This window comes from Rhinolophus sinicus, chromosome 11 (genome assembly GCF_057876585.1).
Source record: "Rhinolophus sinicus isolate RSI-liver-muscle chromosome 11, RSI-T2T, whole genome shotgun sequence".
In the NCBI taxonomy this organism is placed as follows: Eukaryota; Metazoa; Chordata; class Mammalia; order Chiroptera; family Rhinolophidae; genus Rhinolophus; species Rhinolophus sinicus.
The window spans coordinates 8,839,697-9,416,412 of NC_142511.1; the positions used below are offsets into that span (position 1 = coordinate 8,839,697).

The following is a 576,716-nucleotide window of genomic DNA, read 5'->3' on the forward strand; positions in this document are numbered from 1 at the left end:
TTTGTATTAGGCATTGACTGGATAGGGTTCACGTACACTCCTTCCCTGTAGGTTACAAAACACTGTACATCACAGACTAGGCACCATTGCTATGTTTGAGTTTTTTAATAAGGAAGAAAGCTTGGGAAGTGAAAGTTCTTGAAAGGGAAACTATCACCTGTAAAGGCAATGGTGAAAATTAGTTTACACGAAGTTGATATGCTTTTTTAGGGTGACAAAAGGCTCAGCACAGAGTTCAACAGAAATGGAAAAGGAGACTGCTGAAGGATGGGGTAGGGGGTATTGAGAGAGGTCTTCGAGGATTCCTGAGACGGCAGGACTGTGAAGTTAGGATTGCAGGGCATCTGGGGGACTGTATAGGCAGGAACATTAGTTGGAAAAGGGCCCAGCAGAGGAAGAGGGGAGGCTTCCCGGAGGGAGGATGGGTAACAGGGCAGGAGGGAAGTAGGGACATCCATAAGAATTTTACCAAAGGCCAAAGATGGGTGAGGTTGCGTCTGACTGGAATCCAAGGACACCTGCTCTCCTACTTTCTGCACTTCATGCTTGCTGTTTGACCTTCGTTGCACAAGTCACCGAATCTCCCTGAGTTTTGCCATTTTCTCAACTGCAAAATGGACAATGTTTGCTTCACAGCAGTGGTGAAATAATATCATTGAAAATGGCTCAAAAACTGCACAGGGACCTCAGGAGCGTGACCTGCAGGAAAGCTTCCCCGTTGCTTCTCAACCACCTTCTCCACTTTATCTGAGGCCCCCCCACCTTTAGGTAACATCATCTACACATCTCGGGCTTTGTTTGCTCAGGGTCCAATTCTTTCATTGCTGTATTTAGAATCCTTTCAGAATTGTACTCGACCACACTTATTTTCTTTCCTAGATAAGGGAGATGCTGGGTAGCGAGACCTCACACTCACACAGCAGAACTCACTGTCAACTAACCTTGTTCTAGCCCTGGTTGTGTGAAGCCAACGTCTCCTTTTGATTGAGTTTCCTTGTCCTGAAATAGGAGGGTTGGAACTGATGACCTCTAAGGTCCCTTCAGGCTCCAAGGCTCTATGGTCCCTTGGACGATACACCCCCCACCCCACGAGGCTGTCCCGCCAGCCCAGTGTTCCAGCACTACCTGTTGCCCAATTAGCATCATTTGTCCAACGTATTCGTCACGTATGTGCTTCTATTTCAGGCATTCTGAGCCAATTCTCCAAATCAGACTTCTCTGAAGACTCAAATGTTTAACAATCTTCAAATATATGACATCAAAGTTGCCATTTTCCCTTCATCCACCAACTTTGTACTTTTATCAAAAAAAAAAAAAAAAAAAGATAGAAAGCAAGCAAGAAAGAAAAAGAGGTACTGAGTCCATCTGGCATGCTTTTCTTTGTAAAAACCCATCTGCTTATTATTTCTAATTCCATTGTCTTCTAGAATGTTTACAGAAGTTTGTTTCAATATTGATTGCACTGTGTTTCTAATTACTGCTCCAGACCATCCATGCAGACTCGGTGGGGTACCATGCTAGGATGGAGGTGTCTCTCTCTCTCTCTTTCATCTCCACAATTTTTTACTCTGGAGGCACAATGTGGCCCTCTGCCGTCATTACAGAGCCTGGTGTAACACTGCCGAGGAGGGTTCTGCCAATCAGTGCCTTTATCATGAGTCTCCCTGGGGACTTGTGAAGCTGCCTCTGATGCATTTTTTTTTTCCTGCCTCAACACCATTATTGTCGTAGGAAGGATGGAGATAATTACCTGGCTTATTATCCTGAGGCGGGCTTCCTCCAGGGCGTGATCCCTGGAAACAGACGGCTTCCCTCTGTCGTCAGGAGTTGTGAATAGATGGGTAAAGATGCACCTTTCCCAAATTACAGCATCTCTGAGAGGCAAGGGGTTGTTTCTGCAATGGAAACAACCATTTCCAACCAGATCCTTTTCAAAATACCCCCCAAAAATCCAAAACGGGAAAACTGTTTAAAATTAAGTTCTTTTTCTCCCCCAAATGAGTTGCCGTTTCTGATTTCCCCAGTTCTGTTACGATGCTTTACTTTTTCCATCTCACGGCACTCTCTCTCGCTGCCCACAATCAGGGGAGCACTGTTACTCCTTTGTAGCATCAAATGCCTTTCCCATCATCCCTGGTGTCCCACTCCATTGTCTGATTTCAGCCTCATGTCACATTGTCCCCATTCCTGCAGGACCTCATCTCTCACTCAGTCTCTCCCCCACCCCACTCACCATGCCCACGACTGCAGAATAACCCACATGAAATATGTATTGATTTCATCACGGTCTGAGTCAGCAATGCTCTCTGAGTGCCCTTTGCTTTCAGGACTAAGTGTCCATACCCTCGCTGACTGTCAGGTCTCACAGCCCCCCAGCCAGTGGGTACATCCCACAACTGGCCCATGAACCCTCCTTCCAGCTTCACAGGGAGTGCCCTGGGCTCTGCTCTCTCAGCTTTTGCCCATCACAAACTTCCCAGGCATGTACAAGAAAGGAAAAAGGAAAACACAGATTTGAGGTGAATTCTTCCTGCAGACACCTAGGAGTTAAAAAAGTACATTTTACACTACGTTTTTATGGAAAATGTCTGATACTGCCCCAGCTCCTGGAAAAATATTTCCACTGTTTAGTCCACCAGAGATTTCCATCAATTATCGAGAATGAGCATCTAATTATTGAGAATGAAACAGGCGCTGCATAGAAAGGCAGTGGGTATGGGTTAAGAAGATGAGCGTTAGAATCAAGTAGGAATGGATTCTAATCCCAGCTCACAGACTTCCTAATCCTGTCACTTGGGCGTGTTACCCGCCTTCCTGAGACCGTTTCCTTATCAGTAAACAGGGCCGACATCCACCTTGCAGGGTTGCTGTGAGAATGAAAGTCAACATGCTATAGAGACTCCCAGCACATCTCTTGGCACTTAGCCTCTCACTCACGACTGTGCTACCACCTCCAACCCCAGCACATTCCACTCCAAGGGTTCTCCCCGGGTGGGGTTCACTGCACCAGCCTCCTGTGGTCCTGTCCAACTTCTACCCAGGACTAAAGGGGGCAGTGGGAGCCTGTGGTCTGGCCAGCAATCCTCGCCTCCTCCACAGATCACAGATGTATCTTCTCCCATCAAGACTCGCCCTCTGGCTACAGCTCAGCTGCCCCAGAGCCCGAGGACCCTACCAGGTGGGGGTCCCCACATCTCCTCAAAGAGCAGTCTCTAGTGACCACCTGCAGACCTGGGCTCCCAGAGAGTGAGCAGCACCTAAGAGTCAGGACAGAAGGGTGGCTAAGGCCTGAAGCTGGGCTCCCAAATCAAACTGGGATTGACCCTGCCTTTGACATTTCTTAGATGGGTGACCTTGAGCGTGTGGCTTCAATTCTGTATGGCTTGGTTTCCTCATCTATAAAATGAAGACCATAATAGTACCCGCTTCGTGCGGTTATTGTGAAGATTAAATGAGTTAATACACAAAAAGCACTTGGACTATTGCCTGGCACATAGTAGGTGCTCAATAAATGTTAGCTCATAGAATTAATGAATGAAGTCTTCTATCATTGAGGTCTCAGGTCCTTACCATCAGGCTAATTGAGATGGCTCCCTATTTGCCCAGGGGCGTCTTCAAATCACCCTGCTTGTCATCACAACCACCACATGCACATGTGTGACACACACACACATACATACACACACACACACACACACACACACACACACACACACACACACCTCTCTACCTCAACAGCACCTAAGACAAGAGAAAACTAAGTTCCTGGAACCTTCAATAATGAGCTCCACTCACCGCGCCCTCCTGACACGGCTGAGTCAGTCATCAGCAATATCCTAGATCTGCTTCACTTAGGGGCCCACCTTCCATTTTCCCAACTCATCAGAGGAGAGGTCACAGGTCACATGGAAATTTCTGGTCTAATCCTTTGTTGAGAAACCATAAAACTGTCTGGTGTCTTTTGGCCTGAAGTGTCCAAATGGTCACTATCATCTCAAATTATTAGATATTTCTCAATTCACACTTTTGTTTGACATCTCTCACCCATAAAGTCTATGCATTTGAATTCAACCTGTCAGGAAACACGTATTAAACATTAATGTTATACCCAGCACTGGGCTGAGGGCTGTTGATGTAAGGATGAATCAGAGACAGATGTCAGCTTCCAAGTCACAGTCAAGAGGGAAAGATGGGACAAAACACCCCAATGCAGCATGATCAGCGCTGAGTCAGAGAAATGCACAAGGAGCTTACAGAAAACAAAGGAGAGGCATCTGACCTGGACAGGTAGATCAGGAAAGGATGGCAGGTGGAGGTAACTTCAGAGATCGGTCTTGAAGGAAAGGTAGTCAGTCATTCACGAAAAAATCGCATTTTGAAAAAAGCTTAATATGGCGTGACGAAATAGAATGTGATTTTGTAACTATGGTCATTTGGGGCCACTAGAGTCTGGCACAGGGAAGGAGGAAGGATAGCAAATGAGACCGGGAAGATGAGCAGGTACCAGACCACGAAAGGACGGAAGTCTTTTACATAAAATCCTTGGACAAAAGAGGAAGCATTGAAGGGTACTAGCAGGGGAGTCACATGATAAAAGTCGGATGTGAAGTGAGAGGGTTTTCCGAGGAGGCGTGATGGAGGGGGTGGGGGAATGTCAAGAAGCAGAGGGTTTTTCTAGTGGTAATTTGTAATAATCCAAGTAGGAGATGGTAAGAACCTGAACTAAGGACCTATTGGTGGGATTAAAAGGAGTGAAGACCTTTCAGAACAATAGGAGGTCATATCATCACGATATGGGTCTGGTAAAGAAGAGATGGGAGAGGAGGCAGAGGTGAATGAGTCCCAGGTCTCTGTGATGAATGAAAAGTCAAGCTTTTATACATGAGTTACAAATCCTAAGAGTATTTGGATTTATATGATACTTTTTCTGTGCAACGTTACAGATAGTCTTAATTTTAAGGTAATGTTTAATCGAGGTTTAATCATACCACTGGATAACAAAGAAAATACTTAATTTCTAGACCCTGGAGCTTCCAATGAACAAGTTTTTCAGGTAACAATAGATCTTGCATTCAACTGAAGCATCTACTACTGAAGTGTAACCCATACAAAGATACCAGATGGAAGGAATGGGGGGAACATACGGAAACAAAGACACTTAGTTATGTACAGAACAAGTGTCTGTGGTCCAGAAGGAGAAGTGACTATGATCAGAACAATATTGGAAAAGTGCTTTTAAATTAATCAACTACAAAGTGAAACTGAACTGCTGCAACTTGGGGGTGCGACTACTAATAAGTATCCATACAAATCACCAAAGGACTATACCTTGGTGTTGACCCCATTTGAAACCCTCCGTTCAAATTTTCAATCACAAAATAGTTCAACATTAATTCGTTCCCCACCTTGGTCATTCTGGATCCTTCAAGGTTCTTACGAGGCACTATTAATTGGGATCAGAAAAGCCCACATAAGGCAATGGAAGACGGGAGGTTGGAAATGAGTTTTGGAGGGAAGGCAATTGTCAGACCTAGGAATGTGGAGTCACTGCAGGCTGTAGAGCAGAACCACAATGAGATGGAAGCCAATTTTCAAGGATAGTCTGGCCACCCTGTGCAAAATGGATTAACTTGACTGTCACCCACTCAAATACTAATGTATTGCTGTCATTCTAATTAGACCTTTCACTTTCCCCACTAATTGCATCTTCAAACTCTGCCCCCTCTAAGCCCCCTGGCAATATTGTTTCCTAAGTGGTCCTAGCTCTCTGTGTCTGTGATTTTTAACCAGAGGAAAGGCACAGCATTTGAACATGAGTTGGCAGTTCTCCTTGAGGTTGTTGCTATGTTCACAAGTTGGGGGAGGGGCAAGCAAACTGGCGTTTAGTTCCACAAGGGCCAATGATGCCAAATTCCTCAATACACTGGGAAGTCCTGTACAACAAAGACTTGTCCTGCCCAAAATGCCTGGAGCGCCCCAGTTGAGAAGCATGATCTCTGATCTCTTTTGCTGCCTCTATCTTTGTCTTCCATAAATTTCCATCTTCCGTTTGTCACCAGGCATCCCGCCAGCCACCTGATTAGTAGGTTAAATGGTCACTCAAATGTCATCAAACTCCTTCTCCCGTTCAGGAGCAACTGGAGGAAAGCCAGCGTCCATTATTGACCTACTTCCACAGCACTTAAGATTTCCACAGTTTTGCGTTGGTTTTTATTAGCTAATTCTCATGTCAACACATGCATTGAGTTAGTTTTGTTATTAATGGTTTGCAAGTGAAGAGACCTGCAAACTACTTGCAAACCTGTGCACTCTACAACTTAGTCAGATTGTGTGAAAAGCAATTTTCAAAGTCACAATAATTCTTTCAAACCTCTAGGAAATTCACTTAGTAGGGTACCATTTGTGACAAAATTTTAATAGGAATATCCCTTGCTTTTTGCAATTTAAATACTTCGGTGGCCTAGTTATGAAAAGTGAACCTCCGTCTTCAGTGGCTTTCATTATATTATTGAAGATACGTTCATGTTTTTTTCAGTCTCTTTAAAGAGCTGAATGTTTTATTGCCATCTCTATGGATCTCTCTTTTGATGTTCTGTTACATTTTGCTTTGCATTATTGGCCCTTTGGGAGTGGCCACAGTATCTTCCTAGTAGATTGAAAGTGTCTTGAGGGCAAATTATCTTATTCTTTGTATTCTTCCAAAAACTATGATAGTGCTTGGCCTGAGAGAAAATACATTTTGACTTAGTAAATATTGGATTGGTGCTCAAGTTGATGATCAATTCCATTGTATACAAGGTTTTACTTATTGGGGATTTACTCTGAAAAAAATCTTCACAAAACATTACTGTATTTTGCAGTATTCTGCCCCGACAATATTCCAGTTGCACTTAGTTTCCTTTCACCAACACCCACCATAGATATATCTTTCATAACGAAGGAGCCCCTGACTCTACAACTGCCAATCTCTTCATCTCTTTTCCATCCAGAAATTTACTGTGCCAGAGACAGCTGATAACTTACCCAGTGGAGATGAGATAACTAGATGGTCACATGGTCACCGTGAGCAAAAATGATCAAAATGTCCCACTCGTCCCTATGTCCTTGACCTTTGCAATGCAACTTTGCATCTACTCCTATCAAACTGGGAGGTTTATTTTTCCATCCCCTTGAATCAGGAATAAAAAGGAACTTCCCTAAGTTGATAAAGGAGAAAGGAGATCTACGGAAAAACTCACAGGAAAATTCACATATAATCAATGCCTTTTTAAAGCATCAAGACAAACAAATGAAAGAACAAAAACTCATACATATAGACAATAGTTTAAGGATTAACAGAGGGTAAGGGGGGAGGGGGCTCTAGAAGAGGGTAAACGGGGTCTAATATATGGTGATGGAAAGCGAATTGACTCTGGGTAGTGGACACACAATGTGAGATATAGATAATGTATTACAGAATTGTACACCTGAAATCTATGCAACTTTGCTAAAAATTGTTGCCCAATAAACTTTAATTTAAAGAAAAGCATCCCCTTTAACACCAGAATAAGACAAAGATGCTCACTATTATATTACTGCAACTGCTTCACTTAGTTCTCAGTGTTTTAGCCAATGCATTGAGACATGAAGATTGTAAGAAAGAACAAAACGGTCATTGTCTGCAAATAACAAAGAATACACAAGAGATTTATAGAGAAAATTCTAAAACCAAACCCAATGCTCATGGATGAGATTATTTAACACTCTGAAGATACAAATTCTCCCCCCAAATTAACTTATAAATTTAATGAAATTACAAACAAAATTTCAGTAGAATATTTTTGATAGCTCATCAAACTGATTCTAAAATGAGTATGGAAGGATAAACGTCCACCAGTAATAAAGACAATTTTGAAAAACAAGGGGCAGAAGCAATTACTGTATTAGTTAACTAGAGCTTCCATAACAAATTACCACAAACTGGGTGGCGTAAAACAACAGAAATGTATTTTCTCTGAGTTTTGGAGGCTAGAAGCCCAAAATCAAGGCGTTGGCAAAGCCACATTCTCTCTGAAAGCTCTAAGGGAGAATCAATTCCTGGCCTCTTCCAGCTTCTGCTGGATGCTGGCAATCCTTGGCTTTCCTTGGCTTGTGGCTACATCACTCCAATCTCTTCCTCTGTCTTCACATCATCTGCTTTTCTGTAGGTCTGTGTCTTCACCTCTTCTGTCTCTTATAAGGACACTTACAGGATTTAGGAACCATCCAATTAATCCACGCTAATTTCATCTCAAGGTCTTTAATTTTATTGTATCTGGAAAGACTCTTTTTTTCCAAATCAAACAACATTCACAGGTTCTAGGGATTTGGATCTGGACATATCTTTTAGAAGGTCACCATTCAACCCACAACATTTACCCTACCAGATATGAAGGCATACTACAAAGCCATAGTATAACTCTATTACACATTGATACAATAACAGACTAATAGACCAATAAGGCAAAATAGAGCCCAGAAAGTGTTCCAAGTTGGAAACTGGCTATATGGAACAGCTGACATAATATATCAGCAGGAAAGAATCAGTTCAAGAAAGGAGTTTTTTTTAAAAAAAAAACTATATGGAGATCATTTTAATTTGGGCCCTACCTCACATCTTATATAAAGGTAAAATCTAGATGGATTAAAAGCCTAAAGATGAAAGATGAATAGTATACTGGTGTGTGTGTGTGTGTGTGTGTGTGTGTGTGTGTGTAAAGAAAATATAGAAGAATATCTTTGTGGCCTTTGGGATAGAAAAAATATTTCTTAAACAAGACATCAAAAGCACAATCCAGATGGTGAAAAACTGGCAATTTTGATTACATTAAAATTAAAATTTTCTTCTTACTTACAGAATTCCTAATAATATATATAAGTAGTGCCCTATCCTGAAGGTAAAGCTTAATTCCCCTTCTGTTGAGTGTTAGCAGAATCTAGTGACTCACTTCTAAGAATAGAGCATGGAAAGAAAAAAAAAATTAATTTTACAATAGAGAAAACTGGCAGACATCACCTTCCCACGTGTTCAAGGTTAACATCACCAGTGATAAATCATGTTGGTATTATGATCCCTTGATATGATATGATTGAAGCGCACTTTACTTCTGTGGTCGTCTTCCAAAACATGCATAACCCAGTCTAATCATAAGAAAACAGAAGTCAAACCCAAATTGAGAGACAGTCTACAAAATGCTTGGCCAGTACTCTTTAAAACTGAGAAGGTCATGAAAAACAAGAAAACCTTGAGAAACTTTCACAGATCACAAGAGACTAAAGAGATACGGCAACTAAATGCAATGTGGTCTCCTGCATTGGATCCTGAACAGTAAAAGGACATCAATGGGAAAAAGCTGGTGAAATTTGAATAACTGTGGTTTAGTTAGTAGTATCATACCAATGTTAATTTCTTGGTTTTGACAAATGTACCAAGTTCTGTAAGATGTCAACATCAGAGGACGCTTGGTGAAAGTGATATGGGAACTCTCTGTAGTATCTTTACAACATTTCTGTAAATCTAAAATGCTTCCAAAACAAAACATTTGCCATATTCAAAAATAATTTCAAAAAAAGATATCAGAAGAAACTTGCATCGACTAAAACTAACAAAACTGAATGTCTAAAATATACATGGAACGCCAACAAATTAATGAGAAAAACAAAAAATCCAATAGTAAAATGGACAAGGATATGACTGACAATTCCCAGAAGGGGAAACCCAAATGACTAAGAAATAGAGGCAGAGATGCTCTACATCATTAATAACCAGAAATGTGCTTATTTGTGTTGATGAGAATGTGGGAAAACAGGAGACCTATTTCACTCCTGGTAGGAGAGGAAAGTGGAACAGTCATTCTGGAGAGCAAGTTGGAAGTACTATGTGAGATGAAGGGTGCAATTACCCTATAACCCATAATCCCACTCTAAGGCTATCACCCCGGGCACACTCTCCCAGGACCATATGGGACCACAGAAAACGATGGTCCCCACAGTGTGGTTTGCGGCAGCAAACCATTGAGCCAATAACGGTGTCTATAACCGGGGTTGTAAGCAAAACATGGCAGACGCGTGCTCTGGAAGATGATACAGAATTAACCGGGTGCACATTCACTAGCATAGATAAACCCTGAAAACTTATGCTGAGTGGAAACAGCAAACCTCACCCCACCCCACCCCCAAAAAAAATACATGTACTGAAGTACCGTTATGAAATGTCATACGTTTCAATGACATATTCTAAACACATTAGTATGCATGTTTACTATATATGAAGGAAGAGAATAGACCCAGGGGTGGGCACGAAGGAAGGAACTAGTAACAAAAACTAAACCACATGAGAGACCACGGACAGGTAGACGCCTTGAGCTCCTTAGCATGATGACTTCAATTTTTTGCACCTGAGGTCCAATTTAACAGGAAAAGGGCAGAGGATAGTCCTGGATGCGGATTTGAGAAGGTCACCTTTGAGCTCAGAGCGTGAGTTTTAGTGTGTGTAGATGTGGGAACATCTATTTTGCCTGTGCAGCAGCCCTTTTTCTTTACACACTGATTACAAAATAAGTTATTTCTTAATGTCCAGATAAGTCATCCACAGATAAGAAAGGCATTACTGTACTCGGTTTCATTACAATAAGATCTACCTGCACTACAGCCTGACACTCGTGAGTAATTCTGAGACCGTTACGAATCCCCCCAATTCACTATATCACATAATTCCCCCCCCATAATATGCATATACAATGAAGGAAAAACTCATTGTTTTGGGGGTGGCAGGGGACAGGGTGTTAGACTCATTCATCAGCCATGTAACCCACCCCTACACCCCAGCAGCCAGCCAGCAAGTGCAATTCTAATTCACTTCAACAAAAATACAAATTATAATGTACTTTGGACCTAGAGAGTCATTTGCAAATAATGAGAAATGCAAATTCTAAATCAATGAAAGTCCGGGGAGCACTGTACCATGATGACCACTCCAGTGCCCGGGAAGAGTTACTGCAGCTTTTTTAAGGGTTTAATAGAATCTCTGAAACAACAGAGGCCATGAACAGACCCTGCTCATTTTGATTGACAGTTTGGCCTGTGGCTCAGACCATGGAAGCACTGACTCACCATGGGAGATTAAAATTCTGAAAGAAGCTGTTGATTTCAAAGCTTTTAATGATTCAGATTTTCATTCAGCAGGTTTTTCTTCCAGTTCATTACCCACGGACTCTGTGGATCAACCAACGCATGCAGCCCATCTCCTCCTTAATTCCTCTAGTAATACAATCTTGTCCATCACTTTACCCAGCCCTGGAAGACAAAGCCACAATATACATGTTCATTTTACCTTCATTTACTTTGGCAGGATTCCAAAAGCATGGGAAACAACATAAACAAAAGCTCAGAAAGCTTCTAAACTGAAGCTGATCGAGCCGATGATTTCTTAACACAACTGAACTGATGGGAAATGGACTAGGAGCTGGCAGCTCTGGCTGTGACAAACGAGAGATGCATGTGAAAAAAGAGGGGGAAGGAGAGAGAATCTTCAACCTCAAGTCACAGTTGTGTCCATTCCACCTCAGGAGTCTGGAAACGAAAATAATTTAACTTGGAAACACACACAGGCTATTGCAGAAAGCAGCTGACAGTTACAAGTATGAAGCAAGGTAGGGGAATCGGATCCCACTGTGTAAAATTGCATGTTATTGAATTGATTGAGTTGTCATTCAGAAAAGGTGATTTTAGAAACGAAGCGAGCTGAGAAATAAAGCAGCAATGCAGGTAAAATTCATTCAAGTCTTGCCACTGGTATCTGTGACACGAAAGGATTGCGGCTAGTGAAGGTAATGTTATTATTAAACAATGATGCTGAAGGTCATGCTCTGTTACCCTTTTCTATAAATTACCCCACTTCGTCTTCGGCTCATTGACGGCCACTCGGCAGAGTCACTTGCTCACTGACTCACCTGGGGCTAGGGTCAGCCAGGTCTTGATCATATTAAGATTATAATCCCTGTGTTGTCTTAAAGGTCTCCTAGAATGGATTTTCCATGTGCCATCCCCAGCCATGGCCCACCCTCACCTCCAGCCTTTTCAGTGGCCCCACTAAGCTATCACTCCCTGCGGGTGGAAGATGTAAAGAGCAAAAGCCCAGCTTTAAGGCATCTGGTGAGCTAATCAGCGGTAATACAAACATAGTATCTAAAGGCCCGTGGCAAACTCATGTTCCTTAGCATTACCTTGAGAGCCAAGGGAAATCCACTCTGGATTGGGTCTTGTATGTAGTAGGTGCTCAATAACCATGTGTTCGATGAATGAAGAAATTATTAACAACTAGCAGTTGCCTGCAATAGCAGAAGTCAGAGGGGAAAAACACAATCTACCAGAACTGTCCAAGGCAACAAAACCCCGCTGAGCATGGAAGCAGAAGTGACCGAGTTTAGCTTCCTGGGAGAGAGGACTCACAAGGAAATAGCAGGTTCCCAGGACCTTCTGCCAAGGAAACTGGGGATGAGAACAGGGAAGGCACGTGTGGACCGGGATCAACTCAACAAGCTTAGAGGAAATGTGTGCACAGAAATGGGTCTGCTGCCACCTTGGGCAGCGGACCTCAGAGGCTGCTGACCTGACCCAGTCTCATCTCCACCTTTCCCACCTGGCTTTCAGGTGGGTATAAATTTAAGTCATGGATGTCCTCTTGTAGGAGATTTAATACAAGAGCCTGCCTTCATGGAAAGATCACTAAGGAGGCACCCTCAGAAGGACCAGACTCCTGTCTGCCATGCCCTGCATGTGCCCTCGGACAAGTCATTTATCTTCTCCAAGTCACAGGTCCCCCCTCATAATTGGGGGCAATGATTTAATTTATTGGAGTGTTTGAGGGTAAAGAAGATCCCACATGTGGCAGCACTCTGTAAAGTGATATCTGTGATAGCCGTTTCTGTATTTCATATTGAATCCAATGTTGCATTTGTCAAATTGAATTTTCTATAATGATAGAAATAAAGCTTTAGTTTCAAGGAATTTTAAGCTCCAAGCAGGCAAAACGAGTTGTGGAGGGAGCCAGAAAGGCCTGCCCTGGGCCCCAGAAATCGCGCTGCAGTTGGTGTCTACCTAATGCAGCTCCTCTGAGGGCAGGCTCTGCTGGAAGCTGTGAAGAGCAGTCTCGTCTGAAGCACATTTAAGTATCTGCTGGAGGGCATGTAAATAAAACCTTCACTGAGGTAAACAGTTGTTCAGTTTTACAGTCTATTCGCACTTAACTTTTATGTTCCACATGATATATGGCTTCTATGCATTTGGAAGTCCTGGAACATTGTTCCGTGTGGCGCCCTCTAAGTGACTGGCTGATAAACGGCTATTTACTCACTAGTTTTCAAGGCCCATGAAATCCTGTGAACTGGAACACTGTCCCTAACTACCCACTCGTGATTGTGGTAATGCTTCCTGATGGGACGGAAGCCAGTTACCCTAACAGCCTTCATGGCACAGGCGGCAGGTGACGGAAGGGTGGGTGAGAGGGAGCCCATGCTCAACCCAGAGGGTCCCACCACACTGTCTAAGCCAAACGCCCGCCGTGTTACACTGTGTGTCACGTTGTGGCAAAACGTGGAGTGCCATATTGTGAGAAAATGAGACATGTGTGCACTCTTAGCACATGGCCCATGTCACAAACACGAAGAGATTCCAGGAAAGAACTTGGGTGCTATAAACAGCACCTGCTACTGTGTCATGTGACTGAACCCTCAGAACTCACCTTCTGCTGGTTTCACACCAAAAGGACTTGTTCAGCCGTTTGACATGATCTGAAGGCACAAACAAGAGAGTCAAGGATGTTTGCCCCGTTTCCTGGTGGCACCTGTGAATGCTTCTGTGACAGAAGGCAGCTCATTTCTCCATTCTGGGGGAAGAAGCAGTCCACAGCTTGATCACGGAATGGATCCAAGTTTTGCTTACAAGACTGTTGGTTTGAGTTTGCAAAGTATTTTTAATAAAAATAGCATTATAAATCAGAGTCTGAAAATGTTACTGTGGTAATAATAATAATAATAATAACAACAACAATAATAATAGTTACCAAGTACTGAGTGTTTATTGCTTGGGAGAAACTGCAGTAAGCGTTTTATATGTAATACTCATGAGATACTCACAGTAAGGCCATGACATAGGGTGTATCATGCCCATTTCACAGATCAGAATACCAAGGCTGAGAGAAGCTAAGTAATTTGCCCAACATTACAAAGCAGCAAAGCTGAGGTTTGAAACCTGTGCTCTTGACCACTCCTCCATAGTCAGTGGAGATTCTTGTGTTCTTCATACTTTCCATATTTCCCACATATGAAAAATAAGCAGTTTTAACTGTACAATCAGGAAGATCTTTTGTCATTAGCTTTCTAGACTAGTCCTCAACAACTGATGTTAGCTATACTCAGGTGATTTATGAGAATATGAGTTTTAGCAGAGGACCACGTGAAACATGAGACAGAGTATGGAAAATGAAGGAACCAGGGGCAGAGGAAGAAGTCAGATTTGGAAGAGGAAGAGGAAAAGCAAACGGGAATGGAAGAGATCTTCACGGAAGAGAACGTGGGCCTGTGCAAATAACGGGAAAGAACATTCAGGCAGAGGGGATGGTTTGTGCAAAAATGGAGAGGAGAAAGCCTGGAGGGTAGACAGCATGAAAAGGCACAGCGGAAGGAGGTTGGAGTTAGACAGTGAAAGGCTTTGAGCATCTTAAGAACTTAGGACTCTATTCCAGCTCCTCCACCAGTGCCACTCTTACCTCTTGTGGATTTCATTTCACAAAAATGTAACAAATGTCAACTGGAAAAAGAAAGAAGCAATTGTTGGCATCTACAAAGACCAATATTTTTTTTAAAGGATGAAATTACTTAAGTGTCATATTTATAAGTAGAATCATCTTTTCCTTTAAAGTAATAAAAAAAGATGATTTTCACATTTTCAAACTACTAATGATAATGCAACACAGTAAATTATTATGAGCGCTCAGATGTCTGTGGTCACGGGCCAGGTCTTCTAGTGTGTGTTGTTGTTTTTTTGTATGCTATCTTCAACATGCTGACACTATCTCTGTATTCAGCAGGTACTCAGCAAACACTGGGGGCGGGAGTTTCTAGGCAAACCTACAGCGTCGGCAGGGAACTGGAATATTAATCAGGGGAACTGAGGCAGACGCCTAAGGATGCGCTAACTCAGTGGCATTTGAAAAGACTGCTGCTTGGAAGCTTCTCAGGTATTTGGAGCTCAGCCCGCCACCAGAATGAATTAAATACCAGGCACCTCTCCCAGCAGAGAAGAGACACCCACTCATTGAGTGCACTGCCTGCCAGGCAACCGAGGAGCTCCCAGTCCCATAGCAGTGTTTTCGTGATCAGAGTTAACCCAGAGGCCAGGGAAACAGAGTTTGTAGGTGGTGGACGACCATGGGTTCTGCGCTAAGAGGCTGGTGGGAAGGCAGCAGGTGCAGGGACCGGGGCTGGGACCCTCCCAGACAAGATGACGTGCTTTTCACTAGCTCTGCACATCTGTGCAAGGAAGGAGCCTTCTCTCCTACACCCCACAGCGAGGGATAAAACAGGATGCTTGCTTTAGCTTTGATTTCTCTTGAGCATGTGTCAGGGGGGCCTGTGATCACTACCCGGCCCAGGAAGGCTCTGTCCAAACTCTTGGGCTTCATCGCCATCCTTACTGCAGCATCTCAGAAACTTTTCAGTTGCTCCAATGCATCACATTCTCTCCACTTCGGACCTTTGTGTCGTCTCTTCCTACTGACAGACACAACCTTCTCCCCTCGCTCCCCTCACCTGGCTCGCTCAGTTCTGCATTCACCTGTCGGCTTACACAGCACGTCCCAAGGGAAGCCTTCTCTCCCGGCCCTGGGTGAATACCTTGCTCTATACTCTCCCAGTACCTGTCGCTCCCTTTTCATCATTCTCATCACACTGGTAACTGTTGTCTCCCGCCCCTGTAGACCATGAGCTTTAGAAAACAGGCTTGTATCCGTCTTGTTTCCCACCATATTCTTAGCATCAAGAACAGGACCTGGCACAGAAAAGATGCTCAAAAAATAATTGTCAAATGCGTGAACGAGGGAGTCACTGAGTCACATAACTGTGTAAGATCAAGATGCTGGGAATTTGCATGCGTCTGTTGTGAGTTTCTAGGGGCTGGGACCACACCTGACTGCCCTTGTAGCTGTGGCACCTTCCATTGTTTTATAAAGTGGGGACAGAGGAAAGGAGAGCGTGAATGGGATTTCCTCACACCAGGCCCAGCCCTGTACGCAACCCTGGAAGACCAGCTTGAATTTCCCCAGCCCCGAATGTTTCCTCTTCTAACTCCGATAGGCCTTCATGCTGTGCCCTTCATGTGGCATGTGTCAGCCCTTGGCTATTTGTCTCTCTCATGTGCTCCTTAAAAGCAGCAGCTGTGTCTTCTCTTTCCTTAAGTCTCTTGGCTCCTTATTCCTTGCACAGACAGAGTCAGTGCTCAATATGTGATCATTGAGAGGTGACAAGAAATTGAATTTGCTTCCGGAAAGATTTTTATATACCCCTCCCTGGGACTCTGAAAACGTGGTAGATTTTCAAGTGTGTGGGAAAGCTGAACACAGAAAAGTAAAGTACGTGAGTCCCTCTCCGAGCCTTGGATTCTATGAAAATAAGTGTCATGTTGACACTGTAAAAATGAGAAAGTGCTCTTTTTGTCTTCCTTCGTTTTTGGCAAAGCCTGGATTTGTCAGATATGCTCAGGTGTCAGAAAGCTCTGGAATAACGGGCAGCATTCTTCACTCTGACTTACTGCAAACAGGGCAGGCTCCGGACAGAATGAGCAGCCCGCTTGGCAAAGCTGAGGCCAGAGTCCCCACATGAGCCCAGGAACGGCAGCGCCAGAGGTGACCCTGTTGCTTCACAGACTGGGCCTGGCTTCCGTAAGGGTCCTTCCTTAAAGCGCTGTCCCCACACTTCCTGGCACATTGTCCCGGCCCACAGATAAAGTGTGAAATCTGGCTTTGCCTTTGCACCGGCATTCCCCCTTGTAGGAACTCTGCAAAGCTTCTCTACACCTTTCCTCATGGGCAGAGACAGGCATGGCCCCCTCAGAGGGACCCCTGGGTGTGTCGCTAATCCATCCGCCTGCTTCTGTGTCACATTTAATTACTCACTCGATACAGAATTATCTCTCCCTCAGCTCCAAGACTAATGAGAGAGAAGCTGCGGAGCCTTCAAACTGGGATTGCAAAGTGCAGCACGTTGCACCACGGTCTGTTTGGGTTGTTCTAAAAACTCTGATTACTACACAATCCCCTTTTTTTAACCTGAAAAACTTTATTTCTCATTTCTCAAAAGGAAAAAACGTACAGAGTGTTTTGGAGGAGGCAAAAGGCGTTCCTTGGTTGTTTGCTGTAACTACGTGAAAGCCTCTGTGAGCAATACCTAAATCCTCAGAGTGGCATTTCAAGCTAACTCTCAGTAACCTTCTCACTGGGGTATGTTTGACCTTTGCCTCCAGGGAATAAGAAACTGCAACTGGATGACATTTTGCAGGGAAATAACGCAAGAGGTTGGAAAGATGTTGTTTTGTGTACATCTGCATTCCTACCTAGTTTAAGAATCAGAGATCCTGTTCAATCCTTTTATGCCAATTCCTTTCATGCAAGGTAGGGGGACCTTGCATCTCAGCAAGTTTGCTACACCTGGGAAACTGAAGTCTCGGAGAGCTTCCGGGACTCCCTACGCCTGTGGCGTAGCTGCTAGCCACATGTGGCAATCAAGCATTTGAGACATGGCTGGCCTGGATAGAGATGTGTGTAAGCATTGAGGTACACACCGGATTTGAGAATTTTTAAAAATGTAAAGTATCAGATTAATGATTATTTTTATATTTGATTACATATTGAAGTCATATGTTTTGGATATTTTAGGTTCAATCAGCGTGTCTCATTCTTGGCACTATTGACATTTTGGGCCGTGTAATTCTTTGTTGTGGGATGCTGTCCCCCGTGTAATGTAGGCAGTTTAGCTGCATGCCTGGCTTTCACCCACAAACCGCCACTAGCACCCTCCCAGTTGTGACAACCGAAAATTGACCAGCGACGCTCCTAGACCTTAGCAAATGCCCACTGGGGAGCAAAAATCTCCCCTGGTTGAGAACTACTGGGATAAATAAAATGTTATTAAAATTATATCACTTTCACTTTACTGTTTGTAATGTGGTCACTAGAAAACCTGAAAGTGGACACGTGGCTTGCATTTGTGGCTTGTATTGTGTTTCTACTGGATAGCAGTGCCCTCGCTAAGCATCTTGAGAACGAAGCTCTCTCCTTTTCACTGCTGCACCACCAATGCTCAGAACAGAGACCCTTGGGACCTGGCACTGGGCAGAGGGGCAGGGGCAGAACCACAGTAGGTACTGTTTATAGGTGGGTTGGTAGATATCCTCGGCCCATTGAAAAGACTCAGGAGAGGAAGAGGAGAGAAATGGGACAAGCACCAGATCAGGCCCACAGGTGATGGAAGAACACACTTGCTACAACTCCTGGAACTTGAGGAAAACAGAATTCGTAGTAATTACTGTGAAATCACTGGCAAACATACCACTGGATAAAGACTACTTCGTAACCCCATGTTGTCTTTTAACTGAAGAAAGCTTTCCTGGCGTCAAAACAATAGAACGTGATGTATCATTTGGGGGCTTACCACCTCAGCCAGCACACAAGCTCCCAAGTCCCCTTTTTGCCTCATTTCAAATTTCTGCTTTCTAGTCCTCATCCCCTTAGCCTGCCTTTCCTCCGCTGTTCTTTCCAATCCTGGGTTCCCCTTCCCACCCATCATGTCCCACTCAGAATGCAAAGTCCTCAAAAGTTTGCTGTTCCTAAGGCGCCGAACCTACTTTTCCATCCACACGTGTGTTCCCAATCGGTTCTAATGTGGTCACATCTCCCAGGCTGGGAACCCTTTATTCACACCCTTGCTCACCACCTCCAGCCCTTCCTAAAATTGGTTCCTTTCTGATTTCTTCTCTGGATAGGTAGACCTTGATGCAGTATATGATTCACAGCTGAGTGCCATCTCCTGTGCTGGCCACCCCTCATTGCCTTGAGTAAGGCTTGGGGCTGCTGTCCCATAATCTACCCCAAAGTCCCCATGAAGGAAAAGAAAATTCAATGTTGTCACTTTTTCCATTAAGTTCCCTTTGACATAAAATAACAGAAGACTCCAACTCAAGCTTCTCAACAAATAAGAGGTGGGCAGCTTCACCATTAATTCAGCAACCCGATAACCTCATTAAGGACCCAGCTGCTAGTTACCATTTTTACTTGGTCATTCCCAGAGTATTCATTTTTTTCTTAGGGTTGCTTCCTTCATAGTCCCCAAATACCTGCAGCAGTCCCAGGTGCTCCATCCAGAGACAACGTCCAGAGGTAGAAAACGGGTCATCGCTTCCCTATATCTCTTTTGAAGAGTGAGAAAACCTTTCCCATAAGCCCCTAGGAGACATATCACATCTCATTGGCCAGACCTGCATCATACACTAACCAATAACTGGCAAGGAGGATGGGACCACCCACCATGATTGGCTGAGACAGTAGTTCTCAAAGCGTGGTCTTCAAACCAGCGATATGAACATCACCTGATGCAAATTCTCTGACACCATCCAGACCTACTAAATCAGAACCCCTGGGGATAGAACCTTGCAGTAAAGTCTTCTACAGAAAAAGCCATGATTGTTTTATGACTTCCATCTGTATGGTCTGCTCTGATGCAAGACATTGGAATTCCAACTACAAGAAAATCTGACAGCAAGAAGAAATGTCAGAGATTTCCCCAACACAGTTAATTTTACAGCAGAGAGATTTTGCATGCTGCTGCCTTAAAAAAAAAAAAAAAAAAAAAAAAAAAAAAGAGCATTTTCATTAACACCATAGATTTAATGAGTTACCTAAAGTTCAGCAAAAGAGATCCTACCATGATCACACTGAAGTTACCTAAGAAGGTATTTTTCTCTAGACAATCCAAAAGATTTTTCATTTTATTTTTGGGAGCTAGAAATATGGATGACTTTTAAATCCTAAATAAGAAAAAGAAAGCACACACAATACACATTAAAATGAATTTCAGTGGTGGCATTTCAGCTAGGGATCCAGCTGTAGTGTTCTTGAATAGCCATCAAGCCAGGAGCTCAACCCCCAAAGCTGAACCCCAGATGAGGGTCCTGGGGCAACAGAACCCGAGAAACAGGGCTGTCATGTTTCTCGATCCCAGGGGCTCCAGTCTCCTAGTACCCTATCCATTTTATAGCCCTGCCAGGAATTCCCTTCAGATCCTGGGAGCACTTTTTACTAACACAGGACTACCTGAGGTCGGAATCCTACATGCTCTATCACAGCCTGGGCCAACCTCAGAGACCCTCAACAGGTATCCGGAGACCCACAGACCCACAGAGAAAATGGCATATACCTTGAGATTTCCAGGAGAAAAGGACTTTCACTGAGAAGAGAGTGTCAGCAGATGTCAATGGAAACCCTGAATAAAGGACACTGATTTTTATTCTTCCTTACAGGGCCTCAGTTTACCCAAAATGATGATCTCTGAGCTCTGATGTTTCATGAATCTGTGCCGGACCCACTCTCCAGCTCCTGAGTCCAGCGTCATTCCACCCTGACTTGTCTTAGATCGAACACACCTGCTCACCAGGATGCTGTCACCAAGAACTTTCTTTTTGATGAAGAGAAATCCCAGCTCCAGCTCCACTGGGTCTTGGCACATCTGCCAAGTCCTGTCCCTGACCGAAGTCTGACATCTTCCTGCAGGAACCCAGGTGGAGGAGAACACATTCGCACCTCAGCCCTGCAGGAGCACTAAAGCTCAAAGCCCCAGGAAGAGCTCTGCCTAAGCTGGGCTCATGAATGCTTTATTATTGTTCTGCGGAGCAGTTACCCCCATGCCAAGCAAGTCAGAACAAGCCTTCGAAGCTGTGGTGATGGATGTTTGCAGGAAACCCATGGGAGTTATTAATATTCATGTTCCCGTCACACTTTCACAAGTAATGGAAGCTTGTTTTCTGTAACAGATCATTAGGCGAGGAAGACAAGTGACCTCCTAGACTTTTGAAGCACAAAGAGTGGCCACCCAAGACCTAGAAGCAACTGAGGGGAGAGCAGACAAGGGGAGAGGCTCCAAGGTGTTAAACTTCCTCCTTTTGGAGATTCCCAAAAGACCCTTTCTGTGAGTGCAGCACTTCGTGGACCCCTACAGAGTGAGCTGTTGTGGAATCTGGGGCTGTTCAGTCTCTCCCCTCTTTGCAGAGAACAGCAGGACTCAGTGTGGGCATCTAAGGTTACAGTTTGAGAGCACAGAGTGGGGCAGTTGGGATATCTGAGCTGAGCCATCCTGCCTGCTTTAGAGCATTAGACGGGCCTGCAGAGTCAAGTTCAAGTAGCAGGAGTCAGGAGGGTCAGAAGGAGAGCAGTGGCCGGGCTCAGGGGAGACCAGGTTCCCAGCAGCAGGAATTGGAATGAGGGAGGGTAGCAGTGTCCTGCAACTAAAAGAGCCTGTCAATGGGGACGGGAGTGGGAGAGCGATGATGGTGACAAACAGGGCTCTCAAAGCTGCCCACTGCCCCTCCCGACTCTGGGAGTGCCCCATTCAAACGCAAGCTGCTTCACAGACCCCATTCAGACCTCAGAACACTTCTCACACTGCGTCATAATTAGATGTGTGGACTCTTTGTGCCTCCGTTTCCTTATCTGCAAAAGGAGCATACGAGTAATAGTTACCTCTTTTTGTTGTAAGAATTAGAAGAGTTAAAGTACATCAACGTGCTCAGAACAGCACCTGGCACCTAAGTACGTTCCATTAAATATGAGCTATCACCCTTATTACTATTAGTATTATTTATGAGCTCATTTCCCTCGGCAGACTGAGTTGTCTGGAAGCAGGAACCATGTCTCCTTAGATCTGTGACGCCGAAGCCCAGCACAGTGCCAGGCACAATTTAACTGCCTAATAAATACCTAGTGAGCAAATGACTCAGTGAATGAATGAATGAATGAATGATGCCTTCCCTTCCCTAATCCTGCCGTTGTAGGAAAAGCCTCACTCCATCCTTAGGCGACACAGACTCATTTCCTCCTCACAGCATCAGACTGTTCGTGCACTCAACAAATCATTGCTGATCGTGTGCTGTGGTCCAGGTGCTGTTCTGGCCACTGACAGGACAACAGGGGAGCAGAAATGACAAGACTCCCAGGCCTCGTGGGACTTACCTTTCAAGGGGCAGATGGAGGAGACACTCGAAAAAAAAACCAACAAAACCAGTGAAACTGTTATGCTAGATGAGGGTCTGTGCTGTGAAGAAAATCTGGATGGCAAGCATGCCAGGGAGCAGGAGGGCAGAGGGCAGACCTCCCTGAGAGGGGATGCTTTCAGTCAGCCGAGGAGGCGAGGGAGCCAGCCAGGAGGATGTCGGGAAGCGTCTTCTGCCCTCCTGGATGTACCCGTTAAATGACGGAAACAGATATATAGTCTAGTGCTTTACCTGGCACATTGTGTTGCTTTAAATGGTTCTTCCCATCGCTTCAGTCTTATTCCCTTACCCTCTCCAACTCCTACCCTTCCAAAGTGATACAGAGGAGGGAGACTACTGGAGGACGCTGTCGCCCTGTTGCTACTTGGGGAGTGTGGTGCATTGGGAGCAGGAAGAAAGGGATGACTGACTATTCATGACATTTGCTGCACCAGACTGTGCGCAGCTCACAAATAGCAATCTTCAGCGTTGTAACTATGCCCAGCAGAAGATCTGCCACATAGTAGGTGGTCAATTAATGCTTGATGGAAGAATAAACGGAAAATATAGTGCAGCGACACACCGTGAGGCTTGGTTCCATAAGCCCTGCCAGGCTTCTCAGCCAGCATGAGCGAGTGACACCCACAGAGCAAGCATTAATGAAGCCCTAGCATCTCAGGAGCTTCACTCTCTTGCTGTCTCACTTGTACACTCCCTCAAATGCCACCTGGTGTTAGGGGTGGCCAGAGAGGGGCAGACCACAAAGCGGGTTTAGGTGATTTTACTACAGTTTAGCTTTGTTGGCAGTTAGATAAATCGTCCCTTCCCGTCATTTTAAACTTCAGCTCAGTGTTCTCAGAGAGGTTATAAATTATTAAACAAAGGAAGGCATCTCTGGCTTCAGATCAGATGGAAATTAGCATCACCTAGCACTGAGGACAGGCCCGTCACGTGGCACACGTGGCAGCAAAAGGAGCTTATGATTGGGCAACAGTGCCTAAGGTCTGGCTGATGTGAATCCCAGATGTGCCTGGAACCCAGAAGGACTAATTTAGGGGATCCAGGCACTCATCCCCATTACAAGACTAAAGGAAAGGAAAGGAAACGAGAAAAGAAAAAGGAAATCTTGGTATAAGAACAGCGTGAATCTACATTAACTTCACTTTCTATGTACCACACACGATATATCTATGTCTCATTTTAATTTTTTACGTCATAAGGTAGGTACTGCTATCTCTGTTTTACATATGATGAAGCTGAGATTTACAGAAGTGAGGTAACTCAACCCAAAGGCACACACAGGGGGAGCTGGGAATGGAACCAGGATCTGAAGATGGCATGGGACCCCACGGCAGCCAGAGTCACCACAAAGGGCTCGTGGGCAACAATGCCCTGGGAAGAGCTTCAGTGGTGACCACCCCCCTTGATGGAGAATGCTAGGAGGGAGGAACAAGTCTTCACGTATTTTAGCCACATCAGAATTATTGCTTCCCTGTGAGGAGAAAAGAAAAGATGTTTTTTTATAACAAACTGAGCAAAAGTCAGAGGTCCTAACGCACTGTTTCTCACCTTTTTCTTCCCTATGGTCTCCCGCTTTTGCGTGTATCTCTCTTCTTTGGTTATAATCTATATTGTATGTGTAGGCATAGGACTAAAGATATATATTTTATAGTCCCCTTCAAGGTTAGAAACAGGTCTTAGGAAACATTTGTTAAATTCTAATGTAAAATCTATCATAGAAAATAAAGGATTACAACTGACCCAGCTAAATAGGGTTCCAAAAAGAGAAGCATTTAAGCATTGATTTTTTTTTTCTGATTCCAAAAGTAAATTCCCCTCTTGGAATTCAGAAAGTGACAGCAGTTATTGACACTGGAATATGGGGTGAGGTAACAAAACAAAAGTTTTTATTTATCTCCGAGTCCCTCTGCCCCTGCCAAGTGCTGCTGTTGATGAAGAGTTTCCCTTCTCAGGGAGGATTCTCGTAGAAATGAGGAGAAATGTGGTTTAAAGAGATAGATAAGAAAGGCATCATCAGAAAAGCTTATGGGATTCCCAGGTCAGATTTCTCAGTGGTCAAATATTAACAGGAGGGAGAAAGAGAAAGACTGGAAGCTACATCACAGAAGACCCTCGTCCTACCAAGACGACAATGAAATTCTGAGCATGGAAAGCCAGGAAAGTTGGGGAAAAAATACTGCTTCAAAGATTCCTAGTAAGTCCCTTTTACTCACCTGGAGAGACCACATGCACACACACACACACACACACACACACACACACATACACACACACACACAACTGATGAGAATGTTCCCAGGCCCTAGTAAACTGCCAACAACCATCGTTGCCATCTGTTGTGCCCTTTGTCCCAAACCACCTGCTTGGTATGACACAAGCCAGAGATTCCAGCTGAGACCCCAGGACCGTGGAAGTTCACATTAGCCAGGTGAGATCTGAGCCTGAGGAAAGAGCCAGCTGAAACAGTTCACTTGGGATCATGCCGAAAAGCAGCTGCCTAAATAACAGCCCCATCACCCGTCCCAATAAGGTTTTCCCTCTGGATGAGAAGGATCATTGCTGCTGCCAAGATATGGGCTTCGAGGCAGAGAGAAATATTCAGGTAAAAGAGGCTGACAGGGTGATAAAGTCTATATCTTTCTTCCTTGAAATTGCAAACCTTAGAACAGAGACCTAGAAATGCCCTCTGACGTAGCTACTCGCTGCCATTCTATGGCTAACCCACTTTCATAAAGCAGCTAGAGCGTACCCCACAGTCACTTCGTACCCAGCACTATTAGGAGTATTTACACGTATTAACTCATTTAATCAACGCAAAAATTCTATGATGTGAGAAATATCATCACTCCCATGGATGGATGTTAAAAGGGAGGCCCTGAATTTTAACTTGTCCAAGATCACCCAGAGCCCTCACTCCCACCCACGACATACACTATGCTGTATCTGCTATTAGGGTCCCAGGGAAACCCCCCTAGATTTTCATCTCACTTGCTGCCTTGACACAGAGAAACCTCTCAGTCTTTCCACTAGGAACGTATGTGTGTTCCCAAGGATTTATCCAATTCAGCAAATCCAATGAAACCTTACTCAGCACCTGCCCGGTGAAAATCAGGGCTGGATGCAGGGGTGGGCACTCCCCCCACTGCAGCTTAGTTCCAACGAGGAGGTGCACGGATGTGGGATCTGGCTTAGAACACTACCGGCCTGCAATGCAGAGTGCGACACTCTGTGCAATGAGCAGGAAGTTACACACTCTTACATCTCTGACTTGCTCTCTCTCCTTTGCGTCCCTGACTTTATTTTCAGACTGTGCCCACATATCTGGTTAATGCGATAAGTTAATCCTCCAGCTTCCTACCAATCCCCTTCTCCCAAGTCTCTCAGGCGCAGGACTTAGGCCAGCTTTGCTCCAGGCTTTATTTCCCTAGACCGTCACCTCAGTGGCCCTTGCCCTCTTACCTTAAGCATGGTCAAGACTGGGCTGTGGCCCCAGGGAAAGGGACCAAGGGAGCCAGTGTTTAGTCCAGTCCTTGGTCTCTTCAGGAGGCAAAGAAGAAACTGGGACTCACACATGGTGAAGCCAGCTTCCCAGGGCCATGTGTTTCACGTGTGGGTTTTGGTCAACACTCTGTCGTGACTGTTATCTGGCCACGTCCTCAATACATACCTACCTCAAAACCAGTAGTGGTGAACAGCGACTGAGTGAGGATTGTGGTTTGCAGGATCCCAGTGATGTCTATCTGCATCTTGGAGACATCTTAGAGATAAAAGGATCAATGAACCATGGTCCTTCCCCACATTCAAGGAACTTAGCATCTAGTGGGGATATAGACTTACATGCAAGTAGCCAGATGGAAAGTGTCCACTTGGGAACACAGAGGACGGCATGATGGATTTCAAGTGAAACAATCAGAAGAGGCTTCACATACCTTGAATGATGAGCAGGATTTTGATGTCAAGGGAGGGAAACACGTACCAGGCGAAGGGAACAACATGAGTGGAGACGATGAAGTGTCAAAGGCACACAGTTTTGGAGAATATCAATGATTGAAGCATTGGGTGTAGCAGGAACTTAATGAGAGATGAGGCTGAAACCAGTCCATAGAAAACCTTAAATGTTATAAAAAGTCTTGGCCTTTGACACATAAGCAGACATTATAGATTTTGAGTATTTTTCTGAAGACTTCCCCCTACCTCTCTCTTGAAATCCAGCTGCCTGCACTTGGCACATCTCCCCTTGTCATTCTCACACACATCTCAAACTTTGTATGTCCAAACCAAATTCTCTACCTTCTCCCCACAGCTGCTCTTTCTGCCGTCTGCCCCATGTTCCTGCTGCTAGAGCCAAAACCCTAGGAATCAGCTTTACTCTTTTTTTTTCCTCACACCCCCTATCCAATCCATCAGCAAATTCTAATACCTCAACCCTGAACATAGATCCAGAATTGCACCACTTCCCACCACCATCTCCATGGCTACCCTTCAGTCCAACCATCATGATTGATTGCTTCCTGTCTCCCACACAGTCTCATCTTCACCTGGCAACCAGAGTGATCCTTGGGAAATTAAATCAGATCATGTCAGTCACTCCTCTGCTCAAATCCCATCAAGAGGTTTCCTCCCTGTCACTCAGAGTAAAGGTTCAAGTCCTTTTCTTGGCCTCCACATTCTGTAAGACCTGCCCTGCCTCCTTCTCTGCACTTTCCTCCCACCAGCCCTCCCTCTGCATCACCGCCAGCGGGCAGGCCTCTTGGCTGTCACTCACACACCAAGTATTCTCTACCTCAGGGCCTTTATACTTGCTGTTCCCTTGGCCTGGATCTTGAGATGGGGAGATTAATCCTGGATTATGCAGGTGGGTCCAATGTAATGAAAAGACTCCTTATAAGAGGAAGGCAGAGGGAAATTGGACAGAGAAGACGAGGAGGCAATGTGATGATGGAAGCAGAGATTGGAGTGATGTGGCCATAAACCAAGGAACGTGGGCAGCCACCAGAAGCTGAAGGAATAGAGCGTTGGTCCCCTGAAGCCTCCGTAAAGAACCAGCCCTGCTAACACCTTGATTTTAGCCCCCTGTGACTTACTGCAGACTTCTGGCTCCAGAACTCTCAGAATAAATTTGTGTTGTTTTAAGCCACAAAGTGTGTGGTCATTTGTTATAGCATCAATAGGGAACTAATACAACGAGGGAACCCCCAGTGTCTGTCACAAGTAGAAAGAACACTGGACAAGGGTTCCTAGGTCTCCAAGAATCCATTTACTCTTAAAAGTCTAAGAAACTAAAGGCGCTTTTAAAAAATCACCACAGCCTCTCCCGCTTCTGGCTCCCTCCGTAGCAAGATGTTAGAGGTTGAGGCCAGCTCTGCACCAGTTCCTGTGACCTCAGCTGGGGCTTTAGGAAACGCTATTTCCAGACCTGACATATAGAAATCATCTTATTTTTTAAAGAGCATTAGCCTTCCTAGCTTTTTCATTCTTTCTTTTTTCCCTGATGGGAGGAGGAGAAAGAGACGTCATGCCCTGAAGGAGAAATAATTACCTTCAGGACCTCAAGGCTGCATTCCCACTGCTTTTGCCATTCTGATCAAAGTCAGTCATGAATTAAGAACAAACTGCAGTCTTCTATTCACCGTTTCTTTAAATAACCTTTCTGCCTCTCGTCTTTGAGAAAAAGAAAAATTTTAAACCAAGGACCAGTATTACCCATAACGCTAATGCTTCACGTTTGAATCCTCAAAGAGCATTAGGCAGTTAATGCCTGTGACACTTCTCTCAGGGAGGCCAGTCACTACTGTTATTCCCTCTTAGCGACAGGGACCTGGATGCTGTGAGATTCCGCACTCACTGACACACTTGTCATCCATCAGTCACAGAGTCAGGGCTGGAAACCAGATCGGCAGGATCTCAGGTCCTCCAGATCTGTGTAGACCCAGTAATGGCCAACAGCCTTTAGAAAAGACTCTGTTTACAACAACAAAAAGTGTATCAATTAATAACAGTATTCAAATAGGGTGTTCCTGGTCTTCAGGGGAGGTAAGACTTGTGGATACTAAACAAGAGATAATATGAAAATCAAGAGCGAGGCTGTGTGTGTAGCACAGGCGGTGAGAGCTGCAGAATTCAGAGGAAGGAGACAGGATTGGGGAGGTTTGTCTAGACAGAGCCCTTCTCCCCACGTTTTACATCAACTGAGCTTCTCGTGGCTCAGACAGTGCTCTGTACTTACAGAGCCAGACAACACACATACAGGTCTTACCTAAAGACAAAGCATCACTACATCTGCAGCAGAAGAGGCTGCATTAGGCATCCGTAAATCAGGCCCTGTGTTCCTCTGTTAGTGACTGACCTGGACTTAAGAAATCCCTGTCACTTCATGATAGCATTACCGACTACAAGATTTAGGTGACCCAGCCTGCTCCGAAGAGACGAGGTGGAGAGGTACTCGTAGGGCTTGAAGCATCTTATTCGCTGCAATGAGCTAATTGTTTTAGGTAGCTCAGTGTCTTAAGGCCAACAGATGACTTCAGTGAATTCAGTGAATTGTTTTTCTTTCCAAAAAGAAAGAGATGAGTTAAAGCAATGGTTTCAGACTTTGGAATTTCATGGAACAAACTTCCCCTCCAAACAAACAAACAAACAAACAAACAAACAAACCAAAAAAAAAAAAAATATATATATATATATATATATATATATATATATATATATCCAAAAAAATGTATTCACATTTTAAGGAAAAAAACTGTATAAAAAATTTTTAATTGTAATAATATATACCGATAACAAAAGATGAATGTAAGTCATGTATATACATTTTTTGGCACCTCTGGAGTGAGTGTGTGTGTACGTGTGTGTGTGTGTGTGTGTGTGTGTGTGTGAGACTCAGGAATTTTTGTTTTGCCAAGTAAAGGCATTTTTAAAAATGCCGTCTCCTACTATCATTTTATAAAAGAAAGGTCACTTTAATATCAAATAAAGAAGAAAGACCTAATCTCGGGATTCGAACAGAGAATTCATATAGCTCCACGAAAAGTCACTACCTTGTTCTTATGTTCGTCATCTCCTTGCAGACGGATGAAAACGGGGCCACGCTCTGGCCCCGGCTGCACACGTGCTGGGGAATCTCTGGGTCCCGTGCTCAGTACGTCTCTGGCTGATCTGAGTTTAGAGACCACATCTGCCATTTTACCATTTGTAGGCAAATTCCAGGCAAGTCATGCGCATAGCTGCTAATAGCTATGGCCTCCTTGAAGCCACAGGGCAGGTAGACTGTGCCTATAGTTTCTCAGAGAACGAACACTTTCCTCCATCCACCTACTCATTCATTCATTCCTTCCTTCATTCATTCATTCAACCAACCTTTACGGACCACCTGCTGAACACCAGGGACTATTTTAGGAAAAGGAGAAGCAAAGAAGAATCTTCAAACCCTACTGAGGCATACATCCTGAGACAAGGAGACAAAGTTGCAAAACGCAACAAGACCTGTAAATACCATGCAGTCAGAGATGGTCAGAGAGGAGGGCGGTGGAGGCACAGGGATGGAGAGGTCGTGTGCCTGTGCTACACCCACCCAAATTTCCATCTTCCCTTGTACACACCCTGGGAACGAGGCTGACAGCAGGCCTATCTTTAGATAAGGCAGGCAATGATACTTCCCACTGTTCTAATCCTGGAACTGCTACGCCACCTCATTAATATGTGAAAATCTGTTAAAAAGCTGCTAATAAACAGCTGCACAGCGGCAGAAATACTGGCTCCCCTCACATTTGCAAGCTTTATTGGCTCTCCAACATGGCCCGGGAAACGGAGCTTTGCCTGTGTATAAACTGAGTAATTTGCTGTAACTCCAATTTATTGGTAGACATTTTGCCATGTCATGTGTCCCCAACCATAGTTTAAGGACACTTCTGATTTACAAGCTCTGTAAATTGCCTCTTTCTTAGAAAGAACTGTCATGTCGACTGGCATCGTTGTTTTAACATTCGATTTGTCAATAAAATGGAAGATTGACTAGCTTCCATGCATTGCACAGTTTCTAATAACTGAATTTCTATTCACTCAGAGAGCATTTGATTAAGGAATTAGATACAAGTTACATATAGATCAGTGCAAGCTCTCTGACTCCACTGAGGTCATGGGAAGTGCATTTATCAGGCAAAAGGAGGAAATTTTTATCCCTATCTGAGACCAAACCTGGAGTTAGAAAAGAGCCTTGACTTCAATGTTACAGCCAGTACAGATTTTCATTTCTCCCAGGCTCAATTCCCCCAAGGCCAGGGGCAAAACCCCAATGTCTGCCCCTTTACCTTGGGGATGGCTCTGCTCTGTATTTCTCTAGCTATATTTCCAGCTGGAAGAAAAGTCCCCAATGAAGCTCAATTTCAATTACCTCCTTTTTCCACTCCCCATGTCTCCCCTTTCTGGTGACACACTGATGGCTTACTCGGGTGCCTTCTGAATGTACCCTGTGGCAGGGGACAGCAACACTGTGCTCGCTGAATTGATATCTGCCATGTCCCTAGTTACACACGGCTTATGCAGGTAATTTTCATCAACTGACCTCCCTTCAGCCCCGACCCCCACCCCCGCTGCCCCAAGAAATTACAGCTTGTTGGGGAACCTTCTCTTCTTGGATAAATGTTAAACTCTTTTCTGTTTGGTACCAGGTGGCAGCTGCTCCTTTCCCTCTGGGTTGGGGATTATGCATTTGTGTAATTTTTATATTGTGTTGGTTTTCTTGGCAGATGGCTTACTCCTTATTATTGGGGTGGCATGGTAGGGAGAGGAAGGGTGTAACTCTCAGGCATGTTCTGCTCGATAAAAGGCAAATAATTTAAAGATGGCTTTAAAACGCCATGCACAGAGAACAAAACTGTGTAATTTTAACTAAACACGAACAGCCTTGGATCCTGCAATTGTCCGAGTGACACCCAAGCAGTGCTTGGAGCACGGTAACTTAGAGATGCGATTTCCCTTCTAGAAGCGTTTAGATGATTCTCCCGGCACACACCTCTCCCCTGGACCCCCTCCCTCCCCACCCCCTGGAAGAGAGCAAAAGTGGGCTCTGGGTCAGGGTGTCCCCACATCTATTGAAATGTGAATGTTTCCTGGCAGTGCCAAGAGTAGGGGCCTTAGAATTGTAAATGCAGCATTAAGTTAAAGCCCTCGGTATAAAATTTGACCTAATTAAGACACTACCGGGGCAAAGCTTTCCAATAGCAATTACACAGGGTATAAAAGGGTGAAGTACCTTTTAAAACCAAGAAACGCTTCTGCCAGAAATAAGCACCCTTGAGGGTCAAATGAGGAATTGTAAATGCAGGAGGCCACTTGCCTTGACCTCAAGTGGGGCACCTCCCATCCATCAGCTGCCACTGCCTGGTTGGGGGGCTCTCCAAGGAGTGCTGGTCTCCCTCCTCTGAAGACCTGTCGTCATTCTCATGGGCAGTTTCTCCAAAGCGGCAATGATCCTCTCATTTGTGTCCCTTGCCCCCCTTACTGAGTCATTCATTCATTCATTCATTCATTCATTCATTCATTCACAGATGTTTTTTGAGCATTTCCAATATACCAAGACCTGTCTCAGCTCTTAAAGATGCAGAGATGCATCAAATCCTAACGATAGGATGGCCCCACACAGCAGCCCCTAGGCCAGAAATTATTTGTGGACATTTGTTTGCAAACAGTTTTGAGGTTCTCATGATGGGAAATTATTCATTCAGGTCTACTTGAATATGGAACCCTTATTAGGTATAGGCACTGTGCAAGATGCTGGGAATATAAAGGTGATTAAGCTCTATCGCCCCTCTCCCTGAGAAGTCACAAGTCTAATGGCAAAAATAGACATATGTGTAAGCACATAAGGTAATGAGTAAAATCCCTCAGTCGCAGATGGGAAACAGGAACAGAGATTCGTCCTGGCTGAGACAGCAGCGTGAGACTGGGAATAAAGTTCAGTGGTTCTACTTGGTTTGCAGGACAGGCACGACCACTTTAAACTAAGGAAACAAGAGGTAAGGGCCTACATTCTGGGGCCACATGGCATAGGTTCAAGTCCTGGCTCCTCCACTTACTGTGTGATCTTGGGAAAATTACTTAAACTCTCTGGGCCTCCATTTCCTCATCTGTGAAGTGAGGCTAGTAAAGCCATTTCTTTGAGTTATTTTAAGGATTAAAGAAGACAGCACATGCGAAGTACCTACCACAATGCGATGCCGGCTCCATCATTAGCTGTGAAATGTTGGTCAAGTTATTTGAATTCGCAGCTTAATTTCTTCAAACCACCTCCTTCGTTGTATGGTAAGAAAACTGAATGGCTAAACACATGTAAGCTCTTTAACAACGCCTGGCACAAAACCTTAGTGATCATTATTGATGTTTTTATTACTACAAACATACCCTCAATGTAATAATAAGAAAAGCTTTACATTTTACATTCTCTTTTCATAGTCAAAGGAAAAGACCATCAGCCTGGGAAGCAGAACTTTAATTAAAGGGATTTAGGAAACTCGATTAACCTCTCCGGGCCATGGTCTTTTCGTTGATAAAGTTACCTCCTCCAGAGCCTTCCCAGTCACCTCCTTCCCTGGGAGGCAGAATCAGGGGCCTCACAAACATGTCAACAGCTCGTGGATCAATAGCTACGCTGGGATACGTGTCACTTAGTCCCCCAGCTCATCTGTGAGCTCTTAGAGAGCTAGTACTTTGCTCTCAGCCATCTAGCCCATGGGAGGTTCCTAACTCCATGTTTGTTGAATGAACAAATCCAAGTTCACATCGGAGAAGCTTGGGGATGCGGAGAAATTCCAGTCACTTACTTACAGTCACCAGTGTAGCTAGTGGGAGATGTGACCCTTAGAACTGAAAGCCTTGTTCTTACGACAGTGTCTTCTCTGAGACCAAAAAGTGATAAATGGGAGCAAGTGTTTTCTTGGCAAATAATTCTTCATTCTAGGGGCTTAACATCAATTGTCTTTCAATTGCAAGCTACTCCAGTGCATTTAAAAACTAATTTGATTTAGCAAATGTCAATGTATCTGCAACTTGCTGGTAATATACCTGTTCACAGAGCAAGTGCGACTGGATCCTGACTGAAGATATTAACCGATGGGCACTCTCGGGATGACTAATGGTTTGTGGTTGTCACCTGCAAAGAAAAGCCCCCGAAAAATTACATAAAGAATTCACGACCACACGCTCTGGTTTGTTCTTCCTTCGTGGGTATCCATCCAAATACCCAAAGAAGTGGAAAATGAAATCTTGAAACCCAAACTTCAAATGATGTCTATTCCAGGACAATAAGGTCTCCTCCTGATGCCAAATCATGACTGTGGAACACGGGACCAGTGCAAAAGAAGCAATGACTACCTTTCGCATTCCCAAATGGGCTTTTCGAACTCAGAGACCAGTTTTAAACGCCAAGGCCTTGGATTTCCAAGAACCCAGTTGGAGGCACCATAAAAAAATAAGCTAAAATTTTCTAGCCAAAATTTTGGATTTATTGACATAAGGGTCTGTTACAGCCCATTCTGGTGAGTGGGACTCCATGAATATCTATGTAGTAGCAGCCACTTGCAAGATGCTTAATAGAGAGGCTATCTTCTAGGTACTCCTTCCTTGGGAGTAAACAGAAATTGTGAAGAATAGAAAATAAAAGACTGGGGAGGGGGAGGCGGAGCTTAGGTGAAAAGTGATACATTGGGAAAGAACCCTCATAGGACGGCATCCATGTATATGCACACACACAAAATCACACACACTCCCCACCTTGGACTCTTTCCTTCAGTGAGTTCCACTGCAATATTCAGTCTTTTCCTGCCTTCCAATACTGTAAAGGATGAGAAGAAGCAAGAAGAGAATCTGTTACAGCAGTTCAGCAAGCCTAACTCAGATGACGTCCCTTTCTGATGCCACCACGCCATGGTATTTGTGATCACAGGACACCATCACCTTTATCCTTCAGACTTCACACGCCTCCACCGTGCACATCTTAATGCTACTTTAAACGTCAGCCAACAGACTTGCTACTCTATTCGGTTGGTGCAAAAGTAATGGCAGTTTAAAAGGCTCAAAATAATTGCAAAAACCACAATTACTTTTGCACCAACCTAATATACACTAGCAATGAACTTAACTTTGATCTTAACCTACAAGAGGTGGTCGAATTTGACCATATTACATATCAGCCCCCAAATTATACAGATAGATGAAACCCCTCTATTATTAAGGGGCAGGACAGTACTGAGTTCTTTGAATATAACTTTAAGCAAAATAGTTCTCAGATTATGCAGTAATTTCCATATTTATATGTCCGTCTCCCTCAGTAGACTATGAGTAGTTTAAGTGTCAAAGTCATCTTATTGGGAAAGCAGTGCAATGCCTGATACATTATTCAATTAACGTATGAGGAATAAATGAACAAATAAATGTACACATGTCCAGGGACAATGTGGCTCAAAGCCCAGATTCAGAAGTCAGATAACCTGGATCCCAAACCCAGCTCCATCCTTACTAGCTGTGTGACCTCGGACAAATTGCTTAACCTTTCTCTTGAGTTTTCAGAGTCCTCACCTATAACATGCAGCAATAATAATATATACTTCCTAGAGCGCATGACAATACATATTATCACGGACACTCAGCATGTGTGGCCACTGTAGCTACTCACAGACTCCAAGCGTTTAGCTGGTGTGATCCCCAACTCTGGTCAAGAACAACCCATTCTGTAAGCCTCCATTTCAGAAGCTGAGACATGCGTTAATGGGCTTCCAGAATGTGAAAGGGCTCCAGGCAGTGGTGAGCAGCTGTTTTCTACCTCTGCTGAGGACCAGCTGAGAGTCTTAAAGAGCCACATGAGTGATTTAGGAAGAACATATTAGGAAGAGCTTCCTAATGTGTTGAGGGTGTGAAAATCTAGGCCGAAGCCTCAAGGAAAGCCATGGAATCCCCTTCTCTTGAGATTCTTTAAAAATTAGATACTTTATCGGCTCTAAGACAGATAAAGCCCAGGAAAGCATCTCACGTTACAATAACTGGCAGCTTGCCCAGGTCCGTCAAGTTTGAGTTACAGTGTTGTTGACCAGGTTCCTGGGAAGTACCGTTATTACCTGGAGATACATACAAAAAGGAGGAAAGTAGGAAAGCAGACTCCTCCACTTGGTGAGGTTGTAATGAAACATTTAATGTGCTCTGAGTCCTCATTCAAAGTAACTTTAAACCTCATTAAGAAACCACTTCGGAAGGACCTGGATGAATGGTGCCTGGTGGGAGTACTCATGGGAGTGGGCAGCCTTGGGGGCCAGGTTCAGAGGCGACCTCAGGTAAGCACCTCACATCCTACTGCGTGCAAATCACGATACATGTAATTTCCAGCTTCAGACAGCAAATAGAATTGGGGGAAAGGCACTTCTACTCTGCTCTCTGTGGAGGGAAAGTATCCCAGAAACTGTGAGTGGAGAGACCCAATTACACACCTATTAATTCCTTTCAAGCAGAAGAGTGTTTTGCATATTTCCTCTGGGGACGAAAATATTCTGATTTTAGTGGAGACGTGGATGCAGCCTTTTGCTCTTCTTCTTGCTGGCTTAGAGGAAGAGACCAAAGAGAAAGAAGATTTGTAGGAGGGAAAAAAAGCGAGCAGAGGCTTTGATTCTGAGCAACCTGAGGTTTGAGTGAAGGCTGAAAAAGGACTATGTCCACTTGGTACAGGTGACCGAGGAAGCGAGGCTTGTCTGCAGTTTCATAGCCATATTTGGGGATTAAACACAAGGCTGGAATGGTTATATGTGATAAAGACACTTAAATGGAATTTAACGGTTTGTTCTCTTCTAAATTACTGAACATTAAGTTTAAATGTTTTCATATAAATACTAAATTATACGTACATAGCAGGATCACAAATTCACACATTACCACTCAGTTTTTTTAAAGAACAATGTAGCTTCTTTATTTCCTAAAGCTATTCTTCCTCCAAGATTGCACCCCATTGAGGAGTAGGGGAAAAAAAAAACTTGCCAATTAATAATATCTCAGTAGTCTCCTCCCTTTTAAACAGTGTCTTTTAGTAATTCCTTTTTTTTTTTTTTTTTTTTTTTAAAGCTTTTAAGAGTTTATTTGAGCCAAACTGACGAAAATTGCCGGGAAGCAAAATCTCAATGGATTGAGAAAATGCTCCCAGTAATTCCTTTTTTTAAAGAGAGAGAGTATTCTGTTTATTTTCTCTCCCCCAAATGGCTCATGGTGATGGTAAAGAGGGCTACGGCTGTTACAGGGTGACTGGTCTGGTGTCTACTGGAGCACAATTGGTCCCTTGTGGCCTTTGGGGACACTGTGTAATCATTTCCTACACGATGCCACACACACCAGGTTGCAGGGGAGTCAGGCCCTGCCTCAGACCCCAGTGACCCCCAAGGCCAAGCTGCTACGGCTCCCAAGCCACACAGGACAAGTTGCCAAGCCAACGCCGTCTTCTCCTCAAGGCTTGCAACCTCTCCCGAGCATTGGATGAGGAAAGGTGCCACAAGCCGCTGTGCTCTCCGGCTCCCCATTCCTAGCAGCATATGTCTATCCCAACCCACTCTACGCCCTAAGCTTCCACCTTGCAAAACAGAAAATAATATTTTTCTCTTACAGCTGCACTTGCTTTGTTTCAGCAAAACTGGTTTTAACCAGCGGTAGCTATACACTGATCACGACCTTTAGCAACCTCACCACCATCACCACCACTAAGAAAAGCTGATAAACAACTGAGAACTCTGAGTGATTCCGGTTGGTCAGACCTTTTCTGGACCCAACTGAGTGCTCTTTCCTGACCACTGAACAACAGGACTTGTTTCAACCAAACACACGCAGATTAACGGGTACCCTCTGACTTTGCCAAAGTTCAATCATGAATTAGAATAAACACCCTGACTTCCTCCCTTTCTAGTGCATAAGACCCCTGACTTTCCCCCTCAGCATAGTTGTCCACTGCTGTGAATCCCTTTGCCTGGAAAGTAACGAAGTGCAGTGCCTGCTTCATTTGCACTGTACTCATGGGTTTTGCATTTATAATCCCAACAGGACACAGAAGTGAGAACACTGGCATCTGATGTCTTTGCCTTCCTCTCTGGTCCTTGTTCTTGTCCTCTAAAGTTCTTTTTGTGGACTAGGACTTCTCCTGTGTCATTATTCCCAGGGGCACTAAGTCACATGACCCAGCACTGGGGGCAGACAGGATACAGGGAGAGAAACTGGCTTAGTAATAAGGACACTTATTGAGAAGTAGTTTTAAATTATTATTCTCATCATATACCTGTATCAAGAATGAAACATCCACAGTTTCATCTCGTAGGCAACAAGACAGTCAGGATTTTCCTTATTAGATTATATACTAATAATTAAAAAAAAAAAAAAAAAAAAAACACCACTTACATAGTGCTTAGCACGTACCAGGTACTTTTCTAAGAGCTTGGCTCATTTAATTCTTGCAATCTCCCTATGCAGTAGGTACTATTATAATTATCATCCTCATTTTATAGATGAGTGAACTGAAGCACGGAACAGTTAGGTAAACTTGCCCATCATTACCAGGTGAACTATGCATGAGCCAGGATTCAAGTCGAAGCAATTTGGCTCCTGTGAAAGTCACCCACTCCTGCCATAGTACCGCCACTGGGTGTCAGCATACCAAACTGAAGAAGCGGCAGTCTTTTATGGAAGAAAAGGAAAAACATTTACCAGGGCCCTTCTATATGCACAACAGTTATGCATACATTTCCTAATTTAATTTGAGCAATGAGTAGACTTTTTAGAAAACAGAATATGCGATGTTCGGTTAATGAAGTGACTACTTAGAATATCCTTAGATCAAAGGAGTTTTTGTCCATATTTTCTCAATTAAAACAAATAACATTAGAGTAGACTTGAAAGTTAAGAAAATGGGTCCCTATATTCTTTGTTAACAAAGGGCTCTTTCCAGCTTTTCACATCTTATCACACAATGAAACCATTATTAGAAAGACTTCAGGGAAGAGACCACTCAATGTGCCAGAGACAGCCATTTGCTATAAAATTATCTGGTTTAATCGCTACCAACATTAGAACTGTAGTACATTAGAGTACAAAACCTGTATATACAATTACACATACAAAAAAATGTTCTTTGCGGGGAGCAATTTTCAGCAAATCTGACGAACAGCAAGAGTCATTTCTACTTTGGATTTGAAAAAATAAATGGAAATTTCCAAGATGTCCCTCCCCTCCCTCCGGCTCCAGTGACCCTCCAGACATCAGTTTACAAAGGCCTGAAGCAGGATGGGAGATATTAACAATACCAAGCACTCATCCCTCCCCTTATAGAAGGGATGAATTTTTAGAAAATGTTTTCCATCATTTATTATACTGATGTTCCATCCATCTGCATCATTAGGTTCAGTAGTTACCATGACAATATGATGCCTACAGCAATCTAACTTGATAGCCAGATGCCAGAATGTGAAAAAAATAGGACCCGCTAAGAAAGTGAGAGAAATATAATTAATCTGAACCACAAAAAAAAAAAAAAAAAAAAATGTGCACAAAAGTAGGACCAAGAGGGAAATTGCTGAAACGTTACTGAAGAGGGCATTATGACAAGATGTAATAATCAAGTTTTAGTATAAAAACTTTTGCTAACTAGAGCCCTGAGTTGGCTCTATAACTAAGACTGAGGAAGGAATCAAATTAGTCCAGGACCGCCCCCGTCCCTGCCCCAATAATTTCCTGCTGCAGAGCCCAGTGGTGACACGGTTGATTCCAACGGTAGGATTCTGAGGCCCTGACTTTCCTGAGAGTCTGAAGCCACCATCCTATGTGCTGCCACCACGGCATTCTGCTCACCTCCAGTCGGCTCTTATACTCAGCTTTTCCATCTGGTGAGTTATTTCCATCGTGTAAAGCTAATCTGAAGAGACTCAACTGAGCTGTTTCCTGGGAGGCCCTGACCCCTTGCCTTCTCCGTGCCCAGTGCAGGCAGTAGGTCAGCACAACCCTCTTGGGGGCCCCAACATGGCAGAGGGGCAGGGAGATTAAGAAAGGAGAGCCATGTAGAGGGTGTGCTTCCAGAGCTCAGCCTGGGGTGCGTGGTCCTTCTCATCATGGTTGGGTTGGGTAGCGGCGCTGAGCAAGGCGATTTGGCCGGTTCAGACTAGTAGCCATGGAGAGCTGGAAAAGAACAAGCATCACATTGGATAACAGCCCCGAGCATGACAACTCCCAGGGCTGGCTGGTTGGACTGAGTGAGGCATCCTGAGAGTCTAGAACACTTTCTCTGCATTTGGCTTTCCTGGGTGGTGTTCTAACTATTCACTTCCTCCCAGCACCTTCACCTGTTAATATGGCAAAAGGAATCTGATTTTATAAAGAGGGGAGGCCAAATGATGCTTTAGAGCGATCAGTCTGCCCCAAGTCACTGAGGAGTGGGGAGTTTAGCATCTCTCAAACTTTGCACAGATCCCCTTATGTCCAGGATGGAGTGACGGTGCAAGCACACCACTGATGCCAGCACCAATTGTGTCCCTTGAGTCTTGAGACTTATGAAAGGTCAAGAGCAATATTCTGGGTGCCAGGCCTTTTGCATACATGCTCCCCTTAATCCTCACAACTACTTGGTGAGGTAGCTACTACTAAGCCCATTTTACAGATGCAAAAACTGAGACTTAGAGAGGTTAAGTCGTTGCTCGAGAACTCATGCACAGTGATTGGTAAACTAGGATTACAAACCCAGGTCTCCTTAATCCAAAACCTGTGCTAACCCCTGTCCCTCAGGGCTTCCTTACCTGGGGGACCTGAGATGGGTTGTAGAGAGGAACAGCCCCTTTCAAGGGGGTTGGGGGAAGCAGAGCACTGGGGCTGAAGTAGCTCTCAGAGGAAACACCCTGTGATGGAAAAGAACAGAAAATCCTATCAGGCACCGCTTCCTGGATTCCCGAACATCAAGAGTTCCCCTGAAAGTCAACTTTGGTCAAGAAATGCAGATGAGAAGGGCTTCTTGATAGAACTCAGGGAATCTCAAGCCATCAAACACAGTTCAAGTAGGCCCAGCCAACACCTGGATCTGAGGTGGCAACGCAGGTGTGGCTGTACCTGGAACACGAGAAGAAAAAGCCACCGTAAATTATATTGATAGCATCATAAAAAGTAACATAATACTCTTTGAAAGGCCTAAAACACTACAAGAGTGCTCTAACCAGGCCACAAGAAAACGTTTCCCTAGCAATCGGCATGAAATCCGTACTGGTGTGAACAATTCAAGAGCTTATTACAGCCCTTGCCAAGGACGCCTACTGGGTGCCTACCGGGACGCGGAAAGAGGCAGTTCTGTAGATTCCACCTGAGGAAGCAGTTATGAGCTAAATCATATCCCCCCAAAACTTCCGATGTCGAAATCCTAACCCCAGTACCTCAGAATGTGGTTGGAGATAGGGGTTTGAAAGAGGTGACTAAGGCAAAATGAAGACATTCGGGTGGGCCCTAACCCAACATGACTGGTGTCCCTGTAAGAAGAGGAAATTTGGACACAGACACACACAGAGGGAAGAGCATGTGAAGACTGAGGGAGGAGACGGCCATCTACCGGCCAAGGACACAGGCCTCCAGGGAAACCAACCCTGCTGACACCTGGATCTCACACTTCCAGCCTCCAGAACGGTGAGGAAATAAAATTCTGTTGTTTACGCCCCACAGTCTGTGATACCCTGTTATGGCGGCCCCGGCAAACTATTAGGGAAGCTCTCCCCACCTTCCCCACAAGTCGGGCCCTCGCAGGGTGGCAGCTCTGGCCCACACGGAAAGTGCAGTCCTGACACAGGCAGCTGGTGGCAGCCCAGGCGCCAGCCTATGGGTTACTCACCTCCAGCCCAGATGAGGCTGCACTCCCAGTGCCCTCGGCTGTTCCCCCACCGGACGCTGAGCCCCAGATTTGACCCCCACCTAGAAAGCAATGAGTCAGAGCTGTTTCCACTGCTCAGAACTGAGGAGTCCCCACTCCCAGGAGTTACCCCTCAAACCCTGAGGAGCACAGAGAGGACCACCAATGGCCGAGCGGACATGAAGCTGGCAGTACCTGTGCCTGTGGAGAAGGTGCTGGCACCTGGGAGAGATGGGGGCTCTGGGAGAGATGTCCGTGAGAGGCCTGGGCTAGCCCGGGGAGGAGACGGCGGTCTGGGGTTCTCCTGCTTGGGGAAGAAAGAAAGGGATACGGGTGGTTAAGAAACCCATGCTGACCTGCTGTGTCCCTGCAGCGCCCACCACGGTGGCCTCCACCCCCAAATTCCATCTCCCTCGTGCCACTCCTCCAGTCAGCAAATCCAAATTCAGTTCTAAAGTCAAATTTCTTCACTCTAACTTTTAATGCCTTTCGTCATCTGCCTTTCCCCTCCCATGATGAATTCATTTCACACAGTCTCCCATCACAAGACCTGTTTCATCTGCACTGGGGTAGAGTCCAGTGCCAGCTCCGAGCCCTCCACATGCTGACGGAACACCCCCGAAGGGCCCACGGAAGAGGGAGCTTCCCAGCCCTCCCACCCGCTTACCTCAAGGTCGGTACTGTCAGAGTCTTCGTCTGCAGAGGGGGACGTGTTGTTGGTGGGCTTCGAGCGAAACCAGCTGAACCAGCCAAACCCCGAGCTCTGGAGGAGAAGGGGCATTTTGATGGCTTCTCCCGCTGAATGTGAGAGCAGCCCACCCCAACGTGATGGTGGTGAGACAGGGGAGGGACACAGCCAGAGCCCAGATTCCCACTCGGCTCCACCCCCGGGAAGGGAATGATGGGGGAGAAGATCCAGTCCTCCACCTGTGCATCCTTTCACGTCTCCTACCTTTTCTCTCTGCGCAGTATTTTGGGAAGACTTTTTATCTTCCTCATCAGAGGACTCTTCCTCATCCTCCTTGACTGAAACGGTGGAACCCTCAGAAATATGTCGTGCTCTGGGAATCAGTGGCACCTGGAATTTAAAAAAGAAATTAAAAAAAAAAAGAACTAACATAGGTACAGCTCTTGAGCTCTGGACGGGTTACGAAGGCACATTTCCACGGACTCCCTCACCTGACCTGCTCAGTAAGTCCATCGGGTCCTCTTATGGGATCCTACTTTACTGTGAGGAAATCGGGCCTGGCCATGACAAATGATTTTTCCCGACGGTCTCAGGACAAGGCCACAGCCCAACCCCAATTCTCGCATTATCCCTAAACCTCTGGGGGTTCGGCCGCTGTGCTATCTCCCAGAAACATCAGGTTTCCAGATCCATACCAAGGGCTGGAACAGGGGGTATGGAACACTACCCCTGGACACAAAGAGGGACAGGAGACATCCCACGGGACCCCCAAACCCAAAAGGACTGAGAATGTAACGACCACGGAACCTCACTCTTCCTAGAGCTCATTTCCCAACAGGCTTCCTGAAGATCCACTGTGAACAATGCACCAGGGGGGGGGAAAATACCCCCACATTCCTTCATATTACATTTTTTCTGTGTAGTAGAATATACACAGCACAAAGTTTATCCATCCAACCATTTTTAAGCGTAAAATTCAGCGGCATTAGTATAGTCGCAGTGTTGTACAACCATCACCACTGTCCATTTCCAGAACTTTTCTACCTTCCCCAATAGAAACTCTGTTAAACACTAACTCCCCATCTCCCCTCCCCCTAGCCCCTGGTAACCTCTACTCTACTTCTTGTCTCACAAAACGGAATCACACAATATTTGTCCTTATGTATTATACTTACATTTTACACTGTCGGAAAAAAAAAAAAAACATAATTGGCACAAACTTTGGAAAATACTTTGGCAAGAAAATATAAGAAGAGCTTTATATTTTATCCTAATGAGTATAGTATCTACTCTGTGCCAGACACCATTCTAAGTGTTATAGATAACGATTCATTTAATCTTTTTCTTTGAAAGTATAATTGACGTACTATATTATATTTGTTTCAGGTGTACAGCATAATTATTTGTATTTGTATGTATTACAAAAACAGTTAACCTTTACAACAGTCCTGTGAGGTAAGTACTATTATATCATCCCATTCTACATATGAGAAAACTAAGGCACAGAATGGTTAAGCCACCTGTTAAAGGTCACACAGGAAGTCAATGGCAGAGCAAGGATCCTGGCTCTTCTTCTAGAGATTTCTCCTAATTGAATAATTCAAGAAAGAGACAAGGGCTTACATACAAGGATGCCCGTGACTGTGTTTTATATATGAGAAGAAGGAAGGAAGGAAGGAAGGAAGGAAGGAAGGAAGGAAGGAAGGAAGGAAGGAAGGAAAGAAGGAAAGAAGGAAAGAAGGAAGGAAAAGGGAGATAGAATAGGAAGGAAAGAAAAGGAAAAGAAAAGCAACACTCCCAAAATGTTTTATGACGACCTAAAAGCCAGTTCCTCACTGGCCTACGTCACCTTACCTCTCACCTCTCTGGCCTCTCCTCAGTGCTCTCCCACTGCTGCCCGCTTTCTAGATACAGGGATTCCCGTGCCCTTCCCTGATGGCACCAAGGCAGCCCCACTCCTGAGCCTTTGCTCCTGCTATTCCGTGTGCCTTGAACACCTGTTCCCTAGATAGTTACCTGGCTCAGGTACACGCTCCATTCTGACCTTGCTCGAGGCCTCCTGAGGGACCCCTTCCCTGCCACCCCAACTAAATTAAAATCCCCCATGTATACAGTTGTTTACTTGTAGTCACCTACAGTGAACGGAAGCACCATGGGCAGGCTTTGTCTGGTTCCCTATGTGTCCCCAGCCTCTGGAACAGTGTACCTTGTGGGAGCTCAGTTACTACTTGTGAATGAATAAATGAAAGAATGAGGGTGCTTTCGTACAATGGATTTTATCATACCAATATTAAAAATCATATTTATGAATGACACAAAAAACCTCATTTTATAGTATTAAATAAATAGGAAACAAGCTTCATATACACATTTGTAACCATTTAAAAACACATACGTGTATATGTAGGTATATATGTATATGTATATGTGTGTGTGTGTATATATATATATATATATATACATATATATGTGTGTATATATATATATATATACACACACACATATATATACACACACACACACATACACACACACACCTGTATGTCTATATACATATATACATAGAAAAATATTGGAAGGAAATGACCAAAGTATTTGTGGGATTATGAGTGATATTTGACTCTTTGTTTTTTCAAGTTTTCTATAACAATAATGTATTTACTTTTTCAGTCAGAAAATAAAAGGCAAACCATAAAAGTTTTGTAAGGCCTGTAGCCCAGTTACCGCTTGAGAAAGTTAAATGATGTCACCCTCCAACCAGACAAAGTTGAAGAACATCTTAAATTGGGGACCAGCAATGCCCATTGCTAGGGGAAGGGAGTATTCATTCAACAGACAGAATGATTAATTAGCCATGGTCACCTCCAACACCTTAGAGCCTGAGGAGAAAAGACACAGCTGCTGCAGACCCTTCTTGGAAGTAAAGCATGGTGAAAATTAAAATAAGGAAATAAATAGCAAGGGTCTTCCCTGATGGGGCAGGGCATGGCGAGGGTTGGGTGCAACAGTAGGAAGAATGTGTCAGAGGGGGCAGATCTGCGAGGCCAAAACTACACCCAGCCCTGCTGCCCCGCCCCCCAGGGACACAGGTTGCTGGAATGGAACAGAAACAGAAACACAGCTTCCTCCGGCTTCTCAGGATTTGGTGTAGAAGAAAGCAAGAAGGAACAAGGTGCCATGTGAAAGAGACAGCTGACGCAATGCCTAGGAAGGAGTTTACATGTGGCTAAGAAACCAGGAGATTGAGGGGGGGACCTGAAGCTATCCTGTTTCCCCGAAAATAAGACCTAGCCAGAAAATCAGTTCTAATGTATCTTTTGGAGCAAAAATTAATATAAGACCAGGTATTATATCATATCATATCATATTATATAAGACCCAGTCTTACATTATAGTAAAATAAGACCAAGTCTTATATTAATTTTTGCTCCAAAGACGCATTAGAGCCGATGGTCCGGCTAGGTCTTATTTTCTTATTTTCAGGGAAACACAGTAGAGGGGTCTTGGTCCTCTCACCTGAGGTTTGGAAACAGCCTTTTGACCATCAGGATTCTGGAAGGTTTCTTGGGATACTGTGTTCTCCCCTGTGGCACAAAAACAAACAAAAATCGTGATTTGCAGTTGTGCTTTTTCCACCCATTCTGAAAAAGGGTCATGGGGACAGCGGCTTTCCTAATTGCAGAGCATGGGGAGCTCCCAGCCCATAATGCCAAGCGGATCACAGTGAACTTCCAGTCCACTGGCACAGCCCTCTCAACCTCCACCCTGAACACCCAGGTCGTGCCTTAGGGATCCTGGAAATTAGGGCCACATTGTGCTGGGTCACAGGGATCCTCGCTGGCCATCCCGTCTGAGTCTCCCCTCTTGGACAGGCCCTCATCTCAGAAGGTCCGAGAGCGAATCCTCCTGTCTGGTCTCCAGCGTTTCCCTCGCATCACCTAACTCTGCTCACCCAGCCTCAACCCCTCCCATGCCGGTCCTGACGGGCCTAAGGAACTTGGGAGCAGGACAGAGCACAGGCCTCTGCTGGCCATGAGCTCTCAGAGGCAGGACCACGTCAGGGGCGACTTGTCCTGCACTGCAGCTCGAGGTACTTTCTTCCCTTCTCTACCCAACCGCCTCTCTCCTAGAACCTGTGATCCAAGGGAGGGCAGGATAGACTACCCTTGGCCTTGCTATGCTTGTCCCAGGAGAGAGGCCGACTGGAATAGAGAGAGCAATCTCCCTCGGATGTATGCAGAGTACCAGCACGGGGCTGACACACAGTAGGCCCTCTGTCGTGCCCACCCCCCACTCAGGTCCACACCAGCTCCTCGCCCCCACTCCTTCCACTGTTCCCCGAGGCTCCCTCATCTGATTCCTTCCCTCCAGAACTCCTCGCCCCAGGCTTCCAGCCTAGCACAGGTCTTACCCGGGGGCGGGGGCGTCTGTTGGATTTCCTCCCAGGCCCTTCCTCCAGGAGCTTCTGTCACTGCCATGCTGCCACTGGTCGCTGGCAGGTAGGTCTGGGGAACTGAGTAAAGAGGTACCGGGACCCCTGTCTGCCCCAAACCACCTCCCGCTGGGTAGGAGCCAGGCTGGAGGGGAAAGGGTTGCTGTAGGCTGGGTTGGGCCGGGACTGTTTGTTCTGCTGCTGGCCACTGGGCTGAGCGGTCCCCAATAGCTTCTGGGTCACCTTGATGTCCCGAAAGATCCTGGTACAAAGTGTTTTCTAAGGACAGGGGCAAAGAGAAAGAAGTGAGACCTGAAGTGTGGCATTTGCATGGATGAAATCACACCGGGAACATCCCTGCCACTGTCCTCTTTGGAAAGCAGTGATGAGGACACGCCCCTTGATGTGGCTGCCGTGAATGTGATACCTGTAACACCACTCACTGCTCATGACTTAGAGTTGACAGAAGTAGTCCCCTCACTACCGTGTATGATCTCTGAGCCTTAAACCAGTGGGTTGGGAGGGCAGAAATTACCAACTCCTGTAACACCACACTGTTTTTATTTCTGGATAAACTTTTTCCTTCAAGGATTTCCTAATGGGCTTGGGTACTTGAAAACCTAGAATATTTGCAGTTAAAATGCAAATCAGACCACAGATATAATGGCTTTGCTTTTAAGGAATTGGATCACTGGCCCCAGAACGACCCTTGGTGGGATTCATTCGGGCTCTGCCATTCTGCTGATGAAACGGTCTGAGGTGTGGATATGTACAATGACTGACCCAAGGTCACGGGACTGGCATGGGCAGGTGACCCACCTGCTCGACTGGGTGACAGGAGACACAGCTGCTTCCCAGCGGAAGCGGCCACGCAGAGGCACCCGCCTGCCCTTCACCTACACAGATTCCGTAACACAGCAGCACAGCCGAGAAACAGAAACCAAGGCCTGCCCTTCCTGCCTTCCCCTCACTCATCCCCGAAGAAAGAGCTAAAGGCTGGGAAATGGCTCAGAGTCAAAAGAAGAGGCCCTGTTCTGACTCCACAATGGGGTGTCATTTGGGGAAAGGGCACAGAATTAACTGGGGGCGATAATGTCGGCTGACCCGGCACTCAGAGGCATCCTGAGGAGAAAGGAGGGATGTGCTAAAACACTTTGAAACATATTTCATTCACATGTATGTGGCAACCGACAGCTCACAAACCTTAAGAGCTCCCTGTGTCCCCAACACTAACATGAAATACAGAGAGAGAAATCCACCGTCTCTGGATGAAGAATTAAGCTGGGGAGCCAGTAATAACACAGGCGAAACTATGACCATGTTTCCCCAAAAATAAGACCTAGCCGGACAATCAGCTCTAATGCGTCTTTTGGAGCAAAAATTAATATAAGACCTGATCTTATTTTACTATAATGTAAGACCGGGTCTAATATAATATAATGTAATATAAGACTGGGTCTTACATAATGTAATGCAATGTAATATAACAGAACAGAACATAACATAACATAACATAACATAACATAACATAACATAACATAACATAACATAACATAACATAACACTGGGTCTTATATTAATTTTTGCTCCAAAAGACACATTAGGGCTGATTGTCCAGCTAGGTCTTATTTTCGGGGAAACAGGGTAGATAACAATACCTACCGTGCAACAAGTACGAAAACCCAAATGTGAAGCAGAAACTCTAATAATGGGGGGACTGAGACATGTCAGGATGCCCATGGCCGCCCTCAGGTGCCTGGACTGACGGGTCAGATGGACACAGGCAAGGAAGGCACCCCAGCAAGGGAAGGGCAGCTACGTTTCAAGTTATGTTACCCCAGGAGTCAGCTACTTACACACTGGGCTCATCAGTTTGGGTACCTGTTGTTCCTCTGGCTCCCGAAATATCTGAGTGAGCAGAACGGGGCTCCCCGGTGTCTCTGGCTGCTTTTTGCTATTTAAAATAAAGTAAAAATCCTGTGAGCAACACACACACACAAAACAAGAACAGGGAACAGTGGTTTAAAAATTAAGTCACAACACTTCGGAGGGAATGCCAAGGTTAGGGAACCTCAGCCAAATGCTGGGGGCTGGTGGGGAGGGTCAGTCCAGTGGGGGTGCAGCCTCTGTCCTTCTAGGCTCCCAGCTCTGCTCAGAGCAGACAGGGACCAGGACCGTCCCTGTCTCCCTAAGGAAGGGGCAACTGGAAGAAACTCAACGCCCCAGAGTGTAGAGTATATGGAGGGGACAGGACCCACCCTGTCCTTTCTCAGAGAGAGTGGGAGAAAGAAAATGAAGGCAGCCCTGTTCCAATTACCATTACAGTTACTACCAACAGTTTTTGCAATTGTCAGAACAAAAAAGAAAGGCCCGGAAGTCTTTGAAGCAATTACCCTACATTACATGAAAGTGACACAGGCCCATGGTGATCCACTGTTCCAAAGAGAGAGATGGAAGCTTTGATGGTCATACAACGCATTTTCCAGGACCACAGAGAAGGGTGGTTTTTGAAAAGGGCCCCATTGTCTCACAAGTGAACCCAGCATAACGTTGCTGCCCAGGGAAGAGGCGGCAACCCCTTGGGAAGCTGAGTGCCACCCTTTCCCAGGGCAGACAGGGCCTTGTGGGTGATGGGGGACCCCACGGCCCTCCATGGGGTTAGGGATTTGCCGAGGTCAGTGCCTGCCTCTGTGTCTAGGGGAACAAAGAGGGAAACAAAGGGTCCACCCACTGGCCCTGCGCCCAACCCCACTCACCACCACGTCCTCGTGCTGCCTCCGCAGGTGCACGAGCCAGTCTGGCTCCGGGTCCCTGTCTCTACGGCGTCTCTCTAACACCAGAGGGTCAGACAGCTTCAGCTTCTCTGCGAGCTGTTCCAGGATTCCCGATGGGTCAGGAGCAGAAAAGAAGAGAGGGCAACGGAGGGAGAGAAGAGAAATGGAAAGAAAATGGGGAAAGAGGCAATAAGGGAAAAGAAGGGAGCCTTAATGCTCTTGTACATTAGATTATAAAGAATAATTGAGAGAGAGCAAATTCAGCAGCTATCGTCCCAACATTGCAACATAAATGGGCGATTAACCCATCTTGGTGTTAGATACTACCTGAAATATGAGGGGAAACTGCGACCTGGTTTTATGTTCCTGCAAAGCTGTCTGCTCTCTAGCAGTGCTTCTCAAACTCTGGTGCTCATAGGACCACCTGCGACCTTGCTAAAATGCGAATTCTGAAATCCTGGTGGGGCCTGCGATTCTGCATTCCCAGCAAGCTCCCAGGTGACGTCCATGCTGCTGGTCCAGGCACTACTTTGTATTGCGAGACTCTAATCCATTATTAAGTTCCCAAACTTTCCTAACTCCTCCATCTGGGTCCCTGAGCTCACTACCAACCACCATCCTGTGGGCAGAAATCTCAGGGTAGGGGGCTCAGCACGATAGGTTTTATTGGTCACAGAACCCCACACTTGGGCTTTCTCTAAAGGAAAGCAAAAATTGACGGCAGGCTGTGTTTTCACCCACCCCACCCCCCAGCTAATGTATTTTTTCTTCAATTAATTGGAACAACTATTTGCCCGATTGTTTTCTTCCCCTGGAACTAAAAGTTGCTGTTTTGTTTTTTTAAATGTATCCCACATGTGATAAAGTATTCCATGCATTTAAAAGCATTTTAATGAGGAGCACTTCCTGTTTTAATCACTGAAATATATTTTCTAAGCCTAGCTTTTATAATGAGAATGGTTCGCTTTAACATGCAGTTTTACTGCACCACCAGAAAAGGCAGATGCAAGAATGAATGTGTTGCATAGCACACCCCTGGCTCCCAGTCTACCAATCCCACTGCCCCCCACCAACAGCACCCTTCTTTGTGCAGTGTCAGGCCTCGGCTTATCACATCTGGGCATGCATACATGGTCAAAGACAGCCATGGGCTCCTATTCTACGGCATGTGCAAAGAAGATGAAACGTGGAGTCTAAGCTGCTTCACAATAGCTTTCTCTGAACACTGAAGATAAAACGGCTGCAGAGAAGGCTTTGAGAAGCTCACCTTGAGGAGTTCCACCAATAGCACAGGGTGAATGCTCTCTCCCTGGCTATGTAGGGCTGTGCCAATTGCTTCGCAGTAATGCAAGGCCTGGGACGCAAGGCCGTAATCTGCCAGACGGGAAGCATAAAGCAGCTTATACACCTGTGAAGGGGAACAGAGCCAGTGACTAGTCCATCCAGGCAGGGACAGAAAGAGAGAAAAGTACAGGAGACTTCTTGGAAATCAGCTGACTGCCAACTTCCTCTGACGCTGGCAGCTCAATATCAAAAGGGCCTTGTGCCATTTGGGGCATTCTGTCTGCGTGTAGGCACAATTCCAAACCCAGTCTGCACTTCCTGCACGATACAGAAAGGGGTGGAAGTCACATCCACTCACTCTCCCTAGCCCCTGGTCCCCATGGAAATGCTCCAGACTATTTACTTCTTACCAGGCAGCCCACATCTCTGGAAAACCTGCTGTACAGGGAGCACAGGACCAGGCACCAAGGGGACATATAAAAAAGAATTACTCTGGTGCAGGAGCTCAAAGCCCAAGGGAGAGTACAGACAAATATGGGTAAGCGTCCACAGAAGCACTGCAACAGGAGAGATGGAACATACGGGCGTGGCAATCAGACAGACCCAAGTTCAAAACCCAGCTCCATGCTGGGTGTAGGACACTGGCTAGTTACCCCACCTCTCTGTGCCTCAGTTTCTCACTACAATACGGGGATCATAATACAATATACCCCTTGGTTGGTCTGAAGATTAAATGAGATAATCCATGTAAAGTACATAGAAGAAATGGTATGCAAAGATGCCAGCTGAAAGCTCTGAACCTCAGTTTCCTCTTTTGTAAAGGAGGGGGGATACTGCCTGCCTCAGAGGATTAGAAATAATACACTAAAAGGAAGCACAATAGCCCAATGCGAGGCACGTAAAACACATTGGCTACAACTAGCTAATCTCATCGCCACCAGCCCATGGATAACTGAGAAGTGGGGTGACTAAAGAAGGGAAAGAGAGACTGAAGGCCTGCATCCAAAGGGGCTGGTTAGGCAAAGCTTCACTGGAGAAGGGGAGTGAGTCCTTCATAAAACTCTTAAAGAAGATAGAAATAGGGTCCTATTTCTGTATACGGTAATTCATTCATTTTCAAGGTTTTGTTTGTTTTGTTCCGTGTTGCAGCGAGCGTGCGCGTGCATGCGTTGAGTGTGTGTGTGTGTGTGTGTGTGTGTGTGTGTGTGTGTGGCTGCCGCTGTGTCACTCTCAGTACAGACACTGAAGGAGCCTTTATGAATTGAAGGTAACAGGGCTTCAAGTGGAGAAGCTGAGAAGAGAGATCTGAACGTGCAGTGCGGACGCCACCCGCACAGCTGAGGCCCTAGAGGGGGCGAAAGAAGGATGACGGAGCAGGGAGGACCCCCCAGAGTTAGAAGACCGAGGAGTCCAAAAGAGGTCAGAAAAGCAGGTGGGCGGCAGAGGGAGCAGGGCCAGCAGCCCACCGGGGGGTGGGGGGGCCCTCCTGCCCACTCCCTACAGCATGGCGGAGGGGGACGAGCAGAAGGGAGAGCTGTGTGGAGAGAAGGGCTGTCCAGCGGGCATGAGGCCCTGGACAGGACCGCAGGCAGGGTTTTCATGTCAGGAGCGAGGTGAGAGCCGCCAGCAGGGGGGCCACAGCAGCGTTTTGCTTTCATCTCTTAAAATGCAGGCCTTTAGGGGACATAGAAAGGCATCCACATGCTTCCCACGATCAAGCTAACGAAGAAAAGTTGGTAGATGACTGAGCCTAGCTACTGTGTGCCAAAGCACAGAGCTGAAAATACAGCTGCCTCGGCCGGCTGGCACAGCTCAGGTGCTGGCCTCCTGTGGGTTCAGTTACCTGGAAAGAAGGGATGAAGGACTTGGGGCGGCCCAGCATCTGACAGTACTCGAAGATTTCCGTCCTCTGGATAGCCTCATTTGTTGCAAATTTCAAAAACTCTTGACTAAAAGCAGGGAATAACAATAAAAGAGATTGAGGTGGGGGTGGTAGGGGGAAGGAATTTAAATCCTAGTAGCAGCCCAACCACTGCACCCATTCGCAGCACAGTTTCTGTCCTGGGCTGAGCCCTGGGGCAGCTCCAAGAGAAGAAAGACTCGGGGCCTCCACAGTGAATGTTTCGCCTCCTCTGGCCCCATCTAATGGAGGCAGGGAAGGAACAAAACAGAAGCCTGCACCAGAGGGCTGGTGGGGTGGGGCCCGGGAGGCAGACTGTGGACTCCTTTGCTGGAGGGTCACTGAAGGCAAGCTGCTCTCCCTCCCGGTTTGGCAGAGCACTGGGTCCTCCTCTGAAACATGCTGAGAGCTAACCTGAGTGCCCTAAAAGCCTAGAACGTGACCTGGACAGGCCACACCCAGCCTAAGCAGAAGAACACGAAAGAGGAAGCAATGGGACTTGCCTAGAGCACTGAACAAAGAGGGCACGGCAGAGAACTGGGAGCGTTACTGAGCCAGAAACTCCCTACGCCGGATGTTCATTCCGCCAGTGAGGAAGCAGCCTGGGTGAATGGGATCTCAGGGACCGTCAGAGTCCCCACGTGCCCCAAACCTTTCCCTCAGCAGCTTGCCCTATTGTTTGAAATCAGTCACCAGGGCTACCTCTGGTAAGGACTGCATCTCCAGACATTTTGTCGTGCAGTATAAACACAGCAGGGAGACGTACTAACCCACACACTCTTATTGTTATGTTTGGCACAGATGGACTTCTTTGACAAGCTAACCACGTGCTATCAGAGACCAGGGCCTTGAGAGAACAGACAGTAAGACGGTGTGTTCTGACAGTGGTAGGCCGTTTGGTGCCGCAGTTAAAAGTAAGGGCTTTGCCGCAGGACAGTCTTGGGTTCCAAGTCCAACTTGACCCCACAAGTTACCTAACCTCTCTGAGCCTGGGTGTCTTTCCTCTATAAAGTGAACACTGGAAATACACTTTCTTCACAGGGTCAATTTGTAACGATTAAAGGAAATAGTGCCAATAGGATGAGTGGCACGACGTCAGAGCTTAGGAAATCTTACCTAGTACAGGGAGGGGCGATGTGCGGTCAAGAATGGGGAGGACCGCTAGAAAGCAAACTGGTCTTTCTGTCCATTTACTCATTGTCTCGGGGCTTATTAAAGCCTCCTGTGTGAAAGGTCTGATGTTACAGCCATCAGAAAATAAGGGGAAAGTGGGACTCTCAGTAGCTTGTGCACCAAGTCCGTGTAGGGATGCAGGAGCTAAACAGACTTCTTCCACTTTCCAGATTGGCCCTGGGCTGAATAACAGAGAGCCACAAGCCACCGCTCACGCTAACATTTTCTGAGATAGTCCCTGGTCGTGGAGCCAGGGCGCCACCGAGTGGCCAGAGGGGCACAATACAACCCAAAGGCACCAGCTCCCACCAAAGGCCCCCTGGTGGTGTGAGGCAGCACTCACAAGGGCTTCTCCTTGCCCAGACCCCTGCAGAAAACAATCCTCGAGGGAGGGACCAGCAGTAGCTGAAATTCACAGGAAAATGGAAAAGGGAGCCAGGAAACCCAGCAAGGGCTAAAGCAATCCCCTGGAAAAATGTTCTTCCCATGCCCTATCCCCGGAAGGGCACATACCTGTGGCTACTGCCCAGCAGGACCAGATGGTCTGTCTTCACAGTGTAGTGGCCGAAGGGCACGTGAGCCATGAGGTAGCAGAAGTGAGCTGCCTCCACCAGCCCCTTCCCAGCTGCAGGAGGAGGAGGAGAAGCCCCCATCACGGAACACGCCCATGGGGGGGACAGGAGAGAGATGGAAGAGTGTGCTCAGAGGTCAGAGGGGAGAAGCCTCATGGGAATAAAGCAATGAACTGCTCATCGCGTGTCACAAACCCCAGCCCCACTCACTCCCTTGCCCACCCACGTTTGTGGCCTCGGACATTACATTTCAATTCTCTTCAGCCACAATAAGGCGCTATGCCACGTTCCCCCTAAAGGACTTTTGATTAGGAATTTTCTAAGCATTTCAGTCCTTCCGGAGGGTGAGAAGTGAGTAGAGATGACTACACCTAAGCAAAGAAGTGGGCCATTGAAAGAAGCAGTTTTTAAACTAGGCTTCTTGGGGCACTAATGCTTCCCAGGCTAAATCAACCACTTTCCTTGGTGCTCATAAAAATCACATTAATTACCAAATTGTTCCCAGCTTTAAAATGTTCTCCCATACACTTTTCCATTACCTCACATTGAATTGAGTTCATTCAAGTAGGCAAAGTACTTAGCGCAGCGCCTGGCACCCACAAAGGGCCAGCAAACGTTCGTTCCCTTTGACCCGGGCACCGAGGGACCTGCCATCTGACTCGGCACAACCTGACATACACTATTTTAAGTTTAACAGAGTGATATTTCACAAACTTCCACCAAGAATACCATGATTTCTGAATGTTCTGCCTCTTGACCAAATCTGAGAGCCCCTGAACTGGAACACTCCACAGCCCCGAAGTGTCGGTAAGGCCACGTTCACAGAGAGATGATACAAATAAACAATTACCCAGGGCAGTTCAGACAAAAATAGGATTTCCTGTCTAGTTGAGCTGGGTCACTGCGGGACTAAATGGCAATAGGAGGCAAGACGCCCGTGTCTTAACTCGTCTTCAGGGGATGTGACCAGAGATAGAAGATCCACTACTGAGAGGAGCTTCCTACACCAGCAGAACCCAAGGCTCATGGGCCTGACCTGCATTGGCTGCCACAGAAATTCTGGGAAACAAAGAGGCAAATAGGATACTCCTTTCTCTGGAGTTTCACTGAGGCCCCTGGGTTAAAGGCAAGCTGGAGGGATAGACTCAAGCCCTACACAGAACTTGAGAAACTAATCACAGATTGTGGTAGGCCTGGGGTACCCTAGAGTAGAGAAAGAGGACCTGCCAGCTTCTGCTTACCCAGGGTGTCCCCCATGGTGACAATTGCGCGCTGATGCAGCTCCGGGTCTCCACCCTGGTTCGACAGAATCACAGCCAAGTGAGGCCTCCAGTCTCCCCACTGCTTGTCCCCACAACACTGAAAAGCAGCAGAAAAAAAATGGAAGAGTTACTGAATAATGTGGCACTGGCCAGAATGGAGGTAAAGAGGGTTGTGGACCATTTCCTGGTTTGCAGGAGTTCAGGAAATGTCCATTATCTGCCTGCAATGCTGTCATTCGTTCATTTCAAGTTCTCTTTTTAAAAAAGCAAAACTGCTAGAACATGACAGATAAGTACACAGATATACCTACCTACCTACCTACATACGTAGAGAAATAAAATGGCATTAATGGTCACTTACTAATTTTCAAGTTTCTTCCTAGTGCCCCAAGTCCCAATAGATAGGGATAAAAAACAAAACAAAACAAAAAAAAACACCTGATGTTTCAGTGAGAGAAGGAAGATCAAACATCTTTGGCTTACGAGGAGAAGAGTCCACATTACCCTGTTAGAAGTCAGGAGAACACTGGGATCCTTAGCATTAATACCTTACCAAACAGCTACTGTTTTCTGGTTTCCCAAAGCCCTTTCACACATATCACCGGGGTGCCGTAGAGTGTAAACAGAGATGTGAAAGTGGGACAAAGCCCCACACAAATGGTCCTTTTCCTACCATATGGCCCTGCGGCCACTCTTCTGAATGAAGAGGAATTTCAGGACAGTAAAACATCAATAAGGAAACAACATAATGTCACGGAAACAACACAGGCCCTGGATTCAACTGGAGACCTGCCTCTTACTAGCTGTGTGACCTTGAGCAAGTTTCTTCATGTGTTTGAACCTTTGTGTTCCTCATCTCTGAAAGGGAGATCATAATTTTTACGTAAGAGTGTTATTGCTGATAATAAAATAAGACAGTTAGGAAAAGCACATAGCATAGCGCTTTACATTTAGCTTACACTTCATAAATTACATGTAGGTGTAAACACACACACACACACACACACACACACCAGAAGCCCAGCAAAGGAAGGAGGTGATTTGCCGACCAGTCTATCTTCCAATTGTTACATAGAGTAGAGCAGTAATAGCTAAGATTTGGAGGTCAAAACAATTCACAGTTATTTGGTTTTTGTAATTATCCCAAAAAACAACAGATGCTTTATCCATCTCCATTTTATAGTCACTCTTTGTTTATCTGAGCAATGCAGTGTGAATAAGAATAATGACAATAATAAATCACAACAATAATAGCAGTTCTCACTTATTGCACTCTGACCATGAACCATAGCCTGTGTGCTATGCATTTCTCCTACAAAGAATCACATGCTTTGGGTACTATTATTATCCCTATTTTATCATGTGAGCCAGGCTCTTTCTTGCTGGAACTAAAGCAACCAGCAAAAGAAAAGCCTTTGCGAAAAAGAACAAAAACTTAAAAGTCATTCTTCTGCCTCCTCCGCAGGTGATTTTTAAAAATCACTGTAAAGCAGATCTATGGGGGGGGGGGGGGGGGAGAGAGAGAGAGAGAGAGAGAGAGAGAGAGAGAGAGAGAGAGAGAGAAAGAGAGGCAGAAAGAGCAAACAGTTATCAACTAACTTCAAAGAGCCAAGCATGGTGGTTGATATGTTCAGATATTCTCTCTCCTTTAATTTTCACAATAACTCTATTGGTTAGACATCAACACGCCCACAAACTTGAGAAACTGCGGCTCTGAGATAAAGGAACAAGGCCAAGTTCACAGAGCAGTAAGAAGCAGAGTCTAGGTTATACCTGTGATGGAAGTCCATGTTGTGTTCTCCAGTGGCTGTGAGTTTTTTCCACTACACCACTCATTACAATTAACTAAAGTCTAGCTTTTACCGGATGCTACGATGCTAGGAAACTCTCAGCCACTAAGATTAAATACTGCATTGGCACATCACCTTTGGCTCTCAGTTTTCCCACTTGAAAGTAGGGAACATTTAGGTAGCTCTACCATTGAGTGAGACCCAATGGACCATTTGTTGATTACACCATTTCCTGCATTTTATGACATGACGTAATTTCATTGCAGAGTGCAGGCCACTCAGCTAAATTGGGAGGCGCATCTGTTCCAGTATAGCCAGTTGGTTTGACGGTGGGGCACAGAAGTCACCCTGTCTCTTTTCTTTCCTCGGAGTCGTGCACAAGCAATAAGATGAACCAAAAAAATCAAAAGCGTGAAGTCCATTTTCATTAAAACTAGGGGTCAGCAGAAACCCAAACCTCAAAATACAAGAAAAGGCTGCCAAAGGTAATGGAGAGTGAACAGAGGTGTGTTCAGAGAGAAGCAGAGAAGGAACGCTGGAGGGAGAGGGCCCCACAGCCCTTTCCGTTGGATGAGGAGAAGCAAGGGCTGCACAGAAGCTCACAGAAAAATCCAAGTCATGCGGGAAATGCCACGTAGCCTGAATATGGGCTTTGTCCTCCCAGCACAGACCTCGCATAAATAACTGGTCCAGGGAAGCCTCGACTCATGTAAAGGAACAACCACAGAATCTGCACAAACCTACTAGAAAGATAAAAGGAGGGAGGTAGTGTGAAAAATAAATGGAAGGTACCGTGATTCCCCGAGAATAAGACCTAGCAGGACAATCAGCTCTAATGCATCTTTTGGAGCAAAAATTAATATAAGACCAAGTATTACATTATATTATATTATATTATATTATATTATATTATATTATATTATATTTTATTATATTTTATTATATATTATATTATATTTATATTATATTATATTATATTATATTATATTATATTATATTATATTATATTATATATTATATTATATTATATTATATTATATTATACCCAGTCTTATATTATAGTAAAATAAGACCGGGTCTTATTTTCGGGGAAACACGATAGAAAGAACATTCACCAGGAAAAAAGTTATCACACAACAAAGAATTGTCACCAAACATTTATCATGAATTTAAGTAAAATAAAGTCATCAAACAACTTCTTCTAAGAAGCAAAGGCCTAAAGCTAAGTTATAAGTGCTCAGGAAAGAGACAGTGGACAACAGGAGGAGAAAAATGTGACCTGCAGAGCTCAGGAAGGAAGTGGGAGAAAAATCAAAGTAATAAGGACAAAAGTGGAAAGAGCACAAAAGTGAAGAGATACTGATAAAAACTAGGGACACAATAAGGAAATTAGAACAGCAAAGAAGAAAGACATGAGAGAAGTTTTTGATTAAAGAGAAAATTATATATCATAATTCATATATATATACGAATTATAAAAACATATACAAATAAAAAGAAAACCAAAACAATGGAACAAAACAAATATGAAAGGGTATAATTCAGGAAAATGTTCCTCACCTATAAGATATGAATATATATGTATTTAAAAAGCACGCTGTGTCCCAAGAAAAACCTGACCCAGACAGTCAACACCAATATGTATGTAGTAAAGTTACTGGACTTCAAAGGTAAGGAAGGGAAACTTGAAGCAAAAAGACGAAGTCTCTTCTAATGGGAAAACCATCGATCTGGCCTCAGACGTCTTCTGAGCCATAGCCAACTCTAGACGACGCGTACAATCTAATACGCCCCGATCTGAAAGGTCAAGGTGCAGTAGTGGAAAAGAAGGGCAGCCTTGCCACGGAAGCGTGGACGACAGTCTCGGGTTCTCCTGTTATTTACAACAAAGCTGGCAACTGTGGTGCTGTGGGAAGGGCAAGGTCTTTGCAATCAGACAGACCTGGGCCAATCCTGATTCCACTACTCACTAGCTCTGTGACTGTGGGTCATTTTACACCTGTGCACCTCAGTTTTCAATGTCTCCAAATAAGGACACTAATTCCTACCTCCATGCGTTAAGTGAAACATAATACACATCAAAGTGCTTGGCACAGGGCGAGGCACATGGTAGGTGGTTAACAAACAATTATTGATATTTAATCTTTAAAGCCACCCCCCTCATTCCTGAGCACTCCCACCCCCTGAACCCTAAGGATGCTGGGGTGCTGAAGTGTCACAAAGGGTACCGTGGCTGCCTGTGGGATCCTCCCCGACATGAGCTGGAAGAGGGTCTGCAGTGGGTCGTTGAGTGCCAGCGTGCTGGTGAAGCTGCAAAGAGAGGTGGCTGTCAGTGGGGCCAGAGCCAAAAGAGCCTTTCATCCACGGCCAGTGACGCACAAGACCTCGTATATGTCTATTTTATTTCAGCAACTGCTTTTGGAATGTGAGTTTCTCTTTGCTTTTCAGTTGTGCCTTTGTCACACCCACTCTTTTGGGGAGCAGAGGTGGGAGGGTGACAGGATCTTCACTCCATCACACACCCAGGTAGATCTCATTGAGGGAGAGTTTCTCACTGATGCCCTAACCCTTGAGCAACCATTTCTCCATCGTGGAGGGGACCCACCCACATTTCAAAGGCCCCAGCAGTTCACCTGAACCTCCTCTCTGCGGGCGCCTCCTTCCCAGCCACCCTCAGCTCCTCCTGCCTGCAGCAGCCCTCCTCCACACCAGCCCACAGCTCTCAGCACCGCTTTTCTGGCTCGTCTCTAGCCAGAGTCTGTAGCGCTTTTACTCACAAGCACTAAATAGCCATTTTCAGTAACCAAAAAGGTGTAGAACAGGGACCAGCAATGATCCCGCTGATGACAAACCATGGGATAGGCTTAACAAGGATGTAATAAGCTCTATAGCTGATTTGAGATTTAAACGTACTCAGAAAGAGACATTTTTCACAAGTCACTGGGCACCGTGGAAAATCAATGGCCCAAGGCAAAAATCTGCAGCAGAGATATATGTGGGGTAGTGGGATGCTCGTTTCCAAAACCCAAAGGCAAACGCTCTCAGAACACCCTCTTTTATTTAATCCGCCCTTGCCTCAGGGGCTCCGAGCGCTTGTCATAATGAAGCTTCAGAGTTCCTCACCATTCCAGTCCCTGAACATAATGAAGTGTGCAGTGGTGGCACGAGGCCCTGGGAAACTGAGGGGAAAAATAATGACAAGACTTGACCAAGACCATCATAAAAACGGGCTCCCGGGGAGTGTGACAGCCATTAGCCCCACAGACTGAACTTCAAGTGGAGTGTCCACCTTCTTCTCCCACTGTCTACTCAACAGGATGTGTGGTCAACTCAAATGTAAGTGACGCTGAGCGACAACCAACTCACAGCTTTAATCAACACCGGAAGATGAACACTAAGAGATAACATCCTTCTCACTCTCTGACCTGAGCCTGCTTCTTACGGGAGGACCCCCCACCCCATCCCTGCCGCACAATCTGTCGCTGCCAACCATGGACGCCAGCTGGAGCCTGAAGGACTTACTCAGAAATCTTTCTCCAGCACCCCCACTGCTCACCCCCTCCATTTGATCCTGATTCTCTTTGGTTGCTTCAGCCCTCTTATTCCAAACTCCTGGCTGTGCAATCACACCTCCATTCCTAGCCTGTCCTGATTTGGGCATTCGTCCTGGCCCACCCTGGCACCTGGATCTTGGTGTGCCAGTGTGATTTCTCGCTAAACGCACCCTGCAGTCTAGTCATCTCCCACGGCCCTACGTGGAGACTTCTGGATCTAGTTCCTAGTCCCATAAACCCCTTTTCCTACCATAGCTCATGGTCCTGCTACCCCATATCCCTACCTTCTTCTCAGCACCCACCTCCCCATTGCAAGACTAAGCAATAGACACGTACAAACTCCCAGTCCTAAGGCTCTGTGATTATTCCTATTCCCTCACTGATGGAACTATCTAGAATAGTCCTTCCCAAAGACAGAAGGCTACTGCAATATAGAAACCCACTTACTTTTTGGAAACTCTGACCCTGGGAAATATTACTAACATGTTTTATTCAGCTTAGCAGGTAGAAAAAAATGCATCTGTGTGTAGGTTAAAAGAATCTGGAGAAGAGAAATGCTATGTCCAGCTCAGAAAAGAGAAACTGGAAAGATACTTGAAGTGTGGGGCTTCTCAGTGCATCCTGCATTTCTCCCCACTGTCACCCCCCTCTCTGCTACATTGGTGTCCATTGCAAGTCCCCAACTCACCCACTCATCACCCAGTTGTAGGTCCTTGGGTCCATCTTGCTGGACAGGAACAAAGCGTGGCCCCACAAGTGATTCTTCATGGCCCACTCCAGGGCTTCCTGAAAACAAAAACATCACAGTCAACGCTGCCTCCTTCACCTTCCTCTAATGACAACAACGAATCGCTATGCTAGGGACTCCTGCCCCTGAGCAGTAGAAGCTGGGCTGCCACGAAGACTCTCAGAGCCCCACCTGTGAACCTGAGCAAGGAATAATGGGGACATGGGCTTTAACTGGCACGTATTTCTTTCTAAGTCGTCCCTTTCTCCAGCCTTCACTGTATGAAAATGCATTATGCTATTTCATTAGCTCTTCCTCAAGCACGGTTTCCCATTAGCTTTCTCTCATTAGCAAAAGTCACACAATACTGTTATGAACCTAAGGACCAAAAATGACAGAAGCATTTCACCCCAAGAACTGAGTCTCAAAATATAAGTTGTAAGATGGTACAGTTGGCTCCCCATCTCCTTGGGTTCCACATCTCCACATTCAACCAACCTCATACACGGCTGGTAGAGTAAATTGGTACAACCTCTAAAAAGGCAATTTTTCAATATCTACCAAAATTACAAACCATATACCCTTTGACCCAACATTTCCATCTCTAGAATTTTATCATCTATATATATTATCTCACACAGGACAAAATGATAATGGTTATTCATTGCAGCATTGTTATAGAAAAAGACTGGACATCATCTCAACGTCAATCTATAGGGGTTTTAGTTAAACTAATTATTATTTACCTACTGAGACCTATGCAGCTGTAAGACAAAATGAGGAAGGTATTTATATATTATAAGGAACAGGGGACAGCAAACTGCCTGAAGGCCAAATTCAGCCCACAAGCTAAGAATATTTCTTACATTTTTAAACGATTGGGGGGAAAAAATCTAAAGAAGAACAATGTTTCATTACACATGAAAATTATATATAATTCAAACTTCTGTGTCCATAAATAAGGTTTTACAGGAACACACCACACCCATTCATTTACATGTTCTCTGTGGCTGTTTCACGTAAAACCAGCAGAGCTGGGTGATTACAACAGAGATGCTACAGCCTGAAAAAGCCTAAAATATTTACTGCCTGTCCTTTTACAGAAAAAATTTGCCAACCCTGATATAGAGTGTTTTCTAAGATATTTTGTTAAATGAAAAACAGTAGGTGAAGAAACGTTAACTAGTAAGCCATAACGGGGAAAAAAGAGAGAGAGAAAATAATCATATATGCATAAAATCCCTCTGGATATTTCAGAGAGAAAGTGAGTGGCTGGAAGTAGGGCCACCATTTCCTCATTATATCCCTTTTATCTTTTTATTTTTTGAATCCAATGGATTCAAACTGATTTTAATCATATATTCAACTATTTAAGTTAATTTAAGACTGTTGTGAAATGTGAGTTCAACTCCAAAATTAAACAAGGCATAAGAAAATAGGTAAACATGTGAGGTGATGGGTGTGTTAATTTGATGTGGAAAATCCTTTCACTATGTATACGTATATCAAATCATTACATTGTACTCTTTAAGTATCTTACCATTTTACTCATCAAATATACCTCAATAAACATTTTAATACACAAATAACATAAAAATTAAAATAGTCTAATTTATATATCAGACCATTAAACAAGGGCCCACTTCATCTGCTGAATTAAAGTATTCAACACTGGTAGGCATACCTTATATATAGCTTGTGAGGTATCACTTGTAAACAAGCTTTCTGGAAACTAATTTAGTGTACATATGAAAAACTTTTAAAAAGTGCATGCCCTTCAATGCAGTATGATCATTCACAGGAATGTATCATAAAAAAATAATAAAAATATCCACCAAAGACTTATGTGACAAGATGTTCAAATTGTATAATTTATAATGGATGACAAAATTGTAGATAGCCTACATAGTCAACAATAGTGGATTGGTTAAATAAAATATTATTTATATGATGGAATATTGTCCAGCCATTTTTTAAATGGTGCATTTTACTGTCATGGGAATATTTCATCACATAATCTTAAGGGGAAAAAAAGAGAAATAATTATATATGCAATTTAATTTGATTTTAAATATATATGCATAGAGAAATGCTAGGAGTAATTATATCACAATGCTAACAGGTGTTATCTTTTAATGATAGGACTATGGGTGTTTTAATTTTATCCTTTGTACCTTTCTGAACTTTTTAAGTGCTGTAGAACGAGTATACGTGGCTCATGTATCTGGGGGAGAGCTGAGTGGTGGGGATGGTGGTTATTTCTTTTAGTACAAGCCTGAGGGGGGCGCACTTGCCTTCTTCCTTCCATAGTAGAGCAGTTTAGTGAATTTCTCCACGATCTGCGCAGGCGTCTCCACGCTGGGGGGAATCTCTCCCGTGAGCAGGTTGCGGGTCTCCGAGTTGTGCACTGGCCAGTCCTCATCGGACAGGCTGATGAGGTTGGCCACAGGCGGCTGCCTCTCGTACTTCTCCAGCTTCTTGCAGTCTTGCATCAGCAGTTCCGCGATGTCTGACCCCACCATGGACTGCAAAACAAAGAGGGCTCTCAGGCCGGCAGCCCGGGCTGAAGAAGGACGGACCTGAGCGCCTGCCTTATGCAGGAGGAGGCCAGCGTGGGATTGTTGTAGCTCAAAGCTCCGGCTTCACTCTGGTGGTGATTTGCTGCCTGTCACAGAGGTTACCAGAAATCGGCACACTCTCCTAGGTGTGTTACCTGGCTGGTGCAGTAAGCCAAGAACTACACAATAACTCAGGCCCGCAGAGAGGGGCAAGAGAAGGGTCAATATTGGCAAACTGGCGTTGACACATGAGCAATCTTTTCTCTCGGGGCCATTTGTCGCTTCCTTAATATTACCTTTTACAGTCATGCCATAAGCCAAATCTTATTTATGCCGGGAAGGCTTAAACTTCCATCCAGCCTGCTCCTGCCCACCCATCAGAGAGGTAATACTCACCCCATTCTGCCGACAAAGGAGAACCAACAGTTGCCACAGTAGAGCTGAATCTCTGCTCCTCGGTGTCTCCGATTTGCGAGTCTGAGCTGCTTTCTGCTGGCAAAACGTCATGATATCCACCTTGTGTACATCTTCCCTATGGCGATATTTCAGGGAGCAAAGCGTGAGCAGGCACTCTTCCCCACACAGGACTGCAGGCTCCTCCTACCGTGCGGGCACTGGCTGGGCTGGGACTGAAACGAAGCCTGACAACCAGGACTCGGGGAAAAGCCTGTAGGTACAGGATGGTTGTTTCTCCGTGTAATAGGGAGGGACCTCAGAGTTTCTCTCGGACACCCTCTCCATTTTACAGATGAGGAGACTGAGGCCCAGAGAGCTGATATGACTGCTTATGGTAGCAGGCAAGAGCACAGACTCTGGAGTCAGACATCGCTGATTTCAGTCTAGCTTGCACAACTTTCTTATCTCCTCTGAGCCTCAGCTTTTTGCCCCTAAGATAGGGATAATTTTGAAAATCTACCTCCATACAAAAAGGGAACTAGCAAATTGTGTAGCATATGGGAAATGCTTAATAAACGGGCCGTAATTATTTGATCGAGACCATTCAATAAAATCGATGCCCAGTTGGGACCAATATCCTTGTGTCTAAATATCCAGCTTGGTGTTCTACCCATATCTGTACACCTGAGTATAAGAAATAGAGACACACTCGTTTTTACTGGAAGGAACTGTCAAAATACTAGATGGGGATTTTCTTAAAAGGGGAAATTAAGGAAAAGAATACATTTATATGGTGGTGTTGCTATGTAAAGGGGCTTCCATGTGCCTTATCTCTCTTGAGTCTCACAGCCACGGCCTGGAGTAAGCACTGTGAGTGTTACATTATTTCTTAAAGGGAAAATTAAGGCTAGAGAGGGCTCCCTGACCTGTCTGCCATGGTACCTCTATTTAGTATGATACCTGGGCCTGGGACCCAAGTCCTGTGTCACCACCTAGATTCTCAGCAACCAAGGGCACCCTGAGTATTTATCAGAAGCGACTAGGCATTTAAAAGCAGTTCTAGCTCAATCCTGCAGAGGGCAGACTTGCACACCATCCAGGAACTCAAACGCTGACCGTGTCATCTCGCTGGAAAAAGGCAAGCATTTTTTCCCCCACTGTGATCCACTTGTCTATGATTTCCCAGGCTGCGCTCCACTTCTCCACTAATGTCTATTAAGTGCACCGTACGCTAACACCACCTAACATGTAGCCTCTACAAAATGGCACTGCTTTCAGATTTTTAAACCTTCACGTTAATTTTTCTTTCTGCCCTTCGACTACTGAATCACTCGTCAAAAAGGCTCAGGTCACATTTGGCTCTGTATGGTAGCACAGAGAATTCTACTCCAATGGGGATACATATGTTCTTTCAAAAGCCAAGAACAAATCTCCCAAAACCCTGTTCTGGGCAGAAAGACTACGTAGGTTTCAAAAGCCCTGACTCCGCAGCTCATATGATAATTTACCTGATCAGGGGTCCTGAGAAACTTCTCATCTCTTCTTGTGCCGCAGAATCAGTAAGAATAACCTGGAACAAAAATCAGATTTGCCCTTCAAGACTGTGTCCACTCAATATCCCTTCCCGTCACATCCAGTATCAGAACCCGAGGCCATGGTCCCGAGGTGTGGCTCAGTGCCTCATAGAGAAAGCAGGACAAAAGTCAGTGCTCCAGTTGCTCAAAGTGAGCCAAGAGCATCTCAGGAAAAACATAAGGCTGGCATCACTTCTTTCAAAGACAAGCCCCACCCATTCCTGCACGCACACACACCACCCTCAATCCATGGGAGTGCATGCCCCCGACCAAAGCCTCCCATTTCTGGAGATGCCCGGGCCCAGGCAGAGGAAAGCAGGGAGCAGTGTGCTGGAATTTTGGGGACGCAGGATCTCGTTTACCTCCATACTGTGCAGTTCGACAAGGGCCGTTTGCCCATCACTGGGAAAGCTGGGACCCACGCACACCAGCTGACCTCCTGGCCCAAAACTCACAGGCATGTGAGGGACGTAGAATTTCATGGGTGCCTTGGGACCAGCGGCCGACACATCCTCTGACCAACAGACACAGGGGGACACAGTTAGTTAGTACCACTGGTTTTCTTTACTTAGAAATACTCCACAGACACATTTCTATCCTAATTCCACCAGGGACCTAGGTAAGATTCTGGGTGGGCTACATAATTAGAAGCAGCCCATGCTCCAAGTCAGATTTAAGCCATTGGGAATACGTCAGAATAGAATGCAAGGCTTTAATGGTTGGTCCAAATGGTAAAGCACCAGGCTCTGATTCGGTGATGGTGACAAGTGTCCAACATTCAGACAAAGCAATTAATTATGCCTTTTCTTTACCAAATTGACAGCAGTCCTCACTTCCTTCACCTCTAACTTAAAAGGACCTCGGAGTGCCTCCCCTCCCAGCCTGATGAGGGCTAGGGCAGGGTTCCCTTTCAAGAATCAGCTACAATACCATCTCCAGTACAAGAAAAAAGGTGGGAAACGGAACCACAGTTGGCCTCTGTCCAAGAGATCTACAGAAACAAATGAGGTGGAGAATGATCCACCCTTAGAAACCCGGGTAAGGATGACTTTCCAAGGGACTTGCCACCCAGCCCTCTTCTCATCAGACTCAACCAACTCCTTTGATCATGTAAGTACTCACCGGCCTGAACTGGACCCCAAGCTGCTGAAGCCATGGGGTCATATGTCTCAGAGGCATCTGCCATGTACTGACTGAGCTCATAGCTGCTGGAGCTGAGACCAGACTCGTGCTGCCGGAGAAGGTTGGACTTGTTGGTCAGTGATGGCTGGAAATTAAAAACAACGAAAACACATGGGAAGAATCAGAAGCAGTTTCACAAGAGTTCCTTGAAAGCAACAAAATTCAAACTTGCAAATAAATACAGTTAACGTAGATGTGCTGAAAGGAAAAAAAGGGATAATTCAATTGATGGGTGCTTACTAAAGGATGCATATGGCCCCGTGGAAAGAGTGCAGGCCCTGGGCCAGGAGGCCTGGATTCAAATCCCAGCTTTGTCAGTACTGAGCTGCTGTGACCTTGGACCAGTGACTTAGGCTCTCTGAGCTCCATACCCTCCTCTGTAATCCAGATAACTGTATCTGCCCTGTATAGTGCAAGCACTTATTCATACATTCACTCACCAACTATTTAATGAGCACCTGCTATCCTCCAGGCACTGGGCTTTCCCTGGGGATACAGGTGCATAAGAAATTCATGGAACTTACATCGTGGGAGGATACAAATAAAACAATGGATGCAAAAGCTCTTTGTACGCTGTAAACTGCTGTACATGTGTGGGTGCTGGTGAGGTGCTGTTGTTACTATTCTATTAGTCATAATAATGTGTGCCCTGCCCTGTTAAGGATTCGTTATTTTGAAGAAACTGTTCTCAAAAATCATACAAATCTTATTAGGGAAACAAAATTTGTACAAGACCATCAAAAGTTAAGAGCTCGTCTCTGTAGTGTCTTGGCAACTTTTCCATACAGCTATGTTTAATTGTAAATAAAAAAATGTATTAAATATTCTGAAATTAAGAAAATTTAAGAGCTCCATTTTCTGGCGCAGCTGGCATACACAGTAAGATTTTAGAAGACAGAGAAGGAAAAGAAACATTTCAAGCTCTGCTTTTCAGACCTGAATTAAAAGATTCCAGCAACTTCCTACTTCCGGGGTAAACCAAATTGCTGGTTCACGGGGCTCCTGGTGGCAGCCTCTTCTCCTCTTTCCCAGAATCTCCAGGTGACTTGGGCAACATTTCCTGATCCAAGCCAATTTGACAAAAATGCAAAAGGACCAGTTCAGGGCCCCAGATCCATAAGACTAAAACCGGGAGGCCGGGAAAGGAGGTGTGAATGGAGGTTCTGCCAAGAGGGGAGGAGTTGGACACCCCAGACTGCTGGCCATAGAGACCCCCACCCCCAAGGGCCCTGCCCTGCCCTGCCACTACTGACAATGTCATTTGTGAGACACTGTCACAGCCACCAGCCCCCATGTCACTTCAGGTTACCTTATTCTTCTGGGCCTCAGTTAGCAGACTCTCTGGAAGCAGGTCCCCAGGCCTCTCCTGTCCAGAGTTAGAAGTAGGACTGTCTTTGTAAAGGTTCGCAGTCTGAGATCTGCAGCAAAATGACAGGATCAGGTGAGAGGGGTCCTAGGCAAGCCAGCAAGGCTAAGCTGCTCTCTGCTGGAGGCTGTTCTGTTGCAAAGTGCTGACAGGTGTCAGGTCGGCCTGTGTGCCACAGGGAGAAGCATTGTCCTCCCACTAGCCACTTCAACCTATTACTGCCAGAGAAACAGGAACTTCGGGGTCCCACAGTGCCGTTACTAGAAGTGTCCTCAAACCCAGCGGAGAAGGATCGGTCTGATATCCTGGAATGGCGTGAATCAGAGCAGTTGGGTTGGTGACTTCCAGGGGAAAAGGGCCAGGCCTAAAGCACCAGGCCAAAAAACTATTCCCCGCTCACCATCCCAAAGGATGTTCCATTCTTGGGGCAGAGGAGTGGGCCGAGGACAAGCACCCCAGCCCCAGACAGGACCCAATAATGAGAACTTATGTGAGGCAACATCTGTTTTGAGGCCAACACAGAATGAGGTCCCTCCTTTAGGATGGACCTCACATAACAGAACTCAGACTAGCCCGGGTCTGGGAACCACATCTCTGAGCTAAGACTCTCTCCTCCCAGAATCCCTGTTAACAGCTGGCCGGGGCCATCCTGGGCTACTCCCACGGCCCTGGGAACAAAACTCCCACTTCCCCAGAGCAGAAGCAGATGGTTCCGGAGATGGGAGCCCAACACCAGATGCCATGAGATTTTCCTAACATAGCCTGAGTGTGGCAGAATCTTGCTGAACTAGCCCCTCCCCTAACACTTACGGGAACTGGGTCTCACTATTCGTTCCAAACGGACTATTCTGGTTTTCACGATGATGTTCATTGAGGTACTTTTGATCTCGATAATCTTCATGCCAGACAGAAGGACTCGCTTGCCTTGGCACTGCACCCTCAGAGGAAACAAAATAAAGCAGGTCACTTCCTGTTGCTGAACGTTCAGAAAGATGCCAACAAGCTATGAAGCTGAGTTACTAGAGCACAGTCGGTTTAAAAACCTATTTGCCAAACTGAATATAATTGATGAGAGCGAGCTAACGTTGAAAGCCCATAAGATGCCCCTCAGTCCTCCCCTGAACCACTTAGCTCTATGCAATTGTACAATGTTGGGGATGGTGTATGTGTGTGTGTGTGTGTGTGTGTGTGTGTGTGTGTGTGTGTGTGTTCGATGTTGAAATAGATTTCTCTCTGCTAACCGATCAGCAGCTGCCATTAGCACAGACAGCAAGCCGTACGAGTGTATAGAGTCTACATTCGCAACGGTGCATAACAGTAAACGGGTAAATGATGGTCAGACTCAGCCCAGTCACACACTTGGTGACTTCACTGTTACGTCTCCAGAGACTATAATCTTGGCCATACTAAGGAGTGGAAGAAAAAAATGTGGATGAAGCACAAACTATCCATAATAGAAGCAACATAATAATAGTTTCAGTGTTGTCATCTACACACACACAGAGAGAAATGACTCCTTTCTATCTCTTCCCCTCGAAACATCAAGCAGTAGAGTCTTTGCTGTGGCCTCATCTGGTCAAGAAAGAAGCAGGTGGGGGCGGGGTCTCTGCCTCAGCCCAACAGGATGCTCTAGGTGAGGTTCTGAACATGGCTCCCGTGGCCTCTGCCCCGTCTATCAGATGAGCAGCACCATCCCAAAGGCTTCTGGGAGATTTTTCCATACCTCTTTCTTCCGGTAGCTGCTGCGGGTATCCATGGTAGTAATAACTGCCATAAGCGTAGTCTTCCCTTAGGGCTGGGGAATGAGAGCTCCGATATGGATCCTCAATGCCTGGCCTAAAATACCACAAAGCAGGCCAGTCATTCAAGGATGAGTGTGGTAAGGAGAGAAACCAATGGAAGACTGCACAAACTGAACACCTTCAGAGGAGAGAATTGTGACCCCAGTCTAGAATCTGCTTAAAAGACATAGCTAATCAATCTATCAACAGAAAGTCCAGACTCAGAGCAGGAGTAGAACTGTTGTTTCAGAACAAGGCTGGGATTTTTAGAGCAAAACCAGGTCTCCTTCTTCTTCCCCATGATCTCTCTTACTCCTGAAATACTCATATGCACTTCCAACGACACAAGATATTATCCTAGAAAACCCTGCCCTGATATTATCTTAGAAAATCCCCTCCTGAGATGCCTGTATAAGTACCCCACAGGCCACTGTAATTCTCATGCATATTACAGATGGAAATGAGATGAAAAAGTCAAGTTGGACTACTGTAAATCTGATTGCTTCCATTGCCTGTATCCTTAACATACCTCCCTTCAAGAATTCAATACAGAAAGATGGCGGAAAGGGACATGATGTTGTTGGTATTTTTATCAATTGATAATGCTTTAGTATATCATATGGGCAAAATCCTTTACAATGTTTGTCATGATTTCAACTCTAAATCTATAGGCAGGTAAATATCACCCCACCTGGAAAAGCTAAAATAAAACATAAATGGTTCCCAACATTCCATAAAATATTAAGTCCAGTGCTATCCATTAGAACTCAGCAGCAGGAATTCTAGATTCTCCAACCTAGAATTACTTCAGTGAGACCTCTTCCTTCTGAACTTGGAATCTGCTTTCTCTGAGGTTGATTTTTTAAAAAAAAAAAAATTCCCATTCATTCATTCAATATATAATTTTTTCCGCATGCCTGTCACATTGTAGGTCCTATTCCAGGTACTAGGGTTCTTTTTGGTGCTGGTGGTTGTCATGCTAACCCTGGGTCAGAGTGGTCCCAAAACGATGAGGAAGAATTTATGAGGATCCCTAGGAAAGGCTGTTTCATCATCTGCATATATTTATTGCCTTTTGCAATCCCAGGATATGAGAGTTCTATCTGCTCTACTGAATGTCACCATTCTTTCAATCTTTCTACCCTCACCCCCACCCCAACACCCAATCACATTGTGATGGCTTTTTAAGAAGCTCCACTAGGGGATACTGAAGGGGGAAATAGTATTTTCAGTCACCAAACTCCAGTTTTGGAGAGGAAAAAGTTAGCCAAGTCAACGTAGTAGGGTGGAGACGGAATAAAGAAGAAAAAGAGGAGAACTGAAAGGAACAGGAAGAAGGAAAAGGACAATCTGTTCAGAAGCACTTAGGAGACTTGGGTCAAATCCAAACTCTAAACACATACCTTGAATACCAGTGACTGGGGTGACCACCTTCGTAATAGTCAAACCCAGACACAGGCTGCTGCCATTCCCCAGCCCTGGACCCATAAGGAGGCTGCTGCTGGTCTTCCCTGGGGTTCTGCTGTGGCGGGGGGCTCCCACGGACGTCTTGCCATTGACGGAACCTCTCGTCGTTGTGCCAAGAGTGACGCCCAGGCCGATGATACGCGGCTCTCTGAAGGCCTCGGCCTGGGTCGTGGGATGGTGCCGTGGGCCTCCCACGTGGCTGTGGTCGCCGCAGGGGAACCCAAGGTTCCATCCCTGACCCTCTGAATTTCTCTCCTGTTTTGAGTCAGTTGGGTAGCTAGTTTATCTTCCTGCAGACAAAACATTATCATTATTTGAAGCTTATAGCAAAACACAATGGTTGATTAGGTTTTGTGGGAAAAGCACTTAATGGTCCTCCAAATCTTCTAAAACACTGATATAGGGATATCTGGAGAAAAATGTCAAGCAGATACATGAAATAAAGAGCAGCCTAGACAACTATATTGATATTGCTTTTAAGATTATAAAGTATATTTGGAGCAATAATAGATGTGGGAAGGATGGGAGACAGACAACAGGAATAGATGACGCTCCAAAACATTATCAAAGTATTCCAATTCAGTAAATGTTCATTTATTCCACCAGCAAATATTTATTCAACATTTACTATGCTCTCATAGACATAGAGCAGGCCTTAGGGCTAGACCGGAGTTCAAATCCTAACTGTGCCAGTTATGAGCTACTTAATTTGTTCAAGCCTGACTTTCCTTGTCCATAAAATGGGGGTTATAACGACTAGCTGGCAAAGTTACTGTCTGACTCAGAAACAACCTATGAGATGCTCAACTCACTGCCTGGTCTATGGTAAGTGTTCAATAAATAGCAGTTAATGTTATCAAAGATTAGGGCAGTGTGAGTAGCTGAAGACATTTCCTAAACAAAAATAAGCTTAAATTGACCTCAAGAGACATCTTTTCTAAATCCTTAAATTCACTTCTATAATTCGGCCCTATAACATGGCTATGCCTGTCCCTCCTCCAGGGAAGCCAATGAGACAAACGTTTGGGATTGTTTCCGTGACCTAGGAGAGAGCCATGTCTCGGTCTGTATTCCTGGCTGAGAGGTTAAAAGCTAGAAGTCGCCCCAGCATCAAACTGATTTGCCCCACTTATTCTTCAAAATGGGAACTAGCTCCAGAGGACAGATGGTCTTCCTAGCTCCTCTGCTCCTATCACAGAGGAGCAGCTGCATCCAGCCACCTCCAAAGGGAGACCACACACCAGACCTTCCTCCTGCTCAGAGAATATGTTAGCCGCTGTGTCCATCAGACGCTGTGTGTTTTCTCCCTTGGGGAACTGTGTTAAGTTGAAAGATTCTGATGAAATCCACTTAACTTGTTCCCAGCCGAATATAAAAATGCACATTGGAAAAAAAAGGTCAAAGGGTATGTGTTGAAATCAAGATGTCACTCGGTTCGAATGCCATGGAGCCAGGGTCCACAGCTGTGAGCCAAGAGCTGTAAGCAGAAGCTATCAGAAGTTCAAGGTGCAGAAGTGTTTTCCATCTCAAGATCAATCACAGCTCAGGAAAACTTGCACCTTCCTTCCCGAGGCAGCTCTCTTCCTTGAAAAAGCCAGGTGCAATGAAAACCTTTTCCAGCAAATCCCACCAAAGGCCACACGCCCCGGACACAGTGAAAAGGTTGTGTGGGTCTTTCCTGAAGGCCCACAGAACTCGACAGCATTTGGACACAAGAAAGCTCCCCAAGAAGAAAGCCTCTCTCACCTTATCCCCAGGTATTTTCACTGGACAGCCCTCCCTGACGGCAAAGGCGTAATACCCAATCTCTTCACCAAAATCACCTCCTTTTGTTGCTGAGAGCTATCGACTCCAGTAAGTTAGACCAGGTTATAATGAAGGACATCAAACAGAAAGCACCCAAGATTCTCAAAAGGAAGGCGTCGCATCTACAGGGACAAGTCACACTTGCACATTCCCTTAAAGGACCTTCCCCGGCCCCGGTTAGGGCAATTGCCTTTCCTAAGCTGACAGCACAGCAAGCTCAGGCAGAAGGCAGAAAACAAGGGAGCTCGCGTTCCCACACACCTGCTCTGATGCCTTTCCTCCTTCCTTCAGCGCAGCTCCGGGAACCTGGCCCAAGAGTGTCTCCTCTCCTCATGGAGACTGTCAAAGTCCAGGTGCCACATCTACCAAGACTCACCTGGCCCGCAAATCGACAGCCAGTCAGTTACCTTTGCCACTGCCCGGCCTCCATGGAGCTGATTCACTGGGGCAAAGTGCAGCCCAGCCACCGCGTGTGGGGCAGCCCTGACTAGGCGTATTTGCTCAGAACCCTGTCAGACGCTGCTGCTTCTGTTTGCCTGGCTGCCGGCTGAGCCAGGTTCGCTCCCATGTGAAAGCATCCAAACCCCCATAGCAAACAAGGCGCAGTGACAGCAGGGAGAGGAAATCCAGAAAGGCCTGAGGCAGCCTGGCCTGCTGAGAAGAGCACCACCTTTGGGGCATGGACTCACTGGCTGGCTCTTACTTAACCCCTTGGTGTTGCAGTTTCTTCTTCTCCACAAGAGGAATTACAATACTTAGCTCATGAGGGTTACTGTGAGGGTGAAATGTTGATGACAGGGCACATAAATAAGTATGCTGTGTAAATAAGTGTTTTCCTTTCCAAAGAGATGAGCTATTTCTATTGGTTGAAGCAGGGATACTTGGTGGGTTCTAAGGACCTGGCCTGTATGGTTTGGGTTTTTCTCATTAAAGTCTCTCTCCACTGGGTTCTGGTTGTGTGTCAAGCATGTTATCTAAAGGAAGGCAAATTTAAACACCCAATACTGAACTAAAGGCACTGAAAAGATTCTATTATAAGAAGAAAATGATTTCTTGCATTTCAGAATACATTCCTACAACGTTCTTAAGGTAAACACAGAGCAGCTCATGTCCACTTTGGAATTAATACTTTAAAATTCAGCATCTCATCACGTTACACACCTTAAACTTACACACCATTGTATGTCAATTATATCTCAATAAAGCTGGGACAAAAATCAATCAATAAATAAAATGCAAGCTCTAAAAAGGGCCAGATAGTTTATTCTTTCTTCCAACAAACACTTACTGCGTCTCCGTTATGTGCCAGGATTTGACACATGTAAACATGAAGGACAGAGTCTTTGCCTTCAAAAAGCTTGGAGTAAGTTAACGTTTCATGTTGCTACTAGTCCAGGGAAGACCATCATGGGCGAGTGTCATGGTTAGATAGGAGAATGTACCCAAACTGTAAGATTTTGTCTCAGCCCTCAGCCCTCAGCTGACACCTATTAAATATTCAGGAATTGTGTGAGCCAGTAGTAAAACCATTGGTAATATGAAATCCACCACGACAGGAATATTTACACAGAAACTGGCAAATGCTGCAAAGAAAGATAGTTATTGCTGTTTTCAGAGAGCCAGTTTACCAGCATACTGATTACAACCCAAACCTCCTAGTCCCTAATTCAGTGTTCTCTCAACTACAGATTGTCATTCTGTGACTAGACTTCATTGCACATCTCTGCTTTACACATCTAGCTCAGTCATTCCAAATGCTCCTTTTGTGACATCCCAAAGCATCTCTAATTATCTAAAGAGCTATGAAACTCCTCGAACACTCACCAACCAAAATTAATTTTAATTAGCTTTAATTATTTTATATAGACATATGGCATGCAACACTTATATGGGTCATGGAATGAAACAGATCGCGGTGGGATCTCATCACTCCAAAAGGTTTGGGATTTATCAGTCCCTGCCTTCCCCAGCCCCACAGATCTAGTTACTAAGTCTTTCAACCTGGCAGCGCAGTTCTGTCTTGTTTCTGAACACATTTACCCAGCCTGATGATATATTAGCAGCTCAGCCCCACCAGGAGGTGGGCTAAAATCAGCCGTGCCACCCATATCCTGGGTGCAGTGCCCTTGCATGCTCCCACGGGCTCCCTCGTGCTGCAACAGCGACAGTCTTCACATTATCCCCTCCTCCTGCCTGATTCCTGCTCTGCATTTCAACTACCCACCATGACTGGAGCCCTGGTCACTTGGTAATTGATGTGAATTTCCTTTCCTAGTCCCTGTTCTCCTTTCCAAATGCCAGACCACTGATGAGGACCTTGCCTCAAACCTGTTTGACATCTGTCTACAAAAGGCTCATCCCTGCCAATGACGCTGCTCATCTCTACCCACCAGGTTAGTGCTGACGGATGTAAACACCCACCTAGATCCGGGTCAGGTGGATCCATGAGCACTATGACTTCATGACTGCAAGGAACAGCTCAGCAGCTGAAGCATCCCCCAGGCTTGACGCCATTCCTTCATGGAAACTAAAAATTTAGAAAACAAACTGAGAGGCCCGATAGCAACAGATTCACAGTACTTATTTGTCTAAGTCATGGGACTATGAATTATTATTTTTTTCCTTGCTTGTCCATATTTTCTAACACTTCTACAATAAACGTATGTTATTTGAAAAGACAAAATCAACTGTCATGTCAGGAAATAATTACGCACCCAAGTTGCCAAAATGGAGCAGTGACTCCCCAAAGCATCCGAGATTGGAGAGAAGATTCTGGAAATCATTCATTCACTCAACAAATGTTTATTGAACATCTACTATATGCCCAGAATCGTCAGATGAATAAGGAATACACAAAGATAAATAACATATAATCCCTGCCTAAAAGCGCTTTCAGTCCAGTGGAACAGTAGATGTTCGACTATCCGATCATAATGCAATGCAGTCGTATTCTAATGGATTGATCACTGATTATTCTAATGGAAGGAAGCAAAAGGGAAGGTGCAGGATTAGAAACGGGAGACGCGCTATCTGAGGTCATTCCATAAAACAAGCAAGACAGATGAATGTCTGAACTAGAGCAGCTGCAGAGGGATTGGAGGAGAGGGGAGAGATAAAATATACATTACATTAATATATATATATACATGTATATGTATGTATGTTTATAAAACAGGATCAACATGAACTGATACCCTGTTAAATACAGGAAATGAAGAGGGAGAAATGAAGAACAATCCAAAGTTTTTAGGCTGTAGAGAGGGGACCCCGCTGCCTTTTTTTTTTTTTTTTTTTTTTTTTTAATAATAATCTTAAAAGAGAAGCTGGTTTGGTGGGGAAGATGATGACTTCAGTTTGGGACACGCTAATTGTGAGGGGCCTGTGGACAGAGGTTAAGTGTGGTCAATAAGCAGTTGGCTATGAGAGTCCGGAGCTCCAGAGACAGGCCTGAGGGCGGAGATGCCGTGACAGAAGCCATAAGCATGGGCGGCACTGCCTAAGGAGAGCTTAGAATTAGAAGACGAGTCCTGGAAGGAGCTCTGAGGAACAGCAACGTGTAAGAGCTGGATACAGAAAGAGCAGGCTATGAAGATAATAAGAGGGGTCAGAAAGTAGACAGAGAACCAGGAGAGGATGGTGCCCCAGGATCCAGAGAAGGTAATGGCTTCAAAAACGGGAGAGTGGTCAACCGTGCCAAACTTAGCAGAACCATTGAGACAGGCAACAAGTGAAAGGGGGTTTTCCGCATCACTGGATTTAACAACTACGTAAGAGGTTTGACGGACACGAACAACTTCAGTGAAACCACGCTCGAGGGAGTGAGAAATTAGACACAGAAATCACAGAGAAGTAAAAGGAAGGTAAGGGGGACGGCAAGTAAAATTACTCTTTCCAGAAGCTTGAGTATGAAGGAAAGGGGGCAATAGCTGGGGCTCCTATGAGGCACTCAGGTTTGAAGAATTGGTTTACGGTGATCAAGACGAAAGAGAGTTCTACGCTGATCATCTGGAGATACAGAAAAGAACACAATGACCGAAGGAATAAATCGCAAAAGAGGCTGGTCACACGAGATCCAGATGAAGCCTCGCTAAGAGGAAGGGCCCCCCTCTTTCTCTGAGAAAGGGATAAAGGAAGTGACGATGGGCAGAGACGGAGATAAGTTCGTACATACAGAGACTGGATACCGAGAATTCTCTGTGGACTAGACTGCCAAGTTCTGCCAGCTAGAGGGCAGGGTGAGCATGTGGTGAGAGATTTGAGAAACGTTATGAAAGTCTGAATTGGCCAGGGCGGAAAATGGGAGTGGCATTTAACTAGGAACATGTGCTCAGAGTAGCATGTGGGCTGGAAAAGCAGCCGTTATTGGACACCTAGATGGACTTGAAGCTCCTTGGGGCAACTGACCATCTGTGCTTGGTTCCATGCTATACCCACAGTGCCTGGCACAGCATCTGACATATGACAAGGGCTCAATAAAGATTTCATATACGAATGAATGCACACCTTAAATTTATAGCACCAACAGCCTGTGTGATTGCAGCCAGCAGTTGTCACATCCTGAGTACAGAGTTATGTTTGATAGGGAGTTTCTAGAGAAAGTATAAGAGAAGGTGAGGCAGCGAGTTAAGACTGACTGGAGATTGACCGAAGTGATGTCCTGTGGGACATACATGAGACAAAAACAGACAAATTATCTGCGTACCTTGTTAAACCGAGGTCCCTTCATATACCTAAAAGACACACCCCAATAGGACAGTGGAAGGAAAACACTAAATCACAATTTTTAAATAAAAACCCTTAGCCAAAGTGGGAATGACCAGGTAATGTCCACACCTGCATTTCCAACATCTGATACATTGAGGCTCTTTGTAGTCAGCAGTCAGCTCACATCTCTGACTCGGAGAATAAATCGAGGAGTGAAGGTTTAATGTTGAGCAGCCTCTCGACTCCGGCAAAGGCACCACTTGGAGCCAGCCTTGGAGAGACAGGGCTCGTGGCCTCGGTCAGGGATTGGCTGCCAAGACTTTGACCCGCTCCTTCAGGTAAGCCGGGTGTCAGACAAGATGCAGAGTGGCCTGGCCACTCAGCAGTCCAGTTATCAGGAAGGACGTGTGCCAGGAAAACATGGTCCGAGGGCCAGAGACAATTAGCCTGGCACAGGCGCCAGACGCTGCCGGTGCCAATCCTGAAACTGTTGCTCTTGGCACCGTCTCTGCAGTGAAGGCTTGAGCACAATGCAGTTTCCTACAGGACTGAGGAATCCTGTGTGTGAGCTCTGACCAATTGGCTCCTTTACGTGCCACCTACCTGGCTGCCTACAAACCTGCCCTCCCGGAAGCCACCTCTACTGCCAAGACCTAGAGAAGCAACATGTCACTCAAGAAGAAGGACCCCCTTCTTCCTGATCAGCCCTGGGTTGGCAGAGGTGGCCCCACCTCTACTGTGTTCACCTTCCCATTTTAACGATGCCCCGTGAACCAAGATGAGTGAGGCGGCAGAGGGATGCGGCTGTCACTACTGACCTCACAACAAGCTACAACGGACAGAGGTGACACACACCCACTAAATGAAACAAAGGGCTCTAATGTGCTTGGAATACTTGCCAAGCCCCCAAGGCCAATAGGACATACATTCCCCAGAGGAGCTGTCCCACTTGTGGCTCCGGACAAGGCTGCCCAGGCGTGAATCTCAGCTCCATTATCTGCTGGCTGCGTGAACTTGGGCAAGTTATTCTGTACCTCCTTATCTTCATCTGTAAGATGGGGATAATCATAGAACCTGCCTCATATCACAGAGTTATTATAAGTGTATAATTAGATGAAAAACCCACAAAGCACGTGGCATATAGTAAATGCTCAATAAATGTTAACTATTATACTTTCCCTGGAAATGCCATAAAGTGCCTAGGAAATAATCTACACAGGTCACCAGAAAGGGACTAACTGAGTACCCATTACTGCTTTGAAATCCACAGCTCCTCTTTGACACTTAACCCAGGGCCCCCGCTGAATCATGAGATCAGGGGAACATAGGGAATCTATATGAAACGACTACATGGGGGGGGGGGGGAAGAATGGGTTAAGACAGGGGTATCCAAACTTTTTTCAATGTTTTCCACGAAGGGCCATATGCGGTAAAATACACAAACAGCCGGGCCACTCACTCGAGGTGAAGTACGTATTGCCTCACCTGGTTTATTTAAGTAAACTAAATATATTTCTGGAATTTGCTGCGGGCCAATTAACAATGGATTGCGGGCCGCAGTTGGCCCGCGGGCCACAGTTTGGACACCCCTGGTTAAGGTAAGAACACCAGAATTAGGAAACGCAGCCCAATGCTTCTCACCCTGGAGTACTTGCCACCCCAGGGACAATGCAGGATGCCATAGGACAAGCACTAATTTTATCGTACAAGCAATCGTAAAGTACACTTTTAATTTTAAACAAACACAAACATTATGCTATTGAATAGTATGGAATCAAATTCAAATGTGTGTTAATTTTTACAACGAAGCATGAGATGTCCAAGAAATGTCATACCTGTGACGGGGCAGATGCACACACATATCTACACATACCTGCACCCCGACGTCTCTCCCTGCCACGTGGTGGAAATGTTTGACAGACACTTTCTGAACAAGAGCAGATATTCAGACACATAACTGACGAGCTGGAAAGAATCCATCCCTGCAGGTGACAGTGGCTAATACTAAGCCCGGGAGACTCGCTCGCACCCAGCTCTTTCATTGACAGACCCAATAGCACCCAAGCTCTCTACTGATGGATACAAATCCTCTATTGTGGAAGGCTCTGTTGGGTACCCAGGAGTCCAGGGACTCCCTTGGCTTACCTGGCACAGTGTGAAAGCATGCACGGATTTTAGTGGCACTCGCATCCCTGCTCTCTGGGTCTGGAACACGTGACTGCAAAGATAGTAACATCTCCAGGAGTGCTGTTCTAACGCTGAAGTTAGCACGTGAAGGTCATTTCCATAGGAGCCACTGAGGATGCCCGAAAACAAAGTTCAAACGTCAGTTCCTGGAGGACACTGAAGGGCACAACAAGATGATGATGTAGTTTCTCTTCTAAGCATAAACGTCTGCAGCCATCACAAGAGAGATGGCCAAAGCTCATTATTTTGAGGGAGCATTCCATAAATGAACATTAGAGACTCTGCTGAGTAAACACTTACTGCCTGTCCCGACATTGCTTCTGTGATGTAGTTTCCATGCAAGCTTCCTAAGAAGATTTCCTTTTTCACTAAGGATGCAAGACTTTCTATGCTTCGTGACATTATGACACTAAGATACTATGTGCTACTGCTGGTCCAAATGTCATTCATTGAATGAATGATGTCACTACATGAATCTGACTGGGGAATAGATAGCCTTATTCCTGGAGTAAAAAAAAAAAAAAATATTTTATTTAACAAATAATGTTTTAGACAAACATTAATTCTTTATTCATTGTAATACAAATATTTTCTCCTGTATGAGCTGATTCTCCGTAGTTTCTCAAATAAAGCTGCTAAGCCCCATGGCTATGCAGAGGGATCCAAAACAGTCCCCTTTCTAATTTACTAACCAAGAAATGGTGAGAAACTGAGTAATTCATACATATTGAGGGTTACTATGTGCCAAGCTCGTTTGGGGTGTTGACTATAGGCTACTGTAAGTGACCAAGGTGAGCTTGTTCCTTATCCTCTTGGAGTTTACTGCCTAATGTGCCTAATGGAGATGCAGACAAGATAACAGGAGATTCCAATGCTCAGTGCTGGCAGAGGAGACAGTAAGAAACAGATGACACACACACAAAAAGGTGCCAAATTCGTGAGGGAAGGCATCCCAGCAGAAAGATGTCTCCACTGAGACCTGAAGGATGTGAGTGCATTTGCTTAGGAGGAGAGGAGAGCAAGAGAGAATGTGTTTCCAGGGAAAGGGTGGATACCCCAAAGGCTCAGAGGTGCAGGAGGCCTGTGCCGTGAGCACATCATCAGGGGGTTTTATGTTCAGAGCCTAGAATGCAAACAGAAGTTGCTACAGACTGAATGTCTCTGTCCCCCTCAAATTCATACGTTGAAACCTAATCCCCAATGTGACAGTATTAGGAGGTAGGGCCTTTGGGAGGTGATTGGGTCATGAGGGTAGAGTCCTCATTAATGGGATTAGTGCCCTTATAAAAGAGGCCCCAGAGAGTTCCCTCACCCCTCCTGCTGTGTGAGGAGATGGCTGTCCATAAACCCAGGAGCAAGCCCTCACCAGACACAGAATCTGCCAGCACCTTGATCGGGGACTTCCAGTCTCCAGAACTGTGAGACATAAATGTCTGTTGTTTATAAGCCACCCAGTCTGTGGTGTTATGTCATAACAGCTCAAATGGTCTACGACAGAGGTGCTGAGAACTGACACTGAAGAGCCTGTCCCAGCTGCCTCAGCCCGTCCCATGGAGCAGAGCGTAGCCCCAGAGCTCCTCACTACCGAGGTCGTTTGCACACAATATGGCAAACATGTGCTATTTTTGCCTGCCCACCATCCTATCCTCTGGCTTCTGCTAATAAATCACCCGTTTCCCTGCCCCCTCTCAGTTTATACAGCATGCCTGGGACTGAGCCCATCGCTCGCTCTCATAATGGACTCAAAAGTCATACTTGGACAGGAAGAGTCTTGCAGCTCCCTGACCACAGTGATCAATTCGGCAGTTGGCATATGTTTAGGGACGTGCCAAGAGGCATGCTTCCAGAGCTTACGCTTGAACTGCTGGGAAAGAAGTGTGCTTCCCACTGGGCTGACTGACACAGAATATCAACCTGGAGCTGCAGGCAGCGATCTGTCCACCATTCGGCCACTCAATAATAGTTTTCTGAATAACGGTTATGTGCTCACACTGTTGTAGGCATTAGGTATACAGAAATAAAAGACATTTTTCTATTTCTTAGGTTTTCACCATCAACTTGAAAGGTAAATAAAATAAACAAATCACTGAAATAAAATATGATGTTACATAGATTATTATATGATCAGGGAAGGGCAGCCAACTCAGGAAGGCTTTCTGGGGGAGAAAACACTCGTTGAACCTTGTTGGATAATTAGGACTTAAGCCCCATGAACTGGGGCACTGGGGTGGTTCCAGAAAAGGAATCAGTGAGTGCACACGCATGGAGGGTCAGCTGGGCAGGCTCCAAGGGACCCACCGCATTCAGTCAGACTGGAGGGTAACACCCATGAGGGGGAGTGAGAAAAAGGAAGGCACGTGGCCATTTTGGGGGGAGTTTTGCTGAAGACTATGAGAGGCTTCTAAAAGATTCAAAGCAAATAAGTGACACCATCGGGTTGGCATTTTAGAAAAGCACACAAGTCACAATGTAGAGAATGGCTTGGGGAATGCCAGACTACAGGCAGGGTGAGGCATTTGCCACCATCTGCCTTTTTTAAGTCAATACAGGCGAAACCAGAGCACCGGTGGAGGGGGAAAGGTGAGCAGGGGCTGGGTGTCAGATTCAAGAGAGAACACGGAAGCAGAATATGTGGGACACCGAGGTTATTGGATTTACGCACCTCTGGCTGGTGATGGTGGATGGTGATGTCCCCGATCAAAACTGAACCGCATTCTACCAGAAGCAGTAGGTTTTGTGAAGGAAGGTAAATGCAGGTTGGGCCACGGTTAAGTTGAGTTGCCTGCAGGACAAGGTACTGGAGGTATCTCCAGCAGTGAATAGGAGCTCCTCAGAAAAGTCTGCCGGGACTTACATTTGTGATGGGTGGTGTTGCCCTGTTTAAACATTGCTTCTTTCCTGAAGGTTTGTATGTGCTTTGATTTAGGCATTATCAGCACACACATCGTCATTCAACTCACGGGTGTGGATGAGATTCAAGGAAGAACACAGACTTCAAAATAAGAAAATAATAGCTCCCGGTAAAAGGCAGAGACAAAGAAGTTCATGAAGACTGAGAAGGCAGTTGGAACAGCATCAAGAAAGCCAAGGAAGGAGTGTCAAGACAGAGGAAGAGGTAAAGAGGAGAGATACAGCAAGAGATCAAGTTATGTAAGAACTTGAAAGCGTCCACCGGATTCCACGGGGTTGGTGGAATGGCCAGAGAAGGGATAGGACAGTACAGAGTGACCGAGAGTCGTTACTCATTGGCTGGTTCATTGGTTTGTTGGTTGGTTGGTTGGCTGGTATAAAATGGGAGACACTCAAACACATCTACCTATGGTGGAAAGCCAGTTAAAGGAGAGACTGAAGAGATGAGAAATAAATGAAGTGAGTGATGGATGTGCTCCCTCAGGAGGCCAATGGGAATAGAGTTCACAGCTCAAGAGAAGGGATTACTTGGGGGTTAGGAAAGGCACTTCTGGCTCGGAGAAGGGAGGGAGGCAGCCAGGGATGTATGTGGATAATTCTGGGATCCAGCCAAGGCCAAGCTGCTGGGGGGAAAGTATGCATACCGATTATATTGAAGAAATTGATTTTATCCATAACTCATTAAAACATGTGAATGAGACTCTCACAACTTCCAAAGCCAAAGATGACGAGCTGATGGTCATGAATGACAGGAAGCTGAGGAAATACTACACAGTCACCCGTGGCGGGTATTTTCCGTTTTTCGTTTGTTTGTTTGTATTTTCTATTCTATTTGAAACCACAGCCTGGTTTATTTTTGACTCAGTTTAATTTCTTTCAGGCTGTAGCCGGTGGGTCCAACTTATTTCAAGCAATTTCATTTTCCTTCTTGTTCAGACTTTTGTGTCTTTGCCCCTCAAAAATCAGCAGCTGTTGGAAAGGTACTTATGCCAATCAATAACCATTTGAAAATAGAAACTCAGATATGTTAAGATGAGTCTGTGTGAAACTGCTACCTTTAAGACGTCTTTCTCGGAAGCACCTTTCCTCCTACCGATATCACATTGTAAGTGGGCCCATCCAGGAGGATATTTCAAGTTTCTGTTACAGAAAAGCGCAATTTGATAGAGCCTGGTTAGTGACATGTGAGGTCCATTTCATACATAAAGTACCCATTTCCAAGTTCAGTGCTGTGTGGAAAGCTGTTCAGCAAGGGGAAAACTCACACTAGGTGAGAGATCAGTTACTGGAGGGGTTATCCTTTCCAACCCTTTCATTGTGTAGCACATAAACTGAAGCCCAGAGGGCCATATGGTTCACTGGGACCAAGGCCAGGACCCAAATGCAGGTCTCCTGACCCACCACCCACTATTCATTCCTCCTCTCATCACAGCTGTTTTTCCTGCTGTGCAGCAAACGCTGCAGGACCAGGGACCTCTTCCATCTTGTTGACTTAGGTATCCCCCGCATAGAGGTGACAATCGAAAGTATGTTAGTAGGTTAACCACACTCCAGGTTAGTCATTTATGAGGTTTCTTACAGAGCTGAACATCAGAGCAAAAGGTCTCAACAGAAAGAAAGAAAAATCACCAACCCATAAACACATGGTTTATGAACTCTGACAACCCCAGAACTCCCGATGTGACTTCCAGGGTGGAAGCCTTTGGAACAGCAGCTGTAGGGCCACCTCTTGCTAAAGGGACCTGTGCCAGGATTTCATTGCTCCTTGGGTTGGCAGGCATCACACCCCTAGTCATCTGTCTAGCCTGAGAACAGAAGTTTCCACATTGCCTCTAAGGCAGCTTTAACCAACTGGAATCCTCCCTCAAAATATTTAACAGGCTCTCTCCTCTCCCCCAAACACTATAACTGCTAAGCCTCCTTTCATCTTCCCATAATCGAACCTGCCTAAAATTTTTATGACAATTGAAGTCACATGTCCTTTTGCACATTAGCCATGCATTCCATCCTACAGGGGACAGCCCCTGCCAGAGGATGCAGGCACTTCAAGGGGTGAGGGTTTGAAAGTGGCATTAGCCACAGTTGAAGTTTGTTTTTTCAAAGAAGACCCTGTGAGGTTCTTCGTTTTGCTGGAAACCATGTGCCAGCGTGATCCTTTCTACTCTGGTTGAGACCAAATGCTTCTCAAATAAATCAGCTAGAAGGGTTTCTAATGGGAATTGTATTCCCTCTTAGCGTTCTTCAGTTTGGGCTCGGTTTGGGTTAATTGGTTAAGGGTGAAAATAAGTACTTACATCTTTTGCCCCTAAATCAGGAGTGGCTGCTGCCGCTTCTGTTCGATCCCCTCATGACTGCCTGCTGTTACTCACAGCTGGCAGACACCGTAAACTGTGATGCCACGTCAGCTTCCCAGAACCTTCCTGCTTCAGTAATAGTTTCCCAACGGAGTGGTTTTGTGTGTAGGTCCTGAGGCTGGAAACATGATCTGAACACCATACTAAGAAGGTCTGAGGTAAAAAGGCCACTCCCTGAGGTCACAGAAAGAAACCACACAAAACATTTTGTGTGACGGAGTAAGAATTCCAAGAACTTAAATAGTACATTGATGTTCTAAATAATCATGACAGTAATTAATAACTGACCAAGGAAATCGGGATTAGAAATCAAAAAAAGTAAAATTTAGAGACTTCAATCAGCATTATACCTATTAGTTCATTAAAAAATGATGAGCTTAAAAAAATGATGAGCTTGAAGCGGCAAAAAACTGAAAAAGTGAATGCTCATCAATAGGGAAATGGTTGAATAGATTGAGATATTATGTCATGGACTATTAGGATATCTAATAAATGGTAAATTTAATAAATTACAGTTACACCTGTTGACTTGGAGGGGCTTCTATGGCTTATTATTGAGAGAGAGAAAGTACATTATCCCATTTGGGGTTGTTATGACACATTATCAAGAGAAAAAGTATATTATCCCATTTGCTATTATCTATGTATATAATAACATGTGGTTATATACAAGCATTTACATATCTGTATAGAAAAAGTATGTAAAAAAAATATGTACCTAGCAATCAATAATACTTCCTTTATTTAAGGGAGAGAATGTGCAAGAGCATTGGGTGGGGGCAGAAGTAACTTTTTTAAAGGTACACAATAAAACAGCATTTATTCCATTCCACCCCAGATAAAATTATCTGTATGTGAATGGTGTCTGTGCTTAAAAAGAAGTGTAAGTTTACAGAAGTGTTCATTAGATATCTGAAGGCGGTGGGATTCCAGATAACTTCTATTTTACTCTCTATAATTTTATGTATATTTCAATTTTTTGCAAGGAAAACATATGTACTTAAGTAATCAGAAGAAACAATAAACCTGTTTGTACAAATTGTTGACAAGTGAAAACTTGCCTGAATTCGTATGCTTCTGAGTCTGTCTCCTGAATCCTAAATAGATTTGGGTTTCTCCTGTGTGATCCAAATGCACTCAAGAATTCTAAAGATGTTCTCGTGCTTATCTGGAATGGACAAGCCATGCCAAAGAGAAATGTAAAACACTCTTCCAGCCCAGACTTCACACAGCCCTCCTCTCCTCTGAGATTGATGTCAGAGGTGGGTCACGTCTCCACGCGCTTCTGTGATGTGTGATGCAGAGGGAGGGCCCCCAGCTCTTGGCGGCACAGAGATGGTGCTGACAGTGCCGTTCAACCCAGACTGTCTCAGATAATCCTCTAGAGGTGACTCAGAAATCATCTGGGAAAGCGCTGATGGGGGAAAAGAAGAAGGTAGTCGAAATGGATCTACCCATCCCTGTTATTTCAGCAACAGAAATTGAGAAATAGCTCTTACTGATCAATAACCAAACAACCAACAGAAAGAGGAACGTTTTTTACATAATTAGAACACGAGAATGATCACTATGCTGTCACTGGCCACATTTTCTGAATGAAAATGAAGTGAGGTGTATGAATGGACTTGGACGTGAAATTCTCTTACTCATACTGACAACAACACAAGTTGATTTTTTTTAATTGGGGCAATCATAGAAAATTCAAGATATCTTGTCACCATAAGGGCTATGTACCAAGTAGATATGTACCAGGTATGACTCACAGGGCATAGGTTGTATGTGTATTCACTACCCTGGATTGGGACACACTCTCAATTTTAAATGTTAAATGGGGAAAAGACCTGATTTAGGTAAAATTTCTGAATTGTAGAACTGTTTTAAAAATAACTTTTTAAAAAGAAATGTTGTTCTTTTACTTTCAACTACAAAAATAATCCAAAGTAGAGTTCCAAAATTTTTTATCCTAAAAGGATCTTTAATTCAACCCATCATTTTAGGTAGCTATAATTAGAGATTCAGAGACGTTAAGAAACTTGCCCAAGGTCACACCACAGAACTTAGGGCTCTAGCTCTCAGAGATCACCCCACAACATCGTGCTATAAATATTAAGACTAGATCTTGCCTGACCTTACTTGTCATAACTAAAGAAGACACTCATAATTACCATATTCTTGCTTTGTATGCAAAAAGTACATCCTTAGATTTATGCAAGGAATAGCTAAATATGACCTGAATTTGCCATCTTGTCTTATGATTAGTTTACTCTCCTTTATCTCATTAATAATCACTCAACTACATGAAGTGAACATATCCATAAAAAGTAGATGTAAATAAATGGCAAATGTGTGCTGTCAGTAGCAAATGTTATGACAGATCAAGAGAGGTAGGTAAACTGAAGGTAATTTTGAGAGGGGGGTGAGAAAATAAATCAGTGCAAAAAGGGGTAGGAAAAAATATTCAAAATATGAGGTTTCTTATCCAAGAACACTTCTGCTATTGAGGCCATTATTGACAGTATTGGGCCTTAGTTTCCATGGGACGCGTGACCTCGATCCAAAGACAATCTAACAATCTCATTTTCCACACGCTCCTCTTACTTAAAGAGAGACAGATTTGGAAAATGTGCCTAAACCATACATCCATCTATTCATAAGCCTGCATTTTCCTTGACTCAGACATCTTGGGTAAATTGAAGAAGTTACTAAACTTATCTGTATGAAACTAAACAACTAAATAAGAAGTGGAAAACACAGTAACTGCTATATGCTCCCAAACACATACTTTTTGGGTCTCATAGACATGCACTTTCCAATATCATCATCAGATTGAAGGTATTAGGTCAAGTTTCGCTAACTAAAACCCATGGCAGAAAACAAGTACAAATGCTTCTTCCTGAAAGAATTTTAAGCTCCATCTCTTAAACTAAATTATTTATATATAACAGACCAAAAGTCTCATGATTACCCACCACAAGACAGAATCAGTGATGGGAAAGCATCTTGACCTCCCCAGGAAAGATTATGCAAAAGGTGTAAAGCCCATTTTTGAGCAGAGGCAAAATATCACAACACTTACATGCATGCGCGCTGAAGCCACACTGCCAGACTGGGGTCCTGGCTCCACCACTCGCTGGCTCCACTGGTGTCGGGTAAATCCCTATATCTCTTCTCAGTTTCCTTATCTATAAAGTGGGCCTAATAGTAACTATCTCAGGGGTTGTAAAGAATAACTGAATCATTACAGGTAAAGCTATAGAAAAGTGCTTTGTAATGGTTAACTAATTTATCATTAAATATATTGGGGGTAACATTATTATTACTATTGTTAAATATTCGTTGATTGCTTACAACATGCCAGGCTTTGGGCTAAGTATTTTTTATATGTAATTTTATGTAATCCACACAGCAGCCCTAGGGAGTAGCTCCTCTGTTATCCTTTAGAACTGTTTTAAACGACGAATTGTAGGGAGGGGTGTTCCATGGCAAGATCTGGGAGAAAGTGGGGAAGGCAGAGTAACCGCAGACGTCTTGATGCAGCAAGAAGCTTGGCCTATTGGAGGAATGAAAAGCCAGAGGTGCTGGAGGGAGCTGGTCTGGAGAGAGAAGGTATGAAAGAGCGTCTCAAAGAACAGCAAAGTGATCTTCTAGGGAAATGAGGCAGCACTGAGAACCCACTTGAGCTCTGTGTTCATAAAATTAAGCCCAGTAAGCAGCTGTGTATTTTTATCCAGCCACATTCTGAGATGTGGTGCCTGGGTGCGGATGGGAATGGGTGAGTAGAGTGTTATCAGGTTCGGGGGTTTGCCAGGTGAAGGCAGCAGAGGAGGAGAGAGGCAAGGAGGTCGAGCCTGGGCCAAGGACGTAGGTCAGGTGGGGTGGAAGGTAAGGCCTGAGGGCCTCAATGGACAGTGAGGAGGTGTAAGGATGATGGACTGCTGGACCTGGTGATGTCAAACAGTGGCTGGAGTTCGGGTAGAGAAGGGGTCAGCTGAAGTGAGGGGATGGTGGACAGAGTGCCAGTTCCTACAGCTGCGCTAACAAATTACCGCAAATTGGATGGCTTCAAACAACAGAAATGTATTCTCTCACAGTTCTGGAAGCTGGACATTTGAGATCAAGGTGCTGGCAGGGCCATGCTCCCTCTGAAGGCTCTGGGGAGAATCCCACCCAGCCTCTTCCTACCTTCTAGTGGCTCCCAGCAGTCCTCGGCACGCCTTGGCTTGTGGCTACGTCACCCCAACCTCTGCCTCCATCTTCCCAGGGCCTGATCTTCCATCTGTGTCCAAATTTCTCTCTTATAAGGATATCAGTCATTAGATTGGGGCCCACCCTAATCCAGCGTGACCTCATCTTAACTTGATTACATCTACAAAAACCTTATTTCCAAATAAGGTCACCTTCACAGCTACCAAGGGTTAGGGTTTCAACATATCTTTTGGGGGGGACACGATTCAACCCACAACAGCCAATCTATGGAAGTGATGCGACAACCAGGAATAGTGTTCTTACCCAAAGAACACAAGCTCTTCGGGCCCCTATCAAACCCTCTGAGAGTTGGTTACATAGAAGAGGAACCACCACAGGTCTTTTCTACAGACTGCAGTGCCTGGGCAGGGGAAGGGCAGGCTCACCTGGCACCCCACAGCTCGGTGGGCTGTTCTGCAAAGAACCGATCCACCTGCGGGGGATGTGAAGAAAGTAGAGCCTCGTATTAAAGAGAAGATATGGCGAATTGTTCAATTGTACGATGTAGATAGACTCACTAATACAAACATCCAAAAATAGAAGAGATTGATGATTCTACGATTACTCAAAAGCTTTCTGGAGTTTAACAATATTTCTTCGGAGTACATATGGGCTGGACCCTAGACCCTCAACCCTCACTTCAGGGGATTATCAGCCTCTCTGTTCTACAGATGAAGAAATCAAGATTCACACACTGAAGTGACTTGCCCAAGGTCAGATAGCTGCTATGTTTCCAAGTCTTTTATCCTCAAGCTCATGCCTTTTTCTACAACACATTGAAGGGTGAATCAGGTTTGGATAGGTAAGGCAAAACAAGGAGAGTATTTTATGTGTGAGAAATAGGATTAATATTTTATTACATTTAGCTAATCGGCTTCTGAGAGCTAGCCTGTATCCCCCGATGAGAAGTTGCTGTCAATCCTCCAGCTCTTAAAATATCTGGGTCAGTGAGAAGAGGATCACAAGGTCTCCTTGTGGTTATTTTTAACTCCACAAAAAACTTTAAAGAAAAGGAGAGGACAAAAATGGAAAAACGATCAGAAATTTGACAAGCTGAAGTGAAAAGGAAGGAATAGCTGGGTTACCGACCCTGGCTTAGAATCTGCAGGGAGAGGTCACCGTGGTTCCTGGCTCCATTAGAACTGCCAAGGGTGGCCTGGAATCCACATCAGAAAATGGACCTGAGACATAGCGAAACTGAAGGCAGGAGGCATAAAGGTATTGGTTGGTGCCACTACCCCATACCTGCCTTTAAAATGACATTGCCCTTGATCCTTTTTGCAGAGAAGAAAGGAAGAAAGAAATTCAGGGGATCCGTTCCAGCTTCTACCACTGGCTTTTGTGATTTCAGAACAAAAGGAAAGGCAGGAGAATCTTTTAAGCAATCACTCTGTGTTACATGAAAGTGGCACCCACTGGCTGTTGTGAATGGTATTCTTGTAAGATATTCTGAGCATTGCTTTATGTTTTTTTGGGACAAATCAGCAATAATACAAACCCCCTGTACTCGTATAGCTTTCCCATCAACTCAAAGATACCTGGAATGAGGAAGCCCTAAGTGCCAGAAAATGTCTCCTGGGACCTCAGACTGAGAGGTTCTGGCAAAGCACCCCACCGTCATGTGTGAAAGGCAGCGCAGAAGAACAGGCTTCCCTCAGGTCTGAGACAACACTGGGTCCCCTGCAGGGGAGAAAATGTCAGCTACAGGTCCTGAGTCTAAGGAATTCACTCCCTGGTTGTCTCTAACTAAGGGCCCTGGTCACAGCCAATGTTCCCTAAATGCTGACCACCCCTGAAGGGCAAGGTTAACTTACAGCACCAAGGCAATGATACAAATCCATGGCTACCACGGGGCAGCAGTGTGTGCTCCAGGAGTTTCTGGGAGAGCAAGATCGATACAAGCTGCTTTCACCAAGGAAACGAGCCTTCAGCTGGGCCCTGAATGGATGCAACTTGCACCAAGAGGGGATGACAGGTTCTTGGTGCAGATTTGTTTCTTCAGGTGTCGTGTGTGCACCGCAGACGCAACGGTGAGCAAAGCACATCCTGGGCCCTGCTTTCACAGAGCTTGTCATCTAGCAGTCAGTGCCCTTAAAGCAGAATGCATCGGTGGTCATGACAAACACGGACATTTACTGAGGGCCTAGGTATACCAGGCACTATGCTAAGTGTTTCACAAATATAATCGCATTTGATTCTCACTGCAACTCAACGATGGGGAAGGGGGTACCATTTTCTGGATTGGAAACTGAGCCCACACAGCTAACTAGTGGTGAAGCCAAAATTCAAATCCAGGGCAGCCTGGCTTAGGGGCCATGCTCTGTTCCCCAGGGGAAATGAGGTCAGGTGAGCTTGTCTGGGGGAGCGCTTAGAAGTCAGGTGAAGCGGTTCATATAGTCATCTTGTTGTCAGTTGTCTCTTCCTGCTGTTGCCAAAGTTAGATTCCCCAGGGATACACATGAAATTCAGAGGAACTTCCAGGCAAAACAAACTCTCTCCAAATCTCCATCAGCTCTCCTGCCACGGCGACCTGTAATGGCCATCTTGACAGGAAATGTCAGTCATATTTTTCTCTCTCCCACAAATCCTAAAGCTATGAGAAGCCATAATCGACCAGTCCCCAATTTTTTTCTCATCCAGCCGCTGCACGGGCCTTCTTTAGTTCCCCAAAGATCCACAAGAACCCTCGAAGCTGCCCAGAGAACAGAACACCCCAGTTTTTCAGGTGGCATCTTACCACCAAAATATCCAAAGGAGAAGACATGCTCGCAAAGTTCTCCTTATCTTCGGTTCTCCTTACCTTCAGATCTTCACAGGCAGGAAAAAGGGGTTGAGAGAAGAGGGGTCTGTCCTTTCTCCACCTCCCAAGAGAACAAGAGATTATACCTTGACCTTCATCTTCTTCTTCATTCCTGAGTTGACAAATACTGCTCCCAAACAAAGCCAGGCGTAGGAAGGGCAAAGTGAAGGTCAACCCACCTGGCAGGCATAGAACTAGAAATGCTACAATGAAAGTGGAAATCCTTATGCTCATAAATTTAATACCTGTTCATCAACTACAAAGCACTTCCAGAAACATCCCTTCATTGGAATTTCTCACAATAGCTAGGAAGGTATTAATGTTGATATGACTATTTTTTCCTGCGTTTTTTTAACAAATGAAGAAACTGAGATACATAAAAATCTAACATCCAAAATATATAGGGAACTCATACCACTCAACAACAAAAAGACAAACAATCCAATTAAAAAATGGGCAAAGGACAGGAACAGAAACTTCTCCCAACAAGACATACAAACGGCCAACAGATACATGAAAAAATGCTCAACTTCACTAACTATTAGGGAAATGCAAACCAAAACTACAATGAGATATCATCTCACACCTGTTAGAATGGCTATCATCAACAAGACAACAACTGCTAGAGAGGCTGTGGAGAAAAAGGAACCCTCATACACTGCTGGTGGGAATGTAGATTGGTTCAGCCATTATGGAAGGCAGTGTGGAGGTTCCTCAAAAAATTAAGAATAGAATTACCATATGACCCAGCAAACCCTCTCCTGGGTATATACCCAAAAAATCTGAAAACATTTATCCATAAAGATATATGTGCTCCAGTGTTCTTTGCAGTTTTATTTAGGGTGGCCAAGACATGGAAACAACCAAAATATCCTTCGATAGATGATTGGATAAAGATGTGTATATATACACAATGGAATATTAGTCTGCCGTAAGAAAAGATGAAATAGTGCCATTTGTGACAACATGGATGGATCTTGAGATTATTATGCTAAGTGAAATAAGTCAGACAGAAAAAGTCGAGAACCACATGATTTCACTGACATGCGGTATATAAAACCAAAAACAACAAAAGAACAAGACAAACAAATAAAGAAACAGAAACTCATAAACACAGACAACAGTTTAGTGGTTACCAGAGGGTAAGGGGGGAGGGGGATGGTAGATGAGGATAAAGGGGTTCACATATATGGTGATGGAAGGAGAACTGACTGTGGGTGGTGAACACACAATGTGCTACATAGATGATGTGTGATAGAATTGTACCCTTGAAACCTATGTAATTTTACTAACCATTGTCACCCCAATAAATTTAATTTAAAAAAAGAAGAGGTGACTCCCTAAGGTCAGAAAGATCAAACTTGCATTTTGGCCCTCTGAGCTCAAATTCTGTGTTCTGTTTTCATCCACTCAGGAATCCTGAGCATGTCAGATAGGGACAGGAAACCTTGCTTGAACAGTTACTCTCTATGGTGTCCTCCTCTGAGATTTGGGAAGTTTACCCAAATAGTCTCAGTTTTATTTTATAATCGCCTAGGAATCTACCTTCCAAACAATATAAATCTTTTTCTTATAATATTTGGGTTTAGTCCTTGCAAACTTGAATAGTAAGTTCCATACGCTTACTATTCCTGTGAAAAGAAGTTCTATTTTTAATTTGCCCTAAAACGATTTCTTTTCAATGATAAGGATGTCCCTTGTTCTGATATTCTGAGATTTAATAAGTTCATATTTTTATCTTATGATTTTCATTATTTTATACATTTCAATCATACTCTCCTCTCAGCCTGTGTCTTTCCAAAGTGAAGAGCCCTAATTCTTTTATCATCCCTCACAAAGAATTCTCTCCATCCTCTGCATCAATGTAGGTGTCCTTCTCCAGACCTTGTCTGGCTCTGTATGTCTTTGCGGTACATCAGCTCATCGAACCCCCATCACTCTGTCCATTATTCTGTATTAAAGAGCACAATGACTTCAGCTAAAATAAAATGTAGAAATATTAGAGACACTTTTAAAAATCAAATAATTATTTCGTTCCATGTCAGATCAGCATATGCTAAAAAAATATACATTTTGCTTCAACTCTGAAATGAATTTGAGCAGCCTGGTACTAAGCCACCTTGCAATCTATTATGAAAACAACAATTTGCAAAGCACTCTCACATATATTATCTCATTTGACCCTCTCATGAACCGTGCAAGGTAGAAAAAAACATATTATTATCCTCATTTTTCATATAAGAAAAGTAAAAAGATGAGGCTAGCCCAAGGTCAAACAGCTGGAACTGGAACCCCAGTTGCTGGCTGACCCTCCATTGATAGACTAGTGCTCTACCCACTGTGCAATACAACCTTCCTTCTAACCACTTGTGACTTATTTTAAAGCTCCAAAATGCCACCTCTGAGTCCTGAACTTTCAGTGATCCACAGCAGTCACAAAATATTCTGTATCACTTCCATGCAAATGACTTTCAAATGTGTGTCTCTAGGCCACACCTCTCTTCTGAGCACCAGACAGGGACATAAAACTGCACACTTGATATCGCCTAGATGTCACATGATCTACAAAACTTCCTCTTCTGCCCCCACCATACCCCCCTCCAATGAATGTGAGCTTAACCCCAATTCTCTTTTGACGTTCCTCCTCTCAAATACCTCTCCAGAAACCCAGGAATCACCTTGACATTGCCCTGTCCCTCCCCTAACCCTGACCCATATCCAATCTGACACCAAGCCCCTCCACTCGTACCTCCCGCACAGCTCTCCATTCCGCCCATTTCTCACCTTCCCCATCATCACCGCATCCGTCCAAGATACCATCGTCTCTCATTTGGACTTTCATGGACCCCTCATTGGTCTATTCGTCTTCAATCCTTTCTCCCCAATACATACAGCTGGAGGGATTCTTCCAAAACACCCCTCTTGTCAGGCTGCCCCTACCCCACCCGCCCTTAGAACACTTCAGTGGCACCCCATTGCTTCAATGGTAAAGGTAAAACACCCGTAACCAGCCCATGAGTTCCTGCCTAATCGGGTCTCCACCACCAGGCTCACCTCACAACACTCACCTTCACTTCTCAAGCTCCAGCCCCACTAGCCTTCTTTCAGCCCCTTTGACTTGTGATGCTTTCACTTGCCACAGGGTTCTAGAATATTCTTCCCTAATTAAATTACCAGAATTAAATTCCTAGAAGCTTCCATCTTCTCATAGAGGTTCCAGGGTCTTTCCTCAGGGAAACCTTCCTTGACCTCCCCAAGTTAAATTTCTCCATTATGTTACAATGCACTGGTTTGGCATGGTTTTGTGAATTTAATTAATGTCTGTCTCCCCCACTAGATTTGTAAACTTTTGCTTACCGTGATATTCCCTGTGCTGTTCCAAGCTTGGCACACAGAGCCACATCAACAAATGTTTGTTAAATAAATGACTAAACCCACTAATAAGGAAATGGTATATGTCCTCATTACTGAATACTAAGCAGCTGTTAAAAAGTACGAGATATGTCTACATTTACTTATACGAAATGATGCCCATGACATATTATTGATTAAAAACAGTAAATGTACTCTGATCAGTTATTTTTAAAACCTATGTATGTCTTCATTGAAAAAACAAACAACCAACCTCTGTGTAAATGCATGTGTGTGTATGTGTTTTAAAAGGTCTGTAAGACCAATACCAAACTGCTTACATTGGTTTCCCCGGAAAATGGGAATGAGACAGAATAGAGAAAAATAGGATAATAATTTCTACTCATAAACTTCTTGCTGGCTTGACTTTTTTGAATAACCACGTGGTATTGCTGTAATTATTTTAACAATACCTTTTTAAAATAATGAGGCAATTCACTACATTTCAGGAAACTAACCATTTCTAAATACAGCAGAAAGTAAAAAAATAACTACTTTGTATGTGATTCCTCAACAATAATAAAGTTCCAAAAACCAGCATATTTCCAGCTCAGGTTTTCAACCTAGCAATATGTTGTGATAAAGAAGCAAAATGGAAAAGAACAATTAGACATGCCGGCATTTGTTCGTACAATTAGGTCTTCCCTTCACATGACTTTTACAAACAATAAAAATTTTGAAAAATCACTGCTCTTGGCTTCACATATACATTTTAGAAGGAAAAATAACAGAAAGAAATAAGAACATGAATTTTTCTTAGTTTACTTAGATTCTTCTGTTGTTAAATAAAAGTGATTATGTGAAGACACCTTTATTTTTCCTTCACTTCCAAATAACAAACCTTTTGTTGTCTTTACCATAACTCGAATAGAAAAGACAGCTTTCTAAAGCCACGCTGATGACAGAAGGGAGCAGGGACAAATATACTGGTGATGCGTAGACAAGATTATTCCACAGCTAACAGCACAAAACCTCACTTTGGTGGGTGAGATAGGTGTGTGCAAGTGGAGAGATCCACAGTTTCTGGAAAAGGAGAGGCAGGTGTATGGGAGTGATTCTCCAGCAGCCAGCCTACCACGGTTGAGCTGGGAAATGTCTGAACACAGAATAAATGCTGTCACTTGGAGCTGCATTGATTTCTTTTTTCAGACTCACTAATGGCTCAGGTGGTGGGATAACTAAACGATGACTAAAATATGAGTCAAATGCTTTCAAATCAAATTATTCCAGTGAAGCAGGAATGGAGGCAAGCAGAGAGCAGGTCATTAGGGATTCTAACCAATACTTGTTAAACCTGAAGAAACTCTCTCTCCTTAATGACTGCCTCTTTCAATCTAAGTCATTTTGACATTAGTGAGCTGGGGACAATCGATCTTTATTACTAGTGACACCTACTGATCAGCTCTGAACAGTGGGAAAGGTAGCTCCCAGCTGGGCTAGTGCACTTTCCCAGTCCTGATTTGTCATCGTTCCCAGCATCTCACCAGCATGTCTTCAATTATCCCAAAGGGTGTCAGGAAATTCTAACATTAGCCTCGAAGTTGGTGTCTTGGTATTTTTGAAAAGCAACTTTCATTTAAATACAAAAAAATAGCTCACATTAAGAAGGAAGGTTGGGGTGGTTGGATGGCTCAGTTGGTTAGATCACGAGCTCTGAACAACAGGGTTGCCAGTTTGATTCCCACATGGGTCAGTGAGCTGTACCCTCCACAACTATACAGAAGACAACGAGCTGCCGCCAAGCTTCCAGAGGGGCGGCCGGATGGCTCAGTTGGTTAGAGCATGAGCTCGCAACAACAAGGTTGCCGGTTCAATCCCCACATGGGATGGTGGGCTGCGCCCCCTGCAACTAAAGATTGAAAACGGCAACTGGACTTGGAGCTGAGCTGTGCCCTCCACAGCTAGATTGAAGGACAACTACTTGGAGCTGATGGGCCCTGGAAAAACACACTGTTCTCCAATATTCCCCAATTGAAAAAAAAGAAGGTTGGGAAAGGCAGATGAGGAGAGGCATGTTAGTTAATGGAACCACAGGGCATGAAGCCCCCAGAAGACTAAAATGTGGCCACTGGGCATGGAAGAGATAGCAGTACATGCCCTAACCTGTCTGAAAGCACTACATGGGCCCACAAAAGACAACCTGTGGGTGGCTGTCCTGACATCTTCCCACTCACGCTTTCTTCTGCTAACTTCTTGGTTGCACATTCTTTCCCTCAAATGTTGACTCCCTAGTTTACAACTCAGTTCCTCCAAAAGGTTTTTTTGGTGAGAAGACCCTGAGAAGATAGGTACTTTCAAATGGCTGGAGCTATTTATCAGAAAACAAAACCTCGTACCACATTTATTGGAACAGGACCTCATCAAGAATAACTAGAAGTACCCCATCCCTGTGGTATCAGGTATCTGTTTTTATCCCTACCCCACACTCCTCCTTTTTAAGAATTATCCATCATGCAGTAGAAAGGGTAGACAACTGTGTTTAGCATCCTGCCAAAGTCTAGGTCCTCTCCCCACAGACCAGAACTCAGGCAGAGCCTGGAGCTTACGTCAGCCAAGATTTCTGTCTCTGAATTTGACTAGGTACTTCTTATAAGTGGACTCGTACAATATTTGTCCTTTTGTGCCTGGCTTATTTCACTTAGCATATTGTCTTCAAGGTTCTTGACACATTATATCATGTGTCAAGATTTCCTTCTTTTTTTAAAGCTGAATAATATTACATTGTATGTACAGACCACATTTTGTTTACCTATTCATCTGTTGATGGACATTTGGGTTGTTTTTATATTCTTAACTTCATCCCACAATTTAAGACTTGCAGATAATTCCAATTCAATTCAATTTATTGAGTGTTTAACAAAGGTAACTCACTGTGCTATGTATTGTGGGAGGTACAAAAGTGACACAGACATGGTACCTGCTTTCAAGGGACTTCTGTTACATTGAGAAAGTCGGGAAAAAAGAAGTGAAAATAACTAGCATTTGCTAATCATTTACCATGTGCAAGACGTTTTGCTGATCAATGCATGTATTGCTCAAGACATCTCTGTGAGGTACATGATATAATATCCACTATACAGTGAGGAAATGAAGGCTCAGTGACCTTAAGTAACCACCTCCAAAGTGGTGAGACTGGGATTCAAACCCACATCTTGGATTCAAAATCCTGTGTTCATTCCACTAGATACGCTGCTCCCTTTGGTACAAGGCAGAACATAACAAATCCCAGGCGTGAAGCTACAGGAAGGAGAAGGGGAAGAGAAGAGATGACCACACTCCTGGGGGGAAAGGCTCATGGCAGGTCTTACAGGTCAGGAAGGCTTATGTTTGACAGAGATAAGGGAGTAGAGGAAACTGCCTGAGCAGAGCAAAGGGCGGGGGTGTGGGGGGAACAGGAAATCTCAGTGCTGACTGCGGGACTGGCAGAGTTGTGGAACATAAGGCTGGAAAGCAGAGAAGGGCAAAGTCATGGTCATAATGAAATGCTATCTCAAGGAGTCTGAACTCTACCAGGTAGACAATGGTGGGCCATTGTAGATTTTCTAAGACGAGACACAGTCATAGCTGTGCTTCGGGAAGGTCGCCATGGCAATAATGCATAACAAGAATGTGGAGGTGGTTTAAAGGTAGGAAAGCCCGTTAGGTCCCTGGAATTAGCAGATGAGACATAATTAGTCAGCAGGGAAAAGAGAACATGGAGGTGAGAGATATCTTAGAGGTGGAGATGACAGAACTTGGCCATTGAGGCATTGTGAATGGGGTGACCATACACCCTGGTTTGCCTGGGACACCTGTGCTCCTGGTGTCATTACCTTTCCCTCTCAAATAGGCCCAAGTCTGGACAATAAAACAGATGATCACATTTATTATGAGGAATAAGAAAAAAGATTCAAAGGTGACTCTAAAAAATTCTGAACCTGCATTACCATGGGAGGTGGTAACACCGTTACAAACACAGGAGGGAAATTGGGTCTTTGGAAAGATGATGAGTGTGGATTTGGTCATGCTGGATTTGGACAGAGGTGAGGATTTATTTGAGGGAGATAAGCACTTTGCCCGTGGATTTGCGCTCTATTACATGAAGGAAGGCATCATTGACCTAAAAAAAAAAAAAAGAAAGAAAGAAAGAAAAGAAAAGAAATCTCAAAAAAGTGTAGTCAGGCTTGCATACACGCAAATTTCAACAAACAAATAAAATTTCAAATATATACATTTGTTGTTGGTTCCACTTTTAAAATAGCTAAAGCACTAGGATATCTTTTCAACGAACTGTATATAGGTAACTATGTAATACTAACTAAAGAATTGCCACAAACTCAAAGGAAAACAATATTTAAGAATAACCCTACCTCAGAATTTCTCTGTCTAAACTATAATTTTCAATGTTGTCAAATAAATGACAGCAGGTAAAAAGTCCTCAGGGCTTTCTATACTCTATTGTAGTACTTCTGTGTGAGCTAGCTTTTGAAAGAATGAAGCCATCAGTAGAAGAATCAGTGAATTCCTTTTTTTACAATTTTTATCATTTTTAATTAAAAGTGTCCTGTTTACAGTGTAACTGAAATTGCAATCCATCTCAAATTCGTTTTTAGAAGGACAAGCTATGAAACACAAATCAAAACAGTAGCCACAACAATCAAGCCAGTGTGATACTGGTGAAAGAACAGGTAAAGAGAGCAACGGAACATTAGAGACCCCAAAATAGACCCACACAAATAGCGTCCACTGATCTTTGACAAAGGAGCAAAGGCAATTCAATGAAGGAGGAACAGTCTTTTCAAGAAACAGTGCTGGACCAACTGGACAGCCACATGCAAAAAGAAAATGAATCAAGACACTGTCCTTACATCCTTCACAAAAATTAACTCGAAATAGATCTTACATCTAAATGTAAAAGGCAGTGTCTTGATTATGGTGGCAGGGAATCCAGTCAACATGGAAGTGTATCGCAGGGAACGGATCTGTAAACTATGGTGGATGTACACTGACTACTATGCAGCAGTGAGAATCCAAGAATGGGATACAGCACCCACAACGCAGGTGGATCTTAGAAAGACAGCACCGCGTGATAAATCCAGACACAGAGTCAAGTCTACAGTACAACCCTATGCTTTAGTTTAAGTAACTTGAGACTGACTCGGGGAAAGAAAAGTTGTGGGGAACACAAGTGGGAAATGAGGATAAAGGGAGTAAATAAATTCAGACATCCATAAATTTGCAGACATGAAAGCAAAAGACGGGCCTTGCATGAAAGATGAAAATATGCTTTGAAATGAGGATTATGATTACACAACCCTTTCCACATGAAATCCTCCCCCCCACAAAAAAAAAAAAAAAACGTAAAAAAATTAATAAGTAAAAATAAGCAGGAGAACAAATCCATCGTGGCTATCTCTCTATATTATGAAATTGCTGGTGTCAAAAACATCTGTCTTTCGGGGCTCTGTGCCTTACAGAGCGCTTCCCAATCTACACAAATTTAGATGCATTCAGAGGAGGTGGAAGAGGTCTAAGATGGATGTCTGAAACACTCATCCCTGTCAATCACTCAAAGGTACATCTCCATGTGACTCACAGCTGCGTCACTCTCCCTGTAGTTAGAAGTTACTTGTTCCCAGGGACTTGGCATAGTGCAACAACAAAGTATTTGGGAAAACAAGCATAATTTGAGATATTGATACTTTTTTCACGTGCCATCCTAGAGAAACGAGGAATCTCCTGCACATAAATGTTAGCATAAAAAGAAAGTTGTCACTGCAGGTGCTAAACCTTATTCTTAATCATTGTTCACATAAATCTTTATAAAAATGTAGCAGATATTTACCTGACTTCTTTAAAGGGTAACATTGACGGGAAAGCATAACCTTTTTGTTCCGTGACTTGGGAATCTCATCATTTGAACAGCCTTTAGTTGACTGCCTGTTTTTCAGATGTTCTGCTACTTCTCTATGTCCAGCTGCCACTTCTGTTGTGATTGCAGCTGCTTCTAAAAATAACCCCGTTCCGTCCCTTCCCACCCTGTGTTTTCTTTCTGGGCTGGGAAAACAGACAAGCTGTGGTATTAAGGACTAGTTGCTTAATGAGAGCGATAAGGGGCTTAATGAGAAACTCAGAAGTAAAGTACAGGGCTTTAGACCAGTCTTTGGATAGCTAACTCAGATGCCTGGGGACATTTTCCTCCTTTGGGATTTTACAGGCTGCATCGCAGAGAAGGACGATCTCCACATTGATGCCCAGGCAAATATAGAGGCTGTTCGCAGAAATGATTCTATGCATTGCAGTGAATGAAGCCATCATTCAATTTGTCTCTGGAGACTTGCAACCTGGAATTTGGGGGCAGGGTGAGGATATTGCTTTTGCTTTAGGTTCTGCTGTTGTAATTTTTAATTAGCTCATCAAACAGGAATAATTTGAGTAACCTATACTTCCCTAAATATTCGTATATTATGCTGATTCATGCTTTGCTCTAGAAACCAGGTCTTCACCCTATAATTGCACTGTCCTGAGAGCTTCCCAACTAAAAAATAAATTCTTTAAGTCTACATTTTATGATTAGTATACAGAATGTACCCAGTGAATGTCTAATGAGTAAAATAAACTCGCGAATGAATGAATGAATATATCTGGGACTGAGTGGGATTGTTTTTAAAAGGTAAAAATGTTTCATTACCGATACACTGTCATAGTAGACTTATATTCGTCATAAGTTGATCTTAATCTTCTTTTAAAAGTCAGTCAAAAAAAAAAAAAAAAGTCAGTCAATGCATTTCACCGAAAAAGATACAGATGGCAAACATGCATATGAAAAGATATACAAGATCATTATTCATTAGAGAACTGGAAATTAAACCTACCATCAGATACCACTTCACACCGATTAGAACAACTACAATTAAACAAAGCAACTGACAATACTAAATTCTGGCAGATGCAAAGTAACGAAAACTCTCCTACGTCGTTGATGGGAATGCAAAATAATGCAAAATAACAACCACTTTTGATAAACAGTTTGGTGGTTATTAAAAGTGAAACATAGAGCATAAAATCAGTACAAACAAAACCCTGAAATGTTCAGACAGACAACGCTGGAGCTTCAGTTTCTCATCCAGAATACATAAGCGTGTGCACAGACACACACACACACACACACACACACACACACACACAGAACACCTACATGGTATGGACTTTGGTAGGAATGCAATGACAGTGGCCTTCTCTTCAAACTGATGGGCTGTAAGAGACTGCAACAGAATTGCTTCTCAGTAACTGAGGCACAGAAAGCGAGCTGCTGACGTAGTAAAGCCTGTCCCTTCTTAAGGAACATCTATGCCAATTATTTTTAGGATTCTACAAGGATTTCTTTCAAACTGGCATTCCTATCTAATGAGATTATCTAGCCACCACTGGAGACCGGGGGGTAGGGAGGCAACCCTGCTCTGGAAATAAAGCCAATTAACTGCCTACGTAAGTTTTTTAAAAAATTAAACATACACTTAGCACATAACCCAGAAATCCCAGTAGTAAATAAAAATGTATGCCTATACAAAACTTGCACGTGGACAGTTATAGGAGATTTATTTATAATCACCAAAAACTGAAAATTATCAAATATCCTTTAAACCAGTGTATCCGTACAATGAAATGCTATTCAACAAAAAAAAAAGAACAAACTACTCACATATGCTAAAACAGGGATGCATCTCAGAAGCTTTATGCAAAGTTAAAGAAGCCAGACTCAAAAGGCTATATACTGTATGATTCCATCTATATATATATGACATTCTTCAAAAAGCAAAATCATAGGGAGAAAAAACAGGTCAGTGGTAGCCAGGAGCTGTGGGTAGGAGAAGGGGCCTGATTACCAAGGAGCACAAGGGAACTTTTCGGAGTGATGGAAACGTTCTACATCTTGATTGTAGTGGGGTAGTTACAGGACTATACAGGTTTGTCAAACCTCAGATCAAATTTTACTATATGGAAATTATACCTCAAAAAACCTGACTTTTTAAAAAAAGTCCAGCCATGTATTATTAAACACAAAAATAAATACATTTTCAAAGTTAAGCATCAGCCTGTGTTCCTTAGAAAATAGACCCTAATCAGAATGTGTGCCCTAAGGTTTCATTGCAATCCAGGGAGGCAAGGGTGGGGGGACAGGGAAGTGAATTGAGGAAGGAGGAGAGGAACTACGAGGTATGTTACTGAACCACTCATAGTTTCATGGGGACACACATTGGTTGCTGTTCACGTGGGGCCTCGGCAGAAAGACCACATGATGGAACCACTGCTACCGGAACAGTCCATTGCGAGCAGCAAAGGCAGCAGTCTATCTCTGGGCTTTCATTTGTCCAGGCTTGCTCCATGGAGTGAGCTCCCCACACTTCTGGGTTGTGTCATAGTGTCTGGACACAGGGTCACAGATCTTCCACAGGTCCTTCAGATCAGACCTCTGCACAGACGCTGCAGCAGCTCCCACCCCTCATGAGAAAAATGGAGGCCTTGCCTCGGTCAGCCTTCAGCCCCAGAAAGCATGAGACAATCAGCAGTGTTAGGAGATGGGCCCCCCAGGGGTAAGGTCTGGGCTGTACGGCCACTGCGTGTGCCATCACTGGAGAAGTGTGACAAGCAGCCAAGGCCTGGGGCACGTGGGACTGGCAGGTATGGGGAGGCCCATACCTGCCAAACTGGGTCTGGATCGGTGCGGTGAAAATAATACACCATCTAAACTAAAAGAGTACCTTCATTTTTAGGAATATTCCACAGATACGCTCAGCAAACTTCAACTGAACAATTTCTATCCATTCAATCGGGTCAGGTGGTGGTCTCACCCGAACTTCATATAATAAGCAAGTTCAGATCCGCGAGGTTTAAGTGTGGTGTCAGGCCGAGGCGCGTGTGGGCAGCTCCCTACAGAAAACAGACTCCCAACATCTAAAGAGTATCATCCTCTAAACAGATCACGGGGCTAAGCCATGATCCACCCACCATGGCACAGATGTAACCCATCAGCAAACAATAAATTCTAGTTAACATTCAAAATCTAAAGTCTGCCTCTCTAATCTTGCCCTCAGAAATGTGTTACTATGACACTGCAGCAGTATTACAGTTCAAGGGAACTGGAAAGCTCAACTCTTTAATAGCTGTCGATTTTGCTTAAAAAAATACTAAGCGTTCACTATCTGCTTTTACACGTATTATCTTATTTAATCCTCATAACCACACTACTAGGTAGAGTCTATGACTGCTCGCATCGCAGATGAGGAAATAAGGCACAAAGATGTAAGCAATGTGCCCAACAGCCAGGTGGGGCCAGGCTCTGAACTCTGGCGGTCTAACCCTGCCTAGCGGCCCCTACTCTCAATGAGCCATTCGACAGACAGTGAGTACCCGCCGAAACCTGGAGACACAGACGTGCAGATGGCATATTGGCCTTCTCCTCATGGAGTGTGTGGTCTGTGGGAATGACAGGCATCGAACAAGTAATTCTAAGCAGGTAAAGGAGAAGCACAGAGTGCTACGGAAGTTCATACCCTACTCCAAAGGGTACAAAGTATGTGGTCATGTTAATATCACCTAGCGAGGTCACAGCTATAAATCCACACATTCAGGAAAACATGCAAGCTGGGAGGCACCAGTATCTCTCTCGTTATGTGTATCTATGTATACATACATATATATACATATATATACATATACACATATATAGACATACACATACATATATACATATGTTTACATGTATATACATGTATATATATATTACACACACACACATACACAGTGATCATTTTCTAAACCCAAAGCACGTTCTGAGAATATTTTTTTCCAATATGTTAACTGATTTACATGAAAATATATTACTCACGTTTTAAATTAAGTGAAATTAATTATATATCCATTTAATCATCTTCAGTTTAAACAAACAAAATATATAAATTCTGGTACTACTCAGGAAAATTCAAGATCCCTGATCGTTTTAACTCTAAGATACCGTAGTTCTTTCACAGAGATAATTCTCTGACGGGTGGATAAACTTCAGACTCTGAAATAAAGTTTCTAAGAAGCAACTTCCTGGCTTGTTTGAGGAGAGAGTTTGACATGGTCAGAAGGATCCCAGACTCTGGCATCAGACCAACCTGGACTGGATTCCAGGTCTGTCGCTTTCCACATATTATTGGGCAGGTGAGATTTCTTCGTTTGTAAAATGTGATAAAAATGGTTCATACCTCAACGGGATGTTAGGATGATTAGTGAAAAAATGCATGTCAAGTACTTAGCACAGTACTGACCCATAGTTAGTGAAAAAATGCATGTCAAGTACTTAGCACAGTACTGACCCATAGTAAGTACCGAATGTGTGGGAGTTACTATTATTATTATTCCTCGAAACAGTTTGCATATTGAAAGAAACAGAAAACGTAATTGGTGGATAGTGTGGGAACGAGATTCTTGAAACTGTTAGCGAGCATGGCCTCAGAGAGCCAGTTGCTAGCAGGAAGGCCAGCAGAGTAGAAAGAAATAGAAAAACCCCACGTGCAGCATCCTCATTGGAAAGGAGAAGGGCAGAGGGAAGCTGACAGGAAGTGAATAACTAGGTAGTTAATTTCCGTTTAAGAGGAGAGAGAACTGTCAAGGTGGGCAGTGAAGATAACAACCTACTTCTGGTTTTTCCCCTTGCCTGAACACCTAGATGGACAGAAGGGACAGTTCACACCAGCACGTGTTTCCACTACTGTGCTTATCCTCTATCAACAGGTACACGTGAGCCTCATGTCAAGCAAACCTCAGTTTACAAGCCACACGATAAAAGCCGCAAGTTGGATGCAGACCCAGCAAGTCTCTAAACGGGTGGTTTTCAAGATATTAAGCCAAAACATTTTTTCTTAAAAGAATGAACATAGTGCAGTAAAAACGTAGTGCAGAGATGCGGTCCCAGAACCCAGGAAGCTCAAGTCTACAGCTGCCCACCCCCAGGTCCTGCTGTGGCTCCTGAAGCATAGTCTGAAAGCCAATAAGACTGCCGTACCCCTGGATCTGAGAGCCCTGTTAACTGAAGGTAAGAAAGGTGAGGGGACTCCCACAAAGGTGCAAGTAGAGGGGGGCAAAGCTGGTACTAAAATCCAACCCATTTTCTGATGGCCAGTCCGGTTCTTTTTTTTTACCACTGAACACTATCTTCTTGACCGACATAACAAAAAGATGAGGAAGAAAGTAAACTGCTTTGAATATGCCTCATCAGAGGAAAAAAACATAAAAATGGACGACTGGTGAGCAATGAAGTCTGGCACTGACAGCTTGGACTCTGCTAATCTGCATACGAACAAAACACCGCCTTCATCGATGGCTGACTAGTTACCAAAACAGTTTTTTGAACGTTAAAACAAATTAAGCCAAAAAAAAAGAAAAAGAAAAAGAAAAAGACTCCACAGTGAATGCCTAACAGATCCCCATTTACAACTATATTGCAATTACACTTTGGAGGAAGTTTAAGCCACATTAATGGAACTGTGGGGGAATGAAAACAGGGAGTGCAGAGCCAACAAAATTAACGACAGTAACTAATGGGTGAATTATAGTCATACGATGCCGGGCATGATTTAATGTTTGGTTCACAGAACTCCAGCTTCAGATCATCTGGTTGTACTTAAAAGTGTCTGTGTTCTAAAATCAAAGGTCAAGTTAAGTGCCTCCTTCTTAGACTTGTGTGTTGTGGAGTTCAGAGTTCATTTCAACATGGGTAAATTATTTCCTAAAGTACCAAGGCGTCCCTCTGTGTGAGACACCAGTGATGCAAAGAGAACCATCCCAACCCCTCTCCTGCAGGACCTTCGCCGAGTCTGCTTCCGGGTGGCTCACGAGGCCTGGGCCTACAGCCCTACACCCCTGAAATCGGGGAGAAACTCTGTGACTCTGCCGCCGGTGAGGCCCTGTTATTCTATGTTGCATTTGCACCTTTTCATTCCCTAAGCGGATTTATCGCATCCAGACAGAAAGCAGGTGGAAGCTGGACACAGATTGTCCACATCACATTGACCCTACCCGCACCCCATTCTTTAAAAGCATCTCACCTCCTCCAGCTTAAAAACCGCTCCGATGTGTGGCTGGATGCGCCCTTGCTGACAGTACTGAAGAGCAGAGGACAGGCTCCTGGAGAAGACAGGAAAGTTCTGGTCCCGGTATCGGCCCCAGTACACTCCCATGGCAGAGATATTCTTCAGGAGCAGAAGATTGGCTGGCACAGAAGCAATGGTTCCTCCACTAAAGCCAACCACCACAATCCTGCCCTCCCAGGCCAGGCTGTGGGAAAAAAGGAAAATAAATTGTAAAAGCAATGTACACTCATGCCCCTGAGGATGGCAACTATTTAGAAAGAAAGAAGAAAAGAAAAAACAAGTGTTGGGAAGGCTGTAAAGAAACTGGAACCCCCATTCACTATTGGTGGGATTATAAACTGGTGCCCCCGCTGTGGGAAACAGTACGGAGGCTCCTCAAAAAATTAAAATCAGAGCTAACATACGATGCAGCAATCCCACTTCTGGGTCTATATCCACAAGAACTGAAAGCAGAGTCTTGAAGAGACGTTTGCACAGCCATGCTCACAGCAGTCACCACAGCCAAGAGGTGGAAGCCACCCAAAGGTCCCTCAAGTGATGAACAGAGGAACAAAATGTGGTGTGTACTTAACAATGGACGATGATTCAGCCTTCAAAGAGGAGGACATTCTGTCACATGCTACCACATGGATGAACTCTGAGGACATTATGCTAAGTGAAATAAGCCAGTCACAAAAAGGCAAATGCCGTATGATTCTATTCATCTGACGTCTCTATCTAACGCAGTAAAATTCAGAGAAACAGAAAGTGGAACGGTGGTTACCAGGGACTGGGGCGAGGGGGCACTGGGGAGGTGTTGTTTTAATGGGTACAGAATTTCAGATTTGCAGGATGGAAGAGTTATGGGGATCTGTTTCATGACAATGTGACTATACGTAACACTACGGCACTGTACGCTTAAAAATGGTCAATATAGCAAGTTTTATGTTACATACTTTTTTTACCACAGTAAAATATGTAGAATGAAAAAAGAAACAATGTAGTAGACAGATTCATAGAGACAAAACGTAGAATAGAGGTTATTTGGGTGTTGGGGGGCAGAAAAGGGGCACTTATTGTTTAATGGGTACAGAGCTTTTGGGGGGGAAGGTTACACAACATTGTGAGCGTATTTAATGCCACTGAATTTTACGTGTACAAATGGTCAAAATGATAACTATTAGCTTATGTGTTTTTTTCACCACAATTTTTTTTTAAAGGAATATGCATTAAACCTCCAGCTGGGAACTCCCCTTGGCCTTACAAACTGGCAGGGGTGAACCCTCCTGTATCACTTTGGGTTCCTCAATAGGAAAATACAAATATAATCCATAAGCAAGACAGTAGGGGGCTGCCAAAGGAAGTAGCCAGTTTTATAAACAGACCCACTTGAGAATCAAGACAGTCTATTTAACTGCTCCACTACTCTGTGGAAGGAAGCCGGGTGTAAACAAACGTCATCCCCTGTGTTGTACTCAGAGACAAATCAGCGTGATGCTTTTGAATTTAGGAAGCAGGAATGAGAAGATAGGCACTTTAAGGAAGCATCATTTCCTTTACACAAAGACTTACCTGAGGGCTCCTTTATGTGCTTCTCTGGAGAGTTTTGAATAATCAACAAAAATTCATGCATGTCGTCTGGAGCCCATTATGAGAAGTAACCATACAATGCACGCTGAGTAATGAGTTGTAAAAATAAACTTGGTAAACATCTTTGACATAAAATATGCCTATGTTTGTTTGGTTTTTGCTTTTCGTCTTTTAGAAGGGAAATGAGAGGCTGTGTCAAAACATTATTTCCCAGAAGACAAGAGAAGGGTGAATACTAGCAGCTCTGTCTGTCTCTCCACTTAGGCAAACACTCCTTCCTTTGCGTCTTCTCTAAGCACAGTGCCAAGCACATTGCAGTGATGCTTGGGGACCTCAGTGCCAACGAGGTTCCACCTGTGGGCCAGCTGCTCTCTCTGCTTCTGTGACTTCTACTTTAAATGGTGAGAATCCACAAACTGCGCTTGCCAGGAGCGCCGGAGAAATGAAACCCATATTACAGAGGAGAAATGAAACCCACATTACTCCATTTTTCCCCTGGTTGAAAACAGAATGAGAATTGGTGTACAGATGATGGTCGCACCAACTCTCCAGTGATTTTTTAAAAAAATAAGTCAAGGAGACACCTACCCCGCTGGCTGCTTCAGAAACCAGTGAGACCAAAAGAGGGTGTACATCTAGTATGCGGACGATGACCTCCCCAAGAATGACCCACACCATGTATGTAAAGCAGTTAATGGGGGCCAGCCCAGCTGAATTTCACACATGTCTAATTTCTAAAGCATTTAATATTGCCAACTAGAGAGTCTGCAGTCATTTCTTGGGTATTTTCCAGCTGGATATTTTGTTTTTGCTATATTTAAGCATTTCCTGCTTTTTCACTCTGCTTCAAGTTCTTTCCACCCACTCACTCAGCTGTTCTCGCTGATGCCAAGGCCTGCAGGAAAAGTGAGCAGCAAAGACAAAAGGAACGCAAGGCCAGAAGGAAGACAGAGGTCTGGAAAGGTGTTCGCAGAGCCCCAGGTCTGGGCCACTCTGGAAAGACGGCTTGAAGCACCTGCGGAGAGCCTCCAGGAAGACACGTCCTCCCACGGTGTCAATGACCACGTCCACCCCGCCGCTGCCCAGCAGCTTTCTCACTGCCTCCTTCAGGCTGCCCTGACGGTAGTTCACGCTGGACTGCGCTCCCCTTTGCATCGCCAGCTTGCACTTCTCATCACTTCCGGCCGCAGCTATTACCTGCATAAAGAACACAGAGCTTCTGAGTTTCCAGTACATGTACCATGAGGGACTCACGCCACCCTCCGACCTGCAACCAAAGGGTAGTAATGAAGGAACCCAATGTGATGCCGCCGTCCTAGCACCAGCCTCAAAGGAGCACATCAGGCCCGACACACAGCACCGTCACGCTGGCCTCCCTACATCCCACCAGCCATCGGATGCACATTTCCAAGAACCCTGGAAGAACAGAGGGTTCCAGAAGTGCAAACAAGAGGTAGCCAACCCAGATCAAGAAGACCAGCAAAGACTTCCGAGAAACTGGAACATGACTCAATGGAAAGACCTTTACGTTGGACAGAGCCGAGTTCAAATCCTGGCTCTGCTACTAACCAGCTGTGTTACCTAAGGCACATTAGAAAAAACTAAACACATAGTACTTACTCTGTACCAGGCACTATTCTGCATGTTTTACATATTTTAATAACTCACTTCATCTTAATAGTCCATGATATACACACTAGTATTATGCTCATTCTAGAGATAAAGAAACCAAAGCAAAAAACGTTAAGTAACTGTTCCAAGTCACACAGCTAATGGCAGGCAGAACGGGGATCCAAACCCAGGCTGACCCGTCTCTAGTGTTCATGGCCTTAAGCTCTATACTGCCTGCCAACTTCCCTAAGCTTCAGTTACCTCATCCATAAGATTTATTTTAAGACTTCAATGGAAAACTGTATATGAGACATTTAGAAAACAAAGTGTTAGATAAATTGACTCTATTGTTACACATATGCAATCATGGATTCTATTGAAACCATATAAGAACACGATGGGGAGGTATAATCACTTCCGTTCTATAGAGGGAAGTAGGTGGTAGAACAACTATCCAAACCCAACACGGCCTGTCTTCAAAGTCCGTGCTTTTCCACTCCATCACGCTGGGAGAAAACCATGCCTAAGGCCTGGCAAAGATGGCATCAATGGCTGCAGGCCGTACTATGAGGAGCTCTGGGGCATGGAAGTCTCCAGAAAAGTTTCAAACACTCAAGCACTGCCTAGGAGTGCCTTACCATCAGCCAGAGCACTTTAGCCCTAAGGTGATATTCAGAACTTGTGTTCAAACACCCAAGAACACCTGTGCCTTTAGAATTCCAAACTCACCCCTAATTATTTGAAACTGAAAGCTACCCTCACATACTCCCCAGTGGAACCCTCAGATAGCTCCAGGTCACGGAGGGCTGAGTACACAGAGACACGAGGGGCACCACCTGACTAGGGTCAGGCTCCTGATTCCAACCCCAGGATTCTCACTCCATCTGGTGAGACCTGCCATGAATCAATTTCTCTCTCTCTCTCTCTCTCTCTCTCTCTCTCTCTCTCTCTGTGCCTTCCTTTCTTCATCTGTGAAATAGGGAGGATAAACACGTACATTACCCATCTCTCAGGGGTTTTCAGAGGGTCAAGGGTTAGATATTGCTGTGGAGGCACTCTGAAAGCATTATAAAATGTTGTGAATGGAAGGTGTTATCGAAATGACCTGTTCCAAGTTGGTGGCATAATCACATCATTTTCATTTTGTTTTTGTTTGCTTTGGGGTAAAACCATTATTGCTGCTGAAGAAAATGCAGCTTAGATTAATTTTAATATCTGAATTAAAGTAAATTTTTCTCTCTACTTAACCTTCTGTAACTATTTAAAACAAATGGCATAATTTTATCTTCCTAGAAATGTTAAATAGTCAGTGGTTCCAGACAATGAGACCAGTTCTGGTCTCCTGCCGAAGAAGTGCTAAAAACCCTTGCTTTTTACATGAAATGTGTTAAGATTCCATGAGGAGCCTCCAGGTAATATCTAAGATTGCTTTCAGAACTCACATGTCCTTCCCAAAGGAACTTAAGGTGAGAAGGAGAGATGCCATCTGAAGAAATTCCAGATCAACCCAATTATCTCCAAACCTGTATCTCCTGGTGACCCCAGCTGCGTGCTCCACGGGCATCTAACACTCTGCAACATCCAAAACTGAACTCGCCATTCCATCCTGGGTTCTCAATCTCAACAAATGGCAAATCCACAAATTAACCTAGTTTGTGCCTTCTCACTCAATGTCTAATAACAACAAGATCCCTTTTTAAGAGATTCTTACCGACATGCCATGCCCTCTAACAGGTGCATTGTACATGTAATTTCAATATCCGCATGACCCTCTAAGGAAAACATTATTTTACCAATGAGGAAACTGCAGCGATTAAGCTAAAGGCAGAGCTGGAATCTGAACCTAGGATAGGCTAACGTCAAAATCCTCGTTCCTTCAACAATATCAGGATGCTCTCCAGTCACTGAATTCTCCATTTCCTTCCACTTTTGTTCTCTCTCAAGTCATCGCCTCCACTGCCTTGACTCAGGTACCACCACCTCTGGCTTGGATTGCTCCAAGAATCCGCCCTCCTGCCTCTGACTACCCCTGACATTGCCCCCACCCCTCGTCCCCGCTGCTACCAGAATGAACTTTGCAAATGCCAAGATGATCATGTCATTTCCCTACTTAAAACCCTCAATGGCTTCCAACAAACGTTGGAATTCTCCAGCACCTTCTGGACTCATCTCTGCCAACCTCCACAGAGTCATCTGCCACCATTCCCCACACACATCCTCTGCCCCACAGGTACCATGTACAATTCCCCAAACGCATCGTGCTAGTTCCCGTTTCTCCATCTTACTACACGATCCTCCCACCACTAAAATGTGGCTTTCACATCCCTCTTCCTTTAGTCAGCTGCTACCAGCCCTTCCAAAAGTCAGCTTAAAATGACCACCTTCTCCAAGAAACCCTTTCTCTGATACCCACAGCCTCAGAGAGACGCCCCTGTAGAGACGTCAGTCTTTCTTTCAATTGTTCATTCATTCAAGAAATGGTTATTAGTGCTGGCCATGGTCTAGGCATCATGCCAGGTACTGGCATGGTAATAATGAACCAAATAGACACTGTCCCTGCCTTCATGGGGATTCCAGTACATTAGGAGGGAGCCATTAGTCCAATAGTGACACAAGTAAATGACTAAGCATACACTGAGGTGTGTGCTATGAAAAGAGAAGTCTGGGATGCTACGAGGCCATACACAAATAGTAGGGGAAGGGGATCAACATCTCCTGAGGGACAAAGAATACTTCCCTAAAAAGTGGCATCTGAGTTTAAATTTGAAGTACAGAGCCCTACAGGTAGAAGGAACAACAGCAGCGGCAGAGGCTGTTGAATGAGTTGGACCTTGGCAGGTTCCAGTAACTGGAAGGATGAGCAATTTACTCCTGGGTCCACTCACTAGTTTGTCTACAGGCAAACACTTGTCAACACCCTACTCTAGGGACTTTGTAATCCCAGCGCCTTGCACGTGGTTTTTAATAAATGAATGAGTGTATCCCATGTTTGAAAACCATGGGTGGAGGTATCATTTTTTTAAGTGCAGAATCTAACATACAAGTACCTTGGCCTGAAGGACATTTGTTGCCACATCGATCACTGCGAGGCCTGTGGCTCCAGCTGCTGCCGTCACTAGAACAGTTTCTCTGTGCCAGAGAGAGGTGAACGTTACTTCAGAAACTACAAATCATTCAGCAATATGATTTCATGAATATTTCAAAACCAGGACATTTTCAAGCAAGAAGAGAACTTAGAAACCAATTCATTCAACCCTTTACGTACGTCCATTCTCCAGTTTTTAGGGCTGGGTGCTGGCTAGATCAGTGCTAATTAGGTCATTTCGAAGACTTCCCAGGAAAAAAATTCCTTAATCTCTCTAGGCAGCCTCTTCTTCATGCCAGTGGCAACCCATCCTTTGATATACTCAGAAATTCTGTCCTAAAATCATATTCATGCTACACACTGCCAAATTTGAGAAGGCGATCACGTAATAATCACTTCTCAACTAAACCCAACTCCCTGGGGTAATGCTGAGTCTCTCTGAAAAGATCAAAGGGCGCAGGTATACTTCAGGTAAAGTGGGAAACTTCGGTACTTCTGAGTTTGAAATACCTCAGTTAGGTCCACCCAACCAAGCTTCAGAGAAACAAATACTACAGGCCTCCATTAAAATCAGAGGGAAGCGAGTTTAAATAAACGAATTCTCTAAACTTTAAGGTTCTGTAGGAAGTGATATCCAGAGTGGTTAAGTTTGAGGGAGGTATTTCCCGAAACTCATAGTGGCCAAGTTCACAGTCGATCATTCCTTCTCAGATAAAAGGATATCCCCACCGTGACCAGACGCCCATCTCCAGTCACTGCGTCCCTTTGGCCTTTACTTAGATAGACTAAACATGAGCTAAAGGTCAGCCAAGGGAAAGGACCTCAAGGGGGCAAGACCTCAGGCACTTCTGATATCAGAGAAGGGTCCTATCCAGCCTTCTGTTGTCTACACAGTCCTTACCCAGGTTGGGTACATGCCCGATGCTCCAGAGCAATAATCGCGGTGCCATAGGACACAGGCAGGGTAGCAGCTTCTCGGAGGGGGACCCTTTCTGGAATCTGCCACAGTGCCTAGAAAAGAGATAGTAGTGACTTAGGGATTAAGCACATGTACCTATTCATAAAGGCTGCTCAGTAAATATTATGATTTAATTAAGTGACTGATTTGCAAAGGGAAACACATGTCAGGAACCAAGCCCAGTGGAAGTCAAGACCAAGCAAGCTGTGGCCAAGTTCAAGATTTGGGTGCATCAATCTTCAAAAATCCTAGGGTTGCATCTGCTCAGGAAGGAACCGGTTTATGGAGACTGGAACACAGACCACTGCACTATAATGGGTGAATTGGATATTAGGTAAATTTTACCACAATAAAGCTGTGGGGAAAATTATGCACTGTTCTCCACTAGGGGGCTCCATTCACATTCTGCACAATCTGATTGGACCACGCTGTCTGGCTCCGTTCCCTGGGCTCTCTTTCCCAAGCTTCATGTGGAGAGAAACCATTACATCCAGCTCAATGCCTCAAACCAGTTTTTCTACCAAAACTACCTAACTGTGGTCCAATGGGACAGCCAGTCAGTTGCTCCAGGACTTAGAAAACAAAATGCTTCTACATTAAACCACTCCACACAAAGTTCTGTGCAAAGATTGTCACGCCAATATAGAAATGGAGTTTAGCAGTTGGAAGAAAGAAGTGCTTGGCTGAGAAACAAGATATGACCAAATGAATACAAAGAAAAAGCGAGGCAGGGAAGAAGGAGAATGGAGAATGAGGGATAGGTGGGATTAAAGAAAAGAAAGGGGGGGAAATCCCTAAGCATTAATATCGAGAGGAAGGGATACCTTCTGGTCAGCGATGTACTCTTCAGCCATACTATTAAAGTCACTCACACCAATCACTCCATCTCCCTGAAGAGAAAATACCATTAAGGACAGGTTCAAACGCATGGCCTTGCCATTTATCTCTTCCTGAATTAATCTAAAAAAGAAAGAAAATCTTTCGGACTTCATAAGACACAGATTTGCCTTAATTATCTACTCAGAGTTAATGCTTAGTAAATAATTTAGTCATTTTCTCAAAACCCCCACCAGGTTGCCAGGCCAACCTGAGCACATTTTGGACAACGATAGGGGTATCAATTCGAATATGAATTTGGATATGATTTAGAATCCCAGTGTTAATTTCTTTCACAGGAGGCTGCAACCTGAGAATTTTCTCACTAACTAAAGATCAAGGCACTGCCTTTTATTAGTAATCAAAGGTGTAATGAAGCCAGGAACTTGCACTGGCTTCCTTCTCCCAATTCAGAATTTGTTTCTTCCCCCTCTATCTCAGTTTCCCTTTGGTGTTGACTGGCAAAGACCAGGAGAATCAAGACCATTAGCTACAAATAAGTTAGCACATTTCTCATAACCACATGCATCAATTCTCTAGATTTCAACTAATTTACCTCTTTCACTGTGCTGACATCCTTGCCTGTCTCCAATACTGTCCCAGAAAACTCCATTCCTGAAACAAATTGTTTCAAGATTAGGTTATCTATAAAGCCCAGCACCACGGAGGTGAGAAAATCCTGATCCACAGCCCACCTACCAGTTTTCTGTAGCTGAGAGGGTTTAAGTGCTCCTGACCCACCCACCCCATCCAGGAAAGAGGGGTGAGAGTGTTTACCCAAAGCACAAGAAAGTTAATTTAAGATTTCACGACCACAACCTAAAAAGAGATAGCAGTCCCATTCTCACCAGGACACAGATGAAAATTTCAACAATGGGCAAAAGCACAGGGAATCACAGGTATACAAGTACATACTTTTGACCCTGATCACTGAGGCCTTCGGCTCCTACAACACCCCAATTACAATGCTCATCATATTACATTTATCTCTTGACATGTTTCCTCTTCTGGATGATGAGACCCCTCAAGGACATGAACTGTATTTATCCATATAGTACTTGGCTCACATGTATGAACTGGTGTTGTCTGCCCTCTTCCACCTCTGAAATTTCTGAATTCAATGATCATACATTTCCCACTTGAGCAGCCAGAGGAATAACTGAATTGAATATGACATCTCCCCCCACCCAGCATTTCAGCAAATACAAACAGGGAAATGGTTCCAACTGTTGAGATACAACCAAATACCCGGAGGCCAAAACATAGCAACGATTTCACAATTACTGTGTCCATAGTACACATCTATATAGATAGGATATACATGTACCATATACATGCTGAGCTATTCTTACATCTCTTTCAATAAATTTCAACAACAGAAATCAGTCTTTGTCCACACATTCAGAATCTAAATGTCATCAGATTGGGCATAATGAAAATCAGACAGTGGGCTGCTAGAAATGTATAAACTTGTTTTCATCTTTCTGATCCTTTGATATTAGGTTTCTTTGGGAATGTGTTTGTGAGGACTGAGAGTTTTAGCTGAAAACAGATGGTTGTGATCCTTAAGCGAAAAAACAAAATATAGGCAATTTCGAAGAATAAAAGGGAATGAATAGGACCAATGATGATTCGGATCAGAATTCTTGTGAACATACGACATGTGAACGTTCGTGTGCTCATTTATTCATTTTTAAAGTATTTATTGAGCATCTACTATAAGACAGTTACAATGCTAAGATGGGGGGAGTATAATGAGGGTAAGACCGTCACAGAAATTCCCCTCCATGGGCTCACCGTCTAGTGCTAATTAGTGGTGAGGTTAATATGTCTGAGATATCACCGACAACAGGCAAGCACCACCCAGTAGTGTCTGAGATGAAGCACATGGTTCTGGAAACTGTATCTTCTTTTCCTGCAGCAGTCACATGGCCCCTTCATACTCACCAGGTGTGAAAGGAAGGTGGGGCCTTTCCTGATACTGACCACGGCAGACCAAAATATCAGCAAAGTTAACTCCACAGAAATGGACATCAACTCTGACCTGCAAAAGAAATAGAGTAGAGCAGTACATATTTGTGGAGACGAAGTTCATTCAATTAGACCAAAATATTTACTGAAAACCTACTATATGCCAGGTACTGAACTAAGTGTCAGTGTACAATCTTGTGGCAAAATGGATAAGATTCCTGCCTTCATGGAGCTAAAACTATGGTATAGAAGACAGACAGTAACCAAATAACTATGAGAATTTATGTATTAAATTACAACTCCTACACAAAATGTTAAAGATAGAAATATTTGGTACTATGAAAGCACATAATGAGGGGGATTTGACCTTTTTGGGATGGTCAGGAGAAATCCCTGAGAAAGTAACACTTGAACTAAGAACAGCTAAGAGTTAACTATTCAAAATGAGTTGGGGGTGGGGGGGGGCTAGCACAGCCAATAGCAATGGCATGTGCAAAGGCCCTGTGGTGGGGACAAAAAGGAAAACCACCAGGCCCAGACCACAAAGAGAAGAAACAGATGGAGTTAGAGTGCAGAGCCCAAACCCTCCAAAGGTTTGTAGGCTTTATTGAGGATTTCAGTCTTCAAAGTGGAAACAATGGGAAGCCATTAAAAGATTTTAAGCAGGAAGGTAACATGATCATCTGTTTTAGGGAATCAGGAATCTTCTTGGAGGTAGAGTGACCTCCTAGATCCTAGATCCCCAGCTTCTGTGTCTCACGACAGTGGTAGAGCTGAGGCTGGCCTGCAGCAGAGTAGCCAGCAGTTTCTCTAGACCTTATAAGCCAGGGGTTCTCAAAGTGTGGTCCCCAGATCACTAGCACGTGTCACTTGGGAACCTCAAATTCTCAGGCCCCACCCTGACCTACTAAATCAGAAACTCTGGGGACAAAGCTCAGCAAACTGTTTCAATAAGCCTCAGGTGATTCTGACGCAGGCTAAAGTTAGAGCATTACTGTCCTAGACTAACTCATCTCAAACAGAGCTAGGAATTACAGGAGGAAATAAAGGCTGAAAGAGTCCACGTCATTTGTTTTGTTTAAATTTCCATTTTAGTACAGAGGTACATTTCCATATTGGTGAGAAGGTATTTTTATCAACAAAATGCATTCATTCAACAATGCTTTAAGCATCTGCCATGTGCCAGGCACCATTCCAGATTAAGGGGATGTAATGAGGGTAAACTCACATAGTCCCAGCTCTCATGAGCTAATTCCTTACATAGTCAGCGTCTGGGCCAAGAACAGAACAAAGGAGCCCAGCCTTCAGCCATGGTGCGTAGGATACATTAGTTGTTGACATTTGACAAGTGCAGGACACACATGACCTCAAACCACTCCACCTTGATTCAAGGATGATTCAAGTATAAACCTCTTTCAGCACATGGGTCCCAAGAAGCAGATTGGCTGCCATCATGTGCTCACCCAAATAATCCTTTTAGCCACAGTCTGTGTTGGTGACACTTCAGGGCTGCAGTCACATTTCTCCCTCTCACCAGTCATCCCTGACACTGAGGCACCTTGTCAGAAGTTGTCATTCTCCACGTCAAATGACATTGTGTCACCAGAGTGGTCAACCCACAAAGCCCAAGTGACTTCCACATTTTACTGGAAATGTCCACAATCCTACACTAACCCCACCCCAAATCACTGCGGTGTGCCAGAAGAGGGCACAAGGAACATATTCTGAAGGAAATACAGGACGTTGCTGGGCTGGTTTGGGGGAGGAGAGTGGGCGGAAAATGAGATGCTGACAACCAAAGAGGAAGCAAAGGACGGGGTCCATGTATCTGTGGCAAATCAATAACTTGCAGTTGGTTATGCAAAATCGTGTGAAAATCAGAATTCTCTGTTTCTAAGGCAACAGCTCTGGGCCTTCAGAAAGAGGCCTCCGTTTGTGTTTTAAGGAATAATCTTTCTTTAGCCCTTTTGGCCTTTTTGTGAACGCTATAGAAGGGGCCCTTCTAGCCCAGGACCAAGTTGCGCTCCCGTGGCCTGGTCGCCCCCTAGCTGAGCTCTTGGGATCCAGGGAGCCTGCGGTTTGTTGTGTGTGGTGGCCACAAGGGGAAAGTGAAAGCTCACCCTACCTCGTGAGGCCGGACAGGGCGGGGGGCGACCTCCTCAATGGCCAGGGGCTGCTTCAACTCCGTGCACAGCGCTGCGCGGTAGTAGCGGCCGCCACACGGCCCGGCCCTCCTGCAACACGGTACAAGGATTGGGTTACTCGGGGCAACCCCCGTGGCTGCCTGTCGGCCTCAGGGAAGAGTCGGGTTCGCACCTGCAGAGCCACACCCGAGGGAAGCACCGTCCCCAAAGTCCCCCAACCGCCGTCGCCATGGCCACGCTTAGGGAGTCGTGAGAGGCCAGTGGCCGGACCCAGACAGGAAGGGCGGAGAATGCTGGCTCCGCCCCCGACGTGCCGGGCAGAGCGGAAAAGTGGCCGGGAGGCATCCCGGGGCATGACTCGTCTCAGGCTGGTGGCAGCCAGGACCGTGCCCTGGGCCAGCCCACCGGCAGGGCTCGCTGCACGGACCCCGGGGAGCCTGAGTCCCTTCGTTCCACAGGCTTCCTGGAGGTAGAGCCCGCTGGAGAGGAAATAAAACGAGTAAAAGGGAACTGATTACCCGAGATTACCCTTTGTTGGCATTTTTGTAGCAAATTTGGGAGGCTTTTAAAATCCCACTTGGCGATATAGGAGCGGTTCTTAGGTCCTCCGTGCGTGCGAAATCCTAAATGCGTAGGGAAAGGCTTTAATGTCTGCATTCAACACCTTACTACGGTTCAATTCTTACCAATTTTCTCACCCTTTCAGGACCATTTACACTGAAACTATATGGTTACTGTTAATTCAATGTGAAATCCTAAACAAGTCTCAAGAATACTTCCAGTTAAAGACAGGCCAAAACCTGGTCGTTTTCATAGATCTCAGTGCCTGGTTTATGCCGGGCACATAAACGATGCTCCATAATTGATTCAACGACCACATAATTCCTATGTGAACAAGTACACTATGGAAAAACTGAAAACATAATCTGCCAGATATTATACAATTGGGTAGACCTCTGTTGCAACAGTAACCAAATATTCACACACTGGCAATGTAAGAAGTATGTTTCATGGGACAGGTAGCTTTAAAGACAGCATAATGTCTTTGCAAGACATCTGGTCAGAGTACAGCCTCTACCTACCACCCATTTGTGTGGCTTCTGCATTGACACCTGATGGCTGTGCATCTAGTTTCCTCCTCCATAAGGTGAAAGCGTTGGGCAGGCTAATCCCCAAGTTGCTAAATTCTGTTTCTGTTTTGTGGTGGAAACAATAGTCCCAGGTAGCAAATGACCTGGAAGGAATGATCAAAAATGGAATAAAGGAAAAACAGCAAATTTGAAGTAGGAATGAATTTAGGAGATTATGGTCTAAAGGCTTTGGTGGGAAAGGAATCCAAGAACCAGGTCCCCATCACATGTATGCAGCAGAGGCCACTGTTTTCTTAAGAGCACTCAGGGAATCTGAAGTCATTTTAGGTCCTGTCGCCCTTGGAAGGAAACTCATGCCTACAAGGAACAAGGACTAGAAAGTGAGAAAATGAAAAAAAACAATTATTTCTAATGAGACATTTTTGTAAACTCTTAGTCATTAGGCACATAAAATCAAACCAGGAACAATGGAGAAATACTAGCATTATCATAATCAAAATGAACATTCTGGCTGCCAAATAACAGTGAGCAATAAGAAATCTCAAGTTTATGAAGTATGAAACCAGGATTGATGGTTCTGAGGATGAAATGAGTTGTTTCCCATTGTTACATGTGGAAAATGTTTTGTAAAATATTAGGTATTTATACAAGATGTAAAGCAAGCAGTTTTTAATTGAGCTCCTTGAAAGCAGCAACCATACTTAATCTCTTTTATGTTTGCAGTACTTTGCACAAGGCAATACTTACAGGCATTTAATATATGCTTCTCTAATGAATTGTTGAATGAACCCTCCATTATCTAGTAGCAGTTTTCCAGATAATTGGAAGGATCTTTAAGCATCAAGTCTTTTATTTTTGATTAAGTATTTCTATGGAAATTTTTTCTATTGTGGTTTTTATAACATCCTTTTATAGTCCCTTGTCATTTTCAGGGACTATGAGAATCAGCGAGGTTGGAGAAATGTATCAATACTGCATTCTACATTTATAACCATATCTGAAGAAGATAGTAAAAGTCACTTTAAGAAGAATCTTGGAGGGAGATGAAAGTATCTTCGGTAATTGACGTGATTTTAAGCACTTATATGCAAAATAAGTTTCACATTTCCAAAGAGCTTCAAAGGTAAGTGACAGGCATTTGATAGTTGCCATAGTAGCAAAAGAAATATTTAGTCTCTCCCTCAGAGTGCTGCAGCCATCACTCCATACTGTCTAGTTTTTGTTATCGGTTCTGGTTATGTTGTTTTATTGGAGGATAAGGTGGAAAAGTGAACAACAGGAAGAAGAAACTCGAGCCCTGGAGAAGGCCAAGCACCTAAATCTGAACTGATCAGTCCACTGCGAAGAAAGAGCAAGAATCCCTAACTGCCCTGCAAACCAGTTTGAGGGCCCATTAGGAAGTAAAAGAGTAACAGATGACTCTTCCTTCTGGTACAACTCACAGGAAGAGATAATATTTAACATCCAGAAGCTGCTGGAGGGCCGAGGGTGGAGAAGCAAGCCAGAGCTGAACATAAAAGCAGCTCTGTTTTCAGAGTAATAGACAAACAATACATAAACAATGTAAGCTCCATACAGAACTATGCAGAAAATGTAAAAGTTTTTTCCCCCAGTTTAAATATTTTACCCAAGAGTTCGTCAGCAACTTGAGAATAGACTTTGTTTCAATGGCCCAGCGTTTACCACCACGTCTAGCACATGCGAGTAGCAAGTACCCAGTTTGCGAGGAAAGTAGGAAGCAAGGAGGCCCGCAAGCTGTGCGGGAGACTTACCAGCACATTACCATCTAAAGCCACGTCCAAAAAACTGCAAGGGGTCGTGCATCCACTTCTATGACTAAGGATACAGCTGCTGGGCATAATCTGCCCTTTTTTTTCTGACTAGTTCAGTACAGTAGTCCCCCTTTATTCGCAGGAAACATGTTCTAAGACCCTGCATTTTTTTCCCAACACATACGTAGCTTTTCACTTAAGGAAGCACTTTACGGCTTCGTTCACATATCCACACTGTCAGCATCACTATTCTTGCACTTTGGGGCTATTAAGAACAATAAGGGTACTTGAACACAAGCGCTGTGATGCAGCCACAGCCGATAGGACCAAGGTGATTGGCTACGAAAGGACGGGGAGCGTCTACAACGTGGTTACGTACTTGCGTAATGGAGCAAGACAACGCGAGATTTCATCCTGCCGCTCAGAAGAAGGCGCAAATTTAAAACTTATCGTTTCTGGAATTTTTCATGTAATGTTTTCGAACTGCAGTTGGACCACAGGTAACTAAAACCACAGACAGCGAAACCACGCGTGGGGTTGGGGGGAACTATATTGCATTGTTTTCTGCCGCAATGATGTCCCCCAAAATTCCTGATGGTGTGTGAGTCCTTTGCCTTTCATTGAATTCCCCAGATTGCTCTTTCTGATGATCGCAATTGGAATTAACTTTTATCAACCTCAGAGATGAACTTTGGCCATTGATATATGTCGTATATATTGACCTACTCTATTCCAAAAACCATGTAAGATTTGCTACATAACCTATTTGCTCCAACACTCAGGGAATCATAGAATTTCAGAGCTGGGCTGGATCTTCAGGATAATCTAATCAACCTGCTTCCCTTACAAGTGAGAAAGCGGAGGCTCAGAGAGAGCCTGGCCCAAGGTCACACTGCAGGTTAGGGGCAGGAGCACCATTGAAGATCTGGCTTCCCTGATTTCTTGTTTGCTTCTCTTTCTACCGAACTCTGGGTTTCACTAAACAGTACGAATAATAATAATAATAATAATTCACATTTTCAAAAATTTCACATCGCTGTCACCCAAATTACTTCATCTTGCCAAAGGTGAGAGTAATCGTTCATTATCATTACAGCTATCACTTACTGATAACTTAAACCAGTCACTAAGTGCTTTTGCATTATTTCTTTAGTCCCCACATTAGTCCTGTTACTAGGATACTATTATTTTTACTATTTTCTAGATCAAGACTGTAGGCTGAAGGAGGTGAAGTAATTTGCCCAAGTGTCACAGCTAGGAAATGGAGCAGTTCAGAAGTTCCGTCCCTGCCTGATGCCAGAGCCCCAACGACAATATCCGGCCACCCACTGGGCCTTCCTCACAACCTCCGGAGCAGACAAAGAAGGTATTGTACCTCAATTTCAAAGCCAGATTAATTTTATAGGAATTTTACCGTAGTTCAAGCCTAGAAAATAGGTGAATTCCCTGAAGGAGAGAATATAGAGAAAGCAGCCTCCAGGGACACTGGCAGTTAAGGGACAAATGCAGGAAGAGAAGCTAACACATAATTAGGAATGACTAGCCTATTCCATGTAGCTGTGAGCCTGAAAATGTACTGATTTCATTTAAATTTAAAGTATAATGTATAAGATTAAAACTGTGGTTACGTAAGGTAGTGTACAAACACACACACACACACACACACACACACACACACACACACACGGTTTTAATGAAACAATTGCTGACTGGGTTATCTGGTTACCAGTCATGACTTAAGCAGATACAAGCAGGCATTTGGGCTAAATTCCTGGCAGCCAGATGTACCAATTTGGAAGCAGTGGTGACCTCTCAATGGCTAATGTGGCCCCCAAATCTAACCACCAGTATTTGAGGCAGGGATCTTTTTCCTCCTTAAACTGTCATTAAGGAACAAGTTTACAAGGTCCCAAGCATTCTGGCAACTTTATGAAGCCTTTCCAGCCCCACCTTCCCCAGAGAGAACAAATTCTTCCTTTCTGTGTGTTCCCCCAAAGAACTTTGTGTAAATCTATATCAGCTTGCTAATCTCATCATATACAAGGTATTTATCTGCTTATCTATCCAAGCAACTAAGCTGTGAGCATTGTGGATATTCTGATGATAACAGTAAAATGAAAAGATTTGGGGTCTTGGAATCAGATGTTCCTATGTTCAATTCCTGGTATAGCCACTTACTCATTGTGACATTGGGAAAGTTGTTTAACCTTCCTGAGCTTCCATTCCTCATCTGTAAAACAAGCATAATAATACCCATTTCAGGTGGTGTCTGTGAGACTTAAACAAGGTCAATGAGTATATGGCACCACTCAATAAACGGCAGCACTTATGAAGACCATCCTTGCCCCTGAACCTTTAACCGTCTAGTGGAGAGAATCACACATAAAAAGGCATCTAAAATGTCTGTGATATGTCCTATGACAGAGGGCTGCAAAGGGGGGCTGTGAGAGCACAGAAAAGGTCAACCCATTCCATTTTGAGAGCATCGTTTCAAGAAAGGCTTCCACAGCGGGGATAAGGAAGAACTAGCCAGGCAGAAGGCACAAGTATGTGTGTCCCAGTAAAAGGAGCCATGGAAGAACTTGGCATTGGTCAAGGGGCTGTAAGTGGTCAGCTGTGACTGAAGTTATGGTTTGAGCTGGAGAATGAGGCATGAGGCTGGAAGCAGGTGGTGATGTAGAAAGAGCACAGAAGTAAGCTTTGGAATTAAGCAGTGAGAAACTCCAGCGTCACCACTTTCCAGCCATATATCCTCAAGCGAGTGACTTCTATCTGAGCCTCAGTTTCCCCATTTGTAAAACAATTGTGATTCCATGAACCAATGTATGTAAAGTGCCTGGCACAGAATATACATTTTTTAAAATAAGTATTATTTATCTCTGTTTATCTAGAATAAGCCTAGTGGTTGGCCCATAGTATATACTCATTTTGATTGAATCAATGGAAGGATGCATGAATGGGTGAGTTCATTCACTTAACACATTTATTAGACACCATTCACGTGCTGGACACTGTTCCTAGTCACTGGGGATACAGCAGCGAACAATACAAACAAAAATCTCTGTCCTAGTGGGACATGCAGTTCATGAATTGAGATGGAAAAGGGGACACTGGAGTGTGTGAGGGGACAGTCTGTTTCGAAGCCCATGTGGCTCCCGGGCTTATCTGATGAAAAGCTAATAAACTGACAAAGCAAGGTTCCAAGAGGTCTGGATGTGCGTCCCACCTCCTTTCAATGAGGAGGTGCTTATCCTCTCCCTTAATTGCTTCTCACTTATCAACCCCCAGCATCCTGTTGTGATCCAGGGGAACTGGTTAGTTGTGTTGTTTGGCAGGAAGAAATGTCAAGCAGGGCTCGATTCATTCTTGGACTCTAAGTCTAACATGATGGCAAGAGGAAATAGGAAAGCAGCGCACACAAAAAAGCTATGGAGGGGGAGATTTGCCTATCTCAACAGCCAAGTGATAAGTGAGCTCAAATATCTTGTGATGCATGCAGGTTTTATTTTAATAGCAGGATAATCATATTCTCATGTGTACCGTATTTTGCCATGTATAATGTACACCCACGTTTTTGGCCCCAACTTTCAGGGGGAAAAAAAATCTTTCATTTTAATTTTTTAATTCAAGTTTTTATTTGTTTACATTTAGGTACTTGCTTTTCTAGCATTTATCTTTTAACATATTATGGTACAAGAAATTTTATGTAACAAATAATGACAAAACACAAGAACAGATACAAGGCACAAGAAATTTTACGTACCAGTAACAAATTTACAATATTTACACATCATAGAAGGCCAAGAACTCTTTTCGTCATTGCAAGTTCGTCATAAGTTCAACTAAACCAATTATCATATTCAGGGTATTATTTTGATATGGATATCGTTATTGATTTCCAGAGTTACACTTTAAATTGATAAGCATAAATAAAATAATTAAAAACATTTATATAGATACGGAATTAGTACTACCCATGTATAAGGCGCACCCTTATTTTGCCCTCACAAATTTGAGCAAAAAAGTGAGCATTATGCACTGCAAAATACGGTATAACTCTTTACAAAAAGAGTTCATTTAATCCCCTGAAGGACTCTACAAAGTAGGATTTAGCCCCATTTAATCCCATCTCTCTCCTTCAAATTAACTCCTCCCTCTCTACTGCCTCCTTCCTCGTGGTAGAAAACTATGCCTAAGTTTCAATCATAAACAAAAACAACAAAAATCATCCTTCAATCCCTCACCCCCCTCTAGCCAATGCCTTATTCATCTCCTCCCCAGAGCCAAGTCCACTGAATGTTAAGAATATGCTCATTGGCTCCCTTGCTTTCCTTCCATTCACCCTCTTAAATGCCACTGGAACTGTTCTTGCTAAAGTCACCAGTCATCTCCCATTTGCCCGGCCCAGTGGATGCTTGTCAGTCCCCATTTGTCATTGGCCTCTCTAGCATGTGAAGCCAGATTCTGCTGATTCTCCTACTTTTCAGCCCATACCTTCTCAGTCTTGCCCGAAGATTCTTTATCCTCTGCCACCCTTTAATGTTGTCAACCAGGGTTTTGTGGACCCTAAGAAAAAGGATTCATTTGGTGTGAACCCCAAGAAGGAACTTATCTGCTGAGATGGACTCCCCATGGTCAACCGAGGTCCCAAACTTTATAAATAATAAGAGTATAGGGGCCATTCGCTGACAGGGGCTCCTCATGTACTCAGTATATTGGGAAAAACCTCAGACTGAACTCTCAGCTTCCTGTACTATTCCCCACTTATTTACACCTTCTGAGTCAACCACTGCAGGGAAGCCCAGCCCTGGTTTTGTCTTTCAGCCAATCGACTGAGACCTGCCCCGTCCAATCAGAACTACACAACTACATCCTCATTTGCATATATGTCAGCCAATCAGAACTGCTCGGTGATGACTAGCCAGAGCACATGAAACCAATCAATCAGAACTGCATGATTCAGACCAATAAGAACTGTATGAATTTGGGAACCTCATTTGCATAAAACGGGCAATTTGGAACCTGGATGGGAACTTTCTCTATAAAAGGTGGACTTCCCTTTGTGTTGGTGGGATGCACTTTAATTTTCCACTGGAGGCCGTGTCTCACTGTTTTGCAAATTGTTCAAAGTCTCTTTTTTCTAATATTCTTTGGGGGGAATTTTTGTTGGCAGTTCTATCACCCTGCTCTCTTTCTCATTCTAAGTGTACTCTTTTTCTCTTCAAATTCTCGCTCAAGTTTCTGATTTGTAAGGCCCTTCCTAACCATCATTTCACCGCCTCTCACCTTCTCACCGTTCTCCCCCATCTCCAAAATATACACAATCCCCTCCTTTTGCTTTCACGGCAACTTTTTTGTAGCTTTAGTAAAGCACGTATCACATTATGTTGTGACTGTTTATGCCTCTGTCTCCTCAGGAAATTATGAAAAACTTCAGGGTGGAGCCAGTGCCTGGCCCAGGACCTGGCACGTGGTAGTCACTGCGATTTCAGGGTGTTTTGCAAATTCTCAAGAGTCAAACAGCTAGCAAGTTATAAAGGCAGGGCCTACACCCTAATCTTCCAACTTTAAAGGATACAGTGTCTCTACCTCAGCACCAAAAAGAGCCATGTTGCAAGTATTTCATTGTAAGTGCCTCAACCCCAGCGCATTGTATTAGCTTGGTGCGATTCCTTTTGCACCAACCTAACATAAGTCACGGGGCAAGGCAGTGGTAAGGATTTCCTTTTCCCCACACACATTGCCCTGGCTACCAGGTATGGAAGGATTGTTTGGTATTTGTAGCCTTCCTTTTGCAAACTCCAGGATAAGACAAGAAGGAAGGAAAAAAAATGAAAACACTTCCCATCCCTTCCTCCCAGTGGACAATCACCACCATCACTTCCTTTTGCGCCAGGAGGCAGGAAGCCTATCCTCGCTCCTGAAATTCCTGACTTGAGAGAAGTAAAGAATGACTTAAGACACTCTGTCACAGAGCCAGCCCTGAATACATTCAGCACCATCCTGAAGTCATCCTCCTGAGGAAACTTTCCTAAGGTGGCCACAGAGACACCTGGAAGGAAAGAAACGTCCCCCTTCCCCAGGAATGAAGCTTTCTAGGGAGAGGCTCTGAAATCAGACAGTGTGTGCATTCACCAATTACAAGCTCAAGTTCCACCCAAATACACAGAATCAAAGGCTTTACCAAGGTCATCATTACATACGCAGGGCCTTCCTGCTGTTTGGGCAACATTTTAGTGCTTCAGGGAAGCAAGATAAATGTCCATCCAAGCGGCAAGGTAAAGACAGACCCACTCGGCAGTGACTTTTTTCGACCCGATGACTCACTCCGCTTTGTCATTTGTAATGCTGCAGTCTGAGAGGGGGAGAAGGAAACGAAGAGGAAAAAAGAGTGGGCTGTATTGTACATGTAATTGGTCTCCCTACTTCAGATGGCTTTTTAACAAGCTTTCTCATTAAGGGCTCTGTGAGCCTATGCTTAAAGTTTCCCAGACAGGCAAATGAGCAGGACGGAAATGAAATTGCATCAGGCAAACACTTCATGTTTTTTTTTGAAAGATATAGTAATACGGAGGGGGGAATATGGAAGAAAACATTGTTATTTGTGAGAAGAGAGATTTGATAATTCTTATGCCCAAGATAATCTGAAAATGAATGATGTGGTTGTACCCAATCCCCATGAAAATATTAATGTTCATCAATTATTAGAATATTAGAATGTATCTATGATAGCATTTCTGTATTCACTGGTTCCTATGGAGAGAGGTCATTGTCCTGTGCTATCCTAGCCCTGGATTCATATTTCTGGTAGGGCACTCATCACATTGCACCAGAGATAACGTCCCCTCTAGGATCTGACCCCCGCGGGGGAGGCACTCAGCCTTACCTAGCCTGCCTTTGCACTTCCACGGCCCAACACACTGTCCAAACACAGAGCAGACACTTAATCAATGTGATTTTACCATTTAACTGAATTCATTAGATGCTATTAGGACATGAAAAAGAAAAAGAAAATAATTAGACCTGAGTACTAGACTGCAACTCGGAGTAATTTATCACCTTGCAAAGCTCAACAAACATTTTAATGTGCTAACAGCCTCTAATTAAAGCAGCAGCCTTCAATGGAAATGATACAGAGGGAGGAAGACAATTTCTGGTGGGGATGTGTTTTTTTAAATCATTGACGGACATTGTCTTGGGTTTCTGAATAGGAATTAGCTCTTTTTTTATATATATAGTATTTTATTTATTTGTAGAAGTTCTTTTTTTTTTTTTTTTTTTTTTTTTAAGATTTTATTGGGAAGGGGAACAGGACTTTATTGGGGAACAGTGTGTATTTCCAGGACTTTTTTCCCAAGTCAATTTGTTGTCCTTTCAGTCTTAGTTGTGGAGGGTGCTGTTCAGCTTCGTTCAGCTTCAAGTTGTTGTCCTTTCAGTCTTAGTTGTGGAGGGCGAAGCTCAACTCCAGGTCCAGTTGCCGTTGCTAGTTGCAGGGGGCGCAGCCCACCATCCCTTGCGGGACTTGAAGAATCGAACTGGCAACCTTGTGGTTGAGAGCCCACACTCCAACCAACAGGCATCCAGGAGGCAGCTCAGCTCAAGGTGCCGTGTTCAATCTTAGTTGCAGGGGTCGCTGCCCACCATCCCTTGCGGGACTCGAGGAGTTGAACCGGCAACCTTGTGGTTGAGAGCCCACTGGCCCATGTGGGAATCGAACCAGCAGCCTTCGGAGTTAGGAGCATGGAGCTCTAACCACCTGAGCCACCGGGCCAGCCCAGGAATTAGCTCTTTTGACAATAGAGAAAAGGATGGGGTTGTTGATTTATTTATCTTTCCAGTGAGTCTGCTTAGCACAACATCAGTACAGAATGCACAAAAGCACAATCGAGCTGTTGCCTATGTTCAAACCAGTTGTCCAGCAATCCTTCGCTCTCCTTGTATGGCCTAAGGAATGCCTCACTTATGATGAGTCCAGGGACTTCCAGAGGTGATATGTGCAACCAGTCTGCCACAGTGTGGGCCATGGAGTCTGCTCCATAGAAACCAGGTGCCCACTGTCAGGAAGGGCACAAAAAGAGTAGAGTTGCCCCCGCCACTGCAAAATAGACACAAGAGAAGGTGACTCAATTCTCCCGAACACATTTGTTCAATGGTCCAGCATTTTTATACTGCTGACTGTTCTTATGTGTGTTGGGCTCTACTTCATACGAGAGGCCTAGGCCATCTCTGTGTGTCTCTCTCTGTCAAGTCCAAGCCTGAGTAGTCAGCAAGGAGTGTGCGGTCCATGGTTACTAGCAAAAAAGTGAGACCGGGTATTCTCAAACTCTATACCTGGAACATTATTTTGTTTGTTTGCTCGGTGAGCATCACTGTTTCACAAAGTGTGACCTGAGAAATGTGTATCAGATCCCTGAAGATGCCAATTAAAAGGATTGTTTTCCTAGCTGGCTTGGCATCCTGTAGTTTTATCAGGTTCCCCTATGATCCTGCTTCCTACTGAAGTTCAAGAGCCTCTGGCCCTGGCTTCTGACCTAGCGGTGCCTTGGCGCACTAGGGGGCACCCTGAAACATATTTTCCAGGGCTGTGGGCTTCTTGCTCCTGCCAACCGACCAGAGCTGTGGTATCCACATCGTTCTGGGCTATGGTTTCCAAGCCCAGCCTGGAACCACAATTTCCTTTATGAAACTGACTCCAGTTGCCACATCACCAAATAGATCTAGCATGCATTTCCACACAGACACTGTAATAAATTCAATTTCAATTTCAAATTCAATTTCAATTTCTAAAGACTAATTAGACCTGAAGTCATCCTGTGTTTATTCACTAAACACACATTGTTTACGCAACAACATTAGGCATTAAAAGGATTGACTCAAGAAGGCATTCTTCCTACTTACAAGAGAAATGTGGGAAAGATAAGGCATAAATATGAAACCATTTGATAATAACTATAACTAATAGTATATCTATTTTCAAATCAATAAAAAATGGAATAAATTATTAAATCTGACCCTGATAGGGGCCAGTATATGCACAGACAGACAAGCAGCTCCACCAATGGTCCAGAGCTGACTGGGAAAACTGCACGCTGGGATCCATGGGAAGGTGTTGTGGAAGAGGTGAGATGGGAAAGGGAAAGGAGAAGGGAGGTCATGGCTGCCCAGCCATAACACATGTCTTCCTAACTCAGAGCCCTTCCTCGTGTCTCAGCAAACAACTAAAATGAACATGGCAGATGCAAGGCTGGGAAGAACCATTGGATTTATTGTCATATTGGCCTCATGCCCATTTATTCAACAAATATTTGTGGGGCGCTACTGTGTGCCGGGTACTGGCCATGTGCTGGGAAGACAATGGTGGGCAAGACAGATGCCTTAGTGCTGCCCTCAGGTGTTTACAGTCCAGTAGGAGGGACAGACAAACAAACAGGTAACTACAAAGTAGTATGTAAGTGAGAGGTTAAGCCAGGAGGTTTGTGGGAGAGAAACTTAACCCAGTCAGGGTGGTAAAGGCAGTCTTCCCTGGGGTCGAAATGGTCAATGGAAGTAATGAAAGAATGAGTTAGGAGCAACAAGAAAAAGAGTATTTGAAAGTTGGGGGAAATAGGAAGCAGATATCTGAGGAACTGAAAGAAATTCAGCAGAGCTGTTGGAGTGTGTGGAAGGGAGCTGGAAAAAGTGTGCTAAGCACCACAGGGGGGGCAGTGCAAGCAGGGCCCACTCATGATGAGTCTTGTGACTCCTACTGGGGATATCTGCACATTATCCTAAGGGCACTGGAGAGCCCTTGAAGGGTTATGAGCAGGGGTGGCACCGTGATCAGGTCTGCATTTTGGGAGGAGCTGCCTGTTCCAGGGCCAGTGCTATCTTGGTATATTAACAAACCAGCAAAGCCAAAGGAATCCGTCTTTTCCTTTGATTGGACCTCTCTGGTGTTCTTTCTCCATCCTCAATCACCAGCTTCCTAGGAAACCCTTTAGAAACAACGGTATCTTTTTAGGGTCTGCTTCACATGCCAGATAGCAGAGGAGACAGGAATAGCGTAAGAGATGTGACTGCTATAAGCTGGATTACCCTTCTTGGGGTACCATGTGGTCCTTATAAAAGGTGATCTTCGCCAAAGTGGAGAGGGACGCAGGGCCACACCGTATGGAGAGGAAGGGTGGTCCAAACCCTATTTCCTTGTTAGATGCCCTAAGCACCTCCATGGAACTGGTTAAAGATCACACAGAGGGGAAACAACAAACATGTGAACTGGTGCACAAAATGTACATAAAATATACAAAGGGAGGCCTTATCTACCTAGGTAACTGCTGCTTTATTACTCTTATTACTGATTTATGACTCTCATTTGGCTCACAGATCAAAACATAAAGCTCTTAATCAGGCCTCCCATCCTTATCTACTTGGTAGCCAAGAGGCAGGTGATGACGGGAAACCTTAGTGACCAGGAGCATAATACTAATGCAGCTGATTGACCTTTCCAATTAAAGCCTAGTCCCTCGATTGTTTGCCTAGAGAATAATCAGGGAAGCACTTTTTTTTTTTTTAACCAACTCCACCCTTAGGCCAGTCCCAGAGCGTCCTGTACTAGATCCTTATTTCCTAAAATGGAGGCCGTATGGAGAACAGGACTTCGAGTAATACAGATTCCTCAATTCCGGCCTCTGTGACAGGGGGGCCTCACACCCACCCGGTTTCCTTTCCTTCAGGGTAAGGAAGAGCATGTGTGCAGAGCCTGGAGCCTCTGGGCACAAAAATAGAATATTTAAGCATTTGGATTTTCCTTTCCTGACAGTGGGCTTACTCAGGAAGAAGCACTTAAACAAAGATTTTTTTCTCGGTGTGTTTTTCAAAAAACACATTGAACGGGGGCTGCAAAACTGAGGAGGATAGAGGACTTGTCAGCCCCCTTCTCTCTGGTCCCCAAACAGGCTCAGATGAGTGGCCTTGTCCACCTGAATTCCTTTTCTGCTCACACCCTCCCACGCCCAGCGTGCTGCCACTCTCCTTTGCATGTCCCCCACTGAATCCTAAAAACACCACCTTCTCTTCCATTGTTGGGCTTTATAACTGAGACTTCCCACACAGTGATATGAAGAGACATATGATTCAAACATCCCCATTCCTGAAATATTATTATAGTCTCAGGAAAAAATAGGAGCCTGCTCTGTGTCTGTCACCTGAAATAAACTCCCAGTTCCTTCCCTATTGCTCCCCAGATGCTCAATTCTGAAAAGTCTTCCGGTGCCTTTGGCCATCCCCAAGGTTCCTAACCCCAGCTAGGGACTGAGGGAGAGGGAGGAGCAAAGGGGCCCTCCGAAGGGGGCCACCTCAGGGTATGGGAAGCAGATGCTGCTCACGTGGCAAAAAAAAATGTGCCAGCGAACCTCTGCGACTCCCTGGAGAATCCAGAGTTGGTGTGTCTCTGCAGAGTTCAGTACAGCCTGTATGTTCTCTTCTCCCTGTTGTGTGCCTGGCGCTTCCCCAATGAGGTAGCTCCTGGAAAAGCTTTTCCTGTGAGGGGTGGGGAGCTTTTGTTCTCTGGGAAATATGGTGCCGCTAATTAAGAGCATTGTCCTTTGAGGGGGGACGTGTCACAGACTGTGTTTCCACCAGCGGTGAGTGCAGCTGTCTGATCACTATTGTGGTGCCCTGATCCCTCTGCCCTGCTGGGCGAACCATTTTGGGGGGAGATTGTGATAAAGCCCAATAAAGTGAAAATATTAATAGATACATAAAATGAAATCTCTCTCTGTCTGTTTCTCTCTCTCTCTCTCTTTTTAACAATTTCTCTGCAATGAATTGCGTTTCTGTTACTAACTCATTTCAGAGAAGGCCTCTGCAATGGTTTGGTTTTGGACCCTTACCCACCTGGGAGAAGCTGAAGGCCTAAACAGGGCTAAAGCCATATTCTGTTTCACCTCATTTTCTACATAATAAAGCATAGGCATGTAGGTAAGGTGACATTTCTAGCAACTATTTGGATTTAGCTGTTGGTTATCAGTATAAAAGTAGTTCAACAGCTCTTAGTGCTTGATCTGAAAAATAGGAGTAGCGTATTTGATAGCGTATTTCAGAGTGTAGGATCCAGCACAGCACAATTCTTAAAATATCGTGTAAGTTATGATTGGCCCTGTAGTGGCAAATATAATTAGGAACAAGCTTTGTTGAGGCAGCATTCCGCAAGGTGTATCACTTCCCTGGTTTGCTCTCTCTGGATTTAGGAATCTCCATTCATTAAATGCTGCACGTATTTATTAAGCATTTACTATGTGCTAGGTAGTGTTCTGGGTGCTTGATCCCAGGGAATCAAAACACACACAAATTCCTGCCCTTGTGGGGTTTATATTCTAGCCAGGGAAGAACAACAATAAACAAAACACATTAAATAGACTATACATTTAAGGCAATAAGTGTTTGGGGTAGGGGAAGAAAAGGTAGATCAGAACAAGAGCAACGGGGAGATTTGGGGTGAAGGAGGGAGACTGCAGCTGGAATCAGGTGATCAGGGAAGTCAATCTTAGGTACGTGGACATATTTATATTTTTTTTTTCCTGGATATATTTTGAAAGTAGACAGAGCCAACGGGATTTGCTGATAGCTTGGATGTAGGGAGTGAAAATAAAAGCTAAGTCAAGAACGGCACCAGAGCTTTTGGTCTGGGCAACAGGAAGGAAGAAATAAGCATTACCTGAGAACGAGAAGGCTGCACCAGGGTCACCTGGGTCCATCTGACCTAAGTAACTTTTTTCTGTCGTTCTCATCCAGTGTCCTCACCAGAATCACATGGCAGCAACTTTGCCGATTACACATGCCCAGGAACCCCAGAGATGCTGCTTTAGATGCTGTGTTTCTGGAGTGGGGCCCAGAAATACACTTTCAGTTGAGAACCTTGGAACTGTAAAATAATACTTGGTGAAGTTTTGTGTTTAAAATTCTGGACTTCATAATGAAACAAGTGAAAGGATTTATAGACAAGACTCCCACTTTCTGGGATGAACTATATACCGCAGGTCCCCCTTTCAAATTACATGCCGAATGAAATGCATATCGCTTACCAAACAGTTGAAGCTTAAGCATGCAGAAATGACAAATGATACAGAACGAAGCTGTGAGGTGAAATTCCAATCTCTCTCACTAGAAAATTGGTTAGGGGACAGTTGTGTCCTGAGTATATTTAGGTTCCTTTGATGCTTCCTTCCTGTGGGCTGTTTAAACATCAAGCTAATCACCATCCTTCCAGCAGTGACCAGAAGAGAAGAGATGCAAAGGCAAACCTTCAGTGTAAAATACACAGGAAGACAAGAAGAGTATCTCCAGGGAGGTTCAGTGGGGATGCTTAATAAGTGGTAGGATGTTGTATCTCCAACAGACATACCTGGTTTTATTGTACTTAACTTTATTGCGCTCCACTGATACTGTGTTTTTCGCAAATAGAAGGTAAGACCCTCCACCAGTAAAAAGATTACTCGCTGAAGGCTCAGATGATGTTTAGCATTTTTTAGCAATCAAGTATTTTTTAATTAATGCATGTACATTTGTTTTTTTGACATAATACTATTGCATACTGAATAGACTACAGTGGGGTGTAAACATCATTTTTATATGCACTAGGAAACCAAAATATGTGTGCGGCTTGTTTTATTGCAGTATTTGCTTTATCGTGATGGCCTGGAACAAAACCCGCAGTATCGCTGAGGTGTGCCTGTATATAAACAGTAATCTAATGGCAAAGGTTACAGATCCCAGTTTCCAGATTTAAAAACTGAGGCGCAAGGAGGCCATGTTCACTTGCTCACACTCAGCCAACAATTCAGTGATAGGCCTGGGCTTCAAAGCCACAAATCAAAGGCCAGCTTTGCTGGTTCCCAGGGTTGTCAGCACTTCCTCATCACAATTGGTTCCATCAAGAGCTGGAATCCCTCAGTGAAAAGAGAAGTTGCATAATGAAGCAGCATTCAATGGGAACCTTCTATTCAGTCTGACTCCCGGCCGGATCCGCTCTTTTATCCTGGATCATTTTCTCAAACTATTTATTTCTGTGCGGTGGTGGTGGGAACATTGACAACAAAATGGCACCTTCTTACTCAATTTTGCTGCTCCCTGTGTGTCTGACTCACACCTGCTGACAGGAATGAGCCTCAGCTTCTGCATTCCCCGTGGAGCTGGGGGTGGATTTTAACTTGCCCTTGCCCTCCCCGTCGTCTCATAAGGGCTGTCAGCTTAGCTCTGGTGTAAAAAAAAAAAAAAAAGAAAAAAAAAAAAGGAAGAAAGAAAGAACAACTCCACAAACCTTTATTACTCAGCGGGTCACTAGAGGCAGAGAGAGCCGCTGAGTCTCCAGTCTCATGTGGAGGCAGCAGGGCTGGCAGTTGAAAAGCCACCTTTTGACTTGTAAAACAGCAGCTAAATCGGCCACCGAGGCTCTTATGCAAGGAGGAGCCAGGGGCTCCCCTTTCTGTGCTCAACCTTTCCGCCGAAAATATTCTTTTCACTGGGTGGAATGTCCATTTGATGACATTTATTTGGGGGATGTTTTGAGAACTGGTCTTATTGAAATCAAGCATTCATTCGACCTGAGAAATAATGCTTACGTCCAATAAGAGTTTAGAACAAGTGAATGTAACGTGCTATTTTTATTGCCAGTAGGCTGGGATTGGGAATTGCGGCTTCGTTTTCCGCATGAATGACAGACAACAGGCTAGCCCTCATTCTTAGACCACCCCCTGCCCCGGACATACTGGAGGACAGCCACGTACAAGAAGGCTGGCCCATGAGTAAAGGCTGTGCTGGTCACTCTTGCAGAAAGCAAAGTTGCCTCGTTATATGTGGATTAAACCCTAATCTTGTTTTCCTTAGTACCTTGCTTTTTGAGACCAAGACAGAGACCATTTGGCCAGGAGCATTGCCTGTGGGATCTATTCAGATTATAGCTGATCTGGGGAAATAACTTTCTCTAGAGGCAGGACTCAGGTTGTTATTTTGCCACTGTTGGAATATTTGACCTTTACCTGCACACTCATTAAATGGCTAGTGATTGTGCTTTTTCGCCTCTCTCCTAGAGTTGCTTTGGGATATTGAGAAAGGGAACACAATTCAAGAGCAAATTGCTCTGATTAATATTATATTTATAGTTCAGTCTATCAAGGTCATTTCCCTAGATGCCAGCCTCTCTTTATGAAGACAGAAATACGGTGTCAGTGTCTCTATCCCTACAAGAGGCAGGAGGCCAGTGAGGAAGGAAAGCAGTAATAAGAGTGAGATGCACATTTATATATGTGTATTTGGTGGTTGGCGCCATACATAGGTCTGTTCCAGCTTTTCTCCTACTCTGAAACTTCTCTTAGGTCACCTCAGTTCCCTCTTAGACTGTTCCTTTGCAAACAAACCCACCTCTGTTAAACAATGTTATTCTGCTTCTCTCGCTCCCCTGACCACACACAGCACCTGGTGGCATGATTTGCATTATTAAAAACTGACTTCTAAATCACACAAACCTGGGACGCTTGCACTGAAACCTAGCTTCTAGGACTTTGAAAGGAAAAACACCTACAGAACACAGCCCTCTCCTTGAGCAGGACAAGTGAGATGACAGATGTCTGTGGCATTGGGAGAATGTCTTAAATTACTGGAAAACGAGTTAAAACAGTTACCTTAATGTTTCCTTGCTTTTAACAGTCATGTTTACATAAAGAAGACATTACCTCAGAGTCAGTCATGATGCCCTTAGGAACTTTGACGTGTCCTGTTTGATTCAGACATCCTTCTTTAAGGGAGTGCAATTCCCTGAATGCTTGGGTCGAATTAGAATGACCTCATTTCCAAAAGGTTCCAAGTGACCAGTGACCATACTGGTGTAATTGTTATGCATGGAGCTTAATATAATGTATTTAATATTCATTTTGGTTAACGTTAAGAATTTTGGTGACAAGTTTAGATACAAACATTTCCTTCATTTGTTCACGTCATAAATATTTAGTTGAGTAACTCTATGGAGATAAATGATAGAGTACCTGCCTTCGAAAGTAATAACAGCCTTCATTTGAGTGTTTGCCTTGTGTCAGGCACCACTCTAAATTCCTTGCTAGCTTGACTCATTTAATCTGTGAGCTAGATGCTGTTATGATCTCTATTTTGCAGATGACAAAACAGGCATGAGTTTGCAAGTTGCCTAATGTCAGAGAACTAGGAAGTTGCAGAGTCTGAATTTAAATCCAGGCAATCTTGCTCCAGAGCCTGAGCTTGAATGCCATGGGCTCCAGTACCTTGGGTTTAAGGAGAGAAAACAGACAAATATATTGTGATTGAAGGAAGTGTAGGAAAGCATAGAGTATTTAAGAGATATATTGACCCCCAATACCTATCACTGTGATATACATTTTTAGCCAAATTCCCTGCTTTGTGTGAGACTCAAAAGCACGCCTAGGAGCGTAATTCAGCCTAAGCCACAGTAGGTAAAAACACGCAGGTTGGTGGAGGAGAGAAGATGTGTCAGAAGAGGAGTTAGACTGAGACTAAGGACAGTCTTCTAGCAGCGAATCCAGTATCAGTTCAACAAGGCCAGATAGAAGACTGTGTGGAGGATGAAGGAGCAAAGGAGAGCTTGGTGACAGGGGGCAAGGTCACAAGAGGCCAGCTATGCCCTGCCAAGAAGTTAGGGTTTTACCTTGAAGGATTTGCACTTTAGAGAGATCACTCTAGCTGCAGGATGGAGAATGGATTAGAGAAGGACAAGATTGAAGGCAAGCAGACCAGTCAAAAGCTGCTTGCAGCAATCCTGGTCAGAGGAGGAGGGGTCTACGCAGCGGTAGTGGAAACAGAAATAAGGGAATGGATTCCATAGATATTTAAAGGTATAACTGCCAGACTTATTTGGGAAAAGGGTACAGATGAGGGAGAAGAAGTTGAGAATGACACCCACATTTCTGGCTTTGGCAACTGATTGAATGGTAGAAACAATCCCTGGCACAGGGAGGAGCAGGTTGGGAGGCAAAAGCAGGTGAGTTTGGAGCAGGTGAGTTTGAAGAGCATGAAGTGTCTTTAGAACACCTAAGTGGACCTGTTCAAGTGACTGATATATATTTAAGTATAAAGCTCAGAAGGGGGATCTAGGCCAGAATCATAGATTTTGGGGGGGTCACAGGCAAATAGGTAACCAAAGCCAAGGCAGAGGATGGGGTCACTCAGAGAAGGTGTGGAGACTGAGACAAGAAGAAACCCCATACAGAACCCCAAGGGAAAGGAATGCAGCAGAAGAGGAGCTTTAAAAGAAGAAAGTACAGCCAGAGAGGTGGAAGGAAAATCCAGCCAAGCGAAGCAGTTCAAGAGATAGTGAACAATCACGTAGAATACTGAGAGGTGAATAAATAAATAAATGGAGTGAGCAGTGTCCCTAGGATTTTGCAATCAGGAGGTCATAGGTGTCCATGGTGATACAGATTGAGAGAAGTGTTGATGGCACAAGCTGAGATGTGATGGTGTGACGAGTGAGTGGGAGGTAAAGAAGCAATGACACCAAGTGTAGACATGTGGCTGAGAATGGGAAGAGAGAGAAAGGGCAGGAGCCATGGGAGGGTGTTTGTTTTTATTCATGAAGCAGCGACTTGAACATTTTAAATATTGATGAAAGGATTTAGTAGGAAGGAAAGGTGGACAACGAAGAGAGAGGGCGACATCAACAGAGCAAGATTCCGGAGAAAGGGGGAGGGTGAGGATCCAAAGGACAGGCAGGGGCTTTACCGCTGGAGAAGAGGAGGCCTTCCCATATGACCACAGAGGAGGATGGGGTATGTCTGGTGGGAGGCTAGGATCGGGCATTGCTGGTGGGAATGTGAGGTGGTTATCATCGGGTGGCTTGTACTTTCCCTATCAGTGGGTGTTGAGTCATTTGCTGAGAGTGAAGGGGAAGTGACACGTGTGGGCGGGAGGAATGGTTGCAGATTTGTGGAGTGGAGAACCTGTGAGAGAGCTGCTTTGGAGAGTGGACGGGAACATGTTACAAGGGTCCTAGCTGGGTCTGGAGTAGAGTCGGAGAACCTCCCCCATGGCGATGTACACTTTTAGCCAAACTCCCTATGTGAGACCCAGCAGCTTGCCTGGCAATGTCCTTGATCCCAATCTACAAATAGGTTTGAAACATAGGTAGATATGCCAACTATTTGACTGGACTCGGAATAAGTACTTTGTAGAATTAACATTCAGTAATGATTCATTTTATAGTGGATATGCAGACTCCACAAATCTCATCTTTTCATTAGATTCTCATATCACAACATTGGAATAACTGGTGTAAGGAGGTAGTGGTGCCTGATAGTTAAAAGCACAAGCTCCGGAGTCAGTCAAACTTGGCCTTCAGTCCTGATTAGGCTACCTTCCGGGTACGTGACCTAAAGTAGGATAACCTCTGGTCTGCCAAATTGGGGATGATAAGAACGTTGACTTCACAGGCTTGTGAAAGGAGGCACCTAAGGGGTTTGTGGGGCAGCCAGACATAAGTGAGAACAGAGCACCTGACCTCCCTGGAATTTTGTTCAGCACCTTTGTTCAGTCGTTTGAGGACTTGTCTTCTCCATCAGACGTCCCCTTGTCGCACAGGCCCTTCTGGCAGGAGTGACGACCACCATGCTCTGTGGCTTGGCTGGTTCTGCTTCCCCCTCCCCTTGCCATGAACCCCAATAAAGGAGGCCTGGATTTATCCGTGGGTGGGTACACGCATGAAACTCCCTTCCTCTCCGGGAGAGTAGTTAAACATACTCCAACTTCATAATAAGAGCTATTTTACCAGGTGTTTTCTTAGCAGATACTATGAAGTAGACTCAGCTTTCAGATGAGGAAATTAAGGCCCAGAGTGTTTAAGTAACTTGGTGAAGATAATGACCAACAAATGGTGAAACCAACATTTGAACCCTCTCAACCTGGTTCTAAATCCATGATCTCAATCTCTATTCTGTATATTCAACACTGAACCCAGCATGAGTAAATAGTCAATCAATGTTGGTTATTAGTAATTTTTCTTACTGGAGGAAAAGGTACCTTTCTAGGATTAGGTACTAGAATTAGTGCCGTCATTTTAAAACATAAATATGTTCTCACCGCTTTTTTCGTTAGTCTCACTGACAACCTGGCTAAGATTATAAAAAGTTATATTTACCAAATCGCCATGTTGATCTACCCATATGTGCCCACCAGTGTGCTCAGTAGTGGCCCTAGATTGGTTATGACCACCATTTCTTTTACCTTCTGTTTATATAGGTAGTTTTAACAACCCAAAGTCATTCTTTCAAACGTTGGTGCCGAGACCTGCCAATTCTTCTCTAGATGCTTCAGCTATAACCCACACTGCTGCTTTCCTTGAGGGGACTGAAATGAGTGTGGATTCTGCCAGGTTTGAATCTGGCCTCCACGCCAAAGCCGAGCTGTGTGACCTTGGGCAAAGTACTTAATGTTACCTCCTTTGTAAAATGGAACGGTTGGGAAGATGAAATGAGACAAGATATGTAAAACACTTAGCGCAGTACTTATCACAGAGTAGGCTATCCATAGTTAAATACCGTTTTCCCTTTCCTTCTCCCAGTAGGGTTTAATTGCTCCACTTGTCGTGGTTCCAAATCATTTTGATTATGCCAGCTTATGGCACCTGAAATTTATCAGATGATATTTAAATGCATGAGTGTCTAGTGATACGTATCTCTATCGGTTTTATATTTTGTTTATATTCAAGTCTTATCTCCCCCAGTGTATCCCTGAGAGCAGAGGCTATTTCTTATTCATATTTTATATTTTTATTCCCTGTAGTGCCTAAGAAAATGATTGGAATTTAATAGTATTTAATACGTATCTGCTGACCTAAATTGAAATCAGAGTATTTGGAAAGGATTGAAACTAAAACAAAATAGGAAATGCTTGCAATGAAAGGTGAAGTAAATGGGTTTTAGGAGACGAGAAATTCATATTTCCAGGAAATAAATCAGGCTCACTTTATAGATTTTCATATTATATATCATTCAATATTCTCCATGTACATGAAATTCAATTAAGTAACACTTCAGTTTTTTAAAGAGATAATGGAAGCAGAAATAGATAGAGATTCATCTTTTGAAAATATTTAATGTTTTAGTTCATAACCTTAAATTATACGAACACCTTGTACTAGAGAAATTATACCATTAATCATATGAATGATTTAACTGGTTTCCCAGAGTAAGTGTTTCAGTTCTATTGTTGCTTAAAGAGAGAGTTGTTAGAAAAAGAATTTGCTTGGAGGAAGTCAGTTTATATTCTCCATTCAACTAAGAGGACACTCAATAATGGATTCCTGATAGATCCCTGATAACTGGAGTAGGGCAATGAGCCCGAGACATTTTCTTTCCCTTTCCCTATTGTCTAGTCACACCTGAATGACAAAATATCAACCCTGAATCAACCCAACTATCTGATCCCTCTGTGCCCACAGCTGTCACTTGGCAGCTGGGTAGCTGCCTCCTGTTTGGATGTGCAGAGTTGTGGCTCTTTTTAACCTCCCCGCTAAATGGTACTGTCCTTCACTCAATGGTACATGTCCTGTCAAAGCAATGCCTGGTTGGAGTTACTCAGTTTACCTGGCTATCTCCCATGTATGCAGGAAGTGTACGTGTTAGCTTCTGTTTGTTTTTCTCCTGTTTAAAAAAAAAAAAAAAAAAACAGGAAAGAAATGCCTGGTCATGGCACAGTTCTTGGGAGGGGATGGGGGTTTCTCTTGCAACAGAGCAGCTCCTCGAGTCCCCTTTTAGTGTGGTGGAGAGGCACTGACTTTTTTCAAGGGCTGAGTCAGGATGGGTTCAAGAACAGAATTACCTTTCTCTTCCGTCATGTTGTATTGCTGAGTTGGGTCCACTGTTTCAGTCTCCGCCCCCCTCATGGTGACTGCGTTCCTCTCAAAGGTCCCACTGTCTGCCTTCTATTGTGGGGGGGGTGGGGGGGGGGAAGTGAGATGGGGCTCCGGGAGTGGGTGAGATCTGTCAATGCACATTACATGGCAATATATATATTTTTTTAAGCGAAAAGTTTATTGGTTTGTTTTTAGGCAGAGTCAAAATGTTCCCATATCAAAACAGCCACTTCAAGGCAGCCACATCAAGATGTTCCTGGCATCAGAATGACTAGTCGAAGCTGTGTGTCAGCAAATTGACTATAACAAAACAGCCTGTATCAAAAAGGCTGTACCCTACATTGGCACGGGACTTGACATCAAAGGACTGCTTTCTAGAATGTCAGTGCTGTTTATAATAAGATAAGATGAAAAGTTGTGTTTCTTTCCATTGATGTTTCCACTTTCAGTCGGGAGCTGGACTTAACCACAAACAACTAGATGACAAAGAAGCACCACTCTTTATTCCTAGTGATCCATGCCTTCTGCAAAATGGAGTTAGGCACAAATTAACAAAGATGATCCTGCTTTTACCATGGAAATTGTGAAACACCCATCCTAATTTTATAATCACGACTTTACACTTTGTTCTCATCACAAAGATCTTTTGGAATTACCTACTAAGAACCAGCCAACAAATTTATGCTAACAGGAAGCAGCCTGGAGTCGCTTGTTCACTGCTTACCACCACTGTTCAGTCACAAGCCTGGAAGAATCACAACGCATACAAATGCCCCAAGCTGCTGTCTCATCAGACACCCAGTTAGGTTGCAAAACCTTTCCTGGAAGGTTTGATGTTAGAAACCTTTCTTGACATGTATCTTCAGGCTAAGAAAACCCACAGATTGGGCAGAGTCTTTCACTGGGTGTGCCATATGTAGTGAACCTGGCTCTCTCTAACTTAACTGCCCCACCTCTTCTTTGACTTCCAGGCACCCTGCTCTCCTGGCTGTATCCTGCCTCTCTGGCAGCTCCTTCTCCGTCTCTTTCTGTCTCCCGTTTCTCTATCTGATCTTTAAATGTTGGAGTGCCTCTGCTCAGTCCTGGGCCCTCTTCTCTAAGAATAACTCTGTCCCTAGGAGAGCTCATTCAATTCCACGACTTTAAATAGTGTCTGTGTGCTGATTACTCCAAATGCGTATTTTCAGCCCTAACCTTTCCCAGAACTCCAGATTCATATTTCCAATATCCCCATTTGAATGTCCAAGCGGCATCTCAAATGTATAGGTCCAAAATAGAAACTAGGTTTCCCTACCCAACCCTGTTTTTCTTCTCGTCTTCTCCATCTTCATGTCGAAATAAACTATGTAGTTATCCCTGACTCTTTGCTTCTTCCTCTTCTTTCTCCTTCTCCTTCTCCTCCTTCTTTTTATCTATCTGTCTTCTATCTATCTATCTATCTATCTATCTATCTATCTATCTATCTATCATCTATCTATCTATCTATCTATCTATTAATCAATCCATCATCTACCTATCTCCCGTTAGCAAATGTGCAATAGTTCTACCTCCAAAACATATCTGTGCTACGTCTCCTTCTCTCTCCACTGCTACAACCCTAGTCTAACCATCACTAGCTCTTACTAGGACTTCTGCAATGGCCTCTGAACTGGTCTCCCCCTTTCTTTGCGTGACTGGCTTCTTCTCATCAGTTAGGTTTCAGATAGCAGGTCAAGGCTCGAAGAGGACTTCCCAAACTGCCCTGTCAGGAGTACCTCCCTTCCCCCATTTGTACTCTGTCGACTCACCATGTCGACTTTCTTCATAGAACTTATCATAGTGCACAATTATCTATTTCCTTCCTATTGACTGTGTTCCCTGTTTGAATATAAGCCCCATGGGCGCAGGGAGTTCAACTCTTTTCTTCTGCACTTAGTCCCCAAGGCCTATCACAGTGCCTGACACACAGTAGGCTCTTGACAAATAGTGGCTGAAAAGAATGAATTCAAGTCTTTCCAAAAGAGAAAATCTCTTTGGGATTCCAGAAGTTTAGGAACCATCAATATATGCTGTTGTTTAGAAACATTCCATTCAGATTGGCCACATATCAAATATGAGGAATGTTTATCTAAAGGCACTAAGTCGAGGCTGTTTGAAGGCCCAGACATAATTCTGTAATAACTCCTCCTTGGTTTGTCCCAACCTTCACACCCGGATGCTGATCATATGTGTTAGTTGGTACAACCTGGCACCTGGTTCAGGCACCAATCATTTGTAATAACTAAAGGGTGATTTTTTAAAATTTTTATTTTATTTTTTTTTACATAGATCCTACAAAAGATTTAGTTGGGAGGAAATAATCACATAGATTAGAATGAGCAATATTGAATTTTTTAGTTATCTGACCTATAAACATATGCACACTATAAGTAAAAATGTAGTCAGGAATGAGGAAGTATTATTTTGCAAACTGGCACAAGAGTTCTTTTTAGGTAAGAAATTGTCTTACCTAAGATGTCTAAGGACTGGAAGCAGAGGCTCTGTATAGGTTGGAAGGAAACAGCAAAAAGATCACAGACTCATTCTGCATAAGAAATTAGGAAGAAAAAAAGGAAATGAGGAAGAAGAGTAGGCGAGATGGCTGAGCAAAACGGCAGAAAGCTTAACTTTGGGTTGGTGGTAATAGAGCAACAAATTCAAGTTTTCAGTTTTAAACTGGCTGCTGAAGAGTGCTGCATATTTGCCATACGGCCCCCCTATGTGGCGAACTCTAGCTTGGAATCTACAGGAAGAGTCTACTACACACAGCTGCCCTCATGAATTTGGGGTGAGAAATCTAGGAAGAGAACCTGTAACCCACCCTTGGGCCAGTGCCAAGTGAAGATAAAGAAACAGCTTCAAAATACAGAGTGAAGAATGGGAATTCGGCAGAAGCCAAAAACTGAACTCTGAGATTACTAGGAGGATGGGGAGCCCAGAAAAACTTCAGGGAGTTTGGGGAGAGCATTGATTTTCCCATAAGACATGGGATGGGGTTTCCAGATGAATTTATGTAAACATCAAGATGATGTCTGACTTCACAAATAACCCGGGAGCCACTGACACTGTCATTCTGCTGGTAAATATTAAGTACTCCTCTCCATAGTATTTGTGAAAACCCTAGATGGGATGGTAAGTAGTGTGTGTTCTAATTGTGATCTTCCTCTTCCATCATCCTACCCTAGTTTATTTCTATTTTCCCTGCGGTTCCATACTCCAATCTAGACCACGTTCGCCACACTGATAGGTCACTGTTTTTTGTTTTTGTTTTTGTTTTTATTCTTAGAGTTGGTTAGCCAGACCAAAAAAAAAAAACACATTAAATTTATGAAGTCTGTGTGGTGGGAGAAGTCTAACAAAAACTAAATTTTAAGCAATAATAGAACTACCCAAAATTTCCGGAAAGAGTATATTAGATTTAACTAAATCACTTATTCATTTAACTCAACAAATATTTATGTGCCAGATATTCTGTTAGGTTCTTGAACTTTAAATATAAATAAAACCCAGTGATGTCGCTTGATCCGTTCACAGTCCAGTGGGGATACATAATCCCCACAAATAATTACAACACAATATAGTAAGTGCAAAATGTAGTAATAATCATGACATTTATGAGATAACGGGGCAAGATTAGAGTTTTAAGTAAGTTACTTCAGTTACTGTAAAGAGAACAGTTAGAAAGAGGTGACAGTGGCATCTGTGGTTGTACCTATTATTTGACAGGACAAGATTAAAGTGACAGGACAAGATTAGAGTTTTAGGTAAGTTACTTCAGTTACTGTAAAGAGAACAGTTAGAAAGAGGTGACAGTGGCATCTGTGGTTGTACCTATTATTTAACAGGACAAGATTAAAGTGACAGGACAAGATTAGAGTTTTAGGTAAGTTACTTCAGTGACTGTAAAGAGAACAGTTAGAAAGGGGTTACAGTGCCATCTGTGGTGGTACCTATTATTTGAGATAGACAAAATGAAGGGGTTTTTTTTGTTTAGCAAATCGTTGGTCTAGTCCAAGAAAAAGATGAATAAAGCCCCATATGAGGCGTGGACGATGCAGATGGAGAGGTGGAAACAATACTTAGGAAGTTAAATTGTCAGAACACGGTAACTGATTGGATATGAGAAATGAAGGAGACTATCAAAGGATTCCCTCTTGGATGACAAGTATGGATAATGAGTCGTGAGCTAAGATTCTATCTACAGGAGGAGAAACTAGTTTAATGGAGAAGATAAAGTGTTCTTTTCTAAACATGTGCGGTCCCAGGTGCTTTGGGGACAGCCAGAATGAGCCAGAATAAACTAGAACTGAGGAAAGAGATCTGACATGAAAGGACAGCATTGGAATTCCTCTCTGTACAGGTGGAAGCTGAAACACTGATGGTGTGTCAGATCCCCATCAGTGATTAGGGAACATCTGTAGAGAGAGGAGTGCTAGTCACGGGAGATTCCAGGAAGAAGACAGGCCCATAAAGAAAGTAGAGAATGAAGTGTATCCATATTTGTACATGTAGTTTAACTGTTGCATAGTATTATTTTGTATGAATAAACCATCATTTATTTATCACTTTCACACACACACACACACACACACACACACACACACACACACACACACAGTTTCTCTTTATTAAAAAAATGATGCCCCCACCAAAAAAAAAAGTAGAGAAGGAATGTTCAGAGATTTATGAGAGAACAAGAATGTGGTGTCATTAAAAAAAAGAAAACTTTTAGGAAGGAACAGATCAACTGTGTTATATGTAACAGCAGTGTTGTAATATAGTGCTCAAGGAAAATACTTTAAATGTATCCACTTACAAATCCTTTTAAGCGCTGCTGTCATAGAGTATAGCTGATTGAAGACTAATTAGGCAGGCATCCCCTTGAATATGCAGGTAAGATATTCAAACTAGACAAGGACACCCACAAGAAGAAAAAATTATTGGCTAGTCTCACATATAAATGAAGACACACAAAAACTAAATGAAATATTTATAATTCACTGAAAATACAATATAATCAAGGAGGGTTTAATCTCAGCAATGAAGTGACACTGCATTTTTTGAAATCTATTAATGTATTCACAATCTTATTCGAATAATGATCACTTCAATAAATACAAATAAAATTTAATACTCCATGATTTAAAAATATCCCTCTTAGAATACTATACATAGATCAGATAATCCTTAATGTCAAAAACCTACAGCAGACATTATACTTAAAGGTGAAACTATTCCCTTTAAAGTCAGGAACAAGATATGGCCATTCTACATTGTCCTGGAAGTCCTAACCAATGTAGTAAGACAAGGAAAAAAAATAGGAATTGGAAAGGAAGAAAGAAAATAATCAATATATGAGAATAATATGATTACCTACACAGAACATTTAAGGTAATCTTTTGACATGCAGTCAATACTTTAAGAGACTTCTTCAAGGTTTGATGGGCACAAAATCAACGTTCAAAAAGCAATAGTGTTTCTGTATATCAGCAAATTTTCCTTAACATACAAATTAGGTTAAATTTGCAGTCAGAATCCAAATAAGGTATTTATGGAATTTGACCAGTTGATTCTCAAATGCACATGAAAGACTTCAGGGCCGAAATTAGGCAGGGCAACTTTGAAAAGAGAAATAAGAAGGAGGGAAAATTAACACGGTGTGGTACGAGAGCATAAATAGATAAACGGACCAGACCAATACAATAGAACAGAGATCAATACATATGAGAACTTGGTATATGATAGAAGTGAAAGTACAAAGCAATGGGGAAATGCTGGACTATTCAAAAATGGTGCTTGGTCAGTTAGCTATCCATAGGAGGAAAAATTAGATACTTCCCACTGCACACATGAATAAATATCAAGTGGACTGAAGACTTCAGGCTGAAAGACAGAGTAATAAAACTTTCAGAAGATAATAGAGGAGAATATATTCATCACTTCAGATTAGGGAAGGCTTTTTTAAAGCATGACAAATTTAAACCATAAACAAAAGAGATGCTAACTTAAAATTAAAATTTCTGTTTGAGAAAAGATACCACAAACAATGTTAAAAGACAAGGCCAGGAGAAAATATTTACAATTCAAATAACTGACAAAAGATTTGGGCACAGCATATACATAGAACTTTTATAAATCAAAAAGAAGACAAAAATGCAACAGAAAAAACTCGCCAATGAATGTGAATAGGCAATTCAGACACATGAAACCCAAATTGCCAAAAGTATATGAAAAGATGCTTAACCTCTCTAGAGGAAAATGCAAAATATAAACCTGCGTTGCTTTTCATATATAGGAGAATGGCAAAATTTTAAATCTGGTGATGCTAAATATTGGCAAGGATGTGAAGAAACTCTCATACTCTGCTGATAGGAAAGTAAATTTGTGCAACCACTGTGAAAAGCAGCTTGCCAATAGTTTGTAGAGTGGACTAAGTGTGTACCTTACTACACAGCAATTCAATTTCTGGACATATATCTAGAGACACTCTTATACATATGCACAAAGAGAATTGCTTTAAGGATGGTAATTGCTTTATTGTTTGCAATTGTAAAAAAAAAAGGAAACTATCAATAGTGGAATGTGTAAATTAATAATGGACTATTTGTATGATACAAAACTAGACAGCAGTTAAAATGGAGTAGATCCATGAGTGTCAACGTAGGTAAATCTTGTAAACATATCACTAAATGCAAAAAGTAAAGTTCAGATTATATTATATATACATAAATTTCATGAAGACACAAAACAAAAATTCAATAGAAAAAAATCACCAAAGGATTTGCATATGCACTTGTGGAAAAGATACATATCAACATTAGAATCACCATGATATCTTGGTAGTTGGGAGAGAAAGGGATTGGACAGGGTGTAAAGTGGACTTCAGCTGTATTTACAACATTTTATCTTTTTTAAAAAAAATTGAAGAAAAATTAGTAACTGGCAGATATGGAGTGAGTATTAAAGACAGTAAATATAGTCAACTTTCAAAAAGTCCAGATGGAAAAAGGAAGAAAAAAGATGGTGGAGTTGACTTGGATGGTGACTTGAGGAAGATGCTGAATTGGGACCTTCCCACCCCCAACATTTTTATTATGACAATTTTTAAACATACAAAAAAGATGAAACAATTATACAGTGAAAATCTATGTACCCATCATGTACATTCTACAAAGAGGGTTTTGCTACATTTGGTTTATCATATATCTATCCAGCCATGAACACAAAAAGGATGTATTTCAAAGAAAGTTGCAAGCATCAGTGCATTCATTGGTTGGGAGCTTTTTAGTTAGATGGGAGAGATGAACACGTAAATTGAGGGAAGGCACCAATGTTGAAAGTGTAGTTGAAAAAAAGAGAGAGAAAATAATTGCTTACGTCCTGAAAGAGGGAGGAGAGTTTGGCTTTTGATAAAGAGGAGGGATCTCTCATTCTCTGAGGCTGAAGGAAAAGATGATGGTGGGATGGAAATGTTGAAAGTGGCTTCAATTTTCCTCCTTGAAATAGGAGACTGAAACATTTGTTGAGAATGAGCATTGGAAGTTGACTAGGTCTTGAGGAGAAAGACAAAAACTAGGTATATTTACCAGAGAGAATGGAAAAGGGAATGGTCAAAGACAAGTTAAGGGACTGACGGAGTCTCTGAGGACCCAGCTGAGCTTGAATCTGTAACAGCACAAGATTCTAGATTATGTGATGTTCTCCAGCACTCAGCTGTTTGAGAAGGAGGAACAGAAAAGAGCAGACGATAGGAATGATCCAGAGTTGATGCACCAGGAAAGGGTGCAAGGGAATGGAAGTGTGGGTATTTCAGAGGAGCAGTCATTAGTCCCAGGCAGGGCATGGGACAAAGAGAGTCTAGGAATTAAATAAAGAGCGCAACAGATTTGAGTTCTCATGATATGGAGAAATGGCCCTTTTGCTGAGCCACAAACTTAGAGAGATCACTTTTTTTTTGTAACCAGCTTCTTTGGTGCCTCTCCAAACACAGAGACATAACTCAGGTGAGAGCAAATTCCCTGTGTTCTCTCCAAAAACTTTGTGGCAGCCCTCACCACATCTCTGCATTTTGGCAGAATCTTTATCCAGTTGAAACACCAAAAAAACTTGTGCCAAATTACAATATTTGAGGACCACCTCTCTTATTCCTATAATGTTCAGTCACTGATGAAAAGGAAAATGCTTCTTGTTGCCTATCCTCTCTTTCACCCTTGTCCCCTTGATGGTGTGGTACTTTCTCATTTCTTCAGCTTCTCACTATGAGCCCCCTCTTTCTCATCTCTTCTGCCTATCACTACAAACCCCTTAATCATCCTTTCCACTGAGCCACCGGCAACCATTATTCCATTGTAAATAAAACACTCTACAAGTACATTCTTAATACTTCTTGGAAGGGTACTCTCCACTTCTTGCCTTGAATTATGGCATCTCCTTCAAGGCTATTATTTGCCCTGCAAATTCTGCTGGTTGGGACTCTTCATTCTCTCATATGCTTTGTTCTGTTGTGCCACAGAGGGAGTTGGTGTGCAGCGGTTGGCTTTTGGCTAATCCCCCCATGGCTATTTCCAGACTATGACTCTTTAACTCTCATATAAAAGCTTATCTATCCTCTCTTCCTTCACCCTCTCCTCTCCCTGTCACTAACCAGCCTCCTGGTTGCTTCCTTTCACTCCCCAAAGACTCTGAGACTTAGCTCACAGTTCTCCTCTTTATTCTACCTCCTCCCACCATCCTAGGAGTTCAATTACTTAGCTAGTTTTTGTGCTTCCTTAACTCTAGCGATCTTCTTCTCCACGCTGCTTTATTATCTGCTTCCCAGTACCACGTTCTACATCTTGTCATCACTCAGACATTACGCCTCAGCAATCTTAAATTTCAACATCTCATTTTCTGGCTACTAGCTTCTAAATTCCTCGCTCCTCCCTGGCTGTCCTGCTAAGAATGTCCTGTTATAGACCAATGGAGAAATGATCAACAAAAGCCTAGATTTCTTATTCTCAATACCAGTAACCAACCCTAATCAATAATGGTGAGAACTTCAGGAACTGCTATGACCATCTTTATCCATCTTTAGTAGACAGCTGACTAGGCACATATTTATATTTCAGTTTTTGTCTTTAATAAGAGACTTAAATAGGTCCAGCTATTATAACTGATATCTTGACACCTTTACTATACCAGAGGCAAAGCGAAAATGGGCTAGTGTGGGCCCATTGATAAATTATGATAATATGGTTTTCAGGGTAATATAAGGACAGTGGAATCCTTTTAAAAATCTCTCTTCAAATATATGGTGATGGAAGGAGAACTGACTCTGGGTGGTGAACACACAATGGGATTTATAGATGATGTAATACAGAATTGTACACCTGAAATCTATGTAATTTTACTAACAATTGTCACCCCAATAAATTAAAAAAAGAAAAATATCTCCTCTAGAATCATTTGGCTTTGTTTTTTTTTATTATTGCATCTTTTGAGAACTCATTAGAACCACAAAACTTAGGAAGTGATCATTTTCTTTGGCTAGAGTGAATAACTTGGTGTTTCTATAGTTACTAGTTACTAGAAAAACACAGAAATTAATTTGCTAAAGATTACCCACTTCATAGACTGTGTTAGTTAATAGATGGTTGGTGCTGTGTATTCCAGGCGGGGCTGGATTATTCAAAAAATAATGGTGTTTAGAGCACTGGCAAAAGCGGAAACACATAAACACACACATAAAAATTTTAAGAGTTTGATATTTGCCATTTATAAAACAAGTTCTATAGAGGTCATCACTAAAAAAAAAAAATCAGAACTTTGTTGCTCTTTATAACACTGCAATTTTTTTTTTTTTAGTTTACATGGGGTAAGTGAGGCACCTTATTATTTTCTGTTTTTTTACCTTATTATTTTCAGAGCTTAGAACCTCTAAAGGTTTTAATTAGGCCCTGATGTCAGGGGCCTTTGTGGTTCCGAGTGTTTTTATTCTTTTTGCATTCCTGTAGTTGCATGCTGAGGTGAAGTCATTATTTTGGAGGAGCTTTTGCAGAGAAGAAATGGCTGTTTGAGGTCTGTTTGTCTCTGACCTGTTCCACTGTCTTCCCAGACAATATTGTCACTGATTGGTACAAACAGTGACCTTCTGCTAGGGACACAGGTGCTCACATAACCCAGGATAATTCCTAGGTCTTTCTTGGTGCCAATGAATGGTGAAGATCAAACTGTTTCTAATTTGTAATCACTATCAAATGTTGCTGTGAGGAGAGTCAGAGATCCTGAAGTTTTCTACCTCAGTTTCCCCGGTTAGAATACTCACTTCCTTTCTTCCTGACCTGCTTCCAAACTTCACGCATGCCACAGCTTTGATTTTCATTCAACTTTTTGCCACCCAAAATGCAATGGAATGAATGGCAGCCACCCAACCACTTGGGGCTTGCTGTCTTACTTAGGCTCTGGAACAAAGAGACTGAGAAAGTAGGAAAACAGTTCCTCTTAAATACAGACCTCTTCTAGGGAGTAGGGAATATAGTTTCTTTTATTGCATTATATTCTGCTTAAGACTCGGGATGAAGGATGCTGTCTTGATGAGGGACAGACAAGGTTGAAAAGGGGGACATACTGAGCAATGAGGAACAGCTGAGAGCTACAAAGATAGGGCTGTGCTCATGTATAAATAGAAATGTTGCTGCTATCCTGATGAATCAGACCAGATGTTTCTCTGATGTCTCTGTTTGGTCCTTTGGTGTTTTTTTTAAAAAGTATAATTTTGCTAAAATTATATGTGGGGCCAAGAATGTGGCACAAATGCTTTAAGCTTAAATAATATGTAAAGGAATAAAATTACCAAGGAAACCTTTATCAACAAGAAAAATATCCATTTAGGAAAGGACAGAAAAAGGGCAGGAAGGAAACCATCAGTTGATGGGGCTGATGAATGGAGATTCAGGAGATCCGAATTCTCACCCTTCTTCTGTCACGAGTTTTGTGACCTTGGGCAAACGATGTCACTTTCCTAGGTCTAAGGTATGTTTATTTTTTAAATGGGGGAGGAGCAAGGGAGAGATAGGGGGTTGCATGGCTGGGTTCATTAAATTGATTTTTTCAGTGTCCCTTGCAGCCGCAAACATCTGGAATCCAACCAGGTTTTCCTTGTCGGTTGACTTGCTTACTTCTTGGCTTCTCATTTCATTGAGGAGTTGATATGTAAGAGACACCATGGGAGATAAACGTGAATAGCACAAGGCTTCTGCCCTTAAGATGTTTATTACCTAATAGCAGATATTAGAGTTACACAAAGGACTCTACCACAATATATCCTGTGATTGGTTCCAGGATACAGGAACAAATGCCATGGGGACTCAGAGGAGGCAGAGATCACTGCCAGCTTGGAGGATGAGAAAGAACTTGCTGGAGGAGGACATTAGCATTTGATGGGAGGTGGGCTGCGGGGAGGGCTTGAAGGTTGGTGGGGTTTTTTGTAGGCAGAGATGGAGGACATGACATTCCTGATATAGAAATAAGTCGAGGCAAGGGGCAAGGAAAGTGCTGGATGTATTAGGGGACCAGTGAGGCATTTGGGTTAGCTGAGCACAGGCAATGAGTCAGGTAGCAATGGTGGTTTGGGACCCCATTTGGACAGTCCTTTTAGTCTTGTCAGAGCATGCATTTTACTTAGTAGGCAGCAGGGAGATGTTTTCTGAGATTGTATGTGACCTGGTCTGAACTGTATTTCAGGATAATTCACCTACAGCACAGTGTAGGGTGTACTGGAAGTGGAAAGGCCTCAGGGGAAGGACAGCTAAAAAACGAATGCATGCAGGATCCTGGTGAAAGCTAACCAGGCCTGAGCCGGGATGGTGACAATGGGAATGGAAAGCGGGGGCCGGATTTATGCAAGCTGTGGTAGAGGGGAGGACTCATAGGTCCCTCCATGTTTAAGCAAGTCCGAGGTAGGACCTTCTAGTTCCACTAACATCAAAAGTAAGTTCAAGAAGGGAAGGGTGTTTGGGCAGGGGAAAGGAGTTGACTTTCCATGCATTGAGTCAGAAGTACAGGAAGCGTACTCAGTGGAAGTGTTCAACATTTACAGACTCCTGACTGGACCTCAGTACCGCAGACGGGGCTGGCGATGGGTATCTCAAAGTTGACATTATCCAAATGAGAGCTCAAATTGTGGAAATGAATAGATCACTACGGAACTGGAGAGTAAGGCAGGAGGAAGAGAGACAACTTAAGACAGAATCTTAGGAAATGTCTAAATTCTTCCCTCATGAGGAAGTGGGCACGGTCAATATTACAGAATGTAATTAGGTGGGTGCTACATCATTGTGCCAAGTGGGAAGGGAATATTGAAAGGGAGAGGCTGGTGAACCACAGTGTAAAAACTGCATTACTGCTTCGCAGGTGAGCTGCTTAGAAGTGGTGCCTAGAAGGGACTGGCTGTGAGAATAGTTAAGAGCAGTTGTGATGAGCGTGTGTGTGTGTGTGTGTGTGTGTGTGTGTGTGTGTGTGTGTGTGTGTGTTCTGACAGATAAATGAAGGTGAAAATTGGACCCAGACCTGGTCCTCAGGTTGTGACAGCCAAGATTCCAAATCTTTATTTTTCCTTAATATTAGCAAAGTGTTTACTCAGAACCCAAGGCCTCTTTCTTTTGGAAAGCTCAGATTATAGCCAACCTTTGTTTTTCGGATGATTACCTGGGGAATTTATGATATTTTTTTTCTCCTCCATAGTTCCCCAATTTTTAGTTTCCACTTGTCCTGGGTCTTGGGTTTGATTCTTGGAGTTGAATTCCGAGGATAATAAATATGTTGATCACCTCTGAAAGCTCACTGTCTGAAGCGCCAGAGGGAGGAAAAAGGAGGAGGGGGTAGGGTAGGCAGGAATGAGACTTTAGCTCTATTGTAGTTCACACACAAAGGCCTGTTTGCAAACTACAATGTAAATGAAGACGTTATTAGCCAAGGATTTATCTTCACAATAAGATCTGGGTAATTACACCAGGGAGATACCACAGCTATAAATCCAAGTAGGATTAATTGCTTCCCAACAATGCAAACTGGTTTATCACTTTTGTTTGTTTTACTTCAATGTTTTTCTTAAGTGATAATAATTTGCAAAAATTACGAAACATTTACTTTTGGCCCCACAAGTGTTAGAACAACTCCACCTGCCAAGAGTTGGAGGGTGAGGATGGGGTCTCTTAAGGCATCCAGATCTATCAGTGAATTTAAAAATTAGGCTAGGGTTTTAATCTGTCAATTAACTAGCTGTTACCTTAGGTAGGTTGCTTAATAGAATGCCATGCTTCAATTTTTTACATTGGCAAAATGGTAGTTTAAAAAATACTGGTTCTGTTGAGCTCACAGAATTATTGTTCAGGTTGTAAAACTATTTTCTCTTTAAATTATAAACATTAGGCAAATTCCAGACATACTATTACTTAGGCAACGAGATAACCACTGCAGCTCATCTGGGGTCAGGATGGGGAGGTGAAAGCCGGGACCAGGGTTTGGAGAGTCTGAATGAAGAAAGTAGGATTACTGGGGTTGGCAGAAGCTTTTGCTTCAGTTCAAGGATGGGTGATGCCACTGAGAGAGCAAGCTTGAAAAAAACAAAAAACCCTCTATGTTTCATACATCACTCCTAATGCTGCTTTGAGATAATTGCTTGAGTAAATAGATCCTTTCATATTGACTAATAAAGAGATGCTCAAATTTGTACATCTGATGCCCATTATTTACTTGCTCTCTGACTTTTGTTACCATGACTTCAACAGTAATTTCGTATAAATTAAATGGCTTTAGCTCTGTGTAAGGCTTGGCGCTGTAACCTCCTAGTGGCTTCCACACCTTCCCTTGTCCACTTAAGTACTGAAGAATATAATGATTTCGATTTCGATGTCTGATTCTGGAGTCAGATAGTAAGAAATCAGGGCTCTAGATACTGGAAAGGATCACTCCAAATACATCACTAAGCCACATATCAACAAGTTTAAACACAAAAGGTTCTTGAGGGAATGAAGTTGAAGTAACCAACGTCATTGAGCCATTGCTGACCTACCTGTACTGGTGGTTTATTTGCCACATAACCTGACTGTTCCTCAGTTTCCTCACCTGTTACACAAGAGGCAGGTGAGATTATCTCTAAGGTCACTTCCTGCTTTGAAAGACTATTACTCTAAATAAGGGTTTGGAGGAAATCACAAAATGCATCCTCATAGCTCTTGATAAGCCCAAATAACACACCAGGACATCACAAAACTAGAACATGAAAATGTCCCTTGTAGTCTCTGTGCCAAGTAGGGAGAAATGGAAATGGTGGGGGGGGGAGGGAGAGGAATAAACAAAACCCCCAAAAAGCTGTAAAAAAAGAAAGAAAGAAAGAAAGAAAGAAAGAAGCAACATATACTGGTGGAACTCCTGCTCCATTTTAAGTAGCCATGTTCAAAAACAGTGTTGAAGACCTACTATGTGCAAGGCACTCACTTGTTACTTTTCAATGTTTTACTTTGCCAGAAATCTCTTCAATCTGAGCCGGTGAATACCGCCTTGGGTCGGCATAAAATTAAAGCCAAGGTCAAGGGAGACAGAGTCTACAAATAGACCAAAAAAAAAACGCAAGTGACATCATTAGAGGGAAAAAAGCCAACATATTGCACAAAGATCAAAGGCAAAAAAAGAAAAACATGTTTGGTTAGCACTGGGCATTTCATGTGCTTGCGAGGCGCGTCCATCCATCCACACCACACTTCTTAACCATGCTATTCCAAACCGATGACACGTCCAGCTTCAGCGCGGACAGGGCGCAGAGCGCTGATCCCACACAGATCCCACAATCCTAGACCCCGCGCCAACTCTCCTCTCTGGGAAGGAAGGCGGCGTCCCCCCCGCCCCCCCCCCCCCCCCCCGCCCAGGGCGACTGTGCAATAAAGCAGCTTCTCCAATCTCTTCGTCCAATAAGAAATATTGGTCCAAATAAGTAAGGACACAAATAAACACATAAAAGGGAAAGGGTGGGAGGAGGGGAAAGGGAAGTTCTCTCCCTTTCTTTTCAAATTTCCCGCACCCCTTTTCCTCCCCGCCTCCCCACGCCGCCTCCACTTTCAGCAGCAGCTCCGGAGCCCGACCACGCACGGCAGGGCGGTCCGGGAGAGCGTCTTTGGAAAAGGAGGCGGGCCTGGCCCGATGAATAACTCGGTGTCCGATTTCTCCTGCCTGCGGTGGTGGTTCCTCCTCCGCTGGGTTGCTGGATTGCACACGCGGCCGGCCGCTCGGCCCTCGATTGCTCCGGCCTATCACCCTGGGATGCCGCCTGCCGCCGCCAGCGCCGCGGCTGTCGGGCTTGTGGGATCCGCGGCGGAGCGGGAGCCGGAGCCCGAGCCGTGGCCCGAGAGTTAGGGGGGCGGGTCGGCTCATTCCTGAGGTGGCAACTGAAGGCCGGAGGGCGAGAACCCGGGGCCGCCGGGCCCCTCAGGCTGAGGGATCGGACACTCGCAGCTCCTGAGGCGGCGGCGGCGGGAGCCGGTCAGAGGGGGCGGCCCCTGGCGGCGACGCCCCCAGCCCAGCCCCGCCGGCCCCGCTTCATCCCCAGCGGCTCTGAGGCGACTGGCTGGCGAGCCGCTCCCCCGGGTGGTTCCTCGTCCCCTCTCCCTCCCCCGGGAGAGACCCACACCTGAGCCCGGACCCACCCTCGGCCGGGGCACCCTGGAGCCGCCTCCCGGCCTGGGTCCCGCCCGCCGGCAGCAGGTGGGCAGCAGCGCCCGCGCGGCCCGCAGTGGGCGGCGGGGAAGGAGCTGAGCCGCGTCCGCGCCGCCTGCCGCGCGGGTCCCGGCCCCGCCGCGCGCGCCTCCGCCCCTTCCCGCAGGCAGGGCGCGCCGCCCCGCCGCCGCCGCCTCGTCCCCGCGGGGCACCATGGAGCTCTCCCCGGCGTCGGCAGGAGCCGCGGAGGCGCTGTCCTGGCCGGAGATGTTCCCGGGACTGGAGTCCGACTCGCCGCTCCCGCCGGAGGACCTGGACGCGGTCGTGCCGGTCGGCGGGGCCGTGGCTGGCGGCATGTTGGACCGGATCCTCCTGGAGTCGGTGTGTCAGCAGCAGAGCTGGGTCCGGGTGTACGGTAAGGACCGCAGGCCGGCGCCGAGGCTGGTGTGGCTTCCCTGCTCCGGCTGAAGCGCATCCCCCAGTCCCAGCCCCATCCCTCCTGGGTCCGTGTCCCACATCCCTTTTCGTTCTCGGGTGCATTTCTGACAAGTGTGTCCAGCCTGGCCCTTGGGGAGACACAGGTGACTCAGTGCGGTCTGTGGACCTGCTCGAGCACCTGCGGTGAGTTTAAGGTAGAGTTGGGCGACGCAGCCTGAATTCACAGGCGAACTGTCAAGGCATCTTCGCGAAGGTCTGACGGAACACACCGTGCAATCGAGTGAACGGCGTTTCATTGCTTCCTCTCGATGGAGGCGAGGCTGGAAACCAGGGCAGGGAAAAGCTCAGAGGATAAGATAACGGTGCAACAAAAGGAAAGAAACCCAAAATCTTTCTTTGGTGGCCACAGACTCACCTGTCACCTCTTTCTGCACCTCTCTCGCCAGAGACGCCTGCTTGGTACTCGCCCGGGGGGTGTGGGTTGTTTCAGTTGCACTGTGATTGCTGCTGCTCTCCGTGCAGTGGCTGGGATGCGACTCAGCAAGTTGAAAGTGATGAACACACTCAAACTTTCCCTTGCTGCTGCGCTCCCGGGAACCAGCTCTTTAATTAAAGCTGAGTGGGGGGATCCCACCAGGGTGAGCCTTGTGGCAGCTTTCGCACCAGGCTGGTTTTGGAAAACACTGGTAGCCCAGGAATTTCTAGCCCAGAAGGGTGGCCTTCCAGAATATTGGAGCGTCAAGGTGTTTAGGTCACACGAACACACCAGACATGAGAACGTGGCTGAGCCCAGGAAGGCCAGTTGGCAGCTCCTGGGACCAAACGCAATGCTAAGATGTTACCTGCAGTCATGGGCGTCTAAGCCTATAGGGATCGAGTACATCAGGTTTTCTTCCTTCATCCTCCCAACAGGGTATGTGTTTACTCTTCAAGAGTGACCACGACTTGCAAGTTGTTTCTCTAGATAGTTCAGTTGATTTAAAGACGTGGAGTCTGTCACTATCAGCAAGATCACAGAACTCGGAGTCCAGAGATTTGAGTTTTTGTCTCATTTCTGCCCGTAAGGTGGCTGTGTGACTTGGAGCAGATCAGGTTTCTCTTTTAACCTCTGATTCCTCATCTGTACAATGAGTGGATTGGATTCAGTCATCTCTTACTGACCCTTCCCGCTCTAAAAATCCAGCAGTTCTCACAACCGGTTCTTAAGGGTATATGTATGTACCGCTTTGTGTATTGCTTGGTGCTTATCAGTGTTTCTTGATGTTATTCCAATTAACTGAAATAATCAAAGCCAAAAAGTGGGAGATGAGGCAGGGTCACCCAGTTCATTCTCAGCAGATTAAAAACTGTGGTGCCTGAGTTTCCATCCACTTAGCTGAGAGCTTATAGCAAAGGTTGATGAGACTCTGAATTAGAGTATACATTGTGGTTACAACATTTTCCCATTCTGTCTTTCCTGTCTTACACCCTTCCTTGGCATATTGTTCTTATTTACTGTTTAGAAATACTACTTTCTTGCCTCTAAAGCATCTCATCCTGGATACTAGCTTTTCCGTCTTTAGTTTCATGTAAATATTCCCCAACTCTGAATGACTCTTTGCTTTCCCGTGTTCTTAGGTAGTTTTTAAGTTGCCTGTTGTCTAACTCTTTGAAAAGCTTTGAAGTAACATTAATAAAATGTGGAAAATCAATTTGGAAAACACTAGTTCATTTTGGGTTTCTTGTTTACTTGTTTGTTTTGGGTGTTCAAAATCCTGATTGTTTTGGAATATCTAGGTTCTTCTACACAGTTTAAAGAGACTTTGGTGAGCGTAGTCTAATGTTTTTTAAAGAAATCCAGAAACTGGGAAACCTAGTCGAGAGTATACAACTAGGGGTTGAGAACCTGGGTTTTCATTCTGGCTTTGCCACAAATTGGTTGTCTAACTTTGGACAAGTAATTTTAACTCCGTGGGTCTAAGTTTCTACGTAAAATGTGGAATCTGGAGTAATTGGTATCTATGGTCCATTTTAGCTTAAAGTTGTCTGATTCGATGGCTTCCCCTATTATTTTACCTACAACTTGGCCTACCGATTCCAGCCAGCCGCTTGGGGCCAGCCATCAACCAAACCTTTTAATGCATTTAACTCATGATTATCAGGGGATCCTGGGGAAACACTTTTATCCAACGAGCTGAGTTTTGAAAGAAGGAATGTTGAGGGCAGATGTATATTTGTTTGGAATGTTTTCACCAGATAGGAGGATGGGCATGGGAGTCTTGCTCAAGGCTAGCTCATTCACTTTTGAGACTTAACCTAAAATAGCCTTGTGGGTTTTAAGATAGGATGCAAAATAGGGATCTGTGTTAAGTGCTGCTGGCTTCTGGCTGTGGTTCACAGCCTCGGCAACACACTTGTGTTTGAAATCAGTACACAAACAAGCAACAACAAAAGTGCCCTCCTCCCCCAAGAATATCTTAACAGAAACTTTTAGAAACAATATTTTATTAGTTTGTCTCACAAAATTGGAAGGTTAGGCACTATTTTGAGTTTGCTGTCGATAGGTCTCGATCTTTGGCGCACACACACACATCTATCTACCTGCCTACCTACATACCTATCTCTCCAGAGTTTTGTGCATTGCTATGATGGGAAAACTTTTTTGGAATATGTTCAGAGTTTTATAATGGATGGATCTATATTTAGAACACGAAGAAATGCGTATCTTTGAGACAGAGCTAAGAGAAAACATTTATGCTGTCCTATCATCCTTCATTTTATTTTAGTTGTAAAATGTTTCATTTATTCTATTCCAGTATTACAATAAGTTATGCCCGTGGCCTGTCAAGACTGTAAATTTTTGTTTATCTTTGTATTCTTGCCTTGCCTCCCCTCCTGTGTGTCCAGCAGATTTGGTATTGGTACCTTGCTCACAGTAAGTCAGCGTTTGTTGAATGTTGATCCATCTATGCTTTGACCATCCAGAGCTCAACCTGACTGATTGTATGGGTGGCAGAGTAGCTTAAACAAAGGCATGCCACAAACAGCTAAATATGGATGCAGAATCCAAGAGCATCAAATGCAGAACATTTTTCAGATATTTATAGCCTCAAAGCGAAGTCAATTGGCTGAAAAAGCTCAGCAGCCTAGCAAAAGGAAACGGGAGCGGCAGAGCCAGCCTCACTGTCTGTGCTTTCTGGTAAACAATGAGAACATTAAAATTAACTACTTTACCATGAATGGATGGCCAGTGTGGGACACCCTTTGGGAGAGATTTAAGAGACCAGCCTCTCACAGTGCCTGCACTACAGCTCAGCATCCAGCAGTACAACAGGTCTACGAGCGTATGCACAGATGTGCTTTTGGATAGTTAGTGGGGAAATACAGTTATCAAATCAAGCAATCACCAAGAAATCCTATAGTTTTTAATTTTAATAGTATCAGTAGGACTTATCTAAAATATTCAGTTAATAAAATGAATAACATCAATATTACTGCTTACCATTGGGCTAATATATAGCTTATCGTTTACTGATGACTGAGAGGGACCTGCTGGAAAATTTCTAAAGGCCGATACTGTTTCAGCAAGCAGAAGAGAAAAGGAATTAATTGTACTGCATCAAATACCATAAAATTCTAGAAATGTGGCAGTGGGAATTTGGTAAGAATTTCTCATGAACTGGGTATGTGTTGACCGGGGCAAAAGTCTTATCCTTTGTAGTAAATAACATTGTATATACTTCAAGACAAAGGAGATGTATTTTGTTACATTTTTAGAGACTATGTCTCTATATTTACTTAAAATGTTGCAAGCAGTAACAAGTCCAGGAAGTTTTTTCATTTTGGTCCAGTATGAATTAGAGGTGACTAACTGGCCTTATGCAGAATGTTCTTAACATAGTTGACTTTGAATATTCTCAGAAAATCACTGATACTTGCATGTCTTAAATATGTACCCCATGATTCCTGTTTTGTTTTAATGTGTAAATGGATTATATTGTTCAGGCCAAACTAAAAGTTTTGTGTGCTCTAGCTAATAGCTTGCTAGAAGAAAATCAATGAATGTGTATCCTATACATCCCAAACCATGTTCATGTAACTTAAGTGTTTTAATTTCCTCAAATAATGTTAATTGAACTTCTACAAATGAGTGTTAATACTTCAGGAATTCTTGGGACCTGTAGCTTGAATTCACTACTTAGGATGTGGCCTTGACTTTGAATGTTGACACAATTTCCCATGATCTCCAAACACATTTTACACACATTAGGAGTAGACAGTTCTTCACTGAAATAAGAGAGAAGTTCCAGGAATGCCTAGGCTGATACTGTTTGTTTTAAACCATATTGATTTCAAATAGCGCCCACCCCCTTTTTTCTTCCTTTGAGAGAGAATTTGTAAGTCCCATTTAAATCATATGTTTTATTAATGTTTACAGATTAAGGGCAATTCCCTTTCTAACCTAGTATTTAGTATTTTTCTATCCTTTATCATGTCGATGTATTGCTATTTCCTTTTCAAAGAATGAAAACACTTTTTGAAGAATGAAACTATATATCCACAATCTCTTTTCCAAAACCATTTGGACCAGAGTGTTTCAGAATTCAAGACTTTTTGATTTTTAGCAAATAGAGTATAGTGACATCAGTGATAGCAGTAGGACTTACCTAAAATATTCAGTTAATAACCCCTTACTGGGGCCTGGAGCAGCACCCAGGAATCCTCCTTGTTAATCTTTCTGCAGTTAAACAAATGAATATTCCCACTGAGTGTGCTATAAGACCATAAATAGTGTTATGGCAGTGCAGGTCCGATTTTACTGCTAAAGAAGTTATGAAAAAAAAGTTTTCAGAACACTTTGGATTTAGGAATTGCAGGTATGGAACTGAGGACCTGTACAAATTTTCTGATGTGAAAAATATGACGTTCTACAACACACCTATTTATTTGAGAACAGTTTGTTTGCGAGGATTGCCTTTATTTTTTTTTCAGATAAATTCAGTGCATGTACTTTAAAAATGTTGTACAGTGTATCCTATTATGTTGAATGGAATAAATTTCTCTGATTTGCTAAGGAAAAGAAGGGATTCACGTGACAAAGAAAGTAGGCTTTACTGAAATTACTAAGGAAATGGTGGTAAGGCAGTGGTTTCTAATGCTTTGTTTCATTAGAAAGACGAGGTAAGTTGAAGCAGAGGGTTTATATAATTGTTCTTTGCAGGTTGCTGTCTTCAGTAGCACAAAGTGATTTGATCACCTTTTAAGTAGGTGAACCACAGAAAAGCATTCAACTAATGACTGAGTTAATCCAGAAAAAATTCAGCTGTCTGCTCCCTTGTCCCTCCCTATTGGAATAACTTTTAAACAACCAGGGAGATGTTTGGTCTTGTTAACCAGGAAGAGGAGTTTGAAGGGTGCTGAGGGCACTGCTGCAACTGCTTCACCATGTCTGGGCAGACGGATAATTGCTCTCTGATGTTTGCAAAAACACCTTTCTTCCCAAAGGCTATCAAATGCTTCTCAAGACCTGTAGGTAGAGTATCCTTTACAAATTTAATGTAGCTTATTTTCTAGTGAGAAGGCAGCCATCAGGAAACACAGGATATGGAAATGGTAGGGAAAGAAACAAGAAAAAAGATATCCAGAGATGCAGAACAGTAGTATTAGTGGGTATACTACACACAAAAGAAATAAAAATTGAGCCCTTGAAGGCATGACAGAACTTCATTTGCTAGGCTGTGATGCAGAAGTTATCCTCTTCCTTATCTTTCCAGCAGGGTTCAGATGTTGGGAGTCTGAGTTTTACCTTCCCTTACCAAGTGTTGGTTACATTAATTAGTTGTCTATGTCTACTTTGCTCATCAGCGTCCAATTTAGATTCTGATTTCATTCTTATTCCTTTATAAATTGTCTTTGGCCTTGCTCAAATTCTATCCATAGGGTGTCATTTTTAGTAGGCTTTTTGAAAGTACCCCCAACCCCACTCCTGAGCCTAGGAGATTGGGAAACCTTGGAGACACTGTTTGGGAGAGTGAAAATTTAGAGAGGAAAATATTTAACATAATGCAACAAAAAATTCAGAAGAATGGTGTGGAAAGTTAAAAAGAAACTTTGAAGTTGACAGTCCTAAATGCTTTTTTTTTTTTTTTTAAACCTTTGTTTCCTCATTAAGGAAACTGGCTCAGGAAGTTTAGCTTATTCCCAAAATGGTAGACAAATTCCAGTTTGGCCGGATTAGAACTCTTAACCTCAGATTCCTCAGCCTCCTGTTTTAGCTTCTAGGTCTTACTGTTTACCCTTAGGGAGATGGCCTTTCAAAGCTGGAGGTCAGAACACTCCACAGTGAGAAATACCAGATTGTTAGTTTCACAGTCTTTAAGGGAAATGCTGGAAGTACCATTACCTAGGTAACAGAAAACAAAAATGTACAAAACATCCAGAAAGTAGGAGGATGAGAATACTCTCATAGTGATCCATCTGAGGTAGACTAGAGGACAGATCAGATATTTTCATCTCTGTTTTCCTAAATTCTTTATGCATGAATTCTATGTTCTGCGGTTGGAAGTGATGTTTGAAAGAAATTTGAATGTTTCATTTTTGATGCTTAGAACCCTGGAAAATACCTAATACTTTTCTATCTTTCCTTTTGATTTCTAAGCTCTCTGATTCATGTCATTGAAAAATTAATACCCTTTTTTCTAATTATGAATATAATCTCTGCTTAATGTAAAGGATTTGAATTACAAGAAAATTAAACTCCCCTGTAAATCCACATCTCAGAGGTAACTATTCTTTAAATTTTTTTGTGTTTTATTCCAGTTTTTTTCTGTGTACAAATGTACTTTTTTTGTACATATTTGGTATCATGCTGCATGTATTTTACATCCTGCCTTTTTCTAAAGGGTATTTTATGCTTTTGAAAATGTTTAAAATTTTAAAAATATATTTTGTTTTTAAATTTGACTTTCAAAATAGGTAATATATTTTCCTCTTTCAAAATTCAAAAGGTATGAAAGGGTGTCCATGAGGTCTCCCTCACCCCTTCTCCCTCGCCCCTTACTTGCCACACAGCACTCTACACAATCAATGTGTGACATTCTTGTGTATCCTTCCATACCTATTCCATGTACACAGAAGCAGATAAATAGATAAGTAAAATCTCTGTCAAGGGTGAGGTCCAAGAGACGTAGTTAAAAAAAAATACTGTCATGTATTTTGGAAGGTTAATGAAATCGCTGGGGGAGACCTGCAAAGGAGGTTGGCTGGGAGTTGTAGTATCTGGAGCCAGTTGTGAGTTGCTTTCTATCTGAACTGATATAATTTTTACTGGGCATCTGCTCTCTTCTTCTTTTTGTCATAAATGATAACCCATTATAGGAACTGATCTGCACCTTGTGTTACCCCTCTTTCACATTCCCCCTTCTTCACACACACTTATTAATACATCTTGCATGTATTTTCCCGTCAATCTATAACGCAGTTCCTCATTCTTCTTATGGCTGCATAATGCCAGGATAAATCATAACTTATTTAAGCATTTTCCAAGTTAGGCTGGTATAAGTGATGGTACAGTGAATAATCTCGAATATAAGCTGTTTTGCGTGTGTATGTCTATAAGAAAAAAATGTGGAATTGCTAGGTCAAAGATATTCCAAAATTGCTCTTCTCAGGGGTTGTACCTTAATATATTTCACAAGCAGAGTGTGAGAGTGCCTCAGTCTCCTCACGGAGGGAATTATCAAGATGTTTTGAATCTGACAATCTAAAAGACAAAAAATAATCTTAGTTTAATTTTAATTTTGTATATTTCTTACATTAAGTGTGAATATCTTACAAAGCCATTTAAATATGTCCTTTACTGTGAACGGTACATATCTTTTGCCCATTTTTAATAGGTTGGATCTTTTTTATTTTCTTTTTTTTTTTTAAACTTTTTATTGGGGAATATTGGGAACAGTGTGTTTCTCCAGGGCCCATCAGCTCCAAGTCGTTGTCCTTCAATCTAGTTGTGGAGGGCGCAGCTCACTGGCCCATGTGGGAATCAAACCGGCAACCCTGTTGTTCAGAGCTTGCGCTCCAACCAACTGAGCCATCCAGCCTCCCTGGATCTTTTTCTTACTGATTTATAGGAATTCTTAGTATGTTAAGTAACGAGCCCTTTATCTGCCATGAGTTGCCAGTATTCTTCCTTTGTCTTTTTTCCTCCTCTATGAAGAAATTATTTTTATGCGGTTGAATGTATCAGTCTTTTCTTTTATGACTTTTCGGTTTTATGTCATAGTTAGAATGGCCTTTCATATTCTGAGGTTATAAATGCTCCCATGATTTGTCTAGTACTTCATTTTTACCTCTTTGCATTTAAATCTTTGATCCATTTGAAATTCATCCTGGCATAAGGTATGAGATACGGGTACGATTTCATTTTTAGAAAGATAGCTTTTCAGTTGTCCTAACATCATTTGTTGAATAATCCATTTTTTCCCCACCCATTCAAGATGACTTCTTTATCCTTTACCAAATTGCCATTTGTATTTTAGTTTATTTCAAGATTTTCTACTCTGTTTTATTGGTCTGTCTATGTTCATATGCCAGTATCACACTATTTTACTACCGAGCCTTTATAATATGAAAATATAGTTTGTTAATGACTCTATCATAATTTATCTAACCATTATCCTACTTTATACATTAACATTTTAGACATTAACTTTAGACATTAGCATTTAGACATTAGCATTTTTCAAAATTTTTATGTTAACAGTCCACTGATTATCTTTGTGCACAAGTCTTTGAATTGAACTTCTGATGTTTTTCCTTAGGCTGAATTCCTAGAAGAGTATGTTTTTAAAGGCATGAGACTTACTGCCAAATTGGTGTGACCTTCCTGGAAAGCAATTCGTGCTACAAGTATATGAAAGAATGGCTCACAATTTTAAGCTCTACTTCTATGTTACAACTTTCAACATATTGAAATATGTTTATGTAGATTTCACATAGTGCCTTTAAACATTATTTAGCTCATATTAAATGTCCTCAAAATTCTAATGCTAATAAGACTGCCCTTCAAAAACTGAGTTGCTTTTCCAGTGGTACTCCTTTTGATTAATGGCATATTTCCAAGTGAATGAGAAAAGGGCATGAGTATAGAGTCAAAACAGTTGGTCTGTTAAAGGTCAAATCCATGACCATGGTCTTATTTATACTATGTTAGACTCTCCAACTGAAATAACCTGACACAGACGTATAATGCTTTTAGATACTCTAAGAAGAACCTAGTTGGTGGCTTTCATCTCAGCTGTTCATGTCCTCTTTCTGCTCTTTGTTTGTCAGAGTATTAAGAAGGAATTGCCATTCATGGAAGTTTTTCTGGTTTGAACACTGGTTCACTTAACTTTAGCTAGATGAATGACTGAGGTGTATACCTTATAGAGTACTGTGTTAATGACTGAGTTTTTAGCCTGGAGTCGATTTAGGTATGTTATAGGTAAGATTATGATAATGTCAAACAAAGCCAAATTCAAAGAATGGCGATAAGAACTAATATCAATGACAAAAGTATTAATAATTAAAAATCTTCAGAAAAAAAGGACAGGAATAGGAATTGGACTCTGAAAAATCATGGTTTATATAGACCATTAACCAGCTAACCGTATTTTCTTTTTTTAAGGACTTTGTATTTTTGGAACAGATTTATAATCATAGCAAAATTGAGCAGAACGTACAGAGATTTCCCATGTCCCCACACATGCATAGCTTCCCCCATTTTCAACATTTCCAACAAGAGTGGCACATTTATTACAGTTGATGAACCTAATTAACATGTCATTATTACCCAGTCTATAATTTGCATCAGGGTTTACTCTTGATGGTGTACATTCTATGGGTTTTGACAAATGTCTAATGACATGTATCCACCACTATAGTATGTCATATAGAATATTTCCACTTCCTTAAAATTCCTCTGTGCTCTTGTCTATTCATATCTCTCCCCACCCTCTGCCCTATACCCCCTGGCAACCACTGATATTTTTACTGCTTCCATAGTTTTGCCTTTTCCAGAATGTTGTATACTTGGAATCGCACCCAAACTTTCTTTTACCAGTTACTGTTTTGTTTCGTATGTAATACATACTCATAAGCTTGCCTTGTTAAATCAGAAAATAGCAGACTTATAAAGGAAAAAAGTAGTTTAACTTTTAACAACGATATAGAGTAGTTTGAGAGTGAAGAAAAAAATCCAGTATCCAGTTAATATTGTGAAGGTTTGTAGGAAATTTTGTTTGAACTAAATTTGGGAAGGATATAATGTGTAAATATTTTGCTTTCATATATTCCTTAGGCTGACTGTGTATCGTGTTTCCCCCAAAATAAGACTGGGTCTTATATTAAGGTGTGCTCCGAAACACGCGTTAGGGCTTATATTCAGGAGATGTCATCCTGAAAAATCATGCTAGGGTTTATTTTCCGGTTAGGTCTTATTTTCTAGGAAACACAGTATTTATAAATTTCAAGAATACCCCTGAGAAAACCCAAAGCCTTTCTAGTGCATGTTCCTGTTTAGAAATGGACCAGTTTTATCCAAGTGGATGGTGATTAGTCTATAGCAACAGACAGACCTTGAAAAGGATGGCCAGTATCATAGCTGCCAACTAACAAAAGACATGTTTCAGTATCTAAAAAATTACTACCTTTAGTATTTTCTCATTTCATAAAAACTTCATAGTAGTTTTTCTTTTTACAGAAATGAAGATTTATGTGCTAATTTCAGATCTAGCTTGATAACATGGTTAAGAAAAAAATAGTATCATATGTGGTGATTCCTACTAATATAGAAAGATATTCCAGAGGATTTGATATGGCCATATTTCCTGCGGTTTTGTTCAGGTCAGAAAGTCCTAAGTAATTCTTTTGCAAGTACACCCTAAAGCAGTTTAAGAAGAAATTTTAAGTTATTTGCACTTAAGGTTGTGTTTTTGACAAGGTAACGTATAATGAATGATCCTTGTAGCTTATATCCAAATTTTATTTTTTATGACTGAGTAATATTCCATTGTAAGTGTATGCCACATTTGTTTATCCATTAATGTGTCAGTGGACACTGGGTTGTTTCCACCTTTTGGTTATTGCGATGCTGCTGAACATTGCTGTGCAAATATCACCTAGCTGTCAGTTCTTTTGGATACATACCTAGGAGTGGAATGGCTGGGGCTTACACTGGTTCTGTGTTTAACCTTTTGAGAAACCACCAAATTTTTCCGCAGCATCTGCACCTTTTTACATTCCTACCGGCAATACACAAGGGTTCTAACTTCTCAACATTCTTGCCCATGCTTCTTATTTTCCATCCTTTTTGATTATAACAATCCTGGTACGTGTGAAGTGGTATCTCATTGTGATTTTGATTTGCATTTCCCTCGTGGATTAGTGATGCTGAGCATCTTTTCATGTATTTAATGGCCATTTATATATTTTCTTTGGAGAAATATCTATTCAAGTTCTTTCATATTAATTTTTGGTAGATATGTTCATATTTTTCAAATTGTCAGTGACAGTGTTAATTATCCTATATATTAATCTTAACTCTAATAACAGTGACAATCATGAGCATAATTATAACAACAGCAATGACAAAGTAACTTTTTGGGTGCTTACTATATTAGCCAGGCATAGTTCTAGATGCTTTTATGCCTATTAATTTATTTAATCTTCGTAACTACTCTATGACGTAAATACTATTATTGTTCTCATTTTATAGCTAAGGAATCAGAGGCATAGAGATAGAAAAGAACTTGCACAAGACTATACAGCAAGTAAGTGGCTAATGGGGGATTTGAATCCAGGCAGTTCACTCTTGACTTGGCTCTTAAGTGCTGGAGAATTTGGCTTCTCACATGTAAAAAATACAAATGCTTATTATAAAAAGCACTCAGTGTGATGTTTGTTCATTTGAACCCTGAAGCTGTAGTTTACGTATGTGTTTTATACAGCACTATAACTATAAAATAATGACATTGGATCTGCTGGATATGCTTTGGATGTCATGATGTTATTGAACATCTTCACAGAGTTGTTCAAGTTCTATTAACTGTAGACAACATGAGAAAGCTGTGTGTGGGTGAGTGGTGTGAATACGTCTATATTTAAAAAGATTAGACAAAGTCTGTTAGCTGTCTAATATTTATGTATTTTTAGCGGTAATACAAAATATGAAAATAGGTTTTTTTCCCCTATGATATGCCTTTGTAGACCTCTTATTTATTTTTAATCAATCCAGTGATAATACCAAAATTTAAGAGACCACACAATCTTAAGAACCATGAGCTATATTCATCTGGGACATAGGCTTCATTTATTCCAGGATTTACATTTCAAGCACTCTCCACTTTATTATTTGTAATCCTAAAGAGACTCTACTTTTATAGAAGCAGGTAAACCCAAACAATGATTGCAGCTTGACCATGTAACAGACATTTTAGGGTACTCACAGAATTCACAGTTTTTCCTAAAAGCCCGGGAACATGGCTTCTTGGTGGGCGTGAAATTTAGACTCAGATCGTCAATTTTATGCAAAAAGTCTGCTGAGATTTTGACTGGGGTTGTGTTGAATCTGTAGATCAATTTGGGAGAGGATTGTCGTTTTAACAATATTAAGTCTGTCCATCCAGGAACACAGTACATTTCTCTCTGTATTTGTCCTCTTTACTTTCTTTCTACAAAGCTTTCAGTGTACTCGTCTTGAACATATTTTCTTTGATTTACCCCTACGTATTTCACAATTTTTGATGATACTGTGCATTATATGATTTAAAAAAAATTAATTTTCAATCATTTGTTGTTAGTGTATAGAACTACTGTAGATTTGTTGCCTTTTTTGTTTTGTATCTTGCAAACTTGCTAAATTCACTTGTTATTTCTAGTGTGTTTTTTGTAGATTCTATTGGCTTTTCTATGTAGAGAATCAACTACATTGTCTAGAGATAAAGACAGTTTTACATCTTTTCCAATCAGGATGCTTTTTTTTTTTTTTTTTTTTTTTTCCACTTTTTCTTGCCTGATTGCATTGGCTAGAACCTTCAGGATAGTGTTTAATAGAAGTGGTGAGAGAAGACATCCTTCCCTTCTTCCTGATCTTAGGGTGAAAACTTTGAGTCTTTTACCATTTAAGTGTGATGTTAGCGTTAGGGCTTTTTGTTTGTTTTGCTTTTGTTTTTTACATGCCCCTTGAAAATTTGAAGACATTCCCTTATATTCCTACTTTCTTGAGTGATTTTTTATCTTTTAAAATCAGGAATGGTGTTGAATTTTCATCTAAATGCATTTTTTGCATCTATTCAGATGATCATATGGTTTCTTTTCTAGTCTGTTAATATTAATTACATTGATTTTAGAGTCTTAAACCAATTTGCCATCCTGGCATAAATCATACTTGGTCATGATGTATTATTACCCTTTTTATTGTTGTTTAGTTTGATTTGATTTGCTAAAATTATGTTAAAGAGTTTTGCATCTATATCCATGGAGGAATGTTTGTTTCTAGTTTTCTTGTGATATCTATTTGGCTTTGGTTTCAGAGTGTGCTGACAATATAGTCTGCATTGTAAAGTATTCCTTTCTTTTTAAATTTTCTGGAAGAGTTTGTGTAGAATTGATATTATTTCTTTGAGGTATATTTGGTACAGTTTATCAGAGAAGCTATCTAGACCTGGACTTTTCTTTGTAGTAAGATTTTTCACTTCAAGTCCAATTTCTTTTTTAGATATAGGGCCATTTAGGCTGTTCATTTCTTCTTGATGAGCTTTTGTTCTTTGTGTCTTGAAGGGTTGGGTTCATTTTGTCTAAGTTGTCAAATGTAACAGCATAAAATTGTTTATAATATTTTCATATCTTTTTAATATCTTTAGAATCTTTAAAGATGTTACCCCTTTCATTTCTGATGTTATAAGTTTCTGTCTTCCCTATTTTATCCCCCATCAGTCTGGTTTAGGTTTATCAATTTTATTGATCTGAGAATCAGCTTTTGGCGTCATTGTTTTTTTCCTATTTCTTTTATTTTTCTTTCTTCCTTCCCTCCTTTCTTTCTTTCAAAATTGCATTGATTTCTGTTCTAATCTTTATTATTTCCTTTCCTCTGTCTCCTTTGGGTTTCATTTGTTGTTCCTTTTCTAATTTATCAATGTAGAAGCTGATACCATTGATTTGAGATCTTTTTTCTTTTCTAAGAAAGGCATTGTTTGTGCTATAAATGTTCTTAGTACTGCATTAGTTGCGTACCACAAATATTTTGTGTTTTCATTTTCATTCAGCTCAAAATCATTTCTTGTTTCTCTTTTGGTATCTTTTTTGGCACATGGGCCATCTAGAAGTGTCTAATATAGTTTCCAGATATTTGAGGATTTTCTAGATATCTTTTTATTGCTGATTTCTTATTTATGGTCAAGGATATACTTTGTATGATTCAAATCCCTTTAAATTTACTGAGATTTGTTTTATGGCCTGAATATAGTATGCACGTAAAAGAAATGAGCATTTTGCTATTGTGAAATGGAATGTTTTATTACTGTCTGTTAGGTCCAGTTGGTTGATAGTGTTGTGCAAATCTTCTATATTCTTTCTGATTTTCTATCCATTATTGAGAGAGATTTGTTGAAGTCTTGGCTATAATTGTGGATTTGTATTTCCCCCTGCTGATCTATCAGGTTTTGCTTCATGTGCTTTGAAGCTTTGTTATTAGGAGCATAAACATTTTAATGTATTATGTCCTGATGAAGACATAACAGCCCTGTTACAAAGGTAAGATAAGTATGGTTCTCATTTTGTAGCTCCATAGCATATATTGAAGGATACTTTTTAAGACCTTGGAATGACACTATTTTGTGTTTTCAAAGATCGAAATAGTCTCTTTAACTTTTTCTAACAGAGTTAACTGGAAACCTTTGAGTAATAAAGTAGCTGATACTACTGTAAATAGTAATCTTTTTGATGTTTTGACCCAAGTAACTTTTGGGGCTACCATCTCAATCAGGTTCAACTTTTGAGATGAACTGAACTCTAATCCATTCTGTTTAAACATTGTATGATGTTTTCATAATTTAGTTAAAAACGCCCTTAAATATACCTTCCAAATAACTAGTACACCTGTATTTTTAAAATAAAGTTACTTATATTTAAAAATAAAGTATACCTTGAGTGAAGGAAATAGCAAGATCTTATAAATAAAACACAATTATGATTTGGAATATGATACTTTCAAGTTCTTTTACTGTATTACAGAGAGTCAGAGCAGGATCCCAGTTACTTTCTTTCCCCAGTTTTTCACAAATTACCTGTTTCTTAATACATTTTGAAGTTTTTCAGCTGAGTGTCATCAAACTTACTGTTTTCTAGTTTCTGAGACCTACCCTAACCGCTTTATGAAAATCAATATAATATTTTCTTTATATAAGGTCACCTTCAGAAGTTTTGTGAATAAATTTTTTCCAATTTCCTTTTAATGTTCTTTAAAAAAAAAGTGTTTTGTTCACTAAGGGATTAAAAACATATTTGTGTAGCTCTTGGTCGTGTATGATATGCATTTCCTTTCCTTTTCCTCCTAGCAACTTTGTGAAATAAATAGGGTTAGAAGTGAAGAAACTGAGTCTGAAGCAGGTTGTGACTTGCTCAGAGTTAAAGACTCCAGTCCAGTGTTCGATCTACTTTCTACTAATAGAAATCAAGTAGTTCTGCTTTCTCTTTGTCATTTGTCGTCATTACACTCTTTCCCCTGAAAACCTAGACTTATTTCTGCTTTGTTCATGTTTCTCTGTATACAGCTTAAACAAAAAACTAAACAAAACAAAAGAAGAAACAAATAAAAAACCCTGTCTTGCTTTTTCATCTTTAGCATTTTTCACTAACCTCACTTCATTTTTGGTTTTAGTTTTCCGGATACTGTTTTTCATTTCTGGGTTTCTTTGGAAGCTTTTAGGGATAGATGTTCTTTAAAAGCTAAGCCTGGCTCTAGGGCTGCCTGGTTTTTATTTGTGGTACTCTGTACCTTGAAAACAAAGGGCACCTTAAGTCTTCTCAAAGGAGCATGAAATCTATGGAGCTGACTCCTGTTGTTACCTGCTGAGAAAAATCAGTGACCGAATGTGCCACCAACCTGAGGCTCATGGAATGCTCATCTGAATGGTTTTGGAATTTTAGGTGAGTGTGACACGTTAGTGTGCTTTATCGGCAATCCTACTTTTGTCTGGTATAAGAAGAAATAGGCAAGTATGGGATTGTTCATTTGATTTATAAAGCCAACATCTGTATTGAAAAAAATTGAGTATTTTTGGAGGCACTTTAAGTCAAAAAGAAAATGGTGCTGTCTGCTTTAACTATGCTTCAGTCAAAAATGGAGAAAATGAAATTGCCATGGCCGTTTCCTTAAATAATGTTTTCAGGTCTTCAGGAATGAAGACTGTAGTAGGAATGGAATAAAAATGATTGGATGTCAAAAATGACGCGAGCAGTCATTTATCTGTTTGCATCCTAGCACGTCATCTTAATGTTATCCTGGAAGAAAATAATCAAAACGAATGATTCATGAACTGACTGTACTGTTTGTTAAAGGCAAGTATCTTTGTGGTGCATGAGAAACCTATATCGGAAAGCTAGGATTTGTAGAACCAGTAAAGTTTTATTTATTTTTCGGTATATCTTGTAATATATAAAATTATAACCAGGATGCGTGTAGTTTTGGCATAAAGGAAGAATTAACGATACGGGTTTGTCAAGTTTTATAGTCTAGCTGTCCATCATAAAATGAATCTGTAATATTTAATTTCCATTTCTTTGCTCACACACCACTCTGGAACATTTAATTGTATATTATTTAAAGTTTATTTTTATTTTTAGATCTTAGCCAAGTTGACCTGCGGCTAGTAGTAATAAATACCAAGGATGTTATTATAATCTGTGGATAGAGAATGCTAGAATTTCATGATCACATATAACATTGGTGCCAAATTCAACCTGTCACCCAGTGATATTAAAAATGAGTTCCTCAGACCATCTACGTAAGAATCGTTGGGAACGCGTCTTAAAAATACAGATCCCTGGACCCCTTCCTATCTCCCACCAATCAAAATCTCTGAGAATTGTGCCTAGGATTTAAATTTTAACAAGCATCCAAGTAATTTGAATGCACGTAAAAATCTGAGCTATTTCACAGAAGATTCAACATGTTATACATACTGCTCTCTTGTTTAAGATGATTCAATTAGGAGATCTTTAAAAACAGAGAAGAACAAGGATGTCTATTTTCAATTTAAGAATCAAATATGTTACATGCCTTAAACTTACACAGTGATGTATGTTAATTACATCTCAATAAAACTAAAGTAAATTTTTTTTTTATTACCTGGGGAGGGGGAAGACTCAGTTAGATTTGTAGAGGTTTAAAACAAAACTAACATAATTGTAGTGTGTCATTTATTCGTTTCTCCTGAAGATGCAACTTGGACTTGAATTTTATAATTCAGGGCGTTGATCATCTAATGTTTGTTTAAGCAGTGTAGAAAGTACTGTAAGGCTTTTAAAGACTTATTGGGCTAAAGAAACACAGGTAAGCTCCACATTCAACTTGCCGTCTGGTCCTGACTCCACTACACTCGTACTCTCTCACTCCTAGAGTTCTTCCACGTCAGGTTTTCCAAAATTGCCCTTGATTTAAAATACAAAAACAGAAAGGAGGGGAAAATTTTTTGAGGTTTCTTATTCCACGCTGTATGAAATTTGGTATGTGTTATGACATGTTTATCTATGTCAGAATTTTCAAAAAATGCCCCCTCCAAAGGAAATACCCAGAACTCCGTAAAATGAAGTAGATCTGCTCTGGCCACATCCCCTGGGCACATCTCCTGGGCATTCTCGGGTCTTGAGTATAAAAGTTGAAAACCTCTGGAAGGAGAGGTAGTTGATATTTATTAAATTATGAATAGGGAGAGGAAGGGAGCGTGAAGGGCTGTCAAAGCTGCTCAGTCCTTAGAGCAGTGGTTCTCCACCGGGGCAGTTTTGCCCCCTTGGGGGCATTTGGCAACATGTGGAGACAGCTTTGGTTGTCACATCTGGGGTTGTGGTTGGGGAGCCACTGCTGTCTAGTAGTGGGGGTCAGAGTGCTGCTAAACATCCTACATTGCACGGGACAACATCTTACAACAAAGAATTATCCTGCCTAAAGTGTCAGGGTTGAGAAGCCCTGCCCTACTGAAACAAGTTTTCCAAAATGTGATTTGATTTATAGCCCATATTCTGAAATACAACTTGGTCTACGGACCATATTCTCTATAAATAGGAGCTCAGTGAACAACATGCAAATGTTTTTGTAAATGAGTAGCTGGGTAAACTGTCGTGATGTTCCTGTTAGGTTATTCTTTCATTAGGGCGTTTCTTTTCAGAGATTTTGACTAAACAGAAGTTTTCTTTCATTAGCTTTAGAAAAATCTTTATTAAGAAAATATGTTATTTATATTTTATGTATGAAAACCTGTCAGAGGTGCACAGTATGAGACAATAGCATCTGTCTTAGAACTGCCCTCCCCACATTGGGGTGGTTCTCTTTTATTTTATGACCAGCTTTTATCAGCCAATATGACTTTTTTTTTAAAAGGTCACTTTTATTGAAGTGGGTTGACTTTTTTAAAGTGGGAATATTTCTAGTTGTAAAATCTCCTCTCTCTACACACTTGTTTCTATTAATGCAGCATCATTTTAATTCAGTATTAAGGACGTGCTATAGAGAGATGACAAAAAACCTAAGTTTGTAATATTATGTTTTAGTCTTTGAGAAGTCATCTCCTACCCTCCTTAAGTCTTTCCTAACAGCCAGTCGTAAGAAATATCCTGGGAGATTTGGCGCCAAAACATTAATTAGAGAAACTACATTAAGGAAGTTCTGGTCACCCAAAATGCTTCCTTCAGCCTTATTTCTTCTTTAGTGGGTACATAGCATTTTAGCCCATTGCTATGGCATTATATATTTAGTAAGTGTACCACATTTCAGATTGTGCTTTATATTTCAGGGGAAACTGAAGTATGTGGTGAGGATTATTGAAACTATATTCTTGCTACCATATATAAAAGTTTTTCCCTATTTTTCATCATCAGACATTGGTACGTGGTATCTCTTCATGTGCAATGTATAATATATACTTATTAACTTGGGTCAGTTAGGAAGCTAATAAAATGCATGGAGTTTTTCATTAATCTTGTAGAAAATCTAGTACCTCGACACTTTATATGATGTAGAAAACAACAACTAGTTATAATTTCACCCGGTTTACGGTCAGTCACAGTGGTTAACACAGGCTTTACCTAATGTTTATTGTTTTATTTCAGCATTGAAGTGGTGGAAATGATTTCATTACATAGAAACAGATGGAATTTGAAAAGAAAAATTTTACATGCAATAGAATGCATTATCATCCCAGTTTATGTGACATTTGCTAGTTTAGTGTATATATTCAGAGTACTTTTGAGTTTATAGTGGGTGGAAACTGTCACCTGTATCTGGTTACTGTGATATTTAAGGTAAGGTCCCAAAGAACTATTTATATTATGATAACCCATGTTTCAATTTATTCCTCACTCTTTGGTGATTTCTAGTGTATTGCCATTATGAACTCGACCCCTTGTCTTTTATAAATAAAATGTAAATTTGGAGGCCAAAACTAGAAACATGATTTTTACCTCTGTTCTATTTGAACAAAGCAGTACAAAATTATATAGTCAGCTGTATTACACATTGAATACTTATTAAGAATACTTATAAGGGAAGCTGAAATGTTTAAGTTGATCATAATATTCCAGGTTTTTATTTATTGAGTTATAATTTAAATACAGTAAATTTTATCCCTTTCATGTGTACAATTCTATGAAGTTTGATAAGTATGGACAGTCATGTAAACTCCCTTCACAATCAAGATAGAGACTATTTCCATCATCCCAGAAGGCAGCCTCATGCCTCTTTATGGTCAGTCCCCCTTTCCCAGTCCTGATTTTTGTCCCTATACTTGTAACTTTTCCAGAGTGTCATATAAATGTGTTCATAGAGTATGTGTCTGAATGTGCTTCCCTTTTAAAACAATAATATTCTAGTATATATATAGACACGTTTTGTTGACCCATTTCTCCATCAGTGGACACTTGGGTTGCTTCCACCTTTTGACTATTGTGAGTAACGCTGCCATGAACATGGTTGTAAACGTATTTGTTTGAGCCCCTTCATTCAATTCATTTGGGTATTTACCCAGAAGTGGAATTGCATGATCATATATTTATTTTATGTTTGATTTTTCGAGGAACCACCATACTGTTTTCCACAGTGGCTCTACCATTTTACATTCTCACCAGCAATGGACAAGAATTTCAATTTTTCCACATCCATTCCAGCACTTGTTATTTCCATTTTTTTAAATAATAGCCTTCTAATGTGTGTGAAGTGGTATCTCATTGTGGTTTTAATGCCACAAGTTATTTATTTTTCTTTGCAATATGAAAAATGTCTCAAAGTATCTTATTTTGTTTTGCTTTTGAAATTAAGAACTTACATTATTTTTCAAAAGAATAGCAATAAACTTTCCTGTATTCTGATAATGTATATGATGTTCTAACCAGCGTAAAAGTGGTTTGCCCTAGGTTTCCTGCTCTCTCATATATAGTAACTGGGCCTGTCGAACAAGATTAGAACAAACGACTAAAGAATTTGTTCTGTGCTTTAGTAGTTATTTTCCAGTTCCTCCTTCTCAAACGCTCCCAGCATACACATGTGCATCCTTTTCTTGGTAGTATCTTATTCACTAGTTTTTAAAAAGCTGTGATTCTAGTTCTATTACCAAACAAATGATTTTTCTCACATCTCTTCTACCCCTAGTGCAAAGTTTTACTGTGATTAGTCATTCCACATAGACATCCCATGACTTTCCCCATAGGAGTCATTCCAGAGACATCCCGAAGTTCTCAGGTCTATGTAGTCTTGTGAGTTAGAGCCACAAAGACATTGGATTGGGTCAAGAATAGTCTCCCTATCACAGCGAAAAAAAATATAACAACATTTAAAATTTTCTATCATAGTAGTTTGCTGTTAACAACTATGTATGAAAAGTACTGTAGCACTATATTGAAAAGTAGTGATATATGATGTTACATTTTAGACTAATTGAGCAAAGTATCTTTTTTTTTTTTTTTTTAAGATTTTATTGAGGAAGGGGAACAGGACTTTATTGGGTAACAGTGTGTAATTCCAGGATTTTTTCCAAGTCAAGTTGTTGTCCTTTCAATCATAGTGGAGGGCACAGCTCAGCTCCAGGTCCAGTTGCCGTTGCTAGTTGCAGGGGGTGCAGTCCACCATCCCTTGCGGGAGTCCAACCGGCAACCTTGTGGTTGAGAGGATGTGCTCCAACCAACTGAGCCATCCGGGAGCTCAGCGGCAGCTCAGCTCATGGTGCCATGTTCAATCTTAGTTTCAGGGGGCAGAGCCCACCATCCGTTGCAGGACTCGAGGAATCGAACCAGCAACCTTGTGGTTGAGAGCCCACTGGCCCATGTGGGAATCTAACCGGCAGCCTTCGGAGTTAGGAGCACGGAGCTCCAACTGCCCCGAGCAAAGCATCTTGAATATTTCCAATTAAAAAAGGTATTCTTGAATTAGGAGACTTCATTTTTCATAAATTGTATGGTGGTGATGAGAGAAATTACATTGTTGATACAGTTGTACATTTTTTAGCCAGTTGTCTGGTACTTGAGCAGCTACTAAAGGACTAAGGCTTGGTGCTAAGTATCGTAGGGGATTCAGATTATTCTAATAACCAATGCTTTATAGTCATGACTATGTGTTAGATACTTTTTAGGCCCTCAGAATTTGTTACTCAAGTGGTTTTTACAACCACCAGATCCTGTAGTCCTCATTTTGCAGATGAGAAAACTGAGTCACAGGGAAGGTAGATATCTTGGCCAAGGTCACAAAGCTGATGGTGGAGTTTCTGTTTGAACCATTTGAAGATGGTATGGCTCCAGAACCTGTGCTCCAAACCTGTGCTCTACACTAGAAAGTAGAAGATGTGGTTCCTGCTCTTGAATAACCTATAGTCTAGTCGATGTGGTAAGTCTTTAACCCATGCAGAGATATATAATATACATTTTTAAAGGTTGTAGACTGTAAATACATGCTATTAGTAGAAAGATGGGTCCAGTTAGTTAATAAGATTGGCATAACAGGGTAGAATCAAAATTCCATAGTCCAGTGGTATTGCTACGGGGTGGGCTTTGCACTGTGCTTGGACACTCTGAGTAAGATGGAAAGAAATACCACTCTTTTAGGAAGGACTTTTTCGTTCATTTAAAAACAATTTTTTTTTTGGCCACATACATGTAGTTGAATAGTTTATTAATATTCTCTCACTTGTTTTTGAAATCTGTTTAAATAAAAATATTGGAAAGCTTCAAGAGTAAGTATATCTTACAACCCAGCTGCCCTTTAAAGGATTTCTACTTGCATTACCCTTCTTCATAATCCATGGGAGATGGTGGGGAGAGGGAAGAGAAGAAGGGAACAGTTCCAGTCATTCAGTCCCCGTAAATGACCTTAGTTAACTTGGAGGAATGCTTCAGATCTGTGCTCAGGAACAGGGTGTGTCATGCATTGCCCAGCATGCTGTCATGTGCCGTCTGCTGCCTCACGGTCTGAGTAAAACTGACTCAGTGCTTTGATGGAGGCCTGGCCTTCAGTACAAGAGAAGCAGACATTAGAGCAGATCGAGCATGAAGACTGCTTTTCATTCTTTGGTTCTTCATTTCATGGCTGCTTTTTCCCTCAGTCATGCTATGACCCTCACATTGTAGGTTGAGTCTACTCTGATTAATTTTATTTCCAGAATGTGTCACTGATAGGAGGGTATAGTAGTTTGAAAACAGAGTCTTATCACAGGTTATTAATAATTTTAAAGTAACTTTCCTTCCAACAATCATTGTTATCCAGTACTTAATGATGGTATGTTTAAGTATGTTTTAAGTTGAGCGTTTTCTCTTGGCTTTGAATTATTGTTCATTTTTAGTGAGATCTACAGCCTTTTATAAATTCGGCAGCATGAAAAAAAAGTTTTCTCCTCTGAAAGGGGAGCATTCAAAGGCATAAGGAAGTGGTAGTCCCTTTTTTCCTGTGGGAATAACAAAAACAGTGTTATTCCCGAAATAGTTAAGCAATCGTGATACAGCATTCCTTTGTGTGCTTGATAGTGTTTTCTTTGATTTAAAAATCTTTAAGGATAGATTACTTGGGAAGAGCACATCTTTTTGGAATTTGATTTGAGATCCATAGATGATACAAATGACACTCAAGAGTTACAGAGGAAATGGAATGTACGTTCAACCTCATCACCACCTGTGTGAGAGAGAATTTATCCTTTTTTTTTTGGTATATTTTGTACAGGTCAGCTCTTGAATACTATCTTGATTACAGTGTATATTGACATGAATAGTTTATCATATGGGAAATATAAAGAAGCTAAAGGTCATATCCAGTCTATCTGGTGTAAAACCTCAAGGCTAAAAATTTTTTTCTTTACCTCATTGGGCAGATATCATGAAGTATTAACCTTGGTCTTCTGACTTTGCTTTACCTGTTATGAATTCCTTCCTTCTTTTCTTCTCTCCTTCCTTCCTTCTTATTTTACACTTAAAAGCAGGTTAAAAATACTATTTTTTGTCAGGTTGTGAGGTGAATTTGTATAATTTAATTCCCACATAATTAGAGGGTAACCCCTTAAGTGCCAAGACCCTTTTTTCATGGCCCGCTTTTTATTACTGTTGGGAGTACTGATGGTGATGGTTTTTCCAGAAACTGAGCATTAAGCTGAACGTTTTATATTAACTATCTTGTTTCTTCATCAGCCCACAAATTAGATATTAGTATCTTTAGACTAAGGATTAGGTAGGTTATCCCCAGGGAAGTAAACTATTTTCAGTTTTTCCAAGGTCACATGACTTATGAATGGCAGAATGCTGCGGTGAATTCTGGGCAGTCTGACCACAGAGCCTGGACTCTTAGTCACTGGGCTGCATTATAAAAATCAGCATTTACCTGCTACTAGAATGCTCTCAGGGGGTTTTGACAGGCGAGACTGTTCATCCCTATATTAAAATCCCAATCGCACTGTTCTTTTCTTGTGTTTTTTTTTTTTTAATTAAATTTATTGGGGTGACATTGGTTAATAAAATTAGATAGGTATTTTTTTTGAGTCTTTATATCTGCTTTTCTAATTTTTGTTTCTTCATTTTGAGGCTTTTTAAAAAATAACTTCCTGCTGTCAATGTAGCGTTCCAGTTTTCATCTTATTCTTGTTTCTTTCTCATCTTCTGTAGGCTTGAAGATCAGATAACCAAGTTTGTTAGTGTTGTTTCTAAATCTAAAACTGACCTGGTCATGAGCGAGGGTACTATAATTTACCAGATAATTTATCTCCAGATATGCAGAGTGTTGCTATGGTGAGATAGTATGTGGGACACTTAAAATTTTTTTTCCAGAAGGATCAAGTACTTTATTATTGTATTTAAATATATAGCTTCTGTTTTTGTTTCAGTTATCTTATTGGCACTACGATGTTTGTAGATTTATTCATTACGAGTTACATGAAATATATGCAAACAAGCAAAGTTTATTCATTGGAATTGTTAATTCCAGTGATAAATGGACAGCAGGTACTTTGTACTCACAATTAAACCACATCCACAAATATTTATTTTCTACTACATGCAAGGTGCCTGGAGGGATACAAATAAATAGAAAGCATGGCATCTCCCTTCAGAAGTAAACAGAATACAAGCATGTGAGAAGTAAATGATTTCTAATGGAATGGATACACCGGAAGCTGTGGATGATCATTAGGTCTGGTGAACAGAACTCAGGTCTGGATGTGGGAGAGTGTAAGTTTTTGTAATCTAAAATTTTTGCTATGAGCTTTATTTTCACAATATAAATAAATGTTTTAAAAAAGAGAAAGTAAATAACAACTTTAACAGTAGAAGCAGTTCCCCAGTGATGAACTGATGACTGATACCTGTTTAAAGTGGGGAGAAATCTCTCTAGGTATTTATTTAACTTGGAGCTGGAATTTAAACATCAGGATAGACTTTTCTGGAGATTTGGGGGTTGAATGTTATAACTGTGTGATTTGTACATCTCTTGTATTGCTTTCATTCTCCTTTTGCAATTCAGAAATGTAAATGATACTTTTATAAGAGTTTGGGGCAGGGAAGTGAAATCCCTGAGTTAAGAGTATAATTTGGCGTCTGTTAGAGCTCAGTGCTTTGTCTGCTGTCATCCTTCTTTTACTGCATCTCATCTCGACTCCTTACTTCCAGCCCCTTAGTAAACTTGCCTGAGGACTTTGCTTTCTTTTTTGAGGGGTGGTGGTGATGGTTCTAAGTGGCGTAAAATAAAACATCTGTCATCTGCCTTTCCATGATCACGTTGGTCACATTGTACCAGTAAACCTGGAAACTATGAACATCAGGACAGACGAGTGTGGCATGTGTACAAGAAGGTTATTTATGTATGCTAAAAAAGTGCCACCAGAAAACAGCTCCATGTTCTGGTGTTTTTCTAATTCTTTTTTTTGGGGGGGAGGTGGGGGCATGTTTGGTGAGAGGGATAGTAATTTAAGTTGCTCTGTAACTGACTGTTGAAAACATTTTGAAAATTGTGTCTTATATGTGTGACTAGGCACTTTAGTGTACTAGAGTTTTCATGAACATTCTGCGTAGGGCTCTTGCCCTGTTCCCTCTGAAAGCCTGTTCATTAGACTCCTGCGAAAGGGAGGAGGGGTCTCCCTGTAAGGTTTACCTCAGTCAGACCAGTTAGGACTCCGAGGGGAGGGAACCTGGGTGCTAAGTCAGGCAAAGCCTCTTATCTTTCTTACTGTACTTAACATGTAAAGGACACTTCATTTGTTTTCAGATGATTGTGTTCTTTATCAATGATGGTCAAATCAGGGAGAGGTGTGGCCGGATCCTGGGGTCGGGGTGCTTTTCTAAATAAATAGCTACCTGCTTGCCCAAGATTCTTATGCGTGTTGGGAAGGGACAAAGATGTTCGTAAGAAGCAGTGTGAGGAATTTAATAACGAGAGACTTCTTAATTCTTTATCAAACCCTATACCAAACTGCCTCCCAAACTTAGCTGTTTGAAACAACAATGACTGTTTATTATCTCACACAGTTTTGTGGGGCAGGATTTCAGGAGCCAAGTTAGCAGGGTTGTTCTGACTCAGGGTGTCATAACATTGTAGTCAAGCTGTCAGCCAGGCTGCAGTCACCGGAAGGCCTGTTTGGGGCAGGACCATGGCTCGCTCTTAGGACTGTCGCTGGACTTCACTTCCTCACTGGCTGTTGGCAGGAAGCCTTAGTTCCTGGCCCCGCGGACCTCTCTGCATTGCTCTTGAGTATTCTCGGGACATGGCTGCTAGTGTCGCCTGAAGTGAGCGATCCAAAAGAGGGAGCAAGGAGGGCGCCTCGGTGCCTTCTGGGACGTAGTCTTGGAAATGATACACTGCTACTTCTGCCTGGTTCTTTTCCTCAGAAGGGTGTCACTAAGCCAACCACCCTTAAGGGGAGGAGAATTAGGCTTCGTGTATTAATGGGAGGAATACTGAAGAATTTGTGGATGTATTTTAAAACTGAACAGGGGATATAAAAGAAAATTGGTTTCGTTTTTCTAATAATTGGCATTTAAAAAACATTTTGAGTCCTTCCGTTGCAAGGTATTATGGACTCGTGTAGGTCACTGACTGCCCTCTAGAACATCGTCGTCCTGGTTGAGAAAGGTAGGCATATATGTAAAGGACAAGAAACGAAGGTAAAATGTATTTCCAAAGTCTTTGTGAGTTGCTTTTTCCAATTAACATTGCCTCAGTGTCGTTTCACTTTATTAACCTTAAGTGGAGAATGTTAAAAATCTTGTCTCTTCATTGAAATACCAACCAAAAAATCTCCATTCCTGGGTGTGCATTAGTTGAACTCCTTAGCGTAAACTCAGAAATTCCGTAATTTCACTACTTGATCTGCCCATTATACCAAGTGTATAAAGCATAGAAGAGAAATAGCAGCATTTTAAATATACCATATGAGCTCTTTGAATCATAAGAGAGATAACCATTGTTCCTTTAATGATCCTGGTTAGGTAATTGCTAATACAAAAGAAATACAGATATCAACTGTGAGTTCTGAATACAGTTAATTATCCAGACTGTCAGTTTGTAGATCTTTCTGTAAACTGTCCTTTTTGTAGCTATGTATTTAATTAAGCATTTCCTCCTAGTAGGATAGTTTCCGTTTAAACAGAGGCAGTGTAATGCAGCAGAAAGAAGGTGGGTTTGGGATTAGACCAATTTGGACTTGAATCTTCGCTTTGTTGTAATTACCTATGTGACCTTGGACCAGCTATTTCATCTCTGAGTCTGTTTCCTCATCTATTAGAATAGTGCCTGTCTCTGAGGTTTACTGTGAAGATCAAATGGAAATCATGGGAAGGGTTACCCAGTGCTTCTTAGATACTCAGTAAATCTTAGGGACCTTCATTTTACTCATTTCCCTTATAGAAGGAAAAGATAAGGCAGTCAGGAAAGGTTTCCTTGAGGAGATGTATTTAAACTGAGACGTAAAGGTCCAGACTATCCTGGAGAGGGAATGGCATGTGCAAAGCAGCAGGTGAAGACAGGCTTTCCAGTTCCAAGAACAAAGCAAGGGCTTTGTGCCTGCACAAGGGGGGATGAGACTGGAGCGCTAGGTAGGAGGCAGATCTTAATTTAATTCTGAATGTACTGGAAATCATTGGAGAATTTAAATCCATAAAGGCTGTAACTTGTTTTCCAAATTTTGAGGCCATAGGCTTCAGTTAATCCTAGTGGAGGGATTTAGTTATCTTTTATTCAGAACATGAAATGATAATGTTTATGACTTGGTTTCAATGTTTTGTTTTTCTTTTTTCTTTTCTCAAAATCCAATGAACTTTTGTAGAGGAGATTCACTTAGCTCTGTGATCCTTCCTCAGTAAGAACTTTAAAAATAACCGCAGAGACTGAGGTAAAACCTCCCCTTACCCTCTGTTCCATTTTTGCTCCCAGAATTGAAGTTATTTTTTCATCTCTTTCTTCCAATTACTGCATTTTTAAGAAAGTTAGGGATTGAGCATTTGAAGGAGTTCTGCTGTCTCCCTCTGTTGTTTTTCTGTGGAACGTTGCACAGTTTTTACTGTTGGCTAAGCAGATTTTCTGGAACACTTCTAAGGCACATATACTCCCCTCCCTTTTTTCTCTCTTCATGCAGACAACGTTCTATTGCTCTGCCTATGTAATCTGGGATATATGGTAGGGAATCATTTTCTGTATTAATTTATTAACCTGTGTTAACTTTCAAATGACTTTTTGAAAGTTTGAGGATTTTATTTCATAGAATGAAAATCTCGTCAGTGCTTTTAGGAAGAGAGTCAGCTTTAGATGCTGACTGACACTTTCAAACAGTCAAATATTTTGACTTTCAAAGTAGTCAACAGCACAGTTAGGATTTTGTGAAATGATTTGTTTGCGGCCAAAAAAACATGGCTGTGACTTGGATGATTTAGTTAAACCAGTACCCACAAAAGTTAGTTACTTTTCTAACTAACTAAAAATATATAACATGTCTAGAGTGGTACCATTTTTAGTCACCATTTCTGCTGATGGATTGCCAGAGACGTTGCGGAAACAGAGATGCACTGACTTATCTCCCACTCTGCACTTTTCAGAAACTCTCTGGAGGAGCTGGGGGCGTTTTCCTACCTCTGTTAGCTTGGAGAAGGGAGAGAGAGAAGATGACAGATGTTTAATGATTTTAGTGTGTTAGCTAGTGGATATTAGGTACTTAGTTTTCTCATTTCATCCTTACGAACATTTTTTATAACACGAGTGATATTCTCCAGAAACTGAGATTTAAAAAGAGTTACTTGCCCATGGTCACACATCTCTTAAATAGTGCAGTTGAGATTTGAACCCCAGTCTGTACAATGAAGCTATGTCTGCCCTTCCTTCTTTTCCTTCCTCTCCCTCCTTCCTTTCTTCCCTCCCTTCCTTCCTCTTTCCCTTCCTTCTTCCATCCCCTTCTCCTCCACTATCCTTCCTGTTTCCTTTCTATGCCTTCCTTCCATTTTACCTTCTCTTCTGTTTTCTTCTGTTCCCTTCCTTAAAAAAAAAATCTTTTATTATTACAGAAGCAGTCCATGTGCATTGTTGAGAATTATAAAATATATGATTTATATTTTATTAAATATTTAGATAAGCAAAAAATGTTCGCTTGCCACCATTTAGAGCCTATCATTGTATGAACGCTTAATGTTAACTTGCTTTTTTTCCCTGCAGCTGACTCTGTTTACATTTCAATACATTTTCATCTTATGTAATGAGCCAATTAACCCCAAAGTTTCCTTTACAACCGATTTGTCCAGACCACTGTTTGTCTAGTATCATGCATTTCATCCACTTGTTCTGTTCTTTAAATAAATTCCCAGACACAATTCCAGAGAATAAAGTCATTGGTAAGATTCAGTTGAGAGGAAATTTACATATTAGCTCTTAACACTTGTTAATCTAAATTTTCTGTCACTCTTATATTTTCCACATGAATGACAAAGTTAAAGTTAAGGTTAAATATTTTTAGATATGTCAGTTAAGTATTCCGATTATTGTAGGAATAGAAAAAAGGTTATTGATGTCTGCATTTGACTACACAGGGAGGGAACCTGTTTGGAATCTGAAGATCTTTCGGCCACCTTTATAAAAAGGGGAGAAGAATGATTGATAACTATTTTAAAGTCGTGAGCTAATTTTCCTGAAGTTCCCTGACATTGTTGGATGGATATCATATACTGATTTGTATTGCAATCATAATGGTGGTTCTTTTATGCCCCATATGGATATATCTTATGTAAAAGTTTTTTACAAAGTACTTTTTCAGAATAGTGTCAAGAATCACAACTGATTTTATCATGCATATTCCCTGTAATGCATCATGGACGTCATGTGTAGGTCTCTTTTCAGAATAGATAGTAATGGTAGGTTTATATCTCTGAGATGTAAGATCTTCAGCAAGTGGCATAACCATTTTATTCTTCAGTTTCTTCATTTCTCAAATGGGATGGAAGTACCCTATTTCCTTAGATTCTGAGCTGCAGACATTTTTTCACATCCTAAGTGCTCTGTAATCAGGATGTATTTTTATGATTGCTATGTCTTACTGTCTGCCAAATAACAATAGAGATGAAGTTATATAAAAATCGCTCACCGAGAACCTTCTAAGATCATAGCATCTAGCCACCCTCATAGATTTGAAGATAGCACTTACCTTGAAGGGTTCTTTTACAGATCACATTAGTTAGTAAAGTATTTAGTACCTGTCACTTAGGAAATTCTATGTAAGTATTAGTTATTAATACCCATTAGAAATATAATAAGAGTGGTGGGCTTATTTATGTATAATTTTAAGATTATATAACAATTTTAAGATTATGTAATACCTTTTCTTTGTGGAACACATTTTCCATTGGATATTTTGGGGGAAAAAAGAAATTTCTTAGTGTTATAGATATATTAACATAATACATAAAAAGGAGGTAAGATTACTGGGCAGAAGGGGTAGGTGAGGGTGATAAAGGTGGCAATATAAGCAGAAGACTTTATGATTTATACTTAATGTAAGAAATGTAAGTTTGTTTTTCTGATAATTGATATTCGGGAGTAGGTTTTAAGAAAATATCTGACCTTTTGGAAAATTGTCAGTCTTTAGTGATTTAAATTTTCTGTTTAGATTTCTTTCTCTTTCTGACGGGAGTAAAGGAACTTTTTTTCTTAGAGGACACATTTGTGAAAAATCAGGCACTGAAATTTTTGTTCTGATTGTGATGTTCAGACTATGCAGGCTAAATCGAATAGATTAGTATTATAATTAGTCATTATTTAATTTTCTCTGTAAGCTTTTTCACTGGACTCCTTCCTGACATATATGTATACGTATACTGCTTCTGACATAAAAATAGAAATCCAGAGTGATAACAAGAGCTTTTGAATTTTTAAAACCAACACCTTACCGTTATTCCATTCTTCATTCTGATTACCAATTTGGTACCGAGTTATAGGCAAAATATTCTTCAGTTTTTACCAAATAGGAAAGTTGCCTATGATAGGGGAAACAAATACGGGGGAACTGTTTTTTTTTTTTTGGTATGGTATACTGTCCACTAAGTCACATGAACTATATGTCATGATTGTCATATGAAATGATCAATTGTCATATTATGGGTTTTTTTTAATGTTGATTTTTCCAGTGTGATTTCCTTTATCGCATATTAAAATAGTGGTAAAATAGTCTAGATGCCTTATTACCTTTTATAGGAATGAAACGTATACAAATTTGGCTGTTTCATGATTAAAAAAAATAGAAGGGTACTTTTGACTGAGCACTTGTGTGTCAAAGCCTGAGGACGTTACATGTGCATATGTTTATTTTTTACATATACCCCTTGTAAAGTTGGCATTTTTACCTTTCTTTTACAAAGCTGAAAGGGGTTAAAGAGCTTGTTATCTTATTAGTAAACTGTAGGATTTGAACACAGTTCTACATTATTCTGAAACCTCTGGAAGCTGATTGAAATTTATAACCTCATTAACTGGACCCTCTCTTTACAGACTAGATCAGTGCTTCTCAACCTTTTCTTTACTGTCTCCCCCATGTCACGCCATCCCCCAACCTTTTTTAAAAAATGCACTTTATTTTTTAGGCTAGTTTTAGGTTTATAGAAAAATTATGCAGAAAGTACAGAGAGTTCCCACATCCCAATCACCCAAACACATGCCCAATGTTTTCTCTCCTTAGTGTGGTGCATTGGTTATAATTGGTGAGCCAATATTGGTCCATTGGTATTAACTGAAGTCCCTAGTTTGCATTAGGGTTCTCTCTTTGCGTTGTACAGATCTATGGGTTTTGGCAGATGCATAATGTCGTGTATGCACCATTCCACTATCATGCTGAGTAGCTTCACTGCTCTAAAAATGCCATGTGCTTCACCACGTCATCCCTCTTCCCTTCTCCTCTTCCCTCGAATCCCTGGCAATCGCTGATCTTTTCCTGTCTCTATGGTTTTATCTTTTTCTGAATGTTATATGCTTGGTATCATACAGTATGTAGCCTTTTCAGACTGGCTTCTCTCACTTAGCAATAGGCATTGAAGGTTCCTCATGTTTTTTTGTGGCTTCGTAACCTGTTTCTTTTTATTGCAATATAATGCTCCCCTGTACGGATATACCACAGTTTGTTTCTGCATTTACCTATCAAAGGACATCTAGTTTGCATCCCATTTTTGGCAATTATGTATTTGTGAGCTCTTCGCTTGGGAAAGCAAAATCTCAAGGAGCCTTTTAGACCCCACCAAGAAGTTTTAATCTTATAGCTGTAATGTGTATTTATGTGCTGTGCCCTTAGGAGGGCCATCATCCACTTCAATAGCTCAGATTTTTTCGTCTTCCAAGAACCGGTGTAGACCACTGTGACTGCAGGAGCTCAGCCCTTGTGTTAATGTTCCAGGTGGCAGCAGAGAGGAAGGGGGAGGGGCCAAAAGATTCCATTTTTCAAGCTGAGCCAGTTACATAAAACAATCTTCCCAGAAAGTCCCTCGTGACATTTCCACTTAATCTCATTAGCCAGAACCTAGATACATGGCCACACCCAGCGGTACAGGAAACTAAACCAGGTGCATTGTTGCCCCAAATAAGTGGGGTTCCATCATTAAGGAAGGAAGAGAGAGTGTATGTTGGATAGGAAAGTAGCATTTTCTTCCACAGTAAGAGAAATAATAGTTTTTGTTTCCATTGAGATACAGTAGGTAATTCTGAGGATTATTGCAAATTTGCAATAAATTAATTATAGTTATCTAGCAATAGATTAGTCACCATTAGCAAGCTCTTTCTTATAAATTCTTTGTTGGGAAGAACATGGATGATTGCCATGGACTTGTAGTCAGAGAGCTTTAACGAGGTACTTCTGGGAAATAAGACAGATTATACTTTGATTTTTCACTAGAGAGAGGAATATTCTTCCTTATTTTTCACTCCTCATACTCAAGATTTGGAGTCCTAAGGGGTTCTGAAATTATCCTTCTAAACTAATGTAGGTGTAGCCCTTTAAGCTTTATTTATTAATACTATCAAATGCTTACCAATTCTAATCATATTGCATTCTTTGCTTTCTGGTATTCAAAAAGAAAATTAGAGAAAACCAGGGATATATAAATTATTCCACAAGACTGTCAAAAAATATTTGTTGGGCCCATTTTTACATGTAATCATGTTGCTTTTAAAGCTGTTGCAAGTTTTATTGCTGAGATGCTTGGGAAACATGTTCCTGTCTCATTCTATTTATTCTTAGATGATTGAGCTGGAAATGTTTATGCAGCTTTCATAATGGTGACTTATTGGCTGAGTATGTGTTCCTGCTGCTGTCTTGGGCATTTGAATAATGAATTAACTTGTAGGTGGCCATGGGAAGAGAATGTTATGAATGGATGTTGCCTACGCTTTTTTGGTAGCATATTATATTTGCTGCAAGGTTGCTGTGCTGTACTTCTATTTCTTCAGCTATTATAAAGCTATTAATTTTCACAGTGATGGGTGGCAGTAACCTTTCTCACGCCAATCTAGTCTCAGCGTGGTGTATGTCAGGCTAAGCTGTGGGTGGGGATGTCTATATAAAGGCTTGGTATGAATGCCAAAGGTACTTACCAGCATAAAATGCTGCCTTTCAGCAGTCGCCTTTGGCTGTTTCCAACTCTCTTAAGATTGGTTCATTTACTGCATACAACTTGTATTATTCATGAAGTTGCAGATTACAGCTATAATGAAATCTTCCTTTAAATTAGTTATGACAAAGTAGATGCTTATGGTAGACAACTCCGATTGCTTTATTTTGAACTTTTATGTGAGGGAGTGTTGGATATTTTAATTGTCTTCACTTTTACCTTCCATTCTACTCTCCTTAACTTTGTTTATATGGGCAGTAACATGGTTAAATGAATATGAACAAACCATTAAAATATATATGAACACACAGGCTCCCTTTGGCAAATAAATGAGATTATGCAAGGCAAGGTGTTCTTGCCCTGGTGGCCGTAAATGCAGACTGAACTAGGTTGTGTACATATGAACGGTTGGAGGAAGTAAGTGTACCTTACTGCGCACCTTTATTCCTCACGTGATGTGGATTTCATTTTTCAGCCTTGCCATAAAATGACTGAATTATTCATTTACCATAAACGTCTATGCTGGAATAACTGGTATTTCTCAGATGTTTATTTTTTTCTCTATTCATTTTTTCCAGAAAGAGATATAAAACCCTGAGTAGGGGGTTAGAGAAAAGAAGTGACAGAAAAGGGTAAGGATTGGTAAGCTGCTTTGAGTTTAATTTGGACCCTTCAGTGGCAGGTTTCCTTTATACACCTTAAATTGTCTGAAGGAAAACCATGTAGTTACTGTCTCCTAAATGGTGAATTTAAACACAATGCTTTTTATTAAAAGCATACAGGTTTAATGTTCATCTATTTCATCCTTTGCTATTAATTTGGCAAAAGTTTAGAAATCTGGAGAGTTGTCCATGGCCACTGAAAGCTGTTACTCTACACTTATATGAATATCGTGTAAATATGTGGGTTTGTTTAGGTAATCTTGGCGATTGCCTTTGTAATTTTGCAAGTTACATTTTCTTTTACTATAATATTCCAGTCTCCTGTATTTCTGTGATCTAGGAAAAAACAGGACTACTGCGGTAGGTTTTCTCTCTCTCTCTCTTTCTCTCTCTCTCTTTCTCTCTCTCTCTTTCTCCCTCCCTCCCTCCTCTCACCTTCCCTTCCTCCTTTTAAATATAGACGATTAAAAGTGTTTTATTAGGGAGTATTATGCTAAGCAAATGATCTAAACCAGTGTAGAAATGTCCTGTTGAGCTAATTATTCTAGGACATAAGCTATCTAAATTCTTCACTAATTTATGTGCTATTGATATGAAAATTGAGAATCTTTTCAGAGATTCCTAAATTACAGAGAATAAGATGAATTTATGTTCTTAAATATTTTTTGAGTGTTTGCTGTAACTATACTAGGCACTTGTAGGAGTTTTAACCTCTTCTATTAAGGAGCATGCCAAAATCTGATTAAGTAAAACATGTATCATAGAGTGGATTTTTTGTTGTACACATTATCAATACAAAAAATTCTAAAATTGTTGTGGTTTTAATTTATTTTTTTCCTTAACCTCAATATTTCTGCCAATGCCTCTTCGATCCTGCCAGTCTCTCCTCCTGCTTGTCATCTCTTTTCTGTTATTTACCTTATAGTATTTTTTGTCTTTGTCTTTTTCCATATTTTGCCTTAATTTTTTATTAAAAATTTTTTGATTTTTTGCCAAATTTTTTGAGTATCAGTTGGAAAAAGATTCCATGTTCTCTCTGTGAGTCACATTAGAATGAAGTAGTCACTTTTTAAAGGGTACTCTTCTTTCTTTATACAAAATCAAAACTGTCCTTTATTTAAACACTTCCCATCAACTTTCCTTCCCCCACCTTCCTAAATGGAGGGCAGATTGATCAAATAGTGCAGTCTGAATGATTTTCTGTTGCACTTAAAATAAATTACATTTAACATTCAAATAGAATCACTCTGATACTTCCTTAGTTATCTGTTGTCTGGCCATTGGTTATCCGTCAACCCCCTTCATTAGCTAATGGAAACAATTAGACTAGAAATGACGGTTACTGGACTGCATTTGGAAACTGCTGCAACCCCCCAATATATCAACATTGTGAGTTATGTTAGTGTTGATTTCTGCTTTAGATGGTTCAACTTGTAATTTTTCCATTTTTAAAAGTATTGTCCTATTTTAAGAGAGTTCAAGTTGTAAATTCACTCTTTGTCAGGTCATTACATAAGCTTTTTCCTCAAACATTTCATCTTTTATAGATTTTCTGAGATTAAAATTATATATATATACATATATATATATATATATATATATATATATAAAATGGTGATGAAGGCTGCATATTTTTGAATTTCCCTAAACTCCCTCATAAAAACAGAACAACTAGGATACCTAAGCCAATAATTTAGACAATATTTATAATAAAACTAGGTAAAATATTCCCATGAACCTGAAAATATAAGCAAATAAGGAAATAACAACAGCTACAAAACATGTATAATCAAATATCCTGTAACAGCACAAACTGACCTTAAAGTATAACAGCACATACTTTTATGAATCTGTAAGAACCCAGGGAATATTGTTCCCTTGAGACCATCCTGAAAACATACTACAGAATGGCACTGCCATGATGGAAATGTTCTTTTTCTGTTTGTCCAAAGTAGTAGACACAAGCCACATGCAACTATTAAGCCCTTGAAATGTGGCTGGAGGAACTAAGGAACCAAGGAACTAAATTTTAAAATTTTGTTTAAATTAAGTAGCTACGTGACTAGTTTTAGGTGGTGCAGCAATGGAATGAGAATTCGACAACTAAAATGATTGGCATGCCTTAAGAACAGGCAAAGTATTCCAGCTAATAAATGAAGAAGTAATGACAGAATCAAAATGAATGAATTGATTAATTGATTGATTGATTATGAATTTACCAGTAGCTGATGACATCCCTTAAAGAAAGATAATCATATACGTACTATGTGTCTCCTATGGGAGCACACAATAACTTAAAAAATAATCTTGCAACATTTCTCCAAAGGAGAGATACAAATGGCCAATAACCCATATAAAGATGCTCAACATCATTAGTCACTAGGGAAATGCTTATTAAAACAACAATATTATATTATTTCTTAACATACTAGCATGTCTATAATCAAAAAGTCGTGCATTTACAAGTGTTGAGAATGTGGAGAAATTGGAACCTTCATACATTACTGGTGGGAATGTAAAATGATGTGGCCATTTTGGGAAACAGTTTGGCAGATTTTTGTAAAGTCAATTATAGAATTATACCATTACCCAGCAATTCCACTCCTAAGTATCTACACAAGAGAAATAAAAGCAAATGTCTGCACAATAGTCTGACATTGTTCTTTGCAAATTGCTGTAGGTACAGCCCTGTAAGCTTTATTGGCTATTCAATGCTTCCCAATTCTTCATCACCATTTCCCAGAATCCCTTCACATTTATTTTAATTGTATCTGTTACTAAGAATTGTAAAACGTTAGAGCTAGAAGGAACTGGGAGGTCATTTAGTCCATAAACTTCATTTTACTCAGATGAGGAATCTGAAACTAGGAGAGTCAGGTCTCTACCCCAGTTTGCTTGACTCATCACTGTTCTTTCCCACACCTGTAGCACTGAGACAATGGATAAAATATAATGGGAAGTCAACTTACAAAGACAAACTGGGTACTTGGCTCATAAGATCAAATGAAAAGAGGAAAAGGGAACCACAGTAACCAATTAAAACAGTTATAAAGGATCAGATATAAGATACTATACGTACAAATATAGTTAAAACATTTTTAAGACTTTTTAGTTGGAGGAGTTTTAGGTTTACAACAAACTTGAGGGGGAAATGCAGAGAATCCCCATATGGTCTCTGCTGCCATACGTGCATAGCCTCCCCCATTATCACAATCACCATAATGGTCAATTTTACCAATGAACCAACACTGACGCATCATAATCACTCAAAGTTCATAGTCTCCTAGGGTTCGCTCTTGGTGGTGTACTTTTTAGGGATTTGGAGAGATGTATATTGACATGAATCCATCATTATAATATCTTACAGAGTATTTTCACTGCTCTAAAAATCCTGTGATCTGCCTACTCATTTCCCTCCTGTACCTCAGCCACTTTTTACTGTTTCCATAGTTTTTTTTTTTTTACTGTTTTTACTGATTTTTTTTGCTGTTTCCATAGTTTTACCTTTTCCAGAATGTCATATAGTTGGGATTATATAGTATATAGCCTTTCAGATTGACTTCTTCCACTTAATATGCATTTAAGGTTCCTCCATGTCTTTTCATGGCTCGATGGCTTATTTCTTTTTAGTGCTAAATAATATTACATTGTCTGAGTATACCACTATTTATCCATTCATCTACTGAAGGACATCTTGATTGATTCTAAGTTTTGGCAATTATGAATAAAAGTGCTATAAACATCTATGTGCAGGTTTTTGTGTGGACATAAAGGTCTCAGCTCCTTTGGGTATATATATATTTATATGTACTAAGGAGCACAGTTGCTGGCTAATGTGGTAAAGTATTTAGTTTTGTAAGAAAGTGCCAAACCATCTTCCAAAGTGGCTGCGCCATTTTGCATTCCCACTGAGAGTCCCTGTTGTGTTACATCCTCGTCAGCATTGGATGTTGCCAGTGTTCTGGATTTTGGCCATCTAATAGGTGTGTAGTGATGTCTCCTTGTTTTAATTTGCATTTCCCTGATGATGTATGACGTGGAGCATCTTTTCATATGCTTATTTGCCATTCGTATATCTTCTTTGGTGAGGTATATTTTAAGATCTTTGGTCATATTTATTCAGATTGTTTATTTTCTTACTGTTCACTTTTAAGAGTTCTTTGTATATTTCCGATAACAGTTCTTTATTAGATGTGTCTTTTGCAAATATTTTCTCGTAGTCATTGGCTTGTCTTCAAATTCTCTTGATACTGTCTTTAATTTTAAAAACAGAAGTTTTTAATTTTAATGAAATCCAGCTTATCAATTTTTTTGTTTCATGGATTGTGTCTTTGGTGTTATGTCTAAAAAGACATCCATATCCAAGGTCATCTAGGTTTTCTTTTTATGTTCTGGGAGTTTTATAGTAACAGTTTTATGTTTTACATTTAGACCTATGATCCACTTGAGTTAATTTTTGTGAAGAGTGTAAGGTGTATGTCTAGATTCATTTTTTTTGCATGTAGATGTACAGTTGTTCCAGCACCGTTTGTTGAGGAGACCATCTTTTCTTCATTGTATTGGCTTTGCTCCTTTGTCAGAGACCAGTTGACTCTATTTATGTGCGTCTAGTTCTTGGCTTTCTGTTCTATTCCATTGATTTATTTGTTGTTCTTTTGTCGACACCACAGCCATGAAAATACGTAGAGCAATCTGTCACAATTCTTACAGCTTTGTAGAGAGTCTTGAAATCAGATACCATTAGTTATCCAACTTTGTTCTCCTTCAGCATTGTGCTGGCTATTCTGGGTCTTTTGTCTCCATATAAACTTTAAAACTAGTTTGTCTGTATCCATAAAATAACTTGCTGGATATAATTAAAATATTTTTAAGGCAGGTAGTGAGAAAACTATTCATTAAAATGGACTGAGAAAAGGAAAAGTAAGCTTCCGGGGAGGCTTCTTAGGGTAGGTTGATAAGGTTCAGGGACTCTATGACTGATTATCCTCTCCTGGGTCAGCAGTGTTTTACTGTGACATTTTATAATATCATTTGTAACTGTTGAGAATTTAATCAATACTTTCAAGTGAAAACAAAACTAAATTAGACCATTAACCATTGTCAGAAGTAGATACAAATACCGGATAATATAAAATTATGTTTTATTATAGAAGATAGAAAACAAAGAAGTCAATTGAACAAAACCTATTAAAATTACTAAAAAAAAGTTCAGTAAAGTTATAGGAAATCAGATAAAAATACAAAATAAATAACCATAATGTACCTAACAAGATTGTAAGTTTTCTAAAAGCAAAATGTATACTTCTTTCATTTCAATTCCCTATTATTGCCCAGAACACCCAGTATTATTACTGAATTTAAAAAAATTTCAAATTGTCATTGATATTTAGTTAAAGATAAAATATAAGTATCTCTTGTAGAAAGGTAAGGTTAACTAAGTGTGTAGCTGTTTTGCAGAGGCCCGTTAGTGATAAGCTTAGTGATAAATGATACTAAAGCACTGAGGAGTCGTTTACAGTTTTGAACAGGATAGTTTGTAGTTTTTGATAAAGGAGATGATATAAATTGTTAAGATTGATTCTTTAATATATATCAGATATATTGTAGAGGGCAGATCCTAAAGACATGGGAATCTGGAAAACTCAGTAATAGTGGTAAAGCCTATGAAGTAGAGTGGTGTCTCTCTAAAAGTAAGAGAAGATATGGTTGAGAAATTGGGAAAAAACCCTTTATTTGGAAATAATTTTCTATTTACAATAAGTATTGCAAAAATAGTAGACTGAGTTCCCATATGTCTTTTCCTAGCTTCCCCTAATGTTAACATCTTATATAACCTTAGATCAAAATGAAGGAATTAATATCCATACAATGCTATTAACTAAACTACAGGCTTTATTCAGATTTCACCAGTTTTTCCACTAATACCCTTTTTTCTGTTCTAGGATCCAATCCAGGATATCATGTTGCATTTAATTGTCATATCTCCGTAGTCTTTCCCAACTTCTGATGCTTTTTCAGGCTTTCCTTGTTTTTCATGACCTTGGTACTTTTGAAGAGTACTAATTAGATATTTTGTAGAACGTCCCTCAATTTGGGTTTGGCTGTGGAAGAATACCACAGATGTGGAATTGGGTCATATCAAGGGGTACAGAATATCAACATGATTTACCACTGGTGATATTAATTTTGATCACTTGGTAAAATGATGTATGCCAGGTTTTTTTTACTATAAAGTTGCTATTTTTCTCTTTCCATAGTATGTTCAGTAGAAGCAAGTCAGTAATTCAAGCCAAGAATCAAGGGGAGGAGAATTAAGCTACACCTCCTAGAAGGAGAAGTATCAAAGAATTTGTGGACATATGTTAAACCTACTACATAATTTATCAATATTTAAGGGAGATATTTTGATCAGAAACATTTTGAGAGAAGACTTACTAGTTTTTAATAATTGATTAATTATAAGGCATAAAATAAAGGAAAAGGAACTCCCGGATTTTGAGGCTGGGTTACTGATTGATCATGTTGTTGAAAGAAACAGAGTAATTCCCTTTGCTTCCGTTATTGATCCAGTCTTTTTCTACACTGAAATCCAGTTCTAGACACTATAAACAAGGGTTTGGACAGATAGTCTAGATATGATACCAGGAAACATGACCCCATAGGTCATTAGAATATTTCAAGATGTACATACCATTCTAATGCAAGCTACCCAGTTCTGAGTCATCGTCACCAAGTTGCATGCTTTGTCTTCCAACCGAATTTCTTAATTATAATTAATGCATATTTACCCAGATAAACTTGCTCTTTATTTTTAAAATTTAAGATACTATTTTTAGGAAAAATTTCCCCTCTTGAACATAGATCACTCAGTACATTATAAACCAGAAAAAAAAAAAAAGAATTAGAAATGTGGTGACATCCCATTGTTATAATTTGCATGTTGCCTTTAAAAAAATCTGTTACTGTCTTGCAAGGGCTTTTTTTAGTGAGTTCTAAGCAGCCTCCTACATCTTTCATAACACAGGAGACAGATCTTGTTGGATCGCTGTCATCTTGCCAGCCTAATTTTTTCTTTCTCTTTAGAGAAGATGCTGAACACGTTGGACTTCCTCTCTCAGTTCTTCTTAAAGCCCCCCAGCCCCACCCCCAAATGGCTTTACCGCTGATGACTGTCTTTCCACAGACTGTGGGTGCACTCGACGGGACTTTGTTGAGAATGTTGTCCCTCTGTTCTATGCAAGGAACAGTTAGTTAGGTTCTGTTACGTCTACAGCTAAGTTGTTACAGAGGTCCTTAGAGCTAAGATCGCTTCTTCCCAGTCATTAGTAATCAGCCAGTTGGGTTCATAGTTTTCAGAAACCTGTTGTAAAATAGTGTTCGATAGATTTCCCCCCCTGCGAACCTTGTATTTCTTGCCTTGTTTAATGGTTAATACTAGGTATTTAATTGCAAAGCGTATTTTAAAAAGTTCTGTTCAGGTAATATTTACTTTTCACAACTGGGAGCTTGTAATTACTACCTTACAATAGAAATTTGCAGCCCCCAAGTTTCTAACTGGAAGTTTAAAATGATTTCAATTGAGGCAGATTAAATACTGGAATTGAGGCACCAAGCTGTCCACTATTTGCTGCTGAAAGCACATACATAAACACAAAGAATCGAGCTATTGATTTAGGAACAGTAGTGATTTAAATTATTGTTTGTTTTGACAGCTTTCTCTCATTTACCTGAATTTAATTTTCATGTTGTACATTGTAAATATCTTTCATCTCTAAGTAAGCATTAATTGAGTGATTTCTACCCTTTTTCCCTTCTCATTATATCAAGTAGTTCTAGACTACATGTAAGTAATATATTGGTTTAGTGTATTCTTCGTAAACAATAAATTTAGAATATGATATGAGTTTTAATGTGAAACTTTGGTAGTTATAACAGTAAATTGTGGGTGGGATTAAGGGAGATGTATGTCTTTTGTTGTCAGAATGTCGCCTGTGCTCAGATGAATTTTTTTTTTTTATTTGAAAGAAATATACATGAAACTAGAGTGGCTAAATTATTATTGTTAGCTGAAGTATTAGACTTCGTTAGAGCCATTCAGCAGTTCTGTTTAGAAGACTTAAGCGATGGATTTTTGGATAGTTGGTATTTAACAGGTCCTGTTGAGTAGGGAGAGAAGAGAGAAATGAGCCAAAGGCATCAAACATTATTAGATTTTCTAATAAATACTCTTCTAAAAAACATAATGAAAAAGGTCAGTGTTAAAAACCAGATATAGTGATATATAGATGGATGATACTAATTAAAATAAAATATGATGTTAGAATAGGTTTAGAAATGTGTACATATAAGATCTTGGCAGTACCCTTTCATGAATGCCTAGACCAATGTAATATTTCATGTAGAAGTCCGCAATTCAGTTTAGCCCAAACCTACTCATTAATATCATCTCTTCTTGTATGCGTAATACCCGACATGTGGCTAGCCTCCTTCGTGTATGTAAAATGATGGTACATATTGGGTAGGCCTTGACTTTCATAAATACCCGATTTCTGAACATTTTATTGACTTCCCAACCTTCTTTTTGCATGTGGGATTGAATCCTCCACGTTCTGTTTCCCGAGTCTCAATAAATTTGAACTTGCATCGTGGTACTTCTTGCTCCAGATCCTTGACAGTGTTTTTTAGCTTAGGCGATTGGGCTGGCAGTGGTCTAAATATTTTCCCTGTGCCCTGCCTTGTACAGGGGGCCTCCCAGGAATCCCGGATTGCCAGGGGCTTCTCTGGATCACTGCGTCGCCACAGCCTGGAGTTTGTTTGCTTACAGTGGTGCCTGTCTACGCAGGGTTCCCCAGGTCCTGCCCATCCCTTTCTGTCACCCCTCTGCCATTTTGCCACCCAGTTTTGCTCTTGTGGGGAGTTAGGCTTGGTCATTGGAAGGGCTGCAGGCCTGTAGGAAGGAGAATACCTGGTTCTAATTGGCAAGGCCACAGGTTGTTGAGGTTTATCTATGAGGGTTATCTGCTGCTCCCTTGTGTTGCTGGATTGGGGTAAGTAGGGGTGGAGTTCAGGTAATAGTGTCCTCCAAGCCTTGATTAGGGATGATGAAATCTTTTAGTACTCTGAGAACATCACCGTTATAGCACATACATCTATTTTTAGATGTGCACACATTCAGCCTTCAAGTGCATCTTTGGAACGCTGTATGTAAAAGTAGGGGACTGCCAACATCATGTGATGCTTTACTATAGGTTTATTACTGCTACAAAGTTTGTATATAAGGTTCAAAAGTAAAGGAGTTACCATTTAAATAGTGTTTTATTTATTCAGTGATGACTGGTTTCAGCCCTGTACATCTCAAATGAAAACCACTAATTTTTCAAAAAATGTCTTCTTACTAGGATTGATTTTCATCTGATTTCTGAATGGTATTTTTTTTTTCTTTCTACTTGGGTCCAGCAAATTAGTGGTCAGTGGACATACTTTATTTGGCTGCTTTGTTATGCTTGCACAATGTTAGACAGGCAGGTGTATGATTGATTGCAAAATCACCTTATTCTTTATTTGTTTAACTCACTGCATACATTTTATTTTAATTGCAAGGCTATTGTTGGCATTTGAGCTTGCAACCATGCTTTAGAAGAACAGGGGTTGTGTAGTGGAGTGAAGGGATAGGTTTTGGAATTAGACCAATTAGGATTCAAAACCCTATCCTTATACGTGTGTCCTTGGACAAAGTAGTTGATCAAGTCTTCTTTACCTCATTTGTAAAATGGGGGAAAGTATTATTTTTAAGGATTAAATGAGATCATTGATATGTAGCATCTAGCACATAGTAGGTCCCCCATAAGTGGTAGTGATTCTTACTGTAGTTAGGGTTCACAGAAGACCCACTAGTATCACGGCAGCGTTCTCAGAATATTAGTGATACCTGTTACTTTGATCCTCCTACCCCCACCATGTTTTCTCCCTTATAAATCAAATCCCCAAGTTGTTCTTTGTGGAATCTTCTTTTAATAGGTGCCAATTTCATTAATAGGTACCAGTATTTCTGAGGTCATAGAACATGGGACAACAGGCAAGTATTAAAAAGTATTGTAATAAAAATGTTTCTATACCCTAAGGATTAAATTCAGATTATTGGACAATATTTACTTTGTGAGTTCCTTATTGGCAAAATATAGTCTTAAAAAGTCTTAATTATACTGGAACCAGTAAGGTAAAATATACCTTGAGATTTAGAATATAAACAAGAGAAGACTTAATTTAGAAATTATGCTTGGAAAATAGATATAGTTTTAAAAGAGTGAAAGTTCAAGCCTGTATTGTTTAGTGTTTCCAATTAAATTGTGCAAATTGGTATTACTCTGGATATTTTGGGTTTTATTTTTGAGTTCATCTTAATACTTTAGTCTTTAAAATGTAGCATGCATATCATTACTACAGGAAACATTGCTCATGAGATGATGACACCCTGGCATTCATTTTGATGATGTCCCTCTGACTGTCATGTATATATACCCACTAAGTAGGCCAGTCACATAATACGGGAGGGTAGACCTGCCATATCTTATTTCAAAGTAGTGCCAAGATGTTGTCTTGGCTGACCAGACAGTCTGCTTGCAGCCTAGTAGTTTTCAGATGCCCTAGAAAATAAAATTAAAGAAAACAAAGTGATGTAGGGAAAGGGTTTCAAAACATCCACCTGCTCTTTTCTAAAATGCTTAAACTTATTAGACAATTATTGAAGAACAAGAAAAATCTTTTTTTTTTTCCTTTTGCATATATTCCATAGAATAGTACTTTGAATATATGTATTCAAAGCAAATTCAAACTGATCAGAATTTTTAAATTTCCAGTCATTCTCTGGGTAAATTGTTCAGTGGTTTTGAAAACTACAGTAGAAGTTGTGCAGAGAATACAAGAAACATAACAATGTAATAAAACAGTAAAGTAATCAAATTACTGCTTCATAAGATAGTCAAGACAATAGATTTTCTTTCAATAACCAAACTCCTGAAATGAGATCAGGATCAGGTTGGTAATAAAGGGATCCCATTTATATTAAATTTATTGAGTAAACATTTACTAATCCTGTCTAATAAAGACAAGGTCAGTCCAACAGTGAAAAGCCTGACTTAGGGAACATTTTGAAAGAAGATAGTTTTATTGCTTTCAATAACGTGCAGGATCGGCCCCAGCTAGAGAAAGAGAATAAAGTAGTAACCAGGCCTCTTTTGTAAGGGCGGGAACTTAAACTTGGTGAGCCTCATTGCATGAAGCAAGGTCCTCACTCAGAATCCATTCCCAGAAGAATCTGACATTGCTGACTGTGGGCTCTATCAGACATGATAAACGCCACGTTCTCTCTGATTGCTTCTCTGGCCTCTTTTCCCTCTTTGTGAGGGTTCTCTCAAGTGTCTATCCTGCTACTTTCTTTTTTTCTCTTTTCGCACACAAAGGTCTCAAACATATTGTTTTTCTTTAATTTTTTTGTCAAATAATTTAAAAATTGAGATACACTTCACATACTATAAAAGTCACCCTTTTAAAATGTACAGTTATGTAGGTTTTAGTGTATTGTGCAGTAACTTGTGCAACCATTACTACTGTCTGATTCCAGAACATTCGTTGTCCCAAGAGAAACTCTCTATGCATTTATAGTCATTGCCCATTTTTCCCTTCCCCTCGTCCCTGGCAACCACTATTTTACTTTCTGTCTTTATGGAATTGCCTATTATGTACATATCATGTATATGGAGTCATGTAATGTGGCCTTTAGTGACAGGCTTATTTCACTTGCGTAGTGTTTTCAAGGTTCATCCACGGTTTTGCATGAGTCAGTATTTCATTTCGTTTTATGACCGAATAATATTCCATTGTGTGAATGCACCACATTCACCAGTAGACAGAGATGTAGGTTGTTCGCACTTTTTGACTTATGAATAATGCTGATATGAACATTTTTGAACAAGTGTGTTGTTGACTTGTTTCCAGTTTTCTTGGGTATATGTCTATGAGTGAAATTTCTGGATCGTATGCTAACTCTATGCTTAACTTTTTGAGGAAATGCCAAAATGTACTATTTTACATTTCCACCAACGATGAGTGAAGATTCCAGGTTCTCCACAGATAGACAGTAACAAGTCGTCAACACTTGTTACGGTCTATCTTTTTCATTACCCGTCTTAGTTGGTGTGAAGTGGCATCTTTTTGTGGGTTTGATTTGTATTTCCTTTGTGACTAATGATGCGGAGTAGCTTTCCATGTGCTTATAGGACATTGTATATCTTCTTCGGAGAAATGTCTGTGCAAATCCTTTGCCCATTTTTTAATTGACTGTTGATTTGTAAGAATTTTTTATATATTCTGGATACTAGACCTTAACAGATACGTGATTTGAAAATATTTTCTCCCATTCTGTACATTGTCTTTTCACTTTCTTGATGATGCCTTTTGAAGCACAAAAATTTTAAATTTCGATGAAGTCTATTTTTTTATTTTGTTTTTTTTGGGGGGCTTTTCTGGTGTCATATCAAAGAAACCATTGCCTACTCCAGTGTCATGCAGAATTATGTATATGTTTTCTTCTAAATTTTATAATTTCAGCCTCAAAAGCTATCAAGAAAGTTAAAAGACAACCTGTAGAATGGGAGAAAATATTTTTAACTCATTTATCAGTATGCTGATAAGGAACTAGTATCCAGAATATATAAAGATCCATTTTGAATCAATTTTTGTGACTGGTGTGAGGTGTTAGGTTCAGCCTCATACTTTTGCATGTGGGTGTCCTGTCATTCCAGCACCATTTGTTGAAAAGACTATTCTTTCCACATTAAGTTGTCTTGGCACCCATATCAGAATCAATTGTTTATAAATGTATGGCTTTATTTCTATTCCCTTGACCTATATGTCTATGTCTATAGCACATAGTCTTAATTACTGTAGTTTTGTAGTAAGTTTTGAAATTGGGAAATGTGAATTTGTTCTTCTTTTTCTAGATTGTTTTAGCTATTCAGGGGCCCTTGGAATTCCATATGAGTTTTAGAATCAGCTTATCAATTTCTGCAAAAATAAAATCAGTTGGAATGTTTACAAGGATTTTGCTTAATCTGTAGATCAATTAGGGGAGCATTGCCATTGTAATGGTATTAAATCTTCTAATCCATGAACATGGGATAAATTTTCACTTATTTAAGTCATTTTAAATTTCTTATACTGGTGTTTTAGAGTTTTCAATATACAAGTCTTCCACTTCTTTTGTTATGTTTATTCCTAAGTATTTTATTCTCTTCATGCTATTGAAAAAATAGTGAATGATAAAGCATATGAAGTAAAATAGTAACATTTGGGGATCAGAGTGAAGAGTGTATGAGAATTGTTTGTACAGTTCTTTCAACTTTTCTATAAGTCTGAAACTACTTCAAAAGAAGTTTTAAAAACACTACATAAAAGGAAGAGAAGGCAATAATAGAAATTAGCACTTGGATTTCCCAACACTATTTATTAGCTGTCAGGTCTTATTTCTGGAGGGGTCAGGCAAAAATGGGGTGCATTTCTGAGTTTAGGATGCCAATTTTAACAGCTTTCTTCCATTTGGCAATCATCATTATGCCAGCATTCAGATAGATTGATGTCTTTTCTACTTCTATTTATTGAAAAAGTTGGTTTGTTCCAAATGGAACAGGCCCCGAATCTTTAGGGGAAATGTATTTAATTTTAAGCATCTGAGCAAGAATTACAATGATGTGTGTGTGTGTGTGTGTGTGTGTGTGTGTGTGTGTGTGTGTTTGGTGTGTTTAAACCATATTTCCTCTTCCTTGTTATAAATGCTTTCCTGAAAATTAACTATCATTAAATTTGTTGATGCCGTTTTCCTCTATGAGTACAGGATTTTTTTTTTTTCTTTTTTGAAAGGAGACAAAACTATGTATGGCTGGTTATTGACCCTGGTATCAAGAGCTTGTTCTTAGGGTGTCCTATGCTTAATAAATTACTTAATTTGGTGGAGTTATATATTGTTAATTTCACTTTCCTATTACATCAGACCAAAATTTTAAGTTTTTTCCAGAACACATGCGTTATTCTTCAAACACTTCATATATGTGTGTGTGTATGTGTATATGTGTGTGTTTGTGTTTAAAATTTTTCAGGAATAGTGTACATGGTGATTGAGTTTTTCATCACATCAGCCTTAGTGCCAGAACGATGCTTTATTCATTCTGATGTTCATAATAATTGATAGTTAGCAAATGTTTGTTTTTTTAGAACTGATAGGAACCTTATAAGCTAAACTAGACCTTCTCCCTGATTTTACTGATGAAGAAACTGAGGTCCAGAGAACTAATGTCCCCCGTCCAGGTTGCCTTGCTCACTCGTGTCTTCTCCATGACAAACATCAACCAACACTTGGGTGAGGCTTTCGTTATAACTGAGTGAGAGAGTGTATTTACATTCACAATCTTGTCCCCTTCTTTATGCACGTGCGCACACACGCATACGTACACATTGTTCACCAAACCCGCTTTATCCCTCTACATTGCAGATGTCAACAAAACCAGTTTTCCAGAACTGTTCCCTGATCTCACCAAAGCCAAATTTATCTGTTTTCTGCTTCCTGGAATTAAAACAAAACCCTGTTTCTTAAAGGTGCTGGGAACAAAACAGATGGGAGGAATCTTTTCTAATGGGTCATGTGCTTGTGATCAATCTCAGTGTTGCAAAGTGTGAAAATAACAGCTGTGTGACAATACCAATGTGATCACTTAATGGATTTTCCAATTAATGTGCAGAAAAAAATTCAAGGCATATTATCCAAAAAGCAACAATTTTAAGGTGAAAGTTCTTTATGAAATGACACATCCTCATAGAACTGAAATCAGTAGATGCCTGATATGACTAATATGTGGCTAAAAGTTCTATATGGTTTTAAAAGACAGAGGTAGATCAAAAAAGGAAACAAAATTAATTTACAAAAAAGAGAAAACTCAGTAGAGGTCACTTTTTAGTTTAAATTTTTAGTCATTTACATGGGTCTTTGCAGTTTTATTACAGTTCTTTCTAGCTTCTATTTTGAGGAAGGTATTTCCAGTTGTTTATTAAAACAATCAAATAAACAAAAATACTTTCCTGATTGATACATCCAACGAGACTTTCCCCCCACCACCAATATCTGGCAAGATATTTTCCATCTTTAGAATATTCTTTAGGCTTATAGTAATGTGCACACTCAGTTACACTGTGCATGAGTAAGCCAATAGTTACTGGTGTTTTAAGCTATTTAAAACCAATGACAGAACGACAGTGGACTTCATCCCTGCCCAGAAGACTTGAAGCTAGAGAGACAGATAAAGCAATAAGAGAATGAAGATTCATATTTTCCAGTTGACTGTTGTGAAACATAGCCAATGTAAATGCTTTTCTGTGCTTTTCCCTTGTCTTATGTAGTTGTTGATATCTATACTATAAAGATGGAAATAATTTCCAGTGTAAAATATGAGCTTATTTTTCAGGTAATGAAACAAAATAATAGATTTTCAGTTACTTGAGAGTACTGTTTTGAAATAGGTGGTTTGCATAATTTAATTTTTCTTTTTAGGATATAAAAACAGACAGCTGCTTTTAAAGGAGAAAACAAGTTTTTATGTCTAAGAGCATTTTTAAAAATAACAGTTCGTCTTGGATTTAGAGTGTGTTTCCAATGTTAACTAAACAACCAGATTTTCCTGTCAACTTTGGAAACTGCCGAGGGTTAGCTTGATTCACGGCATAAGCAGATGGCATCCTACTTCTGGCACAATGGGCAGAAAATTCCTTAAGCACCCACCTGCATATGTTCTAGTCTTCGTAAAATCCTATGCACTTTTAAACTTAAATATTCTCTACAGTTTTAATAAACACATTTATTAAAGTTGAAATTAGAGATAGCACACAAAGAGGTAACATTTAGTCTAGTTTTAGATCCTGTGATAAACCAAAAACTGAAAACTGCAGATCAGGAAGTAGACTGTCTTATTACGGGCCAAATACTTCATATATATTATATATATAGATATAGATGTATCCCTGAGGAGAAAATTTATCAGAAATATCATTACCAGAAATCTTTTTTTTTTCCTGTTCACACTTTCAGCTTAATTTCTAGAGGTTATTTTCTTAAAGTACTTTATAAAGGACAAATTATAATCAGAAGTTTTCACTGGTAATCTATGAGAGGGCACTCATATTTTGAGTATGGTATTTTCTATTCCCACTTTCATGTCTCATTTTACAATTTTGGACTGTGGTATGTGCTGTTTTTAGTGTGGCCTGCAGGGTCTCTCAATGGCCCTGCTAGCTGCAGTGGCCAGTTGACATGTACACTGGGCTCTGTATTTCTGAGATTTGTGCCTACAAACTCATGTAGTCTGTGGGGCTGTCACTGTCACAAGAGAAGTGGGTAGTGGGTCACACAGAATGAACTCTTTTCTAGTCATTCTTATTACCGCTTCTGTGAGCGTTTGCCAGGTGTTGTACAATTCATATATGGAAACCTAAGTCTTTTAATATGTTTTTGAATATGTATATAATGTTGAAGTTAATTGTGGCTCTATAGATTTATTCGTTTAACTGTAAAACTATTTTTCATTTAACATTTAAGATTTCCAATACAATGAAGAAATACCAGTGAAACTATCTTTAGTTTTCTACTTTTATTGGGACGGTAATAGAGCAATAGAAGATCCAATCCTTAACGTTAAAATTATTTTTAACATTGACATACACAGTTGTCTACCTATCCTTTAAAAATGTGCCATTTGTCAATTTTTTGACATTTCGATGACTTCTTCCTTTTTTCCTTATCCAGTGTATACTTAAAGAAAAAATCTATTTTTTTTTATATTTGAATATCTCCAAGTCTTACTTAACTATCATGGTTATTATTTCTTCCATCTGTGATTGACAAATTGTATTCACAGTTTAGAAACAACTCAAGGGATCTTTGGTGACAGTTCTTATTAGAAGATTTTATTTTAGTGAATGTTCATTTATTTTTATATATCTTTTAGATAAGGGGTTGCTTGACTTTGCAGTAGGCTCATTTACTTGGATGAGTTCATTTTCGAAAGGCATTCTTTTTAATCGTTTTGGTGGATTGCCCTTCTTTTGGGGTATTTAATGAGGATGCGAAGTATTGAATAGTAGGTCCAAGAGATGATCTTTGTCTTTTACCCTTAGAGGAGATACTAGTCAAGAGGTCTCCCTGCTTATGTCACACCTATTCATTGATGATTCTTCTCCACAGTTCTCAAATCTGTGCCCTTTTCCCACCATTCTGTTTATTATTGAAATTCGCCTTTTAGGGTTTGCAACTATATGCTGAGCTCCGAATATAGAGAACAGTGCAGTTCTACTTTCAACCTTGAAAACGAAGGCTATATTATTTCATTATGGGACAGAACAGTTTTAAAATGGGGATGGAGTTAGGTGGGTAGGTCTTTCCAAAAAGCAACTTGTAAAAATTACTAGAGTGTTTATGCTTGCCAGAGTGCTGCCTTCTTAACATTCCATTTTATATTTAAAAAAAATATATACGTCATGGAAGAATGGAAGGTCTAAAATAGATTAGCAGTTTGGCTAAGTGATTATGAATACATTTTTTTCCACTCTTAAAATCCTTAGTGTGTGACTTTGTCCTTCCCCATCCTCCTCATCGTGATTTATATTAGATTTGTTTTTTCTTGTTTGGTTTAAACTGCTCTTCATTCCCGAATAGATAAATTAGAAATAGGCAATACTCTCTCATTACTTGGTTGCTAAGAAAGATTCTAAGACATTTGAAAGGGGATTCTTGACCTGCATTTTATTGGGAAGAAAATGTTGACCAGACAGTTAAACATTTATGAAGTAGATTAAAGGATTTCCTCTTTTTATTTTAACATAAAAAAAGATGTATTAACTTGCTCTAGGAACTAGCTATATTGAGATATAGAAATTCTGTGGTCTTTCCCTAGAGGTATGTGAAGACATTGTGTACACATGTTTTGGTAGAAGCAAACAAGACGAAGCTGCTAAGTTAAATCTAATAGCTGCTATTTGTGGGAAAGACTAAGTCATAGTTAATTACTCCATTGCAATAAAATATATAATCAGAAAAGGGAGTATCTAATTAGAAACACACTTCTTAGGAAGATTAAAATATTTTTCATATTCATTCACATGTGCAACTATTTAAAATTTTCTTCTCTTTTACTGCATATTTTTCAAGGGGAGTTCTTTGGTGGTTCTTTTTCTTAGAGTTGGTCCTTATGTGTTCATTTTTTTAAATGATTTTGTTTTTTATCTGTGGAGGACGTGCTATTCATTCATACTTCTTGCTTATTTCATATATCTTATTTACAGGTTTCAGATGTTAATCATTCATGCATCAGCATTTATTTATAATTAAACACACACTTATGCACAGACACTTATGTACACACACACACACATATGCACAAACATGCCAGTCTGGGTGTTTTTCTGTTTCAAATGATTAGTTCTTTGTTTTAGTTTTGTTGGTTTGAGTTGTTCATCTTTCCATTTTTTTCTTTCATCATTTCTCACTGATTTTTTATGACACTTTGTCTCAGCCAGTTTGAAGGGGGGGAGTGAATTCATTTTGGCTAAATTTATTGGCACATACTCTGGTTCAACATAAATCTGCTTGTCTTTATGTTCTTAATAAATGATTAATTAATTATTATGCAATCAGCAGTCAGTAAATTTATATACTACACCAGTTGTTCTTAAAAGTAGGGAGTATTTTTATCCACACATTATATGTCTAGGCTATCCAAATGCAATTTCTAATCCTGAAGATAATTGAATTGAAAAGATGAGGAACAAAAATAGGCCTTTTAAAATCATCTGATCTATCAGCACATTGTTCCTGCTCACTCTTAATCTCAGATTGGTTTTGTTTTGAGAAGCACCCATACCTTGAAGCTCAAGCAGTTTAATTGGTAGCTGGTTTCAGAGCACAGAGTAAAGGCTAAGGAAATTTTAATAAAACCTGCAAACTCTTGTATTAGCTTTCTTCACAGAAGAATGAAAATAATTGATAACTTGAGTAGCTTGCCTAAAATATTGGCCTGGGAAATTCAGACTTGAAGTTTGAGCAATTAGTAGTTTTAAGGGGAAACAACAATGACTGAAAGGGGGTACATCATATTTTGACCATTCAGACAATAATGTGCCCATGGAGTTGGGGCAAACAGATTGGTGCAGATCAAATCCTGCTAGAGAGAATAGTTCATGAACAGTTTTTGTGGCCAAAGTTCTTTACATAACCCTTCATAAATATAAACGACTTTAGTGAGAACATGAGCTGTTTTAATCAGACGGCCCATTTGGAGATGTTTTATGAAGTTTTGGCCTAAGGTGGGAGATGGGAGACTGAAGTGCTCGGAGCAGTAACCCTCCTGAGAGTGGCTTTCTGTTTTCAGTCTCATGGGAGGCTGAGTAAACGTGTCCATAAATTTGCCTTCTTACTTGGTTCTGTCATTCATGGCATTTTATAAGGAATTATTATATCAAATATTTTTTGAATCATTAAGAAGTTTATAGGCATATAAATTTTATATGTTCCTGGAATAGTTTCTTTCATGTTCTGTTTCATTGGTTGTCTTAACCAACCTAATCAAGATTCATTTTCTTTTTCCCTTTCTCTCTCTTTTCCCCTCCTTTCATTCTTCCCTTCCTTCTATTCCAGTCCTTTTCAGCCAATTATTGGCTGTTCCCTGTTTGGAGAGGTTGTCAGTGAAATACGATTGATAGATGACAGAGATGTGTCTTTCATGAATGTGTAAATTCTGTATGCCTTTTTCACCTTTTTCCGCATCCATTTTCACAAAATCAGTTGTACCCACAAATTGGCCCAGATAACAGTGTGTCGAGGATTAAGGTGAGAGGCCCTTAACTATGGCCTAGATAACTGGAGGAAACGGTGGCGGTCTACCAGAAGCGGACGTGAGCTCTAGCGTGATGTGAGAGAGAAAAATAGCCTACAAATTAACCCTAACAACTACCATTTAACAATATGAAGTTCTGTTTATAAAAAAGTCTGACAGGTTTTTCATTGAAATTTAATATTGTCATCCCTAGATCAGTGATTCTCAACCCTATCAGACTCACTGTCCACTTGTTATAGCAGATATTTTCTGGTGCTCTCTTTCCCTTACCCTGAAACAAAATTCATGTGTGTGTATGTATCTGTGTCTGTTTATATACTATACATTTATACATTTATCTCACACATAAGTTAAAAGTAATTATGATACCTTAAGTAATGTAAATGAGACATATTAAAGAAAGTAATTTAGAATAAAATACTATATATTTCAATATATAACTGCTCAAGCATGACTGCATTAGAAAACATAATGAGATAGTCAGATACTTACACCTGTATGTAGAATCACCACACGACTGGTGCGGATGGATAAAGATGTGCTGTATTGACAATTAAAACACCACAAGTTGTGTTGCCATTGGTGACGTGATTTTCCAAAAAGGTAAACAACCTTGGTAAAGTTCCAAACAAAACAAAATGCAATCTTTATTTATCTGGTAATTTCATTCTTAGAAGTTTAGTGTATGTTAAAATTGTGCAAAAATAGTTTATTATTTTTGTAGACCAGATTTAAGTTTTGGGCTTAGATGATTATTTCACCCACGTGGATGTCTGTAGGACGTTCTTCACTGTGTGGGAATAGCCATGCATTCTAAGATGTTTAGCAAACATGTCCTTTCTCCATCTTCCCTCTCCAGGGTTGGAGGAGGAGAGAACTCTAAACTTCACTAGCAACCTCTGGTTAGTATGGAAACGCAAAACACCCTCATAAATTTCCAAAGTGCCTCCTGGGGTGCACAGCCCCTAGTGTGAGCCACTGCCCTGGGTAATAGGTCAATGGGAGAATAATTGTGACAGTGTCTCTAGTAAGGCATATGCAGCCCATTCAGATAATGATCTTCAGCATAGGAAACATAGAATAAATAAAATAACAGGCCACCATCACATTGGCGTGTACATCTAAGTATAGCATTTGCCTTGGCTTAAAGTATATCAACCTCTCATTCTTTTTTAAGGCAGAAAGTCCTAATCTGGGCTTTGGGTACTCCCTGAAATTACACAGTTTGTGTGTTTGTTCTTTCTGGGCAGATGGTCCATCGTTCTGAGTAAATCCTTAAAGGAGTCCCTGAGGTAATGATGAAGTCTGACAAGTGTGGGAGAAGCCTGTTCTTCTCGGAACCGTGCACAGTGGCGCTCCTTGAGGTCGATGGAGATTAGAGTAGCCTCTCCCCTCACACAACTTCTTTCCTTTTTGATGAGAAGAAGGAAGGATTAAAAGCCTGTCATTGAGGAAATGCTGTTTTCGGCAACTTAGGTCTCTTGAAACCATGGCATTAAAACTCAGAAGAAAAGCTAGCATACTGTCATTGAGTCTTTATCCTGCCACATTTCAGGAGAATTTTAATTATTAGGTGAAGCTTCCCAAGATATCAGTTATGACAAACAAGCTTTAAAAAAAAAAAGAAAAGTATTTTGTAATGTAATCAAGCCTAACATTTAAAAAAAGAAAAATTAAAACAATGAAAGACTTTCTCTTTGACTTTGCCCTCCCTCTCATCATTCCCGTGTATGTGACCATAGTTCATACCCTGCGGGAATTACTTTTAAGACAGACAGTGACATTAGGACAAATTTTACTTAGTTGATGCAGCCTCTTCCTTTTGCTTGTTACTTATTTCAAGAAGTTTCGAGAATCTTTGTCCCCTAATTAATGAGTGTGATATGAAAAAAGCATTAGCATGTAATCTTGTTCTCCTCTTGGAAAATGTCAGTAATATTCTTGGACCTCTCTTTAAATGCTTGAGTCAGGTCATGTAGTATCTCTTTCTAGTTGTCTTTAGAATACTTATATTCCTTATCTGTCTGTATCTTTCTATGTCCTGACTGTTTAGGAGTTGGTTTCAGGATTCTTTCTTCTAATATCCATATTTCTCCTTTATTTGCCATCTAAGGTTAATGTTTACCTGGTAATATAGTTTTCACTGCATTAAGTAGGAAAGTTCTAAAAGCTTTCATTAATTTTTGCTGAGACAAAAAGTGTACGTACTTTTCTAACACATATAATCTGAATGATGCCGTAACATGTTTTATGTAAGGATATCACAGAGAAAGAAGAGTTAATGGGGACTTCTCTTATCAGGGTGGTACCTAAGTTATGAATTCCATAGGTTAGATGAAATTAAACTCTTTCTAGACCAGATTCCCTAAATGATTAAGTTGTGTTGGAGATGAATTATAATTAGGTCAGTCAAGAAGTCCTAAACAGATAAATGAGAGGCTAATTAATTTCCTGCTTCTGTCTCTGGAATTAAGCAGTGTAAAGAGTTCATGCGTGAACCTTTGACTTTGACATTTACTTTCCAAGGACAATTGCAAGCAGCAGCTAGTTCCTTCGTGAGCTAAATTCAGCTCCTTCCGGAGCTTGCTTTGAAAAATAATCATCCTTGCCAGATTTCAGCTTCTGAGTTGCTTTTCAAATCAGTAAAAATAATTGTCAAATTCCTATTGCTTTATATTGCTTACCTAGAGTCGCAAGAAGCTTTTAGGAAATAGTCACTGTTCTGTGGAGCTTGTGACATGTCTGTAACTAAGATGAGATCATGAGAATCGTATCGCACATGGTCCATTTTGACAATAAGGAGGTCCTAGACTTTAGAGCGAAAGTCTTGAACTCAGCTACTAACGTTGCGAAAACAACATTTTCTTAATTGTTGTTTCAGTTTTCTCAATGAAGTGGGAGAGAATGCTCTTAGGTTCGTTTCGCTTCCATGTTTTTAACATGTACTTTTCCCTTTTAGTTAAGTCACAGGGATGATGGGTTATTCCCATTTAGACTCATCCATTTAACTTTGAAATTTTTTTATTAACTCTTTTAAATGAAAAGTCATATATAAGCATGGAAAACAAACCCCTACAAGAGTGTTTGATGACAGGGAAGTCCACTTTCTACCCTACACCCCCGGTGTCGTCGGCGTCTCTCCCAGAGCTAACCACTATTGCCATTGTATGCATTCAGGAATATTATATGCATACACAAGCACAGATGTTTGTGAAATGCATGTGTGTATCCCCTTTTTACCAGTTAAGCATTTTGGTTTTCTTACTTTATTTTTTATCACATTTATATTTATTTATTATAAACATTGGCATTCTTTTGATATAAATTATACATAAATAACAATAGCTATAATTATTTCATGATAACTAAATTATTTAATTAATGTAATTTATTTTGCTAGACCATTATTACTCTTTCATCTTTATTAGAAAGTAATTCATGCTCAGTTAGTACTTTTCTTCCATTTTAAAGACAGTGAGAAGGTGTGTGATATTTCTGAACTTTCACCTTTTCAAACAACAGTAGTAATAGTGATAGCAGTTTCTATTTGATAATTTATTTTCCACTTGGTTTAAATGTTTTAAAAACTTTTTGTGTCAAAATGTTCCATTTCCATATAGCATAGAAAGTGAGGTGATATTTTCAGGTGGAAAACAGTCATTGTCCAAAAACCATCCAAGTCCAGGAAACCTGTCAGAGTTGGTTATATAGTTGAGGCCCCTTTGCCTCTTAATCCATTGTTTTGTCTAGACAATCAGTAATATAGGTAGTCACAGCCTGTCTGTATGATGTCCTTTTCCTGTCAACACACTGTCCTTTAACCTGTGTTATTTCCTCCTCCTGGCATTTGGTCCAGTTATACATTCAGATGAACAAATTTTGATGTCACTCACAAGATAACATTTTTAATTCTCTCATAAGTAAAATACATCAATACCATTTCATCAGGATGGGCAAATACATTACATAGATGCCATTACTCTCCAGGGCTTCTGCATTCCTGGCTGACATTTCGTTAATAATCCCTCACGGTTCTCTTCTCCCTGAGTAGACTCAGCTTCAGGATTTTTCTCAATACATGCTTTAGACAGCCAATACCAACTCATGAGAGATGGTAACCATACAATATTAAGCCATGTATATTAGTTACAATTTTAAAGGTCTGTTTGGGGGATTGTATCAGTGTAGACCTTTATTCAGACAACCAATCTAAATTTTGCTATCTCCAGAATCTCCTTCATCTGAAGGTTTCTTTCAGTTTTTTAAAGGAACGGTGGGTAACATGGATAGTTCTAGAGAACAACAGTGTCATGAATACAGAATACATGATACTGCCTGAGAATTACTCAAAATTTCCGTGCTATTAGAAAAAGGTACAACACCTGAGTTACATCTGTTCAAGTGGTGCCTATACACTTCAGTATGATCTTAAGTTTTGATACTATGTATCCAGATCAGGGTTATTTGGGATACAGTAATTATACGGTGATCTTGAATTATATCTAATGTTGATTCACACATCTTGAAGCTTAATTTGTAGTAATTTGTGTATTTCATTCATTCCTTCATTCACCTACCATGTGCCAAAGATCATGTTTTATCCTGAGGTTATAATGGTGAGCAGGAATAGACAAGGTCCCTACTCTCACGGAGCTTAAAGTTTAGTTAGTTACACAGACAATGAATGTATAAATAAAGTTGTTGTGAGTGCTGTCAAGGAAAGGAACGTGACCTCCATGGGGACCTAAGGGAAGACTTCTCTGAAGAAGTGATATTCGAGTTGGAATTTAAAGTGCTGGGGGCACTGGAGAACATTCCAGTCTGAGGAAACAGCTTTGGAAAGGCCCTGTGGAATGAGGAAGGACTGTGTATGAGAAAAACTAAAGAAAGCAAATCACGCTGATTGTGGAAGATAATTGGAGTGGCAAGAGGGGATTCTCAGAAAGGTAGGAGGCAGGCACAGGCCTACTGTAATACTATAGTATAAATAAGTAACTGAAATGGCTACGGGACATGATTAATTCTAAAGTAGCCTGTAAATGCTTTTTGTAAATAATAATGGATAATGCCTTATACTATAATTATCTTTTAGGCTAGAAAAACATTTCTTATCTTGACAGCCATCATTTCCATAAAGTTTCCAACTATTCATAGGTGAAACTTGAATCTCATGTTGAAGGGTTTTATTTCTCTCTCTTGTGATTAGTTTTCAAATTGTGTGTTATGTGTTGCTTATTGAGTTGATTTTTGGCTTTAGGAGGATCAGTGATCTTAAGACTTGTGTCAGTGATAAGAAAGGAATTTGAGGGCTTCTTAACACCAGTGCATTATTTAATTTAGACATTAGATTACCGTAAAAATTTAACATCAATACAAGTAGTAAATCAACAGGATATGTAGGACTGAGTGGGAAATGTGGGTACTAACTGCTTAAAACAAAGACTGTGAAAATAAAATAATTTTAATAATTTAGTGTTTCATTTATGTGATGTTTGCTATGCAGTAATCTAAAATGAAAACCTGGTATTTGTTTATGAGAGCTAAAATAGAAAGTCATTAAAATTATTACTTTAGTGAAGGGAGGAAAAATAATATCTTTCTAGACATAAACATTTTTTACTCTGAAACACTTTGGAGGCCTCCAAGTGATTTTTTTCAAACGAAGCATTCATTGCAAGTTGGTTTATTACACATAAACTGCTCTGCTTTCAGACTATTTGTAATACCATAACAATATTGCTGTCTACCACATACTAGGTGTCTTTTATGTTTATTTTACTAGGTATTTTACTTACATGATATGAAATTCTTACAACAAATTTGCAGGGTTGATGTTATTGTTATTGAGAAATGTGGAAACTGAGCCCAATGATGTGCTGGTGAATGTTTAATAAATGGCTCCTCAAGCCAAAAAAAAAAGTCCTGATTTGTAGAATTTTCTGATGTCTGTAGTGTAAGTGCTCCCATCATGGCTAATTACAAGGTACCTACTGACTTGAAGTGAAGTCAGTGCAGGGGACTTGGGAAGAACCAGATGGGCACGATTGGCCCTCCAGCAATACGGGCAGGTCTGGCACGCCACTGACTGAGGCTTTTAAAAACACAGTAACTTTCCTTTGATAAAGCCGAAATTCACATATCAGTCTAAATCTAAAGACTGTACTCTCTACAATGCTCCTTTTCCTTTCTGGATAAAATATAGCAGAATACTGCCCCTTCAATGTGAGGAAGACAGAAAGAGCTAGAAGACAGAGAGGGGAAGAGAAGGTAGAGAGAAGGGGAATGCGGGAAGGAGAAAGAAAGGAGCTTTAAGATGGAAAATTGAGAGCAACTGATTCAGACCATTTTGGTGGTGGGAAAAGAAAAATATAAGACCTACAAAGTGATTACTCAAGCTTTATCGAAATAGGCCGCAATCTACTGTGGTTTTATCACTCTCAAGAGGACATAACATAAAGAAATGGTAATATGGGTTACCACATCTTAAATGGATTGTGTTCAGATAACCCCCTTCCTGTAACTGGTGATACATTCTCACCACTGTTATTCACGCCAACTTCAACCGATGACCGTCTCACTGCATGTAAACAGTCCAACAAAGTAGCTAATATAGATAATAAATATCAATCTCTTTTTCATATGACAAGGAAAATAAGAAAGAAAGCCAAATATGCTATTTTACATTCAGCATTTACAAAATTGCTTGTTATAAATAACAAGGGGAAGAGAGATAATTTCAGAGCACATCTAGGAGTGTTTATTCACTTGAATTGTTCAGAAGCTGATTATGAAATATTTATTAATCTGGGCGCTCTTTCTACAAAATAATCTTATTATATGTGGATTTGAAATGTGTAAGGTGCCAGATAAAAAAGTTTTTCCCCATATGTTTATAACCAATCATTTAAAAGCCATGAATTTTATGGAAATGTTCTGAGTTATCTTAATGGTATTTAGGTTCTTCAGTAAAGCATATAAAGTTTAGCGGAGTAGTAATAACATACAACCAGAAAAACAACATATTGTTAATTTTATAAATATTTTTTTCCCACTCTTGCAAAATTATCTGGTATTAAAACCATGATATTGGAAGAAGAGGAAAAAGAAGGCAGCCACAATTTGTAACTAGTTTTGCAACTAGAAGTATCTAAAATGTTTATGTAGGAAAATATTAAAATAATTGTGACAAGGTACTTCATAAAAAAGAAACATAGTTTACTCTGTATAAACAACCATACCTCACAACCAAAGATACCAATTGAAGCTGGAGAGAAGAAACCACTGAAATTTAATTCAGCTGGCTAGTTTTCATATCAGATAAGAAATAGATATACATTCCCTTCTAAGTTGTTGGATTTGATGATATTTATATTTCCTTATCATTTTAGTGTCTTTAGACTTTAATGATGTCCCCATTTCATTTGTGATATCAGTAATTTGTATCTTTTTTGTGATTAATCTGATTAAAGGTTTTTCACTTTTAATTTTTTCAAAGAACCAGGTTTTATTACTGCTGTATTTATGATTTCTTTAAATAAGGTTTTAATGATAAAATAGTTTTAAATTTATGTGAGAATTACAAAGATACTACAGAGTTTCCATTTACCCCACACTTATTAACATCTTACATTACTAATGCACATTTGTCACAATTAATGAGCCCATATTGATAGATTATTACTAACTAAAGTTCACACTTTCTTCAGATTTCCTTAGTTTTTACCTAGTGCACTTTTCTTTTCTAGGGTCTCATCCAGGGTACTACACTAAATGTAGTTATCATATATCCTTAAGTGCTTCTTAGCTGTGACTGTGTCATGCTTTCCTTGTTTTTGGGATTGATAGATCTTGATAGAGTAATGTTTGGGTTGTATGTTTACTAACCATTATTATCTGTGTAATGTCCATGTGATTAGTAGTTATGACTTTTTCTGATTTTGATCATTTGTATCTTCTGTTCTATTTTCAGTTAGCCTGGGTAGAGATTTACAAATTTTGTTGATTTTTTCAAAGAAATTGCTTCTGGTTTTGTTTATTTTCCTGTTTTCAATTCCAGTAGTTTCTGTTTTAATTTTTCTCTCTGCTTATTTTAGGCTCAAGTAAGGTCTGGTGGCAGTGACTTCACTCAGCTATTATTTTACCCCATATGTCTTTTTAATTTTTGCTTTCATTTTTAAAGATTTGTCTGTTTGTTTGTTTACTAAATATAGAATTTAGTACAACAGGTTATTTTTCTTTCTGTGCATAAAAATGTTGCATCATTTTGAATTTTGATTCTTTCTGGTGAAGAATCAGCAGTCATTCTTACATTTGTTCCTCTTCATGTTACCCTATGTCCCCCAACCCTCTGGCTAACTTTATTATTTTTCTCTTCTTAGCTTGTTTTCACCAATTTAATTATTATGTGTCTTGGTGTGGTTTCCTTGGTTTTATCCTGCTTGAGATTTGTTCTCGGTTTTATGGATTTTTAATTCAAATGGTAATAAATTTCAACCTTAATTTTACATGTTTATTTCTATCCCCTCCTAAAAAGGGGGAGGATAAAAAGGACAGAATAAAAAGTCCTCTCTTTCAGGAATTGTTTGATAGTGTCCCACAGACCACTCGTCATTATTTTCAGGCTCCTTCCCCATCCCCCCATTTTTCCATTGGTATATTTTGAATTTCTATGTCTTCATGTTCACTGATATATTTTTTGTGGCATATAATCTGCTCTTTTGTCCATCAAGTAAAATTTTCATTTCAGATACTGCATTTTTCAGTTCCATAAATCCCATTTGGTCCTTTCTAAAATATCTTCCATATCTCTCCTTTATTATCATGTCCTTGTTTAAATTCTTAAACATATTTATAATAGCTCTTTTATAGTCTATTAATTTCATCATCTCTGTCATTTCTAGTATTGTACCTACAGATTAACTTTCCTATTGATTATGTTTCGCGTTTTCCTACTTCTTAACATGGGCAGTAATTTTTCGTTGTATTTTAGACATTGTGAATTTTACATTGTTGAGTTTTTGCTTTTTGTTGTTGTCTTTCTTAATTATGACTAGACTTACCTTGCTTGAGAATCACCTTGTTAGTTTTGAGGCTTGATTTAAAGCCTATTAAGATGGTCTGAAGTAGTCTTTTCTTGGGTTAATTTCATCATGGTACCAACTAATCTTTTGGGAACATATGCAAGTGCTTTGCATATGACACAAGGTTTCCTCTTTTTTGATTTGGGGGATCTCACACGTCTTCCAGCTCTGAATGAATTGTGAGGATTTTTTCCGAGCATTTTATTCCCCCTGCCGCAATCATGAAGTTTAATTCTACACACATGCAGCTTAATTATGCAATCAATAACTCAAACGATCCCCATGCAGATTTCTGGATCTCTTTATCTGTGTAATTTCCTTTTCTCTGGTACTTTACCCTGCAAATTCCGTCAGCCTCAATCTCCCTGAATTCTTAGTTCTGTTTCCTCAAATTCAGTGAGACCATTGTGTTCTGCCCATGTTCCCTCTGCCTACACCAAAATTCAGAAATTCCTCCAGCTTAAACTCCAGGACTATCATAAAGTTTATCTGATACGTTTTTCTTCTCCTAAGGGTCATAGTCCTGTGCTTCCTGTTTTCTAATATCTGAAAAAAGCTTTTTTCATATATTCACACAAAATAATCCTCTGGCATTTGGGTCATAAAAGTATTAGCACTTCTATTGATGTATTTTTATCTCATTCTGTTTAAATTTGTAGTTATGTTTTTTAGTATACGTAACTGTCTGGTTTTGTAGTTGTTTATGCAGGAGAGCAAGTTCAATATCAGTTGATGGTCATGACAGGAAATGGATGACTATGGTTTTATTTTTAGCTCAATATTAATTATGTCCCTCAAAAGGCTACCACTAAAGTAATTTTATTTTGCAGATGATTTCAGATATTTCCTATAAAAAAAGCATGTTTAAAGAAAACCTAAAAATGGTAAAATTCTTGAACTTACGTTCTGTTTCTATGTGTAATTCAATAAACATTTATGGAGAATTATAATTTAGAAGGTAAATTATACTCAGTATTTACAAATATCTGTATATTAGCCTAAGTGTGAACTAAATAGCATTGTGCTAGGATGAAGAACTACCGGGGGCATCAAAAGTACCTAATTTCTCAATTTTATCCCCCCCCCCCTAAAAGTTATTGAGTGCTGTTCCTCAGATGTTTCTTCTGTTTTGATTCGGTGATTTATAGATGGGACCACTAAGTTTGCGTAATATGAGCCACATTCACTGGCACCAATTAAAAATAAAGACCCATATGGTAGTTAGTTAGAAGCATCCAAGATAAAGGCAAGTAACCATAGCAATTATTGTCATCCACTTCAAATGTTGATTTATGTTACCTTTGTAAGATCTGGAGCAATTATACAGATATCAACTACGTCATTGTCAACCATGAGTTTCTATAACGGAACAATTCATATTATTCTTCAAAACCACTATTATATGACTACATCGTTATGGCATAAATAAGGGACTTCCAGCAGTAGCCATAATTATAGTTCTGTGTTCTCTGGTGTACATACCCCAAATATTTTTGATAAAAATTGGTTGTCGTGTGAGGATATAATAACTAATTCCTAGTCTAGTAGTGGAGTCAGTTTGAAAATAAAGGTTGTAGGACTTTGTAGGAACTGGTAGGAATACTGACATCTATCTGTTCTTTTTTTGTGTTTGTTTTTTTTCTAAACTTTTATTTTTTTTTAAGTGTGTTTTTCCAGGACTCATCAACTCCTAGTCAAGTAGTTGTCTCAGTCTGGTTGTGGAGGGCACAGCTCACAGGGGCCCATGTGGGGATCGAACCAGCAACTTTGTTGTTAAGAGCACCGCGCTCTAACCAACTGACCTAACAGGCCACCCCTATCCATTAGTTTTTGAACTAACAACATATACACGTACCAGATATAGAAGGAAGGAATCATATAGTCAACTAGAGAATTCATCCTGAGTCATTGACCTCAAGTTCATACTTCTTAGTATGAATTTAATTAATACATTTTCTTGGAAGCTTTAGAATTCTTTCACTTTTCAACCAAGGTCATAATATCTCTGTTGCACTGTATATTACAATTATAGTCAGTTTATAAATGTCATGAATATGTCATAACCCAATGGTCTCAAAGTCTCACTATAAATCAGTAACTGAGCCAATGAAAGAAACATCTCCTATCTGTGAATATAATCTATATCAGTTGTCTCAAAAGGTGTGTACACCCCTGGGGTACACAAGGTAATCCTCTGGGGTTTGGATTATAAAAGCATTAGCACTTCTATTGATACGTTTTTATCTCATTCTGTTTAAATTTATATTTATGGTTTCAGTGTAGGTAACATTTGTTTCTTCTGAGTCAGTCTGGGTGTGTTTAGGACAGCTGTTATAGATGAAACATCTATATTGAATTGGATTTAATATTTTCTTTAATAAAGCCAATAATTCAGAGAAGGATGGATGGATAGTTAGATAGATAGGTAGGTAGATAGAAAGGCAGACAGACAGACAGACAGACAGACAGATAATATTGACCTAGCTTTAGCAACCCATCAATAAATGAACAAATTTAGTTTCCATAGGTAGAAATGAATCTACAAGAGATGAAAATGGAAAGGAATTTGGAGGTATACAGTCTTCTGTCTTGAATGTGTAGTGAAGTAGGCAATGAATGTATAATTTTCAGTACTTCCCCCCTGAGGTTGCTCAGCTATTTCCTTTGCATTCCATCTCCAAGAGACTGGTTTAGGAGAGGGAAGAAGTACAGAAGTCTGAAGTCCTCGGATGCTGGCACTGCCCTTGGGGAAAGTTCAGGTCTTGCGTCACTTCTTGGGTATGCCAGTTCCCACAGAGAAGCTTGTCTCCTGGCAGAAGGCAGATGGACACAGCCAGACTGAGTCACAACTTGAGAATCAGGGAAATTATTTTTTAAAGGAATAAAGGCCCTTAGTAGGGTCAAATTTCTGTACTTAATCAGGAAGCAGTGAATTAAAAAAAAACACACAACCTTTAAATCTGAGGGAACACATCCCAATAATTTCAAATTATTCTGCCATGACGTAAATCAGTGTGGATACATGTAGCAATTACCTTTATTGAGTCTCCTTCACACACATTGACTGACAGTCTTCTGTTGTATGTTAGCACCTCCGGCCAGCTCTGTAATGCTCTTTAAATTCATAGGATAAGCACAAGTCATGTTATTAAGTGAATGTTAGAGACCACATTACATGCCAGAAACCCTCTTTCCTGTCCTGCTTTTTTTTTTTTTCTGATTAGAAACTCATTTGTTGGAAAAGTCTTACAACAGTAAAATAAATTACTTTTATTTATAACTTTATGAGTCCTCTATATTGAAAAGAATCAAAATTAAATAATTAGCGCTGTCCTGAAAAAGTGATGACCGTTTTGTGACATTATGCTTCATAAAACTTTATTTGGAAATTCTTTAACCTTTTAAAATTTTTTCTTCTCTTTCTTCTCTCTCTCTCTCAGCAGCTAACACGGGTACTTGATATATCACTTCTCTACCTAGATTTAAATGTCCTCTTTGAGAGGGACCTACTCTTTGTTTCCTTGTAAGTAACAACTTATATTGCCTTTATAGATATATGAGGCTTAAACAAATGTAACCAAAAGCACTTAACACAAAAGACGATTTTAAGGTAAATATAGATATTTTGGGTTAAACATGCCCACCAAATGTTTGCCAGCTATTTTTCTGCCGTTCTACCTGCCATGTTCAAATGATGAAAAATAAAAACAGTTGTGTAGCACACCATTAGAGGTCGTACCTCTGAAACTGTAGTTTGCATGATTTAAGAATTTTCAAGGGTACTTTGACTCTACCCCATGTTCGCTTTACTTATTTACTTTAAAACCTAATTCCATTCCTGCTCCCATTTCACTCAGCACAGGCACACATACACAGTGAAATTCCACTATGGTCCCTTTTTTTATTTGAGTAAAGTAAGGCTAAGAGATAGTAAGTGCCTTGCTCAAGGGCAGTCAACTAAAGACAGTTGTGGGGGAGGACAGCTAGAGCCCCCCTTTTTTTAATTTTAAAGCTTATGTTCTATTCTGTCCTAGAATCCAGACCACTTCTAATTTGCCAGCAGTCAACATACTACTTTCCCTATAGTAAAAGTTCATTAAATATTTACGATTTAATTAACTGCATTTGAACAGCTAATTGTGAGTGATCTTTTCAATAATATGCAATATGGATTATTACAGGGTTCAGAGTTACTAGGCTTGTGTTTGAATTATTGTTCTGCCTCTTGCTAAGTATTCTGCTACCACTTAATAACCGGTGCTTCAGTACTTACTGTGTGGTTTTGGGAATAAGCCTCATTTTACTCATCTATAAAATAGGAATAATAACTACCTGAGAGAGTGCTGTGAGAATTTAACAAGATGAGTGAAGAATGTAGAATACGATAGGCTTTCAATTTAAGAAATACAGTTGAATCTTTAATTCTCAAAAGTTTTTTCTCACTTTGTGGTGCTCGTTCTCATTGATTTTGCAGAATAAGTAAATAGTTGCTAATGATGTCATATATGCCTAAACAGCTATTGCTTTGTAAATTTGGGGGCCATTTTATCCTCACTAAAAACATGTTAGAAAATAACTGTAGTACGTACTATAAAGAGAGGGAAATGGCAAGCCACAGAGTGAGAGAAGATACTTGCAATGCATCAAACAAAGGATTTACATCTACAATAAGAACTCTCTCATCCCCTCATTTCCTACTGAGTAGACTACGATTTTCATTTTGTCCCCATTGTATTTCATATGTACTTATATCTGCGGACTAACCTACCCATCTCAGCAGTTATTAGTGACCATATCTGTTTCCCCTAACTAGAATGTGAGGCCATTGGATGAAGGTAGAATGCATTGTTATTTTTGCCCAGTCCTTAGCACAACTCTGAGAATACATGAAATGTTTTAAAAATGTCTGTTGATATAATTGAATGCATGTTTTGACCAGAGCAGTATTTTTAAACCTTTCTCACTTAATATTCATAATGAACTGCAAAATGAGGAAGTACAGTGCTATATAGTTTCTGAAATTCTGTCTCCTAGATTTCTAGGATTCTAGTACATGCCAAAATGGTCTATGCTTTGGAAAAGCATATCTAAAGTGGAAGTGTCCCTGTGAAATTGTAGAAGTCACCAAAACCTGACAGAGTAGATATTCAATTAGTTCAGTCCATCACACGGTAGTAGGCATGCAATAAGTATTTGTTGAATAAATTAATGATACAAGAATTCGCCCAACAAATAATATAGTTAACCATAACAAGCATAAATAACTGAGCAGATATATAAACAGCATTTTCAGATTGCTGTCTCTATGGTTCTCTTATGTGAGCTCTGTGACCCACTGAGTGCCCGTAGCAACTAGCACATATAGGACGGGAACTGAAGAGCTGCACGTCACTGCTGGTCGCTAATCATCTGAGGGAAGGGATGACTAGGAGACGTGAAGAAATGTAAGATTATTACTCACATGCTTGAGGTTTACCAACGGTCCGTATGGCTGCCATTAACAGGAGATGGAAATGGCCTATCACACTTATAGGTAGGTACAGTTTGAGAGATATAGTTTGAGTTTTTTTCAGTCTGAAGCATACTGTGAAAGGACAAAGGTAAAACAAAACAGAAAACGGGAAAGGGTTGATTTTCAGATGACAGAAAAAAAAATGTTGACAACACTATAATTGTAGTTTTAAAAACTATTATGAAATTGAGGTTTAAATGTAGGAATTAGGTTGATATCTATAGTGACAAATAGTCTTAGAACATTGCTACCAGTTGTGAACTATACTACTTAAGAGTGATGTGGTGAATTTTTGGATATAATTCCTAGGAAAATTACGCATACCAGAAATAACGCATACCAATGTGCAACAGAGAAGCTTGCAGAATAACCTCATCAAATGTGTGGGGCTGTCATGAAATGTGTGGGATTTAAAAAAATTCTTTGTTAAGAACCAACTGAGAAAATGAGTTGGAAAAATGACCAATTAGCCCAAGCTCCTCGTTTTTGATGGAATTGTCATTGTTTTGATCCAGAGCCTCAGTTCCTTTGTTCTTGTCCCAGAAGGTGGCTGATTCACTGGGGACAAAGGAAGAATGATGCTGAAGAGCTTGGGCTTCCTTCCACTCCTCAGACTCTAACTCAATAGCATTTCCCAAGCACGTGGCTATCATCACGAATTCCTTATTTGCCCAATGATGTGGCTATACTTTCAAACACAAATGCAAAAAATATGAGGGAAATCCTTTACTCTTGGTTGATTCATGTCATTATTGCTTGTTAAAGACCCTTTGAGATTTAGGGATTTCAGCCCCATAAATAGGGATATAATCTGGCAATCTTGCGTTTCCAGGGACCAGACACATCAGAAGGTTTTCCAACTCCTGCCAGGACTGGACAGTTTAGCGGAGGGTCTCCTTAGAACTGGGATTGGCCAGGCTGAAGATTACCTTTTCTCCCTGGAACTAAACCTTTTTGAGAGGTCGTCTCTCTTACCTCATCTGCCTGATCTTTATCATTTTCCTTGAGTTATACCAACTGTGGTATGTCTGACTTAGTCTTCTATCTGACCCTTTAAATATCTAATTTTGAAGTGTTTGAGTCTCATTGTTGCAATAAGAATTATATTTAGACATAATCACTTTGGATTTAATTTCCCCTTCTTTTTCTGGTATCCTAGGTGGAAACTTAGACGATTTTAGATCTTTCTTTGCTAATATGTGCGTTCACTGTACCTCTAAGCACTTCTTTTGGTGCATTCCACAGATTTTGATAAGTTTTATTTTCATTTATATTTAGTTCAAAAATTTAAAAAATTTCTTCTTGAGATTTCTTCTTTGACTACTGTACTATGTTGTTTAGAATTGTGTTGTTTAATATCCATGTATTTTGGGATTTTCCAGCTATCTTCCTGTTACTCATTTCCGGTTTAATTCCACTGGGGTTTGAGAGCATACATTATATGATTTCTAGTCTTTAAAATTTGTTAAGGTGTGTTTCGTGGCCCAGAATGTGATCTGTCTTGGTGAATGTTACACGTGAGTTTGAGAAGAATGTGTATTCTGCTGTTGTTGGGTATAGTAATCTGTAGATGTGAGTTTTACCTGGTTGATTGATGGTGCTGTTGAGTTCAACTGTGTCTTTACCGACTTTCTGTCTACTGGATCTGGCCACTTCTGATAGAGTGGCGTTGAAATCTCCAACTGTAATAGTGGATTGATCCATTTCGCCTTGCAGCTCTATCAGTTTTTACCTCATGTAGTTTGATGCTCTGCTGTTAGGTGCATATACATTAAGTATTCTTATATTTTCTTGGGAAATTGACTCCTTGATCATTATACACAACCCTTCTCTATCCCTGATAATTTTCCTCACTTTGAATTCTGCTCTGCTGAAATTAATATACAAGTAGCTACCTCAGCTTTCTTTGATTAGCATATGTTTATTAGCATGGTACATCTTTTTCCATCTCTGTACTTTTAATCTGTTGGTGTATTTATATTTAAAGCAGGTTTCTTATAGATAACATGCAGTTTGGTCTTATGTTTTCATCCTCTCTTACAATCTGTATTTTTTAATTGGCACATTTAGACCATTGACATTTAACGTGATCATTGATATATATGCCGAGACAGGAAAGAAAATGGAATCATAAAATGCTCAGTTAAGATTACAAAAGGCAAAAAAGAAGTGGAGGGCAAATATAAGAACAAAGAACAAAGTCAACAAATAAAAAATGGTAACAAATATAGTATAAAGTATAATATACTTTTTTTTTTTTAGTTTTTTAGATGGTTGCCCTAGAGTTTGCAATATCCATTTACAACTAATCCGAGTCCACTTTCAAATAACACTATATTGCTTTACAGGTAGTGCAAGTACCTTATAATAACAGAATATTCTTGATTTCTTCCTCTGGAACCCTCAATTTTGGTGCTTAGCTAAGCCTACCTTACTATAAGCTGCTAGGTTATTTGTCACATGTACAATGCTGATATTTATTTCAGTTATCAGAATATTACTCATTTTCCAAGTATGTACTCATTAAAGAACATATGAAACTTGTTGAGAGCTGTAGTTATTTCTTCATGCTTCTTTACAATTTTCTCCTAACATTAAAAATAATTTTTAAGAACATCGGAGAAGCCAGATTATACAGTTTCTGCATCAATTTATTGACATTTCTGGAAAAAAATTTCAATTTTTAAAAATCAAAATAATATTTCTTGGTTATTTTTGCCTTCTTCCGTTTCACATTATTCTTTTTTAATTTTCCTCCTTTAAGGCTCCTCTCCATCCATACCCTTGAAGAAACAGTAACCACTTGGTTCAGGGAATACAACTCCTTGGAGTGTAATAAAAACATACATGGAGATTACTGCATTGTGGGTAAAACAGGAATTGATTAATAATCTCACAAGGAAATGGTCCAAATACAACTACTGTAATAGAGAGATGCACGGGCTGAAAAGGCCTAGAGTAAGGGGATTTGACCAAGTCAGGGAGGTCGGGAAAGGCCTTCCTCAGGAAGTAGCACTTGACCTGAAATGTGAAGCATCAGTAGGCAGGGGATAGGGGGAGGAAGGTCCTTCCAGGTAGAGGGAGCAGCGTGAACATGAGCCCTGTGATGGGAAAGAGAGTGACTGGTATGAAGGACCAAAAGAATTCAAGTTCTTTAAGAGGGAGGCTGAAGGGGTGGGCTAGGTAGGGACCAGGCTATGTTAAGGAATTTTGGGTTGTTTTGTGTTGTTTTCATAAGATTAGTGAGAAGTCATTGAAAAGTTTTAAACAGGATGCCATAAATTTGTATTTTGAAAAGATTATTCTGGCTACAGTAAGAGTAATGGTTTTCAGGGGTCATAGGAGACGTTGGTACATGAATTTAGGAGGCTGTTGTAATCTAGGTCAGATGCTAGTAGGTGGATTTAGGGGAAATGGTGAGATGGAGATAGATTCAATAATACTTAGGAGGGAAAATCAGTAAGTCTCATGGATTGGCTATTGAATGGTAAGAACAAAGGCTCGGGGCTTGTACAGCGGGATGGATGTGGTGCCTTTCATTAGGATAAGGTGCACTGGAGTGAGACCAGCTTTTAAAGGATGGATTATGGGGTAGCTTTATGCATTTTGAATTTGAGATGAATAGCCCTAAAATGGCAAGGTGAATATAAGAGAATGTTACTCAAAGGAGACAGATCTGAACTGGAGATACAAATTGACGTGACTCTGAAGGATGGTGTGTGTAGTAAGAATATGGAGAGGGGTGCCAAGGACCCCGTTTGAAAAACTCCCAACATTTAGAGACTAGATAGAGAAGAATGAACCTCAAAGGAGCAGGGAAAGTGTGATCAGAGAGGTTAGAGAAAAGCCAGAAGTTTTTATTAAAAGTAACTCAAATAATGGCATTAGGAGTCATCTCTGTTTTTGTCTTTATTTTAAAATGTTTCTCATTTTAAAAAATCGTTCATTCCAACACTTGTCTGCTAAAAATAATCTTTATTTAGCCCTTCTAGACATATCTTTGTCTCTTAAATGAGAAGCAATTGTGTACGTGTCAGGTGTGTCTTTGAGTTCTTCTACTTAGAAGGGAGGTAGTTTTTGCCACAGGAAGTGTTTCATCGGGAAGCAGATGTGCTCCAGTGATAGGAGATGGGAAGGGAATGTTTGTTATTAATTACTTAACTTTGTATAAACAAAGACTTTGTATTTTTGAAAGATGTCTTCTTCTGGTTTATAGAAAATAATCCTATTTTTAAAGCTTTTCGTGAGTTGATCCAAGAGGTATATACTCTCTTGTTCTAGTAACAGAACTCTGTTAATTGTAGCATATGTCATGTCTTCTATTACAAATGACCATGTGTGATATCTGTAGAATGGAATTTCAGTGTAGAAAAGGTATGTCTCTAGGTAGGAAGCAGTGAGAGACTATTTGTAAACTGAGAGATCTCCTTTTGCCTTTTCATCTCTGCTTGCTTCTCTTAGTTGAAATAAATCTAAAAAGACCTTTTAATAAGAGACTGAGATCCTATTTTAAACTTTAAAAAGGAAAGAATTTTAGCATTTAAACTAAGTAACACTAAAATATCTGGACTTAATATCACACATATACTCCTAAAGCCTGAATTTCTCAACTGTGTTGTGTGGATAATTTGGAAAAGGCTAACTTAAGCAGGTTTTGGAATCCTGAACTGGGAATTAGGATACAAGTGTGTTCTTGCTTTTTTGCTGTTAACTAAGTCATTACGGACAAGTTTGTTATCTCTGGCATTGTTTGATTATGGGAAAGAGTTGTTTAAGTTGGTATGTGATAACTTGTTCAGTTCTGTTCTCTATTTCTGATTCTGTGGGTTAAGGCTTTTATTTTTGATGTGGGTAGATTTAAACACACACACACACACAGACACACACACATACTCACACACATGGATATAGGTATGTGTGTGTGTGTGTGTGTATATCTATATATATATATAGATATACACACACACATACACACACACATATACAGAGCATACCAAAAAAATGTGTACACATTTTAAGAAAGAAAAACTGTGCTAAAATTATGCTGATGGTAACCACTCAGCGCACCTCTTGTAATTGCAAAAGTCAAACGTGACTGTATTCATCTTTTGTTATCAGTATATATTGAATATTACAATTTTAATACAGTTTTTCCCTTGTTAAAATATGTATGCATTTTGGGGGGCACCCTCTGTGTGTGTGTGTGTGTGTGTATGTATATATTTAAAATTTTTCTGCTGTCAAAAGGAATAATAATGTACATGATCAATGTAAAATTTCATATATTAGAAAAATTAAAATTAAAATTAAAATCTCTTATAACAACAAAAATAACAGATTTATTGTTGTTAAAAAAGAAAGTAACTGAAAGAAAATAGCAACATATTTTCTCTCCATGAATATTCCACCCTGTACATACTGACATATTAAGGATAATCTTTAAAAAAAGTGGGATCGGGCTTGCTTTCCTACCTTATCTCTTGGACCTCTTACCATATATATTTCTCTCAAGTTTTTTTCTAATTATGAAAGTAGTATATACTCACAGTTAAAAATTTTAAACTGTAGAGATCTAAGGAGATTTCTTAGTTGTACTCCCCACAGGTAATCCCTCTTAAAAAATTTGTGTCGTTGTAGCACATATAAATACATGTGCGTTTCTTTTCGTATAGATACATGTGTTATGGTTTCTTAGTCACTCTTCTATTGATGATCATTAGCCTCTTCTTCCTTTTCTTCTTTCCATTAAAAAATGCCGCAATTCAGAAAGTGCAGTAGATTTTTGGAATTTTAATTGGGCTTTATTTATATGTTGTAGATAGTCTTTGCGGTCTCCAAGGAAGAGATTTGGCTAGGATTACTATGTCTTTGATTCTCAGTTAGCACACCACCAGGAGAATGACTAAATCTCTATGTGATATGTGCATTCTCACAGAATATTTCAGGCAAATGTTCTCACTTTGTCCTGAAATCCCAGAACAATTTTTTCGTTTGGTGAACCCGACTGAATCTCAGTCTCACTGAGAAACTCCTTTAGTCCTTTTATTTAAAAAATCTATTTAGAGCTTGCTCTTCACAATTTGGTCCATGGATAGGCAGCATAGGTCCCACGTAGGAAGCTTGTTAGAAATGTCTGTTCCTTGGCCCTCACCCACATGCACTAAAGCAAACTCTGCATTGTAATGAGATCTCTTGGTGGTGATCCATCCACACGTCACTATGTGAGAAGCACTGGCCTGGAAGTAGACGTATTGCTTTGTGTTCTTGTGCTTCATCCTCTGTGCTCACATCATGAGTTTGGTCTTTCGGTTCATATTGTTTCGATAAAGAGAAGAGGAAGAAAACAAAAAAAAAAAGGGAAAAAGTTTGAACTGAATTTACTGAGATTAAGAGTTTAATTTACTAAGGTGAAGAGCCATTTCCAGAACCTTTGCTTTTGCTGTGCCTTCCAGTGCTAAGGTCTCCTGTTGATTTTTACCTGGATTTTACCACACCAGTTGCATGGAAGAGAAAAGAAAATACAGTGCATTCTACTATCGTGCTTTCTTTGCAAATGAGGATTTTTACGGGGACAGTTATTTATATTATGTGAATTTTGTGTTTGCTTATATGCCATTCGTGTGAGAAACACTAGCTGCATGCAGAAAACCGTGCCCCGGTAGACCACGTCAGGTAGGAAATACTCAGAAGACATACATCTCAGCCACCTACCAGCCACCTCAATTCTCCACATGTGTTAGGAGCCACACCATCCACTTATGGTGTCACCGCTGTCTGTAGGATTTCCCGTAACTCCTTCCACCAGTTCACAAAAACAGCAAAGCTGTAACCCTTCTGATGCCCACTGCCACAGGCAAACGTCAGGCAGTTTTCAAGATAATGTACCGTATTTATTTTAGCATTTAGGTAAAATGGTCTACAGTTTTCATTAGTGTCCTATCTTTCTTATGTGTCATTGTTGAAGTTTCTGGGTGTTGCTCTCCGACCCCACATCTTTCCCGTAGCCCTGAAGTTTTATTGTGCAAGTTTGTATAGTATGGTGCTTTTTAGCAATGCGTGTCACATTATAGCAGAATTGACTATAACACTAGCATCTCAAGATCAACAGAATCTCAAAAGAAATTGATTCTATCCCTTATGCCTTAGTGTTGGTAAAAATCTCCTTCCTACACACTTCCTAACACCCTGTACATTCTCCCTCCCAATGTAAGCCTTTCCTGATCAACTGGCAGTTCCAAGAAGACAGGGACAGAGTATGTTCTTTTTTCGTTTGTTCCCCTCACCCTAATACAGTGCCTGAAACATGGTAGATGCTTAACAACAATTTGAAATATGACTCTATGTGAATAAAAGTAGTTTCATATTTATTTAGGGAACGCAGATGTTTCTTTTGACTTAGCAACCCGAATGCTTCTTAACGCTATGTTTTAAATATTACAAATGATTAGTCAGAAGATTTTAAGGTAATTAGTTTATACTTGAAGTGGCGGAAATGTTCTTGTTCTGACACTTCAGTAATCAGCCAATTTTCACTTTATTTATTAGATTTCATAATGAACGTAGTAATTATGTGGTACTAGTGTCATTGTTTCTAAATTTAAGAAATTATAAGTCCTGTGAATATTTTCTTAAAAATTGATAAATTCATTATAAATATTTAAGAAAATTCAGAAAATGTAGAGTGTCAAGTTATTATTTTAAATTCAGGTTAAAGGTAAAACTTGGAAAAATAACTAACAAATAATACTAGGCTTTCATAATGAGAGAAGAAGCATTTGTCTAATCAAACGTTAGGCAGCTGTGAGAGAGGTGAGTCTTCTCCTTTATTTCTTTGACTATTTCTATTTAGAGACTATCACTTCCTCAGTCTGTAGTTCTTTGCATTCTGAATTCACTTGAATCTTTTTCTGTGTTTTTTAATATTTTCCAGTTCCATATTCCTCAAATAGGGAAGTGTACGGTAAAAATGATTGTGGAAGTTCCTCAAAATAATTGAGTTACTGAGTTTAGAAACTACAATAATTATTTTTACCCATAACCTTACCTATTTGTTGTGTAAAAGTATTTTCTCGTTTCACATTGAATCTCTGAATTTCACTGTGGATTACAGGGCTCAAGTTCTACCTCTGTTGTACAACTTTCCTCAAAATTATAGCCCTAATTTTCCACTGAGGTATTGTAATAGGTGATCTTGATTAACTTCCCCTCTTCCATAAAACCTGTGAAAGTAAGTATTTCTTCATAGTACCCAAAGATACTCTGACACAGATGCCATTACAGTATTAATAATAAAAATATGTATATTATAGACCCAAAGGAAGTAGTTGTGAAATTTAAAAAAATTTACTTGTATACTTTTAAAAACTTGTGTACTTTCATTTTGATAATTTCAAGCCTATAGAAAATTTTCAGGAATGCAAGAAACTCTCATATACTCTTTACCTAGTTTCAGCAATTGTGTACCTTTCGCCTCATTTGTGTTATCATATTCTATCTACATTTACATATATATTTTCTTCTTGAATCATTTGAGAGTATGTTGGAAACATCATGCCCGTATGTCCCTAAATACTTATGTGTGAATTTCCTAAGAATAAGAACTTCTCGTTCATAACTACAGTAAAATTATCAAAATCAGGAAATTTAACATCAATATGATTCTATTGTCTAATCCATAATCCATATTCAAATTTTATTAATTGTCCCAATAACGTCCTATAGCTAGCTAGCTATTTTCCCCCCAGTTCAGGATCCAATTCAAAATCATGCATTGCTTTTAGTTGTCTCTCTTTAATCTCCTTTGAATGGCAACCGTTCCATACATAGCTTTTTTATTTTCTTGACCTTGACATTTTTGAAGCAAATAGGATAGTTATTTTGTAGATCTTCTTTAATTTGAGATTGTGTGATGTTGCTTGTGATTTAGGTTATGCATTTTTTGCAGGAATAACATACAAGTGATGTTGTAGCCTTCACAGTTCATATCAGGAGGCACATAATGTTAGTTTATTCTAGTATTGACATTCATTCATTCATTCATTCATTCATTCATTCATTCATTCTCTTTGATGTATTTACTCCTTTTTGTAAGCCTAAAATACTCAGAAAGTAGTTTCAGTATTGCTAACCCATAACACCAAGTAAGGAAACCTCTGAACTAGAGTTCAGTATAGCTTTCAATGTTTTAAGGTGAAATTAAATTATGGCAAAGTACATAAATCTTAAGGGAAGAATTGGATGACTTGACAAATACACACACACCCATACTCACATCTGTCAAGACTTAGAAAGTTTCCAGCACCACAGAAAATTGTATTTTTAATATTTTTCCATTATAGATTACTTTAGCCTGTTTTAGAAAACCATAGAAATGGAATTATATAGTGTATACTCTTTTGTGCCCAGTTCCTTTTGTTGCCATGATGTTTGTATATTCATCCACATTGTTTTGTGTTTAGTAATTCATTCTTTTTATGGCTGAGTAGTACACTATTGTATGAAAATACCACAATTTGTTTATCCATTCTACTGTGATGGATGTTTGTTTTGGGTGGTTTCCAGTTTATGGCTATTATAAATAAAACTGCTATGAACATTCAAGTACAACTATGTATATTTTAATTTTTCTTGAGTAAATGCCTGAATGGAACTTCTGGGTCATAGGGTAGCTGTATGTTTAACTTTATTTTAAAAATGGCAAATTTGTTTCACAGTAATTGTACCATTTTATGCTCCCATTACTAATTAGGACATTTCTAATTGTTCCTCATCCTCACCAGTGTCAAGTGTTATCAGCCCTTTAAATGTTCGCCATTGTGACTGACGGCTCATTATGGTTTTAATTTGCATTTTTCTAGTTACTACTGAGATTGAGTACTTTTTTCTTATGCTTATTGACCATTCATATAGCTTGTGAATGGTTTGTTCAACTCTTCTGCCTATTTTAAAAAATTGGGTTGTTTTTCTTTTTACTAATAAATTCTTCATATATTGTGGTATTGTAGGATGTTTGTATTGTGAATATTTTCTTTCATTTTGTAGCTTGCTTATTGATTTTCTTTATATGTTTTCTATTGAACAGAAGTTTTCACTTTTTCTGAATTCATATTAATGTTTTCCTATTATGGTTATTGCTTTCTGTGTTCTAAGAAATCTTTGCCTACCCTCAGTTCACAAAAATATTCTCTTCTGGATTCTTTAACAAGCTGTATAGTTTTACATTTTACATTTACACAGATTAATTTTTGTGATGTTTTGATGTGCCATAGTAGAGATTAGAGCTTAATGTTTGTTGTTTTTCTCTGTTCAAAATCACATTTCTGAGTGTTTATTAAAACAAGAAAAAAATTTACGATTGTAAGATACTCTATTTTGGTATATTATGCTTTTGGGTAAGTCAAGTACTTCAACATTAATTTAATATAGAAATGTATAAATTTAGAGACTATATAAGCAAACGAAAATGAGTTTATTGCTTTATGATAATGTAAATAGCTAGAGCATTTTAATATGTTTAAAAGAATAGGTACATTACTAAATTTATTATTTCTGCATTAAGAGAGACTTCGTGTGAAACTGTCACTGTACACATTCTACAAATAAATGGATAGTTTTTTAGTTTTTCAGATGAAGTCATCATTTTTTATATAACTTGCAAAGTGATTTGATTGCCATGTTATATCTGTTTTTTTGGTGGTCTAAACACTGTCAGGCTTTCCATTCGAAACCCCTATTTTCAGGAGTTTATGAGCAGACAGTTGAAAAAAAGAAAAGTAACCAGCCAAATCTTGGCATTCATGATCTTGGTTCAATAGAAGGTACTTGCTTTAACAAAATTTTAAATAGTCAGCTCTTTTTTAAAGTTGTAAGCAGTACAAAGAGGATAAAGGAATTTCTTTGGTTAAATAAATAGGGACTATTTTTCCAGACAGCTTACCCCAATTCAATTTACAAAGCAAACTTTGCCCTTCTAGAAATCATTTAAGTATGTACCGTCCTATGTTCCAGTTGCCACAAGATCTTGCCTCAAGACTTTTTTTCCCCTTTGCTACCGTTCACAGCAAATATGCTTTATCCTTGTTCTCTTTTCTATCCATTTATGCTTTTTGAATTCTCCATAGTATATTTACAATAAAAATGACTTTCATTTTGGCATTCTTCTGTTGTTTTTTTCCTCCTCTTTGCAGTATTTACTTGAACAAAACAGTATATGACTTTACCTATTGGTTGGAAAACAGTATTAACTTTGAGAGAAGTTGTGGTGTAAAAAGCAATGCTATTATTGAAATTAAATTTCTGAAATACAGACTTTAGAAACTAATCTGAAGATTAACCCTTAGGAGGTCCAAGATGGCGGATTAGACAAACAAACAAAGTGACAAAAAAACCCCAAAAACTAATCTGAAGAGCTGTCACTTAAAGAGCAGGCTTTTAGGCAAGTTTTTTTCTTCTTCCGGAAAGTGTGGCTGTCAGCTTGAGTACTTTCATATTCTGTTTTTAACCCACTATCATTTGCATGGTGAACATTGAACTACTATTGGTCCATTAAGGTATTTGTGGGTTTTTTGTCACTTCTATTTCACTTCTTTTTTTTTTTTTTTTTTTAAACAATCGTTTCCTGAAAACCTAGTACAGAAATGTAACCTGCAAGAAGCAAGATGATCTTCTGGAAATCTCTACTTTTGCTGTACTCTGAAAATAATTTGCTTCAGGCAAGAAATTTTTTGGGTGCTGCTGAAATTTCGGAGATCTGGGAAAATGGGATAATATAATCACATGACACCAGCTCTTAAGCAGCAACATCTGCTGTGGTTCAAAGCCACACAAAGAAAGCTACTTAAGCAGTTGCGTGTTTTGGACTGCACGGACAAGTGTGGTTCAGCTGCAAAGACTGCAGAATCGAGGAAACTTAGAGCTTAGAGAAGGGACTAAACAATGGAGTCGTGGAAGAAGAGCATCTTTAAAAGACAAACATCACCTGGTCTTCCAAGCTATGAAAGATCTTTGTCAGAACCTGCTTGTGCAAATTCAGACATAGGAACAAGTTTAAAGAGTTATCCATGGTGTGGTCCAGTGAAAAGCAAGAGGAAGAAAAACGGACGTGCTGTTTCCAATCTAGGAAAGCCACTGAGTTCTTATCGATGGCAGACACATCCCAGCTTCAGGTGGAAAGGGGGCAAAACGGATAGTATGCAAGAAGATAAAGGAGACTTGGATGAACCACAGCAAAAGGTCCTGCCAGAGATGGTTGGTAGTAATGCTGCTTCTGCTGCTACTGAGGTCCTCGGAACATCAACAGAGAAGCTGAATCTGGCCAACACCCGGTCACTTCGGGTTCCATTCACCAGATCTATTTCAGAGCCAGAAGCCCGCTGCAGTATCAGGTTTGTTAGACCATGGCCGACTTCCGTGAGGTCAGAGCAGCAGGGATATCTCATCCGTGACATTTTCTCTACTCTTTCCAATGGCTTCTCCAGGGTGCTGAGTCTAAAAGGAGAATCAACCAATGAGACAGTAAGAGAAGGTATATTGTGACGAATAAGGGGAAATAAGGGATGCCTGATTTAATTGCTACTGGAATTTTAATTATGTGTGTTTTATAATAAGCTAAACCATTCTATTTGCTCATTGTAAGACAAATTGATTTAATTAGTACAATTTAAAAAAGTGATAAACACTACTTCAGAGAACCTCTTTCAATGAGTAATAAATAATAGTAAAAAATAGATTTGCTTAAATTAAGGCATTTTTGTATTATGTTATACTCTTAAACTCTATTTTGGGGCCTGTGTGTTTTGTTTTTTAACCCTTATTTATCCCCATTGGTCTTTTTTTGCAAGTTAGAGGTAGAATTAATCAAATAATTTCCTCATGAGAAAGTTGAGAATTAAAAAACAGAATTTCTACTGTGATCTCTTCATAAAAATTAACAAAATGTTATTAGAGAGAACTATCTAAAGCAGAACTGTGTTGATAGCCTTTAAAAAGTTGTAATTTTGGTTTGCCCAGGTCATAAAAATACACAAGTTGAATATAGAAGTAGAAGATGCAAATCTTGAGTATGCGTTCAGATGACAAAATAGAAATTTGTGTTTAGTTCATGGACAACAGAATCATCAGTTTCTTAAAACCTCATTAGGACTTGTTTAAACTTTAAAATGTTTTATATTCATGCATGGTTAAAGCCAAAAAACAACAGCAGAAAAGTACTTTTTAAATTTTTATCTGATTGACTTGGAAATGACTGATCTAATCTGATAAACTATTTTAATTATGTGTTAGGACCTATGTTTGTTTGTTTGTTTTTGAAAACCTTAACACAAACTCTGATAACATCTCCATCCAGTTGAAGTCATTTTTGGACACGCTCTAATCATTAGAAAACTTGAGCTTATCTTTATTATGAGATTGATCACATCAGCAGAAGTTTAACTTTTTTCCAAAATTATGGGAATGAAAGGACTTTGTTATTGGAATGCAATTTAGTTCCTTTTAAAACAAAATTGGAGAATGCAAAAGAGTGACATATCAGTGAAGAATAAAGTAATTTCACAAATTTATGTGTGCCAGTAAGTCAGTATTTCTCCTAAACTCTGTCCTCCCTAGATTTTCCTTTGCTCAGTGAGTTTTAATGATACTATTAAGTATGTATGTTTTCTTCTTACCCTTGGCTTATAGATAATTACCGAGAGTAAAATTTTTTTGGTGTGCTCTGTTAACGTTTCAGTAAAATGTTTGAAGGACTAGGTTGGTGCATTTCCTTGGATGCTAGTATGTCTGTTTCCTTGTAAGGTGATCATAGGATGATGTAAAGGAGCATCTAAGGAAAGGAAGAGTTTGAAATAAATTCTTAGAATCAGGGTCTCTCAGTGGTTAATATGTGTGCATTTGATAAAAGAAAGCTATTGGGTTTTTAAAGTATTTGTATTTATAAATTTTTTGGAGTTTTGTAGTTAAGTATTGAGCAAGTATGTGAGGTGCTCTGAGAATGTGTACCTGCTTTTTACACATTTATGGTCTACTTGAGATATAGAATATTCTGTATGTATTACTTCCTAATATCTTATCATTCTGATCATAGAATAATTATCCACATGGAAGCATATAGAGAGTGTAAGGTGCTTTATAAGGGATTTCAAGTCCAGTAGGTAAAGAGGAATACACAGCGTTCCTACCAGTCAGATCAGCAATTTTTATTAAGTAGTTGCTCTGTCTCCTAAGTGCTTCACCAGTGGACAGTCAAGTTCTTAAGTCTGAAATGTGCTTTTTAATACAAAGATTGGAGCTAGTTCTTGTCAAGAGATCTTCGCTTTGGGCAATAACTTCTACCCAGCATACAGTCTACGAGGTGTGACAGTTAAGTTCTCGAACTTGTCGCAATGATGTTTCTAACCTTTTTTAATATCAAAGGGATAATTCATTATTAATTTGTGCCAACTGGGCAAACAGTTCACCAAGTTTACTATTTGGAAGTGCTGAAAAGGCTGCGTGAAAAAGTTAGACGACCTGTACTTTTCGCCAACAGTTCATGGCTCTTGCATCGCATCACAGCAATGCACCAGCTCACATGGCACTGTCTGTGAGGGAGTTTTTAGCCAGTAAATAAATAACTGTATTGGAACACCCTCCCTTCTCATCTGATCTGGCTCCCAATGACTTCTTTCTTTACACGAAGATAAAGGAAATATTGAAAGAAAGACATTTTGATGACATTCAGGACATCAAGGGTAATACAACAACAGCTGTGATGACCATTCTAGAAAAAGAGTTCCCAAATTGCTTTGAAGGGTGGACTAGGCACTGGCGTTGGTGCAGAGCTTCCCAAGGGAGTACTTCGAAAGTGACTGTAGTGATATTCAGCAATGAGGAATGTAGCACTTTTCCTAGGATGAGTTCGCGAACTTAATTGTCAGTCCTCATATGTCAGTGGTTTTCCAACCTACAGTTGTGAACCTTTCTTTGTTTCTCTTTCCCCACAGAAGAAAGGATATGATTGGCCTAGGAAACCCGAATTCCATTTCCATCTATGCCAATTACCATTTGTGAAATTTGAAAATGCTATGTAAATTATAGCTTTTATAGCATTTATTCACAAATGCTATATGGATAAAAAGTGTTCTTATCAGAGTTGCTATTACAGTAATGTGGCAAAGTATGGAAATATTAGAACATAGATGTCTTTAAGACTCTGTTAAAAAAATTAGTATATTTCTTAATTTGAAACCTGCTGGTGTTTGTTACTTTTCCTCTTCAAAAAGAACTGCAAGATGTGAGAAGCATAAGATAATGTAATATGTATTTAAAACATTTAAAACAGTGTTTGGCACATAGCAGTTTTTCTATATATTAGATATTGTTTCTATTAAGAACGTGAATTGACATGGATATAGTTATTTTTTTAAACTCGGAAGGAGAAAGGGGATACTTGATGGTTGAGTTTGTTAAGATTACTAAATGTAAATAAATTATAATGTTCTAGTCTTAAATTCTGTGAACTCAAACTTGTTCTGAGCATGAGCATGTTCTGAGCACAAATAAGTAATAATTTCTTGTTTCATAGCTGAGCACCATCACCCTTACGCTTAAAACAATGAAATACATTATAGGCAGGTCCCTAACCAGTTTCAGAGAGAGAAGCTCAAAGGCTTTCTGTGTTCAACCCTCCAGTTGTGCAGCTTGTGTTCCTCCACCTGATACAAATGTTCAAATGATACAATATATATATATAAAAAAAAACTTATTCTTACAACTAAAAGTAATTCCAGCTGCACTGGACCCATGGCTAAGCATAGAGTCAACATACTTGAAATAAATTGAAATGCCCATTAAAAGAGGAATAACCAAAGAGATTATGGCATATTAGATCAACATAATACCAGAGTCTGCATAGTAGCCACTTACTAGCTATGTGAAACTTAGAAGAAACTATGAAATTGTTTAAAGGTACATGGGATGTAAACCATTTATATCTAATGTGTATAACACTTAAAAAGTAGAAATTATTGGGAAGCAATTTCATTCCTAAATTATTTTTCTTCCTCTGATAGTAGGTACAGATAGAAATGAAAGCTTGAAAAAAAAAGTAAGAAAGGAAACTAAATATACCTTAGGTAGTTCTCCTTTCTGGTTATAGTTTATATTTTATCTATAATGTCACGGTGATAAGAATATCCTCTCTTCTCAGTGTTAGTTATGCTTTAAGACCCCTAACTTCAGAATTAGAAGACTTTTTTTTTTTTTTTGGTCTTCTAGGTAATTTATTTTAATATTGTCATTTAATTTTTAACAACTTTTTCATTAAAAAATCTTATTGAAAAGGACCTCATACATTAACTGTTTATTGAGTTCCTAAGACACTGGTCTTGGTGCAGGGAAATAGCATATGATTTTATTAATATGCATCTTCCTCACTGATTCTAAGGAATCAGTAACCCTATTAAAAATAATAAAGTACCTCATGTTCACAAGAGGTACATAATACTAAATGGTGGTAAGATCTAGTTAGTATGAGAACTTCTGTGGTGCCTCAGGTCTTCTCTATAATTACCTTCTATTTGCTTTATGTCATAATGAGTTAAAAAAAAGTAACGTCTCTACAAATACAGAGAAATATGTTCCCCTCCTATTTCTCCTGAGAATCTCTATTTCAGCATGTATAACACCTGCCTCGCTAGCATTTTGTTACCCATCTGGTGCGTCTAAGCTGTCCTGAAGTTGTTGATCTAGTATTTTGTCACTTATGATACTTATGTTGCCTATTGTTAAGCAACTTTGAAGTTAATAAATAAGTTTTTAAAAATTTAGGCAATGAACTTTAATATTTTAGGCTATTTATGTATAATTCTATTTTTAAAATTATTCAACATACATCAATATAATTCTTTCATTTTAAATCAATGTTCTGGGTGTGTTAGTCTGCCAGGGCTGCCATAACAAAAAACCTCGGACTAGGTGGCTTAAAAAACAGAGATTTATGATCTCACTGTTCTGGAGGCTGAAAGTCTAAGGTCAGGGTGCAGGTGAGGTTGCCTTCTCCTGAGGCTTTGTGACCTTGCAGATGGGGCTGTCTTCTGGTATTCTCTGTTGGCCTTTCCTCTATACATAGGTGCTTCCAGGATCTCTTCTTCTTTTATAGACGCCAGTCTAATTGAATTAGGGCCCTACTCATTATGACCTCATTTCCCCTTAATTACCTCTTTAAAGGTCCCATGTCCAAATACAGTCACATCAGGGACTGGGGGGATACAATTCAGTTCATAACTCTAGGGAACAAAGGTCTCCATGATTACAAGGTTATTAATGCAATATATTAGCATAACATTTAAAATGTTGCATGACAGTCACATATATGCTCAAACCTGAAAAACATTTGTTATGAAGTTGAGTGTGGCTTTAGAGAAAAATAGGTTATATCACTTTATATCATATTTTTCTCATTATATATGTGCCTTTTTAGAATGGTTGTAATCAGTGTAAAATATGTGCTAAATTGTCTTCCTTTATTTTCATTTAAGACTATTTCATATGTGTTTCCATCTACTGACCAGTAATAAAAATGGCAATGATATTGGACTGTCTGGTAATCTGTGACATTGAAATGTTGAAGTTGGTTCTAGTGGACATTTAAGTTGTTTACATTTTTTTTTTTGCATTACAATTTCCACTTATGGAAATCATTTTTTTTTCCTATTGGCTTATTTCTTTGGGGCATACCAGAAATAATTAATTATACCTTGTAATGTGACTATCTTATAATTCATTATATATTTTAAGGCTTTCCGCTAGAAAGACGTAGTAATAATAACTAGAAGTATTTTTCTAAAGAAATTTAGAAGTGTAATTTCCCTCCATGACTGTACTAAATTTAGACTTGAGCATTCTGTTTGTTCGTTTGTTTTTGTTGTTGTTGTTTGTTTTTTTACTTTTGAGTTGGACAAATGGGTTCAAATTTTTACCCGTGTTGTGGTCTAGTTATATAACTGAGAAAGTTTCCTGTAACCTTTCAGAGCCTACATTTTCTCATCAATAAAATGTGAGATGGTAATAACTGTCTTGTAGGGTTGTTATCCATAGGAAATGAAGCAAGATGCCCAGCTCATTTAGGCAGTTGATAAAAAGTTTTTATGAATATTAGTTTAATGGCTGTGTAGTATTACTATTATATTTTTATTTTATTTATTAGTGAAGTGGTACATTTTTTTCCATAGAATGTTTTATATATAATATTTGATTGTTTTTCAGGTAGAATCTCTTTTGTTTCCTTTATTTATCAGGTGGAATCTGAGTATATGTACCAATAGTTTATTTATTTTTCAGGTATTTTACGCTGTAGGTTTTAAGTTCATTTACATTTATCCCAAATATTCTTGTTTTCAAGTAAAATTCAAGCAGTTTAAAAGAGTGAGTCCGATTTTATAAAGTATGTTTTTGACATCCCCCCGTTTCTTCATTATTTAGAAAATTTAATAGTACAAATATATTCTTACATTTCATTGTTAAAATTTTTTTGAAATGCTTAATTATAGTCTTTCTGGGATTAATTTACTTGTATGATATGAGGTACAAAACTAAGCAAATTATTTGCAATATTAATAACAGTTGTACCAGATTATTTCTTTCTACATGATTTCAGTATGTGATTAAAATGTTTGAATGTTTCTCTGTTTCAAAATGTTCTTTGGAATTTTATTTCACAGATTTTTCTATTTTTAAAAGCAGTAAGGTTTGTTTATTTTTTATGTAAAATGAAATAGCCTTTTCCCCAATTATAAAAGTGAAACAATTACTGTATAAATTGTACTAAAGACAAAAACATAAGACAGACAATTAAAATAGGCTATAATCCTTAGCTGCCAAACTGATTTTAATTTTAATATGAATTAAATTATTTTAAATTTCTAATTTTAATTTCAGTCACAAAAAAGGTACATGATAGTTGTGTAGTATGCTGCTGCTTAGTCCTTTGTTAGAGTTAGACCTGGGGTTGAATTCTACGTCTGCTTCTCTTTAGCATCGAAGTAGGCACAACCTATCTGCATTTTCTTTACAATTAAACAAAGCTAGTAATACAGACATCATAGAATTGTTAGAAGGATTAAATGAGATAGTATGTGTCAGGTGCTTTGTGTAACTCATAGTAAGAGCTCAATAGAAGTTAATACCCGGCTTTGTGCTGGAGCCACTTGCAGAGGCAATTTTATGCATCTATTCCCAATTCCCAGTTAGTGGCATTATACTGACAGCTTAGTGGGATTGTTTAAACCCCTGAAATGTTGCAAATCAAAGGTAGGTGGTGGTGTTTCAGGTAGGGCAGTTGTTAAACTTTCAGCAACGTACCATTGGTAACACGTATTGTTATTTAAATCTTTAAGGTTTATAACCAGTATTATTACAGAAAATATGATTTTAACTCTATATTTAAATATGTTTTTTCTCACAGTAAGACATTTTATGTTTTACTATTTTAGAGTATCAATCAAAGTTGAATACTGAGTTGTATTAAGTGCTTTATTGACATCTGTTGATATGTATATATCTATATCTGTATATAGATGTAGATATATAGATACAGACATAGATATATATGGCTTAAAAATGTATACACATTTTAAGAAAGGAAAAACTATTAAAATTATAATACTTAATACATACTGATGACAAAAGATGAATAGAAGTCATGTATATACATTTTGTGTGTGTGTATAAAATTCTTTTTTCTATCATTTTACTAGTGTTGAATGTCTGGGATAACCTATATATAGTGGATAAGTATTTTAAGGTATTTTTGCCGAGGTATGCTAGCACTTTGTGTTATAATTTTTGTTTGTTTGTTGGTTTTGGTAAGTCATCTCTATGTTCCTGCCTCTGAGATTATATTACACAGTAATTTTTTTGACCCTATCATTGAGTGATTTTTGAGATCAAAACTATGTATTGCTTTTTAGCCCCTGAATAAAATGTAATACTCTTCTGAATTATAAAATAATATAAATAACACTTTGAAAATTATCTCTAGTGAATTTATTTGTGGTACATTTTATTACTCAGTGAATTTTAAAGCTGATTTAAAATTTTGTGTTTACTATTATTTATAACTTGTTCTGCTTATCGTTTCATTTTGGTGTTTTATTTTAAAATTATTTTTACTTGGATTTTCAGTTTATTAGTATGTGTTAAGTAAAATATCCTCCAACATTGACAAAATTTGTATTTATTTTTGCCTTATATTTAAGTAAATACATTAACATAAAATTTAAGCTGATTATTAGGTACTATCAATAAAAAATATTTACTTTAAAATTTTAGTTTACTTCCCTCATTGAATTTGTATCAAAGGTTCCAACGAAGCTATTCTTAAAAGTAAAATTTTCTTGTCCTTTTTGTCTCATGCTTAAATGATCAGATTTCATTCTTTCCATGTGGTTATGCAATTTCTGAGCAATCTGACAAATGAAATGAAAAGAGTTTGTGCTTTATATGCAAAGCACTTCCCTTAACAAATAACTGACTGGTTTGATTTTCTTATCTAAAACATAGTAATTTAACTTCAATATACCACATCAGTAAATTGAAAAATTTATAGGAGAGAGCCAGCCAGTATCCTAAGGAATAAAATTTCCTAGTCAGTTTATTCATTTATCTAAAATATCCTCGTTCATTTTCCACGGAAAGATTATTCAGCTATTACCCCACCTTCTTCTTGTTGCCAGTGTCTTTCTTCATGCTTATTTTCTAGAAATTTGAGTTGGAGAGCCATTGATTTCCCAAATCCTCAGACAACCAGAAGACATTCTTTATTGAGATATTGGGTACAAAAGATTTGACCCAGTAAGGTCAGTGGTAATTAATGGTGACATTAGCCATATAGTAGTAATTTTTCTCGACTATACCTAGTAATCTTGAGTGCGGAACAAGCCATAATCTAGAATAGAATCAGAGATTCTAATTTTAGGGCCTACGCTAAAAACCAGAATTCTTAATAACCACCCTTAAAACTTGCCTAGTCTTCCAAGTAATATTTTTTAATCTGTGTTGCAACTTCTTTGCTCTTCAAGCCTATAAATATTATCAATTCCTTAGTTTTCTGTTGCTCATGGTTTTCCAGTAAAGTTTTAAAATGCAAAACAAAACAAACAAACAAACAAAAACCCCACAGTAACAAACTAGAAAGGATTTGGTTTTAAGTATTGTGATTAATAGTTTATTTCACTGGTTGAATCTTTATGGTATGACTTGCACCAAACACTAGGCGTCTCTGGCATTTACCTTGGAGCAAAAATGAAGTAGTGACTTCTTAATTTCGGTTCTGATTTCTTAATGTAACTGGATCTGGATCTTCCTTTATTGATTCCCTCCATTTTCCCTGTGTCACTGAGGATGATGCCGAAATGAATATAGCTCATTATCCACTCTAGTAGTTTACAGCATTGCAAGGAGGCAGATATGTAAACACATATAATCGTCACTGACAAGATGCCATTTGAAATAGATTTGGGTTAATGAAAGTCTCCCAATTTAAGGAAAAGAGTTAGGGATATTCCAGACAGAGGGAGCAGTGTGAAGGCCAGGAGTACGTCTAGGGAATGGTGAGAAGTTCACAAAGGAAAAAACACAGAGGAGGGGATGTGAGTAGATGCGGCTGCAAAGGAGTGGAGGGGTTACTGTTTGAAGAGTTCTATGCTGAGTACCAAGCGAAGGTTTTTGGACTTCAGAGGTAACAGATTTTAAAGTAGGAGATAAACTTTGGTTTTTAGGAAGAGGATTTTAATGTTAGCATGGTTGATGGACTGTTGATGGAGAGCTACAATTAAATTGTCCCCGAGTTTACATTAGACATGATTAAGAGGTAAATTAAAGGTGTATCAATAGTAAATGAGAGTAGAAAGTCAAATCAAAAGACATTTCTGAAGGTCGATTGACAGAATTTGAATAATGCAGAAGGCCACTAGGAATCAATAATAACAAGGTTTATAGATTTGAAAAATGGTGACAACTTTAAGCTTGAAAATAAAGAAGTAGGGTAAGTTCAAAGGGGAAGTCTAGGAATGTTGTGTTTAGTAATTTCTGTATGACTGTTTTTTCAATCTTTGGCCCTTTATATGCATTTATCTGGTTTAACGCTCTGAATAACCCTGTGAGGTAGTGAGAGTTATTCTTATTTTATAAGTAAGGAAGTAGAAGCTCAGCAATGTTCAGTAACTTCCCCGAGACTACCCGGCTAGTCAGTGGTGGGTCCCAGGTCTCTCTGACTCCCAGCCCCTGTTTTTTGACTCCTCCATTTTGTGGCCCTCTGAGCATGTGATGTTTGAGGGGTTTTCAGGAACCTGGGAGCCTCTGCGCAGTGGGCACTGAGGAGTAATGGAGCAGTAGGTCAGGAGGAGAGATGAGTTCCCACTTGGTGATACCCTTTGAAGTCATCGGTACATGCACGTTGAAGCCACAGGAATGGATGTAATGTGAGGGGAATGAGTCTTAAGACTAGCGCCCTGACCGTGGCACATTTGGCCATCTTATTCCAGGCCAGCTAGGGGCTATTAGCAGAGCCACTCAACTTCCGTGATTATAGACTTAGAGTGCACCCATTGTGGTGGCAAGTTTAATAGTCTTTTATACACACAAACACACACCTTATTTATTTTTATTTAATAGCTTTATTGAGATATAATTCACTTAGTATACAATTTACTCATTCAAAGTATGCAACTCAATTGGGTTTTCTGTTTGTGGAATTGTGATATATATATATATATATATATATATATATATATATATATATATATCTCATAAAATTGACCATTTTAACATTTTTAAGTGTAGAGTTCTGTAGAATTAAGTGCTTCATTGTGCACATTGTTGTGCAGCCATCATCACTCTCCATTTACAGAATGTTTGTATCTTTCCAGTCAGGAATTCTGTACCTATTAAACAATAGCTGCCCATTGCCCACCTCCCCCAGCCTTGGTAGCCACCACTCGACTTTCTGTCTGTATGAAGTCAACTACTTCTGGTATGTTACATCAGTGGAATCATATGATATGTGTTCTTTTGTATAATTTAGTTGTTCTTAGTATATTCACAGAGTTGTGCAACCACACTGCAATCAATTTTATAACACCAAAAAAGGAATTGTACCTTTAGCAGTCACTTCCCCATTCCCACCCCCCTGCCCCCACCAGCTGCCCCAGCCATTGGTAACCACTCATGTGCCATCTGTCTGTAGATTTGCCTGTAGATTTCATATAATTAGAATCACGTAATGTGTGGACTTTTGTGTATGGCCTCTTTTGTTTAGCATCATACTTTTAAGGTTCATTCATGTTGTAGCATCTATCAGTACTTTATTTCTTTTTATGACCGAACCATATTCTATTATGTGGATATACCACATTGTATTTATGTATTTATCAGTTGATGGACATTGAGCTGTTTGTACTTTTTGGCTGTTATGAACGAAGCTGCTGTGAACATTCGTGAACAAGCTTTTACATGGCTATATGTTTGTATTTCTCTTGGGTATATTTACCCTTATATTGTGTAAAGGACGTATCCTGAGTCCAAAATAATGATTTGGTGTGTTGAGACCTTAGGTCACATTTAGTTTTCTGTGTATTATCCAACGTGTAACAGTCTTGCTAATTTATTTGTGTTTGATGGCTATGTATTCATTCAATAAATATTCGTATAAGGTATTTATTATTGTAGTCTTAATGAATAGTTTCAGTAATTAGCAATTTCTTATACCTGTGCTGAAAACATAACTATGAATATGTTTTCAGTTCTGCGTGATTTAGTTTCCCACTGGAAGCTCGATTATAATGAATGTGGAGATTTGTCTTTATTGCCAGGATGATTGTCATATTTTTATCTGCTAGAGGCAGTTTTTGGTGAATTTCTCACGCTCAAGGCTGGGTTATCTTTGTGAGGAAGCAAAGGGAAGAGTAAGATGAGTAATGACTGAATCTATGATTATGAAACCTTATCCACATGAGTATACAGTTTCTTAGTGACTGAGCTTTAGTCAGTAAACCACGGGTATTTTTCCTGTCTTTCTCATGTGAATTTTCTCATTGAGATATCCTTAGTTTCTTTTTCTCCTAGTTTTTAATTTCTGGATTGTTGGTGATTATTTATTCACTTGCCTTTACAAAATAGACATCCTTTGTTGTGTCCATGACTTCAGTGTTGTCACCAAAATGTCAAAATAGTTTGGGGCTTACGGGATAGCAATTCAACTATAACTTAACCCAGCATATAACCATAACCTTGGTCAAAATAAAGAGTATTTTGAATGCTATGTGTGTGGTTTGTTGTTCTGGAGAAAAGTGGTATCTGGTGGTTAGAACATATGAGTTGTTGTCAGCATTTGTGGGTTTATTCCCAGATCCAAGCTGTTTAAAAAGAGAGGCAGAGCCCATGCGTAGTATACGTTTAGTGAAATGCTTTCTATACTATGGATGTACTACTGTAAATACTGGTGAAGATTTTATATTATACTACTGGCAGAATAATGTACAATCAATTACTGACAGTATGTTAAATAATGATAGCTGTCCTGGGTGCTTAGTGATTCCATTCTTTAAGCTTTCTTTGAGAAAGTCACGATTAACTAGTAGTGATGGCATTTTAAGCGACGTAATAATGAACATATTTTTTTAATTCAAAGTGTTTAGATATTACTGTTTATCTAAGGGACTGCTGAAAACTCTACCGAATGAAACTCATCCATTTCACGTAGTACTTGCCAGAATCTCAGAGTAAGGAACATGCTTTAAGATTGTGTGATGATTCTAGTATGTGGAGACCAGGCACTGATATTCCAGTATTTAAGTTGTATTCACTTCCATCCTCTTGACAGCTTCCTAAACCAGGGGTTTTAAAAATAAGTCCTCTTGTAATATTACTGGTCCTTGAGCTGGACAGAGGCATTCTGCCCTTAAAGTAATAAAGATCTCTTCTTAGTTTATTAAAAACAGTTGAATGACATTAAAGTTGTTTTTAATTTAAAAAAAATTTAGTAAATATTTCTTAACATTTTGGTGCCTGGCTTAGTCTAAAATAAAAAAGTAACGTAACTCAAATTTCTATATTTGATTATATTTAATATCAGCTTGTTGAGTTGCTTTTTGTTCTGTGACTTAACTTTTTAGGGCATGGCCTTTCAAAGAGTGATTTATGAACTCCTGTTGTCCGTGGTCATCAGAAGTTGGTTGCTACTAGTAGAAAACATGATTGTAGCTGGTTTATTAATCCTCTCTAACCTTTATTCCAATTTATTAGATTGACAGTTATGCCTCAGATATTGCTATTAGCCCCTACCATGTTTCCCCGAAAATAAGACCGGGTCTTATATTAAGTTTTGCTTCAAAAGACGCATTGGGGCTTCTGTTCAGGGGATGTCATCCTGAAAAATCACGCTAGGGCTTATATTCCAGTTAGGTCTTATTTTTGGGGAAGCATGGTAGGTTGAGACTGTATTCCTTTGAATAATACTTTCCTGTTCCTGTTTTCTGTGAAGTTCTAAATGTGTCATTTTGTTCAGCCAAAAGGAACTTAATATTTTCTTGTGAATCCCATCTCTTCTGAAGCCTAGTGTTCATTACATTTTGACAAATGTTCATTTAAACACTAAGGGCCAGTTTTGATATTTTCAGCCAGTTTTTTTTTTTTTTTTTTGCCCCCAGCAATAGACTACTTCAGATATTAGATGCAAAGGGAACTTTTATCCAAGAATAATTGGTTTTGGAATAATACCACTTAAGATAAATCATTTAAAGCAGTTGCCAGGATTTCATAACAAATAATATACACATGTATGTGTGTGGGGGCATACAGGAAGATTGAGAATTTATCTTTAAAAAATATTAAATGGGAATTTATGAAAATAAACTTTTTAAAATTTTAAACAAAATTTAGGTTATAATTGCTTCTATGCTCTAATTACTAAAATAAACTTTTTAATAATTAGTGAACTTTTGAGTATTTTTTCTGAAAATAATTATATAATTACAACTTATGACATCTTTCTTTACATTTTACATTTTCTGCCCAATTATTATAGATATATAATTTTTATCAATTCATTAGGAGAATTTGTTCTTTCAAGACTCCTTTTTAAAATTTATACCTATTTCAATTTATTAGAAAATTAAGCCCGTCTGTTATATCTTATTGCCACATTGTTCTAATTTAACAACACAGTTTTAAAATAACAGTGTGGTCTTAAAGTACAAGGTAGAATTCTGGGGAAAGAATAAATAATTTACAGTTTATAAATAAATGTAAAAATAGGATGAATTTGTGAATCCACCTGAATACTGACGGTTTTGATAATCATGCTCTTTCTGGAGTGCTATATATTTAGAACTTACATATCCTAAATGAGTGTTACTGATGAAAATCCTGTCTGTACTAGGAACAAGATACAGAGTACTGAGTGACTGTATTAAAGAATGAAGTGCTTTCTATGGACAAATATCAAAAGATCTCCGAGCTGTGTTATAAAATAAGCAGCAAAAGTCTTTGTATAGATTGTAGTTTTTTGTAGTTTTCAGACCCTTTCAAATATGTTACTTGATAATAAGTACAGTGTGGAGAAAATAACAAGTTCATTGTATGTATGGGGAGGAAAACTTTATATGTAGGGAAATTTCCAGAAGGAAACCCTTTCCTCTTTTAAGGCAGCTGTAGATTCGGAAATGAGAGATACGAGACTCTGCGAGTTAAACTTGAATCTTCCACCAATCTGATATCTCTATCTTTCTGTCTTTACATTAACTAGAATAAGTCAAACTTGATCATGGCTAAGAGTCAATAATCTTTACTTCATACCTGCTTTTCCTCTGCCGGAGATGGATGACCAAAAATTGCACTGAGGAAAGTGAGTAATGGGTGGCAAGCTATCTACCAGCTTATCAATGCAGAATCTTGGGCAACTTTACTTACTTTGCATTTGCTAACTGTTAAATGCAGATAATAATGGTACAGATGAATTGCGCCCTCCTGTCCAAACACATATATCACACATGCAGAGAGGTACATGCAGAGGTCATAACTGGACCACTTAGTCGGTATGAATTTTCTGTGTTCTCCTGCTGTGGTGTTTACCTTTAGCTCTCTCCTCAGTTCAGCTGTTCTCACTCAGGAAGCACTATTCAGAGCACCAGGTTTTCTTCCTTGATTTGTTCACAGTTGTTGTTGTTGTTGTTTTCAGTGTATCTCTTTGTTTAGTTTTCTTAGTGGTTATTCTTACAGGTATTTACAATACTCATATGTGACTTCGCAGTTTACTGGTATCAACATTTTACTACTTTGAGTGTAGTGTAGAAACCTTACTTCCATTGAGGTCCCTCTACTGTGCCCACTCTGACATCATTGTCTTGAGTATCAGGTGGTATTATAATTTTTGCTTCAATCAAATATTTATAAACTCATGAGGAGGATAGAGTATAACCTCATATTTCTGCTCTTTCCATTATTTTTTCTTCCTGATGCTCTAAAATTCCTTCTTTTATTATTTCCTTTAAGTTTGAAGAACTCCCTTTTGCCATTAATTTTTTAAAAAATTTTTCAATTACAGTTGACATTTAATATTATATTAGTTTCAAGTGTAAGGCATAGTGGTTAGACATTTATATAACATACAAAGTGATCCCCCAGAGAAGTCTAGTACCTCCCTTAGCCCATACGTAGTTATTGTTGTAGTAACCTTACTGATTGTATTTCCTAAGCTGTACTTTACATCCCCGTGGCTATTTTGTAACTGCCAAGTGGTACTTTTTAATCCCTTCACCTTTTTCACCCAACCCGCCAACCCCACAACTCTCCTCCCACCTGGCAGTTTGTTCTCTGTATCTATGAGTTTGTTTCTGTTTTGTTTGTGTGTTTATTTACTTTTTTTTTAGAGTCCACATATAAATGACGTCATATGGTTTTTGTCTTTCTCTTTCTGACTTATTTCACTTAGCATAATACCCTCTAGGTCCATCCATGTTGTCGCAAACGGTGAGATTTCATTTTTTTTTTTTTTCCTTTTGCCATTCTTGGCTAGTGACAAATTCTTTTAGTTTTCTTTCATCTGAGAATGTCTTAATTTCCCCTGCATTTCGGAAGGATAGTTTCACCAGGTTTAGAATTTGCAGTTGATAATTCTTTTCTTTCAGCCTTTGAAAAACTTTGTCCTACTTCCTTTCTGGCCTTTATGGTTTCAGATGAGAAATCAACCGTCATGTGGATTGGTGTTTCCCTAGAGATAGTATGTCATTTTTTCTGACTGCTTTCAAGATTTATTTTTTGTCTTTAGCTTTTAGAAGTTTAATTACGATGTGTCTTGTCTTGGATTTCTTTGGGTTTACTCTGAGTCTTGAATCTGATGTTTTTTGCCTTCCCTTTTGGGCGGTCTTCAGTATTTTTTAAGTATTCTCTTATTCCTACGCCATTGCTTGCTCTTCTCCTGGGACCCCACTGATGTGAATGCTGGATCTTTTCATATTGTTCTATAGGTCTTTGGTAGTTTTTTTTTCCTTCAGTCTATTTTCTCTCTGTTGTTCATATTCAGTAAATTCTGTTGATCTCTCCTCAAGTTTGCATCTTCTGTCTTCTGTCATGTCCAGTCTATTATTGAATTGTTCCAGTGAACTCTGTTTCTATTATTAAATTTTCCAGTTCTATTATTTTCATGCAGTTCTTTTTATAACTTCTATTTCTTCCTTGAGATATTCTATTAATTTGTCCAAGAGAATTTCCAATTGATTGTGATGTATTTTATGATGGCTGCTGTAAATTCCTTCTCAGATAATTTCAACATCTGATTCATCTCAGTTGATTGTCTTTTTGCAAGTTTTACATTCTTGTTTTCTTAATTTGATGGGTGATTTTTTAAATAAAACCTTGAACATTTTAGCTGTTATATTACGCAAGTCTGGATCCTACTTAAGTCTTTTATTTTGTTTGTCATCCTATTTAGGTTTAGCATGTAGCTACAGGCCTGATATTGAGGAGTATGGTTCCTATGACAATTTAATTTTCAGGTCCTTGGCAGTCCTATTTTGGTCTGCGTGGTCTATGCGGGCCCCTGCTCGTCTGTGCTGGTGCTAGCTGAGGGAGCAGAAGAGCTTCCCGAGAAGTGGTCATGTGTGCCTCTAGGAAGGAAAAGGGAATTCCAGCCCATAGGGACCGAGGCTTTCTTGCCTGGGCTGCTGTGGCAGGGGGAGAACGATTCCCAGGCTGAGCTCTGGTTGCGGTGGGTCTCTCTGTCCAGTCCCCCGCACTCCCCCCTACACACACATAGTACCTGGTCTATCTCAGTAGGGAAGGGGAGTCAGTCTGGGGAGGAAGGAGGATGGTTCTCTCTGCTGCTCATCGTCTGCAGGCCTCCCTGGAGCACCTGCTTTGCCAGTGCTGTTGGGCTCGCCTAGTGTTCTTGGAAGGAAGGAGCCAACCCAGACCATGTTCCGTTACTAGGTTTGGGGCAAGGCTTTGGGTCACCTTCTTCTGTTGAACCAGGGGCTGGAAGATACCCTGCCACTGTGTTGTTCCTCCAATCCTAGGAACCCTAGCAAGTCAGCCTTCTTTCCATTTTCCGAGTTCTCTGGCTACCTTTTGTAGTTCCCAAGTTTGTAGTTGCGTTTAGCAGGGTGCAGAATGAAGCAATGAATCTAAACCATCTTGTCTGACCCAAGATTCTTTCTTAATCCTTTGTTATTCATATTTTTGTTTAAAGTGCCTAGCCTGTCGTCATCCATGTCAATTTTCTGCTGTTGTTAAATGACGTAACTCTTCTATAGCCTTACTTATCAGAATGTTTACATGAAATCGGAACTCTTTTCCAACATGGCTCTCATCAGCTTTATGAAATCCTATCTCCTTTGCAAGATTCGCAATTTGACTCTGCAGATACTTGGCACTCATACAGTATCCAAAGCTGATCGACAGAGGTCCAGGGAGGGATAGTGTCCAAGTGAGGACTGATTTGTCTAAGGCGTCATTTAACTAGTGAACATTTTTGTGTTCAGTAAACTTGTATTTCCATATACCAGTTTATACCAATGAATAATGACATAAGCATCGATCTTCCTGTACATCTATGTCCTATTTTAAAAACCTTAAAAATTCTCCAATCACATATCTTTATTTTACAGATGAGTAAAATAAAGTCAAGAAAAGGTAAAAGACATGCTTAATATTAAGGTGACCTTGTAATTTATCATCTAAATAGAGAGGCTTTGTGCAGGTTGGAAAGGGGCGCTATGAGCAGTTACTTTGGACAGCGAGGTGTCTTCTGGGTCAAGTACAAAATCTAGTTTAATGAGACCCGAAATCTCCTGACTTCTGTGGGTGGCCCAGACGTAGCATACAGTATGATGACGACCGCGGCGTATAGAGTCAGACTTTGCTACTTACTAACAGTGTGGCTGCAATCAATTGACTCACATTCTCTGTGCCTCAGATTCTTTAAGTGTAACCTGGGAGTGATGACAGTGCCTGCCTCACAGAAATGCCACAAGGTTAAATGAGTTGATGCACGTGAAGCCCTTGGTGCAGTTGATGGCTAGCGCTGAGTACATATGTTTGCTGGTCCTACTCTTACTGATGGTTTCTAAAATCCTAAGGTCAGTAAAGGATTCATTGAGGACGAGTAACTTTGGTGTGAGATTAAGACTCAGGACTCTGCGATTCTGCCTCTGTGTTGCTCCTGACTCTTTGGGAAGCTGCTTAACCTTTTCATGCTACATCTCACCCTCTTAAAGTTACAAGAACCTTGACGTCTGCTCACTTCATGGAAGATGGTAAAGGAAATTTTAGAAAATGCTTTGAGATCTGTGGGAGAAAGGTGCTATATAAGGTTACGAGGGTAGCTTTATTCATCTCTGCATTGACATTAACTTGCTCATTACATGTGTATAGTTTTTAATTTGCTTAACCAGTAATCCAAAATTATATGCATATGTACAATGTGGGGGTGTTGATGCTTCTGTTAAACTATTTCTTTCCTTTGGTGTTTTCTTCATCATTTAAAAAATGTGAATCTTTGTTGCCACATTATATTAGAATACATATAAAAATCACTATGTATAAATTATTGATAATGACTGAACAATAATTACTCATTTTTCTACTTAGTTTTAATTAAAATGCACCTTTGATTCTGTTTAAAGAAATGAAAAAGCATGAAAGTGGGGACAAGGAATGGTTGATTAATTATAATGAGAATAAAATATGGGCTAAAACTACCTTGAGAGACCATTTAGCCTCTTCGCCTGCCACAGTAGCATTGCATTTTAATGACTCAATTCAATTATCATTGATCAAGTGGCGACCATGTACATGGGAAAAGGAGTCCGTTCTTTTTCTCATACGCTTACTCTCTAGTAGTGAAAACAAAAAAATAAATATTTTCTTTGTTCTTTCATGATCATTAATGGTATAGCTAACCTTTTTGAAGTTGATTGCAAATGGAGGCAGCATATGAAGTGAAATCTTACATAACATTTTGACTATTTTGAATTAGCTAGCTTTAGTTAAATGTTTTTATGAGGTTCAATGGTCAAGTGGTCAGTTCAGAAAAGACATGTACATAAAGGTTTCAAATTTGCCAAATTGATTTCTCATTGGGGTCCAGAATCAGTACTAATTTATAATTTTTTAATAAAGGAAAAATATTTATGTTATTCAAGAGAATAAAGTACTTGAAAATTTGTGTAATCTGAAAAATTATCTTGGGAAGTCTTTTGTTCAAATAATTTCCCCATAATTCACTTTGAGATTATAATTTAGTCTGAACAGTTTTCATTTCAAAAGTAATTCTAAGCAGTTGAAAACAATTCAAGATTTGAAAATAAAATTAAGTGGAAAATTATATTCTAAACCTATGAATTGTTGCATTTTAAGTGTAAAATTGGTATAGTAAAAATCAAGGTATAAATTATCAATATCTGAATAGTATACTTACCCTTGGATCTTGCTATTCACTTATACGTGGAGGAGAATGTTAGGATAGAAATATCTTATCCCAGTGATATGGCAGTATGAACACTAATATTTAAGTAAAATGTAAATTCTATATTTTAATGTTTGTAGTTACATGAAAATTAGAAAATTAAGCTTTGTTTTTAAGGGGACTTTTAGTATGATGTTTTAAGATTGGCAATCAGTTCCTCTCTGTCTTTTTGTTTCAGTTGTAGATATCTGAAATGCTATTACAGAAAGAAGAATGAAATAATCTATTAAGATTAGAACACAGGCTTTGACCCAGAAAGCTCAAAAAGGGATTTTTAGATAGAAATGAAAGGCAAAAAGTGTCTAATAAGTTATTTTTAGATAAAGGATCAAATGTCAAAAAACATTATGAATCACAATCTACCATGTAGTTTGTAATTCAGGAACTGAAGGCTCTTTAACATTCATTTTCCCTTTCTGTCACCAAATCCAATTCATCATCAAGTCCTATCTTTTTTTACCACTTAAATATTGCTCTAATATGACCTTCCTTTATTTCTTCTATGGGTCCCAATCTACCATCCGTCTTGCCTGGACTACCATCATAGCCTCTGTATTAGTTTTCTAGGGCTGCTGTAGCAAATTACCCCAAAGTGGTTGGCTTAGAACAATAAATTTAGTCTCTCACAGTTCAGGGGGCCAGAAGTCTGAAATCTAGGTGTCAGTAGGGTTGGTTCCTTTTGAAGGTTTTGAGGGAGAATCTGTTCCATACCTCTCTCTTAGGTATTTGCTGGCAACCTTGGCATTCCTTGCCTTCTAGCTTCATCACTGCAGTTTCTGTCTCCATCATCAAATGGCCTTCTTTGTATGTTTCTTCTTTGTCTACAAATCTCCCTTTCCTTATAAGGACATGAGTCCTACTCCAATATGACCTCATCTTAGCTTGACATTTTACTGGAAGTTCTAGCCAGAGCAGTTAGGCAACAGAAAGAAATAAAAGTTCTACCAAGAGCAGTTAGACACTTCTTTCCCAGATTGGGAAGAAGGAAGTAAAACTATCTCTATTTGAAAATGACATGTTCAAGTATAGTAATATCCAAAGAAACGCTCTAAAAATTTGTTAAATAAATGAGTTCAGCAAAGTTGCAGGATGCAAGATAAATATACAAAATCAGTGGTATATCTATACATTTGAAATGAGTAATCCAAAAATAAAATTAAGAAAGCAATTCCATTCACAATAGCATCAAAAAGAATAAAATTCTTAGGAATAAATTTAACAAAAGAAGTGCAGAACTTTTACTCTGAAAATTTCAAAACATAATTGGACTAAATTAAAGAATATCTAAACAAATGGGGCAAAAAATCTCATGTTTATGAGTTGGAAGACTTAATATGGCAATACTCCTTTAACTGATTTACAGATTCAGTACAATCCCTATCAAAATCTTGGCTGACTTTTTCTTAATAATCTCATTCTAGAATTCATATGGAATTGCAAGGAACCAGAATATGCAACACAGTCTTGAAAATAAAAGAGGACAAAGTAGGAGAACTCACATTGCCCAATTATACAACTTATTACAAAGCAACAGTAATTAAGACAGTGTAGTGCTGGCGTGGGGATCGACATATATCAATGGAATAGAATTGAGAGTCTAGAAATAAAACTATGTGTCTAAGGTGAACTGATTTTCAGTAAGGGTGCCAAGATCACTCAATGGGGGGAAGAATAGCATTTTCAACATACGGTGCTCAGACAACCTGATAGGTACATGCAAAAGTTGAAGTTGGACCGTTACTCTCTTAACCTCACAACAGATACATAATTAACTCAAAAATGGATCAAAAACCTGCAAGGAAGAGCTAAAATTATAACATTCTTAGAAGAATTAATATGGAGGTGTATCTTCATGACCTCAACTTTAGCAGAGGATTTCTAGATATGACACCAAAAGCATGAGCAACAAAAGAAAAGAGATAATTTGAACTTAATCAAATTTAAACTTTGGTGCATTAAAGGATAACATCAAGAGAGTGAAAAAGACAACCCCACAGAATGGGAAAAAATATTTGCAAATCGAATATCTGATAAATATCTGATAAGGGGTTAATATCTAAAATATGCAAGGAATTAGTACAATAACAAAAACTCATAATTAAAAATTGGGCAAAAGATTTGAGTAAACATTATTCCAAAGAAGACAGACAAATGGCCAAAGGGTATATGAAAATATGCACAATAATAATCAGAAAAATGCAAATCAAAACAACAAGATAACACTTCATACATATTAGGATGGTGAGAATCAAAGAGGCAGATAACAGCAAATATTGATAAGGATGTAGAGAAATTGGAACCCTCATACACTGCTGGTAGGAATGTAAAAAGGTGTAGCTGCTTTGGAAAACAACCTGGCATTTCCTCAAACAAGCATAGAATAACCATATGACTCAACATTGTACTTCTAGATAATTGCCTTAGATAAATGAAAACGTATCCATATGAAAACTTGTACATGAATGTTTATAGCAGCACTATTCATAAGAGCCAAAGGGTGGAAGCAACTTATGCTTATATTAACTGATGAATGGATAACCCAGTGTGGTATTTCCACATAGTGGTGTGCTAATACCTGCCACAACATGGATGAGTCTTAAATGTTATTCAGAATGAAAGCCCACATATTATATGGCTCCATTCATATGAAATATTTAGAATAGGGAAATGTGTAGAGACAAAATAGATCAGTGGTTTCTTGGGGTTCAGGGGGTTGAGATGAAATTCAGAATAATAGTTAAAGCGTGACGAAACTTCTTTGTGAGATGCTGAAAATGTTCTAAAATCAACGAAGGTGGTAGTTGCAGAGATTGTAAATATACTACAAACCATTGAATTGTACACTTAAACGGGTGGATTTTAGTCTCTGTGAATTATAAGTCAATAAAGCTGTTATAAAAGAAATGTCTGCCTTTCCAGGTAAATTACATGTTTTGATATCACAGATATTGTTCATTTTAAAACCATTATATTGCTTTTTAGACATTATAGAGTATAGTTCCAAACAGCCTTAGCAGTTTGACTTACTAAAAAAAAAATTTTCTATTTTAGACTTAGTGATCTTACAAATTGCCTGAAATACATGGTTTGTTTTACCTTTATAATGGATGTCAATTTTGTTATTTTTAAAGTAAATTTGATAATAGTTGTTTTAGCACACTCAGAGATCCGAGAAAGTTTGATTTCTTTTATCTTGTGTGTATATGTTTCTAGGATTACTTCACGTGCAGTTTTAACTTTTGTTTTATAGAGTGCTCATTATGACTTCTGCTCAGTGTAAATCAAACTGTGTCAAAAAGTGACATGAAAAACATCATTTGCCAGGTAGAAATTTAAACCTGAGCATGAAAGATGACATTGTAATAAACCAAAGGAAGACATATAAAAGACAATTGTTCTTTAAAAAATGGAATTGATAGGCATGTGTGCTCTTATTCTTGGTAAAGGTGAGTAGAATTAAAATATTACCTCAATAGATTCATTTTAAATTTTCGTTATGTTTAGCACAATGTCTTTTCCTCTTGGCTTTTAAAATCAGTCAGATGTATGATTCACACAAAACCTTTTTAGGTCTTCCAAAGGAAAAATAAAACTTGGTAGCTTGCAAATAAAATTATTTTGCATTATTTTATTTCCATAACTCAAGTCTTTCTATATCCTAAATAAGTAACTTCACTAAAATATGTGGAGTATTATTTTCCTAATAGTCATATCATCATTCACAAGAAGTTTGCAGTCCTGTACCTACACATAAATGTTGGCTTGATAAAAATACGCCCCCCTCTCAAAATTCAACTTAACAGTGAATTGGAAAGCACAGAACCCAGGATCTGATTCACTGTTGATTATTGCCGTTAAGAATTACATTTTAAACTTTCTTGTGCTTCAAAATTGTGCTAGTGCTTCACTAAATTTAGTAGGTAACTTTCTCTACCCTTCGTCATTGTCACATGGATACTAATGACAAGGCACTATTTGTTACTTTGGGAGGCTCTAAGAGACATATAATGCCCACAATGGCTTTTTAAAGTAAAAAAAAAAAAAATTTACATCTCTCCTATATTTTGAGGGTCTTGTAATTTATCTGTTTTTCTTTACACACGCCATTCAATGCTTTACACACGTTACTATTTATTTAAAAAGTTTTAAGAATGGTTAAATAAACCACTTGTATAAGATTCTGACCTTTCTCAAGATTAGAACAATGTAATATATATCCTCAAAAGTACCAACCAATATATAAGCTCCCTAAAATATACTCAATAACTTGAATTAAAATAGGCATCTAATACCACTTACACCCAAAGGAGTTTGTAATAAATTGTATTATTTTTAAAAATGCAAAAATGGCTAAATAGAAACTCTTATTCTTTGCCCTGTAATCTTGGCATTGTAACATTCCAAATGTATGGCACTGTAAGGAGAGAAGCTGCAAGGTGTGGCTTTCCCCTATTTAGTTCAGAGTTCCCCGCTGCTGCCATCGTCATCAAACAGCTCTTGGGAACACTCTAATTGTAGTCTGTGAGTTCTCCCTATTTTTCTTGTCAGCTTCCAGCCTGCGTTTTGAGAAATACTTGCTTAAAATATTTATCTCCTTAATAGAAGAATAAGAACTCTGGAACTGTCAAAACTCTCAGTGGCACACGCAAGTAATTGAAAACATTCCACAAATAAAGTCGATGTAAAGATAATACAGACCTTTAGGCCTAACTCTGGATAGATGCGAAAGAGCTTAGGTGTAGACCTTTTGTAATAATTTAGCCCTTTTTATAGAGACCTTTATAAAGGATTATAAACTTGTTTGACTTTTAGCAATAGCATAGTTTGTCATAATCACCTCACACTTAGACTGTGTTTCTGGGTTGCAGTAGTTACCCTAGTTAGAAAAAACAAGTTTACATACTAAATTCATGTGTGAATTCAAGGCTATATCAAGTAAGGAAAAATAACTTTATTAGGAATGGCGTACAGGGAGGAAATGTTTCTGTTTCTAAATGGGAACTCGATAACACAGAGGAACAATACTGTAGGGTTTAATCGGAAGTGTTTATGTGCAGTGCATTTAAAAAATCTGTTATGTGAACTTTCATTAAAGGACTCCAAGCTGGCCGCCTGGGAGTCTATTAATAGGCTATATAAATTCTTCATCCTCTTTCTTGCTGTCATTATGTTGAGAATATAAAAATGCATAATTAAATGATCGAAGATTGTTGCGGAATATATTATTTGGAGGAATTACTGAAGCAAAATCAGTGTCCCTTCTCTACTGGAAACAATGACTAAATAGAGAGAAAGTGGGCAGGCTCTGGTATTGTTAGGAAGGTCGTGCTCCTGGGCTTTGTATAACTGCCGCGTTTTTAAAGTTCCTGGTAGCCTTGGAAACATAAACTGTTTGTGATACCAATTGGTGCTTGTGTTTCAGTGATGTCATGCAATTTACAGATCCACACAATGGATCTCTTGTTTATGAACCTACAGAGGAGTTCAGATAGTTTTGGAAAAGCACCTGAATACCCATAAGAATTGAGGCTTAATGTGTGTGTGTGTGTGTGTATGTTCTCTCAGGCTTTAATTTTACGAAGCAGGAACAGCCTTACTATCCATTCCTTAATCTTTTGAGTTTGGATTCAATTTTTTGAAAAAAGCAAGAAACATCATCTATCAAATTTCTCATTGTTTTGCATTCTTATGATTGCATTTGAGAAGTATATACACATTTTTGTACTGATTGAAACTTGTAGAAAAACAGATGAGGATTAATTGCTCTTTTCAAGTTTAGCCATTAGTTCTGCAGTGGTAAGAGGCTTATAGAGCTTGGACTATTTGAACGAATTGGTTAGATTAAAACAGTGCCGTTAAAAAGATTATTTTCTCTCTCTCTCTCTCTCTCTCTCTCTCTCTCTCTCTCTCTCTCTCTCTCTCTCTCTCTCTCGTAATTGGTAGATTAAACTAAATGATGTACATTAAGTTTACCAAACCAGCCTAAATAAAAGGTGTCTGTGCCCTTATATTTACTTCTGCTTAGAATTGTTTCTATGGCCAAGAGGCTATAGGTTTATTGGCTCTTCCTTTGTAAAAAGTTAGCATCAAAAATGATGTGTAGATTGGTGGCACCAAAACCTGTCCATTGCTATCCGATGGAAGTTTCCTTTTGTTAGCGCAAACCTATGTAGTTGGGGTTTCTTTCCAGGCTATTTCCAAGGAAAAATTTGTCTACATACATTATATAATCTTGAAGATCATTCACAGTTTAAATCAGTTTTTTCCTCTGATGTTTTATTACAATATTTTTAGTGTCTATAGTTTTGAATTGGAATAAGAGACAAATTCATTATTCCAAACGTGTGAAAGAAATATGATAATAAGAACTAACACTTATGGAAGGCCCACAATATGCCAGAAACTGTTCTAAGTGCTTGAAACTTCTCTTTTAATCCTCACCACATCCCTGTGAGGTAGAAACTTTATTGTTCCCATTTTTAAAATGAGGAAACTGAGGCACCAAGAGCTTAAGTATCTTGACTAGAGTCTCGCACCTGGGAAGGGGCGGAGCAGGGATTCCTTGTTGAGCAATTTGACTCCAGAGTCTGTGCTCTTAACCTTCTGATTTTGGTGCCTCTCAGTAACAATGAGGATGAGCACTTTTCTATGTGCCAGAAACCGAGAAATTGTTCTCAGCTCTTTCTAGTGTAACTCAATCACATAACCTAAGTTAGGGACATGGGTGCTGCCATGACACTCAGCCTCCCTCTGCCAAAGTTCTGTAGCCTCTTCCCAAAGATCTTTGTAAACAATTCAGATGTGCTGAAAACCCGCATCCAGTTATGTTAAGCGGCTCTATGTAAGAACACTAGCAGGGGTCAGGATATGCTGGGGCACTGAGTTAGGATCCTTAGGGAGTCACGTGAGAAGCACGAGTTTCAACCTGATTCTCCAAATGCTACTTACTTATATTAAAAAAAAAAAAAAAAAAAAGACGTAAAAAGCCTTATCTCTAGTGTTTCTTTTCTGATTCCCAGGGTCTTCAAGTAGACTTGAACTAGTTAAAAAATAGGTAGGTCCCCAGGTATCAGGTGGTTCTCTAACTAATAACAGGAAGTTAAGTGCCTGTGGACTCCAAGTTCACATTTCTTTGCTGCCCACACTCTGTACCATGGTAGAGAAGTTGAATCATGAATGTATTGAAGTGGTTTAAACTTTGTTTTCTTTTTTGTCCATGAGCTTGATATTGATCAACTTAGTTTAGAGCTTCCCTTGAACCCTTTTCTCATTTGGTTGGACACGGCTACATATTTTTTAAGTGAATGGTGTTATTTTAGTGAATCTGAAAGTGGTAGGTGTACATAGATAGTTACAAGTAGGTACTACAGGAATTGAAATGACAAAGAGCAGTTGCTTCACTGCCCATTGGCTCAGCGAGTTTCTGTTCCATAGAGGCATCCACCTTCATCTCATTTGGAGCTTGTTTTTTCTAGTACTTGCCTTTATATTTTTAAATAACTCATGCATTCACACATGTACATATGCACACATGAAAATATAGAGTTTCAAACACTCTTTGTTTAGAACTGTCTTCCACTTTTAATCTATTTTTAAAGTTCTCTAAATACACACACACAAACACACACACACGGGATCTTATTCCCTTTTATAATTGAGGAAATGGAGTCTCCGGGAAGTTAATTCATTTGCCAACACTCATGGAAATAGCAAATGGCAGATTTGAATCTACTTCCCTGACTACACAGCTAAATTCATGTTTCGTATTAGACAAATTTGTTCAAAATGGGACTGTGTCGTGATTTCCCCCCTCCCTTTCAATTCCCAGATGGTCAATGATAATAACAGCAGACTTTTAGTGTGTGCTCAGTGTGTACAAGGCACTTTGTTAGCACTTGACGTATATTATTTAATTCGAACCTCACAATAATCCCGAAGAGAGTTAGGTGCTTTGTCGTCTGTCTTTTAAAGGGGAAGTTGAGGCTCAGTCGGGTTGAGTAATTTGTGCAACGTCACACAACTTATAAACAGTAGAACTGGGATCTGTGAGTCTAATTTTTATTGAAATATAATGTCCACAGAGAAAAGTGCACAGATCCTCTGGCTTAGATGCAGCTTGAGGAATTCGCATAAAGGCGACATACCTGCGTAACATGTCCCTGCTGAAGCAACGGGACGTGGCTGGCGTTCCAGAAGCCCCCCTTATGCCCTGTCCCTGTCACCCCACATCCAAAGAGTAACTGCGATGCCAACTCTTATTTCATAAATTTTACCTACTTTTGAACTTTAAGCCAAATTATGCATCTTTTATGTCTGACTTCTTTTGTTCACTATTATATTTGTGAGCTTCATGCATATTATTACATGTAGCTGTTCTTTCATTCTCATTGGTATGTAATATTTCATTTTATGAATTACCACAATTTACTTATCTATTCTACTATTGGTGGACATTTGGGATTGTTTCTAGTTTGGACTATTATGAATAGTGCTGCTATGTGCAGTCTTGTATGTGTCTTTTGGTGAAAATGTGTCCACATTTCTGTTGGGTATATATCTAGTAGTGGAAATGCTGAATATGCATTTGTTCTGCTCTAGTAAATTCAGTTTTCCAAAGTGATGGTACCAATTCCTACTCCCACCTGCAGTGACTTCACATCCTCATTGACACTTAGTATCTTTTTCATTTTAGCCCTTCTGGTGGGTATATAATAATATCTCAGTGTGGTTTCAGTTTGTATTTCTTTGATGGTTCATGAAATTGGTTAATAAAATTGAGTACCTTTTTACACATTAATTGAACATTTGGATATTCTTGTTTTATGAAGTGGCTGTTCAAGTCTTTTGCCCATTTTTCGATTGAGTTCCCTGCCCTTCACAGAATATAGTGGTTTTCCTCCCGCTGTCCTTTTTCTGAGGCAAAAACTTTTGACTCTTCCAGCTTTTTGTTCTAGCATTTACTTATCTCCTTAATTCTAAATAGTATGTAGATACTGCTGCTTTTTTATTCATCAATTTTAGAACTTTTCATTGATTTTCTATCATGCTGGATGAAGATTTCACTGTCATATACAATCATCCCAACTTCCTCACCATAGTTATATGTTTTTAAAACATCAGTATTCAGTGTTCAATCAGTATTTAATAACCTATCAGTATTTTTTAAAAATCAGTATTCAACTTTTTACAAAATCAGTACTCAGTGTTAAAAATATATATATTTAAAATCTGTATTCTATACTTACATATTTTTTAAAATTAGTATTCAGCTACACTGGGCATGATTGAATACCATTATTTCATTTCCTTTCTTACTATTTTTTTCTGAGGTTAATAATTGCCTTGTTTTTTCCTTTGTACCTGTTACTTTTTCCGTACCTTCCTATAGTCTTGAAGTACAATTTTACTCAAGGTCAGTAATATCAGGAAATCTGTCAGATCAAGCTTTACTTTGTTTTATTCTTTTTTCATGGTGATATTCCCCTCGTCTTGTTATAGTTAGTACTGTTTCCTGAATAGCTATCATCCTCAGTCGGTGTTTCTTCTGCTGTCTTCCCATTGCCTTTCTCTTAGGTTAGAAGCCCTGTTTCGTAATCTTGTCTTCCTCTCTTTTATTTACCTCCTTGTTTCATTCAAGCACATTCTCCAGTAGTTTTAAAAGATGGCACAGTAGCAAAAAGTATGGTGTGACAGCTTTCAGCATGTCCGTCTCTGTGTTCACGCTGCTCCAATCAGGTCTGCTTGTGTCTGGTGTGCAGTTACCAACCTCCTGCTTCTCTTTTTCTCTTCATCATCGTTTTGAGATGTGCTTTACTTCTCTCCTGTGTTGGAGTGCCTGTTTTTTGTTTGTTTATTGTATGCTTTCTGTTTTCTTAGTTTCCTCCCTGTTATGGATTGAATGTTTGTGTCCCCCCAGAATTATTTTTACGTTAGAGCCATAACCCCCATGTAACTGTATCTTGGAGACAGGACCTGTTCGAGAAGGTGATGAAGGTTAAATGAAGTCATAAGGGTAGGGCCCTAAGCTGATAGAGGTGACACCTTTATAAGAAGAGGAAGAGAAGAGATAGCTCTTTCTCTCTATCAGGCAAAGTCACAGCAAGGAGGCAGCCATCTGCAAGCCGGGAAGGGAGCTCTCGCCAGGAACCAAGTGGGCCAGCACCTTGATCTTGGACTTCCCAGCCGCAAGTCGTCTGGAGAAATTAATTTCTGATGTTCAGTCTGCAGTATGTTGTTATGGCAGCCCACACTCCCTCACTTTGAAGAGGACATACTGCAGTAGCTTCTTGAGACGCAGTACATGGTAGGCAAAATTTGAGACCTGAAATATTGAAAAACATCTTTATTCTATCCTCAGATTTGATTATTAGTTTGGCTGAGTAATCTAAGTTAGAAATAATTTTCTTTCGGAATTTTAAAGGCATCGCTCCATTGTCTTCCAAATTCATATATTGTATTTGAGAAGGCTACACCCATTCTTACTCCTGAGATCTTGCAGGATCTTATTCCTGAGATCTTTTTCTCGGTAATGTGTTTTCATGGGCATCTGTTTTCATCAGTTTTGGTGGGCTCTCCTTGGGTTTCAATCTGAAAACGTACATCTTTCAGTACTGAGAAATTTTACTAAGGATTTCCTCTTCTGTTTATTTTTATGTTGAATTTCCTGGATTGCTTTCTCGATTTTCTTGTTTTCTTTTTTCTTTTCCATCCCTTTGTCCTTTTGTTCTGCTTTTTGGGAAGTTTCCTGACAAGAAACAAAGGTCTGTACCTGTTCACTACAGATGCAAACATCATAGGCCTAACTATATAACACACACCAGCAACATTTTTGTTTCAAATATTTTCATTTGCTGTTGGTTGAACCCACGGACGCAGAGGGTCAACTGTACTTACTGTCTACCCACCACCACCCATCCTTCCATCTACGCCAGATTAAGTCCATTGCTCTTTTTTATATGCTCTCACAGCACCCTATGCTGCATCTTTACAATGTTTATCATAGTTATTTATGTTAATTGTGTGTGAATCGTGCAGTATTTGGACCCCTCTACTAAATGTAAGTTTTATTAGTCCAGTGACTGGGTCTATTTTGTTCATTGTTACATCCCCAAGCTTTGCATTCAGTAAATAAATACTTACTGAATCCAAAACAAGATAAAAAGACAAGGAGAAGTTATATTAATATGCCAGAAAAAAATCCTAGATTATATATCAGAGTAACTAAATTCGAAGATAACTGTGCTAGGTGTGTCATTTTGAGCTAGTAATTTTATATCTCTGAGTCTTGTTTTATTAATATGTGAATTGAGGGAAGGGATTAACTGACCGTTAAGATATCTATCAACTCTGATTTGTTCCCCAAAGGGCCTCCCTCTTCTTCTGTGCATTTCTTTTCCTATTGACCTTTGTTTTGATTTCTTCTCCTACTTGATACTCATCATTATTTGCTTCCCTATCATCATTCTTTTCTCTTTATTGTCTGTAACATGATATCTGAACTCGCGACATCCAAATATTTGCTACAGTGACTTAGAAAATTTTAACGTAAAGTTGATTATCAAATGGAAATATCATTAAAAGAAACTAGCATATGTGTTCTGGCCAAAAACATTAAGTTGCCCATGAATGTATGGGAGAGATACAGAGTAGACTGTCATCCTGTATCATTTGTTTTCCCAACAGAATTGTGTTTCCCGATCATGTTGTTTAAAGGTTTCATGCTATCTAAATAGCTTTTAAGGTAATGGGAAGGCTTGTGAAAAGTCGGTGAGCCTAGGAGGATTAAAAAAGCTCTTGAGGAGAAAAGATGGAAGTGATAAAGGCAAATGAGAGACAAAAGGCAAAGGACTGTGAACTTGGCGGTACACATGTCCCCAGGGACTTTGCTTATGATTTTCACCTATTTGTGAGAAAAAATAAAATTATGAAAGTGGTGTTAGTTTTAGAAAGCCGTCTTAGTTAATTTTGTTTGTTGTGCTATTTGCATTCATTATGAATCTCTAACAGATTCTTATTTGCCTTACAGTACATGTTTACAGTATAAAAGGAAAATGGAGCTTGTATCTGATACTGTGCAGAAACATATGCCCACTAACGAATTCATTAAACATTAGATGAGTTTGTATGTTTATTTTATTTAGGAATTTTGGGTGGGTTGTATATATGGGTTTAAGAATACTTAGCAATATGTGGGGAAATTAATAGGGAGTTTTAGATGTCCTTGAACTGCATTATTCTTTTCCCACTTAAAATATAGTCTCCTGTTACATGAAAATTTGCCATCCAACACATTTTTAGGAGTGGATTAGAATTGGGTAAGAGAGATGTCTGTTCTTTTTGTGTTGGTTGTATTGAAGAAAAAACCTAAGTGCTTTTACTGCTTTATAGTCTCATGTTGTAGGTGTTTGTTCCATCCTACTCACTTGAGGTCAGTGGTTTTTGATAAAAAGAAAGTTTTTCACTTCTAATGTTTAGTCAGCTAAGTTGTTTCATGAGCCAGCTGATTGAATTGGGTTGGTGACTTACCAAAGAATGACTAATAAGGTTCTTTAGAGACGCTTAAATTATCTCCTTGATAGGTTTTCACTGAAAGCTCAGTGATTTGTGATTCAAACAGGTCACAATTCAGAAAAGACGCGTGTTTTGCCTGTATCCCCTTTCAGTTGATCCTGGAAGGGAAGGTAGAGAGGGAGAGCTATGAAATTGTTTCATGCTGACAAACTCTTGAGAAGTTTTATTTTTAATGCAGTCTGCCTTTTTTCTGCTCTCTCAGGTAGAGAGGTAATGTCACAGCACTGACTGTACAGTCCGTTGCTAAAACCTCCGAAACTGATCTCAAACAGCAGTGAACTATTTACTCTTTTTTCCCTTCTCCACTAAGAATCACATTCCTTTCAATGCTCTAATTCTTTCCCCACAGCAGCTGCTTCTAAAGAAAAGTGATGAGATTCGATTCAAAAAGAGGCACGCGTGGGGACATACTAATACAGGAAGAAGTACTAAATATAACAAAAGAAATGAGTATTAAATGGTGTTTGAGATGAATCCTTCGTATAGTTCATTTTTCTACCAGTAATGGGAACACGAGACATAAAAAAGATCTTAAGTTTTGATCATTAATGGTAATGTTCAATGGTAACACCATGGTAATGTTCTAAGGGCCAGACTAGTATTTTCTGAAATTTGTACCTTACTTGACTAAGAAAAACTTGCATATAGGCTTTTTTTTTCCTTTTAAGGATTAGCATATAAATAAATCATTTTATTTGGAGTATTTTATATTTTTTTCTGATTAGGTAAGAGTATAAACTATAGATGTGAAGAGCAGGCTGTGATGGACTGCCGTCTGTCACCTTTATGCTGGTGTCATTCAGAACGTTCCATTCAGTTACCTAACCGGTATAATTGCTTAAGCCGTGCCTGGCCCAGTGTGAGAATTATGGCCCTTACTCCTTCCAATGCATGTCCGAAAAGCAGGAGGAAACCCTATGATCTGCTCCGCCTGCTGGTTCATGGCACACGTGATCAGGTGCAGTGCGAACTGTACTCGGGATGTGGAAGGGAGAAGCAAGTGGGACCATCATAGGAATTGTTTCCCATCCCGGCCATCTCCTTAGAAGATTACTTTCAGGTAATCTTATTACTTAGGTAATGGCATCAAACTAAAATTGGTTCTTCTGCAAACAGAAGTGTTACCTTTATCACACATCTGATTATCTACTATAAATAAGTCATGTCTGCAAGGAACTTATTGCACTGTTATCAGATAACTCACTCCCTGTGCCCTGTGATGGAGCAGTTAGAATCCCCGTGCTTAGGTCCCGGTGCTGCTGAGACTGAGAGGGAGGCAGCAAAGGGACTCTTTGCTAAACCGCAGACAAAGAAATTACTCACCAGAAAGAAGTGTCACATGTCATCTCCTACCTGCCCTCTCTTACTCTTAAAAAGGGTGGTGCTGAGCATAGGGGTTTACTGACTAGACACTAGTAATCAAGTAGCTTGGAAGTTATGTCTCCATGCTTGAGAAGGCAACTAAAATGGTTACCTAAGGTTAAAAGACACAATTCAAATTCACAACAAATAGTTATAGAGAATTTATGATAAGGACTAAAACTTGTATTTCCATAAAGGGAAACATTTCTGACCTAATGGTTGTATGTATCTTAAATATGTGGAATCATTTATTACTCAATACCCTTATTACTCACCATGGTGAGTGTGACTGTATTTAAATATACTGGGACCATTGATGCCAGCCCAGAGGTTCATTGTGTGTCGGGACAAAGGAGAGTTCACAAGCACTGGTGTTTGGGTCAACAACCTAAGAAAATTGTTGTCTATTCTGGAAGCAAGGTATTTTTCTGACATTTCAACAGATATGAAGGGTGGGAGGGTAACGAGGGGATAAAATAAATAAAATTAAACTCCATTGTAATGCCCTGATTGGTTTTGTCTTTTCTGTCTATACTTTAAGAATAAAAGAGAATGAGTTAAAGTATAATGATGGGCAGTAATTGACGGCAGCACCATTAGGGCTGGAGCAGACAGCATCACACATTTATAAAATAATTTGCTCATGTACCTCTAATACCTAGTGGGGTGCTGCTAAGCAGCCTTTTACAGTTACTGACATTCCTAAGAATCGTCTTCACATAACTCGAACATTTCTTCTGTTGTAGCAGAAGTCGGCTATAGAAGAGAGCCAAGCATATACCACATTTTTAAGCTGTATGACAGAGCAAGAATTTTGTTATTTATCCAAAAAATAAAGAACTGCCATTTAAAAATCTAGCTTGTCAGTTGCCCTATTAATATAAGTCATATTTAAACTTGAACTTCTGTTAAAACTGTACTGAACATTTTGGATAGCCAAAAATAGTCCTGTGTGTATTTAGAGAAATTGGTGTGTTCTTAGCTAGTCAAAGCATCATAGCTCTTTTTAAAGTTGTTTAGATGTATTTTTACTTCTGTAAGAAAGTGAGCACTTCAGTTCTGAGACTTTATAAAGCAATGCTTGTACTGTGACTGCGAGCTCTAACCAAATTCAGAACCAAAACAAGTCTGATCATTGAAATTTGGATATTGGGAAGAACTTGCCATTTCTAAGCCAGGTTAGCTCTGCCGTGGGAGAGCTGACAGGTCTTTGTACAGTAGTACAGAAGCCTGCATTTACAATTAATTGTTGGAAATCTATTTCTCTTTTAATATATTAAAAACTCCCCTATGTAGATAGATTTCCCAAAACTATGTTTTGTTGTTGTTGTTTTAGGTCGATACTAAGAATCCATGAAAAGCTTTTCAGAGTGAATGAAACATTTAGGGTTTGTGTTAGCTGGAGGAACCTCTCTATAGAATCCTCTTTAAAGCTTGTTTTAGATGGTAGTAAATAGGTTTGGGATTTTAGCAATTGCATTTAACTTCTAATGTTGGAATTAAAAGAAAAACCACGTGGCTAGTAAACAATGTGATTCAAATGCAATGCAGATGAACTTCTAAGGAGCTGTAAGATACAAAAATAAAATATCCCACAGCAATTTTTTTCTTCGACGTTCTCCGTATTTCGGTCATAAACTTATCTTTTCCACTGTCCTTTACCCCCTTTTTCTGCTTCCAGTCAGATCCCTTTATTTACTCTCCTACTGTAAGTCTTTTGAGATCCTTTCTAAATCTGGAAGAGACAAGATGCTTACCCACTAAAAGAAAAGTTACTTTGTGGATATTTATAGATGTGCCTAATGGAATTTCCAGCTCTATCATATCATTTTTGTTTATCATTTTTGTTAAGTGATGTGACAGGCCATGATGCTCTCTTCTTTGGTTACAAGGAAGGGTCACTTACTACACACAGAGAAGGTTTTTGTTTTGTTTTATTTTTGTTGTTTCCTTGCCAAGTAGTTACTCAATTTATATTAGCATTTGAAGAGGTCCCGAGTTTGACTGTTAGGTTTACAGGTAGCCTAAGTAAGCTGGTAGAGCCCACTGTGTCAGTGGGTTTCACATCCACAGGTTCAACCAACTGCAGATGAAAATATTCGGAAAAAATGCCAGAAAATTTCAAGAAGCAAAACTCCAATTTGTCACGTGCTAAGTACTACACAAATGAGGTGATACGTAGGCAGACCCTCTGTAGCACGTACTACGCCACTGTATGTAAGGGACTTGAGCATCTGAGCATTTTGCTATCCACGGAGTCCTGGAACCAGTCCCCCATGGATATCGAAGAACAACTGTATTTTGAATCCTGTCTTGAAATGATTTGGATATAATGGGTTATAATGAATCCTTCAAATTCAAAAGTTTCCCTTTTAGGTTTTCTTCCTTTCTGTTTTGAAAAACTTGTATTTTGGACTTCCTGGCTGAAACTAAAGCCCTATTGCAGTTATATAACCTGCTTTATGAGCATTTATCAGTCTGTATTTGTATCAATTGCTCTTTTATGCTCTCATCTCTTTTGTGCTATTCTTCTATCACAAGCAGCGAGACAGTTACCAGTGCTATTGATTCTTATTTCAAACTCTGGCTCACACAATCACTTTCCACTGTTACCAGTCTATGACCCTAATCATCCCTTGCCCAGGCCATTACATTCGTCTCCCATCCATTGTAGAAGAGCTCTGGTCTTTTCCCCACTTACTTCATCTTATAATCCTTTATTGGCTTCCTTTTGTCCAATCAGTGATTTTTAAAGTATGGTCTGTGGAACCCTGGAACCCAAGGACCCCCTTGATCTGCTAGGTTAAAACTATGCTCATAATAAAACTTGCCTTTTTTTTTTTTTTTTTTTTACTGTGTGGACATTTGCATTGATGATGCAAAAGCAATTATGAGTACAACTCCTGATGCAGGAGCGGGAATCAGGGCCCTGGAACCAACCTATACCAGTAGTCGTCGTATCTTCTCTGCCACGTACAGTGCAGGAGAGAGAGCCAGTTTTACTTGAGAGTATCCTTGAGAACTCTCAGAAACTCCTCCATTTGATGAAATCGGAGCCCTAGAGTTCACACCTTTTTAACATTCTGTGTGATGACATGGGAAGTACTCATAGCTGCATACTGAAGTAGGATGGTTATCACCATGGAAAGCATTTGTGCGAAGTGACTTGTGACCTGAACTTGCCACTTGTTTTTCATGGAACATTATTTTTACTTGAAAGAACAATGGAAAGACAAACGATAGTTATTCAGTCTTGGTTATTTGCTAGACATTTTCTGGAAAAAGAAAAACATAAACTTGTCACTTAAGGGGGGAAAATCAACAGTGTTCGTTGCCAATGATAAAATTCAACACTAAAAATGAAAACAAGTATTTTTGAAAACTTGACTCTGCCACCTTAAGCTTGACCACTTCCAGTACTTAAAGACTTTTCTGATGAGATCACTACTTTTCTGAAGGTTAGTGAATGTGACTTTTGATATTATATAATGAAAAGTGTCAACATTTTGAAGATATGCAAAACTAAATGAACCAGTATTTTCTAAATGATTATTGCATAATGTTACAAACTCATGTATGTGGGTAAAAGATCATTCAAGGAACCAGGTAGACCAAAGATTTTTAATTTAACAGCATGAAAAATTCATTGATGTGATGTCAGATTCCACATTTTACTCACTTTCAAGAAGCAGCTGCTTGTCAGGTTTTGGCATAGTATTAAAAAAAATTTATCCAAAAATGCTATTAAAATACTCTTTCCTTTTCCAACTCCGTATCTGTGTGAGTTCAGATCTTCAACCAAAAACGACATAAAGCAATAGATTGAATGTTAAAACAGATACAAGAACCCAGCTGTCTTCTATTCAGCCAGACTTTAAAGAGATTTGCAAAACTTAAAAGAGTATCACTCCTCTCAGTTTTTTTTTTTTGAAAAGTTACATCTCATTAAAAATGTGTTATTTATGTTAACATGCAACAGGTTTGTTTTTATCATTAAATGAATAAATATTTTTAAAATCTCTCAGTTTTAATTTCTAATCTGGTAAATATTGGTGAATATAACCCACATAAACAAAAGCTCTTGAAGTCCTCAATAATTTTAAGAGTAAAGGGATCCTGAGATCAAAAAATTTTGAGAATCACTCGTCTACGTGATAATATGCAGTCTTAGAGCAGTGCTTTTCAAAGGGATCCATTGAGTAACCTCTGATTCTTTTTAGTGTTTCTTAAAATATTCAATTTTTGTAATAAGGCCAGCATCCAGTGTCCTTTGTATCCTTATAGGAACGGGACATTGCAAATCTAATTTTTTTCCATGTTTGCTATTAAGATTCTAATTTATAATTCTAAGTTAGTTATCCTTTTCCCTAGTGAATTTTAGGCACAAATATAACTGGAAGTCAGAAATTAGAAGTATGTCACTAGAGCGAAAAAAGAGAGAGAGATTGAGAGAATTGGTAAAGTGAAATAGGGCATTAATCTGAGCTTGTCCTGTTAATACAGTCTTAGTATACAGGCTTGACAAATGGACAAATGCACTATTAAACCTTTATTTAGCCATGGAAATGAGGACATGATAGGATGAAAAAATTAAACCTATTGGTTATTTTTCAATCGCATTTTATCTTGTTATTTAAAATGCCTTTTAAACCTTAATCCAGAAGTGATAAAAAGAACCAAAAAAGCCACTTATTCTAACTACTTTCTTGTTTTCTTCCTTGGTATGCATTGTCATAAAATTATCAAAAAGTGGGCATTAGATTGTAAAAAAAAAAAGTGAAACTAAAATTTATAACATGGCTAGTCAATCTCATAATTTAGACAGAAAATTTTAAAATACAAAAATATTTCTCCCTATTTCATTCTACCTTTAGCGCTGGGGCTACAGTAGTTCAGGGTCCCAAAATGCTTTATGAGACATTGTCTTTTTTCACAATACCTTGAAGAAACTAGGAACAAAGCTCAGGATGGGGAAAGGGAGAATGTAAAATAGTGAGACTTTAAGAGAATTACTCAGAATGACACAGGGAAATTCAGTCCGATACAGATTTATATTTTGTCGGGAAATCTGGGTTATGCTATAAATACAGTATCCTAAATACTAATTTTTATGTACAGAGTCTGTCGGTGTCTTCTTGCTTAGTATAGATCATAAGATTACTGTTCAAATTAAATTACAGTGGGCAGTTTAAGTCACCCATGCCTAACTTACATAAGAAGGTTAGTCATTTGAATGAAAACTTGTCTAGGCCACAAGCCACCACATTTCCACATAAAGTAGGTGTGCCCCTCTCTGTTGAGGTGATCTTGGTATTTGCTCTAAAAATAGGCCTACACTGTGGTAAAAATCTAACCCAGTTGTTTGTCCAAATTATGTGAAGAAAATCAGCTTTGACATGGCTTTTAAGTATAGGCAAGAATCTCCTGGAGTGTCACAAAGGATTAAGAGCCAGTGCCTTTAAAGCTTTTTATGATAACTTGAGGAAATTCTGAAGTATTAAAAAAAAACTTTAAAATAATTTAAGAAGCTTGGAATACAAGGGGAGAGCTGAGGGCCGGGAAGCGAGAGTTGGTGTTGAATGGAGAAGCTATAGGTGTCACATGTACTGCTGTGCGTGGTGCAGAGGAAACAGGAGCAGAAAAATAAGGGGGAAAAGGAAAAACAGTGAACTAACAATGAGGAACGTGTCCCGCCAAGCCCTAGGAACAGTATTGCTCCTTGGACTTTGAGTTATTTTGGAGGGTAGTTGATAAGCTCCTCAAAACACGCAGAGCAACAAGTTGAGACAGATTTTTAGAGAGCGAAGGACGTTGAGCCCTAAGGAGCACTGAGGATAATAAGAGGCGGGAGGGGACGGAAGGTCGGCCTGCAACTAACAGCCCTAATTACTGACTCGTTGTTTATTTTCTATAGGACTCTGGGTATAGTTATGCATATTTGGGTAATTACAGTACAGAGCATCTAGGAAATCATTTTAATTTCCTTCAAGTCAGTCCCTACCAGGAATAGCTATCCTGTGATAAAAAGACTGAAAGTCTGCAGAAAGTAATAGCAATGAAAACACTCATCTTCTAGGTAAAACGTCCTTATTTATGATTTACAACTCTCCTGCACTCCGGCTGTTTCTTTTCTAATGTCTTCAGATTGAGGTGCTCCTCTAGCACAATAATTAAAGAGTAGTCACTAATGCATTTTAGATGATCTCTGCAAGTATTTGGTTGGTGCAAAAGTAATTGCAGTTTAAAAGGTTCAAAATAATTGCAAAACCCGCCGTTACTTTTGCACCAACCTAATAGATTCCTGAGAGTAATTAGTCCTTCACGGCTAAAGAACTTTTAATATACGAGTATACTGAACCATCATAAAAGTCTTATTTAATGGATCTGATGTGTACTTATGATGAAGATACATTCTAAGTTTTACAATAGCCCAAAGGAGTGAGCACTTTATATCAAAAAATTTTAAAGTAATATAGTAATAGTAAGCACTTGGTATTTTATAGAGAAATGAGGCATTTAGAGGAGCTGAGACATTTAGCTTTAACACTGTATATCGCCAACTCTAAGAGACATGACCGTAATATGGGTAGATCTTTCTTTGAGGAAATTGCATCCTATGATTTTAAGATATTACTGGCCTCTAGTGGTTATATGCTATAGTTTAAACATTTCTAATTCTTATGAGTGACTAGAAATACAGCCATTTTGAAGGCTTGGGCTGCCAATAACTTCACTCTCTGAGTTCTGGGGTCCACAGTACTCTCAAAGCGTACATGCACATTCGTCTTCCTCCCAAGGAGTTGGGGTCTGTCTTTTGTTCTCGTCTGAGTCACCTCCATCTCTTTATTTTGAATGATACTGGTTTTGCTCTGAAGAGACATCTCATTATTTTTGTGCAAATAGCAGTGATTGCTGTGTCAAGTTTGTGCTAACAGTTCTTCCTAGAGTGTTTCAGCCCTCTTGTTTGCAGACTACAGGCCGATTTTCACTTCTGTATATAACAATTTTTTATTTTCTTAAGAGTTTTCCATTTACCATTGTGATTCATGTTCAGATTTCTCTTTTTCTTGAATTCGATTTTGAAGAACCTTACATGTGAAACACTAGTTTACCAAGCAGGATGATGATTTGTTGCTTTTGTTTTTCCTATTTGCCATGCAGATGTGAAAGGGCCACCTACCCACCGTCTGTCTTGTGGCCAGTCACCCTACACTGAGACGACAACATGGGAGCGGAAGTATTGCATCCTCACAGACAGCCAGTTGGTGTTGCTCAACAAGGAGAAGGAGGTGAGATGGATGTTACTGAGAAAAGCGACTTCCCTTTTCTGACAATTCCTGAAATAACCTAGTTTTCTTTTGCATTTCAAAAGTCCCATTTATGAAAATGGGGACTTTATGAATGACAAACGATAAGTAAGTCTAAAGGGCTGCTAATGTCATAATGACCTGTGATTGCCATGAAGAAGTGAGTTCTTCTGCAAGACAGGGCTGGATTTTTGCTCAGGAATGGTGAAAGAGGTACCGAGAATAATTTGGAATGAGAATGGATTGGATTGTGTAGACCCAGCCCTGAAAATAGCTCAGATGGGCTACGGGGAATTGTATCAGTCTAGCTCCTGGCAGCCAGTGGATTAATTTAAAGGGATTTAATGAAGGGACTATTTCCAGAGGCGTGGGCTGCATAAGGGACCCACCAAAGGGTGGTGAAGCATGCATGGACTAGCAACATCAGACAGCAGTTATCACCCTAGACTGACGGGGTAAGGGAACACAGTGATGCTTGTGGAACCCAGAGAACCGTAGTCATGTGAGAGAGCTGCATGACAGTTGCTGTGACCAGACACTAAAGAGCACCCCATCTACCAAAACAAAAATGGCCAGCAAGGAGGAAGCAAGGAGAATAAACACTCCAGCTCACTTCTGCTTTCTGATGTCTTGCCATTGTTACCTACTGGCCAAACCCAACTTGAAGCCAGAGGAAAAGATTGTTCTTGATGTGTTCTGTAGAGGTTTGCTTCCTGAAACACACGAGAGAGAGAGAGAAGGGCAGAGAGGAGATCTGGAGAGGCAGGCAGACTGCAGTTCTAGTTCTAGGTAAACTTTCTGTCCCTCTAAATTAAAACAAACTCTTGACCTTGTCATGTATTATTACTACGTTACTCCTTAAACTGTTACAGTGTACAAATCCTTCCATGTCCAAATAATTCATTTGCTTATTGGTGGCTTGTCAGATAGTTGATATCATTCTAATTTGGTAGGGCCATAATACCATTTTACTCTCAACCTCCACAACATTAAAAAAAAACCCAAAAAACAAAAAAGAGTGAATGTGATCCTGACAAAGAAGAGGGATAATAGGAGGGAAAGAGAAGAAAAGATTTGATTCAACGAAAGAGAAAGATTAATTGCCAAATGCATGTGTGTGTGTGTGTAAATAACTAGAAAGCTGTAGGTAGAATATCAGTTTATTAAGTATTTTAATATTAAATTTAATTTTATTAAAATAGTTTGTAAAAGGGCAGGCTTTTCTGGAGCAGTCTAGTACATGTTGCTCTGTTTATATTAAGTAGATACATAATTAAAATTGGTAGAGTGAATATTAGTATAGAAGTTTTCGGTTATCCAACTTGAATAAAGAGATAATTCAAAATGCACTTTTCAACCAACCTACTCTGTCAGCAGTCTTTTTTCAGAGTTATTACTAAGGAATGATGAGAATGGATCATTTGCCATCGTTACGCCCTTACCTGTATTTTATTCAGTTTAGTACTCTAGGAAATTTAATAGCCGAAGGATAGCTAGCATAAGGTCAAGAAGCGTGCCTTTTCCAGACCAAGACGTAATCCATTGATTAGATATTTCTGATCAAGTGCGTGATCTAGGCCTGGGTCCCCTTTTGTATCCTAAAATAACTGTCCATAATGAATAATTTTCTAACGCAACGTCTTATGTGCTTTATCCCTTTTCATGCCAGTCGTCGCGAGTAGCCCATGGCACCTGGGGAAGCCCTCATTTCCCATGTTGTATGTGGCTCTGTGAATGTCCTTTTCTGTCCCTGCCTCCCATCATCCTTTCTCACCTCTTGAAACCCTTTCACTGCGCCCTCTGTAACTTATGTTCCATCAGCAGCAAAATCAGCTGTTTCATCCACCTCCTCCTGCAGGAATCCCTTAACTTCTTGGTCTCATGAGAACCTGTACCTTCCCTGAGGACGCTGTCGCCTGTGAGGTCCCGCCAGGTGCTGATTGTTTTTCTCCCACGGCCCTCAGACCAGGCTGCCTGTAGTCGTAGGTGTCCTTTTCCTTTCATGGCTGCCTCCTGGCTAATCTCCCTCATTGTCCCCCAAAAGCCCAAACTCTGAATCTCATATTGTAGTCATCTTCCAGGCCCCACTCATTTCTCCTCCTTTGTCGTCGGTTTTTGCTCCTGGCTCATTATCATGATCTCCGATACGACTCCAGCCTTAACCTGTGATGGTTCCAGTATCCAGAGAGGATTCTTTCAACACATGGCTCGCAGTTCCTTGAACTCCTCTCCTCCAAGAGTCTTTTCCTCTCCCCTGTCTCGTTGCTACAGCTTCTTCAGATGCTCAGTTGCGTGCATCTTCCTCTGTGACCACCACCTCCTGTCTTTTCAGTTCATTCCTTGTCCCAGCAATCCTTCAGTCCTGTTTGGACCGATGCGCCATTGATCCTGTCCCCTTGTCTGCCCCTCGTACCTCTGATACCCTCTCTTCCCTTTTCCCCCAGCGTGAATTTTATGGTCAGTCATTCCATTGCTCCCTAGCATACTATTTCCTTGCCCTTCTCTTGCATCGTCTAACTCATTTGGCATTAGAGGGTGTTCAAAGTCACAAGATTGGATGAGATGCCTAAGGCAGTGAGGTCCAAGGACTGGACTCTGTGGGAGACTACACCCTGAGATTCAGAGTGTGGGCTTTTTCGGGAAAACGAGGGAGAATCTCATCCCATCTAACTCAGAGCTTAGTTAAATCCTGCTGCTCATATCTCCTTCCCTGCTTCCATGTAGCATGTGTCTGGAGAGAATCACTCCACCATGCTGATGGACTTTGAAACCAATGGCTGCAAACCTCATGTGAGCCCCTAATGCTACTTGGCAATCACAAAACATTTTCCTAGTCCAATTATTGTCCAACTCTCCTGGACTAGTGCTTCTCAATCTGTGTGGTGCAGGACCAGTTGTGTTCCCCACCTCATCGTGAGCAATAAAATACAATAAAATGAATTAAGAAAAATGAACTTTTAAAAAGACAAAAATACAAACGCAAATTTTTATTAGAATTAACAAAAATGATTTTTTCTAAGCCTATAATATAATCATAAGGGAGTGATGAACCAAGATAGTGCCTGGGGTGGGTTGTGGTGTGAAGAGGAGAATGCCAAAAAAAGTTTTACAGAGAAATTTACCATTCGGTCCTGTCTTTAGGGACAAACAGAAGCTCACCTGGAGGAGAAGGGAAGGATAGTCCATGTATGTATAAGGATACAGAGTCAAGGAATGTCTCCTATCTCTTTGGCAAACTGCAAAATGTTAAGACTTCTTGGAATATATTTTGCAAGAGGAACAGTGATAGCTGTCAAGAGTCAAGTAATAAAGTGCCTTGAAGATCCAAGCTCAGGAATTTGGGCTTATTCTGGAAATGATTTGGGCCACGGAATGGCATTTAACAAGGCAATGACATCAGCAGATTAGCTTCTTAAAAAAGTAACTCTGTTGATCACATGGAAAATTGAGTGAGAGTTATTGGAAGGAAACAGAAAAGTTAATTTACTGCAATAGACCAGGTAAGGGATGATGAATTTACAAAAGTTTGCAAAAAAACTTGACTACCCTGAGACAGGTATGTTCTACCATTATTAAGTTGGAAAAACTGAGTGAAGCCTCTAGCATAAGAAAATGTTAAGCCAGTGCTGCACCTGCCACATGAATGATAAATTTAAAATTCTGTTAATTTCATTACAGGAAAACATTAGCAATCCCCCACCCACCCCCCTTTTTTTTACGGAAGGACCAGAAGATGCCGTCACTTCTACCTCTTACCCACACTGTCATGAGGAGTGTAATTTTTCACCCTTGGAATTTTACATTGAACAATTTAGAATTCCTTGAAACCAGAAGTTTAAGGAATTGACTGCTAAACTTGTCTAAAAAGCCTGTTTTAAACCTTAATCACCTAATCGTGGGGGTGTTTACTGCTATGTTAAAAATATGAATTAAGAGAATTTGTTAAGGATTTCGACTGCATCAGTTGAAATGTGGGCGGACTACATTAGTCTGGTATAACTCACATATTCCATGTGTGGGATCTTTTAATGCTCTCTCTTAAGTCTGCGTGTTTCCTGTCAGAAATGGGAAAAAGGCTGCGTGCGGGATGTACATGGGAAGCGTGTTAAATACACCAATTACCAATCTGGGAATGTAGCAGAAGGGTAGATCTGGGCAGAATGCTGAAAGAGAAGTCGGCCAGGAGTATCACCTTGAGAAATGACTCACTGGTTTAGTAAATTGCTTCATGTAAATTGTGCCAAATAGACATTGCTTGTGTGTTATGAGATATAGTTCCCTGCCTGGATGCCAGAAAAGGCCCCAGCTGGCTTGGCACTGAGCCATTTGAATTCCATTTTGCTTTCAGGAGATAAGACCAAGTGAACTAGAGATTAAGGAGTTGAGGGAAATGGTAGAGAAGACAATCATGAGCCCCTCTGAGATGCAGCCAGCATAGAAATACAAACGAAAGCTGAATTTGTGAGGTTCTTTTGGCAACAGAAAGCTATTGGGAAGGGTAAGTGTGGCTCCATTGTTCTTCATTAAGACTCTACTTTCTGTACTTGGAGTTTTTAACTCTGGATGCTAGTGTAGGCAGAAGGTAGTAATAACGCAATTTTAAAATAACTAAAATTATTTGTCTTGCTTTTGGAAAGCGATGTTTACACTCAGATGTATTAATGAAAATAGTAGTTAAGCTTTGTGCGCACAGCTGAAATTCAACTGTTACGTATCCTGGGGTAAACTACCCATGGCACATTTCATTTAGAACCACTTTCCAGTTATTCAGCACATACATAACGTGGCGCTGTGTGTACACTCATGTGTTAGGCATTATAAAGAAAAAGACAGTTCTTTCCTCTCTCTCTCTCTCTCATAGCCAATTTAGTTGCGGAAATAAGACAGATAATTTAAAAATGGCATTTGATAAATAGCACAAGTAAGCTGGATAGAATAAAAGAAAGAAATCCATTTATTCTGAAGGGCCGTGTCATTAAGATGCTATTGGCAATGGATAATTACCAAAGGAAGCTTAGGAAAGGAAGGGATTTGATCAAAGTTATATGTTATGAATATTAATCTGTAGGAGGTATTGGAAGAGGGAGAGATAGGAAGGAGACAGACCAATTCAAAGACTACCATGCTCTGATCCAAAAACTTGAATGGTTTCCCAGTGCTTCCTGAATTATGCATGGCTTGGTATTAAAGCCCTCCCGGTGCGGTCATAATATATTTTGGTGTTCTATCCCACTTCTCCCCTTTAAGAAGCTCTAGCTAAATTGGCCTATTTCCTGTTCCAAAACAAAACAAGAAAGTCATATGCTTACCTACTTCTTGGCTGATGTTGAGTTTTTTTTTCCTTTGCCTAAAATGGACACCGTCTTCATCTATTAAATATTCATTCATTCATTTGTGGGTTGGAGCTATTTTAAGGTTTGTGGATTGACTGGTAAGATACAAGCTGTTAACTTACATGGAATTAGTTGCACAAAGGAATAGTTATAATTCAGCGTAATAAGTATAATGACAGAGAAAGGTCTGTTATTGGAGGAACCTCGGGGAGGGGAGGTGGACTTTCACCTTCCTTTAGGGCATTGGTAGAAAGGGGGGCCTCCTGGAAGAGGCCATGTCTGTCCTAAACCTTAGGGTAAATAGTTTACCTGGCAGGTATAGAAGAGCAGAGAAAGGAAGGGGAAAATATTTCAAGCTGAGAAAAAAACAAAGCAAAGGGCACTGAACTACAAAATAGGGAATATATTAGGGAAATGCAAGCAATTTGGTGTTCCTAGAATGTAAAATTTGAAGCCGAACACTTAGAGGCCAGATTGTGGAAAACCTGGTATACTTACTATATGAGGGAGCGTGCCCTTACTCTGTAAGATAGTAGTTTTAAAATACTCTTTTAGCAGAAGAGCTCTTTGTGGAAAAGCTTATGCAGAAGCCCTGTGCACCCAATAAATGCAGAATTATGATCTGGTTAAAGCAGAGGGATACCTTCCCCCATCACATACACCCACTGTATCCTTTTAAAGGTACAGTAGACTTGAACATCATTTAAGTATTCTTCAGGAAAAGAAATAACTGAAGAGCTTTCTTTTGCTACAATCTTTTAGTATAATCTTGGTTCCCTTTATTTGACTATTTTGTTTAATCTGTACATGCTCAGATTGAAATTGAAATTAGCTTCTATGAAATTTTGAACAAAATGAAAGGCAATTTTATAGAAAATATGAGGCATATGTATATATAAATGTTTTGTAAGTAACTTGATTTATTTGTGCATGTTGCTCTTTCATTGTCCTGGATGGTTTGGAACTCACAAAGAGGGCTGGGAATCAGAGAGCCAGTTTGACTTTGTGAGTAAACATACCTGAGATACCTGAGAAGACATGTCTCCTTACTGGGTTCCACTTTCCTCACCTGAAATGGAATGAATTAAAGTGTTTGATCTCCCCGCCCACCGTTGGGGAAAAAGAGGATTCAGGAGCACACTATAGGGCCAAATAGGTTCAAAAAAATTCCTCCTAAGTTATAGACCCTGGAATATATACAGATTTTAAAGACTAATTCAGTATAAACAATAAATGTGAACTAGTAAACTAGACTAGGACAACCGGAATGGACAAAATTGCTTTTTAAAACTGACTTTCTAAAAGTGATTTTCTTTGGCTGTGTACTAAAGATTTGTGAACCCCAGCTTTGTTTGAAAATACTTGAAATACGATCCCTTTAATTTTCAAGGAGTAGATCAGTATCTTAAAAAAAATATTTTAGATAAGAAGCAGTGGATAGTGTTGTAAAAGTAAAATATTCGTAAAAATAAAAGTCAACACTATTCTCCCACATATCCGGAGTCAGAGGTAAAGCACCCTAACTTGTAGGAATGATACTTTGAATGAAACCTTTGAGTACATTTTAAGTTACAGTATCAGAAAATGAAGAGTCTACATTAGAACTCTGAAAAAATAATTGTGAGTGAATTTTAGGTTCAGATAAGCTTAGTGTATTTTATTTATCCTCTCCTTAGACATGGTAGAGACAAGGTATGTGATAATAGAAGCCATTTCTTACTTTTTCCTGAATATGGCCTTCATAAATTTCCATAGAAAAGGTCATAGGTTATTCCCTCCTATAATATCAAAAATAACTATGACCTTTTTTTTTCTTTATGGCTTAGGCCTTCATTATTTCAGATAATAGGCATTTTTAGAACTATGTTATTTAGGTTCATCTATTTGTTCAAAGGTACAAACTATTATTTTCCTCAAATTTACCCCCATTCTTTCCTACTGTTAAGGCAGGGAGAGGACACATTTTTTTGCCTTTCTTACTAGGAAGGAGTTATTTAACCTCTCAGTGCTACTCTTTTAATTATTTAAGTAGAGATAATATAATTTTCATCCTGAAAGGGATGGATGACTTAGATTACTATTTGTAAAGTTTTATATTACAGAGTGCTTTTGGAAGCGTCCATATCTTTATTGGTGCTTTTATTAGTATTTTTTAGAATTTTACCTTTCTTAACTTTCGGCCTTTTGGTTTTTCAATGTGCAAGCAGTAACCATAGTTATGGTAATGAGAAAATGCGGAATTTGGGGGCCTCTAAGGAGTGGAAATCTTCAGTCCATTATGAAGACATTAGGGCTTTGCTCTTCACATTCTCAGTAACACAGAGAGCTTCCCTTACTATCACCCCCTTGACCCCAGTCACAGGAGTTGGATTACTGAGGCAAAGCCGCAGGCATATACGCTTACGCCTGTATGTATCCCAGCTTTTCTGGATCAGTTGATGTGAGACGTGTCCGTTGCAATCATTTGTAGAAATAAATTATTCCTCACCTGTAAAAGCGGGATAATAATAATGGCTCCCTCATGATGTCACACATGTGAAAAAATCCCTTAGCTTTGCACCTAGTAAGAACCCAGTGCATTATTATTGAAATATGTTGAAATTTCAATATTGGAGCCATAAGAAATTAGAAACTGATTAATTACTGACATTTTGGCAAACTAAGAAGTTACCATTACTATTCTTAGTTTTGATAAAGGTTACTAGGAAAGTCTCATTGTGAAAGGAATTTAGAGCCGTCGCATTGCTCTACAAGGACAACCTGTGAGTAAGTTTTAAAATACTTACTGGCATTAGTGATCTTTGGTACCATCCATAGCTCTCATCCCACATATAGAAACAACACTCGATATGTTTCTGAAATTAGGCCAGAAGAAAATATTTTTTAGGATTTCAAAAACTAATTTCACTTTTGGAAGAATATATGCCATTTTAAAAAACATGTTTTGTTAACTATCTCTAAATGCTTAATTCTAAAATTGAGGAAAAGTTGGGTGAGTTTATTATTTTTATCTAATAAAACCTTTTTTTAAGAGAATTTTGGAGCTAAATCTTTCCGGTTGACTTTTATTTCCATTTACCTTATTGAGCATTTGGCAGAATTGGAGCTTGTGAACCAGTTTCTGATGTAAAAGAATCTTTTAATTGTGTGGGTGTTTTGTTTTATTTTCCAAGCTCCCAAAGCAGGTACACACCTGGATATGATTTGTCCATACTTCAAGTAAGCTGATTTACATACTCACCTTTCCTGCTCTTTCAGTTTTCTTTTTACAGAAAAGCTTCCTGAAAAGGGGTTGGTAAAACCTTACCATTGTATATATTTTATTTCTACATTTCTTCTCCTTTGCTCCGATAATTACAACCTCCCGTCTTTATTAACTAATAACATTATTCAATCAGAAGGTAGATATGGTGAGCTTGCTGTTAAGTTTCATCTCTTTTTCTTTTGGTTAACTAGATACCGGAGGGAGGACAGGAGCAGCAGACCGATTCCACCAAGGGGCGATGCCTGAGGAGAACTGTCAGCGTCCCTTCCGAGGGTCAGTTTCCTGAGTACCCACCAGAGGGCGCAGCTAAACTAGGTAAGCTAATAGAAGGAACATTCCTCGCTTTTATCCAGTGATTTACGGACTTGTTATTGCGTGCTGCTATAAAACAAAACATCCTGCATTTCCTGTTAAGGAAGCTCGTTGAAAGATAGATTGTTAACCGAGAGGTAGAGGTCATTAGAAAGTTCTATTCTTTATAACCAAGTGTCAGCAAAATTATTTTACAGAGATAAAATTTATCTAAGCATTGTAAGTTTGCTGTACAGTTCTAGCAAGTTGGATGATGTGTTGTTTCTGAGGTTACTGCTCAGCTTTAAATTCTGAAAGACCATTAGGTGATCTTTTGAAATACTGAGATTCACTGGGGAGCCAGTATTGTGTAGAAAGAGTATTGAGTTGTTTATGTCTTGTTCACACAGCTACTGATGCTGTCTTGTATAATGTAATGTCAGATCGGGGTAATTTTGCTGAGCTAATTTTATATATCCCATGTCAGCTAATTTTATATATTCCATGTCTTCTGGAGGAGTGACAGAAGAGAGAATTCAAAAGACCCACATGAGTTGTTATACACTAAGAAATTAATGTTAGTATCAAAGCAGCTCTTTCCCTGTTTCCTACCAAATGTATTCTGTTTCATGTTTTGCATGCTACTGATTGATATTTAGATAATTAGACAGGTCAGGTAATTATACAGGAACAAAATTAAGATTAAATAAAATAATGAAAGGGTTTGAAAAGTAAAAAGTGCTTTGTATTGTTGCATTATTATTTACTTAGTCAACCTACACATAGTCATAGACATTTGGTAGGTAGATAAAACAGAACCATTTGTTGTCTCTATGTTGGTTAATATGGATAATTCTGTGATTTTGGTTGTGTTTTTGAAAATTAGGGTTTGGGGGTTTCTTTGTTGTTGCCTTTTCTTCGTTTCTCTTCATATTTTAAATGGAACTCAGAATTCTTGGTCAGAATTTGAATCCTTTATTTCTTTTTTTTATCCTGTAACAGTTGTTGCTTTTCTGGAAATTAGTCAGGTTAGCAAACACTTTTCTCCAAAGAGTCATACTTGGAGAATTCAAATTTTCCTCTCATCTTATTTCCATTGTATGTCCGTACCATGTGTCGAAACTAGTTTAGGTGTTGGCCTAAATTATATTGCAAACCTGTCTGGGTGTGACCAGTGTATATATAGTCTGTTTATATTTCACATACAAGTTCTGTGTAAATTGGTCTGGTTCAGAGTCACCTTTCAACTCCTTTGCTGTCATATTCATAATGTTGATGACTCTGTCATTTCTCTAGGAACCTTTGACAAGCTTTGACCCACAAACATTTTGATTTTGAGGAAGTGTAATAGTCTGAAGTACTATTATAATTTTATAGGAGAGAGAACTAGATGGTAAAATGTTAAATATCTCCAGCATTCCAGGTACTGGTCCAAAGACAACTCAGAGGGGGCGGCCTAGGTGTCTAGTCCAGAGCCAGTCCTCCACCCTCTGTCCTTGACAAGTCTAGTAGCCTTCTTGACTTACGGCAGTTCATGATCATTTTTGGAGTGGCTGTTCTGAATTAGCACTAAAAGCTATTATTCATAAATATTAGAGGGGAAAAGACTACTTTTAGAGTCATTCTTTCTTATATGCCAATCTAATGTTGAATTAGATAATTATTCTGTTGTTCTATTTTTATCTCCTAGTGCAAAATTTCCTGCTATCAAATATTTAACTGAGGAATTGCTGTATATGTAACATTCTATGCCAGTCCCTAAGAATGAAAAGAGATGTAAGATAAAGTTTCTGCCTTTAAAAGATTCTTCTGTAATTACGAAGATAGGTTATTGATGACTATTCTCAATATCTTTTATTATTGTGGTATATTATAACGTGTGGCTTTTATCGATTTTTTATTTTTTTAAAACCATTCATTTATGCAGCAAATGGTTATTGAGTGACAACCGTGTGCCAGATGTTGTTCTAGGCACTCGAAATGTAACAGTGAAAAAAGAGACAAAACCCTCTCCCCTTGTAGAGCCTATATTATATTGAGGAGTGACAGACAATAAGCAAGAGTAATAAGTAAAATATATACTGTGCTAGATGGTGATAAGTACAAAGAAAAAAATAAAGTAGGGAATGGGAACAGCAAATGTCAAGGAAGTATACTTTTAGCTAAGGTGACCAAAGAATGCCTCACTGTTAAATGACATCTGAGTAAAGATCCGATAAAAGTATGGGGGAGTAAAGCATGTGGATACCTGGGGGTGAGGGGTTCCACCCAGGGGAAAACCTAGTATAAAGTAGAAACATGCTTGGAGTGTTCCAGGAACACCATAGCTGCCAGTGAAGCTGGAGTGGCATGAGCAAGGGAGGGATAGTAGGAGAGGAGGTCACTGAGCTCTCTGGCAAGCAGATCAGGAAGGTCTTGTAGGTCATCATAAGGGCTTTGGCTTTTACTGTGTGAGATGGGAGCCGCTGGCTTCTATACTGAGAGGAGGGATGTAAGGTTGGGAGTGCAGAGACCAACGGGGATGCTGTTGCAGTGATCTAGGCAAGAGGCGATGGAACTTGGACCGTAATGGTAGTAGTGGAAAGGCTGGGAAGTGACCAGATTCTGTATATGTTGGAAGGTAAGCCAAGAGAATTTGCTTGTTGGATTGGATGTGGGAAGTGAGAAACAGAAGAGTGAAGGATTTTATCTAGTGCAGCTAGAAGAATGAAGTTGTTATTTTTAAAATTGGAAAGACTGTGGGAGAAGCAAGGTGGAAAGTGGGATTGACCAGGAGCTCAATTTTGGACATGTTAAGTTTGGGGGTCTCATTAGACACCCAGGTGGAAATATGGGAGTGTGGAAATCAAGGGATAGACACAGACTAGAGATACAGATCGCACACCTTTAGCAAATAGATGTTGTTCAAAGCCATGAGGTTGAATGAAATCACCAGGGAAATGTGTGTAGGTAGAAGAGAGAAGTCCAAGGCTAAGCCCTCATGTAACACCCAGAGGTTCAGAAGACAAGGAAGCACTAGCAAAGGACAGATCAGAGAAGAAGGAGGAAAAATCCAGAATTCTGTTTCCAAATACGTAAGTCAAATGAAGTGTGTATGGGGAAGCCCTTCTGGTTTTGCATGGTTCTCACACTTTCCAAGCTCTGGATTCTCTTTGTTCTTCTCCGGTAGAAGAACCCCAAGGAGAACTGATCAGATTTTGCAGGTGTAAAACCATGGCATACATTTTTTATTTTAGATATGAGGCAGTCAGCTATGGAGAAATGCCCACTCATGAAAAACATGTGCCTTTCACCCTCCTTTAGAGAATTCATAGCAGAAAGGAGCCCTATGAATGTAAAGGGTCTGTGAAGGACTGTCATGTGACTGCCAATGTACTGTACATCGGAGATTTCTAATTGGTGAAAAAACTTTTGAATGTGAGAAGACGGGAAGGCCTATATTTGTGCCTCACACATTGTTCAACATGAGCAAATTTACACTGATGAGAAACCTGATACATGTCGAGAACTTATAAAAGTGTGCACGCAGAATGGGGGTGGTGGTCAAGCACAGAATGTCCTCCGTAGCTCTCAGACTCTTGCACTCAACAGTTGACAGATTACCCAAGATACTAAAACTTGTATTTACGCTGGCATTAAAAACAGATCTTGATATACCAAATTCTTTTCCAGAATTTGGATGTTTTCTTAAAGCATGTGAACGTCACATCTAAAGCACCCATTTCCAGAGTTAGAAAACCTAGAAAAAACTATTTTCCCCTGGTGACAATATCCAGATTTCAATTTATTCATCAAAAAAAAAATCTTGTTCCCCAAATTTAAACCATGCAAAGCATGATTTCCTGAATTTTCAAAAGGATATCATTCCTTCCGATGATTGGATTTTTGCATGCAAACACTACTAGGAGGTATGTAAGTTGACCACATGAACTAGAACTAGTAAATATTCATTTTCAGTGTAAATGTAGTCTATATGAATGCAGCTTTTTAAAAAAAGCCATCAAGTGTCTTCCAAGAACACTGTGAAATGGGATAGGTGAAAGCTAAACAGTGGGCAACATTTTTATGAAGTATACTTTTATGGAAATAGTATGCCTTGGATACATGCTAGCAAGCCTTAGGCAAAAATATATCAAAAGTCTTTTAGAGTCAAAGTTAGCTATCCAAAATTTTCATGTTTATATTTATGTAAATGAAGAAGTTAAGCAAAATTTAAAATACCACCACCAAAAAAAGAAACCAAATTGGAAAGACATTAAGGAAAAGCCAAACTTGTACCTATGTTCTCCTAACTTTATTGACCTAAGTGATAACAATTTGAGGAAACATGGAAGAAAATGCTTATTAAAGCAGAATATTCTCTCCAAGGCCTTCATAAAATTATTATATGGATAACTTTTAATAAAAAGTTTTAAAGGATATTATTGATTATTCAAACCTTAGCTTTAGCCCTTACCGTTTTTGTTAAATTAGCCTCAGTTCTAATTATGTTTATAAACTAATGAAGACTAATTTTTAATATCAAGATACTTATTGAGAGTATCTAGGTAATTTATGAAGTATTTTCAAGATGCTAGAATCTGCTATAAAAATACTGAATGTTAATAATATTGAAGGAAGGGAAATGAGTAATGAAGATTTAATATTACAGAAACATATCCTTCCATTTTTTCAAATAATAGAATTTAAAATGCTAATAAATAATTCCTGTGTATGGTAGCACTCAATATGTAGATTGACTATTAAATTTATATATATATATATATATATATATATATATATATATATATATATATATCTTTAATAGAAGCAGATCTTGAACTTCAGGGTAATATATATATAGAAATTATCAAAACATTTATGAAAAAATCAGTAGTCTGCCATTTCTAGCTCTGAAAGTTCGAGCTCAATGGATAATGCCAACCTTTGGTTTTCTTTGAAATGCCCTAAAAATGTCAAGTCTTCTTTCCCTCCTATAAAATAAACTACTTCACAATTACCTATAAGCAAGCTCATGCTAAGAGAGCTATAGAATATTCAGCCTTTATACTTGTAGTTCATCATTCCTGGATTTCAGTGACATATAAGTTATTTGAGGAAAGTCAAATAAACTCAAGAATTATCAAAACCATTATGGATAATTCAGATAGAAGGCCCTGGAATAATCTCATTTGAGGCTTTCGGTTGAGTATTGTTGAGTTTTCTTAAAAACCATGAGCCAGTATATATTTATTCTTTGAAGTCTGTAGGATGCTATAAGATACACATGGTAATACTGGTGATACTAGTCTTGAAAAATGGGCTCGATTCTAGGATAAAATAGCCATGTACAGTCAATTCTATAATGCGATGTGTTTCTAAAAATCACTGTACTGTACAAAATTGCACAATGAAAATCACAAGGCTTATGGGGAAAAAGGGATTGGGGCACTATACTCAAAAACTTGGTCGATGACACCTAAAGATAGGAACTTAGTAGATACCACTTTTTTATATGTTTTAAATGGTTGAGAAATACATAAATACTACAACAAATACAACACTTTTACTTGACAAAATCCTGACATTTACTTGTGTGAGTGGGCATCAGAGTAGTTTTAAAGTTTATTGTGAAAGGATAGAGGGAGGGGTTTTTGGAAATTGAATAGAACCTTGTTATACCACATGTGGAGGGGAGCAGCTCATAACACAGGCAGTGAAGTGAGGTCACCGGTGAGTGTGTGTATTACAGCATGTGTGCAGGTACGCACATGCGCATACATTTCGCGGCTTCATATGTGGCTCGGTTCAGCTGAGTGTTCTTTGTTCACCTAGTGTTTCTCACAGATGAAATCTGTAAAATAAAAAAAATTTGTGTAATCGTGCCTAGTATGGCAAATGTGTGGGACATTCATGTTTTCAGAGCAAGCATTGTAACAGAACCGACCTTACTACCAACCAAGTTTGATCAGGTTCATCCATTACAAAGAAGCTGCTTGTATTTGTTAGCCAATTGAATTCCAAAATGTGAGTTATTTTTGAAAACATTCCTAAATTCCTTTTGAAAGTTAGTTATTTGCAACTCAAAACTAGTATGAATAAGATAAAAACTAGTATTTTCTCCTATAGCCAATTTCTGTTTTACTCTTTGAGCTAGATTTAGATTAGCAGTGAGAACATTTTTGTCCTATGAGGGAGTCAGTTCTCAGTTCTCAGTCAACATGCCAGAGCACAGTGCCTTCTGTCACGTAAGTGGAAGTTTGGATTCCTGATGTGCTCTTTTGTCTTCCTCCCTATCGTCATCCTGGCATGGTAGAGATTTGTCCCCTTCTGTGAAAGCTGGTTCCAAGGCAGCGCTGCCCCTCCGGTTGTGCAAATTATGCATTGTCCAACAACTCGGGGGCCTGTCCTTGTCTCTCAGCATGGGTTTGTAGTTATTTCATAAAATGTCCAGCAGATGGCAGTAAAGTGTCTTAAAGGATTCCTTTTCTGGTTCATTAAGCCACTTGTGTGCGTTATTGCGAGGGTTGCTGTAAAGCATGAGGACATGGGGAAGGATAAACCATGAAGGAAGTCAACGTTTAACGGTAGGCCAGCTACTTGCTACATTTACGAAGCTGTATCATATGTCTTAATATTTACGTTAGTCTAACAAACTTTTTTTTTTTAACAAATAAAATATGTTCTACCCTTCAACCTTGGCTGTATATTTTTATAATAATCCAGAAGGCCAGGGTAGAATTTTCAAATTAGGCCCCACAAACTTGCATGTGGACAGCCCGGCCTGTGCATTCAAGCTCTGTGGGGACTGGAGCCCACGGACACCAGAGTGGAGTCCGCTCACACGTGATCCCAGGCCAGGAGCCCCTCTTGACAATATTAGTCTTCGTAAACCACTGTGGTCGTTGGAGAATTAGGTGGGAAGAAGAAATGAATTTTTGGATTCAGCCTGGACTTCTGAGGATAAAGATGGTGGATTTAACATAAGCATCTAATTGTATTCCTTCCAGAAACCCCACTACAACAATAGTAAAGGGATTTTTTTTTTTTTAAGACATGGCCCTTCAAGGCTAATGAGAGGAGAAAGAAGAAAACAATCACAAAATAATAATAATACATTGAAAGCTGGCTAGCAAATGGAGTGTGGTAAAGGACGTGGCTGACTAGAGAAAGCCAAATTTCAATCTGACACTGAAGAGAGCCAAGAACCAACCTGATTTTTACCATGGAATCTTCAGGAATTGATGGTATCACGAACACCTAGCTCTTCTCCTCTTCCCCATTCCACTGAACAATTGCTCTTCCCACCCCCATAGACAGGGTATCTTCTACCCTAATACAGGACTGCAGGTGAATTCGCTGGCTGTGAAAACTCCAGGGGTCTCGGACTGGGGCATGCCAGGCAAAGCTGCGAGTGCAGGGATCTTTCCCAGCACAAGGGGATTAAGTGAGCATCTGCCCATGAATGATGAAACTCCTCCACCTGTCTCCCCTCACTTGCCTTTACCCTCCAGGCAGGTGATAAGAAGAGTACTATTTGGAGTATTTACCCCAAGAGGAAAGATCTAAAGATACTGACATTCCTAAGACTAGCAGACATCTGAAGAAAAGCCTTTAGTATGAAAGAGAAAAGCCAAAAGGAACAAACAAACTTGGAGGAACAGAGAAGGGGCAGGGAATAGACTGCTTAAAAAAAAAAAAATCACCTAAAGAAGATGTGATACATATATACAATGGAATATTACTCAGCCGTAAAAAAAAAAAAAAAAAAAAAAAGATGAAATATTGCCATTTGCGACAACATGGATGGATCTTGAGAATACCATGTTAAGCAAAATAAGTCAGACAGAAAAAGTCAAGAACCATATAATTTCACTCATGTGGGATATAAAACTGAAAGCAACAAACAAACAAACAAACACTCAGACACAGACAATAGTATGGTAGTTACCAGAGAGAAAGAGGGGTGGGGGGAGGTAGAAGAGGGTAAAAGAGGTCAAATATATGGTGATGGAAGGAGACTTGACTTTGCGTGGTGAACACATAATGCAATATACAGATGATGTATTATAGAATTATATACTTGAAGCCTATATAATTTTATTAACCTATGTCACTAATAAATTTAATAAAATTTTTAAAAATCATCACTATCCTCAGATAAAATACTATCCTCAGATAAAGTGAGACAAGAACTGAATGTTATACAAAGCCAAAGAGCTTCTGTGTATTCAAAAAAAATATTGTAACAGAAATAAAATTCAGTAGAAGTGTTCGAAGATGAAAATAAGTGAATATCCAAGAATGTAGAGGGGAAAAAAATGATAAAATAATTAGAGTACCAGTCTAGGATATCCAACATCAGAACAATGAGTTCCAGAAAAAGAAAACAAGGGGAGGAAATCACTAGCAAAATAATTCAAGAAAATTTCCCATAACTGAGGGATATGAGTTTCCAGATTGGAAGGGCTTACTGAGTACCTGTGACAAGGCCCATTTTCGGGAAATTTCACTTTGTCTCTGGTGACAAAGAGTATTACAAACTTCCAAAGAAAGGAAAAACAGATTACCTAATAAGGATCAGAAACCAGAATGGCTTCACACTTCCCATCAGCAAGATCAGGAGCTAGAAAACCATGAGGAGTACCCTCAAACTTCGGAGAATTCCACATCTAGCCGTAAGCCATTCATTACACATGAGGATAAAATACATTTTCAGACCTGTAAGATTTTTTTTTAAATTACCTCCTGCACATCATTTCTCTTTAAGCTAATGGAATATATTCTTCAGCAGGAATAAGCAGGACATGGCATAGGAGATCCAGCACAGGGGAGAGACAGAGGGAATCCTTGGGACAATAATACTATAGAACACATGGAGCTGAACAGCGCTGTGCCAACTGTAGAATGAAGACATCCAGTTCCAATTGGAGCAGTCAGAGGCTATCGTTAGGACTGCTCCAAGAAGACAAAATCGATGTAACTGAATACACTTAAACAACAGGAAGCAAATTTGGGATTGACTTAACAATAAGCACATAGAAATCTAAACAAATGAATAATCAGACAATAATTACAGGGGAAACAAAAAAATAGTGCTGGACATAGAGAATGCTTATGTAGCACCTTCTACAGGACACGTACTTAATATACCTGACCTTTTTTTAGTCCTTGTAAACCCACCAGGTACTGTTTTACAGATAAGGAGACCGAGGCATGGAGAAGTTAAGTAACTTGCCTCTAGAACTAGACAGCTAATAAAAGGCAGAGACGGGATTTGAACCCAGGCAGTCTGCTGTCAGGCTCTGTGCTCTTGACCACTATGTTATGTTATACATACGAGTAGGATTTACAGTGTGGTGCACTGTAAGCAGTCACAATGTTATCTGTCCTCCCCAGAGTTACTGTGTGACTGCGTGGGGAGAGCGAGAGAGTAGGAAGTGTATGTATACCTCCTGGGGCAGTAATGCAGGAGGAAAGGATCGAATTCTCATCTGCCTTAGTGGAAAGTCAATAGATGATGTCTGAAATGGAAAAAATAAAAAATATCAGTACAACCGTATTACTTAAGACTTGATGGTAACTACCGAAAGAATTGGCTAAAAGATAAAAGTAGTTGTTTCTGGGGAAGGAAAAGTGCTAGAAGAAGAGGGCTGGGGATTGCTGGGTTTTTCTTTTGTGTTTTTATTTTGTTTTTAAGAAGTCTTATAAAATCAGTAGACTCTGTGCATATATTACTTTATTAATATGTGAAACCTTTTTTAAAATAGGGAAAGGCATCTATAGTTCATAAAAAAGAAAATTAAAATGCCACTTAAACACAAGAAACAGGTGTTATACCTCATTTATAATTAATAAAAGCAAATTAAAATACAGCGAGTGACTGATTTTTACCTATGATATTAGAGATAAAGGTGTTTTGGAAGAATAGGAGGAAACAAGCTTTCTAGTCCATTAATCTGCAGGATGCATTTTGGCAAAAGTTTCCGTCCCCTTTGCCCCAGAGGCAGTCTACATCTACAGCCCTACACATCTACTCACACAGTCCTTGCATAGTTCTTTTTACTAACACAAGAGCAAACAACCCAAGTATCCATCCGTAGGAGGCCATTTAAATAAATTACGTTAAATTTATATAATGGGCTACTGTGCCCCTGTGCAAAAGAAAGTAGCTCCATGTGTAATAATTTGAAACAATTTCCAAGATACATTACATTGTTAAAGGGAGAGGGGAGAAAGCAGGTGCAGAAATATGTATGTATACTATGATTTGTGTAAAAAATGTCACGTGTGTGTGTGTGTGTGTGTGTGTGTGTGTGTGTAACACTAGACTGTATGTATGAAACCTTTAGCAGTGCTTGCTTCTGGGGAGGAAACTAGAGACCTGGAGTAGGAGGGAGATTAACTTTTCATTATACAACACTTCTTAACCTTTTAACTTTTAATCAAATGAATGAGTTATTATTCTTAAATAATAATAACGGTAATAATACTAACACCTATCATTAGGAGGAAGAGGAAGAGAAAAAAGGGAAGAAGAAGGCTGTCTGTACTGAAGATGCATTTCAGTTTTTTATGATGTATTTCAAAAACAGGGACAGCAATGAACTAAAATCGGAGAGAATTAACTGGAAGGGTATATTATGTTGATGCCAACCAATGGCTTTCACATTACTAAAATGTACTGCTTTAAAAATTAGCTAAGTTTCTTCTCACTCTCCGGTCATTAATTTGTAGCAGGGTATTAAGTTGGCCATTAAAACAGCTTAGTTTTTATTTATCTGCAGTAAAGAAGAGAAATTGAATCTGACTAAAAAAGACAAAATCTTCTTGACATTTTTATGTTAGATGATTATAATTTAATGGATTATAAAAGTAACCTCTATTGGATTTTCCAGGAATGTTAAAAAGGGTATTTTCTTCTCTTTGCCTCTTTGTTACATAAAATGTAGCTGACTTAATGCTGGGGGACGCGTTTTCTGTGGATCATAAATGCTGTGCGTATGATTTAACGTATCTATCATGGAATCAGTGAGATAGTAGAGCAGGTGTTAATGTTTCTCATTTTGCTTGGACAGGTTTAAATCAACCCAATGAAGAAATTTGAGGTGTGACCTCTTAGGAAGCATCCTGCCTCTGTATCTCATTACTTGTTTGTTTTTTCACTTTCTACTTGTACAGTTTGGTGAATTCCTTTCTTCAAATGTACAGTCATCATTCACCTTTCTGTTGTGTGATGGAGGTAGAAACATGGGGGTAGAGTTGTTTATAAAGCATCTTGAGACTTATTTTTGAGGCTTCATCTGGGCCCTTGGCTGCCATAGAACCTTTTCCAAAAGGAAAAACACATGACTCAGATAAGTTGAGCAAAATTAGCTAAACATTACTTGCTTTAGTTCTGTCTCTCTGTCTCTATCGTCTCTGTCTCTGTTGTCCAGGATTGGCTAAGCTGTTTATTACCAAATCCTTTTCAGTTTATATTTCAAACAGAAGGATTTATGAATCAGATTGGTGGAAAATCTGGTTGAGTTTGTGTCCAAAACAGATTGGAGCTGCCTCCAGGGATGAAGCATGTTTTGTTATGACCCTCTCAGCACCCATCTGCCCTGGGATTTCTATAGTAACAATACTTAAGAGAGGAAGCGCTGAAGTTTCTCATAAAACTGTGTTTACTGGATTGTTCTGATTACTTTCTTTTCTCTGAAATTTACAGCCTATTCTCTTTCCTGTTGTCTTCAGAAATTTGCATGTTAACTTTTTTCTCATTTTAATTGATATTTAACATAGCATAACAGGAAATTCCCATCCATTTCATTTTTTTTTTCCTTCTGCTTACAGAATAATTCTTGTTTTGTCTGAGTTTGGCATGTTCTTTCTAACTCTAGAGAGTAGAGAATACATAGGAAAAATTCAGAGTAGAAAAGAGTGAAAAGAATATGAATTCATAGGATAGGAAGGAAATGAAAGAAAGACTGAGTTAGAAAGAGAGCTGGTAATAATAAAGATTATTATTTTATATCAGCTCATTTTTTTCCATTTAAAGGCCTTTAGATTTTTTCCCCTCTCACTTTAATCAGAGTAGTGACATCTAAGAGTCAAAAACATATTTAAACAAATCTTTTGTAATTAATTTTTTAAAGTAAGAATTGGAGAGAAGTTTTTAGATGTGTGTATTAGGAACCAAATAAGCTGGTGAAGGAGCCAATGAAATAATACACTGGGTGTAAGTGAAAGTAAGAGGAGATAGAAAAATACATTAAAAAGCATTGGCAGTGCACATAACAATTAGATAAAAATAGCCTTGGAGTAGCGACTAAAAGTTAGACAGTTCCACAATGATAGATAAGCCTTCCCAAAAGAAACTGTGTGCAAAATAGGAGTGAGGAGAAAATTTGGCCTCTTTTAATAATGCTTGGCATCAGTGATATAGCATAGGGTTATAGGTAAAAGATGAGCTTATATGACTAAATGTGTTGCTTGGGTTAGTAAATTAGAACTATACTGATATTTGCGTCATCTTTCTCAGGGCTTAGCAATGAATTTACCTGCTCTGTTGTATTTATGCCCAAGTAATACACTCAGGTATAGTATTTGTCTTAGCTTGGGCTGCTATACCAGAATACTGTGGACTAGGGGGGGCTTAAACAACAAACAATTACTTCTCACAGCTCAAGGGGCTGGCGAGTCCAAGGTATGGGGTCTGCTGAGGGCCCTTTTCCAGTTGTAGACTGCCAACTTCTTGTCTCCCCACATAGTGGAAAGAGGGCACGGGAGCTCTCTGGGGTTCCTTTTAAAAGGGCATGAATCCCATTCATGTGGGTTCCACCCTTGTGACCTAATGACCTGCTAAAGGCCCCACCTCCTAACACCATCACGTGGGGGACTAGGATTGCAACACATGAATGTTGGAGGGACACCAACACATAGTCCATTGCAGTACTATTCTCCTTTTTTAATTGACATAGCAATTTAAAGAAAAATTAATCTTGTGGAATCTCATGTGCCCATACAAAGGCTGGTCCGTGGATTTTCCACATTCGAAATGGTGAACCATAGATCAAACAAAGGTATGTTGTATCAGGGAATAAGAAGAGATGAAAAATTTCGTTAGCAGAAATTTCCCTCCCTCTTATTCTTTGTTAATAAGTGAAATCCATGAATGGGTTTTCAGAAGAAATGTCATTAGACTCTAAGAAGTCATCCTTTGATATATCCGTCTTTCAAAAAGTATCCTGTTTCCCCTTTATTGGTAACGATGCCATGTTACTTCAGAATTGATGATTGTACCAAAGGTTTATGTCTCAGAAAAAATATCTAATAAAATTCTATTTTTCTCACGATAATCATTTTTGTCTCCATTTTCCGTAGCTTGCTTTCTTTTCTGTGGACTTTTGGCCATATGATTTAAGTTATAGGTCTTCTTTCTAGGGGCAGTCAGAAGCATAACACTTATCCCTATGGAGTAAACTAAGATGCCATCATATAAATATTGTAAGGCCCTTACCGAAGTACCAGTTTGCTGTAGTAACATTGTCCAGGTAAATAGTATAAGCTCATTCTAACCAACATTTCTTCTCTATTTTGAATGAAACTTAAAAATTACCAAACTTTTAAGAATCCTAGTATTTGCATATATATATAAGTTTAGTGGCTGCCGTTGTGGGCCTCTCAAATAGCTTTGAAAAAACACACTATATTTTAGTATCCATTAAATTAGCAGGAGCATTCTTGAGGCTAGGAAGTCTTTTTAAATTAGAAACTAGGTGTCAGAAAACAATACCATGGGGACTGTAATTAATAACAGTCTGTTATTGAATCTAAAGGCATAATTGGCAGGAAGACAACCTTGTTGTTCTTGTAGCTAGAAAAACCGCATAGAAAATCCAATAAGAATAGATAATACAAAATCCAAAGGAAGAACAAAGTGTGTGCCTGGTGTAGTTGGTTGATGGTAGCCTCCAAAAAGACACGTTTACTTCCTAATCTCATGAACCTGTGACCATAACCTTCTTTGGAAAAGGGGTCTTTGCAGAAGTAACTAAATTGAGGATCTTGAGACGAGACCATCCTGAATTATCTGGATGGGTCCTAAATCCAATGATAAATTGTCCTTATAAGATACAGAGATGGGAAGACAAAGACAGAGGAGAAGGCCTTGTGAAGCAGAAACAAAGATTGGAGTTACATAGACACTAGCCAAGGAACGCCCAAAGCTACCAGAATCTGGGAAAAGCAAGGAAGGATTCTCTCCTACGCCATTTGTAGGAAGTACAGTTCTGCCTGCACCTTAATTTTGGACTTCTGGCCTCCAGATAACTATGAGAGATAAATTTCTGTTGCTTTTAAGCCACTCAGTTTGTGGTAATTTGCTACAGCAGCCTTAGGAAACTAATACACGTGGTTATTTTTTTTCTGATAAATTCAATAAATTCTTGAATAGTTAGTATGCTTTACAAACTTTATCTCATCGCCTATCTTTTTTTTTTTAAGGATAAAGTACCATGAAATGTCTCGTTTTAAGTGTGAGTCTCTGATTCTTCCTATTTCTTACTCTCAATGATTACCACCTCAAATTTATCTCTTTATATTTTTAAAATTAAAATAAAGAATAGTCACAAATGTGAAGAAACACGAAGCGAGCCCAGGTAGACATAATGCTGAGGTCTGGATGCGTACCATCTCACCTGCTTCTCGCAGTGGTCCTGTGAGACGGGTACAGTTACTGTCCTCATGTACATATAGACTGAGTGCTGATGCCACCAAATTGGCAGAACCAGAATTCAAACGCAGATCTATATGACTTCATATCCACTTTATTATGGTGCCTCCCCATCACTGTACAAATCTCAGTTACCCACTGGCTACTTCTAGTTAAAGAATGACTTAAACATTGGCAGGTAGCTCTGAGCCCTTGTGCCTTTCTTGCCGTCCCCAACTAAATTTTGATCCTGATTCAAAGCCCTGCAGAGGGACTAACTTAGCAAATTACTTTGCTTTATGGAGTTATTTTTTCCATCCATCAAGTATATATTTTTTAAATGCCTATTACGTGCCACAGACGGTTCTGGCCTGTGTGAACAAAGTATTCAAAATACTGCAGCCAGCAATACAAATCAAAGCCCCTGCCTTCATGGACCTTCCATTCTGGGAGGAGTAGACTGACAAAACTAAACAGCTCTACAATATGTCATATGATGACTGATGTGATGGAGGAGAAATGAGGTACGATGTCGGTAGGGTAAAGGGTCTAGAGAAGGCTGTAGGTAGAGAAGGGGAAAAGGACCATTATTTTATATGAGATGATCAGGGAAAGCCTCCCTAGTTAAGGGACATTTGGTAAAGACCTGAAGGAAAATTTCCCAGAACTGCACGTGAGGATTTTCCAGTTTAAAAGGGTCTCTCAAGTGTTCAGCATAATGAACAAAGACAGACCCACATTAAGGCACCTGTTCAGGAAATTTCAGAACATCTGTTTTGAGGAGAGCCTCCTAAAAATTTTCAGAATCAAAAATACCCTATATTGGTTTTCAAGAAGAGTGGCATCTGACTTCTTGACGTTAATATTAGAAGCGAAGACCATGGAGCAGTACCCCGAAAGCTCCACGTGGACAAGGTTTCTAAACTGCACTGTATTCCAAGGTAAGTATCTGTCAAATAATAGGAGGAGGAAATCGGGAAGGACAAGAAGACGACAAATCCCCAGAATATCCATGAAGGAAGTCCCATCCATGATGCCGGCAGTGTGGCTGGCTGAGAGATCATCCTGCCCAAACCTAATCTCAACATTTCTAAATAATATTCTTATAACACTAGGTTTTATTTAGAAATGTTGAGATAAATACCAAAGGAAAAGCTAAAAATTAACAAGAGGGATGACTTTGGTGGGTGGGTGATAGGGTTGCTAGTTTTTATTAGCTGGTTTGATTTTAAGGAGGGTTGATTTTGTTTTTTTCCACAGTATACATATATTACTTTGATAAAGAAATGTGTAATTTAAGGATAAAGTAATGTGTAATTTAAGCAAACAGCCTTTTGAATGTATAAAATCAGCGTGATAGTTACTACTTCACAGGGTTATGGAAAATAAGATATTAAAATTAAGTTCCCCAGCAGAGTGCTGGCACATTGTAGGTTCTCATTAAATGTTAGTTTCTCTCTCTCTCTGCCAGTTTTGCTGTATTTTCTGTAAGAAAAAATAATTTGAGTTATAAATAATCAATGTATGAACACATTAAAAACCCCTTCTAATTTTTAATTAGTGTACTGTAATTTTAGATTTTAAATACTAATTATGCATAGTTTAATAGATTATGACAAACATTCTCACGATGCCAAATTTTTGGTGAGAACAGCTCTTTTCATTAAAAAAAGGTCACCAATAGCACCAAAAATAAAAATGTAATCAGAAATGCAGTATACACCAAAAAATTACTTTGATGAAATTCAACACCTTTCCTTTAGCCACTTTGGATGTACTTCTTACTATCACAAAACAGACAAATCTATCTCTAGCAATATTTAGATCAGCACTTATTATACAGTTAAGAAATCTTGGTTGACAATATTGTTGATTAAATTGCCTTAAGTTATCAGAGTCATTCATTTGTCTCTGGAAAAGTATACGTGTGGTTGAATGCTAAAATGAAAGCACTAGTTTATTTACAGTTCCACTTTATGTGTATTGCAGCATTATTGTCAGGTGGCTAGTAAGCCCTGCACAAATCTTTTCGCAAAATTGTTTGATTGGTAAGTTCAGAAAACTGGGTAAATATCAGCCCATAACATGACGATCATTAAGTAAGGTGTTGTTTTAATGTTGCTGCTTGGGTTATATACCCAAGATTCTGCAAGCGACTGTCCTATATACCTACTGGGAAATTATTTCACAAAAGCATTCCATTTACACCTCTCCTTGGGTAATTTACAATGTCAGCATTTTCTTATCAAGGCATCTATGGTTATGGGATAGGGTATGTAGTATCTTATTTCAAATATTCTCTGCAGATGGAACAAAAGACTGAATGGTACTCTTGGTAAGAGGAATATTTTCTGACAAAGTTACAGACTTTTTCACATGATTATAGTTGCAGTGGGATGTATTCTGGACAATGCAATGAACACATTGAAAGTGTTCCCTGGTAAAAGAATCAAACATTTCTATAAATGCAAGGAAAAGGAAAAGATTTCAGAGAATCTGAGGTGATAATAACTTGTGAGTCCTGGTACATGAAGACATTGTAAAGATCTTTATAGCAAAGAGGTAAGCTTTTTGAGGGATGAAATATAAAAATTGTTCTCATTCCCCCCCCCCCCACTGTTTTATAGCCCGCCTCCCCCAAACATACAGAATACTACTTTTTACTCCACAAATGCTTACATAGTGGTTTGTGCCAGGTACTGTTCTAAGCACTTTGCAGACATTTACTCATTTAACCTTATGAGCTAGGTACAATCATTATCCCTGTTATTCTTTTTTTAATATTTAAAGAAACTGAGGCAATGCTTTTCCAAGACCCTGCAAGTAGTAAATGGCACAGCTGGTATTTGAACCTGGTAATCTGGCCCTCAGGCCAGTTCTCTTACACACTGTGATCTTTCACCTGCGTGGAACGGTGAGCAAGAGGCAGAGCTGTATACGCTGGGTCCTCTGACACCAACAGTAGTGCTATCCTTCTGCCCTTACAGAAATAAATTCGTTGGTAAAGTTGTCTGTTTTACTGTTATTTAGTGCAAAACAAGTGTAGTCATCTCTTCAAAAATATAAAAACAGAATACGTAGGTGTTTGTTACTATTGGCATTCATAGGAAAAATTGTGATGAATGAGATTTGTTCACTAAAGATGCAACTTCATGCATTGTTTAGAGAACTTCTTTACAAAGAACATGCTTGGCACTTAATAGCACTCAATAGTGGGTCCCACTGAACACTGAACAAGAATGCACAATATATTGTCAGCGTTTTCCAATTCGTATTCTGTTGAACTTCATGTTTTTCATGGTGTAAAATTTAAAATACGCATCATGAAAGTTTTAGAAAATTTTCAATGTTTTGTAGGGGAAAATTTAAATTATGCAACAACTGATGGTACAAGGATAAAGTGTGGTCCATAATAATCAAATTTTACAAATTCAAGCCTGAAAAGCTGTAAGGACAAAACTTATGTTCTTAAAATCAGTGTTGTGGCCTGATTTCCTCTTGCCAATGAGATAGAAAGCATTGTATTTATTTCCTGACATGAGGGGGAAAGGGATGCTGCCAAAGGCCATACACAGATCCCTGTTCTTATTTCTCTGGTTGGCCTCCTGAGAGACCTAAGGATGGGAGTGTGATTCTGCCTGTAATCCTCAATGACTGTGTGCTTAGCAGATTCCTTCATCTCTTTCATCTCTCAATTTTTGTCACCTAGAAAGTATCACTCAAACATTAGACTTCCCCAAAATATAGCTATTTTTCACTTATTTTTGTTTCCTCTCAATATGACATTATTTAGTATTAAGTTAGTTCAGATAGACAAGCCACATGCTAACTTTATCCTGGGCAGATTTATCTGTTAATAGTAACCACTACTGAAGTTAGGTTAATATTCTTTAATCCACGGTCACATAATCATAGTTCTTGAATATGTTGAAAACCAAGTTCTTTGTTTTTTATTGGAATTACATCACTAATGTCACTGAAACAAATCTCTTATAGACAATTTTCAAGTTTTTCATTGATGGTAGTGGTATTTTTTGTCTTTGGCTCCAGCAGTAATAAATTTAGATACCATGTTTTATTGCCAAGAGAAAATATGTTATCCCTTGTGATGAACATAAAAATTTGGCTTGTTTTCAAAGCAAACAGTTAATCAGTCCTGAATGCAGTGTTTGTGTTCCTGAACTGCACTATGTTTCTTTGTCCGATCGCTGTTTTGGAGTTTTTCATGAATTGATTATGTGCCTTGTCCATAATTCTGTGCCTTTTATACCATTACTTTTGCGTCTTCTGGGAGAATATCTTATTCAATTCTTATGACATAGAATGCTTTTTTGGTAACTATAATTTTTTTTTTTTTTACTGTGTGTGCAGAAATTTAGAAGGAAGTTTTAACCTTTTGAAAGTTATTTTTTATATTTACTGATATGTTCTAGAACTAAAAGTGATGGTTTATAGAGTTTTTTTTTTCATGTCCACAATGTTTTAAACTTGGCTTTAACTGATTGGAGGATCATTTATCTCAACTTTTAAAAATGAAAAAACTCTCATGTCATTACATAGGAACTTTCAAAAATAACCCTTCTCAAAAAATAGGGGGAAATGTACTTTGAAATGTAATATTGGAAATGAAAATGTAATAAGACTGGTATCGTAAAATCCTAGAGGATTGCCCTCTTGGAGCCTGGAATATAGTTGAGAAAAGGGTCTTATTTTTATTACTATCACCATCCTAATGGTTCAGAAGTAATGGGTAGAACTATCACAGATTAAATTTCCCCTTGCTTAAGAACTTCAGTTTCCCTTTGGGGAATAGATTTTCTACTTTTAAAAAATCAGGAACATCATTTTTAAAGGTTTAACTAAGGGATGATATTCTTACAGAAAAAAAATATGAAACATTTACAAACCAAAGACCGAATTTACATTTGTAATAGTAGGTTTGTTTTTTTGTTGTTGTTTTGTATTGTTTTGTTTTTGTTTTTACTTCAATCTTTATATAGAGGGTAAGATTTGAGTAAATTTATTGACCTATTTAATATTAAGTATGTTGAAAATGGAAGAGGCGAAGAATAGCCACAGAGCTGAGAAAAGATCCCCTCATTCTCTCTTGAATTGGATTTCTTCCTAAGAACACATAGTTTGAGGCCAAGCTACGGAGAATATCTCCCTTCCCCTTTCCTCATTGATTCTCTGCAAAAGAGGAAAAAATAAAATAAGAGGAACTCCCTCTCTACTGGCCCCCGCATATCCTAGGGCCCAGATGTTAAGAAAACGTTCACACATTATCACTCAAAATGAACATTTTCAAGTCAGGAGCTGCCTCTCAGATTCTGGGGAATATAGCTGTCTCCAGTGGCTGAAATAAATGAAAAAGGCTGAGTGTCGTCCTTTTGAAACTTCAGCACATTGTTCTAACGGATACATGTTTCCAGACATCTGGCTTCATCCATACTGAAGGAAAGCTGCTGCCCCAGCTGCTGATAAACCTGATCTTGAGCAATATGCCAGCTCTTTTATAAAATTAATAATTTGATAGAAAATGTGGAAATACAAAAGGCTATGAAGAGAAAAATCAGTCACCCCAAAATGCCACTTGAAGATAAATTTGGAGAAGCAGTTTAATTTGATGTACCATCGTGGTGAAGAGAAAGTGCTCCGAGGCCAAATGAGGTTTGAATTCTGGCCTTACCACTCTGACCTGAGGCAGGTTGCTCTCTCAAACCTTTCTGTGTCTCCATTTCCTCATCTGTAAGTGGGCAAAATAATAGCTTTTATTTCTAAGGTTGTCTATTTTAAAACTCTCTGCTCTAGGAAACTGCTGTTAGAATTTTCTTTTTTTTTTTTTCCAAATACTTCATGACTTATCTCTTGGAGTTCTACTAGATTTTAGCTTGCTTCAGTCAGTTGTAAAGGAATAATGGAAATTGAGCCAGGTGAACTGTACCTGCAGTATGCCCTAGTATTTTGATGACTACCAGAACATCTGTGCTTTTTTCTAAGTAGACTTTAAGGAAAGAGTAACTCACAGCTGCAACTATTTTTTAAAACTAAGGCAAAAACAAATGCCTAATGACTTATTTTTACTGAAACTGATGTACTATCTGCATTATATGGGGAAGGTGACTGACTGGTTTTGTCTGTTCCCTTTAATGCTTCCTCCCTGCCCGTTGCCATGTCAGGTAAGGAAATGCAGACTACTCAGTCATCTTAGCTGGGAGAGAAAGGTAAAGCTCTAATGTTTAGCCACACATTTTAAAAACTTTGTGTGGCTATCATAATTGCCACCTTTTGACATGTGCCTTTTCTAGACACTTGTAAGTACATACTTTTCTAACCCTGTGACTAAGGTCTTCTAGTCTTTATAATGCGTTTTTGTCAGAAGAGAAACGTGTATGTATGTGTGTGTGTTGTGATCCCATCGTAACAAATAAAATTAAAATTTCAGAGGCATTTCTGAAAAAGTGGGTGACTTTGGTGTTTGTCCTTCCAGTCATACACAGTGATTTTCTTTTCTAGTATGAACTCTAAAAGGAATGCAATGGGAAGATCACAGTGTCAGAACGCCAATCTGGCATAGGGGGAGCCCTTAAAAGAAACTGTGTTTATGGTTGGAAGAAGCTGTGTTTCTGACCATCTGCTGTTCAAAAGAGGAGGCACACATACAGCTTGACTGCTTTTGAGATATTTTTCTGTTTGCAAGAGAAGAAGATAGGTATTAACAGGGTTTTTTGTTTATTAGTTTGGTAAGAAATAAAATGTGCAAGTCATTTTTAATTATATGCAGCTAGCTTATTTTTGTGTGTGTGCCCTTTGATTTTCACATTGACTTCTGTATCTATACCAAAGTTCAAATTTCCATAATTACTTTTGCAAGGGGTAAGAGGAAATACACTATCTATATTTTTCAAAATCTACAAAAGAGACTATTTGATTGATTCATAACTAGAAAAATGTTATCCTAACCTTTTAGAAACAAAACCAATGTTTGCTGATACTGAATTTGGAAGCACATAGACAAAGCCTTCAGGAGTCCACTCATAGCTGTTTCCAAGGTATTGGTGTAATAACCAATATTCATTAAGCACTTAACTATCTGGCAGTTGCTATATTTCGCACTGATGATACAGGAGTGAACAAGCCAGGTGTAGTCCCTGCCACCAAGGAGCTTATAGGCACGGGGTTGAGATGTAGGTAGACATCCTCTATGGGGATAAATTACAAGTGTGGTAAGTTCCAAGACGGACAAGAACAGAGTGCTGTGTTAGTATACGAGTATATAAGAGGACCATAGTTTGACAAGGTAACCAAGCATTGAAATTGATTGATTTTCTTGTTTGTGTTTGAATTATTATATCATGAAATTCCAGAACTGGAAGAGGCCTTAACAATCATCCAGTCCAACCCTTCATTGGATGTTTGAATCTTTGTTATTATTCATTCTATCATTGCTGATATTTCACTATTTTTGACTTAGAAAAATGGCATTTTCATGTAGTTCAACCTAATACCATCATGTGTTAAGTACAATGCTGGATCATGGCTACGTGTGATGGATTAGTCAAGACAACTCTACCCGACTCTCTATAGAGAAATGTGAAACCAGATAATTACAACATGGTGATTATTTGCAGAAATAAAATGGCTTAGGTGACCTCACATATCCAAAGTGAACATGCTGGGTGCTGAGTTGAGTGTTCTAGTTGTGTGATTCAATACATCAGTTCAAAACTCCTTCAGACTCTCTGAGGCTGTTCCCAACCAAGGAGGGATTTTCTGCATGGATGTAGATTTCAGCCACTTTCTAACTTGAGTGAATGGCTAAAAGGTGAAACATTTACTCATGCTTCTCCAGCTTCTTAGGGAACTCCCTAGTGTTGTAGGAGATTAAGATTTTATCAGCCTCTTCCTTCTCTACCTGAGAAGCTGAATTTCCTTGTCACAGTGGCACAGCACATGGCTGTGGGTTCACTGATGGTGAAAATTACTCTGAGAAGCCACTTCTGTGGATCAGGATTCCACCGATTACAGTAGGTCCCAATTGAGTAAATGATGAAATGACTCTCTTCCCTTAATATGTAATTCTCCTGGCTTCAGTTAAGTGACTTAAAACCATGCGAACCTGCGATAAGCTCTTTTATGCTCTTGTTTCACCACGTGACATGTGTGGTGCTAGGCTCTGGCATCAGAAAATGGATGTACAATGGTGCCTGTCCTGAAGGTATTCTAAAGTACTCCGAAGTCTAAATACTCGCAAAAGGTTTGGTAAGTGAAATATATTCTTTCATCCATCTAGTCATCCATTTATCATTTATTAAGAACCTACTAATGCCAAGCGTTGTTCCAAGCTGTGGGGATAAGCTGAAAATGAGACAATACTGTGTCACCCCCACCCCCATCTTCCTCACATTTTGGTGGAGAAAAGGGCCTTAAACCCTAACCTCGCCTGTTAGGTAATGGGAAGGGCTATGAAAAAAGAATAGCACAGGGTTAAAAAAAAAAAATAGTACAGATAATGTAATCAACTCTGGATAGGAAATAAGTTAAACCACACTAAGGAAATAATTTAAGTCTGGTTTTAAAGGCTAAATAAGAATATGACAGGCAGACTAGGCAAGGAAGGGACTTCCAGTCAGAGAAGTAGCAACACCAAGGCTGGAAAGCTTAAAACAGTAGAAGTGCTTTTTGTTTTGCAGAACACAATAGATTACTGTTATCATTAATCTTCAGATACCTGAAAATCATCATTGATTTGAATTAGGAACCACCTAGCCCTCTTTAAGGTTTGTTTAAGAATATTCTTAAAGATGTTTAAGTATATTTAAGAACAAAAACTCACACTTGAGAAAACGATATCCGTGAACTTTTTCTGTCGCCTGGGAAAAAAGCTCACTGTTCTGTTTTCTCATCTGCACCCCAGAGATGTTCAAGAGCACAGTCTGAGCTCCGCTGCACGACAGTGTGTTCATCGGAGGTCCAGTCAGTCCAGGTGGGAAGAGGTGGGGAGTCGCTGCAGAAGGCCCCTGCAGAAGCTGTTTCTAATAGCTCTGACTTCCTTTTATTGAGCGGAAATCTCCCTGTTCTTGTACCCAACCCAGGCTCACTGTTCTTAGTTCTAACTCTTGGATAGAGTTAAGGAAATCATACACTATTTCTTAGAATTATTCTGAGGCATATCAACTAAAAATAATTTCAGTGTTCTTTGCCCTAATTTAAGGTCAATTATAAATAACAATGATAATGATAAAGCTTTGTATTATCTTTGGTGAGAAGAGGGTGGAGTTGTTGGTGTTTTGATCCATATAAGGCAGGGTGGGAATCTGTGGTCTGTAAGTTTTCATAAACCCTTCGTTTATTCCTTTCTCTACAACTTTTCTTTCCCTATGATTCTTATTTGAGTAGCGATAAGGTTTAAAGTAGTTCATCTTAAGTAAAAATTGGAAACCAAAATTAAGGGCAGAGGAAACTGCAGTGTTAGAGCATTCTAATTCTTCAAGGAAGATGAGCCTAGATAACCAAAAACAAATTATGACTTAATTAAAGGAGACTTTAAATCATTGTGACTTGAGGAGAAAAAGGGTTGGGAAAAAAGGGTGCCAAAGGATATACATATATTCAAATAGGTATATCCATAATATGTGTATATATGTATATCTAATAGTGTGTCAGAGATGTATTCCATGTAATACATATATACACATACATACATATATAGAGAATATATGCGTTTCCATCAGCCATTTGTTAAATGGTAGATAACAGATTGATAGTGTGTTTTTCTCATGTCTATCCTGTTCCACTGTCTGAAGTGGCAGGTGGAGCCTGCTCAGTGATTCAGACTGAATTTTTTAATTGATCAGTCCTGACATGCTAACCTCAGCAACTGAGCAGCTGCATGATGTTAGGTCATCATACCAATAATAAAGATGACATCACTGACCTGCCTCCCTTTTTTGGAATGAAGAAAAAACAACAACCCTGGAAATATGTTTGATTTTAAAACTAATTAAAATGATGACGGAGAAAAGTATTATACATAATTTCTTCACATTTAGTTGATTTAACTCGTAAAGAGCCACTCAGTATATAAAATTAATTTTTGATTCTTTATTTTTAAAATGAAGTTCTAGCTTACGTACTGAATGAATGGTTTTAGAGAAATAAAAGTTTTCTAAATTTAAAATATTTCCTCTGTGATAAGGTGATCTACTGAGTAAGTGAATCTAAAATAGTAATGTGTGTGTGAACACACTCTGTCTATACATCAGCTGTAAGATATTTACCTGCTTTTTGTACTTTGAAAAGTTTGTATTTTAATTCAGCATAAGAATATTCAAAATAAGAATCTCTGAAGTTTGTTCTATTTTTCTGTCCCTTAAAATAGAGCAGATTTTGAAATAGATTGATTAAAAAAAATCACTTCTTAAAACAGAGATGCACACATTCACCCTTCTGCCCCGTTGGGATGGAAAAAATGAATATCCTAGCTTGGTAAGTCACGTTGCTTCTGAAGCAGATTGCCTGCGCTCAGTGCTGTGAAAGAGACGCAGTGAGTAAGGAAGGGTGGCTATTGTTTAGCGCTCTCTAGCAGAAACACTGGGGGGGGGGGGGGGAAAGAATTGAGCTTGACGGGCATTGGCTCTGGCTTTTCTGCATTCCAAACTGTCTGAGACAGAGAGTGAGCAAAAGAGAGAGGGGGGCGGGGGGAGAGAGGGAGTACGGTGTACAAAGTGTTCTGAGTTTCTGACGGGCATGCCGGAAGGATCATGTTAGCAGCACCCAGAAACTTCCCAGAATGCAGACCCCAGGTAAGAGTTCCTCGAGTCCGTCTGAGACTGAAATGAAAAGTTTGTATATCTGTACAGGGAGTGTGGCGTTTTAAAAATTACACAGACGCAGTGGCTGTTTACCTTTGTGATTATTGGCTTAAAAAAAAAAATAGGGTGGTTTTCATTACTGTGAGGTCACAGGAATATTGTGTTGTGGCTGTCAGCATTCCAGGACAGGAATCCAGCACAGGAATAGGCATTGGAGAAGCGCAGACCAATTAAAAGGGTAATGATCGTAGCAAAATATTAACACTGCAACATTTATTTGTTCTTTTAATAAGTTGAAGTGGATTCTTATTCTGGATCTTCCCCAAAATTCTTTATGAAATATTAAGATACCTGGGAACGGATACAGATCGTTTCTCTCTGAGGGAGGCAAAATATATTGACCACGAGTAAGATTCTAACAGCCTTGATTGAATCTTAGTAGCTCTGAATAAATCTGTGTCATTTGGAAATTTCAACAGGTTGGCTCCATAGACAACAATAAGGGCATTCAAATGAGAACTCTGCTTGTTCTTTCTGCCCAAGGTAGGCTTTTAATGTCCTCTGCCACTAGATGACAAGTTAGAAACTTTAACTGATTGGCTCACTGAAAGTTAATTCAGAAAGAGACTTTAGAGATCATGTAAAGTCCAATCTCTCCATTTGCAATGGGAACATTGAGGTCTAAGGGATTTAATTCTTGCTCAAGATCACAGAGTTAGGAACAGAATTGAAGCAAAAATCTAGATCTCCTGATTTTCAGTTTATTATTTTGTTCACAGAATCAGTTACACTAGGTTTTGTGGGTTGTTTTTGTTTTTTTTCATCTGTCCTGTATCAGCAGGTTTCAGGTACCATGGATTATTGCCTAAGTAGACCAAAAGCATCATAAACCTAGATTGAAATCTATGGAGAGGAGATAATGGGGACGGGTGTCATCAAATCATACTGATACCATGCTCTTGGTCAACACCAAAAATATATAGCAAAATATTTATAGAAGACAAAAAAATCTTTCCGTTAAGGAAAATGACTATAGTTTGTATGCTGCTTTTATATAAACAATTGCATAACTGTGGCATATTCTGAATATCTGTATATGAAATTAAAACTCAAGTTGATTTTAATTTCTTTTAAGACTTTAGGACTTAACAATTTTCTGTATAATTTAAGTTAATAAAGTTTTTTCTAGATGATAATGTCCATTTTTGTAACTTCTATCTACATATTGGAGGCAAAATATCTTCCCGTATTCAGCCTTCTCTATGTTTGTTTTTTAAAAATGTAAGATAACATTTAAAAATTACCCCACTGTTTGAAACAATCGCTTCCTTACCGATGGTTCAGCTCTGTTTCTCTCCATTTATACGGGTCCTCACCTCATGAGTTATGTGTTAAAGGATGACTTAAGTGGAGAGTCTTGAGAGTCACAAAAGACAGGGAACATCTGTCTTCATACATTTTCATTTAGTTCCTAAAAAAGGTTGCTGCCCTTTCCATTTTTCTGGAGACCATTGTGGGGTTGAGAGAGGCCACACTATTCTCGTGAGCTAAATAGTAAAGATAGCCACTGTCAGAGGGTCTGTCAGGGCTCTTTGCAACTCTTGGGAACAAGTTAACTTGACTTGGCTATAACCACAGTGAAGTAATGCTGTCCTTTTCTGTTAAAGCTTGACCTGTTCATTCCAGTGTTCGACTGGGTCTGTGTAAGTACACTTGTGATTTACAAGGCTGTGTGGGATGAGCAGTATGTTATAAGGAATAAAGGAATAGCAGTACGTTTCATTATTGCTCTCGGCTATCGGAAACCAAATTACGAAGTACATTCTCCACCCAGTAGGAAACAAGAGACTGTTTGTCTTACTGTAGAATCCATCACTTAAGCACACTGTTTATAAGAGGACTGATGGCTGTAAAAATGGGGTCATAATGCTCTATCCAGTTTAACAGTGTTCATGTTGTATTACAACAGGACTTAGATTTTTCTCTCATCTCTTATCCTGCTTGGAGTGTGGAAAGGACTGCCATGATGTGTATGTGTATTACGTTATGTGTACATATGATTGATTGATAGATAGATAGATAGATAGATAGATATGCAGATGTGGACCTTTGGCCTGAGTATATTACCCCATGTTAGAAACAATTGTTGCTGGTAGTTTACTGACCTAATTTGAAAAAAATTACTTTATTAAGCAACCTAATCATTATAAAACTTACTACCATGTTAGAAGGAAACACATATTCCTTTTTCTCTCTTGAATAAAAATGTCAGATTATGCAGGATTGTTTTCTGTGTCAGAGGAAAGCAACAATAAAGGACCCATTTTGTGACTAGACACAAATTTTAAATAGGAGTTGAGTGAAATGAGTGGCATGAAAGAAGAAACTCTTCTATGTACCTGAAAAGTTTTTCTTGTGACTGGTGTCTTCTTAAAAGCAGGCCCATTTTCACTACTCGTGGTTTTTTTCCTTGATACTAGTTTCTTCAAATGTTTTTCATGAAATTATTATATATATATATATATATACACACACACACACACATATGTCTCCACATAAATATAGTTGGTATATTAAATTCTCAAAGAAGGTTAAGAGCTCGGCAATATAGCTATGACATTTTTGTGATAATAGTTTGGCTATAGTTGATCAAAACTTTTGTCTCATTCAAAGGAGGTGTCATATTTCCTTTCCTGCTGCAATTTCTTCTACCTCTTGGGTATAATTCTGTGTTTTGTACCCCAGTTAATACCATAAGAATGAAATTTCTTCAAATAAAAGTGAAAACAAGCCAGGCCAGGGGTCGGGTCTTGAGGCTGGACATGTAAAACACTCCAAGTTGTCAGTTGTATTCTTTACTCATAAAAATTACCTGATTATCCACTCAAAACTCTGGGAATCCTTATGTAGACAACATGGTTGTGTTTCCCTTTCTGCTCCAGTCTTGACCTTCAGTGGCATTAATGAGGAAAAGTTAGACTCATTGTTTTCTTTCTGTTCTTTCACGTCCTCTAGTGGTTGTTCGTGGGGTTCTTGTTTTCAGTTCTCTATATATCAGTTTTGGTGAAGAAGCAGGTGACTATTGTGAAATAAGGTTCACCAGATTCTTACACTTCAGCTAAATAAACTTTCTTCAAGTATCTAATTCTTTATTGCAGGGAAGGGAGAAAAGTGATTGTGTCTTGTTGTTTCCTAGTGAATTGATTCAAGAAAATGAGTCATGACTGAGCAATATGAACCCTTATAGTTGTCTGTTTTGTTTTGTTTTAAGTGCTGATGGGGATTCAGCCTATCAAAATTCCACATTTAATTATGGGTATGATCTCAGCTTGTGTTTGGAAGCCTTAAGCATTGCCACTGAGAATACTTTCTTTGTACATACTTGACAAGTATGAGAGACTTACTGAGTCAGTCATTAAAATTCAGATGAAAGTCTATCTTCTCTGGTGCCCTCCTGGCCCTTCCTCAGACCTCACCATTCAGCTGAATTAGTACCATGAACTTAAACACATGGAGAGGGAGCCAGTGAGGAGTTCTTATCAATAATTTGACTCTAACTTCACATTTCTGTCATGCTCAGGTTTTCAGTACTTTATGAGTAAGTGAATTTCTGAAACAGCAACTTGAAAAGTTAGTTTAGGTTAGTGCTGTCCTATTCTTTGAAGAAGAAAAATTACCTGGTTCTATGCTCTTTCTTATGGCAGATTGTGGTAAGTAAGCAACTTGAGCTGCCAGGGTGAATCACACAGGTGTCATTCAGGATCAGGTGTCACCTAGGAGAGCCTACCTGTTGGACAAGTTGCTAACTCCGATGTCTTACCTGTAATTCCAAAGATTGTGGAGTAACTTCAAAAACCTTACCAGCACTGTTGCATAGTTAACTATTCATAGAGAATATCTTTAGTTAATATGAAGACTAGAAAGACGGGATATTCTTTCACTTAATATTCCGGTTTGTAATTTTTTTTGCTAAATTATACTTCAAGTAGGTTGTGTGTAGTTGATTTGATTTTTGGTCTCGTGAGTCAGGAGAAGGTTAAAGTGCTTGTTTCCCTACTCCAATAACTCCTTTTTCCAGCACCTAGAATATAGTATCAGGTAAATAAGTGAAATAGCTTATTTCCTTCATGGGGAAAAAAAGGAATCGATGTGTCAAAGTGAGTGCAAGAAGAGCCACTAAAAAATCTGGCCTTTGTGACTACATAGGCTGAAAGGGAAGGATAATTATTTTTTGTGTACCAAGAGCTTGTTTTAGAGACCTCATTTCTAAGAGTTTGCCCAGTATGGTTATAGAATATTTCTTATTAGGATTTTCTCAAAGTACGGGACACTAATTACCCAAAGAAAGGGTAATAGATTATGTAATTGCTTTTTTTTGCATATGGTTGGGAAATTGCATCTCATAGTGTTTGATCTGATTTTTGTGAGATTCTTGCACAACTGAAATTTACGGGTATTTTTAATAAATTAAAACCTTTATTTTATCTTCTGTATAATTTGCTAACATACATCCTGAGAATATCTTTGAAGCATTTTACCTCCACTTGAAATTCAATGAAACATCATGATAATTTCCTGGAACAATAAATATAGCTGTAGTTTACGAGTACCATCGTTTTACTTGTAAATATTTGCACAGCTACAATTACTAACATTTTGAAATATATTTTAGTTTTAGCTTTATTCATTTCCTTATCTTTTAAAATAGAACTCAGTAAATATTTGATTGATGATCAAGTTTTAAAGGTAAATTTTCAAAAAAATATTCATAGCTTGTTTTTTTTTAATTGGAACCGGTGCCAACCATTTTTATTAACAAAACCAAAAACATGGTGTAAAGAAGATATCCTAAGACTTACTGCTGTCATTACAAAGAATGAAAACCAGTCTCCCTTGGAAACATTTTTTAGCTTGTACAAAACCAAAACATACTCTGCAGAGGGAGTTTATTGTAATAGAAAAGGCCAGAAGTGTATCAAGTTGATGCATATGCCTCAGTAGAGCTGCTTAGGTCAATCCTTGATGACACCACTTTGTTTCAGGACTGTGTGTGTGTGTGTGTGTGTGTGTGTGTGTGTGTGTGTGTGTGTGTGTTGTGGGGGAGGGAGGATGTTTATTTGTGTGTTTTTTTAAATGAAAGGATTTTTAAAACCAGAAGTCAGGCTTTCATTTGGTCCTTTTTAAAAGGAAAGTCCAACCAGTTTTTATTTACCAGTTTTTTCAGAAGTATGTCTTCCTGTGAACAAACTGCAAAACGTATCTGACAATGAAATTTTAATTACGAAATAGTGAGCTTCAAGGGTGTGACTATTTTATTACTATAAAGTGCTATGTTAATGACAGTTTTCTGGTAGGTTTCTCCCTGTGTCAGAAAGTATAAACCCATTTTCATTTTGCCTAGTTTTTGAATTGAGTATTTAAAGGTAGACTTTTTCTATCTCTTTTCCCTTATCAAACCTGGGTTACAAGAGAATAGAAGCTGTTTTAAAGCTTTTCGGTTTTAGTCCAGATGTTGCTTATGTTACATTTTTCTCTGACAGCCTGAAAAGAGAAAATTTTAAGTTTTAATATCCAATCATAATATGTAGTGGACTCCTACACATCAATGAGAGCAAGACAAGACATGCATGCCAGTTTTACAAAAGAGGCAATCCAAGAGGCCATTCAGTATATGAAAAAGTGCTCGGTTTCTTTAGTAATCAGGGAAATAGAAATTTAAACCCAAATGGAATTACACACCCATCAGAATGTCTAAAATGAGAATAACAGAAAATACCAAATGTTGACAAGAATCTAGAACAAAAGGAATTTTCAGGCACTGCTGATGGGAGTATAAATTCGAATAACTGCTTTAGAGAATTATTTGACAGTATCTACTAAAGTTGAACGATGTTCTGTGACCCAGTAATTCCACTCTTGCTCACGTGTCCAATAGAAATGCATACGTAGGTTCACCGAAAGACCTATACAAAAATGTTCATAACAGCTAAAACTCGGAAACTGCCCCAATGTTCACCAGCAGTAGAATGGGTAGGTTTGCTTACACCATGGAACTCTACACAGCACTGACAAAGGACAAAGTACTGCTTCAGCAACAGAACGGGTAAATCTCACAAATGTATGTTGAGCATGAAAAGTTCGTTTCAGAAGACTGTGTGATTCCATTTATATACGGTTCATACTCATCTGAGGTGATAGAAGTCAGGACGGTGATAATAATCCCTATGTGGTAATGACTGGAAAGAGCATGTAAGGGATGCTTCTGGTTGCTGGTGGCGTTCTATTCTGTTTTGTTTAACCCAGATGCTGGTTACCGGGATGAGTTCCATTATTTATACACTTTCCTGAATGTATGATAGCGTGTGAGAAAATAGATTTTCATAATTTCTCCATTTTGAAAAAAAAAATCCTACAAAACAAAACCCAAAAGCTCTAAGCAAACTTGTAGGATTGATGGTGTGATACTCTTTGAAAGCACTTTTTGTGTATGTAGCGGGTGAGGAATGACGCCATGTTTATTCTCATATTGGAAGTTGTCTAGTCTATGTATGCAGTCAAGGATTTACATTTGGGATCATTTAAAGGGTTAGATTGTGAAAGCATTTGAGAAACCAGGCTTGTATGTGCATCTTCAAAACGATGTTGCCCTATGCGAATAATAGACCTACTAACAAGGCTTTTCACAATCTCTGAGCATTCCATACAAAACACTAATTTTCATAAGTCATACCTTAATTTAAAAAAAATATTTTAGTTACATATATTTTCTATGTATTGCTGTGTTATATATAAAGATATACATGTACTCATACCAAGCACATTAATTTTTACATATAGTTATTAATCAGTTCATGATACAAATTTAGTAAGAGTTTTCCATACTCATGGCTTTAATATCATTTTGCTTTAAACACATATTTCTGTGCTTTTAAAGGATACATGATTACTTGTATTTGAAGAAAAATAAAACATTTCAAAACAGCTTTTTCATCGCTGTGAAATGTGGATGTATCCAACACAATAAATGGAAGAGTCTTAATTAATAAATGTCAGTTTCCTTTTTCTTTACAAAAATACAAACATAACATACTCTTGAACACATCTCTCTTCTCATATGAATTGCCCCCCTCCATCCGTTCCTTCCAGCTCTGAGCCATTAAAATGCATGTATTTAGTTCTGTTTCTGGATTCATTTATAGCAGTCTGCTCCCCTAGATGCTTCAGATGTTTTACTCAAACTCATTGTTTTCACGTTAGCGTACTACATTAGTTTTCTATTGCTGGATAACAAATGACCACACATTTAGTGACTCACAGTAGCACCATTTATCATTTCACAGTTGTAGATCTGAAGGCCAGGCACAGTGTAGCTTGTTGTCTGCTCAGAGTATCACAAGGTCAAAACCAAGGTATCAGCCAGAGTCCTCTTGCACTTGTAGGACTGAGGTGCCTGATTTCTTGCTGGCTGTGGTCATGGAGTCCTTCTCAGCTCCTAGAGGCCACCGTCAGGCCCCAGTCCTGTGGCATTCTCAGAATATAGCAGCTTACTTCTTCAAAACCAGTGAGAGAATCTTACTCTAGTCTGCTGTGGTGGAGCCCAACATAACACAGCGTGATCACAAGAGTGACTGTATCATCACCTTTACTGTGTAATGCGACCTCCTCAAAGGAGTGCTGTCCCATCGTATTAACAGGTCCAGACTATACTCGAAGGTGGGGGATTATATAAGGATGCAGGTACCATACTTACCCTCATCCTAACAACCAAGCCTTTACATAAACATGATTCTTAATTGTGCTCCCTACCACTTCACAATTGAATATAGACAATTTCCTTGAAGTTAATGATACTCTAATTCTGGCATGGTTAACAACCCCTATCTTTATATCAATTAAATTAATATTAGTTTTATGAGGCCTATGCTTTTCTGTGATATCAGCATTTTCATTACCAATCTGCCACTCGTTTTTATTAAAATAATGGAAAACACAATAAAACGTTTAATTGTGCAAACAGTGCTGAACAAATCCTAATGCCAAATTAACTGTGATGAACATGTGACGCCACCTCTTATTTATCATCAACTGATGAATGACAGTTCTGGATTTAAAAAAAAAATTTTAAATGATAAACTAAAAATTTAAAGGCCTACCCATTCTCAAATTATTTTGCTGTCAAAGAATGATCTGAACGCTAAGGAGGCCCAGGGCCCTCAAAGATGTTGCATGTTCTCACCATCATGACACTTTTCTGCCCGTTTTCAAATCTGCCTTTCAATTGCGGACCTTTCCAAATGCCTGTCACTTAATCTCTCTTGACAACCAGTGCCACTCCTCTTCCTTGACTTCTTAAATTGAAGACATCTTTTCATTTCATTTCATTGCATCTGCACCTATAGATCCTTAAAGGCTGCTTATTATTTCATTATAGATTTATCTGTTTTCCTCCTTATGACCACTTAGTGTTTTTAGTTTTGCCATTTGTGTTAAACATCTTTTTACATATATCTATGTACAGTTGTTTGGACTGATATTTCTGTAGGATTGGTGCCTAGAAATAGAATCAAAAGGTAGTTTGTATTTCACGTTTTGATAGATACTGTTAAATTGAGCCATGCAGATTTATTCAGGGTGTCTTTTTTGCTATTTGAAGATTTTAATTTTTATGTGTTTCAGTCTTGCCTCTCTTTTCCATTGGAATTTCTGGCTTTTGTGTCATGCTTAGAAAGGCCTATCTCAATTTAAGATTAGGCCTTTTTCGGAAATTTATTTTTGGTTTTGTGAAATGAGATTTTTTTTTCAGCTGGATAGCCAGTTGTCTCAACACCTTTTATTGAATTATCTGTTCTTTCCACACTCATTTGAAAGTACCCTTTATTATCAGATAAATGTCCACATGTCTCCTTTTGGATTCTTTTTCTGTTCCAGGGACCTATTGTTCTGTTCTTACATCAATATCACAATGTTTTAATGACCACAGACTTTAATGTGTTTCTCTTATGATACAGAAAATTCCGTCTAATTAGTTCTTTCTTTCAAAATGTGTTTGGCTTTTTACTCATGCACTTACTTTTCCAAATGAACTGTAGAATCAAGTTGTCCTCCATCCCCTGCCAAGAAACGAAAAATATGTGTTGATATTTCAACTGGAATTACAATGCATGTGTGAGTTATTTGCGGGACGGTTAACTTTCATATACATTGCTAAATTTTAGTTGTTTTTAACTGTACACAAAGGGCAAGTTTTTATATATCCTTTTGGGACTTTTTCTTCACTTAAATATTATATTACTAATATCTGTCCATATTGTTGCTGTAGTTTATTATTTGACTACTGTATGATTTTAACATTGTTTGAATACCAAACCAGAGTTAGAATTTAGGTTGGGTTTGGTATTGGGATTCAATCTCACATTGAAGGATATTTGGTTTGGTAACAGAGTTTTGCTCTTGGCATCAGCTTGGCTGTGAATATTCTTGTTCATTCTGCTTTTATCCATTTGCACGAGTTCCTCTCTGCTGTATTCCTAGGAGTGGAATTTCTGGGTCTTAACGTGTATAAATGCTCCACTTTGACAACGCCAAACTGTTTTCCCACCAACAATATATATATGAAATCCGAAGGGATCGATGTTCTAATACTTGGTCTTGTCAGAATTTTTAATTGTTGTCATGGAATGAAGATGAAATGGCTGATTTGCATACCTGGTTACCAGTGATAGTGAACACTTTTTGTAAGTCTGTGGTATATATGTTAATGCTTTTGTGAAATTCTTTTTATCTCTTGCCCCCTTTTTCTATTGAGTTGTTTGTGCTCTTTCTATCAATATATAGGAGTTCTTTATATGTTCTTGATAGTAACGCTTTAACAGTTGTGTATATTGTGAATATATTCTCAATTTGTAACTACTCTTTTCATTTTTTAAGGTCATTGGATTATCAAAAGTTCATAATTTTATATAGACAAGCCTATCAATCTTTTATAATCAATATTTCTTATTTCTTGTTTATGAAATTATTTCCTATCCCAGGGTCTCAAGATATTTTTTATTAGGAGTTTTAAATTTCTGTTCTTGACATTTAAGTCCTTAATCCACCAGGAGTTGGTTTTGATGCTTTCATACTTTTTTCATATTGATATTTTCCTGCTCTATTTATTGAACAATCCCTTTTCCCCATGGATCTAACAGTACCCTCTCTGTCATGTATAAAGGTTCATATTTTTCTGCAACTATCTTAAATTTTTCTTATTAAGCTTCTCCCTAGTTTATAGTTTTAAAGGCCTTTTTTTTTTTTAATGGGATCTTTTGTCCCATGATTGGTGATTGCTGGTAAATATGGAAACTCGTAATTTTTGTATATTTCTCTTATTCTAATCATCTTACCAAATACTCTTGTTCCCTGCTGCCATTCTCACTTAGGGAAACATCTTATTTTCTCAAATATTGTTCTTTCTTTTTGATATCTCTATCTGTTATTGCTTGTCTTGCCTTCCCACGTTAGCTAGAACCTACCAGTAACATATAACAGACCCTGGTGAACCCACATCCTGTTGAAAAATAGTGGTGCTAATGCATACCTTGTGTTGCTACTAACCTTAATAAAAATGTTTTTAATGTTTTAAATTTGTATATAATATTGCTATTGGTTTCTGGTCTATATCCTTCATTAAGTTAAGAAAGTGTCCATCTGTTCCAAATATTCTAAGCTTCCTTATCAGAAGGGGTACTGAATGTTTCAGTGGCCTTTTTGGCATTTCTTGAGATGATTTGGTTTTTATCTTTTAATCTGTCATAATAACATTGCATTAAGATGTTCCTTCATTTCTCTCAAGTCACAGATGTAAAACCAGGAAACTTAAATTCAACAAGTCATTAACAATATAAATATTGTCCTTTCCAGTATTCTCTAAAACCCTTAGAATGTTTTAAGTGTTTTGTTATCCAATATACTAACCTTGTGTATCCTTTTACTGGATTATCTAATTTTACTTTACAAAGCATCACTAATGAATTTCCTAAGAGATTTAAAGTTTTATTATTTATTAATTACCTGCAGAAAGACCTTTGGCTCTCTCTTCATGCTAACTAAAAGCATCACTGCTGAAACGTAAGGATACATGGAGAAATATTTTCATTTATTCATTCATTTAACAAATATTGAACACTTAGTAAGGGCCAAGATTTGCACTAATGTTCAGTGAAATCCTTTTGCTAAGGGATACTTGTGAAGACAGGCCATCAGAATCATTTACTGGTGGAAAGGAATTAAACAAATGTCTGTACTCTGAATTTCAGGTTGATCTTTTCATACCTTTTCACTGGAAACTAGAGCATCTGGCTTCCTGATTTTGTAGGGATCTTTAGATTCTTATACAATTTATTAACCTTATTGTAATATCTCAGATCATTGAGCAAAGAAAACAGTTTTTCTTCCTACTTAATGACTGTTCATCCTCTAACCTCTCCCAAAATATCTAAAAATTTTATAGAAGACGTTCTAATACGGAATATGGTTAAGACTGTGAGCTCAGGAATAGGAATATCTAAGTTCTGGTGCCTCACCCCCAACCCCCGTATGACTGGCTGTATAACTTTGTCACTTCTCTAAACCTTAGTTTTCTCTACACCTTAGTTTTCCCAGATATAAAATGGGAAGTGTTACTACTGCCTCGCAGGGTTGTTATGAAGAATAAATGGGATGAAACATGTAAAGCACTTCATGGACTGCCTAGTACATTGTACGTGTATATACACATTTGATCTCTTCTTATTCTTGGTACAAATATTCAAATTATTGCTAGTTCTAGAGACAGATTAGTGCAGCATTCACCCTAATGATTTTCAATGTACTTGCGTAGCAGTGATTATCTTATATGTGTAGATTTATCCATCTATCTACCCACTCAATAAATATGGAGTCACTATTATTTGCTTGATACCGTGTTGGGTGCTAAATAATAGATTCCAAGAATTGCGTATACTTTGAGTAAAATTAGTTGTAAAGTTTACCTTTTAGGAAAAAATAAGTCTTTCAAGAATATTTATGTATTAGTCGCTTTCTGGATTTTTTTTTAAATTGGGAAATATAGGAGAACAGTGTGTTTTTCCAGGATGTCAAATCATTGTTTTTCAATCTAGTTGTGGAGGGCGCAGCTCAGTGGCACCTGTGGGAATCGAATTGGCAACCTTATTGTAAAGAGCTCACGCTCTAACCAACTGAGCCATGCGGCTGCCCCACTTTCTGGATATTTTTGAGAAGTTTTCTGTTCATTATCCACAGTTGTCACTTTTTTTTTTTTTTACATTCTTTTACTTAAAAGAATACCTTTAGTGTTTAAGGAACCTGATTATCTCTAATTCTAGATAGTCATCAACTTCCTTAAACAGAATCTACCATTAGTCTTTGATTGGCACATGACTTTTGAGCATCTATTTTTTAATAATAGTGTTACTGCCTTTTTTTTTAATTACTTTACATTTTGGTACTTTTCACTGGAGGATATGAAAACACCTTTTAATATGTGTTTTAAATAATCATGTAATAAGAATGTCTCTATAATATTAACATCCTGGTTATTCTCTGGCTTCACATGTCAAAAGTGTTGCTTTCTATATCCAAATAAATGAAAATTCAGCTTAGCTTCATTAGTTTCTTCAGCTCTAATCATATAAGGTAACAGTTCTGGCAAGTGAAAAACAATGTGGGAATGTATTCATTAATATATAATTTATGTGTAAGTGGTTTAAGGTTTATATATGTATTTAGGGTACTATTTAAAGTGTTGAGCTATAGATTTCAGAGGATTTAACTCTATTCCTCTTACAGTAAAATACCTCCTCACCAAAATATGTGAAAAGTTATAGTTTGACATATACTTTAAGCTTCTTTGAGACAAAGTGTTGTACATATTCAAAAGAATATAAAGATGGAAAAGCAATCACATTACTTGTCCTTTAATTGCCTTTTTGAAAACCAATTATTCCTACTTCCAATTCTTTATCACAACAGTATATCGAATTTTAATAAGTTCAATAGTAATCCTTCAAAAATTTAATAGACATTATTTTAATATAATATCTACTATTACTTTGAATTATATTTGCATTTAATTAGCACAGGTGATTTATCAGTCACCATTGCTTGAAGACAATTTGTTTTTCAAATAAAGGACTTTGTGTGATATTAAAATAGAATTTGTATAGTGGATTTTGCATGTAGTGGCATATTTAATTTTATCCTTAAGATATCAGCCAATATCAGTGTTAAATTTCCTGATTTTGATCATTGTTCCTGGTTATATGTGAGACTGTCCTTTGTTTTAGAAAATATATCCTGAAAGCTGTTGGCAGTATAGGGTATGATGTCTCCAAGTTTCTCAAATGGTTTAGAAAAACAGTGCACATATATACTAATAATATACACAAGAGAATGATTAAGCAAAGGTAACAAAATATAAACAGCTGGTGAAGCTGATAAAGGGTGAATCTGATAAAGGGTATATAGGAGTTTCTTGTACCCTTCTTGCACCTTTATGTTAAGTTTGAAACTGTATTAAAATATAAAATTGTCCTCCCCAAAATCTCCACCAACTTTAGCAACTTTAGTTATCAATTTAGGAAAAGATATATTGTCATATATTACCTGCCTTTATTCATTCCTGAGTACCTAGTATGCAATAATAACAGAGCAAGAGACAAGCCACTGAGTCACTAGTTTTGGTTTCTTCAAGAAGGACGGAAATCCCAGATGAATTAGGAGGAAAATATGGTTCTTGTAAAACTGGGAAATAACCCTCAGAATTCTGCTGGAGCATTTTAAAATTCTATGGATTGAAAGCAGATTACTTATTACATCTTATTTGAATATCCTTTTCAAGTGTAAGGCTTTCACACAAAAATCTGTCCATGAATGTTCATAGCAGCATTATTCATAATATTAAAAAGTGGGAACAGCCCAAAGTCTTATCAGTGGGAGAATGTTTGGCCATAAAAAGAAATGAAGTGCTGATACCTGCTGCAACAGGGGTAAAACTAAATGAAAGAAATCAGGCACGAAAGGCCACATGTATGATTTCAGTTACATGAAATGTCCAGAATAGGCAAATTCATAAAGAAAAAATTTAGATTAGGAGTTGCCTTGGAGGCTGCGAGGAATGAAGAGTAACTGCTAATGGGGACAAGGTTTCTTTTTGAGGTGATGAAAATGTTCTGGAATCAAATTACAGTGATGGTTGCACAACTATGTGAATATATTTAAAACCACTTAAAAGGATAAATTTTATCGTATGTGAATTATATATTTCAATAAAGCTCTCCCTATCTAATTAAGAGCCGGAGACCTTATATAACTTTACGTGATTTGGCTTACTATTGTTTCACAGACCTCACCGTTTCTTTTTCCCCTGGCTCATTCCAATCTAGCTGCACTGGTCTCCTGACCATTGCTGCTCCTGGGCCTTTTTACTGGTTTCCCTTCCTCTTCCTGAGAATCCAGCAATCCATTCCTCAAAAGCCAGTCTCTCCAAGATGCCTTTCCCGTCCACCCTCTACAATGCAGACCTCTCCCAGCATTACCTACCCCTTCCTTGCTTTACTCTTCTCCTTGGCACTAGTCACCATTTAACACAATATGCATTTTGCTTTTTTATCTGGTATATTGTTTTTCTCTTCCCTCTAGAATCTTCCCTCTAAAATAGATAAGCTCTGTGGGGGCAGAGATTATGTCTTTTATTCACAACTGTATTACAGGGTTGTTAAATGAGTGGGTCTGGAAGTGTAAGTATGGGACAGGCAGCTATAACAAAATCAGGAATAGCAAGCATATTCCTGCCACCACGCATTATCGAGATGCTTTTCATATTTGTAGGAAAATAATGGATAAAATAAAATCAACAGATGTTGACTAAGTACTTAACTACACGTATGTAGGAAGGTGCATGATAAACCACCAAAATGGATGGGATTTGGTTATTTGTTGAGAAGATTATTGTGAAACATTATTTCTAACAGTTCTACTCACAGTATTTTGATGCCTTTAACTCATATTTTAGCAAAATATATAGCCCACTATAGAATGGTGGCATCTTCGGGTAAGTTTTAAGGAACATTTTACAGAAGGAGGCCTGATTCTTGCTATGTTCTGATTGTAAGTGGGGGGAAAACAGTGTGATGCCTTATATATTATAACAAAATTTCAGTCCAACACTTTTGCTAACTCTCTGTTTACGAAAGGCAAATTTATGGTATTGGATTATTTTGATACTTCTCTGTCTATACTGCCTTCTCTTTAATAAAATAAATACAATGAAAGATTTATTTGTTCCTTAACCAGGTTTTATTTTGATAGTTGATTTGGAGACTAATGGTTTGGATCTTTACATCAAGAGTATATGGAATTCTTTAGCATTAATCTATCTTGATATATAGAATCACAATTTCACTAATATATCATTCAATAAATATTTATTAATCATCCACTATGTGCTAGGCATTATAATTTTTTAAAAATTAGTAGAACACAGCTTTTGACTTCTAAAGGCACAAGATACAGGGGAGGAAATCACTATGTAAACAAATTCAATAAAGTAATAGCAAAGTATGGACGAGAAAGCTATTAATTCTGTCTTAAGGTGTCAAGGAGGATAGACTCAGAAGTCTCAAAGGATCCGTTCGATATTGTCAGATATGTAAAATAAAAAGAATAACAGGAGGTGCCAGAGTCAACACAAGTTTTGAGCTCCTACTGTGGCCAGATAATGCTCTAGACAGTGGGGATACAATGACCAAAACAAGAATTTTTCCTGCTCTTGTGTAGATTACTTTCAGTGAAACATGCAAAGGCATGGAAGTGAGGTAAACAGTACAGCATGGCAGAGTCAACGAGAATCTGGGGGCCCCTCCCAAGAAATCAGGAGCCAGATTGCACCAAGAAGTTGGAAGTTGGTGCTCTGAGCCAATGATTTCACCCTGGGAGCTCCAGCGATCTGTGTCTTACAGTTATCACAAAGGGGTTATCATGCTGAGAGGTGCTAAGCAAGCAGACCCTGTGGATTGTGATAAATGTCTTTTATTTATCGCTGCTTTTCAATTTTACGTAGTTATTTTGAGTAATAAAATGCAGGCTTATTTAAATATATTATGAATTCCTACCATTTTTTTTTTACATTTTCTATTTTCTCAGTGGGTTCTATTGCTGCAACTGCTTTTAAATCACTATCTGTCAAAATGACTAATCTTAAAAAGAGATCCTAAAATATCCAGCCTATCTCCTGCCAATGTTGAAGTTGTTCAAACTTTTAGAGCAGCCATCCAAAACTTCACTAAATATTGATTGAACTCCTTCTAAGTGCCAGGCACTGCTCTAGACTCTAGTGGTGCAAAGATTAATATAAAACAAGGTCCCTGTCCTCAGGGAACTTACAAAGAGAACAGAGTTCAGATGAAGAATAATGAAGTAAACGTGGAGAGAAGGGTATGGATTCAGGATATATTGAGATAGTAGCTGTTTAAGCATTGAGAATTCTCTCACTGATGGCAGACTACTAGGGAAGAAGGGAGGGAGGGAGGGAGGGAATGAAGGAGGGACGGAGGGAAGAAAGAGTAGATTATTGAGAACAGAGCTAATGTTTTGCTAATTCAGGAAAAACTGTCTTTTTAAGAGTGTTGTTTTCTTATAGCAACAAATCTAATCAGTCTCCGGAGAACGGGGATATGCGTGATTTATATATCCCTGAAAATATCTCCTCTGCTTGATTTTTCTCAGCCTTTTTAATAAGGTGAAATCATCTTAAACTGTGTGAATATGTAATGTAGATCCTATAAAACATCCCTCTGGATCTGACTGCTTCACGAATGACAGTATAGCAAGGGTTGAAGGACAGTCATTTGCTTCATTGGTAGGTCTCCGGACCTTCATCCCAACAAGCCCACTTCTCTTACTTCTTTCAGATTTCAGCTTCCTCCTCTCTCTCTCTCTCTCTCTCTCTCTCTCTCTCTCTCTCTCTCTCTCTCTCTCTCTCTCTCTCACACACACACACACACACACTTCCCTTTCTTTCTCACTAAGAAAGACAGAGCTATTGACTAGAAGCCCAGAGTTGCCCCCAAGTTCCGACCACCGGCTCGAATCCTTATGAAGTGGACTTGTAATATCCTTAATGTTGCTGTTGGCAGCCAGTTCCAGATTCCATTATTGTGGATCAATGCCGTCGCCATGTGAGGTGGGGGGAGGAATGGAGGAGAAGAAAGGAGGGATGAGAGCTTCCTAGTCACAGATTTATCAACCTGCCTTTGCTTGCAGGAAATCTCCGTAAAGGGGGCTGGGATGCTGTTGAAACAGCTAAAGCAGGAAGGGGGTTAGGAGGCTGCAGTTCTCTCCGCTCACTGAAAGGAAATTTGAAAACCTTTCTTCTTAGAACAAAACAAAATGCTGAATTTGTTCTTTTGCCTTTGTTTTTGTTTGATGATATGCTCTACTTAACTGATGAGCTATTGTGTTGTCCAGTTATCTAAGCTGCTTCAGTGTACGAACCTGTTTCTTTTTCTTTGAGTATCTTTATTCTTTATTTTCCTTCGCTTTCTCCTGATTAAACACAGATCATTATTCAGTTTTATCCTGGCTTTCTCTTTCAGGCTAAAGCTTAACACCAAGAGACAGAAGGACAAATCTCTCTTCCCTTCTCTTCTATCACCCTCTTTTAACCCTCTCGATTTCCTTCCCCTCCCCCCTGTTGTATTAGATTGATGTCACAGAGACAGAATTCAGAGTGGAGGGAGGGTCACATTTTCTCTTTCCTTATTACAGCCTGGCTAGCAATTTAAGTGTTGGACCCCCAAGAATTTAGTCGCTGTATCTTTCTTTTCCCACTTCATCATTCAGTAATTGTGCTCTGTATGGAAAAGTTTTCTGGCTGGAGAATGAGTCTCCTTTCCCCCGGTGATGTGGCCGAGTGGCTGGATAGTAGCACCGAAGAGGAGAAGAGCCTTCTGTCGTTTCTGGGTACGGTAGGGCTCCGCTTGTTCTTTTAACCCTGTGTCGTCTGAACTTCTCTTACTTTGGGGAGTAAGACCCCACATTTTCCAAAATCCACTTTTGGATTTTTTTAAGAGGGGGAAGAGGAATTACGAGAATGTGTTTAAGTTTGCTTTTCAAGTTTTGTTCATGTCTATAGAGATAGTGCCACCAGCATTGGCTCTGAGAAATAAGAGAGAGTTTGCTTTAACAAAGAGTGCTGGCTAGCTCCGTGCAAGGCTCACCATGTCATCTGGGCAGCTGTTCGTGCTATTAGACAACTTGTGCTAGCCAAAATATATTACCGTTTTGCTATACCTCTCCGTACAGTGATGATGAGGCTTGCTGCGTGGGAGTGGGACTAGGCTTTGTGTGCAAGAAAGCCAACATATGGATTGAGAAGTTGCTTTTATGCAAGATGTGAAATATCTGTAATGTTCATATATAAGATTTCTACTGAGTGTATGCAGTAGGACACATGGACCAGCCATTATTTTAACTTCCCATTTACAGATGCTTCCTAATGAATTTCTAAGTAAAGCAGTTATTGATCATGGAATTATTGATGTAATAAACCAATGCCTGGGAAAGTTAGGTTATAAATCAAATTGTATCTTAAATGTAATAGGAGAGCTTGATACTTAGAGAAATCCTGTTTGTGAATACTTTTGTTAGATTAATAATTGTCTTTAAATTTACCTTTTTTATACATTTTATTTATCTCACAATAAATCAAAGGAAATATTCCTTAAATATAAGTAAAGCTTTATTATAAATGGGCAACACTTATGACCTTCTAATTTATTTTGCGTAATATTTTTTATGACCCATAGTCTTCTGCTATTCCAAAAAATATCTCTATCTTTTAAAAATCTTTGTTGTTATATTTAGCATAGATTTCAGTTTTGTTTTATTTGAGTCAGTTATGTTGTCAATCTTAACGTTTTATAAATGATTTCTTTTTTCATCAGGTCTTTTCTAATTTATAAGGACTCAGGTACACATACTTAGATATTAATTCTACTCTTGATTTATTTATCATAGTCTCACATACCTTGGGCATTTGGGTGACTATAAGAAATTTGTGTACCTCTTAACTCCTTATTTCTCTGAAGCCTATCTTATTCTACTTGCTTCCCATTCCCCCCCCCCCACCCCCACACACAGACACATAGAGAACCATCAGTGAAGGAAAGCAAATACAAACATCCCTGAGTGAAACCAACCACTTAGACCCCACTGCATCATGGGAAAGGAAGGCAGAGTCATTACTGAACATCTTTCCCTTGCTCTTGCATGCTTTTATAAAATGTAATTATCTAGCCTCAAGGTTAATTTCTTTTTTTTGGCCATTACCCCACTGTGCCTATAAAGATTTTGATCAAATAGAGATGGGCAAATAAAAGGTATTACAGTTCGTGCCCCTTCCCACCCTCTGTTTAGGATAGTTAGTAAATCCCTCTCTATCTACAGATGGAGATTATAAAGACAAAGGATGTTAGAACATGCTTGGAAGAAAAATGCCAATTCCTACAAATTATCCACCTAATGGAAGAAAACCGTGGCATATGCAATAGCTAGAACACAGATAAGCCAGGGTCATGATTCTACTCCAGGGCTATACCAGGAAGTTTCGTTACTGAGTAGAGTACACAGCTACGTATCCCATCTTCTGCTGCTCCGGGGCTGAGCCCTGGATGTCAGCACGTCTTATTTGGGGAGTGAAGCTCTCTCCTGACCATGAGTCGCAAACACCTCCTTCTGTGGATAAACAGGAATTTACTAAACTCCTCTAGAGGAACTGGGAGCAAAACCGTCTCAGATATTGCTTGTAATAGCTGAGGATTAAGCAGAGCCCTTGTGAGGAGTCATTTGCTAATGTAATTACCATTAATAAGAACATGCTTTTCCCAGTGAAGATGCTAAGAGGAAAATAAGAAAACTTAATCTACTTTGTGGTGAATCTAGGATAAGTGGAACCAACAGAGATATTGTGTCAGAGAACCTATCAAACTATGCTTTCGTTGCCTAGGGAATTTTATGGCGGATTTCTCTCCAGGAGAGGAAATGAAAAGTACTTTGTGCTGGTGAGGCTTTTCTACTTCACTTTCAGGCAATAGCCACTTAACTGATATTCAGGACTTCCTGTTAATTTAGTGCTCTGGTGGTTTGATGCAACTTCATAAAACTATGCCCTATTCTTTATTCAGAAAACTTCCATTATTCCCTCATCATCAAAACACCTTACCCTGGAACTTATTCTGGCCCTTCCCCCTGACATTCCAGCATTTTTTTGGGTGAAGAGGACTTCATTCCACCAAATTGATTAACTTTCTATATCTTGGACAAATATTGCCCTTTCCTACCTTTTGATGTGCTGTTTCTTCCATCAGCGGTGTCCCTTCATCCAAACTGAACTTTCCAAAACCCTACCCATTTCAAATTTTGCTCATGAACAAGACTGTGCTAGGTACTATGGCTATATACAAAAAAGCGCAAGATAAAGCTGCTCGTGAGAAGGATAGAATTTGGTTGGGGAAAAACCATGAAGTATGTACAATTAAGTGAGAAAGATTTAACGATAATTTAAGACAACAATGGAGATAATAAAATAAGGCAGTACCTTATTGTGAAATGATTTATCCAGGCAAAAATTGCTTTGGGAGTTATCATTTTTGATTAGGAACACTGAAGATTGCTTTACAGAGATAGGATTTAATCAGAATCTTAAAATATAGAATAGATTTTTATGGAAATAGTGTTTTCTGTATGAAAGGAGTATCATGAGGAATATTAAATTATGTTCCTATCCAATGAGTAACATACCTAATTATCTTAATCTCCAGTTCATATCCAACTGATTTGAAAGAAATGAAAAGTTCATATAAAGAAGTAATGAGAGATAATACTTAAAGGATATTTGGTGGCTCACGGCGTGGGACTTTCATGAAAGGCTAATGAGTAACAATTTATCCTGAAAGCCGTTGGGAAGAATTCAAGATTCTTGAACAAGAAACAGATATGATCAAAATAGCTCTTTAGAAAGACATATCTGAAAGTGTCCCAATAAGGAGAAGCGACTAGAAGCAGTTAGACCTGTTTTAAAGCTATTACAGTACTCCAGATATGAAATGAGTGCCTCTGTTTTAACACTTAACTCTCTATATTGTAAGTAGTGGTTTGCTTATTTATTATTAAAGCCAGACTGTGAAGGCCTCCACAACAGGAGCTCAATCCTCTGTCTTTTCAGAACCTGGTACACTTTGGGTACAGATGAATGTTTGAGCAGATCAGATGAATAACTGAGACAAAAAGGTCGAGAGATTACGTAGGATCTACCAGAATTGGTGACAGATTGGAGGAATGGGGACATGATGAGCCAAAGACTATTTCTGAACTTGGGAGGATGTGGTATTATTAACAAGAATAGAGAAGTTGGGAAAGGGAGTCAGTTTTTGAGAGAAGAAGAGGAGTTCTGTTTAGATATATTGAGCTTGAGGTGACTAGTATATATTTGGATAGAGATACAGTTCTGATGATTGGAAATGAAGTCACAGAAAGCGACATTTGAGAGCCATCTAGAGAAGAAAGAAAGTTGAAGCTCTAAGCATCTATCGGTGATCTACTGTTGAGAGAATGTCAAGAAAAAAGAGAGGGCAAGGACTGAACCTTGAATCACCAATGGTGGGGGTGGGGTAGGGTAGAGAGGAAGTGGAGATACAGAGGGAATGATCGTGGCATGAGGAAGAAAGCCAAAATGGTGGGGTATTGCAAGTGTGGAGGTAGAAAAAGATCAACAAGGTGGTCTATAGCATCAGTGGTTAGAAAAACCAAAGAGAAGTCAGAAAAGACCACTGGATAGCACAATAATTTGAGATTTTTGGTAACCTGTGGAAGTATCAGTGCTATTTCATTAAAGTTGAGGGAGGAGAAGTCAGATTTTATAATATTGAGAAAGATACCAGGTGGTGAGACAGTGAAAGCCATAGATGAGTCTCTTGCCTGGAGAAATCTGTGACTGATAGAAAGGAAAAGGTGCGTTTTCTAAAATTGGGGACACTTGTGCATATTTTCCAGTAGAGGAGAGAGTAAGATGTGGACCAAGAGAGGAGAATAACTGATAGAACAAAATCCTATATTGATTTGGGGGCTAGGTTGGGATTGAGGGTGCAGGATTAATCTTTTGAGGGGAGAAGGGAGAAACTCATACAGGAATCAAAGATGCATGCAGAGATTTAGTGACAGAAAGTAGGGAAGAGGAGGGATATAACAGCCATTGTATTATTCTTATGGCATTTATCTTACCCAATCTTGCATTGTAGCTAGTTATTTGTGTACCTAATTATTTTGTTATTTGTGTATCCATCTAGCACTCCCCGCTACTTCAGGGTAGATATCTTCTCTTAATATTTTGGTAGCTTCCAGAGCAACACTGAATAGATGCTTAGTAAATGAATGAATGAATGAATGCTATTCAGATACCCAAAAGTTTGAGGTGCAGCCATTTTCACGATTATCCAAATTATTCTGTCGCATCTGCCTTCCCCCCCCCCCCCCACTTTTCTACGACTGTTCTCTGTTCTCATATCTGCAAGTACCATATCTGTTCTCATATCTGCAAGTACCATTTAAGGTACATTGGTAATGTTTGCAATTTTTATTCAGTAGATTATTATTGGGTTTTCCAAATTCTAGAATAAGAAGGAAAATATTCAGCAAATATTTTGTACTATTTTACATTTTCTAAACTGAATTTAAGTGATTTGATTTTATTTCATTAAGTGAAGTCATTTAACTGATAGAATAATTTTATAAAACAAAAATGTAATTTTAACAAAAACAACATTTTTAAGTTTCTAAATGACTCTACTGACTATCATTTATTATTTGCTATTCACAACTATTATCTGATTCCTAAAATGACACCTAGCATGGGGGAAAGCACATTCAAAAATTAAAATTCCCATTTCTGATTATATTACAGAAGAGATATCCTGAAAAATAATACAAAAACATCATATTAATTAAACAAACATTTAAAACTAAATGTCTGAACTTTCCTTTCAGGAAGGAAAGGAAATCCCCAGGAAGAGAAAAAAGAAAACAACCGAAAATTAATGTAGTAAATTGTCCTGGAGGCATTTGCCGTTCTCAGAATTCCAGAAGGTTTAAGTTTTAATGGCCACAAGTAGGAGATGGACCGTAGTGAAAAATTAGAACTGAAAACCACACCCCCTTGTTCCTCATAGGACTGGATCTCTTGATGAGTGAAAGTGGAAATAAGAAAAAAACCTGCTCACTGACAAAAATGAACATATCTTACTTATCTTAGTCTGGACTGGTGGGGAAATTCATAATCACCATTCTGATAAGGTAAAACTAAAATAATGGACAACAACAATGTCAGAGATAGGAAGGAAGTAATTGGAATTGACGTATTCTAAGATCGTTAAATTATTCAAGAGAAGGATGGAAATCAGGATTAGCTATAGGCTTTAAGTATACATTTTAAAATGTTAAGGACAACTATTAAAAATATAGAAATAGAGTGCGTAATTTTAAGACCAGTAGAGGAGAAAATGAATTTTTAAAATTTGATCACTCTGAGAAAAGGCAGAAAATGAGAAAAACATAGAAAACACAAAATGATAAAAGTAAAATCCAATTATATCAGAAAACACAATATATGAAAATGTTGAAAGGTGAAAATGTTTGGACTCATTTTTTTTTTTTTAATATTATGAATGAGAGAGACATAAGGACCCAGGAAGGTTAAACGTAAAAGGTTTGGGAAAAGATATATCAGGCAAATACTAATTAAAGAAAGCTAGCGTAGATCTTAAAATGAGATAAAATGGAACTTTATGTCAAAAAGCATTACTAGGAATAAAGGAGATTCCCTACAATAATGATAAAATGTAGAAATCACTTGAAAGCTATAACAATTTTATATGCACCTAATAACAAAGGCTCAAAACTTACAAGGCAAAAATTGACAGAAACGTAAGGATAAATTGATAAATCTAGAATCCTCTCTGCAAATATTAGTATGGCTATAGAAGATACACGAAACATACAATAAGCTTGAGTTAGGATTCTATACAATGGGCATGTATAGAATCCGAAACCCAACAATTATGTAGTTTTCTCAAGCACGTATGGAGTCTATGAAAACCTACAACAGACTTGGGTATAAACAATTCTCAGCAAATCTCACAGTCTTTGTATCATACAGAATGTATTCTCTTGATCATAGTTGAACTAAGTTAGAAATTAGTTAACAAAAATTTACTTTTAAAACCTTTACTTTTCAAAAGTTTTAAAGTTACATATATATGACTCTTTAATCAGAGAAGAAATAATAATGGAAATTATAAAATACTTGGAACTGAACATCCTGCAAATAGTACATATGAAAGCTTGTAGGATGTTGCTAAAACAGTTGTAAAGTGAAACTTACAGCCCTAATCTTCCATATTGAAAAAGAGAAAGACTGAGAATTAATGAGCTAATTAAATATTCAACTCAACAAGTTAGAAAAAGAATAAACCCAAAGAAATTTTAGGGAAAGAAAGAATGAAGATAACAGCAGAGGATAATGAAATGGATGACAGAAATAAACGTAGTAGAATCAATAAAGCCAAGAGTTATTTCTTTAAAAAAATCCAATGAAAATCAGTAAAACTGTCAAGATTTATTCAAGACAAAAGAAAAAACACAATGTTAGAAATGAAAAAAAGGGACACAATTATAGAAAATCAGAAACTTGAAAAATAGATTATGAAATACATTTGAAAATTTAGAGAAAATGGACATCTTCAAGAAAGATGATAGTTTGGTGGTGTTATTATCCTCGTTATGTTTTTATCATTATTAGTAAGATCAATAGTTATTAACACTAAGACCCAGAGATATGCTTTGTATTTGAAACTTATGCATCTGATGCTTTGTATAAGATACCATGTAAACATCCTTGAGCAGTTTTCTTAGTCTTTCTGGTTGAGAGTGTTATTTGCTGTAAAACTATTCTGTACCATCCCATCCAGTACTACCATGTGAAGCCCCAAGCTGAAGAAATGGAATTCTTGTGGGAGTATTCCTTGACTAGAGAGAAGCCTGTTCTCCAATTATATTAACAAGAAGAAATGGAAAATAATACCTAATATCAGAGAATAAATTTGTTGAAGTACAGAAAAGGTGGGGAGAGAGTGGATGGCTGTACTTTCGGAGAACTCACCACATTTCCGTACTTAGCACCAATTTGTACGTATTGAAGTAAGTGTCTAGGGCATGCAAACTTGAAAGGACTGCTTGTTTGAGTGAAGTACTGCATTTTAAGTGATACAAATTGGATGAATTAAAGCGGCTCTGGGGATTTGTATTTCAGAGCAGCTGAATGGTAGTGACTGTCAGTGCACAGGCATTAATGCAGTAAACGTGGGATAGAGCAGAAAATGTCCCCCTGAAAATCAGGTGAATAAAATCTATAAAACGCCCAGGTGCTCAGGTGTTAGCAGCTATATAAGTGCAGTATGTAATTTTCTTCTCTTTGCTCTTGTCCCTTTTCCTTTATAAAATTGTTCTCTACCTGCATCTTTAAGCTTCCATTACCTATAGGAGTCCTTTTCATGAAGACTTTTTTCTTCTACATTTTGCTATTTGTTATAAAGACCCTCTTTACTAAAGAGGTACAAACCCATCTCCTAATACTATTCCTTCTTATTGTGTTTCTTAAACATCTTATGTGCCTCCGATGGAAGAAGAATTCTCCTAATGTAGAATTCCCAGCATGGAGAGCTAAGTTATTTGCTTATTTCATTCATTAATAATTTGAGCCACCGACTTCTCATATCCTATTTATATAAATAGACCATAATGAGGTCGACTCATTCAGAGCAACACTGTACACACTGAAATTTCAGTGACTTGAATGGGTGCGCAAACACACTTTAGTGTGTATTCAATTTTCTATCATGCTGTGTTGAAATGTTATTGATTTTTAAAAAGGTTATTGAAGTGAACTGAAAAATTCCCCTTTTAAGAATATTGGAACACTAGTTTCCTAAGTATAATATCCAGAATATTAAAGGAGCCTGTGAATAATTATAATTGGCAGAGCATTCCATCACTTATGTTTTATAATCTTGTATACAGAATTACTAGGAATTGGCTTGGGTTGCCCTTCATGTGAAATATTTAGACATACTCTATGTGCCAAACTGACTGCATCTGTGAACATGTAATGTTTTTGTGGTCTGTCATAACTAGACAGTTTTGCTGTGAGAAGGATATTTTGGTTCCTTACTTCATTGTCCACCAAATTCAAACTTTATAAATATCGTCCTACGTTTTGTTCATCTTCATGTTAAATTTTCTGAATTACTTTCCCGTTGATAAGATTAGTCCCTTCTTTTAAATTTGCCCATACCCTCGTCCAAGAGAGTAATAATTGTTACTACCTCAGGGGCTGTCCCAAGGATTAAGTAAGACAGATATTAGACCTAGTGCTTAGCTCATAACAGACACTTAATATTTGCTAAAACTATCATAAAAATATTTCTACCCTAGACAGATTAGTTACAAAAGAGGTGCTTAAGTAATTTTTACAGTATATCTTTTTCTCTTTAAAAAAAGTATTTTTGAATCCTTTCATCTACCTTTTTTTAAAAACTCTGATAGGTAACCCAGTCTAAAAGTGGTAGACATTATCTGAATTCAGGACAATTTTGGCTGTATTATGTATGTTAAGTATGTGCATATATGACCTGATGGCATATGGACTTCGGTTAAATGTGGTTGAACAAAAAGTAAATGTAGTTGCTGCTTATCGATGTTTAGCTCTTATATATAGTGACGTTAAATAGCGTACCTTTGTCAATTGATATTTTCAGAGGGTTTTGGAACCTAACTGCCAGTGAAACATTTATGTATATCAAACATATGGGATAAACATTGCCCTTTACTCTCATTCCAAACATAATATTCCAGAATTCTTTCAATCACATTCATTATTCAAACTCCTCAAAAGAAAACAATTAAGAAAGCGCCAGTAAGTGTCTGTCCATAGGGTGTCTGTGTGATTTGTGCTTCCTGGTGAAGTGTACGGTGCTTTTCTTTCGGAGTGCAAAGCTGAAGTCCTTACGTGCAGGCCTACAAGCTACAATTTGTCCCCACTCACTGACACGAGCCTACTGGCCTGCTGCTGCTTTCCCCTGGAAGCTTCGTGTGGACTTCCCTCTGCCGCAGAGTTCCTCCCTGAGAGGTCTGCAAAGCTGACTTCCTTACTTCCCTGAGTATTGCCTCTCACTCACCTTCTCAAGGCAACTACCTGTTCACTATATTGACTATGTTGAAATTATTATACCTCTTCACCTCCTTCACAGGCTTACCCTTTTTTCCCTCCCTGCAATGCTTTTCCACATTTGCTTCCTGACAGATGAACTAAAGGCTGTGAACACACTTCTAGGTTCTGAAGGCAGAGGTTGAGTTCTGTTTGCTGAACAGGCACCCAAAGTTCCTTTGCCCCTATAATGACCCAGTTATCAAATTCTTTGTCACACTTTTCAAAGAAAGCACATTGACATAGAGGAAAATGTGTATGTCGAGGAAACGACATTATAACACTACACTTTGGATATAGAGAGCCCCTTTCTTCCAGAATGCTAATATTACATCAAAGCATGTGAACTCATTCATCATGCCTTCATCTCTGGTCGGTCTGAATAACCAGTTTATTAATGAAGACCAGAGCAGGAAAGGTGAAATGGCTCACACAGGGCACACAGATAGTTGCCAGGGCTGCTCAGAAAAGCACCCAAATGTTCTCTTGAATACACCATTCTGTGTAGAGCTGGATTGGAGGTTATCTCTCATTATTATGAGTTGTCACCTCAACTCAGTTCATACCCAGTGACAAAGGAAACAAAGAGATAAGTTTAAAACTTAACCAAGCTTTTTATAAATCTTTTTTGCCTTTCAATCCGAAGATAAATATTATTTTTAGATGATGAGAGAAAGTGAACAGAATAGTTTCAGACCTTTATCTACTGAAATAATATTATATGTCTCTTGTCTCAGTCTTATGGAATGAGCATATTTTAATATTACTATAATTAAATGTTGTGACTATGAAAAGAGCGTTAATTTTTACAGTAGGTGAAAATAATGAGATAGCATGTAATGTGAGTGGGGGTAGGGGAGAGAGCTGTCTAATCCGGGCCTACTGGAACCACTATAGATTTTCCTTCCAACTCAGCAGAAATGTAGCTTGAAGAGCATAGTAGCAGCTTTTCTTTCTGCTTGGAGATTTAAAGTTAAAAGTAGCTGGACCAGTTTAATATGCAGGCCTACCTGTGATTAACCCAGCAAGTTGTTAATTCTGCTCTTGTTGATGCTGATACCGTATTTCAAAGTAGACATTGGTTCTTGGGTTATATATTCTTCTCTCAGCTTTGAAATAGTTGTGAATCTTCTGAGAAGCAAAGAACCTGGATCTTCAGAGGCCTTTTTTGCATCCATACATTGTTGTGGGGGCTAGAAGGTCAAGAAGTGGAGACTTCTTCCTCTTATACTACTAGGTTGGTGCAAAAGTAATCCCAATTTTTGCATTTATTTTTAACCTTTTAAACCGCAATTACTTTTGCACCAACCTAATACTAGTTGATGTGGCTTATTTTGTATCCTTTCTTTTCTCTTCTTGTTGGCAATTGTTCAAACTGCAAGAATAATTTAATTTCTTCTTTTTGAACCCAGTAACATTCTTTAAGATACATCAGAGTTATGGGTTTTTTTGTTTGTTTGTTTGTTTTTATACAGAAAGAGAATCGAAAAGTTAAAAAAAAAAAGTACAACAAATAATGTATTTGTTATAGTTTGAAATGTGGTTGCTCATTTAACCAATGTAATTTCCAAATAGTTAAAAGTATTGGAATATATTTATTTAATGAGTTCATATACCTGCAAACTGAAATTAGACGTTTGGAAGAAAGTAAGGAAATAAGTTTCTTTTTTTTTTTCCTTAGCCAGAACAATGCAAATTAAGGAAAACTGTTTACTAGATCATTTTATCCATTCTAATGGAACTTCTTTTTCTCCCAATTTGGTTTCTCGATCAATTATTCTGAGATTAAAATATATTCTATTCTAATATTGTCTCCTGTACTTTCTAATTATAGGTATTTAGCAGAGGAAAGATGAGGTTGTCTTCTACTTTCCCCACCCCCTCTGCCCATCTGCCTCCCCCCATATAGACTTGCCTAACTTGGGTAATCACTCTTTAAAGTCATGTTCCTGAAGTCTGAAGATTTTGTTCAATGTGCTTTGACGAACTGATGTGTTTATATGCAGTGCTTTGTGCCATTCCCATGAATTTTAGCCAATTACACTGCCATTTTTTAGAAATGTGCCCTAGAAGTCATGTGTGCCTAATTCTGAAAATGGCTTTGTGCACTAAGTCTCATTTAACCACTGATGGTTAGTGCACATTTGAGAGACTTACAGTTATTGGCCATGATTTTAAAACAATAATAGCATGGAAGTTTCTTGTACTGCAGGCATGTAAGACGTTATATGTCAACCTCTCTGTCATTGGGAATGTTGCAATTTGGCTTATGTCTTACTAGTCAAGATGTCACAGAGAAGATGTTTAGTCATGGAAAGAAAATCAGTGTTCCACATGCAAAGATAGTAATAGGGTAAGCGCTTCCAATTGGATTTTCATAGGCGGGATTGATTTGTGTGCATTACCGGGTCTGTGTAAAATGGTGTCCTTTTGGCACTGGCAGAATATAAATTTCAGTAAATGTTTTTTCTTGCTGCAGATTAGTGTAATACAGTAAAATTTTCTGTAACTGACGGGAGGCAGTGGTTGGGCGTCTGCTAATAGCCTGAAAGTAACTAATGAGAATGTGCAGTGGGAGCGATTGATTGAATAGCTGCAGTTCTGTGTGTGTCTTTCTCGCTTGCTCTCTCTGCAAGCTGTAGGGAGGGAGGGGGAAGAGCAAGACACAGGGAGGGAGCGAGAGAAAAAAAACGCTTTCTCTTAAGTGGAAGTAGCACGGATCCCAGGGGCCAGGAGGCCAGAAATGGAAGTTTAAACTGCATCTATCTTTTAAAGGGAGAACAGCAGGAATCAAAATGTCAGTCTCCGGAGTCACAGTTTACTCCTTATTTTTTAAGATCCGGAAGATAATACAGAATACTTTTTTTAGGATGTGGTTTTTCTTTTTCTTGTTCATGTTGAGATTATCTAATGTTATCTGAGAAGCTGGATTCCTATATGTCTGTCAGTTGAAGTGGAGATGGGAAGCAGTTGTGATAAAGGTATAAAATATGTATATATCTATCTATGTGTGCGTGTGTGTATGTGCATATATATGCATATATATGTATATCACTGAAAATTTAATTTAAATGTAGCCTTAACATAGTGTATAGTAATTAAACTGGAGATTATCACCTTATGTGCAAAATCTGAAGCTTGTTAGGTAGTTTGAGCAGATTTAGGATTCCAGAGTAAGATCTTAGTGAGGTCATATTGCCAGAACAAGGAGAAGCTGATCTATTTTTATATCTGCATAAGCATATATGTTATTTTCTCCTGGCAGCAGCTTTCAGTTTTCTCATGGCCCTTTGGTTGCAGTCTGGTGAATCATCGTATCTGCACCAAACTGAACTTTGACCTTTGTGCAAACTGTCAAATCATGTGCAACACTAGACTATATTTTGTTCGCAAGAATATCAAAAATTTCATTGGATTCTATTAACTCCTATATTGCTGACAAATAGAAAAGTCGATTCATACACTGAGATGCAAAAATTAAATGAACTTATAGATATTAAACATAGCTCAGAGGAAATTACGTTCTATATGTGCACAGATAAAGACATAAGCTGTCACACAAAGCAGATTCTTAACTGTGACCATCCCCTAGTGTCTTGATTGTTCAAACACCAGAGATAAAGAGACAAATTATGTGGCTATAGAATGTAATGCACCTTTAAAGCAAACTGATTTTTTTGGAGGGGAGGGAGGGGTACCGTAATTTTACAACTTAATGAAAGATTTTTAAATTGGGGTGTTTAATGATATTTCTTTCTTCTTTTCCAGAGGTGCCGGCAGAAAGATCCCCCCGCAGACGGAGTATCTCAGGGACCAGCACATCAGAGAAACCCAACTCCATGGACACTGCAAATACCTCACCCTTCAAAGTCCCAGTAAGTGTTTCTCTTCTCTAAAAGAAGATTTTACTTTTCTCCTTTCTTCTTATACTTAGAGACAGTTACTAAGGAATCAAAACATTTTGCTCCTCAAGAATTTCTTTGCCAAACTTAGGTTAGAGGACAGTGTTATCAACATATATAGATTAACTGTGGCTAATGTCCACTACTTTCCGTGTAAGGTTTTAGGGAATATTATTTTTATTTGTGGGGTATTTCTAAAATATATAACTAAATACATGAAATTCAAATTCCCCTATACTATAGAGTGCAAATCTTTGCAGGATGCCCTTTTATCAAGTTACTAGCCAAAACCTATCACAACTCTAAAAATGCTTGGTGGGATTTTTTTTTTTGAAATGGGGTGTGATTCCCCCACACACACACACCCACACAGCTGGAACACAAGTAGAAAATGTTGAGACTCATAAATTTGCAGAGCAAATCATCAGAGAATTGGACAATAGTGAGTTCTAATCCTGAAATCTGACCTTTGCTTTGCTTAAGTCATCTTTTAGATGACCATTTAAGTGCTTAAGAAATACCCTGGGGGAAATAGCCCAGTTTAAAATACTTCTTAAACTGACTAGGCAGTACTGAGAACCAGCATTAAATCCAGTGCTGAGATGGGAAGGCCATCAGTGATCAGGTCAGCTGACCACCAGTTGCAGGCCTGGTTTGGACCTTCCGATATAACTCTGAGTAACCCAGATATTAATTCATCCACTTTCTTTGTTTATTGAACAAGAAATATACTTAACTTCCTAATCATATCAGTTTATTAAAAATTTGTTTTTTGTAAACTTTCATGAAGTTGATCATTATTGTAGGTACAACAGAAAACAGTATAAAGTAGAAATAGATTTTTCTGGGTGAAAAAATGGGATTTTTTTCCTTTTAATTCAGCCAAGTTAATATGTTGTATTCTTTCTTTATTTATTTCAATAGTATTTTTTTTTTAAGTTGGGGTGACCTTTTAAGTAGAACTGATATTTTGAGATACACAAGTAGGTATTCCTTTGTAAGTTAACCAAAATGAATGTTTTATTTTGGATTAACAGTGAGGAGCAAGATTTCTCCTTATTATATTTTAGTGCCTTGTAGAGTTTGTGGATATCTGTTACTGTGACCTTTTAAGTTTTTACAAATTTTCTCATTTTTAATTATCACAAGCAAATTTTGGATTAATATCCAAATTATGACAGGAATTTTAAAATACCAGATTTCATGCATTTTACTAAATTTCTTTGTTCCACAGACATAGCTATCTATTTTTCAAAATTCTTTCATAAATGAAAAAAGCATTTTTTCCTCTCCCCTCTCCTTGTTTTCCTGATGAAACAGAGATAAAATATACTGCAACTAACTATTCATATACAGAATTTGACAAAAAGGGATTGAGTTAGAATTTGAAGTTTTCTTACCATCATGCTAAAATAAAATGATGAATTCTTAAGTTTTTCTAAGTCAATAACTGAAAGAATATCCCTCTGCTATATGGTAACATTGAAGTACTTCTTAAATTGAATCTGAAGTTCGTGGCTGGGCTTTTAAAATTTGAATTAATTAGAAACAACAATTTTAATCGCTACTTAAATAGTAAGCTGGCAGCTAGTATAAATTATGCCTTACTAATAAGATTAATTACTCTTGAGTAAAAGTAATCAACCAATGATGCATGTGCTTGAAGGCTAGCACTACTAACCCACCACTTACTCAGTTGCTAGTCTCCTAACAACCTCAGCCACCTCATGGATGTAAAACTATTGAGGGAAAGAAGAGGCCTTTGGCTAAACAGCAGTCACAGAGCCCATGCATTTAGCTCTCCGGGAGAATTGAACCATTCAAAGGCCTCACCTAGACAATTGTTTGAAAAAGAACCATCAATCCTTGAACACTGGTTGCAGAATCATAAAAACAATCTGAATCCACTTAGGATAAAGGCAGATAGCCTTACCTTTATCAACAGCCCTTAAGGGTATTACAGGATGGATAGTGCAGTAATTGCCATTGACAATAAGGATCCTGTATCATCCAGAAAAAGTGAAATTATATGTGTTGTGCTGGGCTTTTTAAAAAGTGGAACTGTATAATATTGGATGATATATATCCATTGAGAATATTTAAAATGTGGAAGACATGTGATGCTTATAAAACTTGCTATCAGAAAAATGTGGTTTGTGAAGTACCTCTTTCTTTGATAATGCTGGATAAATAATTTATATTCTTTTAAGAGAAACCATAATAGGCTGGCTAAATGATGTGCTGCAGTACTTGGATGTCTGTGGAAGCACATTGTATTTTTTAAATTTTCTTGTAATACCGATAGCTACTGTGGCTTACGCCACTTAAATATACTGCCGATAAGAAGTGTGTTTTCAGATCAACGCAGAATACTTCTATAATTCATATCACAATAGACTCTCTGAATATGGGAAAGCAGTACAGAAAGGAACCAAACTTTGAGATACTTAACTTTTAAGTTACTTGTATAGTGTCTCAAAGAAGGTCATTTCCATGTCCACTTCATGAAGGGGCAGAAGTGAGACTTAAGCACAAGTACCTGTGGTTCTAGAGGGCAGGTGGCTTTGCTTTGGTGGACAGCAGGTTCACCACTCAGCAGGTGGACTAGAAAAGGAGCTAGCAGTGGCCTCTCCAAAGGGCCTTATTCTGCCCAACTCCATTTTCAGGCGTACGGAGAGCAGATAAAGCAAGCTTTGACTGAAGCGATTGACAAGGACGCACTTATTGAATGCTTACTTTGGGCAAAGTATCGGTGAGTCACCAATTATTGATACTTTCTTGGCACTATACTTGGTGCTGAGGAAAACAGAAATGAACACAGCAGAAGTTTCCACTCCCAGAGAACTTAAAGTCTAGTAGCAAGAGACAGAACAATGGCCACATGCATAAGGAAGTAGATAAGCACGGTGACACGAGTTTTTCACTAGGCCCTGTGGAAGCTAAGGCTTTCCCGAGGAGGCATTATTTGAGCTGAGTTCCAAAGGCTGAATGAAAATAACTGAAAAGGGGAAAAGACTCTTCCAGGCTGAAGGAAGAGCATTTTGGAAAGACACGTTTCACAAGGTGACTGCTGCTTCCAGGGAATGTGGAAAAGATTCAGGGGGTCATGAATCGAAAAGAGTGTAGGCAAAAATCCTAAGAGAGAAGGCTGGAAAGATAGGTTGAAAGAAGACTGTGAGTGGGCTTGTTTGTCAAGTTTAACTAAAATTTGCTGGCCACTGAAGCATTAGAGATGTGTTGATTGAAATGGCGCAAAAGCTAAACCAAGTTGTATGAATACTGTGAAGCATTGGTAAATTACTTGACTCCTCCCCAAGTGACTCTTTTTCCTCTTGCTGTCACTCAGGGTGATGGGTAAGGGACTAGCATTCAATGCAGGGCCAGCACAGCACCCACCCCTGGCTATCAGCTAACACACTGCTGATGGTTCTAGAGCAGCAGTTAGCTTCAGGGAGACCCAGGAGAAGCCAGTGTGAGCGAGTTGCTTCTGTCCTGCTGGCCGCTGCTGGGTGAGGCAGAAAGGAGCCAAAGCAGGGAAGCTCAAAACCTTTGTGTATCTTCCTCATTCCCCCCACAGCTGGGTTGTTAAAGACTTCAAATACATGACTAGTAGAGCAGTGTGTTCATGTGTTTTCCTTACTCAGTGTAAGCCATCTTTATGCAGGCGGCACACAATAGAGTCAGTAAGTTTAAAAATAAGGACATAAGTGAAAGAAAGGGAACTTATAGGGCCACTGACTATAGGTTAAGGCAAGGACTTGGATTTTAAGATTATTTAAATATATTTGTACTTTTATCTAATCATAGCCATAAGAAAAAGGAGAGATCTAAAGGATAGTTTTCTGTTCTTCCTCCACTCTCCATATTTCTTCACCTTAATTCCAATTGTAACTACAATTAATCCTTGAACAATGTGGCGGTTAGGGCCGCCCACCACCCCTGAGGTCGAAAATCCACATATAACTTAAGTTAGCCCTTCACATATGCAGATTCCCGACTGTGGATCAAAACTAGCATTTGTAGATCTGTGTTCCTCATTAGACAATGAATAGCTCATCTACTCATCTTTGTTGCTACCCCGGTGCCTAACATACTATCTTGCACATAGTAAACACTCAACAAATACACATGAATGGACAAAATACACATAAATTATTGAAGGACCAGAATCGAGTATCTCTCGCACTTACTGTTTGGTATGACTGGTGATGTTTCTAGCCAAATGGATTACTAAACCATTTAATAACCACTAAGAGATCATTTGGAATGAATGCGTGTACCTCTGCAGAATAGTTATATTTTTTTCCTCAACAAAGAGGAAAGAGAGATTTTAATTTATATTTGGAATTCAGGGCTATGGTATTTTATGTATATAGTGTATCTATTTATATTGGGAAGTGAAACTCGATAGATTTCTTTATTTAATAATTTGTTTCTGTGGATATTTCTTTGAGCCCTTTAGGTGTCATACATATGTATTAGCTTCCAATGTTTTTGCAAAGCTGAGTTTGGACTATTAGATTCTTCAAGAATAGTTTTTGTCGTTTGAATAGTTTTTGCCTCTTTTTAAAGATCCCATTTTTCGTTTTTTTCTTTAACATTCTGCTAGTCTTTTTACCTTGGTCGTATTTGTGTTTTCCTTTAAATAAGACATTCGTTCTGTGGCTTATACATTGTTAAAACTACACATAAATGATATTATAGGGGCTATTCGGAAGAAATGAGTAAATTAATGAAAAGTTATCCAGCTACTTACATTTGATTCAGAAAGGGAAAAGGATCACAACTTGTAATGGTGTATTTGTTTCATGTTGCCTGAGTTTTTGGAACAGCCTTCTTTCTTTCATATCCTACTTATAAAGTGACTGTAGATATTTATGCTTTTTATATCACGTCTCCTTAGACGAGCCCTCAGTTTGGTTTTGGCTAAAAGAAAGCTGCTTGTGTTCCGGGCCAGGTGCTCGGCTTTGTGTTCTCATTTCCATAACACAGTGGTCTGACTTGGCCTTCCGTGTGAATATAACACAATGCAGCCACAGCTGCTTCGTTTGTATTAGCTTTGAGCTTGGCTCTGAAAGAATTCAGGCCCTGAAATATACGCCAAGACAACCAGAAGCAGAGTTGAACTAACGCAGTAGCTGACTATTTCTGTGTAAGCCTCCCTGCGTTCTTGTCACAGTGACACCTGAGCGTTCCTGATCAGCTATACATCCTAGATACAGGACTGGCAAAAGATGAAAGCTGTGGATCGTTTTTAGGAGGAATGAAGCTTTGGAGTAATAAATGTAGACTAAGTTCATGTGTCAAAAGAAATGTTACATCTTTTCTCAAGTATCAAGATATCAGGCTCAGTGGGTATTGGTCTCTGTTTCGAATAGAATCCTCAATAAGATCAATAAGATCCTCAACGAGATCTTTGTTTTTCTAAGTTCAAAAGAGACACCAAGCTTCATGCCCACTTAATAGAGACCAGAAAGTGTTCATCGTCCAAACCAGTGTTTACCACTCTGGCTATGCCCGATAACCACCTAAGGAACTTAAAAAAAAGAAAATACCAATGCCCGCCTGGGCTCCACTTCTAACCAGTTAAATCAAAATCTCTGGACTAGAACCTAATCCTCTGTATATATTTTTTAAAACTTCCCAGAAGATTCTAACCTGCAGCCAGGGTTGAGAACTCTTCATCTACACGATTGGTTGAAATATTAGGAACTCATTTTAGTCAGTGTCTTCCCTGTAGACATCAGTGCTTTCTTCTGTCCTTTCAAGTTTGCGTAAGAAACTGAGACAGTACCTGGCATTGTCTCAGTGGCCTGCTCTTGTTCACAAACCAGCTGCTGCGTGTATATTAGTTGCCCTTCTAAGGATTTGCCACAGGCAGTTCAGATGACCAGTCCACAGTTACAGAATCCTTGCCTTATTTGTGGCATGGTGACCTCTGGCCAGCCTAAGAATCTCAGTATTAGGGGTGAAATAATAAATCTGAATTCATGGCACAATACTATTTCAATTTTTGTATTCTCATTGCTATCATATTTCAGGACACTTAAAAGTCCTCTACTGCTTAAATATTCTATATCCATCTTTCCTCTTTCTCTTTACTGACCATCTACATGGAGTTAAAATCTATAATAGGATCACCCTGCAGTGATACCTCATTTAATAAAGGGTATATTTATATTCAAATATGTATGAATATTAATATATGAATATATATTCATATTATACATCTGTGAAAATATTACTACCAGAAGTAAAAATAATGTAATAAAGATAAGGATGTCAGAAGAGAAAAGTTATAGTCTGAAAATATTAAATATTAACTATACCTTTAAATCATTTTGTAATCAGAATGGGTGTAATTTTAAAATCTTTTAATGATAAATATCCTAGAAAATATAAAATTTGGAGCAGGGTAAAAAGTACTAAGATTAGATATGACCCCTTAAGGGGGGGAAAGGCGATAGCAAAAACCTGGAGGAAAGTACATGGCAGGGAATATTGCCAAGATTCTAAACTTGAAAGAATCAAAGAATGACAGAAACCCTTTTCAATCTGTGGCTATTCTTAGAAATAGGTTTGCAGCATTGCTAACTAGTGGATATTCCAACTGATCCTACCCAGGAGATGAGGGCTGTTGGAGAGAGAGGACGGGATGAGCTCACTTACAGCTCATTCTTCTGGGGAGTGTAGTAGAAGCCCCTCTTCTTCAAAGCACAGATATTTTTCTTCTGCTTTAATGGGCTAGTAGAGGCTTAACACCTTTCCTTTCACTGTTGGAGAGAAACGTTTTGAAAGGATAGTGCCCACTTAAGGGAGCATATAATTAGCCACTAAGTAGAACTGGTATCAGATGCTCGCCTCTTCCACAGATGTTCGAAAGCTACGGATATAGAAAGGAAACCCTGCCAACTTCTTGATTTTGCTAGGATTAGCTTTCCAGAAAGGTATTTTTGTACTTCTCAGCTATACCTATACTCAGCAAGGTACAAGCATTGCCGGTGATCTGTAATACCCCTGAGGTGTCTTCCTACCATCAGGCCCTTGAATTCTATAACTAGTGCCAGTACCATTCCACTGGATTTTTAAATGTTTTGTTTGTCTTATATTAACCATCTACTAATTTCATTTTAAACGAACTTCATTCCAAGGGGATTATTTGGTTAAAATATCGCTACAATTTTTTTGTCCTACTGTTGAGGTAGCTGTGAAAAGAAAAGGCTCCAAAAGGATTCAAATAGACATTTCTCCAAAGAAGGTATACAAATGGCCAATACAAATATGAAAAGATGTTCAACATCATGAGTCATTAGGGAAATGCAAGTCAAAGCCATAGTGAATACCTACCGCTTCATATACACCAGGATGGCTATAATCAAAAAGAGAGACAATAATAAGTGTTGGCAAGGATATGGAAAAATTAGATCCCTAACGTGTTGCTGGAGGGAATGTAAAATGATGCAAACACTTTAGAAAACAGACTGACAGCTCCTCAAAAGGTTAAACGTAGAGTTACCACATGATACAGCATACAAATAAAATAAAAAACACGTATTCACACAAAATCCTGTACATGACTATTCATAGCAGCATTATTTGTGATAGCTAAGAAGTAGACACAACCCAAATGTCCATTGGATGAAGGACGGACATATAAAATGTGGTCTGTCCATATAGTGGAGTATTATTCCACCTTAAAAAGAGTGAAGTATTGATACATTGCTAAAACATGGATGAACCTCGAAAACATTATGCTAAATGAATGAAGCCAGACACAACAGGCCTCATATTGTATGATTTTATTTATATGAAATGTCCAGAATAGGCAAATCCATAGAGAAAGAAAGTAGATTGATGGTTACCAGAGGTTGAGGGGGTTGTGACTGCTAATAGGTAGAGTATATTTTGGGAATGATGAAAATGTTCTGGCATTAGGCTGTGGTGACCGTTGTACAACCTTTTGAATATTCAACAACCACTAAATTGTATACTTGAAAAGGGAGAATTTGATGGTATGTGAACTATATGTTAAAGCTATTTAAAAGAAAACTTGGGGAAAAAAGAAGATGTCTGAATACTTCTTATTATTGATTGCAAATTGAAATCGTATTTTGGATATATTGGGTTAAATAAAATATATTTGATGAGGGAAAACTATAACAAAATGCATTTCATTATATATTGGCTGCTTATTTACTGTCGTTTTATTTTAGATGCTCATTACTGACACTTTGCGTATTTGTATTTTTACGCAAACTACCATAATTTTGCCTGTTAATAAGGAACATAGTTCCATACATGTTTATTCAAACATATAGCCATAGGAAGCATGACATGTGGTTTTAAAAGAAAAAAGCAAATTATGACAGTTATATATATGGAAGATTTTTTAATTTTTGCGAGTTTTCCCACCCGAAGAGTTATTCCTATCTTACATAGTATACTTTATAATCTCTTTCATAAGTTCATGTCTATTAAATAAACTGCTTGACCTTTTTCATTTTGTATATAGTCCACCTCTGCCTCAGTATTCTTGTAAGATGTTTTATATGCGGGCTGATTTAATGGGATAATGCTGAGATTTTCATATTAGAAAGATCTTTTTATTATTGAATAGCAATGAAATTAATGACCAACACATCAGAAAATAGAGAGCAATGTTGTTCTGGAGAATCTCCTTATAAACAGTCCTCTCTATTCTATTAACACTTAGTTCTGATGTCCCATAGTAATTTATATTCAGCTCGCCCCAAACTGTATTCACTTACGTTTTTCCCACAGACTGTTTTCCCCCTGAACTTATAACTTGATAATACTACAGATTTCTTCAGTGCCCAGAGCCAAAAACCTAAGAGCCATCATATTTTATTCTCTTTCCTCCCAAATTCAGTCATCAGCTCTTCTTTGCCTCGCTTCAGATTCATCCATTCGCTCTTTCCCAGCCCCGCTGCCACTTACTAACTTGAATCATCAGTGCCTGTTAGTCTTCCCCTGAACCAGTACCAGGCCTGGCTTCATGAGCATGAGACCAGTGCCGGGAGTGTAATACTCCGGTAGCCACCTCAGAATTCTCAATGACTCATCTTTGGATTTGTGTTTTTTCAGTGAAGTCCAACGGAACAATTAACATGTTCACAAACTTGGAGCCAAGGCACGGCCCCACCTCCTGCTGCCTCCCTGGGGTGGATTCTACACTAGCCCCATCCCTTCCCCTGGGACCCCAGCCAGCCTCCACCCTCTGCCTCACCCAGCCACAGCTGTCACTCTCCGACCCTGACAAGGACCAGTGCTCAGGCATAAGAAAGATGGGGGGCAGGCTGTGCAACCTGTGGAGTCTCAGAGAAGGGCTTGGCAGGGCCATCCTTGCCTCTGCCTGTCAGCTTCACTGGTATCTGGCAGGTGACCAGAGGCCACAGCTCAGTTCGGGCAAGCCTCTTGCCTATCCCCAATCTAGGTACCCGGTGAGTTGCAGTGACAGCCGTGGAAAGGGAAGAAGCCTGGCTTAACTTCCCTGCCCGAGGCCAAGGCATGGCACATGGATTTGGTGGCTGGGGAGGAGCGACCTGGCAGCCAGTGGGCCACCCACATAGTGAGTCACAGGCTGGGGCCCAAGTATGAAGGTCTGTACTTGCCCTGGTGCCTGAGGGACCATGACATTAAATAGCAAATTAAAAATACCATGGCAGGTGGAGAGAGAGACTGCTGAAGAAAGGAAAAGTTTTCTGTTTTAGTATCTTTAGTGGCACTGTTTTCCTGCCTTTTGCACAAGGGCCTTGCATTTTGCACTGAGACTCTCCAAATAGGTCGCTGGCCCCATCTAGTACTTTAGTAGGGACTTGAACTCATCCCCTGGCCTCCAGTTCCTCCCTCTCCCTTACCCTTCACGCTGCGGCCAGAGTGGTCTCTGTAAACCCTGGACCTGATCATCCCCTGACTCGCCCTTGCTGAAGGTATTTCAGTAGCTCCCTGTGGTCCCACGCCCACGGACAGCACCAGGTTTTGTCCCGCTGTATTTGCCTTGCACACAGGGTTCTTTCTGTTCTCCTCTTTCTCTCCCTTCCTCCTTCCCCTCATTTGAATGTCTTTAGACCAAGCTTCCTTTGCCTTCAAAAAGCATCAGTCAACTGCTGAAAGCTTTTGAGTGTAACTCATGTTTTACAGGATGATAAAAACCAAAGTTAACTTGATACAGAAAGTCTTTCATTGTCTGGTCCAGTCTCATTTCCTAATACCCAGTAGCGTCCTCCCCACCAGCTCTCTAAGACTCCCAACTTAGAGTTCTCCAAACAAGTTTTCTCAGGTATCTTTGCACATTTCTGCCTAGAAAGACAACCTTCTGTGCTTCCTAAATTAATTCTCATCCTTTAAAACTCAGCTCCAGTGTTTCCCTACCTCTTGTAGGCAACGTTAGCCTTGACCTTCTTTGTCCTTCCACAGGAGTGTGCATTTATCCATCATTGTACTAACATTATTGTATTGTAGGCTCATTATTTATATAGGTGCCTTCCCTGGCCTGTGATATTCTAGCTGGTGGGCTCTAGAATGGGATATATGCACCTGAGAGGGTACACAGCACAATCCGTTTGTATTGCAGAAAGAAAATAATAAATGTTTGATTTTTTAAAAGTTCACTCTTTTAAAAATTTTGTTTTTGAATGTTTTGTAATTATACATCAGAACATTCTTATATTTTATAGGTGAACAATTTTAGGAATGCACAGCATCCATATTTTACTCATTTGATACATGGTCAAGACAATTTAGGAACCACACTTCTAGAAGATCAGAACTGACCATTTCTTTTTTCTAATGTGTTTATGAAAACTCACTTAATATGTAGGTGGCACTCGTGATTACCCAGGTACGTACATCGAAAGACTTGAGCCTCGTAGGCTGTAGCATCTTCATCATTCGTTGATTGTTTTAAGTTAATCAACATTGGTACTATTTTTGCAAAGGGTCTACGTTAATCTGTTAAGTAAAATAGAATGAAGGGTGGACAGTGTAAAGAAATAATTTTTCTCCTGTGGAAATCCTGAGAGATTAACGATAGGGTGACTCATGAGAACTATCTTAGTTTGCTTCTCACTAATGAATAATTGGATGTGCGGGAATGGATGTGGTCAGCCTCTCGAGGCTTTATAAGTTAAATGAAAAAAACACAGTACGAGTACATCCGGTAAAAGCGAAGGTCAAAACTTGATATCTGTCCTGAGCTACCTGGACTCATCTGTTACTCAGTGAGACCACTGTCCCTCAGGAGCACGTCCCCATTCAGATGAGCTGCCTGCAGGTGAAAAGGGCTCTGCACTCTTCTGACCACATCATTAGGGCCTGTGTGTCACCTGTCCTTTGAGTTCTGCCAGAGTATCAGGAGAAGGATTTCATATTTTAGCATTTAAGAATTTGTACCTAGAAATGGCAAAGAAGTGGTAAGAACCATATTTTTGAATGTCTGTTCAGCTAGCATGTCACTCGTGTGGCCAAGAGCAAACTGTTTGACCTCCTGGAAGGCCCATGATGCCTTTTATGAAATACTACACAACCACTTTAAGGTCCTCGGGGGTTTGCAGATACAAAGGTACTATATATACTAAGGACCAATTTGTTAGTATTTTTAGGCCTAAATGTATAATGGAATGAAATGTTTACAGGATTAGAAGCAATATAATTAGGAAATAGCCTCTAGAGGTTATTATGCAAGTATGCCTAATAAAATCTTTTTCATGATAGACATTAGTAAAGAATAATGTATATTGTTTTACTTGGTACCGTTCGCTTACCGCCATTTCCATAATGTGGGTTTTAGGTGCATTTTGTTTCACCAGAGGCAGTAAGAATTTTATTTTTTAAAATAAGTAATAGGCGACAAAGCGCACTTCCATCTGTGATGCTGTTATTCTTAGAGTCCTAAAAATGAAAGATGGAAAAATTTCAATTAACTTCATCTAGTCCATCTCCCCTGACAATGAAAAAATGTCTTTCGCATTATATTGCCTGATACTTTTTCAGACTTCCACGATAACCTCTGGGAGACTGTCCGCTAGACTGATAAGCCTCACTTTAGGGGAATATTCTCTTTCTTAGTTTTGACCAATCATTGCTCATTCTTTTATCCCTTAAAACCACCTCCCTTAATATTTACACTCCGTGAATTTGAGTAAGATCAGCAGTCTCCACTAGTCATAAGAAAACCAGCATACACCTCATCAGTAGGAACTGAGTGGCCTACAGAAGTGACTACTCCAGATACTAAACTCTCCCTCTTTAAAACACCAAATTTGATTTTATCCTAATAATTTTGATGTGTTCCCCCTCCGATTTATCAGCTATTTACCCTACCTTCTAGAGTGAATTGGACTTTTCTTAATAATTCAAGTTAATCATTATCAGCATTCCACAAATATATGTTAAGTAGTCCAATATGTGCTAAGCATTGAAGAAATACAGAGATAAGGTCTCTAATGTTTGCCTTCAGGAGTGAAGGTTCAGTAAGGGATAAAGCAGGAATAGAACTAATTATTGGTCAAGACAAAGGAAAACAGTAGTATAAACAAAAGGCTTTGGGTAATCAGAAGTTAGAGGCTAACTCCTATTATAGAAATCAAAAATGGCTTCTGAGGAGTTAGTATTCGAAACAAATAGCGTAGGGGCAACTGAGTAGCCGCTTGGAATAAAAGACACAATTGGATGTGTATATCACATTTTAAACAAGAGTAAACTCCAAATGGATTAGGGATCTAAATGTAAAAGATAAATAAATAAACCATACAACTACTAAAAGAAAACTTAGATGAATTCCTCTTTAATCTTAATGTAGGAAAAAACTTTCTGTAATAGTTACTGAAAAGCCAGAGGCAAAATGTTTTTTAAAGATTGTGTGGCAGAAAACATCATAACAAAGTAAAAACACAACTGGCTGACTGGGAGAAAATATTCAAAACATATAAATAAAGAACTATTAAAAATTGAGGAACAAATGACCAAAAGCCCAATAGAAAAATTGAGAGAAAAAAAAAGGTAATAGGTAGGGGCTGGCCCAGTGGCTCAGGCGGTTAGAGCTCCATGCTCCAAATTCTGAAGGCTGTGGGCTCTCAACCACAAGGTTGCCGGTTTGATTCCTCGACTCCCACAAGGGATGGTGGGTATCGCCCCCTGCAACTAAAATTGAACATGGCACCTTGAGCTGAGCTGCCGCTGAGCTCCCGGATGGCTCGGTTGGAGCATGGGCTCTCAACCACAAGGCTGCCGGTTCGACTCCCGCAAGGGATGGAGGGCTGTGGCCCCTGCAACTAGCAACGACAACTGGACCTGGAGCTGAGCTGTGCCCTCCACAACTAAGACTGAAAGGACAACAACTTGAAGCTAAACGGAACCCTCCACAACTAAGATTGAAAGGACAACAACTTGACTTGAAAAAAGTCCTGGAAGTACACACTGTTCCCCAATAAAGTCCTGTTCCCCTTCCCCAATAAAATCTTTAAAAAAAAAAAAAGATAATAGGTTGCTCTCAAAAACTATAAAATTGTCTTGAACATATAAAAACACTCAAAACAACACTTATAATCAGAGAAATGCAAATTAAAAGAGTACAGACATACTGTTTCACCTTTTAGGCTAGCAAAATCTATAAAGTATGACAACAAATTCAGTTGGCGAGTCTATGGGAAACTGGCACTCATACATTGCTGATCAGAATTCAAACTGGTACTACACCTCTTGATTCTGGCAAAGCCATATATACACTATCATTTCGACCCAGCAATCCCACTTCTAGCAGTCTACCCTGAAGATACGCTTCCATCAGTATGAAAAGACATGCACAAGGTAGTCCTTGCAGCATTATTTGTGATTGCAAAGACTGGCAACAACCTAAATGCCCACTCATAAGAAACTATGTGTGGAAGGTCAAAAAATGCCTGTATAGATGTTGATGTGAACAAAACTGACTCCATCTTTGTATCCCTGCTTTTGTGTTTCTGGTGCTGAGATCTCTGACCTAACGACCCTCAGCCAGCACCAAAGCCTCATAGTTAGTGATTAGCTGTGTCCTATAAGCTTATACAAGATAACCACAAAAATTCCTGTCAGTGAATGTCCAGGATGGCATAGCAACCAAGGTAAATACCAAACTAGGTGTTGGTGTCAATTCTAAGCCATTATTCATCCTAAGACCACTAGGAGGTATGGTTCCTGGCCCATACTGCATTCTTTGTCCTATTGTCTTGTCAATCATTAGTAGTTCAGCTATGCTATAAAATATGTACTGTAACCACTGTTTAGTAGTGAAGAATAATCTATACAGAGTGCTGGGTCACCGCTCCGACCAAATCTTCCTGTACATAAATTGCCCTACAATAAATTCTGTTATAATTAATGGAGTTGGCTGCATCGTTCTTGGTCAGTGGTCACTATAGCTTTGCTCCACCTTCAGACAGTGCCCCAAGATTCCACATCCTAATACACAGAATCTGTGAATACGTTTCCTTACAAGGCAAGAGACTTTTGCAGATGTGATTAAGGCTAAAAATCTTGAGGTAGGAAGAGTACCCTAGATTATCCAAGTGTGTCCGATCTTATCACATGAAGCCTTGAAAACTGAGAACCTTTCAGAGAGAGGCAACATTGCTGGCTTTGAAGATGGAGGACAGGAACCACGAGCCAAGGAATGTGAGTGGGCTTTAGAGGCTGGAGAAGGCAAGGAGCAGATTCTTCCCTAGAGCCTTCAGAAAGGAGTGCAGCCCTGCTGACACCTTGATTTTAGCCAGCTGAGACCTGAACTGGACTTCTGACTTACGGAACTAGGAGACAATAAATTTGTACTTTTTAAGCCACCGTGTTTGTGGTAATTTGTTACAGCAGCAATAGGAAACTAATACAGTGGGAAAACGTGAAATTATAAATTAGATCTGTAATTTCAGTCAGTGTGGCACCTATGTTAATTTCCTAGTTTTCATGATTATAGTAAAGTTTTATTTAAGATGTTAACATTAGAGAAAACTGGGCAAAGGAAATCTCTTTACTGTTTTTTCCAAATTTTCTGTAAATCTAAAATTATTTCAAATATAAAGGGGAAAAAAATCAGAAATTCCTTCCCTTTTCAAGATCTCTCCCCAACTCCACCTCATGAACATCCTCTTAACAGGCTTACTGCTACTTGTAAATTTCCAGAACAGGTTTTAACTCAGTGGTTCCCAAACCGTATGCTCATGTAAAGACTTGTTTACAATTTTTTTTAAACCAGAGTTAGTCTTAACAGACCCAAACTGGAAATAATGCAAACGTCTATCAGTTGGTAAATGGATAAACAAATTTTGGTAATATCTATACAGTAGAACAAGAAGGAACAGAAAAGTGACACACACACTAACATGGATAAATTTCAAAAACAGGATACGCTAAGTGAAAGAAGACTCCTACTGCATAATTCCATTTATGTAACATTCTGGAAAAAATAAAACTATAGGGACAAATCAGATTAGTGGTTTTTAGGGGTCGAGGGAGGGAGAAAGGAATTAACTGTTAAGATGTGTATAACTTTGGGGCAGTAGTAATGTTCTATGTCTCGGATGTGGGTGGTAGTATACATTTGTCAAACTCATCAAGCTCTGCACCTAAAAATAGTAAATTTTGCCTTTTGTACATTATACCTCCATAAACCTAATGTTTTAAAAGAAAACATACATTTAAAACAAAATCTATAGAAGTTGAAAGTAAAAGATTTGAAAAAATTTAACAGGAAGGTAATAATCAAAAGAAACCTGACATAACAGTGTTCTATCAAATGAAAATGAATCTCTAAGACAAAGAATATTAGGGATCGAGAGGTGCTAAATACCTTCCATTTGACCCCCTAGCAAATCTTAACATATCAATATATTATTATGTGTTATATATTCTAACATATGTTTTACGTTTATATTTTAATATAATCTAATAACATCCATGTGTTAACATTGGTTAGATCTGATTAAAGGGTATGTGTTTAATATGTTGATTTCTATGCTTTTGTATGTTGAAAAGTTTCATTATAAAAGTTTTACTTTGCTTAATAAAAGAAAATCATTGGATGCTGGTCAAAAATGCAAATGACTGTGCTCCACGCCCAAGGGTTATGATTGATCAGCGCTGAACTAGAAAAACAGTTATAATTTATGACAGAACATTTTTTCCCCCTTTGATGCTTGAATTTGTAAAAAACAAAACAAAAACAAAAATAAAACACCTAACCAAAATCCCCAAAATCTCCACTAAGGGAGAAATTCCCCACATTGAAACTGCTTGTTAACCATAAAGCACTGTGCGTCCGTTGTTGTTTTATTCTTGTTACCTAGAGTTCCCCTTCCTGTTTGGATTTCCAATAACTGGAAGATAAATAAAGCAAATAAAATAAGATGACTGGAAAATGGAGTTTAGCATTTTCAGTTACCTTTCCTTTTCCTTTTTCTTTGTTAATTTAAGTCAACATTTATTGAACATCTACAAGCTCCTAAGTTATATTAAGAGCAAGGAAGGGAATAATTTATGTATGACATAGTCCTTATTCTCGGGTAATTACAATTCATAATAATATGAACTGATAAAATGTGCAAAATACACAGAGATTAATTTATTCATTGAACTACAACTTAAAAAGCAAGAATGAAAACAATCCTCACCTGAGTCCTTTCTAGTTGACAAGGTGCCATTTCCTTAGTGTGAGACATGCAACATTCTAAGGAACTGCCATTGAAATTACTTAATCGCCTAGAATCGCTTGATTCCTTGTGTGGTCCCCGATACGAAAAAGTCTCTGACAAGATCAAAGCCGAGTTCTGTCGCACATCAGTGGTGTTCCTGTGAACGGTGGTGATGACATGTTTCTCTGCCTCCACCTCGCCATGTCCTAAGGGAGCAGCAGCAACGCTAGGACACCACTGAGGCTTCGGAGCGTGGTTGCGTAGCAGCAGTTTTATTTCAGATACCAGCTATGCCCTGATAGCCCAGTTCCGTCTTCAGGGGTTACTTCAATTTGCAGGTGGTGACCGGCTTTCATCGTTATCTTCACATTTACCAAGCTCCAGAGAAAGCCAACGACTTTAGCTCTTTCTTTCACTGGCAGTTGCTAATTTTAAGCCTTATTTTGACAGAAAATAGTGAGTACCGGCTAATTAAAGTAAGTCATTTTAGTTGTATCAATTGCTGCAACAATGTAGTTGTTTAAGATGATGAGCTTTTTACTATTTTTTAAAAATTGTACATGGTAGCCCCAGCATGTCAAAGGAGAATTGGAGGAGGTAGGATTTGTTTTCAGGGTTTTATTAGTATTCTTTCAGATTAGGTTGGCGTCAATTAGGAGGATGAAATCCGTTCATTTGTAGTCTTTTGTTTCCATTTATGCTCTTGGATTTCTAGAGTATGCCTGTAGGACCACCATTTACCCTTCACACTGACATAAGACACAGACACTATAACTTCCTGTGAGAGAGAGGAAGCATCTTCCAGTTGGTATCCATCTAGTTTAAAACTTTATATTTGGACCACTGATTCAGTGACCAGTTACAGTTACATAGAATCAGTTACATAGAAAAACAATTTCAATCGAGTTGCAACTTGACTTTAGTTTAATGATATAGTAGGAGTCCTAGAGACAAATTTTGCTACGTACGTTGTTCCACTAGTGGTTTTTTGTTTTCTTTTCTTCCCTCATGTTTTTGAATTGTCATACTGCATTTCTTACCTCTTTGTGGTATATCATTCTATAATACATGTGTAGAAATTAAGTAGAGCACACATTATACTATAGTGCGTAGAGTATATAAAGAGGAATTAGGATGTGGAGAGTTAGTATAGTGTAGTGGTTATGAAACAAGGGTTCCAGAGTCAGGCTGCCAGGGCTTGAAATTCTGCTCTGCCACTTAGCAGCTGTGTGACCTGGGGAAAGTCAGAGGCCGTCTGTGATCTTCTGGCGATAAAGAAAGTGCTGTTCGTGGATTGCATGTTCTTGCTCCAAACCATATTAAATCAGTACACATTTCTATTTTCAGAGCTAAAAGTATTTTTCTCCCAAAAGCAAATGCTTATTTGTGACTGCTTTGAATCGGCTTGTCTTTCCTTGTTGATTTCCTTAGAAATCCAAGTAAAAGGTGAGGTCCTTGCAGTGGCCTACAGGAAGGGTCTGCACCCCCCACCCCACTGCTGGGATCAGAGCCACCTGCTACTCTCTGACCTCATGTCCCGCAAGCCTTCCCACTGCCTTCTCCAGTCCAGCCACACTGACTTCTCGGCTCTGTCTGAACATACTGGGCCTGCTTCTGCCTTAAAGCCTTTGCCCAGCCTACTCCTTCCTGTTGCCTGGAATGCTTTTCCCTTCTGGTATCTGCAGGCTGACTCACTTCCTTCAAGCCTCTACTCAGTGTCATCTTTCTCCATAAGGCCTACCATGACCACTTGATGTTCCCAACCCGAGGCTCTATTGTTCTCTAGTGCTTGTCTTTTACTAATTCACTGTGTTCTCTGTGTATTGTCTGTCTTGTTCCACTAGTATATAAGCATGTCTCAAGTTCCTTGAGTACCTGGTAAATAATAGATGCTCAGTAAATATATGAATGAATGAAATTTTAAGTACTAGCACTATCCTGGGTTGAAATCCTAACTCCTCGTTAAGAGCATTACCTAAAGCAAGTTCCTGAATACTTGCATTGTGGAATCCTCACGTTGATTAAATGGTATTACATATTGGAAAGCACCTGGCCAGTGCTTTCTACCCAGGAAGCCTTCAGTATATTCGTTCAGTCAACAGGTGTTTATGGAATGCGTCCGATGTGCCAGGTATCACTGTAGGCCCTGGCATACATCACTGAACAAAGCAGCCCCAAATTCCTGCTACTGTGGAACTTATTTCAAGTTTCCTTCCCTTCCTTTTTTTGTAGTAGTTTCTGGGAGGAAAAATCATGATTCCACTTAGCTTATTCAGTAGTCTCTCAGCCTAGTTTCATTTTCAGTGAATGCTTGCAGTTACCCGTTCCATTATTTTATTTTATTTTATTATTTTCTTTAATTTTTTTATTTTGATTTTAATTAAAGTTTATTGGGGTGACAATTGTTAGTAAAGTTACACAAGGAATTGCTCAGAAGGGGGCAGTGGGCACACGGGCTTGCCCTGTACTCTGAGGTTTCCCAGAGGGAGTAATGTTGCTGGAAGGCTCAGCGCACAGTTGGTCTGGGACAAAGGTATAGAAGCCAAGCCTCGCTTGGAGACCATGAATTTTTAGTGGCATCAGTCTGTTCAGCTCTGTGGTCTTTCTGAACAACTGGATCCTGGGACCAGAATTTAAACATTGATCCAGTTTCGATTGCAGATAGCTGATCATTGAGAGAATGGAGGTTGTTGGTGACTGAATAGCTTCAGATGACTGGCCATGAAATCCAGGTTGGACAGAGAAGAAAACAGGGACAGGGAGAAAATGGGGCGGTCAAGAGACTAGAGGTTTCTGCGTCTGTACTGGGAGAAAGAGGTACATGACCAGGAAGAAAAGTCAGAAAGAAGAATGTTACTGTTTAAGACGTCTGAGGTGGAGGTTCTCTGAATGATAAGATTTAGGGTGTGGCTAGGAGTGGATGCTGGAGAGGAGGATAAGGATGATTGGAATCAAGGAATTGTGAAGCTGGGAGATTAGCTGGATCACTACCTGGTTGTTTACTAGTATGGTGTTAAGAGTTAAGAGAGAGAAATATTGCAAGCTAGGGGTTAAAATCTTTAATGAATAAAGGAAAGTAAAAGAGAGATTACTGCATGATAACAGCAAAGAATGATAAAGGATGCTAAATCAAGATGTGAACCTCAAAGGATATGCTTTGCTCCAAACCGTTATTTTAGGGAATAATGGTTTGGATGCTGTCATGGTAAGCTGGGAAAATCCAGAGCCTCTTCCTGACTGCCACCGAATATTGGGAGTCAGGGGAGAGTGAAAAACCTTCTGTCAAACAGGGCTGTAAGCTAAACAGTATTCTCAAGTGGAAACCACATTTCAGTCATATCAAGAAGACCAAAACAGAATGTTGTGTTCTTCTGTCTCCGTGAAATATCACTGACCACTCTGGGTGGTCTTAAACTTTCCCTTATCTGTATTCTAAAACAACTATAATTTCATGTGTATAGTTATAAGATATTTATTGAGCACTGACTAAGGTTTAGACACTCTGGTAGATATTGAGATACAGCAGTATACCTTCCCTTGAAAGTCTAAGGCCCAATCTGAGCGACAATAATACATTAATAGATGGTAAAACCACCTTTGCAATCTTGGTTTTTGCTGCTTCTAATCATACACCATCCAGACCAAATCTACTTAATATATACCCTGTGTGTTCTTACCTCTGTGCCATTTCTCATGCTGTACTTTATACAACACCCTTGGAACTCGCTACCCTCAGACCCAAATCCTGTCTGCCCTGTTGGATCTAGTATATTCCACTTCTTCTATACAACTTCCCCTTATTTCTCCAGATGATGTGACCTCTTCTTTCTCTGAATCCCTGAAATCATTCCTATGCACCTCTCTAAAATAATACCATGTTTCATCAATTCTAAGATGCACAGTTTTCACTTTTTAACATCTCTGTAGATTACTCTTTTCAGATACATTATGTTATCAACATTCTTAAAAGAATACAGGATGAGGCTATGTGGGAAATATGAACAATTCTGAGTCAAAAAGTAGTTCAGAAAAATGAAGAAGCGTTGGGAATACCTTAACCAATTTATTTTACAAATAATCTTTTTATGCATACACATGTGATATCTGACAAAAACTGCCTGAATAAGCTTTTTTAAAAAACTTCTCCTTTAATACAAAATAAAAAATCTAAGTGATAAAGCATTGTGTTAGTTTAATTGGCAGCCTTTTCCTTAGTGGACATAAAAAAATGGTGTGACTTACAATCAGTAGTGTGCTATATTCAAAGAAATAGGATAGCTAACTTTTATTTTGTGATTAAATATGCCAGGCATTAAGAACATGTGTCATACATATTTATGTTAGTTTTAAATCTCATTAATTAAACTACAAGTTCCTTGAAGGTGGAGTTTGTGTTTGTTTTCATTCCCTTACAATACCTGGTACAGTACTTCATAACAAATAGCCATAAAATAAGTATTGATGAAATCAATGGATTAAATGCCACAAAAAGCAGAGTTGAAAGCCTCTATGAGTGAACATCCACTGGTGCATTCTCCGTCAAATGCTTGACTGTATTTTTGTTAGGAATGTATTTATATATGGTATTCGCTCAGGTCCTTGGGCTGGATCTCAACTTAGGCCAGTGGTTTTTGAACCAACTGTAAATGATCCTAATAGAATTCTATAAACTTAGGTCTGGTTTGCTGACGACATTTCTGAGCAAATGTGACTCATCTTGATTGAATCATAGAAAGTAGTAAATAAAGTCTTTGCCTTGGAGAACAAACGGCAGTGACCTTCCTTAATGATATTAAGATTGTACAGGAGACCAGACAAATGCCTGTCTCTGTGAAACACAGTACTTTAAAAAATCACCTCATATTCTTCCCTCCAATAAATCTCTATACACCTATAAAAAAAAATAGAGCAGACTAGGGAATTATGTCTGGGTAGTACTTTCTAGTTTTTACCCTTATTCTTTGGGCTACAAGAACAACAAGAAATAACATACGCATTTTTCTTTAAGCAGCAATATAGTTCTATTTCTGATTTAAATAAGTTTGTTTCCATTTTTTCCCAATGAAAGGAGCAATGCCTGTGTGTTTACAAAACACTCGGCATAAAAAAGCACTGTAATAGTCCTCTCCACTGTTCACCAAATAGTTCCAGTTCTCTTCTGGATACATGATATGATTGTACATCTTTTACATTAAAATTAAATGTGGTCCTATGACCTTTTTTGTCTAATGAAACGCGAATGTGACGTGAAGCTTTATGAACTAGTACATAATTTGTCACATTTCCTTTATTCTGCTGCAGCAACTACAGAAGCACCCAGACGGAACTTCTCTTAGTCAAAGTCCGTGACTGGGGACAGCATAAAGCCAGGCCCCCATCTCCCTTAGTTGACCTCCTTATAGACGTACAACAGGCTTTATGCCACTAAGACTGTGGGGCTATTAGATAAGCATAACCTAGCTTACCCTGATTAATGCAGTCTTCACCCCCAAACAGTGGGCTTTGATGCTAACTGAAAGAATATAAAAGACTCGACGTGCTGACGTTGCCCAGTATTTCCTTCTCTTCCTTATAGAAGTGTTTACTGGACACAGCTTCTTAGAACATAATGATCATCTCAAGGTGATTAGAGTCGTTTTCCATGCGCCAGAATAGTTTTTGAATTCCCACATTTGCTAAGGCATTTCACAATGTTTCTATAAGATGTCCTTCCCTCTGCCAACAATAGAATTATTTCTTGAAAGCAGTGATCATCTTCATTCATTCTTGCATTTATTCTTTCATTCAACAAACTTTTATTGAAAGCCCATTATTTGCCAGGTGCTAAGAGGAGGAAGATGTTCGAGGAATTCTAGATGGTTCGGTGGCAAATGGCAGGAGACAAGCAGGGGCCAAAAACTATAAAGGACTTTGTTCTTCTGAAGCTTCAATGGTTTCATAAATGATACCTGTTTCATTTTTAAATAGTTTCTATTTAAACTTAACTTTACAAATATCATACCCAAGTTGATATAGACCAAATGTTAATACTTTCGAGACCACCAGCACATTCCTTTGTACTAATTATTCAGCTTTTTTGTTGATTTGTCCAATGCACCAGTACCTCTCAACTCAAGGCCTTTGTACATGGTGTTCTCTTTTCCTTAACTGAGTTCAGGAAATCACTGGATGCTATTTCTGTTGAAATTGCTGGCACCATCTTCACAGAAAGGAGTATATTTTTCTCTATTTCGTTGTTTTTAAAATCTATTATTACAGTTAGAAATTTATCTACCATACCTAGTATAGAAAGTGTTTAAGAAAAGAAATCAAGCGCTATCAAAAAGTTTATCCCAATTTTCACAAAAGAAGAAAAATTTTTCATCACATTACCGGGTGGTTTCAAGCAACTATTATTTACAAATTAAAAAATTAAAAGCTGGAGCCTGTTTCTGATCTGTGTTATAAAAATCTGAATACGGTTGGCAAAGTCAGTGCAGAAGAGTAAGGAGAAAGCAAGGTTCCCTTTTGGTTCTCTCTCCCACCTTCTGCCTTTTCATTCTAGGGGTTCTTCAGCAAGCGCCTGAAAGGCTCCATCAAGAGGACAAAAAGCCAGTCAAAGCTTGACAGGAACACGAGCTTTCGGCTTCCATCCCTTCGCAATACAGATGACAGGTAGGAAGTTAAATTGCTTAAAACAGACAAAGCAGTTTTACAGGGGGTTTCGATAAGGCATTGATCTTCTCCAACTTTGCATCAATGACAGTTGGACTGATCCAATACAAAATTGACCTTTTTGTCTTGCTCATATTGAGGCAAGGTTCAAAATGTTGGCTCAAATACCCAGCCAGTTTAAGAATCTGATAGTATCGGAGAGTGTGTGGATATCTAAGAACTAATTTAAGAATCAGTTGTGCTTTTTCTATAGAACCAAGTTCTGGCGGTCAGAGGTGCATCTTTCTTTTGTAGAATGTCTATGTGAGATGATGATAGCTAACATTTTTTGAGACTGTACTAGATGCTTCAGACACTATGTCTTGTTTAATCTTTACAGTAACCCTATAAGATAAGTATTATTGTTACCACCATTTTATAGATGAAGAATCTGAGGCACAGAGAGGTTGAGTAAAGTTGCCTAAGGTCATACAGCTTAATAAATAGCAAAAAATGGTATTTGAACTCAGGCGATTGGGCTCCAGAGTCCATGCTCTTTGCTGCTACATTGTTCTTTGTGCACTGCATGTGGAATCAGCCATTGGTTTGCAGTGCCACCTGGAAGACACGTATGAAAAGGAAGCCTGGGTTTCAATGGTTAAGACTGCCACCTTGAGTAAACATCAAATACAAAGCTTGCTGAGATAACAACCTTCTAAAATCAGTGAAGGTGTGCTAGGACGGACACATTTTTAATACTTCATGTTTCCATAATTAGTAAATACAATTTAGGAAATGAATAGTACTTTTTGTATCTTGACACATCACCAGTATTTATTGAGTCCTTACTATGTGCCAAGTATTTTTATTTTTTTAATAATTTTTTATTTTTCAATTGCAGTTGATGTATTGTGCCAAGCATTTTTAATGTACTTTCTCATGTATTACAACCCCAGATACTACTATTACTATCCTCATTTTACAGACGAGGAAACTAAGGCCAAAGAGATTGAGAAACTTGCCCAAGGTCACACACGCTAGTAAGCTTGGATTTGAACTCATGTTTGCCTGTCATATTTGATACTCTTTTTTATACTTGGGGTTTTTTTCTTTCACCAAGTCCATTACTTTCAGTTGCCTAAATGCTAAACACGGAAATATAGATTATAATCTCTGTAATGGCAAATTATAGATTTGCCAGGAAGAATTACTCTCCTTATTTTGTAGATGAAGTACCTTGTCCTCCATACTGAGTTGATAAGAAACTACTGCTTTATCAGCTCTTCTTATCCCTAAAACACATTAGAGGTGCTCTGTGAAACTTGCAAATCTATCCAATTTGCAGTGTAATTGTATTGTGCATTATTTCTTTTATACCTCTTTGTTTTAAAGTCATCATAAAAAAAAATGATCTTTTTTCTTCTGATATCTTTTCCTTAGATTCCTGTTATTCTGCAACTTTTCATCATTGTTAAGAATTCAAAGCAGTTTCTAAATAAGTTTCAATAAAATGGAATGACACATTTTTCCCCCCAGAATACTGGTGTTTAAGAACAAGGATGCATGTTGTGCAGCAACTAAAACACTCCCAATGCAATAGCCAGATTGTTCCGACAGCAGCATCATGTGTGACCGTGGCAGACAAGGAGATAGTTTTTACGGGTGTACTTTGTATTTTAAGCTTGCACTAAATGTGACTCTCTCACTTTCCAAGTCCTCTCTCTCCTATTCCATTTTGCTTCAGGTAGCATAAAGGAATCCTCAGATTCAATTACCAAGAGATTATATGTTCTTAGTCTCTTACATTGCTATTATGTAGTTAGCACATTTTCAGCCTTTTCCAAGGACCGAAATTCATTATATGCACCTTCCATGCTGTTCTGCTTCAATCAATAGCAGTATTTTTCTGTCTTGAATACAGCATAATAAAAAGGCGCTAGTAAATCCCAGATATTAGACAACCCTTTTTTATTTTTAGAATCCGTCTGAATCATAGAGGTTTCCTATACAAAAAATTTTCAAAAACTTTATTCTTCTTGTATAGGGATGTGCTCACTAGAGTTTGAGATGTATTACAATTTTTTTTAAAAATAGGCTCTTTTGCCTTCAGATCATCTGAAGACACCGATAACTAGAGTTAAGGTACAAGATACTAATCAACTCAGTTTTTTGAATTGGTACCCTTATAGGTGTGCCTAAAGATTTTAAAGATCCCTGGTTTTCTTGGGTCATATACATCAAATCCTCAAGTCAGGCCATTTCCTCCAAAATGGTAGGTAGTGTCTAAATCTAAGTAGCCAAAACATTTCTATTCTTATAGAAAATCTATGGAAACGCTAGGTAAACCTAGTAAGCAGCCCTTTTTTCAGGTTTTAAATTGTACAGTAAAATATGCATATGTCTTTGTTTTTGTTTTGTTTTTAAGTTTCAGTACATGAGTACAGCGTAAAAAACTCAAGTCCCTCTTCACCTTTCCTACCTTCCCATATAAATAACTTTAATAACAATTCGTATATTTTTAAACCTCTTTAAAATTCCATACATAAATGCACACATATGTATGTTTTGCTTGTTGTCGTATAAGTGGGATCATATTATACATACTACTTTGTGACTTGCTTTTTAGTATAAATATTTTGGACACCTTTATATGTCAATATATGTAAACTATATCACTCTTTAACAGCTGCCGCCTTAGTATGCTACAGCTATTTGTAACATACAAACTTCACCTCTCTGTTGATTGATATTTAAATTGTTTACCCCTTTTTGGCACAAAATAGAGATATAATGAGCATTGTGGAACATGAACCTTTTTGTCCCTATGTGATTGGGTCACATTTCTGAAGTAGAACTACTAGCTATGAAGTATGCACTTATCAAAATGTCCTTCATAAAAACTGTATTAATTTCCATTTCTGCCAACAAATTAAGATTACTTTTATTTTTCGAACAACCATTTACATTTTATCAATATGATGGATGAATAATAATAATAATAAACACTTATACAGTATATACTATGTGCCAGACACTGTTCTAAGCATTTCACGTGAACTAACTCATTTAATCATCTCAACAACCCTATAGGGTATTTGCTCTTATGACCTCATTTTGAAGATGAGAAAACTAAAACAGAGAAATTAGTAAAAATTGAGCAATGTCACACAGCTTAGAAAATGGCGGAACTATGGTTCCAATCCAAGAAGTCTGGCTCTGAAGCTTAGATTCTTAGCCTTTATGCTATATTGCCTCTCGGGGCGGGGGGGAAAAGGCGGGGGGAAGAGGGATTCTTTTGTTTTAATTTGTAGTTCTCTAATGTCCAGTAAGCTTAACCTTTTTCTCACATGTTTTCTTCTTCTATGACTTGCCTATTCAATCTTTTGCCCCTTTGTCTATTAAGCTTTTTGTCCTTTTTCTTATGATTTGGAGGAATGCCTTATGATTGCAATAAGTCCTCACTTACCCGTGTTGATAGGTTCTGCAATTTTAAGCAAAACAATGTATAGCAAAACAGATTTTACCACAGGCTAGTTGATATAAACAAGAATTTAAGTTCCTACAGCATCTCGTGGACGACACAATGACACGATGTTGAGCAAAATGGCGTTACTCGAGGACCTGCTGTATTAGGGACTGTGAGCACTCGTGTGTGGCTAATATTTTCTCCCAACCTCTTTCTCATATTTTAAAATCATGTCCCTAAGGTGTATAAAAGTTTTACAATTTCATGTGGTCCAACATGTCATTTCTTTTTCTGTGTGGCTTGCCTGGCCAGCCTTGATCAGAACACGGAACTCAGGAAGCCAGGGGTCTGTTTCTCATTAAATTTCTCATCATGATGTTATGCAAATCACTTTATCTCTCCCTTTATCAAGAGAAGGAAATATTCTATCCCGAGGTATCAGAGGATAATGACCTAGTGATCATGTTTTGACTTCCTCAAGGTTTTTGATAACCACAAACCTTATCTGCATGCATAACATTTTAAAAATATAAATTATTCTCATGAAATCTGAGTTCCTACTTCAAGGTAGTGAAGAAACAGTTTTAAATGAGTTAGTTTCACCTAAACAAGGTTTACTACATATGATCAGAAAGCTTTTCTGTGTGGGTTACCAGAGGATGTTTTAACACACAGGCTTGCCTGATTAAAAGCACGCTAATGGCTCCAGGTTTGTCTACCGAGTGGTCTGCAAGTCATTCTGCTCGAAGGTGCTGATGGAATTTGGTACCCCTGTTGGTTTGGGGGTCAATTTATGATGATTCTTAAACTCCGAATTTCCTTTGTGGAGTTGTGGGACATAGGAATAACAAGTGAATTTTTGCCAAGTAATTAATATTTCTGAAAAAATTAATTTCTTGATCTACAGTAACATATTTAATGTGTGAAAGTTGTGTAGAGATCTGAAAGTCAGGTGCTACAGGGGAATATAGAGAACTAATGACAACATAGCCCCAAACCTCAAGGAGTCCAGTAAAAGAAATGTCCAGAAGGAAATGGTATCGGTGAGGTGAGATTACTTCCTGTTGGGTGGATCAGGAAAGACCATAGAGGGCAATGGCCTGTGAGTTGAACCTTAAAGAACAGGCATAACTTGAACTTAGAAATAGACACAGGGAGAGAGCTTTCCTCAGAATGGAAATAATGAAAAGCAAAAAGTAGGAAATTACAGACTTTGAAGAGAAGTACTGACTATAGTTCATGGTATGTAAAGGGATGAGGTAGGAAGTAAGATTAGAAAGGTTAAAGTTCCCAGTTTTTAAGTTGATAGGTAAAAACTTTTCCGCTTTTTGTCTTAAAAGTTACTCAATATAAGAAACAAAAATATGAACTCCGTCTTTGATGAAACTAGGAGAAATCTGAATGATAGATTACTTAAAATTAGAGGAAGATCAGATGTAGTTTCCTGCAAGAGGAAATGCTGAAAAGTCTATCACTTAGGATTCAAAACAGCTGCTAATTAACACATACTCAAAATAGTGATGGCTTAAACAAGGTAAAATTAATTTTTCCTCATATAAAAGAAGTCTGAAGGTGGGCAGTCCGGGGCTAAGAGGCCAGGGCTCTTTCTGGGCTTTTTCCTCCACTATCCTTACGATCATCAAGGATCTCTTTACGAACACAGGACAGCTTCTGGCTCCAGCCATAGCATCTAGGTTTTAGGCTTCAGAAAACAGGGACCCATAAAAGGCACCTGTGTTCCAGCTAAGTTATCTCCCTTTAAAGCGATTTCCCTCTAACCCCATCCAGTGACCTCTGTTTATGTCTCATCATCATCTTTATTTACAAGAGGAGCTTGGAAATGTTATACCTGGGTACATTTTTGCCCCCAACAGAAGAATCTGCTGTTGGGAAGAAGGAAAGGTTGGACATGACAAAGACAGCTAGCAGTGTGACATAAGAAGGAGGTGGGTCTCCCCATCCATCCCCTGGACTCAGGAAAGGCTCAGCTTCCCCCCAGCTCTAGAAGATCAGCAGCCAGGCTCACATTTATCACATAGCAAATGTGAGAGACTGAACCAGCACAGACAAAAAGGCCTACAGATACTGACAGTTTTGTTCCCCCAGTACCATCCCAGCTGGTAATTCCACTCCTAAGTGTGTTCAAGAGAAATGAAAACACATGTCACCACAGACTCTTGTACATGAATGTTCATAGCATCATTATTCATAAAAGCCAAAAAGTAGTGGGGACCCAAATGTCCATCAGCTGATGAATGGGTGAACAAAACATGATACATTCATACCATGCAATATTTATTTAGCCATACGAAGGAATGAAGTGGCGTGGATAAGCCTTGAAAACGTTATGCTAAGTGAGTGAAGCCAGTCACAAAAGATGCTATACTGTGATTCCATTTATATGAAATGTCCAGAATAGACAAATCTTTAGAGACAGTAGATTAATGGGAGTACAGGATAGAGCTGATAGATGAGGAATGACTGCTAATGGACAGGAGGTTTCTTTTTTGGAGTGATGGAAATGTTTTAAGCTTAGATTGTGGTAGTAATTCCACACCTCTGAATATACTGAGAGCTGTACACTTTAAATGGGTAGATTTTATAGTATGTGAATTATACGTCAATAAAGATGTTATCTTAGGGGGAGAAAAAAAAACAGCTGGCCAGGAAGTACTCTGCGATGAAGCTCATTAGTCTGGAAGCTCCATTACAGCACACAAAGCTTCCATTGAGCGTTTTAGTGCTTTACTCTTTTTTTTTTTTTTTTTTTTAAAGTGTGTTTTTCCAGGACCCATCAGCTCCAAGTCAAGTAGTTGTTTCAATCTAATTGTGGAGGGCGCAGCTCACAGCAGCCCATGCGGAGATCGAACCAGCAACCTTGTTAAGAGCACCGCGCTCTAATCAACTGAGCTAACTGGCCGCCCCCGATTCAGTGCTTTACTTTTAAATATAAACAGATAACCAAGAATCTCCAGATATTTGAGGAAAGTCTCCAACATGAATGACAGAGACAAAACAAATAATTAGGAGGGAGAAAAAAGAATGCGAAAGAAACAGAGAGAATGGATGGAGCCAAAACCAACTTCAAAGCATAATGAATATTTTCAAAAGATAAGATTGTGCATCTATGAAACAATAGCAAGATGTTATAAGAAAAGGAACATCAGTGAAACAAGAGAGAGAGCTTGGAAATTAAAAATATAAAAGCTAAAGTTAAGTCATTCTCCCAGAAAGTGGAACAGAAAATGAGAAAATAAACCCAGAAGATTCTAGTATAAGAGAACATAGAAAAAATTTGGAGAGGAAATTGTCAAAGAAATAATACAAGAAAATTTCTCAAAACAAGAAAACATAAATGTCCACATTCAAAAGGCCACTGAATTCCCTGAGCAGTGAATGAAAAAAGACCAAAGTCCCCCCCACACACACACACACATCAATTCACATAATCATGAAATATCAGAACACCAAGCCTTTAAAAATACCTTAAAAGCTTCTAGAAAGAAAAACTAGGTTACATATGAAAGGAGGAGTGGAGGGTTGCATTGAAATTCTCAATGGAAACACTGAAAACCAGAAGTCAATGGAACAATATTTTCAAAATTCTTAGTGGAAGTTATTTTCAACCCAATATTCATTCCATAGACAGGACAGTCCTTGAGTGTCGTGCTGAGGAGTTTGGAGTTTATTGTATAATCAGCGGGGAACCTTTAAACATTTTTGAGCAAGGAAATAACCTAATCAGAATTATGTGTAGATTAATCCAGCAATGGAATTTCAAATGACTTGGTTTGCAGAGACTAAGTTTAAGAGACTAGTTAGCAAAAAGCAATTTGTAAGAAATGATGAAGGATCTAAAGGAGGGTAGTGGCAGTGGAAATGAAGAGGCAGAGACAAGATCGGAAGAACATTTTAGAGGTAAAATCAATAGGATGTCACAAAGTCATCATTGTTCCAAAGCCATCTAATCAGATAAAAGCCAGTAAAGTGATTTCCTAGGATCAATATTGGCAGCGTTTTCACATTAAAGCTATGTCACGTGGGAGGGTGTTGGGACAGAAGACTCTTGATATTTCTGCCTTCCATTCAAATGCACTTTGAAAAGTTTGAAAAACTAGGGAATGCTGAAAAACAGTGGTCCTACTACATTGTCAGGCATTCCGGAATTCTGAATGCCTGTCAGGTTGCCAACTAACCTTACTCTGGAAATGCTGCTTCAATTTACCCAAGTCTTGAAGTAAAGACAAGCACATGTAGTAGAATTTTCTCACCCCCTTCAAATGTCCCTCAAATAAAAACCTTCAGAGTAAAGTCCTCAGTTCTGAGGCTCACTGACAAAGCTTGGTTCTAAAGTAGGCTGCTTGTTTGTTCTTTGTCAGGAGATACCTGTAGCTAAGTGTGGTGATCATTTGTGGGGGGATTTGGGAACAATATACTCAGCTTCTTGAGTTTCTCCTAGTAATTAGAACTAGTCTTTTACCTTTTTATTTGGAATGTATATACTCACAAGTTGTAAAAATAGTACATAGAGTCTTGCAAACCCTTTCCCCAACAGTGATATAACTGTAGTATAATATCAAAACCAGATAATCGACATTGGTACAATGTTATTAACTAGACTACAGACATTTTGCAGGTTTCACCAATTTTTATATGCACTCATTTGTGTATCTTTATAGTTCTATGCAATTTAGTCCTGTGTATACATTTGTGTAACCACCACCATGGTCAACAGAATTGTTCCATTATCAGAAAGAACTTTCTGGGCTACAGTCACACCTTCCTCCCCCACCCATCCCTGTCTCTTAGCAACCACTAATTTGTTTTACATCTCTATAGTTTTGTTATTTCAAGAAAGTTCTATAAATGGAATCAGATAGTATGTAACAATTTACAATTGGATTTTTGTCACCATTTTTGTCGCCAAGTAGAACGTTCTTGAAATCCACCAAGTGGCTGCATCTGTCAGTACTCTGTTCCTTGTAACTGCTGTCTAGTAGTAGCCCCTGGTATGGATGTACCAGGGTGTGTCTAACCACTGAAGGACATCTGGGTTGTTTCCAGTGTTTAGCTGTTAGGAATAAAGCTGTGAGCAGTTGTATACACATGTCTTCCCTTCTCTGGGGTAAATATGTAAGAGTGCAATTGCTAGGTCGTATGGTATGTACATGTGTAGGTTTATAAGAAACTGTCAAACTATTTTCCAGAGTACCTGTACCATTTTACGTTCCCACCAGCAATATTTATGGGGGTTTTCTGTGTCCCAGGAGATTTTCATCTATGTTTTCTTCTAGAAGTTTTATGCTTTTTCACTTTTATGCTTAGGTCTATGATCCATTTATTTAATCTGTGGTTGCTTTAAATAAAAGGTCTTGACTCTGAATTTTTTTGTGTTCAGTCCAAGATAATAGAAACTGCAGACTTGCCCCAGCCAAGCCAGCTACAGGGAGTCTGCCTGCCACGGTGTTCCTTCCATCTCCCTAGAGGTGCAGTGCCTGACATATAATGCACAGCAGGTTATTAGTGGCTGCATAGATAGATAGATAGATGGATTCATACATATATTCATTTATTCAACCAAATTAGAAACTAGCTGGAAAGCAGATAGTTATGAATTTAGGAATGATTAACAAATAAATGTCATTGAACATCGGTTTATTTTTCCTCTTTTATACTGAATTTTCTGGCAGTAATGAGACTAAAAGTCTAACTGAATTCGGAAAAAGAGAAAGAAAAGTTATTAGTCTTTCCACCCATCCATTACCTATCTAGTAAGTATGTTAGTTGAGTTGGTTTTTGAGTATGGTTTGGTTTAGTTCCATGGGGGTTTTAAATTCACTATACTTGTGTTTATATTAAATTGTTTAATAGGCACTAATAGAGTTTATTCCATTTGCAATTTAAGGACACACAAAAAGAGTGTATTACAATATGGTCCAGTTTCTGTAAAGAGATTGTTCCCTAGTGTCTTGTCATTGGAGGCCAGTTGAATTTTCTGCCTTCTAGAACATGCTTTAAAATTTATAATCTTGTCTTCCTTCTGTGTCCATCTTCATTGTATGTATACGTATATATGTACCAAAATAGGCTGAATGTCATTTTTGTCTGTGAAGATAAATTTCCTTTCCAAGAGTTTGTTCATTTTAAGTGACAACTCAGGCTAACAAGTATTCTTTTTTTACCATTAGCAGCTGGTCTCATTAGACCATCCTGTCTAGAGACTGAGAACAGGGAGAAGGAAGATTAGCAGTATATGTTATGTTTCCATAAATAGCTTTTTGTGTGTGAGTGGTTGTCTTTTTTTTATTTTTTTATTTTTTTAGCTAACATAAAAATCAGTGAGTAATATAAGCCCTAGGGACTGGCTTTAACTGCCGCAGGTAAACCAGTGCAGCCAGTGCTGTCAGGATCCTTAGTGAGGACATATTTCTTTTTTTTTTAGCACACAAGTAGGACTCTGGCAAATGAGCTTTAATCTCTCTCTCTCTCTCTCTCTCTCTCTCTCTCTCTCTCTCTCTCTCCCTCCCTCCCTCCCACTCCCTCCTTCCCTCCTTCCCTCCCTCCCTCCCTCTTTTCCTTCCCTTTTTAATTCAGGAAGGGAAACCTTTAAAATGATAGTACCAGAAAGGATCTGCTCTTTCAAACAAAAAATGTCAGTTGGCTACCAGCTTGGAAAACTGTTGAAATCAAGGAACAAGTAGCACCACATTTTTCCCAAAGTGAGATCTCACATGCAGTTTTTAACAAACTGATTAGACCCTAAGTAAACTTGCCGGTAGAGATTAGAATACCAAATTTTGTTAATTACTACCTGGGAAGTTTTTTGATGAGGCGCAGTGCCCTGGGAATACATACTGGTGAACACAAGCGTATACTTATGGCTGCACCCAGCATATGGCTGAGCTGTCCCTTCAACAGTTCAGTGCAGCCGGCTGGATCAAAACGGCTGAGCCAAGCAGAAATTCACCGGCACCGGAGTACAGGATTTTGTGTGGCAATAAGCATTTTTAATTTAAAGTTTCCCAAGTTTGGAACTGCATCTGTCAACGTGTGGCAAGACATCTGAGCACCATTGGTGCTTTGGGGGAAATAGGGCTTTTTAAAAAATTGGGTGGTGAAGCTGAGTAACATCCAGCTGTGTTTGACTTAACACTGCACTGATCAAAGTTCTTTGACTCCTTTTCATTGGTGCGTCCAGTAGTGTGTGCATTGCGTCCTCACCTCCCCACCCTTCCCTTTTGTCTTTTAAGACTCATTTCAGATAAGGATGTGGGTTAAAGCAACATAACACTCATTCACTGTAGCAAGTAATAGAAAGCCTCTCCTGCCTTGTAGTTGGTTTATCTCTTAAATAGGTCAGGAGCAGCAGGTAATCTTCAGCACCAAAGCAGTTAGGTTTTTAACCCTTACCGGTCACGTTGGTAGAGGTCTTAGAGTTTACACAGGAATCGAGGTTGGCTGCTGACCTTAAAAATGTCAAGAATATGGCGCTCCTTAATTAGAAGTGAAATTGCTTCCGAGAAGCAGTTTCGCTGATAAATGGAGGGATAGTCATATTGGAGCCCTGAATTATCCTTACATGGTGTTTGGGATTGTGGGGTAGGAGTGCGGGAGTCGGGAAGAGAACCCTGACCTCACAAGGTCCACTTTTGAGGCTAGGTTCCTTGATGAAGGCTGTTGTTGGACTGGACTGGGAAATGTTGTTTTAAACTTGTGTCATTTTCTCAATAAATCCACATTCTACTTTCCATTAGAGAAGTAAACTGCCAACCAGAGTTGTTGAAACTCTCTAGTTAGCAGATCAAAATCAATCCATATGAAGGTACAGGAGGTGGCAAACCAGATTTGCAGGGGACTTGAGATTACTAATGCTACTGTTCAACATATTTGCACAGATAAAGCCTCCCCCTCCAGGCATTCCCAGGCCACTTGATCTTCCTGTTTACTGTAACCTGCTTCTCTGGGAATTACTTCCGTCTTCTCAGAGACACTTTCTTCCCAGTACAAGAAAGGCTTGCTTATTTATGCAGCAGTAACATTGAACATATAGTGATTTCGGTGTTCACTTCATGAGTGTGTGGGTGCAGGTGTGTATATACATACATGCTGACCTGTAGGAGATTCTGAACTGTGTATCAATGATTGCAGTTTCAAGAACTAGGAGGAACTTTGAATTCTAATTACTGATGGCTTGGTTGTAATATCTGTTTATGGCAGCATTTGGAAGTTAGACCTGAGTGTCAAAATGAAATTTGTTCAGCATTGGAAATACAGTGAACAAAGAATTTTCTCCAACTGATCTCTAAAAGAAAAAAAGAATGTGTAACCTAGATAAGACAATGTAAAATCATACCTAGAAACATTAAACTAGGGTAAGCACTGCACAGGAAATAGAACAGTCGTGATTGGACTCGCAAGGTGAGGTGTAGCAAATACCTTCTAGGAGGGGCTAGATATGGGGATCCCATAGGGAGCAAGCGAAAGCTTCTCAGCTTTGTTCCCTAGTAGAGTTGAGAGATTCTCCTCCACCCCAGGTTGCCTCAGTTTTTTGCTACAGCCTTTGACTCTGAGAAATTGTTAGTGGAAATGGGTAGGAGCCTTGCCGTTCCTTCCTCTCTGTCTTAAAATGGTCCAGCTTGCAGAGTGTGCGCCTAGAGTCAGCTTCTCCCTGCTGCTTCGGCTCTTGTCTCCTCATAGGTGTAGCACCATGGCAACAGGCCCAGCCTAGAGCCCAGGAACCTTGTTTGTGTTACCTAAGGGGCTGGGTGCAGCCTGGGGAAGAGGAGAAGGAACAGTACCTACCCTGCTCTCCGTTTGGATGATGACTTCACGTTCTGGTGTTTGACTTTCTGTTCTGCTTCTACTGAGACTGGAAATTATGCCTGGAAAACATTTACCCAAAGACGTTATCAGTCACTGAAGGCAGCAGGGGAACCGTCTTCTGTGGGTTCTTGTCTTCTAAGCAGAGAGTTGTTTTCTGAGCTGTAGTTTTCAGAAAGTGACTTGCTACACTGTGACATGTGGCACCACGATGCTTTGGGGTTGCACTGCCAGCTGGCTATACCATTGCTTCCTGTAGGTAGACACTGATTGTGTTTGAAATAAAATGAATTTGTGTTTTAGAATATTTTCCTAGAGAACTTTAAAAATAAAACTAAGCCTTTTGTCATACCTCCTATTTTAAGGATACCTTTTACTTTCCTGCTGAGAGGCAGGAGCCTGGGAGGCTTTTTCCCTCCAAACAACTCCTCTTGAGAAAAGTGGGATGGAATTGTTGTTTTCTGTGTTTAAGAAAGATTACAGTATCCTATTGCCTCAGCCAGGCTTCCTAGGAGGCATTTGGGGAAAGGTTGTATGGTAATTACATTAACATTAAATTGTTTTAGTTATTTATAGTTGTTGTGCTATGTTTGCAGTATATAACATGTCATTGTCTTTTCCAATACAGCAAAAGGAAATAAATGTGGAGCTGTTGCATTGTTATATTTTTATGTACAAAACATTAGGTGGCTTTTGTGCGTATGTTGTATTATCCATGATAAATAATAATTATTGACTTTTTGACCTTTAAAAGACTGCTGAATATCAGAGCACACGTTTTTTTACTCTAAATATTAAATGGTGTTTGGTTTTTTGTGTGTGGAAAGAATAGACTAAAGCTTTATTGCTCAAGATGTTTCTTACTGTGTGTTTGATTAAATGATGCTAGAATGGAAACAGGGAAAGAGCAGCCTTTAATGCTACTTTCCTGTATCTCATTACTTTATAATTTAACTGAAAGTTACTCTGACATCAAGTATTTCAGTTCCTTTTAATGTTAATGGGATTGTTTCAAAGAAATGAATGAAGCTGCTAAATGTAATGTTCCACAAAAAAGTAAATGTCTTGACACAAGGCATTTCTTTTTATCCCTATTACTAGGTACTTCTGCTGAAATATATGTCTTTAACTCTGGGTGTTTCAGTCAATAAATGCTATAATTATGGAGTGAAACAGCCTGGCCATTCAGTTCTGGATTCAAGAATATTGTGCTGTCTATTGTTTGACTTCGTTAATTTTTCCAAGGGGGAGGCTAGCAGTTCTAGCTTCTGTCATGACAAGAGCCATGATTCCCAGCATTTTTCTTTAAACAGCGAGGAAACAAAGTCAGTCAGGATGGCTGAATGCTGCTGACAAAGATCTGTTCTTCTACATGAGCGTTTGAACATTGCTTTGGCGGGTGGGAGGTTTCTTCAAGGCATTTTATTCTTTATTCATATTTATATAGTAAAGCATGGAGAGAACCAAAAGCTTGCCAGGAAAGAATGTCATATTGAGATGGAAATCAGACCTTTTGAAAGGCAGGGTCTTGTGCTGAAAAGCGAGGCTTTGAGTGTGTGTGTGTGTGTGTGTGTGTGTGTGTGTGTGTGTGTATTCTGCCAAAGCAGAAAGAAACAGAATGAGGATTTACCCACTACTATTTTATCACTGATAGAAGAGGGTAAAGCTATACATGGAAAAAAAGAAAAAGAAAGAACGAATGTGTCTTTTGATAATACCTCTGCATAAATAAGAACATATAAGGTAACCTTGAGTATATATTTCTCCATCTCCAAAACAGGAGTGAGCTTTGAGCTCCCTTGAGACTAGTAAAATTATAGTACATTTTTGTGCTTTATTGAGGAAAAAAGTATATATGTGCGCATACAAATATATATATGGTTTATATGTGCCACATGAATATGGTTACCATTATGGCCATTACAGACTAGCTATTCATTTGCTCCTCACTTATTTTCTCCTTAGGCATTTATACATTTGTTGTTAGCCTCCATTGCATTAGACCTTCATTTCCTTGTTGACCAAGTAGTTGCCCTGTTTTAAATGCCTGTTTCTACTTCCAGGTCTCGTGGGCTGCCTAAACTGAAGGAGTCCCGTTCCCATGAATCCTTGCTGAGCCCATGCAGTGCCGTGGAATGTTTGGACCTTGGGAGAGGGGAGCCCGTATCAGTGAAACCGCTGCATAGTAGCATCCTTGGGCAGGACTTCTGCTTCGAGGTAAAAAAGTGTAGAAAGAAGGAAGAGCAGTTAAACAACAAGCAGATTTTGTATGTAATGAATTATATTCAAATACAGTGATTTCATTACTATGGGATTCGTGATTCGATCATCTTAACTGGTTTTCAGGTATTGGAAATTGCAGGGAAAAGGTTTGGAAATCTATTCATCTCATTATACTGCCGATCAATGTTTTAATGATGGCTTCTCATTCCTTTTGGTTTAATCTCCTTTCAAAATAAATGGATTCTTAGTACATGCTCAGTAGAGGCCACAAGACTAACATTAAATTCGTGTTTCAATTTTTTGGTATTGATAAAGATATCACTCACTATGTTATTATTTTTCTCCTGAAAGTCTAAGCCCCCAATTATAATGGTTCTTTGAGGAAATAAATCAAAACGTAATTTTTCTAACTACAACGTGGGCAGTTCAAAATCAGGGACCATGTCATATCTTACTTATTTTTATAATCCATGCACCTCGGCCTGTCCCTGGCACATTGCAGGTGCCTAATATCTTGAATGAACAAACTTTCCTTTACCATTTCAACATGTAACTAATATAAACATTTTTGAAGAGATTTTTTTTATATTCTTTTGGGAGGGGGTACTAAGTCTTCAAAATCTCGTGTATTTTACATTTATAGCACCTCTCAGTTTGGACTAGCTACATTCATTTTAGATACTTGCTAGGCGTATGTGGCTAATAGCTAGCATATTCGATCAGAATATATAATTTAATCTGATTCACTAGGTTATAACTTGAGAGTGAGTTAATATGTCAGCACACTTAGCAATTTGGACAGGTCATTTGTTAGGGTTTTTTTTATAAGCCGCTTGAACTGTCCCGTATTTGTGGAACTCAGTTCAATAGGTTATACCAAGCCCAGTGTTAGGTGCTAGGCATATAGATAAATAATATGTTTCATTTTTAAAGAACAGTGATGATAGTGGTCAGTTAACCTAATAAAGACTAGAAATCAACAGATAGGTTGCCTAGTGGAGGAGAAATGGGTTCCAAAGCAGTAGTAACCCAATAATGGTAACTCTTCAATTTCACTTAGTACCTTATTTAATATTACAGTGAAGGTGGTCCCAAGAAATTGGATAAGCTGTTTTAGAGGTGCTCTTCCATTTTTTAGTAATTTTTTATTAACTCACTCAGACCTGAGCATATGCATTTGCAGGTAATTGAAGATGTGGCCTGAAAGGTTTTTCATTTCAATCTTTCTGAATAGTTTTCAGTCCCTGGGCTGAATTGTCAGTGGCCTTTGTTCTCATACCTGGAGATGAGTGAGGATGCGAAGCCAAAAGTGGATATAGACGTAGGTACAGAAATCACAAAGCTGGCAAATGTCATTTTGGTTTCCTATAGTGTGAACTGGGCTCATCACACATCCCTAATTCTTAAATGGTGCAACAAGGAAACTAGAGCCCCTGAGCCCTATGTTTGTTTCCTTTTCCTTATCTCTAATCTTTATGTTGAAGGTTACCTATTTAAGTGGAAGTAAATGCTTCAGCTGTAACTCTGCTTCAGAGAGGGATAAGTGGATGGAAAACCTTCGCAGGACAGTTCAACCAAATAAGGTAATAGTGGTTTTGAGTGTCTAAAAAATGTATAACTCTATAAGCAGTTAATTGATAAAAGATAAATGCAGCAATGATACCTTAATTTTTATAGAGCCTTTTAAACACATTTGTGTATTATGCCATTTTATGCTCAAAATAATCTTACTGTGGAGATTATCATGATTTTACCAGTGTGGATAAAAAGACTCAGAGAAGTTAAGTGACTTGCCCAAGTCAGAAGCTAGTACATGATAGAAATCAGACCAGAATACAAGTTTCTTAACTACTTATCTCTTTTTTATTTGCAGACATTAGTCCAGTTGCCACTAGGCTGGTGACTTGAGAACCTGTATTACAGGATGATGTTTTTTTAACCCAAGTAAAATGGAATGTATGTATGTGGCTCTCTAAGATTCCGATACATTTTTGTTTAGCGCTTGCTATTATCCTGAACAATGAGATAGCAATCCCTTTCATTATTTATTGATTACCCATAATAAAAATATATAATCAACATCAACTATTTTAAAAGGAAATTTTGTCTTTCTGGGATTTCAGCTCTCAAACTCAGCTTTGTTACCTCTTTACAGGACAATTGCCGACGAGCTGAAAATGTTCTCCGTTTATGGATCATTGAAGCCAAGGACCTCGCCCCTAAAAAGAAATATTTCTGTGAACTGTGCCTTGACGATACTCTCTTTGCTCGTACAACCAGCAAGACCAAAGCAGACAATATTTTCTGGGGTGAACACTTTGAATTCTACAGCCTTCCACCTCTTCATAGCATCACAGTTCACATTTATAAAGACGTGGAAAAAAAGAAAAAAAAGGACAAGAATAATTATGTAGGGCTAGTCAACATCCCCACTGCCAGTGTGACTGGTCGCCAATTTGTAGAAAAGTGGTATCCAGTGAGTACACCTACCCCCAACAAAGGAAAGACGGGAGGCCCTTCTATTCGCATTAAATCACGTTTCCAAACTATCACTATTCTGCCTATGGAGCAATACAAAGAATTCGCAGAATTCGTCACCAGCAACTACACCATGCTGTGTTCTGTCCTTGAACCAGTGATTAGTGTGAGGAATAAAGAGGAGTTGGCTTGTGCCTTGGTGCACATTCTTCAAAGTACTGGCAGAGCCAAGGTAAGTGGAGAAGGCGGGTTGCATTACCCAAAATCTCTTCCCCACCTTTTATGAAGAAACACACATACGGTACTGTGAAGAGCCAAATTAGGGAAATATACTTTGCTAATGGTCAAAAAAGAAAAAAGGAATAAAGACATTAGTAGTTCTTAGATCCAGAAAAGATGGGGATTATAAAACTCAAGAAGCAAAATGGAGAGACCACAAATATTTAGTTAGAGATTGTTTATTCAGATATTATATATTCACCCATTTATTTAGATATTACATATTCATCCATTTGCATGAAGGAGATACCCCTATGTTGTCTGACAAAATAAATGGTAGTATTGGCGTGATAATGCTACTGTGTATTCAAGATTATTTATCTTTGACTCCAGAGTGTGTTATAAGGTGGTTTTACTCCTGCACGCTATGACATATCCTCTGGTCCCGGAAGGAGGTATTCCAGAAGCATGCTGGGTATTAGTGAGAGTCTTCATGGGATTAAAATCTATATTTGGAGTAAAAATACCAAGGGATGTTACATAATTGGTAGTTATGTCATGATAGCCTTATCTCATTTCATCCTGGATAGCAGGAGAAATGTAGGAAAATGAAAAAAGAGATTTATGCTAATTGTGTGAAGAACAATAACCAAATGATGGTCTTTGATCAGCCTGAACTATAAAAATTATTACCTCATGAGGCATATTCACTTAACTAGCTGAGTCACTATTATATGCCAGTTGGTCATGGTAAAATTGTATTTCAGACCCAGAGGAGTTCAAAGTTAGAATAATTTTATTTAGAACCAAACAATAAAATAAAGTGCTATTAAGATTTCTTGATACAAATCAGAATATGTCAATATGTTCAATATTTAGTTTCTTATCTGCCTTTCTACTGATTATCATTTTTGTGGTTGGGTTTACTGATGATAATCTTCAGCTTTCAGGAATTAAAAAAGCTTAAGAACTTGGGGTGAGATGTCATTAAAATTTTGAGTGTCATCTTTGAAATTGTATAGATATGTTCTTTCTGCTGTTCAGTTGCCCAAAGTTCAGGATACCTGTAGGATTTTTTTAATGACTTTATTGAACTATAATATACATACAATAAACTCTACCCATTTACAGTGAAAAATTGAATGATTTTGGCAGATAATGCTCCCACTGAAACCATCGCCACAATCAAGATGTGGAATGTTACCCCTCCGCTCCCCAAATGATTTTTCCTGCCTCTCAGCCTAAGAATTTGATAGTGATTATTAAGTCTATAATTCTTTTACATTGTTAAGCTGCCCCAGAGTAAATCCCATTAATGTTTAAAATGCTTAATTTTAAAGTCAACATGTTCCCTCTGTTTTTGGTTTTTAGATTTTAATATATCCAATAAACATATAATATTGAAAATACCTGTTACCACGTTTCAAACTGAACAGCAATAAACACTGAACTTTACGTCAAGTTCTTTAAGACTGTTGAGAAATGAAGCCACTGTTTCTTAAGGACTGTATTTCTCCTTATGCTGTCCTCCTTGGATACATTGGCGGGGACGGGGGCAGACAGATTGCCTAGAAACTAAGTTCAGGTGTTAGTTTAAGAAATCCCATGTTGGTACTGTGGACCAATTTGTAACTGTTACATATTAAATACCGACTATGTGTAGAAACTGTTAAGTGCTGGAAATGTAGAGGTGAACAAAAATAGACACTGTCTTTGGCCGCATGGGGCTTACAGCCTCCTAAGGAAAATAGGTATTAATCAAGTAATTACAGAAATAAATGTGTTATTACAGTGAGAAGAGCAGAGAAAAAAGATATATGGGGCTGTAAGAGTGTGGATTAAGGGGACCTGACTAATGGGGTTCAGTGCAGTGTTGGTCAGAGAAAGCTTAACTGAAGAAATGATATGCAAATGACCATGCAGAGGATCCGAGGAGTGAACTCTGTGACAGTGGGGCAGGAGTGATGGCGGGAGGGAAGCAGAACTGAGGGCAGCGTTTGCACAGTGCTTTGTGGTGAATAGACAACACTGTGTGTTAGGAAAGGCTTGGGGTATTCAAGGGCCTTGAGGCTGGGTCAGAATATAGAGAGAATGGTTTCTAGGCAGAAACCAGAAAATAGAGAGACTTATAGGCTGAGCTGAGAATTATGGACTTTGTCAAAAGTACGATGGAAAACCTTTGAAGGAATTTTAAACTTAGGGGTGGTGACCGCTAAGATTCTATCCTGACTTTTTTCCTTTCAAATGAATCTGGTAGCTTTAGTTTTAAAGCAGGTTTTCCAAGATGTCTGATATCTCATCAGTTTCTTCTGATGTATGTTATTTATTCAGTTGCTTTCTGCCTGATTGAACATTGTTCTGCCAGGATTTTCTGACCGATTTGGTGATGTCTGAGGTGGATCGATGTGGAGAGCATGATGTCTTGATCTTCAGAGAGAACACCATTGCCACCAAGTCCATTGAGGAATACCTCAAGTTGGTGGGACAGCAGTACCTACATGATGCCTTGGGTATGGAGAAGAAATACATGTTCTCTTTTCTCCCTCTCTTGACTCTGTTATTTCATCCTCATGAGACAAACAAATGGAGCTTGGGTTCTGCTTGTTGTTTAATTCTAGCCACCTACTAGGGTGTTCAAGTTCGAGTTTCAGCTTTACGAAGTCTCTGCAGGACTCACCAAGGAACAACAGCAGATGGGTTTATCACGGCTTGTGCAGGAGGAGGAAGCCCAGCAGCATATGCAGCTGCCCCCAGGGCCCCCAAGTTCCTGAGATACACGTTATAATATTAGTGGGTGTCACTACTGAGGGTGGCCTGTTTCCCCCAGGGTTGGGTATTTATATCATGATATAAATGCATCACTTAAGTCTTAAAAGTGTTAACATTTGTTATCATACATCAAACACTAAGAAACGCTCGCCAATTCCCACAACTCCCAATTTCAGTCTTCAAGGCCTCCAGAATTTTCAACAATAACTAATTTTTGTTCCCTTGGTGGTTCCTGCTGGTTAGGCCACTCACTTGCAATTCCAGATGTGGTTGTGAAATTCGGGCGTGAGCCTCTAAAGTGTTGTGCTGGGTGCTTTGATGTGCATCATGATGAAGCAGATGTGAGTTCCTTGAACAGTCCTTTCTTCTATCTGCACATCCCAGTACTTTACACAGAATGTAGACCCACCCTGTCCTACAGAAACATAATAGAGTCACATGTGATTTAATGTCCTAGTAGTCACAGTATCAAAAGGGTAGTGAGAAACAGATGAAATTCATTTTCATAGCATTTTATTTAATCCATCATATCCAAATATTAACAGGTAATCAGTATAATAAGTATTCATAAGGTTTAACACTTTTGTCATACTCACTCTTTGAAATTCAGTGTGTATTTTACATTTATTGCATGTTTCAATTTGCACCGGCCGCATTTCATGTGCTCAATAGTCACCTGTGACTATCACGAGACAGTAAGGCATGTTGAATGAGCAGATAGATTTTTGCCCTGAAGGAGTTTACAATATAGGGAGAGAAGAAAGATAAGGATATCCCTATAACCAAAAAATACTTTTTCAAAGAATTAAAGAAATTGATTCTAGTTGCTACTTTACTTGCTATGGCAGGAACCTCGAATAATATGATTGAGGAAGATTTCATCGTAAGCATTAAATAAAAAGACTTCACAGTGGTGAAGTCTTGGTAAACAAAAAAATTAATAAGTACAGCTGAGCACTCTGAATAGTTTTGCTATGTTTCATACACTTTGGGGAAAAAAAAAAATAGATGCTATTTTCAGACTGCCTGAAGAACTCTCTAAGAAAATTGAGTTAAAAGTTGCCAGTTATATTGTACAATCTTCATTTATCTTGATTGAACCATTACTATTTACCACACGGGCTGTGCCTCAGACCTAATTCTTCCATCTGTTAACCCCCTTTACCTTTCTAATTGAAATCAGATCGCATGTTGACATCCTGTGACACACAGGAAATGCCACCTGTGAGATCTAGAAAAGAAATCCCCAAAAGGCCTGGTTTCCATCCTTGGTGGCAGAGACAAATTCTTTTTTAGCAATATGTCCTTACCTGTTGACTTATTTCTGCACATGAAATTTGGATGCTAGATACTAATGAGTTAATGGTTTACCTAGAAAACACGTAGACATTCTGGGCACAAACTTCCATTTAAACCACATAGTGAGCCCCTACCCACTTTGGCTCTGAATTTTTTCAAAGGAAGAGAGAAAATGTAAATGGATTATTGAATCTGTCTCAGTAATTTTTGATCAGGTAAGCAGCTTTCAGGTACAAACCTATAAAAGGTTCACTTTTCAATGTGGTACTTTTCACATCAGACATAGGTTATAGTTTCAAAAGTGAAAATAATTTGCTGTATTTTGGAGGATTATATATCATAATCAGGAAAAAAAAACTTTTTAGGCTGCCACTATAGACAGTTAATTTATTTCCGGACCCTTGAGTTATTTATTTGGCTCTTATCTTGAAAAATAAAAGAAGAATATTCTTATAATTCACAAGTTATTGGTTAGTATTTGTATTATTTCCCTGGAATTAGTATAAGCTTAAAGAACTCACTAAACAAAATATTCATGGTATAAATTTAAAGGTGGGCCAGTTTTTACGTGGAGCATTTGACACTGATGACTTTGTTTTAAATGTAGGTCCTCTTTAAATGGGGTCAATTCTGTGGCAGCACATAGCATAGGAGACATTGAAAGCATGCTGAATACAAATCTTGTGAGAATCAGTAATCATATTTAAAAGCCTTGTACTAGTTTTAGTCATTTCACTTTATGGAAACTCTATAAAAGTTGCCTGGTTTGTACATAGCAATACTTACTGTGTTGAGCCCCTACAAACGCCAGGCATCATATTAACACTTTTCTTTTCATGAAATCCTCACCACAGCTCTATAGGGTGGGAGTTGTTATGCTATTTCCCAAATAAGGCAGCTGAAGCTTGGACTAATTAAGTGACTTTTCAAGGCTCCACCATCAGTTAAATGATGGGTCCAGGATTTGATCCTAGACCTGTCTGACACTAAAGCCTTTACTTTTTCTGTATGCTACTTTCTTTTCTGTTCTTAAAGCATTTTTCATCCAAATAATCACTTCCCATCCTCTATCATAGCTAGTTTTAAAAGCACTCCTTTGCTTCAGTACAAACCATTTTATTAGAAAATGCCCTTTGTATTGCTGATGCTATTTAATATTACAGAAATTATTGTTCACTTTCATGAAGGCCATCATAACTAGCATGAACCTTAACTGGTATAAATAGATTTGAAAGGATCTTTGAATGATCTACTCCTCTTTCATAAAGGCCCATAAAAACCTAAGAATACATACTACCAGCTCTCATGAATATTTATTGAGCACCTGCAATGCTGTGGGAGCTATTTAATAGGCTGGGGATTTGAACATGAATAGGACCTGGTCCCTGACCTCCAAAGGTATTCATCCTAGAGATGAGACAGACATGTGCACAAATAAGCGCAAAACAGTGTGAAACGTGGGCCAGTATAACATAGCCAAGGTATAGGGGAGGATAAACAGGGTTTGTTCTTGCAGAGAATGTTGGGCATATCCCTATAGAGGACAGCATGTAAGAACAGGGCTTCTAAGCTAAATTTATGTGGGAACACATGTACAGATTATATAAAGAGATGTTCTGCTGCAATCGTGTGCTGTGTTGAACGCCTGTCCCCATTACAAAAGGTAAGTGTAGGCATCCTTAGTTGAATTTATGTTTGGCACCAGCATTAGCACTTAAAACCTTACCTGGGCTATATTCAACCAAGCTTGGGTTGTTTTTTTCTTCTCAACTAATAAGAATATTATTCACCCTGATAGAGGGGCCTTAGGAAAAATAACGAGTTCCTGCTAATTAAATATGTTTGTGGTTTCAGATAAAAGATTTAAAGTTGTGTCATTGTTTCAAGTAGTATCATTGTTATTTTATCAATGCCATGGCGATGATGTTAGGGATTGCTGTTTTGCAACTTCCAGGATCAGGAAAATAAACATGCTAAGTGGGAGGTGGTAACTCTTGGATTCCAAAGCAGTAACCATTTGTGAACAATCTTTTGTCCCCTCCATGTCAGGTCTCAGAAAGAATTCCCAATTATACATTTCAGGACAGAGATCCTGAATCCTTTTATTCTGCTCAGAAGGACACGCTGGTTAAACTGTCTGCGGTCTTCTCTGTGCACACAGGGGAGTTCATCAGAGCTTTGTATGAGTCAGATGAGAACTGTGAAGTGGATCCCAGCAAATGTTCGTCCAGTGAGCTGGCAGAGCATCAGAGCAACCTGAAAATGTGCTGTGAGCTGGCGTTCTGCAAGATCATCAACTCTTACTGGTGAGCCGACGGCAGCGCTTTACCCCTGCTCATGGAACTTACCATTTTCCATGTAAAACGCATCACAGTGTCAACTGTTAATTCCCAACCAAAGGAAGGGCTTAGGGGGAAAACCGAGTTTCCCTAATATAGTCTTAGCTAAAATCTAAATGTCCATTGTAAGCAGAAGAACCTCTGAACTGTCTGCATAAATATAATGTTCATATAGAATATTAGCACCACGTTGCTCTGACACTAAAAGTATTTTAATGGCTTTCTAAAATGTTTACTAGTGTTAAACAGATGTGTTCATGATTTGTGATCATTGCCCTAACCCCAGCAATTGGTGAGATTTTGGAAGGTTTTTGATGAACAGTCCTTAGTGAGAGTATGGTGAGCTGTATAAAACCAGATGGTTTTGTCAGGAGCCTCATGCCATTTTCCCACTTTTCGAGACTAAATTTACACTAATTCCTGAGTTTTACAGACTTGGCTCTCCAGTCTCCATCTGGGCTTCTGGGAATGTTCCACTACCTCTCAGCCACGAATCAGGCAGCTCCCTCCACTACGCCCTCCTCACCGCCTGGCTCTAGAGCGGAGGTGTGTTGGGCCAGAGTGCAATTGCTTGTGCGTCTTGGGTTGTGCTGCTTTTATACTGAGAGGCTTTGATCTTCTTTCCTTCCCCAGTGTTTTCCCTCGTGAGTTAAAAGAAGTGTTTGCATCATGGAAGCATCAGTGCCTGAACCGTGGCAAGCAAGACATCAGCGAGCGGCTCATCAGTGCCTCACTGTTTCTCCGGTTCCTGTGCCCAGCCATTATGTCTCCCAGTCTTTTCAACCTTATGCAGGAGTATCCCGATGACCGCACTTCTCGGACTCTGACTCTCATTGCCAAGGTCATTCAGAACCTGGCGAACTTTGCCAAGTAGGTGTCACCACCACAACCACTTTTCAGAAACATTGTTAAAAACACACAAGATCTAAACTTTGAATGGAGGTGGGGTTCTCATAACTCATGTTACAAGATTTTCATTGTGGTGGTATTATAAATAGCAAAAAAATTGGAAATAACTTCAATATTCATTTTATAGAGAAATGGTTAAGTAACCTATGGTACATGAATTCAATAGAATATTTGAAGCCACTATAAACAGTTTTTACAAAGAATACACCATAACATGGAAAATGAAGATATAATTCTATTAAATGAAAAAAGCTATTAAAAACTTTAGCCAAAAAAAAAGACAAGACATCAAATGGTGCATATGCTATTGTCTCAGTAACGTCAAAACGCAAAAACCTCCATATAAAAAAGTTGGGACGAGCAATCAGATAAATTCCATGGTTACATGGTCTAAGACAACTGGCCTGGCCCTTTCAAACAAGTCACATGTCATGAAAAATGGAAAAGACAGAGGGGGACTGTTTTAGACTAAAAGAGACTAGACTGAATTCTTGAATCTGAATTGGATCTGAATTGGAGAAAACTCTGTAAAACTCCATTTGGGGACAATTGGTGAAATTTAGTTTAAAAAGTTTTAGTGTGATAATGGCATTGGTTCATGTAAGAGATTTTCTTTATTCTGGAGAAATAGGTTCTAATATATTTAGAGGTTTGTCTGCAGCTTAGTTTAAAATGATTCAGCCAAAAATATATATATATACGTGTGTGTGTATAAATATATATATATGTATATATATATATATATATATATATATATAGAGAGAGAGAGAGAGAGAGAGAGAGAGAGAGAGAGAGAGAGAGAGAACAAACTTAGCAAAATGTTAACAGTTGGTTAATGAAAATGAACAGCATATGGGTGTTCATTGTATATTCTTTCAACTTTTCTGTAGATTTTTTTAAAGGAAGTTAGAAAGCAGTCAGGGAGGAAATACACTCAAATGTCAACAGCAGATATATTTGGGTGATACAGTGGGTACACCCACACTTTTTCCACTTTTCATTGTTTTCAAATTTCTCTTAAGTTTGTATAATTTTTACAATTTACAGAAAATAATTTTAAGATCATTGAGAAGGAATTCACACTGGCAAAACTGATCACAGCAGACTTACTCAATATTAAAGTTTAAAGACAAGATTCTTTTACAAACTTACTGAAGGGAAAAATTAGAACTTCAGTGAGACAGATTGTTTTCTAGTTTAAATAGTGGCACTTTAGAAGTGCACTGCTTGAACTTTGTGTACCCTAAATAGAGACCAATGCAGAAATACACATATTTACTCATATTTGAGCTAATTCTGATTAAAAAAAACAATATTTCTAACTTATTTCGGAACAAGATTTATGGACTTACGCTGTCCCTGAAGACAGCTAGACTCCAGACTCTAGATAGACAAAGAAGAGAGCAAGTTCTTCTCTAGCAGAGATAAATAGCATGAACAACAGCGTGGAGAAGAGAAAGTATATGTGGGAAACTTGGAAGAAGTGAGTGATATTGAAAGGTTTATACTGATGAACCATTTGGTAGGTCAATGAAGATTAGATTACAGAGCTTTAAGTACCAGAAAAACAGGGGTATTTATTACTTTACCTGATAGAAAATAGAAAGCTATTCAAAGTTTCAAAGTTTTTTAGTATTAATATTTTTAGCATTTATCTCTTACAGACAGTACACAAATTAGTAACTTACCTGCCCAAAAGAAAAAAAAATGTATAGCTCTGTGAAAGTGAACTCAAAGTGATTACCTCTCTTTTCCTGAATATGTTCTTTCTCATTTTCTTGCCCTCTCCTTTAGATTTGGTAACAAAGAAGAATACATGGCATTCATGAATGATTTTTTAGAACATGAGTGGGGTGGAATGAAGCGCTTTCTTTTGGAGATCTCTAATCCTGACACCATCTCAAACACCCCAGGCTTTGATGGTTACATTGACCTGGGCCGGGAGCTTTCAGTTTTGCATTCCTTACTGTGGGAAGTGGTTTCCCAACTTGATAAGGTAAAGTAGGCTGGAACAGTCATGGGAGCCGGGAGGTAGTGAACCTTGAGGTACCTGAATTCCAGAGAGCATCTACGGAGTGATAGCACTCATGCTTTCTCTTAGTTGAAAGCAGCCTTTTATCTTAGAAATCTGGGAGTAAATGGTTATCTTTTCTGAGTAAACTCTGTACTCTACAAACCAGGACATTCTAGAAAGCCATGAAATTATTTACATATATTTTTAAGTAATTATCTGCATTAATGGAGTATTTATTTCCATAAATAAATAAAGTAAGTATATATAACATCTGAAAACTTGCCTAGAAACTAATATCAAATATCGGTGTTGTGACCTTATTCACGTGTAGCAGGATGAGATGAAGCCTCATATAGCAATTTCTAACAGAACTGTGGACTTTGAAAAATACTGAAACTATCACGTTTGATCACCTTTACCCATGAGATATTTTTGTTTTTATTATACAAATCAGAGGGTTTACTATATCTGTTACTACTCGAGAGTTACAGGGGATCTGAAAATCCTGACGGTTTCTTTCTCTACAGATATGAATTAAGAATACAGAAAACAATTATCATTTTTAATCATTTATTTTGATTGCAAGCTAAGAAATTTCTTGTATACCATATTAATAACTAAATATATATCATACCAATCATTTTATTCCTTCTGGGATTTTATAGAGAGGCATAGATTTTACAATGGAAAATAGTCTTAGCAGACTTTAGCTAGATTTATCACAATAATTATTTTTTGATGTTTTTGTTTGCTACAGGTATTTATAAATATGTGTGGTGGTATGTTAGAATAACTTCAAAAGACAAAGTTATTTCCCTGTGATAAGAATTTGTTTGTTTTCCTTCATTTTCCTATTATCCTTGAAAATGTTGCACCAATAAAATTGGAGGGAGTAAAACCTATTAATAAAGACCACTTTCCTGAGGAAACGTAAATGGTAGGGTGTCCACTAGTGCTTAGCACATTTGTAAAATAGACTGTTCCTTCTTCTTGAGGACCCCTTCTTCACTTTTAGAAATGCCAGCTAGAGATTAAGTTGCAGCTATGGTGAGGGTAAATTCCTTGAATGTGGATGAATCACGGCTCAAGAAAGTTGAGCACGAAAGGCATTCTTCGAGTGGCATTTGAGCATACGTTCTAGCCGTTCAAGCAGAGTTGAAGAATCTATTGGTTGTTGAGCAAATGAAGAAGATCCAGAGACAGTCACGTAAAACTGCCTAACAGTTGAGGGTCCCATAAGACCCCATGAGAATAAGAATTCCCCAAAGGAAAAAGAACAGATGGATAAAGCAAGCACTAACAAGTTATTCTTTGTTGAATAACTGCGACAGTGAGATGCAGATAACAGTTATCAGCCTGGTTTATTCAGGGTCAAGGTCTTTTTAACAGGCTTTGCTGTGTAAACACACTTTTCCCTTGTTTAATCTCTGTTTGGTCCCGGGAACCAGGACTCTGTCCAGATATATTTCATAGAGACAGTTTATTTTGCTGCTTAAAAAAAAATTGTCATGCGAATGCAAGCCCACTTGGCAATAGGTCAGGGTTCCCAAGATTAAATGCGATAGTGAATGGCAATATCAACTGTGTGCCCTGGAGTGGAGTGCTTTGGACCCCTGCATGCAACACCTTCTTGTATGTTGGCATGCATTCTACCCTCACATGACCCTTTTTCTTTGGAAGTGTCCTCAAACTAGCCTTCTGGTCTTGAAGTCCTTTTTGGTTAGAAGGTGTCTGGTTCTTCCCCTCCCCTCCCCACCTCGATCTATTAGTCTTCCAAAGATTTTGTTTGCTTTGCATGCCTATTTTAGTTGGAATGGCAATGTTTTGGTTGTTTTGAGCATGTCTTTTAATTTTTATTTGCATAATCCTAATTTCTATTTCCTTTCTTTCCTCAATGTCTGCCGCACCTTGTTTTGCCTCCTCCATTCATCTCGACGCCATGGTTCTGCTGCTCCGTAACATTGCATTATGAACCTGCCGCTCCCCACATGCAAACACCTCCCCTCCCCTCCAACCTGCACCCCTTCATCAATGGGCATCGTGGTCCCCAAAACAACCTGTGGTGGATGTCGCAATGCTTATTATCCAATTAGGGTGAAAATTCCTTCCTACAGGCGACCGTGGCAAAACTGGGACCTCTCCCTCGTGTTCTTGCTGACATTACCAAGTCTCTGACTAATCCTACGCCAATACAGCAGCAACTGAGACGCTTCACTGAGCACAACTCCAGTCCCAATGTCAGTGGAAGCCTCTCCTCTGGGCTGCAGAAAATATTTGAAGACCCCACTGACAGGTATGGAAGAGAGAATGTGAAGTACTACCTCAGAGGGATAATATTTAGAGATTTGGCGAACAGCTCTTTAACTTATTTGTTGAATTTACAATCTTTAAAGTCATGACCAATTGGAAAGAATCATCTGACCTGAGATAAATCCAGTTATTTGTCATAATAATACACAAGATCTAGGACACTTATTTTCTAGACTGATATTGGAGAAGATATGTCCTACTTCGTGGAAGACTAAGGGCTCTAGGAAATTGATAATGTCATATAATGTAGCACTTAAAAATCTAGAGAACCTCAGGTGAAACCATGGTGTGTGTATCTATCTGGTTATGTCAGATGGGCTGTGTTGATTCTTAGACGTGGCTTCTGTGTTGGAAGATTGGTGCTTTGGGCAGGGACCCTTCAGTTGTACCCTCAGAGCTTCTCATCTTGAAGGTTTAGAAGGAACCGATTGAGTATGAATTGGAATGCTTTGGGAGGGTTTAAAGCCTAACTAGGAAATGATGGGACCTTAACTATGTTACATTTGCCTCAAGAGTAATTAAGGGTTCCTTCCTTTCCCACAGTGATTTGCATAAGCTAAAGTCTCCAAGCCAGGACAACACAGACAGCTATTTCAGAGGGAAAACGTTACTGCTGGTTCAGCAAACCTCCTCCCAGAGTATGACCTATTCTGAGAAGGATGAAAAGGAAGGCAGCCTTCCTAATGGTCGCAGCGTCTCCCTCATGGACCTCCAGGACACTCACGCTGCTCAAGTGGAACATGCCTCAGTCATGCTTGATGTGCCTCTGCGCTTGACCGGGAGCCAGCTTTCCATAACCCAGGTGGCCAGCATCAAACAGCTGCGGGAAGCCCAGAGCACCCCGCAGAGTGCTCCCCAAGTGAGACGGCCCCTGCATCCAGCCTTGAACCAGCCAGGCAGCCTCCAGCCCTTGTCGTTCCAGAACCCCGTCTATCACCTCAGTAACCCCATCCCAGCAATGCCAAAGGCCTCTGTGGATTCCAGCTTGGAGAACCTAAGCACTGCCAGTTCCAGAAGCCAAAGTAACAGTGAAGACTTCAAACTCAGTGGCCCCAGCAACAGCAGCATGGAAGATTTCACCCGACGTAGCACTCAGAGCGAGGACTTCTCCAGGCGGCACACTGTGCCGGACAGACACATACCTCTTGCTCTGCCGCGGCAAAATAGCACTGGGCAGGCCCAGATCCGAAAGATGGACCAGGCCGGGCTGGGTGCCCGAGCCAAAGCCGCGCCATCCCTGCCTCACAGCGCTTCCCTGCGGAGCACGGGGAGCATGTCGGTGGCCTCTGCGGCCCTGGTAGCCGAGCCTGTGCAGAACGGGAGCCGGTCCCGCCAGCAGTCCTCTTCCTCCAGGGAGAGTCCTGTCCCCAAAGTGAGAGCGATCCAGAGACAGCAGACGCAGCAGGTAGGGGTGAGCATTGGAGGGCCTGGCTTCTACTCTCTCCAGTCTTTGTGCAGAAATCGATGGGAAATCCAATTGCTAACAAGGTTTCCACTGAAAAATATTTTCTGCCACCTTTAGATGGAAAGAGGATATGAAAGGTGTGGGAGACACCTGGCTAAGTGAGGCAGCGGACGAGGAGACTAAAAACCACACTGGGCCTTTCCTTCTCTTCCCACAAAGCTTCTGCCTCAGTTTGCACTGAGAACAGAAGTAGCATGTGGAGTGAACAATTAGACACTTAAACTACGAAACCTATAGTCCAAATCAACTAGAAAATATTTGGGGAATCAGGACATTAATTGTCCATAATTTTTTTACTTAAGCTTCCAGAACAAAGTTTTACATTCTGAGCCAAGAGTTTAATGTAACTGCTCTCTACTCCATCCCCCAACTCCCTCTGGAAATATCAAGTCCCGTGTGCCTTTTCCTGGAAATGGCCACAAAAATAAACAACTGAACACCTGTAGAGGCAAGGTAAAGGAGAGAGGTAAAAACATAGAAACACAGGTGGTTGGCAAGTGTTCTAAACATTTACAAATCCCTTGTGTTTCTCTTTACATGGACAAGTCCAGCTAGTATCCCACCAATCTTAATATTTTTCCAAACTTTTTCTCTTGACAAAAAGATTTCCCAAGACTTTAATCATTTCTTCCTTACATATTACATTTTGAAGGACCAATCGTATTTTATTCTTTGAAACTAATAAGCTTAGGAATTTATGTGTGTACCTGTGTGTGTGTATCTTACGTTCATCTGAAAATTTTTTTTTTCTCCTAAGAAGCTTTGTATTTGTTGAATTTTTTTGAAACCTAAGCATAAGTACTAGGGAGGTTTGTGATTTACAAAGTTCTATGACAAATCCTTTTGTGAGCAAAATACCTTGTCTGAGGAGACTGCAGTAAAACCCCAATGTGTCTATTTGCTTTCATAGGTAGGCATTTACTGATTTGGGTGCTTCTGCCTCCACTCTGCTGTGATGACAGCCCTTCCCCTACTTTGATAATCATTGTTTGAAAAATAAAAAATAGAACATTTAGAGAATCTTTGGATACAGAAGAGGCAGGGATGAAAAGGATGCCTAATTTAAGCTGATGCTGGTAGCCGACTTCCTGGGCAAAACTTTCTAGTTGGTTTTCTTTCCTGAGAAGTAAAGTTTTTCTTTAGTCTTAAATTTTTCATTTTTATTTTGTTGTGTTTCCCCAAATTTCACCAATTCTTTTGACTTAATAGGCATTTTCATTTAATGAAAAGGAAAAAAATTAGTGCTTGTGTATCTATCTATATCGATATCTATATGTATAAAATTTAATTTGTGTGCGAGGAGACTGCTAGGCATTCACACCCTATCATGAATTATAGTTCCCACACCTTGCTTTTCTGCTAGCTTCTAGCAACTCCTTTCAGAGAATTACAGTTGTATTCAGAGGGACAAAGAAATATATGTAATTTTAGAGATGGAATGCTATGTGGAGGCAAACATCTACTTGGGGGGCTTAGTGCAGCACGAGGGCCCAAGGATGAGATGAAGAGAGAAAAGACCAGATCAGCAGAGAGGGACAGGACAGGGGAAAGCGCCCTCTACCTACTTTTCAAAAACTGCGGGAGGCCCCGCCCTGGACAGAAGAGAGAAATGCTTCCCCAGCCCTCCTGTAGCCTGCAGTCCTCAATTCCTAGGGCCCACGACACAGACTCATTGTTATAAATATCATAAATTAAATAGCCTTTTGTGCAATCATGTGGAACCAATTGTCATTTATAATATTAGTGCTATAGGAAAATAGAACACCTATCACATAAGCACCCAGTACATGTTTCTATGGGTGAACAGAAGACTGGTTAGTTGGGAGGTAGGAAATGCATATGGTCTCCAAACAACCAATTTAAAATTTTTTTATGCCACAGACAGTAATGAGTTGAGCAACATCTATATTATATTGACGTGAAGTAGGGCACAGTGAGATGCCCTAGCATAGCTTTAAATATCCATTTTGTTTATCCCTTTGCTGGTACTGCGGCCAAACCATACCAGTCAAACCATACATCAAGTTTCTGGTTTTTCTAGATTGGCTTTTTCTACATAGATGTTTGTTCTTTCAAACTTTTTTTTTTTTTTTTTTTAATTCCTTATCTTTCTGTTTCTTGCTTGCTTTTCTCCCATGAAGCCTCTGAAGTTCTATAGAATCGGCACATTTTTTAGGCAAATTCCTTTACATATTTTAAATGTAAATTGTGTTGGGGAATTCTTCTCTCTCAAAAATGAGATTTCTTTGTGGGGATTGTCCGTAGGCGTCTGTAATTATCAGTGGCTTTGTCCCATGCAAATGCCATTTGAATCAGAGGCGTGGCCATTGTTGGCAGTGTAACTAGTTTCAGTCTTCATCTACTGAGTAGGAAGGAAATAAAATCCTAGGGAAGCAGTGTACAGAGAAGGAATTTTTTTTAAGGAAACTTAATTTTTTGACCCTTTTCAGCCTCTATTTAGATTTATTTTTTCTCATTTTCCTCTTCATTTAATTTTTTGTGTATCATGTACTCTGTATGTATAATAGATTTTATGTACAATAAATGAGTTGTTCAGATATAACACATCACCTAACCGTAGCAATTCAAATTTGAAGAAGCTTTTAAAATTGGTATTCAATCTGCCTATTGGAAGGATGTTGTAGCTGTCACATTCGGGTTTGTTGAACCCTCTCCTAACCATCCTCTTCAAGGACTCTCAGAGTTTACTTATTAATCTAGTCAACCCTTTCTTTGCTGTCATAGAAGTGTTATACATTGATGGGAACCTGACTGTTTCAGACTGTGAAGAAGCTGAAACCAACCAGTCTTGTTTATATCTAGTAAATACTAGCACGGAACAGGGAGCTGGCCTGTTCTCAACTGTCATCAGCATAGCCAGGCTATGACTAATTGTCAGGGCAGTGGAACTGCTGTCTCAGGCCCCTTTGCCCTAAAGCGTTATGATTTTTCCCAGAGAAAACTTCTACAGCTTTTTCCCAAAAGGGAGAGATATTCCTAATAGGAATTCCTACTCGTTTTCTTTTTCATCCTTCATTTTCTTTAATGATCCACTGTTGAAAGTCAGTGGATATAAATGCTCTTCCTAAGGCTATAGCTAAGGAAAATGGAATCTGAACCACTTACCAACCTCTTTTCTCAATTTCTTTGACTATCAACTAGAGGGAATAAATTCTGCTATCTAGCCAGTTTATAAAGGAGATAGAACAATTTTGAGGGAAGATGTTTGATGCACTTTATTACGCTACATAGTAATAAAGTATAATTTATTACTAAGAGAAGGATTAGAGGAAAGACAGTGTATTTCTCTTAGCAATAAATTATACTTTAGTAATGAATGCCAAAGAGAATCTAGAGTATTAATAAATGAATATTTTATTGAGCAGCTATTGTACAATTATGTAGTCACTACCATTCAAAAAAAACTTACAACTGTGTGATATGGTGCCATGCCTCAAGGATTGACAACCTAATTGAGAAATAAGACCAGCACACATAAGACCAATAGAAAAAAGTTAAAAAAAAACCACAAAAAAAACCCCAACACACCACTATATAGTTATTTCGTATGAAGGACATACTACAACAAAAATTAATTTTGAAACAAAAATCACCTTTATTTTCTTCCAGTCTAGCACAATGATTTTGATTTGTTCAACATTACTTTTCCATCTCTTTATAATTATATAAGGTTTCATCATAACTACAAAGAATAATTAATAGGATCTGATTTACTTTTTCGGCAGTTATTGACCACCTACCATATGCCATGCAAAGTGCTAGGATATTTTAGGAAGTGATTGAAAATCAGATTCACCCAATAAAGTAGGAAGACACCCAAATGCCCAGTGCCCATTGAACAGCCTCTCATAATTCATTGGACAGTGTTAGTCCTTTGGAAGATATGGTAGCTACCACCGTCACCAGTGAAATGAAACAACTCTTGTTTTTATTGCTTCTCATTTAACAGTTATCCAAGATTACCCTAAGGAGTTGTAGTTTTTAATATGTTTTGAGGGGCTAAGATCTCCTTAGTGTGTTCATAGGAGTATTGTTAGTTTGCATTGTATTTAGAGACACTCAATAAATAGTCACCATAACAAATCCCGGGAAAGAAAGTTCATTCAAGCAACCTCTTGTTAACTATATAAAGCAGAAAGCTATTGAATTAGCTGCCTTGAAGTAATAAATTCCACACAGTGAAGTTGCTGTGTGTTTTAATAGCTACTTTATCTCCAAGTGCTATTGAATAGAAAATCCTGGTTTTACAGAAAAGCAGCTTTTCTGTGCCCTGTGTGCTAAAGTGATAAGATTATAAAATTAAAAAGGCATTTGTCTCCTTTAAATATTGACTTTCTATTAATTTTTTAAGATTCAGAACCACATTCTTCTGCCTTTCAGGTGTACATATATCAAATAAAAACCTAAATCCCTTGTTAAACTATTTTTTCTACCAACACTAAAGCAATTTATTTTGTTCTGCTTTTAAATCCAGCGTGGTGGGGGGGGGGGGGGGAGAGAGAGAGAGAGAGAGAGAGAGACCTTGTAGTTCACAAAGTGCTTTTACATGCTATATCATTTGTTTCTCATAATAACTTCTCATGTGGATAATTATTATCTTCCTTTTATAGATGATACTATATCCTATAGGCCAGTGTTCCCAAAGTGTGATACTCAAAATTATTTAAGTATACAAGGTGTTTATTTAATTAATCATGTAATAATATTAACACATTTTAGAAAGAAATAGAATTACTAATATAAAAATATATTTATAAGTATATAATATATATAACATCAAACTCATTATTTTACTGATATTATTGCTTGGCATAAGGACTTAGCTAACTGAAAAAAGGTTGTTTTAAAGAGATAATAAGCTACTAGTGATACTGTGACAAACATAATACACAAATGAATGAAATGTAAGAAACACACCTCATACCCTAGTGGAGATAAAGGTCAATTTTTCAGAACTGAGGGTACTGAAGTTTAGAACATGTTTACGTATTTCTTGACAAAGTGGAGAAAACAGCTTTGAAGAAACAAATTCTAGAAGTTCATTCACGATTGCTTGTGTGTGCCTCAGGCATGAAGCCATTTTTTATTGATATGTATCTGTATTCTGTTTGTAAGTCAACCAAACCAGGATCTCCTTCATACCTTTTAAGAAATACCTTCATATTACTTTTGCATGGTGTGTTTTCAAGTCTCTCCCAATCCATCTTTGATAACCTTTTAGTCTCTGTGGCCAGTTTTTTTAGTGTAGTCTTTCTAAATCTCAAAGTCATCAAAATACCCCTTCTTTTAAAATATCTCTTTAGAGTTTAACTGGGTTCTATTCCAGATTGATATAAAGATTCTTAAGGTACACAGCTCTGCAGGGGAGAGAAAATTCCCTTCAATGAGATTATGGACTATTGGTCCTCAAAATAGAAATCCATTTTAATTATCAAAAAGCTAACTCATATTCAATGCTTTGTTCTCCATCTCACTCTCTCAGGCAGGCCAGAGAAACAGAATTTGTTGTATGTGTCCAGCATTGTGGATAAAGCACTAAAGATCAGTAGCCTAATATAAATTGTAATATCCAGTGCCAGTTTTCTAAAAACAAATACAGTAACAACATCAAATCTTTCTAGTAAACTACAAAGACCTTTTGCATATACTATCTTATTCAATCCTTAACAACTCCCTGAGATGGTCAGTCTCGGTGGTGATGGTGGGTGATGCTGGTGGTACCCCTATTAAGCAGATTAGGAAAAGAGTGTTTAAGAGGTTAAGTGACAATTTAAGTGGCAGAGTTGCTACTCAAGGCCAGAATTCTTCCCACTCTCTCTATCTATATTGTAAAAGGACAATTTAGCCATCCTAACTGGATAGAAATATCCCATAGACTAATTTGATAGCCACTGTTTTGAGCCTGTATTCATCAAGAAACTTTCTGGTCTAGTATATGGACTTTTTTAGTGGGCTTAACCTATCAAGAAATCATTCCTCTGTGAAAAATGACTAAAATCACTTGTTCTTTCTCTTCCACGAAATGGTTAGTATGAAAATTAGGAATTCGACATCCTGATGTATAAATGGGCACCTTCTGAGTTTGTTTAGCATTAATTGTTTCCTTGGTTCCCTGATCATCTCTGGGCTAAACAGATGTTTCATCACCTGAGCAATCAGCCGTCAAGTTGTGCTTTCTTTCTCTCATTCTCTCATCACTGTAAATTCATTAGGTAATTTGGACCATGGGACTAATTAACAATTTTAAGGCCTTGTGTTTCTTTGGAGGGAGAAAAAGGCAGGTTCCTGGGTGTGTTGCTTAGGAATTTCTATTCAGAATAGTTTATTCTTCTACAAATGTATATGTATTCTCTTTCCTCGCCCCCAGCCCTGGCATTAATAAACTTTTACTTAGAACTGAGAGCATTTGTTAGAACACAGGGATCACCATTGTGTTCTCAAAGAATAATTCTCTCTATGAAACGTATCTAGTGGATGAACTGTTTGGGGCGATACTCATGAGTATTTCTGGCTCAGGTTCAATCACCTGTGGACTCTGCCACAATGTCCCCAGTAGAGAGGACAGCAGCCTGGGTTCTGAACAATGGGCAGTACGAAGAGGATGTGGAAGAAACTGAGCAAAATCCAGACGAAGCCAAGCACGCCGAGAAGGTAGAGCCACGTCTGTCTGTATTGACTTACTGCCCCACAGCAGCAGGCTACCAAGAGGGTTGTCTAGCCAAGGACGTGATCCACGCCCCCCAACTTCAGCCCCACCTCTCGTGTTAACCATCATGTACATATCTGTATCTAATAATTCAGTGGTGTCCCGATGTGAAAATACGCAAAAAATGTCCATCAAGCTGGGTGGGAGGAATTAGCTCTAATTTTTTTTTTTTTTTTTTAATGTAGGTTGCCTTGATTTAGAGAATCCTCTGCTATTCATGTCTAGTCATTTAAGGGGAATATTTAGTGTTTCTATAAACTACTTGTTAGTGTTCAACCAAGGCCAAAATTTCCCTTGGATGGACTAGACTTCCTTTCTATATCTTGGTAATGATTTTTTTTTTCTTTTTGCATTTTTCTGGATAAAGAACTTCTAGTTCTATAGATGATTTTTAAAAATACATTATCTATTGGTTCCATTTTATTTTGTTTTTGTTTTTTAAAGAAAAGTTGACATGGAAAACAGTTCTCAAGCAAGAAGCTTGAAATCACGTGTGGCATTATCTTATTTAACGGAACAACCAGACAACTAGCTTCTGCTTACTTGCCAGCATGATCCTAAACGGCTTGTTGACGCAGTCTACCCTTTGAACTGTCTGAAAAACTGTCACCTTGGACCTTCTGGATTAACAAGCATGGTTTAGAACCATGACGGTGGATAAGCAGAAGCTAATTGTCTGATTGTCAAGTAAATGGGATATGTGACAATAGAGTGCATTTTACAAAGCACCGTGCAGATTTATCACTAATTAGTAATGAATTTAAGTAGGCCATCAACAAGAAAGCTTATGCCTCTCACCTCACCTAGAAATTTGACATTCCAGTATACTCAAACTCCAACCACAGCTACTTCAGTACAAGAAAGGGCCATGTAACCAATTGAATTATAAAGCTTCAGTGAGAATTGATTATATATAAAGCTTTAGCTTCTGTAAATTTCTATAAAGCTTTAGTGATAAAACAGATGTCTGCGTTCCAACAAGCAGGACCAAATTGGGCAGATGAACCCCATCATGACAGCGGGCCATGGAGCAGTGTTCACCAGTCCTGGAGGACACGTCAGCCTTTTGCTTGGTGCTTGTGACCTGAATATTTTATGCTTTTATGGTTAGGGAGAAAGCAGCGATAGTCTACTCCGCCATGAAATTCTATTTATTGATCTAGTAGCTTAACATTATAGAAATGTTGCTTATTCTCTAAAGGGCTGATTCTAGTAGAGTGAAGGAATGGCAGTCTGATGAGCCAAGTTATGTTGGGATCCCACCCTACAGGCGATGATGCAGAATCTTTCTTCTTGTAGGCAACTGGCTTTTGGCTCGTTGAAGTGATTTTTCAGGCTTCCCGGTGCTTGATCTTTTTTTTTCCTGCTCCCATTTTATACCCTCACAGATTGGATATGGCTTGCAGCAGCTGGTAGTTTAATGCGGAGAGAGACACATAAATATATAGATTTGGAATGCCAAGTTAACATTAAAAATGAAATTTTAGGAAGAGGGCAAAGCTCCTTTGCCATTTATGCCTGTTGGCAATTTTAAAGAACGTGAGCAGCACATGGAGGCAGCTCACACAGCATCCAGCGTTTCCTTCATAAAAACGAAATCACTCACTTCTGAAACCGGTGTGACTCGTCTTTCTCTCCCTGTCTTTCTGCCCGTCCTTCTCTGCTCCAGTATGAGCAAGAAATCAGCAAGCTGAAGGAGCGCCTGCGCGTGTCCAGCCGGCGGCTGGAGGAGTATGAACGCCGGCTGCTGGTGCAGGAGCAGCAGATGCAAAAGCTGCTGCTGGAGTACAAGGCGCGGCTGGAGGACAGTGAGGAGAGGCTGCGCCGGCAGCAGGAGGAGAAGGACAGCCAGATGAAGAGCATCATCAGCAGGTCAGGGCCCCCTGGTGGGCGGGCTGGTTAGGGGGACCGACTGGGGAGGACACCCAAGGAGCCCTGAAGCCACAGCAGCACAGCCATTTTCAACTCGGCACACCCTCTGCGGTACGTAGGGCAAGTGTGGTGACTGACTGTCTCTCTTAAAATTGTCTAAATCTGAGACCTTAGTGCTCCTCCTTTGAAGACAGAGGTCGTCTTCCTTTCACTCTAACAGTTAGAAAAAAGGAAAACCCAGTGACTCACCCGAGAGGTCTTTGAGGAGAATTGGGTTTTAGAAAACCTAACTATTCCATGTCCAAGACTAACTTAGTTTTTCACGAGCCCTAAGACATGGAAGGGCGTTTCGTTGAATATCGTGAGGGCCAGAGAACCGAGAGAGTGCCAGAGATGTCGGGAGACTAAAGAAGGGGTCACTTTTACCAAACTCTTACATAGCACTTACTATGGCCCAAGCACTTGTCTAAATACTTTACAAGTAACAATTTAATTTGTTAATAGTTTGTTTAATGCCAATGTCTGAAGTAGGCATTATTCTCATTTTCCAAACAAACAGGAAACAGATTGATTAAGTCACTTGTCCAGAGTCGCTTAGTGGGGCAAGCAGGGCTTGAAGCCACGCATTGAAGCTCCAGAGTCATGCTTGTACCAACGTGCTTCAATCTTATCAGAAGCTGTAGACGGTCAAGTAAATTGAAGACAGACAGGTCTGTTGTATTAGCCGTATGGAGTCTTCCTGAGAGCAGTTTGGCAGAGTTTAAACACCAGTGGGGTAACATGTCAATGGTGGCTGCGAAAGAAACTAGACCTACTAAGTGTAGAGCGCTCTGGGAGGAGACTTGGCTATGTAAGGGAAGAGGCAGGACAGCTGTCACAGAGTAACCTGAGATTAAGAGAAGGTGGTCGTTGTTTTTCGTTGACTGGTTTGATATGTTAAGATGAAACAAGTTGGTCTGGTAGAGGAGAGGGAGGAAATGACTAGGGAATACTGTCCCTGAGGGGATGAGCAAATGTGCAGGGTCCAGTCACAGAGGGCTCGACCTTGGGTGTCTTCCAAGGTAAGAGAGAAGAAAACACGGTTGCCGGGCTCTTACTGAGAAGGAGTGGAACTATTGAACTATGATGAGTTTTGGGTTTCTTGTCCTCTACATTAACTAGCCCTCTCGTGGAAGATGTTGACATGTCCTTTCTGCCACAATCTAGGCTAATGGCTGTGGAAGAGGAATTGAAAAAGGATCATGCTGAGATGCAAGCAGTTATTGATGCAAAGCAGAAAATAATTGATGCACAGGTAAGCAGCCTCAGAATCTAGTTAGAAGGTACTCGTTTATAATAACTGTTATTCTCTGACTTCCCACCCCTTTGCAAATGCCAAGGCATGTACTGGAAAATGGCTCACTGGACAGTTCTCAGCATTACCTTTTGAAGATTTACAGAGTTTCTATGTGACCTGTGACTTTTCCTTTCTTTTACTGATGACAAGCCTGTTGACGCACCAAAGTCTTAGCGTGCTTAGTGCAGTTGCCTGACACATCTCAGCCTAGTTAGTGCATGATGGGGTTTCCTTCTTTCCTTATGGAAAGTATGGCATTCTCGAAGGGGACAGCTGTGAAAAACACACTGCATGAGTCTGCTTGTGACCTGCACTGACCATTGCTTGGCTGTGATCACGGTCTTGTCAGTCACGTCCACCGTGCCATCTAGCCCCAAATAGTAGTGGCACTGCAGGGAGAAGACGAGGTTGGAGACGGTACCCTTCCTTAGTGTTCTTTTGGTTTAGGGTTCGGCACTAATGCTTGTAATTCGCTTGGCTGCCCTTCTTTGTTGGCTGTGCTTAAACGGCCTCCTTTGGTTGATGAGAGCAGAGCATGGGCCTCTCCTCACTGTAGCTCATACCTGTGACACTAATGGTGTGATGGCTGCCAAGAGCACCTCACAGGGACACATCAGTGATCAGAGCCAAATCCAGTAGGCAGACAATGTTTCTGATTCCTTTTCATTTTCTCAGTGCAAAACAATATGGTTGTATTTCTTAAAGTGAAACAAATAACAAAAGGCAGGTATGGTTTTGACAGTGGCTGGTCTAGCCACTAGATGTGTACCTCTCTGAGGAGAACCCAGCCAGGTTTGCATCTCTCACTCTCAAGTACCATGTCATGTCCTCAAGCTCTGAAATAAAAATGGGAGCAAGCACTTTATGTTCTACTCCCTCTCTGTACACCAGCCAGTACTCAGCCTGTGTTAGAGCCCCCATTGTTCTGAAAACATGCACTTACTGCCTCCAATCTCGTTTCCTGGGATGGAGTTTACATTTCAAAGGAAGTAGGAACGATGCTGAAAGCACAGCCATGGGGAGAATGCTTCCTGGGCCAAACACACTAGACTTGGTGTCAGGTATGAGGTGTGAGGCTCTCTCAGTAACATAGCTCCCCAGCATATTTTGGACTCTTGAACTCCATAGTTTCTGGATATTTAGACATGCTAAGAATCAGAAGAAATTTCTGTTGTAATGATCTTACTCGGTCCTTTTTTAAAAGCCTTTCTAGCTGTCCCCAGGGTGGGGGAGGACAGAGTACCAGAGACAAGGCTATCTCACCATCCATACTTTAAAAAGTTATCCCAGAGGCTTAAGAGAAACAACTTGAATAAAGAGGGCAAGTTAGTCAGGAAACCTAATATTAGTAAGTTTTCACTCTGGGATTTTCAATATGGCAATACACAGCAGGGGGAGTTCTATTAACCACACCAGGAGAGATTTTGGTTCTGAGATAAAACACACCATATGATAAAATAATAAAGTAGCCCGTTTCAGCTGGTCTAAAACGGTGTCAGTCTTAAGCAGAGGGAGCTTGGCTTGGCGTCATGGCTCTATACACACTGTTTTCCTTTTCTCAGTTGTCTGTCAAGACAGCCTCATCCTTAGCGTCTGAAGATTTCTACCCCACCCCACTCCCTATTTTGACATCTAGGGCAAGATGACTGGGTGTGAAGCAGGAATCATAGGCAAGAAGGTGAAAGCAGGAGAGGGGATGGGATTTATCAGGGCTCAAACTCTCTGGAATGGAAGGATCTTCTCTAAGGATCTAATTAGGAGCCTGTCACTGCTCAGGAAAAACGTACCCTCAAGGCATCAGTCAGTGTCAGACTTGTCACCTGGCTTAACTAGGTGATATTTTGCATCCATACCTCAGAGCAGTGGTTTTCAAATGGTTTGGTTCTGTGGACTATTTTGATGAAACCAGAGGCACCTTCGATACATGAATTTCCAGCTGCTCCTACTGACCACTCAACAAATACCACTCTCAAATAATAGATCAAATCACACTGAGGTTGGCTAAATGTAATCAACCACCGATTCCAAAATAGGCATTACTATATGATAAATTTTCTACCAGTGGCCCACTGTGGATCCTTAGGGAATAGTGGAAAATCCACTAGACCACGTTTTGAAAACCACTGCACCACGCATGCACAGCACAAATCATAAACACTGAAGCCAATATAAAAAAAAAAAAAAAAAAACAGTTTCCAATTCCAGCTGTTGTCTTACTGACACATTAAATTCTTATTATAGTAAAAGACCATGAACATCCTTTGACACCCTTTGTAATGAATGACTTTTTATATGAGATCCTTTCCTTTGTAAGGATAAATCTTACATCTTAAGTGTTTGATGGAGCAGAGCAGCCCAACTGGAAACATTTAATAGAATGAGATGTTTGGGGGTGAAAGCTTCCCAGCAAGGTATCTCATACTTTTATGTCCCTGACATCTGCCTTGGTGCCACTACTAGTAAAAAAAATACGTATTTCTGAAATGAATACAGCTTTCTTTATACTAGAGTTGAGCCCAGCATTTCCTAAAACACTAAAGGCCAGATGCCCAGTGAACTGGTTTTCATCTCTCTCGGCAGCCTCGTGTCCCCACAGGAGAGACTTGTCCCTGAATGCAGCCTCCCTGTCCCCTCGAGTCAGTTCGTGCTGCAAGGCCCAGCCCGAGTCAGCCGCTTTCTAACTGAATCGGAGAGGGTCCCGGACCTTGTAGCACAGCCATGGGGGTCCTGGTGATGGTACTAAGGGACCGTTTCTTAAACATCAGACCAGGGACTGTGCCACCTTTCACCCCCCCGCCCCCCACCCCAGGATCTCTCCCTGTGACTCAGATGGAGAACAGAGAAGGGCTTCCTCCTCTGAGAAGCAAGCAGCTGCCTAGTTACTGTTGCAAGTGATGTCTCCGCTGTGTTAAATTACAGGTCATAAATGGAGATGAGATTATTCAAACAGGCAAGTAAACCCTGTCGTTCTCTAGCCGAGCAGCTCCCAGCCCTGGCCCGGCGCACTGGCCTCCTACCCATTCCAGCTCCTTCACTCCCCACACTTGACCTCCTTCCTGTCAGGCAGGGAGGGACTCGATGGCTTTGCCTTTCAATCCAGGCAGAATCGAAATGTCAGACAGAGCATCTTTTGCCGACTGAACTTGAATTTCAAAAGTCCCTATTTGATTTTTTTTTTCCTTTTCCTTTTTGTTTTATTTTGAGAGATTGGCAGTGAGGGGAATTACAAAAGGGAGTTTCTCCACTTGGAAACTTTCAACTGTTGGGTGGAGGGTGGCAGGGGGTGAGGGGTGCTTGTCTTCAGCTGTTACTCTGGTAGTCAGTAAATAATTACAATCACTCTTAGCCTTCTTTTTGACCCTTTAAGAATCAAATAATTTTTCATGAATGCCTTTTTTTTTTTTTTTTTGTATAAACCTGGAGAAGCCTGCATTCCTTAGTATTGGGGCCTTATAATTTATCCTGATACGGAAATACCTTTTCTTTTTTCATTATTTCAAGAAATTACCAGTTTTTCTGTTTAGAGATCTTTCCTAACCATAGGGGGAAACATCAGATTTGGCTCCCACCCCTTGTTTTCTGGTAACCGCTGACCAATCCTTACCTACTGGCTTGGATGAAAAATCTATACTTATAATCCCAGCAAACTCCACTGGCTGTAATTTTTTCAATTATTATTATTTTTTAAAGCCTTGTGAATCTGTCTGTCTTTGAGTTTTGCCTATCCTTACACTGAGGTACTTACCTTCCCAAAGCCAAAAGCGTCCTGCACTAGATTAGTGGCTAATTAATAATGCTGATTTGGGGTATCTTACCAGCTGAGTTCTCCATTAGGGAAAGGAAAAAACATTTTTTTAAATGATAGTAACAAGCTTGAGCTAGTTTTTTTTTTTGTTTTTTTCATACTTTGAAACTAGGACCACCAGCCCTGCTGCCATATACATCCCCCCGCCCCAACCCAAGTTGGAGATTAAAGGGACGTGTCAGTTGATACTGCTGTTGTGTATGCTTTTACCTAAATTCTCCCCCAGGGCAGTGGTCTTCCCCCTGCCTCCTCCTGGCAGCTCGTTTCCCAGCAGAGTAGGCTGCACACAGCCCCAGATAGCAGCCCTCTAACAGCAAGGAACAGCGTCCAACTCTGCCCTCATAGGTCCTCTCCGAACCATCGCATGACTCACCTTACCATACTTTTCCCCAGGTGGATGCAAAAACTCCCAGGGTAGGGAAGCTCCTTTTGGCTTTGGCGGTTGTTCCTCATGTGTTATTTTCTTTTTAATTTCATGGGCGTAGGTAAAGCGGTCCTTCTCTGCGTTAACTTATCTACTGAAAAGTGAAGACTTCATGTTGGAAAGGTTCTGGAATGATTTACCTAGTTGCTCAAACTAGGATTAGGGTTTCTCTCCTAATCTTCGTGAGACTGATAATTTTTTGATGGGATTTTTTTTTTTTTTTTTTTTTTAAATTTAGATGAGCCTACTTCCTTGGGATTGCCTTTTTTTGGCCCTTTCCCACTTTTGTTTTGTTTTTTTGTGTGTGTGTTCAACAACCTTTGGTTCCAAAATACTGGTTCCAAAGCATTTTTTTTTCCAGAGACTCGAAACAAAATGAAAGCAATCTCCTTATTGGTAGCTTTCCTGGAGTAACTCTGAGCTGGAATGAGTCGAGGAGCTGGTGTTCTCTGTGTGTTTTCATGTGTAATGTTTACGGCATCCCCCTTCGGCCACATCTCCCTCCCCATATTCAAGTGACTCCTTGGCCTGAGCTTTTGGCTGCTTTCCCCCCTTGCTGTCGCATCCTCACTTTGTTGGTGACTAGAAACTGCCACTATGTATTGTTTTTAATTTTGAACTGCAAATGTGACTGCTGTGCCCTGTTTGGGGCCTAAGAACCCACAGATCACTTACACTTCTCCTCTGTGAAATGAAACCTCTTGTGCTTCTTTCTTTGCCACCTAATTTCCATGTTTTAATTTTGACCAAAAGCACTTAATACCGTCAGGCCCCTTGACACCTGTGTTGCGTAACCTGAAGTAACACGTGGTGTCATTTTTACGTGATGTCCTAGTATCCCAAGGGGTTATTAATCACAAATCCCGCTATGCTGAAAGGCAAAAAGAGAGAGAAAATAAACCCAGACTCACTGGGCTCAGGGGAAGCTGGGCCTGACGAGTGCGCAGAAAGAGGCAGAGACGTTCCATTTGTCTGGGAAGCATCGTGCGTACCGCTGTTTGATAGAAAGCATCGGGATAGTCATTCAGTAAAGAGAGTACCATGGTGTGACTTCCTGCATGTGGCCCGAATAAAGCCGTGATTGGTGTGTTGTAGGAAAAACGGATCGTGTCCCTGGATTTGGCCAACACCAGACTGATGGGCGCGCTGACGCAGGTGAAGGAACGTTACAGCACCCAGGCCCGCAATGGCGTCTCTCCCACCAACCCCACCAAGCTGTCCATCACGGAGAATGGTGAATTCAAAAACAGCAGCTGCTGACGGGCTTTGTGACTAGACAGACTGTGGGAGGAGACCGAAGGAAATGTCCCCGCTCTCCTGTCCCCAGCCCTTCATCCAACCTGGCCAGGTTTACAGGATGTCGCTGCTTGAGAACAGCAGTGTGACGGGCAACTCTCGAATGAAGGAAGGAATCTTGTCTTTCAGGGCATGAGGCTAAGACGTCCGAGGTCGAGGCTTCCCCCCATATCTCTATGTACATAGGGAACTTAGTTCTGGGCCATGTACAGAAAACACCACTGTAATATACCAAAAGGAAGTTAATAATGTAGATTACCTTTTTAATTATTGCTATTTTTATTATTGTTTTCCTCTTGTTGAAAGCACTGCAGTTGTTAGAGGAGGAAGGTAGGAACTGTGTGTGAGTGAGAAGTGAGCCCAGGGGTTCAGTAGATGGAGACCAAGTGTTTGTCTGTCTGGTAGACGCGCATGGCGTGCAATAGACATTGTCAGAATGGATTTTTTCAGGGATTCACCTGCCAGTTAAAACACCCCACTCCAGCCCCCTTTCCCTTTAGGACCACATACAAATACTAAGACCCAAACAAGATATTTTATCCCATTGACCAACCAAGACTGGTTCTGGATGGACAGCTCATCCGATTTGGGGTACCCCATTTCAGAGGACACAGATAAGAGCTCTTGCATCACAGCTGGACTTCCGGAGTGACTACTATTGAACTCCTGGCTGTGTTTATTTCCTTCTGTCTACCGCAGATGGGAATTTTCCATTTTGAACAGGGGCTTTTTATTTACCCCAGTTGTAATAAAGGGTGTTCTTTTTCCTCTTTAGAGTTTACAAAACTATAAATATTTGAGTCTCTACATACCATCTTCCGCTTCACAAACCCACTGCCCTTTCCTCCCCCGTGATGGAAATAGCATCATCAACAGGGTTTACTCTCCCCTGGAGATATCATTCAAATATGCTATTCATAAACCTTCCAAAACAAACACCCTTTCTTCTGTACAGAAAAGGGCTAACCATACATACCATAGCAGAAATCTCTGAATATTTCCTATTTTTAAAAAATTTCTATTTGTAAGTTACAGTTTTTATTTGGGATCAGGATTTTATTCATTGAACTAGCATATCTCTGGGCAGGGTACTTTTATCTCAATCTTTAACTTTTAAATAGCTTCTTTCTCTAATCTTCTAAGTAAAATTTGGAAAGGAAACCCAAATCCGAAGCATCACTCTTTTAAAAGTGACGAATACTCTTGTGAAAAAAAGAAAACGAAAAGTATGGAGATAGCACATTCCAGTTGTTGTTCCCATGCTCTTAGTAGATTTGTCATCCTTGGCTTGATTGTAGGACAGAAAAAGTCATGGAGCTAGTTTATTTTCTTTTTTCCAAAGATGTGAACTGTCATCTTGAATGCAAACTTGGTTATCAGAAGTATGGAATGTTACATGTTAGACATTATATATACAAATATATATAATACCTATTCACACACGTGTACATACAACTGCACAAATAGGAAACGTTCATGCCTTCTGTGCTGTCAGATATAACGTTAAAAGGGTTTCGGATCTCTTGAAGTGAGAGCTAGGCAGTTATTTATATTGAAAAAAAAATAATTTCTCAAGTACGTTAATGATGTTTATTTTAAATTGAAAACTTTAAGGAAATTTTGAAAAAGGAGAGGGGTGAGTGTTTCTACATAACGATATTTGGAAGGGAACAAGAGAACATGTGTCTGTGTGTCCTCTTTTGAGTGAAGCCCAGACAGTGACACCAACCATCCCTTTTCACCGAACCCCAGCATGCATTCTGCCTTCTCTCAGGTGGGACCTTGCGTCTTAGCAACGTCACCATGGCCCCCCCACCCACGACCTTTTAAAACATTTGCCTTCATAACACTCCCCGTGTCTGCCACTCAAACGTGAAATAGGGGCTGCCAATAATGCTGATCTGATCTGCAGACTTCTTGGCCACATGTTTGGGCCCTTGTGTGTTTTCTTGACCCTTAGTAGTTATTTTACAAATTCTTATCTCTGCCTCCAAGCTGACGGCACACTTTGGTCAAAATCACTTATTTTAAAGGGGAAAAAAACCCATTACCAATTCTGAAGTACTGCCCGTTGTTGACAAGGGGAAATGTAAACATAGCTCTGTTCCTGTTTGTGGCCAATCTCAGCTCCAGCCAGGTCTAATTCATTCTTTGTAAAGCCTTCAATTGTGCCACAGACAACCTGGTAAAAGAATTGTCAGTTTCAGCGGCCTTGAGTATGTAATGTGGCTGAAGTCTTGCACTGACGTTTGGAAGCTCTCAGGTGTTGGCTATGGATTACAGAGGGCTGATAAGCTTACCTGCCTGTGGGGGAGACACGAAACATCCAATGTGTTTTTGACGGATGCAATACATCCTGTTGGCATGTGGGCTCCTTAGAGCTGCCTACCTTGGAAGATTAAATGCCCCAAATGTTTACATAGATTATGCAGCCCTCTGTTATCAAGTAACCTTGAATGAAGAGAGTAAAAAATAATAATAATAATGAAGTTAGAAATAAGCTAGAAGTTCAGAGTTGTTGCGAGATGTTAAATTTTAGATTATCCTTTGAGCCTATTTCTATCTAAGTATTTTTCTGAGGTTGGTTGGTTTGTTTTAAGTATGGAAGAAGGCAGCAACAGGCGATCATTTTTATGGAGGTATTGCTTAATTGGCTTTTCTTCAGTCCAACTAGGTACAAACCTCTGTTCTGCTGGGAGGAGGGACGTGGTTGGAGAAGCGGGTGAATATACGTGGCCGTGTCTTATACTTCCTCCACCCAACACATCACCACACTGTGGGGCTCAGCACAGCCCTGGGTTGAGTGGACTTGGGAATTCAGAGCAAGCTCTTGCTAAGTGCTTGTCTACCTGACAACTGGACTTGCCATCAACAAGGACGGTGTTGGTAGGATTTAGGAAAAGGGCTTCCTAGTCCCTTTTATGTCACTGGTACACTGAGCTGTCTGGGCTGAAACAGCAAAAAGAGTTACGTTTCCATTGGGTCCTCATATTCCCTGACTCTGTGCAGTACAAGCCCTGACACAGGGGAGGTTACAACCAGGTGGCTGTAACACACACCTGAGCACGTGCTGTGTTCCAGGCTCTCTCATCCAGGGCAGTCTGTGGACAAGGAACATGTGATGAGATGAGGTGATCGTGCTGCGAGAGCTTTTTGCTTTTTCACTTGGCATCAGGGTGATCAGAATTAGCTTTCTCTGGTCCACTGCTGCCTTTCCCTGCAAATGGCATTGGACAGTGCAAGAAAAAGTAGGATTTTTCTGTCTATGCTGCTGTATGCCCTTGAGAATTAGCTTGACTTTAGAAGTAAAGCTTTTCACTGTGGCCTTTGTTCACGGGTCTGTAGTTCTGTTGACCCCTGACTCTCACGCTGCCCTCAGAGGATTGGGAGCAGTTCTTTTCTGGAAGTCCCAGAGCAAGACAATTGCCATCAAGTGAGTTTGCAGTAGTGTTTCTTTTGTCTTCCATGTACGTTTAGTTCTAGTTATCTCCAGTGTGGAGTTCCTGAGAAGCTTGGTTGTGGGACTGAACTTGGGGGAGGAACCCTCTTCAAGATTACCTAAGTCCCATGTGACCCCGAACCCCAGGCTTGACTAGACTTGTCACTGGGCCTCACTCAGCAGCTCCTGAGCCCATGCCACAGCTTTACACCATTTTTCAGCCACATCTTTGGAGGCCAACTTCTCCTACCGACTGGAAAATTAAAAGGGCTTTCTTCTTCCTTCCCCTTCTCTTTTTCAAGTCTAGTGGTGAAATCTCCTGCTTGCCCCAGCAGTACATAGTTGTCTTCCCACCCCGAGCTAGGGGCCAAGAATTTGGGATACTTTGTTTTTATCAATACTTCCATTGAAAAGACCTATTCATATTTGACTCGTTTTTTAAAAGCAAGATATATTGGCGTGTTGAATTTTTAAATATAATCTCTTTTCGTGTTTGAGTGATTATTAGTTCTAGAAACATTCTCTTGTCACCACCTAGTTACAAAGCTCTTGAGTTTAGGAAAGACAAAAGTGATGAAATTTGCATGAGATAGAATAAATATCTTATGAGGAGTGAAAGAACCTGAGGAAGGTAACAGGAGCCAAAGGGGGACACTGCACAGCAGACTTCTCAGCAGTCCAAAAGTTCAAGGACATGGGGATTTATAGCCTGGGCCTGCTCTTAAGAGTACACAGGTATATGGACAGGCAGTTCTCTCCGTAACACGTGCACCCTCACACGAAACGCACAACTCCTAGGGCTGCCCTTTTCTGAATGTCAGTCCATCTTCTAGAGCAGTGATTCCCCAACTTTCTTGGGTTTTCAGATTTTTAGCTCTCATTTGTTAAGATTTTATGACAGTGGTTCTCTTTTCTTTAAAATGTACCATATGTGTTATATGTAAATATATATAAGTTAAAGTAACTTGAAATTGATTTGGTTTGATGTTAGCTCAAGAACTCTAGATATCATTGCTACCTTGGGGAGTCATAGAAAGAAAGGCGAATCTCACGGATCTGACAGTGGGATCCAGAAAGACGTAGTTTTGGTTCCTGATCAGTTAATCCTCAGGTGACGGAGTAACCAGCTCAGCAGGACTCGACAAATGCGGTCGGCTGCCCAAGGAAAGCAAAATGGTGGTTTCTGCCCAAATTTCAGCATGCATTTTCCTTTCCTACTCAGTTCTTATTTTTTTATTCAAATGCCCTCGTTTTCCCCTAGGAAATCGTTTAGTTTGGGACTTACAGACTTATCTGTTGTTGTAGAGAGATTTCCACAAAAGCTGTGTTTTAGGGGTCTCCATCATCTGTGCGGGGTTACAAATATCTATGTATAAATATCATATTTATGTCATCGCTAAACTCCCAAGGGAAAATTTCAATTCCCAGTTCACCAAAAAGTTAAATACTAATTGATTCAATGACCACTAACCTGTACGAAAGTTGAACTAAACAGTAAAGGTCAACTTTTGACTGGTGCTTAGGTATTTCCTAGTTACATTACCGTTAACTCAAGCAGACAGCAGAACACTCACCTGAATCACACCTGTGAGCACTTGACCTTCTAAATTCGCTTTTGTGTTTCATCTCCAGGGCCTTAATAAACGGGTGTTAATACACATGACTATGTTACAAGGGTAGCTCTAAATAATTTATTTTTGATTTCAAGAAAGAGAAAAATACACCTTAGAAAAACAAAACCCAAGATTTTATTTTATTTTTAAAGCCATATTTTTGTGCTGGTAGCACTTAGATTGTTCCATATGTGAGATCCATATCTGCATTTCATTACCTGGGTTTGTTCTAAAGAAGATTTATTTTTGTTCTGTGAATAATTTTTGATGGTTCTTGTACATGTACAGATATAGATAATGTTTGAGGTCTTTTATCGATAATCCTACAAAGAATACAAATAAACTTTAACTTTAAACATTTCAGACTAAAGTTGCTACTGTATTTGACACAGTACTCTCTTACTTTTAGCGTGTATCTGGGTGATTAGGATACTTGGAGAAAAACCAGAAAGAAAATGTTTGCAGGGACATTATTCTGAAGGTGTATTTTAACATTAAGAACAATGTCTTATGATTTCCCAACTTACAGGTAAGAAATATTTAGATGTAGGACAAATAGCTGGCATTTACACATATTGTATTGTGGTAACACCCTTAGAGAGTTCCTCATTCCCGAGAATTTGAAATCTCTTTAACTTGTTGCTGATAAAGTGTCCACTTTATTTGAAAGTAAGACCCCACTTAGCTTCTCAGACCACTACTGTTCTCTCTGAATTCCCCAGAGAGATTAATGGGGTTTGTGTCAGGATTTTTGTTGTTTCGTTGGGGTTTCTTTTTTTTTGTTTGTGTTTGCTTGCATTCTCAAGGTTGTTGTTCCCTAATAACTCCATCTTCTCCTGCTTACCTATTTCATTCTATAAAATCCAGGGATGCAGGTTGCATACATAGTTTTCTTTTGTGTTGGGTGTAGGTCTGAAATTCCACCAGTTAACCTCTTCACAGAGCTGGAGTTATTTCTAATTCTCATCTACGAGGAATTGCAATACTACAATTCACTCAAAATCCTAAGTTGAGTGAGAAGGCGTCTCCGGATCAGTAGACTTGCACTGTTTTTTGTTGACTTCAAAGCCGACCCATTTCAGTCTGAATTGCTCATGACCTAATGTTACCTTTAAGACTTCTTGGATCTGAAATATCAAAAAGAGAGAAACTATTGACACTGTCTTGTGACCTCATCAGCTCAGTCCTAAACTGTCCACCCATCACCCCTTACGTCCGCCGTACCCTTTCTTTTTCTTAGCCTCCCTCCAGCTGCCTGCCTTTTGGCATGAGCACCTTCACCGACGGGAAAGTACACGCACTCCCACCCCTCAGCCGAAAAGAAAGTCTGGTGACAAAAGAGACTAAAATAAATGACTTAATTGGTGCTCTTCACCCCTGACTGTTCGTCAGAATCACTGCACAACTTAAAAAAAAAGAGAGTGGGGTGCCCTTGAGCTCCACCTGGAACAATTCAATAGAATCTCTAGGGGTTGCGGGCAGGTGGTCAGGGTTTTTTTTTTGTTTTGTATTTTTTTAACTTCCCCCAGGGGATTCCAACTTCAGCCAGAGTTAATAGCCGTAAGTCCATATGGCGCTCTTGGCACTGTGTATGACTGTGACAGCGTTTCTTTGTCCCTGTCCCTGAAACCCAGGGACACGTTGGCTACAGGTGTTTCTTTTCCTTCCATTTGGAATTTTAAACGCTGCTAAAACTGACGATGTATAGTCTACCTTCCCCCACATTCAGCTTGTCCCCAGCAATCCCATCTTTAAATCCGTGAGATAGAAATTCTCCCCATGAATATGGGATAGATACATTCCCACAAAGGTGACCAGAAGATGGACTTCCTCATTTTGACCCCAATTTTCCTATTACTGGCTTCTGGTCTGGTCCCCTCACTGCCAAAAATGTCCTTGACTTTGGTAGACCTGATACTCAGCACTGCAGTCTTATTACTTGAACTTTTACTTAAAAATTTATCAGATGCTGAGTTGTAGCATTTGCACCTGTTCTTCCTTCAAGAGCAAAACTCACCACTCCCTTCTGTGCTGCTGGCATGTGCGCACGTGTGCGTGTACACACACACACACACACACACAAACTCCATTCTTTCTAGAAACCTGGGTTTGTGAGATTTTAGCAAATTGCCTATTAGCTGTTTCTTTGGCCTGTGAGTAAGTTACAATCAGCTACTAGGTAAATGCCAGTCTGTTTCCTTGTCTGTAAAATTATGATTTGGTCCAGATGACCCATAAAGAATTGTCTGACATCCTCTGATTATCTGATATAACTGAAAAATGAGCCCTTGGGCCATATTCGAAAATCAGCTTGAGGCTTTCGTCGTAATATTTAGGAATAATTTTTCTTCACAATCTCCCATCTCACAATACTTTCAAAGAACAACATAAAAAAAGAAAGCCTGGAACAAATGTACATTGAGAATAATAACAATGTTGATAATGATCGCGATAGCTAATGTTTATGTTTACTGAGCATTTTATATGAGCCAAGTTGCTAAACACTTTATATGGAATGTTTCATCTAATCATAATACCAACCATATAAGTTAGGTACTGTTGTTCCTAATTCATGAGGAAACCGAGGCTCAGAAAGAGTAAGTTACTTGCCCAAGATCACACAACTATTAAGTGGAAAGCGAAGACCCAAATTCAAGTCCTTCTGAATATGTTGTCTTGATTGAAGAAAAAGGAACTGAGGGAAAAGGTTGGAAAGAGTAAGAACAGGATCTGAAAAGATCCCCAGCACATGAGCCAGCGCGTCCCCATGAGCTAAAGTGATGGCAATGGGAAAAGATGAGCTAATTTTACAAAGGTTTTTCTCTGATCATACTGGTTTTGACCATGTTGCTTGCATTGTCAAGTCATCGGACTAATCAAAATTAGAGGTAGGCAGAAGTCTCACCTCACTCAAAAACTGGTCTTTCATATCCTCTGGGTCCGTCAGAGCTGGGACAATAAAATCTGCTTTCAGGATTCCAAAGAGTTTCCCTGGAAAACAAAGCACTGCCTGGTTCGGTGCACATTCTCCTACTGCCCTTTGAAAACGTCAAGTTCTCAGCAGTCAGGAGTGCCCATTGGACACCATAGATGGTACATGGTGATTTAGGATTTCAAAAAGGAAAAAAAGAAAAAACTGCTGAACAAGAGACTGCTCAGCCACAATCAGGACCAACCAACTCATGACTGAAAGGAAAGAGCTATGACGGACGGTAAGGTGAGCGTCTCCTCCCCCATCAAGCAGTTTCTCTTCTGTATTTTCCTTCTAATAAATGTATTAAGTAGATGCCACACACCATTCCACCCAGGAAACTAAGTTCTCTGAGCCTATTAACAAGCTCAGCCTGCGGCCGTGAGCCTCTATACGCAGACAGGAATTACAACCTCGTTACAGGATTACTTTATATCTGTGTAGCATGTTATAGTTGATAAAGTACCTTTGCGTATTTATCTCATTGGGTGGTTTGCCCCCTGGTGTGAGCAGGGCATTTTCTCCTATACCTTCTTCCCCTTTTGCAGGTGAGAAATCGGAGATTCAGAAGTGAGGGAATTGGCTCCCTGAGCTTTCAGTAGCCAGGGCGCTAACTCGAGGACCCTCCTCCTCGTTCCTACTCCTGTTCCCTTCTCATCATTTCATGCTGCCTTTCATAAACAGGTCTCAGGGGCCTGTGCTTTCGAGATTTAACTGTCTGGCTGTGGAACGTGGTCATCAGAAGCAGTTACCTGATTCTGGTGCTGGAGTGTGTTCTTCAGACTCTGGGTGGTTAGACACGCTCACATGTGGGGCCTGAGTGGCAGTAGCTATATCTCTCACACCAGTGCCAGTTCCTTCACTGGGCACAGCTACAGGAGGGGAAAATGAAGGAGTTACTGCAAATACAGCCAGAAGCAAGGAGGTTTGAGATTGGTGACTGCCCCTGAGCTAGCAGCCACGGCCATGTACCATTCCGTTGGGGAGCTCAGTGCCTGCCAGCCCTTGACTGACTCCCACAGGCTCGTGTACCCGGCCCTGGAGTTGCTACAACATCATGTCTCACAAAGGGTCCCTGATACAGGCTTTGTGGGGCTTGGGCAGTTAGGAGATTTCTTCTCAGCACCAAATGTGTTCTTCCAGTAGTTCCTACCACAAAAGGCACAATCCCCTTATGTTGTCTGCCAGCCACACAGAGCCCCGACCATGGCAGCCAGGGACCCCCAACATCTCCATCAAAGGAAGCACCTCCAAAACCAAGCTCAGCCTCCCCCCAGCAACCTCCTCTCCCCCGTATGGCTGCCCATCTGCTGAGGTGCTCCAGCCAGAGACCCCAGCGTCCCTCAGCTGCCCCCTTACTCCCTCTCACTTGCTCTCAGGTTCAGTCACCAAAGTCCTGCGAGTGCCTTGCAGATGCCTTTTTTTGTCAAATATGGAAATAACCGTATTGTTTCTGTGGTATATGATGATAGACTACTTGAGCAAAATATCCCCTGCCCTGACCCAGAGACAACCACTGTTAACTTGAATCTTTTAATTTGCGTAAAAATCGACCTTATTCTCTTTAAAGGCTGCATAGTACTTCATTGAATGTGCCAGAACTTATTTGACTGATCTGCTTTTACTGACCTTTAGCTTGCCTGATTTTACACTGGAATAAACAACGCTTCAACCAATAACCTTGTGAGTGGAGGATGTGTGTATACGTGTGCACCTTGTACTATTATTTCCTTAATACTTGTCCAAGGGTAGACCTCTGTGTGAATGGCCGTGCACATTTCAGAAGCGATGCACATTGCCAGGCTGATTTTCCCACATTCTTGTCAGCTTTATCACCCCTTTTAAATCTCTGCCAAACTGGTAAGTAAAGAAAAATAAATTTTTAAAAATGCATCTGGCTTTTTAATTTGCATTCCTGTATTTCAGTGAACAAAGCTGAGCATTGTTAAAAAATGTGTTTGTATTTATATTTCTTCAATTAACGTCACTTGCAAATGATGTAAAATCAATTCCCTCAAGTCTCTTCTCGTTCTGCTGCTCCAGATGTGGCCTGGGTTCCACCCAGCCAGACTGTCACAGGCTTTCCCCACAGACTCGTCCTGGTTGGCTTCCTCTCCAAATGCCCTCTTCTTTCCCCACCCCAAGCACTGTAAATTTCTTTAATGAGATGAATAAATCTGTAAACTCCTAAAACACTCATATCTCATCACCTGCATATAACCACATTTTCACAGATTTCCTCCCAATCTCTTTTCCTAAGCTAAGTTGGTGTTTCCTTTCAACCTTGTTGTGACTGTAGAACACATGTATTGTTGAATCATGCTTTTTACCTTTTGCTTCCTAGTACAGGCCTTGTCGCATGTCATTACCACACCTTGCTTCAATTAAGTACAGATCTGAGCATTTTGCTCACTTGCCAAAAATCTCTGATGGCTCCACCACTGACTACAGGATTGAGGGCTTCAGCATTTGGCCCTAGTTTACAAACTCTTTCTACTTGTCCCTTGCCAAATATGTGACTTAACTCTCCGATCACATTAGACTGCTTGTCATTCCCAAACTACACACTTGCACATCTGCCGGTCTTTGCCAATGCTGAGCCCTCTGTCAGGAAGAACCTTCTAGGTCTGGCTGCCTGCTGAAATCCCCCATTACCTTTTGTCCAATTACAGCGTCCTACCTTATCCATGGGGGATGGGTTCCAAGACTCTCTGTGAATGCCTGAAACTGTGGTAGTACTAAACCCTGTATATACACTATATTTTTTCCTATACATAGACACCTATAATAAAGTTTAAATATTAGGCACAGTGAGGGATTATCAACAGTAACTAATAAAACAATTTTAACAATATATACTGTACTAAAAGTTATACGGATGTCCTCTCTTTCTCTGGGCAGGCAGCCTGTACAGTGTGGGCAGAGTGGGACAGCCCAAGATTTCATCATGCTACTCAGATGCACGATTTAAAACTTATGAATTGTTTATTTCTGGAATTTTCCATTTAATATTTTTGGACTGTGGTTGACCATAGGTAACTGAAAGGAAAGTGAAACCATGTATAAGAGGGGACTACTGTACCACCTTTCCAGGTAGAATGCATGAGACCCTTTCCTGCCCAGGCCCTTGGTTCACACTTCTGGTGCCGCACTTACCGAACTGTCCTGGGTCTCTATTCGTCCCTGTTAGACTAAGCTCTTTTAAACACGGCAAACGGGTCCTGCTCACCTTGGTGCCCACGGTTCAAAGCCTTGTGCAAAACAGGTACTCAGGGAATGCGATTATTGAATTAAATCATCTACCAACGTGAAAAACACTATTCTAGGCCTGGAAAAGATACACAGAGGCATAAAGCACCCTGCCCTGTGACAGTCTGCAGTCTCACTAATTCATAATTGTGATCGTTCATAATCATAACTATTAAAACGAGAATGAGGGCCAGTCCTGTCTACCCAGTAGGTAAGGCCAGGAGACGGAATACATCACTAATCATTTCACTAGTGAATTGAGATTAGAACGGTAGTAACTACCATTTGTTGAGGAAACTTGCCTAAGAACACACAGTTAAGTACCGTGTTCCCCGAAAATAGGACCTAACCGGAAAATAAGCCCTAGTATGATTTTTCAGGATGACACCCCCTGAACACAAGCTCTAATGCGTCTTTTGGAGCAATAATGAATATAAGACCCGGTCTTATTTTTGGGGAAACATGGTATTATAGTAGAGCCCCCAACCCTTGGCTGTCAGTCTTCTGCAGCCAAATAGACTGTTTCTCCCCTAGACGGCCCGTCCTAAATTATCATCCATGGAGGCTGGGAGGGCGAGCTGGCCCGACAGCCCCTGTGGAGTGGACTGGACTGCAGCCAGAAGCGGGGGCTGGCCCAGCACACACCCCCACCTACTCACCCACAACTCTCGCCTGTGGCCCAGTGCGTGGGAGCTTGGGCCGGGCTGGGGTGGGGTCTCCGGCTCCCAGGAGCCTCCGGGCGACCGGCACGGGGCTTCCCACGCACCGCGCAGTGCGCGCCACGGCTCGGCCCAGAATGGCGCCCAGAACCGGAAGCCTCTGACACGCTGTCTTCCAGCCCAAAAGCTCCTCGAGGCTCAGAGCCGTGGGACCATAGAGGTAAGTGACCCACAAAGGGCGTGACACCATCCTGGGGGAAACTGAGGCACCGCCTGGGGGGGCCCAACCAGGGCCTCGCCGCTGCCTCCCGCAGAGTCGCGGGCTTGTCTTCAGTCACAGGGTCCCCCGGGGGCGTGGGGACTACAGCGGGGCTCAAAGTAGAGGCCAGCGGGCGCCCGGCCACTTCCTAGGGGACAGAGGCTCCGCAGGGGGCGCTGGAGCAGCAAGACTCGGGGTCCAGCCCGGTGGGCTGTGGTGCGACCCAGGTGGGCGCTGGTTCCTACGGCAGGAGAGGGGCTTCTGTAGGTACCCGCCGCACCCCGGGCCCCTGCGAAGGCCCCCCGCGCAGGGCCAGGACACCAGCCAGTGGTGCTGAGTGGCCAGGAAGGGACCCTACGTCCGTCTGTGGCCCCCAGAGGCCCTGCACAGACATTGTGACAAATACGCAAGGAGGGCCTCCTGAAGCGGTGGCCAGCGTGCCAGGGGCAGCCGGACAGGTGCTCGGTTAAACCTTAGATGGGACGAACACAGGGTCCCATCCCAAACCAAATCTGACCACAGACGGGCCCGGCGTTGTTCCCTTCAGGGTCGGGCCGCGCTCCTTAGCACCCTCCTGCGTGATCTGGGCCTCCCTGCTCAACACCCCCAACCTACCTGCAGCTCCTGCCTGCAAGCCCCCACTTAGCCCCCGTCCACTGCCCTTTGCAAGCTACCTCTTCTTCCTCATTCAAAATCAGCTCCTCCAGGAAATCCTCATGTGATTGCGGGAGCTGGGACAACCCCCTTGCCTGTGCTGTGTCCCCACCTTGCCTGCGACTACGCAGGCAACACCATCTTTTACCAGCTCCCTTCCCATCTGGCTGTCAGCTCCTTCCGGAGGGGCCCTGCCTTTCCTTTGTGTTCCCAGAATTAATGAAGCTCTGTGAGCAAGTCCCCTCATTTCTCCGTGTCCTCCAAAAAAGGCAATCAGACCTTTCTTTGTGTGACTAGGAATCTGTAAAGAACCAGACCTGTGAGGGGCCCCTCATTATCCTCGTCAGCTTCAGAACTCTTGGGAAGCAAAATGAGATAATAACTGTGAAGATGCTTCAGGAATTTAAAAATGCTCAAGGACGCTGTCACTGTCATTCCCAGCCACGTCCCTACACATAGTCCCCACAACTCACCCCTCATCTTCTCTCCGAGGAGCCCAGCATAAGACGGGATTCAACAGGCACCTCTATTGTGCTTCCCTCTCAGGATACCCAACCTCAAAGGCCTCTCTGGTGCCTTTTCTGCTCAGCATCCTCCCGTCTCTCAGGCCAGGTCCAGGTCACCTCACCTGAGAGACTGCACAGCCTGCCTCTCTCGGGTCTCCTGGTCCTGGAACTATACATTCAGTGGCCCAGTTCAAGGAGGGAGGTTGCTGGTGATGGAATCCTCCTTCTCCCAACCCCAGCCAGCCCAGTAGTGTGGGAGGCACTCCCTGTCTGAAAATGGCCCTTGGCTGCCACCCACGTTGGCTCACCTCTTTTCTGGCCCTTCTCAGAGGAACCATGGGGCCGACCCTGTGCTGCTGCTTGTGAGACACCCTCTTCCACCTCCCAGGCCCTGAAGACCCCAGGATCCTACCAAGCACTGGCTCAAAGCACCCGTACGAGAGAAAACAGAGGCGTATACCTGGCTGGGGTGTCATCCCCGTCATGACTTCCAAGGAGGGAGTATTGATGAGCCGAGGGAGCGCTGCCGACTGCCGGTGTCCGATGGAGGGGTCTGCAGGTAAACACCCAGAGTGAGCGTGAGGGGACACAGCTCTGTCACACCTACTGGGCCTGGGAGAAGTCCCACCAGGCACTGCTGGGCCAGCCTCCATTGAAGTAACCAAATTCAGGAGGACACATGTATTGTGTACCCACCCATGCCAACCACAGAGAGGTACTGTCACACCTGTGTTCCTCACAACAGCTGTTCATGTGAGGAACCATCATTCTTATTTTACAGAATAAGGAGTTTCTTTTGGAGGTGAAGAAAAATGTCCTAAATTCAGACAGTAGTGCTGATTGGACAACCCTGTGAGTGTACTAAAACCCACTGAATCAGACACTTCGAAAGAGTGAATTTTAAGGTATGTGAATTTTATCACAACAAAGCTGTTACGAAAAGGAAGGAAGGGAGGGAGGGCGGGAGGGAAGGAAGGAAGGAATGAGGAAAAGGAGAGAGGAGAGGACGAGACCTGTTGCTGAGGAGACATTATTCATAAGATCCAAAATAAGCAGGGTGGCCTCTGGCTCCCGTGCATTCATAGTGACAGTAACAATGACAATAGCTAACGTCTGTTGGGTGGCAGGGCCTCTGCTAGTTCCTTCCTATAATCCTCATTCAGTCTTCAAAGCTGTCCTATGAGTTGGGTGTCATCACTCACATTTTGTTACATCTGTTTTCTGGAAGTGGAAAGGGAGCCCAGAGATGCTGCCCACCTTATTTCTAGGAAGTGATAACGTCTGTCCGATTCCAGAGCCCACACTTTCAACCACTTCATTGCCCAGAAACTAATTCCTATTGCTAGTTGATAATGCCCCGAGGCTGGATGGGGCCCATTTCCTTCTTTAAAGATCCACCAGATTAAACACTGCTCCAGCATCAGTTACCCTGAGTCGGGAAGTGCGTCCTCAGCTCTATTCTCAGTGTTTCCCGCTGCTACGCAGACCCATGTCCCATCCCATTCTAGCCTTGCCGAGAGCCAGCAGGGAGGCCGGCCACGTACCATAGAAGCAGATGAAGGGCTGCAGGGAAGAGCACACCACTGAGTAGACTCTGGGGGAGTAGTTGACGTAGGTGCGGAGTCCTGCACACAGCCCTACCCCGAACTTGGGCACCTGCAGCCAGGTGGGAATGCTGGCACCCAGGCCACTGGACCAGCTCAGAGACCTAGAGACCGCGTCGAAGTAGAGGCCAATCCAAGCCTCAGTCTCGCTGGTGATGGACTTCAAGGCTTCCTTGCCTGCCTGGTCAGTCAGCGTCTGCAGGTCGGCCAGGTCCGTGTGGTGGCTGCGGCAGTACCCCAGGGCTGCCATCCATGTCATTCCGTGCTCAAATCGCCGAAAGGTCAGTCTGCCAATCTGGACCTCAGCTAGGGGCAGAGAACACAGAGGCCACACACATCAGTGATTCGAAACAACATAAGTTTGGGGAGGAGGGGATTTGGCACCACCTGAGGCAGCGAGTGCGGAGACCTGAGGAAGGAAAAACCTCTGTTTGCAGAATTGGGAGTCACATCCTCAGATACAAATGGGGCCTCGCAGACTCTCTGACACAAGACCGAGGCCCATCGAGATTTGCCTGACATTTCCCTCGTTTTCCATATGTAAACCTGAGCTGGGCATGTGGCATATAGGTCATCTTTGTAAATCCCCGCTGTCATCCTGAGAAGCAGATGCTGATACTAACTTCATTTCACACAGGAGCTTAGAAAGGCTCCAGGGGTTGATGACTGGCCCACACTCGCCATATGAAGTAGCAGGTGAGGGTCAGATACAGGTCTGCCTGCCCCTGGAGACTGATTTTCACTTTGCACCCCCATAGTCCACAGCATGCAGGAAACCAGTCCCACAAAGCAGGTCGCTGGAGGAGTGTCCTTTGCCTGCCATGGAATCCCTCTATACCAGACAGAAAGGGAAACTTTTTTTTTTAAATACCAGGGCAGTGATAATCCAGATAGATGGGCCTGGGCTGTGGGCCAGCCACTGAGGTGGGGGCATCGGAACAGCGGGGATGCAGCCTGGGCTCTGCCACTGTGATTGGAGACCCTGATCAAGTCACCTCTCTCTCTGAATAATAAATGCATTGACGCTCCCCAGGGGTTTTCACCTGGGGGCAGCTAAGCCAGGGGATCCCTCAGCCAGGTGGAGGAGTGGGGTGAGGGGGATGGGGACCCAGGAGTAGTGACCAGCGGGTCCGGTGGCTGAGTTCCTAGGTGTGTACCTGGCTCTGGAGAGGGCATCAGGCTGAAAATGGGCTCCATGGGGTCGCGACGCACCTCGGCAGGGTCTGTAAAACAAACAGACCATGTGTTGTGGGCAGGAGTGGGGCTGGCAGGGCACTCTGCAGGTGCCAGGAACCCCAGAGTTGAATGTGGGAGAAGCCTTGCTCAAGGTTAGACAGGCTCCTTTGTTCCTGCTTACATTAGACAGACAGACAGACAGGAGGGGGGTGGGGAGAGAGGAGAGAGAGAGAGTATGCGCTCTCCAATTACGTGGCAGATGCTATTCTAGGCTATTCTGCTGGGAAAACAGCAGAAATAAGATGAACAGGACCCTTGCTCTTGAGCAGAACATGAGAAGGAGCATGCCTTGCAAAGAGGTCGGAAGGAAGACCCCAGCCAGGCAAAGGCCAAGCTCCTAAGGTGAGAAGGGAAGGACAGCGTGGGTTTGCGGAGTGGAAAGCAGCCTGCATGGCCAGGGAGAGAAATAGGAAAGGAGGCTACAGAGATGAAGCAGGGCCTGACTGGCTACAAAAGGGATGTGATTCTAAGTGCTAACGGGACCTATTGAATGTGCTTAAGTGAAGAGGTCTGAGGGTTTTGAAAGTTCCCTCTCTAGAGAAGGGACTGTAGGCGGGCAGACCCCAGGGAGGAGGGTGCAGAAGAGGACAGGGTGTGTGGGTGGAGGCGTCAGATGCACCTCACACACAGTCCTTCCTTGGCAGGGCTCCCACCCTGGCGGCCACTCCTGCTGGCTTTGGAACCCCGAGGTCAAGGCAGGGCCACCGTGCGCTACATTTCAAGGCCCTGGGACAGGCACAGTGTGGTGGAGAATTGGGGGACTTTTCGGGTCAGTCCTCCATGCCTCTATTTGAGGAGTTAAGGTGGTATAGAGTTGGGCTGGGCCTTGGCTAACGGAGAGAAAAGCAGAAACTGGCACTTTTTTTTTCTTACCAGGAAAATGCTCTCTGGTCTTTAACCATCCCCCTGCATGATCTCAGACAAGGGTCGTTGCCGTGGGCCCCCTGGGGGAGAGAGGGCCGCGGGGGGGACAAGGCTGGCCAGTGCCACGTACATTGAGTACTGATGGTGGATTTCCTGCGGAGGTGCCCTCAGGAGCTGGCTGCACCCACTTCCTCCCTGGAAGCAGGGGGTCTCCCAGAGAATGGCTGTTCCACCTCCCACACCCCCATGAGACAAAACCACATTGCTTTTTGAGAAGGCGAGAGACCTTGAATTCTCCCATTTCTGCATAGATGCCACTTAATCCCCACCCTGTCTTTCCCTTTTTCTTCCCTGTCTTTTCCCTCTTCCCCTAAATCTTTAATTGGCAAAGGGACGTAGTAGAACATTCCACATTTTGCTTTTTCTCAACCCTGATTTACCCCCATTTCTCTAGATGGACTCTGGGGAACAAGGGACAGAGAAGATAGAAACTAAGGCTGCCAAGAGGAATGTAGGAAAAAGGGGCTAAGATAACAGTCAGCCATCCTTGAAAGACACAGGCTGGTGAGTTCTCTCGCTCTCATTTGCTCTTGAGAAGCAATCCTGGGTGAAGACCAGGCCCGAACAGGCCTCTGCACACACCGTCGTAGCAGATGAAGGGCTTCTGCGCTGTGCACGAGGCGGCCCCCAGGCTGGGGACAATAGCCACGGAATAGAGCGTGGCGCAGATGCCCTCCTTGAAGATGGGCAGCACGCTCCACTTGGGGGTGGTGAAGACCGAGCCGCTGGACCAGCTCAGGCCATGGGTGCGCACGTCGTAGAAGAGGCCGATCCACGCCGCCGTGCTTTTGGTGAGGAAGTAGAGGCTGCTGATGGCGCTCGGGCTGTTGAGGCTCTGAAGGTCGGCCAGGTCCGTGTGGTGCTGCCGGCAGTACTGCAGGGCCTGCAGCCAGCTCTGCTCCCCCTCCACCCTTTGGAAGGTCTTGCCACTGCTCGCCAGCTGCAGGGCTGGGGGGAGAAAGGCTGTCACTGTATGGCCACCTGCAGCCCGCGTCCTGGTCCCCGAAGAGCTGTCAGTCACGCCACAGGCCGCCTCCCTATCCTCTTCTCTCTGCCAGGCCCCTCACCGCTGGCCCTCCAGTTGCTCACAGCTCTGCCTCCAAGCCTTGGCACAAGTTGCTGCTTTGGCCCGAAGGACTGGCAGCCCCCACCTGCTCCCTTAATGCCCTCATCTCCCGCTTCCCTTTGCCAGCTCACTCCTCATCCCGCTGCCCATTTTGGTAGGTGCCCTGCCTGCATTCTGCAGTGCAGCTTTGTTGGTGTTGATAACAGTAGGTGGTGTTTCCTGATCGCTTGTCATGTGCCCTTTGCTGATTCAGCCCTTCCAACAGCCCTGTGACTGCGCCTGTGTGATAACTGAGGAAACCAAGTCACTGCGAGTTAAGTGACCTGGTCAAGCCCACCCAGTGGGAAGGGGTAGAGCCAGGACCCAAGGACTGTGCATGGGGTTCCCAGCCCTTAGTTATCACATGGCACTGCCCTGACGTAGGCGCCAGGGGCTCAGAACCCGCTGCACGTTTGAGTCACCGCTGGGGAGCCTTTCAAATACACCGATGCTCAGGATCTGGATTTGCTGGGACCAGGACCAGAATTTTCTAAAAGCTCCGGGGAAAGGACCTTTTTGCTTTTGTGTCTCTACCACCAGATCCAGGCAACTTTGGAGCAAAGAACAAGCTGTATTCATCATTCTATTCCAAGCCCAGCACATCAGAAGGTCTCAATGTGCTGAAAAGGAAGGAAGGAATGAGTGAGTGAACGAACAAACTCATGAACAAGTGAAACTTCTGGGGACCAGCCCCGAGCCCCAGGACCTGAATGTCCGCTTCCTTCCTTGCTGACTCCGTGTCCTTGCCGGGGTCCCAGCAAACAAGGGCTGGTCGGGGGCTGCTCAGCTCGGCCCAGGCCCTGCTGTGCAGAGGGATGAAGGGCCTGGGGCCAGGATCTTACGGGGTCCCAAGCCTTACGAGCCAGCCTCACCCCAGATGCCCGAGGAGAGGAAACTGAGAAGAGCGGGGCCCAGTGTGGGAGGACGGGGAAAAGGACCCACAAGCACTGGCCCAGAAGCCGGAAACTCCTCTCACCCACCAGAGGAAAACGCTGTCTGGAGCTGGAGGATCCCTGTGCCCGGGAAAGGCAAAGAAAAAAATACGACTCTTTCTTACGATGTGTGATTCACTTTGACCTTTGTTACCCCTATTTTTTTCATATCACTGCCTATGGCCCACTATATTGATTTTAGGATCTAATGGGTCACAAGCTACCGTTGGACAAACCCTGTCGCCCATCCGATCTTCTGGATTTGATCACAGTCCTGAGGCGTCCAGCACTGAGCTCTGTGTTTGTGTCCGGCTGCTGTTCTGTACGTTACATAGAGTCACCCTGCCAGTCTGCTCTGTCCCAGACCCCCAGCTCATTAAATGGCACCCCTCCTCCCTCCAGCATCTCCAGCCAGCCCCAACCCAGGAGTCACCTCTGGTCCCACCCTTTCTCTCCTTCTTGTCATTCAGTCACACAGTGAATCCTGTCAGCTCTGTGGCCATTGTGTATCTTGAACCGTGAACTTTTCCAAGTCACCATCCTCTTGCATTTCCCTCATTTACCTCTTAGACTCAGCCCAAATCTCCCTCAGAGAACCGTCCCTGCCAACTTTACCTAAAGAGCCCCCTCCATGCCTCTCCCTGTGACCCTCCCCCCACCCTGAGTATTTCCTCCCCTTCACTTGTCACATTCTGCAATGATTTTATTTGCTATCTTCTTGCCGAGTGTCTTTAACCCCCACTAGATTGTAAGCTCAGTATAGTCAGGGACCATTTCTGACAGGCACCTGCTAGGCACCTACTAAAGACATGTTGTTAGATGCGTAAATGAGGAAACGAATGAGTAAAACGATGTGCAGAACAGCAAACTGGGTTCTGGACCCTGGGCCCCTGGATTTGGGGAGGGGAGGGGAGGTTTCTGTCACCAGGTGTGGACTGACGTTTGAAAAAAAGTTTTTTCCACTTTGTTTCCCCTTAACCTCAAAATCTGGGAACCTCAGGGGAAAGGCACCCTCTCCTGAGACCCGAGCCCTGGGCATGCACGGAGCCCAGTGCCCTCCTGCCAGCAGGCAGTGGCCTTACCTGCTAAGCAGAGGCTGGCCTGCAGCCCCAGGGCCAGCATGGCTGCAGCACAGGACCGGTGGCGGTGGCAAGGCTCCTCACCTCTGGCAGAGGCTACGCCCGGTTTTCTGGTCCTTCCTTGTTCTCCATTCTCCTCCTTTTCCTACCAAACTGACAGATTTTACTAAATCAATACTGTTCAGTGCCTACTGCGTGCAGCCACAGTGCAGCCAGAATAAAGCAGAAAAGATCTCTGTCTTCCTGCAAGTTGCAAGGAAGGCAGCAGGGGTCAGATCGCAGATGAGCAGAGATGGGAGGGGAGCCCAGCCCTGGGCCTGGCTGCTGGGGACACAGGTAGCTGGGTGGCAGAGGGCCGCCAAGGTTAGGGCCCTGGGGCTCATGCAGCAGGCGTGGAAGGAGAGGAAAGGGGGACTGGGGAGGGAGAAGGCACTGGCATCTGTGGGCCAGGCTTTGCTGGACTCGCCTCCCTGCCCACCCTCACAGCAACCACACCACCAGGAGAGGCCATCATGAACCCCCTTTTATAGGTGAGAAAGTTGTGGCTCAGAGAAGTGAAGCAGGACCAGAGACCAGGGCACTTTCTCTGGGGAACCAAGGACTGCTCTCTGGCTGACTTGAACTCTCTGTCTCTTCCTCTCTCTCCCCCTCCCTTTCTCTCCCTCCTTCCCCCTCCCTCCCTCGTTCTTCCTCCCCCTCATTTTCTCCCTCCTTTCTTCCCTCCCACCCTCTCTCCCTCTCTCCCTCCCTCCCTCCCTCTCTCCCTCTCTCTATCTCCCTCCCTCCCTTCCTCCCTCCCTCACTCTCTCTCTATCTCTCTCCCTCCCTCCGTCCCTCTCTCCCTCTCTCTCTCCCTCCCTCCCTCCATCTCCCTCTCCCCACTGCCTCTTACCCTATTTCCCTCCCAACATCCTGTTTATGCCCTGAGCTCTCTCCATTCCCCTGAGGGCTAAGCTTTTGGAAACCAAAGCCTGGAAGACTCTTTTTTTGCCCTCCACCCTTCACACCCTTCCTCCCTTTCCCCCCAGAGGGAAGGGCAAACGACCCTCTGAAAAGGCAAAGGAATGAGGAAAATACTGTTAATGCTCCCACAGTAGTGTCCGGCTACAATATTCTGTGCGCGCGGCCTCAGATGACTTCATCCCAGTAACACTACCCGTTTGTGCCACGGCCTCACAGGGCCACTCCCTGGGGACAGAAGAGAATCCGATAGTCCCGGCCTGGAAAACGCCACCGCTGTTACTCGGCCACTCAGCCTCTCAGCCACGTGCCCTCGTGTCTTGATTGAAGGGCCCTGTTAAGCACCCCAGCTTCCCTTGGGAGAGGAGAGGCCCACTTGGGCAGTACAGTGAGGGGGTGGGGGCCTCTGCCACCTTGGGGTCAGGCGCAGCATCTCCCTGGGGGCTGCTCTTGGCACTTGGTTTGAAATTCCACATGCATTTCTCTTCTCTCTGGAGAGGCGTGAGAGCAGGGGCTGTGCCTTGGTCACAAGGCTCTCACCCTGTAACAAGTCCCATGAAACCTCCCGACAAAGGGTGGGCATGATGGGTGTGCTAGGAAGACTTGCTGTGATGTTTCTCTTAGGAATCCCACTGCTCTCTAGGACCTTGTCTGGTACCCAGTGATCCGGGGGCGGGGCTGGTGATGAGACAGACCTGCTCAGGGCATGAGTTTCACTGAAGTGTCAGGAAACCGTGGGCAGGGTGAAAGGGACAGAGAGAAGGAAGCATCGGGCTTCCTCAGTGACCCAGGAACAAACGCTTGGTTTGCATGAGCTGCAGGAAGCAAAGGGCTTGTGGAAACTGTACATCTTCACCCCGCACACATGCACACCACCCTCAGGTACAGGTCTGCAACTTGCACTTTCCCATAATCGATATAGACCTTTTCTCCCAGACCCACCAGATCTGCACCCCCAAGTGGAAGCTGCACTTCCCACACTTGCGTTTCTACTCGGACATGCTCTCAACACCCCTGGGAGCGGGCAGGTGTTCTGCAAAGCGAGTGCCTACTACTGTCTGGGGTCTTTGGCAGACACGCTCCACAGCCAAGTGCCCCAGCCACGCACACAGGTCCAGCGAGCGAGCAGCGGGCACATATTTATCGAAGAAATGAATCATGTACTGTTGATGAGTTTATGGATGCGGACGTGACCTGGTGCAGTCACTTGTGCCTCTTGGGGCCATTTCTGCCCAAGGGAAAAGTTCTGCTACAGCAGCCTCTATACCCAAGCACGCTGCGGAGAGCAGTGGGGCTCCCAGCGAGGGGGCCTGTGCTAGTGGAGGCCTCACCTCAGGGTTGCTGAGTCCGAAGGGGGAAGGGATGAAGCCCCCACATCTGCATTGTTCATGAGGCCTCATGTGGACTTGTTTACCTTTGTTCACTCCAGTTTTACAAATGTCAGGTGAGAAATGCTGACTTGGGCTGCTGTGGGGGGCAGGCCTCACCTCCACTTCCTAAGCCGGGAAGGTGGTAGGTCCTTGGCCTGTGGCTGAGGCCGTCTGGGGATTAAAGTGCTGGCTGTGTATCCAGGCTGCCTGGGTTCATTTCCTAGCTCCCCCACCCAGCTTTGTGACTTCAGAAGAGTTAAGCTTGAGTTAAACAGTTTCTTCATCTGTAAACCAGGAATAATGATGGCACCTACCTCTTAGGGTGGTTGTGTGGATTAAATAAACATTGGAAATGCTTGGTTAGGACACTAGCTATTTTATTACAGTGCCTTCCCTTGAGTCTAGTTCCACCTGCAGGGAAGAGACTAGCAGTGTCGCCAGGTAGTCACTGACCAAGAGAATCCAAGGACCCAGAGCCTCTCTACAGGGTGACCAAAGCCCCTCTTTAGCAATGGGACACCCCAGTCAGTGTCTTTATGCCTGAGCCATCCCACCTTTCCACAAGGAAACAATGCCACACAGCTCCGGCTGACCTGCCCACTTGTCTGGCCTTAACCGAGCTGCACAAACAGGCCGAGGGAGACGGCAGACTGGGGGGCTGGGATGGGGCTCGAGCTAGGGGTTCCACACTTGAGAGCAGGTCTGAGAATGAGCTTGGAAGGGGGGCCGAGACCGGGAACAGCCATGGTGTAGAGGGTTGTTCCAGGGAACCTGAAAAACAGGTTGTTCCCTCGTGGATAAATGGGGGATCGGGAAGGTACGGACAAATACAGGCACACGTCATTTTATTGTGCTTCACAGGTGTTGCAGGTTTTACAAATCAAAGGCAAGACCCTAGACCAGGGGTGTCCAAACTTTTTCCAACAGTTTTCACCAAGGGCCATATGCGGTAAAATACACAAACAGCCGGGCCACTCACTCGAAGTGAAGTACGTATTGCCTCACCTGGTTTATTTAAGTAAACTAAATATATGTTTGGAATTTGCTACGGGCCAGTTAACAATGGGTCGGGCTGCAGTTTGGACACCCCTGCCCTAGACCATCAAAAAGATTACAACTCACTTTACCGTGGTGGCCTGGAAGCGGAGGGAGACGGAAGGACGGAAATGAGCTGTGCTCCAAAAGATGACGCGACGGGTCAAGAAGGCAGGAGAGACAAATAATGTCAATAGTTAATTTTCCATGTCAACCTGACGGCCACAGGGTGTCCAGATGCTTGGTTAAACATTATTCTGGGGTGTCTGTACCGGTGTTTCTGGGTGACATTAACATTAACATAGGTAAGTTGAGTAAAGCAGATTGCCCTCCCCAGTGGGTGGGCCTCATCCAGTCAGTTGAGGAATTGAGCAGAATTAATTCTTTCTCACTGTCTGTTTTAGAACTGGGCCTTCCTCCTCTGTGTGTGGACTGGAACCTACACCATTGGCTCTCCTGGGTCTCCAGCCTGCAGGTGGCAAATTCGCCTCCATAATCACGTAAGCCAATTCCTTAAAAGAAATTGATAGATGATAGACAGACAGACAGACAGACAGAGCGAGCTCCTGTTGATTCTGTTGTTTCTCTGGTGAACCCTAATACAGGTAACCAAGCGGAAGGCCAGAGAAAAGGCCGGTAGAATGTCTGGGGGGACTGGGTTCTGGCAGGAGCAGCAGGAAGAGGCCAGGTCAGGTTGCTGACTGAGGTCAGCAAGAGGAATCTGACTGACCAGGCTGGCAGTGCGGTCTCCTCCCTGTGGACTTTGGGGCTTCATTTTTTCCAGTTCTCTGAGTGCTGAGCTGAGGGACATCCATGTACACACACCAAGGGTTGTCACATTTAGGATATCCCATTACAGGCAAACCTCTTTTTCGCAGGAAGAGGGCCTTGCCTTTAATTTGTAAAAAATGCAACATCTGTGACGTGCCATAAAGTGAGGTCTGCCTATAGCTCCTGAGCCAGTAACCCACAGGACCTCTGAGAACAGGAATGCAGATACTCTGACATGGTAAAATACCAGCTCCACACACACACATCTCAGAGGACACCTTCTTGTTCTACACCGCTAGAGGACGGATAGATTTAAGTCCAGTCCAAACTGCTGCATCGAGTGACAAGGCCAGGTAAAGGTGACCGTGGGCCAGATGGAGCAGAGAAAGCTGATTTGGTATGCAGCACACCTGCTGGGACAGGCTAGGAACTCTGCTGGAAGGAAGACCCATTGGAAATGCTGGAGACAGGCAGTCACCATCCAGGGCCCAGCATGGAAGGGGTGATCCCACTGACAAGTGGAGGGAGCGTGTCATCCTCAGAGGTCCAGGCAGGTGTTGGCATGTGGTGGATAAACGTGGCCCTGCCTGGCTCCTGTGCTGAGGTTTAGAGAAGAATCTGGGTCTAGAGGAAACAGGGTACTGGGAAGCTCCCAAGGCCAGGAATGGGGTCCAGAAGAACATGGCAGAGAGCCAGCTCCAAGAACTGGGCCGTGTCCCCGCTCTGGGACCCTTAACACCCTGGGCCTACTTACCATGTTGTAAGTGCGATTCTGCTGTTGCAGCTGTGAGCCCATTGGTGATGAGTCCCTTGGGGCCAGGGCCGTGCCTCAATTCTCTTTGTGCTCCTGGTGCCTAAAAGGAGCACTCAGTGAACGTGTCCTGAACGAACAGGGGACTCAATGTGGGGTCCCCTGCATAGTGAACCTGAGCTCCTTGCTGGGAACCGGCCTGGCCCCGAGCCTGGACTAGGGTTGCCTGGCAGTGAGGTCCGGGGCTGAGAACCAGGCAGGCGCCAGGATTCACAGTTCTCTGGAAGGGTTGTTGTTATTATTGCAGTTTTTAGAGGGGTGAGGACACAAGACATAAATCACTTTTGTTTAATCAAAAATCGGGGGGGGGGGGGGGGGCGAAAAACCTAACGCTTGTGTTTAGGGAGCTCGGAAAATGAGTGTGCTTGCTTGCTTCAGTGTCTGACTCAGTGCAAGTTGTCTTTCTCCAGGGAGCGATTTTCACATGAACTTTGCCACCCAGAGGAGCCATGTCACATGTCCCTTCTCTGCTTCAAGTCAGAGCTCAGGGCCCCAGAGGCTTCCTCTGTCACCTGGCCCGGGAACGTGCTCTGGGGCCTGCAGTAAGAGAGTGAGGTCTGCAGGGCCCTCTGCAGAATGGGCCGGGATAGACTGGGAGTATTGTATTATAGAGCCCTGGACAAACAGGGTCATTGTTACAAACTGTCTCCATGTCCCAGCCCATTGGCCATTCAGGTGGCAAAGAGGTGGATCTGTAACCCGAGCTCTAACTGTGCCAGGTCACCTTTGCTGGGAGATTTAACCCCAGGCCACTGGTACCTTCTTTTTTGGATCTTGTTGACTATGTCCCTTTTGCACTATAAACATAAGAACACAAAATCAAGTCAAGTTTCCTTTGGTGAGGACTTGTTAGAGTGAAGTAAGAGAGGTAACGTGCTAGGGAAGGGCAGCAGAGATCGGCTACCTGCTCCTTAAACCTCTTTCCCCTGATTCTTGGAAGGACTTTGCCCTGTGTCCCAGCCTCTTTGGCAGTTAGGTATGGCCTTGTGGTTGCATTTTAGCCACAGAAGTGGGAGGGGGACTGATGCAGGCCCCTCCCAGGACGCGTGCTGGACGCCTCCCATGAACACCGTGCAAAAATACAGCTGAACCCTGTGCGACACAGGGCTTCTGGGTGCCGCCCCACCGCGCAGCTTTCAATCCACATGTAACTTTTGACTCCCCCTGACACATGACTGCTAACAGCCTACTGTTGACAGGAAGCCTTACCAATAACATAAGCAATCGGTTAACAGACATTTTGTGTGGGTGACGTGTTTTGTACCATATTCTTAAAATAGCACAAGGTAGAGAAAAGCATGTGTTAGGAAGAAAATCGTAAGGAAGACAAAATACATTTAGAGTATTTACTGAGAAAAATCCATGTATAAGTGGACCTGCACAGTTCACACCCGAGTTGTTCAAGGGTCAGCGGTAACCTCCCAGCAAGGACCATCCAAAGAGGCTTTGGAGTCACTCAGTCTGATCGCGTCGGTGATCCACGGGAACTTGGAGGTGTCAGAGGTGGAGGGATGGCAACTGCAGAGAGCCGTCGAGCACGGAGGCTGAAAGAGCCAGGAGTATAACTGCCATCCCCTGTTTGGACTCCATCCAAAGAGTTCCGGGGACTCCAGCCAAGCGAGGCAGCCCCAGGAGCCATATTTGGCAGGAGCAGAGGAGCCTCTGATTGTTGGGGGCTCTTTATCTCACACAGCAGGCTGTTCTGTAACCGTTGGCTGTGGGAATAGTAACAGGTTCCCCTGGGTCCTGGGAGGCCCTGAAAAACATGACCCTGTCATGTGAACACACAGGAGAAAAAGGCCCGCACTCCTCATACAATACATTCGCTCTGACTTTTCTCCTTAGCTGTATTGAATTAGCTGGAGATTTACAATGATCTGTTCAGAATATTATGTTTTGTTCCTGAAATAGAGGTACTAAAAGTTCCCATGATAGAAACTGGATGTAATTTTCCCATAGAAACAATATAATAGGATAATTCTAGCCAAGAGCGGATATACTATTTATAGAAAGGATCAGAAATTGCATAGTAACCAGCGTGTCAGTGACAAAAGCTATCTACCCTGACACAGTGTAAAGCTTTGTGAGGTGTCTATAAATCAGTCAAATAGGACCATGCAGTAACCAGGCTCATTAAATCTCTAAAAACAGTGTATGTGAGGGTTCCCGGGGGCGAGGCACCAGGGAGCCCCCTCAGGCTGGGGCGGCACCCAGACACTGCAGTAAGTCTGCAGGTATTGTTAAGAGCAGTACAGCTAGGTCATGGTCACAGCAGTCTGAGGGTGACTGGAGACCACAGCCGTCAGGGAGCTGGGCACCTTTATGAAACATTCTACCCAAATGCAAGGGCTTTAGAACACTGAGTCCCCCAGATTGGGGAGGGGGGCAGTGAAAGGAGCCTGGGCAGCTCATTGCCACTTCCTCCCCACCCCTCCCAGACTAAACAGAGTGACAGACACCTTGTCCTTCGGTTGTGTTAGAGTCAGATCAAAGGCTGTCACCAGATTGGGGGCTGCGACATAACCCCTTGGGAGGTACATCAGAAATGCTGCAGGCTGCTCCCCAGGAAGTTCCAGGGCTCCTGGCTTCACGCACTGTAGGAAAGGGAGGGTGAGTGTGAAGGTTGTTCTGGGGGTGCAGGCAAGTGTTTCACGTGTAGTTTGCAGCGGTTCCAGTTCTCCTGTGGGGATTCTGTCCTCAGAATTCCCAAGTTGGCCTTTCGGTACCAACTAGTAGTTGAAATGACAGGAAAGAAGGAAGTGGACTGCCTGGGGATAAGAGGAAAGGAGAAATTAGGCATCTAACCTGGATTCCAAATGATTTTAGGTTCCTTTGAAGGCAATGCTCCTTTGGTTCATGAAGCACAAATTACAGCTGCTCTCAGAATGGCTCTTTCTCTAGCATTCTCCCCCCTCACCTTCCGCCCTGCCCCCAGAGGTTTCTCACCTTTAGCATTATGGTTTCTTGCTGCAGCCCTCTTCCCGGATGACAGCAGAACCAGAAGAGAATTGGGGGTGTTGGGGAGAGGGGACAGGGCCAGCCATGCCATCAGGCCAGGGAATCAGAAATCATCCTGCCCCACTCCTGACCCTCCACAGCACAGAAAACCCCAGGTTAGCGCAGTACATGTACCTTGAACCAGAGAGACTTCAGGGCATCTCAACCCAAGACAGCGCCAGGCCTGAGGGAGGGTCCATCCACGTCCGGAGAGCACGACAGAGGAAATGGTGGGCTTAGAGAAGTTAGTCGTTCTGGGCAGACCCCCCTCCTGGTCAATAGGGTGGTCCTACTGGGGAGGACCAGCAATTCTCGCTTCTCCTGAGCTGTGCCTTGTGTCCCAGCCACAGCAGGCATGGGCCCTCATGGTGGCCTTTGCAGGAGACTTTCCGCTGTGGTTTTGGAACCTGACCAAGTCCCTCGTCTCAATGGCCAAGGCACGCCAGGCTCCGAGCCACAGTGACACTCAGGGCTGGCTTTGGGTCCTGGGCATTGTGACCTCAGCTGTTCTGCACACACAGGTGATAATCCCACCCTCACCTTGGCCTGTGGGCTGCATAGGCCAGTGGCCTGGTCACGGGGGCCTGTCGTGGGGAGGTCGGCAAGTTGAGAACACTCTGGCCTCCTCCGTCATGTCGGCCAAGAGGGCAGAACTGAAGAAAACAAACCTGGTAAAGGAGAAACTGGACAGAGGGGGCCTCAGCTCCCATCGGAGGTGCAGGAGTGGGGTGGGGGATGCAGAGAAAGCCCTGATGCATCCTGGCTTTTCTTCCTCTGTTCTAAGCATGAAGTGGCCTCTCAGGCTGGAAGGAGGGTGGGATTGACCCCTGGCCTTGGCATGGGAAGAAGAGAGGCCTCTCCTGACTTCCTCTGGGATAAGGAAAACGTAATAACCCGCCCCACCCCCCAACCACTCCCACAGCCATGACTTCACGTCAGGCTGGCGCCAGGCCCACATCTAATGGGTGTATTCAAGGTGTACAGTAACCTCACTATAGAAATACAGTTTCAGGCCCATTTCACAGATGAGGAAATGGAGGCTCAGAGAGCCTAAACAACTTGCCCAAGTTGACACAGCCAGTAGGAGGACAGCTGAGATTAGAACTGGAGTCTGTGCTCCTGAAGTAATACTTACATGGCTTCCTTAAAGTTACCTTAAAGTGCTTCCTCGCCCAGGTACCCCCAGCAGGGAGAGGGCTGCTGCGGAACAGGCAGGCGTTTGCTCATACGAGATGTATTATAACATGACAGAATCTGAGTTGTCTCGGATCAGGTGCTGGGGCATATGTGGGCCTGAGCGCAAGCGCTATTGCACAGGCAGGGTCAGGTGGGGGTCCTCCTGCAAGGGCCGGTGTCAGCCTCCCAATCCTGATGCCTGAGAGGCTGAATCCCAACCTCCTCTCTCTGCAGAGCAAGACCTACAAGGCAGTTTGCCTGGAATTGAAGCCAGAGCCAATCAAAGTAAGAAGCTATTTTGTGGCCAGGACGGCAGCCAGGCCTGGGACTCATAGGGAGGGGACTTGGAGTCAGGGGCCATGCTCTGTTGCTGGTGGCAAAGACCTGTCCCAGGTGCTGGGGGTACAGTGAGAGACAGACAGGCTGTCTGCTCTCCTAGAACGTCACACTAGTAACTAATCAGACACACCAATAAGTAAGGAAAAATTCAGCAGTGTTACCTGCTATGCAGAGAATTAAAATAGGGAGACATGAGTGGGTGGCTGTTGGAGATCAGTGGTCAAGAAAGGCCATCGTGGGAGCCGAGAGCTGCAGGACGGACGCAGGCCACTCCAAGGTGGAGAAAGCAGCAGGTACAGAGGTCCGGACGGAGGAAGGAGCTTGGCTGTTCAGGGGACGGAGGGCTGAGGCCCAGTGGGCCAGGAGGGCAGTAGAGGAGATGAGCTCAGAGGGAGTAGAAGGATGGAGGAAGCTACTGTGTAGGTGGGGCCACCAGATCTCACCTGTCTGCCCTGGCCCAAAGGGAAGAACAGAAACTCGGGGTGATCTCTCCTGCCTTATGTACCCAACACCTGCAGTGCCCAAGACTGTGTTTCTGGTTTCAATCAACAGACATATGACTACAAGCAAGTTAAACCAGAAGGGCCATTTCCCAAACCAGGAGGGACACGGGAGCTAAAGGTGGGTGTGCGAACCCAGGCGGCCAGGGGTTGGGTCAGCCTTGTGAAGAGGTGGGCAGGGGGCAGCACAACAAGGTCCATGGTGGGTAACACTGCTGGCATCTATGGCTGGGCTTTGGGCCCTGTGGCTTCATTCCCTCCGGTTCTGTGTATTTGTTTGCTTGTTTTAACTCTTTGTCTTGAAACAATTTCATACTTGCAGAAAAGTTTCAAAAACTAGCACAATGAATTCTAGTATACCCTTCACCCAGATTCCCCAAATGTTGGCATTTTATCAGGTGCTTTCCCTCTGTCTCAATATGTAGTATATTCACACACACACACACACACACACTATATATATATATATATATATATATATATATATATATATATATATATGTATGTATATATATATATATGTATGTATATATATATATACACACACACACACACACACACACACATATATATATATGTGTGTGTATATATATAGTGAATATATATATGTATATATCCTGAACCATTTGAAAGCATATTTCTCTCAAATTTCAGAATTTCCTAAAGACAAGAATTTCCTAAAGACACTGTCTTGTATAGCCACAGTATAATTATTAAAATATCAAAATCAGGAAAATAACATTGATACAATACTCATCTACAGCCCTTATTCTAATTTCAACAATTATCCCGCTACTGTTTTCCATAACAAAAGGAAAAACCACCTTTTCGGTCTGGGATCCCGCCTAGGGTTACACGCATCTTGGTTCCATGTCTCTCTGTGTCCTTTCATCTACCCTTGTGTTTTGCAACACAGACATTTTCGGGGATCACAGCGTATCTGTGTTGTAGAATGACCCTCCGTTTGGGTTGTCTGTGATTAGATTCAGGCTGTGCATTGTGGGCAGTCGCACCACAGAAGTATCAGAAGACACACGAGGCCTGTATGTGCCACCCCGTTTTCTAACAGCACCCTTTCTTTCCTCCTCAGTGGGAAGTATCTTTCCTTTCCTCCTTTGACAGTTTCCCTTCTAGCCAAGACATTTCTTTACTCCTTCTCTTCCCTATTTTATTTCCTCAGAATGAACTCAGGGAGGTGAGGGAAGAGCTCAAGGAAAAAATGGAGGAGATAAACCAGGTAACAGGATGAGACTTTTTAGAACGTGGAGGTAAAGGGTAGCTGTGAGGGACACGCGGTGCCTGACTTTGACAGTGAAGGAGGTCGGGACTTGCATGGAAAAGGCAATCAGATGAACTCAGCCTGAATCTCCTAGAGCATCTAAGGGTCAGGTAGCTTAGGATAGCTAATTTCTTGTTTGAAGCTTAAACCCAATTTTTTAAAAAAATTTTTATTGGGAAATATTGGGAACAGTGTGTTTCTCCAGGGCCCATCAGCTCCAAGTCGTTGTCCTTCAATCTAATTGTGGGGGGCGCAGCTCAGCTCCAAGTCCAGTCGCTGTTTTCATTCAGTTGTGGGGGGCACAGCCCACCATCCCAATCCTGGGAGTTGAACTGGCGCCCTTGTTGTTGAGAGCTCACGCTCTAACCAACTGAGCCATCTGGCCGCCCCTCAGGAAGCTCAGTGGCAGCTCGTTGTCTTCAATCTAGTTGTGGAGGGTACAGCTCACTGGCCCACGTGGGAATCAAACCAGCAACCCTGTTGTTCAGAGCTCACACTCTAACCAACTGAGCCATCCGACTGCCCAAACACAATTTTGAATGATAATGACTCTCTAAGGTGTCCTGTGGATAGGGTTGGGGAGCTGAACTTTAGTGACAGTGAGAGGGACTTATTGGAACTTGGGGGTAGTCAGGGACCAACTCCATTCTCCTTATCCACCCCCACTCCCTGCCTCGAGCAAGCTGCAGAGCAAGACCTCTCTTCTTGTTTCTTTGATGGAACCACCTACAGCATCCTTAGGAAGGAAGAGAATGCTCAAGAGCCAGGAGACGTGATTGGAGCTGGGGTGGGAGCTCCACATGGAAGCCTGGCAGTAGCCAGGTCTAAGCTGTGCTAGGCTGGGGGTGGTGGTGACTTGGTGGTACATGTACCCAAGTCCCTTCACAGACTCCTTAGGAAGAACGTGGCTTTAATGGGTCATCATCAGTCCATTCCTTGAGCTTTATCCAGCTCACTCCAGGGGACCAGCTGCTGCCCTTTGCTTAAAATGCCCCAAAGATGATTCCACATTCAATAACATGCTCTGTGCCTTTTTTCCTCATTAGATAAAAGATGTAATGGACAAGGATTTTGATAAACTCCAGGAATTTGTGGAGATTATGAAGGTAAGCATTTCCTGAGCGCCTTCCATGGGCCAGTACCATCCTAGGGGTGGTGAAAGGAGAGACCAGACCCTGCTCTGCCAGTGCTTACGGTCTAGTCCAAACTCTACTGCAAAAAATAAAAATAAAATAAATATAATTAAGTAACAAGTAAGTACCCAGGCAAATGATAACTGGATGTCAGTTAATTAAGAGTTTAGAGCAGTGAGTAATGAATGTGCGCTGGAGTAACCAGAAGTCCTTACAGAGTGAGTCTTGAGGTGAGCGCTGAAGCCTGCATCGGAAGCTTAATGCAGATCTAACCAAAAGTCCGATAAGATAATTTCTGAATTCAACAATAACTAAGAGGACCATGTAGATTGTAGAACAGTGGTTCTCAGACTCTGGTGTGTTTCGTAAGCACCAGGAGCACAAATGAATAAAGCAGAGCCCAGGCCCTGTCAGAGGGGGCTTGCCACCTTGGATTTTTTCTCACGTTCCCCAGGTGAAAGTTTGAGAACCACCAATGTAGAAGCATAATAGCAAAAGAAGATATCTAGAAATGTTTCAAGAGTTGTAACTACTCCTGACAAATATAAAAATTCATAATAAAGCCATAATAATCGAATCAAGGTGGTACAGCCCAAGATAAAGGAGTGAAACCAGCCTAGGTAACCCTGTAACAGCCTCTCTGCCAGGGATGCACTGAGAATCACTTGTGAGGATTTCTGAAATTCATATACCCAGACCCTGGTCCGCGTGAACTGAATGACAGTCTCCAGGGTGGGGCACGATTGCTTAAAACTCCATAAGTGATTGTGATGCTTGCTCCTGGGTGAGAACCAGCTCTGCAGCACTTTTGCAGTAGTGGAATTTGCCACACACTGGAATTGCCTGGACTGTGGCTTTAACCTGCCCTCTTATACTGAGGCTGCATCGCATAACAATTACACCAGAACCTCTAGGCCTGAGGTCCAGGGTCAATAATTTCTAAAGTTCCCCCGGTGATTCAGTGTACACTCCAGTCTGGGAACCCTAGCTCTATAAAATTTAAAAGATGATAAAGATGATTTTTTAAAATGTCAGAAGGAAAGGATTATGTAATAATATTAACGCTGCTTGAATATATGATGAAAAAACTTAATGCACTTGTCTCTGTAAACTGACATAGTCTACAAAGGGGATTTACATAAGAAAAACCAATAAGAAAGTGTATATAAGTATTTAACCAGATAGTCTAAGCATAAGTACAATGGAAGAAATCACAAAGGGAGTATTGATATTATTAACAATATAAAAATTTTTGAAATCATAATGGAAAAGTACCGTATACAGAATTAAAAAGCACACAATAGTTTTGGAGAAACAATTTTTTCACAAATGTGGTAGACATAGATAACAGGTTTTTATCTGTAACATAAAGCTTACACAAATCCACCCAAAAGGATCCAAAAGGACAAATGGGAGAAGGGTAGGAACAGACAATCCACATGAAAAGGGTTTACCTCATGAGTAATCAAATGAATGCAAATGAAAACAATAATTAGGTAATTGTCCCATTCAAATAAGCAAAAGCTTTAATTTACGACATTTACAGAACACGGTAGGAACGCTCTTATATTGCTGATCAGAGTGCAAGTTTGTACAAGACTGAAAAGGAATTAGGCTATAGGTGTCAAACAATATGAAAAGCCTTTGCCTTATCAATTCCACTTCTCAGAATTTAACTTACGAGAATAATCAGAAATGCCAGCATGGATACGTATAAAAAGATGTTCATCACAGGATTATTTATAATAGTAAAAATTTAGAAACAACCAGAATTTTCAACAGCAGAGGATTAGCCAAATAAATTATGGTATATCCATATAATGAACTATAGAGACAGTATTGAGAAAGAATGCTTATAGTGAGAAAAAAAGCAAGATACAAGTAATATATACAGGCTCATCTCAACTAAGAGAAAAAAAGAGAGGTAAGTAAATATACAGGAAAAAAAACTGGAAAGAAATATACCAAAAGGTTACCGTGTTTCCCCGAAAATAAGACCTAGCTGGACCATCAGCTCTAATGCATCTTTTGGAGCAAAAATTAATATAAGGCCGGGTATTATATTGTATTGTATTATGTTATATTATACCAGGTATTGTTATATTATATTTATTATATTATATTATACCCGGTCTTATACTAAAGTAAGACCGGGTCTTATATTAATTTTTGCTCCAAAAGATGCATTAGAGCTGATGGTCCGGGTAGGTCTTATTTTGGGGGAGACACGGTAATAGTTATTTCCAGGTGATGATAATTTTTTTTCTTTTGTATTCTTCTGTATTATCCAAATTTTCTACAAAGGGTGTGCATTATTTCTGTGATAAAATGCAAACAGTAAGTGTTTTGTTAAGGGGGTAGGACTGGGTACAGAAAGGCACAAAAGAGGCTATTTTGGGCACGGGCACAGCTTGCGCACAGCATGGAAGCAGGATGAACATCTGAAGTGTATCGTGGTCAGTGGGGAGGTCAGTCATAAAAGTGAGATCGTTCGGGGAAACTGTGAGAAATGAAATGGAAGGCGCGCAAAGGCAGAAAGTAATGAAGGCTTTTGAAAGCCCGACAGGCAGCTTGGGACTTGGCTGTGTAAGCAAGAAGAGGCCTCTGGAGAGTCCTAATCAGAGAACATGCTAGGAGCAGCACTTCAGAAAGCTGAGCCGGCAGCTGTTTGCAAGGTGGCCTGGGGGCCCGTGGGGAGCAGGCAGGGGCTGTCGGGAGCAAAATTATCAGACAGGAAGCCGTTTCTGACTCAAGGTGAAGAAAGGCTGGAGCAGGTGTAAAAACAGAAGGAAAAGATACATCTGAAAGGTGCATCGAAGGAAAAATAACATTCTTGGAGACTGACTCAGTGTAGAGAATGAAAGAGAGACAAGCATCCATGACACCAAAGATCTCATCTGTGTGGTGAGAAGAACGTGGTGACAATGTCACGGACGGCTGGGAAATACAGCTAATTTAGAAGAGAAAATGAGGAGATCACTTTGGGACGTAAGGGGTCTGAGGTGATGGTGAGGAGACTTGTAAGAGCATGGGACATTTTGACTCTGATTTTTTTGGACCCAGGGGATATTTTCTCTTCAAGGATATTGTGACTCTATTTATGAAAGCAAATATTTAATTCAAAATGTATACTAACATTTCAAAATGCTTTTCAAGAAGGTATATTTTGAAGCCATCTCCACCCAGACAGTATCATTCCTTGATCAGTTTGCTATCCCACCGCAGTTCAGTAAACCGTTTCCAGAGCTTCCATTTTTTATTAAAATTATTTTCCTTGAAGTGCTTTATTTTTCATTTACACTTTATGAGGTTTGATCCAACTCTGTTTTGTTCATGACCAAATGTTATCTGTGATAGCGTCTGCCACCTTACAATTTCTTTTGTGACCACTATTTCTATCCAGGTTTCTCAGGTCAAATTCATAGATCTAAACTTTACCAAGAAGATTCTACCATTCTTTCAGTTCTTACTAAATGATAAATGTGAAGTGCCATTTCAGCTGCTGTTAGTTTTATTTTGCGTTGGCCATTTCTGCCAGGAATTGGGTGAAAGATGGATCGAACAGAGATCTGGGTACATGGCAGGGGTCAAAGTATCGGAGTCAGAAGTGTCTTTGAGGGAAGGGGATCACAAGATGTGTTTTTTTGGTCCCGTCATTTAATAGGCATTGAACCAAGGCCGATAATGGATTCATCCGAGTGTGAGCTCAGGTAGAGCAGTTCCTGGCCTCTGACTCACCTGGAGCCTTTGGACAGGCCCCTAATGCCTCTGTCTGTTGCTCGGCCTCATGGTGGAATGGGGGAGGGGGAAGGAGAGGTGGTCTGTGTCATGTACACCCCATAAGCCACCTCGCCTGAGGCCCGTGAGGATTCTTGAGGAAGTAAGATGCTGAGGTGATCTCTTGAGTGGTTTGCAGAGAGAGGCAGGGAAAGGATTTCAAAAGCCCTTCAGGGTAATGATTCTAGCTTTGAATTCTCTCTTGAAGGAAATGCAGAAGGATATGGAGGAGAAGATGGATGTTTTAATAAATATACACAAGCGCAGCAAGCTGTAAGTGTAACCTGCACCCGTCTCTCCTCATCCCTAAAGAACCTCCCCTTTCACTCTGCTAAGTGTCCTTGGGGTTCAGAGGACTCTCAGACTCTTCAAGGGGCTGTGGTAGGTGCTGTGGCCCCAGTGGCACGGAGTCAAGCCTTCCGCAGCCGCCCCTGCTCTGGTTGCCTCCCTGCCACGTTGGAAATTGTCTCCCCATCTCTGCCCCTCCTTGACTCCCCATTGCTCTTAGAAGAGGAGGAAAGGAGCATCAGGAGCCCAGGCTGACAGGAAAGACTGACCCACGGCTCCGGCTCAAGGAGACGGATGGAGTGGACAGAGCGTTACCTACTCTCCAGAAGAAGACTGTGCCACTACAAAAACCAAAAACGAACCCGCTGGGCTCCCTCCATCAGTGTGAGACCCACTGTGTAAGTGAAGCCCTGCCCCCACCCTGTTGGGGGACCCTTTTCAAAAGCCCTTGGCTCCTGCTCCTCCCTCACCTCCCCTGGGCCTCTCCTCGCTGCCCTCGGTACCTCTTGCTGTAAGGGGACTGGTCCCACCCCTGTGCGGTCCCCAGGAGGCCTGTAGAGCCTGGCTCCCTTTCTGGAGTCTTGCCCTCCAGGCCTGGGAAGATCCCTCCATCATGACCAAGTAGGACTCAAGCCTGGATGTGCCTGTCCCCCAGTGCCACTGTATTGTTCTGTCCTTTCCTATAGCAAGACCTGACGAGGTGCCCAGCAGGCTGGCCATCTTGGACCAGGGGAAAGTGACCTTTCATGTACCGTGTCTGTCCTCTGCAGGAGAAATGTGTGTTGTGTGCCCTAAAGGACAGCTACAATCAGGGGTAGGTGGGGCCACACGAGAAGTGCCTGTCCCGCTCGGGCTGTGTTCGCATCCAGCCTTACCTGTGGTCTATGCAGACTCCGCCCCACCATATCCGCTCGGTCTCAGAGGCCGTGGCCCCAGGAAGGACAACTCGGGTGGCTCAGCCCGGAGGCTGCTCCCGAGGGGAGGGGGCTCACCAGCTGCTGACCTGACCGGGCCTCAGCTTCCTGCCTTTCTCCCCATGTAGCAGGAACCTTCCACGCCAGGCCTGGGCACCCTTCTCACCCTTGCCATCTGGAGCTTCATTCTGATGTATCTGTGCTTCATCCCCCATGTGACTGAGGACATGCATCCAACTTAGTGCTGAGGCAGAACCTGCCAGCAGCTACAGCCTCGCCTCTCCAGCCCTCGAGCTGCAGCGAAGGCTTGTTGCCCTCTTCCATGCCACCTGCCCCAGGCCTCCTTCCGCCCAGATTAAAATCTTCATGAAAAGTCAAAGGGGGGTGTCACGGGTTTGAATATCAGTCCCAAGCTCGAGTATGTAAAGTGTGTCACTTTTTTGGTTCTATATCAGTGTATTTCAGACTCCAAACCCTCTTCCTGCTTCCTGATGGATTAGTAGGAAATTTTGTCTTGGTCACCCTTGGAGTCATCCCCTCCCCTTCCACCATGTCCTTCTACTCCACCTGGTTCTGCAAAGGTTCCAGGTCAAAAGAAAGGGGAGGCCCTGAAAATGTCCGATGCCATTCTGCGTGGTCGCAGGAGACAACCCCACTGGCCTATCCACCTGCTCCCTCCTGTTCTTGGCTCCTGCACTGTGTGTATGGGGGGGTGGGGGGGTGGGGGGGAGGGAACCTGAGAGGAGAGTCTTGGGCGATGCAGGGAACCCCCAGGCCCAGGGTCTGGTGTGCAGAGGTCTCAGGGCCCCAGTGCACATAGGAACTTGGGGTCCTTGGGCCCTGAGGATCCAGCCTCCTTCCCCTCGCAAAGGTCCCTCCCTCTTCTCCAACCGGGAGAAGTCATATCCTTCTGCCTCTAGAGGTGGGGCTGAGCCAGTGACCTCCCACAGCTCCACTGTGTCCTGCCCCAAATCCCTGGAGGGTAGAGGAGACTTGGCTGCCAGCTTGAAATGAGAGTAAAGAAAGATCTCGAGAAAACAGGATTTCAGTGAACTGTTCTACCAAGGGTATGATTCTTTGGCTGCAGTTGGAGGGAAGAAGAATTAAGAGGATTTCATATTTTATTTCACACCAGCTCTTGCTTCTACTTTTAGATAGTCTAGTAAATAATTGAGCAAGTTTTTAATGGCTACATTGTAACGAGCAATGTATTGGGTGCTTCAGAGAGACATTAAAAAAAACCAAACAGGTCTTGCCCTCAAGGAGCTTACAGTTTTAAAGGAGATGGTAGCGATGTACATTGCAAATATGGACCATGTATCAATAAGTGCAATAATCATAAGCCTGGGGTGAAAGTAGAAATGGGTTAGGAAAGGGGAAAAGAAAGTGGGTATAGCCCGGTGTTAGTATCCTCTTCCTGTTGTAACAGAGGACCGCATATGTAATGGCTTAAGATGGGTCCAAAACGGGTCTCACTGGGCTGGAGGCCAGGTGGTGGCAGGCCTGCGTTCCTTCTGCAGGCTCTCGGGGAGAGTCTGTTTCCTTGCCTTTTTCAGCTCCCAGAGGCGGCCTCCTCACGGCGCCCTTCCATCTTCAGAGCCAGCGGTGGCCAGTCAGGTCCTTATTGTGCGTTACTCTAACCCTGGTTCTTCTGATGCCTCTGGCTTCCACTTTTAAGGACCCTTGTGATGACATTGGGCCTACCTGGATGACACAGGGTCATCACCGGATTTTAAGGTCAGTTGATGAGCAGCTTTGCTCCCCTCTGCCAGGTAACGACATTCACAGGTTCTGGGATTGGGACATGGGCACCTTTGGGAGCTGCTGTTCGGCCTCTGTAGGAGGGACCCCAGACGCTGCGCCTTGACTACCAAGCTTCCAAACACTTGGGAATACTTCATTGTTCAACTCTGTGCTGCAGTGGTGTTAAAACAGGCCCCCAAATTCTTTGACACTCTTTGAAGAGGAGCCTAATTTGTGTCCCCTGGAGTGAGGGCTAGAAGTAGTTACTGGTCCTAATGACGAGAATATGGCAGAAGTGATGGTGTGTTACTTTCAAGACTATGTCATAAATGACATGGTGACTTCTCTCTGGCTCTCTCTCATTCCAAAAAGAAATCCAATTGGGCAAGTTGGGTTGGATACCGACCTTTGTCTGATCAGCTGGGACCTGAAGCACAAAGAAGAAGTGGGGTACAGGTTAGGGAGAACCTCCCGCCCCCAAGAGGCTCTGTGCACAGGACAGGAATAGCATCTTTGGCAGAAGAGACACAGTGAAGTACAGTTCCATTCCTGATGAGGTGGCACTGAGACCTACAGAGAAAGCACAAGGTCACCAGCAGAGCTGGCCCATGTGCAGTGACAGCAGGCATGACGGGCTGTGGTTCCCCAAGGACAGATGTGCCAGCTGTTTGACAGCCAGGCAAACCTGCCCTCTCCACACATGCTTGTCCTGTTGCCTCTGAGCTGGATGATGTGGACCTGGGGCTCGGGGGAGCTTGGGAAGGGCCGAGGGCCAGGGACCCCAGAGGCCACTGGCACCGTCCTCTGGGCTTGATGAGCACAGCAGAATCTTCTGCACAAGGACAAGTCAGCGCTTCAGCTCATTGTGGCAGCTCTGCTTCCCTGACCACCTTGGCTTCGTTCTCAAAACGGGCCTCTGCTTAGGTTGGAGAACACGTCGGGGTGATCTGGCCACAAAATCAAGTCTTAAGTGCCCTCAAGTCTCCCTCATCTCATGAGCCAATCTGAAGACAGGACATAGTCACATGTATATTTCCAGACATGGTCTGGGATGGAAATCTGGAGAGTCTGGAGAGTTTTCTCAGGACCTCCCCTCAGCCCCCCACCATCCTGCTTGGTCCTGGAGGGTCCCAAGTAGGAGGAGACCCCTACTGGCACCCTGGCACCCTTCAGGCCTGTCCTGAGGCCACACATCCTAGAGGGGGTCAAGAGGGAATCACCCAGGAAGGCAGCAAAAGTTGAGGCAACATTTCTGAGCACCTGCCAAGTCAGGGCTCTGACCTCCAAGCTGAGGATGAAGATGGAGATGACATAGTGCTGCCTCTAGACACTGACCAGCCTCATGGACAGCAAGGACATGCCAGCCGGAACTAGTAAGGGGTGGGGAACGTTTCTAAGCGGCCAAGCGGCCAAGTCACTGAGTCCTTGCAGAGCTGTGCAGAGGCCGGGGGCAGGCCAGCCGGGACGGTGGGGTCTGAATGGGAGTGAGGTGGAGGCGAATAAAGGCAGGGGTTTGGGGATGTGAAGGGCGCACGTGGGACCTTGGAGTGTAGATTTATAGATGGGGTGGGGGAGAAAAGGTCAGACAGCTCAGACCAGATCAGAAATGCAAGGCCTTGAATATTGAGGAGTTTGGATGTGATCCCACATGTAGTGGGCTCTGGGGAAGGTTTTGGAGCAAGGGAGGGAGTTGGAGTGGAAAACAGTGGTTAAGAACCAAGTACCTGGAAGTGCACAGTGGATTCCAGGTTGAGAAGAAACTACTGGAGTCAAGGGAAGTGGTTCAGGATCCAGATGCTGAGAAGCAGGATTAGGGTGTGTGGGGGGGAGAGTTGGGGGATTCAGGAATGGACACTGGAAATGTTCTAAAGGAGGCATGGGAATGGGCAGCTCATTTGCTGTAAGAGGGAGAGGAAATGTCAAACTTGAGTGACTAAGTGGTACCAATGTGAGAAACAGGGAATGTTAGCCACGCAGCCTCACGTGTCAAGTGGCAGGGACAGTGGGTAGTAAGTGAATTCTGTGTAGTCTCTGCCCTCAAGCAACTCACATCTCCTTCTCTCATCCTCAGCTCTTCCAGAAAAGGCCCTGAGAGCCATCAAAGGTGTGTCATGGAGGAAGTGATAGAGACCCCAGTGAGCTTGTGCTTTTTCTGTAGGTCTCAATGTCACCTCATCGGGAATCGAATTGTACTTCACCTTGTCTCTTCTGCCAAAGATGCTCTTCCTGTCCTGTGTTCAGAGCCTCTTGGGGGGCATCTCTCCAAGCCCCCACTTCTTTGTGCTACGGGTCCCAGTTGGGTGGATTTCCAATTCAACTTGCCCAATTGGATTTCTTTCTCTTGGAATTTGGCATTGGAATTTGGGGAGACTCAGTAGGCCCCCAGAACTGAGGCCTTATAATGGGAGCTGGAGAAGCATCTGCCACCATTGGCCAAAGAAGCAGAGAAAGCTGACCTACAGAAAAAGAAAACCAGTTTGCAGACAGAATGAAATGTTGGAGCCGAGGGAAGTGGTGACACATGCAGTTGCAGGGAGGGGCTGCCAGAGCCCCCGTCCAGGCCCCAGGCCCTGCTGGTCTGGTGCTAGCCCAGCCTTGGCTGTGTGAAAGCCCCCGGACTCGGGGACTGCAGTGCCCAGTTCTGCAGAGTGGCTTTCTGTTGCCACCAAACAAGCCTGAACTAAGGCCCCACAGTTAGAAGGAATCTTGGAGATTGTCTGATCCAGTGCCTTTCATTTACAAGGCCCAGAGAAGTGCAGTGAGGTGCCCTCAGCCACACAGCTAATTTGTAGCAAAGTCAGGACCAGAAGCCAGGCTTTCTGACTCCTGGCCCTGTGCTCCTTGCTCCCTTTGCTCTGTGGCTCTCTGGGGCAGGCAGCACATCCGAGGGAAGGAGGTAAGGCAGGAGCACAGACCTTGGATCAGCTGTACCTGGATACAAGTCAGCAGTGTGGCCTCGGGTAAGTCACTTCACCTCTCTGAGATTCAGTGTTTTCATCTGGAATATGGGGATAACGCCTAATTCATAGGGGGGTTGTGAAGGTTAAATGAGAGTATATGCAGAGGAATTCAGTTTTTTAGAAAAACTGCCATGACAGCAGTGATGATGAGCTCAAAATTGCCTTTCCTCGATTAAAAGGCCTTCAATTCTTGACGTCAATTTCCTGACACTTTGACAGACTCTCATCATAGCCATGTGTGCAATGAAGTGAATACTGATCCATTTTTATTTAAAAAATAAACAAATGACCTAAAGCTGTTTTGAGAGGAGGAAGGATGTGTATATTAAGAAATCAAATGACAAGAAAATAGACACATGGTATGGAGATTGGGACTGGATGTTCCAGAGGACAGAATGGGCCCCTTGTAACACAGCATCTCATCTCAGTGTCCGATTCCCACAGAGTGAGGTGCAGCTGGCTCTCCCCAGCTCCCTCACAGATAACAGGTGCTGCAGCCCTGACTCAAGCAGTCACCAGAGAAACATGAGGGCGAGTCAGTGGGCGGCAATTAGGTGGGCAGGGTGGGCCCTGGAGGAGGCCAGGCTGTGTCGTCCATTCCATCACTGCCATGGGCCCTGGCACAATGCCTACTCACAGCTTCCCTTCTCCCGGGTCACAGGCCACCGCCAGCCCCAGAAGGTGGGAGAGGACAGGCTCAGACATCCACCACCCCAGAAGAAAGCCCAGACCAATCTCTCAGACTCAACAGGTTTGATTGCACCCATTTCCATGGCAATGGGTTACCCACCCCCCTTCCTAAGGAGGGGCTACCCTGACTGACTCCAGGGGCCCCTAGAGTCTCCCTGCAACCCTCTCAGTGTTTCAAAGGTGATTTACCCTCCTATATTCGTGATCAAGGTGATCCTTGGTTCTTCTCTTTATATTAAAACAAAATGCAACCAAACCAAGTTCAAGCTCCAGAATGAAGATGAAACAGCAAATGTGAAAGCCCAACCCCGATTCTCAGACTAGAAGACCCAGAAGGAGGAAATGTGCCCTTGGCGGCGATGGAGCAGAGTTTAACTGCTCTGCTCTTGGGGTGGAGGGTCCTGCCCATTTGACACTTTAATATTGATGTCCGTTTTTAAAAGTGGTGATGAAGGGCTTTGTTTTGTTTTTTATGGGTGATGAGTATGTGGGGAAATGAGCAGCTCCAGTATGAATCTGCCTAGTACAATATTTGTGAGGGGCAGTTTGGTGATCCATATATCAGATGCCTGAAAAGAGAGGAAAAAAATTACAGATGTGTGCCCAGATTTTACTACAAGGGACTCATCGTAAATCAGAAACAATGTAAGTGGACACCAATTGGCTAAATAAATTATGGCACACAACGGAATGTTCTACTGCCATTCAGAATAATACCTTGTTGAAATAGATTTAATGTCATCAAGAGATGCTGATGATATAATGTTAAATTAAAAACAGCAAATTATGAAGCAGTGTTAGAGTATAACTCCATTTTTGGTAAAAAAAAATGTGTGTGTGCAGAGAGAGGCATGCATGAACTTGAAAAGACAGAGAAATGTACACAGGAATAACAGCAGTGGTTTTCTCTGTGTAGTAGGATTATGACAGCTTTTTCTGTCATTCTTCATGCTTATCTATAATTTCTAATATTTCTACAATAAACATGTAATGTTTGTATTAAAAAAAAGTTTTGTTTTTTATTTGTTTCTTTTTTTTAAGGAAGTGGTAGATGGCCCAGGAAGGACCCTGAAGAATGGAGTCACAGCCAGTTGAGATCTCTTAATATCTTTTCTGATGGAAAGCACCTTAGGCCTTTCTGTTTCCTGGGAATGGCCGGTGAAGTCATGCTCTCTCCAAGTGTTCATCCAGAGGAAGGGGGAAGATTAACCCCACTAAAAGGACAATTTAAAAGGACAACAGGAAACAAAATTAAAATGGCTTTATGTTTATGACTGTGAGTGATACTTATTTAATACCTATGCTCCCACCACTTCCACCAGCATCTCTGTCACTCTTCTCTCTCTCCCCTGGGTTATTACAGTGGCCTTGGAGTGTAGGAAGAGTCCCCTACAGTCTATTCTCAACAAGCCAAAGTTGTCCTATTAAAATGTTAGTTAGAGCATGTTACTCTTATGTAGAACTTTCCAGTGTTTTCTCATTTCTCTCAGAGCAAACTCCAAAGTCAATGGATTACAGGGCCCTACCTGATCTGCCACTATCACCATTCCCCACACACACCCACACATACGAGTAGTATTCTCCCCTCACTTTCTGGGCTCCAGCCGCATTGATTCCCTTGCTCTTCACACAGACCACGTACACTCTTGGCCCAGGACCTTTGCACTTACAGTGTTCCCTCCCATTTCCTCAGCCGTCCACGTGGTCAGCTCCCTCACCTCAAAATTACCTTCTCAGTGTACGTTCCCTAGTATTCTATACACATAACAATACCCCCACCCCCAGCATTTTTTAGGGTCCTTCCTCTGCTTTGTTTTCTCTCCAGCACACTTATCACCGACCTACGTCCTATACATTTTACTTGTTGTCGTCTTCTGCCAGAATGTGAGCTCCTTGAGAACAGGGGTTTTGCTTCTGTCACTGCCAGGCGGGTAGCAGGGCATTGATAAACACTTGCTAAAAGGACACATGACTATAAAGATATTTACCATATAACAGGCACTGCAGGCTCTGTGCTAAGAGCTTTACCTGCATTGTTTTGTTTTATTCTTACAACAACCTATGAAGTCATTCTGTCTGTCATTCTATGAAGTCATTCAAACTGTCACTCTCCCTGTTTATGATACAGGATGAAAAAGCTTCGGAGAGAGAAGGTATCGAGGGTCATCTGTCCAAGGTCACCGAGTAAGTGGCAGAGTTGGAATTCGAACCTGAGCATTCTGATTTCAGAACCTGTTTCCTCTACACTCTTGCTTCTCACAGTGTAGCCCCCGGAGCAGCAGCGTTATGTGGGCGCTCGTTAGAAATACGGAGTCTCAGCCTCTCCCCAGACCTACGGGATCAGGACCTGCATTTCCACATGACTTCCCGGGTGACTCCATGTATGTGGAAGATAAGGAGCCTCTCACTCAGCAGGGGCTGCCCACACTCTGGGTTACTTTGGCTTTGGGTTCTGTGCCCCTGTGGGCTGTGTCCCTGCTCGCTACCCTCCCGACCCAGGTGTCTGCAGTGGCAATCCTAGAGGATTGCTGAAAGGGTCTGGTGCAGATAGCAAACCTGTTGGCTTCGCTCTGCAGCTGTCCTGAGAGCCAGAGGTTCCTGTTGATCAGGGAAAGCTCAGCCACAGCCTCTGTCCAGGAGCCAGTCTCATTGTGGACACGGTTGCTTCTCTTTCTTGGAGGACGTTTCTCAATTTGCTTAGGCAAAACCAGGCCTGTGCCTCTCCAAAACTTGTAAGAAAACCCACTGGCATCAGAGATGCAGCACTGAGCCTGCAGTAGAAGCTATTTCAACTTGACACTTGGGTGCTAGGAGGTTGTTAAAACAGAAACAAAACCTACTTTCCATTAAATTATTAATATCACCTTGACACCCATTTTTATCACTAGGAGCCATTTTCTAACTTGACAGTCATGAAGAGTGGGCCTGCAATAAAACCAGAAATATTCCCCACCTTGCCCAAACCTATTAAAAAGCAAGAGGGTATATAAAACCAAGTACTATGCAAAAGCCAACTATGAAAATACACCAGCAGAGGGCGCTAGGCCCCCATCAGTTCCTGTCCACCGACCTCTACCGAAGAAAAAGCTGCAAGGAGGAAAGGAAGCAGACAAGATTAGGGGTCTGCACCCTGGGTCCCACCCTGGCTTCATCTTTGGAATCTTGTGGGAGCCCGGGACGACTGACACCTGGGATTTGTGCCTAAGGGGAATCCAGTGGTCACCCACAGAGGGATCAGTTCTAAAAGGCCACTCCTCAATTCAGTATTTGGAGCTCACAACGAAGTGACTTCCATTCACTCCTTTATTTACTTAACCGGCATTTGTTGAGCACCTACTTTAAGCCAGGCACAGGGCTAGTCATACATTGTCCCATAAAGTGGTTCTATAACAATAGGTAGATTCAGAGGCTAGCCCCCAAACGCCTTTTAAATCTTTAAGATAGAGAAACTAGAACTAAAGAGACAATTTTCTCTCCTGGGATCAGAGAAAAAGGAATAGGGGAAATACAGTGTGGAGGAGAAGAAAGAAAATACCGGAAGAGATGGAGGAGGAGAGAAGAGTAGGAGTAACGGGGCCCTGGGGAACAGGAAGGGAAGTTAGGTTCCAACTCCTGCCTGGTGTATATGAAATATGGAACCTTGAAAAGTTCACGGTGGGCATACACTCATTGCCCTATCCAAACCCTGATGGGACTCCTCTCTCCAGAGCCCCCAGACTCATCCAGAACTCCTGGGCACATCCCAGCTTGCCCTGCCCCCGGTGGCTACCATGCTCCGGAGTTTTCCATTCTCCACTCCCATCCACACTCCCACGCCTGCAGCTGCCCTTCTTAGCTTGGTGTTGGTAGGACAGCAATCCATTACACTAATGCACCCTGATGTGTGACAGACTGGCCCTCCCAGGGTACCCAAATTCAAGCCTAATTGATGAATTCCCAGATGGTGGGCTGGAGAAACATGACAATTTCAAGCTGTTTGAGTCGGGATGGTATTTTGGGAGCAGAGCCTGAGCACTGCCAGGGGGCTCTCACTCAATCAGAGGAACTGGCAGGAGGGACTTTTGGGGGTGAGCGGTTGGTATGGAAGGTCATTGGCAAGTCAAGGATTTGCAGGTCAAAGGTAAATATTTCTGAGCAGTTCTGAGTGCGTGTGACAGTGACCTCGTGTGTGTAATTCTGCGTGTGTGCTTGGACGAGGCCAAGGGGAAAGGGTGGACTGCAGGGCTGGAGGCCAGAGAACCGCTGAGGCAGGAGAGAGGGCCTCCAGGAGCGGGGGGCCTCGCTGTGGCAGCTGCAGGCCCGACCCTCCTAGGAGCACCACGCGGGAAACCCTCCTGGCTGCGCCCAGCGGTGCAGCGTCGGGCGCGAGAACAGAACGGACGGCAGTGCCCATGCGCAGTTCCCCGCTGGCGCGAGACCTGCTGGGAAAGTCCCGCCTCGGCCTGGGCCGCGACCTGGGGCCGGGGGCTGCGTCTGTCCTCGAGCGCCTGTCGGCGGGAGGTGAGTGGAAACTAAAGGGGCGGAGGAGGGCAGTGTGGCCCGGGAGGACAGTGGTGACGGGTCCTCGCAGGGAATGGACAGCTGGGGGGGGCCCTGCTCCGTCACGTGCCTTCGCTAACGGGGTTCTCCGCCCTCTGCCTGTCAGCGCCCCAGCCTCAGTGGCGACAGGACTCAGACTAGTGGTTACCTTTACGATGAGGGGGTGACAGGGAAGAGGCCCGGGGCGAGTCCTGGAGCCTGACGGGACCCTACGCCGTGATCGGCGTGGCGGTGCCGTGGGTGTAAAAGTGTTTCTCAAGCTGCAAATGGAAAATGGCGAAGCTGCTTTGGGAAACAGTTGGGCGGTTCCTCAGAAATTTGACGTGGAGTTAACCTTTGACCCCGCATATTCCACTCCTGGGTGTAGACCGCAAAGAACTAAAAACAGTGCCCCCCCCAATAACGTGTACGTGAATGTTCGTCGCTGCATTGTTCGCATCAGTGAAAAGATGGAAACAACTTAAGTGTCCATCAGCTGATGACGAGAGGTTGGATAAGCAAAATGTGATCTAGCCACACGGTGGAATATTACTCAGCCCTGAAAAGGAGTGAAGTCCGGACACACACGCCAGGTGTATGAACTTTGGAGACGTTCTGCTAAGTGAAAGAAGCCAATCACAAAAGTACTTACGTTGTGATTTCATTGCTATGAAAAGTCCAGGAAGGCAACTCCACGGAGAGAGAAGATAGATTAGTGGTTGTCAGGGGCTGGGGGAGGGGAACATGGGGAATGGCTGCTAATGAATGATGCAGGGTTTCTTTGTGGCGGTGATGAAGAGGTTCTGGAATTAGATAGTGGCGATGGTGGTCCGACTCTGGATACACTGAAACTGACTGACTTGTACGTTTTAAAAGGGTGAATTTTATGGTATGTGAATTATACCTCAAAAAATTGGTCAAGCTGTCCACTTGCGACGTGTGCCCTTTGCTCTGTGTGTCCTATACCTCGATCATTGTTTCAAAAGTTTACTTTAAAAGTGAAGGTGCCTGTACTCTTGCTCTGGCTCCTGATTTTAAGAAATGTTCCCACCACTGTCCCAGCAGAAAGGTCAACACCCCGCTCACTGCTTATTGCTTGCAAAGCCTGTGGACCAGCGTCACCTGGGAGCTCGTTCGATGTGCAGCGTCTCGGGCCCCCCAGGCCTACGGACGGACGGATGAGCCAGGCTGCAGATGTGTTGGGGACGGAAATCGTGTGTCCGTGTAGCATCCGTCTCCCTCACAGAATCCAGCCTCAGAGCCCTGGGCCTCACCCCTGCCTACACGTTCGCATCACCTGGGGAGCTCTGGAAACATGGGCCCAGGCCCACCCTCAACCAGTTAAATCAAGATCCTGCAGGAGGCCTGGGCTTTTGGTGGTCGCCAGTGTTCCCAGTGATCGGACAAGCAGCCGGAGTGAGACTCTTGGTGTCAGGCAGGCGACGTTGTTGTTGGGGATTTAGCCGGTCAGCTCACACTTAAATATAACTGAGTAAATGTGTTGGGAAATGGTGGCAGCCACTGCCGGGTAAATGACGAATTGAATTGATAGGTGAGATTCTGAGTGTCAACTGTATTCTGTTTGCTGAGTCACTTGAGGACATTTGGAGCCACTGTCCAACCTGAGTCATTTCTCTCTGGGTCTGAGGTGTGGCTGAGAGCTGACTAAGCCGTGGGTTGGCTTCTGTGGGCTCCCATGGTGGCAGGTTTTAGCAGCAGAGATCAAGTACAAGGGTCAGCCGCTAGTCAGCAGAAGACACACTCTGGATAAAGTTGGGGGCAGGGGAAGGCTGTGGGGGTGCACGAGGAGTGGCTTCCTGCCTCGTGCCAGGCTGTGAGTCAACCCCAGTGACACCAGCAGCTGAATGGGCAGCGCCACGCCCAGATTCTATCTCCACGGCAACCAAGTCCCGCCCCTTGGGATCTGGGTCCAGCACTGAATGGTGACCTTCATCAGTGTCACAGTGGAAAGTTAAAGTGGCTAACTGACGGGGAACAGAGAGAGTTAAAACAAATGTGTAAGGAGCTACTGATCGCTGGCAACTGGGTGAGGGTTGCAGGGGAAAGGGCAGTTTCTAAGTGATCATGACACATTTTGGGAAAATGTTATTCAGGTGCCCAAAATTCCGTTCTCAGGTAGTAGCTGTGGCACAGAGCAAGGCTCCCTCACTGCAGCCCGCTCGCCGAGTGGAGGTGGGATGGGCATCTCCTTAGCCGCCGTGGGTGCTTCTTGGCTTCCTTGCTGGTCCAGCAGGAGCCTCTTTTCAGCCCAGAGGGAAGGCCCCTCCCCTCTGCCACCCCGGGTTGGTGACTCAGCTGACCTTCTACCACCATCTGCTCCATCTCATCCTGCTCCTGGTGTGACCTCACCCTTGGACCTTCCCTTTGTCTCAGCCCCACCCGAGTTTATCTGCTCTGACCGCTGACCAGCTCCGTATTGCCCATGGCTCCCTAGCCCTAGGGTCCTTCTGGCGTGGCCTATTTCAAGAACTTCCGTTCTCAGGCAGCCCTACCAGCTGTGACCTGGTCTTCCTGGGACCTTCTCCCTTCTGGCCCTGGCAGTCCTGGCATCACTTACCTACTGCCAGGTAACAATAAAGCAGGGATCTGTAACCAACCAGCCAGATGGTCTGTTGGTCTAGCTGCCATGGCCAAAAATAAGTTCTCCTGTCCCTGTACCTTTTCCCTCACACGTCAGAGCCCCCAGGTGGCTGGACCAGGGTAGGAAGCCTGCCTGCCCGCTCCATAGGGGTTGGGAGAAGTGGGAGCATCTGGAGACTTCAACTCCCAGGAGGCCTGACGGATCCTGCCTCCCACCAGAACTCACAGCGGGGGTGGAGGATTCCCCAGAGAGGAAGCCTGCTGGAAGCTGGGCAGCCAAGAGAAACAAGCAAGCAACAGTGGCAATGCTGTTATATACAGAGAAGCAATTTTGTTGATGGAAACAGTGGACCAAGCTAGTCTTGTCTTTAAATTTAGAAACTGTCCAGGTTAATAACATTACCTGGAGAAGAATAAAAGCAGAGGACTTCGTGTGGATACATCCTCCTCTTCCACATGGGCCAAAGCCAAAGTAAACAGCAAACATTTACAGATGCAACACTTGTGGGATGAGGGGTGTGAGGAAGGGAGGGGTGATGAGTGAGGAGCCATGCTCTATACAGACACCGTCCAGAGAGTTGGCTTTTTCCGTGGTGTAGTACCTACCTCGTGCAGACAGAGAAGTGACCTATGGAGACTTCATCAGAGGTCCGGTCAGACCTCAGGGATGTGGCGACATCTGGTTGTTGCTGATGGTTGAGAGGAGGCTTGATAGTAACACTAGAATGGCCTGTGATGTCTTCTGTGGACCCATGAACACCCTGACATTGGGTGGACCATGTTGTATGTGTGCACATGTTATTTTTCTGGAGCCAGCTCAGGGCTTTCATGGGATCCTCAGATGAAAACAAGCGCTGCTCTAGAATCATGTTTCCCGACACTTTGCTGACACGCCTAAGGTGGGATGCTCTGAAAGATCAATTTTCATTCGCATCCATTCAAATCAGGCATTGAACTCCACCTTCTAGCCTTCTGCTGTCTCCTCATTCCTTGCCATGGTTAACACTCCAGCCCCATGCTCCCTTCCTGTCACCCACAGCCAGAGTTTACACCTAACTTGGATGTTTAAAAAGCAACTCACCTGAACACATGCAAACCAGAGCTTTTGATTCACCCCTTGCCCAAAGCCCCACTCCTCCCCCAGTGTCTCCTATTACAGCAAATATTTTTCTTTTTTATAAAAAGAGGGAACGGTGTAGTGGTTTAGCATGGAGTTCAAACCCCAGATTTTCTACTTGCTAGGTGTGAGACTTTATGCAAATTGATTTCTGTGCCTCAATTTCCTCTTCTGTGAAATGGGGACAGTAATAACACCTAGTTCATAAAAGTGTATGAAATTGAAACAGCTTTAAACTATGTCAAGGGTTTAGAAGAGTGCCTGGCTGACAATGAATATTAGCAATTGTTCTTCCAGTTGCTCAGGACAAAATGCTAAGAAGGATCCTGAGGAAGGAGTAAAGATAGGGAATATATAAAATGGAGTCACTTTAAGCAAGTTGCTAAAATTGTTAACATTATGAAGGTTGAGGCATGAGAAAGACCCTGTTCTTGTTCTAAATAGCTTGAGAACTTAAATTTTTTGAATTTTCTGGTCCTGTGTCAATGCCTGGATATGCATCTGGAGCTCCAGGAAACCTTCTAATAACCCCCTGAAGGACTCATGCATACATACATCCACCTGACATCTCTTATCCAGACCACTGGACGTGACCAGACCTCCTGGCATCCATCCTCCTGACTGCCTGACATCTGATTGATAACCATTCTGGACCCATCCCAGGGCTGAGAATGGAGGACCGATCATTCTCAAGGATGTGCTTTTACTCTAAGAACTTTTAATTTTTCTCTCTTCTTTAGAATACTTATGGATTTTTTGCCTAGCTGTGTTTCCAGTGTGCAGACTCGAAGATGCTTGAACAAATCTCTATCATTGTTATCTAGCAAAGTCTCTGTACTGCTTTTGAATTTGTTCCACAATCCTTTATTTCTCCTTTTCCCTTCCACATCGCATCCAAATCGATCAGCAATAGTCTGTTTCACCTTCCAATACGTGTCCCAAATCTGACCTCTTCTTACCACCTCTGTTGCTACTGGCCTGGTCCAAGCCGCGTCCTCACTTACGATGGCTTCATAAATGGTCTCCCTGCTTTGGTTCTTTGATCGCCATCCTCCCCACATCAGTTCTCCAAAAGGCAACCAGAGTGATCTTTTGAAACGTGTAAATCAGATCATATCCTTCCTTTTCAGACTCAGAACAAAAGCCACACCTCTTACTATGGCTAACAGGCCCCTCTCTGCTCTGACCCTTGCCCACCTCTCACCGCTGACCACTTCCCCTTCCCCCCTGGCTCCCATGTCACTTGGTCTCTCCTTTACCCTCGTCCCCTCTGCCTAGAAAAATGCTAGCATAGAAGAGGTGGAATCAGGGGCTGTTGACCTAGGCTGGTGATGGGCGAGTCCCCTGAGAAGGTGACGAGTGGGCAGTGTTGAATGTGTTGGAGAAAGTCATGCGGATACCTAGTGTGGGGAAGCAAAACAAAATTAGAAAGCTGATTTCTTCACAGTGACCTGATTTCCTGCCAGTGGTGTTCAGGGAGGCTCCTCCCCCTACAGGGAGGCATCCACCGTTGTGAGGCAGCCTCAGGTGTGGGACGCAGACCGGGCTGGAGGGCATCTGCTCTGGTGGCCCAGTGCCACCTTCCCGTCCCACATCAGCCAAGGCGTAGAGCGAAGCGCTCGTGGGCGCTGAGGACAGGCCCCGTGGATTCACGTTTTCTTTTACTGCCTGGCCTGAAGCAGATTCTTCCGGGCAGGGAGGTGAAACGCACCACACTCTCCCCTTCTCTAAAGCGGGCCCTTCCCCTCTCAGAGCCTTTCTCTGCTCCCACAGCGAGGTGGGCAGTTACCAGCGGAAAATATTCCCTGGCTTGCTTTTTGGAGGCTTTTTGGAAGCGGAAAGAGAAGGTGCCAAGACCCATAAGACCATAGGAGGTGTTTCATGGGCAGCTGCCCTGCAGGTGTCAGGGACTGAAGTATAATAAAGGGCAGCTCAGTGAGTAAGTGAGTGCTTGTAAGTAATGTTTAGCACAGGACTCCAAGGCACCGCCTGATAATAGTGCTGCATGCGGCAGACGGTCTGGATTCTGCCACAGGCTGTCAAGCAGTCCACTGGCCCAGAACGTGGACACTCGGGGAAATTTAAAGCGCCACTGAAATCGTAGATGTTACCATCTTCGTCTGCACGATGGGTATTACTACCATTCCGGCTTCTTCTTTTGCTAAAAGTGCCTTCGTTCCTGGCACAGGAATGAGAGCAACCTTACACCTGTGTTGACTAGACGCCAGGCATTGTTCTTAATTGTCAGCCGCAAGCGGGGCAGGCAGCTGGGATCTTAGGGACGCGCAGTTCCCGCCACGCCCACTGGGTGGCGCAGGTGCTGCACTTTGTCCCGAGCCTGGGGCGGGGGCCAGAGGCCGCGGGGATGACCGCTGGGGAGTTGAGGGGGTGGGAGGGATGGGGTGGGGGGGGAGGCAGGCTGCCACCCAGGACCCCGGTGCCTCTGCAGCCTCGCGTTGCGACCAAGGCCTTCCCTTTGCTTTGCAGCCACTTTCCTCCTTGGGGATTCGCATCGCACAGAGCAGGCTCCAAGGCCATGGGCTTGGCCACAGATGCACTGGAATGGGGTAAGGACTGGGAGGAGGCGGAGCTGTTTGCTGAGTGAAATGAGCAGGCGCAAGGTGACCTGTGGTGAAGGCCAGGTTTGTGGTCAGTCTTCTTGGTTTAACGTTAACCAGCCCGCTGCGTCTTGATCTTGGGGTTCCTGTGCTGATGCTGGGGCAGGAAATGAGGTGCATGTGACGGAGGCTCTCCCCTGTGGAGATGAATGTGGAGCAGTGGCGAGAAGGGTAGGGCCCAGGCCTGTTACCATGGCACGGTCCTGCTCTGCCTTCCCTTTGCCCACCCTCTCCTCTGAGGGCATCTCCTATGGCGTCTCCTCCTGACTTTCTCAGGTTCTGGTGGGAGCTAGCCCATTGCCTCTACTTCTGAGCTGACCCTTCCTCTGAGCGTGGCCAGAGGAAGCCAGGAAGTGGACCTGGGAACAGGTGCCTGAGGATTCATGTACACCTTTGGAATGTACACCTTTGTAATGTGCACCTTAAGGCACAAAACGCCTTCTGCTTCTTGGGCACATCCGCACAACACCTAGCAAGCTTCACAGTAGGGACCTAATAAGCGTTTATTGTCTGACCGGGAAGAGGGAACCGAGAGCAACATCAGAATAATGTGCTGCTGGGCTGTGCTTTTCCACCTTCTTCTTCAAGGTTCTAAATTCAGAGCATGGGCTCAGGAAGCTTTTTATTTTATTTTATTTTATTTTATTTTATTATTTTATTTTATTTTATTTTATTTTATTTTATTTTATTTTATTTTATTTTATTTTATTATTTTATTTTATTTTATTCTATTCTACTCTACTCTACTCTACTCTCTACTCTACCTTACTCCACCTTACTCCTCCGTACTCCTCCTTACTCTTCCTTACTCTACCTTACTCTTCCTTACTCTACTTTACTTTATTTTATTTTATTTTATTGGGGAATATTGGGGAACAGTATGTTTTTCCAGGGCCCATCGGCTCCAAGTCGTTGTCCTTCAATCTAGTTGTGGAGGGCGCAGCTCACTGCTCCATGTGGGACTCGAACCAGCAACCCTATTGTTCAGAGCTTGGGCTCTAACCAACTGAGCCATCTGGCCAACCCTGAAGCTGTCTTTTTGAACAAACATCCCCAAGAGATGCTGAGACATGATGGGTAGGCCACCGTGGAGAATTACCAGCCAAACCTCTCAGGTACTGCTGTGCAATGATGAGAGGTTTGGAATCAACAGTCCATCTGGATTGGTGTGGCCTCGGGCTTCTCCTGTAGCATTTTGTCCCCCGCCCTCAGCCTCTTCAGTTTTCCCTTCCCTGTTTTTTCCCCCCTGGAATTCTCTGGAATGTTGAACCACATTCTTTCAGAAGGTAAGCTCTGCATGAGTGTCAACCTGGTCTTTGAGGAACCGTCATTTGTGCAGCATTGGACAAATTCTGTAAGAAATGAAGTTTGCATGTTCCAGCCATTCTTAGAGAACCTGCATTCTGCAACCACTTCATTTTCTTTTTCTTAAATGGAGAAGTTCTGATTTGAGCCGAAACCACCCCCACCACGTCCACACCCCCAATTCTCTGAGCCTCTTAAACATCAGATCTCAGGGCTGTCAATCACAATTTCTTTAATTCTTTAGACTCCTTGTGGAATTAGAAGGGCAAGTTTTTGTTTTGTTGTGTTTTTAAGAAAAACATTAGAAAATGCCTAAATTTCTTTATCTACTAGAAGCACTTAAAGTAAGTGCACTTCTCAGGGGTTTATTTTTCCTGCACAGCTCAATCTTCCATCATAAAAATAGAAGGTTGGCAGACAAATTACACTGAGAGTCCTCCGTTGGGTATTTTATTACTGCATTTTTAAGAACGGTATTTTATAATTGGTCTGATAATACGAGGGATGATATTTGTGAGAGTGAGTCAACAACACCTTCCCTGCTGGTGTCTGCCTCCTAATAACCCCGCGAGACAGATCCACAGAACCAGGAAGGAATCATCACAGAACATTATTAAGGAGGAAGGCTGAGTGCTGGCGCCGGGAACGCTTCCGAGACAGAGCAGTAAACTAGGCCAGACAGGCCCGTTGTTTGTGTGCTGTGAGAGAGAAGTGAGAAATGGAAAAAGTTCTCTGCCTTCCCAGTAAATACAGGGCCCTGACTGGGTTCCCGAGGCACTGGCTGCCCAGTTACTGTTCGGGCTGTCTGGGGACCCCCCAGGCTATGCCAGGCCCCATCTGAGGACCACACAAAGGGACTGGAAAAGGAACATCCATTGGGCTCCAGGAAACCGACTGACTCTTCACGATTTATTTTGACCATCTTAGAGCCAGGGGTGCCATTTCCACTTCCTCAGCTTTCCCATCATCCCTGAGGGATGTCCCTGTTATTGCCTGTTTACAGATGAGGAAAGCCAGGTTGAGGGAGGCCAGCAGACGGGCCCCCACACTGAACGGGGTGCCCCCCAGCTGGGCATCCTGGGGATCTAGAACATCTAAGGCTACAGGAAGTGCTCGTGCAACGAAGGACGGAAGAGGGGCTCAGGGATGAAGCGCAGAGGTGCTTCACAGTCCACACTCTTTCCGCTTCATCACAGCCTCTGTAATCAAAACACCAGGACAGTGTGATCTTCAGCGTTTTTCTTCGAAGACCCAAGAAATTTGTGTCCGCATCTTCTGTGCTCTAATTCTGAAGCTGCATAAGCCAGGTATCACTTCATGCCCTAAACCCAAGAATAAACTCTGTGGTTATAAACATACACGTTACAAAGGACAAGCTCTGGCCCATGGGGAAAACAAGTACCTACAGGACAGCTCCACGGAGCCTGAGGAATTATTGCCTAAATCGCCATGAGGGCCACCCAGAGCGATATTTCAGAGACAGAGAAAACAGAAATGTTCCCTCTCTGACCTGGCACTTGTCATAGCACCAAGCTAATGACTGAGGGGATAATTCTGGGCCACGCCTGGAGGACCAGGCGGACACGGACACTGCCTGAGTTGTGTAGACACAACCCTGTTTCAGAAACAGCCTGTTTCAGACAAAACCGTTGCCTTCGGAAACTTCTGAAAACTTCTCGGCCCTTGAGTGTGGCAGAGCTCACTGAACATCTTAGGGATGATTGAAGTCCACACAGTGGAGGGAAGGAGTGGCCATGGTGGTCTTTAAGGAGCTCGTCTTCGTTCTGAGGGCCAGACACAGATGAAACGGGCAGAAACCTGAGTTCTTGCCAGAGTGGCTTCCAAACAGACACTTAAGAAAAATGTCCAAGAAAATTCATGGTATGACTGACAGTGACCTGAAGTGAAAAGGCCACGATAAATTCTAATTAAAAAAAAAAAAAAGAGGGAGTGAATGGATATTCCCCTCCTTCATTTGAGATCCGGTTCAGGTCCTGCCTCCCCCGGGAGGGTCTGGTGACAATACTAGCACCTCAGCCCTTTCCCTTCTTTAACCTCATCTGGAGTTTGTATTATGTGTAGAATGCGTGGCAGCGTTCAAAACAATCCACTCCTGTATGCAACGGAACTTCTTTCTCTAATACCCAATGTGGGATCAAGTGCTGCATCGCCAAGGAAAAGAATGATAATGTCTAGTAAGCACCCTTTCAAGGGAAAAGCCGCATCCTCCCTTCTGGAACATTCTCCACGTATCCAGAGCCGTATAAACCCCTTCCCAGGTCTGTCCTCCCTGGGTGGACCATGTTGCCAGTTCATGGATTGGCCAAGGGACAGCTGTTTGCGGGGAGGTCTGACAGAGCCTGGCTACAGAGCTGGGTCCACGGCTTGTCTGTGACCTTTCGTCACGCCACAGCCTGGCGGGAAGAGGAAGGGGTTGGGCTGAGTCCTGTGCGCCACTTTCTAGTGTGGAGTTCCAAGGAGGCCAGAGATTCCACATTGCATTGGACTGTCCGGGCTCATGTTGCTCTGAGGAATGAGATAGGGGCACCTGCTGGGCACGGGTTGCCTGGCTTAGAGGGGCAGGGGTGAGGCGAGGCTGCTGGCAGAGGCAACGTGGGCTCCCCTTGGATCTTTTTCTCCAGCCCCACAAGTACTCAGGGCGGCCTGGGCCTGACCTGGCTAGCTCAGTCCCGGGAAGCTGTCTCATCTTGCCATTGCTGTCACCTACCTGGGTCCAAGAAACTGGTCACCAAAATAATGAAATGCCCAGCGAAGCTTAAAAGCAAAAGCCTGGGGTCTTTCTTAAGTTATGAAAAATAAAAATGGCAACTGCAGTTCCCTGTGATGAAAGTGAAAACTCTGTTATAAAATGGAAATAACATTGAACAAGGGAGCCTAAGGCAAAGGGGGCAACGGGGGGAGAAAGGCTAGCTCTCAAAAACAAAAGTGCGTTATTTGTAGGAACCGTTCTGTATGTTGTGCTATTGATTTGAAACACAGCACAGCTCCTTCTTTGAGATGCCACTGATTTAAAAAGAGAATGTACACAGTTAGGCTAGACTGGCGCTCTCTTCTCCACTCCTTAAAAGATTTACTAAGAAAATTCAGAGGACAAACAAGAGTGCAAGGGGAATGTTAGGTTTAATTAAGAAATCAGCTCTTTAAAGGACTTCTGCACAATAGTTCTTGGTAAACGGATGGTGCTGTGAATTATAAATGAGTCATCCATTCTTTGAAGGTGGCTGAGCAGGATCTCTTCTTAGAAGGACTTGGGGAGCATTTTGAGTTGATGAAAGGAAGCAAATTGCAATTCATTCGACGTCAAACAATAATTACGGACTCCTTTCAAGCCTAACGACAGGTTACATTTGTTAGGTGTTTACTACAGGCTAGGCCCTTGGTTGAGTGCTTTTTAAGCAGTTAGCCCTCACAACAGGCCAATGAAGTATTGGGTACTATAATAGGACCATGGCCATTTTACAGATGAGAAGACTGAGGCACTTGGAACGTCAGTGCTCTGCCCACATTACCCAGCTGAATACTAGGGAAAGAAAGACAGGTACACCAGGCTCTGCGCCTTTAAGAAGGTTCCTGTGTAGTATATTGTTGATGCCGTAAATTTCCGAATTTTAATAAATTCAGACCAGCTTCATCTTCCAGCTGATCTGAATTTGGTGGGTTTCACTAAAATAAAACAATATCAGATTTTTCTAACCAATTAACTCTTGTCATGAATGATAATAGGAACGAGGGGAAAACTGTCTGATAGGATATCCAGGCCACACTTGGGAATCGACTGGCTGAAGGACACTCTGATTTCCAGATTATAACGTCGTATTTGTTATGCCCGAACAACGACCAAAACACTGATGATTTTGTAACAAAACCTCAGGGAATCTATTAACAAGTTGGCAATTCTAATTCATGTGGAAATGCTCATTTTATTTATCAGAATTGTAACAATGCTGTTCATTTAATTAAGAATCTGATACTGTGGAAAGGAAATTCTGTGAAGTTTATAATGTTAATACAGACATGAATTCAAATGCAAAAGAAAATTGGTTAAGTATCTAAGTGTCAGCTCATTTTCCTTTGACCCTCTTACATGATTTGAAAGCTGTGAACAAAAGAATTATATATATACTATACAATTATATATAATTACATATATAATATGTTGTATCATTTAATAAGATTTTTATGGCAAATTTATTTAAATAGCAACTGGACTAGGCTCGTAAATAGCCAAAAAACAAAAACCAAAAAAAACCAAGTGTCTCCAACTTTTGACAATAATTGAAGAAACTATCTCCGTGTATTAGAAGGCAGGGTAAGATCTAGTAGCATTTTCAACTGCAAATAGAGCATTGGCATATTTTAATCTATGTGACAGGTGTTATGAAACTAAGAAAGTGAGAAGGCAGGTTTGCAGGAGGAGGAAGCTGAGAAAAGCAGAGTGGGAAATCAGATGGAAACTGAAAGGAGACAAAGAGATTGGGAAAGGTGGCCAAGGAGAACACCCACTCTTGGTGACTAACACCCACACCTTCACCAGGAAACGCTGCTCTCCCGTGTGCCGCAAGGTCTGCTTATCTCACGGACCCAAGTGGCAGGTGGGTGTGCCACTTCCCAGCCTTCCTGGCCGCCTCTCCTCAAGGTCTGGATTCATTTGTTCACAGTAAGCATTTTTGCAGCACTAATTATGTGTCAGGCCCTGGGCTGCATCAAGGGACACACCTATGAACAAGGAGAGCAGGTCCCTGGCCTCTAGAGCTGACAATCTGGTCAGAGGAGACAGTCTGTAAACAAGTAGATAAATAATTGTGAGAGACGCAGATGATGATTTGTGCTGTGAAGGAAATAAAGCAAGGTAAGAGGATTGAGGTGATAGAGAGACAGAAGGGATATTTAAAGAGGTGATTAGGGAAGGTCTCTCTGAGATGACAACTTAGCAGGAAAGGAGCCACAGGAAGCTCCAGGGGGAGAGCTCTCCAGACAGAGCAAGTACAAAGGCCCTGGGGCAGGAAGGAGTTCGATGTGTTTGAGGATGAGCAAGAAGGTGCCCATACAGCTGAACTGCAGAAGAGGAGAAAGCGGGAGATGAGGGGAGAGGAGTCATAGATGCCAGATCATGTGGTCTTTAGCCCCTGGCCACGCTCTGGGATTTTCCTAGCGGAATGGGAAGTCACTGGAAGATTTCAAGTAGGGAAGTGATAAAATCGATTTCCATTTTTCAAAGATTACAGTGACTGCTCTGTGGAGATCAAGAGGAAGGAGGTGAGGGAAGAGAGGCACTAATCATAGCATCCGTCTTCCTCCCACAGAGGGGAGTGAGGAAAGGGTCTGGGCCCTGCTGGGGCCCGGAGTTGGGCCATGGGATGTTTCTGTGGACGTTAGACGGGCAGATGCCCCTCCTCTCTTTGGAGATTGAGCTACAAGCCCTGCCACGTGGAGGAGCCAGAGAAGGTGATGAGGGGCTGAGACAGGCCACACCCACTGTCCCTGAAGTCCTGGGGCCACCAGGGTTCTTACAGCTCTTCCGTCAATTCCAGAGCTTTCAGCAGAAAGAATTCTAACAAACGCATGGAGGTTAGGGATGGACAGCAGGTGGCCTGGGAGGAGTAGGAGAAAATAAAGAGCGAGGTAGACGAGGCCTTGGAGCTGCATGTGGGTGAGATCTGAGAGGAAGGCAGCAGAGATGGCGTGAGCTTTTGGCCCAGAGATCTCAAGCAGAGAGGACACTGTGACCCTGGCAGCAGGACAACTGCACGTTTCCTGTCCAAACATCCAAGTTACTCATTTCCCCGGGTGACACTGCAGCTGTGGGACCTGGGACCAGTATAACAGCTCACAGATCTGAGTTTTAAAAGATCAGAATGGTACTTAAAACTAAGAAACAAGAAAACAAACAAGGGCAGTGTCTTAGTGTGTATACCATGGGGCAAAGCGAAATTAACTTGCGAGGATTTTCTTTCAAATATAGGGACAGAAGATCTTGAAGGTTTTCTGCAGATTCTAATGAAGTTAATAAAGATGAGTAAAAGGTCAACAAATATTGTCTATTCCGTGTGGCGTCCTCATTATTTTATTGTAGTGAGTGATACATATTTATAAAGGGCTTTCTAGCTTCTCTCTTGCCTCGACCCCCAGTTCTTGTTTTTCCAATAAGGGCTTAAGTTCCTCCACCACCAATAGTCCATCCTACCCCAGAAGTTGCAACCTAGCTACACTCCGGGGTGGAGGTTTTGGAATGACTAGAAATCAGGGTGCCTTCTAGGGAAAGGGGGTTGATGGATCAAAACCGGTAGCTAGAGGTTAGATGTGGAAATGAAGGAGAAAACCTTCATTTTAAAGCACTAAGGTCCTGGTGTCCCCTCACAGGCATTGTTGCCCTTTCATGCCATCTTCACATTCTCCAGCCAGGCATCGTCCTGACACGTGGAGTCCTTGAGGGGCTTGGGGCACTTTCAACCCATGCACTGGTGCCCCCCCCCACCTCCATGATTCCGATGCATTGATTTTCAGACCGTATGAAAGATTGGTTTAGAGGGAAGCAAAGCTGGGGGGCAGGAGATCAGGGTGAGTTTGCATCCTGTGTGGCGGAGACAGGCCTGCCTGCACCAGGCGCCACCAGAGAGCGGAAGGGGAGGAGATGGACTGCCTGCCGGGTAGCGTGAGGAGCAGGGTTCCAGAAGATGGGCTCCAGCTGGAAAGGCGGACGGCAGTGGGAGGTCTGCACCAAGCTTCTCCTGCAGGATGTGCTGCTCTCACACATCGAGGGGAGGGGTCCTGGGCTCCCTCTCCTCCTGCTGGCTCCGTCTGGATCTGTTCCCCTGACAGCAAGTCTCCTCCTGGGGAAACGCCAGGGCCACTCCCTGGGAACACTCGGGTTACAGCTGTGCCCTGGTCTCAAACACGGCCTCTCCTTGGCCCCTGCCTGATCGAGTTACCAAATGTGAGGTGTGACAGATTCCTGGAGCAGGATAGTGAGTGGAAATGATGGCTGATCCCAAAGGGTTGTCTTTGAAGCCCCAAACCCACTAGTGATTTCACCCGCACCTGACATTTCCAGAGCTCCCGCTTCTGGGGGATTGAAAAATGGCTCAGCTCCATGTAGACTTGGGGACCCTGGCACTTCTCTCTCTTTTTTTAATATGGACATAGCAGATTGTCAATTACAAGTGTAAATGTCACTTTTCTTTTTCATCTATTTGTTCTTTCGTGGGGGAGCATTAATCTCATTTTATAGACGTGGCTCTAAATGGCTCACTCATTTCAGAGATTCTAACATGAAGCTGCTCTCCTTACAGATCTGGCCTTTTGTGTATTGAAGTCCGTGTCCCTGTGGATGAGACCCGTGGGCCTCAGAGAACCTCACGTGACAAATTTACCTTCCGCCGGCTTTGTGTCCACGCAGCGCGCCTGGTTCAGGGCTCTGCCCAGAATGGCAGCCTCGGAAACGCTGCTGCTTCTCACAGCGGATCCCGTCTTCACCAAGGGCAGGGTCCTGTACCTTCAGCCCACAGGCTTGGCCGAGATTAGGGGAGCCTTCCCCAGATGAGGTAGCAAATGGGAATGTGGGTCGAAGTCATTGTTAACCGCCTAGAGAAATGTATCTGTGGCAAAGTTTGTGTTAGGCTTCATTGGGAGGTGCAGTCTCAAGGCAGCAAGAGTGGGGGGGCCTGGGGGGGCAGAGAAGGAAGGAGGACAAATACAAGCTGGTTTGTTCCCAAGTCAGCTCCGGCTCCCAAGAAGACGCAGCCTTTAGCTTCGTCACCCAGGGTGTCTTCCGGACAGACGGCCAATGGCTCCGCCACCCTTCCGAGTGGGAGAGGAGGGAGGAGGAGTTTATCGGTGGGCTCTTTCCCCTCTCCTGCCTTTCACTAGTCCACGTTCGCTCCATGGGGGTTAATTCCCCCGAAGCTCTGAGCTGTGTCACCTGGCCTCTCCCGGTCGTCGCTGGGGAAGCCAGACCCCGGGCCCACATTTCATTTCTTCAGGCTTGGCCTGGTGTCAGAAACCCAGTGTTTCCCCAGGGCTGTTAGGATCAGCAGCTGAGGCCAGAGCACAGGTGGGATCGAGCAGACCTGGGAGACAAGTAACCTGGGTTTGGTTCGGTGATAAACAGGGATTTAGGGATTTTCTAAAAGGAAGTCGTTTTTGTCATCGTTGTTGTTGTTGATGTTATTTTGCCTTTCCCCTGAAACTGCCCCACTAGATCTCCAAGTGCCATTTACAAGTTACCCTTTCTCTAGGCTCTCCTCTGTTCTTAGCAATATGTGACAGTAACTAGGAAAGTCCTGGACAAGTTGTGGGGCAAAAAATTCAAATGTCCTCACGTCACAAACTACCCCACCTCATTTCTCTGCCATGCTCCAATAGTTACTGTGTGACCTCGTGAAAGCCACTTAACCTCTCTGAGCTGATATGGCCATTTCATGACGTCAATGCAATGTATACAACATAGGGTCCCTTTGAGAAGTCAGTGAAATAAGGAATGCATACACACTTCTAAAACTGTGGTGTGCTCCACAAAGAAAGGGCTGTTACTCGTATTCCTTCTCTCTTTCTGCAGTCCCACCCAACATCCCTCTTGAGACACTTCTGGCTTCTTGGACCCTCTTGGGCTTGGTCCCAGCTCTGTTTCTAGCAAGTCTCCCTCCAGTTCTGGCCTGCAACCCCTTTGCTCCTTCAAGCTTTCATCTGGCCCTTGAAACAACCTCTCCTTGGCACTCTATTAGGGAGAAATCTGACATGTCAGCGGCACTACTCTTTTAGCTGTAATGGTTTGCTAGGGCAATGTTTTCACAATTTCACAACAACAAAAAAAGCTTTCTTTTGAAACAATGAGTAAGCTCTCCACAAGTACCAACATGTCGGGAACCATAACAGCTTGCAAGGGAAAAGCTGGTCAAACTGTTCCTAGAGTCTCTACATTCAGGCTGAAAAGAAAGGCAGGTCAGCTTGTTCATTTCATTGCTAGGCGTTTTTTCCACTTAACACCCTTTGCTACACATTGTCTCCTTTTAGCTTCCCAGTAACCCCTTCGAAGTAGGAAGACCATGTCCATTTTTATAGTAGAGGAAGTGAAGGTTCAAAAAAACCAAGTAATTTGCCCAAGGCCCAAAACAGCCAGTCTGAGGCCAGGCAAAATAGGAAACTATGTCCTCTAGTTCCAAGTATGTTCTGCTAAACACCACTGTCGTTTGGTCTGACTCGTTTGGTTTGACTGATTCCCTTTATTCTTGATACTCCCAAGAACGTCTATCTCCAGGGAAAGTAGCCTGGCTTCTGACAGGTGCTTGTGTTGTTGGTAACACAATTCCTTTAACTCAGTCACAGAACCACGCAGCCCTTCAGGGTCAGCTGAGACCCTGGCCAGCCTCCTGCCTTCTCAGTGGAGGCCTAAACCAGTGCTTCCCTGGAGACTCGTGATGCCACGAACGGCCCCAGAGATCAGAGCAGAAGAAAGGCCCAGCATCTCTCCCAACTCAGCCTCCTGTTTGGGGCTTCCCTTGGGGTGGGGGGTGCCTGAGCTTCACCCTCCTCCTCCACCCCTGGGTGTGATGGCCGGATTGAGTAACTACAGGTGTTTCACTGTGCTGAGTGTTGGTCTGCTGGTTTGTTTTCCTGAGGGGATGGTGCAAGGTGGTGGGATTTTGAGAGGGGATCTGGAGGGTGGGAGTGGAGTGAGCAGAGGCTGGAGAGGAGGAAAAGGAACTTGGGAGAGGAACGTTGAGAAAGAGCAGAGATGCTAAAGGGGATGGAATATGGCTGTGATGTGTATTTATTCTCCTTCATTTCCCTGTGAAAGGTTCAGTCAAATTTATGTTACTGATTGGTGCTTTTGGAGTTATTGGGGGGAGGGGGCATGGCAGAAGTGGGACGGGACTAGTTGGGCCTTGAGTTGAAAACGGGGGCAGCCCACGTGCTCCTTGTCCCATGCAGGTCACAAACTTGTGGTTTCAGCACAGAAGAGGGGGTCTGTTTCTGGCCTAAATCACCAGGGCATTGTTCTCCACATCTGAAGATAAGTGTTTATCGAGAATCCCTCCTTTATGTCTATTCCAGATCATTCCTCCTTTAACTCAAATTCAAAAACCATTTCTTCTGGATTGACTCAAGTTGAATCTTTGCCAGCGACCCAAACTTTGACTCACAAGATCTAGAATCGTAGAAAAAGTCGTAGCTGGGGAAAGAAGAATGTGGCCCGAGTCAATGGGAATTGTGGACCAAGCAGTTTTGGCAAATGAATTACACTGTTACAGAAGCTGGGAACCGCAACCACAGGACGGAGGTATTCTTGTTCTGCAGAAAGCGTAGTAATTCCCACTTGATGAGCTAAATTATACGGAAAGTCAGAAATATCTGGTTCTTCTCGTGGTTTAAGTTCTAATGTTGGTCAACACCCATCTGGAGAAGCCAACAGCGCCGACCACAATAAGTAATAATTGTGATCATCATTAGTTCAAATGTATCCAAAATTTGTCAAGCCCGCCTTTATTTCCTCAGCCCTGTCCCATCTCACATGTAAATCCATCTTCCATCTCTATGTGTGACAACCAGACCTAAGACCATGACTACTTTCTTAGCAATGAAAATCTTCCTTGCTGGTTAACACAACCCACCTTGTGAAGCGAAGGGTGTTTTGTACAGAAATACACTGTGTTAGTTTTAGTCTGTTCAGCTGTTATAACAAAATACCACCGACTGGGTGGCTTATAAACAACAGAAATTTATTTCTCACAGTTGGGGAGGCTGCAAGTCTGAGGTCAGCATGGTTGGGTGAGGGTCCTCTTCGAGGTCACAGGCTTCTAGCTGTATGAAGGGAGGGGCTAGGAAGCTCTCTGGGGCCCCTTTTATTGTAAGGGCAGTAATACTATTCATGAGTGCTCAGCCTCATGCATCACCTCCCCAAGGCCCATATGAATTTTGGGGGGACACAAATATTCAGACCATAGCAGTGCTACAATATGCAATCCTAACCAGTGTCTGCCTCCATGCAGTGCCCCACCTTTAGCGGTGTGTGTGCGTGTGTTTAAAAATGAAGATGCAAATATTTATCCATATTCATATCTATGCATAGGTCATATGTTTACATGTCAAAGGCAGGGAAAGTAACTAGGTCTTACATGATAATAATATATTTGTTTTGGAGGACCATTGTTTTTTACCCACTACCATTGAGATTTCAGGGCACATTTTACTTCTCATTTCACTTGACACATGAGAAAATTGTTGCAAGCTAGTTGAGCTGTAAGGTGAACTTGACTGTGATAATGGGACACAGCTCAGCAAAGACAGCAAGGTCAGCTGACCGGTGTTCTGTTCTCCTCTGCATGCTATATATCTCCTGACCTGGTTCAGGATCGCCTCTTTGTTCTCCAAAGACTATCAGATTAGCCCAGAGTGGTCCAAGAATGTCTTCTGTACAATTAACCAGTAAGGACACCAACAAATGTACATAGAATGAATGGATTCAAAGAGGCTGATTAAAGTGGAATTAATCCCAAGACGACCAATTTTGCATTGAACTATCAGCCCAAATTCCTTTTCCCACGTAGGTCTAGAGATTCTTGGGTGGGTGAGAAAAATGTCTTACATACTGTGTTTCCCTGAAAATAAGACCTAGCCGGACCATCAGCTCTAATGCATCTTTTGGAGCAAAAAGAAGTCTTATAGTAAAATAAGACCAGGTATAATATCATATAATATAACATAATATAATACGAGGTATAATATAATATAATATATTAATATAATACCAGGTCTTATATTAATTTTTGCTCCAAAAGACGCATTAGAGCTGACGGTACGGCCAGGTCTTATTTTCTGGGAAACAGGGTAGAAAATGTCTGTTTAAATCTCCAGCCCTGTTATGCCAACTATATCAATCAAGATAGGTTAGATATGTGACAACAAACAGCCCCCAAATGTTAGGATTTAGGCAACCAAAGTTTATCGCTCACACCATATGTGCTGTAGATTTGGGCTGTTATCCAGGGCGACTGTCCTCCCATGTTGACCCAGCTTTCCTTTCTTATGGTGCTTCCTGATCCGCTCACACCTCCCTGATTGCCACAGGGGAGAGAGCAAAGAACGCTCCCACCTGGAAGTGACATCAGATTTCATTTTCAAAAGCAAGTCCCGTGGCCACACTGAACTCCAAGCAGGCAGGTGAATCAGTTATTGGTTCCTGTAAAACAAACCACCTCACACTTATGCTTCCAACAACAGAGTTTAGTTATTTCTCGTGATTTTGTGAGTAGGCTGGGCAACTCCTTTGCTGGTTGTGCCTGAGTTGACCTCTATGGCTGTCTTTGGGTGGAGGATCAGCTGGGCTGAAAAGTCCTAGATTCAGGTGTCTGCGAGTTGCTTCTGGCTATTGCTTCTGGTTGGGGTACCTTGCTCCTTCTCCTTGTGACTTGTCATCCTCTAGGAGGCTCAGCTGTCTTCCTTACATGATAGTCTCAGGACAGTGTTCTAAGGGGACAAAGGCAAAAGCTGCAAGGTCTCTTGAGCTCAGATGCTAGAACTTGCACTTCTGCCGCCATTCTGTTAGTTCAGGCCAGTCACAGATGAGCCCAGATTCAATGGATGGGGAAACAGTCTCTTGATGGAAAGAGTTGTAGATAGTGTAGCCGCGTGTTTTAATCTGTCACAGCAGGGCACATGTACAGTCGATTCCTACTTGTGGTAGTTATGTTATATAAAGTCATTGCCAACACTGAGTGAGAGAATACTGAACACTGGCTCTTAGGAGAAATACAGGGTTAGGTTCCTGTGAGCCTCTGGACACAACATTTTCATCAACCGATCAATGTGTAACCTGCTTGTATGTGTGTCTTTGTTTACTGACACCATATTTAATATATAGTGTTGACTCATTCACATTGAACTCAAGGCCAACACTAGTCTGAGTCATGCCTGAATAAAGCTTATTATCTAACATGGGTTTTTCTCCATCATGGCCTTCTCGTGCTTAGAAACTTTAGACAGCACTTTGGCATTGCACTTGGGAACCATTTAAACAGTGAAATCGCCAACAAAAAGTACAAAAATGTGAAAAAAATGTCACTAATTTGACCCTGAAAAGGACGTGTTTATAGTATAAGAGCTGAAACATGGAGGCAAAACAATACCTTGTTTTACCTCAGCTGGGAACGTGTATGTCACACAACTCAAAACTTTCATCACTCTGCCCATGTCCATGAATGACCATGAAAGCAGTGTGAGAATTGATTTGGGTGGTTACAAATAAATTTTAGCAAGTAGGCAAATTTGCAAATACAGAATCCACAAATAATGAGGATTCACTGTGCATAGAAGAGAGAAATCAGATTGGTGAACAGTAGTAATTTCTGTCACACTCATTCATGGGAAAACAGGAAAGAAATGAACACTTACGGAGTACTTACCATGTGTTGGCATATGCACTTCCTATATCATTTGATATATATACTATAATATATAAGACATGCAATATATATTATCATATATTATATAATATATTTTAATATCTTTTATATGTTGCTGGGTTCAATTTGCTAGTATTTTGTTGAGAATTTTTTCTTATGACATTTTTGGTTTTGGCATCAGAGTATTACTATCTTCATAGAATGAGGTAGGAAGTGTTTCCTCCTCTTCAATATTTTTGAAAGAGTTTGTGAAGGATTGGTGTTAATTCTTCTATAAACTTTTGGTTGAATTTACCAGTAAAGCCATTTGATTCAGGGCTTTTCTTTGCGGGATAATTTTTTTTTTTTTATTGCTATTTCAATCTCTTGTCATAGGTCTCGTCAGAATTTTTTTCTTCCTAAGTTATTTTTGGTAGTTTCTGTCTTTCTAGGAATTTGTTCATTTCATCGAGATGGTTATCTAGTTTATTGAAATACATTTGCTCTTATCTTTTTTATTTCTGTAAGATCAGTGTAATCCCTCTGTCATCCTGATTTTAATAATTTGAGCTTTCTCTTTTCTTGGTCAACATAGCTAAAGATTTGTCATTTAAAAAAAATATTTTAAAAGAACCAACTTTTAGTTTTGTTGATTTTATATACTTTTATCTTCTCTGTTTTATTTGTTTTCACTCTACTGTTTATTGCTTTTTTCCTTCTGTTTGCTTTATATTTACTTGGCTCTTTTTCTAATATTTTAAGGTGGAAATTTATTTGAGATCTTTTTTCTTTTTTAATATAAACATTTATAGTTATAAATTTCCTTCCAAACACTGTTTTTGCTGTGCTCCATAAGATCTGGTATGTTGTGTTTTCATTTTCATTCATATCAAAGTCTTTATCTAATGTCCCTTGTTACTTGTTTTTTTTTTGGACTTATTTGTTATTTAGGAACATGTTGTATAATTTCTATTTATTTGTGAATTTCCAAAATTTCCTTCTTACTGGTTTATAATTTCATTCCATTGTAGTTGGTTGGACAATGTACTTTGTATGATTTTCGTCCTTTTAATATTATTGAGACTTATTTTATGGCCAAACATATGGTCTATTCTGGAGAAAGAGGCATGTTCATTTTAAAAGAATGTATATTTTGCTGTCATTGAGTGGAGTGTTCTATAGATACCTGTTAGGTGTTGGTTGGTAACAGTGTTGTTCAAATCTTCCATTTCCTTGTTGATCCTCTGTCTAGTGTTTATATTCATTATTGAAAGTGAGGTATTGAAGTCTCCAACTACTGTTACTGAATTATTTATCTCTCCTTTCAATTCTATTATTTTCTTCATGTATTTTGGGAATCTGTTGACAGATGCATATATGTTTGTGATTATTTTACCTTTTTTTTTTTTTTAAAGATTTTATTGAGGAAGGGGAACAGGACTTTATTGGGGAACAGTGTGTACTTCCAGGACTTTTTTTCCATGTCAAGTTGTTGTCCTTTCAATCTTAGTTGTGGAGGGTGCAGCTCAGCTCCAGGTCCAGTTGCCGTTTTCTAGTTGCAGAGGGCACAGCCCACCATCCCTTGCGGGAGTCGAACTGGCAACCTTGTGGTTGAGAGGACGCACTCCAACCAACTGAGCCATCCGGGAGCTCAGCGGCAGCTCAGCTCAAGGTGCCGTGTTCAATTTTAGTTGCAGGGGGCATAGCCCACCATCCCTTGTGGGATTCGAGGAATTGAACTGGCAACCTTGTGGTTGAGAGCCCACTGGCCCATGTGGGAATCGAACCGGCAGCCTTTGGAGTTAGGAGCATGGAGCTCTAACCGCCTGAGCCACCGGGCCAGCCCTATTTTACCTTTTTTGATGGATTTACATTTTTATCATTATAAAATTTCCTTCTTTTTCTCTAGCAATAATTTTGTCATTGTCTTAGTGTAATATAGTACAATTACTTAGTGTAATGTTTTTTCTGATATCAGTATAGTTACTCCAGCTCTTTTTTGGTTACTGTATATATGGTATAACTTTGTTTATTGTTTTATATCCAATCTGTGTCTTTAGATCTAAAATGTATCTCTTATAGACAGACAGCATCATATAGTTGTATCATGTTGGTTTATTTTTATCATTCTGCCAATATCTTCCTTTTGTTTGGAGTGTTTAAGCGTTACTCTTAGTGAAGAGACTTTAGAGATAAGGAGTTGCTGCTCTCTCACTGTTTTCAAGATTCTCTTTGCTTTTGGCTTTTGGCAGTTTGGTATGTCTAGATGTGAATATTTTGGGTGTGTACTACTTGGGAGTTTGTTGAGTTTCTCGTAGCTCTATGTTTTTCATGAAATTTGGGAATTTTTCAGTTATTATTTCTTCAAATATTCTTTTGCCCTTTCTCTTTCCTTTGTTCTTCTAGAACTCTAATTATGTATAGTTTAGTATACTTTATGGTATTCCATACAAGTCTTTGAGGCTCTGTTTAATTTTCTTTATTCTTTTTTCTTTCTGTTCCTCAGACTTGATAGATTTAAATTGACCTACTTCAAGTTTGCTAATTCTTTCTTCTGCCTGCTCACATCTTTGGTTGCACTCCCCTAGTGACTTTTTCATTTCAACACCAGAATTTCTACTTGGTTCTTTTAAAAATAATTTTTATCTTTTTATTCATAACCTCTATCTGGTGATATATAATTCTCATACTTTCCTTTAGTTCTTTGAACTAAATATTTAAAATGGCTGATTTAAAGCCTTTGTCTAGTAAGTGTAATAGATCCAAAGACTGGGTTTCTTCAGGGACAGTTCCTATTAATTGCTATTTTCCTATGTATGTGAGCCGTACTTTTATTTACTTGCCTGGTAATCTTTTGTTGAGAACTAGACATTTTAAATAATATAATGTGGCAACTCTGGAAATCAAATTTTCTACTCTTCCTGTTTTGTTTTGCTGTTGCTGTTCATTGCTGTTGTTTGTTTGTTTAGTGGCTTTTCTGAACTAAGTCTGTTTTCTTTGCTGTGTGTGGCCACGGAAGTCTCTGCTTAATTGGCTTAGTGGACAGCTAATGATTGCACGGAGAATTCTTTAAACGCCCAGAACCAATACGTCCCGCAGTCTTTGCCAAGGACTCTGTGTGCATATTGGAGCATACCTTCCACACTAAGCCAGGCAGTTGACAACTCTGTCTTAGCCTTTGTTTCCTCCTTTTTGAGCCTGTAGGTAAGTTAGAGGTGAAGGTTAGGGTCTTCTCAGGTCTTTCCTGACGAGCACACAACTCTGCTTGTCATGAGAAAAGCCCTATATGTGCCTGTGACCTTGTAGAGTCCTAGGAATGTGTCAGAATTTTTCAAAGCCCCTACAAACATTTTATTCCACAGCTTTTCCTTTTAAACCTTTTGGTTAGCTTGTTGCTTGCCCCAGTGGTTATAAAGTTAAATAATTGCCTTTAATTGTTGTTGACAAACATACCAGGGTAAAATGCTCTTCATACTTCTAAGAGAGGTCCAATAAAGATAGTCTTGCCAGTGGGTTCTTTCAGGAAGTCACCAGAGAGGTCAAATAATGACAGTTCTCTGGGAGTGAGATTTTGAAGGTGCTCCAACCCTGTTTTGCCCCCTCCAGTGTCTGGCAGGTTCCTAGTTTTTACTGAGATGGAGGGCTGTGGTTTATAAGGCCACCACACAGCTGGAGAGAGGATATGTTAAAATGCCACAATGTTTGCTGTTCTTCCTGAGATTCAGTTGTTTTTCTTGAATAAATGTCTACAGGTTGAATAAACAGGCTAACTAAAAAGACTTTTATTAATTTCCAGAGTTTAGAAAAAGTTAACTCTGACCATTTTTGCCAGTTTTCTCATTGCTTTTTTGGAAGAAAGAGTTTTTGGAGGTCCTCACTCTGCCTTTTTCACTCATGTCAGTTGGTAGCTATTCTCCCTGTTATATCACTTAGGATTACGTTCATCTACAGGTGACAAAAAACCTGAAGTAATAGTGGCTTAAATACACTAGTTGTATTCTCTAACATTACAAATTTTAAGTTACAAAAAATTTCAGAATATTCAGAGACAGCAGCTTCTTTTAGCTTTCAACTCTGTCATCCCTAGAGCGTGCCCCTCCTATTTCATGGTCTAAGATAACTGCTAGGGTCTGGCTATCATCTCTGCATTCCAGGAAACAGGTGGAGGAATAGGTGAAGAAAAGCACACACCCTTCCTTCAAGGACACTTCCCCAAAATTGTACTTGATAATCCAAAACCTAGTCGCACAGCCACACAGGAGGTTGAAAATTATGGTGTTTATGTAGGAGGTCATATGTGCAGCTGAAAACCAAGGGTTTATCACTGAGGAAGGATGGAAACTAGCTGTCTCTGCCACATGCATTTGACAGGCGAAGAAACGGAAGTTTAGAGACGTTCAGGATTTTACCAACCAAGGGCACCCAGGAGCTCTGTAGCACCGCTAGGCTTCCAATCCGGTGGTCTGACCCTGAAGCCTGCACTTTTAACCACTTTGCCGTTCAGATTCAGAGAAGTTAAATAACTCGATGAGGTCACATAGTTGGCAAGTACAGATCTGTCTGGCCCCAAAGATCATCCTTTTTCTATTATTTACCCCAAACCATCTATCTTACTCTGGTGGGCCACTAGGAATAGTGACAAAAAGCAGATCTTACTGTTCAATGCTTGGTAGAGGTCCATTACAATACCTAAGTAAAGCGCATCAAGTGTCCTTCAAACACAGGGCAGCAAATGAACCAAGATGATAGATTATTAGACATAGAACTATTGAGAAAGAGACACAGTGGAACTTGATTGCTTTCTGAAGTGGGACTAAGGAACCAGTAAGGTACAGGTTGTGAATTGCTATAAGAAATCAGTACTGAAAGTCACAGTCTTGAACTGAACGCTAAATGCATTTTGTTTTGTTTTGCTTTCCCCACTAATCTTCTGGACTCCCAGCCCCCTCCACCCATTCAGGAGGTTTTTATTAGTCCCTTCCACTCACATATGGCTCTGGGGTAGGGTGAGGGTCCGTAGAGCCCACCCAGGGCTAAGGAAACAGACCCCAGTGCCTGCCTTGACTCACGTTTTTTTTTTTTAATTTCTTCGTCAACTCTTATTTTTCTTCAACTTGGATTATCCTAAAAATGAGTTAATCTAGAACTGACTAAGTAAAGTCATATTGTAATTACAAATTCAGGACAGGTATTTAATCCAACCAGCGCTCCTTTTCAGGGTGCTCACAGAGAATACACACACCAAGGGGGTATCAGTGGAATTGCAGTTTGATAACCAAACAGAAGCACAATTGAAGCTGTGGTGACTAATGTGGCCTCATTCTCAGTCACCCAAAGATAATCCACTGTTCTCCATAGTTTGAATCCGTTACATAAATAAATAAATGAAAAAAAAGATTTGGTTCCAGCAGGTGGAGTAATTCTAGCTCTATATAATAGCATATGTTGGGCTATAAAGTTAAATTCTCCTGGTTGGACCTTGAGCCCCATAGGGAGCTGCCACATGTCCCCTCCTTTGCCTCTAGAAACCTCATTATTAGTTCAGAGCAGAGCCCCACCACTTAAAGCTCCCTCCCAGCCCTGCCCTGATACCCCCAGAATAACCTCTGCTGATACCTCCACACACGTGCAGTGCAGGCAGACACGCACACACACACACAAAGGAATAGCTCCAGCTTCTGCCTTTGTCCTTCACTGGGAACTTAACTTTTCTTTCTCAGTCTTCCCAGAAGGTTAACAGATGCCTATCATGAGAATACCAGGTTTCGTTTAATTTTTAAAATTTAATTAAACACTTTATTTTGAGATAGTCAGCAATTCACATGCAGTGGTCACAAATAATACAGGGATATACCTTGTGCTCTTTACCCAGTTTCCACCAACACCTTAGAAAACTAGAGCACAAATCTCAGCCAGGATATTGACATTGGTACAATCTCCAGATCTTATTCAGATTTCCCCTGTCTTATGTGTACTCGTGTGTGTGTGTGTGTGTGTGTGTGTGTGTTTCTTTAGTTCCATGCTACGTATTGCATCACATATGGAGGTTTGTGTATCAGTCACCATCTCTTATGTTACCTTCGTATAACCCCACCCATCTCCCTCTTACTCCATCCTTGACCCCTCGCCCTAAACCCTGGCAACCACTAATCGGTTCTCCATTTCTATAAGTTTGTTACAGAATTTTATGTAAACATAAGGTGTAACCTTTTGGATTGGCTTTTTTCACTCAGCCTAATTTCCCTAAGATCCATCCAAGCTTTCTCACATATCAGCATTGATTCCTTTGCGTTGCTGAGTAGTATTCCAAGTTATGGATGTACCACAGTTGATTTAACCCTTTACCTACTAAAGGACACCTGGGTTGTTTCCAGTTTGTGATCCATTTTCTCCACATCCTTGTCAGCAATTAATATTGTCACTATTTTTAAAAATTTTAGCCATTCTGATAGGTGTGTAGTGAAATCTCAATGTGGTAATTTAATTTTTTTTGAAATCTATTTTTATACCTCAGCTTTCAATTGTTCCTGATTATTTGTGCAGCTGTTGTGTATTTTTATTTTTCAGAAGCTTAGTTAACACAGAACAATTGTGTGAAGTGTTGGAAAAATTTAAATATGATTTCACATAGTTCCATCTCACTCATCAGTCTGCACTTTTTTCAATATGCTGAGAATTCTGTCAGTGCCGCTTTTGAGACATGACTTGATGCACAATATTGAAACCTTTTCAGTAATTGTCAACTCAAAAGTTAGCATGACGTACACTGTATGAATAATGTAGTTAAATGGCTATTCTGGCTTTCATGGGCCTATTATAAAGGGAGCTGCTTTGTCCCATACCAAATATGTTTCTATATTCATAAAATATTTTTCTAATAAAAAAATTAAACTATGAAAAATAGACACCTTGCTCTTTCTTTTCCAGCCCTTCCAGAATGAGAATTCACTTACGCTGCCTCCTCGATTCCTCCACTCTGTGCAACTCAGGTCCCACCCCAGCTTTCAGACCATCGTACTTGGACATAAGGAGAGAGCAAGGTAAGAGGGGAGGCTCAGTCTCCCAGGCTACTATTTGTCTGGAAGGGAAATCTGACATATTTAGCAGAAAAACCAAAATGTTTACTTTGAAAAAAGTAGGGACCCAGTGACCTGGATACCATCAGGAATACATATCGTCGAATCTGCAGGTGACCTGTAGTCTCTGTCCCTTTTTGAGTGTCTAGTGCATTAAGGGAAAAATGAGACAGCTCTAACAAATAACTCATGCCTGCTTGGGCTTTCTCTGCACACCCACGCATGTGCATGTAATGAATGGCTTAGTGTAAAAACCCTGCAACAAACATCAGCCCTATAGATTACCAGGGAGTCCTAATTGGATTCTCTAGCAAAGCAACTTCTATAAAGACTATAAATAGTAGGCACATGCCTCCGTAAGCAGTGCAGCTATTTATTTTTTTAATAGGGGATTCTCATGTTGCAAGGACATCACAGATTACTGAATAATTTATTTAATGGTAGATTATATGGGCTTTACTCTTTGCCAGTGAGTGCATACGCAAATGTCTAAAGGAGATAAGGTAAGCAAAAACCAGAAGTCAACTGTTTACTTTTTTATTAGATATGTATAACTATTATAGCCATGTATACCTATTTTACTTAGTATTCTCTTGGCTGCAAAGGTCATATATACAATAGAGGCGTTGCTTTATTATTGACAGTTAGCTAATTCATAACAATGTATTCAACACACAGCACCGAGAAATACAGAATAGAGTAATAAATGACCTTGTCTACACTGGGTGATTTTAACAAACAGTGGTGATATATAGGGATATGTTTGTTTTCTGTGGAAATATAAGGAAACGACAGGGAGCGAAATTCAATAAAACAGTGTTAGATTTGAAAAATGGAGAAAAGGAAAAAAAAGATTTGGATGGGTATTTTTTTCTGAACCTCGGTTATCTTTTCAATGATTTGGAGTGGGAAAACAATCACTTCTAAGCTTACAGATCTTAGATGGCTTGCCTGTAACTGTATACAGTTCTCAGGTGAGCAGAGGTAACTAATTTTCTGTCAAATGCTATTTTGATGGAGATAAAATTTATTTTAAAAGAAAATTTAAATGTGACAGGGGAAAGATGGCAAAAGACCTGAACAGGCACATGATATAAGAAGAAATTCATGTGGCCAATAATTGGTAAAAGGGGCTTCATTTCACTAGTAATCAGGGACATGCAAATTACCCCTAATGAGATCTCACTACATGCCCACCTGACCAGTTAGCATTTCAAAGTTTGACGACAACGAGCGCTAATGTGGATGGAGAAGAATGAGAACTACCGTGGGTGGGAGTTTCTTCCCCCCACTTTATTCTGCCAACGCCCCCCCTCTCCGGTTCAAGTTCAAGCCGTTGTCTCTCAGTCTAGCTGTGTAGGACCCAGCTCCCTGGCCCATGTGGTGTTATGAGCCTTGAGCTCCCCCCGCAGCTGAGGCAGTTGTCGGCCGCTCACAGCAGCTCACAGCAGCTCTCTCCGACTGCCAGCCACTCGTAATGGCTGCTGGTCACTCACGCTGGCCACTGGCCACTCCTGGCAACACACGGTAGCCCATGGCAGCCCACTGCAGCCCACGGCAGCCCACTGCAGCTCACGCCGATCTCCGACTGCTCATGGCAGCCCGGTTCCAGGGAGAGCCGTTGTTCACAATCTTAGCTGTAGAGGGTGCAGCTCACTGGCCCATGTGGGAATTGAACCAGTGACCTCGGTGTTAGGAGAACGGCCCTCCTATACCACCTGAGCCACCGGGCTGGCATGCAGGTGGGAGTTTCAATTGAAGCAACGGTTTTGGAAAATAGTTGCCGTTATCTATGAATGGAGGTTGAAGATTCACATACCCTATTCACAGTAGAAGAATTGTCACGGCAGGGAAGTTCCCGAGAGGTATATCCTGTGGGCCAGGATCTACATAAGAACTTGTATAGTTCTTATAGAAGCATTGTTCCTAAGAGTCCTGAGTGGAAACACCCCAAATGTCCACACAGCATAGAAATGCTACGTAAGACATAGAGCCACTTGCAACAGCAGAGGGATCAATTTCACAAACATGGTGCTGAGCCAAAGGAGCAAGACACAAAGTCAGAGGAAGGGTCCATTCATAGAAAGCTCATAAACGGGCAACACTGAACCCTGTTGTTTAGAGATGGTGAAACGTAAAGAAGAGCATGGAAATCGTTATAAGAAATGTCAGGATGGTGGCTGCTCCTCTTAGAGGAAAGGAAGGGTTGTGAATAAGAAGAATACTCTGATACTTTTGTGTGCTGGAAATGTATTTCTTGATCTGGCTGTGGTTTCATGCGTTTTCACTCTATAATTATTCACTAAACTGGACGTTGATGGTTAATTCACTTTGACGTATGTATGTTATCTTTTATATGAGCATGAGTAGAATGCATTCTAACCATTCTATTCACTACTAGAAGTCTCTTTAAAAAAGAAACTCCCCAGTTCAATTTAGTACCTTTAAGAAATGAACTGTAAGTATGCAGTTCAGTTGAATGAACATTTAGAACAATAAGCCAAGTCTACGCACAGTTCCACATCAGAAGTCTATCACATTATGCTGGAAAGACAGCCCAGAGGAGAGGAGAGGAAAGAGTGCTGCCTACCTGGGCCGAGGCCCCGGGGCAGCCAGCCCCAACCTGGGTGGTTCTCTGGGCCTTGTTCCTTGTCTGTAAAGAGGATCAGACTAGATCAGAACTCCTCTGAGAGTCTCCTAGTATATTTTGGGAGTTCTCTGTGGGAACTTCGAACAATTTTTTCACAAGACATTCTTTCAATTTTGACGAATCTCAAGAATCTGAGCAGCTCTATGTCCCCCTTAGAGCTCACAGTGCCAGCGTCGCTGTGTGTTTATGATCAGGTTGGGGCCACTTGTGCAATTTTCCTTGTCTCACGCCAGTGAGAAGAAAACACAGGTGACCTTAATGAGTCAAGTCTGTTTGCCAAGTGGCCTCCTGGAAGGTTCCCAGCCAGAGTTTTCACAGGAGTTTGAAGAGACAATGTCGTGGGAGATTTGAGTCATGGCTCAAAGAAGTGACTAGGCACCCAAGAGACAAAGCGAGGGTGATTTACTCCACAAAATCACACTATTTGTCTCATTCAGTTAATGTTCTTCAGTTTTGCTGGTTTTGTATTTGGTTTGTCAAAGTCATGCAAATCTGTGGGATGTGTGCCCAGTTTCATGTTTGTACACATTCAATTAACAATCTTATAAAAGTAATTTACATCAGCATTGGAAATCCTCAAAAACTTTTTCTTGGGAAGGCACTACACGTCATTCTAATTTGATCCACACTGAACCCATGACCTCCTGTGACCCTCCCGTGATTCCACTACCATTTTGGAAGTCAAGCAACTTCCACAGCAAGTGGCAGCAGGTATGCTTGGTGCTGCCTGGACTCCACACCCTTTTGTCTGTAGCAGTGACTCTCAGCTGCAGGTGATTTTGCCTCTAGGGGACACTTGATTGTGTCAGGAGACATGTTCTCTTGTCATGACTAGAGGTAGGGGCTGGTCAGGAGAGGCCAGGGACGCTGCTAGCAGCCTACAATTCTCACAGGTTTCCTCAACAAAGGACTATCCAAGCCATAAAGCCGGTAGAGCCCAGGCTGCGAGAGCTGGTTCTCTCTAGAGCGTTAACTTCCATAAGAGGCAAATCTTCTCTGGGTCTGTTCCCAGTTAATCAGGGTCAGGCAGGAGTTTTCTTTTATAACTTACCTTTCTTGGCACCTGTTTCCTTCCACACAGCAGAGACAGACAAGCAAGCAAAAGCCATCCCTCAGGGGTGAGGTCAGGGGCATGCCTGGCTTGATTTAGGCGTGGAGGTTGGGAAGGGTCAGCCGTTTCCGCCATTTTTGAGCCAATCTTCTTCTTGGTCCTCCTCTGTCAGGTGCTGTTCCGCCATCCACGCAGAATGCCTTTGCTGTGCAGGCACCCGATGCCTGATGATTGTAGCTTAGCCCTGGAGGGAATGTGCTCCAAAAAGATTCCCAGAGGAGTCAAGATCTCTCCCAGAATATCTGAACAGAAATGTTAGTGATAGCTTCAGATTAGAGTGGCTTCAGACATCTGGGGAGTCTGAATCCATCTCCAAGGTTGACTGAAGGGCCCACGTAATTGTGTTTGTTGACATGCCCATAACGGCTGCTGAGGAATGTCTGTTCCCTCGCAATCTGTCCCCACATAATTCTGTATTTGTTCACATAGATCCTGTTGTATGCTCCTGGTTCGTATGTCATCTCTCTCATCAGATTTACCTCCTTGTGAATAGAGCCATCCATGTCTTTTGTTGTCCCTGGTACATGGCCCAGTGTGCTCAGCACAGTGGCCTGCTCCGTGGGCAGTCAGCGCTGTCTGCGGGCTGTGGAAAAACACCATGTGCAAAAGAGGCCAGGTGGGATTATGGGTAACAGTTTCCTAAAGATTCCCGCCATCCTCTCAGCCACTCCTCTTGCTCACCTGTTATTCTAATGACCATAATCCAGTCACAACCAGCCTCTTGGCTTTGGAAACAATGGATTCTATAGCTTTCTCTTAACAAGAGAACAGCCCTTAATCTCCAGAACCAACAAAGGGAGTGTGCTCTCACTGACATGGCAGGCTGTGTGAGTAAGAGATGGGGTGGGGTTCTGAGCACCCCTCAATCTCCACCTCACCTCGCCGCCCCCCTACCACACTCACACAGGGTCACGGAGACCATCCCTGACGACCACTGATACAAGGCAGCTGACTGGATGCCGCAAACCCAGCTTCAAACCACCACCCTTTCCTCCCCCACCCTCTGACTAATGTGCAGTCTTTCAAAGACACAGAGAGGGCACCATGCCTTTGGCACAACACGGGTGCCCCTGGCGTATGGCCAATAGGGCCCTGTTTCCTGTACTTGAGGGCTCTGTTTAGATCTCACAGCTGAGAGGAGGCTGGCGCTGCTGGGGCGCTGACAAGATGAAGGTGTGCAGGCATCTCCGTTCAGCACACGCAGCCCACAAACTTCCTCTCTGTTTGGGTGCTGTGGTTGACACGCCTCCGCCTCCTTTGGCCTTTGAGGTGGCGACCCTCCTCCAGGTGCCTGGGTTCTGCACACCTGGGGACCTGCATGGCTCAATGCAGCTCCCTGCAAAAGGATGCAAATGGTGGCTGAGGAAGAAAGGCACGCTGAAGGCCAGAGGAGCTGAGCACTGGGTGTAAGGAGTGAGGCCTGACCACAGAAAGGAAAGCCCGTCATGGGGTCAAAGATCACCAGGGAGCACAGCAAGTGAGGGTGTAGGACACAGGTCAGTGGGAACAGTTCTGGCCCAATCCATGAGCAATACCAGGCAGGGCCTCTTCTAAGGGACCTGGTGATATTTTAGGTGTAGGGCGGAGGAAAGAGGGAGAAGGGCGTGAGAGCATCGAGATGACTGGAACGGGCAAGACTCCACAATACTTCAGGCCCATTTTGGCCAGGTTTAAAATCTATGATGTTCAGACTTGGTTCAGGGGAAACGAAGGAGTAGTTGTGATTTTCCCCTGACTTCACCCCAACGCAGTGATGACCTGGGGCCCAATCTCTGACTCTGAAAGGCAAGCCAGACTCCATCCTGACCAAAGCATCGACCAGCCCCAGTTCCGTGGTGGGGAGTAGCTCAATGTGGTCCCTCCACCTGCTGTGAGCCAGGACCTAACTTTAGCTTCCGATGAGAATATGCAAAGTGGGGAGCCAGCTGCCTGGTCAGCCTCACCCAGGGCCACTTCCGTTTTACGTCCTGCACCTGCGGGAATTTGCATTTCTCAGAGCTTACTGGCCAGTTTTGAGGCTAAGACCATCCTAGATTCACACAGGACTCCTTCTTCCCTTGGCGGCGGTCAGCTCCTTCCTCCCCTGTGCCCCCGGAAGCAAGCTGCACTTTCTGCACTTCTGCTCTGGTGGGTAGGCCCCATGGAGAGAAGGGGCCTCATGGAGGAGACCTGTGTTATGAGTTATAAGTGGGGTGAAGGACAGTTAGCGCTGACTCGCTCCTGTGAGATGGGAAATGATCGTGCAGTCAGTTCTGGAGCCCACGGTCCAGTTTGCAGACAATCCAGGCTCCTATTTCGCCTTCCCGTGGCTGCAGCCTTTTGTACTTGTCATGGTCAGTTAGTTCACTAAACAGAGGCTGGACAAAGAAAACGAAAGGAGAAAAATGAGGAAATTAATAGCTCTGGTAAAAGATCTGGTGGGGAAGTTAAAATCAATCAACCAACTGAGATTTCAATTTTCCCGTCCATTTTCCAGCCCCTTCCTGGTGCAGAGCCAGGGCTCAGAATTAAATGCTGGGTGTAGGCACAGAACACATTTTACACCCATTTGCCTATGAATTCTCTGGTCTTCAGCTTGCAAGCTGGTGCCCAAGGGTCAGGATGCTCCTCTGGGACCCCTCCCATCAGGTGACACCACTCACCTGCCCGCAGGCCACTGGAAAGGGCGCCCTGCCTGTGAAGACTGTGGGGTAGGAGCTACAGGGAGCATGTGCAATGTCTTCTTGCCACTGTGGAAAGACACAGAGACGGGTCGTGGGAGTGGAGAGAGTGGAAAAGACCAAATGTCTCTTCCTATGTCAAGCTCTGGGGGAACACCAGTGTCCTGAGGGCTGGCCCCCAGGATGACCACGTTTTATAGGAACATCAAAGAACAGATGCGAGCCGTGGGAAGAGGCCAAACAGTGAAAGCCTCAAGTGCCCCTCTGGCCAGAAGAATTGATCTTGCTGCCAAGAATCTCAGGGCTAGAAGTCTCTGCTGGTGGCCTCTCTCCTTTCACCTTATTTATTCTTGCTCTCCACTGGACTATGTCACTCAAAAGGAAATGCAAAGGTGGGCTGTGCAATTTCAGAAAGAGTCCCTCTGGCTCCACCAAATTCAAGTGGGTTATGAACCTGTAGGAAACGTCAAAACAGGGGCATAAGTAAATGTCCTCTGAGTGAGCAACTGCTAAGTTAAGCTCTGTTAGTCAGTGGGAGGTGAGACAGAATTATTGTCCCCATTTGAAACCCAGTTTCTACCCTGCCCATAATGGGTCATCCAAACCACTGGCCCTTTGGGAGAGCCAACTCGCTCTCTCTTAAGGGGTGACCGTTGATATCATGGCCCCAAAACCGCTCTATTCGTACAAATCACACTAATACTGGATAAGTTCCTACTCAGAAAACAAATCCTATCCAATTTAATATAATACCCACACCCATATACTTTGGTACAGTTGGTGACTCTCCGGGGATGTGCAGCTACAACTCACATCACCCAAGACAGTTGCAAAACCCACCCTGAGCATCATGCAATAGACAGTATGCCTTAGCAGTGTGGGCAGCTGAGACTAGTGTGGGTTCCATAGCTTACTAAACTGCCCTCCAAATCCAGTCCACTATTTAAGTCAGCCCATGTCTTTGAGGACGTGATGAATCCCACTGATAAACCACTGTTCCCACCAGCACCACCACCTGCGTTCCGAAGCTCTCTGGCTATGGGGGTGTGAGGCCTGGAGCGATGTGTGGTCACTGCCTCAGACTGCTTCCAGCATGTTGTGTGGTGCTGCAGCTAACAGACTGAGGACAGGAGAACCACCAGAAATAATGGTTTCTCTGCTATAACTCCTAGAGAAGGAGAGGAAATGACCTTATCATTCTCGGCTAAAGTGGCTTTCCCAGACAGTCATAAATCTAAGTGACAAAATCAGCTGGCACATACAGAGCACCTGCTACAGAAGACACTGTGACCCGGGTGAGTGCACCTGAGGACAGCAGGTTTGGGTCTCCTGGTGTGGGGGATGGAGACACAGAAGTGGGTCTGTCTGTCTGTCATAAGAAAGTGCAAAGGACGATCCAAGAATAACAACACGGAGATGGCGAGAACCCAAAGAGTTCTACCTTCAAAATGACTACTTCTTTTTGGAAAGCATACAAGAAAGTAGATCACACTGTTTGGGTCCCAAGTGGTGTGTGTGGCTTTGTCATCTAGCCCAGCAATGTAGAGCAGACATGGGACTACGCAAGTGTGGAGAAGCCAAGGAAACGAACATTCTCCTTTGTATGGCGTCCTACAGCTGTTCTTACCCACAACCACCTCTGAAGTAGACAAGGATTATTATCTTCACTTCACAGATGAAAGAAACGGAGTCTGAGAGAGGTTAAATGACTTATCAGAAGCCGTAGTCGTTCTGAGCAGCAGAGCCTGGATTAGGACCCGGCGGTTCTAACCTTCAATTCAGGGCTCTTCCAGCTATGGCAGTGGTTTTTAAACTGTGTCCAAACAAAACATCCCAGAGAGCAAGAGGATCCCGCATTCCCCAACTCCCACTCAGTTGGGAGCAGCTCCAGTTTCATTTGCCTTATCTATTGGTGTTCCATTCAAGATTCCATTTGGAAAAGAAGGGGGGGGGGTAACATAGGTTGGGAGGTCACTGCACTCTGCCACGATCCCTTCTGGGGGCGGTCCAGCCGCAGGACAAGGAATCCACTTGGAACACGTGCAAGGAAAGGAGGGGTAGACGTACCAACTCCATAGACAAACTCCCAGCACACGCATGTTCTGCATATCAGGTCTTCTATTAGGGAGGGAAAGAAAGAGCGGAGGCCTGTCAATCTGGGGAAGTACCTCTGGCCTTGACATCATGGGGTGCTGCCTGGTCAGCTTTGTGGATCTTGTCCAGACAGATCTAAAGCCCTCAGCAGACTGAGTGGCAAACTTCCCAGCTTAGTCAGCTGGTGCAGCCCAATGCCTGGTAAGTAATGCTTCCAGGGTCCTCCAGGCCCAGCCTCCAGGGAAGTGTGTGCTCACCCCAAGGGTCGGCTGATGCTGGGGCATGAGGCCACTCAGGGTGTCACCTCCACCCGCCTGAGCCCTGAGACCTCCGAATAGTTTGTCCCTTCCCTCCGAGCACTTCTTTCAAATAGCTCTGTCTGCTCTCCGGCTGCGGTTCTGATCTTTCTAGGCCCCTGCATTACACCTGCTGGTTTCAGCTTCTCTAAACAGGGACTGTTTAGAAACAGGTTCCTGCGCTCCCCAGGGACCCAGCTGGCACACTTTCTGGCTTAGCCAGAGCCTGCTGAAGCTGTGTGGAGAACAGCAGATCCTTTCGAGTTGGGTTTTGACCCTTTAACCTGGACTATTAAACAGCTCTCTGTTGATCACTGCGGTTGATGCGCCTAAATATGTACATCCTTTTGTTCAGATTTTACGAAACACCTACAGCTTGGTGTTGTCGTTTGTTTTCACACCTCTCTCCTGAAACTGTGCGTGACAAAGAAACCAGACAGACCTGGGTGCGCATTCCAGCTTCACACTTACTAACTGTATGATCTTGGACAAGCTACTCAACCTTTCTGATCTTCCTTCTCCTCATGAGACTAGTCACTGTACAGAATTGAGGGTTTTGTTGCTGTTTTTTAACAAAGAATCAGTGAGATAAAGAATCCCATACAGTGCTTGACACAGACTTACATTTCCATAGATGCTAGTTTCTCCTTCGTCCTTAAGAATTAAGAACCCAACTTACCTGTATTTGTTTCCCCATAATCTAGTCCAGTGGCTGGCACATAATATACTCAGTAAATGTTTGTTGACAGTGTAAATGAATAAGAAGTGAATCAAGAATGCATCTGTGAAACTGATGGGACAGGCTACAGGAAGAGTTGCCAAAACTTGTTGAGTCCCATAAGACAGAACACAGTATGAGAATTTGAGAAGTGAGAAATGTATCCTAGAGAGGTAATAACTACTCCAAAATGTACATACCAAGATGTTCATTGTTGTGCTGTTTATAATAGTGAAACTTTTGAAATAACCTAAATGCCCTAAAAGGGGACTGGGTACATTAATAGTGATTTTATGTAATACAATACTATGTAGCCATTTTTAAAATGTAGATTTAGAATTAATGTTCTATAAAAATACTCCAAACATATTTTTAGGTGAAATGGTATGTTATAAAATTGCGCTCTTTTAAAATTATCTCTCTTTCAAATGAAAGAAATGCTTGGAAGAATATTAAAAGATAATGGTTTATGTCTGGATGGTAGAATCATAGTAACTTTTATTTTATATATTATACTTTTCAATACTGTGTGAATGTTTTTATGAGTATCTTCTCATAATCAGGACAATTTTTTGTCTTTTTAACAAAACACTATATTGTTATATAGTATAACAATCAGTGGTTTTGTTGTTAGTTTTTTGTTTTGTTTTTTTGGGGGGATGTAAATGCCAAAAGTCACTTTAAATTCATTTAGACTCAAAGGGAAATGTATTTGGAAGGCTACTAGAACTGCAGGAAGGCGTGACTGTGCCCCGGGAACAGCTGGAAATGGATCCAGCATACGGCATCCCTGGGTGTTGGTATCATTCCTTCTAAAGCAGGCTTGCTTCCTATATGGCAGGAAACCCCACCATGAAGAGATCTGACCTGCTAGTCTCCACCACAGAGAGAGAGTGAGCACCGTGTTCTGTGGTCCCTAGGTCATAAATCCCAAAGGTATGGTGCGATCGGCCCCCTTGGTCAGATGCCTGTTCCTTGCCAGCCGCTGTGCCCAGCGTGTGGCGGGGCTTGTAACTGGCTCAGCTCGTGGTGCAGTCTCACCCTTAGGAACATCAGTGTGGCCCAGGAGGCAGGGTCCTGTAAGAGAGTTTAATTAATGGGTTGAGAAATGGTTGCCCCCTTCCCCCGCGCTCTTCTGCTGTGAACTGATTATTTCCTTGGAGGTGGGGAAGAGAGGCTAGGAAATTCTAAGTGTGCTGGCTTAATCGTGTTTTCAGAGGAGGGCAGAGGAAGGCTGGAGGTAGAGGGGTGGCCAGGACTGGCTTGACAGTTGTCAGTATCGGAAGCAGTGCGTGAGCTGCCCTGACATGGCCCTGTAGTGTTGCAAAGACTCACCTCAGTCCTCAGAGAGCATATGGCTCCACCCAAGGGCTTGATGCCGGTTGCACAGAGGCAGAAGCTTTTGTTGTCATCTTTCCCTCACGTCTCTTCCTGGGCACCTCCTATCACTTCCATATAAGCAAGGAGCAATAGGTCTCCTAAAGAATTATTATAGAATAAGATGGATTTTCTTAGAGTGTCTTGTATGAAACAAGCAGAGCCCAAGAAAACATTCAGTGGATTCTCTCTGTGACTCCCTGCTTCCTTTACTTACTTAGGGGATGGTCCCTTAATTTCTTTCCAAAACAGACTGATTATGTCTAGAAAATGCACACTTTTAAATACAGTCGGGCCTCATGATTCCATAGCTCACTGTTACAATTCAATGTGGAATAGTTATGTTGGAATGGGATCGCTGCACTGTGAACCCCTGATGGTCAAAAGCTGTACCTTAGTCATCTCTGCGCCCCAGCTCCTAGTGCAGTACTGCTGGTCCATGGTAGGTACTGAGAGGTTAGCGTACAGTAGTACCCCCTTATCATGGGGGATACATTCTAAGACCTCCAGTAAATGCCTGAAACTGTGATAGTACTGAACCCTCTATGTACTATGCTTTTTCCTATACATACACGCCTATGATGAAGTTTAATTTATACATTAGGCACAGAAAGAGACTAACAACAATAACTAAAAATAGAACAATTCTAATCATATACCATAATAAAAGTAATGTGAATGGCTTTGGGCCATTATTAAGTAAAATAAGGGTGACTTGAGCACCAGAGCTGTGATACCATGAGCGTCAATCTGATAACCGAGACAGCTACTAAGTGACTAACGGGCAGGTAGTGTAGGCAGCATCGTAGGAGACGATGAATAAAGGGGTGGTTCGTATCCCAGGCAAGATGGAGCAGGTGGTGCGAGACTTCATTACGCTACTCAGAATGGTGCATAATTTAAATCTTATGAATTATTTGTTATGAATTATATTCCAATTAATATTTTGAGACCGCGGTTGACCACAGTAACGGAAACCATGGAAAGCAAAACTGTGGATAAGGGGGGACTACTGCCCTCAGTCTTGTGATTCATTCTTAACATATTTGTGTTTTTTTGGGTTTCTGTTAGTATTTTTGTTTTTTTCTTCCTCCCTACCTTTTTTCTATTAAGGATGCCACACCTTTCCCCAAATCTTCTGGTTTCTACAATAAATTATTTCAGTGGCATGTTCTTCCTCTGAGTGTTTGCGATGATATTCCCTTTATCTTGTTCTATAGCATTTCCCCACATAATTCATTTTTCACCTCTTTACTCATCCTTGACCAAGGTAAAGTCTATCCTCTGACCAAAAGAGAGGTTATTTGGGCTGCCGTGGATTTGGGCTCATTGTCCACTTGAGAACTGGCTAAATCCTCTTCTTAGTTCTATACTTGGGGGTTTGTTCATGGGTACAACTCCCAGCCCACTATAGGCAATTGTCCTGTTCTTTTCCTTTTTTTTTTTTTTTGAGATTTTTATTAAAATATAGCTAACATACAATATTATATTAGTTTTAGTTTTAGGGGTACATCATAGTTATTCAACATTTATATACCTTAAAAAGTGATCACCATGATAAGTCTAGCAACCATTTGACACAATACCATGCTATCATAATATTATTGATATATTCCCTACAGTATATAGTATATAGTATAGTATATAGTATATACTGTATAGTATATAGTGTATAGTACATCCCCATGATGTATTTGTTTTATACCCAAAAATTTAAACCTCTTATTCTCCTTCAATTTTCCCCCTTTTTAAATTTTTCAATTACAGTTGACATTCAATAGTATATTAATTTCAGGTATATAGCGTAGTGGTTAGACATTTATATAATTTAAGAAGCGACCCCATTGACTAGTCTAGTACCCACCTGGTACTATACACAGTTGTTACCATATTATTGACTATATTCCCTGTGCTTTACTTTACATCCCTATGGCTATTTTGTAACTACCAATTTGTACTTTTTAATGCCTTCACTTTTTTCACCCTGCCCACAACCCCTCCTATCTATCACCTCGATAAATCTAGTACCCATCTGACACCATACATAGTTCTTACAATATTATTGACTATATTCCTTATGCTGTACCCTACATCCCCATGACTACTGTGTAATAACCAATTTGTACTTCTTAATCCCTTCCCTATTTTTATCCACTCCCACAATCCCCCTCTCATCTGGCAACCATCAAAATGTTCTCTGTATCTCTGAGTGTTTTTGTTTTGTTTATTTTATTGTTTAGATTCCACACATCAGCAAAATCACATTGCTTCTGCTTTTCTCTGTCTAACATACAACACTCAGCACAATTCCCTCCAGGTCCATCCATGTTGCTGCACATGGCAAGAACCCATTCCCTTTCATGGCCAAGTAATATTCCATTGTATATATGTACCACCTCCTCTTTGTCCAGTCATCCATTGCCAGACACTGAGGCTGCCTCCACATCTTGGCCATTGTAAACAGTGCTGCAATGAACATATGGATGCACAGGTCCCCTCAAAGAAGTGTTTTGGGTTTCTTTGGATAAATACCCAGAAATGGGATTACTGGGTCCTTCTTTGTCTCTTGTTATAGCCTTTGTTTTAAAGTCTGTTTTGTCTGATGTAAGTACTGCTACTTCAGCTTTTTTCCCCCATTTTCATGAAATATCTTTTCTAATCACTATATTTTCAGTTTGTGTATGTCTTTCAATCTGCAGTGAGTCTCTTGTAGGCAGCATATATAAGGGTCTTGTTTTCTTACCCATTGAGCCGCACTATCTTTTAACTGGAACATTTAATCCATTTACATTTAAAGTAATTGTTGGTAGATATGCAGTTATTGACATTTTATTATTCATATCTTTTTATCTTTCTTTTTCATCTTTAGTCCCTCTAAGATTCCTTGTAATACTGGTTTGGTGTTGGTGAACTCCTTCAGCTTTTCTTGTCTGGGAAGCTCTTTATCTCTCCTTCAAGTCTAAATGATATCTTTGATGGTTAATCTTGGTTGTAGATGCTTGCTTTTCAGCACTTTGAATACTTCCTGCCAGTCCCTTCTGGCCTGCAAAATTTCTGTTGAGAAATCAGCTGATAGTCTTACGAGAGCCCCCTTATAGGTAACTAACTGCTTTTTTCTTGATGCTTTTAAGATTCTTTCTTTATCTTTAACCTTTGTCATTTTAATTATGATGTGTCTTGGTGTGGGCCTCTTTGGGTTCATCTTGTTTTGGATTCTGCACTTCTGGGCTTCTGTATTTATTTCCTTCACCAGGTTAGGGAAGTTTTCTGTCATTATTTCTTCAAATAGGTTTGTAATTCCTTGCTTTCTTTGTTCTCCTTCTGATACCCTTATGATGAGAATGTTGGTACACTCGATGTCCTACAGGCCTCTTAAACTAGCCTCATTTTTTTTTTGGGGGGGGGGATTCTTTTTTCTGTTTGCTGTTCTGTTGGGTGTTTTCTGCTACCTTATCTTCTAAATTGCTGATTTGATCCTTTACTTTATCTAATCTACTGTTGATTCCCTCTAAAGTATTCTTAAGTTCAGTTATTGTATTCTTTATTTCTGACTGGTTCTGTTTTAAGTTTTCTATCTTCATTTTTATGTTTCTTATCTTTTTGTTGAAGTTCTCCCTGAGATCATTGAGCGTCTTTATAACTAGTGTTTTGAACTCTGAGTCTGCTAGATTGCTTGTCTCCATTCTGTTTAGTTCTTTTTCTGGAGCTTTGTTCTGTTCTTTCATTTGGGACATGTTTCTTTGTCTCCCCATTTTGGCTGCCTCCCTGTGTTTGTTTCTATGTATTAGACCGGGCTGCTTTGCCTCCTGGTCTTAGTAGAGTGGCCTATGTAGTAGGTGTTCTGTGGGGCTCAGTGGCACAGTCGTCCTGATCTCCTGAGCCAGGTGTGTCCCTTGTGTGGGTTGTATGTGCCCTTCTATTGTAGTTGAGCTTTGGTTGCTCTTTGCATGTCAGTGGGAGAGACTGACCATCAGGCTGATTCGATGTGAGGACTGGCTGTGACTACAATGGAGGAGCTGTAGTGCAGGGGCTGATCCTACAGAGCAGGATTTGCTTTAGCAGGGCTCTGGTTCCTACTCAGTCTACTCTTTGGTAGTGTCATCATTGGAGGCAGCTGGGTGATGCTCCAGCTTGGTCCAAAGCTGGCCTCTGGGCATGTCAGTTCCCAGGGCCTCCTGGGACAGGCCCTGCCTCTGGCTAAGTTAAGCCACAGCCTGTACCCTGCCCGGGGCCACGTGGCATGAACCACAAAGCAATCCACAGATGGCCACCATCTGCACTGGGCTTGGAGGTGCTGCAAGAGGCCCAGCCATGAACAAACATCTCCTTGGCTAGTGCCAGGCTTAGGGCTGCTCAGTAAGAAGTACAGGGCACTCTGAAGACACGTGCTGCTTGTTTTGGTTTTCTGAACCTTTGAGAGTTTTTAGGAAAGTCAACAACATGAGCCAAGATAGGTTGTTTGTACAGAAAAGCCATTGGAAGTGGCTTGGGTGTGCCAGAAAGTTGGGTGGGGCAGGGTCTCTGGGAAACACCAGGGGTGGGGCGAATGAAGGGTGTTAGCCATGTTGATGGAAACTCAGATATGACAGGGACCTGCGTCTGCACACCAGGAGTGGGGAGGGCTCAACAAAGAAGCAATGACTTCTGCTAACTCCTATGTCTGTGAGAAAGCTGCCCCTCCAGCTCTCACCCTGATGTGAGATAACTCAGTTCCTCCCTGTATGTCCCTGGCGCCTTTTGAGCTGCTGTCCCAGTGCTGGAGTTCAGAGCATGTGAGTCCATCAGGAAATAAGTCCATGCATGAGCTCTTTAAGAGGAACACCTAGGAGTGCAGTCACTCTTGTCTCACTCAGCCACAATCTCTGCTGATTTTCTTTAACTTTTTAAAGTTAAATTTATTGGGGCGACAATGGTTAGTAAAATTACATAGGTTTCAAGTATGCATTTCTATAATACATCATCTATATATCACATTGTGTGCTCACCACCCAGATTCAGTTCTCCTTCCATCACCATGTATTTGACCCCCTTTACCCTGTTCTACCATCCCCCCTCCTCCCTAGGGTTTTCACAGCCAGAAGTTATGGGGACTTTCTTCCCAGCACTGGAACCCTGAGCTGGGGAGCCTGGTGTGGGTCTGGGACCCTTCGCTGAGATCTCTCTCCCAATTTTTAATGGTCACATGTGGGTGTGGGGCCAGCCCTTTCCACATCTCTGCCCCTCCTACCAGTCTTGAGGTTGCTTCTTCTGTATGTTCTTAGTTGTAGGGCTTCAGTCCCACAATTGTCTTGTTCTTGCAATGGATTTAATCCAGCCTCCCATTAAACACATTGCCCTGGCAGATCTGCTTGTCCTTAGCCTATTTTCCCCCCAAACAATATAGCATAGATGAAATTATGTTTCTAAGATGTACAAAAGGATTTTAGGATGGCATCATTTACCTGTAGTTACATGTCTCATCCCTTAAGAGCCACTGCATTGAGAGCATATTGTAGCGTGTTTTCTTTACACTAATACATAATAATCATTGAGCACTGAGGGAAGCAAAAAGAGTGTCTTTCCTTTTCTATTTAATAAAAAGAGCTCTGGAATGAAAACTCCACCAAAAACCGTGACAAGTCTGGCAACATGTATTCCCATTTCCATGGCTATGTACCATTATGATGCATTATTTATCTTACTTTTCAATATGAAATTGCTTTTGTTTTGTTTTGTTGGTTGCAAGTAAAGGGATATGCATCAACAGTGGCTGAAATGATAAGGACATTTGTTTTTATTAAGCAAGAAGTCCAGAGGTATGGTCTCAGGGATAGTCTGACAGCTCAACTGTGTGATCAGGGCTCAGGCTCTTTCCCTCTTTCTCTCTGAGTTACTAGACATATTGCTTTTCATCACCATGTTTATTGCTTCATGAACTAACTTAATGTAACTACCTCAGTTCCAGGCATTACATCTATATTCCAGATAGGAAAAAGGGGGGAAGGGATGGCAGCAAGCTTTCCTTCAAGTTTGCCCTTTCTATCAGAAAAGCAAAACATTTCCTGGAAAACTTCCAGCCAACTTTCATTTTATGTCTCATTGGTCCCAGCTGGTAACATTTCACTTCTAGCAGCAAGGAGGATGGGAAATTTTACAGAGGGGAATAGTATAACCGTGACTGCACTGAATTTATCAATCTTAATTCATTTGCAGAGTCAAGGTACATTGCTGTCACCACCATAGACCTCCACCACCATCCAAACAAAATTAGTATTGTGTTAGCAATGACTGATGCCTGCCAAGGACAACCTTGGTGGCATTATTTTTAGCTGTGGTGATGGTAGCTCTAGAAATGACCAGTGCTTTCCTAAGATAAAGGTACTTTGAGTACTTCTATAATGAAATGACGTATGGTTTTGATCACTGATAATGATATGGAATCAATGGAAGTGAATATTACCTAATACAACATGCTTAAATAATGACAGCCTGGCTGATTGAACTTGAGAAAATTACAGAGAAATCAAATCAAATTATATTTTTATGACATTCCTCTCCAAAAGCAAATAATGCCTGAATCCAATATATAAGGAATTATAGATACCATTTGCATTGCTTGTTCAAATTTCTCCAAGCAAGTAAATTCTGAGAATCACATACTTCAGAGAGCCCTTTCTAGTCTACATTTCTGCTCAATTCGAAGTGAAAGTTATTCTTGGGTTGTGGCTTCCTCCACCCGAGCCCAGGCTGCAGAGGCCCATTGTTTACTCGTCTTTCTCCCCATCTCATTACTGTCTCTCAAGCTCATCCCTAAGTACAGTTAATTTTAGTATAAGACGTCTTCTGTTAGCGCTCACAATGTGAAAGGTAGGAAGTTGAGGTGACCGAGCTCCCAGATTGCCTAGGAACTGAGGCTTTCTTAGGAAGCAGGACTTTCAGTGCTAAAACCGGGACAGTCCTAGGTAAACCAACATGGTTGGTCACTCCAAGGGATATCACCAACATTGAAGCGGGTGAGGGAGAGGAGGTTAGGAAGGAAGGAAGGAAGGCGAGGAGGGAGGACCTGAGAAGTCATGACCATTCACCCCAACTCTACATTTTATGGCTTTTCTTCTATCTCAATAACTGGGGTTTCTGCCCTTCAGCCACCAGTGATACTTGAACTCATCATTTCTTCAGCTTCTTTCCTCTTCCCACCTATACCTCATTGCCCATTTTCCAACTTCCGGTTCTATCTCACTGTAAGTATTTCCCCCAGTTCCTAATCCTGTTCACCAGATTCAAAGGCACTGTAAGTGAATTCTTTGAAGCCCCCTCTGCTCCAACACATAGCAATGATATCTCACATATCAAAGAGGATTTTAAAAGTCGCAGCCACACTCAGAAAGGAGATACATAGGTCCATGGTCCTAGGACAGAATCAAGATGTGAAATGATGAGTAGAGGCTGCTCTGAGGGCCTGGATCTGGAAGTAACTGGTAGGCGCTGTGAGTTTGGCTTCTGCAGATAAAAGTACAGCACAGGGGGAAATACTCTGTGCGAGGCTCACGACCACAGGCCAGGGCAGGGCTGGAAGATCTGCTGCCCACCCCTGGCTGGGGTTTGGCTTAGAGCCTCGAGAAAGAGATGCATACAAAGAGAAAAAGAAAGGCAGCGAAAACCCTCCCACGTATGATGATCCTGTAAACCCAACTTTAAAATGCACAAAGAAATCTTATACCAGGAAAGATACCCAGTAACGTCAATAATTAGAATGTGAGTTTTTCCAGGGAAAAAAAAAGAAACCCAAAGTAATAAAAAATTCTGAAAAAGACTTGAAGATACGTACATTTAGAACCCTTGAAGAGATAAATGATGGCATTACATCCTTAAAAAAGATACATGACTCTGATGCCATTAAAACAGGCAGAAATGAAATAAGCACAAGTGGATATAAAATTAGAAATTATGAAGAAAATATAACCATTAAAAAAAAAAGCTCAGTAAGATAGAGTCCAAACTAAATGTAGTTGAAGAGAGAATTAATGAGTTGGAATTGGGAGGAATTCACCCATAAGGTAACAGCTTCAAAGGAGTCATAAAAATAAGGTAGAAAATGAATGGGACTGTGGTTATGAGTAGGGGGCTGAGAAAAGCCTCATCAAACAAGACATTTAAGCAGTGACCTGATCAAGTAAGGATGTGAGTGATGTAAAGATAAATAAAAATAAATGAAATAAATCCATAAAACACAGTGATAATAATACCTATTCTCCAAGTTGCTGTGACGATTAAATTAAATATAAAAGCACCAAGCCTGGTGCCTGATGCATAATTAATAACAAATGTTAAGAAGCTCTGCTTCCCTTCCTAAGAACCAAGTTAATAAAATATAATTTAGCGTTCTACCTCCATATTGAGGAGGCTTTGACCACCTCTGCTAAAGCCCACCGTTATTCCAAGGGGACTTGAATTGGCTGACAATCTTTAAATCTAAGAATGGTGGATTTGTGACCAAGTGGCTGGAATGTTGTCAGCTGTCCATATGCCTGTTTTCTTCCGCAGCTTCTCTCCCTGGAGAACAAGCTCCATTTTTTCCCTCTAGCATTAACTGAACAAGCTAGTCATGTCCAAACTATAGAGATGACATTTTAATATATCTAGACAGCCTGGCTAGTAGTTTCATTGCACATCCCAAAATTTGATCAGTGAGGCTCTAAGCATTTCTCCCGTTATGTGTTGTCTGGAGCCTCGAAAGAACTCCTGGCAGAGGTCACAGAAGGGGAAGAGACAAAGCCACCCTCTTTCTGAGCGTGGAGCCTTTTCAACACATAGGCCCCTGATGGAAACATTTCCTAATGAAAGGAACAAAATAAGCCTGGCTCACAGTGAACAGCAACAGAATGTTCCATTGGACAGAGAGCAGCTTCTTGGGACGTGGGAATTTGTGAGACTGGATTGCATTCAAAGAAAATGTCCCCAGAGTGACAGAGAGCTAGTCCTGGGGGCTCAGCAACATTCCACGCTTTAAATGGGGGAGGGGTTCCCCCCACCAATGCCCAGGGGTGGGGGCTGGGTATCCTAGAAACGGAACTAGGCTGGGATGTGAGACTTGGATGATCAAGAGCTTCTCCTCCCTGAGCGAGGCTGATAAGGGCTGTGATGAGCCAGGAAGGAGCAGCTGGAGCTGCAGAGTGTGTGTTTGTTTTCTTTAACGAGAAGAGAGAAATCACGTTCCACCCTCTCTGAGTCCTTGGTCAGGATAAGGCTGTTTTAAGAAGGAAAGGAGGAAGAAGAAGACATCCCCTCTTGCTGCGGCTAGGATTGGCGTTTGCACTCGGCTGCCATGGGCAAGGCTAACACACTGGTACTGATCCAGGGAGTGTCCTCAGCTTCTCCGTCCTGCGCTCACGGCCACAAGTCCCACACAAGCAAGTCCATACAAAATAAGTCTTCCCCTTGTTTACCTTGATTTTTCCCCCCAAAACTGCACATCTCATCAAGTAGGAATTATTTAAAAGAAAACAATAAACTGAGCGTTTCAACTTTGGCTCAGGTGGAGGTAACATGGATGCTTGGAATGGGAGCAAATAACAAGAAACGCAGGGAAAAACAGGAGGTTATTTCCCCCCCACTTTCCATGGTGCATATATCATGTCTTCTGAAAAAGAAGAAAAATACCTTCAGTTCGTATCACATTGAAAACAAAACAAAATGAAAAAACAGATGTTTGGGATGAGGTTAGAGAGAAAAATTTGCACACCCGCCAAGTGAGTGTGATGTTACGTGACCATGTGTGCTGTTTCATTGTCTTGGATGTCTTTAGTGTGCTGTCCATCTCACACACACGTGCGGCTTGAAATACATCTTTAATAAGATTTCAGTCCTTATGGTAGGCAAGTAGGAGAGATGTGAAATGGATGAAACTTCAACTTGAGAGTGGGGCACTGTTGAGTTATCAATATTTATTAGACAGAGTCCCTGCATTGCAGTAGGCTCCTTACGTGTCTGTTGGTTAAATGAAAGCCGGGCACCATAACAGCAAGTGGGAGTAGATTGGATTTCTTTCCTTGGGGACAGTCACTTTGCTGGTGCCCCTAAATCATGCCATATAACCAGTCCCCTACCCACAGAGACTGCCATAGGGGATATGTTTGAGTAATAAAATAAATTACAGTTTCACAGCTAAATCCTTTTTAAATCCAGTTCCTCATGCTGATTAAAAATACCGTATTGATTAACGTTTTTTCATTATACTTCAGTACATATGGCTATTTTAATAATTTCATCTACTTTTTAAAGTTAACTGCCTTTCCTCATGCGATCCTCCCCAAACCATAACCCCTTGTAACAGCCAGGAGAACACTCTGGGGACAGACGTGACTACGACAGCTCAGTTAAAGGCCTTCCAGGCCACCCCTCTCGTAGCCTCTCTTCCTGTGCGTCAGCCATAACCAAAAGGGGCTTTGTTACAGACCTAGAACTCAAGCAGCGCATCCATGATTCCCAGAGAAGGAGAAACGTGGAAAACAAGGGCCCAGGAAGGAGATCACCTGGTCAATATTACAGAGCCATATAGCAGTAAAGCCAAACTAGAAACTAAAATTCCGTGGTTCTGAGCGATCTTCGTAAGAAGCCCATTTTCCAATTACATTAGAATATACCAAACAGCTATGTGTGGGGATTTGTTCTGTGTAGTGCAGGTTAAGTGCAATCAAATAAGGCGCCCATTAAAAAACTCAACGTAGACCAGAAGCAAGTAATCCAATTTATCTATTGAGTTTAACTAGGAATATTCGTTTGAATAGCTAATAATTTGACACTTGCTAGAAAAATTACTGTGCCTCTTGTTGGATGAGACTCAGAAATCATCCTCAGTAGCCCCCACTCCGTGTCTCCTGATGAAATCTACAGTGAGTTTAGCAGCTGCTCTGTTATTATAATTCGGCTACTTTATTTCTATTTTAAATAGGACAGATTACTTTTGACCAAACTAGCATCTCTGGATATAATCTACACTGTATGACCTCTTTCAGTTAATGAGAAATGCTTCTCTCTGTTCATTTTATGTTTGTGCAAAGCTAATTAATCTTGACCAATATCATTATGCTAATTATATAAGTGCAGTTGGCTCTTTCAGACAATTTCTATTATGAGAGCTCTTGAAAGCACAACACAGAAAAAAGAATAAAATGGAGCAGGCATGTAATTAGGGAGATCATGAAAATCCTTTCCCAGGTATCAAAACTATATTTGAAGTATAGGAATTTAGATCTTTGTATAATGATACCTGTATCCTCTTGTGAGCCAAGTTGAATCTCAGATGCCTACAGGGGCCAGGAAGATAAGGTAAATGAGTAAAACAGACAGGGTTCAAGTGCTTGTGCCCATGTCATGTGAGTGAGGACCTTGCAGGCCTGGAGCCAGAGGGCGCTGGCTCCATCTGAAGGAGGCTGCCTGCCCCCACGCCATGATACCATAAGGGAATGAGCCTCCAAATGGCCAGAGAAGCCAGAAAAATTTGGCCTTGAGTAAAGTATCCTGAGTTTTAATTGGCTCTAAATTTTGTTTTTTAATTTTAAATATTGAGCTGATCACATCAAATTTATAGGAGGGCAGGATCCAGCTGGCTGCCATTTTGTGACCCCTGCTGCATTCCTCCCAAAGATCATTTCAATAAGAGGCTTAGACATGGCCTGTAAATTGGCTGGAGCACCCACCAGGTGGCGGGGAGTTGTTGATGGTCTCACCTGCTTGCTGACCTCTTCAGAGTCTAAGATTTCTGTGGATTTGTCTGGAATCGTAAAGAACAGCTGCCCTCTTGGTCCCACTCACCACAGCTCCCTAAATCTTAACGCAGCCGGACACCGAGGAGACCTGCTCCCTCTTTTTCTGTCGTTATTAGACACAGATATCCCAGGAGACAAGGGAAGCACACAGTCCAGCACACCACAACCCACCACCGCCCCTGCCTGGCGCCCCACCCTTACCCCAAGGGCCACTGGGGAGCCAGTCTGTGGAGCATGAAAGGCAAACAGCCCGGCCCTGCTTCCTCCTTTCTCTGAGTGTGAGGGCACTTGGTATGAGGGGGAAGTGGCTGAGAATGAAGGACGTCCATGCATGGGGTTGGTTCCTGCTGTGACTGGGAGCACACAGGCATCCTGGGCAGACAGCTGGCTTAGGCTCAAGGCCTAGTATCGAGTATCAGGAAGGTCCCCTGGGTGCTGGTAGCTGGGTTCACGGCCTGAGTTCCTGACCCCCTGCCTGGCCTTGCCCTTTTCGTGCCAGTAGGTGTCCTGCCTCCCAAGCTCCGAGCTCCTCCTCCCCTCAGTGTGGCTTTGACCCTTACACCATCGCTCCCACTGCAGTGCACAACTCTGGCTGGTCTCTTACCCACAAACACTCCGTCTGTCTTCACCTCCAGCTGGCGCAGACTCCCCTGGTCCAGCTTCCCCCAGACTCACCCCACCCCATCCTCTCCATCCTTTGTCCTGCGCTGCTAGGACTGCCCTGCCCCTCAGACCCACCTCCTTTCCTCTCCTCAGAAGGCCTGGGGTTGACAGCAGCACACAACGTACACCTAGGATTTGAGGAGGATGGGGATGGGAGAGACTGCTCCTCGTTTCCACTAAAAGTTAACAGGACAAGTTACCTCTGAATTGTAGAAGGAGAGAAAGGCTGTAAAATATGCGAATCTATTATCCAGGGAGATTTGGGAATTTCAAGGTTTGAGTAGAAGAGAAAGGTCAGTGCCTGGAATGGGGTTTAGCTGGGATGGGGGAGCCCTGCCCAGGTCCACGGGCGGGATAGAATGGCTTTAAGACGAGCCCTCCAGACTCTGCCCTGTCCTCTTTCCTGCCGGCTGGAACTGAAGATATCCTATTAGGAAAAAGTACTTGTTTCCATTTAAAGGGGCATTTGAATGAGGCCACGTTAGGCACATTTTTATAATGCCAGTGCAGAAGGGGGTTGTAACTTGATGCGATAGCCCAGCCTGCGAATTCAGAGGCCTGGCTCCTGGTTCTCTGGAGCTCAGGCAGAGCACCAACCTCTCCAGATCTCCGTCAGCTCCCTGAGATTACAGAGGTTGGATCGGATGAAGTATTAGTTAACTAAGGTGATGTGACAAATTAACCCAAACCTTAGCAGCTTGCAGCACAAACTTATTGTCTCACAGATTCTGTGGGTCAGGTGTCCAGGCAGTACGTAGCCATGTCCTCTGACTCAGGGTTTGTCAGAGGCTGCTGTTAAGGTGTCAGCTGGGGCTGCAACCATCTTAGGGTTCAACATGGGGAGGCCCTGCTTTCTAGCTCACTCAAGTGGTTGTTGTTAGGGTTTAGTCCCTCTTTGAATCCCAGAATAAGAGTCTCGGGTAGCACAAAAGCCTGGGTTCCTCACTGGCTGTTGGCTGGAGGCCTCCCTCACATTGGAGAGACGTGGGTCTCTCCATAGAGCATCTCACAACATAGCAGTGGGCTTTCTTTAGCACGAGCAAGAGAGGGCAGGCAAGACGGTAGTCCAAGTCTTTGGGACATCCCATCCCTTTTCCTGTATTCTGTCCCTTAGAAGTGACCTAAATCCAGTCCACACCCAAGGGAGGGGAGTACATTAAGGTCAAGAATAGCCAGGAGGCAGGGGCCACTGGGAGATATTTTACAGGCTGCCCACCACACATTATCTCTCTACACCAGAAGGAGGCTACACACTCTGTTCACTAGCCAACCCCCAAGCCTCTCAGCCAAGTGCCTGAATGGCTCTGACATATTCTCCACCTGGAGTTAGCCAACATGAAAAAAAAATAGGAAAATCATCTTATCCAAAAGAGTTAGACTATGGAAAGAAGACATTCTTGATGGCATTTTCTCTATTTCTTTGTCATCTACCATCAGAGGACTTTGCCAGTAGACAAATGTCTTTTTAGAGTAGACAGGGAAAACATGTGTCTGTTTAGATCACTGCACAACCAAAAGCACTGGAGCCAACCCATCCAGAGGGAAGTTCCAGCAGTGCTGGGAGGGTGATCACAGTTCAAAGGCCATTCCTGCGACTCTCTTGCTTTACAAAGCAATCAGACTCATGGATTATCCACAGCCTCTGTGAGGCTCTCACATTTCCTCTGGAATGCTGTGGCTTCCTTAAGCCCTCCAAAGCCTGCAGCATTATACATTGGCCTGGCTCAAATGGGGAGAATGAGCTAGGGCTCCAAAACCTGAGGACTGTTGGGTTGACTTGAATTAAATGAGATACAGCGCTGCTTGAAGAAAACAGAAACTGATATTGTCTGTGCATCACACAAATACTTTGTAGAGCAGCCATGGATTCTGTTTTGCAATCTGTTTGAGTCAATCAGAAGCCCATATTTCCTTTAGTAATAGCCCTCTTTAAAATTGTGCTCACCATAACCCTTCACGTTTTAACAACTCTGAAGACTCTTCTCTTTGGGAAGCCATTCTGTCAATGTGCACATCTGTACATATTAACCAGTTTAGAATCTGCAGCCAAACTGAGTCTCAGTAGCCTCTTACCTCTGGATGAAAAGGCAGAGATGTTCCTACGTACAATTCTCATTTTGACGATTCCTGAGCAATCCATTTTGAATCTTTGAGATTTTAACCGACCCCTTTCGATTTTCTTGTCATCATACTTAGGAATCTAAGACTTACCAATACTTGGATTTACAGCTGTCAAAGCTTCGTCATGTAGTTTCTCATTGATTCTTTCAAGCATGATACAAAGAGGGATTTCGTTCTTTCCGGGAGGTAACGTGTCATAAGGAAAGTACATGCACTGTGACATCAGTCGAGCTGGATTAGAATACCGGACCTACCCACCACCCACTAGTACTCAGACTTGTTTTTGGCAAGTTGCTTCTCTGCGCAATGACTCTTAAAGAGTTCTCATCTGTAAAGTGGGATCACAGACACTATCTCAGAATTGTTTCAAGGATTAAACCACACAGATATAGCTAGGGTTTCCAGGCGGGAATTCCCGCCTGTTCTCAGGAATTTTTTTCACTTTCCCATTCCCAAATCCTGAGATATACACTGTTTTCTGTTTTCCACCATGAATTGTTTCCACACAGTGACGGCCAATACTACCAACCAGCTGGGTTCAAGGAGCCAATTTTCCCGATTTCCTGACCAGCTTTTCTCGGAATTCGGGAACGGGAAAGTGAAAAAAATTCACAAGAACGGGCGGGAATTCCTCCCGCTCCGGAAACCCTAAATATAGTGATGGTAAGTGTTTAGCACAGTACATGGAACTAGTTACTCAATAAATGCTGGTTTCCTTTAACGTTTATAGATAAACAAAGGAAGGTCCTGAGAGTGTCTCCAAGTGTTCAACCAGATAGAAAAAGGAAAGAATGGAATCCCTGAGTCTAGACCATCAGCCTTCACTGTGGTCATGTCACACACCCCCTTAGCACATGATCACCAAAATACTCTGCGTTACCACTTTAAGAAGCTTTGTAAACTGAGCCTGAAGTGCCATAAAGGAGACACACTGCCTAAGCCATGCCTGCTCCCTCAAATAAGGGAGGATTTGCTCTCAGCTTGTCGTGGTAAAAGGAATGTTGTGGGTAATACATGCAGAAACACTGATATGCCCCCTTTCTGAACTTGTGTTGAGTTTTGTGTTTTAGCCTCTGCATCTGAATGCATGAAAAGTGAGCACATCTAAAGGCGGGCAATAGGTTCTCTGTGGAGGCCTCCTCCCAATACATAGCTCCCTTAGAGAATTCACCAAGTCAGCTGCCCATTTGGAAATTCCTCTTCTTTACCTAGAAAGTAGCCTGGGATTGGCTCAAGCCGCCCAGCAGGGTAAGCAGGCACTGGACAGGGCTACACCCTGAAGCCTGGCGATAAAGGAAAGGGACTGAAGCAAGACGAAGAGTAGTGCCCAGGATCCTGAGTCAGGGGCCGGAGGAGGAGCTGCTCAGAAGCAGGGGAGGTACCTGGCTCTCGGGCCTGGGGCCTGTGTTGGGTGCCCTGGCCCACTTCATTAGATGTGAGGGAGGGACTCAGTGTGTCAGGCCCAGTGGCCCTCCTTTGCCGCTGGAGGAGGATTGTAAAGGCTGTTGCCAGCTATAACAAGTAAAGTAAATGGGCTGCATGTTGCATATGCAATACAATTAAGAAAAACAAAGATGGCCGGTATAAAGGAAAAGGACGGGCTGGATGCCATCATCAACCCCACTGCCTCCTTCCACACGTTCTCCTTCCACAGTCCTCACGCTTGGGTTCACCTCCACCTGCAGTTTTCTTCTCCAGGCTGGGAGGAAACATAACTAAGATCACAAAAGAGAGTGTTCCAAGCAGGGGAAGTGTTTCAGAGTGCGGATACAGCTTGGCCCCGAATACCGCACATCTGGGCACACGCTGGCCAAACTGACACAGCTTCTTGGGCAGTTGCTTTTCTCCAACCTACACTAATCCAGGAGAGCCAGCCAAAAAATCCTCATTTTTGGTCCTTAGGTGTTGCTCCCGTCACATCCCACCTGCCTTATCCCTTTCACTGCCACTCCAGGTGTCGTTGTACTCGCAGTGGTTATAGAGATGGCTGGGGGCACGTCTCTGGACAGAGAATCAGGGGGACTCTTTGTGTAAATCAAGGACATTCACCCAAAGGACACATCAGATGCCTTTTTTAATCTTGCTGCTAAATATCTTCTGGTGTTCCCTGGGATTATGGTGGTAAGCATCTCCAGAGCAATGCTACATAGATTGATACTCCTGGGTTTATAATGCTCCTACAGCTTGTCAATGGCTAGTTTTCAGTTACCTAGTGAGTCTATACCTGGCCACTTTTAATTTTTTCAGTCCTCCTTCCTCTGCATGTGCGATAACCTGCAGAGAAAAACTCAAGGAGGGAAAAATCCAACATGGTGGAACCACGATGAAATATTTTGTCATTTACCCTTCCCCTCCCATTCTCCTCCCCAGCCATTTATCTGTTTTGAAATTTGGTGTGTGTGTGTGTGTGTGTGTGTGTGTGTGTGTGTGTGTATATATATATATGTATAATTTTTTTAAGTAAAAATATGCACTGGAAAGATTCCTCCTCCTTCTTCCACCCACCTCCCTGCCCCCCCCCCGAATCCCTCTGGCTGGTAAAGTTGGCAGCAGGGCCCTGATTTGAACCACAGCAGAGAGTCAAAACCACAACCAGGAAGCATTTACACAGCGTCTGCATCTCCTGTGCAGAACACAGAGCCCCACAGCAGGTTTGCAGTTTGGGACCCCAACTCCTCCAGTGCGAACCACCTCCTCACTCTTTCAGGGTAACATCTCTACAGTGACCTTTCTTGAAAAGTCCCCCTTTTGGGAGACTCCTTTCCTGTATTCCTTCCCCACTCTTCTCCACCTGGCAACAGAAGACCTTCTCTGTGCTCTTAGCGCAACTGGCATGACACACAGCTCCTGGGGGAATTCTTCAAAGAAACAGATTTGATCCCCGACCTACTCACACAGACAGGCCGGGTGCTGGGCTGGCTGAGTGAGCTGGGGCATGGCCACCCACCGAGCACAGCTGCTCCGCTAATTTTAGAACCCTCTGAGAAGCCACCTGACTTCAAGGCACTGTGGAGATACATACCACACCTTCTCAGGAGGTGATCTGGGGGTGGGCCCGCCCCTGGCTTTAAACACCCTAACACCTTCCTAAGCTAGAAAAGTGACTTTCTGGGAGGCTACTTTCAAGAAATAGTAAGAATAAAAATCAACCCTCAATCAAACTGCAGTTTATTTCCACCTGGTCTAGCCCTGAAGTATTCGACTGGTCTCTCCAGCTGCCCCATCTCTACCTGGACGTCCAGATACTTCCTCACGTTCCTCATGTCCAAAGCGGAACTCACCCCCAAACCCTTTTCTCCTGCCTGCCTGTCTGAGGCATTTCCAGTGACTTAAGCAAGGGCCTCAGCGCAATCCTGACCACCTTCCCTTCCTCTCCAATCACTAAGTCTTAGAACCTAGACTATTTGATCTGCTAAATAGGGGTTCACTCTCCTGTCCATTCCTATAACCTTTGTCCCACTCGGGTCCTCTTCGGCTCTCACCTGTATACTGCAACCGTTTGCCAACAGTCTCCCTGCCTTCCTCCGCAGACTCTTTAAGTCCACCTACCGAGGCAGTTTTTCTAAAACCATGTCTACCTCTAGCTTAAAGATCTTCAAGGCTTCCTGTTGGATTCTCCATCCTATCTGCACATTAGAATCACCTGGGCAGCTTTTTAAAAAATTTCAGGAGCAAACTTCCTCCCCACCCCCTATTGAGATTCTGATTTAATGGGACTAGATGGAAGAAGGCATCCACATTTCTTTTTTAAATTCCCGAAGAAACTCTGACGTACAACCAGGGATGAGAACTGCTGACCTGCAGGAAGAAGTCCAGACTCCTTTGGGTGGCACCCAGGACTCCCCCTGCCCAAGCCCCTGCCCACCTTCCCAGCCAGCCTCACTCCCGCCTTCTCTGTACCTTTATGCTCCAGCCACACTGAGATGCTTGTAGTTCTCGCCACCGTGCCATTCCTCATGATGCCCCCACAGCCTGAAACTCCCTCCCTGCTGCCCCAACACCACCTAAGGACACCATTCCTGACTACCCACCTCAGGGACTACCTTGCCTCACTCCTAGGGCTCCGTAGAACCTTGGCTGTGTCTCTATTACTAAACATCACATATTTTATGGTGATTTATGTGTCCGTCTTCAAAAGCTAAAGGGAGATATTCATTTACAAAGGGTTACTTCATGGAGCCCAACGCTGCTGAAAGTACAGCTGGGGCTCTCGAGCCCTGGGACCCTAAAATAAGAAAGCTGCCTGGGACCAAGGCACTTCCTCTCTGTCGCTCTCTCTCACGGGGATTCCGTGACCGTTGGTCTCTGTTCATTACTTTTGGATCTTCTTGGCAGCAATATCCTCTACTTCTGTGTGCCCAGATGGGCCCCAAATGGCGACTCCACTAAGCAGGCTCAACCCCTGAAGGTACATGTTCTCACTTGCCCCAACACTGACTGGCATCCTAGACGTCAATCCCGAAGTCCCAGAAAAGAGAATCGTATTGGCCCAAGGATTCACCCCTGTTCTAGTCAGCTATGGCCAAATATGGCTGCTGCATAAGAAGGGAGGTCTTGAAAAAAATGGAATTGAATCATGAGATGAGCAGACACCCCAAAGGTGATAATTATACCACAAGAGTCAAAGGATTCCTGAACCACGCAGTAAACGGGTATAGATCAGCAACAGCTGAGCCAGAAGGAAGACACTCTTAGTTCAGTGCTGGATGTCAGGGAAGGTTTCACAGAAAAGCTGACACTGGACTTGGACCTTGAGTAGGATTTTGCCAGGCACAGGGGGAATAAAGGATATTCCAGGTAAAGGTAATATACAATAAGATACCTGGAGTGTATGTTTTCATGGGAAAATGCATAGAAAGGACTGAAATGGTGCCAAGATGGCGGGATCAGCAGATGGGGCTAGGAATGTGGGTTTGGTCCAGACTGTGAGAGTCTTTTTTGCCAGGTTGAGCCTGGTCTTCACTGCTCCGGAGGTGGGCTTCTTCTGGAGGATCTCAACCACTCAGATGAGGAGAAGGTGGAGTGAGCAGACCCCTAGAGAGGCCTTGAGGGTCTGCGTTAGGGCAATGGTTAGATTCCGACCAGACTTTACAGTTCAAAGAGCACTTTGCCTGTGATACCTCATCTAATCCTCACAGTGTCATCGTAATGTAGGTGAGCCTGGCTTTTCTTTTACCCGTATTACTGAAGAGGAAAATGTGGTTCAATGCAGTAGAATAACTTACCAGCAATTACACAAGTAACCAGCAGAAGCGTGATTTGAACAAAGGTCTTCTCTGACTCTAAAGTTTGTCCTCAGTCTCCTGCACCAGAATACACAGTAATGGAAAGGTCAAACTAAAACTGCCTTGAATTACGAGATACAGAAAGGATAATTCAAGAAAAATATTTTCGTTATTGACTAATGAATGATGTAGAAAAACGCTCATGATATGCTACTGGCTGGTAGAGAAAAGGCTGACGATATAACTACATGATCATTGTGGTGCTAACCTTTTTAAAAGTGTAAATCTGCAGTGAAAGAATATCACACGGGAAAACATCCAATTGTTTTTGGGTGATTCTTATTTTTATCTGGATAATTCTTATTTGTATCATTATATCCTCCTATGACTTCTAACATTCCTACAGTGAAATTGCACTATTTTTAAGTGAGAGCAGTAACTTTTTGTTATAAAATTTATATATTCTCATGGTAAAACTGTCAAATAGTATTCTTCCAGAATTTTTCTGTACATCTAGAAGGCAATTCCATTTTTCAGCAACACAAATAAGGGCATACTGTACATACTATTCTCTATCTTGCTTTTTCACTTAATATGTGTTGGTCATATTTTCATACGAGGATCTGTGGGTTGACCTCATTCTTTAGCAGTGGCATAGGATTCCACTGAATAGATCTATCACAACTTATTTAAGCAATGCATTCTTCATACATGTTTAAGATGTTTCCAAGTTTTCTCCATATTATAAATTATAAATACGCTATGTTTATATCCTCATACATTGCACACACATTTTATTGTATATGAACAGTAACTACCTAGCAGGTGGAATCACTGGGCAAAAGGTCATGTCCATTTACAATTTTGATAGATAGTGCCAAGTTGCTCTCACCTTCACTTACTATAGGTTACATTGTTTTTCAGTCTGTGCCAGCTTTATATGTCTAAAAAAAAACAAGACAAAAAAGGATTCTTTTACAAAATACTTACAAGGAAGAAATTTTCATCACTACTAATGCAGAGTGTATTGGTCACAGTCTAAAATATATCAAGTATAATTTTTTTAACCAAGATTCTGTAACTCAGGGTTGTAATATTCCCCCCCCCCCCCCAGTATCCACTTAACCAAAACAACTATTAGTAATGAAAGCTCCTACTTATAGTAAGACAGAAAAGTCATCTGATGACATACATAAAATTGCTATGGTTCATAGTGCAAGGCAGTAACGAAAATTTCCATCCCTGTGATTGAATGACCAAAAAGGATGCACCGTGGTTGCAAAACTCAGTGGAAAACAAGGAAGGTTGTCAGAGAAGGGCATTCTCAGGGCTTGGCAGAAGCTTGACCACAATCCACAGGACAATCAGGTACCGGGGTGAGCAGGAGGGGCCGAGAAGTGGTCTGGGCAATCAGCTGAGCACGTTTCAAAGGACTGCGGAGCTGGGCCTCCTGGAAATAAACACCCCCAAATAAACTGAGCTTCTTTCTTAAAGAACTTCGGGCTTTTCTGAGCTGCTGGGTTGGTTGATTTGTTTACTTGCTTGCTTGCTTCTTGGTGTTTTAGCTTTGAGTTATGAGCTGAATCCGGACAATACTGCCATGCCCACATATCCATTCCAGGGACAGGTTTCAAATCATCATGCTAATGGGAAAATTTTGTAAAATGACTTCATCATCTCAATAGATGCCAAGAAATAATTCCCATCAAATCAACATTTATTCCTTTTTAAAATTGTTAATATTTTAACAAGAAGGGTTTCTGTATTAAAGTTTCTTTATTAAAGAAACTAAAACTATGTGCCGATATTATATAAAATGGAGAATCCCTTCCAAGCAAAAACAAAGCTAGTGTGCCCTCTGTCACCATTACACTCAGCATGGGGTTGAAGTCCTGACAACTTTCTGAAAAGGGCAGGCACAGAGGCATCTACACAGGAAAGGAATAATTAAAGTATCTTTGGGAGATGATATTATTATATACTTACAAAACCCAAGAGGTGAGAGGTGACAAAGAGCTATGGAATATAAAACAAATCCACAAAATTTGGTGTTATTCTTTATACTAGTGGTACACATAGTAAAAGAGATTCCATTCTATAAAAATAACAAAAAAAATTCTTGAGTAATGACTCAACTTGGAGTAAAACATAAATTATCTTTTTGAAAGAAATGTAAAACACCATAATAGGAAAAAAATAAATGGAGATAAAAATGGCAAAATCTGCCTCGCTTCTGGTTAAGAGGAGAATGCAGCAAAGACATTGTATCTTGAATTAGTATGTGAATTTAATGCAATTAAAATTCCCCTGAGATAATTTATACAACTTGATACATAATGTAAAATTAATCCAAAAGAAAGAGCAATCAAGAATAACAAAAATTTTTAAAAAAATTTATTGATGCATCCTATTAGATTTTGAAACATAACAACTAAATCTTTATGAAAATTGTATAGTATTATCAAAAGAGGGAGAGAGGGAAAAAATCACTAATTGAATAAAATGAATATTCTAGAAATAGATTCAACAGCTTTAGGGACAAAATATTTGGGGCAGGGAGGGGAACATAAGCAGTGTAACAATGGAAAAAAAGAAACATTATTTAAACAAAACTATAAGAAAAACAGGAATAATTATATACATATATGTCATACTTTAAGAGGGACTTTTTGAGAAAGTATCCGGTGTCTTGCTTGCCTTTTTACATGGTTCTGTGAAGACCTTTTTTTTCCTGCTGTGGATTCATCAGCAAAGACTGAAGGGAATTTTCCCTTTACCCCTCTCAGAAAGGGCAGCCAGCAACCTGTGTTTCTGGTTCCCAAGGAAACAAACCTTTGTTTTGGGAGCACTGGTTCCCAGGCAGGAAAAAACTGGGGTGGGGGAGAGATGGGGGTGGGGGACATGAGGTGTCTAGAGTTGTGGAGAGGCTTGATGCCAGGCAGAGAGTGGTTGGTTCTCTGGTTTGAGGATTCCCTAAAGAGAAGGGAACACACAGTGTCCAGGAGGTGATGGGACCTGGAGTGGGACACGTGTGCAGGCATGTTGTCAAGGCCAGACCCTGAGCTCCTCAGTTTGCGAGTAGCTGCCACGTTGTCTGCCTGGAAAGAAGGAAGTACAGCGGTGGGGCCTACCAGCCCTTGGGAGGCTTGGGCAAGCAGCACCTAACGTGGTAACCACATGGATTAATGGTGGAGGCCTCGCTCCCCTACCTCCTACACTGAGTGAGCCTGGAGGGCCTGGCACACTCCAGGGAAGGAAGAGGGGGAGCGAGGACCCCTCCCTGAATATTTACTAGGACTCTCAGAGCCCATTCTGAGCCAGAAAAATAAAGGGATTTTTTTTTTTTTGCACCTCAAGCGCAATGGAAAAATTGATATGCATTACACACATTGTCCATTGTGATAAATCCATATGCTTCAAACAATTATTAAACAACCATCACAAACTATTTTGAAAACAAGACAACAAGCTAGTATATTTACCCCAGGCGTGGAGAACAGATACATTTCTGGTTATCAAAAACTAAAACACAGAGAAGATTAGACAAAAGGGTCATGGAAAAATATGTAACCTGACGAGCACTTAGAGAAATGCAATCACTTGTAGTACCCCAATTGCCCCAGAATGGCCTGGATTTATTCCAACTCAGGATTGACTATAATTAATCCATAAGTGACTATTAGCAGAATGTTTCCATTACGGTGGTGTAAGCCCAGCAGTGTAATATGCATTTCGCACTAAATGTGACATAAAAATTCATGCAGAATCCAAGTTAACAAAGAACTCATTCAGCTTCTGCAGTGTCTTACCAGGGGTTTCTTTCTGAAGTGATGCTGGATAGGGTCTGGCCTTTCTTGCTCTTATGAACCAGCCATTTATGCTGTCTCACGCCACAAGATGGCTGCACGTGAAGCAGAGCTAAGCCTAAAGCCATGGAATTTCCAATGGGGCCCAACATATGACCCAGGTCTCCTCTGTCATTAATCTACTTGGCAACGGGTCAAGGCTAAATGTGACCCATCTGACCCCACAATTTGGCCACTGAGACTTTGAGGTTAAAAAAAAAGGGGGGGGGGTGGTTTACATGGTGTATTAGTTAGGATTCTCCAGAGAAATAAAACCAATAGGAGATATAGATACAGTTAAAAAGAAAGAACAAACCCAAAATGGAGTCAGTTGTGCTAAGCCCCACCAAGACTTGATATTTAACCTAACTACAGTTTCCCCTTCACCCAGGAGTGAAATTTTAAACCACTCTGGCATTTCCTGGTCAGCTCTGGTGAGGTTATCTGCCTGATAAGACCCTTTGCTTTTCCCTAAGGAAGAGTGACCTGGCCTGAAATAATCTACTCTTAGAACTTTCCTGTGCACCTTTCCATTTAATATGACTATGGAGGCTGACAAATCCCACTATCTGTTATCTGCCAGTTGGAAGCCCAGGAAAGCCAGTGTAGTTCCAGTGCAAACCCAAAGGCCTGAGAACCAGGGGAGCCAATGATGTAAGCCCCAGTTCTAGTGCAGGAGAAGATTGATGTCCCAGCAGACAATGTCAGAGAGTGAATTTGCCCTTCCTCCACCTTTTTGTTCTATTCAATTCCTCAACAGATTAGAATGCCCACCCAAATTCGGGATAGCAATCTGCTTTAGTCAGTCTACTAATTTACATGCTAATCTCTTTCAGAAACACTCCCACAGACACACACAGATATCTGGGCATTCGTTGGCCCAGTCAATTTGACAAATAAAATTAACCATCACACATGTATGTAGGAGTTCAGCAGGAATTACTCATCCACCTAACATTATGGTTGTGAAACTAATTGCCAATGTGTGTCTCATTAGCAGACTTGGATTGTTGGCTAATAATTGTAACTGAACCAAATTGTAATTAATGATATTAATTTTTTAGTTCCTCGGATTAATTCCACTAAATTTCAGAATAAAACTGGGACATCCTGGATTGCTAAGAAAAGGAAAGTAGGTATGAATAATTCCTCGTATGTCCCTGACTCAAGTTTGAGTCACATGGATTTTCATTCAACACCATTATCATTAGAAGTAAGCGAGTGTAGCTGTCATTCATTTAATTGCATTTCTGATCATGTGGCTCACAATTGTAAAAACTTGATCATTCATGACCAAGTCAGTGAGTCAACCAGGTCAAATCTAAATATGTAATAAAAATAATTCTTTGTTACACCTGTAGTTTGAACAAATTCAACATTTTGATTAAACTATTAATGACCTTATATATGCTAGTTATTTAGATTTTCCAAGTGTTTATAGTTTTATTTTCCCTTTCCACAAAGGTTGTTCCTTCCTGTGGCTTCTCAGGCTAGGTCTGTTTTCTTTCCCTTCAGTGGCCCAAGGTGGGGTTCCACATATAGTCAATGCAAATGTTGTCACCACTCAGGGAGCACTGAACTTGTGCTGTAAGACCTGAGTTCCAAGGCTACCCCGTTTATGAGCACGTGACCTCATGGAAGTGACTTGAGGGCACAGAGCTGTGGACTCCCCTTCACAGAATGGAAATGATAACACTTGTTCTGACATTCTTCCCCAAGGCTCGTGGTAAGGCTCAAATGAGCTATTATACGAAAACCTTTGTAAAGCATAGAGCCCTCACAAACTGTATGGTATTATTACTAGCACTCTCTAGGATTCCGTGTGCTTAAACCCTAGAGTATATTAAAATCACGTGATTTGCTGGTTTAAAATGCTCACTTCTAGGCCCTACTCCCTGAATCTAGCTCAGTAGATTCTGGGTGCAGCTCAGAGATCGGCATTTTTATCACACCACCACCACCACCACCCTTCCCCTGCCCTGTGATTTGTATATGAATGGCTCTGGAAGGACACTTGGAGAAATACTGAGGTAAAAGAGAAATAAAACACTTCAGAAGATCTTCAGAAATGACCCTTCAGAAGAATAAATTAGGTCCCCACAGTTTTGGATTAAGTATCACATATCTAATTGCTTTAACTGATAAACTTAAATAAGCTAATGAACTGATAGCCCAAATGAATTTACTATAGAAAAAGAAAGATATTTATTGTAGAATTGCTTTTAGAGTTGGTTGACAATAACGGAAAAGACCTTTTGCTTTCCAACGTACCTTAGCTCCTGTAATCTTATTGTAGGCCAGTGTTTCTGGCTTCACTCCATCTCTGACGTGATTTCTGTACTGAACAAACATCCTCCTTCTGGTTGTTTCTTTCCACTTTGGGGAGACTTATGGAGTCCTGTCATTTTTAACAAGACTGTGTTCTGAGCCGTGTGGGCATGCCACAGGCCAGATGGATGAGTAAGAAAGTTTCAAAAATTCTGGCAACCATTGGCACATCCAAGATGGGAAGTAATAGAGCTGTTCTCTCTCAACAGCCACAGAATCAAAGATAACCCCTATTTTGTCAATCAGAGTAGGTTGTACAGGGCTAGCCCTGGGCTAAATTATTAAGTCACTGAACTTAACTTTGATGTGCCCCTACCATCTCTACATTCCTGATCATTTTTTTTTAAAACTTGCTAGACTCTTATTTCCAATAATTTGTTTATAGGCTTTTGTGGGTTTTCTGTGTAGATAATAATCACCTGTGGATAATGACAGTTGATCAGTGCTAGCTGGGACGTCCGAATATAACATTGACAATGCTGAGCATCATTGGGTTTTTCTTGATTTTAAATGAGATTCTGCCATTTCCCTATTAATAGTGATGTTTGCTGGGTCTTTTTCTTTGCTTGCTTAAAAAAAAAAAAATGGAGGTAACGTTGGTTTATAACATCATATAAGTTTCAGGTGTGCAACGTTATAAAATGCTCACTACCAAAAGTCTAGTTTCCATCCATCACCATGCAGTTGAGTCATTTTACCCATTTCACCTTCCCTCCATCCCCCTTCCCCTCTGGTAACCACCAACCTGTTGTCTGCCTCTATAAGTTTTTGTTTTTTGATTCCACATATGAGTGAAATCATATGGTATTTGTCTTTTTCTGTCTGATTTATTTTACTTAGCATAGTACCCTTAATGTCTACCCATGTTGTCCCAAATGACAGGATTTCACCTTTTTTTATGGCTAAATGGTATATATATATATATATATATATATATATATATATATATATATATATATATATATCACATCCTTTTTATCCATTCATCTGTCAACGAACACTTAGGTTGTTTCCATATCTTGCCTATTATAAATAATGCTACAATGATAATAGGGGTGTATATGTCTTTTCGAATTAGTGTTTTTTGTATTCTTTGGGTAAATACCCAGAAGTGGAGTAGCTGGATCACATAGTAGTTTTATTCTTATTTTTTTGAGGAATCTCCATACTGTTTTCCATAATGGCTGCTCCAATTTTCAGTCCCATCAGCAATGTACAAGTGTTCGCTTTTCTCTGTATCCTCTCTAGTATCCTCTGTACAGTGGAGGAAACCATCAACAAAGTGAAAAGAAAATGACAGAAAAGAAAAGTAAAGAAAAGACAACATACTGGGAAAAGTTATTTGCAAGCCATATATCTGATAAGATGTTAATATCCAAAATATATTTTAAAAAACTTATAAATCTCAACAATGTAAATACAAACAACCAGAAAAAAAAGATGGGCAGAGGATTTCAATAGACATTTTTCCAAAAGACATACAGATGGCCAACAGGCACATGAAAAGATGCTCAACATCACTAATCATCAGGGAAAATCAAATCACAACCACAATGAGCTATCACCTCACACCTGTTAGAATGGCTTCATCCAAAAGATAAGAAATAACCGGTGCTGGAGAGGATGCGAAGAATAGGGAACGCTTGTACCCTGCTGATCTTTCTTATCAACACCCTCTCTTCTCCTGGTCAGGGACTCAGGCCCCCCATTTTGATATCTCTGCCCTCTCCAATTAGCCACAACCTGGGAAATTTTCTTTTCCACACCCACTGGCTCCATGTCCCTGGTATTGGAAGAGGTGGGTGGAGGAGTGGGGGGAAGTTTCTAATTAATCAACACATTTGTCCTGAGGTTTAGTGTGTCACTCCTCCCATATTTCTGGAAAGATGTTTTAATCCCAAAGAATATGAATTCCAGGAATTCTAGGCGTCTCAGGCAGCCTTGGACAAGAGGGCTGGGGTGGCCGGAGAACTGCTCTGAGCGCAGCGCTCTCTGAGTCACAACCGCCCTGGGAGGAGATGGTACTGACAGCTCTGCATGTGTCCAAGGGATTTGTCTGGGGACTCCTGGATCCATTGTTTGGACTCACCAGTAAAATGACTCCCTCCAACCCACCAGCTTCTTCCTATTTCCTGAAATAGAGGGGCCACAAATTTCATTGACTCCTCTTAGCAGCCACACAAGGAAGGTGTTACTCTGCTGCCCCTTACACAGTGGACCTCTGGGGCCCTCCAAGCACAGGACAACCTGTGAAGGTGAAATTCACTGATGCCAAGAATTGATTATATTGACCCTAAATTAGTTTGTTATCCCGAATTTACAAAGGAAAAATACCCCACTTCCATCGGTGGACCCTGAGTAGTTCAAATCAATCAGTGTCAGCCCATCTCCCTTGCCACAGTGATCGGTTCTGTCAGAACTCAGCCAATCAGTTCATTGGATTCCTTGGGCTGCATTTGGACCTAATTCAGGGCAATGAAAGCAAGATGTCAGAGGGTTTCTGGGAAAGGAACTTCATTGTTTTTATGAGAGCACTTCTGGATGTCAGTCTCTCTTTCTCTGTCAGAAAATTGATAAGGAAGCATGAATCCATCTTTTTGTTAGCAGTCATCTTGCCCCATGAAAGAGAATCAGCCTTAAGATGAAACTGACACCAAAGGCAAAACAAAGATCTGGAACCAAACCGATTCCTTGATACTATCATTGAGCTACTGAATCAAACTAACCCTAAAGCCTACCCTGCCTCTGGACTTCCAGCTATGTGAATACAAGTTAGGGTTCGGTTCAGAGGTGGGTAACTGAAAACCCCAAATAACAGTCGCTAACACAAGGGAAAGATTTCTTTCTTTCTCAGGCTGAAAAAAATAATAAAGTCCAGGCAGATAGTCCAAGGATAGCATACCTTACTTCTGTAGCTCTGCCATCCTAACACGTAATTTATGCCCTCATGGTCCAAGATGGTTGCTGCAACTACTGCCATCACACCTGAATCCAGTCAGTAAGAAGGAGAAAAGAGAAAGCCACTTCCCAGAAGATGCACGTAGCACTTCTGTTTACATGCCAGAACTTGTATACCACATCTAGCTTCAGGTGAGGCTGAGAAATGTCTTTATTCTGGTAGGCAATATGCCTAGCTAAAAATTGGGGGTTCTGCCCCTGGGTAGAAGGGGGAAATAGATATTAGGGGGTAACTAGCCTTCTCAACCACAGTGTGTCTTCACTGTTTAAGGCCGTTTGAGTTGGGTTTCTTGTTAATTATAACCACACACATCTTAATTGGTACAACCTCATAAACCCCCCATTTACTTGCCACCTCCAATAACATGCTGAAGGATAAAATAAGCCCTTCCCTGAGAGCATCTCAAAGTCTTTCTTTATTTTTCTCCTCAGGCTTCTGACAGCACCTGGCACATAGAGGCAGTTAATAAACATTTGCTGAATTGAACAAAATTAACTAAGAAGATTCAGAGAGTTCAATAAAATCTTGGCATTGTGACTTGTCAGCCCTGGCCTTGGGCGAGTCATACAACTTTCTGAGCTTTCTTACCTATAAATGTGAGAAGTAATACCCACCTTCAGACGTTGTTGTAAATGTTAGTGACAACATATATACAGTGGCTGGCACAATTCCTGGCACAAACCCACATGGTTCACACACATACCGTGCACATGCATTTAAAAAAAAATTATGATTGTGTCCATTAGATGTTTTGAAGGTAGCCTGAAGCTGAGAAAAGGAATTTTGGCAATATTTCAAACACCCACAACTCAACTCGCTATTATTAATTTGTATTCTTAGGAAAACATAACTGCTGGGTTCAAAGGAAAGAACACTTTGAAGAGATTTTTCATTAAAACTCTGAAGGTGCCTTAGATATCAAATAGTTATTTAGTGAGTGAAATGTGAATGAATCAAAACATATGTATTGAATTTATCTTGGAACTCTATGTGTATGAGACCCAACTACAAAATGTGCTTCGCATTCTCTTGCTGGCTGAGGGCTGGAAAAACAGCATGACATTCTGCTGAATCCAAAATGACCTTGAACTCAGCAAATAGTCCAAACTGATGAAGAACCCCAGGTCACTTTTCAAGGTCTTTAACCACATTGAGGGATACACAACCTGCGATGATTTGGGATCTTGTATGTTTGTTCGGTTTTGGTTTGACTCAGAAACCTCGGGAGAAAAGAGAATCATCCCCTTTGTCCACCCGTCAAGGTCTGACTTACAAAGATGGAAATGTCACTCTGGTGAAGATGCCCCCTTGTAAGAAATGTAGCTTAACAGATGTGTACAGAATTCAGTTAGCTTTTCAGTCACAGCATAGATAAAGCTTTTAGGAAGAGAAGCTGAAAGAGAGGCATAAAGAGGATTTTTTTTTCTTTCTTTTTGTAAGTAAATAAATCATTTTGCATGTTAGACGGTGAACATTATTATGGAAAAATTTTAAAAGTATTGTGGCATAAAGGAAATAGGGAATATGTGTAGAAAGAGGTCAGTTTGATTTATATATATATATATATATATATATATATATATATATATATATTTTTTTTTTTTTTTTTAAATCAATTTACTAATTTTTCTTTGTTTAATACCTATCCCTCCACCCCCATTCCCTTTGGCAACCATCAGCTTGTTCTCTATATCTGTGGGTCTGTTTTGTTTATTCACTTATTTTGGTTTTTTTAGATTCCACATACAAGTGAAATTTTATGGTATTTGTCTTTCTCTGACTTGTTTCACTTAGCATAATACCCTCTAGATCCATCTATGTTGTTGAAAATGGCAAGATTTCATTCTTTTTTTGTTGATGAATAATATATATGTGTGTGTGTGTATAATATATATTATTATTGTATATTATATATATATATAGCATCTGCTTTATCCATTCATCTATTGATGTACACCTAGGTTACTGCCATATCTTCATATCTTGGTTACGTATCACTAGTAATGCTAGAATGAACAGAGAGGTGCCTATATCTTTTTGAATTAGTGTTTTTGTTTTCTTCAGATAAATATATGAAGCAGTGGAATTGCTGGATTATATGGCAGCAATATTTTTCATTTTGTGCGGAAGCTCCATACTGTTTTCCATTATGGTTGAACCGATTTACACTCCCACCAACAGTGCACGAGGGTTCCCTTTTCTCCACATCCTCTTCAGCACTTGTTGTGTGTTGATTTTGCCCTTGTTGATGATAGCCGTTCTGACAGCTTGTGAGGTGATATCACATTGTGGTTTTAATTTGCGTTTCCCTGATGATTCGTGACATTGAGCATCTTTTCCTATGGCTGTTGGCCATCTGAATGTCCTCTTTGGAGAAACGTCTATTCAGGTCCTCTACCCATTTTTCAATTGGATTGTTTGGTTTTTTGGTGTTAAGTTGTATGAGTTCCTTACATATTTTGGATGTTAACCCCCTATCAGATGTAGCATTGGCGATCATCTTCTCCTGTCCAGTGAGCTGTCTTTTGAAGGAGATTTTAGAATGTTAGGGGAGGCCATCTGGTCCACCTTCCCTGTTTGGGATAAGGAAGCTGCTCCTCAGAGACACGGCTGTTCCCAGTGGGGGCCAGCAGCGAGCTGACACAGGAGGGACTGCAAGGCAAGTTTCTTGTTCCATAATCCAGTACACTCTGGCAAGGAGGATGTTTAAAAACACAAGAAAAAAATTTTTTTTAAATCTTTTTGTAAAAGCAAAAGTCTCCTTTAAAATGAGCTGATAGCACTTTCGGGTTTTTGTTTATAGGAAGGTTACTAAGGCCTTTGGCCTCGGGCCTGATGAAAGTAGGTGAGAGGCCATTCCGACTCTTCTTCAGCTTTTCCACTCTGGTATCCTGCTCACCTCCCTTTCTCAGCCCTTATCACCTCCCACCTGGGCGTCACAGGCGCTCTCTGGCCCCTTCAGGCCACAAGACTCCTGAAACACTGCCAAGGCCACACAGCTCAAGACTCAAGCTGACGTCAGTTGCTGATGCGCTCTGACCCTTGTGGAATTGTTCCTCCTTCTAGATTGATTGAAAATGGAATGTATCGTGTTTTTTTCAAAGGGCAAATCCTCTCTATTCACTCAAAATTGTAGAACTATTACGTTTGCTGGATAGTCCATCAAAACACTAAGCTCTTTTCTTAACAAATAGTAGGTAGGGTTCAGGCTCTGTCCACTTTGCAGTGTTGACCACGGATTGGTGCCTTTCCTCCTCATGGCAATATTAACCTTTCCTTGGCTTTTAATTATGTTGATCGGAACCAGTGATGTACTGGCTCACAGGATCTGATCCTTAAATTTCAGGAATTTTGCAAGCTGATTGTTAAAAGCAACCATTTCTACAAATTAACTTATATAAACTTACAATTAATGAAGTTATATTTTTAATTTATATATTAAATTTTATATAAAAACTAATGTAACAAATACTCAGTGCATCACTTCCTAACTATGTCACTGATATTTTATTTACTAATATTTTACCAACATATAATATATATTCTCTTGAGATGATTTAGTTCTATTGTATCTGTTTAGTGGAAATACCATAAAATGGTGTGCTACTGAGCTCCTCTTCCCAACGTCATGTTTGGTGACGTCCCATTGGTAGCTCAAAATCAGCCATGGAGGGAGTGTTTACCCTATAAACATTGGAAAATAGAAAATCCTATAAATCAGGACTTCTTTATTCCAGAGAGCCCTTTGTTATGCATTTACCAGCACACCACTGAGCAGAACCAATTCAAGGTCACTGTTCTTAATGCTTTTGCAAAATCTTGTTTATAATAGCAGCCCCTGAATCAAGGAGTGGCAAGAATGACCTTGAAAGAACCAAGTGAACACGAGAGTGCATTTGGACCCACCCTCTTCCTCTTTCTTTTAATATAGATCTTAAAGGCCGATACCACTTTTACACAACATAGACATGCCCTCTGCCAAAATTACAAGCAGGTGTAGTCTTCTTATTGAAAAATAGAAGAAAATAGTGCCGATACGTACCCATTTTCAAACCTCAGCCACCAGAGGTGTTACACAAAAATTACTGTGTGGAGCAGGCAGCCACCAGCATTTAAATGATCAATGTCAAACAGCACAGCATGTCTTCAAGCCCATCAGGGGCACTTCTGTGGCTCAGGCATCCAGCAGACACACAGAGAATAGATTGCTCTGGTGGCCCAGAGGTGCGGGGAGCAACTCACCTGACTGGTGAGTGTAGAGGGCAAAACAGGGTGTGGTTGCCCAGCCCCTTCCCTTCTCCCCTCCCCCCTCCCCATTTGAGCAAGTTCCCATTGGGGCCCACAAGTTCTCAGGCCCTGTCCTACTTGTTACAGAAGCCTGTGCTGGCTAGTATTGCCTGTGATGGGTGGGAAAGGCCGTCTAGTTCTGGGGCTCAGACCCCGGAAAATCACTTGTCCACAGACGCCAGTCCCATCTCCCAACAACAGATGTATTTTTGCCTTCCCCCTTTGTCTTATGTGTCAGTTGATCCAGAAACCAGCAGGGAGGAGGGTATTAGTTTCAGAGCCTCACTACCCCAGCAACAGGCAAGAACTCAACTTAGATGCGGCTTAGAACTCAGTCTTCAGGGTCATTACTAAGAAATTTCTATGGCTGTGGTGAGAAGCTGTCGACACTTGCCCACAGTACCTTTCATGTTCCAGTGTTACGTTGAATGTTCTACTGTGTGCAAGTTTGTTTGGCATCTCAACAGAGCCCTGGCTGCTATAGGCCCTGCTCCAAAACTGATTCCTTTCCTGAGACCCGCCCCCTCCCACAGCCCAGCTCCAGGCAGGGATGGGGAAGCCTTTGATCTAGACAGGGATCTTCGCCAGGCTCTTTCAAGTTTCCTAACTGAGCGTTAACCCTGCCCCCTGCCCACCGGGGTTTCCAAACAAATGTCTCTCTTCTACCTAGAAGGACAGAAAAGGATTCCTGAGTCCAGGCCCTTACTAGAGAAGATAATTCTGACTTGTTTACTGCTCCACTTTTCTGAAAAACCCAGTGAGATCATCTTATTTAGGGAAGAGACTCTCATATTTGCTATAGGAATGTTTATGGAAGATGGTCGAGATGAAATAGACAGCTTAATATTCCTGCTACATTTACTATGAAACTCTCGTTAAAGGCACCAACCATTCAGAGCATCCTCTAAAAACTTGTGTCTGATGACTCATGTGAGGACTAACTCCCACCTTTGTGCTAGGGAAGCATCATCTCCCCTGAGAAATGAAATGCTCCTTCCTCTCAGATGATAATTGAAGAACCTCTTCTCCCTCTTCGCCTTGGTTCTCAGAAGGCTGCAGCCAAGCCTCAGCCTTCAAGCTCAATCACGCTATCGACCCTCTCGGTTAGGATAGCTGCCTTCCTCCTCTTAATCTTGCGTTCTCCTCTTTATTCCCCCTCTTTTATTGATTTTGATATTTTATGCCCTTTTGAGGCCTCTTTCAATGATTGCTCGAGGCTGGGAGGGTGCATGGGAGGAGAAACAACTGCAAAAGGACATGAAGGAAATTTGGGGGTAATGGAATTTCTATATCTTGATTGTGGTAGAGGTTACCTGGGTACATGCATTTGTCAAAATTCATTGAACTGAACACTTAAAATGGTGCATTTTATTGTAAGTAAATTAAACCTCAATAAAGTTGGTTTATTCATCCAACCAATATTATGTTTCTACCATCTACAGGCACCTTGCATGGTGCTGGGTGGGGGGAGTATGCGCAGTTGTGTAGGTTGTTCACTGAACAAGGGTACCTGGCCAAGGGGCCAGAGGGGGCTGAACTCCATGCTTGGCTCCTTAAGCCAGATGCCCAGCACAGGGCTCAGTCTTCTCGGAAGAAGTTGGCAGACGTTTCTGTTTTGGAAAAGGCTTTATATGTATATGGTTCTCTGGCAGCCTTGTTCTGAAGATACAGTGAAAAAGAATATAGATAATGCCTTGCCCTTGCGGAACTTGTTGTCTAGAGGGAGAGGGTGATAATAGGCCAGGGCATGTATGAGATAATTGTATTCGTAATAAGCACTGCATAGAAATAAATAGGATGATGTAATGGAGAGTAGTGGGCTGGGGGAGATGCTTCCTCTAGGTAAGTCGTCACAGAAGACCTCGTAAGAATGATATTTCAGCTGAAGCCCGAGTAATAAGAAGCAGAGTGTGGGAGGAAAACATCCCAGGCAGAGGGAACAGGAAGAGCCATCATTGCTCAGAGGCAGGAGCGTGTGGCCTATTCGAGCATCAGCGAGAAGGCCACTGTGTCCTGTAATAAGCGAACTGCAGAGTGGATGAGGTCAAGAAGTCTCAGAAAGTTAGATGTGAGCTTTGAGAAATGGCTCAGAAGACTAACTGCACTACCATTTTATCTCTCATAGGTTTTAGGGTTGCAAGAGACCCAAGAGCCAAGGTAGCCCTTCAGTTTTCTCCTCTAACAAATGCATGAAACAAGGCCCAGCTCACTCTCGTAACGGGTGGCACAAATAGGATTAGAACTTAGGCTTGGCTTCAATTCAGTTCAGCCAGGATCTACTGATTGTCCACCCTCTGCTCAGTAACTATTTCCTGCCTGTCAGTCCCGAGCTTTGCAGACTTGCTAGGTTTGAGTAACAAGAATGACAGAACTGGTGACATTCTGCTGCTTGGCGACATGTGAAGATAAGAAACAACTTCCTTTAGATAGCTGTGGTGGGGTTAATCAGATGAGTATTTCACAAGACTTGATTTTTGCCTTGTTTTAAGAAACGTTTCCATTCCTGAAATTGAGATACATTTTTACAAGACTTCACATCTTAAAGCAACGATTTCTGAATCCTACCGTGTTTCCCCCAAAATAAGACCGGGTCTTATATCAATTTTTGCTCCAAAAGACACATTAGGGCTTATGTTCCGGGGATGTCTTCCTGAGAAGTCATGCTAGGGCTTATTTTCCAGTTAGGTCTTATTTTCGGGGAAACACGGTATGTTGAGAACTGTAGGGATGAGAGGACTCTATGTGGGGAATGATGGGTAGGGAAGTACCAAGAATCCCATCGCTGGTGAAAAGTGCTGGTGATCAGTCATAGGGATCCCAGCATCATCTTTGAAATCCAAGAAAAGCAAGATTGGGATGGAAACCTTGCAAGGAACAACTCAGATCTCACACGCTGCTCCATGCCACGGAACTAATCATCTACCACATTTCCTTCATCCGTTTATGCTCACTGTCTATAAATGGCAGGTGAAAATGAAAACGCCCCGTTCTGAAGCCGTGCCTTCATCATTGTTAAATGATTTGCTGCCTAGCAAAACCAAAAGTTCTTGCAATTATGGTGTTCCTCTCGAATCCCCCTTTTCAGTCACTGAAGTGACAACCAGGCAATGAAGCACCAGTCCACAGAAACACACCACGAAACCATTGTTTTCCTCACCGTAGTAACCAAAATGAAACCTCCCATCTTCAACACAAACTTGAGTATCCTACTCGAGCAGATAAAAATCTAATGAAGGAAGCAAGGCTAGCATTTTAAAAGATGTTTTCCCTTGAGTGTGAGGGGTTTTGATTTTGTTTTTGTTTTCCTTTTAAAGAAAGTGACTTCCATAGTTTCAACTCATAGGTATTTTCTTAACTGACTCCTAGGCCATGGATACGACCCCCTGGTAGTCAAGGTTATACTGAACAGCTTCTCCTGATTCAAACTCATGCCGGTGTCTCCAGTTTCAGCCTTAAGTCTGGGCTGACCTCCTATGCAGGTGCGGTGGACCCTTGTACAATGAGCTGCCCACCATTTCCTCTTCTGGAACTGCCCTGCCTCTTTCAGCCACTAGGCAGTTTCTGGAGAGACACATCTCCTAGGATCCACCTCTCGGGACACATTTGATGGGTCCAGAAGCAGCTGGTCCTCAGAAACTGACCAGGAACTTTAGGGACTTCAGGCAGCGTCCAGTGGCACCTCTGCTTCTCTCTGCTCCTGCTTCCCTCCTTCCCTCTCCACACTAGCTTTCTCTGTTGCTCGGTCCATCTGGCAGAAGATGGCAGTTAGTCCCTCTCAAGGTAAGACTCATTTGCGAGCAACAGGGTGTCACAGAAACCAACATCAGGATTGTAAATGGGCTTGAAGTGTAATAACAGCCAAGGGCTTGAATAAGAGTGTGGGCAGGAGTCTCACTCTGTTACTCTTCCTGGTTTCTTTCTATTATATCTGTGTCAGCCCTCTCTCACTGCAAACTAGCTCTCTATTCCCTGATGCACAAAGTAAATAATGGCTGTGGCCAACAGCTCCTAATGTTATAACTCTTCGAGAGAGCAGTTAGAGTGAGTTGGAATCTTAGTCTAATTCCAAATTCCTGGGCAAATTCTTTGTTTCCCCATGGGATGTTATTGGCATTGGGGGCGGGGCAATTCATGCTGTATGGAGCTGTCCCATGCATGGCAGGACATTTAACATGTGACCTCTGCCCATTAAATGCAAGGAGCAGCCCACCCTACTGATTGTGACAACCATGAAAACGAGTCCACCCTCTACCAAAAGCTCCTTGAGGGGGAGTATCACCACAGTTTGAGAACCACAGCCTTAGACATTCAAACTCAACCTGGTTCAGTTTGGTGTCTTATTTCTAGAGAATTCTAATAGTGGTAATACATGGCTAAATCTTGACAGACGTTTCCCTTGCAATACATCTTGGAGGTCAAAGGTATGTGGAACCTAAAGTGACATTGTAATTTCTTTATGATTCTGAGTCAGCTCTATTTGCTTCTAAAAACAAAATGTGTTTCGAGTTTTCTCTAAAGCCACTTCTTGCTTCCATTAAATAGCTGATTTATTTTTCTTGCACAAAGACATGGTGGTGAAATCAAGGACGTGGTAAAGGTTTGCTTCTTTAATCATATGAGGTAATTAGGAGTCTAAAATGGCAAATATTTACTTGCGAGTTGGCATTCTCTCCTGGACTCAAACAACCAAGCACCAACGGAAGCTGAATGTCCCTCTTTACAGGGACAAGGGAGTGAGTGAAGAAACAACGACAGAGCTCACCAACTTAGGTGGGTTTTTTCTTCATAGAAACCCAGGTTCAGCCATGGCCAGCTCTGCTTGCCCTTCTCCCATATCTGAGCTTGAGGATGGGTTTCTCCTGCAGTTCAAAAACCATAATACGAACACGGTTAGACTCGTTACACACATGGCCTGGGAAGAATGAAGGTGGGTGGGAAATGATGAAGGCATTGGCTTTAAGGCAAAAATGTTTAAGTTGTTATTATGACCTTAGAAAGTATGACTCAGAGACCTACTAGCAGGAAAACCTCTAGAATCCTTCGGCGCTAGCTTTGAACTTGCACTGGCAAAAAAGGGGAGAACTATCACCAAGTTTATGGCCTGAAAAAAATTTCAATTTGGTTTTTGAACCAATGTGATAAATCATCTCTGAACTAATGATATTATAAGCAGCAGGGCCATATAGTAGAAAGAGAGCTGACTTAGGTGGCAAGAGGTATAGATTCTAGAATAAAAAAGAATCCATGAGCGAGTCCATACTGATATGAATGAATGAATGAATGAATGAATGAATGAATGAATAAATAAATAAATAAAGGGAAACTTTTTCTTACAGTAGGAGTCCAACTAATTAATGTGGAGAAGGGATAGAATTACAGGATCACCACTTGGCAACCACCACATTAATAGCTATTTTATAATCATTCATTGACTATAAAAATTAGTGGGTGAACTATGACAAATATACCTTCATAGTCTTAAGGTATTTCCTCACAAAATATTATTCATTACAAAGGAGAAAAATGGTAACTTTATCATGGAGAGAACTGACAGACACCATCTAAACTAAATGATTGACATTTATGTCACCAGAAATGGCACAAATGGACCTCAAGTGCTTCCTGATGTGATGCCCTGAGAAGGACACTATATCAAGGTAGAACTTGAATTTAATTATGAAAAAACATCAGACAAACCCAAATCTAGGGACATCCTTCAAAATAACTACCAGTCGTCTTCAAAAGTGTCGAGGTCCTAAAAACAAAGAAAGGCTGAGAAATTGTTCCAGATTCAAGGCAACTGAAGAGATGTCACAACTGAATTTGTGTGACTCTAGATTGGACCCTGACCCAGATAAAAGACACTGTTGGGACACTATATGAACTATGATTAAGGTCTTTAGGTTCGCTTACAGTATTGTTTTAATGTTAATTTCCTGATATTATAACTCTACCATGGTTATGAAAGCGCCTTTTCTTACTTTTAGGAAATATGTGCTGAAATATTCAGAGATGAGGGAAAGAGAGATTGAGAGTCTAGTCCCAGCACTGCCATTAGTTAGGGGATCTAGGAAAACTTATTTAAACCCTCTGGGCCTTGGTTTCTTATTTGTGAGATGAAGAGTTTGCACTAGGTCAGTGATCCTCAGAGCGTGGTCCCTAAAATAGCATCATCTGGGAAATTGTTAGAAATGCATATTCTCAGGCCCCATGCTGACCTGAATAAGAAACTAGGGATGGAAACTGTGAATTAACAAGGCACCCATAGATCCTGATGCAAGTTCAGACTCGAGAACATCTGGCTTGGTCGATCTCCAAGGCCTCTGGTAGCTTTAACATTCCGTGGTTCTCATGTGTCTCTCCTACTGAGGACACCCCTTTCTCAAAAAGGACACCTCCCCTCTCCCAATTCATTCCTTGTTTCTTTGATGCTGACAAAGGGCCTGGGAGGGAGCTGGAAGTGCTGGAAATTTGTAGAATTGGTTCTCCTGGGCATTCAGACCCAGGTACAGATTAAACACAAAACATTTAATAATCCTACTTAGCTGAGGAAACATTACAGAAACCAAGTGATGCATAATTAAGTTCCACACAGAGGCTTACCTGCCTTGGCCTCTTACTAAAAAGCTGGAGCCAGTTGCTTCTGGAAGGAACAGGCCTGTAAATCATTCCTGCGAGTTTCTATTAGTAGCTATAGAAAAGTTTGCTTTAGCCATCTCTTCAGGATAAATGTTTCTTGGATTAATCAGGTGGTAAGAAGCTCTTCCAGCACCTTCTAAATACTTCCACAAGCCCATAAAGCCTAAGCTGTGAGCCAAGGGAGTATTACATTTGCTTCTCATCGGCTGATTAAAGCAACAAACAAGCAAAACCTTGGTTTAGTGATTGTTCCTGTCACTGGAGCTTGCCCACTCATCCACGACCTTGTTGTCAACGCCACCTGACTCTCAAAGCTACTTTTTCAATCCTGACATTTCCTCAATTTCAATTTCTGACTTTTTTTTAAAATTTTTATTTACTTGTTGAACAGATTACACCTTTACATGCTTCAAAACTCAAATGATACAAAAAGGTACACTGTGGAAACCTACATGCCCACCACCCATCTTCCCCGACTATCCCACCTGCGTCCTCCAGGTTCAGTTTCTGATTTTTGACAGTCCTGAGGATGTCCTTTTAGAACTGATGTCACCTGAAATTCTCTCCGACCAAACGAATCCATCATCGTCCTACCACCCTGAACCCAACGTCTTTAAGCCTCTTTGTCTTCATCTGTAAAATGCTTTCCTCGTAGGGTGTGTATGTGAATATTTCTGTGTAGCCAATACTTGTAAACTTTAGCACCGCTGGGCACATAGTAAGCACTCAGTAAAAATTCCCTATTGATAACCCTGTAATAGGAGGAGGAAGAGGAGGAGGAGAAGGAGAGGAAGAAGCAGAATACAGCTCTCCTTAAGCTAAATAACTGAGTATGGTTTTGCCTCCCCCCCCCCACCCCCCGAGTCTTCCAAATTGGCAACTCTGGAATTCATTGTTCCCCTATTTCTCCTTCCTCTCTGTTCCAGATATGTATTTCAGCTCATCTAGCTTGATATTATTCCTTTCTAGATTGGATTTGGATGGGGAAACTGGCTTTAGAAAGAACTTCCCTGGGAGACTGCCCTTTTCTTGCAAAGGCTATTGGCCAAGGCCGCTGAGGAGACTCCGCTGATGGGTCACACGCCTTGGCCCCCACACCCCTCCCCACATGGACTTTCCCCTGCGCTCTTCTGGGACCTTGCTGGTATTTCGTAGTTCATTCCTGACATTCTTATTTACCCCTGGGTCAAATGACTGAGATTGTAACGTTTTAAAATACAAGGTTTCCTGGCTCTATTTAGTGCATTTAATTTGCCATCATAGCTTAGCTTTTCCCACCGGTGGACTTCCACAAACAAATGCACAATTCCCACGTTCACAATAAAATACTCACATGCATAAATATTAGAACAAATCCTTCCACCTGTCAAGTGTTCTAGTGCTTAAGTATAAAGGACAGCTGTCTTGACTCTGGGGGTGAGAGGAGGGATGTGAATGGATGCGTGCCTCGCTGCCCTGGATCAGCGTTTCTTTAGATGGGGAGGGACGGCATGGATGCCCACAGTTCTGCATTCCTGTCTGTATTCACTCAACCGTATTTTCACCCTCCCCCACTCCTGGCAAATTCCACATCAAGGACTGCATTTAAATCCAGTCGGATCAGCCCTTTAAAAAGTTTTCATAGTTAAGCCCTTAAATTAAGAAAATCTTTCTCATCCCCATGAGAACTACTGAGAAACGAGTGCATGGGTCTCTCAGTGCTTTCTCCGAAGCCCTATTTGAGCCTAGTAGAGAAAGACTTCGCAACTGAATTTGCAGTTGATCAGAACACTTGTAATCTTGCCAAATAAAGGGGTTAAAGAGAAATGCCTTCTTAACCAAAGCTGAAACATCTGACACCTGGTTTTAACATTTCATATTTGACCAAGGAACATTAGATTTATTATATCATGTACTTCAATTTTGCCACAGATGCTTCCTCTGCAGGAAAATATTGGGCTCAGGCATTTCCTCCTCCAGGAAGCCTTCCCTGACCCTGCTTCCCCTTCTCTGGCCTTTGTTATTTTCCCTATGTTCCTATGACCAGTATTCTGGGTGTGAGGGGTCCTGCCTTGGGCCTTGTGTTTTAGGGGCTTCCCTCTGACCCTCCTTTTGACTGGGCCCTCCCTACAGGACAAATAACCCATGGACCAAGGGGCTGTGCCCACTCACCTCCTGGGTCCTCCCTTCTGGACTCTGCTCTAGGTACCCAAGACCCCAGACAGCCCTCCTTGAATGGCCTACAGCCCTCCTCCCCACATCCATCCTGAAAGGACCACACAGCTGGTGAACACCCCCCAAGAGTTGCTGAGAGGTGGCTGGGTGATGACTATTTGCTGCTAGGGAGAAGCGTGGATATGCAATCTGGGGGGTCCACATGCATATGCAGCCGAGCCTCATGCTACAGGATGAAGCTGGGGTTAGGAGGCCGAAGGGCATGAGCCAGGGGTATATCTGATAAGGTAGGAGGAGAGCAACTATTGTATTGGTAGTTTGTTAGCTAGGTCTATAATGTTAAATATTTAGACACCTAGCCTATGGGCCTCTGTTTGTACCCTTGCCATGCAAATGTTAAGGGTAGGCCTGTGTTTAACACCCTGGGAATATCTCTAGGTTTGCGATGCTAACGTGTAATCATCTGTTTTCATGGCTGCGGTAGTTGCCACATACTCCCCCCAACCTCAGGGCCCTTGCACGTGCTATTCCCTCTCCTGGAATGCTCTTCCCACTGACCACTTTAGCCTAGTGAACTTTTAATTCATCTACCAGACCTCAGCTGAAACATCATTTTCTCAAAAACGGTCTTTCCTGACATCCTAGATTAGGGCCCCCTGACTTTTCACTCTGACATCTTCCTATACGCTAATAAATCTGAGGGAAAATTTAGTAGTAGTAATAATAATAGCAATGCTAGTGATGATGATAAAAGCAGATAATCGCTGATTACTTACGAAGTGCTAGACATTATGATAGGTGGTCATTGTGACTGTGTTCCCCCTACCCTGGCTCCTCTCCTGATCTATACCACTAAACTGCACCTCCTTCCCCAGCAAGCCGGCTTCCACTGACCCTGTTGTCTTGAGCATGTCCTGGTGATACAGGACCATTGAGAGCAGCAAAAGTCTTTGGGTAAGGTGGGCAGCTTCTCATCAGTGTGAGGTTCTCCAGGGGAATGGGTTCTCTCCAGTGCTGGGTACCCCACCACACCCCCCAGGCTCCTCCCCAGGGGAATCAGGTAGGCTGAACCAGCCCCTCCCCTCCCCTATGTCTCTGGAGCACTCTCTCCCCAGGTCTCTGCCCAACGTCCTCCCCATTTCCTCAAGCCAGAGGTACCCAACCCTGGACTGACAAATAAGCTTTTCTTTTTCCCACTAAGATTTTCCGTAAGGGGTCTGTAGAACTGGCCCTTCCATTTTAGGGAAACAGAGGGCACAAAAGTCAACAAGTACCTTCCACTCAAGTACCAGTCAGACTATAAATGTTTTCTAACTCATCCCAAACTAGAAACTAAAGGGGAAGAACACCTTCTCAAGAGAGAAATGCAGCGAGGATAGCTGGGGCCTGGAGAGAGAGTGGCAACTTACAAATGCTACGGCCCCAGTTAAGATTTGAAAAATCCTTTATCACAGGCAGGGTTTCCTAGGACACTTGCCCAAGGGTTTCCTAGGACACGTGCCCAAGACTGAGCCTTCCAGAAAATGTGGGTTACATTCCTTTTTTAAAAAAACAACTTTATCAAGTTGTATTTTACATGTGAGAAAGTTTACCCATTCCAAGTGTACTACTCAATCATTTTTAGGAACTTGACTGAGTGGAGCGACAGCCATCACTAGACATCAGCTTAGAACATTCCACCCCCCAACATGAGCCCTTATGCCCTCATCCTGTTCCCATCCCCAGACCCGGGCAATCACTAATCTACTTTTTGTCTCCTAACTTTGCCTTTTCTAGACATTTCATGCAAATGGAATCATAATACATAGTCTCATGTCTAGCTGATTTCACTGAGTATAATGTTTTGGGTTTTTTTTCCCCTTCCCCCTCACCCTCTCCGCCCAACTCTGACTCAAGCTGTTGTTCTCAGTCCAGTTGTGGAGGACACGGCTCATGTTGGTATTATGGGCATTGCACTCTACCCAGCTGAGCTAGTCAGTTGCTGGCCGCTCACGGGAGCCCAGCTCCAGGTCGAGCCATTGTTCTCAGTCTTAGCTATAGAGGGCACAGCTCACTGGCCCATGTGGGAATCGAACCAGCGACCTCAGTGTTAGGAGCACAGAGCTCCAACCACCTGAACCACCTGGCCGCCCTGTGAGCCTAATGTTTTTGAAGTTCACGCGTGATGTAACATGTGTCCGTCGTTTACTCCTTTTTTATTTCTGAGGAGTAGTCCATTGTACGGATGTGCCATATTTTATGTATCCCTCACCACCTGATGGACATTTAAGTAGTTTCTACCTGTTGGCTGTTATGAATAATGCTCCTGTGAACATTTGCATGCAAATCTTTTAGTGGACATATATTTTCATTTCTCTTAGGTAGCTAGCTAGGAGTGGAATTTCCAGGTCATTCTCTGTTTTAACTTTTAACTGTAAACTGTCAAACTGTTTTCCAAAGTGGCTTTCCTGTCTTCCATTTCCACCAGCAATCATGGGTTCCTTCCCAAGTCATGGGATTAGCCTCTTCTAAATTTTGATCAACTCCCAGTTTCTTTATTCTAAGAATTAGTTAGGTCCTTGAGAATGTTTCATAAATGCTTTCTGGATTGAATTATACTTCGTTTTCTGTAGTGACCTTAAATGGACATTTATGACAGTTACACTCAATATGTACATGTACCATTATTTATTGATTTAAAACACTTAGCTCATTGGGCTGGCTCCAATAACCATTTAGTTTCTGACTATCTCAGGGGATAGCCATGCAAAAGTACTTATGCAAACTCTGAGGCGAATAACAGCATACTGCTCAGAAGATTCACTGGGAAACTGAACTCCCCGAAAGTAGATTTCGGAAGAGTGTAAACTCAGGTGATATCTTCTAGTAGAGTACATTGCCCTAAATTTATCCACCTGAAACTCACTAAGGGGAAAAGTCAATATGAAGGACTTATGTATAGGAAAACTCAGAGGCCAGAGGAAACAAGTTTAGGGAGAAACAAAACAAGTTTAGGGTTGTGTGAAGCTCTGCACCAACACATCTCACAGATTTTATTTTAAGTAAATTTTTATCATACACCTATAGCCATAGAAAATTTTGGTCAGAAATCCTAACTTTTTCAAAAAATCTACTAGACTGTTTGTATACGATAGCAAGAATAGTCATTCAAAAACTGCTTAACGACAGAAAATATTCAGAAATTTAGAAATAAAACCCAAAACAGTTAGAGTCTACAAATTGCCATTGAGGCCTTGGGAATACTGAATGCATTTGCCCACTCAGGGAAAGGGGTTGATGAGGTCACAACTGTTATCCTTTGAGGTCATTTGCATAAGAAATTCAGGTGCCTGAATAGTGAAATTGGCTGGCCTAAGTAAGATTTCAAACACTGAAAATGAAGTACAGTTGACCCTTGAACAACTGGTGGGGGTGAGGGGGATTGGGACACCGACAATCTACAACTCCCTACCCCCTGCACAGTCAAAAACCTGTGTACAACTTTTGACTCCCCCAAAACTTAACTAACAGCCTACTGCTGACCGGAAGCCTTACTGATAATATAAACAGTTGATTAACATATATGGTGTATGTTATATATAGCAGATACTGTATTCTTACAATAAAGCAAGCTAGAGGAAAGAAAATGTTAAGAAAACCATGAGGAAGAGAAAATACATTTACATCACTGTACTGAATTTACCGATAACCGCAAATTTATGTTGCATGTTTACAAGATGAAAAACAAATCCTTGTATAAGTGGATGCAGTTCAACCCATGTTGTTCCAGGGCCAACTGTATTTATTTTAAAAAGTCACTGATTGTTAAGAAGTAACGTGAGAGAGTTTCTTTGTGTTACCCTGATTGTGGTATTGGTTTCTCAGTCTATGTATGTGCTAAAATATCGTAGAACTACACACACACACACACACACACACACACACACACACAGAGTGCATGTAAAACCTAGTGAAATCTGAGTAAGGTCTGTATCTGTGTTAATAATATTTTTTTTTCCATATTATTTATTTATTTATTTATTTATTTATTTATTTATTTATTTTAATTAGTTTCAGGTGCACAAGACAAAGCAAAACTTAGACGTTTATCATTTATATCCCTCACACTGTGTGAACCCCCCTCCCCCCATCCACTATCCCTCTGTACGTTCCCCAAATTAATTTTCAAACCCCCATGACCATCTTGTGGTTACCGACTATTTTTCAAAACCTCTCACCTTCCCCTTATCCCCACCCCCCCGCCCCTCTATGTGTTAATAATATTATATCAGTGTAATTCCCTGGGTTTGACCTGTACTTTTTTTATGTAAGGTATTTTCATTGGGGGAAGCTGGGTAAAAGGTACATGGTAACCCTGTACTACTTATGAAACTTCTAGTAAATCTTAAACTATTTCAAAATAAAAGGCTCTTTAAGGAAGGAAGGAAAAAAGAAAGAAAGGAAGGAAGGAAGGCAAAAAGGAAGGAAGGATCCCTTTTTCTCTTCTGTAATCAGCACAGACGAGAGGTGTGGAAGAGGTCGGGGATGGTAAGGTACCTCCTAAATTTGAAGACAAGTATCTTTTCTGAACAGGAGATTATGAAAAAAATCAACACAACATACCTACTCTAAACTGGAATCTACATATGGGGATATATGGGGACATATGTGTATATATAGAAGGACCAAGTGTAGTGTCTAAGAAAACTATCATGTCTAAATGTGGGGTTTAACTGCTTGTGCTACACTTTTCTTTGGCAAGAGTGATAACAGGAGGAGTTTAGCCTTCACTGCATCTGTAAGCAGAGAGTACAAACCTCAAGAACTGTCCAGAGAAGAGGGCCTGGCCTGGCTGTTCTTGCAGCCTTGGCAGGGGTACTCTGCCGTGGAAACAGATGCATCAGACCATGGAGCTTGGCGACAACAGCCATTAAGACCATTCTCGAATTCCCTTTACTATGATCCCATACTCACTTTTAATTGTGCCTTGGCTGTTCCTGTAGCCTTTGTACAGCAAGCTAATGAGCTGATCAGCCAATGCAAGGAATTTAGGCCGCTTGACATTATTTCTTCCTCATAAATTAATCATCTGGCATTCTGGTTCACATATCAATATCTTGTGGGTTTTATAAGTATGAGTGAGCAACTAGAACAGGAGTTCTTAACCTGAAAACCAAGGATGGGCTTTCAGGGATCCATTAAGCCCCAAGACTGTGCAAAAGCGTGTATATGTGTGCAGTGTGCATTTATTGAGGGGAGGGGTTGCGAGCTTTCACCAGATTTTCATACGGAGTTTCAAATCTGGATGCACTGGCAAAATACAATTTCTGGGCTTATAAAACTTATTTTCATAGAACCCATTGGGAATATTTTCCCATGCTATAATTCTTTTATGACACCATTTTTAGCAACTTCACAGGATTTAATTGCTTGCATCCATCCTCTCAGCAAGATGTTAAATGCTTATTCACTAATAACCTCTGAAAGGCTTAATTTTTAGGTGAAACGTTAACTTATTTTTACTAGTAGACGCCCAAGTCTGAGAACTAATGACAATCACGACCACAAACAGCGATCGGAGACGCCAGCTCTGTACGTAGCAGCTCGCTCTGAGTATGAGATCCTACTGTGGGCTTTACAACAGTCCTGGGAGATTGCGTGTTATTACTTCTTTTTCACAGCTGAGGAAGCTGAGGTACAGACATTTAAGAACTCACTAAGGTCACATGGTTGTCCGTGGTGGAGCCCAGCTGAGAGCCATGTTTGTCCGGCCTTCGCCCCCGAGACACCACGCTCAGTTTCTTTATCCTTCAAGATCCACTTCAAGGCACTTTCTCCTTGAAGCTTTATTTGCACCCAAAGACATTTCTCCCTTCATGGAAGTCTTCTGGTCCTTCAGCTGGCTCCAAACTACCCCACTTAGCACCGTTCGAGTATTGTCTCCCTTGAGGTCAGCAAACTTTTTCTGTAAATGACAAGATGGTACCCGTTTTAGGTTTTGTGGCCTATATGGCCTCTGTCACTACTGTTCAACTCGGCTGCCCACCATAGCACAAAAGCAGCCACAGACAAGACGTATGTGAGTGAGTGTGGCGGTGTCCCAGGAAAATCTGACTGACGGACGTTGAAATTTGAGTTTCATATAATGTTCATGTCACACAAAATACTGTGTTTATTTTTAAGCCATTTAAAAAGATAAAACCCATTCGTAGCTCATGCTCCATTCAGAAACAGGGCTGGCTGGAGGTGACCCATGGGCCAATGTTTACCAATGCCACCTGGACAACGTCTTATATTTTCATAGTCTCCACGACTAGATAGAAAACCATTGAGCTTAAAATTATATCTTAACCTTTTCTTATTCTCAGTAGAACCTTTGTGCAGGGCCAGACTCCTAAGTAAGTGCTCAAACAAATACTTGATTAATACCACTGATGCTTCTCACCCCCAAAGTCATATCCAAGGAGAAATATGAGTCTGTTTTAAAACATGCAGCATCTTTCTTGTTTTCACCCTTTTCTCTCCCTAATGGAATTCAGTATATCTAAAATATCACAGGGATTTTTTTGTTTCTGAGTGTGGTAAGAAATACCCACGTGCGTGGCCAGCTTGAAGGTCAGATGGCATCCTGGCCTGGGGCCAATGAATCCAGCTGGTGAAAACTCAAGCTGTCACACACTTGTTGCTCGCCCTGGTTTTCTAGTTCCTTCATCATGAATTATGAGAGTATTTGTAATAATGAATTGCTGGAGGAGCATTCATTTTTAAAACCCTAATCCCCAACCCGGAGCAATGTCATGACTTGATGGACTAAATTTAGGACCATGAGAACCACGCTGCAGAACCGGCTGCCTTGCATCTTTTCTGAGCTTTCATTTCCTCTTCTGTAAATGGAGGGTAATAGCCCTGCCCTCCTCCTATGCGCTTTGTGAGTCGGGGCTGCGGATTTTGTGGTAACAGTTGCAAGCGTCTCCATTAACTCTGGCTCCATCATATTAAGCAGTTGCTGGTGTATAGTATCATAAAACAGAGAAATGTGCTGTGCTCGGTTATTTATGCGTAGGGACAAAAACTGTTTGGTGTTTTAATTTGCTTTAAGGCCATATCAACAAGCTGTGAGATCGAGCTGATAGTTCCTACTACATACACATTTCAAAATTATGTAACATATGCCAAAGAGCTTTTTTGTTTTACCATTTCAGTGTGAAGTCACTGAAACCAGAAACTATAAATACAGCCATTTTCCCCCGTTCTGCTACTGGTCAGATGTCACTCTACTGAATAGCATGTGAAAATGGGAGATTCATATTATTCTTTCTTAAGGATGGCCCATGGCTCAATTTTCAGGATAGAATCTTGCAAACATTTCTGGGCACTAAGAGACAGTCTAGGTGTTTGAGGAGCCAGCTATTCTGCAGGACTTGGCTGTTATTCTGATTTTACTTCTAGAAGTTTTTGGGTTTTTTAAAGAATTGTTCACTAGAGTTAGTTTTCACCCACTTTACAACTTTACAGATGCCTTAAAATAATCTGGTGTTGAAAACTCCTCTAACAGCTGCCAGCTTGCCTCTGAGGTGGAGAGGCTGCTCCCTCAAGGGTGAAACCACACTCCTGTGAACAAATGTCTCAAACTGGTGAAGACAAGCAGACAAAGGAGAGCTTTGGCACTTACATGTTAACAATAGCAGGAGAAACTTTTTCCCAGTCAGAAATCCCTCAGCCTCTTACAGCCGATCCTGACTGACTGCCCCTGAGAAGACAGCCATCTCATATATGGTAGATAGTTAAGAGGTGGACGTAAATCGACTCATAAAAGAGACTCTTTCAAGCCTTGAACTGTAATTACTATGGAGAAGAAGGGAAGGAGGTGTTTGGCTTTGCAACTGGAACCTCAGTAACATAACTTGAGTCTGGGGCCCAAGTATGGCTGTCTCAGCCGGAGCAGCTGCCTGCTGCTCCCCCTGCTGCCTCAGTCCGCAGATGGGTCCAGTGATGCGTGTGTACAGAGTTTGTGACATTTAGTGGGTGCTCTGGTGCCTGGACGAAGAGTGCTTATAGGAATGTTGGTGATCACTAACGATTGTTATCCTAATACTATGAGCAGACGGTCTGTTGGCCTTTAGCAGATAGCAGTTTATGGAACTAATCTACTTTATTGTAAGAAGCTCCTGAGCATCAGTGGTTACCATAATTTTGGTCGGCTCTTACAGTCAGCTGTGGTCATTATGGTGCCTCCCCTAACAGAACCCCAAGGGGTAGTTCACATATTTCTATGTGGGTTAGTCACTGAGTCACGGATAAAGAATGTAAACCACTGGTATGACAGCTCTTGTTGCTACTACCAACTTGCTGGTCCATGTCTCCCTCCTCCTTCGCTGATGGTCTCAGGATAGAGAAGAAAATCTTTTCCCTCAAATGTGGATTCATACTACTTGAAATCGAAATGCCCAGGCAATGTTGTCGCTGAATAAAGAGCCTTGAGTTAGCCTAGGAGTCAAGACGGAAAGGAGGGAAAGAAATACAGTGTGGAGAAATCGTAGGTTAATTTGATTATTTTAACAATTATTGAGCCCCCACTACGGCCAGACCCTGCAGATCCAAAGATACAAAGCCCTCAAGGAGACTGCAGGCTGGGAGGGATGGGCCGGCGAACTGACAGGTGCCATAAGGAACCCCATGCGCCACGATACATGTACCAAAAACAAGTAGAGGCATGAAAGAGAAAAGGACTTTTCTGTCTAGAGGGGAGCAAGCTTGTCAAGACAAGTCAAAGAAAGGGGTGTGAGTTAAGTCTTGAAAAATCAGTGCGATGGCTCCTCCAAGCTCCTAAACTGCCCACATTCCAGGCAGGAGCCGCTTTGAGAGCATGAGGGTGGAGGTAAGAAACAGACCAGCCTGCTGGTGATCAAAAAGAAAACAATTCTCCGAAATGCCGAAATCCTGTGACTGTACGCCCAGCAGGCCCACCAGCGTCCTGCCCGGTGTCCTCTAGGGCCTCTTCACACAGCACCTCCCTCCTGTGTGAAGTCTCCTGGCTCCTTTGAATTCCTGTAGCGGGTTGGCTGCTGGTGGTGCCATGCATCTTGTACGCCCATCCTCCTTCCCACCCCACCCATTTCACTGCACCCCTAATCTCCTTGGGAAGCAGCCTGAGGGCAGGGATTGTGTCTGTGTAGAGGAATGTAGTGCCTTAACCTTCATTGTTATTCCATTGGAATTGACCTGCTCAGTTTGATTCACTGTGGTCTATGTACAGAGACCCAGAGTAGGCACTTTTTAAATATTTTTTGTTTTGAAATTTAAAATTTATGGAAAAGTTGTAAAAATAGTAAAAGTAGTACCTGAAGCTCCACTCTACCTTTCACTCAGTTTACCAGTTAGTTGTTAACCACTTTATCACATCTGCCTTATTCTTCACACACACACACACACACACACACACACACACACACACACACACACGTTTTTTTCCTGAACCATTTGAGAAAAAGTTGCAGACATGATGATCCCTTACTCCTTAATCCTTAATCAATGTACACGCGGTTGGACAATTAAGTTCATGAACTCCTGCTAGAAAAAGCGTTCCATACCTCATTGCTGAATATCACTACGGTCACCTTCTAAGTACTCCCCTTGGGAAGCTATGCACCAATGCCAGCACCTAGTTCACCCTTCAAAGCAATGCTGGAACTCTTTTTCTGGAATGGCCATCAGAGCAGTCATCATATTATACTTGATGTCCTGAATGTCATCAAAATGTCTCCCTTTCAATACTTCCTTTATCTTCGTGTAAAGAAAGAAGTCATTGGGGGCCAGATCAGGTGAGTAGGGAGGGTGTTCCAATAGTTATTTATTTACTGCAAAAAACTCCCTCACAGACAGTGCTGTGGGAGCTGGTGCATTGTCGTGATACAAGAGCCATGAATTGTTGGCGAACAGTTCAGGTCATTTTCGTCTAACTTTTTCATGCTGCCTTTTCAGCACTTTCAAATAGTAAACTTGGTTAACAGTTTGTCCAGTTGGTACAAATCCATAATGAATAATCCCTCTGATATCAAAAAAAGGTTAGCAACAACGTTCCAACAAGTTTGCAAACTTAATTGTCAGAACTCATACATCTGTGTGTATATACGTGCACTCTCACAAACATCTGTACACACATTTATGCCTATTTCTATTCCTACGTCTATGTCTACATAAAGCCAGGAATCCGATTGTTCACATTGATTCCTCCACTTCCAATCAAACACCACAGGATTTATTCTAGACTTTCCCCTTTCCATATTTGTAATTTCCTTCTGACAGCAAGAAATCCTCAATGCATTCATTTTCTCAATCATCCCTGTGTGTCACCCGTCCCCCAGCTGCGCTGGCCAACAGCTCGTCCCCTCACCAGGGGCTCCCGAATCAGGCAAATCCCTTCCCCTGCTATAAGGAAACTTTGAGTCCACAATGACTGGCATGATCAGAATGAACACTCTCTGAGTGAATTCTGCCCACCTCTGCCACTGCCTAGACTCAGAATCGGTGGAGAAGAATAATGAGGTTTACTTTTCCCGTTGTGGCTCAGCAGAGGGAGTGTTATTTTCTTCTTTGCCATGGCAGTGACCTCTTTCAGTGCAGAATTTTTTTTTTTCCTGTTTGTTCCTCTCTACTTCTCTAATTACTCATGGGACAGTAAAAGGATGGACTGAATCCATTCAAAGATGCAGAGCACTTCTCCCAGGAAGAATGCATTATAAATATTATATAGTTTTAAAGACCAGAGCTGGAGGCCAGAGGTCAGCTGATCCCCTCCCCACAGCTGCCAGATGGTTGGCTCTTCTAGTACATTCTCAGAGACACAGCCTCATGTCCTAGACACACATCTCTAAGTCCTCTCCCACTCCTCCCGCCTCTCCACCCCCTCCCCCATGGCAAATTGTAACCGTGGAGGCAGTGAGCACTCTCACAGCGCAGCTGCTGTGTCAGTTTCTCCCGGACCCATCTACTGTGGGGTGGGGACTGCCCCCCCACAATGTCCTTCCTGTTCTGGAGGCCAGGGGGAAACCCGTTCCTGCCAGCAAAACCATCCCGATGCATTTTGATATCTCCTTATGGAATTTTCAACACCAGAAAGTGATGTCACCCCAGGTTTACCAAACGAAGTTAAAAATCCCATTTCTGAAATTACTCTCAAAGCTCTCACAATTTATATTGTTAGGGACCCTGGATGATAAAGGGACCCACAGTCTTTCAGGCCAGAACTGACTTTGTTTTCGAGGGGCAAGGAGAGCTGCCTGGCAACGCAGTGCACCGCCATGCGTAGACTTTGTTTACACCAAGGCTGGAGTAAAGGAACAGATGGTAAGAAAATCGGACTTAAAGAAGGGCCAGATGCACCAGCATGGGGAGCTCGGTAAATCCCTTGGCTTCTGGTCTGCATGCAAGGATGGAGTCTAGCTACCCACGGCAGCCGGGCCCCAGTTCACTGTTGCTTTTCACTGTTTGCATCTTGTCTGTGAAAATGGGTAATACATCCCATGACAAGCGTTTATCTCATCCCTCCCACGAGGAATGTGTTTTCTCAGGGATTTGTAGGTTCCCCTGCCTTTTATGGGAAGTAGTTTCTTGATCATCCATGTGATTGTGTCGCTAAAATTTCAAGAACATTTCAGCCATTAACCCTGCTTGTCTATAGAGGATGGGATTATATTTCTATGTTCTTAGAAATATTTACAATGAGCATGTATAACTCACCCACCCCACTTTATGTTTCAGCATCACTCTTTGGTGCTGTTCTCTGTGAGGGCAAAATAATTTTAAGATGCTAACCCCCACAATATATACAATAGCTGTTATAAATGTTATACTAAGGCTGCCCCGCCTACTTTCCTCTCTTTCCTAAAGGAAAGTGTGTTACAACTTCAGTGAAGATTTACATTTGGGGTGGGGGGGGTGGGGGATCATACACATTCTGTCCCAGTGATGTATTTGGATTTAACGTACATTTATGTTATTCAACATAATTTTATCTCAGTGATGTATGGTTGGATTTAACAGTCCCAATTGTTCAATGCTGAGCTCAAGTTATCAACATTTTTATTCCAAAATGACCCCATCTATATTTATAACAGTTCTAAGACCTCCATAGCCACCCCGACAAGTTACTTCCCTACAGAAACACACACCGTGACGAGATTCCACCCATTCCTGTATGTTGGCAACTTGTCACTCCTGGGCGACATCAAGTTCTGTGAAAGTCACACCTTCAGATTCATCCTGAGGGAAAGATGAAACTACTTAAGCAAAAGTGCTGTGTATCATAGAAATGATTCCTTACAAAATAGTCATGTTAAAACCCAAAGTATCTTACAGGGTTGACTGCAAAGCACCACTAGAAGTGGTCTAAGTGACACCATGAGAAATGGTTTGGCTTGACGCCTTGCCTCCCAGTACGTGCAGGGCCAGCTGTAGCTCTTTGGGCATGAGTCTGATTCTTTGGGGTGGCACATGGGTTGCCACCTTCAAATAAACTTTCCAGGCGTGCCTCACCAGCCCCCAGAGCGTACCGAGGGCTGTGCTCTGGAGCTTCCATTTGGCTCTGATATCCAGTGTGACCCCCCTTCAACAATCTCTGGAAAGGCAATGCTGGTGCCACCATTTCTCACGGTGCTTGGATTCTGGCCTGTGTCTGTGCAGCTCACTCACCCGGTGGGCAGAAGACACAGAAGGGGCCACAGAACTGGCAGTACAAGGCCAGGCTGGGCGCCTCCGTTACCGCTTCTGCTTTAAGTGAGCCCCAGTCTTACATTACACAGCGTCTGAGTCTGCCACCATCTCTGATTCCCTAGCTCCCAAGCACTGCAGTGAACACGCCAAGGAAAAGGCCACCACCAGGAAATCACCATGGCCACCAGCCAGGGGGCAATTTGCTGTCTTCTCTTTCTCGGCATTGTTTTCTTTGGCCAACATGAATATACCCTCCCCTGGGTTCTGCATGGGACAGACCGTGAGGGCTTGCTAAGTGAAATAAGCGGAAATGGGGAACCAGAGAAACGTTGCTTTTTTTTTTAATTATTATTTTTTTAAATTAAAGTTTATCGGGGTGACAATTGTTAGTAAAGTTACATAGATTTCAGGTGTACAATTCTGTAATACATCATCTATATAATTGAATACTAATCTGACATAAGAAAAGATGAAACAGTACCCTTTGCGACAACATGGATGGATCTTGAGATTATTATGCTAAGCAAAATAAGTCAGACAAGAAAAAGCAGAGAAACATATGATTTCAGACATGTGGGATATAAAAATGAAAACAACAAAAGAACAAGACAAACAAGTGGAGAAACAAAAATTCATAGACACAGACAATAGTTTAGTGGTTACCAGAGGGTAAGGGGGGTGGGGGAAGGTAGATGAGGGTAAAGGGGATCCAATATACGGTGATGGAAAGAAACGTTGTGTTTGACTATCATTTTCTTCTCCTTTTTGTCTCCAGGCTGGGAGGAATGGGGAAACATGGAATGTGCTTTTGCAGCTCTCACGAAATGGAGTCCTGGAGCCTGGCTCCCTCCAAACATATATGCTCATTGCGTGTTGATTTGATTTTAAGCTAATTTCTCTTTCCCCATCACATCAAGACCAAGGCCCAAAACAGCACCCCTGCCTCCAAAAAGCACTTCCCCTATGACCCTGCAGGTTTCCTGACACCCTACTGTGTGTCAAGCCCTGTTCTAGGCACTGAGGACATGGCAATTCATAAAAGACACAAGGCCCTGCTGGGTGGGACACACAGCACAAGTGGGATCCAGTGAGCCCCGCCCCCCCAGCAGTCCCCCGAGCAGCAGTCAGCCAGCCCAGCCTCCACTTCACATTTGTAGTGACGGCTTGTTCCATCCCCATTCAGCCCAGTATTCAGAACGCTCTTGCCTGAATGGCATCAAAGCCTGTTTCCTGCTCTGTCTGGTTATTGGCCTTGGTTTTGTTCTCTGGAGCTAGACAACATAAATTTCCTTTCATCTGACGGCCCTTCAAATATTGGTCAACCTACCAACTCTTCATCCTCCCTCCTGCTCACCCCACACCTCTGTGCCATCCTTTCCTTACCCTCTCTCAGCCTCAGAGTCTGGAATATTTGGACTTCTGTGACTTAGCCGTTATTTCTTCTTCGTGCTATGTCTCCCACTGCTACATTAGCCAGCACCCATCTCTAAGCCTATGTTGTTTCAACCTCAATGTTTTTATTTTTTTGTGCTCGTTTATTGCCATCCTGCACAAATTGGAATTGGACAGATTGCAGTCATAGCAAAGAGGTGGCCTCGGCTCTTTTGTGAGGGCTTTGTTTTGTCTTGGGCTGGGTCTGTTATCTCTTTACACTTTAATTATTACCATGTAAAATTATTTAAGAAACTGGCTCAGGGAGTCCCATATATGGTAATTATTTTGATCACTGAAATAAATTTAATAACATATCTACCAGCAAAATCTTGCACAGGTGAAAAGTAAGCAGAGAGGAAGCGAACGAGTAAATGAATGGATTTTCTCTTGTCCACAAGTCTTAGAATCGGAGTTGTCCGTTTTCAGTTTGTTCCTACTCATGCTAACAGATAAATGAAGTGCACAGGTTTTCTAATCAAAACAGCTAAGTTTTGAGTCCTTACTATTGCTCATTTATTTATATTAAATGAATATATAATCCCATCACACTGTACAGCATAATTAACAAGTATTTAGGCTGTTGAATCCATGACCCAGTTTCCTGAAGACATCTGTTTTCTAAAAGGATTTCTTTTCTTTCCAAACTGAGATTAAAAGGCTCTACTCAAGTAGGGTTGCCAGATAAAATACAGGACACTGAGCTCAATTTGAATTTCAGAAAAATAGCAGATGATTTTTAGTATTGGCATGTCTCAGACATTACATGGGACAGATTTATACCAAAACTTATCTGTTGTTTATCTGAAAGTTGAATTTATTTTAGCATCTTATATTTTTCTTTCTTTTTCTCCTCCTCCTCCTTCTTCTTCTTCTTCTTCTTCTTCTTTTCTCTCTCCCTCCCTCCCCCTCCCTCCCTCCCTCCCTCCTGACAACATAGCATAGCCTTAGAAGTTTGTCCCCATTCCCACCCTTCACTGCTAACCTACCTCTTCTCCAGCCTCCATCCCATTTATGTTTTTCTTTATTTTCAGATAAAAGACTCAGATTTAAGTTCTCCCTAGTGTAATGGCCTCATTTCTATTTCAAATTATTTTTTACTTTTTTCTCTTTTGACAATATACAACAGGTGTGTAGCCTTTGTTGCTTTCTATTGTGGAATGAAAAAAAAAAGTGTGTATAGGATAAACTGCTGGGGAAATTGGCTTAAGCAACCTGTGAACTGATGACTAATAGTTTAACAGTTGCAAACAGGTGAAACCAGTCTCTCAATGTGCAAATGAGTCTGTGACAGTAAAACACAATTCCCTGTCAACAGAAATGAGTTTATTGAATGTTATCTCCTGTGATCTAAAAGGCCTGGTATATTCAACATGTTTCTTTCTTTCACCTGAGACCTGGATTCATTTCCTTTAATACCTCTACAACTCCGTTTCCCTTTCACCCCATGAGTTCTTCAGACCAGCCACTAAGGCCATCAGAGAATATTCCAGGAAACGACTTTTCTGAGGGCCTGGGTCATTCCATGCCTCAAAAGGCTGTATCTTTACTCGCCTCAGGAACGCAGAGCCGAGATGTGTCACGTGACCCCATCCTCTTAGCACCATGGGTCACTCATGCTATTGTGCAGGCCATATGATTGATTTATTACATTGTTCTTTATGGGTCTGAGTAAGAGTCGTACATACAAGGCAAAAAGACACATTACTCATGTTGAAAGTAGGCTGCATCGAGGTCTGTGGCATGAGGCTTTATGTTGTTAGGTACTATTGTCAAGCTGTTGGACAACGCAAACTGGTTCAATGTGCAATTATGTGCTTTACCTCCCTGGAAATGGCAAACTGTGCAGTCAGCTGTTACCTGTGTTTAACAAAATACTACCCAAGAGAGCCTGTGAGACTCTAATAAATTAACTGAAACATGGATACATAGAGATGTTAAACACAATTTAGTAGAACAGATATTAAATGTCCATGAGCTTCAACGAACAAACTTGACATCCTGTGAATGGTGGGTTCTCAAACTTTCGTATACATCAAAATGTCCCAGACATTTTTCTAAATGCAGATTACTCTTGTGTCCATTCGCAGAGATTCTGTTTCAGCAGGCTGTGTAGCACTGTGGTTCAGAGTATGGATTCAGGAGCCTGACTAATCTGCCACTTTACTGCCGAGGGAACTCTCAGGTCTCAGTTTCCTCATCTGTAGAATGGGGACAGTATCGCCTATTGTGTAGAGTCACGAGGATTAACAGTTACTATCTGTAAAGCACTTAGCAAAGGATCCATATATGTTAACAATTTTTTTTTTTTGGAAAAAGCCAGCACTCCAGGTGACTGTGGTTCTGGCAGCCCTCAGTGCACACTTTACTGAACTCCGCAGTGTGGCCTCAGGCTAGCTATTGACACACTTTGGGCTGTGCATAAATCAGTTAATCTCCCTGTGCATCAGTTTACTGCCGGTAAAATAAGCCTGAGAATGCTTAGCTAACTCACAGATCCAGTCCTTGTGCAAGGAAGTAGCTACGTTTCACCCAGCAACCTGGTGGTGCTCTGCTCTGTGAGAAAGTTTGGAGCAGTAAGAGACACATGGGAAATAAGGACGCTGCCATGACTGTAGGCACCGGTGCAACACATTGGACCTTTACCCCCATTCTTGTGCAGAGACGTGAGTGGTCACAAGAAGTTTGCCATCTTGGTTGTCATGACAAGTCTGACATACATGAAACTATGAGCTCACTCAGAACACCATGGATGTGTTTGGATGTGGGGGAAACCTCAGTGGCCACAAGTTCAGAGTCTCCTTTCTGGCTCCTCCTTCATCACTTCTACACGCTGGTGGGGGCCCAGGGCTCTGGCCTTTTCTCAGTCTACACTCTCTTGTTTCGGCCTTCGGCTTTTTGTGTCTCCCTCCCGACCTTCGTTGGGTTTCAGACGTGTATATATCCAACTGTCTCCTCAGCATATGCACTTGGATGTGGAGGTCTCGTCCTTAAGAGGTCTCAAACCAAACATGTTTAAAAGTGAACTCTTGTTTCCAAATCCAACAGCTCCTCTACTCACACAAATCTGCGTTCATTTCCTCCCCCAAGTTTCCCTTCCAGGTACTCAGACCTTGAATTAAGAGGTCACCCTGGGTTCTTCTCTGCCTCAAAGCCCTGCAGCTTCTCACCTCTGCAGCCTGTCAATCCTCATCTCTTACTACGCTCTGCCCTGTGCTAGCCTTCTAGCGTTTCTAGAACATTCCTGCCTCTGGGAGTTTACTTCCTGCTCCCTTTATCTGGAGCACTCTTCTGTTGGGTTGGCTCATGGCTGATTTCTTCTCATAATTCAAATGTCTGCTCAAATATCAAGTGTCTCTTCCTCAAAGAGGCCATCCTTGATCACTATATAGACAACAGCCTCCACTCCCACGGTCACAGTCTAGCCCTTCCCCTGCCTTTTCATAGCATTTTCTCTTAGGATTTGTCTCAGCCTGAAGCCACACTACTTACTTGTTTATTTACTTGCTTAATATCTGTCTTCCACACTAGAATAAAAGGTCCCAAAGGGTAAAGACTGTCTTTATTCACTGTGGCATACTGAGTTCTACAAAGGCAATAACTCCTAGTGGGGTCTTAGGAAATATTTGTTGCAAGAATGAATGGATGAATGAATGTCAACTATTATTAATAAGGGAGTTTGGGGAATCAGAAGAAAAATGAGTATTAGAACACTTGAAAAAAAACAACAGATTCTATTTGGGCCTTGAAGGACCGGGAGGATTTGAATAGGTGGGAAAAAGAAGGGCAGGCAGGGGACTAGCAGCAGCCAAGCCCAGACATGGCCATAGTATTTGTGGGGCAATAAAAGAAAACGGTCTGATAGGGGCAGAGGACAAATGACAGATGCAAAAAAAAAAAAAAAAAAAAAAAAAAGATTGAGGTTAAATAGTAGGAAAAAGTCAGAACAAATGTTGACTGTGTCACATAAAGGAGTTATTTGATGGAGATGTGACTTCTTCCGAGGGGGTGGCAGGGTTTCGATGACAAGGGTAACCTTGTCATGATGTAGTGATTGGAACTGGGAATAAAGGAGAGAGTTCTGCCACCAGTCCAACTCAGGCAAAGCCTTGGGAAAAGATAAAGGGGTCTACAACCAGATGTCCCCCGTAGCTTGAGTAACAGTCCCAGGAAGAAGCCTCTTTACTCTTGGGATATGTCTCAGAAACTTGAGGTCACAGCAGAATCTGAGAATGGGCTCAGCCAGCGGGACCTTACATAACTCATCATTGCTAGAGAATCCAGGAAGTATTCGGATCTTGTGTGAAAGCATGGGAATTGGGGCTTCCTGAAAACACACTGGAGATATTGTTGAGAAAATGTCAGGTTTTTTTAATGACCACAACAGCATTACAAGTGAATCCCTCCCTAATTTTGCTATAAACATCATTTGTTATGATTCAAAGTAATGCTTTGTGGCCTTGCTCTAAAGATGCACACACTGACCTTTGGAGAAATCATATTTATTCCAGATGTTGCTAATTGTAACAGTGGTGGAGAATTGACTTACTGTGAGAAAAAGCTGGAAATGACCTAGATGAGTACAGCAAAACCCAAAGGACCCAGTCATTTTTCTATTAAGATCAGGTGGCTAATTAGATGGTAAAACCTGTTACAGTTCCCTGACTTCCTCCTCCCCTCAAAGATGAGAAAGGTACATTATGTTGCGCACCAAAGCAACTCTTTAAAGCAGGGGTGTCCAAACTGCGGCCCACGGGCCAACTGCGGCCCGCAATCCATTTTTTATTGGCCCGCAGCAAATTCCATAAATATATTTATTTTACTTAAATAAACCAGGTGAGGCAATACGTACTTCACCTCGAGTGAGCGGCTGTTTGTGTATTTTACCGCAATGGCCCTTGGTGAAAAACGTCGAAAAAAGTTTGGACGCCCCTGCTTTAAAGACTGCTTCGGCATTTACTTTATTTGCAAGCTTGTGACTGGGCCGTTTATCGCCCTTGAAAACAAATCCCTCTGTTGTGCCTGTACTGTGTCACTCACCCCAGCGTCGCCATGGGTGGGGGGGCAAGAAACACAGCGCCCAAGCCAAGGAGCATCGGGGAGGATGGAGAGGGGAGGTACACCCGCCGGTGGGAGGTGAGGAATGAGTGGACGAGGAGACGCTGAGGGAACTCCCAGGCTGCTGGCTTACCTTACCAGGTGGACGTTGTCATTCACCCACAGGCAATGTAGGAAGCGGGCACGTTTTTTGGGGAGGAAGATTAAATGGGCAATTTTGGATATGTTGAGTCTGAGATGTCCGGCTGGCAGTTGGATAACCATGTCCAGAGCTCAGGAACAAGCTCTAGGCTGGAGATACGAATCACCGCGTGGGTGATCACCGACGTTATAGGTTTACGTTCTACTAGATCAGTGGCTTGCAGGCAGTTTTTCTATTACCCACAGTAGAAATTCATTTTACATCACAATCCTGTGTACACATACCTACGCATATAAAAAATCACTAAATGGTATTTACCAGTACTAAGTGTGATGGAATTTAACCATTTCCCCTTTTATTTTATTTCTTTTTTTTTTTTAATTTATTCGGGTGACAATTGTTAGTAAAATTACATAGATTTCAATATTTTATTTCTTAATGCCCGTCAGATGCACACTGACAGGTTGGAAACTTTAGTTTAAATGTGTTGTCCTAGACGGTAAGCTTCTTGTAGCAGGGACCACATCTTACACAATTTAGATTCTCCGTTAGCATAAGTTATAATGCCTTTTACATAATGAATTTTTGTCAAAGGAAGGAAGGAAGGCTTTTTGATACTCAACCTTAATTTTCTTCAAAACTACAGTGACGTCTTGTCTCCTCCAATTCTCTTGAACTTTTAGACATAGTTTCTCATTTTTCACACATTTCCAAGACGAATCAAGTATGAATCATAATGCCTGGGGTGAGTTTGGTGATTAGCTTTTTCTCCCCGCCTTACCCCCAATACCAACTCCCTAAATGACACGGAGCATTCCTGGCATAGACTTTTAAGCTGGACGAGACTGACGGAGCAATGTGCTCACATGTCACAGCTGCAGCTCTTTCTGTGTAAAGATGGTCATGCTCTGTACCACGTGACCCCCCCACCCCCCCACCCCCCCCACACACAGCTGCCCGGGCCAGAGGAAGATGGCAGCAACAAGCCAACATACACACAGAGAAGAGGAAGTAGAAGACAGGAGGAAACAGAAGCTATGGGCGAGCTGAAGATAAAAGGAAGAGAGGACAGGATGGAGAAATTAGTTGGCAGGAATGGGAGCAGTTGAAGAAGGAAGGAGCAGAGGGTGGTTGAAAAACCATAACAACAGAGCACCAGAAAAGGGGCCAGCGGCCAGCTTCTGCCCAGAGGGTCCCGAGTCCTCATTAGGCTGTCATGAATCCTGAGTTACCTCCACTCCCCTTGTTACACTTCAGGCTGTGAGGGCCAGCTTTTCAAAGATTCTTCTTTCTCCACAAGCCTGGGTTGTCATAAATGAAATTGCACTCTTCCTTCCTTTCCTATGTATTTTTTTAACTCTTATGTTATGGAAGAGTTACAACAATACTATAGAGAATTCACCTACTCTTTACACAGTCATCAATTTTTAACATTTTATCACATTTCCTTTGTGTGTGTCTCTCTCTCCCTCTCTCATTTTCTTTTCTAGAACATTTGAAAATAGAATGCATATATCATACCCCTTTGCCTCTTAATATTTCAGTGTGTATTGCCTTAGACAAGGGTATTTTCTTACACAACCACAATACAGACATCAAACTCAGGAAATTTTACATTGACATAATACTTCAATTTAATCTAAGAGTCCACGCCTCTACCCTAATGTTCATAACAGCATTATTCACAATAGCCAAAAGGTAGAAACAACCCAAATATCCATCAATAGATGAATAGACAAACAAAATGTGGTATATGCATACAATGGAGTATTATTTAGCCTTAGAAAGGAATGAAATTCTGACTTATGTTACAATATCGATGAAACTTGAGGACATGTTAAATAAAATAAGCCAGTCACAAAAGGACAAATACTGCATGAATTCACGTATAGGAGGTACCTGGAATGGGCAAGTTCATAGGTACAGAAAGGTGGTTCCCAGAGGCTGGGGGAAGGGGGAAATGGACAGCTAGTGTTTGATGAGTACAGAGTTTCTATTTGGAAAGATGAAACTCTAGAAATGGACAGTGATGGTGGTTGCACAATTTTTTGAGGGTACTTAAGGCCACTGAACTATGTACCTAAAAATAGTTAAAATGGTCAATGTTATGTATATTTTACCAGTTTTTCTTGTTTTTAAAAATATTCTTATATTTTTTTAAACGTGTTTTTCCATGACCCATCAGCTGCAACTCAAGTAGCTGTTTTTTCCTATCTAGTTGTGGAGGGCGCAGCTTACAGTAGCCCATGTGAGGATCGAATCAGCAGCCTTGGTGTCATGAGCACCGCGCTCTAACCAACTGAGCTAACCGGCCACCCCTTACCACAGTTTTTTTAAAGCCCATGCTCAAATTCTGTGAATTCTGCCAATAATGTCTTTGATAGCATTTTTCCCTCCAGTCCACGATCACGCATTTCACATATTGTATTTAGTTATGTCTCCTTATGGGGGATATAAGGACCAACTCATTCCTGTTCACTTGGACATTTCCTGTTTTCACACAAAGTTCTGTGTCCTGGAAAGCCACTCAGTCTTAGGCAAATAGGGACATTGGTTACCCTCCTCTTTAGTCTCCTTGGATCTGTAACAGTTCCCCAGCCTTTCTTCTTTCATTGCCATTTTTAATGAAATCAGTTATTTCATAGAAAGCCTCTCAATTTGATTTTACCTGATATTTCTGGCTGGAATCCCCGTTACTAATGTTGCATCCTTTTGGAGGATTGCAGTGGTCCCTTTGCCCTGCATTGGTGTGTTAATTTTGACCATGGTCAAGGTGTGGTCCAGTTTCACAATCTTGTACTTATTCCTTTCCTCCCCAAACACTCTTAAAGTAAACTTCTATTACAGCATATAAGTGCAACCTAAGAACCTAAGCGAAGGGAAACCCTTTCTAGGACACATCCGATGGCATTCTTTCACTTGACCAAAGAAAACATTTTGGGATCCTGTTTCTATCGTCATGAGAAAGCACAACAAACCACTTTATTCCTCATCCCTTGCCTCCTTGGCCACATAAGGTTTTTGAGGAAAAGGATTTTCGAAATGCAAATATTTCAATACAACCCCCTCTTTAAAAAAAAAAAAAAAAAAATCATCCCATTACTGGTGAAGAAAGTATGTCTTTCTGTTTCAGTTCTGTGCCTTGATTCTTATTCTCAAAGTGGGGAGTGTTTTGTTGGGAGAATCATACTACTTGTGCGTAGCAGAGGCCTTTACCCTTGTATTATTGACAGCTCAAACTTCCATCAGAGCTTGTTGTATATTTAGTAAATGGTCAGTTCAAATGAGCACGTCTTTATTAATTACCCAATTGGGTAACCAATGAACTCTCCCAAATCACCAGCAGTCATCGGAGGCAGGGCTTTGGGGGGAAGAGGGAGAGGAGCAAAGTTCTCTGAGCTATTTTATGGACAGAGAAGCCTTCAGATGCTGGAGACCTGGTGCCCGGAATCTAACCATAGCCCTTCTCATGGTTTAACATGTCACATAGTCTATTTGTTTTTTATGTAAACTGTTTTCTGCCTCTCTCTGCTAGATTTAAAAAACAAAAAAACACTTCCAGTGCCACTGACTTGTACGCCTAAAATTGGTTAAAACAGTACACTTTATGTTACATATATTTTGCCACTCAAAAAAAAAAAAAAAAGTTAAAAGAAGTCAACTGACATGGGTAGTCCTGGGTTGCTGCTCTATTTGAAATGATCTCGTAGATCTTCTCTACTAAGGAAGCAGCCCAGTTTCTTATCCCAAGAACCGATGGAGGATCATTCAGATTCAAAGCCCCTACACTCAAGTTTTGTTTAAATTTCTAGTTTTTCTGAGGGTCAGGGGATGGTGAAGAACAGCAGCCCCTTTTGGCTGCAATCTTTCCCACCATGCTTCCTCCCCCTGTGCCCTTATTCTCACTCCCACCAGAGATTTGAAGAGTGAAGTTCTTAAACTCTAAAATTAATGATAGGATAATTTTGTGGTCCACATTTCCCACAGGGAAAGAACATTAATTTGCATTTTCTGCCGGTATTCCTGGTCAGCTGTCTTCATTTGAGTACTAACTTGAGTGTGGTGGCGACAGGGACCTTAATATCTGCCCCTTTGCATAGCATTGCATTCACTCCTGTTCTCAGACCCTCCTCCCCCAGCAGGGAAGAGTCCATTCTTGCCAGCAGTGAAGTCTAAAGGACAAAGAAGCCAGAATTACAGCTCAGGGAAGTTCTGTACTGGGGGAGATGGAGCTACATTAATCATCCATGCTGGGGGTTTTCTGCTTGCTAAAGCATTTCCTGTTTGCAAAATGCTTTATGATCTACACATAAGTGTACAGATAGATGCAAAGCAGAAAGTGCAGATGGCTCCTGGTAAAATCATTACAGATCAAAGCAATTTTTCTTTGCCCTTCAAACTATGTAGTTTGCTTTTTAAATATTTAAACACTTTCGTACAAGTTGTGACAATGACACAAGTTTAAATACACCATGCCCTTGATGACTAGACCCTGACCTGGAAAAGTTTCCACCCCAACCCTGACTCTTCTCTGAGGTTTGCGAGGAAAAGAGAGACTTAAAAGGATGCTCATTATACAAGACTTTCAAAATATGTACAATGCAAGGAATATATTGGGTGCTCAACTTAAAAATATTCCATTGAATTTAATACCGAAGTCAGTGAGCTGACATAACTGAGGAAGTAGTGACAAAAGAGATTTTGTAAAAGGCAGAAATGATGACTGCCATCATTCACAAATTTTCTGGCAACCATTCGTGCAAATATAGATTCAGATGAAGATGCAACGAACCGATATTATTTGGCACCTACTTTATACTATTTGAAGTGTTTTTACACATTTTATCTCGTGTAGCTTACAGCCATATTGATATCTATCCACATAGATTAGAAAATTATGGTTCTCTTTTTTTTTTTTTTTTTTTTTTTGCAGAGGAGCAAAATTTTTTATTAAAGCAAAAGTACAGCTCTCTTTCAACTGGGATGCCCATATGGTACTCTTCTTGAGAGAAGTGATTTGGTTCTCAGCTAAGTAATTTTCTCTCTCTCCACTCTCTATTTTTCTTTTATTTTGTTGAATTTAGGAATAAGAGGCCATTCTTACTTTATTTTAATGTTATTGCTTCTGAGACACATTTTTCAGGATTTTAACAAACAGAAAGTCCATGCTTTTGTTGAAAGACTAGAAGGTTAATTATATCAAACTCTAAGCCAACATTTTTAATAACTATATTTTATTATAACTATACATTTTAGTTAGAATGTCACTCCTGTATTTAGTTTAATTGTGTGTTTTGATTCTGAATTGCAATAAAAATGTTGTGTTTGAGCTAAAATTGTCACAAAAGTGGGCAGAAAGTTTGCAAAGGAAGTCAGGATGGGAACTGTCAACTGGGGCTCAGGTTCTTAGAAGAACGGACTATTCTACTCACCCCCTCACTCCTAACAAGCTCAAGGTACCTTTTCCAACTCTCATTTTTGGTAAAAAGTGTCAATGAGCACAATGGCTATGTGCAAATTATTCCAGAACATAACCTGGATGATATTAGCAGTATATTATTGACACTTTTCATTCTCGGCAAAACGATTTAGCGAAAAAAAAAATAGAGTAAGGGTAACATTTAAAAATCATCACACTAAATAACACACATATTATTCAATAATACATGCTTAGTAACTACTATATTATTGCAGTTCTCATTCCAGTGACCATAGTAAATAACTGTTGAATTGTTAAAGGTTATTGAACAGTGCTTCTGAAGGTATAGAGAACAGATAAATTTCAGGAGAAGACAGACAGATGACATTCTATATATGGACCATGAGAAATAGGAACTTATCAGAGAACATGAACTCTGGAGCATGACAATCTGAATTTCAAGAATTCATTCTAACTCATACTAATTGTATGACCTTTAGGAAATTCACTTTCAATTTGCAAAACAGGGATAAAAATATTACTTGCCTTTTAATAGTGGTGTGGTGTTTTGAGAATAATCGATAGCACTTTCAAAGCTAAACACCATAGGTAAGTTCAGTATAATGATAAAATGCTTTTCGCAAGATTCTGATTTTAGTTTCCATTTACGTTTTTTAATTTAAAAATCAATTTCCAAATACTCATTTTAAAAAAATCACAAAAGTTGATATGAGGAAGAGAAAAATCCTCCATAGTCCTACCACCATCCTTCTTCACCTTCAAGTCTTTGCTCAAATCCCACTTTCTCAGTGAGGCTTTTGACACTGGGTTTGAAAAAGTTGCACCCCCGCCTCCACACACACAAACACCGGGTACTCCCTATCCATAGCGTTTCAGGACATGACCCATTATTTAATGAATCTGTTTCTTTAGTATCTCTATCCCTCCAGTGAAATTTGAGCTCCATGAGGCCGAGAACTTTTTTATTTTGTTCACTGCTGTATGTCTAGTCCTCGTCCGTTGTGAGCATTCGATAAATACTGGTTGAATAAATCAACAGATCCAAACACAAGTACTATTAACATTTAGATGTGTTTCTTCTTGTGTTTTTAAATTTTAATGCAGTGAACCTTATTATTTTTAACATAAAGGGGAAAAAAATAGCAAGACTAAATGCCAGACACTGTGCTAAGGAGGTTACATCCTTTTCGTCATTTAATCTGTCAACAACTCTGAGAGATATTATCTTTGATTTACAGGTGAGAAAACCAAAGGCTCAAAGTGTTAAGCGATGTGCCCAAGGTCACTCCTAGTAAATTGAAACTGGATTCAGATCAAAGTGTGTGACTCTAAAGTCTGTGCAATTTCACTGCATCACTGTGCTTCATAATTGTACTCTTGCTGTATATTTATTCATATCCATCTCTTACCACTTAGCTTTATATCCTAAGTATTTCCTCACATTATCACATTTCATTTCCTGTTTTAATGGCAAAAGCGAACTATAGAGATGGGGATGATACTAGAGACAGCAATAATATGTGTTGGCTGAAGGTCATAAATATCTATCATGTGCTTAGTTATGAGCGTTCCTAAAAATCCTGTTTAAACTACCCCTTGTGCTTTTGGCTAGAAACTCCTGCTATTCCTGTTGACCTACTCACATTTGTATTTTTTGGGAGTCTCAGACTCAACCTAGCTGCTCAAGTGTTTTGTTTTTGAGGGGGGTTATTTATGAGCGAAGCCTGTATTGGCTCACAGATTTGAAGATGAACAGTTACGCCTTGGAAAGGACGTATCAGCTGGACCCTGGTCAGTGAGGCTCTCTCACCGTCTCCTGCCTTTGAATCTCTTCCTGTTGGCATCATCCTCTCAGACCAGCTTCCTCCGTGAGCGTAGAAGACATAGCTGCCTTGGGTGCACATCCTTGCGGCTCTCTGATCAAAGAACAGGGAATATTTCCCTTCAGCTCAAGCTTGAAAAATGTTAGTAAAGGCACTGATTGACTTGGCCAGGGCCATGTGCCTATCCAGGGACTGACCAGGGTGCCCAGGGAAATGGAGAGCAGTGACTGACTCGGGCTGGGGGGTGGGGCGTGTACCTTTCCTCTGAAGCGCATCACCATTAGAAGTAGCCCCCATATCATTTCCCCAAATAATGTCTGTTCTGAACAGACAAAATATCGAATGCCCCACTAGAGGACCAGATCAAACCCTGCCTCCTTCCTTAACCACTTCGGGTCTCATTCATTCATTGTGAAGAATGATCCATGGAGCCCCTGTCATGTGGTGGCATTGCTAGGTTCTAGCCTTAGCCATTCAGTCAGTCAACAAATGTTTATTCAGAGCCTCCTATGCCAGGCTGGGGACACGATAGTGAGGAAGACAGAGGTCTCTGCTCTCTAGAACTTACACCCTACACACACAACAGTCGAAACACAGGTAAATAAATGAAACAATCATAGATTCTGAGAAGAAATGAAGAGGGTGCCATAAGAAGAGGATGATGAGGGTAGGCATGGGGAAGGGTGTCTGCCGAGGATGCTCAAGTCTGGCCCCTCGGATAACAGAAAAATTACCCAACCCCTTCTGTCCCCTTTAGAAATCCCTCACAGGCCTTAGCATAGAGGCTGAGCCCCTGAAGATTTGCTAAATTGAAAGGGAAACTAGGAAATGGAATGTCTAGCTTAGTGTGAAAATAAAGGAAATTCTTTGAAAATTGAGACCTGCTGGTTACAGGAGGTCATACACCCATAGGAGTTTTGGAAAAAAACACATCATTTAACAGTCATTAAGAAAAAATGTGTGACCATAGGAACCACGAAGTTCACAAGGCTTCAGTACACATTTCAAAACAAGACTAAGAAATAGCAATCAGACGTGTCATTGCTATACAACTCATTCAAAAACAAATCCACAACAAAAGGGGGGAAAAAGGGTGTTTTTGCACTTCACATACCTGAGCACCAAAGGACGTAAAGGCTCCTCTGAAAACCCAATAGGCATGTTTATTTCTTTACAGTGATCTTTTCCCCTGGATGGATTTGTTTGTTTCTATGAGTAACTAAATGGGGTTCCTGGACCCAACTCCGATGTGTTGGTGGGGTTCCCCCCACATCAACAAACAATTCTCAGACACTGGCAGGCTGTCCAAGAATTCAACTCAATTCTGACACTATCTGCCTGGCGGTAACATCAGATTCCACAAGATAAGGGTTCGGTCCCACCAGACTGTCCATGCTCGCACATGAGCACGTACACACACACACACACACACACACACACACTCTTCAGACACCAGCCACAAGCCCGGGCTCTTACTCTTACCTGTGCTTCTGACCAACTGACTGTAAATTGGAGGTTCCAAGGACCCTCTCCAACTCAGAATGCCAACTGCGAGTCACTTTCAAATCTTCAGAGACAACTACCTTGTTCTTTGTAGGTTGGCTCTTCTTCAAGCGAAGGAGACCTATTCCTTCAAATGTTCCTCATATGATGAAGTGTGTCCCTTTGTTAGTTACCTCGGCAGCATCCATTTGATCTTTTTTCCCAGTAACCCCAATTTCCAAGTGGGGTTCCACATGGTTCCGGAGAAGCTGACTGCACCCCCCCCCCCCACACACACACACACACACTCCCGCTCCCAGGATGGAGTCCATAACCAGGGCTAACATGTCATTCTCCTGGTCTCGATGTTGGCATCTGGGATGGGCACTTGACACAGCCAGTCCAATCAAAGTAAATCTCAGGACTTTAGCACACTGGTTCTAAGGTGTGGGGTGGGGATGAGGATGCATGGAGCTTTGGGAATTGTTGGCATACATCTTGGACCATGAAGAGAGGAGCCTACCTGAAAATGGTGCCAATATCCGAAAAGCAGGCAGAGAGATGGAGAGAAAATCTGAGTACTGGGTGCCTCATGTGAGCCCCTCGAAAAGCCTTATCTGAAGGCAATTCTACTTCAGGATTATGTGGTTTCCATTACATGAGTCAATAAAATTCTCCTTTTTGCTTAGCCCAGTTTGGGTCTAGTGTTTTGTGACTTGCAACTAAAAGTATCCTGATACGTGTGACATGGCTCTGTCCTGTGGTTGCCTTCCTTTGGACAAGCTCCAGTTTACTGGTGACCCTCTTCCCAAGTTCCCAGAACAAAACCTACTATTCTAGATGGAGACAGGCCAGTGCAGGCCACAGAGGGCCTCTCAAAATCCGGGATGCAGGGTTGCGACGTCTGAACCTAAAACTGCATTAGGATTCTAAGCATGCCACTCAAAGCTGCCTTGTCCCTTAGGTAGCAGAGTCGGATTCCTAAGTTGCCTGGCTCCGGGGTCCATGCTGTACATTGCTATGCCTTACTGCCTCTCGAACGCTGTCTTTCTGTGCTGCACACCCAGCTCTGTTACTGCATCCTAACATGCTACATTGATTACTTCACATCCCATTTGACACCATCCCCTAAAGATCTGATTCCTCAGAATGCTGTGTTTCTGAAATCTTTTTCTTAAACAGTGTATATATGAGGTGTGATCAAAAAATTCAGTGAATGTTTAAATAAAAAAATTTATTACCGTAAGAGACACATGGCGATTAATCCCCCTCAAAATGCTCCCCCTCGCTTCGAACACATTTATCGCATCGTTCTTGCCACTTTCTGAAGCAGTTCTGGGAGTCCTCTTTCGGGAGTGTCTTTAGTTGCCTTGTTCTGTCTGCCTTGATGTCCTGAATCGATTCAAATCATTTACCTTTCATGGTCATTTTGACTTTGGGGAAAAGCCAGAAGTCGCACGGTGCCAAATCCAGTGAATAAAGTGGATGAGCACACACCATAATGTTTTTATTTGACAGAAATTGCCATAACAGAAGCGATGTGTGACACTGAACGTTGTCATGATGGAGGATGGAGTAAAAAACAGAAGTATTTTCCTTCCCTAAAATGTTTATACATTTTTTGGCACCCCGAATATATAATTTTTAAAGAAAAATAGTATATAAACCTGTGTGTGTGTGTGTGTGTGTAAAATCCTTACTGTTACCTCCGTATACACCAACACATAGGAACAAAACCTGCTCATATGGGCTGTTGGTCAGACAGGAACTTCGTCATACTGAACTAGACGGCATGCTTATAGCTGTTAAAATAGGATTCAGCCTATACTTAATCCTTCTCCAAAAAAGGAACTATTTAGTTTCAGGGCGGAGTTTAGTAGCTACAGCAAGAAATGTTAGGAAAGAATGAGGGACGTGCATTGGCCTCATGTTAGAAAGTGAAGCTACGCAGTGGCTGCTGCTCCCCACAAAGCTTCAGGCAGCATGGCCTCAGCCCCACTGCCTGGATCTCTGCAAAAGTCCCCAGTAGGCTGGACTTTTCCCAGCTGATCAAATGCTTCTTTCCCAAGGACTGTTTTTAAACTGCTCTAATTTTAAGGAAGATTCCCTTGTTTTCTTTTTTAAAAAAAAATCTAATGTTTCTTTAAAAAGTATATGAACATTCACATAATTCCAAAGCCTAAATGTAGAAAAGATTACACAGTGAAATGTCTCTCCTACGCCTGAAACCCCAACACTTGGTTCCCCTCCTGGGAGGCAATTATCCCTTCTTTATTTATCCTTCCAGAGATATTCTATTATCATGTTTCCAGTGTCATAGTTGATTCCCTGGAGATGTGTCTTTGAGACTTTTTATCTTGCTTTTCCATGCTTTCCTCTCTTTCCTATCGCTTCTTAAAGAAGACGAGGTCAACCTCCCCTGAGGACTTTCTTCCAAAGGCCAGTGTGCCTTTGGTTGATACTGGGTTTATCTTCTTTGCAACACCAGTTTCTGCTCTAGCTGGGGATAGCTTTGCAGGTGACAGCTGGTCGTCCCAGTCACCTTCCAGTAAATGATGGATGAGACCAACAGGAGCGACCGTCCCCTAATATCATTAATTGCAAAATTTTTGCGAGCTCCGAATTCTAAGAACTGACAGTTGCCTCCAACTGTTACCAGCTGTTAGTTTGGCTGTGGTGGTGAGGAGCTGCCTCCTCTTCAGCAAACAATCTGGGAAGCAGCTGGCTCACTATATATCTTCCTTTCCAGCCTCTGTGACACACGATTCTGAATTTCTTAGGCCTAAAAATAATACCCTAAACCCATGCCAGAGTCCCCACATCCCTCACTAGCCATGTGACCTTGCAGGAGTAACTTGCCCTGGGTCCTGGGTTTCCATTTGTATAATGAGGGGACTCGGTGCC

At 41.2% G+C, this 576,716-nt stretch overlaps 5 protein-coding genes and 2 long non-coding RNA genes across 34 annotated transcripts; 2 read left to right on the forward strand and 5 right to left on the reverse strand.

Annotated features, from left to right (window-relative positions):
* Positions 1-38,374: 38,374 nt before the first annotated feature.
* SEC16B (SEC16 homolog B, endoplasmic reticulum export factor) lies at positions 38,375-86,244 on the reverse strand. Of its 12 annotated transcripts, XM_088801581.1 has the most exons (30): positions 85,603-86,244; positions 83,061-84,448; positions 80,699-80,901; positions 80,357-80,554; positions 75,929-76,034; positions 71,638-71,991; positions 70,177-70,289; positions 69,264-69,384; positions 68,397-68,505; positions 67,028-67,172; positions 66,268-66,419; positions 65,840-65,901; positions 64,332-64,467; positions 63,672-63,902; positions 61,339-61,436; positions 59,325-59,406; positions 55,286-55,403; positions 53,986-54,097; positions 52,243-52,348; positions 50,383-50,523; positions 49,098-49,211; positions 48,223-48,295; positions 46,321-46,620; positions 45,426-45,493; positions 42,174-42,299; positions 41,889-41,984; positions 41,417-41,528; positions 41,204-41,283; positions 40,131-40,229; positions 38,375-39,516 (listed from the first exon to the last, which is right to left on the reverse strand). In XM_088801581.1, the coding sequence occupies exons 6-30, from the start codon at positions 71,931-71,933 to the stop codon at positions 39,448-39,450; spliced, it is 3,159 nt and encodes a 1,052-aa protein (XP_088657707.1). In that variant the 5' UTR covers positions 71,934-71,991; positions 75,929-76,034; positions 80,357-80,554; positions 80,699-80,901; positions 83,061-84,448; positions 85,603-86,244; the 3' UTR covers positions 38,375-39,447. The 12 variants fall into 12 exon arrangements, with proteins under 12 accessions (XP_088657707.1, XP_088657710.1, XP_088657706.1 ...); XM_088801584.1 differs by lacking the exon at positions 80,699-80,901 and having other exon boundaries at positions 80,357-80,507; positions 84,364-84,448; XM_088801580.1 differs by lacking the exon at positions 85,603-86,244 and having other exon boundaries at positions 80,357-80,507; positions 83,061-85,535.
* Positions 86,245-89,867: 3,623 nt separating this feature from the next.
* LOC141569317 (uncharacterized) lies at positions 89,868-95,411 on the reverse strand. Its single transcript, XR_012492820.2, has 3 exons — positions 90,768-95,411; positions 90,294-90,340; positions 89,868-89,956 (listed from the first exon to the last, which is right to left on the reverse strand). It is a non-coding gene; the product is annotated as an uncharacterized LOC141569317 (long non-coding RNA).
* A 4,545-nt stretch (positions 95,412-99,956) lies between these two features.
* LOC109446012 (protein Cryzl2-like) lies at positions 99,957-120,808 on the reverse strand. Of its 2 annotated transcripts, none has more exons than XM_019729116.3 (10): positions 120,621-120,808; positions 120,430-120,538; positions 118,281-118,377; positions 116,890-116,948; positions 116,282-116,347; positions 115,401-115,510; positions 114,462-114,543; positions 110,819-111,000; positions 108,190-108,418; positions 99,957-100,217 (listed from the first exon to the last, which is right to left on the reverse strand). In XM_019729116.3, exons 1-10 carry the CDS (start codon positions 120,791-120,793, stop codon positions 100,149-100,151), a joined length of 1,176 nt encoding a protein of 391 aa, XP_019584675.3. In that variant the 5' UTR covers positions 120,794-120,808; the 3' UTR covers positions 99,957-100,148. The 2 variants fall into 2 exon arrangements, with proteins under 2 accessions (XP_019584675.3, XP_088657714.1); XM_088801588.1 differs by lacking the exon at positions 99,957-100,217 and adding an exon at positions 103,123-103,362.
* Positions 120,809-159,506: 38,698 nt separating this feature from the next.
* Positions 159,507-422,677, forward strand: RASAL2 (RAS protein activator like 2). Of its 11 annotated transcripts, none has more exons than XM_019729474.3 (19): positions 159,507-160,300; positions 282,405-282,532; positions 291,340-291,463; positions 348,051-348,157; positions 371,408-371,517; positions 385,846-385,999; positions 387,490-387,588; positions 388,161-388,715; positions 391,068-391,212; positions 394,932-395,076; positions 395,743-395,979; positions 397,813-398,014; positions 400,126-400,325; positions 400,886-401,747; positions 408,345-408,479; positions 410,204-410,406; positions 411,613-411,700; positions 414,662-414,692; positions 417,067-422,677. In XM_019729474.3, the coding sequence occupies exons 1-19, from the start codon at positions 160,099-160,101 to the stop codon at positions 417,207-417,209; spliced, it is 3,870 nt and encodes a 1,289-aa protein (XP_019585033.1). In that variant the 5' UTR covers positions 159,507-160,098; the 3' UTR covers positions 417,210-422,677. The 11 variants fall into 11 exon arrangements, with proteins under 11 accessions (XP_019585033.1, XP_074178450.1, XP_019585121.1 ...); XM_074322349.2 differs by having other exon boundaries at positions 400,147-400,325; XM_019729247.3 differs by lacking the exon at positions 159,507-160,300 and adding an exon at positions 240,952-241,841.
* A 137-nt stretch (positions 422,678-422,814) lies between these two features.
* On the reverse strand, positions 422,815-438,050 carry CLEC20A (C-type lectin domain containing 20A). The gene is made up of 8 exons (XM_074322355.2): positions 437,501-438,050; positions 434,964-435,329; positions 433,379-433,444; positions 432,162-432,527; positions 431,078-431,170; positions 426,043-426,162; positions 425,225-425,310; positions 422,815-423,446 (listed from the first exon to the last, which is right to left on the reverse strand). The coding sequence occupies exons 1-8, from the start codon at positions 437,538-437,540 to the stop codon at positions 423,324-423,326; spliced, it is 1,260 nt and encodes a 419-aa protein (XP_074178456.2). The 5' UTR covers positions 437,541-438,050; the 3' UTR covers positions 422,815-423,323.
* Positions 433,433-455,520, forward strand: TEX35 (testis expressed 35). Of its 2 annotated transcripts, XM_088801591.1 has the most exons (7): positions 446,813-447,010; positions 447,509-447,577; positions 448,637-448,693; positions 449,782-449,841; positions 453,854-453,917; positions 454,144-454,331; positions 454,979-455,520. In XM_088801591.1, the coding sequence occupies exons 1-7, from the start codon at positions 446,813-446,815 to the stop codon at positions 455,087-455,089; spliced, it is 747 nt and encodes a 248-aa protein (XP_088657717.1). In that variant the 3' UTR covers positions 455,090-455,520. The 2 variants fall into 2 exon arrangements, 1 of the variants encoding a protein (XP_088657717.1); XR_016022730.1 differs by lacking the exons at positions 446,813-447,010; positions 449,782-449,841; positions 453,854-453,917; positions 454,144-454,331; positions 454,979-455,520 and adding exons at positions 433,433-433,799; positions 441,267-441,362 and having other exon boundaries at positions 448,637-448,700.
* A 37,873-nt stretch (positions 455,521-493,393) lies between these two features.
* On the reverse strand, positions 493,394-515,650 carry LOC141569341 (uncharacterized). 5 transcript variants are annotated; one of them, XR_016022735.1, is made up of 5 exons: positions 503,737-504,321; positions 501,645-503,478; positions 501,361-501,411; positions 499,276-499,747; positions 493,394-498,990 (listed from the first exon to the last, which is right to left on the reverse strand). It is a non-coding gene; the product is annotated as an uncharacterized LOC141569341 (long non-coding RNA). The 5 variants fall into 5 exon arrangements; XR_016022732.1 differs by adding an exon at positions 515,487-515,650 and having other exon boundaries at positions 499,276-503,478; positions 503,737-503,879; XR_016022733.1 differs by having other exon boundaries at positions 499,276-501,411.
* Positions 515,651-576,716: the final 61,066 nt, after the last annotated feature.

Bases quoted from the DNA above. Each gene is read 5' to 3' on its own strand.
- SEC16B (XM_088801583.1), bottom strand. From the start codon at position 71,933: ATGGAACCTTGGGTTCCCCTGCGGCGACCACAGCCACGTGGGAGGCCC. The intron at 52,349-53,985 runs GTATGTGCCCTT...CCCTGCTTTTAG, and splicing joins CTGCTGGGCAGTAGCCACAG to TCAAGAGTTTTTGAAATTTG. The intron at 46,621-48,222 runs GTACCCAAACTG...CCCTGTCCTTAG, and splicing joins GGGAGCCAGAGGAACAACAG to AAAACACTTTGTACCAGGAT.
- LOC109446012 (XM_088801588.1), bottom strand. From the start codon at position 120,793: ATGCCTCCCGGCCACTTTTCCGCTCTGCCCGGCACGTCGGGGGCGGAG. The intron at 115,511-116,281 runs GTATCCCTTCCT...TCTCTTTTCTAG, and splicing joins AGTACATCGCTGACCAGAAG to GCACTGTGGCAGATTCCAGA. The intron at 114,544-115,400 runs GTAAGGACTGTG...TCTCTGGCACAG, and splicing joins CGGGCATGTACCCAACCTGG to AGAAACTGTTCTAGTGACGG.
- RASAL2 (XM_019729247.3), top strand. From the start codon at position 241,253: ATGGAGTCGTGGAAGAAGAGCATCTTTAAAAGACAAACATCACCTGGT. The intron at 241,842-282,404 runs GTATATTGTGAC...TTTGCCATGCAG, and splicing joins CAATGAGACAGTAAGAGAAG to ATGTGAAAGGGCCACCTACC. The intron at 411,701-414,661 runs GTAAGCAGCCTC...GTTAAATTACAG, and splicing joins AGAAAATAATTGATGCACAG to GTCATAAATGGAGATGAGAT.
- CLEC20A (XM_074322355.2), bottom strand. From the start codon at position 437,540: ATGCTGGCCCTGGGGCTGCAGGCCAGCCTCTGCTTAGCAG. The intron at 435,330-437,500 runs GTAAGGCCACTG...TTCTCCCCCCAG, and splicing joins GGCCAGCCTCTGCTTAGCAG to CCCTGCAGCTGGCGAGCAGT. The intron at 425,311-426,042 runs GTAACTGCTTCT...TTTGTTTTCCAG, and splicing joins CACTCCAGCACCAGAATCAG to GGAAACTCTTTGGAATCCTG.
- TEX35 (XM_088801591.1), top strand. From the start codon at position 446,813: ATGCCTGAGAGGCTGAATCCCAACCTCCTCTCTCTGCAGAGCAAGACC. The intron at 448,694-449,781 runs GTAACAGGATGA...TTTCCTCATTAG, and splicing joins AAATGGAGGAGATAAACCAG to ATAAAAGATGTAATGGACAA. The intron at 453,918-454,143 runs TGTAAGTGTAAC...CTTGACTCCCCA, and splicing joins TATACACAAGCGCAGCAAGC to TTGCTCTTAGAAGAGGAGGA.